Raw genomic sequence first — 430,252 nt, forward strand, 5'->3', positions numbered from 1 at the left:
GTGGTTGCACAAACATAATACTATCAGTGTCGCAGTACAATACACGCTCAGGATCAATAGCTGTCAATAATTCATAAAGTTTTAGACGTGCCCAAGAGGTGATAAAGGCTGCAAGGACAACATTGGAAAATTTCCATGGCTTGTTTTTGTTTTCAATGTTTTTATATGATACAATGAGATGCCGCTCTCCAATAGGCAATACAGTTTGTACCTCATATTGGGGTGCCCATAGATAACTTAAAAATTTTTCTGGAGTATCTACAATTACAGATTGAGATAAATCTGTTCTTTGTCCCCATTTCCCATACAAGGAATTGAGAAATATTTTGGAAATATATCTTAGACCAGGATTTGATTGAATGTTATTTTCCGTTAACTGAATGCATTCATGTTCATAATAGTCTGTAATATATTTTTCTTGATCTTGTTTAGTTTTGCACCAGCTAGAAATCCTGAAGACTCCTGCTTCATTTTTAAGAAGGAATTGACATAATCTTTAAACAGATTATTTTCTGATCCAGATAATTTGAATTCCCAAATTTCAATAATTTGTAGAATTTTGTATCCGAGATCTAAAGCCACATGAAGTTCAGGAGTACAGTATGTACCAGTAAGGACACGCTCGGCATCATTATGGATGCAAATGTTGTCACTTTGTTCCATACACGTACGACATAACCCAAACAAAAGGCGATCATTACATGTATATGGTAAAATTGGAAAATATAAGTCTTTGGGAGGCAAGATACTACATTTCACTAATCCATGAATACTTTGCACTTGTGGAAAGTCAGGCCCCTTGTATATTATAGGTTTTCCTATAGGCAATGGCTTACGTGCCATTACCCACGGATAAAGACTGGTAATATCATAATATGCCACAAACTCTTCGCTGGTACATTCGTACAAGGCATTAAAACATTCTGTACGCCCACCATGAAAACTATCTTTAGGTACCAGATGATCAACAAGATCATGACACTGTGTTTGAATAAACTGTTGTAATTTCTTATCGTTTTTTACCATGTGGTCCCATTCACATTCCCACATTTCAATGACATTAAGATTTAATTTTTTAAGAAATGCTATTTTTGTGACGGTGTTTTCATACCGATCTTGTACTGATGTACCTTGCTTAGAGGATGAATCTAGGGATACGTGTCGTAGTGTAGGATAACAGTTTAAACATCCGTGATAGTAACATCCATGAAATTCGTAAACTGTATTTGTTTTAGTTTCAAATCCATCAACCTTATACCTTCCAAATCGTTTTTCCAAACCATTTCCAGAATAAAAAATTTTATTACCAGTAGTACGTTCTAAGTATCGTAACCAATACATTGCCTTCAGACTTTGACGATCACGATGGTCAAACCCATAAGGTGGAATAATTGGAATAATTTCTTTGGGTAAATATAAGGTACGATATGTTAGTATTGCCAAACTAGCAATAGTTGGTGCAGCGATAAAACATTGGATACCATTTGTTTTGTCTTCAATTAAGTTTGAAAATTTAATGACAGCCTCTGCTAAAATTTTAACATCATTCCGACAATATTCAATCATTTCCTTTTGGAGATTATACTCCTCATTACTTGCAACACGTTCTTTGTGCCATATGATAAGTTGCTCTCGATCTTCAGTGCTCCTTGAATCAGCATCAAAATATTTTAGATCAGGAATTTGGCCTATATAATTTTGGTTTTCTAATGTATTAAACAAGTACGGAAAATCTCCCTTTCGTAAATTTGCAGAAAGCCCTAACGTCTTAGGTAATTTAGATAATTTAACTCCCATATACAAATATGTGTCACGAAAGTAAATCTTTTGTCCTAAACGCATTTCAATAATTTTTTGCCCTGACATTATTACTTCAGGTGTAAAATGATGGTTTATGATCAAAGTTTTAGCACAGAATTGCATATCATAATTACTGCCATTATGGGAAAGCACAATGATTTTTTTAAACATTGGTCGAGTTATTAATACATGATTAACAAATTCTTCAATGTTGTGAAAATCAAACGAACGGAATCCATTTTTATCGCCGCATACAAAGCATGTATCATCAAGCTTCATGTCCTTACACCTTGTAACAAGCATGAATACAATTTACAAAATTTACATGATGTTCTTGTTCTCCTTGTTCATTTTTAGGAAGCAACATTGTTTCTACATCAAATATAATGTACAAAAAGGTATCTATATGTTGCATCATAGCCGTTTGAACAAAACAAATATGATCATCGCTTACATATGAGTAACATGTTTTACAATAACGTTCACCACATTCATGTTCAGACTTGCGTGAACGCATGTCAATCATAGTACCACAATGGACACAAATTTTCTTTGTTTCGCATAAACTCTTTCCGGAAACATTTATTGTTTTATGATTAGCAAAACATTCTTCTGAAGAAAACAGTCTATGACAATTAATGCATTCGCGTTTAATATTATTATCATTATTACAAACATTGTGATACTTTTCACACATTGGGCATTTGAAGTTACACTTATGATTTTCTGTACGATGATAACCTTCCAAACAATACTGACAATAATTTTTCTTGTTTAATAGTGTTGTAATACTAGTAATTAATTCATAGTGTCCCTCCGTATACAAAATTAAAATTTTCTTTGATGCATATATTCCAGGATAAATTACATTGTAGTTTCGAGTTAAACGATTTTTTCGTAAACAACAATTTGATAATGAGGTGCTAACTTATTTTGAAACTTTTTTACATCATCAATAGTACATCCATCATGGATTTCAATGTCAACTTTAGCACTGACACACAAATCCTTTGCTTGTTTCATCAATCGTTCAAAATGATTTTTTAATTCATATACGTAATTATAACGATGATCAGCCCTACCCATTCCAAGAATAATACTCTTGGGAAGACAATACACATTCTTTTGTACAGGAATAGTACATTGATGCATATGTGTTACAAGATCAACATATTTTGATGAACCCATAGTTCGTCCCCTACCTTTACGTGAATCAACAATATGAATTTTGAAATTTACTTTATCACCTAATAAATAATTTTCATTACTATTTAAAACATTTTCAATTTTACGAAATAAAATGTCGGAGCTTAAATTTGACTTTTGACGCCACGAAATGTATATTGGTTTATTAATTGTGGAAGCAGAACTTTCTATTGTTATACCAACATACATATCATCATCAGCATCATTTAAAACATGATCCTTTACAAATTCAAATAACAACTGAATATATTTTTCAGGATCATCTATTCCACTAGTGTGCATACGTTCAATTGTAACTTCCTTTCCCGTAAGTCCAAAATAAGTATAATGTTTGGTTCTATTATTAACAATACGAAAATATTCATTTGTTTTACCACTCCCATACATGGTAGGTTGTGATACATTATTAGTATTAGGACTTGGAAAGTTTATAAAATTTTCCATGAAAACGCTAAAATCATTTGTAGTTAAACTATTAGCTTTTCCTTCAGACACAAGTTCCATAAACTTCTCACGAGCTAAATTCTTTATATTATCTTGACGAAAGAAGCCTACATGATATAAATCAATAATATCTTTTGCAGACTTACATTTTTTCAAAACAACATGAGAATCACAACCAAAATGCATAAACAATGCCTGCAATAACTTGGAATAAGCTTCATTGCTTACCCTTGCACCCGTAGCATGACATTGTGTTATCACTTCCCATGTAAATAAAACTTCGTTTGGATTTTCATATTCACGTGCTTCTTGTGCCGACAACATGGTACAGATGACAGATTGTCCTTCCATTGTGTGATTGACACACTAAATATGTAATTGCAATATGAATTTTTTGTCTTATACAGTAAATATTTTACACAATAATGTACACAGAACTTTGATATTTCTTTTCACAGTTTTAAATGATAAGGTTTCGTAAGTAGACTTTTATGATATGATTCACAATGTGTTGACCAAAGATACACTTTTTAAAAATTTTACACTTACCAGTAAGTATAATAATAAAACTTTCCTGAACTTGTTTTAGTTCACAACAGATTTAGTTGTAAGTTTACCGACAGCACACTTGAAAGCTTGTCGGGAATTGCACTAGCACTGGCCGTTAACTACAATGATAAAACTTCCCGTAACTTTTTTCAGTTTAGTATCGATGCACTACCACTTGTCACTCACTAAGTATATTTTAGTTCACCGAAGATATACTTTTAAGTTTATCGGTTAATCCTTTAGCACTTTCCGATAATTGTAATTTACAAATTGCCGTAATGAGATTGTTTTACATTAATTACAGCACGCAAAGTACAAACAGGAAGTGTGTTTACTTTTTATTGATTGTTTATTATCAACACTAATAAATGGAAATTCCAAGAACTCCACACGAAGATTCCCGAAGATTGCCGAAGGTTCCCGAAGTTTCCCGAAGTTTTTCGAACAATGCCGAACCTAACCGAAGATGAACATAAGAGTTTATCCACAATTCATGTACATGTTGGTTAATGTACCACACGAATGGTTCCGAAAATTGCCGAACTTAACCGAAGATGGACATAAGAATGTATGAACAATTCCTGTACACGTTTAGTAAATGTAAATTGCAAAAGTCTTGTAACTTTAAGATATATTTCAAAGTTTATTATTAGATGTAACTTTGTAACAAAATTGGTATTTAAAATAAATGATTTAAGAACAAAGAGTATACCAATGATTGGCTTTACTTTAAGAGTAGTAATTCTATAGTGCGCGGCGCGGCTTGCTGCGCGGGATTTATAGTTTAAAATTTAATCTCGTACCCAAACGCATTTCGTTTTGTAGTCTTGTACCCAAAAGCATTTCGTTTTCTAATCTCGTACGCAGGTGCTTTAACATATTTTAAATTAGTAACAGTAATATTACACAATATGATGTAATTTGTAAATGCACTATTAAAGTTTGCAACACTTGAAACAATTTTAGGTGCTTGTTTGTATGCTTTTCCACTGTGTTATTGGCCTAAAAAAATTCCTTTGTTAGTAGTGCTAAAAATTTGTTTTGTCTACATTGCTACAAATGTTTAAACTGTTTTAAACCGGTTTAAACTAGTTTATTGTTTTTTATGCAATTATTCAGTTCTGCAAGAACTTCGTTGTTAAAATAGAGTGTGATCGTATTTAAATTGCTGTGCAATCTCCTTATTTATTTAACCTTTCATAATAAATTAACCGAACACTACGTGTCAGCATATGAAAGATAATTTGAAAATATTAAAAAATGAAGTAAACTTAGAATTAATTCCAATAGAAACACAAAGTAACATAGTTACAAATATTTTATTCGTTCGCTTCATTAGCAGCTCAGAGGAATTACATTTCGAAAATATTAAAATTAACAAAACATAAATATAAGAAAGTTATTTTAGCATAACACAAGATGATTAAACTTAAAATTTAATACATGAAGCTCTTTGATTGTTAAATGGAGAAGTAAAATTTAAGTCAGTGTTGCAATTGAATACAGAAACTATCAGTAAAAGTACAAGTTTTCAAAGTAAAGTGTAGAAACAAAACTTAAAACACAATGTTGCAATCTAAATTGCAAAAGAAAATTAAAAATACAACTTACAAACAAAATATAGAAACCGAAAATAAAAAGTGCAGAAACAAAATTTAAAAAAAACAATGTTGCAATCTAACATACAAAACGGAAAATAAAAATATAAAAGCAAAACTTAAAACACAATGTTGCAATTAAAAATGCAAAGCTAAAAAATACAGAACCAAAACTTAAAACAGTGTTGCAATCAAAAATACAAGAGCAAAAGTTTAAAATACAATGTTGCAATCCAAATTGCAAAAGAAAAAATTAAAAGTACAAGTTTAAAAATTGAAACATTCAAAACTAAAAATACAAAATCAAAACACAATGTTGCAATCCAAATTGCAAAAGAAAATTAAAAGTACAACTTTAAAACACAATGTTACATTACAAATTCCAAAACAAAATAAAAATTACAAGTGAAGAATTAAAAAAAATGCAGGAATAAAAAATTTTAAAGTACACAATGTTGCAATCGAAAATACAGAAAGAAAATAAAAATACAAACATAAAACATATACGAAACATTATGTAGTAGTATAGCACGTAGATCTCACCAACTTTGTCCGCAAATCTCACCAAAGCTGGTGCAAACTCATGTTATTAAAATAATGACGTGCTATACTACTACATAATGTTTCGTATATGTTTTATGTTTGTATTTTTATTTTCTTTCTGTATTTTCGATTGCAACATTGTGTACTTTAAAATTTTTTATTCCTGCATTTTTTTTAATTCTTCACTTGTAATTTTTATTTTGTTTTGGAATTTGTAATGTAACATTGTGTTTTAAAGTTGTACTTTTAATTTTCTTTTGCAATTTGGATTGCAACATTGTGTTTTGATTTTGTATTTTTAGTTTTGAATGTTTCAATTTTTAAACTTGTACTTTTAATTTTTTCTTTTGCAATTTGGATTGCAACATTGTATTTTAAACTTTTGCTCTTGTATTTTTGATTGCAACACTGTTTTAAGTTTTGGTTCTGTATTTTTTAGCTTTGCATTTTTAATTGCAACATTGTGTTTTAAGTTTTGCTTTTATATTTTTATTTTCCGTTTTGTATGTTAGATTGCAACATTGTTTTTTTTAAATTTTGTTTCTGCACTTTTTATTTTCGGTTTCTATATTTTGTTTGTAAGTTGTATTTTTAATTTTCTTTTGCAATTTAGATTGCAACATTGTGTTTTAAGTTTTGTTTCTACACTTTACTTTGAAAACTTGTACTTTTACTGATAGTTTCTGTATTCAATTGCAACACTGACTTAAATTTTACTTCTCCATTTAACAATCAAAGAGCTTCATGTATTAAATTTTAAGTTTAATCATCTTGTGTTATGCTAAAATAACTTTCTTATATTTATGTTTTGTTAATTTTAATATTTTCGAAATGTAATTCCTCTGAGCTGCTAATGAAGCGAACGAATAAAATATTTGTAACTATGTTACTTTGTGTTTCTATTGGAATTAATTCTAAGTTTACTTCATTTTTTAATATTTTCAAATTATCTTTCATATGCTGACACGTAGTGTTCGGTTAATTTATTATGAAAGGTTAAATAAATAAGGAGATTGCACAGCAATTTAAATACGATCACACTCTATTTTAACAACGAAGTTCTTGCAGAACTGAATAATTGCATAAAAAACAATAAACTAGTTTAAACCGGTTTAAAACAGTTTAAACATTTGTAGCAATGTAGACAAAACAAATTTTTAGCACTACTAACAAAGGAATTTTTTTAGGCCAATAACACAGTGGAAAAGCATACAAACAAGCACCTAAAATTGTTTCAAGTGTTGCAAACTTTAATAGTGCATTTACAAATTACATCATATTGTGTAATATTACTGTTACTAATTTAAAATATGTTAAAGCACCTGCGTACGAGATTAGAAAACGAAATGCTTTTGGGTACAAGACTACAAAACGAAATGCGTTTGGGTACGAGATTAAATTTTAAACTATAAATCCCGCGCAGCAAGCCGCGCCGCGCACTATAGAATTACTACTCTTAAAGTAAAGCCAATCATTGGTATACTCTTTGTTCTTAAATCATTTATTTTAAATACCAATTTTGTTACAAAGTTACATCTAATAATAAACTTTGAAATATATCTTAAAGTTACAAGACTTTTGCAATTTACATTTACTAAACGTGTACAGGAATTGTTCATACATTCTTATGTCCATCTTCGGTTAAGTTCGGCAATTTTCGGAACCATTCGTGTGGTACATTAACCAACATGTACATGAATTGTGGATAAACTCTTATGTTCATCTTCGGTTAGGTTCGGCATTGTTCGAAAAACTTCGGGAAACTTCGGGAACCTTCGGCAATCTTCGGGAATCTTCGTGTGGAGTTCTTGGAATTTCCATTTATTAGTGTTGATAATAAACAATCAATAAAAAGTAAACACACTTCCTGTTTGTACTTTGCGTGCTGTAATTAATGTAAAACAATCTCATTACGGCAATTTGTAAATTACAATTATCGGAAAGTGCTAAAGGATTAACCGATAAACTTAAAAGTATATCTTCGGTGAACTAAAATATACTTAGTGAGTGACAAGTGGTAGTGCATCGATACTAAACTGAAAAAAGTTACGGGAAGTTTTATCATTGTAGTTAACGGCCAGTGCTAGTGCAATTCCCGACAAGCTTTCAAGTGTGCTGTCGGTAAACTTACAACTAAATCTGTTGTGAACTAAAACAAGTTCAGGAAAGTTTTATTATTATACTTACTGGTAAGTGTAAAATTTTTAAAAAGTGTATCTTTGGTCAACACATTGTGAATCATATCATAAAAGTCTACTTACGAAACCTTATCATTTAAAACTGTGAAAAGAAATATCAAAGTTCTGTGTACATTATTGTGTAAAATATTTACTGTATAAGACAAAAAATTCATATTGCAATTACATATTTAGTGTGTCAATCACACAATGGAAGGACAATCTGTCATCTGTACCATGTTGTCGGCACAAGAAGCACGTGAATATGAAAATCCAAACGAAGTTTTATTTACATGGGAAGTGATAACACAATGTCATGCTACGGGTGCAAGGGTAAGCAATGAAGCTTATTCCAAGTTATTGCAGGCATTGTTTATGCATTTTGGTTGTGATTCTCATGTTGTTTTGAAAAAATGTAAGTCTGCAAAAGATATTATTGATTTATATCATGTAGGCTTCTTTCGTCAAGATAATATAAAGAATTTAGCTCGTGAGAAGTTTATGGAACTTGTGTCTGAAGGAAAAGCTAATAGTTTAACTACAAATGATTTTAGCGTTTTCATGGAAAATTTTATAAACTTTCCAAGTCCTAATACTAATAATGTATCACAACCTACCATGTATGGGAGTGGTAAAACAAATGAATATTTTCGTATTGTTAATAATAGAACCAAACATTATACTTATTTTGGACTTACGGGAAAGGAAGTTACAATTGAACGTATGCACACTAGTGGAATAGATGATCCTGAAAAATATATTCAGTTGTTATTTGAATTTGTAAAGGATCATGTTTTAAATGATGCTGATGATGATATGTATGTTGGTATAACAATAGAAAGTTCTGCTTCCACAATTAATAAACCAATATACATTTCGTGGCGTCAAAAGTCAAATTTAAGCTCCGACATTTTATTTCGTAAAATTGAAAATGTTTTAAATAGTAATGAAAATTATTTATTAGGTGATAAAGTAAATTTCAAAATTCATATTGTTGATTCACGTAAAGGTAGGGGACGAACTATGGGTTCATCAAAATATGTTGATCTTGTAACACATATGCATCAATGTACTATTCCTGTACAAAAGAATGTGTATTGTCTTCCCAAGAGTATTATTCTTGGAATGGGTAGGGCTGATCATCGTTATAATTACGTATATGAATTAAAAAATCATTTTGAACGATTGATGAAACAAGCAAAGGATTTGTGTGTCAGTGCTAAAGTTGACATTGAAATCCATGATGGATGTACTATTGATGATGTAAAAAAGTTTCAAAATAAGTTAGCACCTCATTATCAAATTGTTGTTTACGAAAAAAATCGTTTAACTCGAAACTACAATGTAATTTATCCTGGAATATATGCATCAAAGAAAATTTTAATTTTGTATACGGAGGGACACTATGAATTAATTACTAGTATTACAACACTATTAAACAAGAAAAATTATTGTCAGTATTGTTTGGAAGGTTATCATCGTACAGAAAATCATAAGTGTAACTTCAAATGCCCAATGTGTGAAAAGTATCACAATGTTTGTAATAATGATAATAATATTAAACGCGAATGCATTAATTGTCATAGACTGTTTTCTTCAGAAGAATGTTTTGCTAATCATAAAACAATAAATGTTTCCGGAAAGAGTTTATGCGAAACAAAGAAAATTTGTGTCCATTGTGGTACTATGATTGACATGCGTTCACGCAAGTCTGAACATGAATGTGGTGAACGTTATTGTAAAACATGTTACTCATATGTAAGCGATGATCATATTTGTTTTGTTCAAACGGCTATGATGCAACATATAGATACCTTTTTGTACATTATATTTGATGTAGAAACAATGTTGCTTCCTAAAAATGAACAAGGAGAACAAGAACATCATGTAAATTTTGTAAATTGTATTCATGCTTGTTACAAGTGTAAGGACATGAAGCTTGATGATACATGCTTTGTATGCGGCGATAAAAATGGATTCCGTTCGTTTGATTTTCACAACATTGAAGAATTTGTTAATCATGTATTAATAACTCGACCAATGTTTAAAAAAATCATTGTGCTTTCCCATAATGGCAGTAATTATGATATGCAATTCTGTGCTAAAACTTTGATCATAAACCATCATTTTACACCTGAAGTAATAATGTCAGGGCAAAAAATTATTGAAATGCGTTTAGGACAAAAGATTTACTTTCGTGACACATATTTGTATATGGGAGTTAAATTATCTAAATTACCTAAGACGTTAGGGCTTTCTGCAAATTTACGAAAGGGAGATTTTCCGTACTTGTTTAATACATTAGAAAACCAAAATTATATAGGCCAAATTCCTGATCTAAAATATTTTGATGCTGATTCAAGGAGCACTGAAGATCGAGAGCAACTTATCATATGGCACAAAGAACGTGTTGCAAGTAATGAGGAGTATAATCTCCAAAAGGAAATGATTGAATATTGTCGGAATGATGTTAAAATTTTAGCAGAGGCTGTCATTAAATTTTCAAACTTAATTGAAGACAAAACAAATGGTATCCAATGTTTTATCGCTGCACCAACTATTGCTAGTTTGGCAATACTAACATATCGTACCTTATATTTACCCAAAGAAATTATTCCAATTATTCCACCTTATGGGTTTGACCATCGTGATCGTCAAAGTCTGAAGGCAATGTATTGGTTACGATACTTAGAACGTACTACTGGTAATAAAATTTTTTATTCTGGAAATGGTTTGGAAAAACGATTTGGAAGGTATAAGGTTGATGGATTTGAAACTAAAACAAATACAGTTTACGAATTTCATGGATGTTACTATCACGGATGTTTAAACTGTTATCCTACACTACGACACGTATCCCTAGATTCATCCTCTAAGCAAGGTACATCAGTACAAGATCGGTATGAAAACACCGTCACAAAAATAGCATTTCTTAAAAAATTAAATCTTAATGTCATTGAAATGTGGGAATGTGAATGGGACCACATGGTAAAAAACGATAAGAAATTACAACAGTTTATTCAAACACAGTGTCATGATCTTGTTGATCATCTGGTACCTAAAGATAGTTTTCATGGTGGGCGTACAGAATGTTTTAATGCCTTGTACGAATGTACCAGCGAAGAGTTTGTGGCATATTATGATATTACCAGTCTTTATCCGTGGGTAATGGCACGTAAGCCATTGCCTATAGGAAAACCTATAATATACAAGGGGCCTGACTTTCCACAAGTGCAAAGTATTCATGGATTAGTGAAATGTAGTATCTTGCCTCCCAAAGACTTATATTTTCCAATTTTACCATATACATGTAATGATCGCCTTTTGTTTGGGTTATGTCGTACGTGTATGGAACAAAGTGACAACATTTGCATCCATAATGATGCCGAGCGTGTCCTTACTGGTACATACTGTACTCCTGAACTTCATGTGGCTTTAGATCTCGGATACAAAATTCTACAAATTATTGAAATTTGGGAATTCAAATTATCTGGATCAGAAAATAATCTGTTTAAAGATTATGTCAATTCCTTCTTAAAAATGAAGCAGGAGTCTTCAGGATTTCCTAGCTGGTGCAAAACTAAACAAGATCAAGAAAAATATATTACAGACTATTATGAACATGAATGCATTCAGTTAACGGAAAATAACATTCAATCAAATCCTGGTCTAAGATATATTTCCAAAATATTTCTCAATTCCTTGTATGGGAAATGGGGACAAAGAACAGATTTATCTCAATCTGTAATTGTAGATACTCCAGAAAAATTTTTAAGTTATCTATGGGCACCCCAATATGAGGTACAAACTGTATTGCCTATTGGAGAGCGGCATCTCATTGTATCATATAAAAACATTGAAAACAAAAACAAGCCATGGAAATTTTCCAATGTTGTCCTTGCAGCCTTTATCACCTCTTGGGCACGTCTAAAACTTTATGAATTATTGACAGCTATTGATCCTGAGCGTGTATTGTACTGCGACACTGATAGTATTATGTTTGTGCAACCACGTAATGAAAAGCCTCCACTTTCTTTGGGTTCCTATTTAGGTCAGTTAACTAATGAAGTTCCTGATGGCTGGGAAATTGATGCATTTATAGGCTTAGGGCCAAAAAATTATGCCTATAGAATGAAAGAAGTTCAAACAGGGAAGGTAGATTATGTATTTAAAATTAGAGGAATTACTTTAAATCATCGTACACGACAAGAAATTAACTTTGATCATTTTTATCAACTAGTTCGGGATAAAGCTGACAAAAAACAGTTACACAATCCAGGAAGAATTGTTCGTAAGCCTGGGTTTGTCATCGTATCCAAGTCTGAAACTAAAACACATCAAAAAGTTCAAAATAAAAGACGACGATTAAATCATAACAGTATTACTGACTATAGAACATTGCCATATGGTTATCAAAGTATTAAGTGCGTGAAATGAATGGTATTCTGTATATATGTAAATAGTAAACTGTCTAAAGGTATCATGATGTCATAATATCATCAAATATGTTCATAAGTTTTCCTATCTGTTGGTACTTGTACGTATATATAATGTAAATATCTTATTTAAATATATCTTATTTAAATATGTATATCAATTTGCCAATATTGGAAAATAGAATATTGTAGAGTATATAAATACAATAAAGCGTTACAATTTATAATAATATGTTTTATTTCTGCAACAAATATTCATATCATACGAAGTATCTGTATTCTATATAAGATAAAGGAAGAATACCTATGCTTCATATAAGATTATTTATCATATTTTATGCTCCTACAATAAATGACTCTAAGTTGAAAACCATATTGTTGTCATAATGTCTTCTATAAGGTGAACAAGCATCTTAGAAGTAAGTAAAGGTATCAATATAAGACATTAGAATACTATACTGAAAAGATATCTATATGTAAATGGGTTATAACATAGTGATATCCTTTGTGCTTCAAATATCCGTACAACATCTGTGGTATGCTCACATTTTGAGGTAACATGATGTGTTCAGCCTCACAGTTTGAGTAACAAACAATCCAATGAATATTACGAGAGGTTAAATACGTAAAATCACAATATATACATTCTAACATGGTATTCAAGGTAATCTATATACATAAGGAATCAATTCATGTGTTTGCATTCACATAGCGTATCACCACAACAACATATACAGCTCTACAATATATATAACCCTACAATAGAAACACTTCAGGTGTTTGCATCCCCCATAGTATAGCCCCTAAAGCTACGCAACCAACAACACATGCTTAAAACACTTACATGCAAACGAAAGATAATATGTCTACAATATGATACATATATTCCTGTCCGATATCAAAACCAATATACATACATACATACATACATCTACCCACTTACAAACTATTCATATATTCATGCAATTTCTTATTCGTCTAAGCTTCGTACCCCATTAGACCCATACAGTATCCAAAAGATGATATTCTATGTTAAAATCACATATCAGCTACACATAGATGTACCCAGTTACAAAGTAATCATATATACATGCAATTTGTCATTCGTCTAAGCTTCGTACACCCTTAGACCCATACAGTATTCAAAAGATGATATTCTATGCTAAAATCCCCTATCAACTACTGAAAATACAATATCATTACATAAAATATGTTTCTTAGAGTTGCGCGCATTTCCTTCCACATTATCTCATACATTTACGTACAATACGCAGTGCCGTATATTACATATATCCGCAAAATGCCTCTAAATATACGAAAAACAGTAAAATCCATTCTTTGTAATCCTTTTCTTTAGCATCTCATTAATATTCATTATCATCTCATTAATATTCATAAATAATTAATTCATTACTCTAGTTTTTAAAAGGATAAAATCATTTATGCAAAAAAATACCTACAGAAATCTTCCTTCAAAACTTCTTCCAAAAGCACAAAAGGGAAAGTTGTCTTGCGTACACATTCATTCACTCTTTTTTTTCCTCTTTGAAACTCAGGTAGGAACGCTCACTCTTTTTTTCCCCCTTTACGTATGTGGCAAGGTCTTAACAAAATGCGTAAGAAGTCAAACGCCGGTTTAAAGTGATCCTTTGCTCACAAAACAAAAACACACTTCACCCCTCCATCTTATATGCGGTTTCCTCAATATGGGGCAATACATTAACTTTTAAAAAATGACACGTACCTATCTCATTCTTAAATTTTCTGTCGTTAGAATAATGATTCTTATTTCTTTCTTTTTTCACATATTTTTCAGTTTCCATGCAGTAGAAGTCACAGTCCCCCCATTAAGCAATGTCCAGAGAAAAGTACAGTTCGCCCTCCACCTCCAAAAACCCTGGAACACACACATACAAGCAGGTGTCTATGTTACGTTCAGTACTCCGTCAAAGGGCTCCCTCCCTCCTACGCCTTACATCTTAGACAGTCAATATATTTTAACATTTGTTCTTTATCCAGAGTTTCCCATGTTTCTAAATACATGAAACTAACTTATTTAACATGTCTTTCTCACCTCCTACGGTTCAAGTATTGTGCAACATCTATATGTCACATTAAATTGACACTTTGTTACTTCCTTAATTGACACAATGATGAAATTACGAGACAGCTTGAAAAGAAGCATCTGGTACGATTACAATGGTGTTTGTCGGCTAATTATTGAAGAAAGACCTCACACGAAGGTTACATTTAGCAATACGACTACTGCCTCCCCCCTCTTCCTGTGCTCTTCCCCCACTGGTTACCTCATCTTACGACATGCCATTATTTCATTATAGGTGAATTCTTTCTTTAGAATTAGTTTCTTGAATAGCAAGACCAACTGCGTTCAAGATTAACAAAAAAAGACTTGTGTAGACATGCTTTGAAGCTTCTTCAGTTATTTCTGGGCACTTGAGGGATGAATAAACAAGGAAGAAACACATTTCTTAAAGGCTTGGGGAAAAACGGTAAGTAATCAACATAAATTGTATAAATTAATATAAAATTGTATTAAAATATATGATAAAACATTCAAGAGGAAATTTGCATCCATTTTCGTGAGATTTTGGGAACATGGGTAAATTTTTTGGTACAAAATGGCGGATTTTAACCTCATTTTCGTGAGATTTTGGGAACATGGATAAATTTTGGTAGAAAATGGCGGATTTTAGGGCGTTTTTCGTGAGATTTTGGGAACATGGGTAAATTTTGGTACAAAATGGCGGATTTTAGGGCGTTTTTCGTGAGATTTTCGGAACAAGTTCGTGAGAAGTACGTGCTATACTACTCACTCGGAAACTGTTATGAAATAGTGTAGTAATAAACTCGCAACTGTGTGCATTTAGTTAGGTAGTTAATGAAAGTATCAAAGTTAGTGGTTAATCAAGCAGTGGCGTAAGCGGGGCACAGACTTGGTTCAAGCCCTCTCCAGTTAAGTTCAGTGATACCGAAATAAATTATGCTTTCATGTAGTAAGTTTCATTTGTGATTCCCGACGTTGCAATTTACATATACATACACTATTCATATCTGTGTTGGATAATAATGAACCACTTTCCCAATATCCATAAAAATGTTAACTCTCAACCTTTGGAAGCGCACCCAGTCGTTATCCTATTTTTTAGTTTTACCCTACAATTTCCCTTTTAGTATATTTTATAAAAGCATTGTTTTTAAAAGTCGCAATATATGGTTGGTTTTCAGTACTACAGAGTGTTTGAAAAATAACTTCTTATTTTAGAGTTCTTATCATTTATTTCGTAATCATATATTCTTTTTTTAGAAGAAATAGATATGGAAAGAAAGCGTATAGCTTGGAGTTTTATTTAAAATTCGATAGAGGCATCAGCATTCGCTCATCAGTCTCTAAGCTCCTCAGGAACAAGATCAACTGATTTCATCAAGAACTCTTATCGGATGGAAGACAAAACTTCTCGTATTCGGCCTTCAAGTTCTTCCAGTGTCCTTGGTTTGCTAGAATAGACATTCTCCTTTAACCAACCTCAAAGAAAGAAGTCGCAGGATTTAAATCAGGGCTTCTGGTTGACACTTCATGAGGATCACGATGACCCATCCATCTTCCAGGGAAGTGGGCATTCATGAACAATAGCAATTTACGAACAACACCAATAGAGTTCAACCATTCACAAACATCTTTGCGTCAACTTTAGCATGTCTTTCCTTTATGATCTTCCACTATCGTGGCACTTGATTAACGGATTTCCAAACTTTGTAACGTCAACGTACCACAAGCTGGCCACACTCCTGCAAAGTAAGATGTGCAGCCGTGCTTGTAGAAGTTCTAATTTAAGCAGTTTAATCCATCTGAAACAAAAACAATAACATAGATTCAATTTCCATACATTAAGGAACGTACACAATTTTTTAAAGAAAAACATTACAATATATAATAAATTATAAGTATTTTAAAATAAAAATTACTTTCCGATCTCCATGTATGTAGAATATTACATTCTTTCTACTGCAAAGAAAATTAGAATAAAATTACTGCACTCATTCCGAAGTTATTGGCAAAATAACATAATACATGGTATGCATTCTTACTTTCTGGTACTATCTGTACAGAAAACCTCTGTTGAATTCGTTAAGGAGTTGAACACACTTAAAAAAAAAATCTTGCACATCTTTTGTGCAATACCTGTATCGTTAAGCCACCAATTCTCTAAACTAGGTGCCATTCGGCAACTCGCGACGTACTATTTCCAAACCTCCGATGAAAAATTTGTTTTTAGTAGGCAGACATTGCGATGTCAAACCGTGTGATATGAACCGGACTCCCACATCACTATAAGCGGATTGGCATTATCACAACTAGGATATTTCACAAGGGAAGGCCATGTTCTCTTACTTTTGTTAATTGAAAGGATGGCCACGTTTCAGCCTATGGTCCAGCAGTATCACGCTCGAGAACAAACTGCCACGCAGAATAAGAATACAATCCTTCAACAAATGTAAAGATGCTAGAGGGTAAACAGTCATTGCCTCATAACAGTGTATGAAATAAGAATTGGAATAATAATATAAATTTATATATTGTTAATATAATCTCCGCAGTAAGGAGACAAAGAAAAGTAGAAAGATCACTATTTTTTTTTCTTTTGTAAATCTAATAGTGGAATAAATGGAAGTTGCGAGAACACATTCGGCAGTTCTGCCCACGTCATACCTTTGTTCGAATTGCCTGTAAGACAATTTCTTTCCATTAGAGTCCAGGGCAAGGTTCTCGCTGCGTCGTAGATTAGTAAGCCCTATACACTAAAGATATGGCTATTTAGATAAGTCCAAGACCTCTATCTTGAACGTTTCTAGAAGTTGAAAATTTTTGAAGGTTACTATAAGGGTCCTGAGGCCTCTATCGTAAACAGAAGCTGAAAATTTTCAAAGGCAACCATAAAAGTTCTTACGGCTCTATCTTAAACATTTCTAGAAGTTGAATATTTTTTAAGATAAAGATCTTTAGACCTCTATCTTGAACATTTCTAAAAGTTTTGACGGAGGACCGTCGTGTAACAGTGCGAATGATAGCAGATAAAGTAAGAATTGGTCGTGAGACGACCCATCACATAGTGACCCAGGATTTGGGTAAACGCAAGCTTTGCTCCCGACTCGTTCCCCACATTTGGACGCCGGAGCAAATGCAACTTCGGTTTGACGCCTGTGGAGACATAGCGAACCGAGACTCAAATTCCCTGAAAACCATGGTGGCAGGAGTGGCAGGGTCTAATGTCGCCGAAAAGCAAGAAAGTTCGTAGTAAGAGAGCCCCCATCAAGACAATGCTCGTGGTGTTCTTCGACTCTGAGGATCTCATCCATAAAGAATTCCTCCTCGAGGGAATCACGTTAAATGCCGCTACATACGTTGAAATACTGTAAACGTATACTTCAACGGATCAAGCGAGTACACTCCCAGTACACCAAGCAAGGCGACTGTGCCCTGTTCCATGACAATACCCGGCCACACTCTGCTTTTTTGGTTCGGCAGTTCCTGTCAACAGGAGAGTTGTGTGATTCAATCGCTCACCCTACTCCCCACTCCCCAGACTTGTCTCCTCCGGACTTTCTCTTGTTCCCCAAATTGAAATCAGCCCTGAAGGGCCAGAGGTTTCCGGACATTTCGGACATGTTACGACCCAGGTGAACCCATCCCTAACGAAGAGTACGCCAGGAGTTTCCAGGACTTATATAGCCGTTCCCAGAAGTGCATCACCATCAACAGGGATTATTTCGAAAGACAGCAACTGCGTTTCAGGTAAAACAACAATCCATTCTAAATATAGACATTCACCGAACTTTCTTAACAGAGGTTGATATACGAGAGTTTGTTTTAAAAATTAAATTATTTATTTTCCCCATTTCTGTTAATAAATGTGAGTGAGTGGAGAAACCATGGTCCAGTTAGTTCATAGTTTACTGTTCAAATGCTGTTTTCTCTTAAGAATGAATGTAGTCCATATCCAATTAAATAAAATTAAGTAAGTAACATTAAATTAGAATCAAACAAAAGCATTCAATGACAAAACGATAGATCTTGCATCGTTTGGCCTAATCCTCGTTTCGCCTAACCAATTATCTGACACTTTTATGACAGATAAAAGATAAGCTTTATTCCCGCCATTTTAGGCGAAATAAGGATACTCGTTTGGCCTAATCCTCGTTTTGCCTAAAATGGTGGACTATAGAAAAAATCGCGGAGATAAAACTGGAGGGAAATTTTTCGAAAAAAAAAAAACCTACTATGTGAAGAACTGAGAAATACAAATTAGTTTTCCCATAACTAATTTGTAATACTACTATTTGCTTTCGGAAAAGTGTTTCGACAATTGTACCAGATTTCATTCCAGTTTGAACGCAAAACTGTTAATGCATTACAAGGGATCCTATTGTGATTCTATTGTAATTACAATTCGTATGAAATTTGTAGCTATTTCGAGCTACATCTGACAAAAGATCCGTAAATTTGCTCATAACTTAACAATGGACAACTGTGATCGAAATGAGTGATTTGTGAAAAATCGCTCTGCTGACAAATTGCTCTTTGGATAATTCCACAATTCAAACATCTCAATGTGTTACTGACAAAGAAAGAAGAAAAATATATTTCATTTCTTATTATTACTTTTGAAATTACAACTTTTGAGTTGAATTTCCACTCGTTTCACACACTACCGGGAATGTCTATAGCATAAGTCTCTGAGATGTACAATGAGACTGAAATCCGGGCTTCTCGGTGGTTGTTTCAGCAGGAAGAAGTTGAATGCTCCTCCAAACAGATGGTGGCCAACCGGGATCTGTTACGAGGGTGGTTGTCCTGCTGGTAGAGACCTGCACGGGCCGGGCTTGGGCGGGCCGACTCTGTTATTTCTTTGGGCCGGGCCGGGCTTGGGCGGGCCGACACTGTTATTTCTTTGGGCCGGGTCGGGCTTGGGCTGGCCGACACTGATTTTTCTTCAGGTCGGGCTGGGCTGGGGCCGATCAATTGCAATTCTTTAATAATTATTGACTTTCGTTAAACGATAATTGGAATAAAGCCAAACGTTGAAGAAGTGTGTCCGTGAAAAATGTTACAAAGAATGCAATAGCTATTTACAGTTTGTGTTGCTTAGCAGCTCCACTTTCACTATAGAGGTTTGCAGGCATTATGCGGTAAATTGAGCTCTGACCTTGACCTTCACTGAACTCAAAATATAACAAGAAGGGGTGGGAATGTTTTGCCTGTCGCTAAACAATATTGCCATCTTCACTTTATGCTAAAAATCAATTAAGTTAGATTTTTGTTACAGGGGATGGAGTTTTAGTTCTCTCGATGACAGGCAAAGTTCTAGGAGGCAATGGTACCATTCGGGAGGCAAGCGTCAGGTTGTAAACCAGAGTTTAGAAAATGTTTCTGAGGTTAGGTCAAATTTAGTACTAAATTTTGAGAAAGATTGGGGCTCGAGCTAATTTTTTAAAAAATTTATCGGGCCGGGGTCGGGCCAAAAACTTTTAAAATTTATCGGGCCCGGGCCGGGCTTGGGCCAAGAATTTTAAAAAACTTATCGGGCCGGGCCGGGCTCGGGCCGAAAATCTCCCAAACTTTTCGGGTCCGGGCTGGGCCGAGCCTAGGTACGTTCGGGCTGGATTGGGCTCGGGCCGAAAAATTCGGCCCGTGCAGGTCTCTACCTGATGGTACACTCCATTTCCACTCGTATGACAGAAATAAAGATATAGTTGACTCTGGTGATCTTCGTACTTCGATACAATACGGGTGAATAGTAGGTACTAAAGGTCCAAAACATTACTTACAGAAAAACACTCTATAAATCAACATGGTCTCCGTTATTTTGTACAATTCCAACCTGACATGATTTCGTTGGGCTGGCACCAAATTATAGATCACTATCGGCGTGATGAGATTGAAATCGAGACTCATCGCAACAGAGTTTGCTTTTTTAAACCAGCTGTTAAAAATAAATAAATAAATAAATAAATAAAACTGGTTTAAAGCAAAACACGAAAAATGTTCGTAAAAGTGTAAGTGTTCGTAAAACCTTGATGAACACACACTTATGGGTTATTACCTTTCACTCCCGTATATTATTCGTATTATATTCAGACCTAAATTTCCCATTCATTACTCAAAAAGATTATACTACAAAAGCAACTTTTGTATTTTTTTATAAGTTTATGAATGCTTCTTTTGTGATTTTTTAATAGTTTGTTATTATTGTTATGCAATTTCAATCAAAGAAAAATTCTAAATATTGTTTCGTTCTAATAATGTTTACTATTGATAAAATACATCGAAATGCTGTAGTTTTGGGGGGAGGAGGATTCATACAAATCCCACGAGAGCCATTTATTGAAATCAGAAGTATCTTTGGTATTTATTTATGTATAAATAGGTCAGAGCCAAAGTGGACTCAAATAATTCGTATCTTTATTCACTTTTATTACAGATATGTAAATTAAGTCTATTTCTTCTTCTCGTTGTATTTCTTTAACTTGGACTAATATAAGTCGTAATGAACTAATTTGGACTAAATCAGTTCTTCTGTACTCTGCAGCATTTTGAAATTGTCCATATGTAATTCTGTATAATGGTTTCACTTGTGCAACTGGTTATCTTTTTGTCCTTCTGAAATGACTCTTGACAGTTACATTAACAAGTACCTAAAGATCAGCACAACGTATTTTTACCAGGAGTCGTTCATGAGTGAGTCGGCAGATATATCGCATTTGTGGTCAATTAGTCCCGGTTTCGAGTTCAAATGGAGGACAATTTCTCTCGGATGTAAGCCGAGAAGCGGTTTGATTCCGCTTTAAGCTTATGTGACCTCCTCCAGCATAACCCGGTTGTTGCACAATAACCCAAGATGAAACAAACTTATTTCTCTATATATGTGATATAAATACATACAGCAAATTATTTAAACAAAAAACCTGGTTCAAACCCAAATAATACCGGGTTTAAACAACAACAACAAACAGGTTTATTGTTTTGTTTTTTTAAACATGGTTTTTGCCAACCCTGCATAGCACCATGTTACTCGTTTCTATGGTCCAGTCACAGCATTCTGTTGCCAGTGTAAAACATTAACGGTAGTGACATATAATGACAAGTAGTAACCTCGTGGGTTATCGGCTTCTGAAGTCCATACAATGAAGCGAACGTTTTCTACTAATCTGGCTGAACCCCTTATTCAGTTGGGTGTCCGTCTTGGCTAAGGTTTACTGGTGTTCGGTGCAGTGAGCAAAGTTATGAAAACATTTATACCTTGTTCTCTTACATGTGAGTTTCTTTTACATTGTTAAATTACTGTAGATTTCCAAATTATGCAGATTCAATATTGATACCGGAAATATATCTATAACTTACGGCAGGAATAGAGTGATAGTGTGAGACATGCAACCTGTTTATCGGAAGCTGAATTCTCATCAAAAACGATTTCTCATTATCTCTTACGATTTTAAATATTTAGGAATCAATATTGAAACCGAAAGTTGTACTAGTTCTTACTTTAATAGAAGACTCAAGCTGAGATGAAATATATTCTTAAGATTTGGAATCCATACAATAAATCGTTTGGATCGTTAGAGAACGTGTCGATATATATGCGATATATGAGTAGGACAATGGCAAAACCCGTTAAATTCACTTAAAAAAAATGAGATAGCGGTTGCTCTGGAAACCTTAGTTGGAAAGCTATTATTTCCAAACAGTATTCAGTAGAAAAAGCCATTTTAACTACTTGAAAATTGAGATTGAAATATGTGCCAATTACCAAAACTTGTTAAATCCATCATGACAACAGATGCAAAACCAGTTAAATTCCTCTTCCATATTCAGTTTCATAAACTGTTAAATCCCAAATCTGCAAATAATCTCATGAGAAAAGCAGAATCAAACCCGGTTAATTCCATATTTCAAACAATTTGAGGTTTCGTACTGTATAGGATTATCTGAATTTAGTTTAGTATATGAGTTTATGAGTTCAGATTAAACTATATGAGTTTAGTAATCTGAATATTTATTGCAACTCTTCGTAAATCATTCGAAATTTTATTTGGCAGGATTTGAAGTGTATGCTTTCATTTTTTTTTTAATTTTTGGACTGAAAATTGAAAAAAAAAATGAAAATGAAATATTTAAATTTAAGTCTCACGGTTATGCCGGTTAGGCTAAAGGAGACGGTGATGATGAGAAATGAATGAAATGGTGGAATGAAGAAAGTGGGAGGAAACGGAAGAACCCCGAGAAAACCCACGAGCACGGTGTTTGTCCACCACAAAGTCCACACGGCGCGAGCTGGGATCGAACCAGGAACCCCAAGCACCGGAGGTGAACGCTCTACTACTGGACCCTGGACCCTGGACTGAAAATGAAGACACTATATGTCTTAACCTAACTGTTCGTGAAACTTTTCTGTGCTTATATTCTTTTCTCTAATAATTACTAGACAAATGCACGCAAAATCGAAAGAAAACGATACTCTAGGCAGCGATGATCATAATTTTATCAGACAACACCAAAATTCTCTAGAAAACGTACAAGACACATGAAAAACTGGAAACGAAATGTAGCCTAAAAGACAAGGTGAGTGGACTATCCTATGCTTAAAAGTCGTTTGTTTTGTATTTCAAGGTAACTCTTTACTTTGAACAGAACATTGTTGGATTAGGTTCTTCTCTAAACAGTCTCTTCAGCTTCAGCAGAACCTCTTTCTTAAAATGTCTCGTGTCAATTATTATCATTCAAAATTTTAACATGCTTCTGGTACAACATGTTTTTTAAAAATTGCCACTTATTTACCATTTCTGATTCTCTTTCTGCCGCTGTTTTGCTCAAACTCAACATTTGCACATTTTGTTTTGCTATATTTCAAATTCATATATTAGGATAATTGGCAAATTAATATTCACCCTAGGTCAGCCCATAAAAAGTTACAAACTCTTCCAAAATATAGTCATTCAGTTTAGAAATGTATACAGATAGGTATAATTAACCCCGCATGTAGTTACGAAGGGTTTGACGATTGAAAGCAGCTCAAAGCTCACGTTTTACAAAGAGGTTTTTGAGGAATAGAAAACCGAGAAAATGGTGATGCACCAAAGGACGACGACGATATGGATTTCCATTTAGTAGATGATGTTGGAGATGAGGTTACATAACTCAATTTTTTGCACATTTGAGTCCATTGTTTTCAATTTAGAACAAAATTAATGTAGCATTTATGTATCCATATTCATTTCTGCCAATCTTGTGCAATGTATAGTTGATAATACATTCCCCCCCTTCCCCAATATTTTAGTAAGCATAATACTGATTTCTGACTCTGGCTCCCTTTCTTTTTGATAGGTTTTGTATCTTGAGCCTCAACAAAAATGGCCACTAGTCCAGATGCAAAAGCTGTTATTTCCATTTACATACGCAAAACCTGTTAAATCCAAACTATTTTCTTCAATAACGCAATTCACAGACTAATGTGATTATACAGCTTTCCATAGACCAACACTCACATTATTCTTAATTGTTTAATGTGAGTGTTGGCTCTATGGAAGCTATGTTATTATCAATTAGTCTGTGAAACTTTGCGTCTATTGCAAGCAAATTAGATTGGAATTTAACAGGTTTTGCTATTCGCTTACTTATAAATATTCGTATATATCCATGGTCCTAGTAAATAGATAAACAAGTTTTGGTAATTCTAACTCCTCCAAAATATTTAATATAATATTATTAATCTATATATTTTGCATTTCTTAATTCTTTATATACTAGGGAATTTTCTCTTATATAATTTCCCTGTGTTGAATTTGCACGGTTTTTTCTTATTGTCCGCCATTTTAGGCGTAACGAGGATTAGGCCAAACGAGGATCCTTATTTCGCCTAAAATGGCGGACACAAATCTTATCATTTATCTGTCATAAAAGTGTCAGATAATTGGTTAGGCGAAACGAGGCTTAGGCCAAACGTGGCGACACGAAACGATACTTTCTAATGCGATTGCAAAGCGATGAATTACAATTTTCACCGAACTCACACGGGAAGGTCAAACATGGCACATCTGATAGAGCATAATGAGAAATGAAAATGAGTAAAATTTAAGATGCTATGGACCAGAAGAATAGAAGCTACGGTGTTTCAAAACTTTGAATATCCAAAAAAATTATATCATGGAATTATGTACTTTTAAAGTAAATATCTTGAAATCGTTAAAGCAATCAAAACAAAAGTTGCACAATATAATGAGAACAAAATGCCCTATCGAAAACCACAAACAATGCTGCCGTACATGAAGCAGTGTTGCAAACTCAGCATCAATATTTTGTATGAAATAGCACCATATACGAGTGTGCACAGATTTAAAATGCACTATTCTCACTACACATAACAGTGAAGTGCAGTGATACAATGTTGCACACTGTTGGAGCTACGTATGCTGAAAATGTTTAATGGAGAAGTCTGGTATATGGCGACAGATGGTAATAAAACAATGTATTAGATAAAAGTGAGGGTTTTGCATTAAACTTCTGTAGCCCCGGTGAATAAGCAGACAACTCGCGAAAACAAAATGATACACGCAAGGAAAGAAACACGTGATTTCTAATTCTATAAACTTGTTTCTCCAAATTGTCTTATCAATATTTGAAAGAATACTTTCTTGGTTTATGTCTTTCGTGTTAAGTGACATATTCGTTTACTTCCTCTCCTACATACCATATGATAATGTTTGTATACTGTAATATTACCATACGCACATCAGAAATATAATTATTTCATTAGCATCTCATTTCGTTTTTAGTTGGCCCGGATAGCCGTGTGGTCTAGAAGGCTAGACAACCAACATATTAGGGATCGCGGGTTCCAGTCCCGCCTTGGACACGTTAGTGTTCTACTTTTCACCTTACATTTCATTATCTTTCTCTTTCATAGTGGTTCGGATCCCACTTTACACTACAGGTCCCATCCTATATGGCTTCGGAGTTGACACAGGACGTAAAAATGGCATCACTCAATTTCGTTTTTCAAATACATCAATATTTTGAGACACTGCTGACATTTTGCTATGTTGTACTTTCGGTGTTATATATTTGAACTTAATTCAAAGTATGAGACCCAGATTCCTTTATTACCATCTGTTGCCACATATCAGACTACTCCATTGTACATTTTCAGTACATGTAGCTCCAACAGTGTGCAACACTGTACCACTACATTTCACTGTTACGTTTAGTGATAATTTAAATCTGTGCACACTTGTATATAGTGTTATTTCATACAAAATATTTTATGCTAAGTTGGCATCACTGCTTTACCTATTGCAACACTGTTTGTGGTTTTCGATAGGGCATTTTGTTCTCATTATATTGTGCAATTTTTGTTTTGATTACTTTAACGATTTTCGAGATATTTACTTTAAACGTATATAATTCCATGATATAATTTTTTGGATATTCAAATTTTGAAGCCCCGTAGCTCCTATCCTTCTGGTCCATAGCACCTTAAATTTTACTCATTTTCATTTCTCATGATCCTCTATCAGATGTGCTATGTGGCAATCAGATTTGAGCGACTACTTGTGGGACCTTCCCGTATGAGTGCAAAAGTTCAGATACCATTTTAAATTCTAGATTTCGTCCGCGCAAAAACTTTATATATATGTTGTATAAAGTATGTATATATAGTATACTGTATGAATTAATCAATATGAGACGTGGACCTACACATTAACACAGTATCCGAACCACATGCCATTTCTACCAAAAATCAAACCTGGGTCTCACCTTTCCTACCTCAGTGCAGCTTTCGAAAGTTTTAACACATGCTTTCCTGAGTACTTAGCAATGACGGAGCGGTTCATGAGGGAAGTCACATCTATAAAAATTAAAATATTTTGCTCAAAACTAAGGGGGAAACTTACATAATTACTAATTATTGTATACAAGAATTAGGACATTAGGTAAGTTTTCTTTCCTTAGTTTAGCTAATATACTACTTGTATATACAAGAATTAGGACATTAGGTAAGTTTTCTTTCCTTAGTTTAGCTAATATACTACTTGTATATACAAGAATTAGGACATTAGGTAAGTTTTCTTCCCTTAGTTTAGCTAATATACTACTTGTATATACAAGAATTAGGACATTAGGTAAGTTTTCTTTCCTTAGTTTAGCTAATATACTACTTGTATATACAAGAATTAGGACATTAGGTAAGTTTTCTTCCCTTAGTTTAGCTAATATACTACTTGTATATACAAGAATTATGACATTAGGTAAGTTTTCTTCCCTTAGTTTAGCTAATATACTACTTGTATATACAAGAATTAGGACATTAGGTAAGTTTTCTTCCCTTAGTTTAGCTAATATACTACTTGTATATACAAGAATTAGGACATTAGGTAAGTTTTCTTTCCTTAGTTTAGCTAATATACTACTTGTATATACAAGAATTATGACATTAGGTAAGTTTTCTTCCCTTAGTTTAGCTAATATACTACTTGTATATACAAGAATTAGGACATTAGGTAAGTTTTCTTCCCTTAGTTTAGCTAATATACTACTTGTATATACAAGAATTAGGACATTAGGTAAGTTTTCTTTCCTTAGTTTAGCTAATATACTACTTGTTGTATACAAGAATTAGGATATTAGGTAAGTTTTCTTCTCTTAGTTTGAATCGATAAAATTTTATTTTTTTACAGTTGTGACTTCCCTCACAAACCGCCACTGAGGCAAACTTTTCGAGTCAAACATAAAAAATTAATGAATAAAGAAACTAAAATCACACTTTAAAAAAATGTGTGATTTTAGATTCGAATTACATAAGAGGGGAAAAGAAAGCTTAGTAACAGATGCAGTGTCTCATTTTCTCGTGTACTTTTTAAATGTCGTTTTCCATCTATGTTTTTAAAGATTTTTTTTTCAAAGACACACCCAAAGATATTCCGTTAGATGTACAATAGAAAAAAATGAAAAGAAAAAGGAATCAGAATTGTCGAAGAATAAGAGAAGAGAAAGAAACTTGCGCTGTGTGCCACCGTCTGGAAAACATTGTTATGGTTCGTTTCGTATTGTAGTTTGCAAATTTGCATGAAAATAAGTGGAAAGAAAACACACAGTGGTTGGATTGAAGATCTGTAGGTGGCGGTCCATCCAGTAACAGAATAGGGTCAGTTCTTTCGACAACGACAAGTCTTGGGCGAGCGTGTCCAATTACACAAAAAATTATACACAAAAAAAAACTATCTTTTGTACTGTTTCCAGTCAACGGTTTTCTCATTTGATGAATAAAGGAACATTTTTGCAACCGAACTAACAATCGCAGCTATAGGCGTAGAAAATTCACCAACTTTTTGTCCTCGTATCTCTGTTTCCGTCATTCGTGAAACAATAACTGATGAGCTTGTGAAATTGAAATTTGTGCAACCAACCCAACAATAAATATAAACGAAATTTGCTCGAAATACAAAAAGTTTTTGATTTTGCGGTTATGTATGTGTATTGTACGTCTGCATTTGTAACGTTTCTTTGTATTTTTGCAAGAATTTAAGCTGAGGCCATCTAAGGCCATGTTTCTCAAACTGTGGACCAAGGACTACAAGTGGTTCTTGAGGTCTGCCTTAGTGTTCTCTTAGATTTAACATTAGACCAAAAAAGAGGAAAAATTAAATTTAAAGCGAATTCTGTATCACATACTCTAGTCGAGAATTTCAAAACAAGCTAATAAGGTAAAGATGATAGAAATGCTAATAGCTTATGTAGATGTACTATTATAAAATATTCTTGATAGCTTTCAATTGCATTTTATTTAACTACTAGTAGTGTCAATTACCCGCTTCGTTGGGTTTAGATAAGAAAAATTCGTAATATTTTCAGTTAGTTAGTCACTTTTTACTACTAGTGAAGCGCTCTCTGATATAGGTAATTTTCAATAATTTGTTTATATATCTCCCCCTCTCCCAGGTTGTGGGGCTGAATTTGGATTTAAATGGTATCGGAAGTGTCACTGTTCCTCTCACCGACCCCGAAAACTATGGATTCGACACTAATATCGGTCATTTTCGATCATTTTTTAAATATCTTCCCCTCCAGTAAGTGGCACTGTCAAAGAAAAATTATAGAAACCATCCCAGGCCCGAATCACATCTACATTGAAAATTTGATCGAGATTGGTTGGTTGGTTTCCAGCAATCATGTCTAAGAAACGACAAGTACACTGCATTTTCCGAGTGGTTACGGAAGACAAGACTTGGTGAAAGGGTTATTAAACAATTTTTAAATTAGAAGGAATCAGTTTCAACTGAGATATAATTTATTCTAACAAATAATTCAACGGACAACATAGCCTATAAATATAATAACAACTAACAAACCGATTCCTTGGTGAAATTGATCCGCAATCATAGTGTAATGTCGGAAGGCGAAAATTAGCTATTTTCTCACAATTCATTCAATTTCAAATAATTTAGATTAAATTTGGAGATTTCGTTTAGATTTAAAATCTCACTTAGAAATAGATTACCAAATCTAACACTAATAATTACATGCACCTTTGATCTAATAGGAGTCGGGGCCATTCCCAAGTGAGTGACCAATACTCACCTTAACTTTCACCACAATATACAAATAAAAAAAGGTTCGAAATTTAGAATTAGTGAATATTAATCACGCACTCACAATGCTCCCGGTTCCTTATACAAACCACTATACTCTTTTCTCTTTTAACTTCTCATCTTCACGACACAAATTCGAAACAATTTCACTATCAAAACTATTACATATTGACTGGATAAATTACCTTGTATAACTGCAAGGTTCGATAGGTCAATTTATCAAACGTAAGTTCGTAGGTGGCAGCACTATAAACTATAGCAGCAATGTTCATCAATGTTTCCAACTCTTAATCGTAATCACAATCTCTTTTGACTTTTTTTTTTCAATATGCTTCAGGTTCAAGAGGTACAAAGGTACAAACATAGTCACTTTCATGTCTATATAGATAGATAGATTGGTATAGTGGTACGTATATGCTCAAAATTTTTATTAAAATATAAATTTATTATCGAAGGGGTAGAGCGGTCTTTATAACATTCTGATTAATACATGTGGTCACCATTTAAAAAGTTTAAGTTACGCTGATCTAAGGCATGATAATAGTCATCTAATAGCACGAAATTCTTCGACTTTGAACCATTTCATGCCTATACGAATTCCATTTGTAATAAGAAAATTGATCGGTTTCGGGTTATTGAAGGAGAATCGGATCCAAGAAAATAGACCATTTTCATTTTGTTGCGAATGTCATTTATATATTTGATGTTTTGCAGTTTCAGATGTTTTCAATAAACGTTCTGAGTTGGACTCCTTCGATAACTCAGGTTTTAGGTGTTTGGTTTAAAATTAGATTCGACAGCAATGGATTGGACTTCATCGTCTATGTTCTATCTAGCTTTGGGCCCGAATTCTTTGACAGAAAATTTTTGTAGAAACAATTTACTATCTAATTTGCTCCTGAAATTATCACATTCAGTGAAGCTTGAGACATATTTTTGCACACACATTTTGCGTTCGCCGTAATTATTATTATGATTTATTTATTTATTTTTGTACAACGATTAGACCAATGAGGTAAGGGTGTTGATTGGAGATTATGATTGGATAACCGGCACTATGCGTCAAGGTTATTCTTTCTGGTGTTGACTACTGGGAAACGGAAGTTTCTTACAATTTTTCTATTCAGCAGGTGGAGCAAGAATTTCTTCATAATCGATAGGTAACTATAAACTTCGACTGCCATGGGTTCTGGTGGTTTCTAAATATTATTGATAGTTGACGCATGTTTATTTGGCTCCCTGCAAGTGCTTCAAAGTTGATGCTATATGTGAAAACTTGGATTCATAAATTAAGTTATATGCTGTTTTCTTTGTAAACTGAATGTCATAGTGGTCTAGGTTGTTGGATTTGTTTGAGAGATCAATTGTTGAGTCACCTGTAGTACTGTTAATGATCTGATGTACGCGTACCCTGAGATGTGGACTATATATTGTCTTTGAGGGATATCTGGCTTTGGCAAAAGTATAAACTTGATTTATCTTTCGGGGGGAGATTTGTCTTCTGTGAGTTCTTCACTGTAGCTTAGGATTTTAAAATGAGTTGTAGAAGAATCTGCTGATATGGAAGTGAATAAGATATCACATCCGTCGTTGTCTTCGTGTCGAATCCAACTGTTAAAATATGTGGATTAGATGGCAGTGATGAGACCTTCGATCTTCTCTCCTGGATCAGTGGGAAGTTACATCTTCCTTTAAACTTCCTTGTGATGTGTTTTTTCGGACGTAGATGATTTCAAAATAATGGTCAGTGTCCACCTTGATGTTGTAACCCGAGTTGTTTGTATTTCTTTCTTTCTTTTTTTTTTCTTTCTTAAGGTTGATATTTCTGTTGCTGAGATCGAATTTGGTCATGTGATGTTAAAGACCGTTTGTTCTTGAAAGTTTTGTTTGGTATAAGCCAATAGTTGAGGCTGCTGGTTAACCATCTCTGTCAGCAATCAGTTCTTGTGATAATTAATACGTGGAGGTAGGGATGTCCGGAGGACTTTTCCAGCAGGAAAGTCTATTAAATACAGTAATAATATTTGAGTGAATAAGTAATATATTTTGCTTTGCATTTCGAAGAACTGAGCTCTCTCCGAAATTGAAACATGGGTTCGTGCCTGCAAGTAATCAGTGTTAAGTGTCAATATGCCATGGAAAATTAGTAATTTATTCAAATGTTGATTATAGAAACAAAATTCCCACAGTCTATATGAGTTATGATATTTAGAAAACCTCCCCTTTTACCTTACTTTGTGAGCAGCAAGGTTGGCTTAATTAACTTTGTTTATATTAATTGAGAAGTTTGTTGCAATAAGGGCGTAAGTCTGAAACATGCAGTTTGAGAAAAACGATGTTGAAAACTTAAGTAGTGTTTTTTTTTTTTTTTTCTTACATAAAGCAATGTAATATGCAGCATTTTATTCCGATATTGAATTGAAATGTTACCAGGAGGTTAAACAAGCATCGCAAAAGCCACAAATGCGTTTGATGCAAAAAGAGAGTAAACTCGATTACGCCCTTATTACATCAAACTCCTCAATTTAAATCTGTTAATGTCAGTAAATCCCTTTTCAATTTTCTGTGACACCAAACATATATTTTTTAGTATATATATATATATATATATATACATATATATATATATATATATATATATATATATATATATATATATATATATATATATATATATATATTTAAGAAATAAACTGTTGCGTGTGTCAGTGTGTTTTTCCAAGAAAGTCCGAACATTACTCGAAGCGTTGAATAATAACTGGCGAGAAAGGGCATTTACACACTGACTAAAACACCAGTGGATTCGTCAGTTGTGTTGCGTGTTGGTAGTTGTCCTAAAGCCTTATGGTGTGTCGCCATATTTATTTTCTACAAAAGAAAAAGAATTAAAAAACTACTAACAACTATAGAGAAGTTGTATATCCATGAGACGGAGAGCGCAAGCCTCTGGAGTATACGTTCATTATTGAGGCAACAGAAGCTATAATATTTTGGGCCTTTTCTTGGGAAAACTCTTTAGGGACTCTTCAACGACCCCCGCCTGTCCCTGCGGACAAACATAAAATTAAATAATTTTCCAACGAAATTTTCGAGCAATAGCAATGTGGCTGAGAGGACCACCAGGTGCTTTTATCTTATTTACCTTCAGCGTTTCCGTCGCTCCCGGAAAAATCTTCTTCCACAACCTCTCCCCCCCCCCCATGTAATACGTAAATTTGAATGTGTTTTGCACGTAACCAAAATGAATGAATAGCCTATAATAATAAAAGTCGGGATTTTAAAGTTTGCTCGTGATCTACGTATGTAGCTTAATGGTTAGCGTACTTGTTTTGGGGTTCGATTCCCGATGGGGTACAAAATTTTTGTTCTTCAGTGAAGCAATTAGGAGTTACGTGGAATTGTGTGTAGCAAACCCTGGACTAGAAAGCCAAAAATAATAGTCATAGGTAGGGCTGCCAAACGTTTTGTATATACAGGATTGTCCTGTAATTTGCAACCCATTTTCCTATCCTGTAAGAAGGTTGCACAGGACATTATGTCCTATATTTGTTTACTAGTACCGGCAGTTCAAATTTTTTAAGTCGTACCAAAAAGGAATTCTCACTGTGCTGGATTCATGAAAAAAAAAAAAAATTGTAACGCTACACTCTCTCATTATTTGATCGTATTCGATGTCTATCTCGAACTCGAATTCGGAAATCGATGCTTGAGAAAAACTTAAGTACTCATTCTAGTACTCAATTTTTTTTTTAAAAAAAATAATATACGGTGCAGATGGAAAACTTCTAATATTGAATAACAGAAGAGATATACGTAATATCAATCTTGTTTTTATAGTGTATAACTATTATATAGTAAATAAGTTTAATACATATTTTAAGTGCCGAAATAAGTTATTCATTGCTTGTATATTTACAAATCTGCTTTCAGTTTTTTTTTTTTCGTTTGACAACGCGCATCCTATATTTACAATTGAGAAATACGATATCCTAGTGCAGCGTTTCCCAACCGGTGTGCCGCGGCACACTGGTGTGCCGTGAATGGGTCGCTGGTGTGCCGCGAGGAATCGAAACAAAAATTATTAATTTTATAGCAATCAAATTACAAAACATAGGGGAAAATGTATATTTGTATTTCACATTACTATGAACCTCTAAAAAATGGTTATCATTGTTATGACCATTATTGCTTCTTTATTGTTGCAGACTATTTCGTAACTTGAAAATTTAAAATATCATTCAATCCTTTCGACAAATTACCTACGTTTGTGTTTTAAAAGTAAGAGAGATTTGTTTGTTCGTTCGTTATTGAGTGATCTTCATTTTTAGTAAAAGGTCGGGTACAGTGTTTATTTTTTTTTTTAAAGTGTATTTTTAAAAACCTGAGTCCAATTTTTCATTGCAATTGTTTTCTATTTTTAAATTAGAATGAAAAATAAGCATAATGATTTACCACACGGAAAAAAACAGTGATAGAGCTTTCTTCTCTGTGAGAAGGAGATCAATAATCGCAAAAAATATACCACTGTGTTTTATATTTACAAATATTATCTATAAGTGTGCCGCGAGAATCCAAGTAACACCCGTAGTGTGCCGCAAGTTGAAAAAGGTTGGGAAACGCTGTCCTAGTGGTAAGATCTTTCGTATCTGTCGTACTGACCACACATTTCCCACTAAAAGCCATCTCAATGCTCCTTCGTGCTTTTCCATGAATCCGAGTGTTAGGAATTGCCTCTAATACAGTGGTGGTTTCTCTATATTATCGCATTTACCCCCGGTAAACAAATAATCTTAAGCATAATTTATTGTGAGAACTTGTTCAAAATACAACCTCTGCGCTTCAGTCCAAAACAGAAAATACAAGCACGTCCTAGTGGGTAAAAGAATCATTCAAGTACTATTGCCAGCAACTTTCATATACACATGTCAACGCTACGAGTTGTGAAAGAGCTTTGAGATCAGTGATGTCATTCTGAAACGTTATAAAATCCAATCTCGAGATGCAGAAATTCCCATTTTGTTCCTGAATTTCCCACGCTATACTAATAACAAAGTTTTCTAAACTTAGAAAACATGAACAGTGAAGTTAGTGTATTCATTTTCTTCAATATATGAGTGAATGATCAAAACAAATTCGATCATCTACCTTTATCAAACAGCTTATGAACACGTATTTTCCGTAACTGAAAGAAACAATTGGAAATGATGATGAAAATAAGTGCATTTTGTTGTAATTTTAGTATTTCCATCACCCGTTTGTGTCATGATCTTTCACTGAACTAGATAAAATTTATTTTTCAGTTATTTCGTATGAAACGCTTTGGAAGTTGACGTTTCTCATTTTACCTTCTTCCGTTAATTTTATTCTTTCATGTTTTTTGTAAATACTAGAGTATAATTAACATTCTTTGGTGACTCATTTTTGAAGACTCATTTGTCTACTCGCCCACAGAAAATTTTCTTGGCGTCAATGGAATATATATGAAAAATCCCATAAATCCTGCAAATTTTTTTTACGAAAATTCCCTTTATCCCATTTCGAGAAATCATCGTCATAAAATCCCACAAAATGGGATTTTCCCCATGGGTTAGCATCACTGTTTGAGGTACAACACATCTCAAATAGTAGGTAAGTTTACCGCTCTCGGTCGCGAGAACCTCCAAGTTTTCTTCTCAGCGATGCTGCCAAAACGCTGACACAAACAGTTGCTGAATACGCGACAAAAAGACTCCAATTTTGGATGAAAAGTCGTTAAAAATTAGTCGTTAAATATTAGGAAGGAAATTACGATTTCCTTTACACAGAGATGGACTGCCACGGTTTCTGTGCTGAAATAGAGCTTTCCCGTAATTTTCGACAACCTTAGTTCTGAAACTATGCCCTTCTTCCTACAGGTTCATATGAACTTTTTTCTCTTTTCAGTGTGAGGAATCACCTCTTTCAGTTTGTCAGTATAGTTCATTAACACCCTGTATATATTTTAAATGTTATTGATATCTTCAGTTACCATTTTTCAAAAGAACTAACTTGTATCTTGAAAGATAATTTTTATTAATACTCTTTTTAAAATGTAAATATATTGATGTAATGGTATACGCTCAAAACATTAAAAAAAAATCATATGCAGTAAAACCTGTCTTTAGCGGAATCAAAAGGAACTCGCAAAAATGTCCATTAAAGACAGATTTCCGGTTAACGAAGTTAACCTTATACCAAAAAAAAAAAAAAAAATTCATGCATATAATGGACACACTGAAATGGAGTATCTTACCTTAGTCAATTCACAGTATTTATTTCTACTAGGAATTAATACACGCACAACTTACAATGAACAGAGAAAATATTGTACACAAGTTAACTTAATTTTTCCAATAGTCAAGGAGGATTTTTTTTCTATATATCGCTGCTTGATTGCTCAATTTTCCATAGAGATTTTAACCTGAGAAACCACATTAAACAAATCAATGTCGTTTCGACGTAAGGCAAATATTGTAGTACCTTTAAACTTTTGACAAAATCACATTCTTCTTTCAACTCAATGCCTTATTTCTCTTCTTTCTCCACCTCTTCTTCTTCTTCTTCTTTGGACTTTCGTATAATTCTCAATTAACATGTATATCCATCCTGTCTGTTTCTGTTTGCACATCACTATCTGTTTTGCTAAAATATATCATATATCTAACCTCTCATAGGAAGTCTAAAAACTTCCTAAATGCTGCACTGCGAAACTTGAAATTTTTCGTTAAGATACTTATTTTGATTTCCGTTGTCCACGTAATACACTTTCCGTTTAATGAAGGGAATTTAACTCGATTTTCGACAGTAAATTCATGGGACTATGAAATATTTCCGTTTAACACAAGTTTTTGTTTAATAAAGGGTCCGTTGAAGACAGATTTCACTGTATAAATTTGCTTCTGAAAGGAATAAGAGTAAGGTAGCCCGTAGAATACTCTTGAGTCATAAAAATGATCCTCACTTAGAAACATTAGAGAAACTTACTTAAATATTAAGAGAAGACCTGGCCACACTGAAAACATCACTTCTCGTCTACGCGACTAGTGTTAAAAAGTCTATGGCTTCCACACAAAATCGCTTTCCCTCAGGTACGACTGGACCAAAGGGCTCGTTTGGAATGAACCAATTCTGTGGTGTTTCACCTTGCTTCTTTTTCCTCCACCCTCTGTTCATTTCTCTACACTTTCTTCTGGAGGCAACCGAATTCTCCGCCCCCTTAAGCAGAAAAACAAAAGAACAAAACTGCATTCTTTTCCCCTTATACCCCCTACCCACTTGATTTTGCTGTAAACTCATTCTTAAAAAGTCTGTGGCAAAGAGGGGTCGTGGAGAAACCTTGCCTTTAGTAACGATCCACATGTTGATTACTTTACTTTAAAAAAAATCCCTCGAGGTTTGGTCTCTATTATTTTCAAGAAATCACTATCAGTTCTTTTGTTTTATTGTCTTGTTCATTCATCACCTTCAGTAGTATATATTTTCCGTAACACAAAAGGCAAGAAAAATTATAACGTTGTGTTCAGAAATAACGCCAGCGGTTTGAAAATTCTAAGTTGTGCTTCTTCTACAAGGCGCGAACAGATATCGAATAAGGTGCAAAAGATTTGATTCGTGTTTTTTTTTTTTTTTTCATAACACACGGAGTCTAGATATAAAATACTTGTTGAAATACTCATTCTAATAAATCGTGGGACGTAAAACTCAAAATTTCATTTCATTAATTTTCACTTATTCTAATAACGAATACTTACTAAACAAGTATTCAACAAATATTCGTTATTAGAATAAGTTGAGTTGATTTTGAGTTTAACGTCTCTTTCAGCAGCGAGGCTATATGAGAGGGGACCTACTGATTAAAGTGAAATTCGAATCACACGAGCCCCTGCCGGGAAACGAACCCGGGTCTCCCCTATGTTGTACCCTCCATCTCCCCAACGATCAGGGCTGAATTTGGATTGACACAACATCAGAAGTGTCAGTGTTTGTCTCATCGACCCCAAAAACTATGAATTCAACACTAATATCGGTCATTTTTGATCATTTTTAAATTTCTCTCCCCCTCCCCTACGTTACATCGTTAAAGTGAATAGCCTAAAGTAATCCCTGTCCCTAAACTCATGTATGTTAAAAATTTGATTGAGATCGGCCGGGCGTTTCAAGAGTGATGAAGTCACAAAAGCAGTCATTTTAATTTTATTTTTTACATGTATCTCCCCTCCCCCTCCCCTAGGTTGGCTTGTCAAAGTGAAACATAAAAAAAAAACACCCAAGTCCCGACCCTCATATATGTTGAAAATTTGATCGAGATTGGTTGGGTGGTTCAAAAGTTATTACGTTTTGTTAGTTTTTATTTATGCGTCCCCCTCCCCCCTCCCCTAGGATCTACCGTTAAAATGAAATTACAAAAATGTTTCCAAATCCGAACCTGATGTCTCTTGAAAATTTGATTGAGATCGGTCGGAAAGTTCAAGAGTTGTTAAGTTACAAAAATAGTCACTTTCAGTGTTATATAAATTGATTTTTATATATCTACCCTCCTTCTCCTCCCCTACGTTGCTCCGTCAAATTTACATCATAAAAACGATTCCAGGCCTGAACCTCATCTATGTTGAAAATTTGATCAAGATCGGTTGACTGGTTCAGGAGTTATTAAGTTTTAGTTTTTAAAACTTCCTCCTCCTCCTCCGCCCCTCAGTTCTACCATCAAAGTGAACAGCCTAAAACCAGCCCAGCCTCGAACCTCATCCATGTTACAAATTTGATAGAGATCGGTCGGGCGCTTCAGGAGATTTAGTCACAAACATAGTGATTTTCAATTTTATATACAAATAGATTATAATAAGTATTTGCTATTCGAATAAGTATTTCAAAAAGTATTCGTTATTAGAATAAGTATTTCAAAAAGTATTCGTTATTAAAATAAATATTTCAACAATTATTCGTTATTAGAATAAGTATTTCAAAAAGTATTCGTTATTAGAATAAGTATTTCAACAAGTATTTGTTATTAGAATAAGTATTTTAAAATGATTTCGTTATTAGAATAAGTATTTCAACAAGTATTTGTTATCAGAATAAGTATATCAACAGGTAATTGTTATTAGAATAAGTACGAGGTGCGACACACACAAAAAAAAAACGGACTGAAGTAATAACTTAGAGTACTTCTATTATTAGTTCCTGTCGGTGGTGCCACTGTAACGGTATCATTTTACCCCCGGGACAGGTTTACCCCCGGTAAAACTGTACTAGGGGGTAAAGATATCCCGGCTATAACGCGGGACCAGATTACCCCCGGGATCAGATTACCCCCAAATAAAACACAAGAAAATGAAGTAATACTCGAAATATTGTACCATATTTAAGTTAAACACCTTACAACACTAATTAGTTGCCCCACCACTTTAGTCCTTTCTCTAATTATACCCCACCCACAAGAAAAGCGGCAAAATAGCACTCACAAAGGAAAAATCGACGCTATTAATGCTGGTTTCACTTAAAGCACATCTAAGAGTGCTATTCCTTTGTGAGTGCTATTTTGCCGCTTTTTCTTGTAAGGGGGGGGGTATAATTAGAGAAAGGACTAAAGTGGTGGAGCAACTAATTAGTGTTGTAAGATGTTTAACTTAATATAGAACAACATTTCGAATATCACTTGATTTGTTTGTTTTTTAAGGCGGGTAAATCTGATCCCGGGACACGATTACCCCCTCCATTATTTCCTATGTTAATTGCTGAATTTCGTGTTCTGACAATTGTTAGTATTGAGGTATATGTACTAATGCCGTAGATACGCTTTAAGTGAAACCAGCATTAATAGCGTCGATTTTTCCTTTGTGAGTGCTATTTTGCCGCTTTTCTTGTGGGAGGGGTATAATTAGAGAAAGGACTAAAGTGGTGGGGCAACTAATTAGTGTTGTAAGGTGTTTAACTTAAATATGGTACAATATTTCGAGTATTACTTCATTTTCTTGTGTTTTATTTGGGGGGTAATCTGATCCCGGGGGTAATCTGGTCCCGCGTTATAGCCGGGATATCTTTACCCCCTAGTACAGTTTTACCGGGGGTAAACCTGTCCCGGGGGTAAAATGATACCGTTACACCACCTTCAAAGTAGTTCCCTTCTGCTTCAACACACTATGTCACTCGCTGCGACCATTGTATATAACATCCGTGAAAGTCACGTTCTGTAAGCGTCTTTAGTGTTTTCCGTTTTTTTTCTAACCTCATTAACGAAGGTAAGATGTATTTCTTTCAGTTCAGATTTGTTTTTGGGGAACAAAAAAGGATCACAAGGTGCCAAAGCAGGCGAGTACGGCGGGTGTTCTAACACTGCAATGTTTTTCCGAGCCAAAAATTGCTGTACGGATATGGCATTGTGAGCAGGTGCATTGCACAATTTTTCGCATTTGCAATTCTTCCGTTAAGATGCATTTAACTGACTCTCTACTCAAGTTCACAGCCTCAGCAATTGCTCTAAGACTCAATTTGCGGTCATTTCTCACAACACGACGAACATTTTCGATATTTCTTTTAGTTACAGAAAAACACGGACGGCCTGTTTGTTGATCATCACAGTTCTCCCCTACCCTCCAAAAACCTTTTGGGCCACTCAAACACTTAGCTTCTAGACATGCATACTTCACCATAAACTTGCTTCAACATTTGAAATGTTTCAGGTCAGAGTTTCGAAAGTTCACGACGAACTTGATGTTTATCCTTTGTTCTGTTGCTTTCACGCTCGTCATTTTCCGCTAACGAACTTACACACGAGTTCACTCTTTATCGCTTATCTCGCAAATGACTGGACCTGGTGAAGCCAGTTCACTGTACTAGGTAGGGGAAGTATGGTAGGGTATCCGTGCAAAAACAGTGTACATTATATTAACTATTTTTAGTAATGCAGCTACTTTCCGGTTTTATTTGTGTCGCACCTTGTATTTCAACAAATATTCGTTAGTACAATAAGTATTTCAACAAATATTCATTAGAATGAATATTTCAACAAGCATTCGTTGTTAGAATAAATATTTGAACAGGTATTCGTTATTAAATAAATATTCAACAAGTATACGTTATTGAATAAATATCTCAACAAATGTTCGTTATTAAAATAACTATTTCATCAAAAACAACATATAAATTTGCAAAACGAGACGAGGCGAGAAAAGCTTTTCGAAAATCAAGACGCGACGAAACTTTTATAACATTTACGAAACGAAACGAGACGAGAGAACTCTATTTCGCATCTCGTCTCACGTGCAACACTATTCAGAATGCAATAATTGCATTTTTTGTGTTATAATGGAGAGAGAACGGTGAAACCTATTGTTATCTCTATTATTGTTGATCAGTGGCGTATTTACGATTTTGTTTCGGGAGGGGCTTTGTCTGAAAATGTGAAAATTCTGCAACATATTTCATATACTTTACTATAGTAAGTAAGATTTCGGGGGGGGGGGCTTATGCCCGGAAGCCCCCCCTAAATACACCACTGTTGTTGATATATATTAAAGAGCCAAAACTTTTCCAGGCAAAAACAGTGTGAAAAACTTTTTTTTTTCCTTTTTGGATCACATGATCCAATATATTTCAGGCAAAAATCTTCTTGTAGGCCTTATATCTCGAAAAATACATATAGTGTAGCCAAACCAAAACTAACAATTTACTCAGTATAATGTACTTATTCCGCAAAAAAATACGAAAACTTGATTTAAGGACCGTTCAAAATTTTTGTGGACTCTGATCCACAAAATTCAATATATTTCATAGAATCAAATATTTTCTTGTACGCCCCATATTTTGAGAACTACAAATAGTTGCCAAACCAAAAGTAACAATTTACACAGTATAATGTGCTTATTCCCTTAAAAAAAATAATAATACGAAAACTCGATTTAGGAGCCGTTCCAAATTTTTGTGGCCCCTGATCCACAAAATTCAATATACTGTATTTAATACAATCAAACATTTTCTTGTACTCCTTATATTTGGAGAACTACATATAGTGTACCCAAACCAAAACTAACAATTTACTCAGTATGATGTGTTATATTCGTAAAAAATACGAAAACTCGATTTAGGGACCGTTCAAAAATTTTGTGGACTCTGATCCACAAAATTCAATATATTTCATACAATCAAACATTTTCTTGTACGCCCCATATTTTGAGAACTTGAGAACTACATATAATGTAGCCAAAACAAAAAAGAATTTACTCAGTATGATGTGCTTATTCCGTAAAAAAAAAAAAAAAAAAAAACGAAAACTCGATTTAGGGACCATTCAAAAATTTTATGACCCCTGATCCAAAAAAGCCAATATATTACATTCAAACAAACATTTTCTTGTACGCCTTATATCTGGAGAACTACATATAATGTAGCCAAACCCAAACTATCACTTAACTCAGCATGATGTGCTTATTCCGTTAAAAAAAAAAGAAACCCGATTTAGGAGCCTTTCCAAACTTTTGTGACCCCTGATCCAAAATCTAATTACAGTATTGGCCAAGATCAAAATCTTTTGATGGAATTTTTGGATCATGCCTTAAATTCTTTGCTAGGATCGCAATCTTTTAATCCATTTTTTTATAATACCTAAAATTCTTGATATAATATTCTTATATATTCTTTTCGAAGTCTTGCATCTCTACGTTAAATCTAGTGTTGCTCGTTTTTCTCTTTGTGATTATTTAAAGCAGCAGTTCGTGCATGTTGTATAGTGCGACCAATTATGAAAGGAACACAGAAAACGATATTAGTAGGCTCTAAGTGATTTTCAAAATCTCACCCAGTAAGTAATCAATTTGGAATCGTGTTGACAACAATCTTCAAGATGGACTACTCTATGCTTCTTTAGGTTTTGCACCCTACCAACCGAGATTTTGAATGTGGTGGACAACATCGTGTCCGTGGGTTTTCTCAGGATATTTTCGTTTCTTCCCATTTCTTTATTCCACCAATTCTTCCATCATCATTTATTTTTTCCTAATTCATTATCTCCCTTAGTATAAAGGGCATAAACGTGGGGACGATAAACTGAAAGATTTCATTACATTTCAATTCAATTTCTGAGGTCTTGTAGATCGGTGTTACAACGGTTCCAAATTGATCACTCAATAGATGGAAATATTTTTAGACTCACATTTAGAGCCTACTAAGATGTTTTCCGTATTTCTTCAGGATTGGTCACAAAAGTACGATTTTAGAATAACATTCCGCTACTCTCTATTATGAATCTATTGTTATTAGATATGGCCTCAGAATTATCGCTAGTTTTAAGTTCCTGAGGTGAAGATTGCTGAAGAGGATTGAAAATCTAGAATTTGCTTCGGGCACTTGGTGGTGCATTAAATCCTCTTTCGTAGAGCATTTTTTTTTTTTTTTAAGGGTGAAAGGCCTGTGAAACCCAGACAAACATTAGAAAGTAATAAAAATAATAAAAAAAAGACAGGAAAGAAAGTTAATATTTTCGTCTTGGTTTCTTGCAACCCTTCTATATAGTTGAGCATATTAGTTTATTCTTTCTATTATCGCTTTACAACAAAGGCAATGGGGGAAAATATGGCAGAGAAGGAGAGAAGGATCTGACTACCCCCTGAGGGTGTACAAGGGGATTGTTTCGTGTTTGAGAGCACCTGGACGATGTGCCATGCCTGCTGCTTCAGTCTCACCTGTCGTCTTGTTAGTAGTGGAGTTCTTTATATGTTGCAGTGGCGGCATCCAATGTACTCATCCGTTGTATTGCAACTGCCTTGTTGCAAGGTTGCCATGTGACTAGAATTTTTCAATACAAAAATTTGAGTACCTTTTATCTGTTTTGTAAAAGTACATTTGTACAATCGTAAAAAAAATTAGGACATAGGGTACGAGAAATAATATTTTTTCTGTTTCTATCTGTCTAGATCAGTGGTTGTCAATCTAATTTCTATCACGACTCCCATTTTATCACATCTTCTTGTCAGTGACCCCCTTATAATTCCTGGTTTGTAATAAGCTTGTGTGGGATTTTTAATATACCTATTGCAAAGATCTCACTATATCCATCTACTGTATTTTTATAATAGTAGAATCCGTTTCTTGTATAAAGTGAATATAGTAACTTCCCTAAAAGCGAATGGATTGAAACCAAATTTGGTCAATTCATTCATATTACAAATATCAAATCCGATCCGTCATTCTGTTTCAAAATGGAGACCGTTTGAGAATTTTAAAACTGCTTAATGTTCTTAATTTTGGTCATATGTTAAAAAATAGTGATTTGTAATTTTTAAAAAACTTGGACAGTTGTTTAAAAATTATTGAGTATTTTAAATGACTTGATATTGAACCGGACATTGCCGCACTAGTGAAATCTCACCATTCTCAGGTATTTCATTAGCTTTCAATTTTAATTGTATTTCAATATGTACGTTTTGTTGCATTTGTATTTTTCTGGTATTTTAATACGCAGTTCTCATTAGTTTCATATTGTACCTCTTTCATTGAAATTGATTTTAAAATAACTCTGGTCCCGTTGAAAATGTTTAGTGGACCTATTTTTATCTTTCTTAACAGTATAAATAAAAATATGCCTATCAGAACAAAACTCAAAATAATAATTAAAAATATTTTCCGGTATTAGATTCTAATTACATTTATCTCTTCCACTTATCTTCGTGATCCCCATGAAACCCTCTCGGGACCCCCTAGGGTTCGCGACCACCAGGTTGAGAAACCGTAGTTAGATTATAGATCGCATGCCCGACAAATCAAAACATATTCGATTCTGGTTTGAACATTGGACAATTCCCGATGTCTGGTGGTGTGGTCTTTGAATCCAAGTCTCTTGGAGGCTTGATATCGTGATGGGGAATGGCCTATACTGTGAAGGTTTATCTTACATCATGGTATGCACATCTGCCAACTGCAACGGATATAAGTTTCTGAACCCACTTTAGTAATAGGTGTAAGTCCGGTTCTTCATAACTTCGGTGCTACATAAAGATCAAAAAGACAAGCTTCCGAAGCTAGTACTTTATACAGTTGGATATTTCCGCTTTTATAATCAGAGCATGATATTTGGAGATGATGATTGCAGAAGTGATTCAACGGGAGAATGAATCACTCACCACCTCTGGGTTCCACGTTCAATACCAGGCGATGTAAATTTGTGGTGAAAAATATGGTGTCCATTAATTGACTAAGAATTCTTCTGTTTCTTCCCACTCTATTTATTTTACCAATTCGCATACTATTCTTTCGCATTTATTATTTCTAAGTGAAAGACGTTAAACTAAACCAAGCGAGCGTAGGATTATGGTTAGGGTTCTTGCTTTACACTTACTATTAAGTTAATACTACCTGTATTTATAGGCATTCGTAGACAGTATAAAGTAAATGTAATTAGCAACAACAAAAAAGATCTGGTTGATAGAAGCGGTAATTCTATTTCATAATTTAAGGTATATTTCTTACCTCTACTTCATTCATCTTTGCTCCAACATCTACATTCCTTTCTTTTAATATATAAAGGAATGGAAGTATGTAGCTTATTTCCACCTACGGGGCTAATGATTTCATCAGTGGTGGTGAAACTGAACTAATGGATCAGTTCATCAGCGATAACTACGCAATATGGAATGCATATATATATATATATATAATGCTTGAAACCTTTCCTATTTTATATATCAAGACGGAAACGTTCCTGAAGATATAAGACTTTTACAGGTAATGTTCATGTCATAACGTAACAGAAAAAGAGCATTACTTGAATTACAGAGATGTTCTAAGGTCTTGAGACGGGACAGACTTTAAAATAGGATCCGAACCACTGGCCAGGCTTGAATGCGAGGTAGATTCCCCCACCGGGGATCCAATCTAGGACCACGCACACAGAAAGCACGCTAGTTAGCTATGTTCAACTTCATGTATATACACCTTGGAGATGGTCCAATCTGACTACTAAAAAATTCAGTTATATGAATACAACTGATTTTTTAAAAAAGAAAATATAATTTAACTTCCAACTCTTCGCTTTTGCGGACACTTTTTTACGCTTAGGGAATTGCATCAAAAAAATCCCCAGGAACACATCTTTTTCGTCATAATTTTCACCTGGAAGTTCAAAACATCAATTGAGCACTACAACCATGAGATGACAGCGCTATACCTGAGCTGTTGTGGTTTCTAGTCAAACAAAATTGCATTTAAGGTTTTCTTGTCATTGTACTGGTAAATTATTTTAAATTTCTCACAAATGAAAGCTTGAAATCTTCAACATTTTTTTTAGAAAATCGTCAAAAGAATATAAACATTTTTTAATGATTCATAACAAACTAAAAATTAGCTTCCTGTGCTGATCAAAACATATAATAAAAATAGTATTGCTCTAAATTCCTGGATCGTACGTACCTAACACAATAATCACATATACTGTTTGAAGGTAGAGTATCCATCTCCCAATGAAAACTACAAATAAATAAATACTCATGGCCCAAGAGAAGGCGTATCCTTCTGCGGCCCGCCCATCTTCAGATGGGAATGAAATTGCATTTAAAAAAAAGCAGTATTGGATATGCGCTAGTAACGACACACACAAAAAAAATCATATGTTGGATTCTGTGCAATAGGCTTCATGAATTCTAATTTTAAACTTACATCATAATCTAATCATACAATATAACAAACATTATTGCATAGCAAGTTGCAAGAAGATAAATTGAAGATATTTAAATACTTGGGAGAGCAATGATCTCGGAGAGAAAGATCAAAAAGACGTAGAAATTATTAGTATAGTAAAAGTACCAATTCTACCAAGACGAAGACTGACATCAAAGAACGTATCGATAGCAGGAAGAAAAAGTATGTTTAGAGCGCGTGTGGAGTGTAGAGATGTCCCAACTTACGAATCAGACTGTGGGGTTTAAATCGCCTTGCGTTTAATACGTAATTAATGTTACTCATGAGTCAAAAAAATAAGGTTCTCGTCTCATAACTTTTGTGGAAATCTCGTCACGTATCGATTCTCGAAAAATTATTTCTCGTCTCGTCTCGATTCCCAAAGAATTATTTCTTGTCTCGTCTCAGTTCTTGGAAAGCTTTTCTCGACTTGCTGATTTTTTTCTTGTCTCTGTTGTTAAATTTGTTTCAAAACTTATGCTCAGATTTTTTTCTTAATTTCACTACAAGTTAATCGGAATCCTTCCACAGTCACGAGAGGTCCGCAAAAGATGTGATATAACAACATGTAAACAATATTTATTATTGGAGCATTTTGTGTAATAACATGCATATCTTTAAATGCTAATAAATACTCTTCATTGCGTTCGTTAATCACTTTATCAAACTATAGTTTTTATATACTATTTTGAATAATGTAACTCTAAAACAGTATTTAACAGACTTTGATTAACTGAGCTCACCCACCAGACTCCTAAAATTTCTCATCTCATGGGCGACTCTATCAATAATTAAGCGGGAGCCGTTATGAGCCCTAGTTAAGTGGGAAAGGGTGAGGACGAAACACATTGAAGGTAGTGAACGTGAGCTGAATGAAATTGATGAGTATGAGCCTCGTTGCGGATAGTGAGCTAGACCCTGAGCTCGTGCACCTGTTACAAAATGGCCCATCTCTGCTGACGTGTAGCTTTGTAAGGAGCAGCAACATGGACTTCAGAAATCAGAAAGAAGGAAATTGGACCAGTGAATGACGCACCCAAGGAAAGGAGGATTCGGACTCTGTAACAAAAAGGGGCTACAGACTGTTTAGGAGGCGAGATTTCATGACTGCTAAATGTTTGCCTTATTGAACGAATACTATTATGCATTTTACAAATTATTAAAAGTTTGGACTATTTTAGAAATAATAATAATAATAATAATAATAATAATAATAATAATAATAATAATAATAATAATAATAATAATAATAATAATAATAATAATAATAATAATTATTATTATTATTATTATTATTATTATTATTATTATTATTATTATTATTATTATTATTATTATTATTATTATTATTATTCCAATCCGTAACTAATTCTTTAATGATTCTGAGGAATATCAGAAAGCCAATTAACTTAGCATTTTTGAAAAAGGAGCATTCTTAGACTGCTTTATCCATGTCTTACATTCAACCTTGTGCATAGACGGATTGAGGTAAGATGACAGGGGCACTCAGATCAGTTACATTCAAATAAGAGCGCGCTACAAGTTGTAAAGGTTGAGAAGCACTGCCATAGGCTATACGTACACTTACGTATTACACTGTCTGCACTTCGTAATACTTGGATCTAGACAACCCAACAAGCCTTTATGTATGTTGGGTTGCCTATGCGTTAGGCTTCTTTCATTCGTCAATTTTTAACACTAGTAGCAAATTCAACTTCGCAAGTATTATTATTCTTTATTAGTTATCGCTCTAATGTAAAAGAAGTCCTAGTGACTGACTTACTGATTGATCAACGTCCAGGCCAAACCACTTAAGCTAGTGACTTGAAATTCTCACAGTGCATGTAAGGTACCAGAAAGGAAGAATTTCTGGAAATTGGATGGGAAGGTGGTAATTATTATCTTAAAATGTCCATATCTCGGGATCTCTGAAAGTTAGACATGAAATTTGGTATATGGATTTCTCATTTAAATAATTAGACGTGTGTTTCAACGTTTTTGATACCTGACCTGGAAGAGAAGAAAAAAGGATGAGAAAGAGAAAAAAGGAGGGAATTACAACTATTATAATAAGATACCCATATCTTGGAATCGGAATGGACGTCTGAGAATAATACCTAGACAAAAAATTAGACTGCTAACCACATATTTATTTCCCAGATTGTATGTTAGCTGGACGACATCTAAAAGAAAAAATATATAATGGAGAAAATTGATGACATTATCAGAAATTTCGTTAAGAAAGTATTACATCTTCCAAGTTGTATATACAATGAATGGAATATGCTAGAAAAAGAGAGCTTTAACAATCCCTTATATTAAATTTATAAGTAGCAGGGGAATTGTCAGAAGTCAATTTAGATTCCTCGAGAATAGGGACAAAGTAGTTAGAATTCTTACTAATAGAAGTGGTATCGAAGCCAAGCCTAAGAAACTGGGAACTGTTGTTTGTGAAATTACGTTGGACAAATTTATGAAGATAAAAGACTGTGAAAAGACTGGCATAATAAGAATGTGGTCCAAATTTGGAAAGTCAATGTAAAGGAGTAAATTATTTTAGAAGTTCGGCGATCTCAAATGAATTCTCATTTGAAGAGGGGCTAATGGATGATAATCGGTTTATTGACACACTTACGCTAAGATCAAATACTTTTACCATAAAAGAAGCATTTAGTTGATCTAAATTTGTTACAGACGTACGTATACACAGGCATGATGAGATAGTAAACTTGAGTTGAGTTTAGCGTCCCTTTTGAGCAGAGGCTATATAAGGCTGATAGTAAACTTGATAGAGAAAGAATGCTCAATGAGAAAATTTAAGATAATTAAGAAAAATAGAGTAGATATGGAAAACGAATAGGTTAGACTAGATTTGATTATAAAAAAACAGACCAGAAAAGATTGACTGTAGATGTGGCACTTCGTTTTGAGGATAATGGAAGCTTTGAACAAGCCCATCTGGCGAAGATCAATAAATACAAGAAGCTGGAGAGGATATTTCTGGGTGATAAGGAATTCCGAATCCTACCGGTGATTGTGGGAAACAGAGGGGCAATACCTAGATTTACAGAAAGATATCTGTGGGAGATTGACATTGTAGAAAAGGCAATTATAAAGACTATTTCACTGATAGCTTCAAGGTTATCAATAGAAATTACTAACGCACACTTAGATTCTTAACAATTTCCGTTAGATTAATTGTTTTTATGTTAATTGTAATTATTTATATTAGAGGAAGAATAATGTAGCTACAATGTAGAGAAGAAATTCTGGAAAGAATAAATTCTAAGTTAGACATAAAATTCTATATTTTCTCTTCTTGGACATCTCATTTAAATAATTAGACACATATTTCAGCACATCTAAGTATTTTACCTAAAAGGGAAGAAAATAGATGAGGAGGAAAAAGGGACAGAAATTACAATTATTATAATAAGATGCCTATATCTTGGAATCTCTTAAGATTAGAGACATGAAATTCAGTATTTCGACTTCTTATTTAAAATAATTATAAACGTGTTTTAGCATTTTCCACCATTGACCGTATCTCTTACCGTGAGAAGAACGGAAGTAAGATACGAACCTGTAGGCTGATCAAATGTGAGAATCAGGGGACGGAGTCCCCAGCTAGCAAGGCAAATAGACCTATATAGGTAGATCAGGCATCTTTAACGTTACCTTTGCATTATATTGACACTTAAATATATATATTTCAAACTTCATTAAAATAAGCAAACACAAGAGTCCAATATAAGAGTGAGAGTTTACCATTATGAGGTGACCGTTTAACTTGGACATTTGAACTTTTATGTTCTTCAGAATAGATAATTTCGAATCTTTAGTTGAATTTATTTACTTGTGTAAGAAATTTTCAGGTACAGTAAACAAGGTCAATTTCAACTAAAAGCATTAACGATAAGATTAATCGCAAAGATAAATAAAGTGAAGTATGTCATAGGAACATGTTTAACGGTATTGTTCCAGCATTTGCCTAGGAAAACATGTCAGTATTTCGTCCGCGCAGTTTGAACCCGCTTACCTTTGGTTCATGCGGTACCTGGTTCGATCGCCTATAAGTAAGTTTGTGGATGACAGATCGTGTCCGTGGGTTTTCTCGGGTACTCCCGTTTCCTTCCACATTTTCATTCCATCAATTCTTCCATCATCATCATCATCATTTATTATTCATTTGCCATAATCAGTCGTCTCCCTTAGCCTAAAGGAAATAATTGTGGGAATTTGGACTGAAATATTTCCTTTCATTTGCAATTTGAACCCGCCGCCGATTGTGAAACGATAAGTGATAACACTCTTGGTACTCTACAAGCGTTTGGTTTACGAAACAAGGAACCCCCGAAACCAGAATTGATTAAATACGTTATCAGCCATGTGAATAAATCGACCATTTGTATCAACTGTTGTCAAGTGAAAGAATATTGTTTACATTTCGCCTTATTTGGACCTGAAAACTAGCGCTCTAATGTCCATTTTTAAAACACCCTCTATATATAGACCTTATAGGTAGATTAGGGTTGTTTAGAAGACAAGAATTGAGACTGTCTCTAGTCTGAAAAGATAGTGAAAGTGGTGTTTCAATTCGGAAAGTGAGATTATTTATTGGAAGAGGTTCCGTCTCATTACAAATCTTGCCAAGAAAATGGCCCCATCTCTCTCATAGGCAACTTTATTCCAAACTCTTTCTTTTAGATCAAATCTGGGCGCGTAGTTTGTGCCGTCATAATTCTCGGCCATTCAAATTTCTGCACTATACGAACTATATTGTCTCCACAGTATTTTTTTTTTCAGTTTATTAATATTGTATTTGATAAGCAACACTGTGTTAAAGGTTTTATTTATTTATTTATTTATTTATTTGCTAGGTTAGTACGACATTATTATTATTAAGTTTTGGATATGATTTATACGAAAAATCTTCCAAATCAACTATAATGGGCCACGATGGCTCAGTGGTAGAGGGCACATCTCTAGCGCGTGGAGTCAATGGTTCGATCCCAACCCCCACCCACCAAGTGGGCTTTATGGTGGCAAACATCGTGTGCAAGGCGGAACCACGGAGAGTAAACTTAGTCCGAACCTTCCCAAAAGTTCCTAACTCAACATACATTTGTACACTTTCTCAGTAAAACCATACTTGTTTAACAGGGAAATGATTGATGTAGCATGAAAATTTGATCTTACACTTCATCTGTCGTCTTTTTCTTATCAAAACAATTTAGTTCTATCATTTTCTATCTTGTGAAAATATAGGTAGAATTATTTTACAGAATACGGGTGCAGAATAATACCCGTTCAATGCTACATAGATGTAGTGGCTTGTAATATTGGACCCCCAGCCCCAGAAAAGTTAGACCCCTCCCAACAAAAATTTCTGGGTAAGCGCCTGACCGTGTTCGTGAGTGTTCTCTGGGTTCTCCCATTTTTTTTCCACTTTCATTAATCCATCATTGTCATCAACATCTTCCCTTAGTATATGATCACGGGACGTTAAACTAAAAGGAAAAAAGAGCTATTAATTCATTTAATGAAATTTTGACTTTAAAAAAAAAAAAAAATTGAAAGAGACCATAAGGAAGACCTAGGCGCAGATGAAAGGACAAAATTAAGATGAGTCTTGCTGCAATAAGAATACAAAGCAGAAACTGGATCCACTTGACTAAAGACAAAAGTCAGTGGAGAGTTTTTGTGAATTTGGCATTTAATTTTGGATCCCATAAACTATAGAGTTAGTTAGTTAGTCGAATTTCCCACATACTAACTGCCTCACTTTCTAATTTTTTTGATGTTTTTCGTTTCCTTCAGGTTACTCACTATTTTTTAAAAAAGTGTATTGATTTGCAACGTAGCAATACCATAACTTGTAATGTGGTGACACCCATGGTATACATGCACTAGTCTTGTTTGAAAGTGAGAGCTCCTCCGTGGCTAAGCTTTGGCATGGGACACCCGCGTTTGATTCCCGGCTGGAGCTTATGTGGTTCGGATTCCACGTTAATCAGTAGGTCCACGTCTTATATAGCCTCGCTGCTGAACGGAACGTTCAACTCAAAATCAACTTGTTTGAAAGTGCTTTTGAATTTTTACCGTTGCTGATTCTGAAACAACTTTGAACTCTTTAACAGTTAGGAGGACCCTTTCTGTGTATCGAGTTTTAAATATTCAAAAAGTCGGTTATCTACACTGTTATCAGTGGAAGATATGCAAGTAACTCTTTGCTTTTTTGTTATTTGTAACTACTGCAGGAATATCCCTTGCTTTTCTGTGATTTTAAGGACTGATATGGAAATTGTTTCTGTTTGTTATTATTTACATTTTCAAAGTCCTGTTTACAACTGTGGTGAAAGTTAACTTATATTTGCTTAGAAGACATTTCGCTGAGATTTTCGGTTACTCCTGGCAATCATGATACGAGTTTGTTGGGGACAAGGAGAGCGATAGAGAGCGAAGAGTTCTCTGCCGAAGCCGAAGAGAGCCGAACGCAACCGATTCTCTCCAGTGGTGGTAAAGTTTGACCAGAAGTTGACTGTCTATAGTCGCGGAGTACGCGGCGTTTTCTGGTGTGTGTAGTTGCAGCCGTACGTGTTAAGACAAGACGTTCGGTGATTTTGTGTCATGCTTTTCGAATAAACAGTGTTTTTTTTTTATGTAATATGGAGTATCTTTGACATCAGTAAAACCTCACATGTGATTTTTTTTTACCGTTATTAGTGACAAGAAAAAAAAATCGAAATTATCACGAATTTCCTCGGTACTTAAACCCCGAAAAGGGGGTTGACCAGAATTTGTTTTTTGTATCTTTGGATGTGTCTTCCTTATGTTATCACTTAAAAAGGATCGTGCGTGTGTACTATTTGCCGGTAACAAATACTAATGTGCAGTGTTTCCACAGTTTGTCAATATTGTGCTCAAAATTTAAATCAAACAAGTGTTTTCTGGGCTTGATTAGTCCAACAATAATTATTATTGTTTTGGATATGGTTTCTGTTGGTGTTGTGTATTTTTATAGTCACTCTAAACATAATTTGCACACTTTTGCTGGTGTTTGCATCTAACATAAGTTTGAAATGAAGAAGCAAAAGTGGCCGAAATGATTGTTCTGTGAAGTTTTCGGTGGTTTTGTTAAGAATGGTGTCATATTGAGTGAGAAAAGATATTCAGTACAATGTTCAATAGTTTTGTGCAGAAATTGCAGACCCTTAGTCCTTTGGGATCTCCGGTCACTAGTCCAGTAAATTCGCCCAAAACCCGACGCAAATTTGGAGTGAAAAGCCCCCGGTGGCGACGGAAAGAGGAATATCGCGAGGTGCAATCCGATCCCGAATTAGATGAGGGGGATGCTTCAACAGGTGGTTGCAGTGTTGTTGTCGTTTGTACAACTGCCAGAGATAAAAGGAAGAAATACCCCGATGAGAGGCTGTACGAAGTCCCACCACGTCGTACAAAGCCTTTGGCCTTTCCGAGAACCCATGTGAATGGAGTGCTACAAGGATCCAAGTCACTAGGCCGGCTGGACGGGTTGCGAGAGGTATGTAGTGGAAAAGCAGTTGTTGTGGCCTCCAGCGTTGGCCTTCCTTTAGTCTCTCGTAGTCGTTTTCTCTCCTCTGTAGATGTATGTGTAGACATGATGGGAAATTGCATCATCATTTTCATATTAACACAACGATATCTACATGTTTTATATTTACAAACAATAAACTAACCCCCGTTCCGTGGCAATGTTGTTCTTACCATTCAGATCAATGGCGAAATTTCAGTTTTGGCAACAGGCGGATCTAGAAGGTAAAACCTAGAGGCAACTAGAACCCAGACTATGATAGATATGTCATGAGTTTACTATAAACTTTCAAAAAATATATAAGTAATGGATTCAATTATTTTTGTCACTCACTCCGGTCCCGGGCTAGATCCCGCCCCTGTTTGGCATTCAGTCAGTGGCAAAATTTCAGTTTCACCTTTCTCCTCCTTGTTGAAAATTTTCTCAGGAACGCTTGGAAAAATTACTCTTATATCATAAATTCTTCTAGAACTTCGTTTGAATTCTTTCATGTTTTCGTTGGAACGCGAAACTTCCAAAGATGTTGATAAATAATAGAAATTCTTTTTTTTTTTTTTTTTTTTTTTTTTTTATCAAGTTGCTTCGCTACATTTGAACTTACCTATGAAGAAGGAAAGAAATGGTGTGTACTAAAACTACACTATTTATTTTAATGTATTTGACTTGTAAATTTCGGAAACGTTATTGTCTTAACCTGAACTCAGTGGTGTACCCAGTACAGGGCCGTACCCAGAACAGTAAGACAGGAGGGCCGAGACCATTTTTAGGGAGCAAACTTGAGTTCATCTTATATATATATACTACTAACAAAAACTGAACTACCCTGAAATGAAAATGGTCACAGGGAGTTAGTCCCCCATGGCTACCCCGTAGCTACGGCCCTGACTCAGGGATGTTCTGAGGAGGTTCAGTCCTTCTTCCCCTTCCTCGCAAAGCAACGGAAGAAAGGGGAAAAAAAAAAGAAGTGATCTTTTGAAGTATTAATAATCAAAAATATTTTTAAAAATTAAAGAACAAGGTATCATCTTGAATTTTTGGTCTTGCGTTTTTGTAATTCTTTGTAATCTACCATACATTTGAAAACTATGGGTGCATCTCTATGACATTACATAAAATTTCCTAATGTAGCCAAAGTTCAGATGACTTTCTCCCTCCCCCCTCTCAAACAAGTTCACCCATACCTATACACTAATGACACGTGTACTGTTTGGTTAGTCAGTGGTTAAACATTCTTTTCAGCACCGAGACTGTATGAGAATTCGACCTGTTACAGCTTCATGTTGGATCCTAACCACACGATGCCCCACCTAAAATCCAACCCAGGTATCTTGCGCAAAAGGTGCATCCAGCAATCACATAGCCTCAAGTGCACAGAGGTAATTTTCTGTGCTTCATGTACATCCCATAAAACACTATACTACACGTATTTCTGAAAAAGTAAATGAACGTTAAATTTTCTCATTTTATATTTTTAATATGTTATAGAGTTATATGTTTTCATGTAAACTAGTAATGCAACTGTAATAACTGTAAAATAACTACAAATATTAGGAATGTTCAGATGACTATAATATGCGACCTTCTTGGGAAATGGGGATTTTAATGTTACCTTCAAAACAAATACAGTTCACTCCTTAATTTAGGTAATCGAGGAGCAAGAAAACCTTCAGGTAATGTAACATCGAAGTATTCGTATTTCCTCCAGGTTAAAATGTCTGAATTATACTCTATACAAAATCCTATGAGCATCAAATACTTCTCACAGATAATTATCTATCTACAACTAAAGGTTTAAACTCTTGGTAACACTAACAACTACTTACAATACATCTGCCATGGAGCAATTTTGAAATGAATGTTTGTTATCGAAAAAAAAATATATCATGAATAAAATGGCGTGTCAAAGAGCAAGTTCTTACAAGGTATCGCTGCACGAAGCATGCTAACTTAATTCATTATAATCCTATGAACTTACTATTATTCCTGTTCATTACTGGTTTACCAAAATTCCTTTAACGTATTTACTCTATCCTTGTGTCTCTCCGGAACACAAAATCTCAAGAACTTGTGTCTTAAACGGGATCACCATCAATTTTAGCCAGAATGTAAGTGAAAAGTTAGAACCTGATCTATCCACTGGATTCCAAGATATGATATATGATATGATTATATATATCCTTGCTTGATAGACTACCAGCAGTAATGTTGAGAGTAGCGGGTTAGTATAATGCTCAGATGCAAAATACTAATCTGTCCGTGGAATACAACGCTATAGAACGAAACTAAATGACTTTCTACTTGACAAGTCTAAAGACTTAAATATTTTCTGTTTTCAAAAATTCATTCATATTACTAAAATTTTCGAATGGAGAATAGAAGGCGAGGTGAGGTGAAATGCAAAAATTCGAACTTAAATTTTCACATTGTATACACTAAAGAACCAAACTGCTTCACGTGGTAAACACTGTTCTACACTGCTACTTGTTTATTTTTAATATTATTTACGTAGTTTTCAAAGTAAACATAGTTGCATCAAAAAAATATTGGCGTAGCGGACGTTACTTTCCCCCAAAGTTACTACACTTGACAATTTTTAAAGTAAAATTACAAAGGATTACTGGCAAACTTCTTACATTCCATCGTTGTTAGATACATTATAGCGATGCGTGACACATTTATTAAGATTAGCAATTATATTTCCGGTCTTTCGATATCTATGGCCATGCTAACCCATTGCGAATCAGGGATGACGTCCTTTGGCGAACACACTATCTGGAAAATTTGGGAGGAAGGAAGGAAGCGACCTGGGACCATTATGTTAGGTACCATCCCGGCATTTGCCTGATGTGAGTGAGCAAAACCTTATTCAGGATTGCTGGAATTTAAAAAAAAAAACTTTTATACTTTTTTCGACCGAATGTCCTCACCGGGAATCGAACCCAGGATTGCTCGTACCAAAGGCAAGAGCATTAGCGACTATAGTAAGACTATTCATGGCTTCGGATTAATTGTTTTAACAAAAGAGACACTGACCAAAGCTTAAAACTTTACTTTATTTTAAATTATAATTTAAAATAAAGTAAAGTTTTAAGCTTTGGTCAGTGTCTCTTTTGTTATAGCGACTATACTACGTGAGGCCATCTTGTATGACATGTCGAGTATGTTAATATTAAAATCGATGTTAAAATAACTGTCAGTAATAATAGCTGCTGTTTGTTTTAATATTAACCGTATTCCTTACGCTACGCTTGGTTGTAATTTCCAATGATGCTGTTAAAGATCATTTACCAGGGATTCTTTTGTAATTTTACTAAAGAGAAGCCTTGTAGTGTGTGTGTGGTACTTAAGGATTACAAAGATTTAACAGTTCATTAATCCACTATGAACGCCTCAAAATAATTGGAGAATAGATTGCTTACGCGTCTTCCATCCAAAACAAAAGTTTTGGTTACACTAATATAGCAGGGACACAAATTTGGGTAAACTCCTTCTTTTTGATCTAGTGACTAACTCGTATGTCTTTGGGACACGTATGTTGAGTTCGATCCTGATGGAAGAACACAAAAAATTAATTTCACAATCATTCGCTTTCATTATTCAGCCGTCTCCTTTAGCTTAAAGGGCATAACTGTGGGACGTTAAACTGAAATATTTCATCTGATTTAATTGTATAAATTGAGGTAAGTTTAGTCATCTTCATCACGGAAAATATTCTGTCAACATCTATATCCTTTTCAGGCTGGTAGCCAGTCCAAAAATGTAGGGGGGGCGCGGCTGAAGTTCGGGGGGGGGGCGATCCAACCATATTATAGTTCATTTGGAAGCCTATCGTGAAAATTTTAGGGGGGGCGGCCCTCCCTAGACCCCGCGGATACGGGCCTGATCCTCTTTATATCCTTACGCTGTTTATCTTTCTACCCTTTCTTTTTTCTTCGAAAAAAAAAAGTTTATACTATTATAATGCTAGAATGTATTTCAATATTACTTGTCCCAACGCAAAAAGTACTGAAATGAAACTTAGCGGAAGCCAATGAAATGACATTATTCTTCAATCTCGGTTCGTAGCAGGCATACCGTAGCATCAGATCAAGATGAAGAGACAGGGTCTCCTAACGAGGGGCGTTATCCTCCTTCAAGACGAAAATAGATGTCACATGAACAACGGTATAGTCCATTGAAATCTTTCGGCCCATCTAGCCTACTGCTCCGACCTGTCGCTATTCAATTTCCACGTGTTTGGGTAGCTAAAGTGAAGCTTGAAATGCTCCTACTTTCTGTCGGGCCAAAAAAAAAAAAAAAAAAAAAAAAGCAAAGTAGAGTGCAGTATTGACTCCACTCATATAGCTATAAAGCTATTCAAAAGTACCCGAGTGGGAAAGTTAGGGACATACGGGAAGAGTGGGTCTTCTGAGTTCTGACCCCTAATATCCAGACTTTTCTGTAAATTTAGTCTAATTTTAAGTCTGATTATTTTACAAATTTTGATATAATTTTTCCTCGTATTGAATTTAGAACCCCCCTCAAAAGCTTTGGACCCAGATGAAAAATATTCACATGTTAAGGAAATATCTTTTCTTTTCTTCCCTGTTCATTTGAATGATTCATGAGACTTGATCCCTCTCCTTGACACTCACCAAGAAGGTCAGAGCACTATTATATCATATGTCGGAGTAATATTAATATGTATACAAGTGAAACCTGCGTAATGAAGCCGTAATTACTGTGTCATTATGGGGCACCGTGGCTAAGTTGTAGAGCACTCACTTCTGGTAGGAAGGATCCCTGGTTCGATCTAAGACCGTGTAAGTTTGTGGTAAAAAAAAAACATCGTGTCCATGGGTTCTCTCAGGGTTCTTCCATTTTCCCACATTATCATTCCATTAATTGTTTCATAATGGTTTACTCTGAATCACTCAAATGAAAGATAAGTTGAAAAAAGAAACGTTAAGATGTGTGTTTGTGGTGAAAAACTTCCCTAAACCAATGTCATATGACCCTTTACATTCTACAAATTTTGAACTTGAATCCAAGAGGGCAGACGTCAAAACGGCATGGTGGTTCTATACAGTAATAGATGCGGGTTTTCTTCCATTACCCCTATCCAAGATATGGTGTCAATCCCTCTAGCCATTCCAAACATACCTTTAACTCATGTTGTATTCTGTAAATGTTTCGAAAACTTAGGTCGCTTGGACCCCATTTAATATTATACTAGGAATGCAATGGATATACCCGATTGCAATGAAATGAGCTGAGCGAGCTTAAACTACGTAATCAGGAAGCGTTTTTCGGTGATTATTCCTCGATGGTACATCGGATTTTTGATTTCGACCTATGTTGTCACTCAGCACGACATACTCTATCAGCGTGCTAAGTTTGGTTGAGATCGGCCAAACGGTCTAGGAGGAGTTCGCGGACAACCAAACGGCTAACCCGAGTATAAGAGCTTCGCTTCGCTCAGCTCAACAATTGAGCTAACTTTTCTTATGGGTTACTTTGGTCTGATATGGAATCATTGTAGATGAGCTGAAATAATAATAAAAACACCCTATATATATTAAGTATTAATTAAAGAAAAGTATATATAAGTAAAGTAAAGTAAAGTATATAAAGTAAAGTATAATTAATTAAAGTATATATATAAGTATTAATTAAAATTCCCCATATTTTATATTTGTACTAGTAGAAGAAAATGCATATTAACATTTTTCTCGGAAAAAATGATAGAACTAGATTTATGATAAAAGAAAACGTAATGATGAGGTGTAAACTCGAATTTTTAGGCTACATCAGTCATTTCTTGGCTAAACAAATATAGTTGTGTTAAGCAAGTGTACAAATATTAGTCGAGCTACAAAGTTTGGGCGGGATTCGGGCCCAGAAGACACCTCGCGTAACACTCCTGATAAGCTATTTATTTATTTATTTATTTATTTAATATATACAACACAACAGGCTTAATACCCAATTACAGTGTTGTGTACATACAGCAAACGTTACATATATAAATTTCTTAACTATTACTACAGAAAATTTCTTGTTTCACATATGATCTGAACCTGTTTTCTGAGAGACTAAATACATCCACTTTATCAAGCTTATTTACAATATCATTGTATAATTTACACAGCCTCCACATAGGGGATTTATATAATATATTGCTCCTGGCTTTTGCACAATAAATGTCTCTGTATTTTCTACTCTGGTTTTGCAAGTGGGAATCCGTAATGATATTTTCGAGACCAACTCCATACAGTCAATCTTATTGTTTAATAACTTGTATAAGAATAACAAGTCCAACATCCATCTTCTTTTTTCTAGAGTTTCAAAATTAAAGTTGTTTACTAGATCATTGTAGGAAAAATATTTGGGATAATCATTAGTTTTTTTGTATGTAAGCATTTTCAAGAATTTTGTTTGGATGTTTTCTATTTCTTGAGAGTATTTTTTATTATTGGGGGTCCATATTGTAGAACAATATTCTAATTTTGATCTAACATATGTAAAATAAAGTGTTGTAAACGTTGTCTCACTGGAGAAATCTTGCCCTATTCTGTAAATTAAACCTAAGTTTCTATATGCGCTGACACTGTATAATTTTTATTCACACAATCTACTTCTATTGGGTCAAGGATTCTTTGTGGTCTCTGCGGAACACAGTTTGATGAATGCTAGTCTCTTGCATTCGGGCAAAAAAAAAAAAAATCACATAGATATACGGTAATTTAAAAGTTATCTACTCTTGTTTTCCTAGATTATCTAGAAAACAATACAATATAATGCTGAACAAAGTAAAGTTTTTCTTTGAGCAAAGTTTCATACGAAATTGAATTCAATCTTAATTCACTGAAAAAAAAAGAGGGTTGAAAAGAGGAAGGAAAAATAATTGAGAGAGGCAGAAGCATTAAACACTGATAACTCGAAATATAAAGTAGAACGCTAATTGTACAAACAAGCGTCATCCAATAGATAACACGGTCAGCAAATCATTCTCCGAATTTCCCTGATTCCCTTGACAGACTCGCCATTGGTATGCTCTATTTCCTATATCAAGAGTCTTGCAGAAGTAATTCCATTCTTGTACAGGAAAAAATAGGCCAATATACGTAAAATGAAACATCTAAATTTCTCGGTGACTCAACAATTGTTTTTCCCCAACTCTATTACTCAGTTATAGAAACATGTTTGTCAAGAACTCAAGAAGGGGGCTTAAACACATTGTCTTTCCTGCTAATAAAATAAAAGGAAAATACTTGGATTTTGACCAGGTTACTTCTCAGAACATGAAATGTATGATTTTTACTAAGGTTCATATTCATGTGATACATTTGTGAGCATTAAAAGTAGCATTTAATATTTTGATGAGTACGTACAGACACGGATCGGGAGAGAATCTGTTCTCATGATGGTCATAGTCAATTATTACAAACCTTAACAGATCATAATGGCGTTTATCTCTTAAACTTCTACAAAACTTCTCCTGATTATTAAGCATCTCCATTATGATGCACACCGCCGTAGCTCTTACACGGGGAACTCTATTAACATTGAAAATGCAATGAAATGAAATTTTTGAGTTTATGCCGGCTAGACTAAAGGTGATAGTGATGATGAGGATTGAATGAAATGGTGGAATGAAGAAGGTGGGAGGAAACGGGAAAGCCCCGAGGAAACCCACGCTCACGGTGTTTGTCCACCACAAAGTTCACTTGACGGGAACAGGGTTTGAACCCAGGACACCATGCACCAAAGGTGAACGCTCTATCACTGAGCCACCGCAGCCCCTCTATTAACATTATACAAAAGTGGCAAGTGCTTTATATATCATAATTTTCTATCACTGATATAAAATTCATACAAACTTTAAAAATTTCCAAAACTCTTAAACATATTTTACTGTAGAATATTATAAATGATTTAAATGTTAGGCTACACAATATTAGTATTATCAATCATTTAAACATTAACCTCTCTTCAATGGCCTACTGTAATGTCTAACTCATGCAAGTGACCAACTTAAAGTGCACTAAAAACATGGTTATTGAATACATTTACGTGGTTCCACAGTTATTTGGTTAAATTTAACAAGGATTGGGTGTAGAGACGATCAATTTAAAATATTTTACTGTACACTGAATACTATCCAAGTTGACCACTCTCGGTTCCACACCAAACGCCTAACTTATGCAAGTGATCACTTATGATCTCATAGCTGGATCTATATGATTCCACAGGTAGATCATATTCTCTTACACATTTACTGAATAATATTATCAATCATTTAAGGAAATTCCTGCTGGGAGTACAGGAGTACAGTCTCCTGGATACAAACCGAAGTGCTGTTTCTAACCCAACTGTAATAGTATGGTCCTTCATAACGTCGAATGTTACAAAGACGTTAACAAAATCACAAATTTAGGGAAATTAAATATTAAATGAAACAGTTTAATGAGTAATAGTGCTTTTCACTAAGCCATTGCATTATAATCATTTTCCATTGGTATTGCGTTCGATTCTTGATGCTCCTCATCCTGAATGAAGTTTCTCTTGGTCCTAATAACTAGACCAATGATAGCGTTATATTGTATTTTCGATAGTCACTTCACTTCCTTTCTTTTCCATCCTTTTTCTTATATACCGGTACGTTGTATATTATCCGTGAAGCATGATGTCAGCAGAATATTTTTATTTGTCCTTAAAGCTGTACGTTTTATATAATGAAAAATATCAAGTTGCCCACGTAGCTGTAGAAGAGTGACCTTACTAATTGAGAGTTCCCTCGTGCCAGTATGGTTAGCTCATGGGTTTTCGGTATAGGAGATCTGGATTCGATTCCCGGTGGGAGCTCATGTGATTTCGATCGCACATTAAGGTGTAGGTCCACGTCTCATACAGCCTTGGTGCGCTAACCTCTAATCCAACCAATCAGCGATTGCCATATAAGTTGGTCATTAGTGTAAGTTGAATTGCGAAAATTATGTTGGCCAGTTTAAAAAGATATAGGGTGTTCAGAGCACAATGGAAACGAGTTCAGTTATCTAAATTATGTGGAAAAGACATAAAGTTTGTACGGTACCTTAAGTTCGTGGAAAAGTTAACACTGTATTTTGTATTAGAATAGTTATTTACAATAACTGGACATAAGTCTTTTAAGCTCTGAAAGGAGCATCAGATAGAGATCTTAAAGATGAAATGTGCCCAAAATGAAAAGTGGGCTTGATACCCTTGTGAACCAAATCACTAAACCACTAGTTTGGTGCAAGTCGGCCATCACTGAACTATTTGGCCGCATTTTAGCGTAAAACAGTAATGTCAGTAAATATTATTATTATTGGTCGCTTGTAACCTACAAATCAGAGAGGTTTTTGGTGTTGGAGTAATAGAACTTTTGGTATGGAATATCAATTGAACGTAAATCCTGCTCAATAATTATTGTTAATGTAGGTCTTATTAAACTAGTTCTGATCCAGTAAACACAATTACACCATGAAGAGTATGCTTAAAAGAATATTCCCATGCAGAAATAAGTCAATTAAGCAGTAACAACATTAGTCGGTCTACTTTTACTTAAAAGACAGTTAGTTGTATACATCTCAGTTTCAACCATTATTCCACAGATAGCTCAGCATTCAAACGCTTCTTCCAGACCTCATAGCTTACCCCAGTAGAGTACGCAAGGGCAGATTTCGGGGTTTAAATCTCCTTTGAGCAAGTTATTATAGAAAGATAAATATTTATTATATTAAGATATTTATATAAAAGTCACATTTGTCCTGAAAGGATATGAGATTCAGTGCTGGAACACCCTCCTTAATAAAAATTCTATATACACCACTGGCTCACTCAACTTATTAACCCAGAGCTTGTAGTTCACCAAAATACATTATATTCAATAACAAAAACTTCTCTGGAGAAAGATCATCATTCAATTCATTTTTTTTTCGAACTATCTAATTACATATCATGAACCATAAACTTATTTTTGGCATGTGCAAAACATTAAAAAAAAAAACTCTTTCCACCACTAATACTTATGCGTAACCAACTTGGGCCAATCCTGGAAAATCTCTTTGTACAGTATATTTTCTTTCTAAACAAGTGAAGAAAAACATATTTCTGAGTGTAGAAATAAGAATTGTTGCCACATCTAGACAGTACCTACGTAGAAAAAAAGAATATAGGATATTTCGAAAGCGAAGACAGCCTGTCGAAATGAAAACAATTTGCAGAGAACAGAAATTACTCAAGAAAGAAATATTCTTTATTTATTTGAGGTGTCGCGTGGCGTCCGTTATGATGCAAAACTTTCTATTTCAAACAGTTTCTAACCCTGTTTCTATAACTCTGTGTTCACTGGCCTGATCTTCTCTCCGCCGCCTCTTGTAGTGCTACCTGTTGAAGATAAAACTTGCTTGAATATTTTAAAACGTCTCTTCTGTATCTGCTTGCGTTGTTGTTATATTACGAAAACCAACCAACAAGTATAGAAAAATGAAAAGAAATGATTGATCATCTGGTCATCCAGTGGACAAATTCGGTTTTCTCGTGGAAAACGTTTTGTCGAAGGCGTGGAGTATACTTTGCGCCCGTAGATTTAGCGCCCACATATAATATCGTGCACTTAGCGCCCAGAAAATATTTGATGCTTATCAGTGTGCTAGGGTTGACCAAAGAGAGAACTAGTTTTTATGTATAAATGTAATTTCGTACTCATATTTATCCCCATCCCCTCTCTTTTCACGACTAAAGAACAAGGAGTTTTCACATGAAAGATCCTGCTATTCTTGCTGCACAATTGTCATGTCACTTTTAAAACCCCTTAGGCAAGTTGAAAGAAATGTGTTCTTTTCTTTCTCTTCTGCTCACCACCGTCAGCTCTAACACTCTGACTTTTCATGTACATCTGTAATTACGTACAATTTAATTACGACGAACATTACCATATCATCTATGAGATTTTCATATGTGGATGTGAATTCATGTGCTAGTGTTAGTTTAAAATTTATATAGTTTTAAATAATAATAATTACACGCACCTTAATGCAAATACTACGAGTACTGCATCAAAAACAGCAATTATTTATGCACATTACATAACTTCATTTCCTATCGTAAATACAGGGTGTCAGGGGGCAAAATTCAACTGCCAAAATTTGGTGGGTAATTCTTTATATCAAATGAAAATAAAACGTACTAATAAACATGTGTCATAAAACGACTCCTTTCAGTGTTATAAGCCGCCCTAAACGCAATCAATTACATTTTAAACCCTAGTTTGAAAATAATGGAACATATCGCAAGTAGTTAAAGAAATCCGGCAAGAACTAGTATTTACTCTATCTAAATATCCATACAAGGATACAATTTTAACCCTAGGACTACCAGGTGGGTCCATTGCACTCGTACGCATACTTTCTTTAATAATTACTAAGGCTTAGTAAGTATTGAGATTCTATGACATTTCCCTGGTTGTGTTCTTGTGTTGTGTTATTTTTTTTTATTTCCGTGAGTCAAGTGATAGTTTTTAAAATTTATAGCATTGGGGACCGAGTGGGTCCATTAAACTCCAGCCTTAATGCAGAAATATGAGGATGGATTCAGTATAGATTGAGGCTCGTAGTAAAGTTAACGTTCTGATAATCTTCTAACTGTTCTAATGAAGTCAGATATAACATATTACAACTTTATATGTTATTATGTAGTTTGATTGACTTAATTATTTGCAATTTTGCTTATTTTAGTAGCAGCTTTTCTTTATTTATTCACTTATATAAGTTTCTTGTCAGAAGCATAGTTGTTGCTTTTGTCTATCAAACTGTATTAATTTTCCATTGTATGCAGTTGCGTATTCAGTGGCAGTTTCCGGGGATCTGGACTCCCAAGCCCCAACATTTTTAAAAGTTGCTAGAATAAAACCTAAATTTGCGCTTTCAGTCTCCATATTGACCACAAAAAAAAAAGTTTTCCGGAGTAGGACACTGACCCCCCCCCCCAATAGAAATCGTGGCTTTGCCACTGATTGTATGTAAAGTTTTGTTTATTATTAGTGTGTTTTGACTATTGCACGTGGTATATTAACAGATCACTAACAATACACGTCACTGTTGATGGCAGAGGAGGAATATTTTTGGTAAATCAATAAACGATGAAGAAATTGATTCCCGACAGACGATAAGATATTAGCAGACTTATATACAAATGCAACTGAAGTTTCTTGTTCAGGTACCGATATTGAAATGAGACGTTGAGTAGTTTTCTTAACCAGAGGCTTGGTTAGAAGTTTGAAGCGTAGCACCTATAGCTAATGCAAAAGGCAAAACTCCGGAGAAAAGCGATCCTACAAGGGCTGCCTTATGTTTTGATGCCAACATCGGCGCTATTAGAATACCTGAAGACGAATTGTTCCTAATTCGTGAAGTTGCAGATTCTTCACACACTCTGCAATATAATATGACTGTAGACGAACAACTTCTCATTTTTTGGGTGCTCTGTCTCTTTTGACAATATATACCCATTAAGATCAGCCATTTTACAATTGCAAAACACAATGCACAACTATATCCAAAAGTGGTTATTTCTAGAGCGGAGGAAAATACTCAAAGTTATCATATATTACAACTCAACAAAATCAGACGTTCACACTAACAATCATATGGTTCGCCGTTACACCACTAAACAATGAACAAAATGGCCTATGACAGTATTTTACATAACTGATGTAAGTGGACTCAACACTTATGGTATTGTGTCATCAAAGCGTAATTTCAAACGAGAAACAAACATTAAAAAGTTTGAAATGCCGTAAATTCTTCATTTCGTCTGGTTAGCAGTTCGCCAACGTTGAGAAGAAATCACGGAGAATAGAAGCTTCCCAGTATACTGAAGAGGAACAGCCTAAAAAAAGTCTCTCCAGCAAAGAGGGAGCACAAAACAAGAACTTTCTGCCGCAAATGTAAGCTATATGAATGTACTGACATGTAATATTTTCCAAGTGTAACATTCCGATTTTGATAAAAAATTTTCAGGTAGATATTACACATGAAATAAACATACGTGTTTTTTTCTTTTCTGGGGAAAACTGTTTTAAGAGGTAAAAGCCCCCACCCAAAATTTGGAGAAATTTGAGGCCGGAAAGACAAGAAGAAGAAGAAGTTAGTCGAAGTGAATGAAATTGTTCACATATATTATAAACGTTAAATGATGGAATATGTGTTTCGTACTTTCCCGGGAAAAATGGTTGGGTGGGGCACAGACCCCTTCAAACCTTTGATCTCGAAATATCAAAAGCGCTAATAACAGTACGTTAAACATGCCTAAAGGACATGGAGAATTGTAAGGAAATTTTGGGTAGGGACAATATTGAAAAAATAAATGAACACTTCTTTCTTATTTCCTGCAGAAAAAAATGTTTTTATGGGCAAAAGTCTCCACCGAAAATTTTGAAATTGACGACCGAAAGGCATGAAGAAGTAGACCGGAATGAACGAAATTGTGTGCATATATTGTAGACGTAAAATGACAGAATATTGTGTCGCATTTTTCTGGAAAAGATAGTTGGGTGGGGTACAGACCCCTTCAAACATTTAATCACGATTTATCAAAGTGTTCATTAGTATAGTGAAAAGTACCTAAAAGGACATGGAGAATTGTAACGAAACTGTGTTTAGAGACAATACGCAAAAAATATACGAATACGTGTTTTTAGTTTCTTCGGAAAAACTGTGGTGTGACTAAAGTCCCTCCGAAAAAGAAGTAATTATTACCGCAGAAGCGCAGGTAGTTTTCATAGGAAAATACGACACGTATTCTTTCATTTTACGTCTACAATATTTGTGGACATTTTCATTTATTACAGTATATTTCTTTCTGGGCTCGTGGAGTTGAATTTCGTATTTTTAGGAGGGGGGCCCTTTGTCACACTTTTGTTTTTCTGCACACAATCAAAAACACGTAATCATTTCTTTTCTTTTCTTTTCATTCTTTCTTTCTTTATTTATTTATTTTTGCGTACTGTTCCTACACAAACTATCGTTGCAATTATGTCCAACCGTTTTTCCCAGGAAAATACGAAACATCTATTCCTTCGTTTTATGTTTATAGCATCTGTGCACAATATTATTCGCTTCGGTTCACTTCTTGCCTTTCGGGACTCAAATTTCAAAATTTTGGGTGGGGGCTTTTGCCCCCTAAAACTGTTTTTCCGCTGAAAAGAAAAAAAAACATGCATTCGTTTATTTCATGTGTAATATATATCTGCTAAATTTTATCAAAATCGGAGTGTTACACTTGGGAAGTGTTACATGTGAGAACAGCAGAATTGTATGAGAAGAGTCTTTGGGAAATTATACTGAAATTATACTGTCGTTACAATCCAATAAAACAATTACCTGTGAATAATTAATTTTTAAATTTTGTTACGCAGAAATAAATTTCCTTCTTGCAAATTTTAATATTATATTTCTGAATAGTGTTTTACTTCATAATAAAACGTTTCTTTTGCGAAAACAGAAAAGGTTTGTATTTAGTTTTACGTTCCATGGTTTTGCCGGGTCGGCTAAGGAAGACTTGAATTTACTGATTATAGTGGAACCCGAACCACTTTGGTCACTCAATGCTCTCCCACCAGGAATCGAACCTTGAACCTCATACGCCAAAGGCTTGCGTGCTTGCCACTAGACCAGCGGGGAGGGATAAAACAAACAAATATTGGAATATGTAAATTAAATTCACAACCAGACGTGGCTAGTGAGGGAAGTCGTAAGCCAAAGCGTTCCAGACAAGTCACACGAACACGAAGTACACACTGCAGCAGTTGGGATTGGCGAATTTTTACTGGGAGAATGAGAAAGTCCGATTTCTATGGAATGGTGGACGGATTTGTTTTCCTTCTCTCTGACAAGGGTCAGAAGGGATGGATTACTTACAGCAAATCGTACCAGAAGAAACTGAAGAATTCCTAATTTATTTTGATCAACATTACGTATCAAGTAGTCTCTGGAGTATGCGACTTTCATCTTATGGTGATCTTACGATTCGATTTCTTTGCTAGCCTCTTTTGTTTCCTCGCAACATACCCGCTCATATAGCAACATTACAGAAAGAGACACGAACAAGTAAATTGACAGAAGCTTCGAATTTGAAATTCCAAAAGGTTGAACCTGTTCATCCTTCCTTGTGGATGGACATTGCAAAAGGATGAGGTCATGGTTTCAACTGCATCGAACAAGAGTAGCGAGATGAATTACCGAAGAAGAGGGTAAAATGGAAGACGATTAGCCTTCAAAGGCGCTTGTTCAACTTAGTGATGGATTATTCTCAAGGAAACACCATACTTGTTCAATATCTGATTGGAATTGATTGCTGCATAAGGCTGTAACTTTAGGGTATAATGTGTACAATAAGGTTCGTAGAGCGATTAACTTATTGGTTCGTAAAGTAACGTTCTTTTTATTAGAGAACGTTACGTTGTTTTTCAGTGCTTGTAGTGTATGATATCAATTGTTTAACTATATACATTTATATTACGCATAAAGTTGTGAAATATGTATTAGACTTAATGCGGCTAGCTTATTAGATTTTTTTTTCTGAAACTGTGTAATACCATATGATAATTTGACTTTTTTTTTTTTGGTATCGAAACCGATGTTGTTATATAGTCAGAGTTACCATATGTCAGGTTTTTACCGGGACAGTCCCGGTTTGAAAGCTCTTAAAATGAAATGAAATCTTTGAATTTTGCATCCCACGATTAAGGAGATAGGAGTAGGATAAGGAAGACGGTGATTGTGAGAATGAATGAAATGGTGGAATGAAGAAAGTGAAAGGAAACGAGAGAACCCCGAGTTTATACATGCACGCAGCGTCTGACTACCACAAAGCCCATTTGACGCAAGATGGGATAAAACCAGGTATCCCATGAACCAGATGTGAGTGTTTCTACCACTGAACCACCGTGACCTCCATGAAGACTCTTATCCCGGTGTTTCGCCAGTTTACATTTTGTCCCGGTTCTCAGTCGTGAGAATATGTTCACCGTTTTTTGTATGCCTTATCCTCATTGCGGTATTCTAGATTACGTCTGTTTTACATAGTTTTCACATTAAAAGCTAAATATGTAACCTTAGTTTATAGTACATTTAAATATTGTAGAGCATTACATACCACGGAGTACAGTTACATACATGCATATATATATATATATATATATATATATATATATATATATATATATATATATATATATATATATATATATATATATATATATATATATATATATATATATATATAAAACTACGTTTCTGCGATTCACCCTTTCCCCCGGAGGTTATGATTCATTGAAGCGTCATAATCAGTGCTATTGGCTGGTCTCTTTGTCTCTCTCTTCCTCTTCATAACACTTTTACTTAGTGGACGCTAAGTACATGGAACATGGATGTAAGAAAATAACAAGAATTAACGACCTGTGGAAAGAGTAGTAAAATGAACTGGACATCCCTGATTGTGAGATAAAATCAATATAAAATTCCTTCTGTGAGCCAGAAACACTGGGCGCTACATGCACGGAACCGTCGAAGGAAATATTTTTTTTTTCCTTTTATTTCAAAAGGGCAACAACCTTTCTTATTAATGATATTATTTCTTTTTTTTCTTTCTTTTCGTTATATTTTCATCAGCTACAGGGTATGTAACAACAAGTTTTATCACGTAATTCCCTTTGTCCATTTGTCAGTCTTGTCATCATCTTTCGAGAATGAAAGCATTATTTGTAATGAGTCCCCCCCCCCCAAAAAAAATGTAAAAGAGTATCCACAAACTGAATATAAAAGCGTTATATTTTGTCACGTTTGCACGGAAGTAAAACATCAATCAATTGGATTTTTTTTTTTTTTTTGCTATTTTATCCCCTCCCCCCTTTTAAATTTATTTTTGCCTTCATTTATCTGACGTTCAGAGATTTATAAAGGACTAGCAGCGTTCACCCCGCTTCGCTGCGGTCACCCCGGAACGCAATAAACTTTGTTACTTAGATAATTTTTACTTTTTCGCTTTCAAATTGCAGTAAATGTTAACATTATAGCGCCTGTCATTTATGTTAACCCGCCGAGTCACATGGTCATGCGGGTTGCATATAAATACGTTTATTTTTACCTATCTTGAACTAATAACAAAGGATTTGTACGTATGGACACTTGAATGGTCAATTATCTCAAGACACTGGTAATTAAAAATTAAAGTGATATGATAAAAACCATCTAGGGTCCAAATCATAATAACCCCCCAAAAATGAAAGAAATTGGTTCAGCCGTATTAGCGTGATGAGTTCACAAAGGATTTGTGCGTTCTCTTTTATATATATAGATATTTATAATTACCGGTTTCCAAATGTAAGCGGAATGGTTATAAAACCAATAAAACCTTGAAATATCAACTAGCAAGTTTCTTTATTGCTCTTAGAAAAATCGCTCTTCATTGTTTTTATTACTGTATTAAGAACACACTCCATTTATAATATAGCTAATGAACTGTATCATCACTCACTTTCTTATGGAAACCTCAACTTGGGTTTGCCTATAATTTGGGACCTAAAGGCTCGTACATTAGGGATTAGGGATGAGATTTCTGGGTTGTGGGCATCTATGGCCATTTAGCCCATCATGTATAGGAGCAGTGGTCGAAGTGAAACGGTATGCGGTGGTATGCCATACCGCCTCTGGTTTTTCAATGATGAAGGCATACCTACCATCTCTGGTTATTCAAATGATTAAAACATATTGTCACTGGAAAGTAGATGATAAATATCTTTAATAAATCCATTTTTATACACAGTAGTTGGCGAATAGCGTTGCACGTGAAAATATTTTATTTCTTATGTAGAAATAATTTCTAAATTGACAACATCGACATTTTTCTTACCTTTTTCCTATCTTTTGTTTTTAAAAGGTGCCTTCAAAGAAGTTCACCTAGTTTATATTTTGATGTGCCATACTGAATTGTTTCTTTTTTTATGTATGTATGTGTGTCTTCTTGGTCTTCTTGGCTTAATGTATATAAATGCCGTGTTTTGAGCATGGGCCGATTTAAGGGGTGTCTGTTGTATAAGCGGACCTTCCGGGTGTTTGGAATACCCTTACAGTCGTGTGGGAGACCGAGAGTTTTCCCGCAGGAAATTGTTAATGTCCTCATTCGATTTTTGAAAATTTTCATGTACAACATAAAGGGATATTTTATATTTTGTTTTTCACAAAGTTGTTGCAGGGGATCAAAGTCTCTCCATATCTCGCCCCGCCCCCTACGTTACTGCAGGGAAGCTCTCCAATGGTTTTCAGTCACTATATAAATAGAAATGCAATCTTTTAGGCAACATACCCTCACTGCATTTCAACATTAGGTAGCCGGTATGAAGAGTCAAAATCGTAATACAACATACCGCCTCTGCTTTTTTCCCCACTTCGAACACTGTATAGGAGGGATTACGTTCCTCGGCGAGCACACTATCCGATGAAAGGAAAGAAGGAAAGGATTTGGGAAGGAAGGAAGCGGCTTGAAACCTATATGTTAGGTATCATCCCGTATTTGTCTAGTGTGAATGAGGGAAACCCAGGAAAAACCTCACTCAACTGGTTCGATTCTCGGCCAAGTAAGTCTGTGATGAACAAAATCGTGTCCCAGGCCCGTATCCAGGGCGGGTCTGCTGGCCTCCCTAAAATTCTCACGGTAGGCTTGCAAATGAACTATAATATGGTGATGAACTACAATATGGTTGGATCGCCCCACTCTTTACATTTTTGGGCTGGCTACCGGCCTGTCGTGTCCGTGGGTTTTCTCGGGGTACTCCCGTCTCCTCTCACATTCTCATTTCACCAATACTTGCATCATCCTTCACTTGCTTTAATCATCCGTTTCCCTTAACCTAACAGGCATACTCGTCGGGCGTTAAACTAAAAAATCTCGTTTCATTTCCTTTTCCCCAACTCTCCGGGCAATATGATCGCCAATGGATACCATCCCGTACACGTGAGGGGCTAACATGACAATATCTGCCGAAAGCCCAGAAATCTGATTACTACTCCAACTCTCAATTATACCATTCAATTACTATTCGCTAATAAAAATGCGACAAACTCACATAATAATTCCATATAAATAGCAAGTAAAACAAAACTTACTTACACTTACTCCCTCAGATTCTAATCATATAAATTCTCTGGATGTAAGGAAGATAATGGGGAGAGAGGAAGGAGTAAAATGCTGTAATGTTCATTCCTTAATACAGTATATGCGCATCAATTGTGGACCTAAAACACCTATAAACTTCCTTTTCCTTCCACTTTTGCGAAGCAAAATAAGAAATATTGTTACGCTATCCCAAAACATGTGGCTTCGTTTCAAGAGCAAACTCCTATGGACGTCTGCGTCCTATATCGTCGAACGCAAAAAGCGAAAAGTGAGTCTTGTTATGTCAAAACAAAACAAAGCAAAAAAAAAAAAAATCACTGAAACAAGCATATAGGCTCTACGAGATGATAAGTAATGATATGTATGTGTGTGTTTGTGCCAAAGGGGTTAACAAAACCGTTCTTTCATTCCTGGTTCCTGGCTTGAGGTACTATCCTAGTATTTGCCTGGCATGTTTTGAGGGAAGTAATAGAAATCTTCATTCAGGAAGGCAGGCCCTTGAATCCTGAGTTTGGTAGGAGAGATATCTATTCTATATTAGATGGCATTACCTACCTCTTTGTTACTGTACAAAATTGTCTATTCCCTCCTTTCTAGAAATCAAAATATAAGTGAGTGTCAAGTGCAAAATGTGTCCCACAAAACGCGGATGAGTCTTCACGAATTTTCTTTGAGCGACAAGGAAATTCCATAGTTTTACTCCAAATGTGTGCAATAGAACATGAATGCTTAAGTGACATTTTAAGTAGGGATACGGCTTCAAATGTGCGTACACATCTTAAAACCCAGTTTTGTCCAATAAAATCCAATTTCACTCAATAAAATCCACGCAGCTGTTTCTTTTTAACCGCTGATCTTTTCGCAACTCTGTTAGAAGCTGCATAATAGTTACTTTATTAAATTCTATAATCTATTTTTTGTTCACCTATACAATCTGTGCCTCTTTGGGATTCACATTTGTAGTGTGTGGTACCCAATTGACTTGAATTTTATTTTTTCTTGTTTTCGAAGCACAGACCCATACGTTCTGCGCAAGAGACCCATAAAGGCAAACTTTGAGGTCTACTTGTAGTCTGCTGGCCATGATTTAAAAAACATTGATGTACGGTACTTCAGTATATATATATAGACTGCTCGGGAGAAACAGTGTAAGTCAGAGATTGGCCAAAATAAGTCAAAATTGTAGATCTATGCGTCATGCTTCACCTTCCATTAACTTAGTATAAGTAAATTCTAAATGTGAGTTGAATAATCGCGTCTTGGTACTGTTAGTATAGATGATTCACACTTATGCTTGGTAAAATAAAAAATTGCCTCCTGAGAACATGTTTTTTGACTTACACTGTCTCTCCCGCGCAGTCTAGATATATTTGTGTATTTTTTGTTTCAAACTCAAATGGCTCAGAATTAATAGAATCAAATATGAAATAATAGTAACAGAAATTACAGGAAGTGACCTGTTGTTGTGAGTACCTTGTTCGTTAGTTTGGGTATAGAAGCGTATCGCGTCATTTATCTGTTGATTTCGCAGTCACTGAACGACCGCGTGGAAACTAGATCGCCGATATTCCCATGCCTTGAGATAGAAGAGATTTATATGTACGAGTGCTATAAGTGGCAACAACCTATTTTCTGGTCTGCACGTCCTTGTATTTACTTGTGTCTGTCTTTATGTTTTGTATGAATGTAAAATACATTCTGTGTTGCTTTTTTTTTAAATTTCTTTTTTCAAAATATTATGATTTACTTTTTGTTTGTTTTGTTTTGTGCATGTTAATATGTTCTTTATCGCTAAAGAATTACACGATACAAAATTATGATACGAGAATAATTTCAGGATTGCGTCAACACATTTGTTTTTCTTTTTCAGTACTTTCAAGGTCATTTCAGTAAATCTGATTTGGAATGGAAGAGTATAAAACAATATTTCTAAGCTCAGCCAATGTAATTGAAGTTAAACTTTCTCTGTTTTAAGTTATAGTCGTTGTAGGTAATTTATATTTCATTGTCACTACCATAGGTCAACTACCGTTACTACATCAATTTCTTCAATTGAAAACGTCCTTATAGTAAAGTCCTCCACTAACTTATTTATTTGTTTGCTTGTTCATTAAAGTTTAACATACCTTTACAGTAACGAGTCTATATTTTTCTATGAGACGTGAATCTACAGTTTAAAGTGGAATCTGAACCTTTGTAATGCGTACAGTGCTCTCTTACTGAGAATCGAACCCAATACTTTGTGCACCAAAGACGTGCTGGCTAGTTAGCAGACAATTAGGCAGGGTACTAACTTGTTTGTCTTGACGTAGAAATATTTCGTAACACTTCAACTTTTCATCAACTGCCAATACATATTTTTCTTCCCTTCCTCCTTTTCCTTCTAATTACACATTTGTGTAATTACACATTCGTAAATATATGTAAGTGTTTCAAATTAAAGATGCAAGAGTTTGTGACAAACCAAGCTTTAAGAACACTGGAAGAGGTTTTTTCCTTTCAAAATATCAATATAAATTAAAAAATAACAATTTGTTCAATTTTTATCTCCCCTTTCCGCTATTATAACATGAAAAATAATTTTATTATTATATTCTGAATATATATATATATATATATATATATATATATATATATATATATATATATATATATATATATATATATATATATATATATATATATATATATATATATATATACAATTTTCAAGATAAAAAAAAAACTATTATTCCTTAGGACTAAACGCAGGGAATTCGTGTTATTATTCAGTTCAAAATGTTTTGTCGTCGCGGATCATATCCAGTAATTTGAAGCTTAAAATATATAAAACAATAACCATGCTTTATTGTTGCGAAACATGATCGCGTACTCTGAGGGAAGAACATAGACTGAAAATATTTGAGAATAAGATCCTGAGACAAATTTTCGGATCTAAGAGAATTGTGAATGGGGAATGGCGGAAACTTCATAATGAGAAATTACATAACTCATACCGTTTTCCGAACATTGTTGGGGTCATTAAATCTAGGAGTCTCAGGTGGGCAGGCCAAGTAGCCAGAATAGAAGAGAATAGGAACGCTTTCAAAGATTTAACCGTAAATCAAATCGGGAGACGACCATTAGGAAGACCTAGGCGCAGATGAGAAGACAGTATTAAGATGGATCTGGCAGAAATAGGAATACAAAGTAGAAATTGGATCCAGTTAGTTGGGTAAGGATAGAAGTCATGGGGAGCGTTTGTGAATGCGGCATTGAACCTCCGGGTTCCATAGGACATAGAGTTAGTTGGTTAATTAGTCTTGACGAAAGGGAAAAAAAGGAACACACTGTAAATAAAAAAAAAAAACAGTTCCAACGAATTATTAGTAGAATTACTACAATTAATGTTCAACGACAGAAGTATTTTGATCAAAATATTAATGCATAGAGTCAATAACAACTGTTTTGAAAATGTAGCGGTTAGATTTTGTTCTACGGAATTACTTACCGTTTACGGTTCACGTATTTTACTTCTTTACTTGAGTTGGTTACAAACATAGGCAAACCGAACAAGAATTCATATCACACGTATTCAAATTCAAGAGAGAAATTATTTTTAGTGTATTCCCAACGTCTCTGTTCGAAATATATTAGCACGATATACTAGTAAAGATGATCTGAGAAGAAAGAACTTTTACTACGTACCGAACATACCCAAAATGGCTATTCATTTTCTTAATTTTACCAGCAACTCACAATAGGCTCTTCAAAAAGAATGCAATTCGAAGCACATAGAAAAAGATTTCTATTATAGTAGAACGGAGTGAGAAAGTGATTAAACATATGCAGCTTGCTGCTTTTATACTTCTATTATTGTTGAAGACAGTATTGTTTTCTTGGCTGCAAGATTTAATTTAGGCATCCGCCCCCTCCCTGAAAGATTTTTTTTTTTTTTTTTTTTTTTTTTTAAGTGAAGACAACTGACAAGATACATAACATTTTTAGGCACTTTGAGCAACTGAAACTGATGTTGGCGAAGACATTATACGATATTTTATACTTTCTTTTTGGACAGCGGCTGGGGTAAAAGTGAGGGGGAACGCACGTGGACGTCGTCCGCCCCACTTCCAAAAAATATCTAGGGCGTTCCTCCACTTTGTAAAAAATTAAAATGGACAAAGATAGGCACGGGGAATGGCATGACGTCAAACGTCCCCCTATCTTTCCAGATACAGTTTTACCCTTGGACAGCTTTTTTTTTTTTTTTTTTTTTTTTTTTTTTTTTTTTTTTTTTTTTTTTGCAAGACCAAATGATTTTCAAGAATGCATGTCGCACCGATTTGCATATATTCTTTATATGCGACATGAAGAGAGAGGAAGAAGTGACACGTGGATTATTATCAATTGCGGAAAGGAAGTTTCAATTCTAGTTACATATTTAGCCTCCAAATCATTTAAAAGTTCCTTTCATGTGATTCATCTCCGGCGGAAAGAACTTCCAATTTTTATTTAAAAAAAAAAAAAAAAACAATAAACAGCTGCAATAACAACAAAATGGTACGGCATATAACATCAAGGATAATTAGAATTCACAAACAAACAAACAAAAAAAAAGCCAACAAAATAAAGTTAAAAAGAAAATAGGCAAACAAGTGAAAACAGTGCAAAAGAAAAGCTTTGCAACACAAGTCCTGTGTGCGTACAACAACACAAGAGTAGTTTTTCTTCTCACTTTTTGCTCCAGTGACATGTATTAATATGCATAAAGGAAAGAAGTAGGCTATTTTATCTTCAAACATACCCGAGGTGAAATTTTAAACATAATGGCAAATCGCAAGCAAAATATATAATCAAGGTACTGGAGATTACATAGTTAAATACTTTTCGAATTATTTTCGAACATGCATAGGTTGAATTCAAAGTAGTGGTAACACTATTCTCACTTCAGAGTGTTATGTCTCAGCACTACAAGATCTCCGTCAGACTTCCCAACAAATACGATAATTTATCATGATATACGATAATTTAAGCCTTATATTATAAAACTATAATGTCCTTGCGATAATAAATGAATATACGATAATTTTAGAAGAGACGCCTTTTTTCGCAGTTTTTGAATGTGCAAATAAATTGTAGGTGTACATTAAATAAAACACACACATTGAGGTTTTTAACAGTCATTCCCGTTAAAATAAATCAAAAACGATTTGAGAATTTGTAATGGCAAACCCTGCATCCATTCCTTAAATTCAATTAAATTTACTAGTATTGGAAATAATCTTGTTCAGAGTAGTGTTAATAAGGATTTAAAAAATGGTGACGCCGATTTGGAGTTCGAAATTAAAGAGTACTAGAAAAGTTTATAATATGTTATTGCTATTATTACTAGTATTATGCTAGTTTCTACAATTATCACGTGCATAAGGAAAAAGCGATATATATATTTGTAATATACGATAATTTTAGACGAAAATCAATAATTTTGTTCTGTAAGCTTGGCAGTAGGGATGGTCACAAAGTTTCGGTTCCAGCGGAACCGGTTCCGCAAGGAACCTGTTCTTGGAGATCCGGTTTTCAGAACCGGTTCCGGATCCGGTTCCAGACCTGGATCCGAAGAACCGGTTCTAGACCTGGATCCGAAGAACCAGTTCCAGAACAAGCCATGAAGCCATGCGGGGGGCAAGCCATCAGAGGGCCCCAAATCGTGAAGTGGGATATAGAGAAGGAGCCCCACTCCACGCTGTCTGCAGGGGAGCCTCCAAGCCTTTAGTTACGCCACTGAGAGGGGATAACGTAGATTGAATAAAGTTCAGTGCAATGTTTTCAGAGACTTTGTGACGACTTTTTCGCCAAAATGAAGAAACAATTTCACGAGAAGCACTACTACACGAGAGAAATAATCATCATCCGTGCTGTATGGTGGTCCCTGTTGTGGTGCCCTGACAGAGTAGGATGCCTTCCACACGTGTGGCAGAAGGCGATGGAAATAGGAGGCGATTATGTTGAATATATGTAACAGATGTTCTTCTGTGCATAAAGTCAGATGCGAGTTATAAAAATATCTCCATACTTTGTATCTAACCCTTGTATATAATTATTGTAAAGTTACACTTGGATACATTTCAGAAAGCATTTGTTTAGCTTGCAAATGTCCTAGTAATGCTGTTAAAATTCGAATAATTATTAGAGTTTTAAATAATCAATCGAATAATTAACCGGATAACGAAGAACTATTCGAATTATTTTTTTCAAATGTTCAAAACAAAAATATGAAGATCCGATTATTTCTATTACTGCAGAGGCTTTGACAACAGCTTTTCCCACACATCACGTGTTCTGTTTAACTTTCAGATGCTAAATTTCAATAACTGCACAATAGGAGTATGGCGTTCACTTAGCCTTGTGAGGGGAATTGGAGAGTTACTAGAATGTAAGGGATTACAAACTGGTCAAGGAAATCAGCCATAACTGTAATTGGTTCACGTAGAGATGCGCACGAGACGAGTCGAGACAGAATTTTCCTGAGAAAATTCGAGTCGAGACAGAGCTCTTCCAATAGAAAAATATACACTTTTCGAGTCGAGACATCACTTTTGCAGTACATTTTCGAGACGAGACAGCCTCAAATTTTGTCTCATGCGCATCCCTATGGTTCAGCGATGTGCTGACCACATTTCATGCAAGGGAGTCTTTTTAGTTTCAATATTATTGTTTTAAATGTCCTGAATAGAACCTGTTGTACCCTGAGCTACCTACTCCAACTTGGTGTAAATTGAATTGTGCATTGGAGTTTGTTAGTTCTTGTTGGATTTACAGTTTCCTACGAGACGAGACATCCTTAACTCGTGCCTTGTGGGATATCCCTAGATGGATTGACTGCCTTCAGCATGGAAGTTATGTGAGACGAGACTTAGTGCTTAGAGTGAAAACCGAACCACTACCGAGGGTTTGTGTTTGAGGTAAATATCGCCACCATCGGAAATCAAACACGGTGCCTGGTACCCAAGTTAGTACCACATACACAGAATTTAACCCTCGCACTACGTAGGTATTTTTTATAACGCGGACTACCAAGAGGGGGTATTCTGTACGCACCTGTTAAGATTAAATATATCTTGCAAAATAAACAAATTAAAAACTCTCATAAAAATCTACAGTGACTGAAATGAACAGTACACAGGATTTTAACAGTTATTTATTATACTGCCATCTAGGAGAGACACTTCGAAATGTCAGTCATAATCTCCTACCAACGGGGGGTACTTTGTGCCCACCAACTTAAAATAACAAATTTATGAGACATACTAACGTTTAATTTGCACCACCGTAAGGTATACGCTTTAGCAATAACTTTTTTTTTTTTTTTTTACAATTTTAAAGAAAGTATTAGAAGAGGAATTATAATATATATTTGTACTGTGGTGGGCAGAAAGTATACCTCCCCCCGTTAGTAGTGCGAGGATTAACGTCTAATGTTAGTATCGATGATATGTAAGACCAGAGCCATTCATAAGGGAAACAACCTCCACAAACGTCGAGAGATCTCGAATTTAAAAGGGGGGGCCGCGGTGGCTCAGTGGTAGAGCGTTCACCTCTGGTGCTAGGGATCTCGGGTTCAAACCCTGCTCCCGCCAAGTGAACTTTGTGGTGGACAAACACCGTGTGCGTGGGTTTTCTCGGGGTTCTCCCGTTTCCTCCCACTTTCTTCATTCCACCATTTCATTCATCACTCATTATCACCGTCTCCTTTAGCCTAACCGGCATAACCGTGGGACGTAAAACTCAAAATTTCATTTCATTTCATTTCGAATTTAAAAGGCTATTTCTTATCTCCTGGGCAACACTAGTGCGAATCTGAGCTTGTATTAGTGTCAGTAAGGGTAATGAGTCTGAGCCCGATTACAGAAGACTATTTCTGTTATCTTATCCTTTAGAATTCAAATCTTTGAAGACTAATTTAACCATTTTCGTTATTATTCCGTTTATCATCTTATTAACGAACTAAATATACGATTCGCGGAAGTAACTTGATAAAATGTTCAACCATGAATTCCGTTCATATTAGGCTCTATTTTTATTATTAGATTGAGAATGCATTTCGTGTTTCCTGTTTGTAACCTTATCTATTAGATATCTGCCACAAGTAAACTTTTCACTATGATATGGATGTGTTTGAATATACAGGGTGTTTCAAAACAACATCGACACGTTTGGGAGGTGATTCCTGACACGAAGATAAGACAAAAAGTATAGACCAACCTGGGTGCACAAATGCTTCCTTCCGGAGTTAGACGCTGCCGAAAACATGAAAAAATAAACTTTAAAGGCCCATAGCTCCAAAACTATGGGACCTACCTTAGTCGGGTCAAGACTTCACTTAGGAACTAATATGTGCCCTATCCAAAAATCCATGTTTCAGAATCCTAAGGTACTCATGCAACAATTTTTGTAAAGGGAGTATGGCTACGGGCATATAAATTGAAGTACTCACAAACTACCTCTATAAAAATTGTTGCAGACTGGAGCTACCCTTTTAAATTTTACCTCTCCCACGGATAATCCAGATGCTCAACGGATATTTGCCGTGTTGTCACGTCTTTGTCTACCATATTAAAGCAGAGGGCGAAGTTGCATCAGAGTTCTTGTTTCATTCGCCCAACTAACATCATCTATTGTTGTGTCTCATGCTTTAGTAGTCGTCAGTCGCACTAATGCCATGTGTGCGATGATACTGAAAAACATTTTTAGCCCGTACATTCTTATCCAAATACTAGTTGCTCATCTAGTTTACCTGTACCTCTGTTAAGAAGGGTATTTGACTCAATTTCGCCCAACGTGAGCTTGTGGCAGATACATCGTGTTTGTAAGTTTTCTCGAGCTTCTTATATTTTCTGCATCTTTTAATTTCCATCAGTTCCTCCACAACCGTTCATTGTTTTAACATTTGTCTCTTTTAGCCTATAGAACATAGTTGAAGTTTTATTTTTCGTGTCGAATTTCGCTTGGTATCTCTTTGGATATTTCTTGTGTACCTTTTCACGGGTTCGGTTTCTAGTAGGAGTAAAAAACCCTTGGATGAACTCAAATAATGGTTCGAAGGAGTAGATCTTATCTTATGCAGAGCTTGTGCTGAAGATAGACGTTAAACTCTAATAAATCAATAAAGTTTTCCTTAGCTCTTTTCTATTGTAATAAATGGAGCTTCCCATAACTCTTTCTATTCGAATAAATAAAGCAAACTTTCCTAAACTCTTTCCTAGTCCAATAAATAAACTAAGAGTTCCTTAACCTTTCTTAGTTCTTTTCCATTTTGTAGATGCACTATACTGTACCATTGATCTGGGTTCATATTGGAAGGTGTGCGCCCTTACATTGAATGAACAGTATTTTGACGTTAGATAGTTTAACTGGACTAGTAAATCCACTTAGGGAAAAGATAAACGCTTCAAAACATAGTATTAGTGCGAAAGAGAATACGTCCAATAATTGAAATGATTTGAAGAATTGTGTGGTGATAGTTTCAAGAAGTCAATTCGTTTTATTATTATTGTGAGGACAATGTGTCAGCGGGTAGTTGATAATACGGCACAAAACAATTTGAATGAAAGCAAAATCTCCCATTTCTTACTATAATATCATATCCATTAAGAAGACCTAAGATTGCGATTTAGGCGCATCATCAAGCCATTTGAAATCGAATCTGCAACTGTGCATTACTGAAGGGGTTACCTTAACCTAATTCTTAGTTGTATTTTCTTGTGTGGTGTTTACTGTCCGTTCTTTTTTCAATAGCGAAACTGAGTGAGAAACAGTTTAGCGGGAATAGGAGCCATGTTAGAACCGTTCGAGTAATAATGATTTCAGGGGTGACCCGGAGGAATTCACGCATCCCTGGAGCTACAAAATTTCCCCCCCGAGTTTTTTTTTTTTTTTTCTATCTTCAACCTGAGTTACGTATTTTCACAGTACTCTTTCACCCTCCATTTATTAAAATCTCCCCGGTGAAGATCTGAAATCATCACTGTCTTCGAAGATTTAACCTGGAAACTTGCACACAGAGAGAGACCGCGTTCGCTTACTATTTTGTATTTTTTTAAAAAAAGACACGTAGGCCTATTCCAGTAAATTTCGTAAATATGAAATTTTTATTGCATTTTTTTTTTTTAAGTTGGAGCTAAATTTTTAAAATAAAACTCCACGGACAATTCCATAATTATTTCGGATACAAATCTGTCACCGAGACAGAATGTCAGATATGCACTTTCAGATGCTGCATGGAAAGAAGTGGGATCATGCGGTTCGTACTGTAATATTATATTATACAATTTTAGTACAGGGAAATCGATATGCACGTATTATTGTTATTACAGCTTATGAATCCTGAGTTCTTGGTTGATAGATGCTGTATTGAAAAAAAAAAAAAAAAAAAAAAGAGAGAGAGAGAGATAAAAAGCGTATTGTGCGGGATGAATTGAAGACTGCATTTTATTGCATGTGCTGTGATCGATGTAGGCGCCACCTGGCTCGACCACTTTACGTATATGAGTCGCTCGCTCGCGCTCTGCAGTTCGGAGAACCGTTGCTTGCTCCGCGGGTCACGCTTGTTTTTACCCGGCCGTCAGGTCATCAAGGCCGATGCATACTACGCCGCCAAGCGGTGAAAGAAGAAATTAGAGCATTTATTGGCTCTTATGAGGCTTCTTTTTCAATGTTTTTCTTTTCGCTTTAATTTTTGTACTTCTCAATGTGTGTCTCGTTTTAATGGCCGAAAAAGATCTTATTTGTTTGTTTATTTCCGTAAGAAGAATTCCGCTAAAAAAGTGTGTTTGTGTTGTTTCGAATGTTTGTTTCTAGGTCATATTTTGCATAAAGAAAAATATTTCAGTACAAGCAATAAATGATCATAGTGTTAACGCAGATTACATTTCGTATGTTCACAAGTTAACATTTTTTTCTGTACTATTAATTTTAAATAAAAGAAAAAGAAAGAAAAATAGAATTTTCACTATTGATACAACATTGTAAGAATATTTAAAACTCTTTCATATACTTTTAAATAACAGTTTAGCTACTATCAAAACAGATTGTATGTTTACATAACATTTTTGTTCAGTTCTTATCTTGATAAGAGATCGCTTATTTTATTATTAAAACATGCTATTTCTTTTAACAAATTCGCTTAAGTGTCCTGGGAAAGTCTTTAAAATGGCGATGTCACGACGGTTGTTAAAACCATTTTGAAAACCGCTTACGTAATTATGATAATTACAAATGCATATAATAAGCTCTCCTTGCTGGTTTGGTGGCTAGCGGGCGCACCTTTGGCGTACATGGTCCCGGAGTTCGATTCCCGGTGGGGGACAATTCTTGAATTTTACAGTAGTTCGGATTTCATTCTTAAACAGAAGGTCCTACGTCTCATATAGCGAAACGGGCGAAGATCTAACAAGTGGGATATTTTTTATCATTTCACTTTGACGGTGCAACTTAGGGGAGGGAAAGATATTTAAAAATGATCGAAAATGACCGATATTACTGTCGAATCCATAGTTTTCGGGGTCGCTGAGATGAACAGTGGCACTTCCGATCCCGTTTAAATCCAAATTCAGTCCCGCAGCTTGGGGAGAGGAAGGAAAGGGATATATATATATATAATGATCGCGAGCGCTTCAGTAATAGTAAAAAGTGACTGACTAACGGAACATGTTATTAATTTATCTTATTTTAACCCAGAGAAGCAGATAATTGACGCTGGTACTTAATGAAGAAGTTATACCCACTTTTCCATTACTTTTGTTACGTCCCTCGTACATTATATACTACAACGAAGCACTGGCAAAGGATTTGGCGTAATATCTTTGTTAGAGTACATGATTGCTTAACACGAAAAATACTGTTTCCTTTTCAGCACCGAGGAAGCATCAGACGTGAAACTTCAGTTTAAGATGAAATCCAAACCATCATGATGCGTTCAATGCTCTTCTACAGGGAACCGAACACGGAACCACGTCTATCAAAGGCGTGCACGAGAGCTACTAAATCAGCAGAAATGAATCTTCTCTATTATATTATGTTGAGAAATGATGTTTTTCCAGATTAATGCTAAAACTTTTGAAAAAAAAAACAGCTCAAATCGTAAAATATTGTCATATTCAGAAATCTGGTGGCAACCATAGTCACCAGTGATGACGCTGAAATGGGACAGGTGTATACGCCTGTCCACCGACTACTCTTAGAGATATTATATTGTAATGTAGGTCAAATAATGTAGAACTGTGAAAAAATATAATAATAATAACTGTCCCTTTTTACAAATAAAATTTCTCTTGCCTTTTGCCACCCGCTCAACCCGAAAATAAAAGCTGGTATCCTCACTGATACCCAAGTTGCAACAACAACGCGAAAACGTTATTTTATTAGGATATTTATGCAGATTTTCTAATGTTTCATTTAATTGAACGCAAAGGAAGGTCAATAACATATTGTTGTACCAAATATCTTGCATTTATGTCCAAAATTGTTCTCAATGTTATTATACTCAACATTTTTGCCTAATAAAATACTTATAAGTTTGTCCTTTCATGGATAAATACTTAACAAGGTAAAAATGGTAATATAAAATGCATGGGTAAGGGGGTAAATTACATGTATGCAATGCAGATAACATGATATGAGAGCATTTATCGAAGCAATAAATCATCCAATTTGGGTGATTTTTTTTGCACCTTATGGCTGTAGTTTTTCACATAACAGCCAGCAACAACATGAAAATTCAATCCATTTTATGAACTTTCTTCATGTCCTCCTCCTCCTCTTCTTCTTTTTTTCCAGTCTTGTTCACTTTTAGTTGTTGGTCGAAGAGAAAAATCCATAAACACAAATTTTGGAATGACCCTTCTCCTTTCTGCTTTCACGCATAGAAACTTATACATGGTAATTGTGTGTGTGGATGCTTACCAATTCTGGACATTTATGATTGATTTATAGCCAAAGCATTAGTCAAAAGATTTATGGTTCAGTTAAATGATGCACATCTCTAAACATTTAAAGAACGAAGAGCATATATATGTTGGCTCTTTATGTTTCATTAATGGTGAAGGTTAAAACATAAAATGGCCTAAAATCATGGGTGGTTTACAGAAGCTTTTCTTAGAACTTTCCTTTCTTTTCCAGAGCTGCTTCATGACTAAACGGTTACTGTGCGTGCTTTTCGTGTGGAAATCCCGGGATCGATTCCCGGCAGGAATTCATTTGGTTCGGATCCCACATTAAGCTGTAGGTCCATGTCTCATATAGCCTCGCTGCTGAAAGGGGATGCTAAGCTCAAAATCAAATCAAATCAACCATTCTTTTCGAACACACTCAGTTAAGAGAGCTTGTGGGAAACTTCGAAGATGAACTTCCAATATTTTTATGTGCACACCTGTAATAGGATGGGGAGGGTATACGCGTCTACCCACCTGATTGTTTTATAATCAAAAATATGCTTTCCCATCTTCTTGATGATTGTGGCGTCCTGACACAACAGGAAGTCAGAGTGTTTTGTGTTGTTCAAAGCAAAGTCATTGTTGTCAGGACATGTCTGCATACAAATAGAAGTCCATAAAACCAACTAGCTTAAGTTTTGATTATTACGACCATTAGGCTTAAGTTTTTGTAGATATAACATTTCTTGTGGATCCTTTATTAAACTTAACTTCCAAATCACATAAAACACTTCTCAAAAACATCTATATCGAAACATTATCAAAAATATACTTTAAATTGCTGAACACTCAAAATCAAATAAAATACGTGCATAAGAATACGAAGCTATATTCAAAGAAAATGAAATATTTCAGTTTAACGTCCCACGTTATGCTCTTTAGGCTAAGCAAGACTATGATTAAAGCAAGTGAATGATGATGAAAGAATGGTGGAATGAGAAACTGGAGGAAACGGAAGTACCCCAGGAGAACCCACGGATACGATGTTGTCCACCATAAACTTACTACTAAGCTGTATATAACTGAGATAAATACACAACATACAGTACTTATTATACTATATAACAAATATTTTCTTCTTTTTCCTACCACCTTATTTTGCAGTGCGTCCTTTATATCAGCATTTGCGTCACGTTATTATCAGTGGCGGATCTAGATGGTAATAGCTGGGGCCAACCAGAACATAGACTATAATAGGTGTAAATCATTTTATTTTGTAATCCGTTTATGCGCTTTGTAACCAGGAACTAGGAATATCTAATATTTCAAAAAATTTCATGTAATTAGTCTATGATTATACAGTTCCTGTAGTACGTTGTATCCGTAATTCAAATTCTCAATCTGTTCCTCTTCTCTAGAAACTGGCTTCCTTACTCCTGTTGAACTGCATATCTGACATCACTTTGCCAGAGTAAGTGGGCTAAAACCTGCCAAGCACACATATACTTACTATACAATAAACTCACAAATTATATGCAGGGAGCTCCTTCGTAGCCTTATGGTTAGAGCATTCTTTTTCGATATTTGTAGTCGCAGGTTCAAATCCTGCCTGTTAAGCAATACAACAGCTCAAATTCAAACCAAAGTAGTGAGTTTACACTTTAAACAAGATCTTTAAATGACAAACTCTTTTATATAACGAACAATTTTTCAAATTATTGGAATGATCTCTCGAATAATTTTAACCATATTAGTTCGGATCCTTCTTCAGTAACAGACTTTGTCCATAGCTTGCTCCAAATAACGCGTTGCAAACTAATCCTGTACAGTAATGATGGCCAAATGGCGTCTCGTGGGCCGGACCCGACCCACGAATTAAAATGAAAATTTGATTATTTGTGCTTTTTAACACCATGTGTAACAGACCATGTGTAGCAAAAAGAGTGTTAGTGACCATCGTAACATGTACTAAATTGAGACTTGAGTTTTAATGTGAAAGTACTTTCTTGAAACTCTTTCTGCAAGAAGGTCATTAGTTCCGGGTCTATTTATAGAAAAAAATTGAACTTCGTGTAGCTACGTATTCAGATATTCATAGCTTAGAACCTAATTGACCAGAACACGTGAAACAAAAAAGAATATACACAGAATAGAATAAAGAGCCTTAGAATAGAACATGAATGTTATATGTTCTTAAATTGCCATAGCCGACGCTTACTTTTATGTATCTGCCTATTTATTTATTTGTTTATACTTGGCCGGGTCCCTAGTATGGATCTTATTTTGCCCTGTCCTGCTGTATAGCGAATATGCTTTCAAATATGGTAGGTAAAGAAAGGGTTTCCCTCATTCAATGGATTATTACAGTCGTCTAGACTGGTAGGAATAGGTAAAGATAATATCATGGGAATGTTATAAACAATGAATTGAAACTTATTATCACTGATATCTCTGATGCCGATGACAGACAAAAAGCAATAAACAGCGCCACCTTTATTTTTGAACAGGTTGTTTCCCCATTGACAAACCTTTTTTTTCCCTACCTTTTCTTTACAATATCCGTTTCGGTTATTGGCCTTTATAAACCAAAACAACAACAGGATGTGTTGCGAATTCGGTAGACTTGGTAGAATCCGGAGAGTCCGGAGGTGAATTTTATATTATAGATATTGCTAAAAAGCATTTTTGTTTTTTTTAGTGATGAGCGCAAGAGTCTTGGTCTTGTAGTTTTTGCAAGAGTCTTGCATGCAAGACCAATACCAAGACCAAGACCAAGACCAGGAATCCCGATGCAAGACCAAGACCAAGACCATACCTGCAAGACCAAGACCAAGACCAAGACCACACCTGCAAGACCAAGACCAAGACCAAGACTCTTGCGCAAGAGTCTTGCACAAGTATGGTACTACTTGATTTTTTATAGAATGTAAAAAGGAAGGGGAAAAATCATTACATCTTTCACGTGAACTTCTTGGCTCCAGTAAAAATACAGTCGGAGTGAATGTGTTCCAAGTAGTTTATGCAATCCATGTGAGTCGATCTGCTCCTGTAACATATAGCTACAGTATGTCGTTTTTTTGAATCGGTTGTTCACGAGACGACCGACAGCATAATTCTATGAATTGTTACAAGCTATAATAACTTCAGTGTCTGATTTACTTTGGTCATCATTTGATCATTCACGACGGCCCATGATTGGATTTTGGGAAATCATACGAAGAATAGTTGTGTCCATAAGAAGTGGATAAGCAAAAATAAACTAGAGCATGTTATGGACACGGTAGCTCAGTGGCAGAGCGTTCACCTCTGGTACATGGGGCCCTGGTTCGATCGCAGCTTGCGCTATGTGGGCTTCTTTGGTGAACAAACACCCTGTGCGTGAGTTTTCCCGTTTCCTCGTACTTTCTTCATTCCCCCATTTCTCATCATCACTGTTTCCCTTAGCCTCAGTGTAATAATCGTGGGACGTTAAAGTAGATAGACCTATTTCATTTCATTTCAAAACATATTAAGGGAGTTCTTCTTCCAAAACTAAAGAAATGTAGTATTGAACATCGGCAATTTCGTACACCATAGGTGCCGACTACATGGGTATGGCCTTGGATCTGGGGTTCAAGCATTCGTTGGAAATTTTTAATGTGTACTTATAAAATTAATATTGAAACAGCATTTTCATGACATTGACAAAAACTTAGCGCATGTGACCGCAAGTTTGATTTCATAGGTGGATGCTTATACGTTGAATAATTGTTTATCAATATAACTTATAGCCCCCTTAGGTATACGGCATATCTAGGATTCAACGATATAACATTATACAACAGTAAATAATCTCTATTCACAACTGAGAGTGATTTCGTACTTATTTCAAATAACTTGAAGTTTGATGCCGTTATTATGTATTTCTAATGTAGGTCAAAAGCATTTATATAAATTGAGTTTACACAAAAGACATAGACAGTTGAGTCGTTTTCAGTTTTCACTCAAATTATTCTAAAATATTGGGGCCGCTGTGGCTTAGTGGTAGAGCATTCAGCTCTGGTGTTTGGGGTCCCGCGTTTGATCCCAGCCCCCACCAAGTGAACTTTGTGGTGGACAAACACCGTGTGCGTGGCTTTCCTCGGGGTTCTCCCGTTTTCTCCCACTTTCTTCTTTCCACCATTTTCATTCATTTTTCATTATCACCGTCTCCTTTAGCCTAGCCGGCATAATCGTGGGACGTAAAACTCACAAATTTCATTTCATTTCATATTCTAAAATATTAAGAGGTTTAATTATTATTTTATTTTTTTCTCTCTCTTTTTTGGTCAATATTGCAAAACCTATCATCATCGTCATAATAATAGCTATTCTGCCGTTATTGGCAGGCCACTTGCTGCAGCTGAGAAGCTTCGATGACTGTGGTCCTCAGCTAGTCTCTTCGTCTTAACCTAGCAATTTTCTGTCTTAATATCTTTCTTCAACTACAATTTCCTTCGCCCCCTCCCTCTAGCACGTCCCTCATAATACAGTTCCTCCTCAGCCAATGTCCTCCTCTTCATTACATCTAAAATTCTTCTTTTCTCCGCTACTGCTACTATTTCTAAAACCTTTGCATTCGTTTTCCGTTCAACCCAGCTGATTCTCTCCTTTTTTCTCCAAGCCCACATTTCGAAAGTCTAACTGTTTCATCGTTTTTGCGTAATGTCCTTGTTTTTGCCCCATACAGTACATATTAGAATCAGTAAAACAAAATTTCAATATTTAATTGGGAGGTTGTTCAATACAAAGATGAGCTAATCGTGGTTGGAAAGAAAAAAAATCTGACGCCTTTAGAGTGTAAAAATAATTTTGCAATTTATGGTATTTCAGTAAGCTGTGCCGTCTTGGTATTCTTTCATGCGTCTCACTGTCAGGGATAGCCTCCCCAGTTTGGGAACCAGTGGAGCATTGGATCTGTTAAAACATATACAAATTTTACGAAATGTTGTGATTTATCTTATAAGTAGTGAAGCGTGATCACCCATTGAAAAAAAAGGAAAGGTCATCGCCTATGTTGTACAGTATCATCACACTTACACGAAGGTAAAATATATTACATTTAGAAACATACATTGTGTTTCCCTCACTATTGATGCAATCTAGGATTTATTATCCCTTATATCCAGAGTAAAATTTACTTATAAAAATCATAGATTTCTTAAAAGCAAAACTTGCAAGACTCTTGCAAGCAAGACCAAGACTGGGTGTGCAAGACCAAGACCAAGACCAAGACTAGGTTTGCAAGACCAAGACCAAGACCAAGACCGAGGGTTCCAGTGCAAGACCAAGACCAAGACCGCATGTGCAAGACCAAGACCAAGACCAAGACCACCCTGGTCTTGGTCTTGGTCTTGCATTTGCTCATCACTAGTTTTTTTTTAGTGTCTTTGTGACCAATTTACAAAATATTAATAATACCTATAATTAATACGTGTAACGGTACCAAATTTGATTTTTAACCAGATTACCGAGTATTTACTTTATCTCATTTTACTAAAAATGTTTACTAATGCAAGTGGAAAAATAGCCTTGAATTTTGGTAAGGTATCATTTAAGAATTTGTTTTGATGTAGATAACAGAAGATCCACATCCAAATCTCGAATCTAAGATTGAATGATTGAAAAGATAATCATGTTATCGTTAACCTGCAGCGGACTCGAGGGATTCTTTTCTCAAATAGAAATTATTAAAAAGTTATGTTTTAAGCGTTCAAAACTAAACTTCGTGGCTTTACTACAACCTGCAAAGGGACAGATGTGTTTTAGTTGGGTGATGGGGACTTGCCAAGCCATAAGCGTTATTTCCTATTTTCTAGATCGAAATTCTCTTAATACAGGTAGCTCTAACAATTGCCTCACGATTCTGTATCAACACCGGAAGTTAAATACGAGTATACTGTACCGGTACTTGTAAAGCCAATATTTTCCGATTTATCTGTCACTGTAATATTACGAGGGACTTGTGATGTAAAGATACTTAAAATCTACAGGAACAATATACTTTTTGTGCTTTGGAGTGTAAGATTTGAAATTCGAATACCATGACTTCACTGGTACTTCTCTTCTGTTTTGCCATTCCAACCTACAGATTACTGTAAGAATATAGTCTTTGGTAGAGAACATATTTCTCTAGTTCTCTTCTCTATGTTGTCAGATAGATACCCAAGACAAGAACCAACAAAGGATAATCTGAGGAAAACGATGTTTGATTCTCAATTTAGGGCAAATTTCAATAGTGAGTTAGCACTTGATAGGATTGGCTAAAGCAGTGACAGTTTCTCGAGGTAAGTCATATCCATAAAAATTACAACTTTATGTACAAAAATTGATAAATTTAGTAAGCTTTCTTTCCTTAGTTTCTAGCGATAAACAGAAAACAGCCAAAATCACTATAGAGTGATATAAAATACTTTACAGCATGTTTGGATACTTATTGTACGGTTTGCAGGACATAAAACAAACCTTAGGGCAGTTGTACATTAACCATCAGATGCTGGACAGCCAAGCCAAGGCAAGAGAGGGTGTGAAGAAAGAGGTCTAAGTACAATGTATCTCAATCACAACGTTTATCGTGAAGTCGAGTGAATATTTGTGGTACGAGACTTTGTTGCATTACTCACGCTTATGGCTGCCCACAACGGGGAAAAGTGGGGCAGTTGCCCAAGCCTGGATTTTCGAAGGTGGTTCAGTTCTTGGAAATACAGGTCAAAACATACTAATTTTTCCTCTCACACATTCGTACTTAATATGTTTATATTAAATATATAATTTATTTACTGTAGTTAATATGGATATATGCATAAATAATTGTTGTTTATAAGATTTATTATATGAGCTCGTGCATCAAAGTGTATTTGTGATTATGCTTGTGTGTTGATGCTTGGTCCCCTTGGAATCGGTTCTTTGCCCCCTTTGGAATCGGTCATTTGCTTCCCCTTATAGAAAATCCTGCGGATGTCCTTGCTTTCATACTTACTATACCTCTCGTATGTTCTCGATCAATGGGCGGCCAGCCTAAGAACACGTAATTAAGGCTTGTTCGTTTCTTGTGTAAAGTTTCAAGTCCCGTTTCAGCATCCAGGCTATATGAGACGTTGATCTACAAATTAGCTTATAATCTGTACTGCCATCAGGAATCGTACCCAAGTATTTCTCAGCCCTCTCCGTTGGTCTAGTGGCTACAGTACATACCTTTTTGTGAACGGGGTCCCGGATTCGTCAAGGTGAGAGTGCTTTGAACTCGTTACGTTGGTTTGGTTTCCATCTTAAACTGTAGGTCCACATCTCACATATCCTCGGTGTTGAACAGGAATCAAAGCAAACATTTTTCACCAAAGATATTATCATGGAAATTCATAACTATACAGTGAACTTACAAAAGTATCCATGGGGAGAATTGAAGTATCCCCGCAAAAGAGAGTTATTAAACTTCTTTAAAACTTAAATCCAGGGACTACGCAGGAATTTATTTCGGGAAGTCCAAAGATTTTCGAGGAGTTTCAAATTCAATATAAGGATAAATTATATTAAAATTTGTAAAAATATCTCTAAATTTTGACTAAATTTACAGAAAAGTCGGAATTTGGGGGAGAGGTCCGGATCCCCCAGGACCCATTCACTGTGTAGACTTACAGAAATAATGAAGAATACTAATAATAGAAAATGATTGAAAAATATTTTTTAAAATTAAATCATGTGAACACATTAAAATAACTAAAATTACTAATATGAACATATTTATCATTCATTTTGTACTCTTATTTACATTTGCTAACAGAATACATATAGTTATTGATTTATTACTATATTATTGCATAATTGTGTCTGAGTTTCACCTTTTTTATTTTTTTTAATTTTTTTTAAACATTCATAGCCATGTAAACAAAATCGAACAACTGGACTTTCATAAATAAGTTTTGCTTCCTTATGATTAGTATATTGATGCATTTCCTGCACTCTACGATTCTGACTTTCCGCATTTTCAAAATAATAATAATAATAATAATAATAATAATAATAATAATAATAATAATAATAATAATAATAATAATAATAATAATAATAATAATAATAATAATAATTGTCCAATGATGAGTTATTAATGCTTTCATATTCTGAAAGAAGTTTTTTGGTTTGGTTGTAATATGTAAAAAGCCAGGCTTCCGTAGAACAACTTGCTGGCTCTATATCTAGCTAGAACTCAGAAAGTGTTATGATCTGCATATATTCTTCGGTGTTATGATGTGGAGTCAACACATTGTCATCGTATGTGACTTTGTACATAGAATTGGCATGTATTAATTTAAATGTCATCAGAATTGTTTCACGATTTGTACGTCTGAATTATTCTTAACTATAAACTAGACATTATACACTATTTTTTTTTTTTCCTGTAAACACTACCTGAAACATATTCGGAAGTTTCTCTTTTTTCGGAACACTGAAAGAAAAAAAAAAACTCTTTCCGAGTCAGCCTCAAAATTCCACAAACATGTATGACCAGTTACCGCGTTTCTGCTAATTTTTGTGCCTAATTTAATTGTGTGTACAACTAAAACACAATAGTGACGTTTATCAATACCGTTTCTTATCCACTTTGACGAATTACTTTTTTGAATGCGTTTTGGCGTCGTTAGGTACACATGCATACACACACATAAAAAAAGTGTGAACTTGCTAAATTGCTAGACAATTATGTAACCTAAGTGAGTGTAGTTAGAAATAGAATCGCGGAACAAATACAAAAACATGATAATAAGAAAAACCTTGCCCAGTGCTTTGTTGTTGTTGTCATGTTGCGGGGAAACGTACAGAATTTTTTAACCCACATAGACGCCTTTAAAAGAAAAGAAAAAAATGAGGAGGGAAGGCGCCTGAAACGCTTTTTTTTTTTTTTTTTTTTTTTACTCATTCATGTAACGTCATTATTTTATTTTCGATTAATTTATGTTTGTACATTACTCTGGTCTACCGCACATTCTCTTACAAGTTAGGAAGGCTTAGATTGGAACGCTCACCTCTAGTATAAATATTCCGTAGTTTAATCTAAGGAAGAGATGAATTCGTGGAGAAGCCCGGAGAGATTTCTCTCAGGAATAAATAAGATTCTCCACAAGTAAGTCTTAGCCTTTTCAATTATGGATCCCGCAGCTATGTTTATACAGGATGTACCAAAAAGGACTTTACAACTTGGAAAACTCATATTGATTTATTCATTTATCTTACAGACATGGTTTTGGTATCATTTTGTAGCAAAATACATCAAGCTTTGACTCACGTAGCACACTAGTTCACAAACAAGCCACCGCAGGCGCTAGCGGCAGTTGCAGCAAAATGGCTCCTTTACTGGTCCCGAGCGTGCTAGCTATATGTTTTGGTTTCAGAAATCCAAGTCTGCGGCAAATGTGCAACGTAATTTTCGTACAAAATAAGTTATGGTAAAGATCCTCCCAGTAGGTGTACCATTTATCAGTGGCATAGAAAAAAAATAAGTGTTTTATTGAAACTGGATGTTCGGTAAGACACAACAATGTTCAGATTGTCTCCGTATGTCTGAAGACGTTGTAGAGCAAGTGATACTTCAGATGGAGTATTTGCCGCATCACCGATGGAAGCCACATTTAACCTCTTTAGGTATAAGGTTAAAAAATAATTTTAAAAAACTTGATGCATTGTGCTACAAAATGACACCAAAACCATGCCTAAGCTAAATAAGAAATCAATATGAGTTTTCAAAGTTGTAAACTTGGAAATACTTTTTGATACACCTTGTATTTACTTCAGGATGAGAAATGTCAAGTTTCCGCTAATTCACCGATCATATGACTCTGAGATGGACAATAGACCTATCATATTCATGGGTCTACGATCAGATCGATAAGTCCATTAGGAAATGGATTATTAATACATGGAATTAGAACTTTAATATGCCCATGATGGGGCTTCAGTAACGAATCTGATGTTTACATTTTTGAACTATTATGCCATTGCTTTTCCTCTTCTTCCAATAGATCTTCATAGTCTCGAAATAATCGTGTGTAATGAAAAGGATTTATAGGCCTATCTATATAGCCTATGTTAAATCGAAACTCTTAAACGAAATAGTAGCAGTCTCTTGAAATGAAATAAAATGAAATCTTTCAATTTAACGTCCTATGATTATGTCCTTTAGGCTAAGGGAGACGGATGATTAGGGCAAGTGAGTGATGATGGAAGAATTGATGGAATGAGAATGTAGGGAAAACCAACGGACATGATGATGTCCACCGGGGATCGAACCAAGGACTCCACGCACCAGAGGTAAGCCTCTGCTACTAATTGTCTCTTAATCTTAATCCTTTTTTTTTTTTTTTTTTTTTTTTTAATGTCTAGAGACCATACTTCATAACGGTTTGCGTCAACGCAACTCAAAATCTGCATTTTAGTTTTCGATAATGGATATTTATAGCAGTTATATACAGGGCTAGCATAAATTATTCATTTCAAGTTTATATAGGCTTGCCATACGTCCCGATTTGACCGGAGCAGTCCCAGTTTTAAGGGATTGTTGCAGCGTCCCGGTCGGTTTTGTGTTTAGTCCCGGTCAGACGGAGAAATTTAGTTTTTACTCGCAAAGTTATTTAACAACTTCTAGCGCTTTTTTCCATAGAGAAGTTTAATGGAAAAGTCAACAGTGAGAGGACTAATGAACTTTGTAATGATTTGTAGTGAATTCTTTGATAAAATAAAGAACAATAATTGCTTTTTGAGAAAGGTTCATTTAAGTGGAAAGTATCAGTTTCAATAATGTGTAATAGTTTTTCCTTTCCTGTTCGATATGTGGATGTTAAGCTAGTTAGTTGTTAAATTTTGTCTGGCTAAAAAAATTGTGCCAGAAACTAGCCTTGAGTGAAATTGAACTGCTTGAGAAATCAAAACACCAAATTTGACTACTGAACATCAAATTTTGAGACTAAAATACATCAGACTGATATCCGCTAGATCTTTGAATTCTTGAGATTCTTGAAATCATCGAATCTCTGTATCCTATCTATGGAGCTATGTAAAATCCAGATAAGAATGGAAATTGTGTAATATATAATGCTGGTTGTGACTGACTATACAGCAAAAGAAATGAATGTAAACAATCTTCGTGACATTTTTTCTTCCTTTCAAACGCTGTCTCCTTCATTTGTTACGTAGTTGTGAATTATTTGTTTGGTGGTTGTTTTGTTTCTGTCTGCATATATTTGAAGATCAATCACCTGAATACATCAAAAGCTCATCTAGCAGCATCCTCAGAACTAGAAGAGAGGACTCAACATATGATTCAGGAGATTTCACAAACACAAGCGTAACATGACTTGCAGCGAAAGAAATCTTGAGGTCGGAGCTTTAATCGAAACTTTTCTTTGCTTTTATAGTACTTTCATCATCAAAAAGTATTGTTAATGAAACCAATTTAAAATTTTAGTATTTCGGCCAAAAAAGTTTTTCCGTGTGGAAGTAAGAATTACTTGTTTATTTTTAACTTTACCGCTCTATTGTGGTGGTTTCTGTCTTTTTTTTTTTTTTTTTTTGACAGGGATTCCTTGCATCGCTGAAAGAGGTGTGACTTTAATAATGCTGTGTTTCAGAAATTCAAGTGTTTTGTTGGTAATACGAGGGTCACTACGAAAGTTTTGAGATACGCATTCTTGTGGCACAGTATTTGAATCACTTGTTTGTTGATGTGAGCAGTATTCGGCTGTCTAGAATGGAGCTCGAAAGGGAACATTTTCGGCCAATGATCCTTTACGATTTCAAAAGTGGTTTGAACGAGACACAAAGCCGTGACCGTTTACAGGGGGCATTTGGGGACCTTGCTCCTTCCCGTGCTACAAGTTTTGGGTGGTTTGGTGAATTCAGAAGAGGCCGGACATCGCTTAAAGATGAAGAGAGAGCTGGACGTCCGGCAACAGCAGTGTCAGATGAAAACTTTGTCGCTGTGGAACAAATGATTCGAGAAAATCCTCGAACAACTTTCAAGGACATTGAATCTACAGTGAACATTGGATCGCCAGCAGTAACAAAAATTCTTCATGATCATCTTCGGCTCAGGAAGATTTCATCTCGTTGGGTGCCTCACTCTGAGTGAACAGCAGAAGCGCATGCGTGTGGAATGGTGTAAAGAAATGCTTGCAAGATTTGATGGAGGCAATTCTCGACGCCTCTCTGAAGTTACTGGTGATGAGACTTGGATCTATCAATTTGAACCTAAAAATAAACGCCAATCTACAGTTTGGATCTTTCCAGACGAAAATCCACCCACGAAAGTGAAGCGACCGCGGAGTGCGGGGAAGAAGATGATCGCAACTTTCTTCTCCAAATCTGGCCATGTTGCAACTGTTCCACTTGAAGAAAGGACTGTTACTGCTCAGTGGTACACCACTGTTTGCCTAACAAAAATGTTCCAGAAGCTTCGGGAACGGCGTCCAAGAACTGGATTGCATGGGATCCTGCTTCATCATGACAACGCGTCCGCACACACGGCCAATATCACAATTCAGTTTTTAGAATCTACGGAGGTCAAACTTGTGACTCATCCGCCGTATAGCCCTGACCTGGCCCCGTGTGATTTTTTTCTGTTCCCCAGGATCAAAGATCCCATGCGTGGGAAGAGATTTTGCAGCCCTGAAGAAGCTGTAGTGGCTTACGAGAATGAACTTTCAACACTTGAAGAAAAAGACTGGCAACACTGCTTCCAAAAGTGCTTTTCGAGGATGTAAAAATGTGTACAGTGTAATGGTGAATACTTTGAGAAAATGTAAATGTTAAATTGATTTTAAGTATGTAAGTTATTTCACATCTCAAAACTTTCGTAGTGACTCTCATAGCAGCATTTCTTTCATTGTGCTAATCTGACTACTCCTGTATTTCTTTTTCATTATTTTTCTCTTTGTTTTTCTTTCTTGAGAGTTTCAAATGGTTTGGTCTTTTGTTTTATATCCGCTTGTTAGAATTATGTATTCATTTTGTATTTTCAAGAGCTGTTAAAATGACATTGAACTGTGCTAATTGTTCAACACATTACAAATGCTTTAGTTGTAAGTCATCAAGGAAGTTCATCTTTCCGAATAATAGCATTTATGTACTTAAAAACTATGAATGTAAGGTGGACTCACTATCTCCCCGAAAATTATCTCGGTCTTAATGTTCTGGCTCCGGGCCTGAGAGTTGGACACATTCATATTCAACTTTCAATATGTCTGTCAAATATTACCAGTGACGACGCTAGAGGGGAGGCAAAGGTGACGAGTGACCCCGGTGATATTGTCTGCCCTCCCCTCCTAACTGTCCCGCCCCAACGTATTGTCACGTAGATCAAATATAAAACTTCTATTTTCAGTATTCAAAAAATTAGCTATCCCCCAGATATGTCTCTGCCCCTCTGCTTTCCTCCCCTCTCAAAAAACATTAAAACTGGCGTCGTCACTCACTATTGTCAATTGAAAGTGCGCTATCCGGCCAGAAGAAGTCTTCTATGTTCTTGCATTTATCATTATCAAATACTAAGACATTATCATGGGAAGTTAATTGTATCTGAGAAAGTTTTTAATTTGAGTTGTTTCATAAAGCTGTATGACATTTTGCTTTTTTTATAATTTAAGATAAATTAATTTTAAGCAGAAAAAAGAACTAGAAATATTCATTCTGTCACGACCTATTGGCTAAATTACTCCAGGCAATACAAAAATCGAGACGGTAGGAAATAACATTGGAGCTTTTCACTGTCTTTTCCAGCCAGACCTTCCAGTAGTCGTCGACTTTCTCCTTAACTCTTAATAATAAAAGAACTTTCACTTAATACTGCTCTTTTATGTTTTTTTTTCTACCTTCAATTTTGTCCTCACTGTGTCTGGAAATTAGAAAGGGGTAACCATTTCTTTTTTTTTTCTTTCTTTTTTTAAATGTATAAGCTCTTTTTCTTGCTTTTAAAATACGGGTTGATATAGCCTGCAGCAAGTGTCGGATCTTTTATTATGACTGAACAGGATACATTTCTCTCTCATCAGAATTTAGTGGGACGTTTTCTGAAAGTGCTATTAGATGCTTCTTTCTTTCGCATTGAAGTTGACTTGTGAGAAAAGTGCCGAAGTAACCATGGTTTCAGTGCATGAATGCCTCACATACCTTCCAAGATACATTGCATTTTATCTTTCTAGCCTGACTTTATACGGGGTGTTTCACAGTTATTACAACAGCGATTTCTACTGTATATAAACAAGCGAAAAATTCTGCATGAAGACCGAAGTTTGCTACCTTCTAATTGAAGTGGCTCCTCAGTTGCCTCACAATGCTGGATTAACGCCGATAATTCTGTGCTTCCCGGTTAATTCAACGTGCGACCCAGGGCTAGAAGCCCATCTGAAGGCCCGGGACTAGAAAAAATATGTGTGCCCTGCTGACTTCGCCTAATACATTTCTGTGAAAGTACAGTAGAAAAAATAAGGTAATACACGTAGTTCTACATCGACCATGCCATGAATTAGATGATAAACCTGATGGAACTTCCCAAATGCATTAAAAACACAAAAAGTTACCCTATTATAATAAATGCAATAAATAAAAAAATGATTATTGTATCTTGCATCATTCTTTTTAGGCAGCCAGTTGAGATTTTGATCAGAGTGGAGCCCCCTATCTACCTGGAGGCCCGGGTCTACAACCCCCGTGAACCCTCCTTAATCCGGCCCTGGCGGGGACCATGCACACTAAGTAGTATTTTCAAAAGGATCTCTATGACAAATGGCATAGCATTTACTTTGGTCACCAAATTTATGCTGTTAATGTTTGCCACCCTTGCCACTATGTCTTGACGAAGAAGTCAACATCCCGTGCGAACACTGACTTGTGTGAGACGAAGGAACGTGCTGGAATTTTTCATTCCAAGATGCCAGGTTGGAGAAAAGAGATCTGAGCTTGTATGATCTCGTGTACCTACATATTTATGTTCTGCTTAACCCGAGAAGGTAAACCGCATATGATTTATTATTGCATGTGTATTTGAACTTTTTTTCTCCTCCGAGTCATAGTTTTTGACCTTGATGTAAACTCACGAGCACTTGCATTCCAATATCGTTGATCAAGGTTGTTTAAAAGAGCATAGTTAAGAACTAATGTATAAGCTAAGCACACGCAATGTATTTCGATATTATTATGATAACACTTTTATCAGTCCTCCTCGCTGTTTTAGTGGCCAGCACGTGTACTTTTAGTGCAAAAGGTCCTGGGGTTGATACCCGGTGAGGAAACATCGAGCGCATTACAATGGATTAAACTCGTTCCTCTTTGTTTAGAGATGAGTAGGAGACAAGAGTTGAGGCTGTCTCGTCTCGAAAATGTATCGTGAAAACGATTTCTTGTTTCGGAAGATGTGCTTGTTTCTATTGGAAGAGATCTGTCCCGTTTCAAATCTCGTCACGAGCCCAACAATTATGTCTCGTCTTGTCTCGCGAGTAACGTTACTTTTACTTAATAGTGTGCATTTTAAATGTACACTTCAATAACTAACTCTATGGCCTGCCTATGGAACACGAAGGTTCAGTGCCGCATTCACAAAAGCTCTCCACTGACTTCTATCCTTAGCCAACTGGATCCAGTTTCTACTTTATATTCCTATTTCTACGAGATCCGTCTTAGTATTGTCCTCCCATCTGCGCTTAGGCCTTCCTAATGGTCGTTTTCCGATTGGTCTTCTAGTTAAGATTTTAGAAGCACTCCTACTTTCTTCCATCCTGGATACATGACCTGCCCACCTGAGTCTCCTTTATGTGATGACCTTAACAATGTTTGGTAAACCTTATAAATTATGTATTATACATTTCAATTCTTAATCTAATTACTGTAGAAACATATGCTTTAAGAAATCATTGTGTTCAAATTAAATAACTTATTATTAAAGACTGCTAAAAGCTTGGATTTTAAAAATTAAGAATTTAAGTGTAATCATTCAGAGCGTAATTTAAGTGCTTCAAATAAGTGCATCCGTAGAGCAATTTAAATTATGGAAATCCAAAATCATTTAAAGTAAAAAAAAAAAAATGTGAACTGAGTTTATACTCAAAACTCAAAATTTCAGAGAGCGTAGCTGAACTGAACAGTGACACAAGAAAACAAAACAGATGAATAGAAACAATTTGACAAAGGACATCTCGCAAAAAAATAACGAAAAAACAAGAAGGAAATAAATAAATACAAAATTTATTTTCTGTTTTCTAGTCGTGGATTCGAGTTTTCGAATAGATACTATATTGATTTTCTTTTCTACGTTTGTTTTTGATTGAAATGATATTGACAGTAAATTTTTGGTCAATAGAAAGTGACACTGAATCGTTGTGAACACTTATCCAATAAAACGGATGAAATCCTTAAAAAAGAAAATTAAAGAAAGGACAAATTAACGTTTCATTTCAAGATCGGTTTTGTGTAAGCGTCAAACATAAAAAAAAAAAAAAAAAAAAACTCAATTGCTTTAAACGAAACTAAACTCTTACTGAGCTTTCAAAAAGTGAACTAGCTAGCAAGCCCCTTTTTTTTGGGGGGAGGGGGGTAAAAGTGAGCGCGTTCAGATGATCGCGCTGCTGCTGAACTAATGAATTACACAATTAAGCCTACATAATAAATTTCACTTTCGTTCTTAGAATGAAATATTAACACGTTTATAAAATAACTCATATCTTGATCTTCATGTGAAATTATTCATTTATGTAGCGATAAATCTTTCCAATTACTCAATGTTATATCTTGCCTACAGACGCGTAACCAAGTGTTAAAATGTTACATGTATAGTGGTGTATCATTAATAGTATGTGAATTGTGTCAGGTTTTCTGCGTAAAAGAGATTGCTATGAAGTCACATCATTCTTGTTGAGATCCTTTGACGTGAATTCAACGGAAAACCTATTGTTTTAACGAGAAAAAATGATTATTGTAAAAAGCGACTGTGAACATAGCAGTTACGTTACATATGCCGCGCCAATATTACATGCTTATAAACTTGTTCATTCCTTTGCTTGATTAGCAACATGAGCAGGGCTCCAAGACATCCCGGATTTACATCATCGGGATGTCCTCATCCCACCTGCCAAAATGTTCAAAACTCTAAATGGCGTGGTTTTTCTTTCAAATACCTAAGTTAGGGCTAATCGCTTACTTCTGGACAATTTCGTATTTAATTTTGTATCTGAGGTTTTACTTTCGCGGATATGTGTATGACAGAAATGAATTTTTTTTTTTTTTTAGTTTAACAACCCACGATTATGTCCGTTAGGCTAAGGGAGATAAGTGAATAATAATGAAATAATTGGTGGAATGAGGATGTGGGTGAAACGGCAGTACTCCGAGAAAACTCACAGACACGATATTATCCAGCACAAACTTACTTGGCCGGGGATCGAACAAAAGATCCCCCATGTGTATGATAGAAGAATGATTATTATTTCTATTATTATTATTATTATTATTATTATTATTATTATTATTATTATTATTATTATTATTATTATTATTATTATTATTATTAGTGGTAGTAGTAGTAGTAGTAGTAGTAGTAGTAGTAGTAGTTGTTGTTGTTGTTGTAGTAATACTAGTAGTAGTATTTATATTCGTATGTTTATCCACTTTATCAAACAATCACCTGTTTATCGTTGTTGGTATTGATATGTGAGACTATGATGCATACTCACACACAAGAACCCACAGAAGAAGTCAGAGAAATGTAGTGGCCACTCCACGGGGCTCAAGCTTCCATATGCAATGAGTATCTACCTGATTAACATAATGCTGCATTTTATATGGATACCATTTGTATATTGAAAATGTGTCAGATGCTTGTGCGACATGACTGTGGCTCCGACGGTATGTACTGAGTGCGCTTTTAAAGTTTCTTGCTTATGTCAGTGAGACTTCATCAGGGAATGTTTCGTGCGCCCTATTCTTAGTGAATCTGCAAGGCTGGTAACTGGCTGATACTTTTGTATGAACTTGATCACATTATGGCTTGTAATACCTGGATATTCCTTATTATGTTTGTTCAATTCTTCTGCCACTTCGTGCAGCTTTGAGTGCACATCCCATAGACTGTAACAGGATTACTCAGTACATTTCTTCACAATAAGCTCCATTCTTTACTAGAACTTAGAAAAAGATGTAATTTCTTTTGTATTAAACATTTAGCCTGTCCTGTATATTCGACCACATGTAACAGTTTGGTCAACAATTTATACATGTTTGGCTGTCTTTATAATTTATTAACAAACATTCGGATTTGTGTGTTTGACGCCATTTCTATATATATATACAGTGGCGTATTTAGGGGGCCTTCCGGACTTAAGCCCCCCCCCGAAATCTTACTTACTATAGTAAAGTATATGAAATATCTACCAGAATTTTCACATTTTCAGGCAAATCCCCCCAGAAAGTTAGCAAAGCCCCCCGAAACAAAATCGTAAATACGCCACTATATATATATATATATATATATATATATATATATATATATATATATATATATATATATATATATTTACATCAGCTAATGCTTCTGGCAACAAATACTATTCGAAGCTTTCTTGCACCCACTGAAAAACGTGAAGTATATTAATATTTATTTGCATATATTGTTATTGTAGACTGTTCCCATAATGCCCACCGACTTCGATTTTACAAAATTTGAGAAATAAATTTCACTTTTTATTTAGTGGTCAATTTGAAGGCATTTTGTTATACTACCATTAAGAAACCCATATACATCATATTACGAATCAATCATTATGGAACAATCTCATGTGTGACACGCTGCAGTGGTACCAATCTTTGAAAGTTTCATTTACAACTTTTTTCTTTTTTCTTTTTTAACTGATTTTGTGAGTAATGGTGCATTCAGTATAAAGGTACAACAAGATATTCTCTTTCTCTCTCTCTGTCCCTGTGTGTGTGTGTGTGTGTGTGTGTTTGTTTCTTTCTAGTTTCCGGCGTAAGCGTGTGGATACTACCAGGTATACTTTCGTGTGTACAAATGTTAGTGTGTGTGTGTGTGGCGCGTATATATGAACTATTAATTGGGATCGCGTAGTGGAATTTATCAATATTAGTACGTACATACAAACGGCTGTTACTTCACACGATAACTTTGGACGAATGCGAATTTTTAAATTCTGCTTTTTGCAATAAATAAGTAGAGTGATTCCTCTCGAGGGAGTTCCCCTAAATGGTAACCCTACCATGTCCAATTAAATCACAAATTGCCGCAATCGTTTGTACATTCTTTGTACAGAAATGTACAGGCCAAACTTTCGTTTGTACACTATTAGGGGCGCCGCCAGAACGAAAACAAATTGGGGCTGTTTAACTGGTACCCCCCCCCCAACATGTTCTATTCAATCACTAATTATCGCAATCGTTTGTACTTCGTTTGTACAGAAATGTGCAGGCGAAATTTTCGTTTGTACACAATTAGGGGCGCCGCCAGAACAGAAAAAAAATGGGGGCTGTCTAAGTGGTAGCCCCCCACCATGTCCAATTGAATCACAAATTGCCGCAATTGTTTGTACTTCGTTTGTACAGAAATGTGCAGGCGAAATGTATGTTCGCACGCAATTAGGGGCGCCGCCAGAACGAAAAAAATTGGGGGCTGTCTAAGTGGTAGCCCCCGACCATGTCCTATTCAATCACAAATTGTCGCAATCGTTTGTACTTCGTTTGTACAGAAATGTGCACCCGAAATTTTCGTTTGTACATAATTAATGGCGCCGCCAGAACAGAAAAAATGGGGGCTGTCTAAGTTGTAGCCCCCCCCCCCAAAAAACAATTCAATCACAAGTTGTCGCATTCGTTTGTGCATCGTTTGTACAGAAATGTGCAGGCGAAATGTTTGTTTGAACAAACTTAGGAGCGCCGCCAGAACGAAAACAAAGTGGGGAGCTGTCTGAGTGGTAGCTCCCCCCACGATGTCCAATTGAATCACAAAGTATCGCAATCGTTTGTACATTGTTTGTACAGAAATGTGCAGGCGAAATTTTCGTTTGTACACTATTAGGGGCGACGCCAGAACAGAAAAAAATGGGGGCTGTCTAAGTGGTAGCCCCCCCCCACCATGTCCAATTGAATCACAAATTGTCACAATCGTTTGTACTTCGTTTGTACAGAAATGTGCAGGCAAAATGTATGTTCGTACAAAATTAGGGGCGCCGCTAGAACGAAAACAAAGTGGGGGACTGTCTAACTGGTAGCCCCGCACCAACATGTTCTATTCTATCACAAATTATCGCAATCGTTTCTACTTCGTATGTACAGAAATGTGCAGGCAAAAGTTTCGTTTGTACACAATTAGGGGCGCCGCCAGAACAGAAGAAAGGGGGCTGTCTAAGTGGTAGCCACCCCACCATGTCCAATTCAATCACAAATTATCGCAATCGTTTGTACTTCGTTTGTACAGAAACGGGCAGGCGAAATGTTTGTTTGTTCACAATTAGGGGCGCCGCCAGAACGAAAACAAAGTGGTGGCTGTCTAAGTGATAGCCCCCGACCATGTCCAATTCAATCATAAATAGTCGCATTCGTTTGTACGTCGTTTGTACATAAATGTGCAGGCGAAATGTTTGTTTGTACACAATTAGGGACGCCGCCAGAACGAAAACAAAGTAGGGTGCTTTCTAAGTAATACCTCCCCACCATGTCCAATTGAATCACAAATTGTCGGAATCGTTTGTACTTCGTTTGTACAGAAACGAGCAGGCGAAATGTTTGTTTGTACACAATTAGGGGCGCCGCCAGAACGAAAACTAAGTGGGGCTGTCTAAGTGGTAGCCCCCGACCATGTCCAATTCAATCACAAATTGTCGCAATCGTTTGTACGTCGTTTTTACAGAAATGTTCAGGCAAAATTTTCGTTTGTACACAATTAGGGGCGCCGCCAGAACGAAAACAAACTGGGGGCTCTCTAAGTGGTAGCTTCCCACCAACATGTCCAATTGAATCACAAATTTTCGTAATCGTTTGTACATCGTTTGTACAGAAATATGCATGCGTAATTTTCGTTTGTACATAATTAATGGCGCCGCCAGAACGAAAACAAAGTGGGGCTGTCTAAATGTTAGCCCCCACCATATCCAATTCAATCACATTTTATATCAATCGCTTGTACATCATTTGCACAAAAATGTGCAGGCGAAATTTTCGTTTGTACTCTATTAGGGGCGCCGCCAGAACGAAAACAATGTGAGGGTTTGTATAAATGGTAGAAGCATTAAAAAAATGTGTCACATTTATGGAGTATTTTTCTAACAGGACTTTGTTCACACTATTGTGTGGTTTGGTTTGTTCAAACTATCGTGTGATTCACTATATTGATCTTATCCTAACGATGATGGAATTAAATGATTTTTTTTGTTTTTTTTATATTTATATTTATACTTACAATCATTATTGCTGAGTTAGTTTTTCACTCCTCGGCTCTTATTATTAAACTTATTCATTATTTCTTACGTGAACTGAATCCTTATGAGAAAAATGTATTTTTTTCTTTCTATCTTGCGCAGAAACCGTTATTCTTATCTCGTACAGGAAATTGATAAGTGGAAGATATAACAAATGCACAAAGCAGACTGTTAAAGGGAAAATTATAACACAGTATTTTGTTTTATTTGATCATCTTCATTAAACTCATTTTGCAGAAACTATAGAATGCATGGTGAAGTATTTTGGTGCATTCAGCATTCTGATTTACGAGTAGAGTTGCTAACTGGCCGGTATTTGCTGTAATTTTGATTAAGGCCGGTGACCGGTACAAACTTCTTATTAGACCCCTTCTGACCGGTATTTTGGAATCTGCAATCCAGAATATAACATTGAACATCGAAATTTTTCAACAGTGCCTTTACAAAAACAAATTTCGGTTGTATTATACATTATCGATATTTTTTTAACGTATGGCAGTTTTTTTTATTTATTTAACATAACAAATTTGATAACACTTATATTTTATTGTAAAAGAATTTTATTCATTTATTGAGAGTAGAAAATGACTTTTTAAAGCAATTTCCTTTGTTTGAAGTGAAGTTTATAGAATAAATTTCATTTTATGAATCAACTATTGTTACATAAAGATTAATATCCAGTATTATTCATCTGTTTCGATAATTTTAAACAAGTGGCAATTGCTGGTAAATACAATAACGATCAATACAGTCTTCAGTTTATCATTTGTACAGAGAATTTTGAGGGTGTGCCGGTAATTTTGTTTTCCTGAGTTGGCAACCTATTTACGAGGTTTTGTTTCAACTCTGCTACGTAGTGGCTCCGTACTGACACTCCGCATGCAAATAAGTATGTAAGGCTACCATACGCCCCGGTTTCATAAAATTTGTCCCGGTGTGCAGAAATTTTCCTTCTTGTCCTGTTTTTTTCTTTATTATTATTATTAATTACATATCAAAATTTCTGAAAAGATAATAAAATCGACTTATTCCTTTTGCTTTCAATTCCGACAATACTATAGGAACAATTTCATTCTAATCTTTATTATTATTGCAATCGCTGCTTCCCCGGATATAACATGCAATGTTCAAATCCTCCTAAGTAGCACTCTTATCACTAAAAGTAAGAATGTATACCCCGAGGTGGCAACAAATTCTTGTGACGTTGCAGACCAGCCCCGAAAACACATTTTTTTTCTGCTTCAGAAAAACAATTATGCAAATTGCTTTCTTTTAGTTCGCATTTTAGGTTAACAAAAATAAATCAGCCTATTGAAATTTTGAAACAACTTCATAAATCTGGATATTTTTCTTTATAGACATGTAGAGCATGTAAAGATGGTATGCGTAATAATATTGAAAATATAATTTTTGCCTAAATATTGTATGTTCACTGATTGCGTTTATATTGTATAACAGCTCCTAGCTTCTATAATAATTTTTAGCACTGTTGATTAAGTATGGACAGTGGCGTATTTACGATTTTGTTTCGGGAGGGGCTTTGCTAACTTCCGGGGGTGCTTTGCCTGAAAATATGAAAATTCTGCAAGATATTTCATATACTTTACTATAGTAAGTAAGATTTCGGTGGGGGGCTTGAGCCCGGAAGCCCTCCCCCTAAATACGCCACTGAGTATGGACTATATTAATACATTATTTTAAGTTGTATAACTAGTGCGATACTGTAGTAAAATTCGAAAGATAAAATTAATACAAAATGCAATATTTACTATTAATTTGTAAGATGTCCCGTTTTTTCTGTTTTCAAAAAGTATGGTAGCCTTAAAGTATGCTAAACCTTACAAAATAAATTGTACTGTAAATAGTACCCCTCTGATAGTGCTCTCAAACGGGTCGGGTTACGGGTCGGGTTGTCGGGTCGGGTCAGTCGGGTTAGCTCGTGTCGGGTCACTCGGGTCGGGAAGTCACATTCTTCACTTATTTTCTATACGGAATACTATAAAGAGCTTTGTTGTGGAATTCAATTCGAAGTTGGTGAATGAATGATAAATGTGACTAATTGAAGGTGAAATAGTAATAAAATTTTAATTTTACCCTATATTAACTAATTGGCATTGTAATTGTAATTCATTTACTACTGACGTTTTTCCTTTCTGCGTTTCTATGTCAAGTTAAATGTCACATTAAGTGAAATTGAAAGGAAATATCTAGTTAACGTCCCACGTTATGCACCAACGCTAAGAGAGACAGTGATGACGAGAAATAATTGAAGTGGTTGAATGAAGAAAGTGGGAGGAAATGGGAGAACACCGAGAAAACCCATGCACATGGTGTTTGTCCACCAGAAAACTTACTTGGTACGAGCTGGAATCAATACCCATGGACCTTCAGGTCAAACATCTGCCTTTGGGCAGGACACATTATTATTATTATTATTATTATTATTATTATTATTATTATTATTATTATTATTATTATTATTATTATTATTATTATTATTATTATAACTTTAAGAGTGCCCAAGAAAGTTCCGCCGCCTTTTCACCAACACCTTAGAACATTGGTGTGTAACCTACGACGTACCTGGAATATCAAAAATCGTCTCCATCAGCCTCGACGACCTTCTGCCGACGTTCTGGAAGGCTATGGATTCCATCGCAGTCGAACTTGGTGGGACGTGAAGTGAAGAAGGTATCAAGTGCATATTGAACCTCTACTAGCGATTTGAATTGGCGTTCTCTAAGGTGATTGTCCAAGGAATGAAACAGGTGATAATCGGACGGTACAATGTCCGTGGAGTATGGCGGATCCAATAGTGTTTTCCATCCAAGGCGTAGAATGATGTACTGGGTCATTTTAGCCACGTGGGGCTTAGCGTTGCCTTGTAATACGAGGACCCCTTTGCGATTCAGAACTGCTGGATCCAGACAGTACACAGTGACAGTACACAGTTGCATTGATGATCTGACCAGCTGGTAGCAGTACCCGATGGACGATGCCTCGAGCAGTCCACAAAATGCACAGGAGAACCTTATTCTGGCGTAGTCCTGGCTTGGGCTGTTTTTGAACCGGTTCATGGGATGCTAACCAACAATGACGGCGCCGTGGAGCTTCGTACAGGACCCACTTCCCATCACATGTCAACACCCTGTTCAGAAATTGCTCCTTCCTCAGACGAGACACCAAAGAAACACAGGTGTCTGCTCGCGTTGCTTTCTGGCTCCAAGTCAAATCATGTAGGACCTATCAACCCAACTTGCAGTGCTTCTCAAGTTGATGGTGGTGGTGCCGAATGGTTTCTCCACTTACACTGAAATGTAGTACCAGTTCCTCACATGTCTGTCTTCGCCTCAATTGCTGCCCGAAGATCTTTATTTTGAACATCTGTTTGTCTTCCGGCACGTGGTGCGTCTTCGAGTGTTTCGTCACTGTCCTTAAACCGTCATACCACTGCACTCTCCGCGTAGCCACGACACCCTCACCAAAAGCCTGTCATATCTTCCGCTCCGCGGAGCAGCAATTTGAACTCGTACAGCAAACAAGCCCTTATAACGCTCTGTGAAGGCCCCATGTTCACTCAGTCCTTACGCACGTTCACGGTGTATCTGAACAGCCACAACCAAGTAGTATGTTGGATATACTTACTAGTGTTGCTCACGAGACCTGGTTTGGGGCATTCTCGTTTCGAAAATGTGTCGTGAAGGTAGTCTCGTCTGGAAAAGTGCATATGTTTCTATTGAAAGAGCTCTGTCTCATCTCGTACCCTTTCATGAAAATTCTGTCTCGTCTCGTCTCGTCTCGTCTCGTCCAACAACTGACCTTCACCTTATATCCATTCGCATTCAACTCACGGTGTGAGGGCCAATTGAACACAGACCTCCACAAAGAGACAGAACTTTCTTGGTCACCTTCAGATTATTATTATTATTATTATTATTATTATTATTATTATTATTATTATTATTATTATTATTATTATTATTGCTGGGGTAGTGATTTGACTTTCTCCGCAATAAAATACTTGCTAATTTTATATAACGTTGCAAATATCTTCTAGATAAATTAATCAAGAAAAAATAAAAGGTAATTCCCTACAGAATGATATTTCAGTGCAATTAGTTCCTTATGATTCTATCAGACAGCAACGCTGTTTTTAAATAGAAAAATCGGAATGTTAACCTGATGAAATTGTTTGTTACACAGCAAAAAATATTAAAAGAAGTTCTATATACATTCCTTACTAGAAAATAATGTTGTCTTCAGAACTTTTATTCTTTTAGCCTTCAGAACTTGTCTTCAGAACTCAGTCAAATTTTATTTTGACTTTTGAACTTGATTGCCTAAATTTTAACCTTGGAAATTTGGATGTGGAGTAAAATAAAGAAGGTTAGCAGGGTAGAGAGGAAAACGAATTAGGAAATGCTGAAAAAATGCAAGAGACGAGAGCAATATTAGACGATATAAGGAAGCGAAAAATGGACGGATCACAAGTTTTGATCTTGCTAAGGGATTGCATTCTGAGGGATGTAGTAAAGGGGGTGATATCAGGAGAGCGAGAGTGTGTAAGAAGGTTGGAATTGATAGATTGTAATAAGGAGGGTGGTACTTTATGTTGGGTTGCGAGGCAGATATTAGCGGGAAATCGCAAAAATGGAAGCTTCTTACCTAATTCACGGAAACTGGCCTGTTTATTAATGGGAGAACACTGAGGAGGAGGAGGAGGATAATTATACTACAAGTAAAAAAAGCCGAAACAATGGTTTATGCATAAGAATTGGTCAGCATTTTTTTTCTGGTGGCAGTTTTGTAAAGTTATAGCTCTCTCAAACTGGTTAGATTGTAAGGTCAAGTCACTCGGGTCGGTTGTCGGATTAAGTCACCTCGGGTTGGTTCACTCGGGTCACTTTGGGTCGGGCCAATCGGGTCAGCTCGGGTCGGGTCAGTCAATTTGGGTCACGGGTGGGGTCGGGTCGGTCTTCAACACATATAATTTCCACGAAAATTACAATATACCACGGTTTATACCTCATTGGACTTCCAATAAAACGTTTTCAATGATGTGTACACCATGTCACCATTTTTGTATGGGGGAATGTCTAGAGGGATTTTGTGGGAATTTGATGGAGTGTAGATTCCTGTGTGTGTGTGTGTGTGTGTGTGTGTGTGTGTGTGTGTGTGTGTGTGTGTGTATGTATGTGTGTGATACCTTACAGGATACAAGATGTCGAGGAAGTGTGTAAATAAACCGGACAATTTCTGTTATGTATGTGGGGAGCTGATATTTAAATCACAACGTCGATGTTTTACTCCACTTGTGAGGAAGTGTTATCAGTTATATTTTGGTTGCTGTGTAGGAGACCAGGATAAGAACTGGGTTCCTCACTACATTTGTTGTACTTGCGTGAAACGTCTGACTGGGTGGGCAAATGGTGGACGAAACATGAACTTCGCAGTACCGATGATCTGGAGGGAACCAAAAGATCATTCTTCAGACTGCTACTTTTGTATGACACAGATAAAAGAAATAAGCAGTAAATCTAACCACACAGTACATTACCCTAATTTGCCATCAGCAATTAGGCCAGTTCCACACAGTGCAGAATTACCTGTACCGGTACCTCCTCCTCATCTTACGGTAAATGAGGATTACGTACTTGAGGCAACTATTGAAGTTCCAAATGAAGATGATGATCCTACTTATGTAGGAAGCACATCTACATTGGATTCCCATCTGATAACTCCGGGTGAACTAAATGACCTCATACGGGATTTAAAACTCTCCAATACACAGACAGAACTTCTTGATTCTAAACTTAAGGCTGGAATCTGCTCCATCGTGACACAAAAGTGTGTATTTTTCGAAACCTTCATACAGAGTTTCAAAACTACTATTCTCAAGAAAATGATTTAGTGTATTGTAATAATGTCTGTGCTGTGATGGATAGACTTGGACATGCACATATAAGTACAGAGTAGAGATTGCTTATTGACTCTTTGAAAACTAGTTTTAAGGCTGTCCTTTTGCACAATAGCAACAAATTTCCTTCAGTGCCTTTGGCTTATGCAACTAATATGAAGGAAACCTAGGAAAACATCGAAATAGTGTTAGAAAAAATTCAGTATGAGAAATACAAGTGGACCGTTTGCTGTGATTTACAAGTCATTTCTTTGTTAATGGGTTTGCAGCTTGGTTATACGAAATATTGTTGTTTCCTCTGCGAATGGGACAGCAGGAACAAAGCGGAACATTACATCAAGAAGGAATGGCCAACGCATGTATTAACTCCTGGACAGAAGAATGCTGTTTATTCCTCACTGGTGAGCCCTGATTAGATAATTCTACCTCCTCTTCACATAAAGTTGGGGCTCTTCAAAAACTTTGTTAGGACAATGGACAAAAGTAATGCAGGATCTTGTTACCTCAAGGAAAAAATTCCTCGGGTTAGTGACGCTAGGGATTTTTGTAGACCCCCAAATAAGATGTTTGATTCATGACCAAAAATTTGAGGATCTCTTAACTCTGGTTGAGAAAGCAGCTTGGTGTCCATTTAAATGTTTAACAGAGATTTTTTTAGGAAACAAGAAAGCCCCAAATTACCGTGAAATTGTGAGTGATTTCCGGCAATCATTCAATGAAATGGGTTGCAACATGTCCCTTAAAGTTCACTTTCTAGACTCCCACCTGCATTTCTTTCCTGAAAAGCTTGGTGCTGTTAGTGATGAGTATGGGGAACATTTTCATCAGGACATTTCCTCCATGGAGACGAGGTACCAGTGACAGTGTAGTTCAAAAATGCTAGCTGATTACTGTTGGACACTTAAAAGAGATGTTCCAGAAACCAAACACAGAAGAAAGTCGACAACTAAAACATATTAGTTGAGGTAAGTAAGTGTCCATTTATTAAGAAGATACCACTCACTTCTTTTGTATTATTTATTAAGTAGATATAAAATGGTGACACGGTGTATACATCATTGAAAATATGTTTTATTTCAAATCCAATAAGATATAAACCGTGCTTATATTGTAATTTTCGTGGAAGTTATATGTGATTTTATCTGCACTAATGAATATTGTAAAATGAACAGTACACATAGCATATTTTTTATATAAATATGTTTATTTCTCTAGATAGAATAATGCTATTCTTATGAAACTTAGAGGGCTTACTAAGTATAAATCAGGCTAACATACAATATAATTTGTGCGTTTATATACCTAAGGTACCCAAGCTACAAGTATGAAAATGGTTTTAAAAAAAAGAAAAAAAAGAAAAAGAACAGAAATTTGAGGGGAAATTTTCCGAAAACACCTCTGTCACGGGAAAACTGAGGGTGATGGAGAAAAACTGATTGCAGATTCGAATTCTACGTGAAAAGTTCTATTAGAATCAGGCATTTTCTTCCGTGTGCCAGAGAAAAAGATTTTTTTTCAACTAGTGCAATAGGAACCATTTTCAAACTCATCAACCGTTATTCAAACCGGTTAATGTTGATCGCAGATATTAAAAATACTCACATCCGTATATTCTTTAATACAAACGAAAATTTTACCTGCACATTTCTGCACAAACGATGTATAAACGATCGCGACAATTCGTGGTTCAATCGAACATGGTGGGGCTAGCACTTAGACAACTCCCCTTTTTTTTCGTTCTGTCCACGCATCTGATAGCTTAGAAAAAAAAATTCGCCTGCGCATTACTGCTCAAACGATGTGCAAACAATTGAGATGATTTTCTTTTGAATCGGACGTAGGGGGTGCTACCAATTAGGTAGCCTATACTTTGTAATCGTTTTGGCGCGCCCGCAATTGTGTACAAACGAAAATTTCGCCTGCAAATTTCTGTACAAAACCGTAACAAACAAGTGCGACAGTTTGTGGTTGAATTCGACATGGTGGGAGGCCTATCAATTAGAGAGCCCATAGTTTGTTATCGTTTTGGCGGGGCCACATTTATGTGCAAACGAAAATTTCAGCTGCACATTTATGTACAAAGGCGTACAAACAAGTGCGACAGTTTGTGGTTGAATTGAACATGGTGGGAGGGCTAACATTTAGACAGCCCCGCACTTTGTTTTCGTTCTGGCGGCGCCCCTAATTGTGTACAATCGAAAATCTCGCCTGCACATTTCTTTATAACTATATTCAAACGATTGCGACAATTTGTGATTCAATTGCACATGGTGGGAGGGCTACCATTTAGACAGCCCCCCCCTTTGTTTTCGTCCTGAGGTCGCCCCTAATTGTGTACAAACGAAAATTTTGCCTGCATATTTCTGTACAAACGATGTACAAACGATTGCGACAATTTGTGATAGAATTGAACATGGTGATTGGGCTATCACTTAGAAAGCCCCCACTTTGTTTTCGCCCTGGCGGCGCCCCTAATTATGTACAAACGAAAATTTTGCATGCACATTTCTGTACAAACGATGTAGAAACGATTGCGACAATTTGTGATTGAATTGGACATGGTGGGGGGCTATCACTTAAACAGCCCCCACTTTGTTTTCGTTCTGGCAGCGCCCTTAATTATGTACAAACAATAATTTAGCCTGCACATTTCTGTACAAACGATATAGAAACGATTGCGACAATTTGTGATTGAATTGGACATGGTGGGGGGCTACCACTTAGACAGCCCCCCCCTTTGTTTTCGTTCTGAGCTCGCCCCTAATTGTGTACAAACGAAAATTTTGCCTGCATATTTCTGTACAAACGATGTACAAACGATTGCGACAATTTGTGATTGAATTGAACATGGTGATTGGGCTATCACTTAGAAAGCCCCCCACTTTGTTTTCGCCCTGGCGGCGCCCCTAATAGTGTACAAACGAAAATTTGGCCTGCACATTTCTGTACAAACAATGTACAAACGATTGCGATACTTTGTGATTCAATTGGACATCGTGGGGGGAGCTACCACTCAGACAGCTCCCCACTTTGTTTTCGTTCTGGCGGCGCCCCTAAGTTTGTTCAAACAAACATTTCGCGTGCACATTTCTGTACAAACGAAGTACAAACTATTGCGACAATTTGTGATTGAATAGGACATGGTGGGGGGGGCTACCATTTGGACAGCCCCCACTTTGGTTTCGTTCTGACGGCGCCCCTAATTGTGTACAAACGAAAATTTCGCCTTCACATTTCTGTAGAAACGATGTACAAATGATTGCGACAATTTGTGCTTGAATAGGACTTATTGGTGGGGGGCTACCATTTAGACAGCCCCACTTTGTTTTCGTTCTGACGGCGCCCTTAATTGTGTACAAACGAAAAAATTTCGCCTGCACATTTGTGTACAAACGATTGAGACCATTTCCGATTGAGTCTGATAAGGGGGGGGGGGCTGTCTAAATGGACCTCTCCTTTTCACCTCTACTGTAATTAAATTCTTCCTCGAGAAAATCTGTAATCAACACTGTCAGTAGCTACGTCCTCGACTAATATACCTTAACAAGTACAGCTTTATTTTCGTATATTTTTCAACAGTTAACCAATTTAAAACTATCGCAAACAAAAATATGTAGTCAACTTCTTAAATACTTCGCTCGCCGAAACCCGTTCAGCGCGTGCAACAAGCAAAAACAACATGTTTGGCGTCTCACAAATGGAAAAGGGGGAAAAAAGAGAAGGAAAAGCAGCACGGCAGTGCCTTATCGCAGTCAGAGCTGACAACATAGTTTCGGTCGTCACTAACGCGAATAGACCTACTAGCGGTGTACAAGAGTTATACAGTTACAATATACGTCGTGCCACAGTAGCGCTACAGGCGGAATGTGCACGAACTACAAATGAATATGTTCCCTTACAAGCATCAGTCACTGTTGCACCCTCTTTACATTCTACACATCCTTTTTTCTCCCACTTTTTGACCTTGACAAGCAGAAGTACCAGGCTTTCCGAGTTCACAACCATAAACTGTTTGTGTACAGAGTACGTTTTCAGTTCTTCGAATGACTGTGCGCGCGAAGAACAAGGGTGATGATCGGGCTACCGTATACGGAAGTCAGTAACACCCGGTTGCAATAATAAATGTAAAATACAAATATAGAGCCTTGACAATGCCGTGAGGATGAATATATATATATATATATATATATATATATATATATATATATATATATATGTGTGTGTGTGTGTGTGTGTGTGTGTGTTTGCTGCGTAAAAGATGTTAAGACCAAGATGTTCTAAACGTTTGAACTTAAAAACCTTTTTATAATAGGGGAACGATTTATACAGAGATTTAAGACACTCAATACCTCGCAGCAGTGTAAAGCGCTTAATAACTTTTGTCTTTTAAGACTTTACACAAGCCGAAATTTTTGAATAGCAATCTTTGTCAAATGACACGATTTGTGATTTTTGAACTTAACATCTTTTACGCAGCAAACACAGATATATATTAATGGAAGGGAACGAAGGCAGGAGAAACTTTAGGAAAGAAATTAGATCTAAAGTCAGATTTCTGTTTTTTTAAAAAAATACCATCCCTTCTTTTGTCTGTTGGGATTAAGACTAATTCTTCCATAGATTCCTTTCAAATGTGTAGTGCGTTTCGCAAAGAATACGCGACAAAACGTACTAGCGACAAAACGTACCACCGACAAAACGTACCACTTACCCTGAGGGATGCTTGTGAAGGGTTTTCTAAAAACACTTTAAATAATGACAAGCGACAAAACGTACCACTTGACTGGAGGGCTACTTGCGAAGACTCTTCCAATCACCCATCAAATAATGACAGGCGACAAAACGTACCACTTGATAGGACAGCATATAAGTATATATATATATATATATATATATATATATATATATATATATATATATATATATATATATATATATATATATATATATATATATATATATATATATATATATATCGGCCAAAATAAGGTTAAAAGTTGAACAGATTGGTGGTGAGAAAAGTACCGATGCAAGACCAAGACTACGACTAAGGCTAAGACTAAGACCATGCCTGCAAGATTCTCGCAACACCAAGACCATACCTGCAAGATTCTCGCCAGACCAGCAAGAATCTTGCATATGCAATATTTGAATGTTAGCTGATTTTCATCACACTTTATCCAGGCTTTGGACCATCGACGGATAGGTATTATTAGAGGGGCGCGGGCGCTTTCTACAGTAAGTCAATAGTATTAACTATTGACAATTAAAACCTGATATTCTTTCATCAGTATATTATTCTGAATTGTTCAAAATATTATATGAAGTTCAAGGAGAACGTATACTATATTACAAAATTAGCAGATGTTTTAGTGTACTAGTTTTTGATGCTATTGTATCTATCACTTTTGCATTCGAAATATTTTTTAATAAATCTTTTTCAATAGACATCAACATAAATGTTTTCAAATGTTCCTGAGACATGGTACTCGTTAGCCTATTTTTAATGTATTTCAGTTTATTTAAGTTTTGAAAAAATTCTTTTACATGTTACCTGAGTTACGGGCAAAGTCAATAAAAATTTGTATGCTGGAAACCTGGATAAGTATTACTGCAAAATTTACAATTCTGCAAAATTAAAAAGCAGCACATTGGACAATTTTGCAACACGTTTTGCATTCGCTTTCTTTGTAAACAAATGTATTTTCTCCTAATTCTGAATCACTTGCACCATCAGGACAGTCATTTTTTCTCGGTTGTGCTCGTCATCAAGACTGACTTTTAAGGATATCCACGTCCTTCAAAAGTCCAAGAGAATACATTTATATTATTCTTCGAAACTTCTTTACTGAAGTTTTTTTTTTTTTTTTTTTAATGTAAGTTTATCGAAAGGCACGTCTGGAAGTTCTGTTACTTGGTTGAAGTGTCTAGGGTCCAAATAATCCATAAAGTACATTGCTTCTTGAATCTTGAAGAAATGCTCAAAACTACCATGTCCAATATTGTGTTGGATGCTTCGATGCAGTAGCAGTACCTGGTCATTGGATAGAAGCAGTTTCATCTTCATATTCACAGGAAAATCTTTGTCCATCTCTGAAGGCGAATTGTCGACAGGTCAATAGAAAAAAAAATCACGTTCTAAGTCTTCAAATTTGTTATTGGCCCATTCTGCAAAGCTTAATGCTGCATTCTTAACGGATTCAAAATCATCTCTCTACTCTTTCACTTGGAACAGAGTAGTCTGCACCATCCGATAGGACTACACTAGCAGCACCCTCTATTTGGAGATAGTTTGACAGAGAGGTCGTCACTTGAAATATCTTAAGGAACATTTGTGCTGTCCGAGTTGTTTTGAACTTGAGAAGATCTTTTATATATCCTTTCGCTTTACACATAGCTTTTGGTTTGATATTATCTGTAGAAGCAATTTTCTTAATTTTTTGGTCAACTCTATATACAAAGCACTTTCTGGGTTCGAAAAATGACCAAACTTTGTCTGAAAAACAGTGTGTTTTCTACCATCTTGTTTCCGCAATAACTGTAAGACGCCTTTGTTAACATTTAATCTTCCAAATATACATTCGCTGATAAGACTCACGCATAAATATCGCAGTCATTCAGCAGAACAATGACACAGAATCAATGCAATTTTTTGTCAGAACACGTATGACATGATTGAGTATATAAACGTAACACCACACGTGTAACTGAGTTTCTTAGTGGTTAAGCGGTTAGCGTATGCGCCTTTATCGTGGGAGACCTGGGTTCGATTCCTGGCGGGAGCTCATGTGCTTCGGATTTCCCGTAAATCAGTATGTCCTGTCTCATATAGCCTCGCTGCTAAAAGGGCCGTTAAACTCAAAATCAACTGAATCACCGTGTAACTGATCATGGGTGAATTGAAAAAATCCGAATATTGTCTTTGCATGTTACTTGAGCCATCGGTTGAATTTCAAATACACTTCTTAATATCAAGGTTCAACTTCTGCAGAATTTCTAGCAGTAAACCGCAAGGACACTGGCCTGTGGTAGATATGCATTTTATAATGACAACAATACTTTGTTTAACAACCATTTTAACAACATACCGTAAAACAACAGAGCACTGGCCTGAAACTACTATATCTTGAGTAGTGTGTAATAGAACAGAAAATATTGAAGCTTGAGAGACTTCTTTCGAAATATCTTCTCTGATAAGTGTGTTGATAGCATTCAAAACAAAATTCACCGTGTTTAGTAAAAGTTATGCGACCACTATCCTGCTTACTTCCTCGTATATGACTTCTCGGTGGCCTTATCCAAATTACTTTTAAGCGGAAGATCAAATTTGCTTAAGAAAGGAATAAACCCAAAAAGTTTCAATGATCTATAGCTGTGTCTTTCAGTTTATAGGCTGCTACATTTCCTCTGTAAATGAGCCCTCTTTTACCAATGAGTTTCTGCACTTTGACAACTCGATACATTACCTGTCTGTTCTTCTCAACCTTATACTGCCGTTGTTTTATCTGTTCATGAGGAAGTAGTTTCTTAACATTATGTTCTCTTTTGTTAGATACAGTGAATGTAAAAAGTATTCATACACCTCGCAAGATGGTAACATGTGACACATCACAGTGAACAAACACCACTTGAACTGAAAATTTGTATATTATTTCTTCAACTGTAGGAGGCACAACACAAAAATACACTGATATGAAACAAATTGGGATTGTTGCAAACAAAGAAGCTAATATTCGTGGAGGAAATTCAAAAAGGTATTGAAAAGAAAGAAATATCAATCAACAAAAAGTATTCATACATTTCACTGAGTGTCTTTGTTTTCGTCATATTGGGCAACTTTTAGTACTTCGTAGGATATCCTTTTGCTGCTATAATACGTTTAGTACGCTTTGTCATTGACGTTACAAAGTCTTGGTTTTTGATGAGGGAATTTTCAGCCACTCCTCTTGCAGAGCAATTTGCAAGTTTTGTTTATTTGAAATCGGTCGTTTTCTAATCTGTTTGTCAAAGTAGTCCCATAGAAGCTCAATCGGATTAATGTCGGGGGATTGGAGTGGTGTTGGCATGTACTTTGGCGCATTGCACAAGATCCAAAATCGTGTGTTTAAAGCGGAATGCTTTGGATCATTGTCCTGCATAAATAAGAAGTTATATCTAATCCCCATTTGTTCAGCAGATGAATGGAGATTCGATTTCAAAATGTCAATGTACTGATGATGGTTCATCGTACCATCTATAAAGTGCAAGAACCCTACACTAGATGCACTCATATATCCCCAAACCATGATAGAATTAAGTTTCACTGTGGATTTTCGGTTTTCTGTTCGAAACTCTGTATTCTTTTGCCTGCACACCATGGTTCGTCCATCCGATGCAAAAATGTTGAATTTTCTTTCATCCGCAAATATCACACGGTTCCACAGTCCCTGTGGTGTATTTCGGTGTGCTTTGGCAAATGTCAAGCCTTTTCTCCTATTGACTTTACTCACAAAGTATTTTCTTCGGGCTACCCGACCATGAAAGCCACTCTTTCTCAAATAATTGCAAATCGCAGAATGTCATACATGCAATTTAAGTTCATTATAAAGCTCAGTTGCAAGCTCTAGCACATTCAGACGCGGATGCTTTCTTATTTTTCGAACTATCAATGACTGACAACGCGTATTTAATTTACTGGACGACCTGTTCTACGTGTATTTTTCAACATTTCTCTCTATCCCACTCTATCAATAATATTTTGAATAGTCCCTCTAGGCCTACCAACAGTGCTTGCAATTTCAGAAAGTGACTTACACTGGTTATGCAGACGAATTATAATTCTTCGTTCCTCTCTGTAGTTTCACGACCTTTATGCCCCATACTGCCGCACTCCCAAACTCCGCGATAACTTTGTGAACTTGAATGCACTGTAAGGGAACATAGAGCAAACTAGAGTGCCTTTATACGTTCGTCATTAGTTTCTGTACATTGACAGTGAGATATTTCTATGAGAGTTGTGGTACTGTATGAATACTTTCTGCGCATGGATTTTCGGACCTTTCCCTTTTTTTATCTCTGTAAACCAAGGTCTAAATAGCATTTGTTGTTTATACTTCCCCCAAGTCTTCCTTTCGGAACACCTTTTTCTAATGGCCCAGTGAGTTGAATCTACATATAATGGAAACGGGACAAAATCTAATTCTTTACAAAAATATTGCCTGTATGAATACTTTTTACACTCACTGTATGTAAGCACTCACATTGGTCTAATGTATTTTGGAAGACTCGTGTTCTCTTACTCGCTGATAAACGTGTTTAATATTACGTTTGTCACGTACAGAACCTTTAGGAGAAGTTTGTTCGATCTGGAGAATAATCTGTGAACACGCTGAAAAAAAAAAAAAAAAAAAACTTGAAGTGGTACGTTTTGTCGCGGATTAAATATCCGAAATGTTTTAATTAGTCCAAGACAGGTTGTAATTTATATAAGTGGTACGTTTTGTCGTGGAATAAATATCAGAGATGCTATAATTAAACCATGACAGGTTGTCATTTATGACAGGTCGTCAAAAGTGGTACGTTTTGTCGCGAAAATTCAAGTGGTACGTTTTGTCGCTGGTACGTTTTGTCGGGACACCTTTCGCAAATCCTATATGCCAACATTTTAGCAGACATTCCATAGGAGTGTCCAGAATAAGGGTAATGAAGCAGATCGGATCATTAAAATTTTAGGGGAAATAATTTATATTAGAAAATGAAACTTTTAATCAAGGCTGCAAGAGAAAGAGAGTGTTATTAGAGATGAGAACCGTTGAGTATGTTTATAAGTAATTATTGGTAATTTAGGGGGTGGGTCATGGAACTCGAATGGGATAGATAGCCCTGAATTGTAGGCATTTCGTAGTTGTACGAAAATGTCTGTAATTATTTCCACAAAAGAGTCGTGTAGGAGGAGGCAGCGGTTCCTGTCTGTTTTTCTTTTTTTTTCTCTTTCTTTTTTTTTACAATTATTGATTTACTGTATTTATGCCCATCAAAAGGAAAAAAATAAGCACTTAACGAATCCAAAAGGAAAGAAAATAAAGACAAAAATTGACTAGCAAAAGATAATATGGCCATGCAATAATGGAAGGTGAACTGAAAAGCTTTAGAACATTAAAAGAAAAAAGAAAGAAACGAAAGCGGTATGTGAGATGACTTATGTTTCTTTTGACACGTAGCTTTTGTTTTTATCTCAATTTTTTTCCTTCGTTCAAAGCCCATAAAACAAAACACTAACGAACGATTTACCTGATGACTATTAACTGGTTCTGTTTCTAAGAAGGACTTCATCAATCCTGGCAAAACGTGAAACACATTTTAGGAGAATTTTCACAGCTTAGTGTTTTTTTTTTTTTTTCTCAGCTTTACAATACTGGCTAATTATTCTAGCATGCACTGCACGCTAAGACCTCTGAGTTAGAAAAAAAAAGTAAATAAGGGTCCTAACAATTGTTGCGTCACCCTTGTATTAGTACTCGTTTTGGACTTCATTTTTTTTTTTTTTTTTTTACATCATATTCATGAGCTGTATTTTACGAGAACCGTTCTAACAAGAATGTGTACATTGTTATTGGACACTATTTTGAGTTATTACAGGGTAAAAAAACTTGCAAGTTTGAAAATATATGGTTATTATTTTATATCCACAAGAAATGATTTAACACGTTTTATGACACTCAAGAGAATGAAATACAGTAAAAACAATATAGTGTATAATGCTTATAGGGTAACAATTTAAATATACTTTATGAATTTTATATAGGGTAGCCCTATGGGCAGACGTAGAACGAAGTAAATAAACCTTGCTAAAAGCACAGGAGAGCAGTTTTTGTTCTTTCAGCGAATGAACATTTTTGTTTACTTTAATATTGCATTTCATTTGACCAATTACAATATAGTGTTTTTGAGAAGTGTCTTTTTTTTTTCTTTCTTTAGAAAGGCCTTGCAATTGATTTCCTATTTATTTGTTAAAAGGTTTTAAAACAGCTTTAATACGTTAAATACATTCAATATGCACAAAATTTTAAAAAAAAAAATCGGTGCAAGAAAATGCAAATAGCTTCAGCAGTATATGTAGAAATTGGTCTTGGACTGGCATGACAAAATACAATGGGACATCGATAACTCGAATCTGTAGAGAATAGATAAAAATTCGACTTTTCGAGTTTTTCGAGTAATCAAGGTTTGAGTTCCCAAGATGACCATAACAAAAATTCCAGATACCAAGGTTCCGCGTTCCTCATGAAAAATGACTATATAACGTCTATAACTCGAATTTTTATTCATTCAACCTCTATAACTTGAAGTTGTGAAACTTCCGTAAATTAAATCAGGTGACTAGTCAAAATAAAATACTAGACATGAGTAAAACGCAATTACAGTACACATTAGGAACAATAACAGGACCAGCAATAATGATAATTACGTAAAAGCATAGAACTATAACTTTGAGTTATCGAGGTCACATCAAGATGAATTCGACTTACAAAGGTAAACTTTCAACTCGTAGAGGTTCGCAGATATGAAAGTTCAAGTTACTGAGGTTTAAAATATTGCTATGAAACCCTTAAAATTCGACTTATCGAGGTTGTAATTAGGGATGCGCACGAGTCGAGTCGAGACAGAATTTTCCTGAGAAAATTCGAGTCGAGACACAGCTCTTCCAATTGAAAAATATACGTTTTTCGAGTCGAGACATCATTTTTACAGCACATTTTCGAGACGACACAGCCTCAAATCTTGTCTCGTGCGCATCCCTAGTTGTAATATTTAAACATTCGACTTACAGAGATTATGTAAAAAAAAATCCGAGTTATCAAAGAATTTGAGTTATCGAAGTTCGATTTATTTTGGTCCAACTGTATATGATTCGGGTCGAAATTCTACCCTATAGGATATTATTAAGTTTGTGCGAAATGAAATGTCCACCACATGTGCGTTATTCCCATAGGGGAATTAAAAAAATGAAAATTACGTCAGCGAAATTTAAAACATCAATTAATCAATTCTAATAATAAGAAAAGTCGCCGCCTGCAATTACAAACTTCTACCATTGCTCACCCAATGATTGGGTTTCATGGCAAAATAAGTCTGAACTCTACGATGCGAAGAATTCTTCAACAGCACGTTGTACCGCCTGATAATCAGGGAAGGTTTTCCCTCCCAAGACGTGGTCGAGATGCCGGAAGATGTAGTAGTCAGTGAGAGAGATATCGGAGGAATATGGTGGATGAAGAAGGGTTTCATGCTGACCCTCATGCAGAGACTGCACCGTCCTTTGCGCGACAGCATTGTCGTGTAACATTAACGTAGCTAGGGCCTAGGTTTTTTTTTTTCAGTTGTCAGCTCAAAGGTTTGTTTTCCGTAGTTGCTATTATATTGAAAAGTAATGTTTAATATTTGGTGGTACAAAGTGTACGAGTATTTGCCAGCACTATTTTCCAGTATTTTTGTTAGTAGCATTTTGGATACTTCTGGGAAGGGAGAGCAAGATTCGAGCAGAGAGGTCTGAGACCCCTCCTAGTAGTCCCGCTACTGATTCAAAAAAACATGTGGGTAGTTTGTGAAGGACCTTTCGTGCTAATGCTGACAAGATTTTGTGTCTCCACTTATGTCTAGACAGCCAGAAGTTTTAAAATAATTATGAAATTAGAACATCTGGTCATCGTACCCTGTAAATATGTGTTAATACTTATGAAGCAGTTGATATTTCTTTTAGGAACACAGTTTGATTCACTCTTCTTGTATCGTCAGTATAACGTAAAAATGAAACACCTGCGTTCTTCCAAGTCCAAAAGGCCACACACGAAAATTATAATAGTAATAATAATAATAATAATAATAATAATAATAAAAATAAAATCATTTCGCATAACACAAATTCACACACTCAGCACAGCTCAAACATATCACGACCTAAATGTAATTCTTTCATGCATTAGCGTGCTGCATTACAATAATTATACTTTCCGGTTTATATATATTTAAATAATAGATATTATTATTAAAAGTATCTTTTATTGTTGCTTGTGACAGAAAAAAAACATATCATTGTTGTCTATATGTAAAATATGTGTTTGCGTGTGTCTCTTATGACAAGATTTTTTCTCTTTCTTTTTTTCGTATAATGAGTTTTGGATATGTAATATATTCACGTGGGAAGGTACTTAGAAAATTAAATACATCTGTATAAGTCTCTGTGTGTGTGTGTGTGGGGGGGGTGGATGGGTGTGTGTGTGTGTAGTAAGTCTCACGTAAACGCAAAAAGTTTTTTTTTTTGTTTTAATTATTATTAAGGAAAGAAGACGCTTGTTTGTACTTTTCGCTTTTAGAACTAGTACTTACCTGTACTAAAGATTTATATATATATATATATATACCTAGTCTAGCCATAAATTCTGTCACACACTTTTTTGTGAATATATGAAATACGGTTTGAGATTTTTCAATCTGCTTTTAATATGTTATAACCACATATATTCTTTACAATTGGCACCTATCAAACTTCAAAATGTCCACCATTGGCACGCACACAGGCTTTGAGTCTCTTGGGCCAGTCATCTATTGCAGTACGGAGAGTATCAATCGGAAAATCCGCCACTGCTGCCACCAATCAACGCTTCAAACTATAAGTGAAGGGTCTTTTCTTGCAGACCATGTCTTCTAACACTGCCCACAGTTTGTAGTCCAGACTGTTTAAATCGGGGTTACCAGAAGGCCACTCAGCACTGAAGATGAAATCTGATACATTGGCCTCCAACCACTGTTGTGTCATCCTTGCCTTATGAGCTGGCGCAGAATCCTGCTGGAAGGTCCAGTGATCATTGTTAAACATGGTGTCACTCAAGTCCTTCACAATAGGCTCTAAAACAGTTTCCAAATATACCCTGTCACTTGTTTTTACACCTTGCTCACAAAAGTGGTCTGGTGTGGTCTTCATAGCTCACCCCCCACCAAACCATGACTGAGGAGGGGTGATAACCTCTCTGAACCTTAGGAACTTTCCCACGAGCTTCTCGAGAGCTTGCTGCATATATCCTATCATTTTAGCGGTTAAAGCTCTCTTCGATGGTAAAGATTTTCTCGTCGGCAAAGAGGATTTGCCGATGTCCATTGTTGGCGTACCGCTGTAGGAGCTGTCTTGCTTCAGTTTCCTCTGCTGCTTCAGCTGTGGTGTCAAGAAATGCTCCGTGCTCCGCCGGTAAGCTCTGACCTTCAGGTCTTCAGAAAGTAAGCTGGATATTGATCTTGGGGCCATGTTGAGCTCCCGTGCCATGATCTTCTGCTTTCGGAGTGGATTTCGACGCACACGAGCAGCCACTGCTTTAACAGCTGCCACTGTTCTCACACTGCGAGGACGACCATCCCTTCACCGGCCACGTACACTGCCGGTCTCAGTGAACCGCTGGATTGTGCGGTAAACAAATCTTTTGCTGATTTTCAGAAGTTTCAGCAGTTTGAAAATCTCACTTGGTGAATTTCCACCCTTATGCAAGGCAAACACTGCAACTCTATTTTTGTACTCACTCCATTCCATGCTTAAGCGAAGCAGATCCATCCGTTCTTTCCCTGTTCGACACACACAGGCCAGGGCTGACCTTGAGCTAAATTGTACCTTGCCACCTGCACAACAGGTTCTACAGTCAAAGCCAAAAGTTTGTGACTATATTTATGGCTAGACTAGGTATATATATATATATATATATATATATATATATATATATATATATATATATATATATATATATATATATATATTGTTGTTGTTGTTATTGGTTATATGTAAATTTTCTTTTTTTTCTTTTCTTTTTTCTTTCTTTCTTTTTTTTTTTTTTTTGTACTCTTATTCCCAAAAGAAAGGGCCACACAGCGGTGCAGGCAGCAAGCTTTGCTAGGGAGGCATGATTTTTCGATGGGGCTGGGCTTTCACATACTAAAAGTAAACTCAATCTTGTTTCTGAATATGAAAGCATTAATAACCATCAGACATGTATGCGTAGCCTACGTATTACAAACATTCGTGCATATATTAATCGAATTCACGCACATATCGCGAAAACTCGAAACACGAATTTACAATGAGAATTTTATGTTAAGAAAACTCTTAACGTATATGGGTTTATTATTTTGGGAGTCAGATATAAGCACTTAAAAGGCTTCCATTTCGTATAAACCAAGGTTTAGATTTAGAAATAACTCAAGTACTTTTTATAGATTTTATTATTTTTTCTTCTTCTTTCGTGGATATCTTCAAGTTCCAAATAGTTGAACACTCAAATATAACTGATTTCCCTTTACGTATATCTGGTTTGTTGAGTAGCAGGTGTTAAGTAACTAATGAATAAACAAAGTGTGTTGTTACTGTCTCCTATTTGGCTTGTATTTTAAAAATATCTTAGAAAATATCTTTTAGAAAACACTGAATCAAAGAAAATTAAGATAATCTTCGAAAATTCTAGGTTCTCAGTGATAACAATTCTGACGATTGAATTAGCATAGGGTGGAATTCACAGACATTTTTGTTTGTGTGGTATTAAACCTTGAGGTTTCTTAAGATACAGGTTATTGATCCCATATAAACGAAAAAGCCCACTCAGTGTCGATCCCTTTTGTAATTATACAATTTCTGTAAAACTGAATGTTGTACTAGAAAGATGCAAATTGCACCCAAATAATACTACAGTGGCAAAAATTAATATTACCGTGTTGTTATTTTTAAAGGAACTAAATTCATTTATTATTAACTGTTGTACGTATTAAGACTGTGTGATATAACTGAGTTACTACACCCGGAGCAAACATTGTATCCACATAAGGCATGCTTTCAGGTTGCTTTGACACAAACAAAAGACTTTATGAAGTGCGTGGATGTTGATTTTCAAAAGAAAGGCAGATCCACCTTTGTATTTCGTAAAGAATTAATTAAAAGATCACATTCTGTAATGTTCGTCTCTTCATAACGGTAGACATACTAAAAATGACAATACACAACAGATGACTCACTGGAAGATGATTGGATATTCTGACATCTACAATGATACATTGTTATTATGTATACAGTGAACTGTATAAGGAGAATTTCCTTGACAAATACATATAATTAAGCCTTTGATATATATTCATGTAGTTCCGGATTCTATTCCCGGTAGGATTGTAGTCTAGGCCTACAGACATTGGCGTAACTAGATTTTTCTATGGGAGGCATGGCCCCTTACTTCTAAGAAATGAAATTACAACATCATCATTTCAGATTTGATTGGGGGCATGACCCCTCGATGTAATTAAATTTTCATGTTTTTTTCATTGGTATATTATTATCCTGTTGATTAAAAGTCTTAAACTCAGAAGGCGGGGCAATTACCTCCCCCTGGAGCCTCAAGTGACGCCTCTGTGAAAGTACCTTAAGAAAATCTTGCTATAATTATGTTTTTTTCTTGGTTTTAGGTAAATTCTAATAACATTGTCCATGAAACGAGATGTAAGGCTGTGTCATTGCGAAAAGATCTCATGGAGGTACTATCTGGTCTCGAAAAGTGTAAATGTTTCTATTGAAATAGATTTTATCGTCTCTTTTCGTGGGCAACAACAATTCTAAACTGGCCCACCCCATTGCCATTTGTGACGGATCAAAGTCATGTTTCTTTCAGTTTTGTGATCCATGACTGTTTCCTTTCCAACTTCAATAGTCAAGGTCTTTGATTGCATTTCCGTGTTAATAAGTGCATTCATATTGCAAATATTTAATCTTCTATTAATTAAGTTAAGTATCCGTATGGCAGTAATCAATATGTGGAGTGGAATATATATTTAAAACTTGTTTTTCCTTTTAAGATACACTTCGTAGTTCTGTTGAAAGATTATACTGAAATTTCCAGTGTTAAAATTTAATAATAGTTCGCAGTTAAAACTATACTGACTATATAGTATGTCTTAAATTTGGATTATTACAGCTTGTTGGAAATTTCTTTCCAACTGTTTTACTTAGGAGACAAAATCAATAGAATACAAATTCAGCAAAAAGGATCAGATGATGAATATTTATCTCATTCTAGTCCAAACTGATTTTACAGTATAGTAACGTATTCATCTGCAAAAGGAAACTTGGAGCATTGGCTTGTTGAATATTTGTTGCTTCATTACCAATACAAACAGAAAGTATGCAATTTTACTTTATTGAATGAATGATGTTCCCTTTCCAACATTTGCAAGAATACCTATTGAATACGAAAATTATATATTTATAAAATGAACGTAATAAGTATATGCTGAACAGCAATGATTCATTATAGTTTAATCAACTTGAATAGAAGTACTAATATCAAGTGCTTCAGATTAGCAGTGTTATATTTAGTACTCGGAAGCATGGTGTTGAGTTCGCTACTATTTACAAAATTTTATTTTTCACTTTATTTACGTGGTTGAGAGAGATCAGTAGTTCCATTCACTTGTTCATACTTTTCAAAGTGACTCAGTGGTAGAATTGCCTACCAAACGAAAAGAGACAGACAGCGGGTATTTTCCTAAACGCGACCTCACTTTTACGACGCATTTCGTAGACAAAATAGCCTCAACTCTTGCCTCGTAGACGAGCTTAGAACTCACCTCTAGTGCGAGGGGGACCTGATTTGATCCCAGCCCATCTGAGTTTGTGCTAGACAACATTGTGTCCGTGAGTTCTCTCGAGGTTCTCCCGGTTCCTGTTACATTCTCACTTTTCTTTCATAATCATTTACTTTCATTAATCATCCATTTCTTTTAGCCTAAATGACATTTACTTTCATTAATCATCCATTTCTTTTAGCCTAAACGACATTTACTTTCATTAATCACCCATTTCTTTTAGCCTAAACGACATTTACTTTCATTAATCACCCATTTCTTTTAGCCTAAACGACATTTACTTTCATTAATCATCCATTTCTTTTAGCCTAAATGATATTTACTTTCATTAATCATCCATTTCTTTTAGCCTAAACAACATTTACTTTCATTAATCATCCATTTCTTTTAGCCTAAACGACATTTACTTTCATTAATCATCCATTTCTTTTAGCTTAAACGACATTTACTTTCATTAATCATTCATTTCTTTTAGCCTAAACGACATTCACTTCCATTAACTATCCATCTTTTAGTCTAAACGACATAAAACTAGAAATTTCGTACCATTTTAAAAATTTAAAGAACTTTTTTCTTAACAGCTCTTGAGTTACTGCACGAATACCGATATAATCGTGTTTAATAGTACAAGGAATCAAGCATGCAGAATACATGTATTTCTTCTAATTCTTCCTTAACGTATCGTGGCTATTACAAACGATATTTTTGTTTCGCGTGTACAAACCATATAGTATATTTTGAGTCAAATCATTTTTATATCAATCCTTCATCCTAATCGTTAGAAAGAATGATGCGTATTAATATGTGATAATACCACGAGATAATAAATTTTGTTTCTGCAATATTTATATGAAAATATGTGCACGTGGAATAGAAAAAATACCATACATTGTATAAAGATATTTCTGAAAGAACAGTTGTTTTGCGGGAATCTTTTGGGTAATACATTATACGTTGCGGCGGTAAGTGTAGTATCATAGATATACGTATATACTGTGTGTGCATCGAAATTTTTGCTGTGAGTGTTATTTCATATGAAACAAATCCGAGCTATTTCATATTTTTTATGACTCTCGCGTGACTTCACAAAAATTCCCTTCGCTATGTTTATTCTCTCGTGATCGTAGTTTTACAAGACTTTCGGCAAGAAGAGAGAGGCCAATATATTTTTTTTTTTCATCTAAGGAATCTTGTGCTACCCTTCCAATTCTTTCTCGGAATTTAGAGTCTTATTGTATTATTAGATTTCAAGTTTTATTTTTTTTTAATGCTATTATCAAATTTGGCAATTTTAATAGTAGTAACGTGGAGAAAATATAGATGGTTCATAAATTGTACATTCTTTGTTGCCAAGGAAGCGTTATATTTCCCAATAAGAGAAATTTAAAAATAAAAACAGTATTCTAAATATCTCTTAGTTTACTAATATCTTAATAGTGGTCTAGTGTTTTGTTTATAAGACAAACTTATTGTTTTACAGTGAGAGTCATTTTGGTGCAAGTACATTGAAAGTTACTCCCCCTCCTCCTCCTCCTCCTCCTCCTCCTACTACTACTACTACTACTACTACTACTACTACTACTACTACTACTACTACTACTACTACTACTACTAATAATAATAATAATAATAATAATAATAATAATAATAATAATAATAATAATAATGAAATTTTACTTTAGGCCAGCGTCTCTCAAACTGTAGTTTTTTGAGGTTTTGCCCTTGTCATTCTCTTTGATTGAACGTTACTCCAAATAAAGATAGAAACAAATAAAGCTCAAGTAAATTGGTATCATACACTATAATTGAAAATTTCAAAACAGTTACATATTATACAAATAATAGATTTACAATTTAATAATCTACAGATTAATTCTATACAGTACAGATTATTCTATAAAGTGCAGATTAGAATTTAATAAATTCTAATCGCTTAAATAAATACATTCTAATAGGTTATACGAGATGTATTATTATGAATTATTCTCGAAATAACCTTCAATTATTAAAGGGATTATAGTCCGCGTCACTCGAATTGGCATGTGGCATCAGCCATAAGCTCGCAGTTCGCTGTTACTAAACCTTCAAGGAGGGATCTAAACACTCATAATTGATTTTGTTCGTATTTGTGGACAAATTATAAATGATTAGATTCCTCTCTGAAGGTTTAATAATAGCGCACTGCGAGCTTATTGGGTGAGGCCTCACACCAATTCGGGTGACGCGGACTATAATATATATTTTCTTCTATGAATACGAGTACCAATATAAAATTACGGAAATTTTAATTAATATAACAGTATTTTAAAAGTATAATTATATTGGTATACTGGTTGACGCTTAAAACATTTAAAAACAAAAGTGACAAATTTGCGTTCTTAGGTTGGTCCCTGACCGGTACAATTTTCTGACTAATAGAAGTGATTCTCGTTTGAAAAAACGTTTGAAAAAGGCAGCTAGGGCCGTAACCAGGGAGAGACTAGAGCAGGCAGTGCTTGCCCTAAATTATTTTTTGTCTCCTGTAAAACAAAACGTTGTAGAGAACCGGCAAACGTACTGTTGCAAAGAAGAGATTTGGACATTGATGTTGCTGTGAAATTAATACACTCTGTTAATGGAACAGTTCAGATATTGCAAGCAAGACGAAGAGATTTGGAAATTTCGTCCACAATGCAATGAAGGCGTATGAATTAGACATCAATCCTGCTACCGCTGAAACACAACTAACTTTTGCTGGCTCGGTTTTTGATTTGGAGAAAAAGAATGGAAGATGAAAGTAGGCAGAGGAAATTGTTCTACGAAGTTCTCGATCGAACAAGAAAATAGCAGCATATTTAATGAGACAGGGAAGGCTGTGGTTGGAACTATTCAACACTTTCTGAGCGGGAACAGAAGTGGGAAAATAATGGAAATCTGTGCAATGTTGTCAAATATAAAGACCGCTGTGCGTGAGTTAGGGTGAAACGGGGTGCTTTTGTATCAGTGAGCAAGAGATTACAGAATCGACTTTTAGCTACATCGCTATTCTTTTGACATTATGGTATAATGCCACTAATCGTATACTAGTGAAGTTACCGCACAATAGCGTGGTAACTTCTCAATGCCGTTAAAAAGAAGACGTTTTTTCAATATTATCTCGGATATAGCATATTTTGATTGGTTAGAAGAAGTTTTTATTTCCTCTGTTAGTTTATTACTACATCTTATATGTTATTATTGAAAAATTTTCTCTCTCTCTGAATTCTGTTTTAGTAGACTATTATTTTATGAATTTATGCTGAAGAATAGGTGAATTTGCCTTAAATACATTTCTTCGGGAAACTTGTTACAAAGTGATTGACAATCCCGAGAAGACCAGAAACGAAGTTTAACAGTTAAAAGTGAGATCTTGACGTTGCCCAATTATATTATTCATACTCAGTCGTGATGAAAATATTAAGTACCTAACAGTTTAAAAATCTTGCTTCAAATAAATTTATAGATGCCTACTGTAGTCATGTTTCCGGATTTAAAAATGAAACTCTATGCGAATGGTTTGAGCAACATTGTAATCAAGAGAGAGAACAATTTTGCAGTGTTTTGCACTGTTCATAAGTTTGCTGGAATTAAATACAGAATTATGTATTGTTATAGTGGTTATTGCAATACCAGGAAATGATCTGAAGTCGTTGGAAATAATAATATGGGATTTTAACTTTTCTTTTCTTTGAGGGGGAATGAGAGTCAATTCTGCAGGTTTGCCATCTTTCTTCTCCTGCCGAGAAAAATAAATGGCACGTTGAGTGCACAAGAGAATCAGCTCTACTTATAGTCATTTCGGACATACTTTATCTTTAAGATATATGCCTAATACTCCTTTCAGATTGTAAAAGACTCATGTCCAGATATTGTAAATAACACTTATAATGTAAAAAGAAAAGAAAAAGTATCAGCTTTTTCATTTATTTAAGCTAGGGATGGTCTTTTTCGAAAAAATCTGTTTTTCGATTTTCGTTTTTTTTTTTCGAAAAAATTTCCTTTTTCCGAAAAAATTTTGTTTTCCGTTTTTCGAAAAAAAATGTTTTCCGTTTTTCGAAAAAATTTCGTTTTCGGAAAATTCATTTTTCGAAAATGTAATTTTCAAAAATATGTGGCCATCCCTAGCTTGAGTCTTGATTTCCTTGTGTTCTGAATGCTCCAAATTTCTTTATTTCTGATGTTTCCATCTTGTCTGTTGTCCTAGCATTCATGTTGAATGTGCCTCTCAAAGAATTGATGTTTTACCGTGGTCGTAATACATAGAATATTCTTCAGTAGAAGCGAAGATAAAATGCATTCATGTTCAACATATAATATTTATGTATCCATTTCTGAGTTTTCCAAGCGTCCTTGAACTTGAGGCGATGGATGACTTACGACAGTGTATAAACTGTCTTGTCTGTAACTTACAATATGAGTAGTATTGGTACAAATAGACACGTTCCATTTGTGAAGAAAAAAATAAAATAAATAACAGGATGTACGTACAAGTTATTGTCAATTGTTGAGTTGGGCAAAACGAGATGTTTTTACATTGGTGACTCAGAGATTACGGAATTGACTTCTGTTCATTTTTTAGGTTATTTATATACAACACACTCAGTGACACACACAGTGACATACTGTACATGCTTTGTCTCACCATATTTTCTTTTTTGTTTTTGTAAGAAAGAAAAAAGAGGAGAGAGAGAGAGCAAGTTGTTCGGTGCTGACAGAAATCTTTGTGACTTCCTTCCCCCGCATCGTCATCTCACGATTTTTCGTCTCTTCTGATTTTGACCTTCTTGTAAAAGCCACGTTTCTTAAATTGACCTCGTGTTTCCGGTAGACGACTCCCAAAGTGCTGCCGAAAAACATCTTTGTGATTATTGCTATATTCAGACGGTTTCAATCACTTTATTTACCGCTATCTTTTTCTCAGAGGTTTATGGTTTTATTCCAATGACATATATATTCCTTTCTTTTTGCCTCAAGACATGAACAATAAAGGCCAAATACGTCACAAATTTGGTGTCTTAAGGCTTTTGCCCTTTCTCTATATAGTAAATCGTAATTTTTCATTGCCAATGATTGGTTGATATAGGAAAAATACTTATTCGTAATAATAATAATAATAATAATAATAATAATAATAATAATAATAATAATAATAATAATAATAATAATAATAATAATAATAATAATAATAATAATAATAATAATAATAATAATACTTGCGAGCCTGCGTGGCGTAGTCGCTAACGCTCTTGCCTTTGGTGCGAGCGGTCCCGGGTTCGATTCCCGGTGGGACCTCAGTCGAGAAAATGTCAGATATTTTTCAGGCCAGCCATCTTGAGTGAGGTTTCTCCTGGTTTATCTCATTCACACCAGGCAAATACCGGAATGGTACTTTATATATTAGTCCCAGGATGCTTCCTTCCTTCTTTAATCCTTCCTTCCTTCCTTTTAATCGGATAGTGTGCTCTCCGAGGGACGTCATCCCTCATATACGTGACGGGCTAAATGGCATGCTTTCTGACACCCCGGAAATCTAATTCGTAATAATACTTTTTTTTAAAAATTAGGGTTGAGACGAGATTAGGATTTAGGAATTAGATTCCTGAGCTTTCGGCATCTATGGCTATGTTAACCCGTCACGTATGAGGGATGACGTCCCTGGTGATCATACTATCCGAGAAAAGTGAAGGAAAAAAGGATTGGGGAAGCAAGCAGCCTGGGACCAATCCTGGTATATGTTAGGTACCATCCTGATATTTGTCTGGTGTGAATGAGGAGAACCAAGAAAGCCTCATTTAGGATGACTGGTCTGAAAATAAACTTTTACACTTTTTCGACCGATTGTCCCCACCGAGAATAGAACCCGAGACTGCTCGCAACAAAGACGAGAGCGGTAACGACTATGCTACGCGAGGACACGAGATTTCACGAGTTTCATTGGCAACACTAGTTCACCCAAGTCTCAGATTGCAAACAATATTTCAGTGTTACATAATTCATTGTGTAAAAACTATTAAGTGATTGTATAAACACAAAGAAGAACATTTAAAGATACGCAATATGCTTCAATAATAAGTATGATTTAAATGTTGTTATATGTCACATTTGTATCCCCCCGTGACGCGGAAGTGTTCTTGTAATTTTTAGATGAAAATTAAAAAAAAAAAAAAAAAAAACAGATCATAACTTTTGTACATAAATTTACAAAGTCAGACGAGAGGAAAAACGAGATAAACTTTTCGTGTATCGACACGAAACAAGATAGAATTCTTCGAGAATTGAGACGAAACGTCTACAAAATACACGAGACGAAATGATAACAACATTGTCTCGCCATTTTTGAGGGCAATAATAATAATAATAATAATAATAATAATAATAATAATAATAATAATAATAATAATAATAATAATAATAATAATAATAATAATAATAATATAACTTTAATAGTAATAAAAATATTGAAGTTTATTGTAAACAATTGGTACCGGTATCTACTTTTCTCTGAAATTTACCCTGTTAGGCATTGATACGTGTAAGGGATTGTAATGTGGAATCGGAGTGATCCACCAGAAATCGAACCTGATTCTTCCTCTAGAGAACGAACTATTGATTAGAAAGGAACCTATGGACTACCTACGCCTAATAAAGCATTCAACCTCCATACACACGTTAAACTCCAATTATTCGAGTGAATATGGTTTCTTAATTGTAACTGTACGTATCTCAATAAAGTGAAAAGTTTTGGTTTTTTGGGAGTTTAAAGTAGGATCCGAACCACAATTTTTTCGAGTTTGTATCCAAAAAGCTGGAAATAAAACCCGAGATCACACGAACATAAAAGTGTGCGTATACCAACTCGGCCACGTGATTTTATTATAACTAGAGACTAGGCCAGATAAAATTGACTTAATTCGCAACTATAATCCCCCATATAAACTTTAAATTGTTATTTTTGATCATATCTTGAATATTAAAGAATAGGCATTTTGCGTAACATCCGGTCTCTAATATAAAGAAGTTATTATAGTTTACAGAATTTGTTACAGAGTTTATATTGTGTCTGTTACTCAGAAGTAAGCACATTAAAAAAAAAAAAAAAAAAAAATCATCCGCGCCTTATTCAAGATTCTGACTTAAAAACTTTAATTCGTGAAGAAAAAGTTAACGTTCTAGTACCCGAGTTTGATGCCTTAATTTTATTCATTTTCTGTGATGGTTGTCACGTGTATTGATTTGAATGTTGAAGGTAGCACCGATAAGTTAAAGGTGCATCCGTAGCACTTCAGAAAGCGGAGTAGATCGGAAGCCCCTTAAGTTTCTCTGTCTTTCCATAAAGTAAAAAAGGAGAAAATCTTCAGAAATCTTATAAGGCGTTGTAATGCTTGTGTATTCAAATTAAGAAACTTATTTTTTTCTCTCTCTCTTCCTGTTTTCTAATCTACTTCAATATGACTACATATTTCTAAGAGAGATGCCCCTATTTAACAGTAAAACACCACACTAGGTCAGTGGATAACATTTAGTGTGTTCATTATATACAGGGGCACCCACCCAGTGGCGGACCTTGCGGGAAGTCGCACATTTAAAGATTACTATTTAATCACTACAATTCTAAAGGAAGAAAATGTAACATTATGTGTATGCTAGTTCTCGTTCAGAACTTGTAGCTATAAAATTTGTACTAATCCCTTATTATAGGAATAAAAAATGTTAATTTTTAACGTTGTGCTTTGCCTCAAGGGAGCCGCCACTGGAATACCCGTTCCTTTATGGTCCATAATAATAATAGATATTGTTCCATTATTGTCAGCTAACTTGGAGCAAACTGAAAAGCTTCCATGTACTATGGTTTTCAGCTAACCTCTCCATCTTTACTTAGGAATTTTCTAGTTTTACACCGTCCATCAACTGTAGTTCGTTTTACTCGTACCTCTTTTTCCTGCCACCGTAACCTCTAGCCCGTTTCCGTTTGAGCCAGTTAATTCATTCCATTCTTCTCCACATGCACATTCGAAAACTTTCAGTCTTTTGTCATCGTTGTATCTAATGTCCATACTTCTGCCCCATAGAGTACAATTCTTCACACAAAACATTTTATGAGTCTTCTTCTCTGCTATTTATTGAAGAACCCATTAAATACATTTTTCTTCCTGAATGTTTATTTTGCCATTCCTATCTTGGTTTGATTACGCGTTCACGCTACATGTTCTCACTAATAATACTAGGCTAGTCACCTGTTCTACATTCTTTCCCTCCTACTTTAATATTTGATACTGGCCGCTTCGTACCAATATCCGTCTATTTTTACTTTCTAAAATTACACATACAATAATATTTTCGTCTCACTTTCTTTCCTCAAGTTTTGCAATATCTTACTATTTTTTCAGACTCAATCAAAACGCCATATCATCTGCAAACTGTATTTACATATCCTTCTACTTCTTACCGATAACTATCATTCTTATATAGGGTCCTCTTTACTATTTAGTATACTGTAGTGTCTGAAGGAGACAATAGTTTTTCCAGTGGTCAAGTTGTCTGAAATCATAGTAATTGACAGTTAACTTTGACATTACATGGCATGATCAGTTACTTTAACGGTTGGGATACTGTCGGGTGGAAAGCAACGAGAAAGTAATGCTTTATTTTTACTTCGTTTATTGACAATAGGAAGATAATATACAGTCTGTGTTAGTGTGTTTGTAGTTTAAAGTACGTATTTTGACAATCTAAGTAAAGTAAGCGCATTAATAAGTAAAATTTAAACTTGAAAAAACAAAATGACTTCGGAGCATTTGGTCAGGATTTCAGAATCCTTAACATGTATAACTAATTTGACCCAAACTCGTCTTCCTGGAGAAGCGGAGTCCATTGTTAAAAAAAACTGTTTTTTTTCATATACAACATGGCCATACAACATGGATATCCCAGTGATTTGGAAATGTGGAAGTGTGTATTAGTTGTCACATTTTTTTTCCCACGAAAAGTCAAGTACAGTTTGATCATAACTACAATACATTCTTAACTTCACGCTTTATCTAGCTATAAGAAAGTGATTCTTTAGTATCTACATAATGAGTCAGTGGCAATTTTACCGTCGATATGGATGTGAAGATGATACACTCACATATCTATTTCCCTTGGAAAAGCAAATGGGCTTGGAGCGCGCTTTATACCAGGATTGAACAAAATAAGTAAAGCACATATTACACTTGATTGAATCATAGATTATTGGATATTATAATTGGGCTATCTCTCTTGGAATTACCTTAGTAATAATGTAAAATTACGTTTGCCATGAAGTCTTCGATTTGATATATATATATATATATATATATATATATATATATATATATATATGGATATTACCGGCATCTATGGCTTAAGTCTGTCACATATGAGGAATTACATTCCTCGGCGAGCACGCTATCCGCGGAAGGAAGGAAGCGGCCTCAGACCTGTATGTTAGGTACTATCCCGGAATTTGCCTGATGTGGATGAGGAAATACCAGGGAAAAGACCCTTTTAAGATGGCTGGTCCGAAAAAAGTTGTTACACCTTTTCGACCGAGTCCTTGATTCGAAACTCAAATAGTGTTAAGACTTTTTCTAATAAAAGATATGACTTTTCATCATGCTATCAAAAGACATGAAATATATATAACAAGTAACTCGTATGAGTTATCAACTGTTTATTTGTACAGTGTAGACTGTAGAATTGTATATTATTATTATTATTATTATTATTATTATTATTATTATTATTATTATTATCATTATTATTATTATTATTATTTTATTAAATCATCGACTAAAATTACATCAATAGTCAGATGTTTCCCTTGCATATTAATGGATATGCGTGCAAATACAAGCATGTGCTTTTCCGATGTTCTACAGGTGGTCACTTCACTTGTTGCAAAAGATTGCCAGTGTACAAAGATTTTACGAGTTATCATTATTATTGTTATTATGATTGTACATTCTGAAACAAATGTTCTGTCGTTTTCCAGATTAATTTTTCGGAGTTAGTTCACTTCTCAACTTCTATGCTAATGATCTGTTACTAGCTATTTTAACTTTGAGTACTGGTCACAAGTATTATTAAAATTATGCTAACTTATTCTCATGCAAACAATCGTTGAAACGACTTTTTCTCATTATGTGACTATTCGTTATCAAATAAATATTTGATTTACCATTAATTCTAATAAATAATTACAATAATAATTTTATATGAATAATCAAGTAATGAACATTGAAAATGAATTTATTTTATAAATATCCGAAGGGCGAATTACTTGATTACTTTATTATTATTATTATTTGAGAAGGGAAATTTTCCTTGTTCTATCCTGGCTCTAGTACGGGTCAAGTATCCGTTTAGTCTCCGTAAAATGGGTATAGGTAGGGTAAAATCGGTTTAATGGGTACACGAGTAAAATGGGTACAATAGGCAAAATGGGTACGAGTAAGGATAAACGGGGTAAAATGGGTTAAATGGATACAGGTGTGGGTAAAATGGGTTAAATGGGTACACGTGGGGGTAAAATGGGTTAAATGAGTACATGTAGGGGTAAAATGAGAAACTAGGAATGTACAGGTGACCAGACCGCGATGCCGTCTTCATAGCCCTCACTACGAAAAATAAATCAGTGTTTGAACATTTTTTTTTTTTTTTAAGAATCTACTTTAGGTCATTATTTAACATGTCTAAAAGTGTTCTGAAGTGTTCTTTTGGTGGACCAAAAAAATTGCAGTGGTTAATAGAAACTGCTAAGAGTGTTGAAAATGTATTCATGTGTCCGATGAGTATACAGGTAGAAACGACTTGTAAATTGGTAAATGGTAATGTGTTAAGCGCTCCAATACTGTTTAAAAATAGTTTGTGTGTCCGTATACTCATGGGACACATCTGAAATTCGGAACATTTCGAACACTCTTAGGGCAGATTCAATTAACTAGTCAGCAGATATTATCTTTTTTTTGTTTGTTTGTTTGTTTGTTTCACTGAAGAACATTTCAGGACATTTTTGGACATGTTATTAAACTGATCAAAAGTCGTTTCCAAAAAATGTTCAAACATCGATTTATTTCTTGCAATGTTCTGTATGTGCCCAAGTCTTGAAACTATGAACCCTTCAAGTACACAATCCTTGGATTTATATGGCCCATCTCTCAAGGGGAAGTAACTGCGTTTTACCTTTACTTATATATATATGACAGCATAAATCAACAATATATATATATATATATATATATATATATATATATATATATATATATATATATATATATATATATATATATATATATATATATATATGTAGTTAATTTTTACTCAAAAGTTATTTAGACCTGAATTCTTATATTTTTCTGGTATGTGAAGGTAGTGCTGAATTTGGTCTCCTTTTGCCGCTTATTCCTAGAAACTCACCCTACACAGCATTTAAAGAGAATCTTCCAAGTTAATAATACAAATTATTGCACAATGATAAAAGATAGTTAAGTCCAACAAATTGTTTATTACCAGATTGCGCTGAAGTTACCAAACATCACAAATAATAATACTAAAAATAAAAAGAAGTAATTGCCAAGAGTCTTTACTTGAAGGCTCTGAAGGTCGTAGAGTAATACAACGAAACGCAAATCCTGTTCTGACGCAAAATATTGTTTTAATTTACATGAAAGGTAATTATCTGCAAATAAATTTGTGTTATTAAGTCAAGAATAAATCATGACGAGGGGAATCCCTCTGAGCTCTGTTAATTTGAACATTGTGTAAACAAGATTGTACATGTGTTTTTTTTTTACAAACTACAAGTTTAAACGCGAAAATTTTACTTTCAAGTGAATCTCTTATTTCTCGTTTGTATATATACGCAAAAAGCACTCTTTTGAACAGTGCAGTCAATAGATAATAATTGACTTGAATGTTTGTGAAAGGATGATATTTTGTCTAAACAAGTCGATTGAACTGAAAATAGGTAAAAGAGAGGAGGGACATGGGGGGGGGGGGAAGAATAGTACTTTTTTTTTTAACTGATACAAAAAATTACTTGGGCGGAACCTGGCCATTTTAATGACAGTTTCTGTACATCCGCTGCGACAGGAAGTGACTCTCTGAGACTTCATTATGCTACTTTCCGGTCACCGCAATTCAAATCACCCTTTTTGTGTTGTTTATACTTCTCCCTTCTACCCGCTTTGCTCTATCTTTACGTTCCCCCCTTCCCTGAGATTCCAATGTTCCAGTTCCGAAATTGTGAACAATAAGCTTTTTTCTGTTTTTTTTTCTTTTTTTAAAATTTGGGCTATTAACATCAATCACGTTTTTTTTTTATGTTTTCAATATATGGATTTTTCCTCTTAATAATTTTTAGATGGTAAGAAAGTGTGGGGCCTTTACCTCTCCATACAGCCATTATCTTTTTCTGATTCACCTGTGTTGAACTTACTGAAGTATATTTGAGTTTGTATTCTCTAATATATGTATAAAGTGATAATTCATTATTCAAATATTAGGTTAATTGATTCTTCGAATATTCAGATAATGGATTCGTCGAATGTTCAGATAATCAATTATCCGAATGTTCAGATAATGGATTCTTCGAATATTCAGATAATAGATTCTTCGAATATTCAAATAATGGATTCTTCGAGTATTCAGATAATGAATTCTTCAAATATTCAGATAATGGTTTCTTCTAATATTCAGATAACGAATTCTTCGTATATTCGTTATTCGAATAATTGTTCGGCTAATTATTCTATAACTGTTCGGATATTGAAAACGAATATTCAAATACTCAAATATCAGAAGAAAAAAATTATTCGATTACCAAAAATTTGAATAATTTTAACAGCACTTGTAAAGACAGTCAAATGCCCTTGAACGTGAAGTTAGAATAAAATAAAGTATCAATCGGATGGAATATCAAAAGTTTTATTTATTGAATTACAAACATCTTCGTGAAAGTTAGGTGGAAGATATAAGGAAAACTTATTTAACTGTTGCCTCGGACCTCTTCTTTCTTTATCTTTTTTCCTTACGTACTTAAATGTTGTTTGCTACCTTCTCGACCGGTGCGGTCTTTCAACTGTGTCTTATGTTAATTATTTACTGTGATTTCCAAATGAGAAACTGAAATAACTTCTCTTGCTGCATTTGCAATTGCACTTTTCTGACGGCTGGAAGATACAAGGAAGTGGCCCAGAAAGACATCGGATTTTATTTTTTTTCAAGGATAAAAAGCAGTAAAATGTGAATAAAGAGCGAACACCAACATTTCGTTTTAGTCTCCAATGATTCAGCAGATTTTTTTTTTTTTTTTAACCTTTTCTGTAGAGTTTCTTGGAAGCTTATAAGACGTCGCTAAATGGGACTGTTAAAGTCTATTACGGAAGTTTCTTTTTATGGTGTGAGTGATTGGAACATAATTGGTGTGTTAGACAGCTGGAAACGACCGATTCGTTATAGAATTTGTAGTTTAATACCTCTGTTACTGAAGGAAGTTGCTACTTCTATTCAAGCTAGAATTACCACTGAGAAGTTATTGAAATGTACGTTTTTCTTGATACCAAGTATATTGAAAATTCGTATGTTTCTTCTTGCTGCTATTGGTAAACATCGGTTCTCGTGGTTGAGTTTCGTAAATTAAAATGGACTGTTTTATTATAGGTCTTTGACTTTACTTAGCATTGGTTTACAGAATATATATCTATATAAAGGATTGTTATGATATGTCATATTATACTCTACGTAAATATAGCAAGCCTTCATAGCACGACTATGTCCGCCCGTATAGTAAGAAACAGAGAAAATCGTTTTTGATATCGGTGCAAAGTCCCAAGAATAAGTTCCTTCTTCGTTCTAATATATCAATATACGTATATATTTATTATTGAAATCAACATTGTATCTTGCAGTTTTACGCCAAAGCGACGAAAATGTTTGAAATGAAGTTTCGTACATCATACTTATCACTAACTAAACAGATAATTTTTTTCTCATTTCCACAATCAACTATTCACAAGTTGAAATGATTGGTAGTGTTCAAAAAATACCATATTGCATCAATTGACTCAATTTTTTTTATTGTTACGGCTGGTCACTGCGCATGTGCATTGATTTTGATTCCATAGGCCTCTTCGACCAACATTACAAGAGATAACAATTTAGGCGACTCATCCTGCTCAAGTTGTTCACTATTGCGCTGTTGCCCTGCTATTTTACAGTTTTTACCTTATTGTATTTATGTCTTTATTTTTTATCGTTTTAAAGACTTTTCGTTAACTTTCGCTGTAGGTCGTTTGCAATTTTCAGTGAGAATTTTAGTTGATTTAGCTGATCCCAGCAAACTGGGTTGAATGAACCCTATTTTAAGAATTAGAAGTGACACGGAACTATATCATTTTCAATTGTAATATTGGACCACCATAGAACAGATATAGGAAGAGGAAGAGGATATATATATATATATATATATATATATATATATATATATATATATATATATATATATATATATATATATTTAAATAGACTACAATATTTCCACATCCCAAACTGCAAGCGCGTGTATACGCCGTGTTTGCCCGTAAGTACAAGGTCAAACCAGATCAAGAGGTCGTGTGATAAGCAGACTATTTACCACGGAGCCCGTCAGTAATTTTTTAGTATTTGTAACGATGAGTGCTCAACAATGTCTGATATGTGAACTGTTGTTATTGCATGACTTCGAACTCGGTCAAAATACTATGCCAGCAACTCAAAACATTTGTAGTGTAAAAGGGGATGGTGCACTAAACCAACAGCACAATAACTCGTTGGTTCTAGAAAGTTCGTGCAGGTTGTAAGAATGTCGAAGATCTGCCAAGATCCGGCTACCCCAAGGTAATAAATTCTGAGTTCATACGACACGCCGTTGAGGAAAATCCATCCACAACCACACGACGATTGTCAAATCAACTTGGCATGTCCCAGGCCACAGTAGTGCGTCACCTTCACGAGCTCGGGAAAACCATCAGAAGCTGCTGCAATGTGGCACATAAGTTGATCCCAGCTCAGGTCCACAAGAGATTGAATGTGTGCCGGTAGCTGCTACAAAATTCACATGATGTGCATTTCCTGAAACGGATTATTGCATGCGATGAAAAATGTACCATTTTCCGAAATTCGAATGTGCAAAAACAGTGGTTGAGCAAGACCCTACTTCCAGAACAGGTCGTCAAACAGGACTGTTTCGAGCATAAAGCCATGCTTTGTGTGTGGTGAAACTACGAGGGGTCATACGATACGCCATTGTGGCCGTCATTTATTTTGAGTTCATTCCTAATGGTCGTACCATAAATGTTGAACAGCTGAAGCGGATTTATGGTGCACTATGCCAAAAATATCTTGCATTGATGAACCGAAAGCGTGCTTTCCTGCAACAGGTTAACACAAAACCACACTCGGCTCTACAAACGCAATAAAGGTGCAGGAACTTGATGGTGTCAAACTGATGCTATAGTCAGCATATAGTCCTGATCTTGTCCCTTCGGATTCTTGCCTGTTTCGCTTCATGGCACACTTCCTGAAATCATGATATTTCACTAACCACCAGAAGATAGAAACAGCAGTGATTGACTCCTTTATCTCTAATGGACAAGACGTAGTATCGACGTGGAATCGAGCAACTAGCAGCAAGATAGTTGCAATCAGTCCAACACAAGGAGCTATACTTTGAATGTCAACCTGCTTTCATTGTACTGTGATTGATACAGGCATATTAATACAGGCATATTGATTGATACAGGCATACAGGCATATGTAATATTGAAATAACTTATGACTGATCCTTGGACATATTGTTTTGTTGATGTAGATTCACCTTTTCCAAATACAGATTTCAAACTTTGCCCTTTGAAACAGGAAGTAGTGGATCTGTCACTTTTCCTTACCATATTGGATCTGTATAATTTGGGTGTTTCTACCGTATTTTCATTGAAAAGTAACTTGCTTATCGTCCAGGATAAAGGCGCCTTTGTTACAAATTTCGTGCTGACATATTCCATTCTTCTGGTGCCAATAAGAAAATGAGGTGGAATAGACACGTATTTTTCGGACATAGAAAATGTAGGACTCTGCAATGATCAGAATTTACAAAAATAACTTGAAATCCATTGAAACTTTAAGTAGTAACTGCTTTTGGGAAGAACTACTCAAGGAAGATATTTAAAAGTATAACAATGTAGTTTATCTTCTTTGATATATTATGATTCAACTGGAAACATGTTAAGGTAGTATTTCCTTGCTCTAGTCTTGGTTAATGTAATTAATAGAAATGGCTCAAACTAAAAGGAAAATATTCTGTGTAACGTTGTATACAATCATAATCACTATCATAGGTATTCTATCATTATCGAATCAATGAAAAAACTTCATGCACTAGATCTTCAGTTAACTTTTTCGTCCCCATGTAGGAATTTTCTGTTTTAATACGTCCAGTAACAGTAATTTCTTTCGTTCCCTTCCCCTTTTTCCTGCCACTCCTTTTTCCTAGCACGTCCGTTACGACACAGTTCCTTCCCAACCAAGTCTCAACCAGTTTCTCGTTCTCTTTTTAATTACATCTAAAATCATTATTTTCTCCCCTGCTGTTTTTTAGCAATTTTTCATTCATTTACTATTCGACCAAACTCATTTTCTCCCTTCTTCATCATGCTCACATTTCGAAAGTTTTTTTTTCTTATTGCTTTTCCGAATACCCATGATTCCGGCCCCTAGACTACAATATTCCACACAAAATATTTTATATTTATTTTCCTTATCTCTTTGTTCAAGAACCCACAAACTAGATTTTTCTCCCTCCTAAATGCTTCTTTCGCCATTCCTATCCTTGCATTTATTTTACGTTCGCACTTCGTGTTCTCACAAAAAAAAAAAAATAATGCTACCTTGGTATCGAAAACTAGTCAAGTCATCTGCTCTACTTTCTCTCCCTCTTACTTCTATTCTGATACCGACCGCTTCGTTCCAATCTCCACTGTTTTGGTCTTTCTAGTTTTTATTTTCATCCCATATTCTTTGCAGCTTTCCTCAAGTTTTCTAACATATTATTATTATTATTATTATTATTATTATTATTATTATTATTATTATTATTATTATTATTATTATTATTATTATACACGAAGCAACAAACACCCTATCATCTGCAAACCGTGTACACCTAATCGCTCTACCTCCTCTCGAATTACTGTCTTCGTTATTAGAGGCTTTTTCACTGTCTCTTCTAGATTGATATTAAATATCATTGGTTAGAGATAATATCCCTGCTGGAACCCCATGCCGATTGCACTTTCCTATGTTATTTCTTCCCCTATTCTAACACTTGTTGGTACATTTATAAGTTCCTTAGGAATCTTTGACACATGCATTCGAACCACCTTCAGAATTCTCATCTAATTCCCAGTTCCCCCAGCCAAAACCCTTTCCTAGATCAACCTTACAGAAAACATATTTGTGTGTGTGTACTCCTGTTCGGCACATGAGAAAAAAAAAACGTCGCACGTTTTGCATTTTCGGCTCAAGGAGACGAATAATAAATTTCAGTAAAGGATTATGCGAAAATAGGTGGAATGAAAGTTGGAATTGAAATCCCGAGATAACTCACTGACACGATGTTGTCTACCAGAATCTCATATGTTCTAGAATCGAACCACTTACTCCTCGCATCTGAGATGAGCGCTCTACCACTGAGCCAACTCTATCCGCAAAATAATAATAATAATAAAATCTAAACGAAGGTGTTTGATGGTTTATAAACAATTTATGCATACAAATGCATATTTTTCTTTCTTTATGAAACTTAGTTTGGTCTGTGATGGTTGGAAACACTATCGCGTCACAACTTGTAATGATTTTTTTGTTACGTAGTGTAGCGATCTTTTCGGTTTAAAAGTTGCATGATAAATGAAAGGGGTGGGAGGTGAGGAAAGCTTAAGAAGGGACTAAAGGATAAAAGATTTAAAAGAAAGAAATAAGAAAGACAAGAAGGAAAACAAAACAAAACAAAAAGAAGGAAAAAAAAAAGGTTGAAGATATTGAAAACGTGAATTTTCTTAAACAGTGTCCCTGTGTGTTCGTGAGTTGTCCATCCGATGCCGTGACTTAGGAAAGCAACACGAGAGATTTTCGTCAGGCGTTGGTAAAAACACCTCTCACGCCAAAATCATTTCTCTCGTTTGGATTTTAGACTTAGGATATGTCTTCCGAATGCTCTCTTTATAATCGTTGTGTTGCGGAGAACAAGTTTGTTGGTCGCTCGGTCATGGGCGGCGATTAGGGGGGGCAAAGGGGGGCAGTTGCCCCCCCACTTTTTTGAAGCAACCCATTAATGTATATATCGTAGTTTCATTTGTAAATATAAATTTTATGTATGTATTACTGTTTCATAAGAAAAATGGTGCTATGTAACATTTGCCGTTGCGTAAGTACGTATTGGTTGTCTACCCGTGAAGTTAAGAAAGCTACAGGAATTGCGTTTTAAGTGCGACGGAAAACAACCTAAAATTAACCTATTGGAGCACAACAATTCGAGTATACTTTCAATCCAGAGGTATAGAAGCCAAACATCCTAAATCCATTTTCAGTTTTGTCAGGAAACGAAAAAGTGATGTCCTTTTGTTTCAGAACTGTAACAATTTTCTTGTTTAGAGGTCCCTACTTAATACAAATGAGTGAAATCAACCATTAAACAAATAAAGTTGTTCAACAATTCTGAAAACATGAGGGCGTCACTTTTTCTTCGTTCCCAGACAAAATTCAAAAATGGATTTAGCAGGTTTTGCTTCTATATCCCCTTCTTACAAAGGCTCGATATGTCAGTCAGCCGCTTTGAAACTAATTGAGATAACATTTCGCAAAAAAAGAAGTATTTCACAAGTTATTCTTTAATTGCGCAAAAACTGACAATTCCTAAAATGTCTTATCTTCTTTCTAAAGTAAGGAATATTGATTAAAAAGAGCGTAATAAGAAACAACTTCTACCTTTTCCATTGTTTATAATGTAATATACGAGTGAAGTCGTGTGTGTTAAGGGTTTAACTGTATATACAATTAAATTTAGTGAATTCAACATTATTCTAGGTTTTAGGATTATTTTGTATAGCTAAAGTGTAGAGTGTTTCTAAGTATTGTTGTCTTTTGATGTGTTCCAAGAAAGTGAAAACTACACCTAGTGGTAACGAACATGCTTCGGGAAGCTGCAAAAGCAAATATTGCTTAAATGTCGTAGCACATGCTTGTAGTATTTACTGTCTTTCATTTTTTAAGAGTAATAATATGCATTTAATAGCATGTGTGGAACTAAAAATTAAAGTTGTTCAATTATCCCCTGTTTCAGTATAGCATCTACAAAACAAGACTCCTTATTCATTACTATGATTAAATTGTTATTTCTATTTATTTGGTTTTCAAATTTGTTATTAAATAATCTGATTACACAATTTTCCAGAGAGAATTTTAAGATATTCATGAGCAAGGAATCAAATCTCTTCTTACATTTTCGTTATTTCAGAGTACAAAGTCTAGTACCTACTTGCGTTGGTTTTGTCAATTTACTTAATAAAATATGAAATACGATATACAGTATTTTAACTTAAAAATATAGTATCCTATTAGTTATACAGCCTTTCGTGAAACAAAGTGTTAGAAACAACCACGAAAACTAAGATTGACATACAAATATTCAGATCATGTCTTGGCCCCCCACTTTTAACGTCCAAACGCCGCCACTGCGCTCGGTAGCTAGTTATAAAAGGCCCCGCTTTGGTGTGTGTGTGTGTGTGTGTGTGTGTGTGTGTGTGTGTGTGTGTGTGTGTGTGTGTGTGTGTGTGTGTGTGCGTTGTTTTCTTGAAGATGAACCAAAAATCGTGAGGTGAGCCAACCTAAAAAATAAAAAAAAATGATGATTCGTGTTTGTTAGAGCCTATTGCCAATGGGAGGCTATCGTACTTCTTTGACGATCACGTTCAGCTTTGCTTTCGGCCTCGAGCCTGGTACTTAGGCGATGAAACCACACAGAAAAAAGAAAGAAAATAATAAACTCTTTTTTAAAAAATCACCGACAGGGTTCTTCATTTCGTTATAACTTTGCTTTCTTTCGTGATAAGGTGACATATTGAATATAAAACAATATAGGTTTCGTCTTTTCCAAGAGTCCTTTTTTGTCAGTTTTTAGTTTGCATGAAAAATGTGATTTTAAAAATAATAAATTACTTGTGTATCTTTGGGCCATATGGTAACCAGAACTCGTTGTTTTGTCTTTATGTCATAAAATTTAAATCGGATAATCATGATTTCATTTTTAGGTTGTCCTTATATTATATATATACAGAGTAGTAGGTAACTCCACCGACAAACTTTGGGAGGCGATTCCTTATACGAAATGAAAGAAAAAAGTTCTAATAAACATGGGCGGAAAAATGCCTCCTTTCAGAGTTATGATCCATTGAAAATTCGAAAACTCATTTTTCAAAACTCTCTAACTTAGAAACTATAGGACCTATCCCAAGCGGTTTAAGGAATTACACAGCAACTAGTATGTTCTCTATCTAAATATCCATGTTTTACCATCTTCCGTTATCGGTGAAAGGAACTGTGAAAAGGAAGTTGAACTATAGGGATACTCCTTTAAGTACTGATGGAGCGTTCGTTTCGCTGGTACCGGTGAATTCTGAAACATGGATATTTGGATATGCCATGTTTATTAGAACTTTTTTCTTTAATTGGAATCGCCTCCCAAAGTTTGTCGGTGGAGTTACCTACCACCCTGTATATATCAGGTTCGTGGAAACCTGTTTTACTATAGGACAGTAATGGCCAAACCACGGCCCACGGGTCAGATGCAGCTTCCTGAAAGGTTCTATTTAGCCCGTGTGATATGAGTTCTAATCTAATAGGAGACAAGAATAGGCTTATTTCGAAACATATTGACAGATGAGCATTTAACTGCACTTGTAAGCAGGCCCGTAGCCAGCCCAAAAATGTAGGGAGGGTCGATAGAAGTTGAGGGGGCCCGATCCAACCATATTATAGTTCATCACTTTATTGTAGTTCATTTGCAAGCCTACCGTGAAAATTTACGGGAACCAGGTAATAATTTAGGGTGGCCTGGCCCCCCATGCCTTCCCGTGGATACGGGCCTGCTTTTGAGAATTTGTGCATTCCAGTTCAAACCAGATTATGAAAAATTTCAATCTTTACTAAGGCTTAATATTACTAGATTCTCGTAAAGTGGTACCATTGTTGTTTTTAGTTAATTATATTGGCCCACTTAAGTACTTTACTGTTTTTCATGTCCCTTTCCTAAAACAGTTTACCCATTGCCCTATGAAGAGCAATGAATTTAAAAGTAAAAACCATCTGAAATTTTTCAATTTGCTATCTTTATTTTCATTTCTTAAGAGCATATTTGCATCAAATCGAAAAATCTTGGTAAGTCTCATTATTTATTCTCTTATGCTGAAAATTGCCGTTTAACAGTTTTTTTTTTTTTTTAACTTAATAAATGCAAAACCCAAATTTGATGGTTCGTAACTCGGAAGTCAAAGGCTTTCTCGCCATATTTCATATGCCTACTAATTTCGTTACTTTTTACCTGAATGCCAAGTTTGGCCAAATTTTTACATGAATTTTATCGATAGCTGTATAGCGATAATTTTATCGATCATTGTGGTGGTTTCCTCGGTGTTCTCCCGTTTCCCCACTTTCTTCATTCCACAATTTCATTCATTACTCATCATCACCGTTTCCTTTAGCCTCAGCGGCATAACCGTGGGACGTAGAACTCAAAGATTTCATTTCATTTTTTCAAAATGACCCACCAACAAAAGGGTCTGAGTCAAAAGGGCTCCATGTCAAAAAAGCCTGTGATATAGCCTAAAAAGCCTGTGATATAGCCTGAAAAGCGTGAGAAGTATAAAAATGCTTATTAGATGAAAAATATTCTATGGACAGAACCTGATTTATTTGTGTTGAAAGAACGATCACAGTCTTGATCTCATTTCTTCCAGTTTCTGTCGCAAGTTGTTATTGTCCTACATTTAATGCAAATTTTGAATTCTCTACACGAGGTTTTTCTTTTCTTCCTTCCGGAAATGAGACACTGAAACAACTATAATTTCTTCTCAGTTGGCTAACCAGAAAAGTCGTACACAAAATTGGAGAGCATTTTCTTCCATTTTGTTTGCATATACATAATGCTATTATTTTTTTGTTTTGTTCTCTATGTTTTTTTTATTTTTAAAAAATAAGAAAAATTTACATTTGTTCCCAAGCCTTATGATTAGTTCTGCCAATAGAGAATTACTAACTTGCAAGGATTTTAAGTTTTCACTTCTCAGGCAAAATTGAATACTTTCACTGGAATATCATTTTATTTTAGTGGAGAAATACATTAAAACATGACAACAGGACAGTAGAAACTTTTTCTTTTTTTATGGAGAGAAGAGTGAAAATAACAGAAAATTTTTACATGTGGAATAGAAAAAACTCCTTTTTAAAAAGTTAAAAAAAAATAGCAAAACTAGATTGTGAAGCAAAGTGAAAGAAATAAGTCTTATACGCTATGCTTTGGAAGTTTCAAAACTCCAGGGTAAAAAATGGTTCGTTAGAATTTGCAGTTGTTTGAGTGAAAAGACTCTTGCATAACTGAAAATTGTCTCCAGCAGTGTTTTTTTTTGGGGGGGGGGGAGGGAGACGCCAGTGTTTGCTATGAATATGTTATTCTACGTATTCTAATTAGCTGCGAAGTCAAACGTCAAAATTTAATCAAGTAGGGAAAAAATAGCAGGTGCTATAGTATTACGGTTTAAATACGTATGTTATACTCTTGTTCCGTTCTTCAAAGCGATTTAAATCTAAAAATGAGTCATAAATAAATAAAAGAAAACATGGCTAGAAGAATCTCACTTTTAAAAATAAAATTTAAAAAAATAAAATCATTTTTTCTTTATTTTAAAAAATAGCAAATGAAATAAAACAAATTGTGATGTAAAGTAAAAAGTAAAACAATCCACTGTTTTGTTTTAAAAAAATCTGTTTTGAAGAAAATTAGTTTGTTTTAAACAAAATTCTCTTTACTTTATGGATGACTTGAAAGAAAAGCACGGGGAGTGCTCTCATATTTACAGTCAGTTTATAAATTCTTCAATTCTCATGTAAATCTAGCTATTGCATAGTAGAGAGTTTTTTTTTTTAAGTCATGCATGAATAGATTTTTTAAAAAGAAAAAGTAATTTTCTTGAGAACACATTTTTTTATTTTTTAAACTATGATTTGTTTTATTCTGTTTGCTATTTTTTTTAAAGAAAACATATCTTTTTTGAAGAAAAGTATTTTAATATATATATATATATATATATATATATATATATATATATATATATATATATATATATATATATATATATATATATATATATATATATATATATATAGTTTACTTTTTTGTCATAATTAAATACAATTTCTAGTTACAGTTTATTTTATTTCATACATTTATTATCTACATTTTATTTCTCATATAGTCTGTCATAATAGAGCAATCAAAAAATTACTCTTACTTTAGAAAAATATTCAAATTTGTAGAAATAATTATATGAAATTAACAAGAAAATATTGTACTGTGGGCCGACTTCTGTCGCTGTGCGAAATTTCATTATTCTATTAATGTCAGAAAATGAGTCTAAGTAAGATTACAAGATTTCAAAAGACGTTTGAAGCATTGTAAGTTAAAGAAAACATGTAAAAAATAAAACATCAGAAGCAAGTGCCTGTACTGCCTACTGTTACACAGTGCCACGAAGAAAGCGCTTGCTTTCAAACAGATGCCTAACATAGAACAATCATTCTGATATCATAGTTATTAGATGTTTAATTACTACGAGAATTACAAGCTGATTCGATTTTAACATTTCTTTTCATTTCGGAGAGTATAAGAAAGGGGCTTATTGTTTAAAAAAGGACTCGAAACACCACTCGAATTTGTACCTGAGGCTTTGTGAATACAACTCGGGCCCACTTGCGCAGAAAGCCGCTCGTTATCCACGTGATTAGGAAGGGTCATACAGGTTCAAGACGACAACCCTTCAAGTATAAATTGAAGTGAATGGTGAAAGAAGAGAAGTGTCATTTCAGATTTTGTTTTAGTGGAAGAAAGAGCAAGATCTTCCACTGGTACACATACATCAGCGTTTATTTATTATTTATTCATTCATTTATTTATTTTAGATTTTGGTTTTTGCGCAATAAATTGCTATACAAATTTAAATTTGCGTTGCAATTTTTAAGTTTTGTATTGCATTTTCCGCAACGTAGGAAATTATTATTATATTTTACTGTTTTAAGTGGATAGGAAACAATAAAAATTGTCAGTAATGATAATGAGAGGCAACGCAAAGAAAAAGTCATGTCAGTTATGTATAGTGAATCCATAACGCCGTCATGAAACGGAGAATTGAACTATAAGTTAATTTCATACAAATGCTTATTTCCTAACTGCTATTGTAGACAAATGCTACTCGGATCCAGTTCATTTTCCTAAAAGTTCTAAACCAAACACTACTTTTGACTCTTAATTTTCAATAGAAAGCAAGAGGGCTCGGCAAAAAGAATATTTCTGGACAAATTGTGTAAAACTACATGCATCATTTATGAACTTCTTACTAGAACTTGAAACAACTATAAAAAGATATATTGTGAGTCCTGCGATTTTGCTAGCGATCTTAGTTTCCGAAATGTTAAGATGGAGATCTTGCAATTTCGAATTTTCATTTAGTCGCTTGTTGTCTGACGCAATATAATGTCAAAGTACACAAGGAATCTTTGTCGTCAATTCTATGATCCGTGAGGGATTAGAGCAACCCACATTAACCTTTATTTTTTGTTAAATTATGCTTTATTTTTTTCCAAATTATGCTTTATTACGCTTTATTGTCAATTTTAATCATTGTTTTATATTAATCGTATATAATGTATAATATTTACTATATATTAAATATTCTAAATATCTTGATCTATTTATTAATATTAAGACAACCAGTTTCTTTCATATTTAATGAACTTTCTACTTAAGAGTCGGAAGGAGTCAAGTGACCTTGACAAATCGAAGATATCGCAGTGCAAAGTGTTTCCTTATTTTGGCAACAGATGGGGTTGTCGCTGAAATGCCGTCAAAGCAAATGCACCCGTCCTTTTCCTTCGTTTTCCCCTGCATGTGGTCAAAGTTGGACAGCGTAGGAGGGGGATGGTTACGGCTGTAAATGGGACAGAAGAGTGAAATTCTTTTCTTTTGTCTAAAAGAGAAACAGAACTGAAGAAACAAATAAATAAGAGGGACCAACATGATATCAGTCGTCAGCTCCCTGTCAGAGAGCCACTCAAATATCTACAACGGTCACAAACATACCATAGAGAACTAAAGCACTTGTCGCATGTCTCTTTCTCAAAGGATTCTACCTATGGTAAATAACAGAGTAGTGCCGGAAGAATCTGATATAAAATGAAGAACCATGCCAATATTAAAACACACACACACACACACACACACACACACGGGAGAGTCGATATTCTAATTTATTTAGGGCCTTCGTGGTTTAAAAAAAAAAAAAAAAAAAACTTGGAATTGAAAGGCAGAAAACCCAGACAAAGATTTGAAATGTATTGACAATGTGAATCATTTTTTTAGTGGAATCCATTTCCTTATTTTCTTTTCAAAATATGACCACCAGATTTACCCTCTCTCTCGCCTTCACATTCGAATGGTCCTGGGTTCGATACCAGTTGCTGACCATCGTGAGTTTTTCCTATTATAACAGGAAAAAGCCGCAATGTTACATTCAGCCTTGGGGGCCGGCTTAGAAGGACAGGAGGGAGCACATGCCCTGCTTGATGTTGTTTTTTATTGGGGGAAATAGACCACTTCATTAACAATAGAATTAAAAGATGTGTCACTCATGTCCAAAATTATTGTCGCATGTCTATAAATATGTTATTGTAGGAATATAATTTGATAACGAATTCACCCAGTGTTTCTTATAATGTTAGTATGCGTACAATCGGCAAAGACATGTATGTGGCAAATTTCATGTCAAAAGAGCAGTAAATAAGAACAATAAAACGAAAACAAAACTTTCGTGTCCATTTAGCAACATTTTATTTTACTCATTCTAATCTTCGTATTTATAATTACTGTATTTTCCTATGAAATTTACCACATATATTTCCCGATTGTACACATAGTATCAGTATTAAAAGTCTCCTGCAAAATCATTATTACATGATATTTTTACAAGAAGACAGTTATAGAAATGCGACAATCATTTTGGACATGAGTGTACAAGGATGTAACAGGTGTTTGTTTCAAACATTAAATAAGTGTTCGTATAAATTAAACTTATTTCCTGACGTCATAAAACTAAGAACTGTTGCAGAGCGTTGTAAGTCCGGTGACAATACAATATTCCATTCTTACTTTCATACTTTGCAATATATCTATTTATTTTAAAAGCAAATTTTAATATGTTTTTATTTTCAACTTCCTTGTCCTAAAATAAATACTAGCCTTTAACCAGCCCTGGTATCCCTGGTTGCATACCACTTTAGGATTTGGAAAAGGTGTCCAACGAATTAAAAAAAATGATAAGACACCTTTCAAAGACATTCTTTTGTTAATAAATTCCCACTAAAAAGTTAAAAATAATTTTGTTTATGCAAGACTAAATAAAAAGAATGGAGTGCGTTATTTTAAGAATTTATAAAGTAACTGTAAGCCTATATGAGAGCGCATCCCTTTTTTTAGTCACGCATAAACATTTTTTTTAAACTTTTAAGTGCGACTTGATTAATGAAAGAATATCTTTAAAATGTTTATTATTATCTTTTTTTATTATTGTTAATGTTTGCGCCTTGGCATAGGGTGTTTATTTTGGTAAGGTACCGTATGGTACGTTTCTATACTACTAGGGTATATTAAAATTTAGTTTCCTATGCGTTACTACATACATTAAAAAACATTTTTTTTAAAAGAATTACTACCGAATATTACTACCGCTCCGCTAATAAGAGGGAGACAGATTGAGGATACCAAACACCCCTACCGTTGATTGAGAAATATTTAGGTGTCGACACTGATGAGCAACATCTACATATGAATTTGAATGTTTTATGGGCTTTAGACAATTGATTCAGACCGGGAAACATGGGGGACAGAATGTTGGAAGCAAGTAGTCCAGTCCCTAGTTTGAATGCCTGGAATGAGTAAGGACTCTTCCCCCCTTGGTAAAACCTGCCGAAATTGGAAGCAATATCAAAGAAGCACTGCTTCGAAAAAAGAGGGAGCAAACATGCATAAATAGTCAGAGTCGGATTTAGGTTTAGTGGGGCCCCAAGCTGTTGAAGGTAATTGGGCCCTTTATGTGTCCAGATGAACATACGCACCCTACATACAGCAATGAAGAAACTAGAGATAATTTAGAAAGCAGAATGGTAGAAGGAGCCCTATTAATTACACGAACGTAGGCTACACAGCAGGAAGCACTGTTGCTACGTATATATAAATTTTACTTTATTTTTTAAAATTTTCTTATATTTTAGAAATCCAATTTTTCTTTAGATTTTGGGGCCCCCAAGAGAGCGGGGCCCTAAGCTATAGCTTGTTTCGCTTACACGTAACTCCGGCACTGTAAATAGTATACATATACAGGCGCGGATCCAAGGGTGGCTATAGAGCCCCCCCCCCCCTTTGACGCTCAGGTATACACTGGATAAAATGGGCTTCAATCCTGTTTACTCTGGATAAAGAGGCAAACTATGGTTTACCTCCTCCCTTGATCATATCCTGGATCCGCCACTATATATATATATATATATATATATATACATATATATATATATATATATATATATATATATATATATATATATATATGTACATGTATGTATGTATATAAATGTGTGTGTCTAGTATGTTGTACGATGGAAGCTGATGAAAGAGCTTTATACCATATTATTCTTGATTTTTTGACAGGAAACAAAGAATATTTCGGGAATTAATCTATCCTAAAGATTATAATAATGTATCTTATTTTTTCTGTTGCATGTATATTCTTAGTCCTGCAGGAAGTTTTCATTTCTTTCTTGGAATAGATAAACGAAGACTTTGGTTCGGCTTCTCCTTCACAAATTTTTGTCGAAAGGTTGACTTTATCGTTACAAACACAAATTACTTCTTCTCACAGAAACCATCTACAAACACACTGTACTGCTGAAACAGAAACCATCAACCAAAGAGGTCATAAATTTTGCCATTCCTCGTGTTTGAAGTTCCCGTCCTTCACAATGATTTCCTTCCTCCCACCCCTGTTAAGAAGCTCAAAGTAGATTTTCAAAAGGACTGGCTCCCGCTGAGAAGGAAAGGGGGATGAGGAATGACTATAGTGCCATCTAGCAGTTATACGGCCAAGTACGTGAACACGAAAAAATCTGATTTCTGATTTCTGTAGATTCAATTATGAAGGATATAATTTCTCATCGATTGTGAAATGGATGTCTTTGGAAACAGCGAAAAAATAGTACAGTAGCGCACAAATACAAAGATTCTACTCCATTCTCAAAAAAGTCCGGAGTTTTTAGCTCTTTTCCTTACTGTAAAAAAACAGAAGACTTTTCCGTCTGATTTTGATCATTTTCTTATGGGAATTTGGATTATAATTATCTGTATTTATAAGAAGAAAATATCACGCACAGCGTTCAAATTGCACCTTTAAAATGAGATGCATCATATTTAGTGCGCTACTGAGACATTTTTGCGAAAGAACGAAATGAAACCGTGATTTGCCTAAAAAATGGTTGAGATCCCATGTTAAATTGAACACCAATATTCCGGCCGCTGTGGCGCACTCCTTCTCCCTCTTAATGCACTGTAAAGAGATATGCTTTACTCGAGTTAGTTTTTCCTTAGAGGTGCATACATAGAGAAAGGGAAAGGAAAAGATGCAACCAAAATGTACAGAAAGTAATCAAGTGCAAGAGGTACACATAACAATATAGTGTGGAGTTTTTGTGTACTATTCATTGTTGGCAGAAAGTTTTCTTCTTCTTTTTCTTTTTTCTCCACATCAAAAAAGACTGCACCGAAAAGTTTACAGAACTAAAAATAAGCTTTTGATTGTTGCATTGTTATGTTGTCAATGATTTTGCATTGTAAATATTGCTTTTAAAAATATTATATACAGTGTATTAAACTTACAGTTAAAGAAAAGTTTTCAAGAATTGTGCTATATATTTTAAATTATGCTTTAAGCTTTAGTTTCTAAAATTATGCTTTATTATGCTTTTAAAATTAGTTTCTTCTAGACCCTTAGACAACCACAACCATGTTCAAGGTACCAACCATATGTGTATATTGCTGTTTTGCTTTTTATGCTTTTGGGTTGCCCTATTTATCACTGAACATTTACTAGTATATGTGACATCGGAAGAGAAACTTTCGTCTTGAAGGAAAGACAATGATATACTATTTTTTGTTCCGAAGTTGACTGAACATAGAACACTATTCATAAATACTGTATCTACTTTTTATTCTACAATTTTATCAAAATTATAGAACAATATAATTATATAATGTTAAAATTATAGTTATATCTTAATATTTTAATGTCTCACTTTTATATAACCCTTTATACTCTCATACTTCTGTATATAGGTAATTATATAATCCTTTGTTTGCAATAACAATATCAATATAAGAAATATTATTTGTTTTCCATTTTCCACTATCTTTACAATTAATTTTTCTTTACTATGTGAATTTCCGTATGTGAAATGTATCATTATGTATACAATTTTATTGCAGACTTTCTTTTCTTTGCGTGTCTTGATTAGATAATCATCGTTGTATTAGTCGCTTACTGTGTTGCTATTCTTAATATTATTATTTATAAGGTTTTAGTAAAGACCAAAATTAGTGTATGCTTCTCTCGTATGGCACTCTGTAGCCAAAGTTCACTTCAACGAAATGTATGTAGAGGAAATTTTTTAAAAAAATCAGATACTTAAATGTCTTGAAGCCAGATACGACTTTACCACTTATACTTACAAACAACGAGTAATACTTTTAAAACGTGATTTTTGCACAGAAAAAAGAAAACAGACATGTGTTATATGATACTAGTAAACTAAATATGAAAGTATCATGTTACCAGCACTTTAGTTTAAAACTTTTTTATTATTATCATTATTGAAAGTTCCTATGTTTAGGATAAGAAAAGAAATTATGATATTAACACGTACAGCATATTTATTTTTGGACAGCATACTAAGTAACTATAACGGAAAACATTCTCGAGAAAATTAACAGTGTCAAGTACCTATACCATCTTTGTTTAGTGTCTCGTTGTTTCATATGGAGAATTATTTATTTCTCTGTTTTCTTTGCAATGAACTGGAAATCTTATAGGCCTGGTTTTACTGATTTCTTGTTCAAGTCTAGCTAAATGTCCCTTGCTTTTTTTTTTTCAAAATTATTTTGCATTGTATATATTTTCTAATATTAGGTAAATTAAATTTGATTATTGAACATTAAAATTATATATAATAAAAGGTAATTTTCAGAAAGTAAGGTAATTTCCATATTTAAATAGGGTTTTAAAAAATAAACCAGTAAAATCTAACAATTAAAATTGTCAGGTCATTTTAAAGGAAACAAAAAAATAGTCCTCATATAAAAAACAATGAAAAAACAAAACAAACCACTTAGCGTAACAACCCAGTTTGTAGTCCTTAAACGTGCTCCAGCGCCATCTGCTAGCGACTAGCTGAACTACGTCCAACCTAACAGTGAGCACATGGTCAGCGCGCTGCGACGCCCTGTTCCTAACAGGCGAATCAGGAGCTTTGTAGACCTATTGTGCTGCCAAAATATCTTGAGCCGTGGCAAAGATGCAAACTAAAGCTCACACCCTCACACACCCACGCGTTAAGCCAATAAGCGTGTTGCTAAGGGGGTTCAGCTGTTGCTAAGCGAGAGAAAATGAGTGGAATTCCTCCAGCCGATAGCAGCGCTTGCAACGGAATACTAGGGATCAAGTCAATATAGCATATCTATAGTAGCCGTCACGTCTTGTTTTCACATGACTTCGCAATTTGCCTCACGACGCTGGGTGGACGCTGAAAATGGGGAAGCACAAGCGGGGAATCGAACCCGGAACCACGCAGACGTGAGTCCAACCCTTTAACTAGTAGACTACGGTGTCCCCATATAAATCAATGGGCTGAGAAAAAAAAAAGAAAGCGGCGCAAGTTTTCAACAGCGTATTAGATTAATTGTACCTTTATGTATTAGATATATAGGAATAGTAATAATACATTACAGTGTATGTGATTAAGTAATTGAGCTTAATTTATAAATTATTCCATTACTACTTGTTGAAATGCCGTAATTTCAGCCTGTTGTTCGGACGGGAAGAATATTGTTTACGCAAAATATTTGAAAATAAACATTTGAGTAGAATAAATAACACGAGCAACGTCTTCGGCGTTGTCCCTGATGTGCCCGACGGGAAGAATTGGTTTATTGGAAAGTGTTTGAACACCTTATCCCATAGAATTCACAATTCGAATGAAAGTGTCATCCCTGTTATTTAGTCAACTAACATTGTTTTAAGATACAAAGTGTTGCCTAATATTTTAGGGGCTGCTCTTTTTTAACGTAGTCCTATTCTCACCACCATCCTTAGGTTTGTCTTAGGTTTTTTTTTTTTTTTTTTTTTTTTACATTTTAAATCATATTTGTATGAAGTTTATTTGAAATTCCTCCAGGCTTTCCAGAGTTATGATGGAACATCGTCATGTACATTCACTTATATATACGTATATATATAAGATTATGAGCTTGTATATCTGAATTACAAATATACTAAATCTGACAATGTGCTGGATTTGTCTGAACTGTTTCTAACACTATAAAAAACAACTAGTGTTGTTATTACTGTCTATTGTTGTTGTGTTGATCAGGTCCAGTATCTAACAAAGTATTAATACATTTATACGAAATATTGTATTGTATATATTCTATTAATTGTATTTCTATATTTTAAAATAGAAATATAATGATTTTTATCTTTCTTTTCAGGTGAGTACTTCAATTTCATAGTTATTTGTGCTAAAGACTGCGGTAAGTGCATAATTTATACTTACTCTACGTAAAATAATGTGTGTCTGTTTACAGAACTTCACATAAAAAGAAGCCATCTAGCGCAATGAAATATGATGCATAGGTAGATCTTTATCAAATCTTATCGTGTACGAGGCGGTTTTTTCGATTTTTGATTCGGAGGTAGGAGTCGGTGAGTTAAAAAGATGTTTCTTCTATGGTTATTTCTAAAGAACACTCCCTGTCTATAGGCAACCACGCATTACTTTTTGTTCTACTGGATTACATAACATTATAGGATAAATACTCTGGTAATGGAATAGACTGTCGTCTCTCTTTCTCTTTATCCAGATTCTGAATTAATATTCGCGACTAACAGTGCTCACACAAGTATTCAATATTCATTTGTGATAAGCATTCTTTTCTGTTACGAGAATTTTTTTTTGGGGGGGGGAGAGATTGAGGATCTAGTACTTTATCTCATCTCCGTTTGCCTATTGATTTATATTTGCGAGGACGCATTTTTTTCTTTTCTTTGAAATAAACTGGAATTTTATAAAGGTTTCATTTTACTGATTTTTTTCTAAAATTTCCTTGCTTTATGAAAATTAAATTTATGTTATGCTTAATTGTAATATTAAATAATCAAAATTAATGTAAGTAATAATTAATTTGTACATAATACAAATAAATTCATTTTAACATTGCAAGAGATATTTACCTAAACTTCAAAAAGAAATTAGTGAAACAGTTAAAATTCTAGTTTATTTCGAAGGAAAGGAGAATACTTCTTATAAATGGATGGACTCGAAAACAAATATTGAGCAGGTACTTCGCATCTCTTTTCAACATTGAGCCTACATAAGGTGTGGGCTTACATTTCAGCTTGAGATACAAACATTTTAAGCTGTGATCAAGGCTCGAACCATTGGCTGGATAACCAAGTGTCTACTTTACATTTTGTGTTTCACTATATGATAGCAGCAACGACTTTTGTGGCCAATTTGCACATGAATTACTGTGCTTTCGGCGGCCGTAAAAAGTATTTTTGAAATTCGTTGGAACAGAATTAATAGTTTTCCCACAATGTACCAATATTACGGGCAAAACATTTCGTGCACTTGTTCATATTATATCCATTGTAATACGTATACACATGTGATGTGCATTTTTTTAAAATGTTTTTGCCAAATAGGGATTGTAATTCAATTTATTTCCTGCTGTTCCACTTCTGAAATATCAGGATTTCAAAATAAATAGTCTTATCTATTGAAGATTGCTTGCACTACTCAAGAATATTTAAATAGCCTAATTGTCATAACCAGAAAATAGTTGTGTCTTGTGTCTTATTTAGTGGTAACTGTGATATTGTATGACTGAAAGTTTTTCTACGTAAATATTTTCCGTTTACTTTGTCCTCTGTGGTTGTATAGTCTGAAATATATTGATGAAGTTACTTTATGATTTGCTGCGACATTTCCTACAACAGGATATGATATATGCAGACTATTTCATGAAATTCGTTACGTCTAGTTTCAATATAATATTTACAACCAAACATTTATTTATTCAAACATTCAAGCTACATTGTACGTATTAGAGTATGGGATAGGTCTTAGGGATCTCGAAGTTCGAATTCCTTAATCAAAGACCTCGGGATTAGTCCATTAATTCGAAATTGATCTGATTAGAAGTTAATCATGTAGTATTGACGCTACCTTCCGACAATATTCTTAGCATAACAAAATCTATATTATAAAATTGAAACTGACTATGTTTGTGACTTTTAATCTCTTGAACCGCCCGACCGATCTCGATCAAATTTTCAGCGTAAATGCGGTTCTGGCCTGGGAGTGTTTTTACACTGAGAAAAAAAAATTGTAGGTGGCGTACTTAAAACGGTAGGTTACATGCGTAATTACTGTAGTTTTTGGACTTAACGTACAGCAGACGTATAACTGAAAACGCATGTATTATAATACTTTCTGCATAAGTGTTCCATCTACATGTACTTTCCGTATGAAACAACATAGGCGGTCAGGATCTCACATACAAATGGACGTACATAACATGTAGCTGGGGAATGTAACATAAGTATATGCATGTAATATACGGAAAACTGTTCGATGTCAGACATCCTCCAACGGCATGATGTAACATCTAAAGGCAGTGCGTATGTAGCATATGGATAACGTATGCTCCGTACTGATTTTTGTAGTAAGCAAGAGGATTCCGTATATTTGTATAAAATACCGCTGTCCGGAGAGTTTCTCAGTGTAGCTATTTATTTTGACGGTACAACTTAGGGGTGTGGGAGGAGGGGAACATAAGAAAACAAATAAAACTTAATAATTCTTGAACCACCCGACCGATTTTGATTAAATTTTCAATGTAGATGAGATTCGGGACTGGGATGAATTTTATCATTTCACTTTGCGGAGCAACGTAGGGAAGGGGGTGGAGGGGAGATACACAAAAATCAATAAATATAAAAATAAACGTGATTATGTTCGTGGATTAATTACTTTTGAATCACCCGATCAATTTCAATCAAATTTTCAACATATATGAAGTTCAAACTTCGGTAGTTTTTTTTTTTATCGTTTCATTTTGACAGTAGATCTTAGGGATTGGGAAGAGAGGAAATATTTGAAAATGAATAAAACTTAATAACTCTTGAAGCATCCGACCGATCTCACAAAGATAAGGTTCGGGCCTGGGATGTTTTCGTTATTTCACTTTTACGGTGGAATCTAGGAGAGAGGGAGAGGGGATATATATATATAAAGAATAAAAATAAAAGTGATCGTCTTTGTGACTTCATTAACTTTAACCACAAGACCGATCTTAATCAAATTTTCAATATGGATGAAGTTCGGACCTGAGGAGGTTTTTATCATATCACTTTGACGATAGACCTTAGGGGAGGGGACAAATATATAAAAATTAATAAAACTTAATAAATCTTGAACCACCCAATCGATCTCGATCAAATTTGCAACATATATGACTTTCAGATTTGGGATAAATTTTATCATTTAACTTTGGCGGTGCAACGTAGGGGAGCTGGAGGCGGAGATATATGTAAAATAAATAAATAAATAAATAAATAAATAAATAAATAAAAATGAAAGTGACTGTCAATGTGACTTCACTCTTGAACCACCTGACCAATCTCGATCAAGTTTTCAACATAGATGAGGTTCGGGCCTGGGATGGTATTTGTCTATTCACTTTGACGATAGAACTTAGGGGAGGGGGATATATATATATATATATATATATATATATATATATATATAAAACTTAATAACTCTTGAACTACTGGACCGATCTCGATCAAATTGTCAATCAAGATGAAGTTCGAACATGAGATGATCTTTGTCAGATCACTTTGACGATGTAACTTAAAGGAAAGGAAAGACATTTACAAATGATCGAAAATGACCAATATTAGTCTCGAATCTATAGTTTTTGAGATCGCTGAGATGAATAGTGACACTTCTGAAGCCGTGACCCACAACGTGGGGAGGAGAGGGGATATATAAAAATCATCAAAAATGAGCAATATCAAGCAGCGCTTTAGTAATAGTAAAAAGTGGCTGACTAATGAAACATATTACTATTTTTTCTTAATTTAACCCAGCAAAGCGGTAATTCATGCTAATATGTTATATACTTACTTGAAACTTTTGGGATTGTTTCAGCTTTTCATTATATTCCCAGAATATTTTCATAGAGTATTAATAGCAGAGTAATATATATAAAGAAGTACAAGTTAATGCTTAATACATTTTTGGTACATTCTTTATATATAATCCTGATGAAATATTAGTAGAAAGGGGTAATAGTACTCCTTAAAAATGTATATGCTTATTTCAGTAATATTACTCACGCTAAGTTTCATTCGTGTATCATATTACGAAATAATCTTGGAAGGATGTATCATATTACAAAATAATCCTCACAGAATGTTTCAACGAACAAAAGTTCTTGGAAGTTGCTTAGTTGTTGGAAGTATGTATCGTGTTGTTTTCTTATATAGTACAAAAAGCTAGGTGCTCATTTGTATGTTTGCCTCTATACAAATCTTCACTGGTGACTTTGTATACTTTTAGGTAACTGTAGGGAAGAAACCATAAGCTACCGTATTTAAAATTTTGATATCCTGAGGGGGAAGGGGTTCAAAATGTATGCTAAAAACGTAGTATCTCAGAAACTTTTCAGTGCACCTTTAAAAAAAGAAAAAAAAGACTCGTGTTCAAGCGTTATCGAAAATTACGTTTTTGTGGTGAGGAAGGGAGCGATTTTTATAATATGTTAGTTTCTCATTATCGTACTCATAAAATGGCAAAAAAGATAATGAAATTGTAGAACTGTTTAAACTCAATTTTTGAAAATAGTTAACACTTCGGCGTACATGAGTTTGCAACATTACGCTTTAATTGAAATGTGTATACTAACGGAAGAAAAGGTGTTTAATTTTTTCACGAAGAATAACGACTGCACCGCTTCATTTCTTTAACATAGCACTGGAGTAGTCTACAGGGTAGCCCAAAAGTAGGTATGCACCACTGCATTGATCAAGTATAACATTCTAGTTTATAGTTATTTGCTTCGGCTGTTCCGAGCTTAAGTTATAAATAAAAAGGCTTTAAGAACAAATAATAAAGAAACTAAATCTTTCTTATGGATAACAATAAGAAATGATATGAAATACAGTGAGCTGATCAGTACGGGACTGTATACCTGCTTTTCGGCCACCCTGTATATGAGATGTTATCATTTCATTCATAGATTGCAGTACGAATCTTGTGGGGGAAGGGGAGTAAGTTCAACTATGCCTTTCAAATATTTATAGTGACGGCAACGACTCGTGAAGCCTGGACTCTACACAAATCATAGAACTGCTTTTCCTCACGTGTGATGCATCGGAAGAATTCGGGACAATTCGTCGGGCTGCCTTCCGAACGCACACTAGAGAAAAAGTGAAACAACAAAAGTGCTCCAACAATGTTGCCAAGCATAGAAGACACGGCAAACGAGCGACAAGAAACAGCACTTAAAAAACATTAACATGAACACTAACAATTAATTGAATTAAATAGTAAGAATAATAATAGCAAAAATAAAAAATACGATAACAACAATAACAAAAAAACGAAACTTAGCGGCAATCTGACAACACTGTACTCTCAGGAGATGTTCTCCGTATAGCGCGAGAAACGACACTGGTAAAATTTCATTGGTGGGGGTTGACAACCGGGACACACTCTCGTGTTCTATTGAGTGGTGAAATTTGTAGATTTAGGTCAAGCTTCACCAGTTCTTGCGATCACTATAATATATTCTTCTTTAGCTAGTAGTATGCTTATATACATATTAATACTTGAAGAGTTGTCCAAAAATAATTGAACGGTAAACAAGTCTACTTTTCACATAATTTGAGCTGATTTTAATTGATCACATTAAAAGAGAAAAATAAATACAAGAACTATTTTTAATGCTGACAGCAGAATGAAAGACACAAGACAAGTTGTTGTTTGTTCCTTATGGTATCCTGTTGCATTACTCACTTGGCGGATGCATAAATATCGGCAATCACCAGTCCACCTTCTTTTGCGAGAGAACAGCTTTCAGTCGCCTCTAGCGAGAGTTGTCTGCAATAATTTTCTTTTACTATGAAAGCCCAACTGAACGTGGCTATGGGCGGTCGTCTTCCATTACTTTAAACTGGTAGCAAACTAAAGCCTGTTTTTTGGGCCGTACCTTCAACAAGAATGAATGATAGATGGGTAGATAGATAGTCTTTTGTTAACTCTTTCATACTTTTTTTTTTTTTTTTTTTTTTTAATGTATCAATGGACTTTCGGAAAAGCGTGTGGAATACTTTCATGAAATGGCAACTTTTACATTTTTGGGATTCCCCAATCGCTTTTAAGCGAGACTTTCATAATAAGAATTTCGTGTTATTTATGCTTCTCTTAACTTACGAAACTTGACAAATTACTTTCTTTAGTGAACTGAGCGCTTAGTATGTTGTCTAAAACTAGGATCTATATATATATACATGTATGTAAATATTCCAGTTTTTTCGTCTACACATGCTTTTAGGAAGTTCACACTTATTCATGCCTCCATAAAAGTCAAATGGCGATATTCGATATTGATATCGCTTGTTCTGGAGCTGACCTCTTCATTATTTCCAATAAAGACAGAAGATATGAGTAGTTTTATTAAAACGAATACTTGACAACTACAAGTGTGCATCTTCCGTTCGACAACTGATGATACGATGTTATTAGTGTACCAACGAAAGAGGATGATATGAGTGAGTGTAAATTAGTGTCGTTAAAAATTCGAATAATTTATTATTCGATTATTCGAACAAAATCTGTTATTCGAATAATTGTTCGAATATTTATTTGAATAACGAATAATTATTCGAGCAATTATTCGAATAACGAATCATTATTTGAACAATTATTCGGATAGCGAATCAGTATTTAAACAATTGTTCGGATAACGAATAATTATTTCAACAATTATTCAGATAACGAATAATTTGAAGAATTACTTGGATAACGAATAATTATTCGAACAATTCTTCGGTTAACGAATAATTATTTGAACATTATTCGGATAACGAATAATTATATAAAAAATGTTCGAATAACGAATAATTGTTCGAATAACGAATAATTGTTCGAATATTGAAAATGAATATTCGGATAACAGAAAAGTTGTTCGAATAATTATTCGAACAATTGTAAGAGCACTAGTGCAAATCCTCATGCGTAGATTTCTGAAAATATCAAGAAAAACTTTTTTGTATTTTAAATCTGAAAATTGATGCTGCACGATAACCAGTATACTGAAGTATAGTTTCATCAAGCATTTCATTATGACACTATCAACATGACAGTTCACGGTTTAGTTAATGACATACAGCCCAAAATAATGGATAACTCTTAAAATTTAATTTTTGTTAACTATAACTAGCTGTTTGCTCCAAGTTCTGGGGTTCATTTACTCAAAATCGTCCTTAATTAAAAGTTGTAACTATTTACATATAACTTTTTTTTTAATTTGTTCACTAACTAACTTGGGGTTACACAAATATCAATGTACAATTCTAAATGTGATTACGACCCTCGTATTAATAATAAACAGCAAATCACGTTCATGTTCAGCATTTATCACTAATGATTTTCAAATAATTAAATTGAAACAATACAATTTAAATTGCGAGTACTATGGAGTACTTATAATAATGCAGTGCTATGACGGTATGGTGTAATTAAATGGTTTGAGTCGTTGGACTGACTATAAATGAAACGAAATTCATCGGGGATTCGAGTCTCTTTGAAGAGCATGAGCATTTTTAAATGTCCTCGAAGTTTCTGTATTCGTGTCCCTGTCTAGTCTGGTATTATTGAAAAATGTACATAAGAAGAAGCAATTAAGAGTAAGACATTTTTTTTTCTTATAGTAACTAATATAGTTCCTTTTTGTGGGTGTGGTTCTGGATTCTATTCCCGATCAAATCAACCCAATCCAATTTTCTGCTTAACTTTACAATGAATTTATCAACTTCGACATCCTTTTTGAAAAAATCGAGCTCCTTCGTGGCTAAGCGGTTAGCATACGCGCCTTTTGCGTATGCTAACCAGGGTTCGATTATCGGCGGGAGCTCATGTGGTTCGGATTTCACGTTAATCAGTAGGTCCCGTCTCATATAGCCTCGCTGCTGAAAGGGACATTAAACTCAAAATCAACTCAACCCTTTAAAAAAACAAGAAATACATTCTGATTCATGGTATGGTAGGCGAACTTCCGATTGCAATGATTCTTAGACACACTGCATAACTCAGTCATTATAATGGCATGGTGGCGTAGTGGTAGAACGCTTACCTCTAGTGCATGGGGTTCTTGGTTCGATTCCCGACCAAATAAGTTTATTGTGGACAACATCGTGTCCGTGGGTTTTCTCGGGATACTCCCGTTTCCTTCCACTTTCTTCTCATTTCATTAATTATTATTATTATGTCTCTATATGCTTGTAGTAAATTATGTCTCTATGAAGAACGGGACCTAGTTTTAAAGTGAAATCTTGCACTACTTGTCTTCAGCATGTTCTCGCAGCAGGATTTGAACTCAATACCACGAATAACGAAAGCGAGCTCTTTACCCCAAAGATAGAGGGTGTATGTGAAATGTTTATGTTCTATGTCATACTTACCATGGTCAATATTTCTCTAATCGATATCAAGATATAACTATACAACGGGAGTCATTATTATCTATACGGGACGTTCGTACTACTTTTTGCTTCTTTTGTTGTAGAAAACCATTACAAGGTTGGGGGTTTGGGCAAATACTATAGAGAATTACCCTTTTGGACCGAAAAAAGAAAAAAAAATTAATCTACGGTCTGATGACCAAGTGTTTATCTGATTTCCTGTGGCCGCAGTTGAACGTTGTACCGATTCACTCGCTGCCTGCATCCGTTTCCGACACACCTGTTGCGCATTTTACACACTTCGCGTTTTGCAATAGCCAAGGCTAACGACGTTAAGCGTAGAGTTTTTTTGGAGCACGCATACAGATCTATCACAGAGATCTTCAGAATGATTTTCTCCAGCTCTTAATGGAATATATTTCATTCTAAATGCTACTAATAGTGATTGAAGGTCTCTTCAGCTCTTTTCCATAGTCATCTATCTTGGGCAATTCTCTTCTACAGTACTTCTTGATTTCGAGACATTATCTTGTATGAGAACATTTCCTAGATGTTGGGGCCGCGATGACTCAGTGATAGAGCGTTCACCTCTGGTGCATGGGGAACTTGGTTCGATCTCAGCTCGCGCCAAGTAATCTTTGTGGTGAACATACACATTGTGTTTGGGTTTTTTCGTGGTTCTCCCGTTTCCTTCCACTTTCTTCATTCCACCATTTTCATTCATTTCTCATCATCACCGTCTCCTGCATAACCGTGGGACGTAAAACTTAAAGATTTCCTAGGTTTCTTCTTGTCTCTTGGCATCCAGTTAAGAACAGATTTTGTCCATCGATCGTATTTCTTCTTGTAATATGCTCATTTTACCACCACTGCAATAGCTTCGTGTTCTAAGTAGTATTAATTACTGCTGTCATCTTTCTGTTTCATGTGATTTCCGAGCGATTCCTAGCATACGCGGAAATACTTCATTGTATAGTTTGCAGACTCTGATTTTGTTAATGCGCCTGTCTCACATCCATATGTCAAAACAGGCAGGATATATTTAGTGCAAATTTTTGCTTTAAACACACTGCCATTTTACATATGAAGCTGTTCCTTCCGAATACGCTCCAGCCTAGCTTAATAGGTCTGTTAATTGCTCTTTTACGTTGTGACGTATGAATATTTACTTCTATTTCCGTATTTTCAATTTCAATCCGCGACTTCGTCTGGAAAATAATTTCGTCTTTTCTATAGGCCTATTCATTTTCAACCTGCTGTTCATTCACTTCATTTTTTTACTTTTCAAACTAAGCTCTTTTGTCATATCTTGCAGTTCTTAGCTGTGACCCTTAGCTCGAATCCCATGGCCATCGAGTATATCCTGACTTTCCATTTTTTTAATATTTTTTATTTATTTATTTATTTTTGTCACGCTAGGCAAATGTGCTCCTTAATGTATATGTTTAGGTCGACTTCTTTATGAAAATTCCTTCCCAAATTTCATTATTAAAAAGTTAGGCGAAAATTCTTCACTACATTTTACATTTTTCAAAACAACCGAGCTCAAAAAAAGGGGTATGATGAGATTTTGGTCACTTTTTGGTATACTTTTTTATGTGGTTTTCGTCACTTTTTGGTAACTTTTTCGTGTGCTTTTGGTCACTTTTCAACTATTTATAAGAGACCAGATCACTATGAGCCCTGCGAAAGTAAAAATGACGAATTTTGTTTTGTACGCATTAAATGTTGTGAATGTAAAATGAACTGGTAACTGGAACTAATAACGAGGGGAGCCAATGTGCTGACCACATATCATTCCAGAAGCACAAGTGCAGCAATAATCTGGCTGATAGGCTCTTGCCCAGGCGCGCACCCAGAAATTTTTGTTGGGGTGGCCAAGTTTTAGGGGAGGATCTAATACTACAAGCCACTACGTCTATGTAATATTAAACAGACTATTCTGTACCCGAAAAGACGATAAGTCATTGTAAAATACTTCCATCTATATTTTCAGAAAAATGATAGAACTAGATTGTTTGTATAAGAGAAAGAATACAGATGAAGTGTAAGATCAAATTTTCGTGCTACATTAATCATTTCTCTGTTAAACAAGTCTAGTTTTATTGAGAAAGTTTACAAATGTATGTTGAGTTAGGAAGTTCGGGGGAGTCTGGATCCGGTGGATCCCCGTAAGTGCACCCCTGCCCTGGCCTTCCAATTGTTGTTGCGGAAATTTAGGTTAGTTTAATTTAGAATGATTATGAAATAATTTGTGGAATGCTAATGTAGGAAGACTGACGAGAATCCTGAGGAAGCTTACGCATACGAAGATGACTACCACATACTTATATAGCTGGGAATCAAACCAGGGACTCATCGTACCAGAACACTCTACTACTGAATCACCTTGTCATCCAATTTGGGAAACCTGGTAATTAATTTCGCAAAAGCAAGTTAAAGATGTAGCTACTACCATGCACATCTCTTTTCGGCAATAAAAAGATTTATGGTGTCATGAGTGCGCGTGTATGACAGTTGAGGTAAACGCTTCTATTGTTCTGTTGGCACGATTTGCAGAGGATGTAACCTTTTTTCCAAAGCCCAACGCATGGTGCTGGTGCCTATTAGATTGCGTGCTGGGTTAAAGCGACACGGCCTCTAGAACACAAGGACGTGCAAAATAGCACAGAACGTTTTTAGATATTATATCAGAAAAAAAATAAAGAATCTACGACACTGTGTCAACAGAACAGGAGAGATGAATGTCAACGTATGACAATACCATGCAATGCCACAATTTGTTATTCTTTGTAATAAAAATTTTAGGATGTTCGTGATCTTACTTATTGCTTATAAATTATATTAGCAAATTGAACCTATTTTTTATTCGCAATATACACAATGAGAATTTTCTTGGATTGTATACTTTCTTACAAAAAGGTGAACTACAATGTTCCTAATACATGTGTCGTGCTGGTTCACAATAAAACTTCCAAATAACCCTGAATCACTATCCAAAAAAACAACGCAACCATTTTCGATAAATTCCTTTAACAAAAATATTCGACCTCCATTGGGGACGGTCCACCTTGTCCATCTGATTCATCATAGCTGGTCCAGTGAGTAGTATGCTGGTCCAGTGAGTGAGTGAGTCCTTTGATGCATCAGATCACTGGCTCGAAACAGGAGCGTAACTTCAAAATGTATTATTTATCAATGTATAGTTTTTATATATGAATCATGTGACTCAAAAAAAAAAGTTATTGAGATGTAACATTTGGGTGAATTAATGTAAGTCATGAGAGTCGAGAAAAATCTCGTCTCGTCTCGTCTCTGATTTGAAAATAAACTTCCCGTCTCGTTTTCGAAATGAGGGCTATAGATTTTCAATAGTTATACACAGCATAATTTGTAAGTCTAAAACCAAAGATTGTACCAGTCGCGAGTTCTATCCTTCCTGAATCAACACTGGTGGCCGCTTTACCTGAATGACTCACAGTTTACATTTGACCTGCTTGGAAGACCAACAGCAAAGAAGGAAAAAAAATCATATTCAGAAGACTTCATTTTTTACTCTAAAATGCTGTTTTTCTTAAAAGACAAACAAGAAAGAAGGAAAAACAAAACTAATTTTCTTGGCGGTGCTTTAGAGGTACGGAACATATACTCAGAACAAAGCAGAAGCAGAAAATGTGTTTAATAGCTGGAAGGACTTTTGCTTGCGGGTAGAAAGTAAAGGAAGAAATTCAAGAAACAGTCTTTTTAATTTTTTTTAAAAAAGAAATACTAAACCGATTTTTTTAAATGAAGCGAAGAGGAAAATTGTAATATCAGAGTTGAATTGTAATTTCTAGAAGAGAGAGAGAAAAAAGTATTTTTCACCCATTTTCCGCGTAACCTAGTAGTATTAAAAACATTTCCTGTACTTAATTGGAGAAGAAAACGAACAGTTATCTGGTCTCATGAAACGAGAACCGATGCTAGAAAAGGAAGTTCATTACTGATAGCTTTGCATGAATGACCAAGGTGGAGTCGGTATCGTGTAACTTCATCTCGAAGTGGGAGGTCCACGGTTCTATTCTTGGTGGTCATCTTGAATGAGTGAGATTTCATAGGTAGATGTTGATGATCTTCCCGCTGGTCTAGTAGTTAGCGCGCTCGTCTTCTTTGATGCACGGGTGCCCAAGTTCGAATTTGAACGCATTCTAGTGGCTCGAATTCCAACTTAAACTGTAAGTGAAATTCGAGCTACCTTATCTACTTATAGTGGATAGCGTCTTGCTAGTGGGTATTTGTGGCAGGAAGAGTTCTCTTTACCGGACTAGTGTAGTCGAACGGCAAGTGATCTTTTTTTTTTTTTTTATAATTGAGTTATAGTAATCCATAAGTAACTGTTAGATTGTCGTTCGGTATGGAGTATTTGCCTCGAATACAAACACGAATAATGGTTTGTATTCCACTTTTAGTAGCAGGTCCTAGCAGGAACCCTCCCCAATAAATCCTGACTTTTCTGTAAATTTAGTCTAATTTCAGGAGTGATTTTACAATTGTTTTCTTGTATTGAACTTGGATCCCTCGAAAATAAACTTAGGACCTCTCCCGAAACAAATTTCTGCATACGTACCTGAGTTCTAGGCTTGACCAACATACCTTTTTTTTAATGTTTATTTCTATTCGGAGAGCTCTGTCCTGTGACGAAAATTGTGCCCTGTTTCGTCTCGTAGACAAAAACCAGTAGACCCCATCTCATAACCCCAACGTTGGTACTGAAACCCAAAGTACTATTTCCAATAATCAAACCTAAATCAGCTGCAGAAACGAACGTATAACGATTGTGCATTTTAAATTTAAAACTTTGAAAGAATGTTCATGCATTAAACAGGAGCAACCAAAAGTAGGGCAGTCATTTACAGCTGTAAGGGGATATCCTTACACTAATCACTAATATTGTATTAGTGAAACGTGAAATCTAATTAGAAACGTAAATGTGCGTACATCGGAGAGTCTTGCTCCCTATTAAACAAAAACTCAAATGACGTTATCTTTTCCAACGGGAGGGGTCATGACTCAAAGCACATCATTAAAATTTTAGAAGGTTAACGAAATGAGTTAAAAAAAAATGACCTGTTATACAAGAGCAAGACTTTTTTTTTTTTTTAAGGGTGCACTATGAGAAGAAGGGTGGTGCAGGTGAGGTATTAGAGATTAGAAGTTTAAAACTATGACGTTATGGAGATTTAGAGGTGTGTCATGGGGCGTTGAAGGATACGGGTACCCTTATGTTACAACCTAGTTTCAGATTCTGGTTGATTTTGTTATCAGTTTAGTGTCCTTTTCAGTAGTTATGCTATTAGTTACGTGGACCTACAACTTGACGTGGAATCCGAACCACTTGCGCTCCCACCGGGAATCGAACTCCGGTCACCCACACCAAAGGCACGTACGTCAACTGTTTAGCCACGAGGGAGCTCTTTAGATTCTGGTGCTCTTTACAATACTCGCTCATTGTTGGATTGGACTTTAGCAGCTCTTTTAGCGCCGAAGTTATATGATACATTGGCCTACAACTTAACGTTGTATTCGAACCACATGAGCTCTCATTGGGAATCAAAACCTGGTCTCTCGCGCCAAAGGCGAGTACCCTGACCATATAAGTACAAGGAAGCTCTCCTTCATTTTACATCACTGGTAGCTGTGAAGTCATCTGGTACACAATTACTTTACTATTATTCGCACGTAGCCTTTTAATTTCTAAAATACGGTGTATACTTCTACTACTGCTACTACCAATAATAATAATGATTTTTTTTAGTTTAACGTCCCACAATTATCCCCGTTAGGCTAAGGGAGACGATGATAAAGCAAGTGAATATTAATGTAAAAATTGGTGAAATGAGAATCTAGGAGGAAACGGGAGTACCCCAAGAAAGCCCATAACACAATGTGGCCCTCCACAAGCTCATATGGCTGGGGGATTGAACCAGGGACCCCACGTACCAGAGGTAAGCTCTTTATCAGTGATCCATGGTGCCCCCAATAATAATAATAAAGTCATTATCATTTAAAAAAAGCTATAGACGCCTTAGCCAAAAATATCCGTACATTGACCTCAAATGTGGGTGTTCACTAAGAGAGAAATAAGAATAACTTCATTTCTAAATATTGCCTTTGATTATATTTTAATTTCACACGTTACTTTCAATTTAGACTTCAATATTAAAAACAATTTTGTGTGAATCCATAGCTGTGAATCCCAGAAGAATGAACGCATATTAAATAATTAGTTAAAAATTCGTGAGTAACAATGCTGGTATCCAGATGGCTAATGGATAGAATTTATATAGGGCTATATTATCCATATTGGCAGCGGCAATATAGAGGATTTCCCACGACTTGCGTTATGTGTAACACGTTAACTATAAACACAATCAAGGCGTCTTGTCTCCTCGCCCCTCTCCTTCCTGTGAATCGCAATCAAAAGAGTTCTATGCGTTGTTTGCAGTTTCCGGCGTCAAATGTGTATATATACAGGTCATTCATTGTTTTTCCTCTCAAGGGATACAATATGCGTGAGGAGGAGGGTAATTAACACTTATTGTTAATATACAACTTCTATCCTTTATTTTTTTTCGTTTTCCTGTCACTTTAACGACAATTAGAAGATATTAAACACGAATCCCGCTTCTGTAGTTGTAGTAGTAGCCGACAATGTTGAGTACAACTATTGTTATAAAAGTTCCGAAACAATGGACCTCGTGTTCTTACTCGAAACAGTGAAAGTCTTACAGAAAAACAAAACAAAACGTTATCACCGTGACCAGTTAAGAATTTTTTCCTATCAAGTCAAAGTTCTTTCCAAGGTCGTCGTCAAATCTATTATTATTATTATTATTATTATTATTATTATTATTATTATTATTATTATTATTATTATTATTATTATTATTATTATTATTATTATTATTATTATTATTATTATTATTATTGCTACGAAGATTTCCAAATTTTTGGAACACGTTTTTGGATTGCGGGATCCCGGGTTCGCATTATGGTGAGAGAGAGCATTGAAACATTTTAATGCATTACAGTGGTTCGGATTCTATCTTAAACTGTAGATGGTCCACATCTCTTATAGTCTTGGTGATGGAAAGGACATTTCGATTACAATCCAACCAACCAACTAATTTACAGTATTTTACATATTTATAAAGTCAAGTTAATTTTCTGATGCTTTTTCTCTTCCCATTATTTTGCCCCATCCCTTCCTGGAATTCTTGCTTCTACTCACTTCCAGAGATGGAGTGGGTCAATAGGGCGTGGGTCAAGATTTGTGAATGGGTTATGGATCAACAGAACGTGACCCACTGCGACCCACCTTCCACCGGGATCCACTCTGATCCACCGATCTACCATGATTCACTCTGACCCACTACGGCCCACCAACTCACTCTGTTCAATGCATTGTCTACGTTGTACTTGTAAGGAATCAATTTTCCTTTCCTCTTCATTTGTTATGATTTACCTGAGATAAATATTTTTGAATATTGATTTTTGTAATTGTAATAATATCAATAACACTTACTATTTGGCTTTCGAGGCACAGGCTGTGCATTTTTAAAGGAGCTGACTACTGGAAAAATATTTTTGGGTCACCTCTAATATATGAATTATAATATTTAAAAAAATGAATGTAGCTATGTGTGCGTGATCATCACGGCCAAATGTCAAAGTCAAGTGAAATGACTTTTGGTATATGGTTATCATATCGCTTTTATTATATATTAAATGGGGGTGTAGGGATCACAATGTTTACGAAAAATTGAGTGTTTCACGAGTGAGGCACGGTGAGTGGTGTGTCACTGGAGGTGGTGATGGGTCAAGTTTTCATTAACCTACGCCATCTCTGCTCACTTCTAATCTTAATGTTTTATCCTCAGTTTCAAAACTAAGTTGATATGTACTACTATTTACATCAGCAACTGCAGTAAAACAGACATTTTAAAACATATATTTCCCAGAAGAATTCCTGAACTGTGTAGAAAAATAATGTTACGAAGCTGCAACCTTGTAAGCCTTACAAAATTATGTTTATGAACATTCTGGAAATATGGTCTTTTGAGTCATTAAAATGACTGGAAAGATAAATATATTGCATCCAACTGAAAATTATGTGCTGTTTAAAATATCAATATACCTAGATACCAAGTGATCATTGGTGACATTTGCCCCCTTTCTCCCATGTATTCGCCTATGACTGCTACCGTCCAAAGGCATTCGTTCCAGTATCTTACATATAACATCGACAATTTTTTAGTAAGAAGTGTAATTTCAGTAATTTCTCTTAATATTCGAGATGAAACTGAGACTTTCGAGGCTGAACTTGGTTTCATCTCGGTATCGTGTTAAAATACAAGTTTCCTCCTCGGTCTCGTCTTACATGTAAGCTAAGTTTCAATATGTTTAGCTTCGTCCTCATCTCGATTTATAACGTAAATCTCGGTATCGCTACCATCTCGAAAAGAAACATGGGTTCTAAAATTCTCATCTTTATTTTGAATCTTAATTTATTTTACAGATTTTGAAAAAATCATAGAAAAGATATTATGTAAAACTAAATGTACACTTTTCAGTCTTTATATATGACGTGTTTCGTCTTGTTTCATTTAGAGCGCTTAAAAGAAAACACTACAATCACTGCCTGTACGTTATCAAATAGAAACCTGAGACAAAGATATCTTAACGGTTCTTCCATGCGCCTGTTCATGTGCTGGGATTTATTTTACAATCAAAACATTCGTTTGGTATGCTGTATACAGGAAACGTAGCTTGAATAGGAAGGAAAATCATCTAGATAACACGTAGCACACGCTTCGGAATGAAGAACAATATTTTGATGATATGAGAATTGGGCCATATCTTTATATACATAACTAACACAAAAATTCAATGCATGTGCTATAAAAACTGAGTTTAGTATTGTTTTATACCATGACGAAATACTGGTACTAAGATATATTTACAAGACGTGTTTATAGTTGAATTTTTTATGCTAAGTTCAATATTATTGTAATTTTAAGTGGATCACAGTCAAGAAGTTCTGTTCTATTATTATTATTATTATTATTATTATTATTATTATTATTATTATTATTATTATTATTATTATTATTATTATTATTATTATTATTATTATTATGTTTAAAAATCAATTTAAGAAGAATAGTATATACCGTACGCGATCGGTGAAACTCATTCGATCTTGACCAAACTTGGGATTGTGATAGAACATGACAAGCTTTATTGGCCATCAAATTTGGGGTTCGTCCTAACGAAAGATATTATACCAAAATGTTCTATGCTATTGACAATACTAATCCGATCTTGACCAAATTTGGAATGATAGCAGACCTTGTATAACTTTGTACGTACATGAAATCTTTCGATATAAAAATCATTGATTTTCGAATTGGGTGTGACCACGCTTGGAATGGTGGAAAAGGTTGACGAGCTTTGTACATATTCGAGCATAGTTTGAAACATTATGGCATGCAGATCTTTAGATTCCAAGAAGTCAGTGAAATCAAGAAATTTCACTAAAGGCGATTGACGGAACTCATTAGATCTTGGGTAAATTTCGCATGTTGATAGACTTTCATGAGTTAACTATAAATATGAGATATTACTTTGCCTACATCTGTGGTTCTTTAGTTATTTGCCATGGAAGTTAAGGTTTGTACTTACTTGAGTGCAAACTCCCAGTTTTGATAGCCAATAACTCAAGAACCAAATGCCTGCACATAATGGTATTTCACTCGCATATTAAATTTGTTAAGATCTACCATACTTTACATTTAGACAAGTGGAGATCTTTATTTCCCGACTTTCTGGCCACCAAATTTCGGGCTTGGACTTAACGAACCTGTTACAGGAAGTAAATGCATTGTGTACGTGTATTTATAATCAAAATTTGTTACGAAATCAATAAAGTACGATTTTTTTTTCAGCTATAGGAAAATTTACTAGTTTATTACTAGTGGTTGAACGCAAAACTTCGGCCTGCATACTATAGGTGAAAAGTGTCCCACACAAATATTAATTATTATGATCTTCTCTATTCTCTCTCTTTGATCTTCTCTATTCCAAAAAAAGTGTCTTTTCCCTGTGCCGAAAGGTGCAAAGAAATCTGTGTAAAGAAAATATCATATTTCGTAATATTTTAGGGAAATTTCATCATGCTTTTTCATGTTTCATGCTACTTAGACTAGATTATCCCAAAAACTAGATAGTTTTTTTTTTTTTTTTTTTTAACTAAATACGATTCACTAACTTGTATCGCATATGTCAGAATTCACCAAATGGCATAAGGGAACTTCGACAGCAATTCATAAATGAACTAACTACTCGTACTTTATCAGAAAAGCAGAAAATATTTGTTAATGGATACAGGGAAACTATGGGAGATATTTCCCTCCACGGTGGCTCAATGCAAGACTGATCTCTTCTGGTGCGACAGGTCCCTTGTGCGATTCTACCTCATGTGAGTTTGTGGTGAACAATATCGTGTCGGTCTGTTTTCTCGATGATTTTCCGTTTCCTCCTACATTATCATTCCATCCGTCCTTTCAGTATCATTCACTTACCACAGACCATAACCGTGCGGCATAAAACTTCAGATTTCATTTCATCAACTTCACGCCTTCTCAAATCTTAGTCAACCTTAAGTGAATGTGTTGGCAAATGTTTCACATCGAACTTCATAAAGTTCCTTGCGACTGATAAAACATAATCGCAAATGGCAGCATCGTCTTCTTTTTGAATTGACCATTACTTTTCCTTTCCCCAAGAGTGTGTAATTTTTATAATTTTTATAAGTGTCAATGTACGATTGTTGTAAAATAAATAGAACAGCCGTAAAATGCACTTCATTGGTAGTCACTTCATGGATTACTCAGTCCATGTTATGTATGTGTTGGAAGACACCAGAGAGAGATGAGAGAAGAAGCATGTATAAAAGTTAACGACGATGGGATATTATTACAGAATGACATTATGGTCTCTTCTCTCCATTGTAATGATGTTTATAAATATTTTATAACTTACACACGATGATAACTCGGAGAAGACATTAAAACGTTAGAGGTCATAAACAAGGGAAGGAAGGTCTCTGTTTACGAGTGAAGTGAGGATGTAATTCTTTACCATGCAAACTTTCACTTTTTTCTGATATATTAAATTGCTTTCTGCGGTTATCTTAATCTAATCTTTGTTCTCAGTAGCAAACTGCTTGGTATGTGTTTACTATTTGCACATAGTGGTGTCGTTTTATAATATGCTCCTGGTGCTTTGTGGTTTGACTTCCCAACGCATTCTTTATAAGTGAATCAGGACTGAAAAATGATTGCAGTATTTTTCTGCATAAATTGCGACAATATATGTTCTTTGAGGTCTGAAACACTACATTGCAGTGTTGTTAACTGCCTTACCAAATCTTATTACGCGGATTACATAATAATAATAATAATAATAATAATAATAATAATAATAATAATAATAATAATAATAATAATACTAATAATAATAATAATAATAATAATAATAATAATAATAATAATAATAATAATAATAATAATAATAATAGACCGATGGGGCAGCGGTGGCTCAGTGGTAGAGCGTTCACCTCTGGTGCGTGGGGTCCCTGCTCGCCCCAAGTGGACTTTGTGATTTTGTGATGGACAAACACCGCATGCATGGGTTTTCTATGGGTTGTCCTGTTTCCTCCCACTTTATTCATTCCATTCATTTCTCATCTTCGCCATCTTCTTTAGCCTAGCCGGCATAACCGTGGGGCGTAAAACTGAAAGATTTTTATTTCATTTAATTTTTTATGTTATGTGTTATGTGTTACAAGCCAATATCCCTCGAACTATGCATCAAATAAGAAAAGTATGAAGAGTCAATGTACAATACAGACGGCCTAAAATATGGGTGAAACACGGGGTTCCCCCGCCTCCCATTTTGGAGGGAGAGGAGAACGTAGAATTGTCAAATTGCAACATAGGGCGAGCAATACCTTCTTTGATACATCGTGAAACACCAAACATCTAAGTACAAAAGTTTCGGCGGCCATTTTGAAACAAGCTTGCCCGAAATCAAAACAAATTTTGTACTAAGCTGTTTGGTTTTCCACGATCTATCAAACAAGGTATCACTCGACCTATATTCCCATTTGAAATTTTCAAGTAGCTCCCGGGGCCCCATGATGGGGGCCCTGGGGACACCGCGACAACACCATTCCACGTTGCGTATAGCTTTTTCCATTTTTTTTTTTGTTTCTTTTTCTACTTAACTGTTTCTGATTTATAAGTACTGGAAATTTTATCTGACACAGGACCATTTTGGGGCCCATCTTGAAAACGGTGCTCCATATCAAAAGTTGTTTCCTACGAAAATTGTCCAATTTTCCAAGCTCTTTCGAACGAGGTACTACTCGACCTATGCTCCCACTTGAAAATTTCACGTACACCCCTCCCCCCAAAAATGGGGAGCAGGGAAACCTCGTTATCGACCCATCTTTTAGTCCCCTCTGTAGTGTACATTAACTCTTAACATTTCTCTTATTTGATGTATAGTTCGCGGGATATTGGCTTGTAACACTTATTTTCACTCACCCTATATATATATATATATATATATATATATATATATATATATATATATATATATATATATATATATATATATACATACATAGAAAGAGAGAGAGAGAGAGAGAGAGAGAGAGAGAGATAATTTGTGGCGATGACAGAAAATTATAATACCATTGTAATTGTAATAAATTATAATTACAATAAGACCACCTAAAAGTACTGTGACGCAATTGAAACAGATAAACGCAAAACATTTTTTAACAGTTCTTCAAAAATCAGTAATTCTGGACACCTGTCATATGGCCAGGAAGTTCTTTGGAAAGGAAGAACTTTTTCAGTAATCTACATTTACTCTTGCTGGACGGCCGTCAGGTAATTAAATTAAAACCGTTTTAAACCGAGGTCTAATAATAATAATAATAATAATAATAATAATAATAATAATAATAATAATAATAATAATAATAATAATAATAATTATTATTATTATTATTATTATTATTATTATTATTATTATTATTATTATTATTATTAGTAGTAGTAGTAGTAGTAGTAGTAGTAGTAGTAGTAGTAGTAGTAGTAGTAGTAGTATTTGTAAAGACATGTAGAAACTAATATGGCATAATATTGTATAGGTGTGAAACTTCGTCATTAATTCGCAGGGAACATCTCCGCGAAAAAAAAAAAAAAAAGTATAATAGGAGAGGAGGATCAAGCGAGTGAATGAATAAATTTACATAGGTTAATTTGAAACTTCAAAATTCAGTTGATTCAAGAATCCACTCATACTGGGATTGAAAAATCAATGTGCTTGCAAACTATGTTCAATATAGGCTCCGTTGTTGCAAACGGACATGACAATGTGTTAGACTCATTTAACTCAGTTTATTATTGCGTGCAGCCTCTGAGCGGAGATGTTAAAACACGTATTAAGAATACTACATTACAAATGGCCAACGTCCCATATCGTCCAGTATACATCTGTCTTTAGTCATGCACACGAGGCAGGAGTTGAGTCTTTTTCATCTCAAAAAAGTAAAATAAAAATCCAAATTAAAAACTATTTATATTGAAGGGGCTCTGTCTTCTCTCGTGCAAAAGACTGTCTTCAGATGACCACTCAGATGAAAGTCCTGGAAGTATGGTGGATATTTCATAGGTCGGTCCACCATTCTTCTTGTTTCCTTGAATTTTGAGATCAGCTGACATCGTGCGTATCGCTTTTCTATCTGTCCGATTCTTCCTACCGTAATCCTTTGCGACCACCCTGCAAACTGCAAGACACTGTCGTCAAGTGGCCGCGCATATTAATCACTAACGCTCTTGTATTTGGTGCGAGCGGTTCCGGGTTCGATTCCTAGTGAGAACACTTGGTAGAAAAATGTAAAAGCTTTTTTTCTGGCCAGCCATCCTGAGGGAGGTTTTCCTTTTCCTGATTCATACCAGGCAAATGCCGGGTTGGTACCTCACCTAATGGGTTGGTTGGCCGGGTTGGTACCTCACTGCCTTCGTCAGGCAGTGTGATCATCGAGGAACATCACCTCTTCAACGTGATGGGCTAATATGACTGTCGATGCCGTAAGTCCAGAGATCTAATTCCTAATCCTAATCCTAATGCCAAGGAGTAAGGGATGGTGGCAGTAGCTCAAGTTTGCATACATAAAGTTAGTTAGTTTGATTTGAGTTTCTCGTCCCGTTCAGCAACGATAAATGAGACGTGGATCTACAACTTAACATGGGTTCCAAACCACATGAGCTCCCGCTGGGAAAGCTACAGGAAAGAAGAACCATAAATACAACAAGGGAACTGAGTCATGAATTGTGAAGGGAACCAACAAAGCAAGGGAAGCATATTACAGGAGTGAATGGGAAGAGAGAGAGAAATTATGAATAAAAGTATGCGAAATTACGTCAAGGGTAATATTTGTGCAGAAAGGATGGACAAAAAGTAAAACGTGGAAAATTAATATGAAATAGTGCTTAGTGAGAAAAATGAAATTTCGTTATATGGAAGAAATGTGTTGGAAGCTGATCCCTAAAATTTCAGCGACGCCTTTGCGTCGTGACAAGATACCGAGCGAGAGAACAACGCTACTCCTACTGTCTGAGCAGTTTCCTTCTGCCCCGAAGAAAAAAAAAAAATACACGTTCCACGGTTATATCCTAATGAGAATGACTAATAGAGTATAGAGACAACACTACAGGAACAAATCGAACCCAGGACTACCCATATCAAAGAGCGTAGATATGAAAAAAGAAGTCAATAATGAATATGATGTGACTAGAATTACCGGGTTTGGTAAGAACAAAGGACACATTTGTTTATTATTAGATGATAAAGTATATATAGAAGTTGTAGATTTTCAGCTTGTTAGAGTTGCAAGCATAGCAAGCTATTATTAACTACGGTCTCTCCCTTTCAAGATAATTAATTACAGTATCTTTAAAAAGAAATGATGATATAACCAAAACATGACTAAGTTTGCAACATTGTGCTGAATTTGCAACTACAAGGTTCTGTCTTTAGTTATACTCCGTTTATTTATCTGTGATTTCTGAATCTGTTGCATATTACATGACCTTAACAAGATGCAACTGCATTTTACAATCCCAGATGTTGCACAAGGGTTCTCTATTTCGCCATAGCAAGCGATAAACCAAGTTGTAAGATGCAGTGACACATCAAAACATTAACTCTCAGCGATAGTAGCATATTTTATAACATTTCTCACTACAAACGCCTATCTAGTCATTAGCATTCTTGCGAAAACAGAATGTGTTTCTAAAGTTGTTTGATTGTTAACAAGAATTTCAATTGTTATATCTGCCTTTCACGATTGTTACCACCCACATTGTTACATCTTGGTATAACCAACGATTTGGTTGCATAATATTCACCTTGTATATTACCACAGTTTATGCTATGCTAGTTTTAAGTTTCTGGTAAGAATGTTCAGTTTTGAATCCTTGATTGGAATTTTATATCCCTTTTCGGCGCTGGCACGGGGCTGTATGATACGGAACTTATTGTTTGAAGTGGAATAACCACTACTCGAATTTGTATCCGAAACTGTTTTAATAGTATTTCTTTTTCTTCTAGATTTATACACGGAGAGAAAAATCGAGGACATTTAGAAGGAAAATCCGTAGATTCCGGCTATGGGCGGCTTTCCTGCAATGCTAGAAAATCCGTGTTGTGATGTAGATTTTCTGGACTATATACGTAGTCTTCGTACACAACCAGATAATCTTGAAATGAAATGAAATCTTCCAGTTTAACATTCCATACACGGAGAAAAATGCATAATCCAGTCAGCATGTAAATGCTGTTTTTACCAGGTTACGCGCGTCACCACATTAAGTAATGTTGTTTCATCAGTAGTACGATCTACACCACCGTCCAGCGAAAAATTTGTATTGTGGGACCACCATTTCAAATCTAGAATTAACGCCATATCCATTCCGACGGTGGTAACTTAGGTATATAATGTTGTTACTACCTTCCTACGAGTGTCCCCTCTTGGTTCTTTCTAAATCTGTGACTCCCTACCTTACGAAAGTAACAGTTTTTAACACGAAATCAATCATGTGAATAAAATAATCCAATCACAGCGAGTCTAGTTCGACGCCGAACTCCAGACTTGGCATGGTGTTCCCACCTGCTGTACTTTTATACATGAAATTACATTACTTAAGGTGCGCACCCGCGTAAATACGATGTATCCACACGGAAATCCTAGTCCTTTTTTTCTCAGTGTAGGATAAGGGAGACGATGGTAAAGCAAGTGAGAAAACGGGAGTACCCCGAGAAAACCCACGGACACAATGGTATTCACCACAAACTTACTTGGCTGGGGAACGAACCAGGAACCCCACGCACCAGAGGTAAGCGCTCTACCCCCCACAACCAGATAATGATTATTAAAAAAATATAACCATAGTTTTCTGTATCCTGCACGCGCCGTCGGAATGATTGCCTGCATTTGCGGCTGTACAGATTTGACCTGGCTAAGAAACAAACCTGTACGTAGCGCGGGTATAGAAAAATCCTGCTAAATTTCGTTTCTCTCAGTGTAGGTCTAAACGTTGCAATATTGACAGGAGTTTGGTGATTGTTGACGATAGAATCTATCGATTGAAGTAGATCCCTATATATCTTCTTTGGACAATGTTATAGTTTAAAAGAAAAAGTTTATGGGCTATTTGTAATTTTGGTTTACATCTCATTAACTATACTGTGTACTGTTGTCATGCAAGTGTCAGAATGAAAAGTTTGGTTACTGTGTACTTCAGTGGCAGTTTCATCATTGAAGTGGCGTTGTCGTATGGCAGCGTATAGTTGACGTACATTATCATTTTTTTAGGTTTAGAAGAGAAACTTGTTTTCCTTAATTTCCTCGAAAATGACGCATGAGTATTTATATTCGCTCATATCATTGTGTTTAGCTCAATGAGATCTATCGATTAGTAGTGTGTCTCATCTTTGGACATTCCGCTCCTCATATATAGCTAATCATCAAGTTTGTGATGTACCCTATATAAATGAAAGTAACTACGTTTGTGATTTAATAACTGAATGATCTGAATTAGACTAGAAGTGCATCGCAAACTTTCTTTTTGTTTGTTTTAAAGTGCTCATACTAAATTTACTGCTAATAAAGATTAATCTAATCACTATACAGTTTTATTTCAGTATTTAGGTAAATAATTTACTCGCATTTAGAAGTTGTTTAATAAAAAAAAATCTTAAGTGTATTTTCAAACACAGTAGAACCCATCTTACCCGTCATCTTTGGAATAGAGTTATAACTGGAGCGCAGAAAAGGTCGGATTATCAGAAAATAAGAAAAAATACGGATTTACAGTAAAATAAACAATCTCTGAACTCAAAAATGACTTAGTAAAACCAAATGAACAGTAAGGACTGAAAAAAAAACTGCACAATACAGTACAGAAAACAAGCACAACGAAAGAAACGATACAAGAGATGATGGAGCACTAAAGCGGACAAGGGACGGCAAGAATACCGTGACGATGGGATTCATGAGTCACCGACGAGTCGGGACAAGTTCGGCTCAAGCACGGTCGGATCTACCGGAGTGGTGGACCAGCCGAGGGCGAACTAGAGAGGTTCTACTGTATGAGAAATTATTTTATTGTAAACTAGTAACAGCAATAGGGTTCTCATGAGTACTAAGTTGAACGTGGAACATACGTTCTGAATTATAATTTGACAGGTTTATAATAAGTCAGATTGCAGTTGCGAAAGAATAATACATATTATTTTTTTATTTTAAGTGGAATTTTGTTTTTAGCATTTACAGGGACCTAACACTGTTAAAATGGCGACTCTATATTAAATATCCAATTTACATAATTTATTATTACATATTTATAATTATTGTCAACACATGTACAGTTTAAGTGAATTACAAAATTTCAAATTCGTATTTGAGATTTTGAAGAATACACTGGGTGCAGGAGAAATGATTGTCGCGAATTGACGAGTTCAGTCATGAGATCTATAGGAAACATCTAAAGCTAGATAAGTTAAAAAAAAAAAAAAAAGTATTCTCAGAAAGCCATTGATAATCTACGACATACGAAGACGTGGTCTATAAGAACTAGAGCATTATGTTCTCTCAGTCTGGCGCTGTCGGATTAGCAAGAGTTTAGTATTTGCATGTTCTGAATAATAATAATAATAATAATAATGTAAGAAGTTATGTGTGGAATCTTAATATGTATAGTAATTGTGGAATGAGAATCATTGTGATAGTATGTTCCTTGAAGCAAGTGGTTAGAAAATGATCACATTCCTATTGTATACAAGGAAATATTTGTCTTCTGTTTTCGTAATATGAATAGATATAGAAAAAAAACTGAGGCTAGCATGTTGTTAGGAATTACAGGAAAGAATTCCTTCACAGAAAAAAAAAAAGTAGCCACTATATTTCATTGTTTTTATTCACTGTGTATGTGCTTTCATAGCAAAATGCAATTGCAAATAGTTCCCTTGTTGTAAGTTCATTTTCTTTTGCATCCTTGCTTTAACCTTGACTCCTTGTAACGTCTCTTCTTGTCTCCCCCTCCCTGTCTTTCCGCCGTTAGCATCTCTTGGTTCCTCAGACATTTCTTGTTGGGTGCCCCTTCTCAGGCTGCGGGGGACATACGGGGGGCCTATAGGGAATACCTGGCATGCTATACGGACAAGTACCTCGTATTCGAGAGTCGTTTGTTAAACTTCACGAAGAAGGGGGGGGGGGGCGACAAGATTCTTAAGAAAGGAGTGTCTAGTACGCGCGACCTTGTAGAAGTGATGCTGCATGCAAATTCAAGGTTGCCAGGTATGGTTTTTTGTCCAATTGTTTGCCGCCAATAATGATAAATTGTAGATTCAATTTTGCTGGAATTTTCTTTCAGCAACATGTTCCACGCAAAAAGTTTTTTTTTTTTTTTTGTCCTAAGGAGGAGAACATTCCAACGGTCTATTCGTCTCTTCGTAGTCATCCCCCACCCTCTCGAAGACATCTAACGCATTGGTAGTGTGTTGTCCCCCCACTCGTGTATTCATCATCCACGTACCACGTTATTCAAAATTGCAACTGGTATTACGCGGAACCTTCAAGGTCCCCGTGAACATTTTTTTTCTTTTAGTTAATCTACCTATAAAGAAAATGAGCAGGTAGGTAATTTGTATTTTTAAATTGTAGACACAACAATATAAAATGAAATGATGCTTTACGTACCTGGCATTCGTATTTTATTCCCTTTCCCACCGAATACACAGATCACATACATACAGATACATAGTTCTACGGATTCAAATATAGTTTGAATAGTTATTCATTATCCAAATTACTGTTTGAATAGTTATTCGTTATCCGAATAATTGTTTAAATATATGTTATCTGAATTATTGTTTGAATAATAATTAATCTTTATCTGAATAATTATTTTAACTATTATTCGAGTAATTATTTATCCAAATTTTAAAAGCTCTAGTTCCCAACCGTATTCTATATTCTAAATTTTCTTTGTTAAGCTACCTCTATATGATTTTACATAGGGGTTGACCAATGTTTTTAGGATTGAGAACTACTTTTCATTCTGGAAGTCACTGATGGTCTACCTATCTGTTCTCTATCCCGCTAAAAGGAAACACAAAACAATAATAGGGCGATTCTCTGGCAAGTGGTCCATTGTCAGTAAATTTTCAAAATTAATTTGAAACTATGATGTTTATGTTTTTGTATTAAGAAAGAGTGTAACTATATACTGAGATATTTAAAATATTTTTGTAAAATATATTTACTAGGTTTTGACCATATAAACTTTATCTGTTCTACACCATGCTCAATGCTGTTCATATATCCCAATTTTCAAATAATTTTCAAACTAAATTCTAAATCTGTAATTATGTGAACAATAGCAAAAAATATGAAGTGGACCTTCGGGAAAAAAGTTGACAATTTTGTTTTAATTAATGTTTTGTTCTGGTAGGCAAAAATCGTAGTTTTCTCATGTGATGTTTTGATGTCCCGTGCGTCACGGAAAACATGTATTTTTCGTCTTTCCTTTGTAATTATAGAAGATAAAGTATTGAAACTTTTGCTCCAAAGTAGAATTATTATTAGCTTGTTAGTGGTACTTATTAAATTTGTTTATTATCCTCCTTATTTATTTAATGAGGTGTAGAAATGTTGTCCCGTGCGTAACGTTACGCACGGGACATTTACAGATTTATGCAAGGAAGTGAATAAAATTAAGTTATTAAGATTCCAATACCTGTTTATTGTTATTGAGGTTAAACAATGAACAATAACTCTTATATTAAGTCAAAGAAACATGAATTTGTTGAGAGAAACTAAACCAAACATAACTGGCAAAAACGTCTACGTTAAGTTACATAGAAACATTTACCACGAGGCTTAAAAACAAATTATGATGATAAATCACATTTTTCCTTTTCATTAGAAAGGTAGGTATCTAAGTTGGTTTGACAGTCTTGTAGGGGGCAAATGGATTCGCTTCAAAACTGTTTAGTTCTTTACGAAAACGGCTATTTGTTCTGAAACTTTATAGTATATTCTTTCATCCTTTATCAGCAAATTAGGTGCTTGAAGTATATTTAAAACTTGATCGAATGAGACATAAGATCTGTTCTTTCCATCAAAACAAAACTTTCTACAACTGTTATCCATGCATTTCAGATTTCTTACTCTAATGTCCCCATATTCTTCTACATCACTTTCAGACACACATACATACCGATATTTAATCCTATTTCTGGAAGAACCACTGTCAAATTTCACTAGGAGAAATACACCTGCTTTAATATTGCCCAATTCTGAGCTCGACAGTTGGAGGGTTCGAATATCATTATGAACATCGTCTTCAAAGTTGTATTCTGAATTAATGTCGCTCTCATCACTTGATGAATATATCATTCTGTACACTGCACTCTTTTCGTTTTTCTTGAACCAATCTAACGTGAATAACCTTGTTCTTCACATTTTAGTGTGATTTCCTCTTCTAAATGATCAACAACGAAACAATGCGGAATGAGTTTCGCAAAAGGAACGTAAGTGGAAAAGAGTTAATCCTTTAACTTGCCTATAACGCTGCATCCTCACTTTATTTTTCAGTCTCACTTTGTTCCTACGTTTAAGTATATATTTTATAATCCTTCCAGCGTCACTCATTGCTTTTGTTGATAGATTCAGTTCATTTCTGACAATATTACTTGGAACAGAGTTACTTGGCTGTGAATCCATATTACTTACTTAAAAAACTCACACTGAAGCAAATCTTCACTGTGAAGTAACAATCAATAATACCAAATAACCAAAAAACAACTGTCTCCGTTCAATTCACTTTCCTGCATTTCATCTGACAATGGCAGCGTTCAAATGACTCAACGTTTGGTAGGTACCACAGAGGATCGAGCAGTACAAGTTGAACAACATTCTGTGGTTTGAACGCCATCAATCAGCACTTAGACAAATACCCAGACATGGTAATAACACTAAGCGAGTTGCCTAGCAAAGTTCGACTTTGATACTTTGGAATGTAATTTAATTCATTTAAATTAAATTATGGATGCAAATTTTTAATGCTTGTTAATGTCCAAATGTTAATCTTAAAATATCAATTTCTTTAGTAAGGATATTGCGTAATAACAGTTTTAGAACAACCAAACAAATGCATGGTTACTTTTCTGTCCCGTGCGTAACGGTGAGTCGAAAAAGAAAACATAATGTGAAGCTAATTAAATTTTATTTTCCAATTTAAAAATATATTGGACAGTAAGGAGAATGAATGTAGAACACAAGTGATGGCATATAAAATTAAAATGTTGCCATAAATCGCAGAGAATGTCCAATGAAATCGAGATTGTCAAATGAGCTTTTTGTCTGAGTCCCGTGCATAACGCTTAATTTTGGCTTATAACTCAAATTTGCAATCGTTTTGTGTGTTTCATTTTATTTAACTATGCACTAATATTTTTTCCCCTAATTTTGACATACTTTTTATTTTATTTGAAAATACATTTTTGTTTAAAAAAGGAGTTTTTGTGTACAAATGTCCCGTGCGTAACGCTGAGAATCGCCCAATAATGATCGACCTGTTACGACTTGGCGAACGTGAGCTACCTGTTACACGTTGGCCATCACTCTTATACACCATTGGAAAACTTCTTCAAGAAGAAAACTGTAAACTGAAAGTTTTAAAATCGTTCAGCTTATAAAGATTGGTTATGATGGAATTAACGTTAGTTGTCATTGGCGTATTTAGGGGGGGAGGGCTTCCGGGCTTAAGCCCTCCCCGAAATCCTACCTACTATAGTAAAGTATATGAAATATCTTGCACAATTTTCACATTTTTAGGCAAAGCCCCCCCCCCCGAAACAAAATCGTAAATACGCCACTGTTAGTTGTAAACTGTTTTAACTCTATTTATACCTAACTTTCTCAATCGCCGTCACAGCTCCAAGTCTTATTTATAACAATTGTATATTGTTTACACCACAACGAAACGTTAGGGTTTTTAATAATAATTTTCCGTGTAGCCATGAAGAGTCAGACGCTTACCTTAGGATGAAAATCGGTGTTCTAGCTAAATAAAATTTTCTGGCCTTACAGTATAGCCTGTTTAATAGTAGGGCATGGCAGGTCAGACAGTTTTGTAGTTCGCTAATTTTTAATGGACCAATACATTAGCTCCCATTCCTGTTTGTTTGTAGCTTTCTAAATCGGAGTCCGCTGTCCTTATTGTAAATACCAAATAGCTCCTCAATGCTTCATTACAAAAATTCTTTGCTATACCACCGGGGGCACACTTAACCAAAGAAAACCATTCAATTTCAAGAGGTGTTTGATTATATCTAAAACACAAGTATAATTCTGATTCTGTTGGTCTATGGGTATCGTACGTGCCCTTAATGGACGAGGTCCGGATTCGGTTCCTGGTAGGATAGTATCGAAAGCACTGCAGTGCTCAAATCCCATTTTAAACCATAGCTCTCCTAATTTATAGTAGCCTCGCTGCTAACGAAGGACGCAATACAAATCAAGTCAAATTAATTAATCAATGAACATTTAAACATGAATTCTGGTTGCGTTACATGTAGGAATTGTGTACTTATAACTGTGTATTGCGTAAATCGCACTAACTTCGTTTATCGTGTGCTTTAACAGGTAATAAAATATAGTTGTGTATTATGGATGTAATATTACGTAACTCATTGGGTACAAATTCCAAATGATTTCTGTCTTTTTTTTTTTTTTTTTTTTTCTGGTCAGGATAAGAATGTGTCATCACATTTCGAAACATATTCTCAGTGTAACGATTCCGTGTGTAATTAATGAACAGTTATAAGTGGGTAATCTGAGATTGAAATCCATTCTTCTTCATGATTACTGTTGGGGATATTTATATCCGTTAGCAGAATTGAACAGAAGTGAACTTTACTAAATACAGTACATACCTATGGATATTGAGAATGGACATTCATTGGATTTTCAGTGAATGATTCCACCCATACCATTGACCATTTCCATGGGATTAGAAGTAATGTCATTGTCATAATAAGGATTACTTTAGGTTTGTTTCTTTGTGAACTTACCCGTTTTTCTAACTTTTGAAAGCAACGAATTAATTAGAAGGGTAAATTTGAAAACTTTCGAAGTTCCCTGTATAAAGATCTTGTACACAGGGGAGAAATTTGAGTGTTCAACGTCTATGACATCATTAACAGTATCCACAGATTTCTGACTCATTAGAGAATATTAGATTTTTTTAAAGTGTAGTTTTGTAAATAATACTAACTGAGCCTGCTCTCTCTGCACACCGCACAGTTCATCATTCACATATGAGCATAAATCTCCTTGTCATTCCTTTTATCATCTGTACATGTTTCTTTACAGACACAAGTGAAAGACGTCTTAATGAAAATCGGCAAGGGATGCCATAAAAGGGAGATTTTTTTTCGATTATTTTTTTCAATATCCCGCATAGTTTACAAGATTGAGCCTACTCCCGGTTGGAATTTCTAATTCATATATGATCCGTGTTTCCTTTTTTTCTTTCATGCAGTATGTAATAAGCAAATACATTAGATACACAATTAATTATAATGTTAGTGATATTTGGTGTTTATTAGGCAAAACACTCCAAACAATAAAGATTTATCAGCCTGGAGAAATTGTTAGCCTTCGCATTTCATAATCATTTGGCCAGAACAAACGCCTGGCCAAATGATATACAGCACCTGTATACAAACATGTTGTGCTGCAATGTATAACTCGTAGGATATGATGCTTTACTTTTTTTTTAATTTCAGCACTTCCAGTGTACCCCTAAAAATGTAATAAAGAAATAACGGCTACGTTTACTAAATATTCAAATAGAACTGGACAATCTATACAAAATTTGGAATCGACTACCGAAAACGGCACGTTTCTATCACTTGTGGTTTTCGAGATCTCATTATTGAAAGGATTGGAGACAAACATATAAACTTTTCTTTGGAGACAAATATATAAACCTAGCATTTTAACATATACATTTTACATTCAACCTTTCTGATATTGTTCATTATCTTTTACTAGCCTTCAGCTAGCTGAGGAGTTCGCCCCCATATTCCCACATTTGGTCGGCGTATCTTAAGGGATTTCGAGTTATGGCTATCTTATTATAACAATTGCAATCTCCACCATTTTAATGAAAACATTAAAAAAAAATGCAAAACCGCGTATTTAATTAGTATGTCTGTACTCTTAAGGGATTTCGAGACATAGCCATCATATTTTAATAATTACAGCCCCACCTTTTTTCTTCCCTTTTAAGGAAACATCTAAAATCGGGGAAGCTCGTCTTTTAATTATTTTAAATTAACAACCTAAATAACAACTTTTATGCCTTTAACCTTAAGGGATTTCGGGATAGCGCAGATCCGGTGGAAGACTTTTACAAGTCAAAATTACACATTTGTGGGAAAATGATTTTTAAAGTTCATTATTCTATGAAAATTGCTCCCCGGAATACTGGTATTTCTGCCATCTAGGAGTTAATTTGTTTAGTTACGTTTGTGCCAAAATACTACCAGGTAGAACTCGTTTTTCTCTGTCTATTCTCTTTCGAGTGATGATAACTCAAAATTTCCATTTTTTTTTGAGTTGTAACACTCTTCCACCGGGTGTGCGATATGACCATGCCATTTTAACAGTTGCAACTCCATCTCTTTTTTGTCCCCACCTTTTTTCTTCCGTTGTAGGACAAATATTTAAAAAAAAATGCAAAAAGTCTATTGAGACCCCGCATTTGCTCGGCCCATGGCTTCGCACTTCTCATATTACTGACATATCTTTAATCTTAAGAGATTTCAAAATATGGCTATCTTATTGTAACCCCATCCTTTTTCTTATCTTCTAAGGGAAACATTAAAAAAATGCTGAAACGCGTTTAATTAGTATGTCTCTACTCGTAAGAGATTTCGAGATATGATCATCTTATTTTAAGAATTACAACCCCACCTTTTTTCTGGCCTTTTTGTCTTCCCTGTCTAACATTTAAAATCGCCGAATCATTTATTTTAAATAAGAAGTCCATATGCCAAACTTCATGTCTTTATCTTTCAAATACGAGATATGGCCATTTTAAGGTAATAATTGCTACCCCTCTTTTCCTCTTCCCCGTCGAATTTCCAGAAAATTCAGAAATCATTACATCACAAATCCTATGCCCTGTCCAAATTTCAAGTTTCTAATGGTTGCCCTGGGCGTTGATTAGTCAGTCAATACTTCTTCTTTTGTTTATAGAGATTATCTTAATTTTAAAAAAAAAAAGTGGAAACTAATAAAGAGCAATAGTAATTTTGTTCAGTATTTTGTCTTCAGAAATGTGGGGGTGAAGAACAATTTTAAAATAACGAGGTCGAACGTAAAACCAACGACAAAATGCTGTGAACAGTAGGATAAAAAAAAAAAAAAAAAAACAATATTGGAAAAAGAGGGGAAAGAGAAGGATTGAACGTGGGTTGAGTTGTAATGTTGTCCACGAGACTAGATTCGAGGCTGTCTCGTCTCGAAAATATAGTGAAAATGCTTCCTCATCTCGAAAAGTGTATTTGTTTCTAGTCACAAAAATTCTGTCTCGTCTTGTCTCGTGGGCAGACTATTGAGAAAAAAGTGTATTGTGAAGAACTTGGTAGAAAGGTGAAAGAGGAAAGAGAAAAAAAACTTTAATTGGTGGACGGTATAGAAAGGAATTTATACTACTACTTCATGAATTTATTTAAAAAAAGAAGAAAAAGAAGAAATGGATTACATTTCACGTAAAAAACTCTGAGAAGATTACGCGTTTCTTTAGCCAGATACAAGGAAATCTAATAGGCTAATTAAACGCACAAGATGGGTTCAACTTCCATAGAAGGCAATTTTTTTGTTTTAATATTTTGGTAATTTCCTATCCCCTTCTCCATTTAAAAATAGACGTCCTTTAGATACTTACGTCTTCCCTCTAGCCAAACACTTATACGTATAACACATATCTGGAGACTTGTTCAAATGATTTGGTGGGCAAGGTGGACCCAACGGAAGCCAGTCTGAATGGACTCAACTGTGCAACGGTCAAATTGCCCACAAAACAGTTAAAAAGCGCCTATTTGCAACAAAAGGTCATAAAGTCCCATTGCGGAAATGGTCAGAACGTTCCATCGCCAAAACGATCAGATCGCCCACAAAATGGTCATAACGTCTTATAGCAAAAACATTCGAGCTGCAATCCTGGCTGATCGTTGGGTAATCTGACCTATACATGACCCAATCTCCGTCAGAAACGTTTGATTTTACACTTTTATTCTTGAGTTAAAATGAAAAATAAAGAAGCGCACAATATAAAACACGATTGATTTCCCATTAATTGCTGAATACTTATGACCATCCGTAGCCCATCATAATACAGACATATACTTAAATTAAGAGGTAGTGAACTTTGGTCTAGAAATCCAAACGTAGTAGTGTTTAAAACTGGTTTGCTGACTACTCATGGCTGAGGAGAATGTGCTCCATCTCGTTATAATAACACTGCGTGAATTATAGCCCTAGAGAGTTTAATTTAGTTTATATCTGTAAGTCTACTATTAGTAAAAATTTATCTCTCTCTTTTGTCATTATTTTGCAAGTAAGATGTGAATGAATACTACTTCCTTAGAAGATCACTTCCTTGGTTGCTTCAGCATCCGTTCAGCGAATATATGAAAATTGTAAAAAGAAGTTCCACAACATAAAACTAGCAGAGTTGAGGCATCATAAATTGCTATTAAAAGAAAAAAGTTCCAATATTTAAAAATAATAAAATAAGAACACTATTTCCATTTGCAAAAGTGTTTAAGGTGTGGCAGTAGAAGTCATTATGCGAGGTATTGCTAAATTAGAAATTCCAAGCACAGACACGTACTGAAATAGATATAAAAATCAAATAGTATTCCTTCTTCTTCATTCTCGTTTTTGAATTTTGAAGACACTTATACAGCCTTGCTCTTGCCGCGGTATCGACCATTTTAACAAGCGGCTAATTCACTTGTCTCTGTATTTTCCCACGCACTAGTGGTCGCTTTGCGAAAGACGATTAGGAACTCGCTCAGCTATGAAACAGGTTCCCAAGGAAGTGTTGATGTCCGTCTGGTGCGCTGCAGGTCCTCTTCCTGGTGACTGTGCTATGACGTGTCTTTCCGAAAGACACCTTGCATTGCACAGTACACACTTTTTTTTTCAGTTCTTTTTGTTTTTATTTTACTCTCCTGTCAATTCGTCTTGGCATTTCTTCTTCATTTCTCTACCTTTTTCATCAGCTTTATTTTTGCTTTTATTTGTTTTGGGAAAACAGACAGGTTCTACATGAATTAACTTCCGAATATACAGGATGTTCCGTGATGTGTTGTGTTCGTTGTTGTATGGACTTGGCCGAATTCTCATACTGGACGAATATTTATAAAATATCCTGGAAATATTCCAGAAATCTTTTAACTATCCATAAAACACTACTTCAACATCCACAGTTTATTGTGCGTTGTTTCGGTAATCGTTTCTCAAACTATGATCCACGCCGTTTCGCCGTTTTGGTTCTCTTAGATGGGATATTCTACGTGGGGTTCCTGGTTTGATTCCAAGTTTGTTTGTAGTGGACAACATCGTGTCCGTGAGTTTTCTCGGTGTCTTCTTGTTTCCTCCCACTTTTCATTCCACCAGTTCTTCCATCATCATTCACTGTCGCGTTTTGAAGATATTACAAACATGGAACATTTGAGGGATTTTGTTGAGAATAGCGACGGACATGTTTATTACGTTGTTTGTTATGGTCGTGTGGTTGTCGTCAATTCTTGGATTTATGTAGACGACACTATAAGAAATGAGAGTGGTTGTATAGCCTACCGTAGGAGTTTTAGTCATATGTAAATGTAACGAAGCCGTAATTACTCAAATCTTGTTATATGTCATATCCTAACTCCCTCTACTCTGGCTCTTAATTTCCAGTTTGCTACTAACATTTTTATTCTACGGAAGAAAGAATCTGCCCACTCTACATCAGTTCTGCTATGTTAGTAAATCTACGTTGTGGTAAATGGTCTAGATCCTATCTTTAGACAGGACATTCAGACAGATATAGTAGACATGTAGAGATATTGAACCAACTTTATTGAACTATTAACATTCACTTTTAGCAATAGGATATGCATCAAATTTGAATCCGGAGGCTAACTATACTGACAGAATTTTTTCTTGAATTCTAGAATCTGAGTACTATTTATGAAGACTGGATGGACTCTGTCCTATTTCTTTCCAATGTTTAGTTCGCATATTTCATCTATTAAGGAGGATAACTTCTACTTCAAAATCGGAGATGACTAAGAATCACAGTGAGTAGCAGGTTTTTAATTTACATCAGGTAACTTCCCAATGATAGCAGACTACTACTGGTAAAGACAGTAAAGAGGATCAGAGAAATTTACATTTATGAATGAATCTCTGCTGGTAGTTAAAGCGGTCAGTATCGTTGCGAAAAATTCAATTAATATATTAACACTTTATCAAAGGCCTCATACATTCATGGTATTTACAGATTCTTAAATGTTCAGATGAAGTTTAAATAATGAATTTTAATTTAAATACTTATACAACAAATATATATATATATACAAATTCTATGTGAGCCACCGTTAAAGATACCGTTACCCATGAAGATGTTAATGAATTGATTCCATTAATGAGCTTGGCCGAGATAATCGTTCTAGCTATTTAGTGCAAAACGCAGAATTTAAAAATTTGCTTTTGTTCAAGAGTTATCGTGTGGCGTAACGGTACGTACGCACTAACATTAGATTCTTACATGCATAAGTGGCCGCGCGTAACGTAGTCGCTAACACTCTCGGCTTTGGTGTGAGGGGTCCCGGATTTGATTCCCGAGTGAGATTTTCCTCATTCACACCAGGCAAATGCTGGGATGTTACCTAACATACAGGTCCCAGGCCGTTTCCATCTTTCTCTTTCCTTGGGTTTGTGTGGTCATTGATGCCGAAAGCCCAGAAATCTAAATCCTTATCCTAATCTTGCATGCATAAGGTCCAGTACCATGATCCTTAAAAAAATTACTGTAGTACCTAACTTCGTTAATACGGTAAAGGTTAACGAAGCCGCCTTTTGGACCAGCGGCTAGGACTATGAGATGTGTGAAGTAAAACTCCACATTTTATAGAAGTCCAATACAAAAAAATGAGGTCATGTGGTCAGTATCATGCCTGTTCCCAGGTTGTCGCAGGTTTCAACTTTATAAAGACTGGGTCAATCTCTGAGCCTCATTGTGGACGAGAGCAGAACGAAAATAAACTCTGGTAAGGACAGTAGAGATAATCATGCGAAATATATGTATGAGATAGGGATGACCATCTGGAATTTAGAAAAAAAAATCCGGGATTCGGAAAAATTCCGGAATTTTCTAAATTCGGAATTTTCCGAAATCCTGAATTTTTCCGCCGGTAAGTAAAAATTCCAGAATTCACTATCCCTAGTATGAGATATTAAAAGCCACAGTTATAGTCAGATGTTAATGAATTGAAAGTCAGATGTTAATGAATTGACTCCATTAACAAACTCGACCGAGGTAATCTATTGCAAAAACATAATTCAAAAATTTGCTTGCAGGGTTTTAATTTGCTTGCCTGTACAAATGTACACATTATATATTGCCACCCTCGTATAGAATCATTAGACTATATCATAACACATTAATACTAACCCAGCGTAACATAATCATATTTGTAAGTACTGTACTGGATATGCCATTATCGTACCATCGTTCACTAAAAGAAGGAATACAAAAATGACTTTGATGGATGTCCAAAAAATGGAATTCGCAGAATCACCAGTTGAGCAATATTGAACTAGTGACCGGCGCCAGAAATACCAATGTACAAGCATGCGCCAATCAGGGTATTTTGCAGGTAATATAGGTAAGTGGTTTTCCTGCCCATTCTTGTAAACCTCGCCTTTTTTTCCTTTTCCTAAAAGGTTGGGCGGTAACGTGATTAGAATTCTTTGGTTGTTTTGAAAAACTGACCGTAATTTCAGGTAAAAATCCTTGTTAGGCTTGAAGGGAGGGGAAAGCTTGAATGTACGCTCCAGAAAATAAAACATAACTTTTTGATCTATAGAAAAAATGTCAAAGGAGACGTCACCAGTCTAAAAACCTATAATCTTTCTGTACTTTAAGAAAATATTTTTGTAAACAGTGGTGCTACCTGCCTTTACGTTCTGTTATTTCTAGCCTCTATTTGTATAATCTTGTCCAGTCTCTAGGTGTTTCGCCATGAATTTTGCTGTAAAGTTCACAAAGACCTGTAAAGTTTCTATATTGTAATAGGTACTAGAAAATTTGTTACACGTCTGCCTTTGGAGCATTACTTTATGCACAGGGTCCTTGGTTCAATTCACGGTAGGAGAACCTCGAAATTTCAACACATACGAAATTTTGGATACCAATTTTAACCTGTAGATCCACGTTGCATCCAAAATCCTACCAACCCATCATGAGTAACATTGTGTTGGCAGGAACAATTTCTGACAATGTATACGAACTAAGAATAGCCTCTCTCTCTCACTCTCTCTCTCTCTCTCTCTCTCTATATATATATATATATATATATATATATATATATATTAGAAGTTATAAAATAAATAAATACAAAATAAACTTTGCTATTGTTCAATACATATCAGTGGCGTATTTACGATTTTGTTTCCGGGGGGTCTTTGCTAACTTTAGTCCTGGAAATGTGAAAATTCTGCAAGATATTTCATTTACTTTAATATAGTAAATAAAATTTCGCAGGGGGCTTAAGCCCGGAAGCCCCCTAAATACGCCACTCATACATATCAAAAGCTTTTGTATTTATTCAAAACCTGTATATTAAAACCTATTTCATAATAATAACATTTGTGTAGTAAGAAATGAATGTAAAGTGAACTCTAGTTATCCTCCCCCCCCAAAAAAGGGGTGACGTCTGTGTAGTTGTCCCGCCCACCTAACGAATTTTTCTTTTTTATCTACATCGTTAGTTTATCGTTAGTTTACGTTAGTTTTGCTAAAATTATCGTTAGTTTTGCAAAAATAACGATTTTATTCGAGAAATAAATGGGCAGGCCAACTTCACGGTTCCCGCCCACAAACGAATTTCAAAAGTTTTTCATATCACATCGTTAGTTTATCGTTAGTTTACGTTAATTTTGATAAAACTATCGTTAGTTTCGAAAAAATAACGATTTTATTCGAGAAATAAAGTTTCTCGCCAACTGTGAATTAGCCCGCCCATATTGAATTCTCATAAAATTCCAACTCACATCGTTAGTTTATCGTTAGTTTACGTTAGTTTTGCTAAAATTATCGTTAGTTTTGCAAAAATAACGATTTTATTCGAGAAATAAATGGGCAGGCCAACTTCACGGTTCCCGCCCACAAACGAATTTCAAAAGTTTTTCATATCACATCGTTAGTTTCTCGTTAGTTTACGTTAATTTTGATAAAACTATCGTTAGTTTCGGAAAAATAACGATTTTATTCGAGAAATAAAGTTTCTCGCCAACTGTGAATTAGCCCGCCCATATTGAATTCTCATAAAATTCCAACTCATATCGTTAGTTTATCGTTAGTTTACGTTAGTTTTGCTAAAACTATCGTTAGTTTCGCAAAAATAACGATTTTATTCAAGAAATAAAGTTTCCCGCCAACTGTGAATTAGCCCGCCCATATTGAATTCTCATAAAATTCCAACTCACATCGTTAGTTTATCGTTAGTTTACGTTAGTTTTACTAAAGCTACCGTTAGTTTTGCAAAAATAACGATTTTATTCGAGAAATAAATGGGCAGGCCAACTTCACGGTTCCCCGCCCACAAACGAATTTCAAAAGTTTTTCATATCACATCGTTAGTTTCTCGTTAGTTTACGTTAGTTTTGCTAAAACTATCGTTAGTTTTTGCAAAAATAACGATTTTATTCGAGAAATAAAGTTTCTCGCCAACTGTGAATTAGCCCGCCCATATTGAATTCTCATAAAATTCCAACTCATATCGTTAGTTTATCGTTAGTTTACGTTAGTTTTGCTAAAACTATCGTTAGTTTCTCAAAAATAATGATTTTATCCGAGAAATATAGTTTCCCGCCAACTGTGAATTAGCCAATCCATATTGAATTCCCTTAAACTTCCTACTCATATCGTTAGTTTAACGTTAGTTTACGTCAGTTTTGCTAAAATTAACGTTTGTTTTGGAAAAATAACGATTTTATTCGACAAATAAAAGTCCCCGCCAAATGTAAACCCTAACAGCACATTTACATAACAGGCATACGTAAGAAGTATATAAGGCACATACTGGACACATTCTCATGTACTGTTCCTGAGGGAACATGATAGGCGTATACCTGCTATGTAATTGTGTTTACATTTGGCGGGAAACTTTATTTCTTGAATAAAATCGTTATTTTTGCGAAACTAACGATAGTTTTAGCAAAACTAACGTAAACTAACGATAAACTAACGAAATGAGTTGGAAGTTTATGAGAATTCAATATGGGCGGGCTAATTCACAGTTGGCGGGAAACTATTTCTCGAATAAAAACATTATTTTTGCGAAATTAACGATAGTTTTAGCAAAACTAACGTAAACTAACGATAAACTAACGATGTGATAGAAAAAAGTTTTGAAAATCATTTGCGGGTGGGGAGCCGTGAAGTTGTCCTGTCCAATTATTTTTCGAATAAAATCGTTATTTTTGCAAAACTAACGATAGTTTTAGTAAAACTAACGTAAACTTAAGATAAACTAACGATGTGAGGAATTTTATGAGAGTTCAATATGGGCGGGCAAATTCACAGTTGGCGGGAAACTTTATTTCTCGAATAAAATCGTTATTTTTGCGAACCTAACGATAGTTTTAGCAAAACTAACGTAAACTAACGATAAACTAGCGATGTGTGTTGGAATTTTATGAGAATTCAATATGGGCGGGCTAATTTACAGTTGGCGGGAAACTTTATTTCTCGAATAAAATCGTTATTTTTGCGAAACTAACGATAGTTTTAGCAAAACTAACGTAAACTAACGATAAACTAACGATGTGGTATGAAAAACTTTTGAAATTCGTTTGTGGGCGGGGAACCGTGAAGTTGGCCTGCCCATTTATTTCTCGAATAAAGTCGTTATTTTTGCGAAACTAACGATAGTTTTAGTAAAACTAACGTAAACTAACGATAAACTAACGATATGAGTTGGAATTTTATGAGAATTCAATATGGGCGGGCTAATTCACAGTTGGCGGGAAACTTTATTTCTTGAATAAAATCGTTATTTTGCGAAACTAACGTAAACTAACGATAAACTAACGATATGAGTTGGAATTTTATGAGAATTCAATATGGGCGGGCTAATTCACAGTTGGCGGGAAACTTTATTTCTCGAATAAAATCGTTATTTTGCGAAACTAACGATAGTTTTAGCAAAACTAATGTAAACTAACGATAAACTAACGATGTGATATGAAAAACTATTGAAATTCGTTTGTGGGCGGGGAACCGTGAAGTTGGCCTGCCCATTTATTTCTCGAATAAAATCGTTATTTTTGCAAAACTAACGATAATTTTAGCAAAACTAACGTAAACTAACGGTGTAGATAAAAAAAAGGAAAATTCGTTAGGTGGGCGGGACAACTTCACAGACGTAAAGGGGTGGTAGTGTTCTACCTGCGGGCCTGCACGGTTAGTGGTTGACTTTTTTAAGTTAAATTAGCTAACGGAAAATATCTGTTATGAATTACGTTTTGCATTTCAGTCCATCACCCTCGACATGGACTAAAACTAACCAGAGGTGACTCAGTGGTTTAGCGTTCACCTCTGGTGCTTGAGGTTCCTGGTTCGATGTGCTGGACAGACTCTGTAAGATGGGTTTTCTCGCAGTTCTTTCTTTCCTTTCTTTTCTTCATTCCATCATTTCTACATTATCATATCAACACCGTTTCCCTTAGCCCCAGAGCTTAATCATAGGACATTAAAATTAAAAAGAAGAAAAAGAAGTGGACAAACACCGTGTGCATAGGTTTTCTCCCGTTCCTTCCCACTTTCTTCATTCCACCATTTCATTCATTTCTCATAATCACCGTCTCCTTTAGTCTATACGGTATAACAGTGTGACGTAAAATTCAAAGATTTCACTTTATTTTCATTCTCAAATATTAGATCGAAACGAAGCCCAAAATATGTCCTTTTTTTTTTTTTTTTTTTTTTAATGTAACAGCGTCGTATTTGCAGGAAACCTCTTTTCGTAAGAACTCTGAAAAGTATTCTGACTGGCCGTCATCTGCCACTTGGGCTGATCAAGACATTAATGTCGAAACTGAGCGGTGAGTAAGCTGTGTATACAGTACTTAGCTTTATAATACCGAGCATGTCGTTTTATTTACATGCGTCACTTATCTAGGATTACATCCTGCCATCCGAAGAAGAAAAAGAAAAAAAAGACTCTACATCGAGTCTGGTTTTAATCATCTAAATCAGCAAGCGGAAGTGGAAACAGGAGAGGAAGATCACGTTTATTGAATAGCAAGAGGAAACTGAACTGGAAAACAAGAAAAACAAGAAAGAAAAGAAAAAGAATGAAAGAAAAATAATCTATGACTACAAATGACGCCAAACTATGCGAAGTATACTGTAATTAATTTAATCAAGAAAATCTTATACACTTAAGAATATTATATCTGTAATATTACCTCACTCAAAGTAGTAAATATTTAATAGTTCAAACACTTCTCTCTCTTTTTTTTTTTATGTCGGACAATGGCTCTCAGAGAATCCAGTCTTTCTTAAAGTAAGCTATACCATCGTATTCAAAAATTTTCACTTTCCTTTGAAATCTCTACTTCCGCAGTCATAGGTAAATTTGCATGAATTAAAAGCAAATTCTACTCGAACTCCCTCGTGCCTATGTGGTTAGCGTACAAACTGACGGCGTGGAGACCTGGGTTTGATTCCCGGTGGAATTCATGTGATTCGGACCACACGTTAAGCTGTAAGTCCACATCTCATATAGTCTCGATGCTGAAAGGAACATTACAACTTAATCCAATAATTTCTTTTATACATAATGTTATTTCAAACCTGAATATTAAATTATTGTAGGCAGTAGACTTTTCGAAGTTGAATTGGAGGTCATAAAATTTGACGTATCTATTCATTATCTACAATATTTGCTAAGTACAGTGAACTGCATGTCCCACGATTATGCCCTTTTGGCTAAAGGAGGTGGGTGATGATTGTAAATGTATGATTGTGAAATTAGATTTTTTGTGCTGTCCCATCGAGAATGAACCCTGGATATATAGTTCAGTTGCTAATACATTGGTGGTACTAGGCCAGCATCAAGTCATATTTGCTAATCGAAGGTACAAGACCTTGGACGCTTGTGCATAGGAAAGAAAATAGGCGAATTCGTTTGGGACTAGGGAAATACATGTTATCTGGTAAGAGTCTGTTAAACTTATTGTACTTTGCTATCGTTCCAGACGTAAGACCCTCTTTCCTACTTAACTAGGGGTTTTGTGTCTCTTCTGATGGACAAGCACACTCTATAAACTAAAAGTTTAACTTTTCAAATTCTGAATAATAATAATAATAATAATAATAATAATAATAATAATAATAATAATAATAATAATAATAATAATAATAATAATAATATTTAAAAAATATATCCTTATTGAACACTAACTCGTTCAAGATGACTTGAAATTTAAAAATGAATTAGTTGAAACAATATGTAGTTACTGTTTGTTTGTTTGCTGAAGTTAACTTTTCAGTACCCAGACTATATAAGATGTTAATCTAGAGTCTAAGGTGGAATCCATACCACCATAATGTGTTTAATACTCTCCACAAGGAATTGAACCAGAACCCCTACATTAAAGGCGTGCGTGCTAACTACGTGGCCAGCGGGGAAGGTGAAACAATATTTAGTGTTCATTTTCTTTTTCCATAGGAAATATTTTTAAGTGTATGTATTTAGGAATTAAGAATTAGATTTCTGGGCCGTCGGCATCGAAGGCCATTTAACCCATCACGTATGTGAGGGATGACGTCCCTTGGTGACACCGATGAAAGGGAAGGAAGGAAGCGGTCTGGGACCATTATGTTAGGTACCATCCCGGCATTTGCCTGGTGAGAATGAGGGAAACCCAGGAAAAATACTTTACTCAAGATGGCTGGCATGAGAAAGCAGTTACAATTTTTCGACCCAGTGTCCTCACCGGGAATCGAACCCGGGACCGCTCGCACCAAAGACAAGTGTGTGTGTGTGTGTGTGCATTTAGAAGGAAGATTGTTTATTATCAGAAATACATATATGTTACTCGTTATTTCTTTTTGTTGTTGTTACCACTCAGTCACATTAACTTTTTTTAAAAATTAAATAAGATGATTCAATAATAATGATATTAATAATAATACTTTCGAAAGCGATAGGATATGAACTGAACTCAAGGTCTTGTCTTTTTCTTTATTGGAAAGTATGATGGTGGATATAAAGTTTTTATAGTTTGTAACACTGAATATGCATTTTTGTGACTTTTTTTCTCGTTGCCTTGTAAACACTTAAAAGTTCTTCTTAATCTATTTTTGCAACCAAAGCGAAAGAAAAGAAAAGAAGCGATACATCAAAATGTTCTAAGGCACAGTGATTGGCCTTCTTTGAGTTGTTTTTTTTAACACATTCAAGAAAATGAATGCATTTCTGATTCACCGTGGTTTTCATCTTTGTGTTCTCACAAAATTTGACATTTTTGACAGCCAGGCGTTGTTCGGTCTAGACTTTCAACATCTTTCATGTTATGGCTTTTGCTTCTGTCCAGAAAACTTGTTTTGATCGTTTGCACAGAAAATGATGAAAGAGGACGGATTTGTAGTCGCTACAGAGGTTGTTTTCAAAGATAGGCTGTTTCACTTCATTTTTGTTCCTTTTTTTTCTGTAGTAAATTGTTTTGGTATTCAGTCATATAAGTCCCATTTCTGTTTTTTTAAAAAAAAAAAAAACAACTCTTTTTTAATAGTATCTCCTTTGTAGAAAAAAGAAACAAAAATCAATAATGTAAGTACCATTACATAAAATTGGAAAATGAAATATTTTGATTTAACGTCCCAGTTATGCCCTCTAAGCTAAAGGAGACGGTTGATTAATGGAAATTAATGGAAATGTGAAGTTAATTCTTTTTGCGTTGTTCCACCGGCAATCGAAGTCTGGAACAAGTGTACCAAAGGTATATGCGGTAACCATTTAAAAGCTTTTAAAAAGTTGACTGATTATTCGAACATTTCTCAGTAACTTGATTTGCCTAATTTGCCTGATTTCACTCTTTTTTTTTTTTACCATTTAATACTTAACCCGACAAGGGCACGAACACAGAAATATCGAGAACAGTTAAAATTCCGATTAAGCTCTCACATCGTGAATTGAACCCGGTACCACCTATACGACATTCGAACGCGCTAGCCATTTAATTAGACCAGCGGAAGGGCAAAACTTAGTAACATATAAAAAGAAATGTGAACAGGGCGTCTTAAAAGTGTGAGATCATTATAAACGACAGAGAACGTTTTCACTAAGCATAGCGTCTTTTGCGGTCATGGAGAAAATCCCTGTTTAATTGGGTCTACGTCAAAACCCCCACAGCCAAAACCCCCACACTCAAGAAATGTCAAAACGCCCATACGATCGGTCATATCTCCCACACAAATGGACAAATCTCCCAAACGCACGAACGGTCAAAACCCCCACAGCCAAAACCCCCACACTCAAGAAATGTCAAAACGCCCACAAAATCGGTCAAAACTCCCACACAAATGGACAAAACTCCCACACATAGCAACGGTCACAATCCCCACATAAATGGACAAAACCCCCACACAATCGGACAAATCACCCACACTCTGAAATGATCGTGATTGCTCGTCTTTGTTGCGGCTTTTTACGACGCCCACTTTAGTGTTTCTGTCATTACAAAACAGTGCAAGAAGAATAGTTGCAACATCAGTTTAAGTGGAATAAAAAATGTTATTAAAAAGTACAAGGGCAACACACAACCAGGATCATTTCAGAGTATGGGAGATTTGTCCGATTGTGTGGGGGTTTTGTCCATTTGTGTGGGGGTTTTGTCCATTTATGTGGGGATTGTGACCGTTGCTATGTGTGGCTGTTTTGTCCATTTGTGTGGGTGTTATGACCGTTGGAGGTTATGACCGATTGTCAGTGTGGGGGTTTTGGCTGTGGGGGTTATGACCGTTCGTGTGTTTGGGAGATTTTTCCATTTGTGTGGGTGTTTTGGCTGTGGGGGTTTTGACCGGTTCCCGTTTAATTGCGTCAGATACGGGCATTAATGAGGTTTTCTCCTTATCTGCAAACATGCAAGTACCTTGAGATAGGCACGTCATTTCTTGCCGTGTGGAACTGTTAAAGTTCATTTCATTGGATTTGATTGAATCCATCTGAGTTGGGCGCATATCCACGTACGAACATGGTGAGTCGATAGATAAAGTTTGAAGTTAAGTTGTGTATGCGTTCAACTTAGAGAATAATGGAAAATTGCCTATCTTGAGCCACACTTTTCATTTCCTCACGTTTGTCTTCTCTGTATTTTGTTTTATTTGTTCCGTATATTTCAATTGCGATCTCCCTTGGGGTATTTTATCTTCTGCCATTCCTTCTGTATCCTTTAGCGTAGTTCCTTCATTTCATAATGTGTCCAATCATCCTATCTTTTCTTTTCGAAATAGTCTTCAGTATACTCCTCTTTTCTCTTTTTTTAAATAGTCTTTAGTTTACTCCTCTTTTCTCTTCTTTTCGAAGTAGTCTTCAGTATACTTCTCTTTTCTCTTCTTTTCGAAATAGTCTTCAGTATACTCCTCTTTTCTCTTTTTTTAAAATAGTCTTTAGTTTACTTCTCTTTTCTCTTCTTTTCGAAATAGTCTTCAGTATACTTCTCTTTTCTCTTCTTTTCGAAATAGTCTTCAGTATACTCCTCTTTTCTCTTTTTTTTTAAAATAGTCTTTAGTTTACTTCTCTTTTCTCTTCTTTTCGAAATAGTCTTCAGTATACTTCTCTTTTCTCTTCTTTTCGAAATAGTCTTCAGTATACTCCTCTTTTCTCTTTTTTTAAAATAGTCTTTAGTTTACTTCTCTTTTCTCTTCTTTTCGAAATAGTCTTCAGTATACTTCTCTTTTCTCTTCTTTTCGAAATAGTCTTCAATATACTCCTTTCTTCTCGTGCCATTTCGAACACTTTCATGCGATACTCTAGCTACCCATCCAATTTTAAACACTCCTCTTCTACAGTACCACATGTCGAAGGCTTCCTTGTCCGCTTTTCCTCTTCTCCTAAGAGGCCATAACACACATCCATACAACATCGTACCCCTAGACATATGATTTCATGACTCACTTATTAGGTGTTTTATACATATACAAGTAATCAAATGCATAATTTGTTCATATTAACACAGATTAACGTGTTAGTGGAGTTAAGAAGATATTTTTCTTGTAGAGTGTTTTTGTTAGTAACGTTGGAACACATCACTTACTTAAATTAAACGTTCTCAGTATGTACAGAAACTTAGTTTCCTATACGACCAAAAATATCGTACTCACATTAATCCTTTTGTCATAAAATAATTATAAAAAGAATATGTTGGGCATGTAGTTCTTCGTATATATTGAATTTGCATAATAATCTACCAATTACTTCATCTTATAGCTTCATGACTAAGAAGAATGTATTAGACGAATGTCAAAGGGTCTAACTAGGTTCAGTTGTAATTGACGAAAAAATCTTAGTAAATAAATCTCGTGTTTAAGACTGTGTAATATTATATATCTAAGTCTTTTTTTTTTTGGTTGTTTCGTGCTTGTAAACATGAAATAAACAAATTCTTTTACATTCTTTCATAATTCAAACATAATTTTTAATCTTGAAATTATTATAATAACTGTATTATTATGTCGGTATATATTTTTTTTAAAAAAAGAGAGAAACAATTATTTAGGTATTTATTTATTTGTTTGTGTGTTACGTTGTGTGGGCCATCGGGATGAAATAAAAGTAATTTTAGTAATAAAAAACAGTTAAAAAGAAGTAACAACAACAAAAATATGTTTCAGTCAAAATGGAATAAATAAAGAAATAACCATCAATTTTTAAAAAAGAAAAAAGTAAATAAAAGGGGAAAACATAACCTTGTTCTTTTCTACAAGAAAATAATAATCAATGTTTTTAACAGACGAGAGAGTTCTTTCATCAAATTTGTTGTTTGCGTGTGATTTAAAAAAAAGTTTACGTGGATAACTTATCTTCAAAAAGCTTTTATGTGCATGTTCACATGAGCATCCACACACACACACACTCATGTATATATGTATATGTTATAAGTCACAAAACATTTTAATGGGCACTATGTGCTAAGTGAGTTTGAATTATATTTTACCCAAAATCAAAAAAGTTTATGTAAAGCGTTATATTCTTAAAGAAATTGAAATGAACGATATGTAACTAATAGACTACATGCTGTCATATTAGCTACTGTTCTTAATCGTAATATAATACAACTTGGACTAGGCATTGTGTTAACACTCATCTTTCAAAGATAGTATGAAAATCAAGTCAATCTTCGAAATACAGTAGAAAGTACTGCACAAAACCAAAAACTAGTGAGGATGTAGAACAAAGATAATAACTTCCCCTAGGATACGAGAACAGTATATTGTGAGAGACATGATAGAAGATATATTGTGGAGTATTGGGAAGAAGAGTTAAAATTATAGCCGTGTCACTGTATGAACCGTCCTTCAACCACGTAGCACTACCATCTAAAGCAGAAGACAGCGCGCGAGTCGTTGGCTGCTGATACGTCCTTGAAAGCAGTAAGCTGTTGCCACGTTGTGCCAATAAGCAAAAATCCGTACATCTGTAACTGATTTGGAAAGTTGATGGATGTGCGCTAAATTGCAACACAGCATTAATTCCAGGTGCTTCCAAACTATAAACAACTGGGTTATGCCACGATGGAAGTAACAGCGGCGGAAATAGTACAGGACATTGTTTCAAGATTGATGTGACTTTGCTGTAAGTTTAATGTGCAGTGTATAATAATAATAATAATAATAATAATAATAATAATAATAATAATAATAATAATAATAATAATAATAATAATAATAATAATAATAATAATAATAATAAAATTGACTAAACAACTTGCTTTGTTCAAAAAAGTCAATTCGTCTGATAAATATTCAATATATGAAACATTCTATGAATTGCAGTTTTTTTCTGCAACTAATAAAATGCAGGGAGTTGGAATGGTTTCCCATTAGTAGTTCGTGTAGTTGAATTTCACTTTAAACAGGCCTTAATGTTGAGAAAAGACATTAAACACAAACAGGAACATTTTTTAAAAAAAGTTCTATAACTGATGTCTGAAGGGGAACAGGTCAAAACTCCCACAGCCAAAACCCCCACACTCAAGAAATGTTAAAACGCCCACACAAACGGTCATAACCCCCACACAAATGGACAAATCTCCCAAACACACAAACGGTCATAACCCTCACAGCCAAAACTCCCACACTCAAGAAATGTCAAAATTCCCACACAATCGGTCATAACTCCCACACAAACGGACAAATCTCCCAAATGCACGAACGGTCATAACTCCCACAGCCAAAACCCCCACACTGGTAATCGGTCATAACCTCCAACGGTCATAACTCCCACACAAATGGACAAAACTCCCACACATAGCAATGATCATAATTCCCACATAAATGGACAAAACCTCCACACAAATGGACAAAACTCCCACATGCAGAAATTGTCACAACTGCCACACAAATGGACAAAAACCCCACACAATCGGACAAATCTCCCACACTCTGAAATGATCCTGGTTGCATGTCTTGCCCTTGTACTTTTTATGTTGCAACTATTCTTCTTGCACTGTTTACTAATGACAGAAACACTAAAGTGGGCGTCATAAAGAGCCGCAACAAAGACGTGCAATCACGATCATTTCAGAGTGTGGGGGATTTGTCCGATTGTGTGGGGGTTTTGTCCATTTGTGTGGCAGTTCTGACAATTTCTGCATGTGGGAGTCTAGACCATTTGTGTGGGAGTTTTGTCCATTTATGTGGGGATTACGACCGTTGCTATGTGTGGCTGTTTTGTCAATTTGTGTGGGAGTTATAACCGATTGTGTGGGCGTTTTGACATTTCTTGAGTGTGGGAGTTTTGGCTGTGGGGGTTTTGACCGTTCGTGCGTTTGGGAGATTTGTCAATTTGAGTGGGGGTTATGACCGATCGTGTGGGCGTTTTGACAGTTCTTGAGTGAGGGGGTTTTGGCTGTGGGGGTTCTGACCGTTCGTGCGTTTGGGAGATTTGTCCATTTGTGTGGGAGTTATGACCGATCGTGTGGGCGTTTTGACATTTCTTGAGTGTGGGGGTTTTGGCTGTGGGGGTTTTGACCTAGACCCGTCTGAAGATCTTCCTTCCTGGCTACATTAGCGTCCTCACTTTTAGTACGAGAGACCCGGGTTTGATTCCTACGAGTTTATGCAATTAAGTCCTAGATCTACGTCCCACATGGCTTCAAAATTGAAAAGGGACTCTACATTCTACAACAGCCTACTTTCATTTGTGAGGTATAAACCCGTCTTGTTATGTCTAAAATTAAACATACGTAAGTTAATATTGGGATTCTTATTCAGTCTTCAATTTCTGAAAATACTCAACAAGGACTTTTTTAAACAATGTGTTCAGATATACATCCCATCCCGTGAGTACCCTTAGGTTTTATCAATAGATAATATACTACGTAACTTTCATGCAGTCAAGCCGGTAGTATGGTCCTGTTATCTGCTCTCTTAAAGGCGAGATAATGCGGTGGGAAACGCTATACTGTGAGGGCTGATCTTGCAGATCTGTGCAGGCACACACCCAGAAATTTTTGTTGCGAGGAGTCCAAAGTTTGCGGCGGGGGGGGGGGGGGGAGCAATACCACAAGCCTCTACATTTATGTAGTATTGAGCGAGTATTATTCTGCAACTGAAAGGACGATGAGTAATTGTAAAATACTTCCACTTATATTTTCAGAAAAAAAAATGAGAGAAAGAGTACAGATGAAATGCAAGATCAAATTTTCATGCTGTATCAATCATTTCCCTGTTAAACAAGCATAGTTTTATTCAGGAGTAAAAGTGGATCTCAAATGATAGGGGGACAGATGACGTCACGCCGTCCTCCATGTATATCTTTGCCCATTGTAAATTTTTAGGTAGGGATATTGTTTGGAAGTGGGGGAACGACGTCCTCCCGCGTTCTCCCTCACTTTTACTCCTGGTTTTGTTGAGAAAGTATACAAGTGTATGTTGAGTTGGGAAGTTTTTTTGGGGGGGTTCGGATCCGATGGACCCCTTAGGTACACCCCTGGATCTGTGCACCCTCCAACTGCACCGGATCCAAGCTACAGTAATAATTCAAAGTTCACGTTAATAATATGCCCTGTCCTTCTTAACCCCGGTGTTGCATAAGGAAATAAAACAAGACCTTAACTCAACTCCTTCCCCTTTTCTTCTATATGAGATTTCTGTTTAGGGTCTTGCTTTTCATTAACGATCAAAAAACTTATAATAATTATTCTACTATTATGCTACGAATAATTTAAACAAAACCATGCCACAAATGAGGTGGGGCAGAAGCGAAGAGAAGATCGAGAAACGAATAAGCGGCTTCTTGAGAAAATAAATTCTCCAACACGCCTTCGAGGTTATTAATTCAATTGTTACACTTCTATTCAAGCATTGGTGTGCAACTAAATTATATTCCGTACCAGTTCGTTCATTGAAAAAAAAAAAAAAATCATGTGCACTTCTATATGTATGTATGTGGTTAGCCGGTGTTGTTTTTGTTTGTTGTATTGTATCTGTATATACTATATACGTATGACTATGTATGCTAATAAGTTGTGTGGGAACGGCAGGCGTTTTCTTGAACTCCTATAACCATATGAAATCAGGTCAGAGGCAAAATGTACCGCTAGATCGTACTAAAACGCTGTGTGTTTTGTAGTAGTATTAAAAAGGCGACTTTTGGAGTAGTCGCTAAGAGGCAAGGAACAAAGATTGGAGGAAGAGCGGGGGGACGAGGAGGGAGCATTTCGTGTTTGCGAATGGCTATGTTAATGTTAATGTTAATGTTAGCGACTTTAGAGTTGTTTTGATCGTTGTCCGTGGTCACTGCGCGTCCAACTCAACACATTGCCCCTAGCTACAACGCTGCAATATAGTATACACAATGTTAGATCAGGGAACAAATATAAAGTGTAATCAATCGCCTAAGGAGACGGGCAGTTCTGTTTACCTATAATATGTGACAACACATGCTAATGGCAGAATTACTTTAGGTATAATCACACACACACACTTCACACGCAGCCGGTCACACCATAGACATCCAGTTAGAGGAAAAACGAAATTATATTTCATTTCCTTCAATTGCGTTTATGAAGAATATGTTTGATATTACAGGGTTTGACAATTAAGTTCCAGGAATCATGCTGGTAACTGGTAATCACAGAAACTTATTTGGGATTGGGATTATGATATTTTCTTTTGCAGGACATATGAAGTTTTGATTAAGCGAACATCTGTTCCCATTGGTCTTTAAAGACCTGCAGGCTCTCATTGTCATAGATTCTTACATGGAACAAAAGGCGAACATTAAGTTTCGTTCTAATTTAGAGAAAGATTTACGAGACTATCAGAACTGTATACTATGAGAATGTCCTATCTCATGGTCCTGTGTTTGAATGGTACTCAAGATTTTATGATGAATGTAAAGACGTTTTTGATTACCCTAAAAGTGGGCACCCGACCGTCAACCAATCGTTCAGAGGATTAGTTGAGCGTGTTCCTGTCCTGTTGCAGTCACTTTGCCCTTTATTTCATGTAAGGATCCATGACAATGGAAACCAGAGCCTTCGATTACCAATATTTAGAAGGGCATAGATGCTCTCTTTACCAAATCTTTACATGTCATGCAAAAGAATATAATAGCAGTCAGTAATTTCAAACAAGTTTCTGTCGTTAGCGTAAGCATTAGTCCTGAAAACGTATTATCAAACTTTGTATAAAGAAACCAAGCACCTTATGTTGTAGGAATGTTAATTGAATCCCATATCTATGCATTTCTGTGAAATAAAATTATTATTATCCTATTCTTATTTACGTGGTGCAGTAGAAACCCGTTATATCGCGGGTGTTAGGGGATATGCTTTGTACCAGCGTTATAACCTCTCTGTGATGTAATGAAACTTAATATTATATGGTAATTAAAAGTAATTTTCACAATGTTATTAACATAATGCAACTTCGTTTTTGAAGGAACCACTTGTGCAATCAATCATCAGTTTCATATTCTCCCTGGTTCTAGTTTTCTTCTTCTTCTTCTTCTTTGGAGTCCAACATCGCTTTCGACCGAAGACACAAAAGTACACAACTTTTCTTCATTTTTCATCCAGCTTCGTATTGTTCCTTCTCCCATCCCACATCCGCGAAGTATACTCACTTCTGATACGCCATATTTAACTCTCTAAATTATTTTAACGTTGCTTCTATTGTATATATGAATGATATAATCTTAATACTTGAAGGCATTGTTACCTCGACTGATACCCAAGCAAGCACAATCACAACTAGAAAATTTTAGAAACTGCAGAGCGACCAGTTTCCAGGTTAAGGTGACAGTGAATTTTTAATACGACAATCTCCGGCGCTAAATATGTTGAAAATTCAAATTTGATTGCACGCATAAGAGAAGTTTGAAGCTGAATTATACTTCAAGGTACATTATTATCCGAGATATTACCGATTTCACGTTATTTTCAGGTGCGATATAATGGCTATTCCAATGCTCTCAATCGTGGTATCTTTCATTCCAGATCCTTAATTTGTAGAGTTCCTTGAACCCTTTTGAGCTACAGGGCAAAAGAACATTCCACGCTACTCCTAATCAATGGAGTGAAAAACTCAGCTTAGCTAAATGAACAAATAGTCTGAAACAGAACACTCAGACAAATCTGGAGAGTTCACTCCAAACGATACAGAACTGTTTCTGTACTTTTCTTATTAGCCAGAAATCTGGATACACAGTTTTTATTGTCCTAATTATCGGGGACAGATTTATCCACTGTGTTACGAAAATCTTGAAAAATAGCTATTAGTTCATATAATTATAATTTTTCACATACCAACTTCCTGACATCCTAAATTTTCATGTTCGTTGTCTTTCACTACCGATTAAAATCAAAAAGTAAGTTTTACGTGAACACCACGTGAAGGAGTTTGGTTTGTATGATATTTTCTCAATTAATATTGAAACCGGAAGTGGTAATAGGTTTCTATTACTTCTGGCTTTAGTAGATTAGAGTGAAGATGGAATATGTTCTTGAGATGCTAAATTTATTGCAGCAAACCGCTTCGTATTATCTATTACCATTTTTACTCTATTGTGATCAACATTAAAACCGGAAATAGTTTTATTTCTACCACTTCCGGTGAATGAATCATCTCTACCAACGAATTCGATTCCTAACTTCTAAAAAATGGTGCCCACGAACAACAGAGCACCATTCTTCATGACAAAATAAAGCAAATATGCCATACACTGTATAATGGTGTATCCGAAGCCTTCTTCAGCTGCTATGGGGAATCAAAGTTTCACTACGTGGCAACGTCGCAGATCAACTTGTAATTATTAACATTGCTCTTCAAATCCATCAAGCAGTTACAACCATTGTTACGCTAAAACGTGGTGTTAGTGTCAATGTCTATCGATTTTAACTGTCATCTGGAAAGAATCGATTTAACTATTTGATAGATAGGTAGTTGTATCCTATGGTTCTCTGTTTGCAACGTTGCCACATACTGCAATTTGCATCTCAAGACGAGGGCCCATATGTTATACAATTATATATATATATTTCTTTGTTTTGACTTGACTCGTAATGTTCTGCAGTCCGTGGGCGCCATTTTCAGAACACCCGCTAGATATATATAATCAGTGGTGTATTTACGATTTTGTTTCGGGGTGGGCTTTGCTTACTTTCGGGGGGGGGGGGAACTTGCCTGAAAATGTGAAAATTCTGCAAGATATTTCACATACTTTACTATAGTAAGTAAGATTTCGGGGGGGCTTAAGCCCGGAAGCCCCCCTAAATACGCCACTGTATGTACTAGAATAACTTATATATGTACTTGAATAACTCAATGAATAACAATGTAAAAATATCACTTTTTAAATATTTTCCTTTTCTGTTTTTTACAGGTGAGTAATAAATTACTAATATGGGAACGTGTATTCTTAAGGTAAGTGTTAAGAAAAAATATTCATATGTGCTATGTATGTTGTTCTCTTCATATTGTATCCTTTACAAACAACCTAACATTGATATCTGGTATTTGCTACATTCCGCTAATCTAATTCGTTTTAACATTCCTTTTCACGCCAAGGCTATAATGAGACGTTCTATTACAGTTTAATGAGAAATTTCAGTTAGAGTTAAACATGGCATAATCAGATATCGAAGCTGGAACCATGTGTGGTTACTAATCTGCTAACCATTATCTACTATAGTCTAAGTTAGGTCGAGTGTCAAATTCAGCTGTAAGTTGCTGCAGTATTTCGAAGCGAGTAAATTTGTTAACATGCGGAACTATAACTACAATGCTTTTATTAGGGTAGTTTTTTTTCTATTCATTTTCTTTTCTGACTGGACCTCTGAAATTTCGTATAGATATACATAAACCCAAAGGTAAAACAACTTTCTTTAATATTATTTTAGCTGGATTTTATTGTTTTCACTTTAAAATTAGAGTCATTTGACTCGTATGATTAGCGACATACTAAAGGCCTGACTACGGCAAGAAACATATGTTAGTCGAACTCTTTAGTATGGCAGTAATCACACGTCAGAACGACTTTGCTTAAGACCTATGGATTATGTCTATTGCATATCTTACTTAGCTATGCAACCAAAAGTGCCCTGATGTTGGTATGTACAGTATAACACTAAGGAAATCTTGGTGAATTACATTGTAAATTGCGAAACTACGACAGACTTCAAGAAATGACTGAATCTGAAAATATCTCCCAATATAATAATAATAATAATAATAATAATAATAATAATAATAATAATAATAATAATAATAATAATAATAATAATAATAATAATAATAATAATAATAATAAAATGTAATTGTAAAAATATTCTTTTTAAAACAATACTTTTATAAAAAGCACGAAAAAGGATATAATCTGCTGTGGGATAAAATGAAGATATGATACTAAGAGTATAAAAGTACTGGGCTTCTAAGTGGTTCGCTATAATCCATTATAATCAGGCCTAATTGTTTTTGTAGCCTTAGTGCCTTTTCTTTATTTTAGCCTTCCCCAAATGTTTTCTTTTTTGTATATTTTGTAAGAGCATTGTTTTTAAAAGTTCTTTACCGATATTTTTTTTATTGATGATAATATAGAAAACACAAAATTTTCTTGGAAGTACTTACAATAGTCAACATATCTATCAGATGAGGACAATATTATTGTAACCCATGCACGATCCCCTGTTATCTAGTAGAATACTAACTCTTGAGTTATCGCGGCCTTATTTTCTAAAGAATCTATACTTCTACAAATCCCACAGTTTCCATAGACTGGACATATTTCTAAATGTTGAAATCTATTTTGATTTATTCAGATACTCAGTTGAATGCACACGTTAACAACATGTAGATATGCGAACCTTGTGTTTCCAGCCACGTTCATAATGCATTATCTAAACTTCCGGAAACCATTTTTTTTTTTTAGTTAATAATCATGTTTTACAATTTGCGAAATCAACTTGTGCAATTGTTAGCCCTTTTGAGACGAGCGTGGCCAGTGGCGTACACAAGGAGGGTTTCAGGGTTTAAACCCCCTTGAGCAAGGTAATGGTTAAATATTTACTATATATATACAAAAATTACGCTTGTCCTAAAATAAAATAAAATTGAGTGCTTGAACCCCTTTGACAAAATTATATGTGCACCACTGGGCGTGACATACAAATATAGAGCTAATTGTTCCATTGAGTATAAGTGTGGTATATAAACACAGTATATGGACAGAGAGCGGATGTGGTGGTTTATAAGCAACAATTGCGTTAAATTTGTTAATAATTCTTTCAATACCCAATCACAGGCTTAGATGGCTTTTAGATCATTTTTGGTCCCTAAAGGTTAATGCTGTACTTAGTAATATCTCGGTGGTATTATCTTTTGTGATTTGGAATTATATTTTAAACCTCTACATTTAAGAGTTACGTATATTTCATTAATTGTATAGCCTGTTTAATAAAATGAGATATGTGATCAAAGTGTAATAAACATGGTGTTGAAACAATATAAGTTATATTTTGCGAAAGGATACTTCGTTGGTTATCAAGGTGCTAGTCCTTAGTTATTGCTGTAGGTAATGTATATTGTAAAGTTTCGAGGTAATCTCTATCGCCTGTTTACAATGGAAATAAAATATTGGATAGATTTTACTATGTTATATGCTTATATTTCACGATATAAATTCTCATAATATGAACAATGAAGTATTCCAGTTGACGACAGCGTTTCAACATGAAGATTCATGGGTGTCACTTCACACGACCTTGCAGCTACTGAGTTCAGTGGAACTCGCTCTTACTCGGACTAGCTTGCACCAATTTCAATGAAACTCGAACTCAACTTCACCAATTTCAATGGAATTCGTTCTTACTCAAACTTGACCTCACCAACTTCAATGGAACGCGTGCTCACTCGAACTCGACTTCACCAACTTCAATAGAACTCGTACTGACTTGAACTCGACTTCACGAACTTCAATAGAACACATACTCTCTTGAACTCGGTTTCACGAACTTCAGTAGAAATCATGGTCATTTGAATTCAACTTCACCGACTTCAACAGAAATCATGCTCATTTGAACTCAACTTCACCGACTTAAACGAAATCGTGCTCACTTGAATTCGACTTCCAACAACTTCAATGGAACTCGTGCTTACTTGAACTCGAGTTTACCAACTTCAACGAAACTCTCATTTATTCCAACTCGATCTTACGGACCGTAATAGAACTCGTGCTCGTTATTAAGGTTGAGCTCAGTTGAGCACGTGCTCTGCACCTGTGCGTGTGGACTCTTTGATCCGAATAGATGATACCCTTTCAGACTTCATACCATGTCTCGAATACCCTAACAATAGAGTTCTTTTAATATTGTTTGACAATAATTGAACAAGAAATAAGTTAGATATAAAACTAAATTACGTATAATGAGACATTTGAGAGCTGGGGGAATGACTGATGAACCTAAATGAGTTTTCTCAAAATCAAGACTTGGCTAGACCGCTTTCTTGTATCCGAGAAAGGTAAATTCACTTCATGAAAATCATTACATCTCACTTAATGAGTTTTCTTTAAGTCACTTCCTAATAAATTTTCGTGAAGTTGAGAATTAACTTGATCTTTCTGTCGTGCCCCAAGGCGGTAATTGTTTCCATTTAATGAAAATCGCTAATCTTACTTTCGAGAGAAAATTTACAGCTGACCAACCAAACAGCCAAGTATCGCCCACTTTTAGAGAAATAAATAGAAACTGAAAGTCACTTTCAAGAGATGTTTGCAGTACTTAGAAAAACACAACATTAATTGAAAGAAATTTGTGTTGCTCTGTTGAGATACTGTGCCACTCTTATAAGAAGCCATGGTGACTACACCTATGCTGACCATGTTATAAATAGTGAATTTTTTCAATGTTGTTATTGGCAACACTGCTAAATAAAATCCTGAAACCCTTGGTGTCCGGGCTAATATTAACAAGAAAAAAAAAAACTTCTTGTGAAGAACTTGAGTCATTCGTCATCTTTGTAAGCAAGCCCACAGTCAGAGACGGAGGAAGGAGAAAATCTATACATGTTGGCAATTTCTGTTGACATTAGACGCGGTTAGCGTGCAAATTCCATTTGGTGTTTGTGTGTATATGTATATGTATATGTGTGAGTGTGTGATGTGTTTCTTGTATGCGAAACGTGTCTTCTCTCACAAATACATACGCATACAATGCAGACAGACACTCACACACACATGTCCAAACACGCTGGAATGCAGGATCAAAGTCTTTTAGCATCTTTAGACAAATACATAAGATGTGTGAAAGGAGATGCGTTTTGTTAACATTTTTACAGTAACTTTTATTGTGTTATTCCAATAGCCTTATTCAGTATTCAAATATTTATAGACGTTAGTAGAGTAATTATTTTAATAATTTTTACCAGTTATTTGAGTGTACTATTTTGTATTATTATTTATTAATTTGTTTGACGTTGGATTTTTTTTTCAATAGCCAGGCTTTCCTAATCGATGTTTCGCGAAATTGAAGATACATTTTATGTGATCCAGTAAGCCTATAACTTTGTACAACACATTTTATTTTTACTGTGAAACCTTTATTAAGAAATTAAAATAAATTTTTAACAAACTGTATGTGTTAATACCTGGGGCAACGGCAGCAACGCCTGCGGTGGCAGGATCGCCACCTGGAAGTCAGTACATATTTTAGCTCATTCCCTTAACTACTGCGCAATGAAACGTTATATATTATAAATATTGTACTACAGAATAGAGTATTGTTTTAGCTACAGCACAAGATACTGAATCATTTGGTTGTGTCTCCTGATACCGAAAAATGTAAAGAATAATAAAAAAAATTAATTCGTTTTACAATGAGCACACAAGATGGCACTTCACTTAGTGATTCCCTTAATCGAAGTGTATCGATATATGTTGGACATTCAGTAAAATGTGTTGTCTGTTAGGAAAGATTAGGAAGCAATGATATAGCTATTAATAATGGAATCCAAATCATCAGTTCATGTCTTGAATCGACCTCTGGACTCTCGCTCCAAAGAAATCTAAGAATATAGATACAGTGGCGTAACGCAAAAATGTCGGGCCTCCCCGCAGGATTATTTTTGGGTCCCGCTTCCCATGCCCATTCATTTCCCATATATTATGACCCTGTATAAGACAATGGTTAATAAATCCATGGAATATAATAAAATTACAATTAAAACTAACTCACCGAAAAGGGCAAAGATTTTTTTCCTTAACCTTCGAGTGCTAAGATGATTTTTTTTTTTAAACTGATGTTGCTAGAATGGATGAATTTTCACACAGAGCATATTTTTCTTTTCTAGAGTAAATAATGTTGTTCAGGTAAAATGGATATTCCGTATTCAGCTCACTTTTTGTAGCCTATAGCTCTTGGTATTTCCTTCGCGGTGGGCCCCCAAACTCTGCGGGCCCCCCGCAATGCAAGCCGTGCGGGCCCCTCAGTTACGCCACTTTATAGACATGAAGAACTCTATTTATCGTTTGTATCTTTGGTACATGGGGGACTTGGATTCGAGTCCTTGGTGGGAGCTTATGTGGCTCACATTCTACGGTATGTTGCATTAATGCTAAACAGGATCTTAATTTGCAAAAGAGAGAAAGGAGGGCTCACAATGTATGGTAAATTTTTCAGTAAATTTGGAAAAAATAATTATGTTAGGAAATCTGGGTAAAAGATGCGAAGAATATGAGATGAAGACATACATTTGGAAACCAAAGCAGTTGTGATCAGAGTGAAGCAGTCTCCATCAAATATAGAAGTAGGAAGAAAGATAGTAAAAGAGGTTATCAATTTCGATACATTGCTCGTCACCATTACTACTTTAAAAAAAGAATTAATATTGTATGAGATCTCACGGTGAGAAAGCAAAACAAATCTCCCATTAATGGAGTTAAGAGACTACTTTGCTACTGGTAAGTGCTATTATAACTTTCTTCTTCATTTTTCCAACTGTCACACCATCTCTTAGGTAATGAAATTTTGATATTGCATATTTTACTATTAGTTGGTGTATGTTTTTATTATTATTATTATTATTATTATTAGTTTTCAAAAGCCAGTGCTCCAGCCAAGCCACTAAACTTTCTTTAAAGAGTTTCCCAGTATTCGCTTATTCCTGAAAATTATACAACGGTAACAAACACGTAAACGGATGGTTGCATACGCACGTTGGCGTCGCCTCGGTTCATCGACTTATGTGGGACTTTTTCTTGTGTTGAATGAAATCTTTACGTCCCACGGTTATGCCGGCTAGGCTAAAGGAAACGGTGATAAAGAGAAATGAATGAAATGGTGGTATGAAGAAAATAGGAGGAAACGGGAGAACCCCGAGAGAACCCACGCACACGGTGTTTGTCCACCACAAAGTTCACTTGATGCGAGTTGGGATCGAACCAGGGACCGTATGCACCAGAGGCGAGCACTGTACCACTGAGCCATCGCGGCTCTTGTGTGTGGAAGTGTTGGTGTTGGTGTATCTTATTATTCATCTTTGTTGCACATGCGATTCGAGATTTTTCATTAAACCTGGCCGTCACCGATGGTCGTGATACCCAGGAACCATTTAGAAAAGAAGACGACAAACCGAAGTATATTTCTCTGACAGTGAGAATAATGGATCTTCGCTGCAATTAATGTTCCCAGGAAGACAGAATCATTGAAGTTAGTCAAACTGATTTACAGAAATATGAATATTATTTTAACATATATTTGGTCTAGGAGTTAATTCGTGCGGGTGGACAAGAGATGGCGCAACGAACGGAGCGTCCCACAGTTCCGTGTATCCACACATGTGTTGCAAACCCCTGTCATCGCGTATCGTTCGTAGTATAGGGCAGTGGATTAAAGCGTCAACAACACCAGTTTGTAGTTAAGTGAACATGGCGCAATTTGTGCCTGATAAAGTGTTTTTGCGGGGTGTCCTGCTGCATTACTTTAACATGCAGAAAAGTGCGACTGAAAGTCATCGTATTTTGGTGGAAGTGTATGGTGACCATGCTCTAGCTGAGCGAACGTGTCAGAAGTGGTTTGCACGGTTTAGAAGTGGTGATTTCGGCTTGGCAGACCAAGAGCGAGCTGGACAGCCAAAAAAATTTCAAGACGAAGAATTGACAGCATTGCTCGAGCAGGATTCGTGTCAAACGCAGGAACAACTTGCAGCAGCATTAGGCGTTGATCAAACAACAGTCTCCAAACGCTTGAAAACCATGGGAATGATTCAAAAGATGTCACATTGAGTTCCACATGAATTGATAGACAGAGACGTTGAAAGACGAAAAACCATTTGCGAATTGCTGCTTCAACGACAGAGCAGAAAGGGGTTTCTGCATCGAATTATTACGGGTGATGAGAAGTGGATCCATTACGAGAACCCTAAACGAAAAAAGGCCTGGGTGAAACCAGGTGAACCAGGTCCATCACAACCAAAACGAGATATTCACTGTGCAAAGGTTATGCTGTGCATATGGTGGGATATGAAAGGTGTGGTGGACTATGAGCTGCTGCAACCGGGTGAAACTATGAATGGAGAACGTTATCGACGACAATTAATGCGTTTGAAGCAAGCTCTGGCCAGAACACGACCAGAATGGGAGAACAGACATGATAAACTTATTGTTCAACATGATAACACTCACCCACATGTCGCAAAACCGGTCAAAACCTATTTAGAAAATGTCGGATGGGAAGTTTTACCCCACCCGCCGTATTCACCAGACGTTGCTCCTTCGGACTACTACTTGTTCGATTGCATGAACAACGATTTGATTGGACAGCGGTTTACTTCTTCAGAAGATATCGAAACATGGGTCTCTGACTGGATCGCTTCCAAGGATGAGGACTTCTTTCGCCACGGAATCCGTACATTGCCTGACAGATGGGCGAAAGTGGTGGCTAGCGATGGACAATATTTTTCTTAAGGTATTTATGTATTTTGTGTTTGTACTACAGCTTCAATGTGTGCGTACCAACCGCACGAATTAATTCCTAGACCAAATATATTTATTTTTTCCAGAGAAGATTAATAAGATACTATCGGTGGATGCAATACGATAATCTCAATTTGATTTTCCTTTTTAATACAGTCAGTCACAAAGGATAGTATCGTGTATGCGATCTACAAACTCATAGTTACCCATTTCTTACAAAAAAAAAAAAAAAGAAAAAGAAAAAAGAAGAAGAAGAAGAAGAAGAAGTTCGTTCATTAATTTAAGCAAACTTTAATTTTTTTCTGATAATTTCTGATAATATACTGTATATTAAACATTTTCCATAGACGCGATTTATACCTCACTATGCACAAAGAGAACTACGGTATAAATTTGAAATTAATTGCCACTCAGCACGATGCATTTCAAAGAGAACTACAATAATAATATGAACTTTTGCGTTAATTACAATATTTTACAAAATGTCAACTTACCATGATATATTCCACGTTAAATTAATCTACTATTTCATACCGTAAGAAATCGATTCGATTGACTTACTACGTTAGCATCGCAATCCAGTAACTGCCATCAACATTTACGACATAATAGTCAGACACATATAGTATATAGTATATCATATCGAGGTGTAACGATACAATGTTTGAGAACAAATATTGGTTATTAAGAAAAAGTAAGTGGAATCCCAACCCCTGCTCTCCGGTTTATATTCCAAGGCTGACCACTTCATTGTAGACTGAACCTAAAATCCTGCACATAGAAAACTCTCATGTCATCCACTTGACCATGATGACGTTATGTTAAATTTTCTCATTTTTTTATTATTATTTAATTGCTTCTTGTTTTGCTATTTTGTGGGGTCATTTTAAGGGAGGTGTATGCGGCCAGTCAACGCAGACGCGGCACACTCTTTGACAAACATGCTCTATAGCTTTATTTACTTCTCATGTAATACAAAATGTCGCGGTTCTATTGTGTGAATAATAATGAATTAGTTGTTGTTCTTTGCAACAATGAGTTGAACAATAGATCGGAAATTCTCATTGATAAAAACAGTAATTGTCTCTTGTCGGAGAAAGTTTTGAATAAAATGGTTTTGTTCCGATAAGAATATTATTGTTGATTATTATTATTAAATAGAAAGTAGAGATGCCATCTGTCGGGGATTTCAATGGCTGAGTGTTGTGCAGAACACCAACTAGGCTTCACGCTATACAATTTTATCGAGAACGTACTTTTCTTTTATTTTACTAGACCGGTTACTTGGTTTTAGAGTTTAGGTTTCTTTTCAGTGCTGGCCACTGACACAGACGTGAACTAACAGCTGGAACCCGAACCATATGAATTCTCACCGAGAATGGAACCTGGTTCTCTCGCAAGCAACCAAGACGCGTACGCTAACCTACGGGAACATTCTTTTCATCTGGGAATGCTTCCCATTGTAGCTGATGCTGCCGACCATAATTTTCCCCTTCCATCTTAAAATTTAGTTTATTGAATATTGACTGAGTTTGTGCCTTCGCGAGACCGAGCAGCTAACGCCTTAATTTTCTGCACGTATGGTCCCGGGTAAGATTGTGCGATATATTGATCAAGTTTCGATATCAATTTTCTCGCACAACCGTGTTCGATTGCTGACAAATCGTGTCTTAATTAGCCTTGGTGCTGAAAATGAGCTTTAAACTCACATAAATCCAATCTGCATTAGAAATGTCAATTCTACAGCTAATTTCCCTGTGAGTAATTCGAAATTTTATTATTTATCTGGTGTGATCTTTCACTATTGATCTGGTGTTGTAATTGCCTGGCAACCCTGTCGATGAACGTTGCAATGTTCGTGACTGATGTAACCTTTCTAAACGACCTGTAGTATAAAGTAAGCATTCCTTCAAATTTGCCCAAGCGATGTTAAAATCTCTGTGCAAAGACATGCATGCATGTTGTTCAACCGTTCAAAACAACGTGAGAAAGTTTGAGAATAGAATTCACTTCAATTCAGATGGGAGCTTGATCTTACACTTCATTGGAGTTGTCGGTAGGGGGCGCCTCTAGCAGCTGGTTTTTAGAGGTATGCCAAGGACGCTCAGATTTTTATTTTTATTTTTTTAAAAGTTTGTCCACTCTGTGATGATAAGTCGTGTAGGGCGTTTTTTAAACTTGTCGCGCGTGGAGGTCTTCGGATTCTTAATATAAATTATTCCAATCAGTCAACCAGTCTTGCAAAGATCCGGAAAGCTTTTAAAAATATAAACAGAAAAATAACTAAGTAGTTGTGCAACTATTCGTGAGTCCATGTGCCATGATATAGAATATAAATACTACATCCAAATTTATACTGGATAGAACCATAAAAGTTACAGAACTGGATCATACTTTTATAATAATCCTAATTATGTATGATGACCCTAGCATGGTCATGTGTGGTAAATGGTATAAACTATGTAGTTTCTCGTTACGAAGTTTCCGTTTTTCCCATCCCCATTCCTCTTGGATCCGAATATTTGTCTCATTATGTTCTATAGGCCGAAAAAGTCGAATGAAATTTCCATACAGATGTGAAATGATAGTAAAAACCGAAAGAGCAATGATAAACTCTATGTATATGTTGTTTCGTCTATATACGTAAGTAGCCTGAAATCGAAAAGGGATCTTTTACACCAAAGGTATATTGAACCCAATAGACACGATATTTGGTTAGTGTAACTTCATCGACGGAGGGCTTAACGACCCTTCTTTAAGTGTTCATGATCCCGGATTCCATCCCCAAAGGGAGAACAAACCCTCGAATAAGAACCCTAGTAGTGTTGCCCATAGGGATGCGCACGAGACAAGATTTGTGGCTGTCTCGTCTCGAAATTGTGCTGTAAAAGTGATGTCTCGACTCGCTAAATGTATATTTCTCTATTGGAATAGCCGTGTCTCGACTCGAATTTTGTCAGGAAAATCCTGTCTCGACTCGTCTCGTGCGCATCTCTAGTTGCCGATGAGGCGAGAAGATTCTCGTCTCGAAAATGAGAAGACAAATTCGAGACGAGAAATTTCTCGAGTCTCGTGGGAAACACTAGCTAACCCAAAACTTAGATTTCAAACACTGTTTTAGTGTTGATTCATAGTATTAAAAAATATAAATTGATAAACTGGTTGAACAAACCTAATGAAGAATATTTATCAATGATTAAAGATAGACAAATTATTACACAATATAGCTGAGAGACCCTGCAAGTGGAAGAGCAGGACAACAAATACTTCTCACAAAGGAGTACCTGCCATTTATTACTCATGCGGAGAACTACTTTCATAACCTTTCCCAAGATCGTAATTCTTCACGTTATGTAATACTGCGAAATTAGGCATACTTACCCTACTTCAATAGTAAATCTGGCTTAAATTTTGTTATATATCGTTCTTCTTGGACCTCTCTTAATGTGGAAGGGATTTTGGTAACTTATAGATAAAATTAAGAAAAGTCAGACCATAAATTTTGTACATAAATTTATAAAATGAGACGATAGTTTCGAGACGAGACAAGAAAATTTTATTTCTCGTCTCGTGGCAGCGTTAATTTCAAGTAATAGTTCCCGTATAGCCTTGGTATTGAAGAGGAACGTTAGACTCTTGATTAATCAATCAGCAGTGCACGATTACATTATAAGATGTCTCAAATAATATTGTATCGTACAGATATGCAATTCTGATCTTTTTTTTTATGTAACTTCAATTGATTTGCGTGTATGTTTTTGATAACATTGATTTGATGCTTCTTCAGAGTAATATGTACTATTGGATTATTCATAAGCATTTTCTTCCCTTAACCTTCTTAACAAGGTTTCCAAAGAGGTAAAAATGGCTGCTGAACTGTGTTGCATTTTCCAACTATTGTATGTGCATCGTCAGCAGAAAGAGAGAGCAACCATTGTAAGGCTTCATAGGAAATACATTTTTTTTTTCTACTTAGTAGCTTAATTCTGTCGCTTTCAGTGATAAGAGTTTCATGTTTAGATTACTAATATTCTTTCAGCAGTGTGTAGTTCTTGTGTGGCGAAATTCGTTAAATGTTACTGAAAAGTTTTACACAAGTGATAGTATTACGGTGATAAACAACTGTCTGCTTGAATCATTGGATAGTGTTGTTTAGTGGTGTTTCAAAGACAAGGCAATAATAAGAGTATTTTATAAAATCTTTAAACATAGTTAGTTACTGATGTTATAATTAGAAACTTTATTAGACTGTGCTTTAATTTTTTAACTCTGTAGTTCGGTTATGTTTCAATAGCAAGCTCTCCATATTAAAAAGAAAACATTTAAATTCTTTGATTAACAAATATTATATTCATGGACTTAGTTATACACTAAAAAGTCAATGTGTTATTCATTATGAGTGAAATCGTGTCGTTAAATACGTGTGTTGTTACTTTTCTAAGAGGAAGTATAGAGCATTAATATCATCAACTTTCAGTAGTGTTTATTTTTTAAAAAATAAATAAAAGAATACTTAGACTTTTAGAAGGATGTTTTTAGTACAATGAAAGAACCAAGCATTATTTTTTCTCTTCTATTGGCCTCAAATAGTTCTTAGCGACAGTTATAAACTTTTAAACCAAAAGATTCAGGATGGCTGTATTATTGCTTCTTTATCCAGTACGGATGACAGCCTCGCCACATAATTGCAAGGTAAGACCTTTATTTTAATGCAGAATTAGGTGGTAAAATCCATAAAGAAATCAATCATTATGAGAAACGAAATAAATTAAAACTTAATATTACAGTGAAGCTTTCATCGGTACAATTATAGGCGCGGACTTTTAAGTTTCTTAATGGATGCTTAGCAGGGTTGGCTGTGGTTTAAACCAGCTGTTTTTTTTTCTTTACAAAATAAATTGTTTAACCCAAAAAATGAAAAATGTTCGTAAAATCTTGATGAACACACATTTGTGGGTTATCACGTTTCACTCCCGTATATTATTCCTATTATATTCAGAGCTAAATTCCCTATTCATTACTCAAATAGATTATATTACAAAGGCAACTTTTGTTTCTTTTTCTTTTTTTATACTGTAAATTTATGAATTTTTCTTTTGTGATTTTTTATAGTTTGTTATTATTATTATTATTATTATTATTATTATTATTATTATTATTATTATTATTATTATTATTATTATTATTATTATTATTATTATTATGCAATTGCAATCAAAGGAACATTCTAAATATTGTTTCGTTTTTTAATAATGTTTACTCTTGATAAAATGCATCGAATTTACGTACTTTGAGGGGGGGATTATACAAACCCCACGAGAGGCATTTATTGAAATCAGGAGTATCTTTGGTATCTATTTATGTATAAATGGGTCAGAGCCAAAGCGGACTCAAATAATTCGTATCTTTATTCACTTTTCTTACTATACAAATCAGTCGTATTCCTTTAACTTGGACTAATAAAAGTCATAGTGAACTAACCTGGACTAAATTAGTTCTGCAGTATTTGGAAACTGTCCATATGTAATTCTGTATAATGGTTTCACTTGTGCAACTGTTTATCTTTTTGTCCTTCAGAAATGACTCTTGACAATTATATTAACAAGTATGTAAAGATTAGTACAACGTATTTTTTATCAGGAGTCCTTCGTGAGTGAGTCGGCAGACGTATCGCATTTGTAGCCAATTAGTCCCAGCTTCGAGTTCAAATGGAGGACAATTTTTCTCGGATGTAAACCGAGAAGCGGTTTGGATTCCGCTTTAAGCTTATGTGAACCCTTCCAGCATAACCCGGTTGTTGCATAATAACACCAAGGCGAAACAAACCTTTTCTGTCCATATGTGATATAAATACATAGAGCAAATTATTTAAACAACAACAAAATAATAATAATAATAATAATAATAATAATAATAATAATAATAATAATAATAATAATAATAATAATAATAATAATAATAACTGGTTTAAACCAAAAAATCATGCTTTTTGGTTTTTTCAATAAAACCCATGTTTTTTGCCAACCCTAATGCTTAGGCTTCGGCACTAACGTTCCATATTCTTTTTATTATCTTTTTTTAGTAGATCGCGAATAGACCAGTGATTCGCGAATTCTTACTGAGATGCAAGAAAGAGTATCAACAGCTGCTGAAATAAATGAACCGTGAAATTATTTTTAAACTGCAAAGGTTAAAAAAAAGCACAATTCTCTAAACTTGGTGTTGAACAAAATTCCTAAACATTTAGTTTTTGTCTGTGAATTTCAAATGTGTTTAGTAATATTGTCCAAAATAAGGAGACAGGAAATTATTAATATAATAATAATTACAGACAAACTGTTAGAACATTTGAAGATAATTTGTGTGCAAATAGAAAATGATTCAACTCTCTTGTAATTTACGTAAAGCATTTTACATTTTTAATAACATAAGTTAACATCAAACGCCAAGTTCTTTAAAGAAATAATTACGCAAAATTACATCCACCGGTTATTATTTATCGTTGTAATGTTATATCGTTGATCTTCGTATGGAGTATACCTGAAAAGGCTAAAATAGGTATTGACGAATAATTATTTAACACATATGCATTCCAATCTAAAATTTAACTTGGGATCACATGCACTATAATTTCTTTTCATTATTCACCGCATGAAAGTGTAATTTTAAAGTTAATTTCAACGCAAAAATTCAGTGGGTGCTCAGCATCCATTAAATACCTCCAACGGATGCTTGAGCCCCGAAGCACTCACGTAGACAGCGCCTATGGGTACAGCTGCATTACCGTATCTATTGTTTTTATTGGACTATTATGCCATTTTTTCCAAGTTTCTTCATAGACTCGAGATGTGTTTATTGGCCACGTCAACTGGAAGCTCTTAATCCATACTAACTGTATTCAGTCCTGCTCTCTCTTAAGTTTTGTGGCTGGAGTTTTTTTTTTTTTTTTCCTAAAGCTATCACTACCCTTATTACTTTACTATACTTTTCTGTTTACTAACAATGTTTCAACCTTCTCCTGAATTCTTTTACTAAACCTTCTCACCTCAACCATCTCACCTCAATTTAACTCGTTTCCCGAAGTTATACAATAATAACATTTTGCTCAGTGACTTACATTGAGTGACAATACAATATTTGATTGTTAATTTTATATATATTCCTATGTATTTATATATATATATTTAAAAGTTAGATCTATTGTTTGATTTCTTGTAAGATCGATATGAGATTTGCCATATGCAACCAGCTTTACTCGTAAGTAAAGTCGGGTTATCTAATACACAGGGGTTAACATTCACAAGTTTGAACAAAATTTCATATTTTCTCGAATTTTTCATAACATATTTGAAAAAAGAAAAAAATAATGAAAAGCTTGCTTTATTTTTTAAAAAAATACACAAAATAAAACAAATCATACTTGAAATTAGAAAAAATAATTCTATTTTCAAAGAAAATTACTTTTAAAAAATATTTATGCATGTCTAAAAAGAAAAGCATACAGAAGGATGCATTATTAATTAGCAAATTCTTCAATTCTCAGGTAAATCAAATTATTGTGTATAATATGAGAGCCTAGTAATGCATAAATAGACTTTTTAAAGGTAAATTTTTTGAAAACATTTTTGTAAAGTTTTTAGCACGATTTATTTTACTTTGTGTGTTTAAGCTTTTTAAAGAAAGCATTTTTTTAAACGATTTTTTTAAAAAATGTTTTACTTTTGGTTTCCTTTTATTTATTAGTATCTCGAGGACAATAGCTTGTCTGGATAGAAGGAATGGAAAGTGAGTTAAAAGGGTCACATCATGTGGGTAATAAACAGACATTTCAGGGAACTTTGCGTCCGGTCAGTTCAGCTTTTGAAGTACTTTTATTTATTTGCCTTTGTTTCCTGATAGGTAGGCTATTATGGTCCTGATTTTTTTCTTTAACAGCCTAACGGAAATATATTGGGCAACATATCACAGCTTTCATATAAGAAAGAAAGAAAGAAAGAAGTGTTTTTTATATAGTATTTTCCTTTTACGAATAGTATTTAGCATGACCTGAGAGTTTTACAACGTACTTTTGAGACCTTCTTGTTTTATTAACATTCTTTCGTCCCTACCTCCCCTATGTCTGCTCTCTGCATCTTGTCGAAAGGATAAGAAACGACACTGTCGCGCTAAGTCAAATGTCGCAATGTAACACACTCACACACGTCGCCTGGGATGAAAATGGTGTAAGCAATTTGTTGAGCACTTAAGAATGCGTACCATAAAGGACTTAAAAAATTTCTTTCTCGCTTCAGTTAGCTGTTCTTTATATTGTGAGATTGACTGAAGAACACTTAACACGTGTATAGGTCATAGGTCATGGACGTCTTAGGACGAAACACCTGTGAAATAAGAAGACAGCGTGGCTATTCGTTCGTGAGATGATGGCCTTCAGGAAAGGCGCGGTCCTTCGTTGAAAGATGTGCGCATGTCAAATAGACACTAAGTTAAAGGAGAAGATAAAATGTAAACAAATTGAATGAGATTTCTTTTTCGGAAAATTCCAGCAGGCACTTGTTCTCAACGGAGTGCTCTTATTTATTGAAGATGAGGCAAATACTGTCGCTGATGATAAGGCCGTAGCAGTCATAAATACCCGTTGAGATTTTTTAGAGAACACCTGCTGCAAGACCCGTAAACAATACATACAGGAGATTTTTGTTTATTTATTTATTTATTTATTGTAAGTGAGGACCAGGGTATTAGTAATGTTAGGAAATGAAATGAATAAAATTTTGAGTTTAATGGCCCAAAACTATGTCTTGTAGACTAAAGGAAAAGGACAATACTTCCCACTGGTCTAGCGGCTAGCGCGCGCGTCTTCGATGCCTGTAGTTCTGGGTTCGTTTCCCGATGGTAGAGCACTGAACGCATTACAGTAGTTATGAAATTTCATCCTGAACTGTAGTTCCACGCCTCATATAGGTTCGCTGCTGAAAAGAGACGCTAAACTTTGCCAAAGAAACGAAATGGACACTAGTGCATATGAATAATTTATGGGAAAATTGGTGGAATGGCTCAGTAGCAGGATTTGCACTGAGAAATAAATCGTAGGTGGCTTACTTAAAAAGGTAGGTTACCTCTAGTTCCTGTAGTTTTTGGACTTAACGTACAGCAAATGTATAACTGAAAATTCATGTTTTATAATACTTTCCGTATAAGTGTTCCATCTATACGTACTTTCCGTATGAAACAATATAGGCGGTCAGAATCTCACACACAAATGTGCGTATATAACATATAGCTGAGGAATGTAACATAAGAATATGCATGTGATATACGGAAAACTGTTAGATGTCAGACATCCTGTAACGGCATGATGTAACATCTAAGGGCAGTGCGTATGTAGCATATGGATAACGTATGCTCCATTTATGTAGTAAGCAAGAGTATTCCGTATATTTGTACAATATACCGCTGTCCGGAGAACGGATTTTTCTCAGTGTGTCTACGAGACGAGACGAGACAGAATTTTCATGACAAGACAGAGCTCATCCAATAGAAATAGATACTTTCCGGTACGAATCATTATTTTCATGACTTCTTTTCGAGACGGTACGGCTTCAACCATGAGTTAACATACCGTGAGATCGAACCAAGCATTCCGTGCATCAAAGATGAGCGCTCTACTTCTGAGTGAAGGGCTAACGGGATAAGAGTTGAAGCCGTACCACCTCGAAAAGAAGTCATGAAAGTGATGATTCGTCCCGGAAAGTATCTATTTCTATTGGATGAGCTCTATCTTGTCATGAAAATTCTGTCTTGTGTCTTCTCGTAGACAGTCCTGCTACCGAGCCACCGTACCATTAGAACATCATTATTTTGTTCTCTAATACAAGTAAGAACCATTTATTTCTAATTACTTTCCAGTTTACGAGTTCGGAAACCAGCACGGTTGATTCCCGACATATCTCCTTCTCGTGTAGGTTCTGCCCACAAGGAATTTCCCTTTAAAGTGTATGCGTACATATATCATGGTAGTACAAGACTCTGTATGTACCGTATAGTGGATATATCTGAAATGGTTGATTAAAAACATGCTCATGTATGGAGTTCGTGTATTCAAAGCTTGTGCACAGTATCTCTTGTTTCAATGTAGTGATGTATGGCTTGTCTAGCTGTGCTCTAAGAACTCCTTCTTGGCTAAGCGGTTAGCGTACGCGCCTTTACCCGTTCTTCGCACGGGGAGAATACCTTTCATTTTGGACATGAAGGTCACCAAAACTGTTACCAATGAACTGGGGCCCCAAAAACTATGAATTCGACACTAGTATCAGTCATTTTCAGTCACTCTTACATATCACCCTCCCCCTTTAGGAATACTGATGGGGCTGAATTTGGAATTAAACTGAATCAGAAGTGTCACTGTTCATCTCAACGGCTCCAAAAACTATGGATTCGACACTAATATCGATCATTTTCCATCATTTTATATATCTCCCCTTCCCCCAATTTGCGGGAATGAATTTGGATTTAAGCCGCATCGGAAGTGTCAGCAACCTCGAAAACTATAGATTCGACACTAATATTGGTCATTTTCAATATATATCCTCCTTCCTTCCTCCAAGTTGCACCTTCAAAGTGAAATGATAAAAAACATTCTAGGCTCGAACTTCATCTATGTTGAAAATTTTATCGAGATCGGTCTGGTGATTCAAAAGATTTTTTAAGTTACAAATACCTAGGTATAGTCACTTTCATTTTTATTTAATTTATCACACTAGAAAACAGGTATTTTTTACATACAAAATTTTGTACAGAAAGTTTATATAAAAGTCAATATTAGAATATTAAATTAATAATAGTAATTATATATTTTAGTGCATGAGTATTAGTGAAATTTGCATACTGTTCTTTTTTTTAAGAAGTAATTTGGTTAAAATTAACAAAATTTCACCAGATTAAAATCAAAAAGCACATTAAGAATTCAGTATCATTCAAGAGCCCTATTTGTTGTAACAGAAACGCTTCATGATGGTAGATGTGTATGCAGCTGTTAAAGTCCTGTAATAAATGCACAACCACGAATAAACGACTAAAAAGCACATAAAGGAAATGAGTGCAGACTATTAATTTTCAAGAACAATTAGAACAGTTTTATTTTCGATCGCTTCTTTTTTAAAAATTTGCAATATTTAAGTCTCTTAACTCACATTTTCACACATTTGAGAAGAGAAAACGGTTACATTATTAGTAAAATTAACCTAATACAAAGATATTTGTAATTTTTCCAATTTTTCCGGAAAAAACGGTTTTTTACCAACTGGTTCAAAATTTCCGGAAATTTTACAACACTACTCAAGACTAAATCTGAGCAGATACGTATGTAGGGGTGGATCGTGCGAGTTCGGACCCCTCCCCGAAATTCCGGCTTTTCTGTAATTTAGTCTAATTTTATGGGATTTTACAAATTTTAAATATAATTTATCCTTACATGGAATTTCTTGGACCTCCCTGAAAAGTTTTTAATTCCTGCTTCTCCCCGGAAATAATTCTTGCGTACGTGCCCAGAAGGTCTTCGGAACACTGTTTTCAATTGTCATTGGTTATTACTAAAATTCAGTACGCTAGTCGTACTGGAATACCATGTCTCGAGTGAGATCAGCGAAGTCAGCAGTTTGGTCAGAGGAAATATGAATGATATTTCGTACTCACCAGATAATGCTGGAATTGCGGCGTCCACCCAGCGCCGCGAGACACTCGATCTAGGAAGCCAGCATTAAAGACAAGGGGAGCCGATATACTGACCATACATCACTCCTGAGACATGAATATCACAAGCCGGCTGGTGGATTTTGGCCCCCAAGGGCTGTTGAACCAAAAGTTCAGTTTAGTTTTAGTTATTACTAGAATTGAATCGATATTAATGATGTTTTGTATTAATGAGTCTCAAAGAATCTTAAATAAAAGACTGATATCTAGCCCCACTTTCATTACTAGAAGCATGAAACTAATGAAATGTGATTTTGTATTTTTAAATTAATTTTCTAAATAATAATAATAATAATAATAATAATAATAATAATAATAATAATAATAATAATAATAATAATAATAATAATAATAATAATAATAATAATGTTGAGAATGGAGATCGAGATCAAGAAAAAGCGGCATTTTTCCTACCTTTTGTTTAATACTCGAACTGCTAATCCAAGATATAGCGAAGCAAGAGTAAAGCGAATGACAAAATCCGTTATGAAAATGACAGCGTAATAACTTAAGTGACAGTGAACTTTAGCTGTCAGATAATCATTAGTTCTCAGTGACATCTATTGGTCTTTTATTTTTACATTTTTTCGCCAGTTGACCGTTAGTACCACCAATGCTGTAAAATAAAAGTAGCAATGAATTATTCGAAGATGCCTTCCAGCGCTGCAGGACTATTCTGCAGTACGTGCTGTGCTGAATGAAGAATTACTTAAAAGTTCATGATGGCATGATTTACCGTACGTTTTTCTTCTTTCTTGTATATTATTTTGTACGACGTATTCTGGTCAATGCTATTTTCAAAATTGTAATAATGTTATCATCACTTTATTTCAAAACTACGCGCACCCTGAAATTTTTGCTGGGAGTGGTTCAAAGTTTAAGAGGTGGGTTCCAACACTACAAAACACTACATCTATGACTATCCACTTTTGATTTTAATTCGCACCAATCGGGACACTTGTCTTCATGGTTTTCTCACTATTTGATTTTTCCTACAGTGTTAATTTTTGTAGAATACTTGCGTCAATTACCTGTTTAGCTGGGTTAAAATATGAAAAATTAGTAATATGTTCCGTTAGTAAGTCACTTTTTACTATTAGTATATTGAAGCGCTCTCTAATATAGGTAATTTTCGATCATTTTTATATATCTCCCCCTCCTCCAAGTTGTGGGGCTCAGCAACCCCCCAAAATATGGATTTTGGCACTATTATCGGCCATTTTCGATTATTTTTATAGTCTTATATCCCCCTCCTCCTCTCCCAAGTTGCAGTTCTGAATTTGAATTTAAATGACATTGGAAGTGTCACTGTTCATATCAGCGACCCGGAAAACTATGGATTCCACACTAATATGGGCCATTTTCATCATTTTTATATATCTCCTCCTCCCCCTCCCCCTCCTCTAAGTTGCACGGTCAAAGTGAAGTAATAAAAAACATCAAGACCCGAATCTCATCCATGTTGAAACCTTAATCAAAATCGGTCGGGTGATTCAAGAGTTATTAAGTTACGAACATGACCACTTGCATTTAAATTAGCATAATTTGTTGCAAATTTCGTATATAATATATTTCGTATAGACCTATTTAATATTTATTCAGTCTTTCCAAGTTTTCGTTTACATCACTTAGTCATGTTTTGATTTAGCTAGCTTATATGAGGGCGTAGTGATACTAGTGGTTCAGTTTGTTTCCCACTAAAATATATACATATTTCGAAAAATTCTTCTGAATTACATGAATTTATGTCATACTTCTGAATTTGGTGAATTTATAATAATTTCTTTAGATGACTGTTAAAAATAGGTGGATTATGTTCATAGTATCGTATATGTTCACATTTCTGTATGTTTTAATGTAAGCTTTGCCATGGAAACAGATATGTGAGTCCCTGATTCAAGGAACGCCTGGTGTTGAAATTAGTTAGTTGAGGGAAATTGCAAATGGAAGCCAGTCGTGGTTAATTCAGTTCCGGAATATATTTAGCAGTTTTGCTAATTTTATCGGAAGTAAGATATGTTTGGCAACTGAAGTATAATTAATAAAGCTCAAAGAGAAGTATTGAACCAAATTTGTTGAAGAAAAACTATTAAATAAACCAATTTGAAAAAAAATTCTTAAGTGAGGAGAGTGCCTATAGTAATACTATTTCGGCAGTTGGTTAACTTGTTTAACCTGTATGATGATTATTAAATCTTGAGCATTACCGTAAGCTTGAACCCTTATTTTGATTTAGAGAATTCTTCAAAATACTAGCTAAATAGAACTAAATAGAACTTTTTAGGAGTTTCAGTATTACAGTTCAAATTACTTTTACTCGAAGCAATGGGAGGTGCGGTGGCTCAGTGGTAGAGCGTTCACCTCCGGTGCTTGGGGTCCCTGGTTCAATCCCAGCTCGTGCCGTGTGGACTTTGTGGTGGACAAACACCGTGCTCGTGGGTTTTCTCGGGGTTCCCCGTTTCCTCCCACTTTCTTCATTCCATCATCTCACTCATCTCTCATCATCAACGTCTCCTTTAGCCTAACCGGCACAACCGTGGGACGTAAAACTTAAAGATTTCATTTCATTCTTTTTTACTGGAAGCAAAAGTTGAAATTTTGAAAACATAAAGGTAACTAACTTTTTTGTGGCTAGTTTTGTTTTAGTATCTCCTCTCCTTCCGCAGACTAAATCTCTTCTTGGTGCCTTAAAAATCTGTAGTTTCTTCCATTCTTTATTATAATGGATACTGGGTTGTCCAAGCACGACAGGAAGTTGTGGTACAGCGGGGGACACTTCTAAATGGTACACCTTAGCCGTAAATCTCCATATGGCTGTACCATTTAGAAGTGTCCCCCGCTGTACAAGGCACGTGGTCTGAACGCCGACTTTTTCAAACGAGACAGACTGTTCAGGGAACGGATTGAATAGCGTATTGGATACCGCATCGGCACAGTACATCAAAGGTCCGAAGTTTGAGTCCCGGTCTAGTCATGCACTTTTTCACTCTTTGTTTGTCATATTTACCAGCCATTTGAAATTATATGATTTTGGGACTTTGAACACCCCTTTATAAACTTCTGCATACGCCACTGGTTAGAAATAACTAAAGTATTGATTTTTTTCATGTTAATGCAAAATTTCAGTATCTAGCGTCTCAATTTAAAATATCAATACCCGTAGCGGAACTAACCCGGGACCGGAGGACCTAGGTCCCCCAGTTTTTTAGTGACAAAAATAATTTAAACTATTATTATTATTATTATTATTATTATTATTATTATTATTATTATTATTATTATTATTATTATTATTATTATTATTATTATTATTATTAAAGTATTCTGCCTTTCGGCAGGTCCTGGGACTAATGAGGATTTTTTTTTTTTTTTTTTTTTTAATATAGATTTGGGTCTGGAACTGTTTCTTCCATGTTTCTCGATCTTCAGGTTCCTCTTTTAACTTCCAATATTTTCTTCTATTTTTCATTGGATGTGCTCTTCTTCTTCCTATTCCTCGCTTCCCTTCCATCTTTCCGTCTATGGCGGTGTGAAGAAGATAATTTCTTTACAATACGTGTCCAGTCCAATTGACCTTCCTACGAAGGATGCTGGACAGAAGTGTCTTCTTCTCTCCTGTCCGTTTTAAAACATCTTCGTTTGTTGCCCTCTCTTTCTCTCAGTTCATTTTATCTTTTCCATTTTCCTCCAACACCACATTTCGAAGCTATCCAAATATTTCTTATCTAATTTCCGTAATGTCCAAGTTTCTGAACCATACAGTCCAATGCTCCATATATAGCACCTGACCAACTTCTTCTTAAGTCCAATATTGAGCCTACTAGTTAAGAGTGACCTTTTCTTGTTGAATGCTTCTTTAGCTATGGCAATTCTTGACCTGATCCCTTTGGTGTAGTAAGCATCTCTCGTCAAAATACTTCCCAGATACTTGAAATTATCGACATCTTCAAGTTTTCTTTGTTCTACTCTGATCCGTAAGGATGCATGTTTATGGGATATTCTCATGACTTTCGACTTTTCGATGTTGATTTCCATTTCATATAGTTTTCCAGTGTCAACTATATGAAATGGAAATCAACATCGAAAAGTCCTGCACTTAAGCTATATTTATATATTTTCTTAAGTTTATAGTACTTTCATAATACGCCTACAATAGTCTAGATTTTGGCTGCCCTCCCTTCCTTTGATCAATACCCACCTATTGAATATAACTAAATTATTCCAAATATTGTCGCTTCCTAAAAATTATATTGTGAAAAGAAGTGGGAAGTGCTGCCATCTTTTGCCGAGTGGCGCGTATTTTATAATCCTCTAAATCCAGCGTGCTTCTTTTGTCTACTAATTTCGATTATTGTTTATTTACCTCCTCCGCTACTCATCTGACGACAGCAAATTGTGTCTTCGTTCGAACAATCATGAGATATACGGTATCTTTGAAAAGTTAAGAGCACCGAACAATAGCAAAAACGTTCATTTCGCGCTCATGACATTGAAAAGAAGGAAAGCGGCATCTGAAGTATTTAATGCTTCAAACAAGGAAACTATAAAATTGTTCGCCTGGCAGAGATAAAAATAACGATCTTATACTTTGTTTTTTAAGACCAATATTTGGAATTGAGAATATAATGCTTCTTTTTGCCAAAACAATGGTTCGCTCTTTTTTTTGACTCGCTATAATGGAGAATTCTGTTTAATTCACTCAGTCGGCGAATGGAAGAATGCTATGTTTCTATTGATAATTCGATACAATATCAGTCAGGCAGTTTGATGGCAATACGGACTTTGAAATTAACAATAGCTCAGCCAAGATGAAAGTGACTATGTAACGCAGTACGGAGTATCGCATAGCATACGCACTAGAACCTTATATAATTAAGTAAAACAGCTGACTTGACACAATGAAGTAATTTTAAAATGTGCTCAGAGCTACTGAAACATCGTCTTGCCTTCAAAACTCTGCAACCACAACGAACTTGAAACTAATTGTTTACAATACTGTTGTACATTTAAAATGTTATGCGTTCAGTTGTATAAAATCAGCAAAATTCGCTCTAAAGGCGATTCATTTGACACATTTAAATGAATTTTATAGTGCTACGGGCATATGCGAAGATAAGTTTTAGTTCCTTTAACTAACATAATTAGGCGACCCATTTAAGTTAATAAGGTAGGGTGGGAGCACGGTGACTCGGTGATAGAGCGCTTGGTTTTGGTTGAAAGGGTTCCTGGTTCGATCCCAGATTATGTGCGTTCTTGGTGGACAACATCGTGACTGAAGTTTTCTCGGGATTCTCTCGTTTCTTACCACAATTCCTTCAACATTGCTGTAAAATGTAATTCGTCTGGTGATATATTTGTCACATTAAGAGGGATTCACAAAGAAAAGTATTAATTATGCAAACAAGTTAAGACACTGCAATTGGGTTTAACGTCTAAATTGTATGTTCAAATAAATAAATAAAGACATTCTCCATAGCGAAAACTTAGGTGGAGGTAAGGCTCCGCCCTTACCAGCTGACACTTAGCCAGAACAGTAAGGTAGGGTGAGGCATGATAATTGTAGGAGCTAACTTTAGTTCATCTTACACTCTCGAGTGCTCTTTTTAAATTATTTATTTATCTAAAAGAGTAACTCAAAGTTTAGGGAGACCTACTAGGTTTTGGCAAACATACTAGTAGGAGACATCTACATCTAAGTTTCCTCAGGTACATATTTCAAAGAGATTGGATGAACCTCGAATCCGGATCGGGAAGAGAGAAAAAATCACCGGAATGGAACCCGAGAGGACTAGTTTGTAAATAGATGTTAATTTAACAAAATAACAACTTAAATATTATAAATAAATACATAAAAATAATAGCCAATTCCACTACATTAAAAAAATTAAAACAGAAAGGTTCTTTATTGAGAGTTTAAAAAGCCCCATTCAGTACCAAGGTTGATATGAGAGGCGCCTTTACAGCGTAACATGGGATCCGAATCACATGAGATACCAACAGGAATCCAACGGTCTTCCATGCAAAAGGCGCTTACGTTTACCATATTAGCCACGAGGGAGTTATTGAAAATAGAAAGAAAATCAGTTCGGTTTATTTAAGAGTATTTTTTTTAAAGTTTGTTATTTCATTTTAATTCGTGGAGTTTAACATCCTTTTTCACCGTATACTACGCAAGACGACACTGACAATATCAACACGTGGACTATACAACCAACAGTCAAACGCGGAACTCCGCGAACTTAGTTTTTCGCTAGATCACGGATTTACACGGACTTGCACTGTTAGTCATTAAAAAAAGAAAAAAAAGCTACACGCCATATCAATGACTACTTTATAACGAACTTTTTTTAAAAGAAGAAGAAGAAAATTTGTTCAACACTTTCAGAAATCAGTGATGTCATAACGCATGGAAACATTTTCCCATAAATCAAGTTTAACGTCCTCTTTTCGCTTTTGGATTAATGAAGACAATCCCCGACGGGTAATCAAATTCTTGACCGTGAGCACTACATTGTTCTTAGTGCAGCCTTTTGTCACTTGAGAGTCGTTAATACTCATAATACGTTCCTGAGGCTAGCTAGCTATCTACAAATGATCTCGAACATATTCATAACTTTGCAGCCAATTTTTTTGATGTGGTGCTTACTATACGTAAATGGTCTTGAATCATTATGCATTGAGATATAGAGCCATCTCGTAACTCTTATTTGAAAATCACTTAAGAGTCCCTATCACTGCGAAATTAAAATACCGCTAATTTTACAGTAATTATGTGATATATTCAAATAGATAAAAGATAATCGGAAAGTGGATCAAGACCTCCCTAGACAATGTTATTCTGCATGAGGTACCGTTATCACGAGTCACCTAGTAGCTTTCCGTTTGCAGTTATTTAGAAACGCGAAAATAAATGCCGATTTTCTAAATGACTGGAAATCGAGTAAAATAATATTGTCTAGGGAGGTCTTGTTCCACTTTTCGATTATCTTTTATCTATTTGAAGATATCACATATTTACTGTAAAATTAGCGGTATTTTAATTTCGCAGTGATGAGACCTCAATGCACGCCTTTAGTGGTCTCGGTTCCTGGTGGGCCAGCCTTGAAATTTGAACACATTATACTAGTTCGGGTCCCCACACTAAATTGTGGGTCCATGTCCCATAAGCTTCAGTGCTGAAAAGGCAGGGGCGGATCCAGGACGGACTTCTGGGGGGTGGGCGGTGGGTTGCAATACTGCTATTTTTAAGAGGTCCAAACTCTGGGATTGGTTTATATATATATATATATATATATATATATATATATATATATATATATATATATATATATATATATATATATATATATAATAAGAAAGTTTCCTCTTCTCGGGGGCAGCGATCGCTCCCCCCCTCTTGGATCCGCCACTGTGAAAAGGGACGCTGGACTTCAGCAAACATCAAAAATCTATCCGGTGTTAACTTGAGACTTTCGTAAAGTTTTGATCTCCAATATCTATTCTCCCTGGGCAGCGGAAGTTTTTGTACGATCATACGACTCTGCTAATGCGTAATTGCGGATTTTGAAAGCTCACATTTCACATCATCCCATCAGGATTCGTTTCAGATTTTGCTTGCATAGGGGAGGAGGCAAATTTGTCCACCGACCTAAGTTTTACGATTTTCTTTATTAGTAGATTGGTATATAATTGATTAAAATATATGTATTACTCAAATTCAGGGAGGTAATTTCCCCTATCCACCCTAAAAGATGACCCTGATACATGTGCAAAATAAATTGTAATATACACAATGCCTATTATTTTCCACGAATGAAGCAACAGTTATAAATTTCAAGATACGCAAATTTGACATGGGCATGCCTTTTGATTTGATAAAATGAAAAGAGTAATTTGATACATCTACATTTTGTCATGCAATTCACTAAGAATCAAATGAACAAACTGCTTTTTATTATCACAATCTCATTGCTAGGCTTTACAACGGAATTGCCGTTGCTTGCTTCCAGTAGTCACGTAGTTCCACAGTTTTCCAACAGATGGCAGTCATGTACAGAGAAGTGAGTGGCTACAACATTGCGTTACTTGCGGGTGTTTCATATTCTGTTTTCTTACATCGTCCAAATCTTTCCTTGTTTTACATGTATGTATGTATATTTTTCTTCCTTTTTCTTCCCCATTTGTGTACTATTATCAAATCATCAAGTAAAATATAGTTTTTTACTACAGAAATTAGGATATATCCCATTTTTTATGTATATATATATTTTTTCATGTAATAGAATAGTTACCACATGAAGTTTGTTGTTCGATAAGGAATGTGTAAAAATTTTGCTTTGAATTATTACAAAACTAATACAAAAGTAATTTCGAAATATCTTATGTGGAGTTACTACTATGCACTTTTTTTTATGTTTTACTTCTCTTACGTTTCCGTCACAATGTGTTCCCCTTTTTTTCGGAAGTTTATTTAATTTGATATTGATAATTCGCATTTTTGCATGTGGATTTAAATTATTAGACTTCCAAACTATGTTATGCGTAAGTGTCGGAGGTCTTATAGAACAGCTTTGTTCGTTCGTCCGTCAGTCAACCAGTAGCGTCATTTCAGATTTGGCTTGGGGAGGGGGGGAAGACCCCTTGATATGAGTAAAATTTCGCGTTTTACACTGACTTACTACTATTCTGTTGATAAAATCTATATAAATTTCAAACTCAGGGTGGGCAAATGCCCCTCCCTGCCCCCCCTAAATGACGCCCCTGCTGTCAACAAAATATCAAAGAAAAAACAGACATCGAGAAGCTTTAATTATTATTTGGTAACTGATTCAGCGTCCCAAGAATAGGTTCCATCTTTTCCGTTAACACTCTATTCAGACCGGAAGCGGTTCAAATGAGCCATTTCCGGTTTCAAAGTTTATTGCCATAGAACGAAAAGGGTAATAGATAGGGAGAAGCGGGTTTTTGGCAAACGATTCAGCTTCTCAAGATAACATATCATGACTATTCAAAACACTCTACCAAGAACAGAAGTGCTACAGATTTACTATTACTTCCGGTTTAAATACTGGTTTCTACGTTTATTGCAAATAGAGCACAATCGCTAAAAGATAGCGAGAAACGCTTTTTTTTTTCAAACTATCAGCGTCTCAAGACGATGTATATATCGAAACTGGAAGTTGGTCAAATTTACTATTACTTCCGGTTTCAATACTGATTTCCGTAGAGCAAAAAAAGTAAATGCTATCAAGATGTATTTTTTGCAATCGATTCAGCATCCCAACAATTAGGGGTGGGCACGAGGGAGTTTTCTATGAAACTCGACTTGATATGAAACAGACATCTTTGAGCTCGACTCGGGAACTCGGCTCGAAAAAATTCATCAAACTCGACTCGAATGCGAGTCGAGTCGAGCCAAAGCCTGTGTGTAGTTTGAAGTACTCTCTTCAAGTATCATACATAGACAATATAGTTATAAATGATACTACTGCTATTACTACCTATTATTATTATTATTATTATTATTATTATTATTATTATTATTATTATTATTATTATTTATTATTATTATTATTATTATTATTATTATTATTATTATTATTATTATTATTATTATTATTATTATTATTATTATTATTATTATAATAACAAACCGTGTATAAACATGAAAGATAGGCTGTTTTTATCTGAATACTAAAAATTAATTGGCTGCTGACCTCGGTAGTGGTAAAATCTAGGACGCAAGGATATCTTTCACGAAGTTCCAGGTTTATATTCCGGAGGAGCATCAGATCCGTTGCCAGACAGGGTCAAGGGTGTAAACCCTCCCTCAAGGTTAATTGATCCTTTAGAACTGTGAGTTGTGATAACCTTCCGTATCACAAGAGGTCAACATTTAAATCATATTTATTATTGGAGTAAGCTATATTATGTAGTGACTTGCGTATCTTTAAACGTTGATAAATACTCTTCATTGTGTTCGTACAATCAGTTAATGAATTCATAGGTTTTATACTATGAATCATGTAACACTAAAACAATGCTTAAGAGTCTTCATCCTGGCGAAATTAAAATACCGCTAATTTTACAGTAATTATGTGATATCTTCAAATAGATAAAAGATAGTTGAAATATGGAACAAGAGCGCCCTAGACAATATTATTTTGCGTGAGGTACCGTTATCACAAGTCACCTAGTGGATTTCCCTTTTCAGCTGTTTAGAAACGCGAAAATAAATGCCGATTTTCAAAATGACTCGAAATCGAAAGCAGATAAGTGAGTCGTGATAACGGTTTCTCATGTAAAATAATACTGTATTGTCTAGGGCGCTCTTGTTCCACATTTCGATTATCTTTTATCTATTTGAAGATATCACATAATTACTGTAAAATTAGCGGTATTTTAATTTCGCCGGGATGAAGAGTCTTAAGATCAAAGGCTCGGGTGAACTAGTGTTGCCCACGAGAGTTAAGAAATTTTTAGTCTCGTCTCGAATTTCAAAAGATGCTTCTCGTCTCGAAAACTGAGACGAGACGAGATGAGAAATTACTCGTCTCGTGAGCAACCTGCCGCTAGGACAGCCCGCGAGATGAGAGAGCCTTTCATTTCGTCCTGTGAGCTGAGCGGTCCGTGGTTCAATTCCCGGTGGGAACATTTGGTCGAAAAAAGTCTAAAAGCTTGTCCAGGCCAGCGATTCTGAGTGAGATTTTCGTGAGTTTTTCTCATTTATACCAGGCAAATACAGGTCCCAGGCCGTTTCCTTCCTTCCCTTTCCTTTCCTCGGATAGTGTAATCGCCGAAGAACGTCATCGTTCATCGGGCTAACATGGCCTTAGATGCCGAAAGTCCAGTAATCCAATTCTTAATCTTAACCGTCTTGTGAGTAGTCTGTAGGCAACATTGTTTCTCAGAATGAGATCAAATTCTCAAATATTGCCGTAAATCAGTTTTGTTGCTTGTTCTTATTTGTCTGCAGTATTATTCTTATCTTCCTCCGTGTTCAGAGTTCTTTCTTATTGGATTTTGTTCCATCCATCCATTCTTTCAATTTTCTCCATATCCACAGTTTTGCGTTTGTCGTACTGTTTCTGTTTCTGCTTTGCACTGTAGAATGCGTCACACTACTGCTGTCAAAATTCGAATACTTCATTATTTGAATATTCGGAATTATTTGATTCTTCGAATTTCCTTATTCGAATAAAATTCATTAATCCAATAACATACTCGAATAACTGTTCGGATATTGAGAATGAATATTTGGAGATTTGAATAACTACAGAAAAATCTTCCAATTTTATTAATTGAAAGACAATTCGAATATTGAAAACAAATATTTGGATATCCGAATATTCGAATAACAGCATGGGGGACAGGGTGGCTCAGTGGTAGAGCGCTTAGCTCTGGTTCGTGGGGCTCTGGTTCGATCCCGGCCAAGAGTTTGTGATGGACAATATCGTGTCTGTGGATTTCCTCGGAGTGCTCCCCTTTCCTCCCACTTTTTCATTTCACTAATTATTTCATCATCATTCTCTTGCTTTAATCGCCGTCTCACTTAGCCTAAAGGGAGAAATCGTGGGACGTTAAACTGAAAGATTTCATTTTTTCGAATAACAAGATAAAAATGTTCGAATAATTATTTGAACATTGAATTTGAATTAACTTTTCGAATATTGAAGCGAATATTTGAATATTGGAATAATATATAAAAAAAATAGTGGAATAATTTCAACAGTACTACTGCAGACGAAATATTTGAGAATTCCTTTTCGTCATGTTTAACATCGAAATTCTATCGGTATAATAACAATTGAACACCGAAGCAATGAAAGTAATTTACAAACCAACGGCACTGCGTGAAGAGCGAAGTTTTTTTTTTTTTTTTTCACCTAATTGAATGATGGCACATTATCCTACTACAAGTAGAACCGTTCTTGAGTTGTTTTTAATGGTTATTACGTAAGTGTGGATCTAATGACTAGAAATATGTGTTATCTAACTTTTAAGAAGAAAAAAAAAAGTTTTAAAAAGTTGTAGGTCTCGATCGACATGATATATATTTTAAAGGATTAGAATATTTTAATCTTCTTATGAAGGGGATGGAGGAGAGAAGAAGCGTAAAGAGAAAATGGATATATGTCATCCTTCCCCTGTGGTCTTCTATTATCAGTTTCACCCTGTAAGGATGTAATAGGACAAAACAAGCAACATCTGGTTATATAGGAGAAGAGCTACGTGTCTTATTTTTTAAACCATCCAAGCAGGCTCGGCCATTTTTAAAACTCGTGTCCTCACGTGCTCAAATGAGCTACTAGCACCTTGTCAGGGAGAAAGACTCATCCCCGTGAAAAAAACAATCCCAACCCTCTTTCTTTCCCAACACTCTAGCCATTGCCCTTGTCAGTTCATTTTTTTTTTTTTCGTAACTTGCTGTAATACTTTTGTAATATATAGGGGGATATTTTCTTTGTTGTGACAATGTATTTTAGAAGTGTTACCAACTCATGTATTAAATATTATGTGGTGAGTGGGTACAAAAGCTGAAGTAGTGCAGCGGTATAAGCTGAAATGGTGCAGTCGGTAAGACGTCAAGGTATCAACTAAATAATTCAGGTTCAATGACGACGCTAGAAGAGGCAAGGGGCGGTCCCCCCCCCGGTGACATCGTCAAACCTGACTGCCTCACTCCAGACATGTTGTGTTGTAGGGTAGATCAAGTATTATTTTCGATATACTGTATATATAAAAAGAAAAAAGTAGTTTGCCTTTCCCCAAAAGATCTTCGCCTTGATTTGCCTTCCTCAAGAAATGAAAGCTGGCTTCTTCACTGTTCAGGTTCAATCTCCGATGACAGGGGATGGCAAAAGTTTGGATTTGTTCTCCAGTTGCATCAAAACGCGGCTGAAGGTTTCATCTGTCCACGGTCAAATGAGTACGTAGGAGATAAAATTAAATCAAAATGTGGTGCTAAAACTGCTGATTACAGTATCCCTTCCATGTATCAGAGGCTTGGAAATCTATAGTTTTGCCCGGGACAGTATTGACTTATCTGTAATGTCGACTATTTTTTTCCCCAGATTATTAAATCTAGACCTATGTAGGTACAGACTATCAACAATATAGAAAGAACAATGAATGTTGCAAGATATTTCTACAGGGTTATTCAACAAAATAATACTACACTCCGCGTCATCCGAATTAGCGTATGGCGCAGCCAATAAGGTCACAATGCACTGTTATCAAACAGCTCGCTGCGAGCTTATTGGCTGCGCCATACACCAATTCGGGTGATGTAGAGTATAGTTTTTTTTTTTTTTCAAAACATCCAAATTCACAAGACCAGTGAGAATGAATCCTGTAAATGGATAGCGAGCCAAATCCTGAGTCTGAGCGACTTCGATCGCAAGCAAGTGTTAGCCTCATTGACAACAACGAGCCCGAACTCTTAGTGAGCGCGATCTCATTGAGGGTAGCGAGCTCGAACTCAAATGAGTGCAAGTCTGAGCTAGTGCGAACCCCATTGAGGTTAGTAATCCTGAGCCCGAGTGAACTTGATTATAAAATCGCCTTTTTGTAGTTACAATCCTTTTGGAGTCGGTTTCTCTAACGTACGAAAAAAAGTAGTGTCGGTGTTGCAGTTTTGGACGGAATATTGTGTCTTTGCAACACGTAACACAAAATCGTTAAAAATCGTGATAAAATGCATTATATTCTGGTCTGTTTATAGAAGAAAGAAAACTATTAACTTCCTGCGTACAAAAGGCAAAGTGCAGGGAAGAAGATTGTTCTTTCTATTTTTATTATCCTTATTATAAGGCGAAAATATATCAGTATGTAAGTAGCGCTACTATGCAAACTTCAAATCATTTAAGAGATACAGGTTGCATAAATATCTAGGCGACATTTCTATATTCCATAATTATAAACGCAAGACACTTTATAAACGCAATAGTCTGTCAGCCATGTTGATTCCCAGTAGTTCACATCAGGCTGAATAGTTGTCGTTGACTGCGCTGTATTTTACCTGACGTCAAGAGATGTCACCACTATGCAGGTAATTTCCAGACGAGCCGAAGGCTTGGAGCTGACAACTATTATAGTTATTATAATTTCAGTTCTACCATTTCAAGTTTGATTAGTACCAAGGCAGTTTTCCCGTTATCACACATAGCCTACTGTGCTACCTTCGGGCTTCGGCCTGAAGAAGGAGGCGGAGATATGATGGTTTTGCGATAGTGTTTGGATCTAGTGTGAAGAATCTCGGGTTTAATCGCAGGCTAGGCTACGTGAATGGGCACTAGGAGCTCACACACAGGGTCCACTGGGTCCGGACCCTCTAAAAAATTTCCTAATTCAAAATACATTTTGTACACTTTCTCAATTAAACTATATTTATTTTTAATAAGAAAATGATTCATGTAGCATGAAAATTTGGTCTTATACTTGATCTGTTTTCTTTCTTTTATAAAAACAATCTAGTTCTATCATTTTTTCTGAAAGTATAGGTGGAAGTATTTACAATTATTTATCTTATTTTCGGGTGCAGAATAATACCCATTCAGTACTACAGAGCAAGAGCGCCGACTTCTCTGTAAATTGGAAGGGGGGGGGGCATTCAGATGCAGAAGGTAAATATAAGAGGATTTTAAGACAAATTGCATTCAAATTATGTTTAATATTGTATAATCATAAATACAATAGGGAGTCCACATGAGCTTGGGGGGCCGGGTCCCGGCACCCTAAGATTGGCGCCCTTGCTACAGAGACATAGTGGCTTATATTGGACTCCTCCCCTTCAACGGTTGGACCCCTTCCAACAAAAATTTCTAGGTACGCGCCTGATGATCACCATGGATTATCGTGGTGTTCTTCCATTTTCTTTTACTATCTTCATTCCACTAATTCGTGAATAACAGCTTACTTTGTGTTTTTGTCATCTGTTTCCCTTAGAATAGGAATGTCCGATGTTTGTGCCATGTATGCTAAAGGAAATACAGTAGACTATGTAAATGCCGGAAATAACGAATCTCGCGCTAATAAATGAGTCTTTCTTCACTTAAGAAAGCAAGTAGGAAATCTAAGTTACGTATTGATGGAATGAATGATTTCCTTTCTTCATTTTCCCTCTCTACATGTATATACTGTATATGCAGGAAATTTTTCATTTTCCTACAACGTCGCGTTGTTTGCTTGCTCCGGAAATGCCAACCTTATGTCGCAGACCATCTTGTGTTGGTTGCCCGCAACGTATAAATGCTTTGCCCAGACATGCTGCAACAGGATGTTTGTGTGGGTTGCACGTTGTCTTGGTGGCAGTCTATACATACACATAGCCATTTCTTATATCCAGTCATGCTAATGTCAACAGTTGGAAAATATTGCGATTTGCAAACGAAGTTAAAAACATTTTTACGTTAATTACTGCTACCACTAGAGACCGAATGTTAGGCACTAAAATTTAAAATTTTGATTCCAATTCCAAATATAGGCAGTAAAATAGGCACTAAAATATGTCTCGAAATATTGATTATAAACCTTCAATAATTGAAATGATGTTATGGATATTGTTCAAAGTATCTAGAAACCTACCTGATCGTCGTAAACACAATTTAAACATAACTTTCTTACAAGGCTGTCTATATTCTTTATTATAAATTAACATTTCTCGTTAATTTATAATAAAGAATACAGACAGCCTTGTAAGAAAGTTATGTTTAATTTGTGTTTAAGATGGACACAAGGCCTTTTTATAAAAATATCTATGCTGATCGTCGTTTGTAGAAATGAAATCATTTAAATTTACGTTATCTTATTATGCAGTATATGCTAACGGAGACGGTGTTGATAATAATGTATGAAATGGTTGAATGAAGAAAGTGGGAAGAAACGGGAGAACCCCGAGAAAACTCAAGCACACCGACATTTGTAGGAAACATCTTTTAAAGAAAGAACCATAAAACGTCTTCCATGTATTTCTAATAAATATATTATCTATAGGATATACAAAAATAGTTGATACAGAAACTCAAAGTTTTACAGTAGTGCAAAGAAAGAAATTATTTATCATTCTCGAATGGAGAAATACCTTATTAAATATATATTAATTTAACACATTGTAGCAGCACTAATTCGACATAAGATACTTTTTTTTTTTTTTTTTTAAGTTGCCAATATTGATAAATTATACCTTTGATCTTACAGCACATTTAAAAAAAAGTATTTGAAACGATCCTTCAATTTTCAGAGATGTAATCGAGATATTACTTAGAGAACGAAAATTCACAGATAAATTTTTACTTTTATACATTTGAGCACTTGTTCAGTTGTCTAATTTGTTTATTTGACTTAGCCGCAATAACTCGCATACAAATACAGGGTCGGATCCAGGATTTTCTGAGGGGGGAGTGCACCAATAACTACCAGTACATTTGAATTGAATTGGAATTTTTTTAAATGCCTTTACGCATCCGTGGTGTGAATGAGGAAATGCCCTGAAAATGCTAAGTGTATGTTCTCGGTGAATCCTCTTCTTTCAACTTTTAGAAAATTGACTTAAACCATCGATTTTGCAAAACTTCCCTTTGTTTTAAGCCCAAATGGAAATATGACAGCAGAAATTTTCGGAGAGTGTTGCTATTATTACTGCTAGTTTCTTACTTTAGATAGTATATATTTACAAGGAAGGGGGGGGGGGTGCACGTGCACCTTTGCACTCTCCCTAAATCCGGCCCTGCTTGCATAATATTTCCGTTGCGGATTTTTTTTTTCTATGTATGGATATGAAACCTGAACGCAAGATATTTTTTTTAAAGTGTAGTTTCTAGAAACAGACAAAAACCTTTATTGAAACAAGAGAGCTGTGTGGTCATTCTAATAATGTTTTTGATTTTGATTTTGATTTTGATTTTGACAAAATGTAAAGAATAGTCACTATTTGGAATTTAAGCCAAGATATTACATAAAGAAATATGTAAAATAAATAAATAAATCCTGAAGTTGTAACAAAGAGTCCCCAAATGGATTTCAATATGTTTATCTTTCAACATTAAGATAATTGACATTTTACCTAGCATCCGGTCTAATTTTCACCGACTAGTAGATCAATAATAAACTGTGCTGAAGACAGTAAATAGCATCGCGCGGGAACATTTATGAATGAATGAGTTTACGCTTATAATAAGGATTAAAGCATATTTAAGTATCTTCGTCTAGATGTTTACGCAACCCATAAATCTTAAATATGTAGAGATTTGCATATTAGCATTATGCGAAACGTTCAAGAAATGGAATGTTTCAGTTTAACGTCCCGCGATTATGCCCTTTAGGCTAAGGGAGACGGATAATTAAGGCAAATGAATGATGATGGCGAAATTGTGGAATGAGAAAGTGGGAGGAAACGGGAATGCCCCGAGAAAATCTACGGAGACGATGTTGTCTATCACAAACGTGCTTGGCCAGAGATCGGACCAGGGGCCCCACACACCAGAGGTAAGTGCTCTACCACTAAGCCACCGTGCCCCCACCCTCGAAACGTACATTTACGAATGAATAAGATATGAATAGTCGGCGTTAAAAATCATTGTTATCCTTGAAAATAGTAGATTGATTCTAGAGCTCATCTGTGGCTAAGCGGTTAGCGTATGCGCCTTTGGCATGGGAGACACGGGTTCGATTTCCGGTGGGAGTTCATGTGGTTCGAATTCCACGTTAATCAGTAGATCCACGTCTCATATAGCCTCGACGCTAAGGGACGTTAAACTCAAAATCAATACATCAACAGTAGACTGACTGCTTTAGTTGTCTATTGCAAATACTGTACCAGAATTCAAAAATTTGCTTGTGTTCAAGAGTTATCGTGTGGAGTTATAGACATACGTACTAATATTACAATCTTTTTAAAAAAAAAAGCTAAGCCATCTAATTATTATTATTATTATTATTACATGGACAAGATCAAGGGAAGTTTGGTTGTCTGCTTAACTGGAAGAAGAACCATACAATTTGACTGGGTGCCTGAATATTCTATTGCAAAATAAATTAGCACTCCAAACTCTCACTGAACATAATGGAAAAACTAAAGTATTTCAGACTAGCAACACTGCATTGCGTTTTCCTAGCTAAGCTTCCGATTGTAACAACAGAGGGTAAAAACCTTGACTCCAGCCGTAACGATATTCGGATTGACAGTTCCTATTCTTTTTTAAGTTCGTCTTAACTACCATATTTTGTTCTTTATTTTGTATTTCGCCTCACCTTCGCTTTCGCTGCCCAGTCCTTTGTGTTCTCATTTTTTTTTCGTCTTTGATGGCTGGTATTTGAAGTTTATTCTGGCACCCCTGCTGCTCGGGACCGACACTCGACTAGAGTGTGATCTGGTTATAGTTTCGGCCGGTCTTTTGTATAATAGCTTGCTCTGGGTCGTCTTACCATAATACTGTTCCCAACCCTAATATATCGTTCGAAGAGGTACTCCACCCAGCTAATAAGATCTTGGTAGACCCTTTTTAAAAGTTTTTTTTTTTTACTTCGTTTGTTTTTTTTCTCGTACTTATTTTTTAAGCGTTCATTTCTTGGCATAAAGCTAACTGACAAATTCAAAGCTTTTGTTGTGTCCTTCAAAGAGAATATATATTGCATATTGCGTAATAGGGGCTTCTTGGTTTGGCGAAGTATTGTGTCAAGACTAGTTAACTTGCCCCTCTATTTAAAAAACGAGAAAAAGGACTAATATTTTGCAAACATATTTTTTTTTTGAAAATTTTAAAAATAATGCCTAATTCGGTATACACAATATTACTATACAATATGGAGGCTATGGCAAAAGAAGTTTTTAGGAGGAAGAAAATACCATTTTGGAGGACCTTGAATAAAGTGTTGGAAAAAAATACTCATAAAATGTTGAGTGGATTATTGCGCTGTATATGTCAGAAACATGAAACATTATACAAAAATGAAGAAAAATAACTTGAAGCTTTCGAAATGTGGGTGTGGAGAAGAATGTAGAGAATTAGCTGGGTCGAGGAGAAATTGAGTGAGAGGGTGTTAGAAATGGTGGGGTAAAAGAACAATTTTAGATATTATTAAGAAGAAGGAGAGGAACTGGTCGGAGCATTGAGTAAGAAGGAACTGTATCATGATGGACGTGCTACAGGGTAAGGTGGTAGGAAAGGGCGGGAGGGGCCGAAGGAGACTACAATTAATGGACGATATCAAAACAGAAAAATCGTACGTGAAGATGAAGATGAAGAGATTAGCGGAAGACCATGGAGCATAGAAGCTTCTCAGTTGCAGCAAGTAACCTGCTGATAAGGCATTGTATCTATGATGAGGATGATGATTAATTTGAATTGGCTTTTTTGTACTCGTAATTTTGTATAATTCTTAAGAAAATACCTGGGGTCGTGGTGGCTTACCTCCGGTGTGACCGGACGACTCTTGTTCAATCCCATGCCATGTAAGTTTTCTTGCGTTTGGTTCTCCAGTTTATTCTTGTATTCATATTTCACTAATTCATTCACTTTCAATAATTATCTGTCTCCTTTAACCTAAAGGGAATAATTATAGGGCGTTAAATGAAATATTTTATTTCATTTTTAACAAAATACAGATCATAACCGGTTAGTCATATTTTGCATGCCTTTTACTCTTGATAACTATCGCGTATTAATTTATAGCTGTAAAAATATATTGGGAGCTGCCACGATTCTTACAATTTTTTGATAATTAAAACGTTTATTAACAAGCCGAGGTGAAGCGACCGCAGAATCTCCCGGTGTACAAAGTTGTATAACATAGCCTCTGTTGTCGAGCCGAGCCTGGCCACCAAATGTAGGAATCGTTAGTTCCTAGGCGATAGGCTGTTTGCCCATCAAATTTGGTTCAGATCCAGCCAGTAGTTAGGGTGAGATAAAGTACTAATACAAGGCGAGGCGAGCCGAGCAAGCCTGTCCCTAGCTGAGCCCGGCTACCAAATATAGGGATGGTCTACTTACCCACCGAGTTTCGTTCAGATTTGGCGGTTAGTTACCGAGAAATAAAGTACCAGATGCAAGGCCAGTCATGCCAAACGTAGTTTGTCCCTAGCCGATCCCGGCCACCAAATATAGCGATTTTTATTCCGTAGACAATGGGGTATTTGCCCACCAAATCTGGTTCAGATCCAGCCAGTAGTTCCCGAGAAATAAAGTACCACATTCACACACATATATATATATATGGGGTGAAACTATAAGTTCCCATGTGTTTATGTCGGAAGCTAAAAGTGGTCAAGGAACAATAGTTGAGCCATTCTGTTGATCAAGGGTGCTGCGAAATTTTTGTCTATAAAACAAGGCATATTGCAAAATTCTAACAACGGTGATGCAAAATTTAATCCCCTTTTGAAAGAGAAATATATTGATATCCGTGGACAAGAAGGTTGTAAAGGAAACTGATAACCAAATTTCGTTAAGAAAACCTTTGTTAAAATTTAAATATGTCCTATAGATAAATGCTTTACCTGTCATAAATCTCGAAGAACTTTGAGTTTTTACTACATTTACGAGCATTCCAGACCCGTATCCAGAGGGGGTCTAGGGGGGCCTAAAGGTTTAACGGTAGGCTTGCAAATGAACTATAATATGGTTGGATCGCCCCTCCCCCCTCCCCTACATTTTTGGGCTGGCTACTGGCCTGGGACACTAACGATGGGTTTCACAAACTATGTATAAACTTAGTGTCTAAACACATCTTATACGTGCTTTACCCCTTCAGTGATTTGTTAATGATGTTACCAGTTCCCCTGAAACCTGCTTCCAATATTCACCACTTAAATCTACATATTTCTACCGCAGTTCTTCACAGTGCTTTACAGTGCTGTGTGTGTGTTTGTGTAAGAAGTTATAATCTGTGTGAAAATAAAATATCTGAAATCTAGCAACACTGCTTTGAGTTTGAAAGTGAAGATAACCTCTGACAGTTGAAGGTTGAAGCTGTCAGTTTTCAATCCTGGTCTTCGGAAGATCTGATTCAGCCGCTTACATGTACCTTCTCCTTCCCCCTTTTTTTTTATTTATTTTTATGTAATAAATACCATTCTTCTTTTATATATTGGTAAGCGATAAGAGAGAGAGAGAGAGAAAAGATAGTCTCTGGATTATGTTCCAGACAGTCTACCCTTATGTGTCGTGCTGTGCTTTAGTGTTATGACAGGTCATTAAAACCATGAAATACAGTGAACAGCAGTGGCTGTTGCTGTAAAAGCATCTTTCTTCTCGGATTTCTTAACGCTTTACTGATTCCAAGACGAATAAATTATTCCAGAGTTGTTTCTTTTTTAATTGGTTAAATTGTACTGAATTTTAAGGACTGTTTGGCGAGTTTATCAGGATCCCAGTCCCTAATCTTACTCCCCCAACAGCAGTTTTCCGTATGTTTTCCGCTTGGAACCACAGTTCTATGAACATGTCTCATTTGACCCGATAATGGGCTGAATTTATAGTTGCGGTCCAATCGTGGATCGTCAATGGCTCTATATATTAGGCGCCGTATTGCTCATGAGAAGCGTATGAACTCTTTCAGTTTCATCACGTACCACGTTAATGCTCTATAGGCTAAAGAGGTGGATATTTTATGAAAACGACTTATTATGAAAGAAAGTTGATGGAATGAGAGTGTAGGAGGAAATGGGAAAACCTCAAGAAAACCGATATTGTCTACCACAAGCCTATGTGACCTGGGATTGAACCAGGAACCTCTCACACAGAGGTGTGAGAAGCCCTTGAACTCCCTGGCGGAGAAGACATAGGCAAGACAAGGTAATAAACTAAAGATTTAATTTGTTTTTCGCGATTTACCTTTAATTTAAATTGAAATATTAAGTTGGTTTCAGAACTCGATATTAATAATATATAATGTAACCAGTGACGGATCTACAAGATAAAAACTGAGGGGGGGGGGGGGGCAACCAGAACACAGTCTATGATAGGTATATCATGAGTTCACTACAAACTTTCAAAAAGTAGTTATTCTATTATTGTAGTTATTTTTGTTACTCAAAAAATAACGGGGGGCCAAGACCCCCAGCTCTGGACTAGATCCGCTACTGAATATAACTTCTTTGAAAAATGTATTTACCCCAATTTGATGCTACAGTATTTTGTTCTTCTTTCTTTCGTTTTTCGCTTATTACTCCAGGTACTGAGGAAACTTATTTCGAAATTTATTCCTAGAAAATTACAAATGGTTACACATATCATGAATGAGTTTGTACATATCTCCGTACGCGTGTGTGTTTGTGTTTTGTAGAAATTTCCGTGTCTATTAATGGGAATAACATAGTAAGAGGGTAGAAATAGATAGCTACAGTGTATACTATTGTATAGTTGGCGTGTGTGTGGTTGGACAAATTATGGAGTGACGCTTTAGAAGAGTAGAACAGAGAGGAGAAGGGGGTAAGAATTCCAGAACTTTTAAAAAAATTGTTACGCAACGTTCAAGGGCGTAAAAATGTCATTTCGTAACATAATAATAATAATCATCAACATATATATATAAGTGCTCCAAACCAACATCTCTCACTCTTGTTCATAGAATTGGTTCAGGTGGGGAAATGTAGTTTGCTGGTTGGCTAGTAGGATTCGTAATACGTGATTCACGTGAATATTTTTGCAGTGTTGCACACGCCCTTGGAAGTTAATTGAGGAAAATTGTAGTTACGTGGTTTTGGTGGCAACTGAACCAAGGTTATGGTTTTCGAGCATATAAATGCAATGTACAGTAATGTTTGTATAAGATTTGAATAAAGATTTTATTACCCACTCAATTCTTTGCCAGTACCAGCAACAGGCAATATGGAATATTAGAAAACTAGTACACGAAGTTTAATCAAGTAACACGTCTTTACTACTGCATATCTTTATTTTAACATTGAAATAGAACATGTAGATATTGATTAATTGGGGTCCTAATGACTCTTGACGATTATATTAACAAATATGCAAAGATCAGTCAACGCATTTTTATCAGGAGTCCTTCGTGAGTGAGTCGGCTCTGCACTAATCAAAAATAATTTTGAGTCCGCGGAGCATCGGTTGAAAACCAATGATTTAGAGGACCATAATATGTTCGTAACATTTATGTTATTAACAATTCGTCATCCCTCTTAAGTGTTTAATCGTCAAAACTTTTTTTTTTTTTTTTTGAAAATGTTTTGCGAAGCGCCCTGTTTGCAGAGCATTTTGTTAATAAATTTTTATTGGTTTGTGAAGAGTCAGTTAAAACGTTGAATCGGAAAATTTTAATCTCGAGTCCTGCTATTACTACTGTCGTTGAGACTACCAACGAATTATTATTTTGCTTCCCAAAATGGTGTCAGGAAAGCTTACCACTATTTATTTAATTATTTAATGCCATTAAAATACCTTCCTATTTCTCCGAGTAAGTCAATGATAACAACATAAATATTACACATAACGTTGTGATTTGCAAACGTCGATATCTAAGTCTCGAAACGTGCTTCTTTATCACGTGTTGCGTGCGACAAAACAGTGAACACGGTATTCACTGGCCATGTATATAGTGTATGACAGTAATAATTTGCCTGTGGCTGGTAATCTTCTTGTCCAGTTTTTTCTCCCCTGTACATTTTTCGACTTTTTTTTTTTTTTTGACAATATCCTTCGCACGTAAAGAATCTAGTTAGTAGCAGGTCCCTTTGGTATGTGACCTTGAACGAAACGCTAAGTAATTTGTTGCTGTATCTTACCTCATTCGCCCTTTCTCCCTTGTACCCAGATCTAGTATGTAGCTACTGTGCGTACTTTTGATGATATTCTTCGTATTTTTGTCATACAGCATGGTATGCACGCTTTCGTAGCTTGTGGCCATTTCGGCATTCTCCTGTGTGTATATATTTTTTTCTTCCAACTCCTCATTCCCAACCAAATCCTTTCCTCCTCATCTGAAGCGCTCCATTTCAAGGATATCGCCATATTACTGGTTTCATTTTTTATCCAAATAGTATAAACCGGGATCAAGTTCTGTTTACTTCCTAATTTTCTTTTTATTTAAAAAGTTTCTACGCCAGGCATAAGTGTAAAGATTAGGTATATTGATGTGAAAAACGACACGTACGACTGAACTTGCACTTGTAGCTACTCCGTTGCAGAGGTACAACAGTCAACACCGGCATGTGAACAGTGTTAGCAGATAATGGTAGCAAACAATTAGATTAAAACATTCTCTTTACATTATTTACTTACTACCAATACATTATTTGTACATCGGCCCGTTGAACGTACTTCATGCGCTGATAAATTGGCATTATCCCGTTTTGAGAACATCGAAATGTTGTCCCGAATTTTAAAGAAGGATATCACGTTTTGTCACTACATTATATAATTATTAAGTTTTATTGTAACTTAACTATAAGTTCAATGTGTACAATGCATTATTATGTTTCCGACTACACCATTAACACTATTCTGCTTCACATTATTATTTTGTAGTACCGGTACTGTTTTACTATGAACAGGACACCCTAGCAGTGGCGGATCTAGAAGCTGGAAACTGGGAGGGGGGGAAGTCGGACCCCAGACTATGATACGTATATCATGAGTTCACTACAAACTTTCAAGAATATATTAAATAGCTTCAATTATATTTTCACTCAAAAAAATGGGGGGGCCCTAGGCCCCCGGCCCCGGGCTAGATCCGCCACTGCACCGTAGTCTAGTAGTTAGAGCATTGGACTCACGTCGACGTGGTCCCGGCTTCGATCCCGGCCGGTGCTTCCCCAATTTTCTGGTCCACCCGGCGTGAGGCAAACTGGGGAGTAACGTATATAAAAGAAGTAACGGCCACTAGATCTAGAAAGCTTAGAGACACAACAACGCAGCGCGCTAACCGCGTGTTCGTAGTTAGACTGGACGTAGTTCAGCTGGTCCCTAATAGATGGCGTTGGAGCGGCTCAGGCCCACAAAAAGAGCTGTTACGCCAAGTGGTTTTGGTTAGTGCTTTTACTATGAAATTATCAATTTTTGTTGCACATTTGTCTTTTTTTTTTAAATTCTACTTTTAGTTGATAGAATTATGGTCACTCTAGTTGTATATACCCCTATGTTGATGTATATTACTGAAAGCTGAAGGAAATAATGAGAAAATATTAAGACATGCTGTGTTTCAAACTAACCCTGTAGGCAAAACACTAGGGCTGTGCGATATGTCGATATATCGATATCGTCGATATCGATATCATCTTATATCGATAATCGATATCGCAAAAATATCGATGTCGATATATCGATATCGTCGATATTCGATATCGATATCCGATATCGTCGATATTCGATATCGATATCCGATATTGTCGATATTCGATATCGATATCCGATATTGTCGATATTCGATATCGATATCCGATATCGTCGATATTCGATATCGATATCCGATATTGTCGATATTCGATATCGATATCCGATATTGTCGATATTCGATATCGATATCCGATATTGTCGATATTCGATATCGATATCCGATATCGTCGATATTCGATATCGATATCCGATATCGTCGATATTCGATATCGATATCGATATCCGATATCGTCAATATCGATATTCGATATTGGTGTTTCACGCTTCCTCGAAAAAATTGCGGCGGGTTTTGCTTTATATATATATATATATTTATATATATATATATATATATATATATATATATATATATATATATATATATATATATAATGCTTTTTGGCTCGCGATAGTAGCTGCATTTGCATTTCTTAACCGAATGAAACCAAACTGCACGATACTCGTATGAGGCAGAAAAACGCCCCGTTTCATGAGTCAAATTAATGTAGGGCTTGGGGACTATGCTTTTCTCTTTTGACTTCATTTCTTAACAGAATGAAGCCAAATTTACAGAGGATTAGTATGGGTTAAAAATTTGGTTCCTTTTAAAGATAGTCCAAATCTGCGGCGATGGGGTAGGGATGTTTCTACGTCTATTTAATCCACCTAAATATTGTGTATTTAACTTATATTTGGTCTAGGAATTAATTCGTGCGGGTGGACAAGAGATGGCGCAACGAACGGAGCGTCCCACAGTTCCGTGTATCCACACATGTGTTGCAAACCCCTGTCATCGCGTATCGTTCGTAGTATAGGGCAGTGGATTAAAGCGTCAACAACACCAGTTTGTAGTTAAGTGAACATGGCGCAATTTGTGCCTGATAAAGTGTTTTTGCGGGGTGTCCTGCTGCATTACTTTAACATGCAGAAAAGTGCGACTGAAAGTCATCGTATTTTGGTGGAAGTGTATGGTGACCATGCTCTAGCTGAGCGAACGTGTCAGAAGTGGTTTGCACGGTTTAGAAGTGGTGATTTCGGCTTGGCAGACCAAGAGCGAGCTGGACAGCCAAAAAAATTTCAAGACGAAGAATTGACAGCATTGCTCGAGCAGGATTCGTGTCAAACGCAGGAACAACTTGCAGCAGCATTAGGCGTTGATCAAACAACAGTCTCCAAACGCTTGAAAACCATGGGAATGATTCAAAAGATGTCACATTGAGTTCCACATGAATTGATAGACAGAGACGTTGAAAGACGAAAAACCATTTGCGAATTGCTGCTTCAACGACAGAGCAGAAAGGGGTTTCTGCATCGAATTATTACGGGTGATGAGAAGTGGATCCATTACGAGAACCCTAAACGAAAAAAGGCCTGGGTGAAACCAGGTGAACCAGGTCCATCACAACCAAAACGAGATATTCACTGTGCAAAGGTTATGCTGTGCATATGGTGGGATATGAAAGGTGTGGTGGACTATGAGCTGCTGCAACCGGGTGAAACTATGAATGGAGAACGTTATCGACGACAATTAATGCGTTTGAAGCAAGCTCTGGCCAGAACACGACCAGAATGGGAGAACAGACATGATAAACTTATTGTTCAACATGATAACACTCACCCACATGTCGCAAAACCGGTCAAAACCTATTTAGAAAATGTCGGATGGGAAGTTTTACCCCACCCGCCGTATTCACCAGACGTTGCTCCTTCGGACTACTACTTGTTCGATTGCATGAACAACGATTTGATTGGACAGCGGTTTACTTCTTCAGAAGATATCGAAACATGGGTCTCTGACTGGATCGCTTCCAAGGATGAGGACTTCTTTCGCCACGGAATCCGTACATTGCCTGACAGATGGGCGAAAGTGGTGGCTAGCGATGGACAATATTTTTCTTAAGGTATTTATGTATTTTGTGTTTGTACTACAGCTTCAATGTGTGCGTACCAACCGCACGAATTAATTCCTAGACCAAATACTATCGGCTCACTTCTTTACCGAATCAAACCAAACTTTGTGCAAAAATTGTATTGGGCAGAAATGACGTTCCTTTAGAAGATAAAGCCAAAACCAGTGCAGAGCTGGGGAGCTATGCCCTCCAAAATATTTCTCATCATTAACATGGCTGCATTCCTTAACCGAGTCAACTTCATATCCTCACTACAATTAATGTTTGTGCTGTATTGCCATTGCGAGTGAAAAATCAAATGCCTGTGCTAAAATTTGCTTAAATCTAAACAGACAGGGAAACAAGAATTTACTAGTTTTTTGTGCAAAGTAGTAATTTTCCGTTTATTTGTATGTGGTTACTAGATGTAAGTTGAGCCACATAACTCAGCCCACTAAAACAAACAAAAGTCTCCATTTTGTCATTTCACTACACAGGCCTACATATTATATTTAGGTAGTATAAACTGCACGATACTCGTATGAGGCAGAAAAACGCCCCGTTTCATGAGTCAAATTAATGTAGGGCTTGGGGACTATGCTTCCGAACATTCAATGTTAATATTTAATTTTCTATTTTGACTTCATTTCTTAACAGAATGTTAAGTTAAATCTAAACAGACAGGGAAACAAGAATTTACTGTTTTTTTGTGCAAAGTAGTAATTTTCCGTTTATTTGTGTGTAGTTACTAGATGTAAGTGGTAGAAATGTAATCTACCACATAACTCAGTCCACTAAAACAAACAAAAATCTCCATTCTGTCATTTCACTACACAGACCTACATATTATATTTAGGTAGTATTAACACTTCCCTATTTCTTTGGATTTGCTTAAGTATTAGAATATGCATTATTAGGTGCACTGTTATTAGGAATGACTTAGAATCTTTCTAAATTGATTTCATAAGCAGAACTGAATAATGGCATAAGACGTAAGGTTTAGCCTAAATTTAATAAAAACATGAACACTTTTAGATAATGAGTTTGCACAAAACCAAAACCAATAACAAGAAAGCTCTTAAGTTCATGTGGGACATGTCACGTCTTTGCGTAAAGCTCTTTAATACAAAAAGATTATCAATTTAATAATAACATGAAAGAGATCTCGATTGATCGCGTGCTTTTTTTAATTAGATATTAAAATGGAGTCCAAGTGTTAAATTTGTAAAGCCAACGGATTAACTTAGAAGAACACAAACACACACACATCACACATACAGAGAAAAATGAACAATAACTGTCTTGTTTAGAAATATGCCTATTAGCACTGAGTATTCAACTAGAAATGTATGATGCATTGAAGTTCATGACACTGCTATTTAGGAACGAGCTCTTTTGTTCATAAAAAGAAAATCAGTTGTTTCGCATGTTCTGCACAAACTGTAAGTGAAGTATGAGCATCAGTTACGATATTGCGTCCACAATCAAATACTCTTTCCGATAGAACGCTGGTACCTACACAAATACTTACGAGCCAGAAGAGCTAATTTTGGAAATTCACTGTCATGAGATTTCCTCCAGTGAAGGAGGATTTCTTCCATATCTGTAGGCAGTGGTGCTATTCTAATTTTTGGTGACTGTTTATATATACCGTATATGAGAGAGAGATAGTAGATGGATACATAGAAAGATACCTCTCTCCAGTGGCGTAACTAAGGGCTTGGGGGCCACTTCGCAGACAATGTGGAATGGGGCCCCTTTTCTACGTCCTACATCACAATTTGGGGCCCCGTGATGGCCTGGGCCCCCTGCAATGCAGGGTCTGCGGGGCCCTTATTTACGCCCCTGTCTCTCTCCCTCTCTCTTAGGAAGCAAATCATACAAGATAGACAAAGGCAAATTTTTCACTGGATGCCACAAGTGACAAGTAGAGACCTACACAGCAACCCAGTATAAGGTGTTGAGACGAAATTAGGTAGCACTGCGAATATCTTGGAAACGAATTATCCAAAATAGATGTTTGTCAAGAAGTATTGAAAATACCTTAACCCAGCAATGGATCAACAATTATTGATAATGGTATGTATGCGTTTCAAATGTAAATAACCCTCACCCCTGCACTCATGTGATCCCAGTTTTCATTCTTGATATCTAACCAGCCCATTTGAAACTAAGAAAAAATCGCTTATACCTTATTGTGAGAGATCATATATCTAACCCTGTAGCTGTAAGAATTTCTAAGAACAAAGCTAAACAAACTGAAACTTGCTCGTTCTTGGGTATAACTGAATAACATTTACTGTTATGCCTGGGTATAACAAACGATTTAGCAAACTCGAAATATATTAAGAACCGGTTCTAGCGAATCGGCTGAATAGCACCACTGTCTGTAGATGGCACTGAAAGATATGCATCGATTTCCTGTTGCAGTGAGGCATCAAATGATTAGCACAAAAGAGAAACGGGGATTCCCCGATTTTGCTTTTGTTGATTGGGTACGTCATTCGTCTATATCTGAAATGAAATGAAATTTTAAAGTTTTACGTCCAACGATTATGCCGGTTAGGCTAAAGGAGACAGTGATAATGAGAAATGGATGAAAATGGTGAAATGAAGAGTGGGAGGAAACGGGAGAACCCCGAGGAAACCCACGCAACGGTGTTTGTCCACCACAAAGTTCACTTGGCAAGAGCAGGGTTTGAGTTCGGGACCTCATGCACCAGAGGTGAAGGCTCTACCACTGAGCCACCACGGCCTCTATCGTCCATATCTGGATCAAGTATTGTTTGTGCGTGAGCTTAAAATACAACACACGCACGTGTTATGCTATAGAAAGAACTTCTCTCTCTCTCTCTCAAACGCATACCGCACATTCACAAATGCATTGTCGTGGCTAAAATTTCGACCAAACTTTTTGCGGTGTTTTTTTTGCAAACACCCTGTACTCCACGACAAAGTTCTCCCTTGTATAACCTACGAGAACTTGTGTAAATCAATTGCTATGTGAGTATCACCCAGATCTATTCTCAAATTTCTTCACTTACTAATCTAGAGGAACAACTTTATTTCTTAAAAACTCTTGGAAGCCGAGAGGTATTCAGAAATAGATGTCTGTCGCATTCTGCTCCAGACACCCTTCCCAACCAACTACGAGACGATAAGATTATTCTTTTTTTTTTTCTCTCTTTTCCCCTTTAAAACAACTTCCCTGTTTCCCGGTGAATCCTCAGTCTGATATTAATGTTACCAAACCCTCTTAGAGTCTTAGTTCTGATATGACTCCTTATTCTATATTTAGCGCTGACTTCATACTTTCGCAGCTGCTAGATTGACCCTTGAACGATTATTAGTAAGGGACTTGTGTCACCCTTTTCTTGTATAATGTTGTGTAATTTTAACTGGTTTTAGTTGGAACCCATATCTGTATTTTTTCTTCTTTTTGTGAAGGTGTGTGCGTTCTGGAAACTCTCTATACGATATCAGAAATGTCGCGCGCCTATCATAAGTAGGATGAGATCACCTCTAGCCAATCAGAATTCACCAAGTGTTCCGAACCATTACATCATTTACATCCAACCAGATTCTAAAGAATTTTTCCTAAACGATTGCACAATCGGTCGTAACATTGAGTCATCTTAGATTGACACATAAAACCTCGGGGATGATCTTTCGGTTGGTCAATTACCGCCGAACATCCGAAGAGCACATAGTCCGTGCTTCTCTCTCTCCCCTCATGGGGGGGGGGGGCCGTCCTCTGCACTCTTTGTAGAGAGAAAGAGAGAGCCTCTCATTACTTTAGTGGTAACTTAATAATGTTACCTAGTGCCGTACAGTGAAGTTCATGTCTAGGAAGTTATAAAAAGCCAAACTGTGCTGTGTCTACTATCAGGCGTGCTGACCGTTTCCACGCCAACTTCTTGGAATTGATATTGTGTATTGTGAGTAAGTACTGTTTCTTTCTTAGCTCTCCAGAGAGCCATTTACCCTTACTCAAGACTTAAATTCTTCCATAGACTAAATTAATTACTTCGCCCTAATTTCGTTGAACTGTTTCCTGGACGTCGTCACACCTGTGTGTACAAATTGTGGATATGTAGAAACCTGTAACTGAATCTTGCTTAGTAAATTATAGTGATCTTATTTAATGTTTGATATTATGGTCTGTAAATAAACTGAACTCTTTCATAATAAATAACTCGCAACATAATCATACTGCTTCCATATTATTATTACTATAACAGACCATATAAAATCCTCTATCTCTCTTATCTATTGAGAGACGCCTCCGCTAAGATCACGCACTGCGATTAAGTGGTAAGACACCTTACAGTGGATCGTCGTGAGAGTAAATCTACTGATATTCTAGATCCTAGTTCTGTCTGTTCCTGGGGACCTCCGTTCCCCTTTCAAGGGACTACCACTGAGCCTGGTAAGTCAAGATCCTGTCCCGACAGAGATGCCAGATGCCGACCTCCTCTCTGAACCATCCACAGGTAAGAGTAACATCTTTTCAGCCAATCCGCTCGGGCTATCAACTACCGCTACTAGTTTGCCAACTCCAAGAGATTAATGTAGTGAAGGAGTTAATTGCGTCATCTGTGATTAAAATGTGTAATTTGATTTGCAGTAGTGTTGTGTGTCGCCAGTGCATAGTGTAAGAGGGCTTTGGGTAGGAAAGTGCCTCTTAGTGTACATCATGTGTTCCTTACTCGTTTGTTCATCTCAACGAACCGACTTCCTATCCTTGCGGCTTTTCAATATGTTCTTTGTAATGTAGTAATTCATTTGATCAAGGGGAGTCGCTTCCTCAATCGGCTTAATATTTAGTATATAAATGGATATTCTTAAGCCCTAGTAAATCACTTGATAGAATAAAAAATGATCCTTGGTTCTAATCGTTTGGTCGTTCAACTAACCTAACTGCTGTAACTGCCCATTTGCTTGAACCCTGTCAATACTAACGAGGCGCACTTTTACTTTGTTGTTTAGTCCGCCCCTCGTGATGTCATCATTTATAGCGGGATGTGTTTGACCTCCCTCTCTCTCTTGATTTATAAATTTAGAAGTGTTTCTATTAGTCACTTGCGTGGCCATACCTAAATTATAGATATTATTATGTATTTCTTTAACTAATAATGTATCTGAGTAGACATCACGGCGGACAGTTTAACACTAAATATCTTTCTGTAAAATTGCAATATAACCCCTGCCGGGTTAAGGAGTTATTGCGCCTCCCTCTCTCTGTTTGATGTACTAATCTGTAAGTGATTCTTTTAGCCACTTGTGTGGCCAGACGATAATTATAGATATTCTTCTATGTATTTCATTAACTATTAAGATGTCTAAGTGAACATCCCGACGGACAGTTAAGTACTAAGTATCTCTCGGTGATATTGTAATATAACCTCTGTCGGGTTATTGAATTATTGTGCCACTCTTGGCTTGAACGACCCTTCTCGTACTGAGACCGTCGTCTCAGACTTAATATCATAAATCACACCGCTCCCTGTCCAGACCACTGCTATCGGTGTGATCAGAGAATTATTATTTATTCGTATTAATTGAGTTTATTACTTTGATACTGTCTCAAGAACCTCGTAATATTTTGTAATATTGAGGAAGCGACTGTTTGACGAGCCTTTTGCCTTTCACGCAAGGACGGGTGTAACCTTATCAAGATCAGATTGTTATTAGAAAAATCCTACCGGTGGTTCCGCTTGAGCTCGAACCCCTGACGGGTTCTGGCGGCGCTACATAAATGGTTTAGCAGCAGTGAGATTCGATTATTAGCTCGTCATCTAAAAATGTATTAATTGGTATTGTTTTATATCATCTTATGTTGCGTTTGTAAATGACAAAGCAGGAGTTATTTATATTATTAGTTTCATTGTGTTATATTGTTTGCTTAGGGTCACATCTATATTCTAGATGAGTAACGTATAATTTAATGTTTAAATTGTGTTAATTGAAATGACAGGTTTCCTATTAAGTTGCTTGAAATTTAAATCTAAAAGTAAACATTTTGTGTTAATGTGTTGCGTTGGGCAAATGCCCCCTTCTACCCTGAAAGTTTAGCTATCATTTTGCTTGTTCTAGAGAAGTCAATGAGGGAAGGAAAAAGAAACAGTCCATATATCAAAAGAATAGTTCGTTCCTTTTTCTTCAACACAGAGAGAAAACATCTGTTCTCTGTTAGTTCCCCCAGCTGGGCAAAACAAAAATATATATATATATTTTGTGAAAAGAAAAAGTGAGAAAAAGGAAATGTGTTGGTTAGCATTCCTCGGTTGTGTACTGCCTTAGTATTCAAAAAAACTGTAGGGAAAAATATCAACACAATACCTTGAGAAGGTTTATGGCGCCAAAATACGGAACGGATACTTTCTTCTCCACCTATCGAGATGAAAGCTATTCCGTTCTGTATTCAAAGCTTCTCAACGTATTCTGAGTTCGATTCTTGCAATGGATTTTCGCGAGATTCATTTCAAGAATCATCAGTCGTAAGGCTGGTGTAGGAACTCCAAGTATTCAAATTCTGCTTGTGTAATTAATGAACAAGTCAGTCAAAACAAACATCATTGAAATTTTGAAATTTATTTTGAAATTTTCATTCTGTGAGTCCTTATACTCACGCGTTGTAGTTCTTTGATTGTGGGTAAATTCTTGATCTTTCCCCGACTGGCTTCTCAGCGTTAATGGTAAATTAAATATTATGTTAGTTGCTAAAGAGATTCCTTACACGAACTATATGAACTAACGCCTTAATATGTTTCGTTACTCAGTAAAAAGTTCATTATTGTGATTTTGAAGTTTTCAAATTATCTTAAATTTTCTTGGAGGCCAATTTAATTTTATTGTTTATGAATGGACGTGCTTTTTGTTAATTATGAGAGGATTAAGTATACCAAGATTGAAAGTTTAAAAGGGCAATAAATTCAGTCTAGTAATTTGTTTTAAGTAGAGACCATTCTTAATAAGTTGTTGTAATATTAAGCCTAACTCGTTATTTTATTATTTTAAGTCGTGTTTGAATAAAGACAACACTAATGTGGGACACCCCTGAAGTATAGTACCCTGTATTCTAAGACCGCGAAGTCCCTTGTATTTTGATTGAATGAAAGAGCGTAAAGTATTAGGATATGCGTTATTGCTTTTGAAGTCCATGGCATCAAAGTTTTGTAATTTTAATAAAGCTCTTGTAAATTTTAATTGCCAGTGTAAGGCTGTTTTATTAAGGAAGAAATACGTGAACTTAATGTAGTAGAAAGATTAATCCTAACAATTCCGTTTGTGCTTAGCTATTGTTATTAATTAAGGAGACGTTTAAATAATTTATTAGTCGACATTATTAGTCAATGAATCTTTTCTTATTCATTATGTCAGAAGTTGCATTATCTATAAATTTATTACTTTCCGGTCACGACAAATTCGACCGTAGTCATTGTGTTAATAATTTCATTTGTTCAGGACGTAAAACCGTGCTCTGTAGTATTGTTATTAATTTTGCTATTCCTTGCCGAGTGCTAATGCCTCGAGTTGTGTAATTATTTTGTAAATTTTAGCGAGCTATCTAATTTTGGAACGTGTCGTTGGGAGACACCCTGTCGGAAAATATTGAGACGGTGATCATACCTCTCCCTTGTTCCAGTAATAATTCATGGAGTATAGATTAGGTTAGGATGTGTCAATTCCCTTTCCTAAAAGGAGTACCAATTCCATCAAACGTGATAATTAACTATAATTATCAGCCCCAAAGCGTACATTGGTCGTCCAGAGAATTGCCGCCTGTTTCTATCGCTTGTATTAGCTGAGAACCGCGCAATCTCTGATGATTATACTCCGTTGAATCGATCTTATTGTACCAATTCCATCAAACGTGATAATTAACTATAATTATCAGCCCCAAAGCGTAAATTGGTCGTTTCAGAAAATTGCCGCTTGTTTCTATCGCTTGTATTAGCTGAGAATCGCGCAATCTCTGATGTGGATCCTCTGTTATATCGACCTTATTGTATAATGGTGCGTCCGCGTAATTGTAAGGATGTTAAGCCGGATCTTTGAGAAGGCTTACCCCCTTAAAGGTACGGGACCCTCCTATTACATCCCAGGTCGACATGGACCCCTTAGGTCCCGAAGCTGTTTATTATCGTTCTGTTTACTAACGAACGACCAGAGAATGTTTGGTTCTTTCGGAAGGAAGCCCAGTGTTTCGTTCGAAAGACACCCTATGGTGTTAAAGTTTTAATTATGTGCTTTTCGAGATGGTAATGATATGTATGGAAGCTAATGTTGTATTTTCATGGTCATAAATGTTCTTGCTCGCGAGTGCCTAATCTAATCAAAGGTGCGTTTGTGTAGACCTAATCCTTTTTGAGCACTCTTGCTCCCTAATGAGTCCAGACACGAGTCCTTAAAAATCTAAGGTTGTCCGAAGAGATAATTAAATTCGCTTGTTCAATGTGTCAAGTATTGTTATGTTTTCTAGCTTCCGAGTAAATTAGTGATGTTATAATATCATGAGTAAAAGAAATGTTTTTGCAAGTCCAGGAATCGAGTTATTTTCTAGAATGAAATCCTTATCGGGCCTAAATGTCAGATACAGCCGCCCTGTTTAGAAAATAAGTGCATTGTTGATCATTTTGTAATTGTGTAATTGCATATAAACTCTTTCTTGTCTCCTATTTGAAATGATAAATCGTTCTTTTGTGCATCTAGATATCCCAAAAGGTCTCTAAAATGTAAATACGCGGTTAAATTCCTCAAAGTTAAAGTTATGAATAAATGCGAAGTAAATGTAAGTCCCAGGGTCATCTGAGTTAATATTAGAAGATAGACTAAAAGTAATTCTTATTATACCTCTCTTGCCTCCTGCCGTCCGAGTGCCAACTTAATTTGTATCTAAGAGTCGACATCATGTCTCCTGTAAGGAATTCTCGTTGAATTGTATTAATTGTTCTTAAATGTATTTAAGTAATTATAGTCTATTCCCGTTCGATTGTATTTCTATAAGGTTGTGGCACATTCTATTTTTATCATTTGGATATATTGACTATTGTATTTACTAGGAATAGACTTGTTAAGCTGTAATTGTAATAATATTCTAACGTGAATATACATTCTAATAATTATGATAATGGCATTTGATATATTATGCGTTATAATGCATATGATAATTGTATTTTGATATCTTCTATATGATATAATTAATATGAATTTTTTGTGAATATCCAGGTTGAAATTAAGATCTACCAATTGAATGGTATCAATATTTTACTGTAAAAGGTAGTTGTTATCATAGTAAGGCAACAAGATAGTTGCCTGAAGTTATATTTAAATTTATTCACTTCTAAACGTCAGTACTTCAGTTATATTGGTTCCTTTGTTAATAGAATGACGTAAAAGCGAAGTACCTCTGTGCGAATAGTACAATTAAATATATGTTGATTTAAAGTTCTATATTGTAACTCTACCTCTTTTATCGATTAATTATTTGTAGCAGTTCATTTTATAAATGGAGACGATTTATTTGATTAAGTTTGTTAAAGCGTCTGTTCAACTGCGTGACAATCGTCACTAAACAATAATATTGAACCACGCGTTAATTGGCATATTGTTAAATAAAAATGTTGAAAGTTTAGACAATAAATGATCTTGTATATTGGTCGTTTGCGTCATATTGTAATTTAGGTATTTTTAGACGTAACTGTAGAATTGCCATCTAGTTTATGAACACCCTGTATTGAGTCGTGTTCCATATAAATGTTATTTAAAAAGGGTTCATTTTGAAATATTCATACGCTGTCCCGTACTGAATCCTAATTGTTTAAGGGATGAATGTTATAAAGTATCTATATATGTTGTAGCTTATCCCTTTCGCGCTAAAAGAAATCCGCCTTTATTTCATTCGAAAGCTTGCAGAAAAACATAGAAATTCTTCTTTTGGCCGTTCTCTGTTTAAAGAAAAAAAAAAACTAGACCCTTACCAGACAGGGCTGTAGTATACTTTCTTGTTCTTCACACCACCCTGACCTCAGCGTGGAGTGTAGTAGTAAAAAAAAAAAAAAGAAAACATCTGAGTGTCAATTCTCAACTACCCTCCGGTAGTGGATAACCTTCGACCTCAGGGAGTCCCAGTGACCTAATTTTGAGTAAAGACTAGAGGGACATAAAAAAAAAAAAAAAACTGGCTCCCTTTCTTATCGTATAATTAATGGTTTGTTTTGACAATTTTGGAGTCTGTGATAATGTGTAAATTTTAATTAAAGTATCCAAAAACAAAACGTAGAGAAAAGGAAAATTTACATATAATAATAATAATAACAAAAAAAAATAATGAATTAAATCTTGAGATTCTGTGTAGTGTTTATAATCTCTAGACTTTTTAGGTAGTTGATTCTTGTACTTTTAATAATATAGAAGTCATTCAGATCTTTTGTTAAATTTAGTAATTCTATATATATATACGTAGTGTAATTTCATTTAGGAAATGTTCAGTTCCTTGAATGTCTAGAGAGGTCAAGAATACAACTATCGTTAATGATTGTAAATTAGTAAAAAAAAAAAAAGAAAATGCGTGTAAATATTTATTATCTATATATATAGTCCATATGTAGTTATAATTGATTTGTATAGCATAATTGCATGTTCCTTGGGTTTAATATCTGATTATATTAAGTTAGTATGGGTCATCCATTTTTCTTTACATACATGTATATCATTTGTATATATAGGAACTCGTATCATAATAATAACTATAAAAACTGTGTAAAAAAAAATATATATATATTTTTACATGTGTACTGTATATAATTGAGGTCTTTTGTGTTATCCCTCGCTATAGTGTTTTAATAGGTATAAAGTAGTTATATGAAATCGTGTTGTATTGGCCTTGTTATTCTTTGTATATCTTTATAGACAACGCTTAGTTTGTAAATATGTAGGAAAAAATCGTACCAACTAGGGAATTCTTTGTATTATACGTATATAACCATTTGTAGAGTCATGTAGTAATTTCTCAAATTTGTGGTTCCCTCACAATCGAGAATTTATATCTAAATAATTGTCGTAGATAGTGAGTGTATATAATAATCGTACCCGATATTAATCTTGTAAAATTGCTATATTGATACTATATTATTGTAGCCATTTTAATATATATATAATTGTCATTTGAGGTAGTTACTAATGATAAATTTTACTGTGTATGTGTTTTGTAATTGATGGGTCCAACTACACACATATATATATATACATATAGTTTAAATTTTAGTTGATATTGATAATATGTGTATCGTCAGTGTGATATTATGAGTTCACTCTGACCTTTTATACATCTTTTACCTAGTATAAATTTGTATATATACTTTAGTTTAGATAAGTGTTTTAAAAGTTATTTCTATCATCATATCTATCTATGTATTAGTTACGTAAGTGTTTTTCTCGAAGTTGTAATCATGATCCTAATCTTATGTAATTTTGTATTTAGCAGTGTTGCAAACCCCTTTCAACAATTTCTTACTATTTTTACATTACTGATTATTTCAAGGTAGTGTTGCCAACCCTGCATATAGTTTAATAGTAGTTAACAGTGTTTCCAACTCACTTAAATTTTTCTTCCATTCCAATCCAAATATGACTCTGTAACGAAATTTTGTTAACTTCACTCTAACATTAAGTACAAAATTTCTTTCCCAAGGGGCGTCGAATGTCGTGGCTAAAATTTCGACCAAACTTTTTGCGGTGTTTTTTTTGCAAACACCCTGTACTCCACGACAAAGTTCTCCCTTGTATAACCTACGAGAACTTGTGTAAATCAATTGCTATGTGAGTATCACCCAGATCTATTCTCAAATTTCTTCACTTACTAATCTAGAGGAACAACTTTATTTCTTAAAAACTCTTGGAAGCCGAGAGGTATTCAGAAATAGATGTCTGTCGCATTCTGCTCCAGACACCCTTCCCAACCAACTACGAGACGATAAGATTATTCTTTTTTTTTTCTCTCTTTTCCCCTTTAAAACAACTTCCCTGTTTCCCGGTGAATCCTCAGTCTGATATTAATGTTACCAAACCCTCTTAGAGTCTTAGTTCTGATATGACTCCTTATTCTATATTTAGCGCTGACTTCATACTTTCGCAGCTGCTAGATTGACCCTTGAACCGATTATTAGTAAGGGACTTGTGTCACCCTTTTCTTGTATAATGTTGTGTAATTTTAACTGGTTTTAGTTGGAACCCATATCTGTATTTTTTTCTTCTTTTTGTGAAGGTGTGTGCGTTCTGGAAACTCTCTATACGATATCAGAAATGTCGCGCGCCTATCATAAGTAGGATGAGATCACCTCTAGCCAATCAGAATTCACCAAGTGTTCCGAACCATTACATCATTTACATCCAACCAGATTCTAAAGAATTTTTCCTAAACGATTGCACAATCGGTCGTAACATTGAGTCATCTTAGATTGACACATAAAACCTCGGGGATGATCTTTCGGTTGGTCAATTACCGCCGAACATCCGAAGAGCACATAGTCCGTGCTTCTCTCTCTCCCCTCATGGGGGGGGGGGGGCCGTCCTCTGCACTCTTTGTAGAGAGAAAGAGAGAGCCTCTCATTACTTTAGTGGTAACTTAATAATGTTACCTAGTGCCGTACAGTGAAGTTCATGTCTAGGAAGTTATAAAAAGCCAAACTGTGCTGTGTCTACTATCAGGCGTGCTGACCGTTTCCACGCCAACTTCTTGGAATTGATATTGTGTATTGTGAGTAAGTACTGTTTCTTTCTTAGCTCTCCAGAGAGCCATTTACCCTTACTCAAGACTTAAATTCTTCCATAGACTAAATTAATTACTTCGCCCTAATTTCGTTGAACTGTTTCCTGGACGTCGTCACACCTGTGTGTACAAATTGTGGATATGTAGAAACCTGTAACTGAATCTTGCTTAGTAAATTATAGTGATCTTATTTAATGTTTGATATTATGGTCTGTAAATAAACTGAACTCTTTCATAATAAATAACTCGCAACATAATCATACTGCTTCCATATTATTATTACTATAACAGACCATATAAAATCCTCTATCTCTCTTATCTATTGAGAGACGCCTCCGCTAAGATCACGCACTGCGATTAAGTGGTAAGACACCTTACAGTGGATCGTCGTGAGAGTAAATCTACTGATATTCTAGATCCTAGTTCTGTCTGTTCCTGGGGACCTCCGTTCCCCTTTCAAGGGACTACCACTGAGCCTGGTAAGTCAAGATCCTGTCCCGACAGAGATGCCAGATGCCGACCTCCTCTCTGAACCATCCACAGGTAAGAGTAACATCTTTTCAGCCAATCCGCTCGGGCTATCAACTACCGCTACTAGTTTGCCAACTCCAAGAGATTAATGTAGTGAAGGAGTTAATTGCGTCATCTGTGATTAAAATGTGTAATTTGATTTGCAGTAGTGTTGTGTGTCGCCAGTGCATAGTGTAAGAGGGCTTTGGGTAGGAAAGTGCCTCTTAGTGTACATCATGTGTTCCTTACTCGTTTGTTCATCTCAACGAACCGACTTCCTATCCTTGCGGCTTTTCAATATGTTCTTTGTAATGTAGTAATTCATTTGATCAAGGGGAGTCGCTTCCTCAATCGGCTTAATATTTAGTATATAAATGGATATTCTTAAGCCCTAGTAAATCACTTGATAGAATAAAAAATGATCCTTGGTTCTAATCGTTTGGTCGTTCAACTAACCTAACTGCTGTAACTGCCCATTTGCTTGAACCCTGTCAATACTAACGAGGCGCACTTTTACTTTGTTGTTTAGTCCGCCCCTCGTGATGTCATCATTTATAGCGGGATGTGTTTGACCTCCCTCTCTCTCTTGATTTATAAATTTAGAAGTGTTTCTATTAGTCACTTGCGTGGCCATACCTAAATTATAGATATTATTATGTATTTCTTTAACTAATAATGTATCTGAGTAGACATCACGGCGGACAGTTTAACACTAAATATCTTTCTGTAAAATTGCAATATAACCCCTGCCGGGTTAAGGAGTTATTGCGCCTCCCTCTCTCTGTTTGATGTACTAATCTGTAAGTGATTCTTTTAGCCACTTGTGTGGCCAGACGATAATTATAGATATTCTTCTATGTATTTCATTAACTATTAAGATGTCTAAGTGAACATCCCGACGGACAGTTAAGTACTAAGTATCTCTCGGTGATATTGTAATATAACCTCTGTCGGGTTATTGAATTATTGTGCCACTCTTGGCTTGAACGACCCTTCTCGTACTGAGACCGTCGTCTCAGACTTAATATCATAAATCACACCGCTCCCTGTCCAGACCACTGCTATCGGTGTGATCAGAGAATTATTATTTATTCGTATTAATTGAGTTTATTACTTTGATACTGTCTCAAGAACCTCGTAATATTTTGTAATATTGAGGAAGCGACTGTTTGACGAGCCTTTTGCCTTTCACGCAAGGACGGGTGTAACCTTATCAAGATCAGATTGTTATTAGAAAAATCCTACCGGTGGTTCCGCTTGAGCTCGAACCCCTGACGGGTTCTGGCGGCGCTACAGCATATACATGAAATAAACACCTACACATAAATAAAACACGCATATTTTATGTCACCGTGTTTCACTCTCATTATTTCCGCAATGATGACCAATATGATAACTGAGAAAGACAATTCAATGAATATTTTTATTAACTTTTTCGGAGAAAAGAGTGGTAGATTAGAAGGAACACAAGTCTGTTTTCTGTGACTAACAAGTATTCTGAGATATCCCCCATTGAAACGTTTTGAGACCAGATTGTTTATATCAACATGAATGAAATGAAATGAAATCTTTGAGTTTTACGTCCCATGGTTATGCCGGTTAGGCTAAAGGAGACGGTGATTATGAGAAATGAATGAAATGGTGGAATGAAGAAAGTGGGAGAACCCCGAAAAAACCCACGCACACGGTGTTTGTCCACCACAAAGTTGACTTGGCGGGGGCTGGGATCGAACCCGGAACCCCAAGCACCAGAGGTAAACGCTCTACCACCTCAGCCCCCATCAACATGAATATACAAGACCAATCAATATGTTGAATATCCATATTTGATGTTGTCGATATCAATATTGGATGTTGTCGAAATCGATATTTGATGTCGATATCCATATTTGATGTCGATATCGATATTCGATATTATCGATATCGATATTGTCGATATCGATATTCGATATTGTCGATATCGATATTCGATATCCGATATCGATATTGTCGATATCGATATTCGATATTGTCGATATCGATATTCGATATTGTCGATATCGATATATCTATTCGATATCGATATCAGAAAAATATCGAATGTCGATATCGAAATTTCGATATCGCACAGCCCTACAAAACACTAAAACTGAGATCATTTTTTGAAAGGAATGGCTATCTTGAGTTCATCTTGTATCATACATACTTACGAGCAAACAATTGAAAGTTTTAGGAAGGTGAAGGTGGTCGCAGAAAGACACAGTCCCCTTAGCTACTCCTTATCTATGGACCTGGTTCAAACTTCCTTCAAATACAAAATGGTATATACATGTAATGCATTAAGTCTCTCTCTCTCTCTCTCTCTCTTTATATATATGTAGTTCTATTTACACGAAGTTCTATTATTCAGCTGTATATATATATCACCAAAAAACAGTGTGTGAGTAATAATTATTATAAAAATGTATCCGGGTGAAAAGAGGTTTGTTTCAATACCATACCAGCAACATATAATATTTTATTAACTATACAAGAATTTTAGGAATGATCAAAAAATGGATCAAAAGATTGCGATCTTGACCAAGAATTTCAGGAATGATAAAAAATGCATCAAAAGATTGCGATCTTGGCCAAATAATTAGTTTTTTGATGAGAGGCCACAAAATTTTTGAACGACCTCTAAATCGAGTTTTCTTATTTTCTACGGAATAAGCACATCATACTGAGTTAGGTGATAGTTTGGGTTTGGTTACACTATATATAGTTCTCCAGATTGTTGTTAACATATCAAATACAAATTGGCCTCTGAGCTGTATCTGGTGATTGTTAAATAAATAAAAATAAAATATAAGGTTACAAGAAAATTTTTGATTGAAATATATTGGATCTTTTCATCCAATAAAAGAAAGTGTGAATATGTACTAGAAAATGAAATCTTTAAGTTTTGCGTCCCACGGTTATCCCGGTTAGGCTAAAGGAGACGGTGATTATGAGAAATGAATGAAATGGTGGAATGAATAAAGTGGGAGGAAACGGGAGAACCCCGAGAAAACCCACGCACACGGTGTTTGTCCACCACAGTTCACGTGGCGGGAGCATGGTTTGAATCCTGGATCCCAAGCACCAGAGGTGAACGTTCTACCACTGAACCACCGCGGCCCCTGAATATGTATTAGAATCCACTAGTTGTTTATTAATTTAATTGAATCTTTTTGAAAATTCGATAATAAATCTTACATATAATGTTCATATCTTTGCGTTTACTTATTATTTATTGTGACAGCACATAGTGATGTCATAAATGAAGGGGTAATTTGGACAAGGGCGTATCGACCTATTTCCGGTAAAATGAGATATTTATATTTTCTGCAAGTTTGAGTACGTCCGTATGTGTCTAGGTGGTGTTTAGGTAATATCTTTGCTCCGTAGCGAACGCCTGTCTCCAAAAGTAGTGTGTGAATACGTTGGTTAATTGGGTAAGGGCGTTTGTTTTTCTGCTCTCCTGAAAAGTTGAAGAATTGCTAGTTACGCCCTTATCCAAATTTACCCTAAACCAGAAAAAGTTATTGGTGATTGAAACCCAAATAAAAGAAGTAAACAAAAATCAACAATAAAAAGTAAAAACGACAAACACATCCATTGTGCAGGTTGAACAAAAAACATGCGTTGTTGTCATTATTGTTTCTGTAGTAGAGCGTTAAGCATTAAGATGGATTGTAAGTCTCATGAAATTGGTTGTAAATCTTTAATAATGCTGCTTAAAAAGTGTGCTAATGGTGTGGGTAGATTACGTAATTCGGTAGTAAAACTGGGATCCTGGATAGCTGCGGCCCTGAAATGTTGACTATTTCTACAATCTCATGGTTCAGATGCTTTGTGTGTGTATAACCACACATAGTTTGTACAAATTTGTACGAACTATTTACTGCGGCTGGTACCCATTTTTAATAATCGATTTTTCATCAGCCTTACGAGACATACTAAAATTACAAATCATTGATTTATCATGTACAGAGATGGGGGAAGGTTGGCACACTCATGTCCAAAATTATTGTCGCATGTCTATAAATATGTTGTTGTAGGAATATAATTTGATAACGAATTCGCCCGGTATTTCTTATAATGTTAGTATATGTATAATCGGCAAAGACATGCATGTGGAAAATTTCATATCAAAAGAGCAGTAAATAAAAACAATAAAACGAAAATAAAACTTTCTTGTCCATTTAGCAACATTTTGTTTTACTCACTCTAATTTTCGTATTTATAATTCTTTTCCTATGAAATTTACCACAAATATACATTTTCCGATTATACACATAGTATCAGTATTAAAAGTACCTTGCAAAATCATTATCAAATTATATTCTTACAAGAACACAGTCATAGACATGCGACAATCATTTTCGACATGAGTGTAGATATCATGTATGTGGAAATTGAATATTTTTTTCCCAAGGAGAGGATGATGTTCATCCATTTAAGCACCCAGCCATCATATATCAGGGAAATGAAAATTTTTTTCTCCAGGGGGACACATTTCTGTCAGGGGAGCAGTCCCTGACAGTCCCTCAATAATTCACATACTGCATGTGGTTGACCATCCCATTGCCAGAGTTGAGATAGAAAGGATTCTTAAGTAAAGTCAATAAAGTTTTCCATTTACGTGCGCTAGTGGAAAAGTACGTAGACCAAAACAAGTGTTTTTTTTTACTTTTTTTTTTATTAAGAAAAGGAAAATCTAAAATAGTACCCAGCACAAGAATGTGGACCTATAAGAAGCAGCTTAACTATGTGACGGAGACTTATGTTAGTGTTTATATATGTGTGTGATTGTAACGCGCGTGTTTGAATATTTTGGTGACCTTGAGAGGCCTAAGGGCAATTTTGGAAGAAATCTGGTTGTTATAGGAGAGTCGTATCATTTCATCCTTTCGGTTGGTGGGGTGCTTGGACTAACAAGTGAGAACCAACGAGTAGACAGCGATTATTGAAACGTTACTCAATCCTATCCTTTCTCTTGCCCCTCCCCCAGCCGTGAAGTCACTTCTTGCATCCAAGAATTCAACTATCTTTTGAGTACCTTCTAATATCATTTCCCCCCACTTCGATTTATTTTTCTTTTCTTTTCTTCCTTTCTTTTGTTGACTTTTTTCTTAAAAGATAGGCTTACCGAGCTAAGCAGCAAGACACCTTTTCGATATGATGTAAGGCGCTTATGAACAGGGTCACCATCTTCCACACAAGAAAAGGTTGTTTATGGGAATGGTTGTAAGTATCTTGAAAACGACTCTCACAATTTCCATGATGAATTTTCCGTTTTAAGCATAAGAAAGTGATTTAGCTAGGTTTTCACTTTAGAAAAATCTTAAGCAATTTGTAGAAAACTTATTTTAGGCTTATTATTCATTTCTCATGGGCCCATCGCATATCCGATCAAAACTCGGTTTTCTAGATATGAGGCCTCTAATAGAATAGCAACGACCAATGTGCCAATTGTAAGTTTCGGACGCCAAGATTTAAGCAGTACATAAGGCTTAGTACTTGTATTCGAGCTAAAATGGCATTCGTATCCGTGACTTATGTATCAGTAATACGCTCAGTAATTTAAAGAGGAAAGTTCATAAAATATGCTGTCAGAAAAAAGTGAAAATGGACATGTAGGTGCATACCTCGTTTGCTATTCTAGATCCCTCATTAGGATAGGATTTATTTTTCTGGGCTTTCGGCATCTGTGGACATGCTAGCCCGTGACATATGAGGGATGACGTCATTGGGCGATCACATTATCCGAGGAAAGGGAAGGAAGGAAGCGGCCTTGGACCTGTATCTTAGGTATCATCCCGGCATTTGCCTGGTGTGAATGAGGAGAAACCAGGAAACCCTTACTCAGGATGGCTGGCCTGAGAAAACTTTTACACTTTTCAACCGAGTGTCCCCACCGGGAATCGAAGCCGCGACCGCTCTCTAGATCCCTCATATTACGACATGAACATAACGCTTTTTATGTTGAACGTAATAAGATATATTTATATATAAAATGGAAAGAAGGAGAGCATGAACAAACATTTATCATACAATAAATAGTATGACAAAATTATTATGTACTTCTTCGGTTATTGAAGCATGTTCTTGAATAACGTTGAATGACACATTTTGAAGCGTTTATACAAAGTGCCAAGTAATCTGGATCTTGTTTCAGAAAACTATTTCGTCGTGTAATACCAGTACAGAACTATTATTATTATTATTATTATTATTATTATTATTATTATTATTATTATTATTATTAGTAGTAGTAGTAGTAGTAGTAGTAGTAGTAGTAGTAGTAGTAGTAGAGTAGTAGTAGCAGTATATAGTAGTAGTATGAAATTAAAAGTAACAACACTAATTGTGTTTTTGTTTCGCGACTTAGAAAAAACCTTGTTAAACTTATAGTTTATGTGAAACAAGCTCCTAGCTTTTACAGCATAGAGTGGATGCAAAAACCTTTTCTAGTTATGGATTATCTTGAGCTTTAATGGTAAGTATTCTCATTATTGAGTGGGAGATTTGGGTTTAATTCCCGGTGAAAGTCTGTGTAGTTCGGCGTATCCAATGTTAAACTCTAGATTCGCGTCTTATACAGTTTCTGCGTTGAAAAGATACGTTAAACTACATTAAATCTATAGTATACAGAATCAGGGCTGCCCATCCCTCCATTGACATACGATGACCTGAAATGCTGCCCCCCGCAAGAAAAGCAATATCATTTTTAAATTCCTTCAATGCTTCTAACTTCCAATATTTGCTGGGTATGACTTTGGTTAAAGAAAATTCTTTTGTATAAATAACACAGAGTTTTAGTTGACAAATTAAAAAAAAATAAAAGTTTAATAACTACTTTAAAGATGTTTTAATTGTTTAAAATGTTTAAAATATTTCAACTAAGTTTTCTCGACGCATCCTTAAAATTCCAGTGATGCATTTTGGTCATTCCCTTCTTTATGATAACTTCTTGTAATTTGTTGTTTCTTTTCACAACAAAAATAATATCAAAATTGTTTTATTTAAAAAAAGAATCTGCTTTGATCACAACAATTTTCACATAGCTGGTAACCCTTCCTCTTGCAGGTGTCGTGAGATGAATTCTTCTTAGTCCATTTGTTGGCTGCATATTTCTTCATGTTTTTATTCTGTCTTATAAAAATCTTCTGTTGTTCCACCCATATTCAGTCAGAAGATAGTGCTGCCTTCCAAAAATTATTGCCTCTTTTTTCCCCTCTTCGTTCTTGCTTAATGTCCCTCCTTCTCCTTCTGCCGTTATCCCGCTGGAACGGCGTTTCGTTTGGAGGTCACTGGAGCCATGCAACGCTGAATCAGTCCACCGTGACGACATTGGGAAAATAAAACCCTTCCCACTTCCCTTCTTCTTCCCGGGATAACTTTTTTTTTTTTAATTTTTTGCTGATCAACGTGAACAACGCTTTGAAGAAGCGAACTGAATGTAAACAAATTGACAAAGTGTATGCTATTTTTTCTTCTATAATTATTTTTTTCTTTAAACTAATTACCGTTGTTTACCTTTTTCGTTTATCGATAACAGGGAGACTTGTTTATTCGCAATTCTTTCGTATGACTTGAATACTTTTGAATTTTAAACTTCTTTTTTTCCTTGACCATCTTCTTCTTCGTCCGTTTGGAAAGCAATATAACATCATGTTACGTTGTAGACATTACAACAAGAATTCAATTAATCTTACAGAGTATAGATTCCTGTATCTTCGCCAGGTTAAGGCTTCTTAATGATCTCAAAAGATTCCCTCCGCAGGGGGATTTTCAATATACTGGAGGGTGAAAAGTGACATTGTAAAATTGCTGGTAATCACAGTATTCACTATCGAAGATATTGTCCCGAAGGACTTCTGTAACTTTAATGGGGGGAAATTTCTCCCTCGGACCATCCTCTGAAATCTTTATCATTAGTGCCGGTGATGAGTATTTTCATAAAGACTTTTTCTATTATTATTATTATTATTATTATTATTATTATTATTATTAGTAGTAGTAGTAGTAGTAGTAGTAGTAGTAGTAGTACTAGTAGTACTAGTAGTAATTGTTGTTATTATTGTTGTTGTAATAGCAGTAGTATAAATTATAGGAATCATGTTCATTAGTATCTTCTCCCGAACTAGTATTGAAATGAAATGAGTAGTTTCTAAGGTAGCCTCTAACCCTCTTGAGATCTGACTTTACATGGGATAAAATAGCAGTTAAGGCACTCGATCGTAGTTTACAATGGGGAAAATGACACATGAACGGGTTTACCACAACCGCACCCCATCCGCTTGATCATATCCTGGATTCGCGCCCTTGATTATATTTAAGCAAATTAGCTTAAAAGTAACATGTTGTCATCAGTGCTTTTGTATGGATACGAAACGTGGACCTTTCAATGAATAAACAACCAAAAGATTAAGAGTTATCCACTCAAAGTATAATGGAGAGGTGCATTGTACGTACGAATAAATTAACACATATCTTCGAAGATCCCAGAAAGAAGACTCCAGTGACACGGCCATTTAATTGAAAGAACAAACGACTATTAGCCGTGTGGAGAAAGTCGAAGTTCAGTATATCTCGTTTAAGTAAACTTCGGTCAATTTGTAAAATCGGGTCTGATTGGTTGTCGTCTTTTGTCTCTAATCTTCGTTTAACAAAGTAACAAATGACGAAAGCATACCGCGTACCGGTCTTTTCGACTTGTGTGCATAGAGCTGTGAGTAGTCTAGTTTTAGTGATCGTAATTATGATAGAAAAAATAATGAAACCACGAACAAAAAAATTTTCCGAACACGAGAAATGTATTGTAATTTCATTAGTGGAAAAATACAAAGACATTATTGAATGTAAACAGACTGGCTTGGATCAATAAAAACCCTCAAATTCGGCCGTTCAAGCTAAAACCAAATTTATCCACCATTGACCGAGACTTAACCTTGACCGTTGTTGGTGCAACAGATATTTTCACCGAGCTTGGTTATGACTCTCATTCAACAGTTGAACTTGGTTGGTGCACACAGTCGTTAGTGGTGAGAAACGTGATGGTAATGGGAGTGGATGGGAAAAGAGGTAGAGCAGGATCAAGCTGGAAATGGATATGGTTAAGAATGACTTCAGGAAGAAAGGTCTAACAGGGGTAAGAATTCCGGAACTGGGCTTTATGCAGAAAATTCATTAGAAACATTGTCCCACATGAATCGATAAAAACGGAGAGAAAGAAAAGAAGGGATATAAAGAAGAAGCGAATGAAGCGACATAGAATCTTCGAAAATGTGAGTTTGGATAAATATGAAGAGAATTAGCTGGGTCGAACGGAAAACTAGTGAGGAAGTGTTCAAAAAATACAAAGAAGTATGAGAGAAAAAAATCATTTTAGATGCAATTAAAAAGAGGAGCAGGAACTGTTTGGAACATTGGGTGAAAAGGAACTGTATCATGACGGATATGATAAAAGGCAGAGTGGCAGGAGAGTGAGTGAGAGAATTAAAGAGCTACAGTTGCTGGACGTATTAAAACAGAAAATTCGTACGTCAAGACGAAGACGTTAGGCAGAATAAAGCTTCTCAGTTCCGTAAAGTAACCTATCAATAATGGCAGAATATCTATGAGGATAATAGAAAGAAAAGGGATGGATTCTTTCCAATCGAAGCTAGAATATGTGGTTTAAGACATAATGAAACAGAAATAAAGATAACAGGGTCCCATAGCAAAAGGGGTAGATGAAATTGGGCGTTTTGGAGGAATTGTGTAAATGGACAGAGATCTTACTCCAATAAGGAATTCATTATATATGTATAATATAAAATACACGCTATATATGTCCCTTATAGGCTAAGTTATAGCGTGTATTTTACAATTCCTGTTATGGCCTTCAAAATATGACGAAAAATAAGCCGATAAAAATATATAAATAAAAGTTTGTTTTTATGAACACTGACGTGTCTTTATTTGAGGTCTGTGCATAATACGTAGCGAGTAGAAGACTTCTACTTGCTATGCATAACATCTTCATCTCTAGATAAAATTGCAGCGAACGAAGACATTCTTCTTTCCTTTGATGTATTTCTATAAAACCTTTGTATTAACACGTTATTTAGTGAGAGAGAGACTTTCAAGAAGTCGTTCTTTTCTTTCTGTCTTGCTTTTTAATGATAATACGTGCATTATAAGCTTTTGTTTTTAAAATCTCAATCAGATATTAACTAAAACCTGATACTCTTGTGCAAAAGCATCGTCTCTCTAGTATTTAAATGTTCTAATCAAGCAGAAAAGTCATTGGAAACTTACTTAACACCTCGTCGCTAACGATGTAACTCTAAACCGACTTCATTAAACAAGGTTGCTACAATTGTCACTCCCCTCCTTTCCACCTTTCTCACTCTCTTTCACGCCAGCTTTTTTTCAAACTGTTGCTGCTGGTTTTAAAGCAAAAAAGAAAAAGAAAAATGAACGTAGATGACCTAATGCTTGCAGCAATTTTGGCTTCAATCGATGCGATTGGATTGGAAAGTGGCTTTGATTCGGGCGAGACGTTGCACCAATCGTAGGAGAAGAGGGAGGGGACGAAGATCAATCACCTTCCCTCAGTATAGAAAAATTGATAACGATGATGATGATTATGTTCTCGATGAATCGAGGATCGAAAGCAAACGGGTGTTTATACTACTTTCACTGTTTAATATATAAGATTTTTCTGTTCATTTGGTGTTTTGCTGTTATATTTTTAGTTCGTCTAATTTATTTATTTTTCCATCAACATATTAATAATCATATTTCATTATTTTAAAAAATACATGTGAAGAAAGTTTAACTTGTATTATAATACCTGCTTCCCCTTCTACTTTACATATTCTGTACTTTCATTTAAAAAGAAAGAAGAAAGTCGTTGGCATTACGTTTTCAGGGTTAACCATACAGAGAACAAATTTCTTACAGTACCAAGCTAGAACGCATCCTAACCAAACCAAAAACAGTATTATATAGTGTTAGCACAATTATGCTATTAATTAATGAAAACGAAGGTACACTATATGAAATCTTGTTAGCGTAAACATTAAGAAGATACTTAGTTAGAAATATTATGGAAAACATTGTAAGCTCCATTCTTCTGTGATCTTCTTTCTTCCTCCATAGAATGTTATTTAAGAAAAAAGCAAATGTGATTAATTGACATGTTTATGATGGTACTTCTAAATAATAAGTAAATAATAAAACTAGTTTTTCTTTTCTTTCGTATGATTTATATTACGTTCTTTTCTGAAAGACTGTGATACACTCTAAACTCTACCACGATGTCTCAGTGCTGGAGTGCGCAACTGTATGCCTTAATAACAAAAGTTTTAAAAAAATAGAAGAACTAAAAAGAGTTTTTGTGGACTAAATTAAATGAGACAATGGTAATCTTCCTAGCGATAAGTTCTACAGTTTTTAGTGGTTATATTGGTTAAGAATGTGGTTCGCTCGCGTCCAATGTTCAGTGCCATGCTTAGTGCAATGGTCTTAGTGCCATTTCTTTCTTTTATCCCATGTACTAATACACATATAAATTACATTGCGGAAGACATAATCTATTTCCTCATTGCGAAAATAAAAATGCCCAATTTGTTGATATGAAGTCAATTATAACGCCTAGTCATCGGCAACCAATTAACCTTTCGTGTGTGTTGGGTTGTATAAGCATCAGGCATTTGATAAATTTTCTAAAAAGGCCTAATTAATATTTTTACAGCAAAACAATACGGTAAAATGAAATTTGTGTAAAAATGTTGTATTGACATCGGGTTTACATATACCGTATGTTCAAAATTTCAGAGCTGTTATTCCTATTAATATGGAACTGTGTTGAACTGAAGTTTATTTATTTATTTATTTACGAATACAATTACAGATACAGCTGAACGCCAGTTTACATTGAAATATCTAACAAATCTAAGAGATGAAAGATAATATAATAATAATAATAATAATAATAATAATAATAATAATAATAATAATGACAATAGCAATAATAGGAACAACAACAAAATAATAATATGTAAGTGATAACAAGAAAGTTGACAATAGATGACTAAAGTTTATCCACCAAAATGACGTCGTAGTGCAGAGTTATATGCTGCTTCAGAAATAAATAAATCTATGGGTGTATATGACATTTCGTTTTACTTTAGGAAGTTTGTAGAACAGAGAACATTGAACTATTGAAAGTCTAGGTCGTACTATATGAAAAAAATGCATGTTGCGTGTTTGTCTGAAGGGAATTCGAAAATACAATTCTAAGAGTAACGTTTCGGACCTGAGTTGATCATGTGTGAGTTTATAGAGATATTTGAGGTCACTGATTTTGTGACGAGTGTCAGGTAGTTGAATATTTAGTATTTGTAACAGTTCATGTTTTGTCATCATCATACGTGTGCAAGGTACTCTAAAGCGTACTATTTGCAAGGAAGAAGTTTACAACTGAGTTTAGCCGGTATAGGTTTGTAGGAGCTGCCAAAGTCCAGATAGGTGAACAATAATCCAATTTGGGAGAAATTATTGTCTTGTAGAGAGTTGTTAAGGAAGAGATATTCCCTATTTCGGTTAACCTGTACAGAAGTCGTAGAGGACGCATTGAGTGCTTAATGATAGTATTTAAATGTTCTGTGAAAGTTAGTTTTCAGCGTAGTTAGAGTAGGAACCGAAACTCTAGGAACAGAAAAGTAACCTAATAGAAGCATTGTGATAAGGAGACGAAATCCTCAAGATCACAGAGTAGGAAAGAATGAAGAATGAATTCTCATTGACAATGAGAAAAATTAATGAAGTGGAAATATGTAAATAAATATGTTTGGTAGCATGACACACTATGGAACAGCGACAAAAATTGGTTAGAAGTTTTCGTTAACGGATTAACGGTGGAGTAAATCTGTTAACGGATAAGGGTGGCTGATTGTCGAGTTTGTTAATGGAGTCCATCCGTTAACATCTTAACAGGTAACGGTGACTAATGCTGTCTATCGATATCTCATACATGGAAAGAATTCGCGTGATCATCTTTATTGTGTTTACTAGACTTTATTGAAAGTTTTGTGTGGAGTTTAGCTGTATATGACCAAGCACATGGACACTTCGGTAAACAGTAAAAAGATAACGGGATTTGAGATATGATTTTAGAAAAGGATGATGTGCGTAGCATATACGAAAAAGGAGAAGTAACAAAGACATATTGAGAGAAACCAATCAAAATCGATAAACAAAACGATGGTCATCGGGTTTGGCCATTTAATTCACCATTCAGACTGGGCTAATATACTGCTGGAAGGAAAAGTTGGAATCAGAAGTGAAAGACCAATAATGGAGGAAGGGCGATAATGATTAGGAAACATTATTTAACAAGCAATGACCATTCAGACAAGTGAAACAACTACCAATAAATGCAAAGAAAATTTAGTCAACCTATCAACCTTAAGAACAAAAAATTCGAGAAATTTAAAAAGCAACAATTATACACAACATGTAAAAGAACCGCCAATTAATAAATCACGTGGCCTAACAACCCTTTTTATGGACCTGAGCTTCTCCAATGCCATCTGTTAGCGGCCGAGCGATGAACACGCTGGTCAGCTCGCTGCGTCGCCCTGTTTCTAACAGGAGAATCAGGAGCTTTCTAGATCTAGTGGCTGTCATGTTTATTATTCACGTGACTTCCCAGTTTGCCTCACGATGTTAGGTGAACCCCGAAAACTGGAAAGCACCGACCGGGAATCGAACCTGGGACCATGCGGACATGAGTCCAACGCTCTAACCACTCCCCACGGTGTCCCCACTCCAATTAGTAAAACAAAAATTTATTCAGTTTATCGGTCTTGAAGAAGGAGGAAAAATCTTTTAAAAATCTAGATGGATATACACACTACTCGAATGGGAAAATATGCACTAGCTGTATAGAATTCTAATTTATAAGATTGAAAAAGATATCTTTGAGGGAAAAAAACGTGGAAGAATTTATATGGATATTAGGAGAGTGGCTAACAACAATCCCGATTGATTGGATTGGATTGGATTGGATTGGATTGACACAACACAGAATTTAATGCCGAATGTTATTTTATCTGCGTCGATGAGCCTATGATGAGATTCTTAAGCTATCTACTTATATTTAGTTACTTAACTTGATCAGAACTCGTTTCCTTACTAAATGAACATAAAATGAAACGAAGAAGGCCTGAGCGTATTGTGATTGTGGTTGCTTGAGGCGAGACGAGATAGCATCGCATCGCACAACATTCCGTGGCCAAGGGTCAAGGTCAGGTCAAGTTCTTCAGCCCTCAGCCCATTCGTCCTTCCTGTACCTTCCTTAAAGGTGTGTTCAGGATACTGCGAGGCAAGGGCGGCGGACGCATTGTATACGGGGCAAAGCAAACACAACATACACTCACTAGGAATCTTCGTTGTCAAGTGACTTCGCAAATAGCCATGTTTTCTTTTCTCTCTTCTTTGTTTTTAATTTTTATTATGAACATCTGTTGAGTCGTTTTATGTTTGACTCACTAGGTGGTGTTGCAGCGCAAGTCGCACGTCAGGTTAACTCAAGGGAATAAATTATCTCTCATGATCGAGAATTACATGTGGCATGACTCATAAATTGGTCATATATCAGTTAAATTCAAGAGAGAAGTGGGAGGGAGGCAGTAGTTGTCCCCTCCCAGAGCTTCCACGTGGAAATATTTTACAAAAGGGTATTTCCGTATTGGCTACAGGATGGAAGAAAAATCTAAACTAATAGGCAGTCAATTTATGAATATGGTTTGGAGATACTGGTAGTATTAAACATTATAACAATAACTTATAATTAACTAAGTGGTATAATTAAATGTACACAAAGTTACTTTCAATTGTCCTTCTGTGTTGCCAAATAGTAAGGGCATAAGAGTTCGAGAAAGTACGTGACTTTGGTCTAGAAAGCCAGATGTAAAAAACAATTGCGAGTCAATGCGTTGATCACATATTCGGCCACAAACCCAAGTACTGGTTTGGATTCTACTTTAAGCAGTAGAAGTCCTATTTCGTTTAGCCTTTGTGCTGAAAGGGACGTAAAGAAACCCTTAGCTACAGTGACTGAGCTCCTTATGCGACCATCTTGAACCTCCCTTGAGATTATCAGTTGTTTATTGGTATATATGTATGAATATCAGGTGAACTCAAGTTAGCACCCTGACTTACGTCTTGCCTGCGGGCCTGGACGTAAAACTTCAATCAATCAAAACTCCAAATAGCTCCTCATGGTATGTCGTACGCGACGGAAATGGAAGGCTGAATCGGGACGGAGAAAGACATGATGACAATGAGTATTGGTTTTGGTTGTTGATTGGGGTTTTAGCTCCCATTTACAGCACCAAGGCTATAAGAGACGGAAACCCTCCGTTTAAGTTGGAATCTGAACCACCTTAATGAATATAATCGGCTCTCCCACCAGGAATCGAACCCAGGACCCCGTACACCAAAGGCGCGTGCGCTAGCCCCTATACCAGTGGGAAAAATATATTGGAAATGTTCTGATAAAGGTTTGGAATGGTTCTACTCGAGGGGTTCGTTTCGGCTGTTTATAGTCCTTACGGAGAAGCTAGGATTATTACGAGCATAAGCTATTTGCAGATTCATAATAATTTAGAACTTCGTGTTAATTAAATATTTTGAAAATAGTGTGTCTGAATCACAACCAATTCGAAACCACCACGAAAAATCATGGATGTATGCATAAAAGGAATACTTTGCATTAACATCTTTGTAACACTTTTTGAAAACACCGAACTGTGTCCTGTACTGAAAACTTAAAAGATCTAGAAGAATGCATAATACACTCGCTCAGAAAGAAAGCAGAAGTTGGGTACTCAATTCGAACCAGTGCTATTCTAAGTCCAAAAAGACGAGGAGCAATTACCACCTAAATTATAGAATTAGATTTTTTTTTTTTTTAAGAAGCGAAAGAGTGCAGACGAAGAATAAAAGCAAGTCTTTATGATACATCAATCACTTCTCTGCTAAATATGTATAATTTTATTCAGGAAGTGTACAAATGTATGCCGTCTTACAAAGTTTTTTCGAGGGAGGGGGTTGGACCTGAAGGAGTAAATACATATCTTAATTCTGGTATTTACTATATGCCTAGTTACAAAATAGAAAATCAATATCATCAGAACACAGATTTAGTCTTTTTTTCTTTTTTCAATGAGAAACAATTTCTATTCTTACCATTGAATGGATGTCATACAAAAATACAAATTTATCTTATGGATTTTAATCTAAGGTATTGTTGAAGAGCGTTATCTCGCCAGTACATGAGATCTAATCTAGCCTTTCGGCTCGTTCTCTTTTGTATCTAGGAAAGTTTGCGAGGTCAGATATATATTTCAGCAACAATTTTGCATGGCTGTCTCCGTCAATTTCAAAGCCATGATCAGAATTTAAGGCCGCTGCTTTGCGAATTTACTGCTCCCCATGTCCTTTATATCTCTTTGCACCTAGAGATGGCACGAACCAAAGTCTCTTACATTGATTCATCTGTGGTTCCTTGTTATCTCCCGCTAACAGTTGGTCGCTATTTCTCAAATGACCTCCCTCCCGTCTTCTCCCCTCCATTTGAGACGCCTGCTGATTTTATACATCCGATTCGTGACCTGTCTTGAGTGGTGTGACCAGAGTTGAAGTCCAAAGCCACAATATCTCTTTTCTTTTTCTTTCATTCGGGTCTTGGTCGACATTCAAAGGATTCATGCCTTTTTTTAAAAACACTTTTTTAAGATCTCCGATAACTTTCACTGTTTGAGTCCTGCTTTGAGACCACTTTTACGTTCAGAGGGTATCGCCCTCCAAGTTATCGTTATGAGAAAGTCTTTTTTTTTTTTTTTTTTTTTTTAAGCTGTCACAGTCTTCCTGCTGGCATTGCGCTGTATTACAAATCTGTAGGCATGAAAGTTCTATTTATTTACTTATTTATTTTTGTCTCACTTTATGGACTACGCTTAAAGTTACAGAACACAAATTCGATAGCAGTAATACCTTCATCTGTATAATTAAAATAATTATCGGCTGGAATGTTTCCAGGAGACACACTTGAATGTCTTAATAAATCTCACACTTGAATGTCTTAATAAAGCTACAATGATTTTAAATGTGTCAAATGATACATTTATTTGCTTTTGTACAGTATCATATGCTAAAGTGATTGAATGTTTAAACATTAACATACAGACAAAAAGGCATTTTCTTAAACGACTTTAATTATGTTATTTTCTTGCTCTCTCTCTCTCCCTCACACACACACACACACACACACACACACACATATATATATATATATATATATATATATATATATATATATATATATATATATATATATATATATATATATATATATATATATATATATATATATATATATATATGTATGTATGTATGTATGTATGTATATATATGTACCCCATCTAAATCTATCATTCTACCCCAAACTTTATCATTTCTGCCCTAAATTTAACATTCTATCCCAAACTATACCATTTTTTCCCTAAATCGAATATACTTTCCTCTTCCAAATTTATCATTCTCGAGTTTTATTGTACCAATTTCAACGAATTAAAAATTTACTTTTAATCTCACGGGGTGAAAGCTACTAAGACCTGTTTGTGGGCATTCTTGAAATGCTACCAAGAATGAAGAACTTATATAAAGAAAAAGTATATTGCTAATTGTGCTTGTTTCCCAATAATGATTGAGGACCTATTTGTGTTAATTTTTTAAAAATATATGTATATAATTAACAATGGAAATAGGCCTATTTTCTTTTTATTGTGAATAGCAAACACGTATGTTCTGAAGATAATGTCTTTCAAATGACCTCTGCTTCGGTAGGTGGGAAGGATTCTGAAAATCCAATTTTACATCACTTTTGCTCACAAAAAGTACGCGGTAAGTTCGCAGTGGTTCGTTCAATATTCATTTCCACTTAACAGATTGTTTGTATCTTAATCTCATAGACCTGAGCCTTGAGATAACCCCATAGAAAAATTCCATGAAGAAGACGTCATATGATCTCTACATGGGCGGGTAGTTCACATCATAATTTCTCGACAGAACATGTCTGAAAGACTTTTCGTGTAGGCCTAATAGTAATCCATTTCACCCACCGAAGCAGAGAAGAACATTTGAACATTATCTTCAATGCCATTTATGGTTTTACATTAATAATAATAACAAAAACTTTATTTTTTATCCCACTATATCTCATTTTAAAGCTCTGGTGATCTTATTGGTATTGTAGACGCATATATACTGTAGACGAGAGAGAGAGAGAGAGAGAAACTGAAATGAAATCTTTAAGTTTTACGTCCAGGGTTATGCCGGTTAGGCTAAAGGGGACGGTGATGATTAGAAATAAATGAAATGGTGGAATGAAGAAAGTGGGAGAACCCCGAGAACCACGAGCACGGTGTTTGTCCACCACAAAGTTCACACGGCGCGAGCTGGGATCGAACAAGGGACCCCTAGCACCGGAGGTAAACGCTCTACCACTGAGCCACCGCGCCCCTTAGAGAGAAAGAGGGGAGGTTAATTGAGGCTATATATGTGATTATTATAAGGAATTTTAAGTAACATTGAAGATTCTACCTACAAATGTGAGAATGAGATCAAATTTCCTTTGCTGTCGATCAGTTTACAAGAAGGATCATGTTTAAAGCTATACCCAAAGTGAATTTTACATTATATAGTAATGTGTCAGCAGCCATGTTTTGAATGACATATAGCCATTGATAAATTTGGTGCCGTAGCAAAGCCTACGTGAAGATGCTCTCGTAGCAATATATTTAAAAGAAAGAAAAAAAGGAAATGTTTGTATATCTGGTACTGATAATTTTCCAGTAAATGACATATTACATATAACCGTAAGCTATATTTCAAAACAAAAAATCTTACGCATGACGAATGGGATAGAACATAATAAGTCATTTCCAAGAAACTTTCTTTTTTATCTTTTTTTCCCCTTCCTTCTTGAGGCACTTAAGAGGTCCTATGAGCAACAAAGTTAATTCTCGACCTCCCTTCTCTTCTCTAACCCTCTTAAGATCGATTCATGCCGCCCTTCGGATGACAAAGTGTTTTTGATGGACTCATCTTTTAAAACAAGAATTTTCCATTTTACATAGTATCTGTTAACTTAATCCCTATAGAGAGATTTCTTTCGAGGTAAGCCAATAACAGGTATGACCTTGCAGAGGACATTTCTTATAAACTGAACACAAAGTATACGAACACAGTTTTACGTATTCGTTTGTGTTGTAGATGTAGAATTTTTTAAAGGTAAAATATGTTATTATTTTCGAGCTTGTTCTGACTCGTTATCAGCTACGAAAGGATGTTGTCGTATAGATAGAGTTTATGGGTGATGTGTGCTGAGTGATCATGGACTTCCATTGAGTTTCTTGACAAAGATTCGAAATCTTTTAATTCAAATAACTCCTCAATTACCGGAGGATACTGAGTAACGAGACGAGACGAAAAATAAAGTTTTGTCGTCTAATCGCGTCAATTTTGTAGAAATCTCATCTAATTTTGATTCTCGAATGATTCTTTCTCGTCCCCATCTCGATTTTCGACAAAGATTCTCCCATCTAGTAAATTGTTGTACTTGACGTTTGGAGGCAATCTTGGCAGATTATAGCACTTATTAATAGGAAATTGAAGTGCTATATAAGTGTTGCATAATTAATATTATTTTTTAATAAATGTATACATTATCCATATATTTTAAATCTATGGCTTGCGTGTCTTTAAACACTAAAAAATTATCGTACATTGTATTTACAATTAGTTTAGCAGTTTAGAGTTTTTATACCCTTAGCCATGTAACTCTTAAACAATGTTTGGAATCTTACACCTTCATGTAAGTAGTGTTACTCCACGAATCTTGTATTGAAAGCAAGGAAAGAATTATTATGCTTCTCATTTCGTCTCGAATTTCAAAATGTTGAGATGAAATAAGAAATTTCTTGTCTCCGTGGCAAACTAATACTGAGTCAACACTTAAAATTCTGTCCCTTCCACTGGAGGAATCAAACTCGTGAGTAGCCACTTGCCTATAAGAATCATCGATGACATACTCATGTGCAACACTTATATACTCATACTTCAACATCTCCCGTGAGGCTCATTGTCCTGTCCCGAAACGGAGGCGTAACTTTACCTTTCCAGTGTCCTATGTGTATATAAAATTAATCTAAGAATCGAATTACGTACTTTATTACTTTCCAAACAAATGCATAATTTATTTCATTCTAATGTAGAGACGAATCTAATACATTTATGAATTCGAGAGAAATTTTAGAATATTCCCCGTGTCACTGTCTCTCTAGAATTGACTTTTATCCAAAATAAAATAGTACAGTGACTCAAGCAGAGCGTTTACCTCTTGTATAAAGGGTTCTTGCAACTATGAGCCACGTATATTCTTACTGTTTTCTCCCGTTTGCTCCTACTGTTTTTAAGAATTTTGATTTACCAATCAAAACTTCTATATACAGGGTGGCCCAAAAAGTAGGTATACAGTCCCGTATTGATCAGCTCACTGTATTTTATGTCATATTGTTATCAAATAGGTAGACCTAGTTTCTTTATTATTTGTTCTTGACGTCTTTTTAATTATAACTTAAACTTGGAACAGTCGAAGCAAATAAATCCATAAACTAAAATGTTATACTTGATCAATGCAGGGATGTATACCTAATTTTGGGCCACCGTGTATATTTACGCCATCTGTCCGTGTGTCCATCCGTCCGAGAGACAAAATATCACAAAAACTATTTGATGTATCACCATTATTTTTGAGTGCCCAGAATGTAGAAAGTTAAAGGTTAGAAATCGAGTTCACTGATGGAGGAGATCCATATACGTGATCCCAAGGTATAGAAATTCAAAAGTCAGTTTCTTCATGTATTATATATCTAAATGACCCCTTTGTAGTATGCAATCCAACTGTACATATACGTTATGTTGATTTCATATAATTCAAACCAAATTCCTTTACGTGCAGTACACGTGGCACTGTTATACTGATGATTTCATCATTATTATCACTATCATTGCATCGCTTAACCTTTAGGGAATAACATTAAACTAAATATTTCATTTCATTCCAAACTGAGGTATTCATCCTGTGGAAATTATTCTGTACTATTGAGGGTGCTTCTGACTAGTGCTTTTAAAATTATTCGTATTCCTTATTCGAGTATTTTTCTGCTTTTATTCGAATATCCGATTATTCGTCCTCAAAATTCAGTCGTTATTCGAATTACTGTTCGGATATTTTTTCATTATTCTAATAATTCTTAGGGTAACGAAGATTCGAAAAATCTTCTTATTAATTTATCCAAATTTTAACACTACTATCTTTCTGCTGAGGTGACCAGAATGATTGGACCTTCGAGCATGAAAGTGCTCCGACCGGTATATACCGCTGTAATGTAAGTGCAAGACAAGAATATAACAGTTTACGTATTTTGTAAAACGAGTGTGATCGCATGGCGTTGATGAACTGTGAGGATTCTCAGTTTAAAATTGGTAGGCCCCGGGTTCGAGTCCTGTGAGGAGGCAATCTTATCTGAGTTCTAATGTAAAATTTACCTTCAGTTTGATCAGGTCTATCACTCTCTGTCCAACTTTCTTCCGAGACAGCAGTATCTGGATCTGAACGAGGTTCGAGGAACAGTGGGACGTGTTCCGTCGTCTGAGATTCGACTGCATTTTCATGACACATGTCCTTGCCAGTACACTCATAGCACGATCATTTTTAATTACACAGTTTATGAGCAAAATGACAGGAAGATTACTTCCCAGATCCGTACATGTCAAAATCCTTCCCCGATATGTAAAAATGCCATGGGCGATGACATGACATATTTTGCCTTCATAAAAGATTTCCCACTTCTGTACATGTTTAATAACTGACACTGTTTCTGTGCATTTTAAATAAAGTTTGAGCAGAAGAGGATATGGAATTCCATGTTCAAGGAAATACGAAAAGATACAACTCTTCATGTTGAATTCACAAATCACAACAAAGGGACAGAAGTCGGCTCTTACAAAGAGTCTTCATCGAATTAGTATCTGGATCTTCTATGATCTTGGTCCATATGCAGTAGGCCGCTTAACGTTCTTACCACCACCTATATGTAATTCTTATCAATATATATACACGATTCATTTTATGACAACTTAGGGATATGTGTAAGTGCAACCAAACATCATCTAACGTTTTTTTTTTTTTTTTTTTTTTTTTGTCAAGCAACACACATACTTTCTTGTTTCACCTTGAGAAAACGGACTAATTCGATAACATGAGGATTTTGTTTGTTTAGCAGAGTATTTAATCTATTATTCCAATCCTCTGCGGGATTAGTTGTTCTATGGCGTTTTTCATGACAGTTCCACACGCTTACTGGGACTGTAGAATTTTCTACCCACTGATCAACGACCATTTCTAACGGAAGAAAAGCTAATGATGCAAACATTCGAACCTGAACCTGAAGTCTTATATCGTCATTGTTTTTGTAGTCTGTAACCAAGCCCAAATCCTGTATCTTACGCCAAAGACACTGGTTAAAGTGAAAATTGCACCCACTTATGGAAGCTGAAGGGAAAATTTTCCTAAAAGAATTTATTACTACTCCCATGAAGTCTATCATTACAACTTCAGGACTCCAATTCAGGACTTTTTTCTTTATTAGTGAAAAGAACCTTTCATATACAGTATATGCTTTTTCTTGTTCGAATGAAGGCCAAAAACCACTGGAAATTGAACTTCCAATATCGGCATGAATTACAAAAATTTGGAAGAAAATTTTGCTGCAGCTCTTAAACGTGCCATCAATAAAGAATGTCGTTCTGGCCTGCTCGGCAGTCTGCAAAATGAAACCATTCAAGGACTCTTATTCGTTGTGGCTGCTACTCGAAACGAAACCTTTAGATTTTATATCCCCTATGCTCAAAGACTAACAAAAATTCACAGAAATCGTGCCAGCTATTGAACCCATACGGAAATGGGAATTCTTATCTCGCTTTTAAACCATGATATTTCATTGCATCTGGCACTTGCACGGAACTGGGAAAGTATTTGACATGTACGGAAGTGAAAATGTACGAAAGTGGGAGGAAACCGACAGGAAAATGGGACATAAACTTGAGAAAATCAGAAAAAAAAAAACTTGGAAACAATTAGGCAACAAAATCGAAATGTATTATATACATTACATATTTTCAAGCAATTACATGAAAAGTTACCTTCATGAAGAGCTTATGTGTGATCAAAAGAACGTTGTTCAATGGGAATCAATCACTTAAGCTCAGATACTGAGAACTTTTGTCCAGATATTATTTCAGAAGCTAACAAAGTACGAAGTTCAGGGATGTATTTAAGCATGACAGCGGTTTTGTAAATAGGTAAGATTTGAGATATTATTTCACAGAATGACATAATAAAACCACCAGTCAGGAATGTAACTTTGTGAAGGTTTGTTATGGTTATCGAAAATGAACTGAAATACAGGCATACGCTGTCGTATTCTGTCTCGATTAACAATTTCTCAGGAAACCACGGATATCATTCACAATCCTTTTCCCTTGTAGAATGACCTCGACTTTGTATTGACGTTCTTTTGTCGCAGGTGAGTAAGTACCACTGACATTTTGACTTAGAGAGTCCGAATTACAAATACTCTCACCCATTCCCAAAAGTAAAACAACTCATTAGCCAAAAGTACTACTCCTTATTAACTCCTCATAAAAAATTATTTATGCGATATATTAGGGTTATTAGTGAAAACATGTATTTATGAAATATGAATAAAATTACCTGAGTCATTTTTGAAAACAAAAACGTTTGAAAAAATCACCCACAAGAATAAACTAACCTTGTATTTTTTTTTTCAGGACAAATGAATTATGCCATATTGCCAAGTTATTAATGAAATATTCATTTACAACATTAACAAAATCAGCTGAGTCGCTTCTGAGAAAATCGTCTCAAAAGAAATCACCTTCATGAATAAACTCTTATCGCACATTGGGACCAAAGCTTTGAATTCTTGGCAAAAAGTAGGAGTGCGCAATATGAAGCAGAAAATTGTAAGAAAACCAATTAGTTCGGTGTGTGCAGTGGCTACAATAATGTATTCAATATGTAGAAGAAATATTTGGACATAAAATAAATTTACAAGCAAACAACAAAAAAATACAGTTTTTAGGTGGCACGCACCAGAATGCACTATATGAACATGTCTTTGAAAGTATAAAAGAAGATCCGTAGACTGTGATGTTTATATTATTTCGACATTATTTCATTAACATATATATATAGGTTTACATTACAAAAGGAAATATTCCTTATATTCGCGCCTAAATTGTATAACATTATATGATTGGCACAAACACACACGTGGGCAATATGCTTTGATTTGGCAATTTACTACTTGCTCACATTCTTGCGCGTGAAAGGGAAAAGTGTAATTACAGTCCACAACTGAAGAATAATAAAATTAAAGAAAATTTCTTGCTTCTCAAAAGTATTTCAAAGTTGTGGAGGATTCGTTATGACAATGATGCTTCAATACATAAAAATTATCTCATTACAAGTTCTCGATATGAGCCTTCGCCCTGCTGTACACTACAGTTAAAAATTATGCTTAATTGAAATGACAAATAACAAATTTGTTTATATATTGAGTGTGTCAATCAACCAACATGCGGTTATTCAAATATTAATCCTTAAATTGGAATATGGTTAGTACTCTTGTCCTAATGATAAACAGCAAAACACGTTCATGTTCGTTATCATAACTTCTCATTTTGAAATAAAGTGAAACAACACACTTGCAATTAAACAACACAACAAAGTTGCAATTAAAATCGTCCCAATAGTTTTAAAGTTGCAAACTACTTGGACGCCGGTGACATCTGTTAGCGTCAGACGAAAGATAGGGCAAATAGAGACATCTGTTAGCGTGACTGCTAATTATTAAGAATTAGCGTAATGTACGGAGAAACTTTGTTGTTTATACAGGGTGATTTTTTTTTAAACTCACTGATTTCATTTGGGTCTAGAATTTCTAACTGAAGTCTGATTTTAATGCTGTTTATGGTAAATGATCAAGGAAGAATGGGAGATTTATGGGACTATGTTTACTTGTTTAAATTTATTCGGGATAAATTCGATCACGCCTCAAGAAAAACAGCAAATTTTCGCCAGTAAACTTTACAATTACAATGACATTTTGGATTTTTGAAGCGAAACTGTAGAAAACAAATTAAGTGTTAGTGAGAATACAGATTAAGTGTTAGTGGTAACGCCCATAAATCACATGTTGAATAGCTATAGCCGGTTTCTTGCTACAAACGACGAAGAGATTTCTTGGGTGACCTAAGAAGTCGATAACTGCCATCTTTCACTACACCCGCCTGCGGGATCCGATGCTTCCCTGTCTCACTCAGAACGATCCTGTTTCTTTCCAATTTATTCACTAGCGACCACATTATGTTCCTGTCTGGGGAAGAATGTGAGGCAAATTTGTTTCTGAATGCCCTTTGCATAGCAACTACAGATTCCGTTCTCCAAAGTTTTAACGATAAATTTATGTTGTTCCAAAGAGTACACTATTCTCACTGTGCGCTGATCATACTCACACAGTAGCACAGAATTGTACAGCACAATTCCCAATACAACGACCCAGTTTCCTGTTTCTTATTGACCCTCACGAGGTTGCCATCTAACGAAGAAAACTCAAATCTCCACACCAAACCGCACTTCATTCCAATTGTAAGGTACACTGGCAAAAATTTGCTGTTTTTCTTGAGGCGTAATAGATATTATCCCGGATGAATTTAAACCAGTAAACATAGTCGCATAAATCTCCCATCCTTCCTTGATCATTTACCACAAACCGCATTAAAATCGGACTTCAGTTAGAAATTCGAGACCCAAATGAAATCAGTGAGTTTTAAAAGAATCACCCTGTAAATAGAATATATTTGGAAAGGAAATCGTTCAGAGCAAATTGGTCGCTCTTCTTTAACATAAAGCAGTACTTGTGTCATTTAGTTTCGTAATAACGTTGATAAGTTGTTTCGTAGGCTCAAATCATGTGCTTTTATTATATTGATGAGCTGTTACCAAAGAACAGCGATTATATTCCACACCTTAAAAAACAAAAATGAATCATGTTTGTCTTTTGTAATTCCGCGCAATTTTTTGACCTTCCAATTTCTTGACAACCAGGTAAAATGACATCAAATTGTGGGTTTTGATAAATATACGAAAAATAATAGGTGTTGTTCCTCTTTCTGAATACCTATAAACGAAGTAATATGTAAACATGCTACGTTTTTTAAAATTGTAAATTGTAATTTACGATAGGCTGTTATTTTCGTAAAACAACAAAATGAATATGAACGAGTCATTTTCAGAATCCTTTTTTGAAGTTTGATGTTGACGAAATGAACACACGTTAGTGTAGGTTGAACAACATCTTATATATTAGTGCTATCGTTTAGAAAAGAATGTACTATTGCGTTAACATCATGAAGAGAAACAGATCTATAAAATAACACAGGTTGTTCGAAGAGACACAAATGTCTGTTTGTATCTGATTTGAGTTGGTAGTGTGTGTGTGTTTTTAATGATTTTTTTCCCGTTTCCAGATTTGGTAAAGATTACAAGATGTGTTAATCCATTAGGCAAGAACAGGTGAAAGTCGTTCATTTGATTCATACACAGAGGAGTATGTTCTTGTAGAAATAAAAGTCTTCCATATAAAATAATTGAATTTATATGTCCCCGCGTGTTCCCGTTTATTTATTTATTTATTTTAAACTACAAGGACGGACTGACAACCATAAGACCTACCCTGCTAGCCTAAAATGAGGGCCCACTGTATTATTGCGTTAAAAGTATGTTTGACATTGTTTATATGATTCACCAAATATTCGTTTATCTTCTAACCTATAAACAGTATCACTGTGCAAACTGTCCCAGTAAAATGTATACACTCTTTGAATGACTGTAACACTAATAGGATTTAAATTTCTGGGCTTTTGGCATCTAGGGCCATTCAGCCCGTTACGTATGAGGGATGACGTCCCTTGGCGAGCACACTATCTGGGGGAAAGGGAAGGAAAAAAGGATTGGAGAAGGAAAGAAGCGGCCTGAGACTTATAAATTAGGTACCACCCCGGCATTTGCCTGGTGTGAATGAGGAAAACCTAGGAAAACCTCATTCAGGATGGCTGGTCTGAAAAAAACTTTTTACACTTTTTCGACCGTGTTCCCACCGGGACCGCTCGCACCGAAGGCGAGAACGTTAGTGACTACGCTAATTATTGTAATACAGAAACGCTTCAATATTCAAATGTAATGTGAACAAATGTAGAAACCAGCCATTTATTGAAAAAGCTCAAATTATTGGCCATTATGGCCCAGGCATATAATGCCGACAGATGAAATCAACGTTTCTAATCATTGCAATTGGTATTTAGACACATTCATTTTCAATGGCTGCTTTCAACTCATTGATTATAGCTGGTCTCGTGCTATAAACATTGTGCTTGACATGACCCACAGGAAAAAAAAATATAGGGGTCAAATATGGTGAGCGTGGAGGATACTCGATACTACCTCTTCGTCCAACCCATCTGTTAGGTAGATGTTTGTCAAAGTAAGCTCTTACGTCGCGATGACAGTGGGGGAAATGCTGGAAATCCTGCTGAAAGTACAATTTTTAACAGGTATGAACTGTTAAAATGTGTAACATTTAGATGTAAAATGTAAAATATAAAAAGTGTTAAACAGCGTATATATTTTATTGGAACACCCTATATTAACATAAAAGCAAATGATTCCATGTAAAAGTTTTCAGAAAGTTTACTAATGTTCGAGGACTCGCAACGTTCGAGGGCACGATTGTCGATGTCGATTGTCGAATCTTTTGATGTTGATAAGAATGAACAAGAAAATGTTCTCTAATGAAAATTTAACTTTATTTGTATTTATTTATTTATTTATTTTACTTTATGTTTTTATATGCAGATATAAGTCAATGCGATTTAAGTTAACTAGAAATACTGTATTTTTCATTCTGATATGTTCTCTGAAGTTAATGAGGCCCACATCTACCTAAAGTTTAAATGGGCTCACCTTGCATTTGCAGGATAGGCTGGGCCAGTCCGTCCCTATTCGAATAGATATTCACAGTTCAACCGTTATTACATATTATTAACAAATACGGGAATACCTTGCATCATGCTGTTAATTAGTTTCATGAAATGTCCACGCTATCCGAAACCACGTTGTTCGAGATCTAATGATTGTTTTATGTCACACGATTATGCCCTGTAGGCTGAAGGAGAAGGTTGATGAGTGAAACTGAATGATTATGAAAGCATTGGTGGAATGATGATGTGGGAGGAAGCGGAAGAACCTTGAGATAATCCACAGACACAGTCTTGTACATCACAGATTCACATAATCTGAAATCGAACTTCTGATCAGTCGCACCGGAGATGAGCGCTGAACCACAGAGCCAAGAAACTTTTAAAACTTCTGTGCACTGTACACAAAGTTGTTTACACCCTTCGTCGTTGAGAATGACTTAAAACAACTGAATGATGCTGACTTTAATCTGTGATTTATGATGGGCTTGTGTTTCTCAACTATATCCCTATTATCTCAACCCTTTATTGGTGAAAACCAGGATCAGGTTTTGTATAATGAGGGGCAGTTTTACTATACAACCCTTAAAACATGCAATATAATCCTCCATCGAATTAATATTATGACTTGGTTTATGTCAGGTTTATTCAAGTTTTACCAACCCTTAAACATTGTGGATTAAATGCTTCCTTTGTTGTCCTCCCCTTTTCATGCTGACGAAGAGTCTCTAAAAGAACAATTTCAAAAAGAAAGGAGAGGAACTCTGTTTATCTTTCATCTAAACAATTAATCTCTTCTCTGATGTCATTAACATAATACGTAATGATGAAGCAAGGGTTCATAAAACAGCCCCCTTTTCTTATGTGTGTGTATGGTTTCAGAACACACTAAAAGGGTGGGATCTTTATACAGAAAGATGCCGCCCATAATAAGACGGCCACAAAAATTAGGATCAAACAACAGGTTGTTGCTAGTTAGGAGACTCTCCCTCTCTCTTCTTATATCCTCTCGTTATAGACTACATAGAGGGAAGGGGATGTCTGAATTAATTCACTCGTCACGAAGCAACTGGGACGGAAGAAAATATTACAGCTCTAACGATACACATAGTCAATATGTTAAACAAATTATGATGGTCAAAGGTGCCTTTGATAGTACGGCGAAAACCGACATATTTGAAGCAAAATGTGCGATTACATAATTTTATCCCTTGTGAGGATTATTTACATTGTGAGATTCTGTTTTGTTTGTTTGTTAGATTCAGTGGCGGATTTGATGGAAGTCATATTCATAAATATTAAAAATTTAGCGCTGAAAGCTAAGGAAAGAAAACTATGTACAGGAATTAGCTTTTGGCCCTTACTTGTAGCGATATTTTTTTTTTTTTTTCTTATAGATGTGACTTCCTTTCTGAGCCGTCATTGGTTAGATTTGGAGCTTAACGTCTTTTTGCATTACCGAAGTAATAGTGAGCAGTTTAACCCCTTGCGTTACAGGTGTCATTTTCCTATGGGCGTGCTGTAATTCCAGGTTTTCACTGTTAAAAGACCGTTATATGGGGCATAATTATTGTGCAAGCACGAGGATAGCATTCACATTACTGATACAAAGCATTTGTGGTGTGGAACATTTGGACTGAAAAAGGGAAATGACATGATATTCACATAGATGTCACTAGAACACAAGGGGTTAATGTAATATTAAAATAAACAACAGTAATTTAACGTCCCAGGGTTATGTTCGTAGGTAAAGGAATGGTTGGATTGCTAATGAATTGGTTGGATTGAGGTTTAGCCTTCCTTTCGGCAGCGAGGTTATATGAGATATAAACCTACAATTTAACAGTTTAACGTGAGGTCCAAACTACTTGAGCTCCCACCGGGAATCGAACCCAGGTTTTGCACTCTGAATCTGCGTTCTGTAACCACGAAGGATCTGAGTAACTTGTGAGTGAATACTGCTGGAACAGCGGATGGTATGAAATATTTGGAAGAGCGATTTTTCAATGTAGGTCTAAGTTTTGAGAAGCTTCCTACAGAACCAAATTAAATACATTCAGTAGTTCGGTATTAAACATATAAATAACACAATATGCATGATATTATTAGAGTAATAGGTGGTGGACGGCCCAGATTTGATCTCTGCTTTGGAGGAGGTATATTCTCACGTTCTTTTTTCGTTCAAATGTAGTGAAGTTCACTCAGTATGTATCAGAAGGGTACCAGGTTTCCAAAACCTGCGGGAACTCTTACCGCAGGTAGGGTGTTGTCCACCTCCGACTTATATGGTTTGTGCAGTGATTGACAATCTGTTATAGTACATAGTCGGCTTGATATTGAATTCAGCACAGCTGAGGCTCAGTATAGGCAGGAAATTGTAAAAAACGGTACTATACTTCGTGTTGGATATTAAGAGAAGTATATATACACAACATTGTTATAACAACCATGATTAGAACCTGCCTAATTAAAACTATTTTTATCTTTCTCGGCTGTACCTCGACTAAGGCTCAAATACTGTTCATATATGCAAAGGCATGCACATGTTAGTTTGCCTCTATATCTGTAAGTACTCCTGCCTGTCTCTCCCTTGGCTGTGCTGCGTGTACTGAGGCCGTGTTAATTATAAGTTAATATTATCAACTTATTTTTTTTTTTTTTTTAATATTTAACTATCTCTAATATCTTCTATTTTGTTTCGTTCTAGGTAAGTTTCCTGATCATTGAAATTACGTTTAAAAATGTCATTGGTGGCATTGAAGTAAGTAAGTAAGTTAAAAATAGCATACTTCTTACCAGAATTATATTAGTATTAGATCCAGAAAGGGAGATATTTAAGGGATATGGTTCAGCAAGAATTAGGTTAGATGTTGGTAGATGCATTCTTAGCCAAAACTCATGACAAATCAATCATAAATACCTAATCGATAACTTAAGTAAAAGTAAGATCTGATTAAAGCAAACATTTAGTAATACTAGTCTGTGTTATAATATCAAGAATATACTATTGGCGTCACCAACCACATTATCAGGCTTTGATTAAAGAGGTTTGTTCACAGTTCCATTGCCAAGGGTCCCAGAAGATAGACATTGACCATAGGTGTAATAAGAAGTACTCGTCAAGTCCTATCCAAAGGTACTGTTATTTTGGTCCTAAAGCCTCAGGAAGTTAGTCAAAAAAGGCAGCAAAGGTAAGAGGGTCATTGGTGATTTAGAGAAACTGAGAGGTTTTAAGGATGAAATCAATACAGGAAAAATATCCGTATGCAGCCGCATTTAGCATATGCGAGAAGCATCCATAGAGGATGTCACCAAGCTGAGATAGCGGCGAAGGTGATGGGTCGAAGACTTGTTCAAAACTAGATATCTCAAAAGAAAACAAAGGTAGACAAAAATAAATAAATAAATAAAAAGATATGTGCGTGCATGCGATTTGTGTTGTGTTGAGTTTCTTGGCTGCTCGCGGAAATTCGTGAACCTGCCGCACTTTTTATCGTTTTCTCCCTAATGGTATCATTGTTTCTCTCGACACTGATACAGGGGAACCAGATCAGTTAACATTATCCCGGGGATAGATATAATATCACTCGTTTCAGTCTTAATATTGTCCATCCAGTTTCGAGTACAGTCTTACATTTTATAAACATTTTATACATCATAATGACTTCATTTGAAACTTTTTGGCAGCAGTTTTCACATGATGAAGGACGATTTCTAACCAGTTTTATCCTGTTTTTGAAGTTTCCTTGGAACAAATTGCATGTCATATGCAAGCTCTTGAAAGGTTCTTATTCGACATACTTTTTTTTCTCGTCTACCTTTATTTTCTTTCGAGATATCTAATTTTGAACAAATCTTCGACCCATCACCTAAGCCGATATCTCAGCTTAGTGCTATCCTCTATGGATGTTTCTCACATATGCTAAATGCGGTTGCATACTGATCTTATTCCTTTATTAATTTCATTCCCAAAACCTCTTTAAATCACCAATGACATCACTACCTTTGCTGCCCTTAGGCAAACTTCCTGAGGCTTTAAGGCCAAAATAACAGTACCTCTATATAGGATTTGATGAGTACTTCCTATTACACTTAGTGGTCAACGTCTACCTTCTGGGACCCTTGGCAAAGGAACCGTGAATAAACTCCTTTTATTTTTTTGTTAATGTTATCCGTAGTTTCAAAGCTAAAATCAGCAGCATTAAAATAGAATTACTCCGAGACTGAAAAAGAGGGTGAAACATTGGAAGGACAGGAGAAGACAGAAAATACTTAGGATATAATGTGTCTGCTGAAAGAAATAATATATTGGGAAACTACAACACAAATTAGTAATAGTAAGTGCTTGCTTTTGTCAAATTTAAGTTTAAGCAGCCTCAACCAATCAATATACATACTTCTAACATCCAAGAATTTGGAGTATTTCAGTCGAAACAAAGATATTAGTATATCCGAATTACTATTATTATTATTATTATTATTATTATTATTAGTAGTAGTAGTAGTAGTAGTAGTAGTAGTAGTAGTAGTAGTAGTAGTAGTAGTAATAATAGTAGTATTTATTCGATGAAAATTTGGGACATGTCTGATGGATTTCGAAGAATATAATTCTATCCATAACTCGGTTCCTCATCTTCACTACTATGTGCCAAAGAAACTTTAGATTATGACTATTTAGCTTTCTTGTGGCTAAGTGATTAGCGTACGTGCGTTTGGCGTGGGAGGCCCGTGGTCGATTCCCAGTAGGAGCTCATATGATTCGGATTCCACGTTAAAACTGCAAGTCCACGTCTTATATAGCATTGCTGCTGAAACGGATGCTAAACTTAAAGATCAGATCAAATCAAATCAAATTTATGATTGTTGATTTAACTTTAATATTACAGAATATTGTGCGGATCTGCTAAAAAAAAAAAAAAAAAAAGTATTGTAATGAAGATTTTCTTTCACGGTTTGTTTGACTTCGTTTGATACAACTTACATTTAATTAAACTGATTTAAATATGAACTTAAGATTTTAATCATACATAGTGCGTTTCCTTATCTTTAATTTTGGATATAATGACCGAAAGACGGAGCTCGTTCGTAGCTAAGCGGTTAGCGTACGCGTCTTTGGCATGGGAGTCCCGGGTTCGAATCCCCGGCGGGAGCTCATGTGGTTCGGATTTCACGTTAATCAGTAGATCCCGTCTCATTATAGCCTCGTTGTTGAAAGAGACGTTAAACTTAAAATCAACTCAATTCGAAAGAGAATATGTTTAATTTGTTTAGTTGTGAACCGAGAGAGCTCTTGTCCGAATAACTCCCTAACATTATAGCTTGAAAACACTATTATGCTAGCCAGCTTCTCACTTGTTGGTTGGGTGACATGTGGTTAGAACACATCGATTCCTATAGTTATTCTAAAACCTATTTCTTAACCCATTGGTTTATATTATTATTATTTTCTATTTTCTTTGAAATTAACCGAATTTTTAATTATGTGATTTTACTAATTTATTCTTAAAGTTTAGTCAAATATCCCTTGCTTTTCAAAATGAATTTGCATTGCATTTAAATATATTACTTTGATTAAATTTGATTATCTACAAGTAATGTTAAAATTGCATATAAAAAGTATCATTTTTAAGGAGTAAGGGACATTTAAATAGATTTCAAGAAATCTGTAAAGAATTTTAGTTCACTTCAAAGAAAATAAAAATATTTCCTCATTCAAATCAATAAGCTAAAAAAAATGCCACCCGTATTCAACGTCATTAAGCATCTTCCAGATTGTCTATCGATACTGGCCAACTCGAAATTTATTTGCTCCTACTGAGAATCAGACGCAGGACTACGGACATCGATGACTCACGCTCTCTACTCTGCCCATACTCTGATGAAGTTGTGCAGACATATGACGATGTAGACAAAGCACACTCTCTTAAGTATGGTGTTGATTTGTCATGACGAAGAAAAGAAAGTGTCATTTGCATCAATAAATTACATCCTTGCATTGAGTTTGTGGTGGTGTAATAATATATTTCGCCTTTGTGATCAATATATATTTTTCTTTTAAAAAAATAGTAATAAAAAAAAGAATGGTTGACCAAACGTGATAGATTAAACCACCACAGTGTGTATCCGTCCTATTGAATTCAACCGCAGTGATGTGTAGTGTGGGTGACTTTTGTGACTCATAGCTGAATATTAATTCGACTCTTTTTCGTCGTCTTTTCTCATTTTGGACTGAATGTCATACGTCACCTTTCAAGTCACATCACGACAATAATTTACATATTATTTCTTCATGTAATACCTAAAATTTGAATATTATTTCATGCGTACGAAAATAAGGTAATGATATGGACCGATAAGTTTTTTTTTCTATTCGTGTATTGTATGCATCCATCTACCTATGTGCAACGTAATCAGGATGACGGAACATATGATGACAATATTTCGTCTGTAAGGTCAGAGAAGATTTGTTGTTGTTGTTGTTGGAATGACATCGAAAGCTATCTCTCGTGATGATGTCACATGGGAGATTGTGTCTTGTGGTCGAATCTATAGGACTATATGATTATATTTAACCAGGCGTTCTTCCAGAAAATTTTGTCGGGAGGGGGAAGGGAGATCAAAATGTGAGGGACTACACTGAGACACTATATGCTATAGGACGTGCGCTGAAGAAGAGTGATGCAATCGCTGTTTAATTTAATTTGGTTCCTGGACGAGGGAGATTACCCAGCTCCGAGCGGCAAAGGAAAGTAAGTATGCCTTACAAAAACAATGCGGTATAACGTCCAGGACCATATCAAGTAGACCTATATGTGGTTACAGGTTCAAAGGGCTTAATATCTTCTCCTGCTTCCCCTTTTGCCGGTATCGTTCATCTCATTTTTGGCACCTTATCACATTCAGTTTTTAAAAAAATCAGTTCATGATTTTCACTTGTTTACCGACAAAACAAACTATGATGCTTAAAAATCAGATCGCAGTCCTCGCCCCCCGCCTTTTAATATATAGGCCTAGCTACTGCGAGGAAGAGCCAATAGTGAAAGCTTTGGAAAAAGCGCTCAAATTTAAAAATAGCGCACGATTGTCCTGATAAGGTTGCAGAAATGATAGTCATGATTTGAAAAATAACCGACAGATGACAGCACAATACACGAAAATAGAATAGTAGTGTAAAAATGGCGGCACTACTTGCAATATGCTCGAAATAGAAGCAATGAACCAGAGAATTGATGTGGATTCTTAACTTCGCTGTCCATTAATATACTGGTTGCAGTTGCATCACCTTACTTCATTTTAGATTTCCAAACTATGTCTGTCTGTCGAAAGGCCTCAGAGTAAAATAGATAAGAGATAGTGAGAAAATGTTTTCTAATAAGGATTCAGCATTCAAAGGATAGCTTTACGTCTCCGTCTTTATCCTCTATTCCAACCGGAAGCGGTAGAAACGTACCATTTCCGGTTTCAAAGTAGGTCTCCAGAGCAAAATCAGTGAAAGACAGCGAGGAATGGTTTCTTGATATAGTTCCAGTGACTCAAGAATAGATATTTTCTCTACCTTTGTTACCGTGCTGAAACCGGAAGTGGTTGAAATGTTCTATAGTTTGGTGTTTCACTAGTGATCTCCATAGAACAAAAACGGTAATAGATAGCGAGAAACATTTATATATATAATGTAGGTTCACTACCAGCGCTAATTCTTGTATTGTAACAGGGAGTAGCAGAAATCTATTATTTTCTGTTTCAATGTTGATCGATTATAGAGCAAGAATGATAACAGATACGAGGGTATTTCCGAAAACTTCCGGACTGACGCTGAAATACCGTTTCACTAGTAATTAGCCGTTCATGGCATATGGTGCCATCTATTGAAGAAATAATGTATCAGTCTCAACTGTTTAGTTGCGTCAGTTTGTTTGAGACAGTCATTTTAATCAGTCGCTCCAATCCACACGGCTGTTGACGTAATTTCTTCCATAGATGTCACTATTTTCCATTAACCGTAGGGTGACCAAATTGACAACTAGAAAAAACGGGACCACTTTTTACTTTTGGATAGGTTGCTCCCCTAAATATATATTTTTGCCTCTCCGTTCTCTCTCTCTCTCTCTCTCTCGCTCTCTGTCTGTCACAAAAAAGGGCAAATTTACACTTTTTCGTTTTAAAACCTATTGAAAAGGTTGTGGAATTAATTAGATAACAAGAAACTATCAGCAACTAACAAAAATAAAATTTTGAAAAAATTACTAAAAATATATTAAATATTTATCAATACCTGTCAATCAACAAAATCTGTCACCGGCAGAATTTATAACGAACTACTCTCAGCATCGGATTCCAAGTTCCATTATTTGCTTTTTCTTACTTTTAAACATTATTTCACTTACAACTAGTTTTCTTTTTACTTTCACTTTTATAGTTCTATACTTCTGTATACCTTTCGTAAATGACAGTATGTTACATCTTAGTCAAATCACGGAAACACTGTGCTGTACTGATGACAGCGCCTTAGTCTTCTACCGCCCGAAACAGAGAGTAAAAACAGTTTTTCATAAGACTTTCAGTCCCTTGCACTGTCATCTGCGGAGGGGGAGGCCTAGGAGGGAAAACAGTGCAGCCGCCAAATCCAATATCGCAACTGTCGTAATGACGTTGCTTAGAAATTAGACACATTCCAATATAATCACATAGCTTAGAAAATAATAATATAAATTAGGAAATTGTAGATTGGAAAGTTTTTTTGTACCCAATGTACGTAAATACGGGGCATTTTGGCGTCCTGGGAAAATTTTTCGGGACACTGGGAATGGTAGTGAAAAAACGGGACAATCCCATTTTTATGGGACAATTGGCCACCCTACATTAACGGCTTATTACAATTTACGTGATATTTCAGTATTAGGCCGAAAACTTTTGGAAATACCCTTGTATAGCTTGTGTGTGAGTGTTTGTTCTACGTTTTAAGAACAGATGCCGTTTGTGTCAGTATCTGTCCAGTAAAACGGGAAGTGGTAGAATTTACAAATTCCCTTTGCAATATTGATCCTCACAGAGTAAAAACGGTGAAAGATAGAGAGATCTGGGAGGGGGTACAGATTCTGCATCTCAAGAGTAGTTCCATCTCCCCCCTTATCCCTCTACTGAAATTGTAATTCACACACCTATCACTTCTGGTTAAGATACACTGAGAAAAAAAGGACTAGGATTTCCGTGTGGATACATCGTATTTATGCGGGTGCGCTCCTTAAGTAATGTAATTTCATGTTTAAAAGTACAGCAGGTGGGAACACCATGCCAGGTCTGGAGTTTGGCGTCTGTATTTCGTGTTAAAAACATATTTCCTCTCTTTCCTTCTCACAGAATGATATGACGTCTTATTACTCTCGTAAGGTAGGGAGTCACAGATTTAGAAAGAATCCAGAGGGGACAGTCGTAGGAAGGTGGGGACAACATTATATACGTAACTTACCACCATCGGAATGGGTATGGCGCTAATTCTAGATTTGAAATGGTGGTTCCACAATACAATATTTTCGCTGGACGGCGGTGTAGATTGTACTACGGATGAAACAACTTACTTAATGTGGTGACGCGCGTAACCTGGTAAAAACTGCATTTACATGCCGACTGGATTATGCATTTTTCTCCGTGTATTAGACCCTTAAAGATTCGAAATCTACCCTAGTTTCACAACGAATTTAACTTGTTTTCTTTGAATCTTTGATAAATTTAATTGCGTTTTATCGAAGAATAGAAGCTGTTCCCTTCATATATTAAAACCAAATAACAGAACTTTTTTCTCTTTGATATGTATCGATCAGTGGTGTCGCCATTTTTATACCACTGCTCTGCCTTCATGTAGTGTTCCAACTTAGTGCTACCACCCGTAAATCATTGTGCAAATAATGAATATCAGTGTTGCAAACTTTTCAGGATATACACACTTTTCTCTAAATATTACCGAATTTCTAAAGTTCTAATTTAACCTGCTCTCGTTTTATTCCGTTTGGTGTAAAGAATCCCGTCTTGAAAGATTCCACTACATTCTATTTATACCTTGTATATACATGTAAAAAAAAATTTTTAGCATGTTACATAGTACATATCCGTAGAAGATTATATGTGATCTTACATGTGATGGCAGCGAAATGAATTAACAATATCTTTTACATTGTTTCCATAACTTTGAATTTTTTTCTGTGGGAAATCCTCTGATTTGTGCGTGCTACTGACCCTTTAGCACTTAAGCGTCGTATATAGCCTTGGGAAGGATCTTCACACTGGAATATGTAAATAGTTGTGAAAAAGGAAAAAGCATTAGAAGAAATGCTGATTTTCGAGGAAACTGGTGAAAAAAAAGCTTCTCTTGTGTTAATTTTAGTCAAAACAATCCAAGTCCCATCCATCCTTGAGAAAACATAAAGTTCTCACGTAATAACAAAGGAATGTTCGCTATCAAGAGCGTAAGGCAGAAGGCATAAGAGTGTTGGAGAAATATGGGCGGGGGCCTCCTCTCTCTCTCTCGATGTTAAGAGATATTTGCATATGGGAGGTATACAAGGAGGGGAAGGAAGGAACAAGGGGAGACGATCAACTATCTCTTTCAAGGGCAACCTGGCTATCCATTTTACAAAGTGGACGTCACACAGAACAGCTCTCGTGACAAAACGCTTAGAGAGAGAGAAAAACACTTTAAAGCTATTTCTTTGAAGTGTCGTGAATTTTGTCTCCTTCTCCACAGGAGATTCACACCAAAATATTCATATAGTTTTGCAATAATGCAGAGAAAATTCAGGAGTGGAGTATACTTTGGTTATGGTTATTTCCAGATGCAAAATGACTGTATATATATGGTTGCGTCTATGTAGCAGATGAAAAACATTGACTCGCTTTTTCTAGTTTCACTCTCCACGGTCAGGGGCGTCATTTCAGACTTCGCTTGAGGGAGGCAAGAGCACCACCTACATAAGACTTTTACGTTTTGTACTAGTATATTCATAGACAATCGATTAAAGTATATGTATTCCTCAAACTCTTGGGGGGGGGCAATTGCTCCCTCCTGCCCCCCTAAATGACGCCCCTGTCCACGGTTAGCCTTCAGATATTAAAAGAATTGGTGAAATAAGAAATGTGGTTTTAAAAAAAAATGGAAGAACCCATGGACACGTTGTTATCCACCATAAATTAACATACCTTACGATCGAGTCAGGGACCGCTTGCACCAGAAGTGGGCCGTTTATCACTGAGTCCACCGTCCTCTCTAGTGTATAAGTTTGTTTCTTCAACTCGTATGCAGTTCGTACATAAAGAATACCGCCTTTTACGTGCGGTGGCTCATGCTATAAATAAGTCATCGTCCAAGAGATCTTGCGGAAAACACCCCCCGATATTTAAATGACCAACTAGAATCCTCATTTCAAACAATTGATAGTCGTTCATCCCAAGACCAGCCCCTGTGTTCTTACATTGCCTGACGTCTATCTCATATTAGCCACAATACTGGGAAGAAAGAAGACACGTCGTGGGTGTGTGTCTTCTTTCTTCCCAATATTGTGGCTAATATGAGATAGTGTCCGATCCCAGTGGCGGATCTAGAAATTAAAAACTAGAGATAAGCCAGAACCCAGACTATGATAGCTACAGTATATCATGAGTTTACTATAAACATTTAAAAACATAGGGCTTATAGGGTGGCCCAAAAGTAGGTATACAATACTGTACTGATCAGCTCATTGCATTTTATATCATTTCTTATTGTGATCCATCAGGTAGACTTAGTGTCTTTATTATTTGTTCTTTATGTGTTTTTACTTATATCTTAAGCTCGGAACAGCCGAGGCAAATAAATCCATAAACTAGAATGTTATAATAGATCAATGCAGGGCTCTATACCTACATTTGGGTCACCCTGCAGGTCACTTGCCATAATTTTGAGAGCTTCCAGCCACTGCTGCCCTCTGCAATTTTTTTTCTTTTCACATAACACATCGCGTTGTGATTGAGATCTATCAATCATTTTTGGACATTTTCCCTTGTTATTCGCTAATGATATTGTAGAATTTTGTAACTCTAGCCTGAGACAATGGCTGAATTCGGTTTTCACCGAAATTGTCTTATTAGTTGTTGAAGCCTTGTTCGACTAAACATTTTCTCTCTATTTTTTTGAAGTGTTTAACACATACTTCCCTACTTCCCTGTACATTTGTGATTTATTTATTTGTTAAGTGATAGTCATTATTACGAAAGAGAGATACCTAAAATGATGATCCTGACAGCTTTAACTTAGCTAGTATGGATAGCCAGTCTTATTCTTGACCCGCTGTCTCGATGTAGGTAATAGTTTACAAAAATAATTAAATGTCTTTTTAAGTAAAGAGTAGAATTATTTATGATTTTGACCTATGTGTTCCTTATCTCGTATGAAATGAATAAACACGTGGACATGGTTGAACGTGTAGGTGGACTAGCTATTCATCTCTCTGGCCTGAGGCTTGCAAGATTACTCAAGGCCGAAAAGTTCAATGGGACATTTCTTTTCTCATTTTGTTGTGGACAAAATTGTTTGTAAGATGTGCTGTCGTCACTGGTGACATTTTGCGTTTCTGAATGTATCATATTTCGCAACGCAATTTGTTCGCATGTTGCGTACTCGACAAGAATTTACCTTTATGGCGTTCCCCCTGCGGTTCTCTAAACTTGCACTTTTACACACACACACACACATATATATATATATATATATATATATATATATATATATATATATATATATATATATATATATATATATATATATATATATATATATATATATATATATATGTGTGTGTGTGTGTGTGTGTGTGTGTGTGTGTGTGTGTGTGTGTGTGTTTTGGTGTATGCATGTTAAGTGCCGAAGGACGTTCGGCCGCACCTTTGTGTGTTAGCAATTCGTGCGTACGCCAATGTCAATTATTATTTCCTTTTACTTGTTATTTTATGTTCATACATAACGTGCAAGAACTATTAATTACCTGGAAGGTTTTCAGTCAACACCAAAGAATCCAGGTAGAAACCAGTCACTAGATAACTCCTAAAAACATGCCCTAAAGATTAGGGTCTCTGTAATACTCAACACGGACACCTTACAGAAGTAGGACAGCTTAAATAAAGACAGTAAATTTCAAACTAGAGAAGCTAGCTTCGTAGAAATCTAATGATCTATCTTAAACTATAGAATTGCACATGCTTTATTGATTGGAGTTGAGCATCTCTTTACACCACTAAGGCTATAAGAGACGTGAACCTACTTTATAACATGAAACCTGAACCGTATGAGCTTCCATCGGGAATCGGATACTTATTTGCCGTACCGAACGTGTATATAGAAACGACGGACTTAACACATTGTCTGATGAAGGTAATGACAAGTTGCGAAATGGTAACGCAGACTACGCGCAGTGTTCTGCTTTATTTATTTATTTATTAATATTTCAGTCATAAATTGATCGTGAGGAATATTACGCTGCTGGTGCAACTTCCACCCACAGTTCTACTTGAGCTCAATTAATCCAATTATATCGAGTGATTTTTTCCGTTAAAGTTCACGAAATACTAAACCACTAGGTAGCTTCGTATATGAAGCGTCGTTAGAACATCGCTCCCATCCCATCCCAGTAGCGGATCTAGAAGATAAAACTGAGGGGACAGCCAGAATCCAGACTACGACAGCTACAATCATGAGTTTACTATAAACTTTCAAAAATATATAAATATTAGCTTTCATTTTTTTTCGCTCTTCCACTCGTTAGGATTCCCCGGATCCGGGCTATATCGCCACTGGGGCCACGGTGGCTCAGTGGTAGAGCGTTCACCTCTGGTGCATGGGGTCTCGGGTTTCGCCAAGTGAACTTTGTGGTGGACAAACACCGTGTGCATGGGTTTCCCCGGGGTTCTCCTGTTTCCTCCCACTTTCTTCCTTCCACCATTTCATTCTTACCCATCATCACTGTCTCCTTTAGCCTAGCCGGCATAAGCGTGGGACGTAAAACTCAAATTTCGTTTCATTTCATTTTTTACATCCGCCACTGTCATATCCAGTTTCCCGGCTTTTTTTAGTCCGAATTGCATGGATTGAACTTTAGCGTCCATGTCAGAAGCGAGGCTATATGAGACGTCAACCTATACTCTAATATGGGATCCGAAGAAAATGAGCTGCCAACAGGAATCGAACGCTGGTCTCCAGCTTTAAAAGCATATACACGAGCCATATAGCCACGAGGGAGCTCTTAATGCAATGGCCTTACGATGCTGGGTGAACACAAAAAGTCCTGTGCTCCAACGAAACAAACCCAAGACCACGTGCACCGAAGAATCATACGCTAACCATTCAACTAATGAGCTGCAGAAACATGACGGCTCAGTGTTATTCATACATTCCTCTTGTTCTGCCCATTATATCAGTTTGTAAATCTACACATGTTGTTCCTTTGTACAATCTACACCTGTTATCCATGTAATCTACGTACAATTTGCGCTATCTATATATATAAAAAATATTAGCATATTACAGGATACGGAAGTACTTGGTGTGGTTGATTTTCCCCGTAAACCGTTGTTATTGGGCGCTACAATTACGTCCTTTTGCTGGAACCACAATCATTAGAATGCAAACAAGTTCTCCAGTGTTTTTTCCTTTATTATTCAGATGCTTTCTTCTTCGTATGTTAGACTTGCCGCCTCGGGTTACCAAGGTAACTCTCTACCAAGCTAATGATTCGCTGATCATACTGAGAGGAAAGGTTTCCACCAGGCAGTGAAAGTAAAGAGCGAGTTTCGGTGACGTCATAGGCAGTGATACTAACTAATGTATTATATCACTAGGGTAAAAACCTGTTTTGTATGGTTTGAGTTTACCAAAGCTCCTGAACTTGAGATAAAGTGAGGGAAAAGTTGCCACACAAAGATAGATCACAAAGTAGGTTTGATATGTTTTTCCTGTGAGACCAGGTAAATGTCATGCGTTGTATTGTGGTTCGTATGCACATATTATTTTCGTAATTCTTAATATTATATTCCTTCCATTTCATTATATTATGTTATTTAATTATTTTATTTCATTATTTAATAATTATATTATTAAATTATTTTATAAATAGCACTCCTTAATCCTTTTATACAGAACAATTTCTTGCTAATACTGAGAAAATTCGAATATTCAAATTATATATTGTTCGCATTTTTAAACAAAAAAACTATTCGATTGATTGTTCGAATTATTTGTATAGTTGAGAAAGTATTGTTCGAATAATAAACAATTCTTCGATTAATTATTCGAACAACAAGTAACTGCTCGAATACCAAACAGTTGCTAGAGAAATTATTCGAATAACAAACAATTATTCGAACAACAAGTAACTGCTCGAATACCAAACAGTTGCTAGAGAAATTATTCGAATAACAAACAATTATTCGTTGGATTAATTATTCGAATGACAAACAATTGTTCGATTAATTATTCAAATGACAAACAATCGTTCGATTAATTGTTAGAATAATTAACAATTGTCAAATTGAATTTTCCAAATGACGAATAGTTGGTCAACTAAATATTCGGGAAACAAATATTCGTTTGGCTGATTATTTGATTAAGAAAGTTGTGTGACTAAATATTCGAATAATGGACAGTTCTATTAATGCTAATTGAGACTATCCAAGTTGCCTGAAAACTTATCATTATATAAACGTATATTTTTAATCATCACTTATTTTTTTGTGAAACCGTGATCGACTATGGAAAGTATTTACAGACTACAACTACACAAGCGCAGAAGATGTCCATCATTGTCATCATTGTGCAGTCCTTTATTTTTTGTAGTTATCAAAATATATAGTCCTTTATATAATATCAAAATGAACTACTACAAGTGCGAGTATATTGGCGTTTTCAACTGAAAGGTGAATGTTCAAGCCTTTTTTTTTTTTTTTAACGTGATCTACACAGGAACTTTTGCAAAAACTAGGTTTGCGTACGAAACAGGAGTTGAGCCTGTCTCGGTCTCGTCTCGTCTCATGGGCCACCCTACCAAGAACTGTTCTTCTGGACATGTCAAAATATCCCTTTGGGCATAAATTAGATAATCATCATCATAAATATTCTGTCATCACCAACAAATTACAGAGCAGTTGAGAAATTTCTCTGCATATAGTAGTCTATTAAGAAGCAACAATGTTTTCCTATATGGTAGTTGCCTAGTGATGACCTCTGGATCCCCTCCAGATTTTTAAGTGCAATTTAGGACTAAAATATTTTGTAGACCGTGCTTTCTCAGTGTCTCCGTGGTGAAGTATTGAAGCATTTCCCGCCTTTGGCACAGGAGACTTGGCCTCAAATCCCACTTGAAGCTCATACCTTTCGGGTACCCACTTAAATTGTATGTTACAGTCTCATATAACTTGGGTACTGCAAATGGATGCCATATTCTTCTAAACCAGTAGTTTCCAACTTGGAGTGCGCAAGCTACATACAAAAATTACGAATTTTGTAACAAAGAGACGGCAAATTAAGTACTATATGAACAGAAAATAATTATTGAGTAAGAACTGTGATTCCATTAAGAGCAAATCTAGCAAAAAATAAATAAATAAATAAATAAATAAATAAATAAATAAATAAATAATAATAATAATAATAATAATAATAATAATAATAATAATAATAATAATAATAATAATAATAATAATAATAATAATAATAATAATTTAACAGTAATTATAGAATTCAATCTGAAATCGTAAAAAAAAAAAGAAAAAAGAAAAAATCAGACCAAGAAGCTGCAAGGAAGGGATCGTCAAGTATGCAAGGTTCACGAAGGGGGTCGCATGTGTACAAGGTTGGGAACCTGTTCTAAATGGAAAAATGAACGAAGGTGAGAATAGCAATAAGCGAAAATATGTAAGGGTTGCAATCCTTCACTAAACGTTAAAAATTGAAACAAATAAAAATTGCTTTAAAAAAAATAATAATTAGTTTCCAAACGTAAAAACAAAAACTCACAAGCCTACATGATTTTATACGTGGGAATTAAAACTGCTAAAGTGTATTTTATATTTCCGTACATGGCAACACTGTCTCTCAGAGGAAACCAACTGTGGCAGACGATGCAAGCGGGCAGTTTGCCAAGCGATGTGTACCCGCAGCAGAGAGCCGAGCGGTGTTTTGATCAAAGAAAGCGAGAGAGCTAACTCGCTTTTCGTTCGGTTCATCTACTTCACATGCACAGCCACTATTATGCAAACACAACAATTGCACATGTGAACACGTGAAAGTGTGATACAAGTGATCATATGTATAATATATTTAATTCATGAAACAGTGAAAGAATATTATTAGTATCAGATATGTAGTTTTAAAAGGAAGATCAGATGTCAAAAACATGAGTGAATATGTAAAACCGCTCATGCGTGTGTTGAAGAAAAAAATTGAAACAATGTAGTTGTGTTATTTCCGTATATGAGAACAATGCCGGACCAATTACACATCAGTGCTGGATTTTGTATCTGACATATGTGCTTATTTATTGTTTATAATTATTATTACAACCGTAAACAGAGTGAGCTCATTTTATTTTCATAGTTTCACCTCCTGCATTTTGTGTATGTTGTTGTTACAGAAGATTTGTGAATATACTGTGAGGGCGAAAAAATATTCATACCGAATTGTTGTGGTTTTTCAAGTGTATTCATATTTGTGCTTCTTTATTAGTACTAAAGATTGATTGATCTTGCTTGTCATTTAAAAAGCAGTTGGATTTCTTGTTTTCAAACAGATAGTGTTCGTTCAGATAGTGCCGGAAAGTTGATTTTCGTATCTGGGATTCGATTTTGATATAAAACTGACATGTTGTGTGAACTTTTTGATGGTTTTTCAATTACTGTAATTCCAGTTACCTGTGTCTTTTTTTGTACGTATTTGACTAATTTGTGGTTTTGAGAGACGTAAGATACGTTGACCAGATTTTTAAAATAAATTTAAACCTTAATGCAACCTCAATTTAATAAACCAGTGCTTTAATATCTCAGTTCCTTTCAATAACTAGAGAGTGCTTCATTTGTGTGGGTGTGTTTTTTTGTGTGTGCATATATGTGCGTGAATTAATTACCAGTACACATTTGTGTTTCCGAGGAATATTTAGCTTCGTTTCTGTCATAGGTAAGCATTAATATCTTTTATCTCTATTTTTCTTAACTGTAGAATTCTTTATAATTTTTATTTTCTTTTAAACTCTTTCCGGATTTTTAAATGGAACTATGTATAGTCGGAAGTGACATTTAGCTCAGGTACACTCCTACTTAGGTAAGTAGGAACCGTTAAGCCAATAACCAATAGAACAGAGGTTGAATAGATGTTGGAGTTTCCTATAATTCATAAAGGTAAAGCTGAAAATTAATGAGCTGAACTGATGGTATAGATTGAGAATATTAACTCCACGCGTCATGAATAATTGTAGCTTTATTGAGTAATTGTAACTTTATCACAGAAAGTCACTCGCATGCTTTATTAATTAATATTGCTCCGATAGAAAGCATTCATACTTATTAGGATATCAAAAAAAAAAAAAAAAAAAAAGCCAGACTCCTGATAGAGAGATTGACTCCAGTGGCATCTAAATTTTCATAAATTAAGATAATACGCAACATTACTTCTTATCCATTGCCATTATTTGTTCTTCAACACTAAAACTTTTTTTTTCTTTCTTCGGTCATATAATTACTTTATATTGATTAATTTGATGCATACTTTTTGAAATTGATGTTTCTTTTTCTCTAGCTGAAGTGTCCACTCTTAACACGGGAAGAATTTGGTTTAAAGAAAATATTTGATTGATATATTTAATCCTCTCTCTATATCTTCCATTTGGAATGCGTTTTTTAATGGAATTCAAATTATAAAAACCCAGCTCAACCCAAGTAAGTTGTGCCCAAGCGTCACAAAATAGAAAATATTATTGCTTAGAAATACAATCCAGCATATAACTAGGTATGAAAATCTAACTAAGGCATAAACGTATTTTTTAAAAAATGAATAAATAAGTGAAACAATTGCAAGGTGGCACTTACGTTGTTTTCTACAGCGAGTCGTCAATTATCATGAAATAGAACTAAATGACATGTGTATGTGTAAATCCTCTTGTGTTGTTTTCGAGAAAATCCACGAAAATGAATTGTTATGGTGCTACATAATGCCTTTCGTGTCTAATAATAACTGGCTCAATAGCATGTCACCTATACCATATTGATTAGAAATAAACTACTTTTATTCCCTATGCTCATACCAAAACATACCCGATCAAGCCTTACATTATGCCACTTGAAAGAGGGTAATATGCTGCCATTTCAAAGAGGAAAGAAGATAAAATAGACGCTAAAGAAAAATGCATTATATGGTTAAGAAGATATAATAATCTAAAATTGTGTTTATTCCCTAATCTTTAATTTTAAGCATCTTTCAATTAAAGGTTTCAAAGTTGTAGTGGCTGCGGATAAGTCAGTGGTAGAGGGTTCACCTCCTGTGGTCTCTGATTTGACCCGAGTTCTCGCCAGGTGAACTTTATGATGGATAAACACTGTGTGTGCGGGTTTTCTCTGAGTCTCCCGTTTCCTTTACTTTCTTCATTCTATCCTTTCGTTCATTATCATCACCACCATGTGCCCTTAGCTTCGAAGAATAATCTTGGAACGTTAAACTAAAAATTAACTTTTCTTGTAATAATCGTATGATCACTCGTTTTTATTCAAATATTTATACATTGGTGTAGTTTTACGGCGATTCAGTGGCAGCACATTCGCCATAATCATACTTCGTAATTTTACTAACAAGTAAGTAAATTTTACATTGAAGGAAAGTTTAATCAAACATGTTACCAAATATTCTTATATGAGCAGACAGTCACATCAATGCAATTTAAATTTCACACAACGATTAATAAAATATTAACTGATGCAAATACCTTTAAGGAATTATATACCTACATCAACTTATACACAGCCAACTTCTATCTGAAGTTCAGACATAACTTGTGTTAGAACCATGCACAGAATGTTTGATGAAAGGGCGGATGTAGTGTTTTATTAATAGCTGAAAATCATTATCTTCCGTTTTTTTTTTTTTTTTTTTTTTTAAGATACATGATCATTTATTTCCCATTATATTTCAAGTTAAAAGAATTATGAGGGGGAGAGATTTCAACCCTTTATAAGTGTTTCTCAGGTATTTTCCCATGATAGATTACTAATGTGTGTATATATATATATATATATATATATATACGGCGGACACGGAGACCACCAGCGAAATAGTTCATCTTAAAGTGACCGTATGTGAGAAATGTATTCCATGTCTACTGCAATTTGTTGTAGGTCTTTTCAGTGTTATGTATCTTTCCTGTTAGATATGTATATTATTTGTATTATTTGCTTCTTGTATAAATACATTTTGTTTCTTTTTTGTCACCCTTCATCATGATTATTGGGAAAGATACAACCTTCTTGTTTGGCTTAGTTTATTAAGGAAGCTAAAGAAAAATCCTTTGTCACGATGCATAGAGTTTTGCAATAGTCATATAAAGACATGGTTGACATATTCTAAGATGTACTGATGTGTGTCGGACTTCTGAACAAAACATTTTAGTTTCGTGTGCCCAGAAGGCCTTCCTCGCTATTTTAGAGGCGAACTTTGACCCGCGTCTTTGGCGCACGGGGATCCTGGGTTCAATTCCCGGTGGTAGAGCATTGAATGCATTGTGGTGGTTCGGATATCACCTTAAACTGTGGGTCCATGTCTCATATAGTTTCAGTATTGAAAACGAACGCTCCTAATAAGAATAATAAATTGAGGCCAAGACGCAAATTTGTGGATGTTCAGATTTCTCAGTACCTTTAGAAATAAATATGGGAAATTGCTTCTCTCAAAGATCTTTTGAGAACATTGTTCTATAAGCTGTTTGTATATCTCCCTGTCTCATACACTAGAAATATTTAGTAGAAATTTTATACATAATCGTGCGCTGTGAAAAACATTACCATCACAGACAAGTATGCAATGGAAAAGAGCACTGAATCAATTTTAATGTTCATTGTTATTCAGAAATCACGCCTGTTGGACTGTATGGTTCCAAAACATGATCACTTACTGAAGAACGCAGACTGGAAATATTTGAGAATAAAATCCTAAGAAGAATATTCGGACCGAAGAGGAACAGGAATGGATAATGGCGGAAACTTCATAACGAGGAATTGCATAATTTATACCATTTACCGAACATTGGTAGGGTTGTCAAATCTAGGAGGCTAAGATGGGCAGGTCATGTAGCCAGAATGGAAGAAAGTAGGAACGCTTTCAAAGTTTTGACTGGAAATCCAATCGGAAAACGTCCATTAGGAAGACCTACGCGCAGATGGGAGGACAATATTAAGATGGATCTCGCAGAAATAGGAATACAAAGTAGAAACTGGATTTAGTTGGCTAAGGACAGAAGTCAATGGAGAGCTTTTGTGAACGTAGCATTGAACTTCTGGGTTCCATAGGCCGTAGAGCTAATTGGTTAGTTAGTTAGTTGTTGTGAAATGTAAAAGACATATTCTGTAAAGAAGGAATCGAGATTTTTAAGTATTTTTAAGTACTGTATATATATATACTATACAGATATAAAGTTATAAAGTGCAAAAGTTTATTATAACTTACAGCCCAATTTCCAATACGATTTAGAATAATTTTGCTGCAACTGGACATTGCAGCAGTAAACCTTGTTAGACATTTTCCTTGAATCACGCTGCAAATTCCGGGATTCGATCTTGAGAGCGTCGGTGTGTGTATATACCTTTTTCAAAAATTGACTTCACTGTTCAAAGGAAGGAAGAAAAAAAGGAAAAAAATATCATGCCAGTGTAAAGTAGTTTTATTGCCTTGTAATTGCATCCAATTACAGGATTGTAAATTCTTTGTGCAGAAGGAGAGCGAAAGATAAGTAGTGAGTTCAGAGAAGCGGTTTTCAGTCTTTTTTTCTCTAGCGTACAACTAATAAAAAAAGAGGTCTCTAATGGAGTATTATGTGGTGAATTGCTGATCGTTAAAATGTTTCCTTCTGATATAAGAGACGCCATGAGATAACTTGTAAAGAGAGATCTCTGAGCGAACAATTCTCACATCCTTATTTTCTTAACGTTTTGACTAGTAACATGAGCGCGTTCTTTTCTTTCTTTTTTTACAGAAATACTATGCTCCTGACATGTTTTGATCTTAAATCTGACACTGATCGCAACATCTTAGATTTTTCCAATCAGTCAGTCACGGCGTATTTTTAATAGGTTTCGCAAAATTGGTAGTAAAAGTGTGGCGTGACAGAGATTTTCCTTTTTCTATCTTTTATTTTTTACCCAGCTTCATTGATTTCTGAACGTGATTTGGACGCTTGTGAATTAATTAGGGAATTAATTTTAATTTTTTTTAAATGTGGTTTTAGTTCAGCGTCCCTTTCATCTGCTTAACATGGTCCGAACAACATGAACCCGGGTCTTCCGCATCAAAGGCATGTACGCTATCTGCATTCAACTATCCAAGACTGCTGTTCAACAACAAACTAAACAGATTTAATATTTTTTTATATTTTTTAATGGCTTAGTTGTAGAAATTATCCTGTCCTGAAGTCTGCACACTTATAACAACAACGTCATTTAAGATTTTGCTTTGGGAAAAGTAGGGGAGGAGATTCCCTACTTAAATCCTCAATCAATGTCAATAGAGTTTCACATTTAATAATAGGATATTATTACACTATTAATTAAAAATATAAATCTCAAACTCAGGGGGTGGGTAATTGTACCCTTTCCCCTCCCCAAATGATTACCCTAACTTAGATTTTCTTTTTAAGAAAAAGGATATTCTTTACTTCCACCATAGAAATGAATTTTGATAAATTTTAATTTTTTATTTGAAGCAACCTCAACCAAAAATTTTTGTTTATTTTTACACAGAATAGTGTGTCATTTGAGTGGACAAAAATGTACTTTAAATGTATGTTAAATTAACAAAAAAAAGTGAAATGAAGTTTGATGAGATTAAGATCTTGGGCATGATGCTGAAACGGAGAATACTAATTGCACTTAATAGTTTGCGAACTTGTATTACTACGGAAAGATGATTATGTTATCTTCGTTTCTAGGGAGATATTGGAACAACCCTTAATAGTAATCTTAATATTAAATTGAATATGGATGCATCAGTAAACCGCCCTGAGAAAAATTCCAAATTTACACCATGCCAAGATTCGCGATTCGGTGTTCTTGGACAGCGGTGTCACCCGTACTACGGATGAAACACCCATATTTAATATGATGACGCACATCAGCAGGTGAAAACAGCGATTACCTGGCGACTAAAAAAAAGTAATTGTTTCTCTCACCTGGTGACCTGGATCACCATGTTGTATTAAATATGAGTGTTTTATCCGTAGAACGGTCGACACTGCGGTCCAAGAATGCCGAATCGCCAGTTCGGCATGCTATTCGTACCAGAAAGCATGTTATCCAAAAATTGCCCGTAAATCTGGAATTATTTTTTCTCAGGAAAGTTACAAAGTTTGCATTGGAAGTAATTATTTAACGACTAATATTGTAGAAATATACAGTGTCTCAAAAGTCCCCTGACATAGGGTATCTCTGTTATTATCAGAGTTACAGCAAAATGTAAGAGGAGAAACCGTCCCCAAATATATTTTCAAACTAAAGTAAATGATTTTTTTTTTTTATCGGACGAGCCGTTTGGGCTGTACTCTTTATGTGCCCAATGTTAAATGAAAATGCAACGTTGGCATTTACCGGGAGATGGATAAATTTTATAACAGTATGGTGAATAGGGGCATGTTTGAAATGGGAGCCGGCCATCGACACGTTAGTGTAAAAGACTGTACTTCATTCGCTTATGTTGTGGATCCCAGTAGATAAATGACAACGGTGCATTTTCATTTAACATTGGGCACATAAAGAGTGTACAGCCCAAACGGCTCGTCCGGTTAAAAAAATCACTTTAGATTGAAAACATCATATTTGGAGACGGTTTCCTCTCTTACATTTTGTTGTAACTCTGATAACAACAGAGTTAACCTATGTCAGAGAACTTTTGAGACATATAGTAATGGAGATTAACACAAAATCAATCTGCAATTGAACTAGCATATCATAAAATCAATAGAACTTAGATATCTTTTGGCCTTCCGAAACATCTAGGCGCACACAGCAAAGCTAAGAAGAACAGTTCTTTAAACCTTGCGTTTCCTCAGGCTTATGGTAATTGGATCTTCGCCTGTTTTTCTTTACATCTTTCAATTGGTTCTGTCAAAAATGTATACCTAAAAAGGCAACCTTATTGGTAAAAAAATGAATGCTTAGTACGATGTGTCAACCAGTACCTTGGAGTCATTTTGCATAATGTGTACTTAGAAGCAAAAGAGAACTCAATACGGCTCTCCGCCATTTCGTAACCTTACAGACTTTCGACATCACAGCATTTATTCATATAATAGAAAAACCGGTCTTTGCAATTTTGTTTGTTTGTTTGTTTGTAATTTATGTATTTGCATTCCGGGAAGTATATGGAAATGAACGTGGTAAACATTGTGTGAATGATTGCAATGTAAACTTCTTGGATGGCGATCGAAGCGTTGTTACCAAGTAGTGTATTATACGATAGTCGCCAAAGTGAAGAGCAGATCTTTGAACACTTATACACAAGAGTACATGTTCTTGTGGAAATGGGATTCATGTAGAATATAGCTTATATGTTTTACTGAAAAAAAAAAAAAAAGATATTCGTTACATTTTGTTTATACTGTTACTAGCGTCAATTTCCCAGTTCGCTGGGTTAAAATAAGAAAGATTAGTAATATCTATATTTCGTTAGCCAGTCACGTTTTTCTATTAGTGAAGCGCTCTCTGATATTGGTCATTTTCGATCATTTTTATATATCTCCCTCACCCTCAAGTTACGGGGCTGAATTTGGATTAAAATGACATCGAAAGTGTCACTGTTCATCTCAGCGACCCCGAAAACTATGGATTCGGCATTAATATCGGCCAATTTTGATCATTTTTATACTTCCCCTTCCTTAATTTTCACTGTCAAAATGAAATGACAAAAAACATCCCAGGCCCGAACCTCATCTATGTTCAAAATTTGATCGAGATTGGTCGGGTAGTTCAAGAATTATTAAGTGGACCCGCGTAGCGTAGTTGTGAACGCTCTCGCCTTCGGTGCGAGCGGTCCCGGGTTCGATTTCCGATGGGGGCACTCGGTCGAAAAAGTGTAAAACCCTTTTTCAGGCCAGCCACCCTGAATGAGATTTTCCTGGGTTTTCCTCATTCACACCAGGTAAATGCCGGGGTGGTACCTAACCCTCGTCGTGATGTCATCCCTCAAACGTGACAAACTAAATGGCCTTAGTTGCCATCCTAAATCCTAAAATCCTAAAGAATTATTAAGTCACAAACATAGTCACTTTCATTTTTACTTATATAGATAGATGTTGTGGAAGATTATTCGATTGCTTTGAACACAACGTCCCTATTCAACACTAATGCTGCACGAAACGTAGACCTAATATTTCGCGTGCGATTCGAACCATATATCTTCTTCCGTAACTGAGAATCGAATTCGCATATCTCATATTAAAATCAAAAACATTAACCATAGCCACGGAAAAAAATGAGAAATATTATACGTAGATGCAATTTCTACATCTAAATTTGGGAGGTATTTGTGGGGTTGTATAGACTGATTAGTTTTTTTTTTTAATGCCTTTAAACGAGCTAGACTATCGAGATAGTGTCTGTAATGAGGCAGCTATTAGAACCACCGTGGTGTGGTGAGCCGTATATAAAAGTGTAGTACGAATACGTCCGTTCGTCCTTCTTTCCCTTACTCTACAGTCAGTCTACACGATAACTCGAACAAAAGCGAATTACAGTTAGAGCGATTATCTCGACGGATTTCGTTAATGAACTCAATACGTTAACATCTTCATGGTAACTGTAGTGTTAATGGTAGCAATCTATATCCCGTTTAAAATCTATAACATTCCCTTGCTTCTATGCAACCTGCACAGCAGCAAAGAAATGTTGGTTGTCTACAATAAAATGAGATATAGTTTTTCTTACTGTAATTATCTCGGCCGATTTCGTTGATAGAGTTAATATCTTCATGGTAACGGTGATTTTAACGGTGGCTACCCATGTCCTATACCCCACGTATAGAAACAGCCGAGATTTGATTTTTTAGGGTTAAACCTAAAATAATAATAATAATAATAATAATAATAATAATAATAATAATAATAATAATAATAATAATAATAATAATAATAATAATAATGGTGAGATGAAACCCTCACATGTTTGGGGCATGAGAGAGTATATAAAACCTAGAGTATTGTTGCTGTCTGTTGAATTCTTCTTAATAATTATTACTGATCGCTTCAGCTATCAGCATATACTCATTACTAAATATAAGTTTCACGGGATCGTCTTCACCAGTCGCGCAACCAGAATTTTTTGTTGGGAGGGATCTAAGCTTAGGAGGGAGGGTCCAATACTGCAAGCCACTATGTCTATGTAGTATTGAACGGATAAGCACCCGAAAAGACGAAAAGTAATTGTATCGAACACTAATGCTGCACTAAACACTAAAATATTTCCATCTATATTTTCAGAAAAATGATAGAACTAGATTGTTTGTATAAGAGAAGGACTACAGATGAAGTGTAAGATCAGTTTCATGCTGCGTAAATCATCTTCCTGTTAAAAAAAAAAGAAAAGAAAAGAAAAAAAGAAAGAAAAAGAAAAATATAATTTATTGGGAAATTTTGTACAAATATATGTTAGGTTGTTCTTTGTTTATTTTTTGAAAGGGGGGGGTCCGGACCCAGTGGCCCTCCTGGGTACTCCTGTGCCTCTTGTTTTTACTATCTTTAACAGAGTTTATTTCTTTCTTGTGACCATTGAGATAAAAGGGGATGATATCTCTGGTGGAGATTTTCATTGGACTTCAGTGGGATGCCTGTTATGGGATAATATTTTGTTGTCCGAAAGTTGTCCTGTGATTTCCTGCACTGAACCCTGAAAATGCCCCGCACAAAGTTCCACTTCCGGGACATAAGCAGACATGTAGATATCCATAGAATGTCCACTGACAATTAGTTCGTCAATTGCACGTTCAAACCTATTATGCCTATTGGACGCCTGCCTATTATGTGGGTTGTTTTCAAAGGCGAATCTAGAAGGTGAAAACTGGGGGGCCAGCCAGAATCCAGACTATGGTATCATGAGTTTAGAGATGCGTACGAGACAAGATTTGTGGCTGTCTCGTCTCGAAAATGTGCTGTAAAGGTGATGTCTCGACTCGAAAAATGTATATTTCTCTATTGGAAGAGCCGTGTCTCGACTCGAATTTTGTCAGGAAAATCCTGTCTTTACTCGTCTTGTGCGCATCCCTACATGAGTTAATTATAAACTTTAAAAAATTTATAAATAATAGCTTAAATTATTTTTGTATCTCAAAAAACAAAGGGGCCTAGGCCTCACGGTTCCGGGCTAGATCTGCCATTGGTTGCTTTGCTGTTAGTACCTGGTTTTGGTATCTATCAAATTTTATTACTTTTTAAGCTAATGCTAACGATTACAATATTAACTTTCTGCTATCCTTTTTTACATCTTCCAACAAGATTACGTACTACTTTATTTACTATGCTAAAGATAGATTTGCACAGGGAATGGAGGGGAGAGAAACAATTTCTTATAATGTTTGATCATTCATGAAGAAAGCAAATGTTAACACGCCCTCCGATTTATTGAGAAGTTTGTTTTATGTTTGTGTAAGTTGTAGATAACAGGATATAAGCATAGTTATTTTGTTCCTCGTGACCTTGGCGCTGTGAGAGAGAGACTTCCCTCTCGAAAGTGCCACCTGGTCTTGCGGTCATTCAAGGAATTATAAACTCGCAAATCCAAGGCCACTTCAAGTGTCAAAGACGGAAATCACTCCTATTGCATTCATCTCAGGGAATACAAAAATAATTGCTTTGATTGGGGAATTTGTCAGACGAAGGAAGGAGGAGCTCCACGGCACAAAGTTTAAAAAGTACAGAAAAAAATGAGCTGACATTAATTATACAACACGATAATTATTCTTTGTAGTCATAGAAATGCTTATTATGCTATCATGCAGATTATAGATAGCATAATTAAGATTTTATTGGTCGTTAATCTTGTTATATAGTCAGGAAACGATCACTATGCACACTAGCCCAGTGGTTCTCAACCTTTTTTGATTGACGACAAACTTTACTGAACGTCTCTAGGATATCGCAACATACTTGTTTGATTTTTATACATACTGTTAAGAACAACAAAACATAGGTGAACTAAGAGTTGTTTAATAATCAATTTAAATGAAGGAGCTACGATATGAAACTAATGAGAAATGCATATTAAAATAGCAGAAAAATACAAATGCAACAAAACCTGCATATTGAAATACAATTAAAATTGAAAGGTAATGAAATACCTGAGCATGGTGTAATTTCACTAGTGCGGCAATGTCCGGTTCAATCTTTGTGATGCACATTATAAAGTCATTGTAAAATACTCAATAAGTTTTTTTAACAACTATCCAAGTGTTTTTTAAACAATAATTAAAAATTACTTGATTTTTTAATCATATGACACAAAATTAAGGGAGTTATGAAGTTTTAAAATATCCAAACGGCCTCCGTTTTAAAACAGTATGACGGATCGGATTCGATATTTGTAATATGAATGAAATTACTAAATTTGGTCTTAATCCATTCGATTTTAGGGAAATTGATACAAGATACAAGAAATAGATTTTACTGTTATAGAAATAGATGGATATCTTGAAATCTCCTCGAGGGATATATTAAAAGTCCCGCACAAGCTTATTACAAAACAGAAATTATAAAGGGGTCGCTGGCAAGACGATGTGATAAAATGGGGGTCATGATAGGAATTAGATTGAGAACCACTGATCTAACCCAACCTGCCGCAGAGTTGAATTATTACAAAATTTGTGTTATCATGGTTTTCAGGACTGCTAGAAACATATAGATATGCGAACAGTTTTATTTTCGTAATATATGGTTTTGTAGCTGCATTGTCACACCACAATTTACATAATAATAACAATAACATGGTTCCTTGTTCGATTCCCAGTGGAAAAGCAACTGAACGCATTGCGGGTTTCGAGTCCACACAGTGGCGTAGCAGCTGCCCCCACAAGCCCCGCAGTGCGGGGGGGGGGAGCGAAGTATACGGGGCCCCGAAGTCTTGCGATGAGTAAAGGTTTAAAGAAGTAGAGCTTCAACCTTACTTCTGTCGGCTTTACAACCAGGGCCCCTTCTCTATACTTTGCGGGGGCCCCGCAAAAGTGTGTTACGCCATTGAGTCCACAATAAACTAAACATACTCGTAAAATAATAATAATAACAAGAGTTTTTTCAGCATTTTAGAAACTTGTTTTGACACACACACATATATATATATATATATATATATATATATATATATATATATATTGTCTGTAAACAGATATTAAAAAAATAATTTCCAGGTGGCGTGTTTGGTATCGAAAGTGTTTGAAGGTCAAATTTAAGCAGGACAAAAAGTGCGGGTATCAGAGAAAGAGAGATCAACAAATTTTTACACGTTTCAGTTTCTAATGAAATAATTTAGTTTTTATTATTGTGTTCTTGGTAATTCTCAAGGTGAAATAACGTAAAATCAATTACAAAACCTAGTCTGAATTACAAAATGATTACAGTAGTACGTGAGTTGTAACATATCGCATCTCAGTTTTTTCTTTTTCTTTTTTCATTTTTATTTATTTGCAAAACAGTGTTCATTTTGCTTTCACTAGGGTTACCAAACGTCCTCTTTTTCGAGCCCTAAAAATGTTCAGCGGAATTTTAGCAAATAGTGGAAATGTTCTTTTTTTGGGGGGGAGGGGGATTGTAGATATTAAAAAATTGCACATGCTTTTTGTTGTTGTTATAGCAGTTGCAAGGTTGCATTTTGTTTAATTGAAACCAAGAAAATTGAGTTAGTGGCCGTTGGGTGTTAAAGAATTATGGAAGAATTAATTATAATCCTAAGTGGAGATTAAGAACAAACGGCTCAATAAATAAATAAATAAAAATAAAAATAAAACAAATTACTCAGTGGGAATTGTGGAAGTTTATTCTGCATAAATATTAGTAGACTTGAGATATATTTTGCATTTTTGTTACTTTGTTTTTCTTCAGTCTCCTCACATGATTGCCGAAATGATACCTTTAATCCAGGGCTGCAAATAAGCAACAAAATTTTACCATCCCAAGAAAAATGCTACTAGCCCACATTCCACATCCCAATTGTGACTTTTACAGTTTTTACTGTTTTAAAACTCGCCCGCACCGATGAACCACTCGCCCCGGGCGAGTGGGCGAGCGGTTATTTACATCCCTGCTTTAATCAGTGTGATTTCAGATTATTTCATCTGGCGCGGGGAATTTTCAAATACACGGGAGGTGAAAATTACTGTGAAAATACTGGATTACTGTGAAAATATTGGTATAGTGTGTTCACTCAATAGGAGTGCAGTTCGACAAATTTCTTTTAAGAGCCGGCGGGAGTCAAGTGACCTTGACAAATCGAAGATATCGCAGTGCAAAGTGTTTCCTTATTTTGGCAACAGATGGGGTTGTTGCTGAAATGCCGTCAAAGCTAATGGCACCCCTCCTTTTCCTTCGTTTTCCCCTGCATGTGGTCAAAGTTGGACAGCGCAGGAGGGGGATGGTTACGGATGTAAATGGGACAGAGGAGTGAAATTCCTTTCTTTTGGCTAAAAGAGAAACAGAACTGAAGAAAAAATAAATACAGAGATATTCTAAGAGGGACCAACATGATATCAGCCGTCAGCCACTCAAATATCTACAACGGTCACAAACATACCATAGAGAACTAAAGCACTTATCGCCTGTCTCTTTCTCAAAGGATTCTACCTATGGTAAATAACGCGGGAATAGTGCAGGAAGAGTCTGATATAAAATGAACCCTGCATATATATATATATAAACGGGAGAGTCGATATTCTAATTTATTTTGGGCCTTCGTGGTTAAAAAAAAAAAAATGGAATTGAAAGGCAGAAAACCCAGACAAAGATCTGAAATGTATTGGCAATGTGACTCTTTTTCAGTGGAATCCATTTCTTTATTTTTTTTTTTTTTTTTCAAAATATGATCACCAGATTTACCCTCTGTCTCTCCTTCACATTCGAATGGTCATGGGGTCGATACCAGTAGCTGACCATCCTGAATTTTTCCTATTACAACAGGAAAGGGGCGCAATGTTACATTTAGCCTTGGGTACCGGCTTAGAAGGACAGGAGGGAGCATATGCCCTGCATGGAATTGTTTTTTATTTGGGGAAATAGACCACTTCATTAACAATAGAATTAAAAGATGTGTCACCTTCTTCAGGAAGGTACACTCATGTCCAAAATTATTGTCGCATGTCTATAAATATGTTGTTGTAGGAATATAATTTGATAACGAATTCACCCGGTATTTCTTATAATGTTAGTATGTGTACAATCGGCAGAGAGATGTATGCAAATTTCATGTCAAAAGAGGAGTAAATAAGAACAATAAAACGAAAATAAAACTTTCGTGTCCATTTAGCAACATTATGATTTACTCATTCTAATTTTCGTATTTATAAATATTTTCCTATGAAATTTACCATATATACATTTCCCGATTATACACATAGTATCAGTATTAAAAGTACCCAGCAAAATCAGTATTACATTATATTCTTACATGAAGACAGTTATAGATATGCGACAATCATTTTGGAGATGAGTGTACAAGGACGTAACAGGTGTTTGTTTCAAACATTGAATAAGTGTTCGTATACATTGAACTTATTTCCTGACGTCATAGAACTAAGAACTGTCACAGAGCGACGTAAGTCCGGCGACAATACAATATTTCATTTTTACTTTCATACTTTGCAATATATCTATTTATTTTAAAAGCAAATTTTAATATGTTTTTATTTTCAACTATTTTATCCTAAAATAAATACTAGCCTTTAACCAGCCCTTATTTCCCTGGTTGCATATCACTTTAGGATTTGGAAAATATGTCCAACGAATAAAAAAATGATAAAACACCTTTTAAAGACATTCTTTTGTTAATCAATTCGTACTAAAAAGTTAAAAATAATTTTATTTATGCAAGCCTAAATAAAAAGAATGGGGCGCGTCATTTTAAGAATTTATAAAGTAACTGTATGTAAGCCTATATTAGAGCGCATCCCATTTTTTTTTTTTTTTTAAGTCACGCATAACCAAAATTGTTTTTTTACTTTTAAGTGCGACTTGATTAATGAAAGAATGTCTTTAAAATGTTTATTAGTATGTTTTCCTATTATTATTGTTAATGTTTGCATCCTTGGCATAGGATGTTTATTTTGGTAAGGTACCGTATGGTGCGTTTCTATACTACTAGGGTATATTAAAATTTAGTTTCCTATGCGATACATTAAACAGTACTTTTATTTATTTATTTTTTTTTTTATAAAAATTACTACCGAATATAGAGTATTTCTCCGCTAATAAGAGGGAGACAGATTGAGGATACCAAACACTCCTACCGTTAATTGAGAAATATTTCGGTGTCGACACTGATGAACAACATCTACATTTGAATTTGAATGTTTTATGGGCTTTAGGCAATTGATTCAGACCGGGATACACGGGGGACAGAATGTTGGAAGCAAGTAGTCCAGTCCCTAGTTTGAATGTCTGGAATGAGTAAGGACTCTTCCCCCCTTGGTAAAACCTGCCGGAATTGGAAGCAATATCAAAGAAACACTGCTTCGAAAAGAGAAGGAGCAAACATGCATAACTAGATAGTCAGAGTCGGGTTTAGGTTTAGTGGGGCCCCAAGCTGTTTAAGGTAATGGGGTCCTTTATGTGTCCAGATGAACATAGGCACCCTACATACAGAAATGAACAAACTAGAGATAATTTAGGAAGCAGACTAGCAGAAGGAGCCCCATTAATTACATGAACGTAGGCTACACAGCAGGAAGCATTGTTGCTACGTATATATACATTTTATTTTATTTTTTTAATTTTCTTATATTTTAGAAATGTATATCCAGTTTTTCTTTAGATTTTTGGGCCCCAAGAGAGCAGGGCCCTAAGCTATAGCTTGTTTAGCTTATACGTAAATCCGGCACTGTAAACAGTATACACACACAGGCGCGGATCCAAGGGTGGCTATAGAGGCTATAGCCCCCCCCCCCCTTGACGTTCAGGTATACACTGGATAAAATGGGCTTCAATCCTGTTTACTCTGGATAAAGAGACAAACTATGGTTTAGCTCCTCCCTTGATCATATCCTGGATCCGCCACTATATATAATGTTTGTGTTTAGTATGTTGTACGATGGAAGCTGATGAAAGAGCTTTATATTATTCTTGATTTTTTGACAGGCAAACAAAGAATATTTCGGGGATTAATCTACTCGATTATTATAATAAGATTATAATATTGTATTTTATCTTTTCTCTTGTATGTATATTCTCAGTCCTGCAGGAAGTTTTCATTTCTTTCTTGGAATAGATAAACGAAGACTTTGGTTCGGCTTCTCCTTCACAAATCTCTGTCGAAAGGTTGACTTTATCGCTACAAACACAAATTACTTCTTCTCATAGAAACCATCTACAAATACACTGTACTGCTGAAACAGAAACCATCAACTAAAGAGGTCATAAATTTTGCCATTCCTCGTGTTTGAAATTCCGTTCTTCACAACGACTTCCTTCCTCCCGAAGTTCAAAGTAGGTTTTCAAAAGGACTGGCTCCCGCTGAGAAGGAAAGTGGGATGAGGAATGACTATAGTGCCATCTAGCAGTTAGACGGCCAAGTACGTGAACACGAAAAAATCTGATTTCTGATTTCTGTAGATTCAATAATGAAGGATATAATTTCTCATCGATTGTGTAATGAATGTCTTTGGAAACAGCGAAAAAATAGTACAGTAGCGCACAAGTACAAAGATAGTACTCCATTTTCAAAAAAGTTCGAAGTTTTTAGCTCTTTTCCTTACTGTAAAAAAACAGAAGACTTTTCCCTCTAATTTTGATCATTTTCTTATGGGAATTTGGATTATAATTATCTGTATTTATAAGAAGAAAATATCACGCACAGCGTTCAAATTGCACCTTTAAAATGAGATGCATCATATTTAGTGCGCTACTGAGACATTTTTGCGAAAGAACGAAATGAAACCATGATTTGCCAAAAAAATGGTTGATATCCCATGTTAAATTGAACACCAATATTCCGGCCGCTGTGGCGCACTCCTTCTCCCTCTTAAGTCGCCATGTTGATTTTTACAATAGCATCCCTTCCTCCTTCTATTCCTCTTTGAACCACATTTGCGGGGTTGCAACGTCTTAACAGCCACTTGTCTACAGCGAGGTAAATACACTAGTTGTCGCCCGAGGCAAGAACTCGCCTTAGCGTCCCCCTGACCAACCAAACCAAAACGCTTCCCCAAATATTTGCCCAATTTTGCGACCTCCCAATCCGGCGCCCGGGGCACAATCCAAATACCCCCTAGTTACGTCACTGCTGGTCTATTCTTTCTTCCCAGTACTGCGACTAATATGAAATACTTATCAGGCAATGTAAGAACAATGAAGCTGGTCTTGGGAACAAGGAATCGAGCACCAGCTTAAAAGACAGCATATAAAACTGTGACAACTAAGACTCCACGTAGAGTTGACAAGCGACTATCAACTATTTGAAATGAGGCTTCTGGTTGGCCATTTTAGTTATCGGAGGTATTTTCTGCAAGATCACTCCGACGATAACTTATTTATGGTAGAAGGTTGCTCGTACACAAACTGCACTTCGGTTGAAGAAACTAACTATAACATACATTGAGCAAGATGGGAAATATTGCCCCAGGTAAAATTCTCTATCTTCAAGGGGTGGATGGGAATTTCGTGCAGGTCATCCTCTCAAGTTGTGGTGGATCTTTGCCACTTCCGGTTTTAGTAAAGAGTTAAGGATGGATATAAAATGTATTATTAGAACGCTTAGAACGATTGGAACGCTTAGAGATTAGAGGAAGTCGCTTCTCGCTATCTATTGCCGTTTTCACTATATAACGATCAACGTTAAAACCGGAAATGTTTCATTTCTACCACTTCCGTTGGATGTATTACTTCCAACAGCGAACTCAATTCCTTATTTTTGGCTCTACGTCCTGGCCAAAATTCATGATAATCCATCAAATAGTTCGTGATTTTTTTATATCCCGGACGAACGGATGAATAGAAACAGAGACAGGGTAAATATATACACAGGAGTTTTGGAAAACTGAACTCCTTAAAAATTGGTCATTGTTTATAATTTCAGTTATCTGTCAAGTATTGCTGACTCTAGGTGTCACTATGGAATGACCTTTCAGCAGTATCTGAAACTACGGCTGTAAATAAAATATACCCCAGCACAATATTACAACAAGAAACATATTTATTTACATATGTTGCACACACCATGTCTCTTTACTGTATTAACAGTGTTTTAGGACACGCCAAAAAAACATTCTAATGTCGGCGTAGAGAATAAAGTACCGCTTGAATGACAAATAACAAAACATCTCCTCGTAAAGTTATAATTGGCGTATCCACATTTTATGTGGAAGACTACACCTTAAAAAACACATTTTATATCTTATGAACGACAAGGGGTAAAAATTGCATGCTTCTCGCTTTCTGTTGTCATTCAAATGGTTCCTTAAGCGAATACAAGTTGAGGATGAAGACGGCAACTGGTATTTGTGAAGTGACTTCAGTAGCTTTACAAGTAGGCTCTAATTCCTAAGGTAAACAACCCAGCGCTTCCAACAAAGCACTTTTTTATGTCTTCTATATACATACTGTGCAGTGCACTAGGTACCACTGTGAAGTCTAAAATAAAAAGAAAAAAATATAGTGGTAACGGTAAAGCTATGATACCAAGAAGCATGCAGAGACAATAAGTCCTTCCAACAGACATTCTTTGAGAAATCTTCCGATGTCATGGCCCCCACCATCTTAACATGTCTGACTCCCATTTCCTGCTCCAGTCCAGTTGCTAGCAACATCCTCTCTGACTTCACACTGTCTCTCTCATATGATCTCATTCATTTTTTCTCTCTCTCTCTTTGTCGGTGCTGTTGTTCTTCAGGCCTACATTAACTCCCCCACCCAATTAATCACGTGGTTTCCAAGAATGTCCAGCAAAGCCGTCGGAAGTAGTAATTCCAAGCAGTGTTTCCAATTCAAATGAGTTCTTTTTGCAAAAAATTGTGTATTTTTGACGGAAATTGAATTCTATGAGCATTTAAGTCATTGTTAGGTTCTTTTAAAAAAATGTATCAGTTGCCAAATATTAAAAAGAACAGCGAAGCTTTGTTAAATTGTAATTCCAGGTTCTTTAAATGAAAGCAGTTGATAGTACTGGTAGTTGGCTTTTTTTTTTTAAAAAAAAAAAAAGTTTGAATAAATCATTATTCGAAAAATCGAATAATAAGCGTATATTCTTTGAATATTTGTTATTCGAGTAATTGTTCGAATAGTCTGTTCAAAAGGAATATTCGGGTATTCAAATAACAGTAGAAAAAAGATTCGAACAATTTTAGCAGTACTACTTATAACCTAGTACACAAACTACCTAGATTACTGAATACTAAACTCAGATTGCATCACACACTTTAGTAACGGTAATTCCAATTCATTACATAATTAAAATTATCAATATCTTTCTATAAACCGAAATGCGATCAGCTAGTCTTAATAGTACTATAATAAATATGTCTTAACTTGAACCCAAGTAGAGGGCACGGTGGTTTAGTGGTAGAGTGCTTACCTCTGGTGCGCGAGGTTTCTGGTTCATTAACCGGTCAAGTAAATTTGTGGTGGACAATATCGTGTCCGTGGGTTTTCTCGGGTTACATCCGTTTCTTCCCACTTTCTCATTCCACCAATTCTGCCATCATTATTAACTTTCTTTAATTATCGTCTTCCTTAACCAAAATGGCATAAACGTGGGACGTTAAAGTGAAAGATTTCACTTCTTTCTTTCTTTCTTTCTTTCTTTTTCTTTTTCTTTTTTTTCTTTTTCTTTTTCTTTCTTTCTTTTTTTTTTTTTTGTATCCAAGTAACTTCCATAACAGCAAATACACAAAATAATCTACCAACAGCATTTTATTTTCTTTCTGAGTATCTTTCTAATTGGTATTACACAACAAGTTGTTCTTTGACACCTAACTATAATCACTCAATTCGCCTAATAGTTACCAAGCAGTATTATAAACATTAAAAGTCGAGATAAACCAAGTTGAAACATTGCGAACTGCATAAAATTGTGCTGTTTAAAGCAGTAAGAGTGGATGTCTTACTTTATGTATGAATGGTGATCTGCGATTTTGCTTTACAACTTTGTTGGGATACTGAAGTTATGAAAGACGGGACTAAAAGTTAAGTGAGGTACTATACAAACCATTACTCGGCTTTTGAGTTGTGTGTACTCTAAAAATTATTTTTTATCCAATAGATTGTATTTGACCTTATCAAAATGTTAATCGTAATAAACATGTCGCCGTGTTCACAATTATTTTGCTGTCTTGAAATCAGTAGCGTCGTTCCAGATTTTGCCAGAGGCGAGGGAAGCAAGATTGTTCACCAACAAAGAGTTCTACGTTATTATTAGTTTATTAATATACATTTGGAAAAACATACGTTTCTCAAACTCAGGAAGATAATTGCCCCCCTGCCTTTTCCAAATGACGCCCATCTTAAAATGATGTTCAAGTAATTAACAATGAGCGCTTACTCTCGCAAAAAAGAAAACACTTGTGACCAGAGGTAAAAGTGGATCTGAATAGGTAAGGGGACGCATGAAATCACGCCGTCCCCGGTGATCTTTGCCCATTGTGATTTTTTTAGGAAGTAGTGAACGCCGCAGATATTTTTTTGGAAGTGAGGTAACATCCCCCCGCGTTCCTCCTCTTTTTACCCCTGATTGTGACAAGAAAAGATTATCTGGCAATCCTGAGGCAACCCATGAGCACTAGCGAATCTAGAAGGTAAAAACTGGGGGACCAGACAGAACCCAGACTAAGATATATCACGAGTTTATAAATTTTCAAAAACATAAATTATTGCTTAATTTTTTTGTCATTCAAAATACTGGGGGGCCTAGGCCCTCTGGCCCCTGGTTAGATCTGCCAGTGCCCATGAGAATAGTTTATAGAAGTCTGGTGAAATTTGATACTTTATGACCGACAATTTTGTCGGTGTATGTGTACAAAGCCTTGGCCCTGAAAAAAATAGTCCATTCAATTCAAAAATGAATAAACATTGAAGTCATTTTCCCAGGTGTAACTTTAAACCCAAACCCACCACATACACACACTCACTTCTTAGTCATTATTTCTTTTTGTGTCCCATTAGCTTTTTACTAAGCAATACATAATTATACAGTACTGGAATGAATTCATAGTTGACACCATTTTTCTTGAAACGTTACGTGTATTGTATACGGAATGACTAAGGATTCATTTATTTTTAAATACCATCTGTATGAGTATAAAAGAAAGTTGAGGGGGGGGGGGTTAGAGAAGATAGCAGAGTTGAAGGTTATTTCATTGGAACGTAGGTGGAATTAAAAGGAAAAGAAAAAAACATGATGGTCTACGTCACGCAAAAGTGATTTCGTCACATAGTAGTGGTCGGAGAGTTCAGGAGTCATTCTTTTGAAGAGTCCACAAGGAATGCTGAAGAACAGGGAAGAAGCCATGTAATAGAAGTGTGAGTGCTTCAACAATACACTTGTGGTAATAACACCACTTGAATATGCATTTTGTGGTCGTCTTCGAATAGAATACGCGAACCATTGTTTCTGACTCGTTATGTTGTGTATTTTGTGGTTGTAGTAATGGTTGCAACTATGTTCAAAAGTGGTTGTCATATTCCATTGTAGTGATATTTACGGCAAAACAACTGTAAATAAAATGAGTGTCTTGTACTAGGAGATTTACCTATCATGCATGACTGAATGTCAAATAGGATTTCCAGCTTCAGCATCATACAGGATAGCAAATTGCAATATGTGTCCTGAAGTGAGTATACAATTTATTTGTTCTTGTTTTTTATTCTTGTATAATACCGTCCCTTTTTGTATGGGTGTCGTCAAGTATAATTACCAGGGCGAGTAGAAACTTTTTTTATATATATAATTAGTTAAAATCAGGGGCGGATCCAGGGGGGGCGATCGAGGCAATGCCCCCCCCAGAAGAAGAAACTTTCTTATTTTATATATAGGCCTATATAAAACCCATCCCAGAGTTTGGAGCTCTTAAAAGTAGCTTTAAATAGCAGTATTACAACCCACCGCCCGCCCAGAAGTCCGTTCTGGATCCGCCCCTAGTTAAAATTAATATTTATTTCGGTTATACTCAGTGCTTTTTTCCCAGGAAGAAAAGATGCCGTCCTGTTATTACAGGAAGTTCCGTACCTTTGGCATTTTCCGGACGAGCGATGGGCTACGTCCGTTGTGGATCTAATAACCAGTAGGTCGAACGACGGGCATAACCCGCCCTTTGCTTTACATTTTCACCGCGAATCAACTACTGGCTGTCCCCTATGCACATTTATTGAGATAATTTTGTTCAAATTTAATTCACTTCATAGCTCGGATAAATTATTTTGTCATCCAGGAAAACCTACTTGAACACGTGTTGTGTTTACGTTTTATGCTGTCGAGAATGGAATCGAAACAATTTAGATGCTGTTTATACTTTGATAGTTTTTCACAAGAATTCCGGTTTCCATAGTTTTCTAATAAAGCGTGAAAGATATATTCAATTTTAAAGATGTTTACATCAATTATTTATTAATTTATTTATTGTCAATAGGGATGCGCAGGAGACGAGTCGAAACAGTTTTGTGACCAGATTCGAGACGAGACAGCCTGAATCTTTATCTTGTGCGCATCCGTAATTGTCGATATCTGTACAATAAGTTATAATACAATGTCATATTTTTTTCTTTCCCGAAAAAGTGTTTGCGAAAAAGATTTTCAAATGTTAGAGCAATATCTGGAGCTGGATTTAGTGTTTTGCCGTCCCTAGAACGAAAAGTTTTCGCCGCATCTCACTCTGACATTCACTATTTTAACACAATAGATTTTTTTAAATGTTATTTTGTGAATATCCTTGTTTCAATTGAATATTTGTGAGGGAAGGCTATGCGGTGAACAGGGGAGCCGCGCACCAGTACAACATAGTTATACAGACCCAGACGTGTCTAGGCAACTTGACCACGTACAACGTTAACATTTTACTCAACTTCAACCACCGATGATTGAAGCAAATAGACACGCTAAATGCATTTTTACTTGAATGGCGTTTACTTTTACTTCTACTCTCTAAAATTTTGTTGAGGTCTCTCGTGGCACGGGAGACCCGGGTTTGATCCTCGGCGTTAAGCTCCAGGTCCATTTCTCATATAATTTCGCTGCTTAACGAGGCACTAACACTCAATTTAACCAATCAATCGATTTTTTTTATCTAGTAATATGAAAAGGTGCCTTCCAAGATCCATAACACTCCTATCCTAAAGCCCTCCCCGCTGGTCTAGTAGCTAGCGCGTGCGCCTTTGGTGCACGTAGTCTTGGGTTCGATTCCCGGTAAGAGAGCAAAAGAAGCTACACATTCATTTACTTTCATTAAATATCCATCTTGTTTAGCCTAAAAGACATAGCCTTCCGACGTTAAACTACGTAAAAAAAAAAAAAAAAAAAAAAAACACTCCTCTCCTAAATCCACTTCTAAATAGAACTTAATGGTTATGACTTTCAGAGCTTACCTCCACCGGATCATCCTTGATTTTATGTCTGGTTTTCCTGGATAAATTCTACAATTTTTATACCTACATTATTTTAAATTGTTTCCTGGTTGAAATGTTTCAGCTACATTTTCGCAACTCTCCTCAAAATTTTAAAGACACACTTTCCGTTAAGCCACCCACATACAGATATGTAAATATCCCTGAAGTATATGAAAAACATATTCTTCGAAATTGAGCTATCTGAATATTTCTTTATCGGTGATATCTTTTCTACAGTACCGTCGTGTAATTCGTTGTATGTGAAACAATCAGAAGCAGCATTGCTTTTTAGGGGACAAGCGGAAGGGGGAACATTTTCTGAGAGGCACTTTTTTAGTGTGTGTGTGCCAAAAAGGACCGTTTTATATTACTTGTCTTACATTAAAGTCTGGGGAGCAGTCGGGGGACAGTGTTAGCTTGCCGCCCCCTTGCCCCCCCCCCCTCTGGCGTCGTCACTGATCAGAAGAATAGTCTGCACTGAAGATTTAAATTTAAAACTAGAATCTTCGTGTAGACCCTTGAAACACAATAATCACCGTATTCTGTGTGTTAAAAGTACAAAAGCCGATGTAAATCCAGCAAAAAAAAAAAAAAAAAAAAAAAAAAAAAGAAGAAGAAGAAGGTAGATATTCACAACATTTAATGTGCAACACATTATGATCATATAATGCCGTGAGAAGACTTGAGTCTTAATGGTACTTTGGCGTGTAGATTTATTTTCAATTGTGTATTTATTATTATTTAAGAAAAAGTTGAGAGAGAGAGAGAGAGAGGAACAATTGTAGAAACATTTGAAACCGTTAGATTTGCTTAGATTAATAAACAAAACAAACTAAATAAGCATGATTTGAAAAAAAAAAGTGCCTTTCTCTTTCAGTGGAGGGGGAAAATGTCGCAAACTTTAGTGTATATGTACTCTCTACAGGTTCACTCACGTATAACGGGTCTTGTTTGCTGTTTATTTATGAATACGGTGACTATTTTTTTTCATCATAGTTTTTTTATATCCTTTATTATCCCCACTTCTTTATAGTGGGTCTCTCGTTTGCTCTCTGTACTTTTTTTTGTCTTTATCTCCATTAGTAGCGGTTTGCCTTGACTCAGGACATTGTTGTGAAGTACGGAAGGACCCATAGACTAAAAAAGCCTTTTACCTCTGCTATAGGCTAAATACCTCAGCGTTTAGCCTAAATACCTTTTGTATTTCGTTTCGTTTTCTTGATTGGTTTAGCCCATATCACTTTAAGAGCTCTTGGAAATAAAATGATTAAGGAAAGATGGTTTAGCTTGTACTCGGCACCAGAAGATATTATCAAGATCCCTACTTTAAAAAATGAAAAATTAAAAACAAAATATAGGAAAAAAAAAGTTGCCGTGGGTTATGTATGTTTTGTTTGGTATTCAAGGAGGAGACATATTAATGTTTGATTAATTTACGGCTAGAATTTTATGTAATCTACGACTAGGATTATCGCAAACGAGAAATAATCTTCTATTACTGATTATAGCAAAACTATTTTGGTCATACAATGCAACAATAGACTATCAACATACACAATTTTTGATATGTATAAAAATCCACTATTCTCAACCTGTAGATCCTCGGGGCCGCCCTGGCTCAGTGGTAGAGCGTTCACCTCTGGTCCCTGGTTCGATCCCAGCTTGCGCCAAGTGAACTTTGTAGTGGGCAAACACCGTATGCGTGGGTTTTCTCGGGATATCCGGTTTCCTCCCACTTTCTTCATTCCACCATCCATTTCTCATCATCACCGTCTCCTTCTGTTTTTCTTTTTCTTTCTTTTTTCCTTTTTTTTAAGAATCAAATGATGAACATAGAACATATTGATGGGGCAAAATATAGGTGTTCACAATGGCTTCCTGGTACGGAACCCACCAGCCGGCGTTTTGAAGATGCAAATGTGTAGTCAGTACATTAAGGCCCTATGGCCATCACCGTTGATACTGGTTTTCTTGACCAGAGTGAAGAATCCGCTCCTCCATTGTCCTCACAATCTTTAGAGTGTCGAGTGAACACTGTCTAACAACACACTAACAACACTATCTCGTTTTCCTCAAGATTTATCATCAAAATACTGACCATACTTGGGGCTGCTTAACTTAAGTAATCAATGAAAACAAAGTATGGACAATTGCGGTCTGTGAGATGATCAGGATATGATTTCAAAGAGAGACAAAACTTAACTTTACCATATCTATCACAGGATTGGGCAGTAATGTTGTATCGATAAATAAATAAATAAATAAATATTAAGAAGAAAAATGTTAGAGGTTTCAGATTCAACTGTTTTGGCTTACTCTCTGAATTTAATTACATAGAGAAAAGTAAATGTGTTACACTAAACATTTGAATTAATTTTTTTTTAAACCAGACGTTGATGTAATAGTAGTAATATACACTAAAAAAAATCCAGTCAAAACCATATTTTGAAACGATTTTGCATTTTCAGTGCATACATTCTCAACTTGATGCAAGCTATGTCATAAAATGTGTACGGTAGGTAGATGGAAACTTACACTATCACTTACGTTCGATTTCCCGGGCATTCTTCTTTTCCTTGCTCTAGTACTTTGAATTGACATTAACAGAAAATACGAATAGATGTCTCTATCTAATTATTCTATCTTGTGTCATATTTATTATTCTAATAAATCATAATGAAGTACTTGGTTGCTAATTACTGTTTCATTTTATTTTTTCAGGTAAGTGTTGATCAACAAAATGTTCCCTTGTTCATTGTCACCCTCTTCGTGAGTACGCTAAGTGTAATATTTTACATTTATTTTTGTTATTGAAAGTAATTTAGGCCTACTTGACTTCTGAAACCTTCCAAAAAATAAAAAAAAGTAAATAAATATGAATTAATATATAAAGCACATTAATTGAAAAGAGAACAATGAAATGGTAAATGGTAGAACAAGAGGGAGAAGTGGGAAAAGATTGTAACAATTGAATAATATTAAAGCGGATAATTGTCAAGCGCAGTGACATATTTACGATTTTGTTTCGGGGAGGGCTTTGCTAACTTTCGGGGGGGGGGGCTTTGCCTGAAAATGTGAAAATTCTGCAAGATATTTCATATACTTTGCTATAGTAAGTAAGATTTCGGGGGGGGCTTAAGCCCGGAAGCCCTCTTCCTTAAATACGCCACTGGTCAAGCGTAATTGTGTATTAAAACGGAAGAGATTAGAGATCAGTCATTATGTATGTGGAAAACTTGGCAGGCACGTACACAGAAATTTATTTCGGGGGGTGGGATCCAAATTCAGAATGATGATACAGTGAAATAAAAAAAATTAAAAAATCACCCCTAAAGTTAGAATAAATTTACCAAAAAAAAAAAAAAGTTGCTATTTCAGTGGTCCGGACCCCTTCGACGTACATTCTGCGTATGTACGTGCTGCCAAGTATTATTTTAATTTGTAATTATTTTTCTCCAAATTACCATTGTTTCAAGTTTTCAACTGCAAAATATATTATGTGCAACTTGGAGCATCATGAGACGCATTATGAATCATTAGTGTTTTATTGATGCATTTTCATGAATTATATGATATTGTCTAGTATATATGTTGTTGATGTTGAATTTTACGAGAGCTCAAATTTTTTTGTTCATTTATTTAACAAACTACCAGATATAGCTTTTGATCTCAATTTACAGTATTAGCATTGAACAACAACAAAACAATGAAAAAGGAAGTCGGTCAAGATGCCATCTCAATATTTTCTTGGCAAAACTGAAGGAAAAACTTAAGTCAGGATAGAGGCCACGAAAACTAGGAACCACCCGGTTGCAATGTAAGAATCCTAGCCACTAAAATGCGATGTTAGTTGGAAGCAGCAATGAGACTCTTTAAAAGAAGACATAGATAGGGGCAGGAGTTTCTCGCAAGTTGCGAAATCGCGAAAGTTTTCCGACAAAGCCGAGAGTGTGTTATTCAACGAACTACCTCAGACTGAGTAAGGAAATAGATATTTTGAAGTCGCGACAAAATGCGATAACTGACATTTTGAGCGAAATAGTCACAAAACGCGACAAATTGCGAATTTTTAAAACATCAATTTTAGTTGTTAAAATACAGGAAAAAAAATACAATTTTCCAAAGGGGAGAAAAATTTAAATTTCAGTAACTTGTGCCTGTCTGGAATATGGCTTCCAATAATGAATACTGATTTTGAGTTTTTTTTTTTTTTTTCGAAATACACTTTGGTAATCAATGATACAAGGCTCGAAATGAAAGAAGAAAATGTGGAAACATGCAACTCGCTGCACTTTGCATCAGAATAATAATTTGCAGACGAGGTATACAACAAGATACTAAGCTAATGTATAGCATATATGTGTTTTTGCATGGGTATGTGTTTTCGGTGTATAGCTAATACAGTGTATGGTGTTTTGTGATGGCAATCGTGAAGATTCTGGGATAGTGTATTTTAAGTTTTTGGACTTATAAAAGAAGAAAGAAGTAAATTGTTGTTAGTAACTGCATAAAGAATAATTTCATTGTCCTAACTAGTATTATTGTTTATTACTTACATTAGGCCTATATTAGAGTTTGTGTAATTTATATTAGAGTTTGTAAAATAATTTACTTAGCGACAAAATGAGAAATTTTATATCTCAAAATGCGACAATATACATTTTTTTAAATTTCAAATGCGAAATGTTTAATTTCAAATTGCGAAAAACTCCTGTCCTTAGACACAGACCAACAGAATGTAATCAGATGATGTGATGGTACCTTAAATAGAGGTATTGTTATCTTCCCACTTACAATATTTCTCTCTCTCTCTCTTCTTGAACGTACGATCGTTCATGTGCGATACTCATTTGAGCTGAGTGAAGTCAATTCATTTTAGAACAAGTCATGTCTTATAAATACAAATTAAGAAATTCCTTCGAGGTACTCGAGATCAATACACTGTCTTGTCCTATAACTTAACTGGCAAGTCTCTGTCATCCTTTCCAGCGTACATAACAAACACTTACGATGATGGATTTTGTTCCTACAGATGGCACTAGACATGCAGCTGCTCCGCTGACATAAATTAATAACACATCAACATAACCAACGTGGAATTTCTGTTTCATATGTATGGAGTTAAAGAATCTCTGATACAACATAAGATACGATACGCAGTCATTTCTTTTTCTTTTCTTTTTTTTTTTTTATGTTTACCATTTAACAATGAAGAAATATGAATTCATAACCATGGTTGTAAACTTATCCATCGGAAGGTTAGATAGGTAGAAAGGAGAATTTTAAGAAGAAGGGGGGGGGGCGATGGGAGGCTTCCAAAATGTAGAAAGTGCCCCCACTAGCTCTTGTAATGATGTAACCTTTCACCATAGTACTCATCTCTTCCAAGGCCAGATCCTCCTCCTAAAACATATTTCATTCTTTCGTTCATCTCTTACTATTCCCCTTTTTGAATGTTAACGGAATGCCAAGCTCCCATCTGAAATAATCATATACATTTCTTTTTTTGAATACAATAAGTAATAAATCATAACATGACATATTATTCATCTCCTTCTGTGTCCTTTTCATATCTCGATACACACTGTATATAATATAATTTTTTTCCCTCCGTTGTGATCGTTTTCTTCAGTCTACGTTGTTGTTGTTGTTGTAGTACCCTGTATTTTTATTTACATCTTTTTTTCCTTCGTCTGATAGAGCACAGTAGGCCGGTACAATCATGAACGCAACTGATAAGTTTATAAAAAGAATGAAAAAAATATAGAAAGGATTCACCTTCGCATACCGTTTTCACCTTTTAAAAAAATGCATTCCAAATAACCTTTTACTCACATCCTTCTCTTTATTATTATTATTATTATTATTATTATTATTATTATTATTATTATTATTATTAGTAGTAGTAGTAGTAGTAGTAGTAGTAGTAGTAGTAGTAATAGTAGTAGTAGTAGTGATTTGATTTGATTTAGCGTTCTTTCAGCAGCGAGGCTATATGAGACATGGATCTAGCTTAAATGTGAAATCCGAACCACATGAACTCCCGTCGGAAATCGAACCCGGGTCTCCCACGCCAAAGGCGCGTACGCTAACCGCTTAGTCACGAGGGAGCTCATTAGTAGTAGTAGTAGTAGTAGTAGTAGTAGTAGTAGTAGTTGGTTCTTCCTTGACGTGGAAGCTCCCAAGCTCATATCATTTCAGGTATTTGCATACATACAGTATTTTAAATATAGCCTAGTTAATGTTTATTTTTGCATAAAGTCTTGCCCAAGGGGGATTAAAACTCGTAACCCCCATTCCGTATGCCACTGAGTTCTTAGGGTTGCTCACGAGACGAGACAATTTTGTTGACGAAATACGAGACGAGGCAGAATTGTTTCAATAAAAATAGAACACACATTCCGAAACAAAGCATTAAATAGTTTCACACTTCTCCGAAAGAAGACAGTCTCAACTCTTTGTCTTGCAGGCAGCAACTCTTTGTTTCCTTCCAAAATCCTAACTATTTTTTGTTTAATTTTAGGGGTAATTTTACAAATTTTAATATAATTTTTCTCCATATTGAATTTAGACTCCGTCCCAAAATAAATTCCTGCGTACGTCCTTAGCGCTACATAACGCGATATCTTCTACATACAGTGTGCGAAACTATCTTTGCACTACTTACTGAATGCACCTTAAGAAACTCCATTACATAAGAAGCCTTCTCCACATTGCCGTCATGCTACCCAAAGTAGTATTCACTTCAGTTCATTACAAAGTCACGACGTTAAGAAACTCTAAGACCTTTGTGAATTATTTTACGTTAAAAACATGGGCGTCTACAGATTTTTTTCGCAGGAGGTTCAGTTTGTATTCTTTCTCGTTACCATTAAAAAAAAAATGTATTGGAAATAAGGCTCAGCTCGAGCTAGGGGAACGGCAAGGATTGGAAAGGAATTCACCAGTGCCTCATTTGTATAGTACCATCTCGGTGTTCACGCGTAGTTTCAGCAACAAAAAGACATATATGTTTATGTATTTTGTTGACCAACTAGTATCATGTAAGAGGTATTTTTGGAACAGAATTGAAAACGTAAAGATTTTTTTTTTAATATTGGTCAATTAAATTGAAAGCATATTGCTCGTACACGGAAACTTAATTCAAATTGATTCACCTGAATTCCAGGGAGGGGCCATAGTTCCATTTGCCGCCTCCTTGCGAACGCCCATGATTAAAAATCATCTCACTGTAAATATTCTGCCATCTTTGTCAGGTCACGTGCCCCAAGTTGAGGACAGTCCTCAGCCCCCTTTTTCTTAACCTAGTAATTATCAATTTTAGTACTGTTCATCGATGAAGTGTTTTTCTTTCGCACCCTTTTCAACATAAGAATACAGTTCCATCTGAAATAATTTCCAAAAATGTTCATTTATCGTTGTTATCATTACACCCTTGTTGATTTTTCGTTTAACCCAACTAAATTCTCCGTTCTTCTCCACACTTATATTTTAAAAAGATAATTGTTTCCCATCATTTTCTGAAGTGTCCATTGAGTATAACACTTCATACGAAACATTTAGTAGGCCGTTTTCTTAATTATATTCAAATACCCATAGAATGAACGTTACAGATAAAGTTAAGGCTTTAAGAAATTGGAATTTAAGATTCCTTTCCATCAGCAGGGTTTTATATGAGAAGTTTAAAGTGGAATATTTTTATGCGAAGCGAATTTCCACAGGGATTGAACCTATGAAATCTCACGACTTATCTTTCTGAAGACTTCTTCCGCTAATCCTAACTATAGTTTTATTCACATTGGCACTCTAAATATGGATTTTAATCAAGAAATATTTCACGTTGTCTGTATCTGTCAACTAATCTTGTGAATAATTAATAACCTTATCGAGTCATATAATCTTACAGAAAACGAATTTGACATCTTTACTCCACGAATTAACATTGAGGGTGACGTCGAACTGCATCAGAGCTCTTACTTCTGCGCTTGACATTATTATGAAATTTGTATTATTTGAGTTGGACGATTGAAAGAGTAGTGTAGGCATTGGATCGAATCTTATCACAACATTCTCCTGATTTGATTCGGTTATTTACTTCTGAAACTCTGATGGTCCTATTAGGAGATCTACAAGCCTCGTAACTAGTGTTAATAATTCTAGTCCGTTCGTTGTATTGAACAGAGACATTAAACTTCTGAATTACAGTCGTGAACATTTAAATTTTATCTACCACAGCAATTTATAAATATTCTTCCACTCTTCTGTTCCTCTTAGATATCACTTGTGTGAGCTAAAGAAACTATTAGGTAACCACTAAAAGCAAAAATATTTCCATAAGCATCTTTACAAGATGTTATTGGCCAGTGCGATGGACCATGTCAGGAAGCTATTTCTAGTGAATATGAAAAATCGACGTATAACAAGAGTACCGTAAGGAATCTTGAGGAAATAAAGAGTCTATGAGAAATGTTACTGCGAATGTTCTAGTTACGGAAAGGCATTATTTTTATTTATAAAACGAAACAGTTAGCCACCACTTCGAAGATAGTATCTTAGTTGTTAGGAAATGATTTCGACGCTGGTAACGAGACGTATTTATCAAGTGACAGAGTACGGTTTAACTGTACTCTGTATTTTTCGTTTCGTTTGACAAAGTTTTTATCCCAGTGTGCTAAATTTGGTTATCCTAATAGGTAGTTCCTGTAATTTTGTATAATGCACTACTATAGTCTTGTATACGAAACTGACTACGGTTTTTTCTTCCTAAAGTTAACAAGATCATATCATGACAGTGCGATTGTAGAACATATATTTGTTGTTTTTTTTCTTAATTTTGTATATACTTAGGTAATATCCTTATTCGATAAAGTAAACTGTGTATTTACAATTAGTGGTGTACTCAGAGTGGGGGCTCATGAGGCTTCAGCCCCCGCGAGGCTTCAGCGAAATGGACACGTTTCTAGCACTTGTAGTTTTTGAAATCTCATTGTCGGAAGGATTGAAGACAAACATATAAATTTTTCTTTGGAGACAAACACATAAACCTAACCTTTTAATATAGGTTCCTCGTGTGGCATGGCGCTGTAATTAATTAACATTGGGATGATAATAAGTTTGTCAATGTTTATTGTAATTTTTTGAGAAGTTTTCGAAAGTACTGAAAGAAACTTTATTATTAAAACTCTTTAGAATATACTAGCAGCGTTCACCCCGCTTCGCTGCGGTCACCCCGGAACGCAATAAACTTTGTTACTTAGATAATTTTTACTTTTTCGCTTTCAAATTGCAGTAAATGTTAACATTATAGCGCCTGTCATTTATGTTAACCCGCCGAGTGACACGGTCATGCGGGTTGCATATAAATACGTTTATTTTTACCTATGATGAACTAATAACAAAGGATTTGTACGTATGGACACTTGAATGGTCAATTATCTCAAGACACTGGTAATTAAAAATTAAAGTGATATGATAAAAACCATCTAGGGTCCAAATCCTAATAACCCCCCAAAAATAAAAGAAATTGGTTCAGCCGTATTAGCGTGATGAGGGAACAAAGGTTTTGTACGTTCTCTTTTATAATATAGATAGACATTTTGTTTATTTGCATGTAGGCCTATACATATATATTTTTTGGCTTCTTTCACATACTTCGTTCGTCAGTGGGATTTCCCCTCTCCCCACCCTTCAAAAAAGACTAGTCAAGTCGATGCGATGACGTAATCAAAAAGTTGCGATTACTGAATAACAAAGGAATGCGGAGAAAGACTCCGTGGACTCAACAGCTTACATAAGTAATTGTCTGTGTGTGTATATATATAATGTACACTATACATATAGAAAGCTTGAATGTGTATATAAATGTATATGCTGGAAAGTAAGATCTTTTTTTCTCTCTCTTTTGTAAGTGTACGTTATAGTACAGTATGTTTGTAATACATATGACTTTTTCTTACTCTTTTCTTTCTTCGTACTGTTGATAGTATGAATTATAATAACAATAATGATGTTTACAATTACTGAAGCAAAAATAATAATTTAGACACGGCACACTGAACATCGAGATCCTTTTTTTTTTTATTATTATTATTTATATTTCATATGCTGTATGCTTTATTCGTTTTTTCTCCTTCCTGATGTTTGCATGTAATAACATTCCATCAGATGAAGTACATGATACTATAGTACGTACGTATTTGCTTGAATCGTAATAATGGTAGGTTATCTCAGTTCAATACTTTTTATTCCTCTCTCACTCTCCTGAATATATATACCTTTTTTTTTTTTTGTTATGTATGAAATGCATACTTAGTATTCACGGAAGCAACTTTGTTAACAATAATTAAGATTTTTTTTTTCAAAAGGATAAATATCATTCTTTACCACTCTGTACTTGTCTGCTCCTGATGAAAGTTTTCATTTCCCTGTTCCAGAATCTGATAAGCTGTGATTGTACAAGGTAATATTTTGTGTCACCACATATAAGAGTTACTCTCTAAGGCATTTGTTTCTCAAAGTTCAGGTGCAATATTTTTTGTCAGAATTAGTGGGTCTTTTACATAGTATTAGGGGGATGTTTACACCGGATTTTAAGGCATAGTTTGCGCCCATGTGAATATTTGGGAGGGGACAATTTTTTAATTTAAAATGGCACAATTAAAGTGGAGAATGGTAAATTTGTGAGAAGGACGGTAATTTTGGGAGGAAAAATAGTAAATTTGGTGGGAAGAATGGTATATTTAGTGGGAAGAATGGTAAATTTCAGGAGAGAATGGTAAATTTGGAGAAGAATGGTACATTTTGGGGGAAGAAAGGTAAATTTGAGAAGAAAATGGTAAATTTGGGGGGAAAATTGTAAATTTGAGAGGAAAATGGTAAATTTGGGGGAAGAATTGTAAATTGGAGAGAATGGTAAATTTGGGGGAAGAATGGTACATTTGAGGGGAGAATGGTAAATTTGGAGAAGAATGGTAAATTTGAGGAAGAATGGTAAATTTGGGGGAAGATTGGCAAATCTGAGGAGAGAATGGTAAATTTGGGAGAAGAATGGTGAATTTGAGGAGAAAATGGTAATTATGTGGGAAGAATGGTGAATTTGAGGAGAAAATGGTAATTTTGTGGGAAGAATGGTAAATTTGAGGGGATAATAGTAAATTTGGAGCAAGAATGGTAAATTTGGGGAGAGAATAGTAAGTTTGGAAGAAGAATGGTAATTATTGAGTTATTATTATTATTATTATTATTATTATTATTATTATTATTATTATTATTATTATTATTATTATTATTATTGTTAAGTATTCTGCCTTGTAGGTCCTGGGATTAATGAGTTTTTTTTTTTAACTGTATATTTAGGCCTGGAAATGTTTCTTTCACGTTTCTTGATCTCCAACTTCCTCTTTTAACCTACAATATTTTCTTCTCGTTTTCAAATAATCGATCAGTTGTGTTCTTCTTCTTTCCACTTTTGCTTTCCTTCCATCTTTCCTGACAAGTTTCAGTTCGTGACACTATCTCTTTACACTTGAATGTGATGGGGAAGAATCATCGAACATACTCACCAATTCTTCGTGGATTTGCTTTGCGTTTAGTTGTTTTTTTCAATAGGAGCTTTATCACTGGGGACGGTACTCATAAGGCTTCATTTTCAGCAAATGACACGAAACGGTCCATCCGCATTCCTGTAATTAGAAAAGAAAATGAGTTAGATACTTGAAATTTTACGTGTACGTTTATTAAAGACTACAACACAACATATTAAATTTCCGAGGCTGGATCTTATTTCTAAGGGCACCAGGCCCGAAGACTTATTGATCCACCCTCGTATAATGCAGTAAAATGCTTACACCTTTCAATTGAAATAGTGAACATACAAGTAAACACAAAGTTCTTGTAGTATATAGATTTTCTACGTATCAATTTAATGTAAATTCTTCCGTAAGCTCACTTGAAGACAATGAAGATCATAAAAGAAATTAGGAATTAAGCCCGATGGTATCTACAGAACGCTGTTATATAGACTAATAATTGCTTTTAAAACCTTTCCTATAATGTATAAATCTAGATTCCTAACAATTTTGAGTCATAAAATGTGCATGCAAATTTCTGCTCTAGCAGTAGCATTGGTTATTAGTTTTTTTAATAGCATTGGCTATCAGTTTGTTTAATAGCATTGATTATTAGTCTGTTTAATAGCATTGGTTATTAGTTTCTTTAATAGCATTGGTTATTAGTTTGTTTAATAACTTGGTTATTTGTTTAATAGGATTGTTGGTTATTAGTTTGTTTAATAGCAGTGGTTATTAGTTTGTTTGATAGCATTGGTTATTATGTTATTTTGTTTAATAAGATTGGTTATTATTTTGTTTAATAGGATTGTTTTATTAGTTTGTTTAATAGGATTGTTTTTTGTTTAATAGCATTGGTTATTATTAGTTTGTTTAACAGCATTGGTAATTAGTTTGTTTAATAGCGTTGGTTACTAATTTATTTAATAGCATTGATTATCGGTTTGTTTAATAGCATTGGTTATTATTTTACTTAATAGCGTTGGCTATTAGTTTGTTTAATAGCATTGGTTATTAGTTTGTTTAATAGCATTGGTTATTAGTTTGTTCAATAGCATTGGTTATTAGTTTGTTCAACAGCATTTTGCAGGTGCTACCTGGCTCAATTTCTACATTTTTAAAGTTATTCACTAAAATTCAAAAAAAGTAATATTGGAAAAATGTCCGGGTGTAAATGCAGAAACTGTTTTTGCGATGCATTATTTCTCAGTATGAGCGAAAAAAAAAATGAAAATACGTATAACTTTCAACGTACTTATTTTGCATTTATCTCCTTTGTTAGTTGTGCACTTCCTTAGCAGCAAATGAGGCATCTCAGTTCAGTTGATGAAGATAAAAGAAGCCTCCATCAAGTTAAAAACAAAGAAAGCATGTCGACTAAATTTGTTAAGCATCTGTAACTCATCAAGGAAGGCAGGTGAGGCCTGGAGCATCTATACACATATATACATACACGTATCATTTGTAGTTGAGGAAAAGCCCCTCCTCCGCCGGTGGCTGCGGTACGTGTTGGAATGGAGACGCTGCTGCCTGCAATCATCCACAAAAGATGCAACAAAGTGGAAGTAAGAAGGGTTGGGGAGGACAAGAGAATCCTTGAAGGTCCTTTTCTCTCTCTCTCTCTCTCTCTCTCTAATGATACATTTCCTGTCGGTATAAGTTTTCCATCAAGAAGCCAAACGATGCCTTCCCGTGCCCTTCTCTCGCATCCCTTTCGATTTCTTTTTAACTAATTTCAATTGCGCGATTTTTTTCCGAGGGAGAAGGAAAAATTAGGAAGATGCAGATTCTATTGTCCGAAATGAGACATATATCAACCAATAGATTCCATTGAGCAAAGTGTAAATCATCATGAGTAATTTTCGAGAACACAGATTTCTTTTGTAAAGCTTAAAATTGATATTGTATCATAACTAAGCCATCTGTTCTGATGAAACTGATACTGGAATATATACTAATCGAGCTTTTCATCATAATACTAACACCACGCGCACACCCAGAAATTTTTGTTCGGAGTTCATTCACTGGGGGAGGTGTCAAATACTACAAGCTACTACGTCTGTGTAGTATTGAATGGGTATTATTCTACACCTCAAAAGACGATAAATAATTGTTTAAAAAAAAAATGAAATGAAGTCTTTCATTTTAAGTCCCTTGATTATGTTCTTTAGACTAATGGAGACAATGATTAAAACAAGTGAATAGTAATGGAAGAATAGGCGGAATGAAAGTGGGAGGAAACGGGAGTAACCCGAGAAAACCCACGGATGGAATGTTGTCCACCACAAACTTACCTGGCCGGAAATCGAACAAGAGACTCCACGAACAAGAGGTAAGCACTCTATCACTGAGCCACCGTCGCACCGTGCTTCCCCTAAGTAATTGTAAACTACTTCCACCCATATTTTCAGACAAAAATGATAGAACTAAATTGCTTTTATAAGAGAAAGAGTAGAGATGAAGTGTAAGATCAAATTTTTATGCTACATCAATCATTTCAATTTATGGAGAAAGTATACAAATGTATGTTGGATTAGAAAATTTCCGGAGCAGAGGTTCGAACCCAGTAAACCCCTTTGAGGTGCGCCCCTGACTAGCACACTATAACAGTACACAGTCTGGGTGATGAGATATATCCCCAAATTATCGTTAACTCTTGACCTTTTTTGTTAAACAATAATATTGTCCAAAGATAAGACAGATATAAATTGATATACCATATCCAGCTGAACAAAATGACGTACTTGAAGGTAAATGTTCATGCGTATTTTCCGAAAATATCGATAGAAGCAATTTTTTTTTCAGGGGGCGTTAGAAAATGTCACTCACTGCTAATCTGATGCAGTTGATATATTTTACTCCACTGGACTAGTAAAAGATGCAATCCTTCGGTTGTTGCAGGTACAATCACAGCTCATGTAACTTAAATTTGCTCACGGATTCGATTCCCGGCAGGAGCTCATATGGTTCGGATCCCAAGTTAAGCTGTAAGTCCACGTCTCATAGCCTTGCTGCTGAAAAGGACGCTAAATTGAAATCAAATCAAACTTACTCATAAACTCATATCTTTTTGTATTTATATGGTTTGTTTGTAATGAAGGGGGTTGGTCTATCTACTGCTGCAATAACATATTAATCAAAAGTTGAAATTTCCCTTCATATAGAGAATGTTTGGCGCGAAATTTCTCATCCTAACATAACCAGTGAAGATGTTTTTTAAGCGGTGGCATGCATAGTAGAGCGAGCTCAACTTTTTTTTTTTTAATTTGCAAATCCACTTTTACACCTTACCCATGAAGATTTTAATCACATGACTTAATCTTTTATTTTGTCTTTTTTTTAAAGAAAAAAATACTATGGAACACATTCGTGCACATGTTTGCAGATAAGATTTTAAATCTAATGGTATAAGTTAGGATTTACTTGCGTTAGTAGCCACTGTGACCCAACGCTTCAAACATAAAATAAACTTATCGCAAAGGAAATTAATACTAGCACAAACGATTATGCTCCTTAGGCTAAGGGAGATGATGATTAAGACAAGTGGATAATAATGGAAAAATAGGTGGAATGAGAAAGTGGGAGGAAAGGAGAGTACCCGAGAAAACCAACGGACATGATGACGTCCACTACAAACTTGCTTGGCCGGGAATCGAATCAGGAACCCTCCACACCAGAGGTAAGCGCTCTAATGTATTTTATGAAACAGGTCTACAGTTTTTGGTCCAGTGACACAGTTAATCTGGATAAGACTAAGAAATGATGCATTAAAATGTGTTTAAGTTAACTGGTGTCACATTGGATATGACACAAGATAGAAACAGTTGGGGGACAGCGATCCGAAATGAAAATATGTTTTCATAAAATAATAATAATAATAATAATAATAATAATAATAATAATAATAATAATAATAATAATAATAATAATAATAATAATAATAATAATCAGGGCGCAAAATTTCAAAGTCAGACGCACTCACCAATCCAAAAATGATGGTCGCCAGTATCTCTTCAATTACAAATTATGAGAGCCCCCGCGGCCTTTGGTTTGACAAAGAAAGAGATTACGTCAGGGCATAAAATTTCAAAAACAGACAATTGGATTCAGGATAATCAATTTTGAATTTGACAATTCATATAAACCCATGCTAAAAAGTATCTTACCTTAAGACTTCACGATTGCGTAACGATCTCTCTTTGCACTGAAGTATCAGTTGTCGATTGCAGTTTTCGGATCAAAGTCCTTAAGTGATGGGCCATTGATGGAAATTGTCAGCAAATCATCCAGTGTGTCAGTTCAGCAAATTCCTGTAGGCAGTCAACTGTGTTGAGACTGCTGAAGCCTCTCTCGTATGAAGCAGTACTCACGGGTAAAACTGCACAAAATGTGACAATTGGAAGCAAATTTAGGAATTTCGTAATGAAGTTTTCACTGTAAATCTTTTTTCAGTGTCTAACTCAACTTCACTGAAGAAAACGAAAGTTTATATTCTACCCATTCTGCTAAGACAATGTATACTTTTTCACTGTATAAATCTGGTTGCAAGTGCTTAAAAAGCAGTTTTATTTCTTCTACACCAAATCCAAGGATTTTTCCTTTAGGAAGCCAACCCAAAGTGTCAAATGTATGAAGGGGCAGAACTATCTCCGATTATACAGATTGCAACCGTTCTGTCATGTACATTTTCGCATACTTGATTAACTTTCGTCTTATACTCTAGAACGCCTGCCTGTGAGTTTAGGCAGAAAACATTCCTACTAAACACTGGTCGCCAGTTCTAAATTTCTAGCCGCCAATGGCGACTGGAAATTTTGCGTCCTAACATAATAATAATAATAATAATAATAATAATAATAATAATAATAATAATAATAATAATAATAATAATAATAATAATAATAATAATAATAATAAAATATTTTCAAAAATACTTACAAGAGCTCAATGACACATTTCCAGTGATTTTGGGTATTTTCATACTTTTCACTTATTTTCTTGACAGTGTATAATTTCGTGATTTTTCCACACCATTAACGTATGACTGACGACAAAAATTCTAAACGATTTGGTGTATTAAATTACTTTCGAAGAATTTCCTTATATTGTGCAGTACGTACAATAAAATTAGTGATGAAGCGACTGCACTTTGCAAGGAATACTCCTTTGTTTTCGATATAAATATCCAAATATCCGAGTGTGATTTACGAGTGCTTCGTTTACATATGTACACAAGGTAATTTCTTGTTTGATTTTAAAGATCGATACCCGGCCCTTTCGCATGCAACCAGCTTTATTTTTAAGTAAAGCAGGGTTGTCTGATACGTAGGGGTTTAACATTCACAAGTTCAAATGAGATTTTCAGGAATTCTCAAAACACATAATAATATTTGGTCTAGGAATTAATTCGTGCGGGTGGACAAGAGATGGCGCAACGAACGGAGCGTCCCACAGTTCCGTGTATCCACACATGTGTTGCAAACCCCTGTCATCGCGTATCGTTCGTAGTATAGGGCAGTGGATTAAAGCGTCAACAACACCAATTTGTAGTTAAGTGAACATGGCGCAATTTGTGTCTGATAAAGTGTTTTTGCGGGGTGTCCTGCTGCATTACTTTAACATGCAGAAAAGTGCGACTGAAAGTCATCGTATTTTGGTGGAAGTGTATGGTGACCATGCTCTAGCTGAGCGAACGTGTCAGAAGTGGTTTGCACGGTTTAGAAGTGGTGATTTCGGCTTGGCAGACCAAGAGCGAGCTGGACAGCCAAAAAAATTTCAAGACGAAGAATTGACAGCATTGCTCGAGCAGGATTCGTGTCAAACGCAGGAACAACTTGCAGCAGCATTAGGCGTTGATCAAACAACAGTCTCCAAACGCTTGAAAGCCATGGGAATGATTCAAAAGATGTCACATTGGGTTCCACATGAATTGAAAGACAGAGACGTTGAAAGACGAAAAACCATTTGCGAATTGCTGCTTCAACGACAGAGCAGAAAGGGGTTTCTGCATCGAATTATTACGGGTGATGAGAAGTGGATCCATTACGAGAACCCTAAACGAAAAAAGGCCTGGGTGAAACCAGGTGAACCAGGTCCATCACAACCAAAACGAGATATTCACTGTGCAAAGGTTATGCTGTGCATATGGTGGGATATGAAAGGTGTGGTGTACTACGAGCTGCTGCAACCGGGTGAAACTATGAATGGAGAACGTTATCGACGACAATTAATGCGTTTGAAGCAAGCTCTGGCCAGAACACGACCAGAATGGGAGAACAGACATGATAAACTTATTGTTCAACATGATAACGCTCGCCCACATGTCGCAAAACCGGTCAAAACCTATTTAGAAAATGTCGGATGGGAAGTTTTACCCCACCCACCGTATTCACCAGACGTTGCTCCTTCGGACTACTACTTGTTCGATTGCATGAACAACGATTTGATTGGACAGCGGTTTACTCCTTCAGAAGATATCGAAACATGGGTCTCTGACTGGATCGCTTCCAAGGATGAGGACTTCTTTCGCCACGGAATCCGTACATTGCCTGACAGATGGGCGAAAGTGGTGGCTAGCGATGGACAATATTTTTCTTAAGGTATTTATGTATTTTGTGTTTGTACTACAGCTTCAATGTGTGCGTACCAACCGCACGAATTAATTCCTAGACCAAATAATAATAATAATAATAATAATAATAATAATAATAATAATAATAATAATAATAATAATAATAATAATAATAATAATAATAACAATTTTAAAAATAAATAAATTAAATCGTACTAAAAATAAAAAATGGATATTACTTTTTTAAAAAATATATTTATGCATGATTAAAAAGAATAGAATGGAAAGGGCTGTCATGTATAATCACCTGATTTACATGAGAATTGAAGAATTTATAAATTGGTGGGTATGAGAGCGTTCTCCATGCTTTTCTTTTTAGTTAGTTTAATTAAAAGAAGTAAATTTCTTCAAAACAAAATTATTGTTTTACTTCTTAATATGCTTTTTTTGTTTTGTTTATTATCTTTTTTAAAAAAGAAAATATGTTTTCTAAAATTGTTTTTCGTGCTTCAACTTCTGTTTTGTTGGTTGATTGCACTTTAATCTCTTTTCAGCACCTACGCCATATGAGACGGGGTCTACTGTTTCTCAGACAAGTTAGCTTACCAGGAATCGAACCGGAGACCACGCGTGTTAGCTACTCAGCTACGAAGAGGCACAATTTCTTGTCGTATATACAATCGGCCAAACACAGACCATGTCACCATCGACTTCAGTAGAAGAACGTAGTCTCTTACAATTCCGCGATGGCGCCACAAGTGGTAACATATGCCTTCCTCTACACATCTCGTACATAGGTACTAATTGATTTCGAAAAACAGCAACAAGGTCGTTCAGAGGAATGACCGCTCAGCATTGTATTTATTACTGAGGAACATTTATTGTTTACTCATTCACCGAAATTAACCCTCACTGAAATTTAATAAATTTTCGTATGTTATTTATTTCGTAATCTGCACAAAAACTGATTCAAGTTAAAAATAATTTGCGTTTTTGAATTGTGCGATATGTAGTTTCGCTTTCGTTGAAATGTATAAAAGATTTTATGCACAGTTGTTAATACGAACCGTCGAAAGTGGCGATAACTTGGGAGTGTTCGCCGTTAGTAGGTGTTCGTGTTCGTTGAAATGTATAAAGGAAGTTACTGTAATGCGTCAATAAGTTGGTAATAAATCCGGATGAGACGTTGTCAAGCAAGCACCATGGGCATCGTCAGGTGCCAGGAGCTGTTGTCATTTGATAGACATACTACATCATATAGTAGAAAATTAGTCGGATTGCCTCTGTCCGTTCTTCATGCGGAAAGATTAAATTTATGGGAAGTGTTTGAATATTTTTCCTCGCAGAATACACTTGTCAACTAAAGTATTGTCCCCCGTTGTATAGGCAACCAACATTGTCGTGAGTTACGGAGTGTTGTCTAATCTGTTACGGGCTGTTGTTAAACATAACCCCTTCCTACCCCCATGCCTACTCCTTGGGATGAAAAGTCACACACTCACACGTGTACCAAGCTTGGTTAATGCTGCTTCAGACGTTCCACACTAGGCTGGAACATACAATAGCGGAGAACAATATACGCAAAAGTATGAATAAATTATATATGCTGATGCTAGTTTACTCTACTGCCATTAGGAAGTGGATCATTTGGCTGGAATATGGAAGATGTCAAGGGAAGAAAAGTACTATCGCAACAAAATTACTGTTACACAAGTATTATTCTCACTTTGTAATTAGGAGATTCTGAGTTTGAATCCTGCAATTGTCCATCCTAACAGGAATTTTTCCTTGCTTCCGCATGACAGATAGTCTCTAGATGACTTGTTTCCAAAAATTCTTCATCGTTTTTTATCATTAACAGCTATCTGGAACCGGTAAACAAATAAGTGTGAGGAAACTAAAAAAGAAAAACAGGCCTTGTATTTAACTCTTACGTTCCATAGTACGGATGGACTTCTTGCATATTGAGAAATTGGATGAACATTCTGCTTATTCAGAAAAACATTGTACTCTTTCATACCTGTAACCGTTCCGTTATTAATATGGAGATCCGTTTACAAGTGATAGTAAATAGAGCCACGTTGTAGAACTCATTAAACGAGAGGAGATAAATGAACGTGGCCTCTTTAAATAATAGCGTGGTTGTGAGATTCAGGAGTCTAAAGGCTCGTGGATGTCATAAGCACCATTGTTATTCCAATTGACAAAAGGGTGTTGAATAATAGATTATACACAGAAGGTGTTGCAATGTTAAAAGATCCATTCTGTTTTGTTTTGTTTTTTTTTTCTAATGAAATAGATAAATAAATATTTAGAAGAATGTTCTTTTGTAATAACGGAATAGTTATAATGGAAAAGGTCGGAGAAAGGATAGTGTGAAGAGAGAATCTTACAAATGGAAAGTTAAAATTTACTGCGAGTGGAGAAAGTTTTTGGTGCTTAAAAAAAAAAAAAAAAAGCAAAAATAGCTAGGGGCTACTATAATGTTGTCCAAAATGGCTTATTACAACTTGCTTGGGACCCGCCAACACATGATACGAGTTTCCTACAAGAACATTTAGCTAAGCTATCTGTACTTACACCAGAGAAAAGTGTACATGTGTATACTATTATAGGAAAAAAAACTTGTCTGCGGTTAGCTCTTATGTGGACCAGCAAGTGAGGAGAAAGTAACTGCTTCACACGAACAGCTTTCGATTCTCTTTTATTATTACGTTTTTTTTACTATTATTTAATTTTTAATTTCTTTTTCAACTCCTTGCTTCAATGTGCGTAAGTCTCTATTTCTTCCTGTGCTCCGTTGCTCCATTCATCAACCCATTTTTTTTTTTTTTTTAATGTCCTTTGATTCTGCAGAGGCTGAAAGGGCGTGTATGCTAACTCTCTCATATGGATGTGTGTTCTTTCTTACACATATGCTCTCTCTAGTTCAAGAAGACGACCAGGTGCGTTGACCGAGGTAGCTAAAGGAATCCAAACTTCTGCTCAACAAGAACTTCCTCCGGGTGAAGAAGAACTCTGGGAAGAATGAAAAAAAAAACATATGAAAGCCTCAAAGAGGCGGGATAGATAAGGATCTTTGTGTCGCGTGTTCTTTAAATTATGTATTAGAGGAAAACAGTACACACATACAAAGGGTATCGAACCTTTTTTTTTTTTTTTTTTAATCGGAAGAAATAATTCCCTTCCTTTCTTAAAGACTTTCCATTTTCTGTCGAGGCCAAGGTTGAATTACGGTAATTTCTATATTACAAATAAAATTTATCTATTCTAAGTGTTTCAGAAATAAATTGAACCATGAGCATTAGTAGTACAGAGTTATTAACAAAATGTTGTTCTCTTACTGAGCGATTAAGGAAGGCTGCGTCTAAAAGTTGAACAGCAGGTGGTGTGTTGCAGTCTTCGGCAATTGCGACAGCAGTTTTGAAGACACACTTGGACCATTTAGTACGTCATAATTCTATAATTGTCATAATATATGACAAGATGGTTTGTAACGTACGATTTCCAAATAACAAATAAACTACTACTTGAAATATTTGGCAAGACCGGCAACAGTACGCTCAGTGACCTTGTTTGCGTAGAATTAGCGTGAAAAAAAAACTGAAACAATGGTGAACAGCCTTAGTCTTCGTTTTGTTTTGAACTGTCATTAGCTTTACTTAACTGCACAATCGAATGGAGATTATCAATTTGAATACCCATGAAAAAATCACGAGTAAAAATAGCCATACCTAGATCGGATATTATCCACAATGCGAGTATATTTAGTAATGGATTCCCATAAGATACGTTTGCTTTCCTCAGTCATTCTGATCAATGGTATCATTTTTAGATAGTTTCCGTCAAATGTCAAAAGCAGATATGGTTAATCAGTAAATAGTTTACTAACCAATTATAACATTAGAGATTGGGAATTTGATAATTAATTTTGCAAGTAAGAATGGGATGTTCGTTAAATATTTTGAATAATACTAGTAATGGAGTCGCATCATGACATTCATCCCCCTTGTGGGAACCGCGTAATAATCCATCAACAAGCGCACATGTCATGAGTCAAGATTATTGCAGTCGCGTTAATTAATTTACAGTCCTCCATCCTCAAAATCATTCCTTTCCCGATAAATAGATATTTCTCCATATAACAAATGTATACAAAAGCATTCCGTTGATTTGCGGGGAAATAAATTATGGAGCTAAAGATGTAGGTGAGAACTTCATATTTAACATGAATAAATTATTTTTTCATCAACTTTGAGTTTTATACATTAATCATAGTGATATCTCAGTATGTGTGAATTTCGTCGCGATATTAATAATATAAATTTGTTAAAATGATGACTCATCATCTCTAAATATTTTGAGTCCCAAGAATTACTTAGAAATAGTAAATTAGCTACTTTCCGCCAAATTCTATTCTCCTGTGATATGGAGCTGGGAGATTCAATCCTACTTGCTGCACCCACAGAGCGTATCTAACTGTATGTGCATGGTGTTTCTCATACTGATTAAAAATTTGATTTAATATTATGATTTGGTGGGAAAATTCTAATGATTATTTCTTTTATTTACTAAACTCCGATCAATGATGTATTTACAGGTTGTTTGGACAAAATTAGGCTATTAGACTATTTGGTATTTATAGGCTATAAACACTTTAATTTGACCTAAGTTCATTGCAAGCAGCTGCTTCATAGTTTAGAACTAACTGTTCGTGAATGTTACATAATATTATGGAAGCTTATCAAGGATTAAAATAAGGGTTTGTATTCATAACCTTACGTTTCAGACGTGAGCGATTTACGTGTTTCTGTTGCTATATGGTCTCGGCTGTACATTGTAGACGAACAAATGAAATATAACTTAAAACTATAAGGCTTTTAATTTTTCATCAATTCTTTTCACTTTGTTACTGAGATTGCAGAAATACTTGTACTGTTTTTATTATGAGAGTTCGAAACAAAAACGTTAGAATGTTAAATCAAAAGTGCTTCCACGAAAACTATGTTGCTTATACGAATAAATAAATGAAATGTTCCCTTTTTTTGTTTGAGGGTGACGGAAAACTTATTTGTTATTGTTTCACTTTTACTTTTATATGGTAATTTATAAAGTGGATCTCGTTACCATTGACGCAATGCACGTTTCTCAAGTAGTTAGAAAAAGATTGTTATCTTATTCTCATCTCAGTTTTAAATGTAAACAAAAGAATGTTTTGTGACGTAATAAGAATTTTATAACAATGAATGAGGAACTAAACTGCCAGAGTTCAGTATCACAAACACTCACAAAAAAACGTTTTCTTTCTTTTTGTTGCATATTTGTTTAAATACACTTTTCACTACGCATAACTGAAGCTCCTTGTAAGCACGGTGCAAATTGAATATATTAACGAGCGTAGAACTATTTATAATCCAAATATTGCCATTCCTTAATTTAAGCAGTTCCCAAATTGTTTCTCGATTTTGGAACCAGGCACATACGGAGGAATTTATTTCGGGAGGCAAGAACGTACGTAGGAAATTATTTTAGGGGTTTGAAAGACTTCCGGGAATCCAAATTTAATATGAGGATAAATTATATTAAAATTTGTAATCTTACCCCTAAAATTAGAGTAATTTATAGAAAAATTTCAGGGGTTCTGTATTATCAGGATCCACCTCTGCGTATGCCCTGTCGGGAAAGGTCCAAAGCTTTTGGGGCGGGTCCAACTTCAATATGCGGATAAATTATATTAAAATTTGTAAAATCACCCATGAAATCAGACTAAATTTACAGAAAAGTCGAGATTTCGGGCCAATCCGGATCCCCATAACCCACCCGCTGCGTACACCCCTGGCTGGGACGATATTTAAAAGTTACTAGCTTTACCAGAAATGGAAATTCAAGATAACGTAGAACCAAAGACGTTCATTTTGAGAGTCTATCAAGTGCAACGTGCTTTATCGGAAATTGAAAACATAAGGTAGTGCTATGTATGAGATTCATTAGGCATTCCTGAGCTGTATTGCTGATCTGTAAGTTGATGAAAGCTTTTGTAACCTTGTCCGAGTTCGAAAAAAAAAAAAAAAAATGAAACATTGAAACTCAATACTTACCAAACTCATTCCTTGGATTGTATGAATATTTCCTGTTTTGTGAAAAAAAAATATATATTATAAGCGTTTAATCGAAACATTTTGTCCAAAGATGAGGCATATACCAATCTATAAATCTTATTGAGGTGAACAAAATGAAGCGTGTGAGTGTGAAATAAATCATGTTTCCTCTTGATTCCAACAGGGACATGGTCTGTATCAGGGGTTCTCAACCTTTTATATTGGCGTACCACCAAAGGATTACTGTCATTACGTACCACCAACAGCTGCTCGCGTATTACCAGTGTTACGCGTATCATAGGTTGAGAAACTGGTCTGTTAGTAGTTCTCAACCTTTTTTTGACTGACAACACACTTACTGAAAGTTCATTACATCACGACACACTTGTTTGGTATTTTTATTATAAATACTACTATTACTACTACTACTACTACTACTACTACTACTACTACTACTACTACTACTACTACTACTACTACTACTACTACTAATAATAATAATAATAATAATAATAATAATAATAATAATAATAATAATAATAATAATAATAATAATACTATATTATAATAGTGAATCATATTAGTTTTTATAATAACTCTATGTATCACTGAGCATTATTGCTGGCACTGAGGGTGTTGACTGGTACAGTCTGTCTTGATTTTAACTAATTATTATTAAATTCTTTATGATTTTTAAATTCTAAAATTTCGCGACACACGTCGCAACACATCGGTTGAGAACCACTGGTCTATGTATGGCTGATACAAAAGGAGACGCTTGAAGCAAGGTCATAGGACTGAGCTTCGCTAGTCAATCGCATTAGTACTATTGAAGCGAAACTAGTGATTCGATTCCCGGAAGGAGCTCATGTAGTTTGAATCCCACGTTAAGCTGTAGACGCACGTCTCATATATCCTTGCTGCTGAAAGGGACATTAAACCCAAATCAAACACAAAAAAGTACTATTTCCATAAGAAATCTTACAAATTTAATTCTAATGTGATTATCATATAAAGACTGCGACGGAATTAATCATTGCCATCGGAGGTAATTAAACAAGCTTGCAAAATGTAGCAGTTGGTTGAAGCAAATGACAAATTAATTGCTAATTTCATTCAAGCGGAGAGAACATGTTGAGTAAAGTCGTGTTTTAAAATAATGATAATTCCGGCAAGACTGATTCGCAATCTGGAACTCATTATGCGAATATTATTCACAGATAATTTTCTCTGGTTATCCAAATACCGAGATAATAGCCACAATCGTAATTTGTGCTAACCACAGCTTTGTGTACTGCGTTCTTGTATTCCTGGAATAGGTGGTAATGCTTTCTTTCTTTTCTTCTATTCGTGCAACAGCTTTCTCCTAATTACTTTGTCCTTGTCATGTCCTTTTTGAAACTCTCAGGGTGTGTCCTGTGTGTTGTCGCCTACTGCAGATTCGCCGATTAATGATTCTTTTAACGTTTGCAGAACGAGTCACTTGTGGCTACTTTTCGTCACTGTGATGAAAAACCACTTGACATAGCTGTGTCAACACCTACAAACACAATTAAACTGTCTTCTTGCATCAATGAATGGGATTTCTCTTTTATCTTGAAACAAGTCTTACCTTGTTGCACTTGGGAGGGAATTGCAGTGTGTCATGTTGTTACTGTGTTTGATAAAGTGTAAATGGCTCAATGGGAGTCTTAAGGTCGTATATCGAAACCGGTAGCAGGATTGTACAATCGCCAGGCAAAATGGATGTCTGCGTTTACAATTTCGTTTGCCAATAACGCAAGGAAATGGAGATACTACTTATTTCTTTGACAAACACTGATATACAGGCTGGAAAGTCAATTTTAAAATATCACCCTAGCACTCATCAAATGAAATTAAGGTAAAAGCTGTGGAAGTACTCATAATTACAGGTTTGAATCCGTGACCTCTCGACTGGGAAGCAAGTGTGATACCGCCAGCCTACTCCTGCTTGGTAGTTGAATATACGTAAGCTACTTACAATAGCTGTAATTTTCTCTGTGGTACATCAAACTATTTTTCAAGAAATGAGATTTGGCACTACTTCGTCTTGGAAAGTATTTCTGTTTGTATTGCAAGAGCTGTGTTTTTTCTCGTATCTTATCTCGAATATTCTCATCTCGGAGGGAATAGTAAAGTTGACCGACTCATTTCAAAATTTCTAAGAAAATAAATTATAGTTAGCACCATTCCACTTTTGCCAATGGCTGTACAATTACTTGCCATGTTCTTGATTACTATTTTTGTGTTTAATTTGATTTTTCGTACGCAGTGTACCGAGCTCATCCAATTTTCACCAAACTAGATGAAAATAACATAACGATCTTTTTCTGTGTGCTTGATTTAATTTGATTTTCAATTTAACGTCCCTTTCAGCAGCGAAGCTATATGAGACGTGGACCTACAGCTTAACGTGTAGGATCCAAACCACATGATCTCCCTGAGCTCCTCCGTGGCTAAGCGCCTTTGGCGTGGGAGACCCGGGTTCGATTCCCGGCGGGAGCTCATGTGGTTCGGATTCCACGTTAATCAGTAGGTCCACGTCTCATATAGCCTCGCTGCTGAAAGGGACGCTAAACTAAAATCAACTCAACTCAACACATGATCTCCCGCCAGTAATCGAACCCGGGTTTCTCACACCAAAGGAGTGTACGCTAATCTCTTACGTAAGAGGGAGCTCTTTTATGTACTTGAGAAACGTGCATTCCGACAATGATAACGATATCCACGTTTTGGATTACCGTATAGAAGCAAGAGTAAAATAATAACTTCTTCAAACAAGATGGATCATTTCGTTTATGGATTTATAGGAAACGTAGTTTTCGTGGAGACGTTTTTGCTTTTACATCTTATCGCTTTCGATTCGAATTCTGCAGTTAGTGTTTTATGAAAAATAGTCTCATAATCTGTGTTACGGGTTTCATTTACTTGTCTACAAAATGGGAAACAGAGATCATAGCTACAGGAAATAGATCTCTCATCTCTGGTACATAGGGTTAGAATGAGTATAGTTTAACGACCCCAGAACTATCTGCTTTAATCTCCTCGACAGGCCTCATAAAACTGTCTCACGTCCAGGGGCAATTCTAAACTATGGAAAAACTGGGTGAGATCCAATTTTTAACGTTTAATAGGTCCGTTCGCAGAGATGTGATGGGGCGTTTACGGAAAACCGGAGGGGGAGTAACCAGTTCAAATCCTTAGTAGAGGTGCAAAATGCACTTTCTACCATCTTCGCTTTACAGCCCACCAAGTTCTACCGCGATGGAATCCATGGCTTTTCAGAACGTTGGCAGAAGGTCATCGATGCCGATGGGGACTATTTTTGATCTTCCAGGTACGTCTTAGGTGACATATCGATGTTCGAAGGTGTTGGGTGAAAAAGCGACAGAACTTTCTTTGTTACCTTTATACCAGTGACTAACTAATGCGTAGAATAGTTAAGATATCTTATACATATCTATTGGATCTCATGGATACGTGAACAAATTAATAAACCACTATTTGATCTTTTGAATATATTATTTTAAAGTGATGTAAATTGTGAACAACATACATTTAAGAAGAAAAAACATACATTGAAATGTTTCGATACTATAGCAATATCTTCATCAGACACAAGAATAGCATCCATCATACAAAGAAACGTTTCGATAATACAGGAGTATCTTCATCAGCCAAGAATAGCATTATTCAATGGAATATTTCAATACTACTTCTGTATCTTCATCAATCAAGAATAACGTTATGCAGTGCAATATTTCGTTATTACAGCAGTACCTTTATCGAACAAGAATAATATTATATAACGTTTCGATATTGTAATAGTATCTTCATCTAACACAAAAATGCATCTAAAAATACATGAAACCTAATATTGTAGCGTATATAGTACATAGGCTTACACACTATCCATATAGGCATATGATCTCGTGTTTTACAAGCAATTGATGGTGCTGCTGCTGTAATATCGAAACGTTACATTGATCTTTTTTTTTTTTTTTTTTTTTTTTTTTTTGTAAGTATATATGCATTTTTCACACTGGAATAATTTAAATTACTCATTTAGTATTTACTAGTACTGAGAATATTCGAATAATAAATACTTCGAATTTTCCTTAATCGATTAAAATTTGTAATTTCAATAATTATTTCACTAACTGTTCGAATAATGAAATCAAATATCCGGAGTTTCGAAAAACAGCAGAAAAATGTTCGAATAATTTTAACGAAGTTATTTATTGATTGTTTTCTTTCTGACCGAGAAATTCCTTGGTCATTGAACTGTCGCTATTACGATGAACAAGAAAAAGCAACTATGTTAACATACTAAATCGCTGCAGTGCTTGTTGTGAAATAATGCTAAATTTAACGCAATTATGTTAGGATTGGCAACGCTGTATCATCAAACACCTGTGCATTCTCCACTAAACTTTTACTTTTCTCTCTTTCTCTCTCTCTCTCGTTTCCCCTTGCTCGTTGCATAGGTCTCGCCTTCACATAACTGGAGCGGACAGATTCTCTTGCACAAGAGACGAGACATTGCCTCTGTCGCATCCCACCCCACCTACCATTCACTCGCAGCTAAAGAAATTTCATTGATGCGCTAATAGAAGAAAGATTAAAACAAAAAAGAAACGTTTTTCGACACCCAGACAGCATCTTTTGCCAAAGAGAAACTGTAAGAACCTGAAATGAAAGTTGCAGACATTTTTCCTCCTAGCGTGGGAGAAGAGTAGGAGAGCCTTTAATCCCCCTCCCTTGGCAATAGCAGCCCTTCACTATTGCCCCTTACTCAGCACAAGACTTTCAAAATTATGTGGATTTTTTTTTTTTCGTTTTTCATATATTGAAAAAGAAATCCCAACGCCCTTTAACAGTAATTACAACATTGCTGGAATTGGGTCACTCCTCCGAAAAGTTTTGCGACATGACCCTAGATGATCCTACGTGCTCAACCGAGATGACCTTTTCGATGAAATCTTTGTGTGTTACAGAGTTTTTTATTGGATTTTTAAAAGCTTGAGTGCCTTCACGTTGTACGCCACCTGTTAGATTGGCTAAGAACTAGAAAACTGTCCCGAAAGATTCAAATATCAGTAATACGATACTTTTTCTAGACCACTTCATTTTTTCCACCTTTCCTCGATTAGGAGGAGATTATCGAAAATCTTCTAATTTTCCGTCACTTCCCTTTTCGTACTATGACAACATAATATTAAAAAAAAAAAAAAAAAAAAACGTAGAGCCGAAAGAATGTTCTTATAAATTAACTATATGTCCCCAACTATACTGCAAACATAAACTGTAATTGCAATAACTACAACGATAAACAATTTGGCTGCCCCTGTTCCTATGTTATTCCTGTTCTCGAGCTTAGGACTGTTTGTACTTTCGTGAATAGCTTCAGAATGGAAATATAATTTCAGTACAGTTTTCACTAAATTAAAAAGAATGTAATTTTCTGTACATTCCACCATTATTCCCAAAATAAATTTTACCAATCGGAAAGAATTTTTGTCGATTACTGTATCTGCTTTTGGTGAGGGCTCTATTTTTTGAGAAGTCTTTATTGATACAGACGCGCAACGCGTAACTAATAGTTCACAGCCACAGATATTATTAGATCTCGATGGAAAAAAGGTAGACTATGTTCAAATTGGCTTTAGGCCGACTCTAACCTAGCTAATTCAGGTTTTCCCCAACTTCTTCTTCTTCTTCTTCTTCTTCTTCTTATTATTATTATTATTATTATTATTATTATTATTATTATTATTATTATTATACGTCCTAATCTTATGTGCTCAAGTTAAGCTATGCTACCATAAACAGAAACAGTCAGGAAATTGAAAACAGGACACAAATGCGATACAACAATAACTACTACTGCTAATAATAATAATAATAATAATAATAATAATAATAATAATAATAATAATAATAATAATAATAATAATAATAATAATGAAAATTGGCCTAAATTCAATGAAATAATCCGTGGTCAGCACTTTAACTCTCTCCTGACCTTCTTGCCCCAAAGCCTATTTTTTCTGTTCAGGAAATCGTTTTAATTACCACACAATATACTGCTGAGACCAATAAATCAATCGAACCCAGGACCACTAGCACTAAAGGTACGTGCGCGAACTACTCAAGAGGAGCAATAATTTTTCTCCATGTTGACTACATTATTATTATTATTATTATTATTATTATTATTATTATTATTATTATTATTATTATTATTATTATTATTATTATTATTATTCCATGTGACGCTTTTCAATCATGATTAAATAATAAAATGTCTACTTTTGTCAATTTCACTGAATCAGAACGTTGTTTCTATTGGAAGATATTTCTCACCAGAGAGAGAGAGAAGCAAAAGAGTTTGGGAATTTTAAAGGCAATGCACTTTGATTTGTCTGAAGAAAAACGAAGTGTAAAGGTCGGGGAGGGAGGAAGTATATCATGTTCTGATATTAGTCTCTTCATATTCCCATCTGTTTCTTTCACTACTGGAAAGCTCAAAGACGAGAACAGAACATTTCGGAAGTGAGGAGAGGAGAGGATAGACGGAAGGAATATAATATGATTCTATAAGAGTGCTACCTTGAACTGTACAGTATGTACCGACATGCTGCTGGTGGCTTGGTTGTTTGGTACCAGTTGGGAAGAATTCTTCTTTTGCTACTCATGACAACTGAAAATAGTTTTCGTTAAAATGCTTCTGCATGTTTCTTTCCCTATAAAAAAGGACTCCATCATTCCTTTCCTTTCTAAAATGCGATTTTTTTTCCTTTGCTGCTGGTCACGATATGTTCTTTTCAGTTTTCTCTTGGAGAAATATTCGCACGCAATTTCTTTTTTCAAGGTTCAAGGTCTTCTCATTATTATTATTATTATTATTATTATTATTATTATTATTATTATTATTATTATTATTATTATTATTATTATTATTACTATTACTTATAATGAATCAGACGTTTGGATGATGATACTTGTGTCATAAGATAATTCGAACAGACAATAACAAATTACCAGTGAATCATTTAAGACACTAAACTTTTGCTTTCATTATTAGCCCCCCCCCCCAAAAAAAAAGAAAAAAAAGAAAGAAAGAAAGAAAGAAAAAGTTTATATGAATCATGTCGTATCTAAAGATGAACCAATCTAATTCAATAGTTCACCATTTTATATTTTACAAAGTGGTTGAATATGCTTTGAACAAATTTATAGTCTTTTATACAGTATTTTCCCGTTAAAACAGTTAAGGAGCTTGTAAGACTTACGAAAGAAGACAGTATAATCTGTCTGTTTGATTGGGATTGTGTCATTATTGTGTTAACATATTAATCAAAAATGGCATGTTTTACTAATCGTTTTGTGGCAAGATTTACTAATTTTTTAGTAAAAATATCGTGGGGAGTAATGTTAACTTACGACAAGAGTGTTTCATTTATTTTGAACTGTATGGTTGTGTAGTATCGCGTCAAAAAAGCAAGTTGGATCAAAGATTTTTAACTAATTTTCTAATATTATTATTTCATTGAATTAGAGTTAATCAAAATTATGTTCCTACGTAAATGAGAACCCATCTTTTCTTTTGTTTCACACACACACACACACACACATATATATATATATATATATATATATATATATATATATATATATATATATATATATATATATATATATATATATATATATATATATATATATATCCTGATAATTTTTGGTTACAGGATATACTGAAAGAGGGAGTGTGTAGTACGAAAGTTCAGATTTTGTTTGTTTCTTTATATTTTTAAATTTAATGTCTCTTTTCTGCACCGAGACTACAGTATATGAGACGTGGATGTACAGCTTAAGGTTGTGCCCCAATCATCGTAATTCGTTCAATACTTTCTTATCTGGAATCGACCCAGGAACCATGTGCACAAAAGGCGTACTGTATGATGAAGAGCCGTGTGTCTGCTAACAATAGACAACAGGCTGGGTCCACCTAACATTAAATACTGTACGTAGATAGCCTACTGAATGTTTCTGAGATACGTACCTAGCTAACTTTTGGTTGACCTTGCACATTTTCTTGCATTATTACTATATAGCACATTACATTTCTTGCGATATATATCACAGGTTGAACTGAAGAAACAGTTTGAAAAACTTAATATTTTAACAAATTTGGCCTATCTGTATTTGTATGTATATGAACTTGCAATAATAAAAAAATAGGTGTAGTGATAATTATATAAAAATAGAATATTATGTATCGATAATTTACGTATTATATTTTAGTAGTAATTTTTTAACGTTCTGTGATGATGCTCGGGGCTAAGAAGAAATGTGAAGATGATAATGAACAAAATGGTGGGATGAAAAGTGGGAGGAAACGAGAGAGCCTCGAGAAAACCCACGCGCACCACAACATCCACTTGTCACAAGCTGGGGTCGAACCAGAGATCCACACACTAGAGGTAAACGCTTTACCACTGAGATGTCGCGGCCTCCAATTTATTTATTAGGATATCTTTCAGTAGAAACTTCAACAATGGAGACGGAAGGAAGCAAATCGAGAACAATGTATGAAGGTACAATTCTTGCATTCTTCTGATCGAACTATGGGCGAAACTTCAAAAACCTAGTGAAGATGAGCAGTCGCGAAATTTGAATCCAGTTTTCCCTTTCCAGCATACTTATATATATTAAAACTGTTGAGAATTTATACTTCGATATACTAGGAACTATTCTATCAAAGTCCAGTTGAACACACCAGTTTTTGTATTTAGTTTGTATGTAATATTGAACGATTAAGAATTCTTGGTTTTCATTTAAACAAAAGAGTTTACAATTGTCTCATACTTTCAAATATCATATGAAGATCATATCTATGCACACACAAACAAAAACATTTAAGAAATAAGTATATGTAGCTTTTGAGGCATCATGCTGTCATGCAACGATAGCATTTTGTTGGAAAAAAATCATAATTTAATATAATAATAGTCCTTTACATCCACATATCACGACAAAATATAAGAGCAAAAGAACATGTTAAGTTTATATATATATATATATATATATATATATATATACTGTGTGTAAAAGAGCTATGTATGAGAAAAAGAGAAAAATTCTTTTCAGTTTGGAAATTCAGCACCTGAAGCAACTCACAAGACAACTTTCACACACACTCTTCGCGTATATATGTAGACAGAAGTAAATTCTCAGGGTAAATACAGTATGTATATATGCGTTTAAGTCTAAATAACACATTTCTTATCAAGAAATATAATTGCTATTGTATTGGATTTATTCAGATTCAGTGGGGTCTCTTGAGGGAAGTCACACCGGTAAAAATTAACTTTTTTCGCTTCAAACGAAGGGAAGAATTGAATTGCATTCATTCAGACTATATTATAAGCCTTTATGTGGTAATTTATTCTGAATACTGTTTTGTAAAAGAATCTTGTCTGCAATGGGACTATTATTCTACTGTCAATATCCTATTTTTTCAGACAGGCTATGCTACCTCGGTATAATGTTTCCAGTGTAATGTTATGGAGTTAAGTGTATTATTTACAAGAATATTCTATTTTCGTATCACGCTTTTCTCGTAAACTAATCGTCTAATTACAGCACTGTGATATAGAAGAGAAATTTAATATATATATGAAATATGAAATCAGATATTGAATCCAATGTAACCTTCACAAATTTTCACTACCTTTTCCCTCTATCTGAACACGTGTTTAACTTTGTCCTTTTAACGTTTCCAGCAAGTTTTCAAGGGATTTTATGATGAATGCTAATGACAACTTAGCAATAGAACTTACCAAACATTGTTAGAGTCATCAAATCTAGGAGGCTCAGGTGGACAGGTCATGTAACCAGAGTGGAAGAAAGTAGGAATGCTTTCATTATTTTAACTGGAAATTCAATTGAATCGTTGAGTTCGAAAACCGGTCATCTCCATCGAAGCTAATTTGAGAGGAGTAACAAACAAAACTAAATTAATCAATATGTATCTGACATATAGGGTTATTTTCATTTTTGGAAAGTAGACAAATGACAATTCTACGGTCCGAAAATGAAAACAGCCCTATATATCAGATGCATATTGACTAATTTAGTTTTGTTTGTCACTTTTCTCAAATTAGCTTCGATGGAGATGATCGGTTTTCGAACTCAACGATTCAATTGGAAAACGACCATTAGGAAAACCTAGGCGCAGATGGGAGGACAAATTAAGATGGACCTCGCAGAAATAGGAATACAAAGTAGAAACTGGTAGGTAAGGATAGAAGTCAGTGGACTACTTTTGTGAACGTGGCATTGAACCTCCGAGTTTCATAGGTCATAGAGTTAGTGAGTTATGTTAATAATAACAGTAAAATTTTAGGATCAATGAGTACTAGAAAAAGTGTGGAAAACTTCTTTTTCGGGGTGCCCTTTCAAGCTTATTTAACTTATATTTATGCTTTTAGCCTATAGCGTAAACTGATTTTTTTATATCAAGGGCAAAGGATTTTATATCCTTAAACATAATTAGAAATGAAATGAAATGAAATCTTTAAGTTTTACGTCCCACGGTTTTGCCGGTTAGGCTAAAGGAGACGGTAATGATGAGAGATGAATTAAATGGTAGAATGAAGAAAGTGCGAGGAAACAGGAGAACACCGGGAAAACCCACGAGCACAGAGTTTCTCCACCACAAAGTCCACACGGCGCGAGCTGGGATCGAACCAGGAAACCCCGGCACCGGAGGTGAACGCTTTACGCTGAGCCCCCGCGCCCCCGCTAAACATAATTAGAGTATAATTAATATACGTTACCTATAGTATCACGATAACCTTTTAGTTCCATTAAACTTTATAGGAGGAGATATTACAGTGTTGATAGAATTTAGATGTATACATTGTTGGGCTATATAAATATGCATAAAGTATCCAGTTGATGCTAGTTTTAGCATAAGTATAAAGAGATACTGGATATTTTAGAGTTTAGTTTGAAGCAAAAAAAAAAAAAAAAGTATCCTGCACCAAGAGAGAAGAATTGGATATCATTATTTCTTTGCACTGTTAATAAGTTCATGTGTAATAATGGAAGCTTTAATAGTAGATGTTGATGGATGCAAAATCGACACTACAATTTCGTAAAATAAATAAATAAAAAATAAAAATTTGCAATCAATCGGGAAGGGGGGGTCAAAGAGAGAGGTACGCTGGATGACATCGTTTCCCCACTTCCAAAAAATATCTATGGCGTCTTTTCATTTCCTAAAAATTACAGTGGACAGAGATAGGGACAGAAGACGGCGTGACGTCATGCTTACCCTTACATTTTCCAGATCCACTTTTACCCTTGCAATCAATAGTAGCAAAACAGGATAGCTTTGTAACCAGTAGAATGCAAATACAAGCATGGGCGCCGATTTCTCTGTAACTTTGAGGGGGGCCCATTCAGATGTGTGTTTGGTTGCAGAAGGCATGTATGAGGATTTTAAGAGAAACTGATTTCAAATTATGCCAAATATTGTATATTTATAAATACAATGCGGGGGACCCACATGAGTTTTGGGGGGCTCGGGTCCCCCCAAACCCCCAGCATCGGCGCCCTTGAATGCAAGCTAATACTGTTAGATTTTCGTTGGAGAATATCGAAAGTTTACGTATTGTAATTTTACTTTAAAAAAAAAAGTATCATAATATTTATAACTAAACAGTTCGAGAAATGCAAATAAGAAAGAAACATAACAATGGAGCTAGAGCTTCCACAAAAAATAGAGTAACTTAAGAACAATATTTAATATCCTCAGTCGCAGCCATCAGCCATCTTTCTGTTCTTCAGTCACTGATTTTTTTTTCTCTTGTTGCATCTTACCTCATCTATTTTTCTTTCTTTTCTTTTTCGGGGTCCTTCTTCTGATGGCTGAATAAAGGGAAACGAATTTATACACAATTAAAGTTCTTGTCTTGGATTTTGGGCGTGTCGAAATGCTTTTTCTTCTTCTTCTTTAGGGTACAACAGTCTCTCTCTCTCTTTTTTTTCACCTGCCGTCAAATCCAGGATGATAGGTCTCAGAAAAAACATAGGGTTGCCATCTATCGACAGTAAAATATCAAATTTAGGTTTAAAAGTTTTAGGTAAAAAGTAAAGCTAGGAGCAGTGATTTGAATTATTTATTGTAGCTTTTGCAGAAAGCAACAAGAATGTGGTTTCCTTAAGAAGCCAAAATAACCTTAGATCAGATAAAAATTTTATTTCGATTTTTATTTGTCAAAATTTAGCATCTCTTTTCAGCATCGGACCAACATGAGACTTGGACCTACAGTTTAACGTGGATTTCAATCACCGTAATGCGTTCAGTGCTCTTCTTGCGGGAATCAAAACTTTAACCACATGCACTAAAGGCGTATACTCTAGCAACTATACCAGGGGGAATGGGCTCCATGAAGTTTTGTGTTTAAATTGCTATATGGGTAATGAAAATCTGATTGATTAGTCCTTTTTGTTTATCTATACAGTTTAAGTTCGAATCTGAACTGCTAATGCGTTCAGTGATGTTCCATCGTGAATTTATTCCATGCTGCGAGAGCGTGTGGATCAGCCAATATACCAGCAAGGAGGGCTGCTCAATCCTTGCATCCACAATACCTATTCTCAACATATTTCTCCATTTCATATTTTTAATTTCAAGTTTTTATGTACAGGAGAAGAAACTGGCCAACTCTACCCTGTTTTACTGGCTTTGTGGTCCTACTAGCTTCACTAGGTAGATAAGGTAGCACTTCTTCGGGTAGAACGGCCAGGAAAAGTAGGCATAAAAAGGAAAGAAGTTACTCTGAATTTAATGAAACCTTGTATTTATCTCGATATGTATTTTTGGATTAAGAAAATCGTTAATGGATGAAGAGCAAAGTGAATTCAACCTCTACTGAAATCTCTCAAGATTTCGACATACAGTCCGAGTACCTCAATCTTATATCACCTAGAAACCCTCTAACCTTATACAATCTCAGTCCCATCACCACCTTCTAGTTTCCCAATTTGAGTCCACCAGCTCAAATCACTAAACATTATAGCAGTACTTTCAACCTTAATATGAACCATAACGTTGAGGAACCTTTACTAATTTGCAGTGCCCACATGGGTTGGTCTTTATTGCAGATATTCTGCTATCATTCGCAGTTCACTTCCCGCAAATGTAAAAGCTTCCATGCATTATAGTCGTCAGCTAATTTGAATTTAAATGAGCGCTATTTACCAATAGATAACATCACGCTTTTCCCTGTCTTTCCAACATATTTTGCAAGGCGTGACAATATTCAAAATAACTCAATCAAATTCTGTACATCAATACTCAAACTTTCTCCCCAAAATAAATTGAATCCTTAATCAGGGAATAATGTGTGCAGATTTTTTGGTATTTTTGTATTTTCATGGTTAAGGAACTCCATTGTTACAAGTTCCTGAACAGTCTTTCAACAATGAATAAAACAAAATAAGTAAAAGCTGTACTGATTATTCCCCGATTAATGATTCAATTTGTATTGGGACAAAGTTTGAATATCGATCTCTTGAATTGGATTGAATTATTTTGAAAATTGTCACCACTCCATACAAAATACATGGAAAATATAGGGATAACATGCTGCCATCTATTGGAGATAATTCAGCCTTTACACTGACCATACCTTTTCTGTCTTGTTGCAAATTTTAGTTTATGTATCGACCACCAATTGTAGCTTTTCATCCCCTCTCTCTCTTTCCTTTTACGTTCCACCATATATTCTATTTATCTCCCCAAAAATAAAGTTTCTTCTCAAACGATTATCTAATCAGCCTTCTCGTTTTGGTTAATCCTTGACTCCTGTTAATACGCTCTAGCAAGCTAATTTTCTCCATTCTCCACACTTAAATCTAACGCTTTCATTCATTTTAAATCGCTTTTCCTTAAACTCTCCTTTCATCATGTCTATCTTTTATTTTATTTTTCAGTATCATCTCATATCTTGTTGTAACACGACGTTGTCGTGTAGTAAACTACTGTGGCTGAGCAGAAGCGGGTGGGGCGAATCTCTTCTTTTATGCATACACTGTCATAAATGTGTACGAAGACGTGGCAACACTGCAGCCATCTGATTTGCTAACATCGTAATCGGAGTGCCGCTTAAAAACGTCATAAACGTTGTCTCTTAGCATAGTAATACTACCTAACTTAGGTGCCATAAGCGGGGCACCTGTTCCGCTTTCTCCTCCTTATTTCTACAATTGATGCAGATCCTTCGTTTTAACCACAATTGCTTTTTGCTTTGTTGTTTTCTAATGTTTATTTTCATTTCATATTTTCCACTACTTTTCATCAAGTTTTAAATTCCTCTGCAAGAGCCGTATCATCTACAAATCGTATAAACCTAATCGTTCACCTAAGACTTAAAAAAGTTTTCACAAGGTATTGAGAACAAAAATCCCTAATTCTGATTGAAAACACTTATCAATTTTATTCAATCTTATTTTTAATTGCCTTCAGATCACCTAATGATGCGTCAACCTAAGACACTTTTTGATTTCCTATCCTCAAACCAGAATCGATTTCTTGATTCTGAACTCTCAGTAGTAATATTGAAGGCGACGAGTAAAGTTGAAGTTGTACCTCGTTAGTCTGATCACCTCTAGTTATGACCAATTAATCTTAAAGAAGTTGAACATGATAAGAGAGATGCCTGAATTGTGTTTAAAATATGGTGAATAAAATCGGAATTCTAATGTTATAGTGAGCATCAGTGGCCAAGGAGAACTAAACTCTTTCTTTCTGACGTGAATTAAAGTATAATTTTAGTGTCATAATGTCTTCTAAAGAGAAGAGAGTTGGAAACCCTAATTTGGACTGAATCATTTGAAATGAAAAGTGAAAAATCTCTTTCAATGGAAGAATAAAATGGAAAAGGGGTGATGCCCTGATATTCGTCTTTCGCATAGAATAACATCCAGTTCAAAGACTAAAAAGAGAGAAAAAAATAATAATAAGGCAGCTATAGATATCTTTGTAGTAGGTTCATCCCCTCTCCTGTTCGTTGCCGAAGGGTAAGTAGATGGTTCTTCTTAGTTCCGTACGATTTTTTTTCCCCTTTTAGTTTACTCTCCTTTGTCACCATCCCCTACTAACCTGTCTCCTTATTGTTGTCCTTCTTCTATCATGTTCTAACCTTCGGGTCGTGTGCACGAAGACGAGATAATAGTTGACAGTCTGAGAACGTCCTTTGCCGTGTGGAATAATACATGTATATTGATGATAAAGGGTTTGGAATTTCATCTTATTCACCTCATCCCCAAGACCCTCCTGAAGATCACTTTCACTGAGGTAAGAGGGTCTTATCATTAACTATGAAGGTCACGTATTACGTGCTCTTGATTCGATGTACACAACTTAGACGTTATAGTAATGTGGTGGATCTTGTTACTTGATGTAGATTAATTCCTATTATAAAAATTGATGCAGCTTTATGTCAGATAGGCTTGGATAAAGTGGGTTCATTTGGTTCACTCTGTATGCAGCAATTAAGCGTCACTACCCTTAATAACAATAAGAGATATTAATTTCCTACAGATTGTATGAGTATTTTGGTTATAAGTATGCTCTTCGCTTTCTTAAACTGAAACGACTTCTTTAATGTAGCATCCCGTGGTTATGCACTGTAGGGTAAAGGAGACGGCTGGTTAATGAATGTAAATTATTATGAAAAAAAAAAAAAAAAAAAATTGGAAGAAGGTGAATGTGGGGAGTGTTAGAGATAGAATGTGTTGAGTTGGCTGAAAATACTTCAAGTTCAATTGTGAGTTTAGCGTCCCTTTCAAGAGGAGGTTATATGAAACGTGGACGTACAGCTTAACGTGGAATCCAAACTACATGAGCTCCCGCCAGGAATCAACCTGAAGACCCATGCCAAGGGCGCGTACGCTAACCCCTTAGCCACGATGAAGCTCTGGCGCAAAGTGCGATGAAAGTTGTCGTATGCTTGTGCAGAAGCAGGAGTAATTAGTCTGTTCAAATGTTGAGATTTTTAGTGTAGTTCATGACAGTTATAGTTTGATCAAATTGTACTCGACTCTTATCCTGTGTGGATGCTTGAGAAATTCTGGACTAGAGGAACAAATTTAGGTTCAATATTGTTAAATCCTGTGTGGAATCTTTATTAAGAGAACTACATAAATAAAAGAGAAGTTTTAACGAGATAATTGGAAACTGTGATGGTAGATTTTTATTGTGTTAGATATTAGTGGCTTATTTCGAGTTTACAACAGGGAGAAGCGGGACATTTCTTTAAAAAAAAAAAGATACAATATTGTCTACCACAAACTCCCATAAACTGAGATTGAGCTAGGGATCGCTCGCACTAGAAGTGAACACTGTGCCACTGAACCACCATGCTCACCAAGGACAGCTCTCTCCTACTCTGTTATTCTCTGTTATTATAAAAGCATTCTTGGCTATAGGTGAGCGTACGGCATGGAAGAGCTGGGATTTGATTCCCTTTGGAAGCTCATGTAGTTTAGATCTCATGTTAAGCTTTAGGCTCATGGCTCAAACAACCTCGGTGCTGAAAAGTGACCTTAAAATCTTGGGTACTCAACCGATCTTTTGTTATAGACAATTTTAATAAAACATTGTTTTGTTCGTGCTGTTTTATCTTCATGATATACTAAGCGTTCTTTAATGCTGCACTTTCGGAAGCGCTAGCTGCCAGATTATCGAACGCCAATATAGTTTTAACGGGAATACAAAAGATAAGTCACTGTAGATAAAATATAAACCATTAAAATTGAATTTTATATGTTTACAATTTACGCACATTCTGAATGTGTGCAGACGATGTAAATATCCTACAAAGTATTTTGTCGTTATAGCAACTGCGGGGTTTAAAATATTCTATTAATTTGTAGTTCAACAGAAATTAAATCTTTTAGTTAAGCGTATCACCATTATGCCCTATATTCTAAGGGAGACAGATGATTAGGGCAAGTGAAATGATGATGAAAGAATTAGGGGAATGAAAATGTCAGAGAAAAAGGGAGTAAGTGCCCCGAGAAAACACATGGACACAACGTTGTTAACCACAAACTTACTTGGCCGGGGGTCGAACCAGAGGTAAGCGCTCTACCACTGAGCCACCACGTCCCCCATATAATTCAATAGAGAACAAAACATTGACTATTTATTTAATTAAATATTCTTGTATTAATACAAACTCACTGCAAAAGAATAATTAATACAGTACAATGATATTCAAAAGAAGTTATAATAAGCTGCTCTATGGGAAGAAAGGAAAATAAGAGAAAAAGCATAGAGTGTTATTATATAAAAACAAATCTCTGGTATTACGTTGCTTTCGTGATTTGGATCTCTTGTAAAATTCGTTACTAATTGAACATATTTTTTAAAGTTCTCTAGACTTGTGGCTTTTATTGGAATAATAATAATATAATAAACATGTGCGACTCGATCGGTGTCAGATTAAAGAATGTTGCAAACGTAGAACGCCGGATTAAAGAGTGCCTACTGTACTGAGCCTAAGAGACACATTTACTCTATTGATCTCTTACTCACTCTACTGATCATAACGTAAACCTACTTATTAATGGTTATATACATTTCTCCTTACAAAATTAACCCTGTACAACATTATCTAGTAGACCTACTTAACCATGTACAGTCTGCAGTAAAAGTAAATATTCGTCCACATCATTTCTCAAACATTTGCTAAAACTTACATCTTTGTTGAAGTTCAGAGTCAAATATGAGAAAATCTACAGTACCACTCGACCTCGTATATAATGAATAGGTTTTTCTTTCTTTCTTTCTTTCTTTCTTGTGACCGAGTAGCTAACATGTGTGAGTTCTATGCAAATGGTCTCGGGTTTGGTTCCCGTAGAGGCTACTAGCCTCTGGTTCAAATCCGAGGAATGATTACAAATCCAATGTAAACAGTAGATTCCATCTCATACAGTTCAAAGAGAGGTTAAAAGTGAAATCAATCCAACCCAATCTTGAAATGATAAATTGGCTGCACAAAATAATAATAAAATTTTCCATAAAAATAATCGTTTTAAACATTTAAATGTGTCAATTTTCCCATCAATAAGTGGAAATTTATCTATATTTTATAGTGTGTAACCTTTGAGGTATAAGTGCTTGATTTTATGCATAAATTAATTTACTCGTTGTTCAAAAAGTTCATATGTCAGACCAACATCGACTGAAATCAAGTTATAAAAAGGATCTTTTATTATTATTATTATTATTATTATTATTATTTCTTCTTCGCTTAAAATTAATTATGCCATATGCAGGATAAATGCAAAATGCAGCCTTCCCTGAATTCATCGTTGCGTTATATTTCCTTGTGTTGAATTTCCCTCAATATACTTATATAACGGTGGTATTTTGCATTGTCATTTACGCGTAATGCACTTTCTGTTTGATATATAACTTAGACCTTATTATGAATTAAACTTTACTAATTATACCCATAGAATTTCATTATTTCAATTAAGGCTTGCTACATAATAGATAAACTGATATATTATATTGCTTTTGGTATGCAACAGGAACAGTTCTGTTAAAAGAAGATTGTGAACCATGAAAGAATACCATGAGTAAAACATTCTTCTAATTCCTCTTCTTCTTCTTCTTTTCTTTTAAAGACAATTACGATATAAGAATTGAAATAATCATGTTTGCAGTTCATTATATGTTCATGTTCATTATGTTGTTTGCAGTTGTAACAAGTTTTATTTTTTATAACTTTCGTAATTCATAGTTGCAACAGTAACTAATTAATTTTTTTTTCTTTCCAGGTAAGTTTTAAATCACCGTGGATAGATACAAGTGCTGACGTGAGTAGATGAACTGTGTAAAGTGTGTAATACATTGTAACACTTCAATAGAAAATATATACATGTCACATTTATAATGTTTTCGAAGTGTGTTTAGTAATGTGTAAAAGAAACATTCTGTATCTCCTACAATAGAACAAAAAAAAAAGTTTGTTTCGTATCTTTTTTTTGCCTGAGAAATGTTGGACTCTTTTTAATATTTCAGTTTTAGAGGAGAGATAACAATACGTTCCACCTTTGTTTTCATTATAAAACAAAAAAAAAATAGTTACTGCATTCTGAAGAGAAAATCCTGAAAAAAATTCAAGAATCAAAGAAAATCGGTCATTCGATGTGAAAGAAAAATGCAAGTCGTTAGATACGGTGGCATTTTGGTGAATAAAATCTAACATAATGTAATATTAAATGGATTCTCTGCTCTATTAGGGTACCTGTGCTTCAACTATCTCACAGACACATGTAAAGAGGAAACCAAGAAAATAAATAATAGAAAAAGAAAAGGGGAAAAAAGAAAAACTCATATGCGTAGCCACATGGGCACCCAAAGGGAGGGGGCCCCACCTTCTCTGGCTCACGAAAACAACTTAAATTTCTTAAGATTTTCTTAATTCAAATTAAAAAAAATACCAAACGTAATATAGCAACCAGGGAGATCCCCTCTCCGTAGAAAATTACCTTCGGGTGCCAATGCTAGCCAGTTATATACGCAAGGAAAATTATCAGGCTTTAACCTCTCCTTCTACAAGGTGTTATAGAAAAATGTAAATTTCATACTAAAATATGAATTTAAAAATCGCGCATATACTGGTGAGATGTGAAGTTGGAAGTTTCAACTCCTAACTAGATGAAATTTTCCGTGCACCATTCTGCGTAGCGCCATCAAAGCTGGAAAAATACAACTCAAAAGTTCGAGCAAAATTTATGCCTTTTATAGTGTAGAACAGTGGTTCTCAACCTTTTTTGAATGACCACACACTTTATTGAACCTCCAAGACATCGCGACACACTTGTTTGATAATATTATTATTATTATTATTATTATTATTATTATTATTATTAATAATAATAATAATAATAATAATAATAATAATAATATCTATTACAATAGTAAAACCAAGTAGTTTTTATAATGACTCTATATTGCACTGAGCATTATTGCTACCACTGTAGATGTTAACTGGTACAGTCTGTCTCAATTTGAACTTATTATTATTAAATTCTTCATGATTTTTAAATTCTGAAACTTCGCGACACACCTTAAGGGACTGCGTGACACACCAGTGTGTCGCGATGTATCAGTTGAGAACCATTGATGTAAAATAATACTTAGTCCATAAAATTCTTAATAAGTAACTAAATATTCTATTTGAAACTTTTAATGAAATTTGAATATTTATTCCCTGGAACATCCTGTATACAGTAAATTAAGTAAATACATAAATAAATATGAATGTGAATAATGTATGTATAGAGCTGATGCCAAATACATATCATCAGGAACCAAATAGATTTATGTCCTGGTGCCTACTTTTAACTTCTTTTCTGTATGTTTTACGATTCAGACTTCATTCACAAATTAAATAGTATAAACAATTTGCTGTGTCAACGCACTACCATTAATTTTTTTAAGTAGCTTTTTGAAGTCCTCTTGTGATCTTTCCCTCTTATGGTTCGCATACACATTCAAACTCTTCCCCTCTTATTAGTGCAGTTACACCGTTGATTAGTCAAATTAACCAACTCGTCAAATGCGGCTGGTCCCGAAGGGGAAAGTGAACGGTCGGGAAATTGTAGTGTCGGAAGTAAAAAGGATATTGCGAAAGTGTATCCTCAATTGGGTTTTTGACCTTCAAATGCATGTATATATATGTGTGTGTTTCGGTGGGTGGGTGTGTATGTGTGGGTTACAGTACTGGGAAGGAAAGGAGAGGGAAAAAAGAATATAAAAGACTAAATAAATCCCACGCAGGATGGGTGATCTATTGTAAACTTTAAAATTGATGACACTTTGTGAGAAATTTTCATGTTGTTGCATTGTTATTGTTACATGACAGTAAACAATACAGCCACGGATGCTTGTTGTGTTGTCGGGAAAGGGTAATAAATGAACATTCGGCAGATGAAAAAAAAATAAATAAAAAAAGAGAATATTAGCGGTAACAAAAGCAGCCGACAATTATGGTTGAGTGGGAAGATGTAGGAGTGTGAATTAGTTACTTGGTTCCGGGTTCGAACTCTTGATGGGGGACACGCTTTCTATTTTTCATTAATGGTTTATAAATTTCTCAGCAATATATTAACAGTTATTATTATATAGATTTGGCGATATGCGTTGAATATTCTAAAAGGTTCCAAACAGGACATTTTGGTTGGCTGGTTACAGTTTAGCATCCGTTTCAGCAGAAAGACTATATAGACCATGAGCCCACAGTTGAATATAGGATTTCAGCTACTTGAGCTTCCACCGAGAATCGAACCCAGGTTTGTCGTGCCAAAGATGCGTACATTAATCATATTGCCACGAGGAAGTTTGAAACAGGACATTTTGAACAAGAATATACATGACTATCTGTATTACTTTTGTCGCACATAACTGCACAAATATACAAGGCAGTATTAGTTCGCTTAAAATATTCCATATAGATAATATTCCAACAATTTTTGTATAATATGTTACATGACATTCATGTTAAGAATATTCTTCCAAAATATGCTCATTCTGACTTTTAATTAGTGTTGTCCGCGATACTAAATTTACTGTTATCTCGTCTCGAAAATTGCTGTCTCGTCTCGTATTTCGTTACGAAAATTCTGTCTCGTATCGTCTTGTAGACAACATTACTTGTAATACTGTTTGCTTAGGATTACATAGATTTTTGGAGCATCATTACCTTAAAAATCATAGACACTAAAATATAAATACTTATAGCACACTATGTGCATTGGCTAGAGAAGTTCACAATCTTACTCAGTTCACAGTGCGCTTAGTGTATCAGAATTTTTCCAAGTTGCATAAACTCCAAATATAGGGCTACCTAATGGTTCTAGTGCGCAGTTGTTGCGACTAGGTTAGATTAGATTAAATAAATAAATAAATAATAAATTATATCAGATTCTCAAACCATTTGTTATACATTGTATTAATCAAAGAAACGAATAAATAGAAGGAAATCTATCTGTCACGAATATTCTAATGCTTACAACAGTATTAATACAAACCGCCGATATTGGTGGATAAGATGCTCACAGTATTTGACCTCAAAACATTTCTCAAGTAACTTGGAAAGTAAATTAGAGATATTCTTTATGTAATAATTCATTCAACTCGTTGAACTTCTGAATGTATGTAATACATAATGTGTTGTTACTTCCTTTTAATTTGCGCCTGTGCGTAATGCTATATAAGTTCGGAAACACGGCCTGGAACTGGAAGAAATTCTTTTCTGGCGTTCCCATGGTGAGATACAAATTATCAACTATTAGTATCAATCCATTCAATGTGCAATAGTAAGTTTGAATTTACTTACAACTTGATCTTAAAATCATGACATTTTCAACAGCACTTGTCATGAAACACGAACATAACTCTTTAACCGGCACTAAAATTGCAAAGTAATATGGAAAATATATACATTTAAAAGCATCAGTTTACGGAATATATACATAACATATACAAGATATAGCTAAAATGTTGACTAGGGAAGAAGCCAGTCTCAAACTGATGCATAATAAACTATTATGATTCAATTCATGTGGCCATCCACCAATGTTTTTCGAAGATTCATTGATTGAAAGGCAGGGGACGTCAGCATTGGGTGCTTTTTTTTTTTTTTTTTTTTTTGACCCTATCATATTTAAGTCCAGTGGCCTAAACTTGCCTCTGATGAAAGGACTACTCAGTAAAATGTAAGAGAGAAAGATGACATCCATAAGACCCTGTATTAAAAGTTAAAATAACAAAAGTATTGAACTTAACGATGAGTTACAAAACAAAAGATCCAGAGAACGTTGACAAATTTGATAGCATCGAAAAAAGCTAGAATCAAGTTAATAAAAGCAGGATCATTCCCTAAAACGTGAAGTAAAATATTTAGGCAACCCTAAACGTTCTCTGAGTTCTGAGTGTTCTGAACATTTTCACAAGAATGTGCAGAATACTCAGTGGAATTCTTCATAGATCTTATGAAGCCACTCACTAAGTAGAAATGAGTCAGATAAAAACGTCTAGTATGCAACTGCTGCAAGATCATTTATTTCTAAGCTTAGTACGCGACAACATTTGCTAAATTACTCAAACTAGGTTTCAAAAAAATAGCTTCTTTTTGTTTCTATGGTATCAATCCACTTCACAAATAAGAGCACATTGGTTGGAGAAAATAGTTCCAGAAATCGGAATCACAAAACCACTTCCACCAAGGTGGTGTGTCTAACTGCTGTGTCAGCTTATGGAGATTTAATAACAGAATGATTATCTTAATAAGGTATTGTTGTTTATCGAAAGTGATTTGCTTCTTTCTCTTCTTGTAAAACCTTAATAAAATTATACTCATTAACACAATTAGTTTTCCAAAACAGACATACTTGCATTAAACACGGTCAGTTATGCTAGATTTTTATATAAACCAACATATGGCACGACTAATTAAATTTTAATATGAAAATTAGCACCATTTCTTAATTATATAATAAACCTTACGTAAATATACTTTGCAGTTATTGTGTCGTAAGCAATTTCAAGGTAGATTGCGGAACAGAATGGAGTAGAAACATTTGTGGTAATGCGAATTTAGTCACACTTATACGGCATTAAACATTAACTGTGGTGGCAAATGTTCTGTACGTACTGTATATATATTTTTTAATGTATTGTTTAATAATTGTAATTTGTAGTTCCCTTCCTTCCTTAATCAGTACGACTTTATTGGTTGTTGTTAGCTCAAGGAAGAACATATTCGGGATAAGATAGATCTAGTTTAATGATGGTATTTAGTTTTTATTCTTGTGTTTGAGTTTTTGCTTGTTAGTTTTTATCACCAAGCACAGATGAAACATGGGCCTTCTTGTTGTACATTTCACAGTACATAATTTGCAGTCTTCTCACTTAAAATTTTTGTTGCCGTAATGGAAAGAAGTGAATGATTTGTTGAGTGAAGACAGGTAGTAATTAAATCCCCAAAAAAAGAAATACAAAGAGAAAGGGGTCTTTGCACTTGAAAGGAGTGTTACGAGTGTTTGTTCTGTTGTGTTTTTGTTTCTATTTTAACAAGGAACAAGTGTTAAGCACCGCGAGAAATGAAAGAAAACAGGAATTCCAAAGTGTATGTACATATACTTTATCTCCATTCATGAATTAATGGATTTGCATTTGTGTACATTATTTCGAGCTCATTGTAAGATAGATCATATACATTCGTTCCGGTTTTCGTGCTAGTTGACGATAAATCATTATGAACTTTCATGTAAGCTATTCCATAAGGGGAAAGGAGCTTTTTATATTAGGTTTGTAATTGCTTTCATCATTGTGTCGACTATACCCAGTGTCTCGAGAACGAATCAATCGAAAGACGGACTTCAGATTCAGAACCAACACTATTGATTTACCTATCCAGTTTCAATGGTAGTGGTGTCGGCAGGATTTTGAGATATAATTCCCGATGGGTGCTTATGTGGTTTTGGCCTCCGTGTTAAGCAAATAAACAACATGCATCAAGCACTGTCGATTTTTGGATCCAGAAGGATTTTTGGGTTTGCAGGAGGTGTAGTGGCGGACCGGATTGCTTTCTGGACAATGAATGTAGGTTCGGGATACGAAAAAAAAAGTTTTACATCAGAACACGATAAAGAAGTTCAGTATATATATATATATATATATATATATATATATATATATATATATATATATATATATATATATATATATATATATGCATGCTTGGAAAATAAGTAGGAATTAGGGGAGGCTGTTCACGCCTCTTCTCTCCCTGTGGATCCTCCTCTGGCATTAGGGGAAATATTGAAGATAGATTCCGAAATTCTAAAGTTTACAGTGAACAAATGGCATTAAGCATTTTCAAGGCTTTCCAATAGAATAAGTATCAATTTCTTCGGACGGGGAAGGAGTGAGACAGTGTTTGGATGTGCATTGTATAGGAAACGCTTGATCTAAACTCACAACAACGAGCCTTCTTGTTTTACCATAGTCGTAGTTTACTTTGTTTTTATGACGTCGCAATCTTTTTTTTTCTACTCGTAATAACTACTTACTTATCAAGAACAATCTAAATCTGAAATATATTACTTGATTTATATAAAAATTGTTTATTTTTTTAAGTCTTGATTTAAAATTACTTCTTCTCAGAGACTATACTGGAGACGTTGATTTAATTAACTTGTCCTTGGATGCTGGTGGGATATTTCAGAAGAAAAATGGGAGACAATTATGTGTATTGCATGCAGGTGTGTGAATGGTAACTGCCAATGCACACTTGCACATCGAAAAGTACCAGCGTTACAAAGTGTTGATGATTGATTAGCTAAGGGAATGTTGTATGTATGGATATATGAGTCCTGTGTTCTTTTCTTCATCCGAGACACAATATTGCATAGCGAAAAAAGAATATCGGAAATGATTTAAGAGCTGCTTTGTGGAACTGTGACAGTTCCGGTCCAGTATTAAAACTCGTTGCGTCTTTTTATTCGGATTTTTTTTTTTTTTTTTTTTTTTGTTGCTTGTTTACAAGAATTAAAGTTGAATATGTTTGTTTCTTGACACCGAAAATATAATTTATAGCGCTTACTATACGTTTGCTATGAATGTAATCGTCTGTAATCTCATTTCGTGAAATCGTACCTTTTTAGGTTATAATTTCTTAATGTAATATATGAAGAGAAACTCGAAGACTTTAAGACGTTCCTCTATTTAGGAAGTCTAATATCCTCGGACGGAAGAAGTAAAAAAGACGTAAGTTCAAGAATAGCGCAGGCTAAACAAGCATTCAATAGGAAGAGAGAACTGCTAACATCAAGAAATGTGTTGGACGTTCGAAAAAGATTTATTAAGACACTGGTATTTAGCATGGCGCTTTACGGATCAGAGACATGGACATTGAGAAAAGCTGAAGTTTCCAAGCTGAAAACATTTGTAATATGGTGTTGGCGCAGAATGCTGTGCATATCATGGACCGAAAGGTAAAGGAATGAAGATGTATTAAAGGGAGCTAATGAAGGACGACAGGTCATGAAGATAATAGGAAAAAGAAACAGCATGCTTGGCCATCTTATCCGGCAATCCGTTGTAAGAAGAGAGCTTATCAGAGTATAAAACAGCTCTCCCAAGGGAGAGAAAAGTTTTTAAATTTCCATGTTTCCATGTTTCCCTATGGTTGAGGTTAGAAAGAAGAATGTAATACACGAGTTAATGTTTATTTCAAAAAATCATTTTAAAAGCATTACTATGGAACTATCTTACATGATTTTAATGAGTCGTAATTCAAGGACGATTTAGACAAGACACTGAAGTGGAAATAGCAAAATTCTTTCAGTTTCCGTTTCATGTCAACGAAATGATGGTCTTGTTGAAATAACGTCGGTGACGTATATTATATAATTTTCCGCTTTACGACGTGAACGCTTTAAAAGTTTCTAAATATATATATTTAAAAAAAAGTTATGAACAATTAGCAACGAAATATCAAGTGGAAATTTAGGGGAAAAAATGGTTAAAATTTATACTTGGTACATATACCGTATTTACTCGAATGCAGGCGCCCTTCTAAAAATATATATTTTGGTTTTGAGAATTCGTTTATTATGTGGATACAAGCAGCTCCTAGTATAAGATCGGTACAGAAAATTCATGCAACTTCTAAACTAACGATTCCTCACTGGCTGCAAAAACGACTCCTTAAAAGTATCTTTCCACATAGAGTTACTGATATTACCTCTGTCCATTCTGAAAAATACTAGGCCCTATGCATGAACTTATATGCAGTGATATGAATTGAAAAAAATAAACAATTGACAGTAGAACTTTACGTTGCCAAAATGCTGAAATCATTGTCATTGTTTACAGTGTCCAAAAACGTATTATGTGATTATAAGTACGCCTCAAGACTTAACCCTGCATTGAAAAAAAAAAAAAAGAAAAGAAAAGAAAAGAAAAAAAGAAAGAAAGAAAAAGAAAAAAGAAAAGGAGGACTTGTATTCAAGTAAATACGATATTAAAGATACTGTTCGGAGATTCGATTAAGGAACACAGGTGAAGATCATTCAGGATTGTCATTCGCGAAATTTGAATCTAGGATCTCCAAAAGTTCTGTTCTACTTACGCCGATTGATCAATAGATCAATAAATACAAATACTTTTAGTTTTGTTGATAATACTATTACTTCACATATTGTAATAGTTATCTGCAACGTAGTATTCGCGTGCGTTAGATAGCAGGTACGCAGTTAATCATGTCAGTATGCTCAAGGTCTCTATACAATGATAGTGCGTAAAACGAAAGAATTTGAATTAGCCATATGAATACAGAAGTACTTTTTCCTTTGTTTGAAAACCTGAACTGAATTTCAAGTGACTATGATGCATTTTTTTCTTGGTGTGTGATTTTTAAGCGTAGTAACTCCCTTCGGTCTTCATAATAATAAGTTCTTGATTTTAGATATCATAAGTGTTACGGAATTGTTTGTAAATTTGTGTGTAAACAAAAATTTGACTTAACCCTCTCTTAATCGCGCATGCTTATTTTGATTTAGTTTTCTGCTAGTTTCATCAAGTATATGTTGAGAGTACCCAAATTACTTGAACAATATGGTCGATATCTATTAATCCGACGTAATAGCTCGACATGCTCTTTCTGGGTCACAATTTGCATCACATTGAAATGATATTAGAAATTTCAAGTTGTTAATAAAAATGCCATGTTCGGTTAAATAGGCTTCGCTCAGTTAGACGGTGCATGGTCAACACATCACTTACCTCTATGTACAAATGACTTTCTAGTCAGGAATCAGGTACCTCAAGTCAAGAAACTTGCCAATTGACTCTTGATGTTAAGAGGCCTCATCCCGGTGAAATTAAAATACCGCTAATTTTTACAGTAATTATGTGATATCTTTAAATAGATAAAAGATAATCGAAATGTGGAACAAGAGCGCGCTAGGCAATATCATTTTACATGAGATACCGTTATCACGACTCACTTATCTGCTTTCGATTTCGAGCCATTTTGAAAATCGGCATTTATTTTCGCGTTTCTAAACGGTTGAAAACAGAAAGTCACTAGGTGACTTGTGATAACGGTACCTCAAGCAAAATAATATTGTCTAGGGCGCTCTTGTTCCACATTTCGATTATCTTTTATATATTTGAAGTTGTCGCATAATTACTGTAAAATTAGCGGTATTTTAATTTCGCCGGGATGAGGACTCTTAAGTAAACTAACTAATCACTGACATGACAGCCCTTGTGCTTGACATGACAGCCTGAGCCGCTGCGACGCTATCTGTTAGCGACCGACTGAACTACATTGAGCCTGACAACAAACACGTGGTAATCGCGCTGCATAGCCCTGTCTCTAACAGGTGTATCATGAGCTTTCTAGGCCTAGTAGCCGTCACTTCTTTTGTTCACGTGACTCCCCAGGTTGCCTCACGACGCTGGGAAGACCGGCCGGGAATCGAACCTGGGACCACATGAACGTGAAACCAGCGCTCTAACCACTAGACTACGGTGTGTCCCATGTTGAGTAAACACTGAATATATTTCTTTAAAGAACATGGAACCATTTGTCCTAACGCGCTAATTTATTTGCCCTCACGTAGTGTGTAATTGAGCTATTTTGATATGGTAGAGCGTTTACCACTACCGCAGAGATTTCGCAATTCCAATTCTGGTAATATAATTTCCGCTATTTGGAGAGCAAACACCATTTAAGTTCTGCTTGATCTTTTCTCCTTTCTCCCAATTTTATCAATCTATCAACTTCTTCGCTTTTGTTTGTTTACATTTATCGTTGTTTTTAACCGCAGGACACATAGGCATGTACAGACTTTCGATTAAGATGAGAAGACCTGAAGTCTCTGTAGCAGAACCATTTCCAAAAAAAGAAAAGAAGAATTGAATTACTTTGACTTGCATACATTTTAAGTAAGATTTTTTGCACTTTATGATACAAAAATAAGTACACTAGACTATCATTTAACTGAATCCGATTAACTTAATTTCCGGGTTAGTCGAATCGCTACAATAAAAATAAAAAGTATACCGAAAAAAAGCCAAAAGTGGGCATGTACGAAGCTCCACGGCGCCGTTATCGTTGGTTACATCCCATGAACCGGTTTCAAAACAGCTGAAACAAGCACTGCACCAGAAGGCTCTCCTGTATGTTTGATGGACTACTCGCGGCATCGTGCATCGGGAACTACTACCAGCTGGTCAGAGCATCAATGCAACTGTATACTGTCAACAGTTGAACCATGTTTAAGAAAAAGTCAAAACCCTGGAGCCAGCGCTTGTGAATCGCAAAGGGGTCCTCCTGTTACAGAACAACGCTAAGACCCACGTGGCTAGGATTAGCCGGGACACCATTCTACGCCTTGGATGGAGACACTATTGCATCTGCCATACTCCCTTTACATTGCACCGTCGATTATCAGCTGTTCCATTCCTTGGACAATCACCTTAGAGAATGCCAGTTCAAATCCCTAGTAGAGGTGCAAAATGCACTTGATACTTTCTTAGATTCACGGCCCATCACATTCTACCGCGATGGAATCCATAGCCTTCCAGAACGTTTGCAGAAGGTCGTCGATGCTGATGGGGACTATTTTTGATCTTCCAGGTACGTCTTAGGTGACATATCGAAGTTCGAAAGTAGTGAATGATAAAACGACAGAACTTTCTTGGTTACCTTGATAAAAGATAACATTTCTCTTCGTCGTCATACCTCCATGCCCCCACAGTCTATGACAGATATAAGTTATATGAAAATAATCATATTGGTAGGCCTATTATGCAGTTACAGATAAATGTTTAAATGTTATGCAGAAAACCAAACCAGATTTTATAATTGAATCTGTTATTGTTAAACGGGGCATGTTTCGTGGCACATATCCTCTTTAAACAATGACCAATTCAATTTACAATTCGCATAGTGTTTATTTGAGGAGCACGGTGGCTTAGAGATACAGCGCTCACCTCTAGTGCGAGGAGCCCCTGGTTCGTTGCCAGGCTATGATGAACAACATCGTGTCTGTGGCCTTTTTCAAGGTTCTTCCGTTTCCTTCTACATTCTCATTCCGGCACTTATTTCAAAATTTACTTTCATCTCCTTTAGTTACACAGAAGAAATGTATGTGACGGACGTATAAACGTAGATTACATGCGTAAATCATGTAGTTTTTGGACTTAGCGTACGGCTAAAGGTAACATCTGTAGCAAACACACATGTAGCTGAAAATGTTGCCATATAAGCGTTCCATCTATATTTTTTCTACGTACTTTCCGTATGAAACAAAGAAATGTATATAGGCGGTCAGATCTCACATACAGTTGGACGTATGTAACATATACCTAACATATGTAACATATGTATACGTATGTGATATACTGAAGACTGTTAGATGTCAGGCTTCTGCAGCAGCGTGATGTAACATCTAAGCGGAAAATATGCAGTATGTATGTAGCATGTGGATAACGTATTCTCCGCATTCATTTCCGTAGTAAACTTATGAATTCCGTATACTTGTAAAATATACCATTGTCCGGATAACGGATTTTTCTCAGCGTACAGGGAAAAACGTAGGGTGTAAAATTAGAAATTTATTTTTCTTATAATATTAACATACTTAAATATCGTGACTAATTTACCTATCTTAATTGTTACTCCATCACCTTGTTGATATGTGTTTCAATACTTACTAAAATAACCATCCAATGAGTATTAGCACGTAATAACATACTCTAATTAATACATTAAATTCAATACAAATATTAGGTGTGTGATTTTGCTTAACACAATTTAGTTTATTCCAGTTTGCTAAATTTGACTCATGAACGAATCGTATGACAAGTGACAGACGTCCCGGAACGTATATACTTCCTGGAATCGGAACGTTACACAAACTGCTAATAAAAGGGGGGGGGGGAATGCAATAATTTTCGTATGGTAAAGAATATATTGTGTGCGTGCAATGAAATGAACTGTGATAAACCTTGAGCTGGAAGTGGGTGTGGCTCTCTTATAGGGAGTACGCGTAATATTCATTACAAAAAAAAAAAAAAAAAAAGTTCCTAGCTTTTCTGATCTAACTTTCTCCGTTCAATTGTTTTCTACAACGAAGCGAGAATATAAACAGATCATTGGAAAGAGATTTGACTTTTGGACGGTTCCACTTGTGCATTGTCTTTATTAAGGTTTTGTTTCATGGATAACGATCGTTTTTTATTAAGTTCAGTATTGCCAGCTATTTGGAACTTTGTGTACCTTACGAATAAAATATTATATATCAATTGGAATATTTTTTTTTATGATTCATTTGAGAGATTCTTATGGAATGTTTCCGGGTTGCCTTCCTTATGCTCATCTCTCTCCCTCTCGTTAAATAGAAAGCGATTTGTGTTTCACCTTGCTTACTTTCTAATGGTAATTACGAAGGAACGCGGAATAATATCGTTTAACTTATTGTATATCATCTCTTTCTGAAAAATGAATGAATGAATAATTATATTTAGTTTTAGTGTTCCGTATTCTTACCACATTGTCCGGGACGATCAAAAAATGAACACACATGAAAACGATATAGCGAAAATTCAGATATTTCGTTTTTAAAGAATATGTTCTCATTCAATAGCAGTAGTTATCGGGCATAATTCCGGTGGAAAAAAATGAAATTAAAATATTTATATTAACGTTCCACAATTACCTTGAAGATATAAAGGAGACTGATGATTAACCCTTTGAGGACCATGCATAAAATATTATTCTGAAAAAAATCATTTTTGACATATCTAATTAGGGCGATACTTAGAGATTATATTCTACTTATTAACTACTATATGAAAAATACTTGTATAATATTTTTTCACTATTGTTTTTGTGGCGTGGAAGACCGGGTTCGATTCTCGGCGGGAACTCATGTCATTCGGATCAGACGTTAAGCTTAAGGTCCACTTTTCATGTAGCCTTTATGCTGAATGGGACGTTAAACTCAATCAACCAACCATTTTAACATCTGACATATCTCAATCTTGATGTCGTGGCCGATTCGGAAAGAGTCAAGATGGGAATTTTCTTCACACTAGACGCCCTGTTATTTCCTTGAGAACACATTAGGGTCGATTCCACCTGTGTAGTTCTGGCATCTTGACACTGTAGGTAGTTAAGAATGCTTTGTGTCGAAGCAATATTAATTGACGTGTAGGATGTACATGACAACATATGTAATGAAGACAACCTAATCCTCAGTTCTACCTCTAAATTTCTATATTTACGTAGAACTTTTATTCACTCGAAAAGAAACTGGTCATTCCCCACTTTTCCTGGCTTAGTTGTCTCACCTAGTTACGTTAGAATAAATTGGCTTATAACCTGCTATTGGATAGAGCACTCACATCAGACAAATAGACAATAGTACTAATAGTGAATATTAAGCTGGTGAGATATACACGTATATATGCTGGCTTGACGAAATCGAATAAAGCTCGAATTGTTGAATAATTGTCCATGTAATTTGAATACCACTAGATTTTAATAGTTATTTATAATTTGTTGATTTATATTTTCATTTATTTAACGAACTTTCCGATACACATTCCTCAGTCAACTTACACTGGAGTCATCTTTCTTTCCTTACTAACACATAAATGAACGTGTCTATGTTTATGTCTGTCTGTCTGTCATCACCTTTTCTCATAGAAAGAAGTCACCACATTTTGTACACGGATAGATTTTCAACAAGTGTTTTTGCACACGAAACGGTTTTTTCGATTTTAGAATATCCCAGAAGCAACTGAAGTTAGACAACCCAAACTACGCTTCTGTATGGTAGGTTGCATATTGTTATTCCCAGAATACTCTAAACGAAATTGAAATAGGAAGTTGGCCAGGACCAATATTTAAAGATCCATCCCAGCATTCGCTGGTGGAACTGCAGTAAACACTGGAAAATTTCACCTATGATGACCGGCCAACGAATTGGACCGGTCAACGAGTAACGTAATTGGACCTACCCACCGAAACGATGTTTCTAATCACTAGCTATGCGTCCGATCACTGTATTAATTTACTTGATTACAAACTACTGTATTACTTTACGATGACTTTAGTAGAGATGCTTGTTGGAAACCGGTCATCCTTGTCACTAGAGTCAAACTCCCAAACTTTGCGCCTTGACATAGATTGACAAATATTGATGTGCTATTTTTTTTTTTTTTTCGTTTGTTGCACACTTTGTGTTTCGCGTGCAGACTTAATATAGAATTGAATCGTTAGAATCGATTATAACTTAATAAATAAGAAGGTTTGCATGACATAAAAATAATTTATTAAATTGGATGAAGTACCGAACAGGAAGGATTTGCACTGAATTATATGCTTCGTTCTGTAAAGAAGAGAAAATTGTATGATGCATATCAAAGCTTTCTACTGGTTTCACAAGGAAGTGTGGTGTTCCCGCCTTCAAACCTTGAACTTTAAAACACTCTTCCTGGAAAAATGTTTTATATTAGTAGATCTTTTCATTACCAGATACAGTATATTAAATTGCTATCTTTTAATCGTTATTTGAATGTTAAAAGAATTTATCTTATTACAATTAACTAACTAACTACCCAGGTTCAATCTCTCAGCAACAAAAACTTACGAGTTTTATTAAATATTACATCTAATTGCTGACAAACATATTGTCAGTCTATCATTGTTAAATGACAGCGGTTGTAAAAATGAAAATTTGTAGTATTTATGTCCTATGATTATGCTCATTAGGCTAAGGGAGACGAATTGAAAGTAAGTGGGGCTAAGGGAGTGAAAGTAAATTGTTGTGGAGTGATTGATGAAATGATAATGTAAGAGGAAACAAGAGAACCGTGAAAACTGGTATGATTTTGTTCATCACAAACTCGCATAGTCGGATGTGGTAAAATTGTTTTACAGTATAAATTTAAAATGTGACCGAGGTATTACAGATATCAGTGTATAGTTGCATGATTATTTTTTAGGGACATCACATATTGATACAAGTAATGGAAAGAAAAGTAAAAGAACTCCTATCTGTTGATAATTTATTACTAATCATTATCAGATGTTGACAGTTAAGTGTTATATATTAATTTTGCTACATGTATATCTGTGGTAAAAGTTCCATCCACGTATAAGAAAATAAGATTACTTCCTTCGAAAAGAAAACCTGAAACTACCAGAAGGAAGGTAGGTATTTCGGAACGCTTAAAGGCCTCCACTGATTCCAGTGCTTGTTAACTCTCGGTTGAGCCAATGTTACACAAAGTGTTCCCTCGTGGCTGCTACAAAACCGTCCAGCATCTTATGGAAAAGATCGGGCCATCATATCACAGGATGGTTACATGAAGGAATGCCGTCCTGACAAGGTATCAAGAGAAGAGAACAACCAACATATGATGGGAGGGGCTTCGAGATTGCCACCAACAATGAGCGAAAACAGTTAACAGTAGTGGTATAATTTTTGTTCAAGTGACTACTAGCACCACTGTTCTTGTTTTGTTTTTACTTGTAGATTACCTGTTTTCTTTACTTTTTTATTTATTTATTTATTCGAGTCTTGGAGAAACCGTTTATTGGGTTGGCTAAATATGTGAGAGTTGCAACGGAGTTAAGTTGAAAATTACTACATCGCCTTTCGGACTTCGTCATAATAGTCCCTTCTGTTCAACTTGCATAAGAAAACAGAGGAGAGCTGTAAAGAAGAAAGCAGAACATTAATTATTTTTATTTATTCATTGCCAAATATCCAGGTACAACTTCTGAAGTCATTTACACTCAGAACAAGTATCACACAACGAAAAATGAAATATGAGATGATATTTTTGGAATCACAATGATCAGGTCCTACCTCTAGAGAGCCTATGGGCGTCCATAGAGGGGAAGGGCAAGAGTGAGAGATACTCCAAAACATTTTTGTTAGAAAAAAATATATGAGTAAAATAACTAGCTAGTTTCTTTATTACTTCTAGTCATGTGTAAAATATGTGTGACTTTACTTCTGGATAAGAAAAAATAACACGAAAAGTTTTAAACCAATCACAAATTACCTTCCTTTTGTATTATGACTCATGGATTAACCAGGTACGTACGCAGAAATTTATTTCAGGGGGAGGTCCAAATATTTTAGAGGATATAAACTCAATATGAGAACAAATTACATGAAAAATTGCAAAAATCACCCCTAAAATTAGACAAAATTTACAGAAGAGTCGGGATTTCGAGGGGGTCCTGCGTATTTCCCTGAATTTTAGAGTTTAGCTTCCTTTTAGCATCGAGGCTATATGAGACGCGGACCTATAGCTTAACGTGAAATCCGAGCCACATGAACTCCCGCCAGGAATCGAACGCGTGTCTCCCACGCCGAAGACCCGTATAGCCACGAGGGAAGTCATTTACGTGTTCTGTCCGTCCTTGTATGTTTGTATGTTACAACAAAATGTTGTTGATTGTTCTTATTTCATAACAGTTTGCAACATTTTGGATGTGATAATCCTATATTCCTAAGATGAAGCGAAAGAAATCGCCCTCGCTCCTTTGAAATCAATCATATGAACGCTTATGAGGAAGACTTAGGTAAAAACTCTGGGAAAGTTTCGAATAAGGTAGTCTGCCGAAGGATTCAGGCTCGACAATTAATTTTCGAGAACGCTATTTTAACTTACGTCTCCTCTGTCAACTCGAAAATAGTTTAGCTGTAAACACTCTTCAAAGTTGTAGGAAAATTGGGTTGGTTTTATCGCGAGACAAAATACATAGTTTGTCCAATCACTTTTAAAAGCCGAAACAAAATTGATTGGTTTTATTGGACGAGTAGTATGAAAATAATAATTATTACTATAATAAAGTGTAAACTGCATTTAATCATTGATTAAGAAATTTTCGTGTAACCCGTATAAGATATGATATGACAATTTTTAAAACAGCAAATAGTACTTAAGATAGTTATTTACGGTTTACTTCATAGTACTCCTAGTAGATACAGTATTGTTAGGAAAATAACTGGCCACCCACCTCTCTCCGAGAAACCCCGCACGCTTACCTACAGTTGCAATGAATTGAACAAGTGTTTTTTTTTTTTTTGTCTAATTGAGATCTTTATTTAGAGCCGAAGTATTTGAACTTCCCACGTATGGCTGTCACAATATGGCCTTCTAAAGTAGGGTTTTTTTGGTGAAGAAAACCCGTATATAAAGCGAAGGTTGTAAGATCGGCCTTTTTATTATTACTGTAGTATTACAATGCTTACCTTTCTGTTTGTTCTGAGTCAAATCTTCAAACTTAAAAATTTCACTCACTCTCATCCTAACTAGAGCTCTGAAATATTGCCGAGACACGTAAACCAAATTACAATACAATATTTTTCATAAAAATTTTCTTTCTAGATTAGTTTTACTGCGCCTGATGCTTATACAACTCCAATACCGCGGAAACTGGCTGGTTGCAGACGATTAGGCGTTCTGTTGACTTCATATGAATAAGAGGAAAGAGATTGCCTTCCACAATCCTAATAAAAATACATATTGAATAAAGAGTACATAAAGTACTAAAGAATAACCGTAAAAAAGTTTCTTTTAACAATGCTTTTATAAAATGCACTAAAAGAAGACAGTTTTGGTAGGAGGGGTATGGTAAAATGGAACGAAACTAAGACTTAAGCACTGCTCGTAACCAAATGCATCATTAAGATAATATAAATTTATATGCTTTCAACATTAGGGGGAGCACCTAATGCTTTTAGCCTTAGTCCCGTTTCTTCATTCCCCCCTTCCACACACACACAATCCTTTTTTAAGTGCACTTATAACAAAATTTTGTCAGTAAGGCAATAACGCTGAATTATCCCAATAAAATAAACAGATGCATTACGATTTATTCCATAATTTTTGAAAATAGTATGTAAAAAGAAAAAAAAATGCACAGAATCTCTGTAGGGAACGAACGGTTAGAGATGTTCTTGTTTTTCGTATAAGTGGGACCTCAGGCTCAAAGCTATCGTAGAACAGACAGACAGAACCATGGGGAACTTTTGTTTCTGCGGCAATGTACTTTCAGATTTCGTAAGCCATTGAGTTGTTAATAATAACAGATTTATTTTTAGTGCTGCGAACAACTTCTCGGCAAAAATAGAGTAATTTGTAAATATCTATCAATATACAATCATTTACAATAGACTAGGAAGTATATAATAAAATTATAGTATATAATTTACTATAGTATATAATAATATAGTATATAATAAAATATACAAGGGGTGTTCAATAAGTTGTGCATAGATGGTTATATGATGGTGAAATTGTAGGTGAACATGCCCTTTGTAATACAATTGTTAACTAAGCAGGATAAAACTCTTGTCAGAAGATTGAAATATCCAAATTTAAAAGATTCATGCTAATTTTCAAATAAGAGCTTCTTAATACATCATTTTAAAAGAATGTAAATTAAAGTTTTATTTAATCTTCATTTAAACGAATTAATCAATCTTCCTTAAAAATCACACATTCAGCCGGCAACATTCGAAATCACTTTATTGTCATATTTGTAACATGAAAGATTGGTTAACTTAAAATATGCTGGAGATTCATAATGACAATCCAGTCAAGGTTGTCAGATAGATTCCTTGTCGTTAAAACTGAGCGCGTTTTGCTATGTGGTACAGCGCTTTATTCTGGTGTTTAGGGTTCCTTGGTTGGATTCCAGCACTCGTCAAGTGGGCTTTGTAATGAATAAATACCGTGCGTGTTTATTTTGTCGGTTTCTTCCGTTTCCTCATTCCACCAACTTTCGTCATTGCACTGTTTTATCCATCTGTTTCCCTTAACCTCGGAGCATAATCGTAGGACATGATAAATAAATGACTAAAGTTAAATCTGGTTATGTGGGTTTATCCGTATATGTGGAGAGTGTTATATTATTGTTTGTTGATTTCTTTTACATATGTTCAGTTTAAATTATTGTAAAAATTTGACCATCTTCTTCTTCCTTTTTTCGTCTTAATAATAATAATAATAATAATAATAATAATAATAATAATAATAATAATAATAATAATAATAATAATAATAATAATAATAATAATAATAATAATAATAATAAAGTAGTAATTGTTGATGCTTATGGAAATTTGGGTACAATTGCATGATGTACAGAAATCGAAAACAAGAAAATTATTATCCAATGTGTACAATAGTTGGTACCACTGCAACAGGAAATAAAAGTAAACCAGTCTGTCTTGTGGATTTACTTCATACAGAGAACGAGAGAAAGAAGTTTTAAAAAAAGAATAAAAAAGAAATATAAGATGAAAAATAGCATGGTAAATACGACCTTCAGAGGTTAGGCGTTACAAAAAGAATTTAAACGAGCAGAATTAGCCAGTCCACTTTAGCTGGAACTTAACAAAAGCGCAAATGGAATTGTTAGTACATCCTATCCGTAACCAATGTAAATTATGCTAAAAAGAGAAATCTTCTCTTTGATGCAATTATGTATGCCGTCATATATTTTTTTCTCGTATATACAGACTATTTGCTGATTTGCTTTACTCTTTGAAAATAAAATAAAATAAATTTCTTTTGGTGCTGTTGTAGGAACGTACCCCCTATGGAGTTCACTTTTTTCTCAAGTAGGGTTCCTTTTTAACTTGAATATTGCACTCTTCACACGATATTCATGTAAGTGTAATAAATGAGCGAAAATGACCCCAAAGCACAGACGAAAGGAATGCAAATTGGTGATGCTTTTTCTTGCTACACCATCATAATACACGGACACATACAAATATACACAGCGGGAGAATCTGTTATTGACTGATGCATCCACAGGAGAAGTCTTCAGGTTGTATTGTAGAATCACGTTCTTAAGGAAATCAAAATGTTGCTTTATGCATTACTTCCCGTATTGTTCCGGTGCTCTCACGTTTATCTTGTGGTAAGACACAAACAATCTCGTCCGTGTAGTTGCTTTGCCCAATAGCAGTTTTCTTTTTTAATAGTTATTTGTAAAACGTGAAGTCTATTCTAAATATAAAGTGGAAGCGATGTAGCTCAAAGGTAGAGCGCTTAGCGTAGTATCTTGTACAATCTTATGCCATGTGTGTTTGAACATCATGTCCACCAACTTTCTCAGGGATTACCCATTTCCTCCTACATCATTATTTCACTAATTCTTCCGTCATCATGTATGGTTGTGTATGTGTATTTATTATGCTGCCTTACTACACTGCCTGCTGGTCTAATGGCTAGCGGAGCGGAGCTATATGATTAACGTAAGCGTCTTTGGCGCGGGAGATCCAGGTTCGATTGCCATTCGGAGCTCGTGTTGTTCAGATCCCACTTTTAAGCTCAAATCCACGTCTCATATAGCCTCACTGCTGGAACAGACACTAAAATCTAATCAGCCCCGGGGGTGGATCCAGGACGGACTCCTTCGAAAAGCGGTTGGGAGTGGGACGGTGAAAGATCCTCAGTTTCCTCTCTCATCAGGATTTTGCAGCATTGATGTCTGGATCTGGCTATGAATCAACCAACCAACCTAGTGGCTAATACTCGAGCCTTTCGTTCACGTGTCCCGGGTTTGATTCCTGAGGTGGCGGCTTTTGAGGGAGGTCATCATAAAATTCAACTTTATCGCTATAAAGTAAGGGAAGAAAACTTACCTAAAGTATGGCTGAATAATGTATACTTCACAATGTATACAAGAACTAGTGGCTAAATTTTTCATCTAGAATTAGTAGGTTAATCACTAGGTAAATTTTTCCTCGTAGTCTCTAGTGATAAAATTTTAATCTTTTACCGACCTGATGTTCCTCAAGAGCCACCACTGCTAGTGAGAAGGATTTGAAAACATATTACAGTGGTTCGGACTCCACCTTAAAACTGTCGATCTACGTCTTATAGACTCGGTGCTGAATATGCACGTAAAACTTCAACAGACAAACGAACAATGCTTTTACCCTAGTAGTTCTCAACGCGTGCGATAATGTCCCACAGAGAAGCATTCTCGTTTCCAAAAGGGGTGATGGAACAAAGAGGGGCGATTAACGTGCGATAGACTATTTAGTGGACGATTGAGATTTCATAACATGTTAGACTTTAAAATATATATATATATATATATATATATATATATATATCAACAAAAACAATTATGCATTTTAAAAGTTATCAAAAGTTTCGACTTTTTTAAGAATAATAATATAGATTCTTCAAGACTAATTTTAAGAATTGAAGCCTTGTGTTGGTTCTTAGGCTGCTTCGCCCAAGTTTTACATTCTGCCTTGTGCATGAGTGGATTGGGTTAATATGACGGGGGGGGGGGGGGGAAGGGTAAGGATAATTGCATTCAACCAAGAGGATTTTAGGCTCTAAAAGGTTAAGAACCATTGTTTTACCCTACAGAGAATAATCATGATACATTAAACTAATATATATATATATATAATGTGTACATTTAAAGCCTAAAATTTACTTTTCATGCGAACCTTTACAAATAAAACTAGGATCGTTATTATGCTGCGCAGATATACAAGAAGGTGCAAAATTTGAAATCATAACAATATTAATTGATTGATTTCCATATAGGTTCTTTGCCAATAACGATCTTCTCACATCAATAACTAAGCTACGCAGGTCGAGAGCAACAGCTTAAAGTAGTTGCGTTTTATGTTCTCCCACCAGGAAATGAACCCTGCTTAAACTCTTATCCAGACCAGGTTCATAGACTCAGTCATCCGAAATAACTGGACAATAACTATTTGTAATTTGTACACTTACTATGATAATATGTTTTGTTTTATCAGTTAAATCGTAAACCATATAAACCGTGAAGTGCTCACTTAGTGACTAATAGCACAATTGTTATATTTACCTCAGCCCGACCATCTCGAGTTTTTTTCTTCGTTTTCCTCCGTTTTGTCAGGCAAATACCAAAAAGCTTCGTACCTTTAATATATTCCCTATACATTTTGTTCGAAATATTCCTTTCCGCCGTTACGTTAATACTTTAGGTGTAATTTAAAAAACTGGCACGCTGCAAATAGATAAATGTGAACGTAGTGGCTTCACGAATCATGAAAGCTTATTCTAGACCAAGTGGCATTTTACCTGAGTGATGTGTAGTCACCATATTAGTTCCCATCGGTTTTCTAAATACTGGAGTTCTTTATTTTTTTTAAAAAATTCAAATGGCTCACCGAACTTCTCAAAATGTTGAGCCAACAATATACACCCAACAGAAACCCTACACGCATATACACTAATAGATCATTATTCTCGTATTTTAGTTTATTGCCCCTTTGCAGGCCTGTATTCACGGGGGTCTAGTGGGCCGGCCCCCTAAATTTTTGCTAGCCCCCCTAAAATTTTCACGGCAGGCTTACAAATGAACTATAATATGATTGGGTCGGGTCCCTCCTAACTTCTACCGCCCCCGCCCCTACATTTTTGGGCTGGATACGAGAGAAGAGAGAACAACAAATGTTGGTAGTAAACAGAATGGTAAAATGAGATAAAAGCAGAAGCAAATCTACAAATTTCCCGCAGTTATTTCTCAATCTGCTCAACCAATCAGAGACAGATTGAGTAAGTTTACTTCTTTAAAAAAAAAATCAAATATTTTTGCGTCACCACTCGTCAAGACGTTCCTAATAGCCTCACGTTCGGTCTCAAGAATACTTAAATATCGAGTATATTCTTTTAGTATACTTGGAATACCTGGGTTTTCTAGGAGCCCTTTTCAGCACTCACTATAATATAACTCTAGGTTACGCAACCGGAAGGTGTGGTTGTAAGCTTTGCTATTTACTACAGACTATTAAGAAAAGAGGTAAAAGAAAAAAAGAAAAAAAAACTTGTTGTTGTCCTTGTTCAGTTTTGTTAATGGGAAATTTCTGTGACTGATTGATTTGAGTGATATTGCCAAAAAAAAAAAATCTGTGAAATACTTCCAAGAGCTGTGTACATATTGTGTCTACCAATGTGTGTGCGCTGGAATGTGGAGTGGACCATTTTATTGTTGTTTTTACTCTAGGATGGACGTTGAGTAACGTGATTGAAGCTACAAACATATTTCCCCATTCGGGAGTAGCCAGAGATAAGTCAATGTTCTTCGATAGTTACACCTTTTTTTTTTTTTTTTTTTTTTTTCGCTTGTTGAGTGTCTTCATTTTACTTTACTACATTGGCCCTGTATTATAAACAGGAGAAAAACAGTTTCATCACTACTGGATTATCGTCATCTTCGTCATACCAAAATCTTTTGGACAGTTATTTTCGTAATGCGACATAGATTCACTGATAAAGAAAAATGACAAACTAGTGTTAAGTACTTTATTGAATCTTCAAAGTATAAAGAATTAGGTATAAGATTATAGTATATTATTTTAGAACCTAATAAGCATGTTTGGATATTTTAATTTTAGTACAGAATTAATGTAGATTATGTCAATTTACAAAACATGTTACTGAATATTTGTATAACTAAATTGTGTAAGTTGACGAGTTTTGTATTAGAGTTATGGCCTTGTTAGAATGAAATGAAATGAAATTTCTAAGTTTACTCCCCACTGAATGAGACGGATGATAAATGAAGTCAATGATGATGGAAAATTGGTGGAATGAAAATGTGAGGGGAGACAAGAGAACCCCGGGAAAATTCACGTACACAATGTTGTCTTTCACAAACTTGCATGAGCGGGAATCGAAGGAGGGATTTTTCGCACTAAAGGCGACCGCTCTACCCCTTAAAAAATCAATACTCTTTGAGACTTGAATGGTTGCTTGCTGTTACTTCTCATGACTATCAGATTCGACAGAGACACGAATACAGAAATATCGAGAACAGTTTAAAATCCCCATGCTTTTTGGAGGGAATCGCACTCCTAATGGGTTTCGCCTCACGGACGGCAACCTAATGGCTCAGACCGTTCCTTTACACCTGCAACTACGTGAGCTCTTCCTTCCTCTGGCTCTGTGCTATGATGAAATTTTTCAGTTGATTGTTGGAGTAACGCATATTGGCGTATTTTTTCTTAATTGTTCTCAGCGCATCAGTTTGCTCATTCCGGAATTCTGGTATACGAGTATCAGCAAAAATATACACTTCTCCAGTTTTTGTCCGTAATTTAGATACGATAGACATATATAAGCAGGGATTTTACTGTTTCTACTTCAAAGAAACTATGACAAATTAATTTATTCGTTTCTCAATTTTTGATAAAAGAGTGTATAAAAGTGTGTGTGTGTTTTAATTTAACGACCCACAGTTCTGTTTTTAAGGATGACAGGAGACATATGATATATTGAAAGTCAGTGATGAAAAAAATGTCAGAGGAAACGGGGACTCTCAAGAAAACCCATGGATACGGTGTCATCTACCACAAGTTCTATAGCCTGGGTCGAACCAGGGATCCCTTGCGGCCGAGGTGAGCACTGCACCACTAAACCTCCATTCCCCTCATGTATTCGTACATACTGTGAAATCGATTGCTTTTAGTTTGAAGTTTTCAGTATCAAGATACTGAGGATGTACGAGATGTACACCTACAGATAAACATGCGGCCTGACCCTCATGAATTCTTAACGGAAATTGTACCCGGGTCTTCTTCAACAAGAACGACAACGTTAACCATCTAGGTTCAGGAAAGCTCTGAATTGTTTTACATTTATTTCTCCTCTTTCTCCCCGCCTTGAATGTATAATTGCCAAAGAATGTTTCCTCTAATCAAGAGTAAAGCTTCTACGACTAGTTACACCTCAGAACATACAGTACGTTTAATTAAATGACATTATTTAGTTAATCATTACTACAAGTTAATCAAAGCCTTCTGTATAAGCTGTTTTCTCTGCGTAAAAGAAACTCCGTGACTACCAGATTGTTTATACACGTCACCTCTCTAAGTATTCGTCTGTTGCGAAATTCCGCCATGTCATCACTTCCAAGTCTTCATTGTGTGTGTGTATCTCTGTGTATTATGCATTCCCTCTCCCTCCATGTCTTCTAAAAGTTCACCGTATTCTTGAGTTTTCAACTTAATTTGTACGAGTACCGCGACACTTCAAAGAAAGTTTCAACCGAAGTCTAGGGATTTCACAGAAAACTTGTAGATAATTCTCATTCTGTCTTAAATTAAAAGTTGAGAAATTAAGGTATATTCGTATGAATTAGCGAGAAAGGTAAAAGACATGCTTATAAAGCTATACACGTATATACGCAGACTTATAGGTTAATTTTAGTTATTCAGTTTGAGGTATCATTTCGTGTGTTGTATGGTGGTGCCGTATTTATTTATTCAGTATTAACCAGTATAGCTTTGAAGATGTTACCATATTCTGTAAGTTTTAATATATATATATATATATATATATATATATATATATATATATATATATATATATATATATATATATATATATATATATATATATATGTATAATACTATGTAAAAGTTATTCATTTATTATTTTTAATTTTTCATACTAATTATATACCGGTACCTCTTAAAACAAGATACCTGTTCTACTTTTCCTTTCCTACATCCACAGATAATACGTCTTTTTTATCACAATATTTTTTATCTGATTAACTTTTATTTATTTATTTCATATTCTTCCCAACTTTTTCTCAAGTTGGCTTTTGTCGTATTTCGTAACAAAACCTATATTAACTGCAAACTACCTCCCACAAAGATGACGTTACAGCTAATAGCGTCACATAAAGGTTAATTTAAGTTACTTGTAACATTTTACAAAGCTGATTTCACCAATGATTTGTATTGTTTTAAAAAAATACTGAAATTATTCCTAAATGGCGGATTGTGTTAAGCAAGCCCCTATAAATCTTCGTCCTCCCATTTCGCCTCACCCGTAACCCTCACCCATTTCGTTATATTCTTCCCTAGAATCATTATTTGCGCATAGTTTTCCAGTTACTATTTTCCGGACCACTTTTTTTTAACACTTTGTATATCTCTTAAGTTACAGTATGTCAATCTTCAAAATCTTCAATAAACTCAATAAATCAACTCTCAAATCTCAGTCGTATATTGCGCGGGAAGGGAAAGATCAAGTAACCTATCGTTTTTTGTATGAAATTTCTCCGTAGATATTTAAATTTTATTTATGGTAATGTGAATAATATATAACATATTATGTTTTATGTAAGTAATTTGCTTAGGTATTTCGGGCCGTATTTTCTTTTTTAGACATAGATGAAGTTAACATACACTACGAAGTTTTTAGTTTTGTTATTGCTCTCTGTCTCTCTTCCTCTCTTGTCCACCTATTTGGAAAACAAAGTGGGTAATTTAACCTAACACAAATAACAATAATAATAATTTAACAGAATAAAAGTTTCAAAGAAAATAAAGAAAAAATCTAGGTATATCATAAATTTGTACACTAAAATAGACCATTCGACCTTGGCGGTTCAGCTAACCAGACTTCAAAAGACGAAAAACGCAAGATTAACTATTTCTGTTATGTGGTGTTATTTCTCTTTCCAACCACATACACATGTGTTATGTTTGGGAAGAAACGAAGAGCATATGTGACGCATATGTGGATGTCTGTGGCTTCTCTGGAACTTCCATAAAGGCAGAAACTGACATTCCTGCCCTCTAGGAGTGTGGAAAGGTCAGGAACGCTGTGTCGTTCTTCTCTTGTTAGTTCAGGCCTGGTTCTCGTTGGCTTCTGGGAAGAAATACCAGAAAAGAATTTATGGGCGCTTCCTCGTATAGTATAGTGGTATAGCCTTACTAAATGCTGATGTGGAACATTTATAGAAACAGAAAAAGGAAAAGAAAAAAGTGTGTACTCTTGAAGAAAAAAGAACAAGGTTGTGGTTTTGATGTCTGTTTGAAGAAATTCTTCATATGAAATGTTTACAACCTAGAATGGCGTAATACAGTAAGAATTTTCTTGGAAAACAAAAAGATAAATAAATATTTCGTTTAGCCGCAATTAGGGCTTAATGCCCTAGATTATCTCTTGTGGACTAAAGAAGACGTTTAATTAATTCTACTAAATTCTATGCGAAAGTTAAGAATGTATAGATTTAAAAATATTCGAGATTGATAGCATTATTTACTAATTACAAAGCCCTCATTTCTCTTGTAGTGGAATACTGTTCGCCTATTTTGTCTGTGGCTGTGGTCTATCTCAGCATCTTTCCAAGCTACACACTGTTCTCATCTTCACTACAATAAACTCACTAAAACGGTAGGTGACATATGGGCAGTGCATTTTACACAATCATTACTGGCTTTTCTAGTAAACCACAATAACTATGTGAATGCAAGAAGCAAACATTCCCAGTTTATCAAATTCTGTACACTCATCACCAATGGACTACAAGTTGTAATGAAGAGCTGTTTCATGGCTAGCGGTTAGCGTACGTGCCTTTAGCGTGGAGACCCGGATTCGATTCCAAGTGAGAGCTCATATGGTTCGAATCTCACGTTCAACTGTAGGTCCGCGTCTCATATAGCCTCGTTGCTGAAAGGAATGCTAAATTGAAAAATCAAATCAACACGTTATAACGATTTGGTAATACGATCTTAAAAATAGTTCCAGACCACTTCATTCCTTCCCCATTTCTTTCTTCCCCGCCAATTCCCGAGCAGTGTGATCGCCGATGAACATTATGCCTCATATGGTGTGATGGGCTAACATGGCTGTAGATGCCGAAAGCCCAGAAATGTAATTCTTAATCCTAATTCCGTATCATTGATTTTAGTCTATCTATAAATCAATAATTGTTTCAAACCGGTAGGTTTCGTATTACGTTTTGAATCTGCGATAGACCTTCAAACTAGACGAATAGACTGTAATTTTGAAGCCAGAAGTAATAGATACACTTCTTTTGGTTTTGTTAGAGGACTACATATGCAACGCTGAATCCATACTTGAAACCCATTTCTTGTTTTTTTTTTTTTTTTTTTTTTTCCTATGAAAGCTCCCATACTTATGAATAGTATAGTTTGGAAATCTAATAAAATTTGAACTATCAACTTCCTTTTTTTTTTTAAAAAAAAAAGAGTTTTGTTTTAAAGATGTAGTATGGCCTTGACACTTAAGAGGAAACAACTGTAAATAATATCATTTTCTTTTATTTGAAGTGTGATTCACATTGGGAAAGAAATGACTAACTTCTGATGATTCAAATATCTGTTTATGCATCGTTTAATAAGTTCAAGTAACTTTTTCACCAGTTGTATCATTTTAACATTTAAAAGAAAAGAATAATATAATTGACAACCTATGAAAAAAAGTTTAATTCCCATGCAGTGACCAGATGATATAGTGGGTTTTCACTAATTACTTAAATATTTGACTTAAAATAAATTATTTTAAAAATCAAAACTAACAACAGTTATCGTAGATAATTATTTTCAGTAAAATGTTATTAACAGTTCAAAACTGGTGCTTTTAAGCAATTTGTTAACTTTCTCTCTTCCAGTCCATATGGATTAGGGTTCTATTTTTCAGCAGAAACTTAGAATATTGCTATATTGGTTAGGGAGACTATAAATGTTTCTTTGATACACGCTGTCATATATTTCATATTCTCCTTGAGCATGTGTTAACAGACCGATTAGATTGTAACAGAAGAATACGTGTAAGTAGATACTCGATGTAACTTAGAAATTTGAAGACATGATCATAACGATATGCATCATCCGTTTAGCCACGATGTTGACCTAGCTTCACTTTGCAGTTTCGTAATGGATGAGTCAGATAATTTTATCACTTCCGGTGTTAGTAGAACTGCATGATCTCGAACCATGCGTCTGCGATTACAAACAACTTGATCACCATGAAAGGAAGTACGATATAAATTCTAACATGGTTTCTCATTTCTTTCCATACGTATACGTTTTCTTATCTAATGAACTTGATTCGTTACTCTATGACGTCTTTCTTTTAGCAAATTTAAACAAAAGAAAGAAGAAAAGACTTGGTTTGTCACCGCAGTCTTATAGCGTGGTGCAAAATAACAAGTGTAACGTCCGTTTCCTGTACATTTTGCTATATTGAAGCCAACCAGATATAAATAATACCAGAAACAGTGACAAAATACTGTAGGTCTATGACGTGCTTCATTCATGGGACTCGGTCAATGCTGTCAGATGGTAACATTTATCCCGTGAAACGGAATATCATAGTCATGATAATGTCAAACCGTTAACCAATCACGTAGCAACAGCACTAGAAAACAGATAAAGAGGGTCCTTGTTATTGGCTGCTAGTGACGTAATTTTATTAAAAGCATTTAGCTGTTGCCACTTCTAGTTACGAAAACCTCCTCATGACATAAAAAAGAGAAAAAAAACAGGAATATATTTAAATATGTAGCTAAATATCGGGTGCTAAATACAGGAGCTAATGGATTAAACACCAAAAGTGACTGATTTCTTGTCAGTGTTTCTTTCAGAAACAATGTTCCGGGGAGCACTACTGGTACTATTCTATTTATTATTACATTATAGACGTATTATTTTTGTCTCCTCCAGTGGGCACTTTCAGAGCTGCAGGGGGCAGTGCCACCCCCCCCCCAAATGTCTGGAAGAAACACTGTTTCTTGTAAATTATCGAGTTATGAGATTATTGATAAAATTGTCAGTAAGAGCTGACTTATTTACGGACTGTGCGAGGTCCACAGGCCTATAAGAATTGGCCAGCCTTTGGGTCTTGATAACTCTTCAGTATTTGTCTTTTTTCTTGCTTTCTTTTCCTAATACAGCTTACTGTTAAGAGATAGATATTCTCCAAAATTTCACTCAACTTCTCATCACATCACGGCATCTATCGCAATACTATGACTGAAGGTAAGGAAGCTGAGGTCTAACAATGCAGCTGAACGTGTGATATTTCCTGTTCATAGTCGACCGCTAGCAAATTTCGTAAGGAGGAGTCTGGAACTATTCCAACACCTCTTAGTTTAAAGTAATGAATAACGAAATCATTACCAACCACAATGTCGCTTCAATTTCTCACATTACCTTTCAACTTCATGTCACCTAATGTTCTCTGAACCTACACTTCAGGAGATTTCTGGCTCATCAAACTGACAATGAGAGTAAGGTTGGATGTATCTTTGCTTTTTCTGCGTGTAATTCCGAATACTTCATCGATAGGTGATCTAATGTGTACGGTATTTCCTTTACCACTGCATTAGGCATTATGCTAGTGTTACATTTTTTTCGTTCATTCTTTTAGAAACCAGTTTCTAAATATTTTAATAGAGCATCCAATCTTCTTTACAAGAGTGTTCGCCAACCATTGTGAATAAATAGTATACTATATCCTACGTCATGGTTTTTATGTTATCTTTGTAGTCTGGTTTTCCACTTGTCGCACCAAATCGCGTCTTTTCGTAGCTCCCCTTTCTGTCAACAAGTTATTTAGCTTCTGTAAGGACTTTCAAGAAGAAAAGAAGCTGATTCCCAGATGCGTCTGTTTTTACCATAAAGAATATTCTAAGTCAGGGTGGGAAATTCTGACGATTTTGTCAGTCATGCACCTTATAAAATTTAAACATATAATGCTTTAGTTATGATAGAAATTAATAACTTCACAATAGGCGCTGAAAACGGAGTAAATAGAATAGGTTCTTCCTAATAATTTTCTGATAATTTTATTGATCAACACACTTGTAAAAAGACTCAACACTAAAAATAAATAAATAAAAGTCCAGTATGTCTCAGCTTAGTTATATGTATAGCCTTTACTCCAGAGTTGCTTATGCATTCTTATTATCGGGCCGCGGTGACTCAGTGGTAAGCGTTCACCTCTGGTGCTTGGGGTCCCCTGTTCGATCCCAGCTCGCGCCAAGTGAACTTTGTGGTGAACAAATACAGTGTGCGTGGGTTTTCCCGGGGTTCTCCCGTTTCCTCCCACTTTTTCATTCCACCATTTCATTCATTTCTCACCATCATAATCTCCTTTAGCCTAACCGCCGTAACCGTGGGACGTAAAACTCAAAGATTTCATTTCATTCTTATTATCTACGACTATCTTAAAGATTGAATATTTTGCTATAGTAAAGATAAAATTATTCTAGCTTTCATATAGTTCACAAGCTCCCACATAATTTAGAGGAAGGAAACGCTATTGACTACAGCGCGGGAAGTGCCTATAGAACTTTGTTTAAGAAAAATTGCGAACGAATCGAGTGCAAATATAAATTTTAGAAAGACACGAATAATACAACCAACTTCGTATTTTAATTATGTCTGTTTAATCAAAATATTTGAGTCTAAATTCAACACTGTTCCTACCAGGGGCGGATCCAGGGGGCCCCCAGAAGAGGAAACTTTCTTATATATATATATATATATATATATATATATATATATATATATATATATATATATATATATACTGTATATGAAACCTATCCCAGAGTTTTTCGAGCTCTTAAAAGTAACTCTAAGTAGCAGTACTACAACCTCAGAAGTCCGTCCTGGATCTGCCTGGTTCCTACTAATGAAGATAGATCCTTTCCCACATTTTATTTATATCCAATTTACGTATAATATAACAATAGTTTTCGGACATAACGTAATATGAATGAAGTGGTCAGTTGTGTCTTCGTGGCTGTGTAGAAGAAACAATCCTCAATAGACGAAATAGACGTTCCTTATTCAGGGAAAAAATATTTATTTATATGTAGTATAGCATCATGACAAAAAATGTACGATATATTACTTCTTTCTAGTTAAGTAGCAAATATTAATATGTTGTTATCGCTCTCTCAAAAGCTTAAGATGCGAATTTTCAAGCTTAAAATTTTACGTTGTATCAAAAAGCTGCTGTGAGGGCAGTCACACCGGAAAAAAATCTTGAAACTAAAGAAAAAGAAACCTTTAAGCCTTTCCCTTAGTTACAAGCGAAAATAAAACGGTAATTTTTACTAATGTGACTTCCCCAACGAGCCGCCTCCGAATCTTTAAAATAGACACGGTAATGTGTAATTCGTATTCGCAAATTTTTGGATCCAGTGAAGGCACTTGAGTTTGCAATCGCATACGTATTCGATTCCACTGGAAGCTTAAAAGAAAATGCACAGAAGTTGAGATTAATTGGAGTTTAATGTCCTTATCATTACCGAGGTTGCATGAGGCAACATCTATGCTTAAAGCAAGATTTAACTACTACTTTCTCTCTCTCTCTCTCTCTCTCTCTCTCTCTCTCTTTTTTTTTTTTTAATCAAGGCTTTGGATCTTCACGGATATCGAACTGGAAACTCACAAAAAGCACTGTTAGTTACGAAAGGTCAGGTTTTCTAAAGCAATACTTGATATTGACTGCATCTAAAAATCTCTTCTTAAAGAAAGAAAGAATAAGAGATTCTGTACTACTGTTAAACTAAATGAGTCAATTGCAAAACTTAATCTACAAACTATATGCATAAATCAGATTTTAAATATAAATAAGCGTTATTTCAAAACAGTAAAATACTTACTACACGAAAATTTTGGTCTGTCAGTCTTGAATGATTATATAAATGCGAAAAATTTTCCAACCTTGACAAAATCTATCCCTTGTAGTCCTTCCGAAGAGGAAGTCAACTGGAAATCATTAAACATAGTCTGCGTTAATTTCCATTGCAAATCACGAGGCTGGAGAACAGGTAACAAAAATAGTGGCTTTCGGTGGGCGGGGAGTCGCCAGAGGCCAAAGATGTGAAAAGAATAAGAAAATATACTTCATTATGAAAGACCAATGGATTCATTTCAAAAGAAATATACGCTAAGTATGCGCGATTGTTATTTATTTTTTTAAAAAAGCATCAACCAGTTGTGTACTTACTTTTATTGACGTTATATTACGTATTTTCTCCATTGAATTGATTCAAATATTCACCGTCAGATGGCCAGAAGTTCTCTGTCAAAGTTGCATAAAATCCACCAGATGGAGCCTACTGAGTGAGCTGGCCATCACATGAACTTCTTACTCCACCCTAATACCTGTGTTTAGACGAAACATATCTGATTATACTGCAACCAACTTACCTTTTGAGACAAGCTGGAATGAAGTATGTATGACTAAAAATATATTAAAGAAAAAGGATAGAACTGCAAAATGACTTGGTAAAAATTAATTGGGGTTTTCTCTTTTACTTCCTCCATAGAGCAATAAATTTTATGTTCTATCTATCTTAGCTGTACTAAACATGATAAATAGGACTTTTCTCTCTGTATGTTACTATTTTTAGATACCTAATTTGCACATTGCAATGGAGGCCTGTAAAAATGTACGGAAGTGAAGCTAAGTGAAGCGATAAAACATACCTATATGTGATGAAAGTGGCAGATATAAACCATTCAAGAATTATAGCTAGAGTTACTAGATTTTGGACAACATTCTAAAAGATAAAATAAGATTTTTTCAAGCTAATGGAAAATAGCGATAAAGAAAAAAATATAATTAAAAAAAAATAATTATGTTATACAGGTAGTAAGTGCAAGGAATGAAGAACAATATTACAGCCTGAACTACATGTAAAAAAAAATACTAATAAAAGTACGAATACAGAATAAATGTTTACTTCAGTACCATGGCGTACACGGAGCGAAGATTTGTCACACCTTTTGACTACACTTGACCAGGGCCGGATTTGGGGGGCTTAGGGGAGGCTATAGCCCCGGGCCTTCAGCTGGACAGGGGTCTCCACTCTGATCAAAATCTCAACTGGCTATCTAAAAAGAATCATGAAAATACAACCATCATCATAAAATAAAATATGACCAAAAATATGAAACACATTCCCTTAATTTCCCTACTGTACTTTCACAGAAATGTATTAGAGGAAGTCAGCGGGGGCCACATATTTTTTCTAGCCCCGAGTTTCCAGATGAGTTAATCCAGCCCTGCCCTTCACTGTCATTAGATATTTTAAATGATCCACATTGCTATATTGTCTAGTTATTATGTGCAATAGAACAACTCGATTTGAGTGAGTTATGCATGTACTTATTTCATTTACACGGATTTTAATGCATTTTTAAAAATCAAGTTTAAATTCACTTTGTGTTTGGTGTACATTCTCATTTTTTTTTAACATTTGTAGGCCTATAAATGTTCTAGGCCTGAAAATGTTCCAATGATTTTGTTAAATATTACCATGATTTGATGTTTAATTGAAACATTTGCACTCGACACATTTCTTTCTTTTCCTTTTCTTTCTTTCATTTTTTTTTAAAGACATGTAATTCCCCCAAAATTGCTTGGTCTGTTAAAAAATTATGCTTTCTCTTTACGAATCTGGAGATTTAATAGGATCATTAGATGGACAGCGTTGAGTCACACTTAGTAGCGTTCCTTTCAGCAGCGAGGCTATATGAGACGTGGGTCTATAGCTTAGCGTGCGATCCGAACCACATGAGCTCCCGGCGGGAATCGAACCCGGGCCTCCCGCTCCAAAGGTGCGCACGCTATCCATATAGCTACTAAGGAACTTTTCTAGTATAAGTAAAAGATCTTTTTGAAAGGGTAATTTGGATGTCTTACTTTCTGTAGAATTGTCCTATATAAGTTTGATTACTAGATATCTTTCTGTATTGAATGACAATCTTGCTTTACTTTCAAAAATAGTTTATTTGTGTTTCAAAGAAGATATCGAATTGGTATATTGATTAGTGATATTTGTACTCAAGTACATACATTATAGTGGAGAAAAGAAGAAAATGATCTAGGATGTGAATATAACTAAAGGTGTCAATACGTTATATTCACACCCTAGATCATTTTCTTCTTTTCTCAACTATAATGTATGTACTTGAGTAAAATCCCCAATGTATTATTTCTTGTAAGGTGTTTTCCGTTTCTACGTAGAAGTGGTGTAGATTGTGCAGGCGAGGAAGAAAATAGTAAACCAACTGCGAATGAAATAGTATTCACACGCCTCCTGCTGCATCGTTTCTTCACATTCCAGAGATTCGTTAAGTGACCGGTCCTTTTGTACGGAGGAGGAGCGGTAGAAGCATAAAGACAATTTGTAGCAGATGTATAACGAAACAGCTCCAAGTCATCAGTTTTCTCTCTTTCGAACCTTTTGTAACATCCTGTGAGATCAATTAAACCATATTTGGGAGCGCCTGGTGTGGAAGCAATGTTGCCAACACATTTCTTTAGTAATGCTGTGAAAAAAAAACGAATTTATCGTACAGCCCTCCTTGCTGGTCGAGTGGCTAGTGTGATGCAGGAAGCCCCTGGTGTTCTATTTCCCCTGGAAGAGAATCGAACATACTATAATAGTTCAAACCCCACTTTAAAGTGTAGAACTCGTCTACATAGCCTTGCTTCTGACATAGGATACATATAAATCAACCAATCAAACAGTAGAACAGTGAACAAAGTTGTTCACAGTTATTTGAATAAATAAATAAATAAATAAATGATTCGATTAATGAATAACCATATATTAATGAATATTTGTATTTCAAATAACAAATACTTTAATAATGGGAGAAAATAGCATAATTTTAATAGTGCATTATACGATTTATGAGGAAAACCAATAAGAATCATTGACATACTTTCTGACATTCCAGCAGTGTTAAATTGTACTGATAAATAAATTGAGATATACTATTGGAATTGAAATAATAATGATTGATGTCACACAACACTGTAGTTTTACAATGAAAAAATGACAGTGCTTTCGTCAGTCTTTCATTTAGGATCGAACATTATTTATTTTACTATTAACTATAACTCCTCTTATTACACTGCATAGTAGTTTTACAATGTAAATATAACAATACTTTTGTCAGTGTTTCATTGTACTCTACAACAAAGTACAAAATTACTTTTATAATACTGTTGTTAAGTTTCAGTGAAGGAGGAATGCGGTTGATGTCAAACAAGGACCAATAAGTCTTTATTGCAATATTACTCGTAATATGCTTCATTGTAATTTATAAAGACCGGATGTTTAGACACTAAGAACATAGAAAATAGACACTTCTAATAAGTGTCTAATCATTCAGTAACATACAGAACGTGAAATTAAGTCGTTAATAATTTTCAGATAACCACAACAACTTAAATTGTGTTCAAACAGCGTTAAAATTACCTTGTTAGTCGCAACACTCGCTTCCATTTCTATCAGAGACATTATTTTTATTATTTTCTTTATGTATCGGAAAAGCTAGACTTTGACCTTGACGGAAGTTGATTTCTGCTATTTTTTAAATGTCTTGTACGGACGGAAACCTTTCTTAAACAAGATAGTTATGTAATTATCTCAATGAAGATTCAATTTTGAAGTGAATGCAAAGAATAGGAAATATTAGGCATATAAGCAATAGTGTAGGCAAAATAGGCATAATAAGTTGTGCTGAAATTGAGGCAAAGAACCTCAGTTAAACTTCAGCACGTTCATTTTATTTTACCTTTTAATATTAACCAACAGGCATTTTACGTAACATTCGATCTCTAGTAAGTAGCAATGGTGTTATGGTAGCAGATTTTGATTTGTCTAATTTTTACGAAAAAATCTTGCAGTGTTTACGAATATAGAACTGAACTTCATGACGTAAGCCCCCGAAGAGGTTAAGGGGATCATCAGGCAATTTTAAGTTATGCAATGTGTTGTCAGCCCACCGCTAATACCCTTGTCGTTGTTACTAGTTTGGGTGACACAAAAATCTACTGCCTCTTTCAGGTAGCCTACGGGAACTGATAAACCACATTAATTGGTTGAATTTCGTAGTTTATTATATAACTTAAGTAAAGAAGACAATTCCAAATTTCTTCCGACGTTAGTTTTACTTTTTCTTTCTACAAAATTCCTTTTCGTATAAAACTTGAAAAAAAAGTTAATTTTCAACTGAAACTTAATCATCCCACATTTCACGAAGTTAAGAGAATAAAAAATACAATAAAATGAAAACAATATCTGCCGTACCTGACTTTTGAGTGTAATTAATTTTTCCAATGACGAGTTGGTGTGTCACTCAGCCTATTTTTCATCATCTGTCCAACGCCTTAACAACTTCAGAATAAGCTGTTCGTGTGAGGTCTATGCACGCCATCTTCGCATCAGGCCATCAGACAAAGTATACACTTTTGTTCCACCAGCAGTTTGATTTGATCTACATCCAAGCTCATATATGTTTTTTTTCCTTCTGATGTAAACGTAAAAAGAAAATCTTCACCTACGTAATATAGTCCATATCTTTAATGTGGTACAGCCGCAAACAAAAGTTTATAACCTACCCCACATGTATAATAATAGATAAAAAAAAAATATGAAATAAAAGTAAGATTACACGTAACTTACAGCGACTTACGCTCTCTGTGTATTAAAGAAAATAGTGTTCGAAGTGGCTCATTTATTTTCAAGTCATTTACAAAAGAACGTAATTTATTCCTCTTCCAGAGACTGTTCAAGTTAAAGTAGGAAATATGAAACAACTACCTCACTCTCTGTAGTGGTTTCCAGATATTCTAGTCATTTTTTTTTTTAACCAATAGAGGTCTCCAAGAGGTGATATTTTTAAGATGATACACTGTAGTTTTCTATCCTGGCAAAATACATCTGTCCTCTCAGCAGCTGACTTGTGAGAATTTCAGGAAGAAAATTTCGGAAATTTATAGTTCGAGATAATATCAAGTGTCCAGTGTAAAAGAGGACGAAATGTTAAATCTACTATTGTTTATTCAGTAGATTTTTGTAGGATTCCAAAATTTGGGGGGGGGGGGCATTTTCCTCCTTGCCTATCCCCGTACGCCTGCCTGTTTTGTATACATGATAACATACCAACTAAACTTTTAGAAACATCTTAAAAACCTTGTGGGGAGGTATGGAAAATTGACCTATTAACCTTCTCCTCCTACATGTAGTTTGTCACTCTATGTTGAATATCACGTCGAAATATACCTTGCTATCTTTGAGAAGTGGTACTTGTCAAGCTCGACAGCAATGATTTTTGAAATGCTAAAGTTGCAGGAATTTTAGATGAACATCACATCTTATTGGCACCTACTTAACAGTTGATCTACAGATTGAATTATTTCCAACTATCGCTTTCCTCATTTTACCATGTGGTAATTCGTTACGATATATTTAGCTACAATTCTAATTGACCCAACGATTAAGTCAATCGTGACGGGTTGTTTTAGTCTACTGGTATCCCGAAATGAATCTCGATTTTTAAAAACCCAACTCAATAGAAAATACTCTTCTTTTGTTTTGTATATGAAACGTGGCAACAATGGAATTTTCCCTTAATACTCTGTTTTAAAATGTGGATAGAATGACTCTTTGGCTTTTCTTCTTTTTTAATCTGATGGAATGGCACAGAGGCAGAAGGGGAAAGGGTGAAATGGGGAAGATTGTGTAATGTAACTAACAACCCTTGGAGCCAGACTTGATGAAGGCTTGCAC

The 430,252-nt window shown here is 35.3% G+C and overlaps 1 protein-coding gene across 2 annotated transcripts; it reads left to right on the forward strand.

The window, feature by feature from the left end:
- Positions 1-52,566: 52,566 nt before the first annotated feature.
- Positions 52,567-391,753, forward strand: LOC145662901 (uncharacterized). 2 transcript variants are annotated; one of them, XM_081728901.1, is made up of 2 exons: positions 52,567-53,638; positions 391,581-391,753. In XM_081728901.1, exons 1-2 carry the CDS (start codon positions 53,276-53,278, stop codon positions 391,629-391,631), a joined length of 414 nt encoding a protein of 137 aa, XP_081585027.1. In that variant the 5' UTR covers positions 52,567-53,275; the 3' UTR covers positions 391,632-391,753. The 2 variants fall into 2 exon arrangements, 1 of the variants encoding a protein (XP_081585027.1); XR_014127118.1 differs by lacking the exon at positions 52,567-53,638 and adding an exon at positions 346,221-346,688.
- Positions 391,754-430,252: the final 38,499 nt, after the last annotated feature.

This window comes from Thermobia domestica, chromosome 10, assembly GCF_964235325.1.
Source record: "Thermobia domestica chromosome 10, izTheDome1.hap1.1, whole genome shotgun sequence".
Classification (NCBI taxonomy): domain Eukaryota; kingdom Metazoa; phylum Arthropoda; class Insecta; order Zygentoma; family Lepismatidae; genus Thermobia; species Thermobia domestica.

Bases quoted from the DNA above. Each gene is read 5' to 3' on its own strand.
- LOC145662901 (XM_081728901.1), top strand. From the start codon at position 53,276: ATGTTCAATAGTTTTGTGCAGAAATTGCAGACCCTTAGTCCTTTGGGA. The intron at 53,639-391,580 runs GTATGTAGTGGA...TTTTCTTTCCAG, and splicing joins GGCTGGACGGGTTGCGAGAG to GTAAGTTTTAAATCACCGTG.